The sequence below is a fragment of the Saccoglossus kowalevskii genome, chromosome 12, assembly GCF_978046115.1.
Source record: "Saccoglossus kowalevskii chromosome 12, keSacKowa6.1, whole genome shotgun sequence".
NCBI lineage: Eukaryota > Metazoa > Hemichordata > Enteropneusta > Harrimaniidae > Saccoglossus > Saccoglossus kowalevskii.
Genome location: NC_140652.1, coordinates 17,038 through 593,753, shown reverse-complemented (window position 1 = coordinate 593,753; position 576,716 = coordinate 17,038). Strand labels below are relative to the sequence as shown.

General features: G+C 37.1%; 7 protein-coding genes, 2 long non-coding RNA genes and 1 pseudogene across 12 annotated transcripts in view; 4 read left to right on the top strand and 6 right to left on the bottom strand.

The window, feature by feature from the left end:
• The window catches only part of LOC144358017 (EF-hand calcium-binding domain-containing protein 6-like), a 50,123-nt gene extending 38,545 nt beyond the window's left edge, over positions 1-11,578 (top strand). For both annotated transcript variants that reach the window (XM_085506323.1, XM_085506324.1), the window contains 5 exons: positions 6,565-6,651; positions 7,755-7,840; positions 7,994-8,069; positions 8,331-8,372; positions 8,670-11,578. In XM_085506323.1, the coding sequence (XP_085362449.1) occupies positions 6,565-6,651; positions 7,755-7,840; positions 7,994-8,069; positions 8,331-8,372; positions 8,670-8,882 (504 nt within the window). In that variant the 3' untranslated portion in view covers positions 8,883-11,578. The remainder of the gene's footprint in view (positions 1-6,564; positions 6,652-7,754; positions 7,841-7,993; positions 8,070-8,330; positions 8,373-8,669) is intronic.
• Positions 11,579-13,586: 2,008 nt separating this feature from the next.
• On the bottom strand, positions 13,587-82,858 carry LOC100329038 (kielin145). Its single transcript, XM_085506274.1, has 27 exons — positions 82,832-82,858; positions 78,746-78,839; positions 78,372-78,548; positions 77,949-78,031; positions 74,377-74,550; positions 70,869-70,959; positions 70,352-70,434; positions 69,444-69,534; positions 69,250-69,332; positions 66,137-66,230; positions 63,810-63,892; positions 58,243-58,339; positions 57,294-57,376; positions 56,960-57,062; positions 55,037-55,122; positions 54,731-54,833; positions 44,420-44,508; positions 44,032-44,134; positions 43,499-43,539; positions 40,075-40,176; positions 34,342-34,393; positions 21,061-21,181; positions 19,732-19,846; positions 19,397-19,501; positions 18,771-18,935; positions 14,220-14,511; positions 13,587-13,980 (listed from the first exon to the last, which is right to left on the bottom strand). Exons 1-27 carry the CDS (start codon positions 82,856-82,858, stop codon positions 13,727-13,729), a joined length of 2,991 nt encoding a protein of 996 aa, XP_085362400.1. The 3' UTR covers positions 13,587-13,726.
• LOC144358016 (uncharacterized) lies at positions 38,647-39,799 on the bottom strand (annotated as a pseudogene).
• Positions 82,859-86,008: 3,150 nt separating the features above from the next.
• Positions 86,009-95,970, bottom strand: LOC102805981 (kielin/chordin-like protein). Its single transcript, XM_085506273.1, has 11 exons — positions 95,763-95,970; positions 95,397-95,570; positions 94,737-94,819; positions 93,319-93,501; positions 92,864-93,040; positions 92,592-92,768; positions 91,566-91,659; positions 90,685-90,861; positions 90,258-90,340; positions 89,828-90,001; positions 86,009-86,044 (listed from the first exon to the last, which is right to left on the bottom strand). Exons 1-11 carry the CDS (start codon positions 95,968-95,970, stop codon positions 86,009-86,011), a joined length of 1,566 nt encoding a protein of 521 aa, XP_085362399.1.
• A 1,020-nt stretch (positions 95,971-96,990) lies between these two features.
• On the bottom strand, positions 96,991-99,270 carry LOC144358544 (uncharacterized). The gene is made up of 2 exons (XR_014931057.1): positions 99,167-99,270; positions 96,991-97,239 (listed from the first exon to the last, which is right to left on the bottom strand). It is a non-coding gene; the product is annotated as an uncharacterized LOC144358544 (long non-coding RNA).
• A 3,268-nt stretch (positions 99,271-102,538) lies between these two features.
• LOC146735406 (uncharacterized) lies at positions 102,539-178,680 on the bottom strand. Its single transcript, XM_085506272.1, has 23 exons — positions 178,644-178,680; positions 178,314-178,402; positions 176,318-176,458; positions 175,742-176,006; positions 175,504-175,655; positions 174,983-175,203; positions 173,393-174,148; positions 142,201-142,304; positions 139,980-140,648; positions 139,049-139,156; positions 136,229-136,490; positions 125,067-125,783; positions 123,078-124,289; positions 122,476-122,669; positions 110,055-110,134; positions 109,772-109,865; positions 109,349-109,431; positions 108,433-108,526; positions 107,962-108,138; positions 107,694-107,776; positions 104,879-104,975; positions 103,056-103,229; positions 102,539-102,756 (listed from the first exon to the last, which is right to left on the bottom strand). The coding sequence occupies exons 1-23, from the start codon at positions 178,678-178,680 to the stop codon at positions 102,539-102,541; spliced, it is 6,027 nt and encodes a 2,008-aa protein (XP_085362398.1).
• A 47,873-nt stretch (positions 178,681-226,553) lies between these two features.
• Positions 226,554-231,959, top strand: LOC102803144 (uncharacterized). Its single transcript, XM_085506271.1, has one exon. The coding sequence runs from the start codon at positions 226,554-226,556 to the stop codon at positions 231,957-231,959; it is 5,406 nt and encodes a 1,801-aa protein (XP_085362397.1).
• Positions 231,960-246,964: 15,005 nt separating this feature from the next.
• Positions 246,965-319,992, bottom strand: LOC102809162 (fumarylacetoacetase-like). 3 transcript variants are annotated; one of them, XM_085506320.1, is made up of 13 exons: positions 319,827-319,992; positions 300,759-300,869; positions 292,700-292,821; positions 287,833-287,973; positions 286,778-286,875; positions 286,563-286,615; positions 283,154-283,253; positions 282,008-282,138; positions 264,397-264,472; positions 264,216-264,262; positions 257,973-258,074; positions 249,087-249,204; positions 246,965-248,403 (listed from the first exon to the last, which is right to left on the bottom strand). In XM_085506320.1, the coding sequence occupies exons 1-13, from the start codon at positions 319,905-319,907 to the stop codon at positions 248,330-248,332; spliced, it is 1,254 nt and encodes a 417-aa protein (XP_085362446.1). In that variant the 5' UTR covers positions 319,908-319,992; the 3' UTR covers positions 246,965-248,329. The 3 variants fall into 3 exon arrangements, with proteins under 3 accessions (XP_085362446.1, XP_085362448.1, XP_085362447.1); XM_085506322.1 differs by lacking the exon at positions 319,827-319,992 and adding an exon at positions 301,104-301,245; XM_085506321.1 differs by lacking the exon at positions 319,827-319,992 and adding an exon at positions 301,113-301,237.
• Positions 319,993-320,195: 203 nt separating this feature from the next.
• Positions 320,196-538,156, top strand: LOC102803800 (methylcrotonoyl-CoA carboxylase beta chain, mitochondrial-like). Its single transcript, XM_085506319.1, has 15 exons — positions 320,196-320,431; positions 337,951-338,102; positions 341,542-341,643; positions 369,550-369,677; positions 369,908-370,020; positions 406,856-406,969; positions 410,153-410,217; positions 418,756-418,855; positions 420,262-420,430; positions 447,051-447,127; positions 454,816-454,882; positions 472,201-472,357; positions 480,688-480,802; positions 535,370-535,455; positions 537,989-538,156. Exons 1-15 carry the CDS (start codon positions 320,285-320,287, stop codon positions 538,104-538,106), a joined length of 1,710 nt encoding a protein of 569 aa, XP_085362445.1. The 5' UTR covers positions 320,196-320,284; the 3' UTR covers positions 538,107-538,156.
• LOC144349501 (uncharacterized) lies at positions 455,402-457,148 on the top strand. Its single transcript, XR_013419978.2, has 2 exons — positions 455,402-455,489; positions 456,917-457,148. It is a non-coding gene; the product is annotated as an uncharacterized LOC144349501 (long non-coding RNA).
• Positions 538,157-576,716: the final 38,560 nt, after the last annotated feature.

Below are 576,716 nucleotides of genomic sequence, written 5' to 3'. Positions count from 1 at the left end.
ATTAGTCCAACATTATTTAATATTTTCATTAATGATTTTAAAGACCGCCTTGAAAAAACAAACACAGAACCACCAAACATTGAATAATACACCAGTAAATTCATTAATATATGCAGATGACATGGACTTCAACAAGCTTTGAAAGAACTTGAACAATATTGCTCCAATTGGCAACTTAAAATAAACATATCTAAAACCGAAATTGTTATTTTCAATAAATCACCACTGCAAAAAAGATACTTTTTAACTATTGGCAACCATTGCATTAAATGTAATAAACAGTATATTTATTTAGGGATTATTTTCAGTTCAAATGGTAATTTCAATGAGGCAACAGCCAATATAGCAGAGAAAACTGGAAAAGCACTTTTTGCTATGAACAAAATACTATGGGATAATAAAAATATTAAACTTTCTTTACATTTATTTAACGTTTTTATAAAACCCATCCTTCTATATGGATCAGAGGTATGGGGACAAAGTTTCATCAACAACAACAAATGGGAAAAAAACACGATAGAAAAAATTCATTTGAAGTTTTGTAAACAAATCTTGCAGATTAACAGGACCTCATGTAATCTAGCAGCAAGAGCAGAATTGGGGCAATATCCTCTTTTACTTGACATCAAAAAACAAATAATAAAATATTGGCTGCATATCGTGGAATTACCAGATGATAATCTAACTAAACAAGCATTCTATGAACAGAAAAAGTCATCTATATCAAATAGTTGGTTCATTAATCTTAAAACCATATTACAGGAAGCATCATTAGATTTTCTTCTGAAAAGAAAAATCCTCAAAACACAAACAGCAACAATTTGTAAAATTTTACAATCAAATTTACAAAGCAGGTATGTGAACAAGTGGAGAACTGCTATATCAAATGAAAATTCTAAACTCAGAACATATTCAAAATTTAAAACAAAGTATAATTTGGAGCCTTATTTACTTAATTTGAATGGTGAAAATAGAAAAATGTTCACTAAATTCAGGGTTAGCGATCATAGTTTAGCTACTGAAAAAGGCAGACATTCTATCCCAAAAGTACCAATAAATAACAGACTTTGTCAATTTTTACCTTGCCCGTACCATCAAAGATGGAAGGGAAAGGTATATTAAGGGAAAAATTTTGTCCGGCGTTGTCGTCGTTGTCGTTAATAATTGTTATTGTGTGCATAATAACTTTACTAATTCTATTCCAAAGTTTATCAAACTTGGTCACCTTATTCATCAGTATAAAGTCTTCCCTGAGTTTGAACAACAGATGTCCCGTATGAAAATATCATGCAAAAATTAAGAAAATCTGATAAAATATTTTGACTGTTTCTACTTGACTGATCACTGGTGATACACATCAAAGGTCACTGATCTCAGTGGAAATATGCATTGTTGTATGTGTTCAATGAAGCAAATGATTTATCTTGTAATAATATCCTTGGTAATGTATCTCAGAATCCCATACTGGGTTTCAAAACCAACTCATGGAGAGATTGCACAGTCTGATACACATTTGCAAACCTACCAATAAAATCTTTACAGAAAACAAGATGTCAGAAAATCAATATAAGCACTCCTATGAACTGGGTGCCTAACTTTGATCAAGATCTGAAGCTAATAGAAAATCTGTTTAGTTCAAAGTTATCCAATCAAAAACAATACATAAAAAATACATTAAAAGCAAAACATTTCATCCACATTTTAAAAAGAAAATTATTCTAAAATATATGTATTCTGTATTTGACAAAAAGTTCATTCGACAAATGAAAACTCACAGGAATATGTTTCAGCTATTAGAACAGAATGATAGAGTTTTTATAATACTAGTTTGAAAACGCACTTCAAAGATTGCATAGTTTGAAGATGTAGATTCTCAGGAGGCAACAGTACTGTTGACTTCTCCCTCCACTGGACACCAACTAACTATTTAAGTTGATTTGCATACAAAGCAGAGCTTGCAACATGATAGCTATTCATAAAGGGTGTTTTTTTTTACTTTTCATATAATACAGTAGTCACACAATGAGGCAGTTCATATTTGTCTCAGTGAATCATTAATTTTTGACAGACACCTGTACAAAATACTTTTTTGTTATCTTGCATGTTTTATGAATCTATTCACATCTAAATGCAGCACTTTTTTTTGCAATGAGACATTTGTTTTTATACTAAAATATCTGATTTACTTGGAATATCTGATGTCCCTTAAAATAATTAAACAAATAAGGCACCAATGTTTTTGTAAGATATTTACATCTTTTAAGGACATTCGGTAGACTGATTCTCCACTGTTGGTTCAACCCCAAAACTTGTTTGTATTCAAAATTAATTATGACAATGCATATTTATATTGAAACAAACTATGATAAAGGGAATTATATTATATAACAAAGGGCAACGTCACCAGAGTTCAACTATGTTGTAATAACTGCATTGAAGGTGAGATCCATTTCCTTTTAGATTGTCAAAAATATGAACAGCAGAGATCTCAACTGTTACATAAAATTAAAGTCCCGGCTGACAATAACATTTCTTGTTTCACATATTTACTTTCACATCAAGATAAATTAGTTCAAGAGGTATCAAACTTTATTTTAGCTGCGACCAAAATTAGAGATTAGATTTCTTTAATAATTTATTTGTGCATTTATTTTTATACATATTTATTTATTTGTGAATTTTAAGTACATTCATTCATGACAAGTTATTTTCAAAATATTGTCTTGTTAAACAAAAACTCTTTATTGTTGCAAACACCCTATGTAACCTACTCTTTTTTTACACGGGAACAATAAAGTTCATTCATTCATTCTGATGGCTATCAAACTTTAATATATGGTTAATCTGTGGATAATTAGATTCTAATTAGATGATCACAGGTACTCTCCAACTTATAATTATGGTTAATCTATTTGATGACCTTCCCCTCCATATGCTATGATCTTCCCTATCCTTTGTAATCCATCTCTTCTTCTTATGCTGTGATCTGCCCCCATATGTAATGATATCCCACCCTATGCTGTGATCTGCCCCCATAAGTAATGATATCCCACCCTATGCTGTGATCTGCCCCCATAAGTAATGATATCCCACCCTATGCTGTGATCTGCCCCCATATGTAATGATATCCCACCCTATGCTGTGATCTGCCCCCATAAGTAATGATATCCCACCCTATGCTGTGATCTGCCCCCATATGTAATGATATCCCACCCTATGCTGTGATCTGCCCCCATATGTAATGATATCCCACCCTATGCTGTGATCTGCCCCACATATGTAATGATATCCCCACCCTATGCTGTGATCTGCCCCACATATGTAATGATATCCCAACCTGTGTTGTGATCTGCCCCCATATGTAATGATATCCCACCCTATGCTGTGATCTGCCCCCATAAGTAATGATATCCCACCCTATGCTGTGATCTGCCCCCATATGTAATGATATCCCACCCTATGCTGTGATCTGCCCCCATATGTAATGATATCCCACCCTATGCTGTGATCTGCCCCACATATGTAATGATATCCCCACCCTATGCTGTGATCTGCCCCACATATGTAATGATATCCCAACCTGTGTTGTGATCTGCCCCCATATGTAATGATATCCCACCCTATGCTGTGATCTGCCCCACATATGTAATGATATCCCCACCCTATGCTGTGATCTGCCCCCATATGTAATGATATCCCACCCTATGCTGTGATCTGCCCTACATATGTAATGATATCCCCACCATATGCTGTGATCTGCCCCCATATGTAATGATATCCCCACCCTATGCTGTGATCTGCCCCCATATGTAATGATATCCCCACCCTATGCTGTGATCTGCGCCACATATGTAATGATATCCCAACCTGTGTTGTGATCTGCCCCCATATGTAATGATATCCCACCCTATGCTGTGATCTGCCCCACATATGTAATGATATCCCCACCCTATGCTGTGATCTGCCCCCATATGTAATGATATCCCACCCTATGCTGTGATCTGCCCTACATATGTAATGATATCCCCACCATATGCTGTGATCTGCCCCCATATGTAATGATATCCCACCATATGCTGTGATCTGCCCCCATATGTAATGATATCCCACCCTATGCTGTGATCTGCCCTACATATGTAATGATATCCCACCATATGCTGTGATCTGCCCCCATATGTAATGATATCCCACCCTATGCTGTGATCTGCCCCCATATGTAATGATATCCCACCCTATGCTGTGATCTGCCCCACATATGTAATGATATCCCCACCCTATGCTGTGATCTGCCCCCATATGTAATGATATCCCACCCTATGCTGTGATCTGCCCCACATATGTAATGATATCCCCACCCTATGCTGTGATCTGCCCCACATATGTAATGAAATCCCACCCTATGCTGTGATCTGCCCCACATATGTAATGATATCCCACCATATGCTGCGATCTGCCCACATATGTAATATCTCCATCATATGATGTGACCTGCCTCACATATGTAATGATATCCCCACCATATGCTGTGATTTGCCCACATATGTAATATCCCCACCATATGCTGTGATCTGCCCACATATGTAATGATATCCCCACCATATGCTGTGATCTGCCCCACATATGTAATGATATCCCACCCTATGCTGTGATCTGCCCCCATATGTAATGATATCCCACCCTATGCTGTGATCTGCCCCCATATGTAATGATATCCCACCCTATGCTGTGATCTGCCCCCATATGTAATGATATCCCACCCTATGCTGTGATCTGCCCTACATATGTAATGATATCCCCACCCTATGCTGTGATCTGCCCCACATATGTAATGATATCCCAACCTGTGTTGTGATCTGCCCCCATATGTAATGATATCCCACCCTATGCTGTGATCTGCCCCACATATGTAATGATATCCCCACCCTATGCTGTGATCTGCCCCCATATGTAATGATATCCCACCCTATGCTGTGATCTGCCCTACATATGTAATGATATCCCCACCATATGCTGTGATCTGCCCCCATATGTAATGATATCCCCACCCTATGCTGTGATCTGCCCCCATATGTAATGATATCCCCACCCTATGCTGTGATCTGCCCCACATATGTAATGATATCCCAACCTGTGTTGTGATCTGCCCCCATATGTAATGATATCCCACCCTATGCTGTGATCTGCCCCACATATGTAATGATATCCCCACCCTATGCTGTGATCTGCCCCCATATGTAATGATATCCCACCCTATGCTGTGATCTGCCCTACATATGTAATGATATTCCCACCATATGCTGTGATCTGCCCCATATGTAATGATATCCCACCATATGCTGTGATCTGCCCCCATATGTAATGATATCCCACCCTATGCTGTGATCTGCCCTACATATGTAATGATATCCCACCATATGCTGTGATCTGCCCCCATATGTAATGATATCCCACCCTATGCTGTGATCTGCCCCCATATGTAATGATATCCCACCCTATGCTGTGATCTGCCCCACATATGTAATGATATCCCCACCCTATGCTGTGATCTGCCCCACATATGTAATGATATCCCCACCCTATGCTGTGATCTGCCCCCATATGTAATGATATCCCACCCTATGCTGTGATCTGCCCCACATATGTAATGATATCCCCACCCTATGCTGTGATCTGCCCCACATATGTAATGATATCCCACCCTATGCTGTGATCTGCCCCACATATGTAATGATATCCCACCATATGCTGCGATCTGCCCACATATGTAATATCTCCATCATATGATGTGACCTGCCTCACATATGTAATGATATTCCCACCATATGCTGTGATTTGCCCACATATGTAATGATATCCCCACCATATGCTGTGATCTGCCCACATATGTAATGATATCCCCACCATATGCTGTGATCTGCCCCACATATGTAATGATATCCCACCCTATGCTGTGATCTGCCCCACATATGTAATGATATCCCCACCCTATGCTGTGATCTGCCCCACATATGTAATGATATCCCCACATTATGCTGTGATCTGCCCCACATATGTAATGATATCCCACCATATGCTGCGATCTGCCCACAAATGTAATATCTCCATCATATGATGTGACCTGCCTCACATATGTAATGATATCCCCACCATATGCTGTGATTTGCCCACATATGTAATGATATCCCCACCATATGCTGTGATCTGCCCACATATGTAATGATATTCCCACCATATGCTGTGATCTGCCCTACATATGTAATGATATTCCCACCATATGCTGTGATCTGCCCACATATGTAATGATATCCCCACTATATGCTGTGATCTGCCCACATATGTAATGATCTGCCCACCATATGCTGTGATCTGCCCTACATATGTAATGATATCCCCACCATATGCCGTGATCTGCCCCACATATGTAATGATATCCCCACCATATGCCGTGATCTTCCCCACATATGTAATGATATCCCCACCATATGCTGTGATCTGCCCATGCACCCTCACATATACATATAAGTCATGTATAGTATAATTATGTTTTACATTTATTTTCATCAGGTTGTAATGAACTGGAGTGAACTTAAGAAATTATTCCGACAATTGGATCGCCATGGCATTGCCACAATCAAGCAGTCACAAATGAAGGTAGCATGAATGTAATCTATATATAACTACTTACCGGTAAAGTTTTTCTATTCCTTACTAGTTTGGGCTTCAATTGTTATTTATTATTTGCTAAGTCATTTGTGTGGTCACTATAGCAAATTGCTAATGATTGTTACTGTTGATAGAATGTACGAACAAAAACTCTCAGTTCACATGATGACCATAAACTTCAATAACTTTTTCTCCAATTCAATTGCCAACTATCTTGTATACTTTTTGCATCTTGGGATCATTTTCTGATTTGATGAAACCAACATCGAAAGAAAATTATAAATACTTACAAACATTTAGAATATTATTATTGCATTTAATATTTCATTCATTTGTGTGAATTACTGTAAGATAAAAAATACATGTTATTAACTATCAACTCTTGGCAAGATCTTGCAGTGAGTGTGCAGCTAGTGAGTGTGTTTTTTTCTTTTAGTATTTTGACATCCTGTTATAAGGCCATGTCATGTTTAGAGGCATGTTCAATTACTGACTCGGATATATTTTCAGACCACAGATATAGTCACTGGTCTGTAAACCTAATAGAATTATTGCTGTTGTTCCATTCTTCTTTATTTTGTGTTTACTCTATTCTAAAATAATTAAGTTATGGTCTCGCCCAGAGTCACACAATGAGGCAGTTCATATTTGTCTCAGTGAATCATTAATTTTTGACAGACACCTGTACAAAATACTTTTTTGTTATCTTGCATGTTTTATGAATCTATTCACATCTAAATGCAGCACTTTTTTTTGCTATGAGACATTTGTTTTTATACTAAAATATCTGATTTACTTGGAATATCTGATGTCCCTTAAAATAATTAAACAAATAAGGCACCAATGTTTTTGTAAGATATTTACATCTTTTAAGGACATTCGGTAGACTGATTCCCCACTGTTGGTTCAACCCCAAAACTTGTTTGTATTCAAAATTAATTATGACAATGCATATTTATATTGAAACAAACTATGATAAAGGGAATTATATTATATAACAAAGGGCAACGTAACTGTAATATATATCATTAAGTGCGAACTGCAGATATGAAACAGTAATGTATCTTATATGATACTATTATATTTTATAGAACATTTTACAGTCACTGAGATTTCCTCTGACATCTGAAGAAATGGAAAATTTATGTCAGAGATTTGATTTCACTAGCAGTGGATTGTAAGTTTCTAACACACTTCATTTCAATTTTTTTCAAATTAATCAAGTAGCATTGTGACAAGAATCACATGAATTCACAATTCAAAATAACACTCACATGAATCATGGTAACATATGCAATTTATAAAGCTTTCATATTTATATTTTTCAAAGATTTCATTATATGCAGTTTATGGAGCTTTATACAGTGAATGGTCAAATCTCACCATATGACAAACAAGCTGACAAGGTATTAGTCTTTTCTTTATGTGTTTACATATATGCTGTGTGTGAATGTTTATACAAATGATGTCCAGGAATTACCATTCATTTTGATATCAGTATTGAGAGTGCAGTCCAGAAGATGATTATCTCGGCATTTATAGGTTTACCTATCTCTTTTAATTGATATGGATTCCAGCTTATACACGAGCATATGCTGCTGGCTTTACACTTACATGTCAATAAATAATTCATTCAACCCACCTACTTCATTTGACTTTCATTGCAGATTCCAACTCCTGGTTTTGTTATGACAAAAATGAGAAAAAAGGTGAGTAACTGTTATAATTATAAGTTGAGTATATAGTTGTTGTTTTTCTCTGAAACTGGGATTTATTTTTTTGGTTCTTTCCATCCATCTGTGCATTCATTTTCCTTTCTTAGAAGCGGCTTGAATAATTTGTGTCCAATAATGTTCGAACGAAAAGGTCTCAGCCCTACAGAATCACCTTTCCCACCCTCATGGATCACCCTGCCAAGCATCACCTCTCCTCCACCCTCACAGATCACCTCTCCCCAGATTATGACAATCAAATTAATGTGTGTAACATAATTGCTGTTTTTGCAGGTAATACCAGAGTGGAAGTCACTGAGAAGAGCTTTCAAGAAAGTTGATAGAAAAAATGATGGTTTTGTCACCATCACTGAATTCAAACAAGTTCTGAAAGAAAATAAATGTGCTATCAGTGAAGAAGACTTGTATCATTTATCATCACAGTTAGATTCCAGTTTAGACGGAAACATTTCATATGATGAGTTTATAAATGCAATGTGTGATTAGCAACGTCTCTCTAGTCTAACTTCCCCGTTGTAAACTATCACGTGATTAGCAACGTCTTCTCTAGTCTTACTTCCCCGTTGTAAACTATCACGTGATTAGCAACGTCTCTCTAGTCTTACTTCCCCTGTGTAAACTATCACGTGATTAGCAACTTCTCTCTAGTCTTACTTCCCCGTTGTAAACTATCACGTGATTAGCAACGTCTCTCTAGTCTTACTTCCCCTGTGTAAACTATCACGTGATTAGCAATGTCTCTCTAGTCTTCCTCTGTGTAAACTATCACATGGTCATAATGGACTGCTGCAATGTGTGATTAACAACGTCTCTCTAGTCTTACTTCCCCTGTGTAAACTATCACGTGATTAGCAACGTCTCTCTAGTCTTACTTCCCCTGTGTAAACTATCACGTGATTAGCAACGTCTCTCTAGTCTTACTTCCCCTGTGTAAACTATCACGTGATTAGCAATGTCTCTCTAGTCTTACTTCCCCTGTGTAAACTATCACATGGTCATAATAGACTGCTGCAATGTGTGATTAATTAAACATCTCTCTAGTCTTACTTCCCCTGTGTAAACTATCACATGGTCATAATAGACTGCTGCAATGTGTGATTAACAACGTCTCTCTAGTCTTACTTCCCCTGTGCATGGAACTATAAACCCCAGGAAGAACAACGAAACTAAGAGGATTAAAAAAACCTTTGTCTTAGTTTATATTACAGTGCTTTCGCTTTTGTTTCCACAACATTAGTCATACTCCATGTTAGTTGCCGCCGATACGACCGTTTCAACCGCTTTGCTGGAAACGGAAAACTTGAAAAAAATATTTCATATCTGCGCAGTAAAATATTACGTTCACAACTCATGCACAAACAAGTCGGTCTGCAGGGTGACCTTCAGTGTACCGGAAATCATGCAACGGGTCGGAGTTTTAGCGAGTTTTCATAATTTTCAATGTTGTTTTTAGATTACTTCTTGTTTTTTTCAACCCTCGAAAAAATAAGGTTGCGAAAGTTTGCAAAACATGGGGTTTGGTATGCTGTTTGTTTTCGAGATATCCCGACTTATTCCGTGTTTCCCTTCGATCGCCAGAAGTGGCAATGTGTTTTTTTTCCCGTTGAATGTCGCTCATTTATCAGTGTTTTTGTCTTGGCGCCATTGTTTTTTTATGCTATAACCGAAACAACTCGATCACGTGATCTCCCGAAGTCGCCCGATTGACTTTGAAAATGACCGATAGTCGGAGATAAACGTTCATTTGCGTAAATCGGCTTATTTTTTAAAGCGACGAAATAAACAGTCAAAATAAACATTCGACATCGCGGCAACTATCATAGTTCAAAGGAAACGAAGTGGTTGTTCTTCCTGGGGTTTATAGTTCCATGCCCTGTGTAAACTATCACATGGTCATAATAGACTGCTGCAATGTGTGATTAACGTCTCTCTAGTCTTACTTTCCCTGTGTAAACTATCACGTGATTAGCAATGTCTCTCTAGTCTTACTTCCCCTGTGTAAACTATCACGTGATTAGCAATGTCTCTCTAGTCTTACTTCCCCTGTGTAAACTATCACATGGTCATAATAGACTGCTGCAATGTGTGATTAATTAAACGTCTCTCTAGTCTTACTTCCCCTGTGTAAACTATCACGTGATTAGCAATGTCTCTCTAGTCTTACTTCCCCTGTGTAAACTATCACGTGATTAGCAACGTCTCTCTAGTCTTACTTCCCCTGTGTAAACTATCACATGGTCATAATGGACTGCAGTCACAGACTTTCACCAGATCAATCTAACTGTTTGCATGAATTTTGTTTGATCAAATGCAATCTTTTGGTCATTTTTACTCAATTTATATGAACATTGAATTATCCCAATGATTTAATAATAATTACTTTCTGGCATTTTGTTTCATGTTAAATGAGATGACAACCATTTTTTTTCTCTGGTGACAATAATGTGAAATCATTTATTTTCACTATTTTGATGTTGCCATGGGAATATTGAGTTCCATTTGTGACTGTTATTTACATGTTTACATAATTTTGCAGTTTATGCATGAAAGTAGCAAAATTAAGTCTCAGTGAATAATTAATACATTTACAGTAGTTGACGAGATTTAGTCTGAAATGGGGACATACATATAATTTGACACCCCGGGAAAAGACGGTTAAATATAAATGTCTTTCATTTTGTACACAGATTTCTGCTAGATATTTCTGTAATTTACATACATGTACACCTGCACAGTACAGAATAGTTTTACCTCTAGGTGGCAGTATACTGTATGCATGTTATGTGACAAATAATAAAATATGACACTACATTGATGGGTCTGAATACTTGGTTTCTATGGCTACAAGTTACACAAATTGTCGTTTATAAAACTATCACAGTGCTGCATCTAAGTTTACTTAATATGCCAAAATAAAATATTTTAATAAGTTTTTGCTGTTAATGTAATAAATTTTAATTATGAAAGAGAAATGTAACTCAAAGATATAATGGATATGCATGCTTTCCATCTACAATCCATCCATATGTGCGTGTGTGTATTATTCATATTTACAAGATTTTATTTGTAATGTATTGTAAAATAGAGGATTAGTATATTTTCAATTATTATGTTTGTATATTTTTCAAAAACCTGACATGTACAGATTATGCAACAAAAGTAAATTAAAATTGTAAAAGTTATTGATATTTGATTATTTCACTTCCTTTGAAAAAGGTACTCGGAATAACTTAATTAACAGTCATCCTATTTTTGAAAAATTCATAACAATTAGAAGTACCCATTTTGTTTTGTCACTGCATTTAACCAACAAACTTTTGAAATTTCAACTTGTTTATGATAAACCAATGACATGAAATGACAAATATGCAAACTTGTAAATCAAGATAGTATGAACCTCAACGTGCAAATGTCATATTCGTACATCTTATGATACAGGTCAATTATGACCTACAACATGTCGATGTGATACCCAAGTAGGACTACGGAGGCACAGACAATGCATGTGATACATGTACTGAGCCTTTAATTTGATATTGTTTTATTAGTTAATTTGTAGAAAGATGAAGTCTAATAATAAAAGCCAAACATCTCATCTCCAGCAAGACACTGTCCCATAAACTAAGGAATGCCAATAACTCATTATCAGCAGTATAAATGTCTTCATTCTGTCCACTTCTACATCTAAATGCAAATAACTGGTAATTGTATACTGTATCTATGACATGATGTATAACGAATATATAAAATTTGAATATAATCAGTCAAAGCATGGCAGAGATATGGTACTAGAAGTGCATTCATTAAAACAAAATAGCTGCCAGTTAGCCATTTTGAATCTGATCTGAAAAACAAAATGACGTGCATCAAGGTCCCATGTCCAACGTATGTACCAAGTTTAAACAAAATCAATAATAATTTTTCAGCACAAAAATGGCCATCATTCAGCTATCGTGAATCAGATTGTGAAACAAATTGATCATCTGAATGTGACTAATAAATATTGTCTATGATTCATTAAGGGGGCTCCATGGATATTGTCTGCAAGGTACAAGTATACAATACAGGAAAGTACACTACTTGGTAAAACGTATTGGAGACAAACTAACCAGAGACTAAAAAGAATCATCAGGTCAGGTAGGCTCTCAGTAAAAGTTGTGATCCATCAGCTTGGTGCCTGAAATCTATTGAAATGTTATCATACTCAAATAACTGTTCTAATTACATATTTTTGTCAAAACGGTATTGAACATTGGTAAAAATAATTCAAATTTTAGTTTATTTTGTTATTGAGTAAATTTCATAGCATCCAGGAGTATCTGTTATTATCAAATTCACTTTTTTAGTCGTATCATCACTTTATAATGCCACCTTCTAACTGGACTTACTCTACTTGGAATGCAGTGTGTGACTAGAAATAGTGTTAGTTTCAGTGGCTGCCCAACTGATAATATTGATACAGTGAACTCAAGCATACGTTATCATAAATGTGTACAGCCTGTACATTCTCTCTAATCATTGTATACCCACCCATCATCACATCATCAACACTAGAGATACATCTACACTATTTACTTGTTGAGTTACGTATTCAGTCACTAAAGGGGCATGTGTGCAATGTATGTGGTCATAACTTATTACTTTATTTATTGCACGATTTGGAAATAAATATTATTTGTTCTTTTAAAGTATTAATATAATTTGATTTGTGATGACCACCACATGAGTGTATTTACAACACAGCCAATAGGTCACATGACAAACACATGTATTATTTTCATTTCGATCCATTTACTAGGAATACCTAGGAATTCCAAGGACAGATTTCTTTAACTAGTAAATAGAGTGTTTTTCAGAAGTTGAAGTGTAATTGCAATTTTCACGTCACAATGTTTAGCAGCAAACAGTCTGGATTCAAAGCATATATGATCATATGATGAATGTGTAGATTTATGATGACATGCAGACCAAAAGTTGCTGTTAAATCCTGTTATCTTATTTGTACAATAACTATGAGAAATAATCTCACAAATTGGATAATTAACAAAAACACATTTCAGCTGAAAATTTAGGTCAAGTCAGTCCTAACACATTTACATGCAAAAGTTTATAGAAATTCAACCAATGGGGATATCCTTGGTAGTTTCCATTGTGATCACACAAGAGACAAAATTCCAATCATACAGCATATTGAATAATACCAGTATATTTATTATTTGTTACTTAGATTACAATTTGACTAAAAAATAAGAACTTACATTACTTATTTATCAAAAGAAGTGAAACTTAATGTATATATGTTTGTTATTCCTGACATAAGTATAAGGCATTTAAACGCTGTTGTCTTCTGTTTTGTACGACGATAACGTTGTATTACCGTAAATAATTGGTGGACATTGTTCAGGATCAATACATCTTGCATCAAATAAGACTTTATCAGCTGGGCATTGACATCCAGGTATACAAGGTCTGAAACATTGGGCTTCTATCACTCCCAGAGGAACATCTTTGTTTTCACATGTACGTGAACAAGGTGGTCCACATTCATCAAACATAAGACCACGGTCTTCTGGACAGCGAATTGCTACAAATAAAAATAACATAAATTATTCAACAAACATCAGCGGATATATCTTCACTGTTTGAGAAGCAGACTGTGAGAGTAGTTCAACTATAATGAGCTTAACTGATGTTGTCATGGGTTTGGCTGCTATAAAATATGCATTATTATACATTTTGTATATTATTCAATTTGGCTTAAACCTATTTCTCAGTGTGAATGAAGCATGTTGGTTTTGAACACTAACGTAAGTATGTACTTACCACAGAGAGACGATGATCTCCATAGTAGAGAAACACCTGACTGTCTACATTCGGCAGCATAAGCTGATAAAATATCACATAAACAACTGTCATCAGAGCCGCATGCACACATATCATATACACATGAAGCATAGTAAGGCTCAGCAGGAACCACTGGATGGCATTTATCAAAGCGTGCTGACTTTAATACTGCACATTTAGCATTTGCAAGCTTTCTGGCACGATATCCTGCTTCCGTGCAAGGATCAATATCCATTGCGTCTTCACATTCAGCTCCTTCTGGATCAAACACCTTGAAACAAAATAAAACCTTATTCATTACCTGAACACAAGAAATAAATTATGGTGATTGGAAGCCATAACTGAACACATGACATGAATTATGGTGATTGGATGCCATAACTGAACACATGACATGAATTACAGTGATTGGATGCCATAACTAAACACATGACATGAATTATGGTGATTGGATGCCATAACTGAACACATGACATGAATTATGGTAATTGGATGCCATAACTGAACACATGACATGAATTATGGTGATTGGATGCCATAACTGAACACATGACATGAATTATGGTGATTGGATGCCATAACTGAACACATGACATGAATTATGGTGATTGGATGCCATAACTGAACACATGACATGAATTACAGTGATTGGATGCCATAACTAAACACATGACATGAATTATGGTGATTGGATACCATAACTGAACACATGACATGAATTATGGTAATTGGATGCCATAACTGAACACATGACATGAATTATGGTGATTGGATGCCATAACTGAACACATGACATGAATTACAGTGATTGGATGCCATAACTAAACACATGACATGAATTATGGTGATTGGATGCCATAACTGAACACATGACATGAATTATGGTAATTGGATGCCATAACTGAACACATGACATGAATTATGGTGATTGGATGCCATAACTGAACACATGACATGAATTACAGTGATTGGATGCCATAACTAAACACATGACATGAATTATGGTGATTGGATGCCATAACTGAACACATGACATGAATTATGGTAATTGGATGCCATAACTGAACACATGACATGAATTATGGTGATTGGATGCCATAACTGAACACATGACATGAATTACAGTGATTGGATGCCATAACTGAACACATGACATGAATTATGGTGATTGGATGCCATAACTGAACACATGACATGAATTACAGTGATTGGATGCCATAACTAAACACATGACATGAATTATGGTGATTGGATGCCATAACTGAACACATGACATGAATTACAGTGATTGGATGCCATAACTGAACACATGACATGAATTACAGTGATTGGATGCCATAACTAAACACATGACATGAATTATGGTGATTGGATGCCATAACTGAACACATGACATGAATTATGGTGATTGGATGCCATAACTGAACACATGACATGAATTACAGTGATTGGATGCCATAACTGAACACATGACATGAATTACAGTGATTGGATGCCATAACTGAACACATGACATGAATTATGGTGATTGGATGCCATAACTGAACACATGACATGAATTACAGTGATTGGATGCCATAACTAAACACATGACATGAATTATGGTGATTGGATGCCATAACTGAACACATGACATGAATTATGGTAATTGGATGCCATAACTGAACACATGACATGAATTATGGTGATTGGATGCCATAACTGAACACATGACATGAATTACAGTGATTGGATGCCATAACTGAACACATGACATGAATTATGGTGATAGGATGCCATAACTGAACACATGACATGAATTATGGTGATTGGATGCCATAACTGAACACATGACATGAATTACAGTGATTGGATGCCATAACTAAACACATGACATGAATAATGGTGATTGGATGCCGCAACTGAACATATGACATAAATTATGGTGATTGGATGCCATAACTGAACACATAACATGAATTATTGTGATTGGATGCCATAACTGAACACATGACATGAATTATGGTGATTGGATGCCATAACTAAACACATGACATGAATTATGGTTATTGGATGCCATAACTAAACACATGACATGAATTATGGTGATTGGATGCCATAACTGAACACATGACATGAATTATGGTGATTGGATGCCATAACTGAACACATGACATAAATTACAGTGATTGGATGCCATAACTGAACACATGACATGAATTATTGTGATTGGATGCCATAACTGAACACATGACATGAATTACAGTGATTGGATGCCATAACTAAACACATGACATGAATTATGGTTATTGGATGCCATAACTGAACACATGACATGAATTATGGTGATTGGATGCCATAACTGAACACATGACATGAATTACAGTGATTGGATGCTATAACTAAACACATGACATGAATTACAGTGATTGGATGCCATAACTAAACACATGACATGAATTACAGTGATTGGATGCCATAACTGAACACATGACATGAATTATGGTGATTGGATGCCATAACTGAACACATGACATGAATAATGGTGATTGGATGCCGCAACTGAACACATGACATAAATTACAGTGATTGGATGCCATAACTGAACACATGACATAAATTACAGTGATTGGATGCTATAACTAAACACATGACATGAATTATGGTGATTGGATGCCATAACTGAACACATGACATGAATTACAGTGATTGGATGCCATAACTAAACACATGACATGAATTATGGTGATTGGATGCCATAACTGAACACATGACATGAATTACAGTGATTGGATGCCATAACTGAACACATGACATGAATTATGGTGATTGGATGCCATAACTGAACACATGACATAAATTATGGTGATTGGATGCCATAACTGAACACATGACATGAATTACAGTGATTGGATGCCATAACTGAACACATAACATGAATTATGGTAATTGGATGCCATAACTGAACACATGACATGAATTACAGTGATTGGATGCCATAACTGAACACATGACATGAATTACAGTGATTGGATGCCATAACTGAACACATGACATGAATTATGGTGATTGGATGCCATAACTGAACACATGACATGAAATATGGTGATTGGATGCCATAACTGAACACATGACATGAATTATGGTGATTGGATGCCATAACTGAACACATAACATGAATTATTGTGATTGGATGCCATAACTAAACACATGACATAAATTATGGTGATTGGATGCCATAACTGAACACATAACATGAATTACAGTGATTGGATGCCATAACTAAACACATGACATGAATTATGGTAATTGGATGCCATAACTGAACACATGACATGAATTATGGTGATTGGATGCCATAACTGAACACATGACATGAATTACAGTGATTGGATGCTATAACTAAACACATGACATGAATTATGGTGATTGGATGCCATAACTGAACACATGACATAAATTATGGTGATTGGATGCCATAACTGAACACATGACATGAATTACAGTGATTGGATGCCATAACTGAACACATGACATGAATTACAGTGATTGGATGCCATAACTAAACACATGACATGAATTATGGTAATTGGATGCCTTAACTGAACACATAACATGAATTATGGTAATTGGATGCCATAACTGAACACATGACATGAATTACAGTGATTGGATGCCATAACTGAACACATGACATGAATTATGGTGATTGGATGCCATAACTGAACACATAACATGAATTATGGTAATTGGATGCCATAACTGAACACATGACATGAATTACAGTGATTGGATGCCATAACTGAACACATGACATGAATTATGGTGATTGGATGCCATAACTGAACACATGACATGAATTATGGTGATTGGATGCCATAACTGAACATATGACATGAATTATGGTGACTGGTTTTCATAAGTGAACTCATGCAGAAAATTCCTTAATATTAACGCAAGGTTATTATGAGGATGTACAGTACAGCGGTAGTATCGAGCAGCGCACAGTGGAGGTCGATGCGACCGCATACTGTCTGACCGTGTACATTCCCCCAGGGATACATCAAAACGTTTAGAATGTAAATCCAAAACGTTTATAACAGATTTAGCGAACTTCTTTGTGTGGGGTCCAGTCAAACCCTGGAGGAAGCTATGTTTGTTTTTATTATTAGAGGATGCTTATGCACGTAATTGCTCCATATTTCGAATTAGCGTTTCCTAATATGATAGGATGAAAATATCCCGTGCAATACCGCAAAATTACGGCATGCTGTAACTTATGGCGTTACGGTGACAGATGTATAATAATATTTGTTAATCAGCCACATTCAAACATGAGGAGACATTACATGCACAAAGTCCATGTAGGAAATAATAAACAGGATTATGTTGAAAAATGTAGTACATTGCAGTTAAAGATGAACCATGCCACTGTGCCACATTTCACTCAAGTCAGTTTTAGTCAAAATATTGGTGAAATTATATTCAACAAATGACCATACTGACATATATTACCCTGTTTTGTTTGTTTTCTTATTGATAATGTCATACCTTCCAACTGTTTCCAAACTTAGCAACATCAGTAACAATCTGCCCAGATCTCATTTTTAAGTCATCTTGTGGGTAACTATTAAAGTTACCACAAAGACCACATGTTTTACCACTATATATCCCAGGAAGACTCACTTCAAGGTAACTTTTTCCATCCCAATGAACCTATATAGAAAAAAACAATTATAGGTTATTTGTCACCAATAAGAGAATATTGCGATGTATCACAAGTTTTTATGTTTGATGTTTGAGATTATACTGGCATGCATTGCTGTATACTGAAATGGCGTGATCTGATTGGTCAAATGATACCATGTGAATGTGGTATATCACATGATACATGGCAGGGTTCATTTAACGTGTGTTATCAGCTACTCAGACCATAACAAACAGTGGACAACAGTAAACAGTCTAAACCTGTGTGACTTAGGAATATTATTCTGCTGAATATTATTGGAATTATCAGACCCACAATTAAAGTTTACAACGACAACGACGGCAAGGCAGCAGAATGACATTTTGCCACTACTATGACCTTATTACAGGCAAGTAAAACAAAATTAGGCTAAAGGTATTCAACTCTAGAGCCAAAAAGGTTTGTACATTGGAGGAAAATTAAATTGTACCTTTAATCCTATATTGGTGTTGATAAAGATATTATTACCAGCTCTCATCTCAATATACAGTGTAGGTTCACTAAGGTAAGGTAGGACAACAATCTGACCATTCACCTGATAACAATAATAAACAAGTCAATGACACAGTCCATTAGGTTAGTGACTGAGTTTATTATAAACAATAATTCAGCAAATATGGTGATATTTTGAACAAAATCTTAGCCAAGTTTTTTAAAACTGTAAATAAGATAACTGCCAGCCAGACATTTTGGATTTGATGGTGAAACAATACACATGCATTTGTCCAATATGGAGTTTGTAAGCTTGTATAATTAATGACATACCTGTACTAAGCCACTTTGACCAAGGTCTACTTGCATACCAGATACAGTCACTGTAACCTTTTGAGTCCATGACACAGCACCAAATGACCCTCTGTCATCATTCTCCACTTCAACACTGAAAACAACAAAATGAAGACAAACTGACAACCAATCTTATATCACACATATTAAACTAATTGCCAGGGTAACAAAGATGTTTTCAATAATTACATTTTTTTAATAAAAATAAAAAAAAATACTAAAGATTTGAAAAAGAAGTTAAAAATGTTAAAAATATAAACTTTGATCTATTTGCAAAGGCAAATGATGAACAAAAAACACAGATTTCAATTGAAAACAAGCAGCCTCTCGGCTGAGATAGCTCCGCTGCTAGCAATGCACATTTCAATTAAAGAACAGAAGATATCATTAGAAAATGAACAATATGCATAGTATCAATGCAATGGGACTTGCTGTTTTCAACAAGTTTTCAAAAATATCATTTTTCACCATAAATGATTGTGGTTTTTAACAAGAAGAAAATATCACTTTTTACCAAAAATGACAAAAATATTCACCAAAATTAGAGAATTGAAGATATCATCATGAAATGAACAAATTTGAGAGTGGTCCACATGTAGTACCTATATATGTAATATCAAAGCAATTGGACTTGCGGTTTTTAACAAGAAGTTGAAAATATCACTTTTTACCAAAAATGACAAAAATATTCACCAAAATTAGAAAATTGAAGATATCATCATGAAATGAACAAATTTGAGAGTGGTCCACATGTAGTACCTATATATGTAATATCAAAGCAATTGGATTTGTGGTTTTTAACAAGAAGTTGAAAATATCACTTTTTACCAAAAATGACAAAAATATTCACCAAAATTAGAGAATTGAAGATATCATTACAAAATGAACAAATCTGAGAGAGATCCACATGTAGTACCTATATATGTAATATCAAAGCAATTGGACTTGCGGTTTTTAACAAGAAGTCGAAAATTACCAAAAATGACAAAAATATTCACCAAAATTAGAGAATTAAAGATATGATCATGAAATGAACAAATCTGAGAGAGGTCTACCCAAGGTACATATACACCAAGTATCAAAGCATTCAGGCTTGTAGTTTTCAAGACGAAGTCGAAAAAGTAAAACATTGACACGGACAACGGACGCCGGACGACGAACAATCACTCATATGATAAGCTCCGCTCGACAAAGTCGACAGCGGAGCTAAAAAATTATACGAAATTAAAATAGATTTCCATGGCAACGCTATTGAAAGACAATACTGTGATAAATAATTAACATATTGACTTATTATGTAATACATACATGTAATCCTGATTCTCACAATCCATAGACATAATGTATTTACATGTACCCTGGAAATGAATCATCTTTCCATCAAATGTCCGGTAATGTGGATCTCCAAACGCTATGCATGTGGCTGGCTCTGTAACAACAATCATGTATGAATTCATCAAAGCTTTTTAGAATCTGATAATTTCAAATTATGTTTTTGGAATTTCATATGTTGTGAAAGATTTCTAAGGTGAGGTATACAAGTGATATACCATGTAGATCAGATGCAAATTGAAGAAGTCGAGTGAAATGCGATATGACCACAATATGAAAAAACAAACCTACAGTTTTAGAAATCATAATTAAAATTAGTGAATTTGTGAGAAAATGATTCGTGTACCATTTTTGGTAATGTCAGTGCTTAGCAGCAAAGCATATAATATGTGCATTTCATGGTCAGCATTGCTCTTACTGCCACATGATCTTTTGAAAAATGTGCAATACAAGTACTACAGGACACACACACCACTTACTAGACACACACACACCACTTACTAGACACACACACACCACTTACTAGACACACACACACCACTTACTAGACACACACACACCACTTACTAGACACACACACACCACTTACTAGACACACACACACCACTTACTAGACACACACACACCACTTACTAGACACACACACACCACTTACTAGACACACACACACCACTTACTAGACACACACACACCACTTACTAGACACACACACACCACTTACTAGACACACACACACCACTTACTAGACACACACACACCACTTACTAGACACACACACACCACTTACTAGACACACACACACCACTTACTAGACACACACACACCACTTACTAGACACACACACACCACTTACTAGACACACACACACCACTTACTAGACACACACACACCACTTACTAGACACACACACACCACTTACTAGACACACACACACCACTTACTAGACACACACACACCACTTACTAGACACACACACACCACTTACTAGACACACACACACCACTTACTAGACACACACACACCACTTACTAGACACACACACACCACTTACTAGACACACACACACCACTTACTAGACACACACACACCACTTACTAGACACACACACACCACTTACTAGACACACACACACCACTTACTAGACACACACACACCACTTACTAGACACACACACACCACTTACTAGACACACACACACCACTTACTAGACACACACACACCACTTACTAGACACACACACACCACTTACTAGACACACACACACCACTTACTAGACACACACACACCACTTACTAGACACACACACACCACTTACTAGACACACACACACCACTTACTAGACACACACACACCACTTACTAGACACACACACACCACTTACTAGACACACACACACCACTTACTAGACACACACACACCACTTACTAGACACACACACACCACTTACTAGACACACACACACCACTTACTAGACACACACACACCACTTACTAGACACACACACACCACTTACTAGACACACACACACCACTTACTAGACACACACACACCACTTACTAGACACACACACACCACTTACTAGACACACACACACCACTTACTAGACACACACACACCACTTACTAGACACACACACACCACTTACTAGACACACACACACCACTTACTAGACACACACACACCACTTACTAGACACACACACACCACTTACTAGACACACACACACCACTTACTAGACACACACACACCACTTACTAGACACACACACACCACTTACTAGACACACACACACCACTTACTAGACACACACACACCACTTACTAGACACACACACACCACTTACTAGACACACACACACCACTTACTAGACACACACACACCACTTACTAGACACACACACACCACTTACTAGACACACACACACCACTTACTAGACACACACACACCACTTACTAGACACACACACACCACTTACTAGACACACACACACCACTTACTAGACACACACACACCACTTACTAGACACACACACACCACTTACTAGACACACACACACCACTTACTAGACACACACACACCACTTACTAGACACACACACACCACTTACTAGACACACACACACCACTTACTAGACACACACACACCACTTACTAGACACACACACACCACTTACTAGACACACACACACCACTTACTAGACACACACACACCACTTACTAGACACACACACACCACTTACTAGACACACACACACCACTTACTAGACACACACACACCACTTACTAGACACACACACACCACTTACTAGACACACACACACCACTTACTAGACACACACACACCACTTACTAGACACACACACACCACTTACTAGACACACACACACCACTTACTAGACACACACACACCACTTACTAGACACACACACACCACTTACTAGACACACACACACCACTTACTAGACACACACACACCACTTACTAGACACACACACACCACTTACTAGACACACACACACCACTTACTAGACACACACACACCACTTACTAGACACACACACACCACTTACTAGACACACACACACCACTTACTAGACACACACACACCACTTACTAGACACACACACACCACTTACTAGACACACACACACCACTTACTAGACACACACACACCACTTACTAGACACACACACACCACTTACTAGACACACACACACCACTTACTAGACACACACACACCACTTACTAGACACACACACACCACTTACTAGACACACACACACCACTTACTAGACACACACACACCACTTACTAGACACACACACACCACTTACTAGACACACACACACCACTTACTAGACACACACACACCACTTACTAGACACACACACACCACTTACTAGACACACACACACCACTTACTAGACACACACACACCACTTACTAGACACACACACACCACTTACTAGACACACACACACCACTTACTAGACACACACACACCACTTACTAGACACACACACACCACTTACTAGACACACACACACCACTTACTAGACACACACACACCACTTACTAGACACACACACACCACTTACTAGACACACACACACCACTTACTAGACACACACACACCACTTACTAGACACACACACACCACTTACTAGACACACACACACCACTTACTAGACACACACACACCACTTACTAGACACACACACACCACTTACTAGACACACACACACCACTTACTAGACACACACACACCACTTACTAGACACACACACACCACTTACTAGACACACACACACCACTTACTAGACACACACACACCACTTACTAGACACACACACACCACTTACTAGACACACACACACCACTTACTAGACACACACACACCACTTACTAGACACACACACACCACTTACTAGACACACACACACCACTTACTAGACACACACACACCACTTACTAGACACACACACACCACTTACTAGACACACACACACCACTTACTAGACACACACACACCACTTACTAGACACACACACACCACTTACTAGACACACACACACCACTTACTAGACACACACACACCACTTACTAGACACACACACACCACTTACTAGACACACACACACCACTTACTAGACACACACACACCACTTACTAGACACACACACACCACTTACTAGACACACACACACCACTTACTAGACACACACACACCACTTACTAGACACACACACACCACTTACTAGACACACACACACCACTTACTAGACACACACACACCACTTACTAGACACACACACACCACTTACTAGACACACACACACCACTTACTAGACACACACACACCACTTACTAGACACACACACACCACTTACTAGACACACACACACCACTTACTAGACACACACACACCACTTACTAGACACACACACACCACTTACTAGACACACACACACCACTTACTAGACACACACACACCACTTACTAGACACACACACACCACTTACTAGACACACACACACCACTTACTAGACACACACACACCACTTACTAGACACACACACACCACTTACTAGACACACACACACCACTTACTAGACACACACACACCACTTACTAGACACACACACACCACTTACTAGACACACACACACCACTTACTAGACACACACACACCACTTACTAGACACACACACACCACTTACTAGACACACACACACCACTTACTAGACACACACACACCACTTACTAGACACACACACACCACTTACTAGACACACACACACCACTTACTAGACACACACACACCACTTACTAGACACACACACACCACTTACTAGACACACACACACCACTTACTAGACACACACACACCACTTACTAGACACACACACACCACTTACTAGACACACACACACCACTTACTAGACACACACACACCACTTACTAGACACACACACACCACTTACTAGACACACACACACCACTTACTAGACACACACACACCACTTACTAGACACACACACACCACTTACTAGACACACACACACCACTTACTAGACACACACACACCACTTACTAGACACACACACACCACTTACTAGACACACACACACCACTTACTAGACACACACACACCACTTACTAGACACACACACACCACTTACTAGACACACACACACCACTTACTAGACACACACACACCACTTACTAGACACACACACACCACTTACTAGACACACACACACCACTTACTAGACACACACACACCACTTACTAGACACACACACACCACTTACTAGACACACACACACCACTTACTAGACACACACACACCACTTACTAGACACACACACACCACTTACTAGACACACACACACCACTTACTAGACACACACACACCACTTACTAGACACACACACACCACTTACTAGACACACACACACCACTTACTAGACACACACACACCACTTACTAGACACACACACACCACTTACTAGACACACACACACCACTTACTAGACACACACACACCACTTACTAGACACACACACACCACTTACTAGACACACACACACCACTTACTAGACACACACACACCACTTACTAGACACACACACACCACTTACTAGACACACACACACCACTTACTAGACACACACACACCACTTACTAGACACACACACACCACTTACTAGACACACACACACCACTTACTAGACACACACACACCACTTACTAGACACACACACACCACTTACTAGACACACACACACCACTTACTAGACACACACACACCACTTACTAGACACACACACACCACTTACTAGACACACACACACCACTTACTAGACACACACACACCACTTACTAGACACACACACACCACTTACTAGACACACACACACCACTTACTAGACACACACACACCACTTACTAGACACACACACACCACTTACTAGACACACACACACCACTTACTAGACACACACACACCACTTACTAGACACACACACACCACTTACTAGACACACACACACCACTTACTAGACACACACACACCACTTACTAGACACACACACACCACTTACTAGACACACACACACCACTTACTAGACACACACACACCACTTACTAGACACACACACACCACTTACTAGACACACACACACCACTTACTAGACACACACACACCACTTACTAGACACACACACACCACTTACTAGACACACACACACCACTTACTAGACACACACACACCACTTACTAGACACACACACACCACTTACTAGACACACACACACCACTTACTAGACACACACACACCACTTACTAGACACACACACACCACTTACTAGACACACACACACCACTTACTAGACACACACACACCACTTACTAGACACACACACACCACTTACTAGACACACACACACCACTTACTAGACACACACACACCACTTACTAGACACACACACACCACTTACTAGACACACACACACCACTTACTAGACACACACACACCACTTACTAGACACACACACACCACTTACTAGACACACACACACCACTTACTAGACACACACACACCACTTACTAGACACACACACACCACTTACTAGACACACACACACCACTTACTAGACACACACACACCACTTACTAGACACACACACACCACTTACTAGACACACACACACCACTTACTAGACACACACACACCACTTACTAGACACACACACACCACTTACTAGACACACACACACCACTTACTAGACACACACACACCACTTACTAGACACACACACACCACTTACTAGACACACACACACCACTTACTAGACACACACACACCACTTACTAGACACACACACACCACTTACTAGACACACACACACCACTTACTAGACACACACACACCACTTACTAGACACACACACACCACTTACTAGACACACACACACCACTTACTAGACACACACACACCACTTACTAGACACACACACACCACTTACTAGACACACACACACCACTTACTAGACACACACACACCACTTACTAGACACACACACACCACTTACTAGACACACACACACCACTTACTAGACACACACACACCACTTACTAGACACACACACACCACTTACTAGACACACACACACCACTTACTAGACACACACACACCACTTACTAGACACACACACACCACTTACTAGACACACACACACCACTTACTAGACACACACACACCACTTACTAGACACACACACACCACTTACTAGACACACACACACCACTTACTAGACACACACACACCACTTACTAGACACACACACACCACTTACTAGACACACACACACCACTTACTAGACACACACACACCACTTACTAGACACACACACACCACTTACTAGACACACACACACCACTTACTAGACACACACACACCACTTACTAGACACACACACACCACTTACTAGACACACACACACCACTTACTAGACACACACACACCACTTACTAGACACACACACACCACTTACTAGACACACACACACCACTTACTAGACACACACACACCACTTACTAGACACACACACACCACTTACTAGACACACACACACCACTTACTAGACACACACACACCACTTACTAGACACACACACACCACTTACTAGACACACACACACCACTTACTAGACACACACACACCACTTACTAGACACACACACACCACTTACTAGACACACACACACCACTTACTAGACACACACACACCACTTACTAGACACACACACACCACTTACTAGACACACACACACCACTTACTAGACACACACACACCACTTACTAGACACACACACACCACTTACTAGACACACACACACCACTTACTAGACACACACACACCACTTACTAGACACACACACACCACTTACTAGACACACACACACCACTTACTAGACACACACACACCACTTACTAGACACACACACACCACTTACTAGACACACACACACCACTTACTAGACACACACACACCACTTACTAGACACACACACACCACTTACTAGACACACACACCACTTACTAGACACACACACCACTTACTAGACACACACACCACTTACTAGACACACACACCACTTACTAGACACACACACCACTTACTAGACACACACACCACTTACTAGACACACACACCACTTACTAGACACACACACCACTTACTAGACACACACACCACTTACTAGACACACACACCACTTACTAGACACACACACCACTTACTAGACACACACACCACTTACTAGACACACACACCACTTACTAGACACACACACCACTTACTAGACACACACACCACTTACTAGACACACACACCACTTACTAGACACACACACCACTTACTAGACACACACACCACTTACTAGACACACACACCACTTACTAGACACACACACCACTTACTAGACACACACACCACTTACTAGACACACACACCACTTACTAGACACACACACCACTTACTAGACACACACACCACTTACTAGACACACACACCACTTACTAGACACACACACCACTTACTAGACACACACACCACTTACTAGACACACACACCACTTACTAGACACACACACCACTTACTAGACACACACACCACTTACTAGACACACACACCACTTACTAGACACACACACCACTTACTAGACACACACACCACTTACTAGACACACACACCACTTACTAGACACACACACCACTTACTAGACACACACACCACTTACTAGACACACACACCACTTACTAGACACACACACCACTTACTAGACACACACACCACTTACTAGACACACACACCACTTACTAGACACACACACCACTTACTAGACACACACACCACTTACTAGACACACACACCACTTACTAGACACACACACCACTTACTAGACACACACACCACTTACTAGACACACACACCACTTACTAGACACACACACCACTTACTAGACACACACACCACTTACTAGACACACACACCACTTACTAGACACACACACCACTTACTAGACACACACACCACTTACTAGACACACACACCACTTACTAGACACACACACCACTTACTAGACACACACACCACTTACTAGACACACACACCACTTACTAGACACACACACCACTTACTAGACACACACACCACTTACTAGACACACACACCACTTACTAGACACACACACCACTTACTAGACACACACACCACTTACTAGACACACACACCACTTACTAGACACACACACCACTTACTAGACACACACACCACTTACTAGACACACACACCACTTACTAGACACACACACCACTTACTAGACACACACACCACTTACTAGACACACACACCACTTACTAGACACACACACCACTTACTAGACACACACACCACTTACTAGACACACACACCACTTACTAGACACACACACCACTTACTAGACACACACACCACTTACTAGACACACACACCACTTACTAGACACACACACCACTTACTAGACACACACACCACTTACTAGACACACACACCACTTACTAGACACACACACCACTTACTAGACACACACACCACTTACTAGACACACACACCACTTACTAGACACACACACCACTTACTAGACACACACACCACTTACTAGACACACACACCACTTACTAGACACACACACCACTTACTAGACACACACACCACTTACTAGACACACACACCACTTACTAGACACACACACCACTTACTAGACACACACACCACTTACTAGACACACACACCACTTACTAGACACACACACCACTTACTAGACACACACACCACTTACTAGACACACACACCACTTACTAGACACACACACCACTTACTAGACACACACACCACTTACTAGACACACACACCACTTACTAGACACACACACCACTTACTAGACACACACACCACTTACTAGACACACACACCACTTACTAGACACACACACCACTTACTAGACACACACACCACTTACTAGACACACACACCACTTACTAGACACACACACCACTTACTAGACACACACACCACTTACTAGACACACACACCACTTACTAGACACACACACCACTTACTAGACACACACACCACTTACTAGACACACACACCACTTACTAGACACACACACCACTTACTAGACACACACACCACTTACTAGACACACACACCACTTACTAGACACACACACCACTTACTAGACACACACACCACTTACTAGACACACACACCACTTACTAGACACACACACCACTTACTAGACACACACACCACTTACTAGACACACACACCACTTACTAGACACACACACCACTTACTAGACACACACACCACTTACTAGACACACACACCACTTACTAGACACACACACCACTTACTAGACACACACACCACTTACTAGACACACACACCACTTACTAGACACACACACCACTTACTAGACACACACACCACTTACTAGACACACACACCACTTACTAGACACACACACCACTTACTAGACACACACACCACTTACTAGACACACACACCACTTACTAGACACACACACCACTTACTAGACACACACACCACTTACTAGACACACACACCACTTACTAGACACACACACCACTTACTAGACACACACACCACTTACTAGACACACACACCACTTACTAGACACACACACCACTTACTAGACACACACACCACTTACTAGACACACACACCACTTACTAGACACACACACCACTTACTAGACACACACACCACTTACTAGACACACACACCACTTACTAGACACACACACCACTTACTAGACACACACACCACTTACTAGACACACACACCACTTACTAGACACACACACCACTTACTAGACACACACACCACTTACTAGACACACACACCACTTACTAGACACACACACCACTTACTAGACACACACACCACTTACTAGACACACACACCACTTACTAGACACACACACCACTTACTAGACACACACACCACTTACTAGACACACACACCACTTACTAGACACACACACCACTTACTAGACACACACACCACTTACTAGACACACACACCACTTACTAGACACACACACCACTTACTAGACACACACACCACTTACTAGACACACACACCACTTACTAGACACACACACCACTTACTAGACACACACACCACTTACTAGACACACACACCACTTACTAGACACACACACCACTTACTAGACACACACACCACTTACTAGACACACACACCACTTACTAGACACACACACCACTTACTAGACACACACACCACTTACTAGACACACACACCACTTACTAGACACACACACCACTTACTAGACACACACACCACTTACTAGACACACACACCACTTACTAGACACACACACCACTTACTAGACACACACACCACTTACTAGACACACACACCACTTACTAGACACACACACCACTTACTAGACACACACACCACTTACTAGACACACACACCACTTACTAGACACACACACCACTTACTAGACACACACACCACTTACTAGACACACACACCACTTACTAGACACACACACCACTTACTAGACACACACACCACTTACTAGACACACACACCACTTACTAGACACACACACCACTTACTAGACACACACACCACTTACTAGACACACACACCACTTACTAGACACACACACCACTTACTAGACACACACACCACTTACTAGACACACACACCACTTACTAGACACACACACCACTTACTAGACACACACACCACTTACTAGACACACACACCACTTACTAGACACACACACCACTTACTAGACACACACACCACTTACTAGACACACACACCACTTACTAGACACACACACCACTTACTAGACACACACACCACTTACTAGACACACACACCACTTACTAGACACACACACCACTTACTAGACACACACACCACTTACTAGACACACACACCACTTACTAGACACACACCACTTACTAGACACACACCACTTACTAGACACACACCACTTACTAGACACACACCACTTACTAGACACACACCACTTACTAGACACACACCACTTACTAGACACACACCACTTACTAGACACACACTACTTACTAGACACACACTACTTACTAGACACACACTACTTACTAGACACACACTACTTACTAGACACACACTACTTACTAGACACACACTACTTACTAGACACACACTACTTACTAGACACACACTACTTACTAGACACACACTACTTACTAGACACACACTACTTACTAGACACACACTACTTACTAGACACACACTACTTACTAGACACACACTACTTACTAGACACACACTACTTACTAGACACACACTACTTACTAGACACACACTACTTACTAGACACACACTACTTACTAGACACACACTACTTACTAGACACACACTACTTACTAGACACACACTACTTACTAGACACACACTACTTACTAGACACACACTACTTACTAGACACACACTACTTACTAGACACACACTACTTACTAGACACACACTACTTACTAGACACACATTACTTACTAGACACACATTACTTACTAGACACACATTACTTACTAGACACACATTACTTACTAGACACACATTACTTACTAGACACACATTACTTACTAGACACACATTACTTACTAGACACACATTACTTACTAGACACACATTACTTACTAGACACACATTACTTACTAGACACACATTACTTACTAGACACACATTACTTACTAGACACACATTACTTACTAGACACACATTACTTACTAGACACACAATACTTACTAGACACACAATACTTACTAGACACACAATACTTACTAGACACACAATACTTACTAGACACACAATACTTACTAGACACACAATACTTACTAGACACACAATACTTACTAGACACACAATACTTACTAGACACACAATACTTACTAGACACACAATACTTACTAGACACACAATACTTACTAGACACACAATACTTACTAGACACACAATACTTACTAGACACACAATACTTACTAGACACACAATACTTACTAGACACACACTACTTACTAGACACACACTACTTACTAGACACACAATACTTACTAGACACACACTACTTACTAGACACACACTACTTACTAGACACACACTACTTACTAGACACACACTACTTACTAGACACACACTACTTACTAGACACACACTACTTACTAGACACACACTACTTACTAGACACACACTACTTACTAGACACACACTACTTACTAGACACACACTACTTACTAGACACACACTACTTACTAGACACACACTACTTACTAGACACACACTACTTACTAGACACACACTACTTACTAGACACACACTACTTACTAGACACACACTACTTACTAGACACACACTACTTACTAGACACACACTACTTACTAGACACACACTACTTACTAGACACACACTACTTACTAGACACACAATACTTACTAGACACACAATACTTACTAGACACACAATACTTACTAGACACACATTACTTACTAGACACACAATACTTACTAGACACACAATACTTACTAGACACACAATACTTACTAGACACACAATACTTACTAGACACACAATACTTACTAGACACACAATACTTACTAGACACACAACTTGGACAACAAACACCAGGAGTAATGGCTGGAGTTTCATCCTACAATTAAACAAGAGTGACCACATCACATTTATTAGATTTAATTATATTTGAACTTTTTGTAATTTGTAATATTTTTTATTGTAATTTTTTAAAAACTAAAAAAAAAACAAGCAGCCTGTCGGCTGAGATAGCTCCGCTGTTAGCAATGCACATTTCAATTAAAGTACAGAAGATATCATTAGAAAATGAACAATATTTATAGTATCAAAGCAATTGGACTTGCTGTTTTCAACAAGAATTCAAAAATATCGCTTTTCACCAAAAATAATCATCAAAATTAAGTAATTGAAGATATCACCACGAAATGAACAAATCTGAAAGAGGTCCACATGTAGTACCTACATGTATATATGTAATATAAAAGCAATCAGACTTGCGGTTTTCAACAAGAAGTCCAAAATATCACTTTTTATCAAAAATTACTGACAAAAATATTCACCAAAATGAGAGAATTAAAGATATCATTACAAAATGAACAAATCTGAGACAGGTCCACTTGTAGTACCTATATATGTAATATCAAAGCAATTGGACTTGTGGTTTTCAACAAGAAGTTGAAAATATCACTTTTTAACAAAAATGACAAAAATATTCACCAAAATTAGAAAGTTAAAGATATCATTACAAAATGAACAAATCTGAGAGAGGTCCACATGTAGTACCTATGTATGTAATATCAAAGCAATTGGACTTGTGGTTTTCAACAAGAAGTTGAAAATATCACTTTTTAACAAAAATATTTACCAAAATTAGAGAATTAAAGATATCATTACAAAATGAACAAATCTGAGACAGGTCCACATGTAGTACCTATATATGTAATATCAAAGCAATTGGACTTGCGGTTTTCAACAAGAAGTCGTAAATATCACTTTTTACCAAAAATTACAAAAATATTCACCAAAATTAGAGAATTGAAGATATCATCATGAAATGAACAAGAGAGGTCTACCCAAGGTACATATACACCAAGTATCAAAGCATTCAGGCTTGTAGTTCTCAAGAAGAAGTCGAAAAAGTAAAACATTGACACGGACGACGGACAATCACTCATATGATAAGCTCCGCTCGACAATGTCAACAGCGGAGCTAAAAACAAGCCAAGCATTGCATAGTTCCTGATAGCTATCACATTTAAGATATATTGTTTTGTTTATCGAAATATAGTTTGAACATAAACATGTCAGAGATATGGATCCAGAAGCTGATGCTTGCTTTATGATGATTTTTTAACATTAAAATGACATTCAGTCATCTTTGTATCTGATCGTCAAAAGAGTACTTATTCATATTGAGAGATATTGCTCTGGAACAGCAAAATGCCCACCGCTTGGCCAATTTTAAATCAGATCCTCAAATCATTACATCTGTATATCTATGACATGATGTATAATAAATATATGAAATCCGAATATAATAAGTCAAAGCATGTAAGATATATGGCTCTAGAATTGCATTCATGAAAACAAAATGGTTCCAGTTAGCCATTTTGAATCCGATCTGCAAAACAAAGCGATGTGCATAGAAGTCCTAAAATGTTCAATGTGTGTACCAAGTTGAAATGAAAACCGTCAACAAATGACTAGAATCCAGTTGGGGAATGCCAGAAATGCTTGATTTTGCTAATTTTTACACTCAAAAATGGCTACCATTTGGCCACTTTAAATCAGATCATCAAACAAATTGATGTGCATATGTATAATATTATGTATGTGTGAAATTTGAATGTAATTGGTTCAGGCATGTCTAAGATAAAGGACTCACGCACGCACACACATACACAGAGGTACACACTTGACACACATTTCCATTATGATAAATGACAGCGCCTGATATCAAATGATCATTATGATACAAAGATTGCAACTAATATCAAATGATCATTATGGTACAATGATAGCACCTGACATCAAATGATCATTATAGTACAGTGACTGCACTGATATCAAATGATCATTAGGGTACAATGATTGCAACTGATATCAAATGATTATTGTGGTACAATGACAGCACCTGGTATCAAATGATCATTATGGTACAATGACTGCACTAATATCAAATGTTCATTAGGGTACAATGATTGCAACTAATATCAAATGATCATTGTGGTACAATGATAGCACCTGATATCAAATGTCCATTATGGTACCATGACGCACTGATATCAAATGATCATTATGACACCATGACTGCAATGATATCAAATGTCCATTATGGTACCATGACTGCACTGATATCAAATGATCATTATGACACCATGACTGTAATGATATCAAATGATCATTATGATACAATGACAGCAAATGATATCAAATGATCATTATGATACAATGACAGCAAATGATATCAAATGATCATTATGATACAATGACAGCAATGATATCAAATGTCTATTATGGTACCATGACTGCAATGATATCAAATGTCCATTATGGTACCATGACTGCAATGATATCAAATGTCCATTATGGTACCATGACTGCAATGATATCAAATGTCCATTATGGTACCATGACTGCAATGATATCAAATGATCATTATGATACAATGACAGCAATGATACCAAATGTAAATCATGGTACTATGACTGCAATGATATCAAATGTCCATTATGGTACCATGACTGCAATGACATCAAATGATCATTATGATACAATGACAGCAATTATACCAAATGATCAATATGATACAATGACAGCAAATGATATCAAATGATCATTACGATACAATGACAGCTATGATATCAAATGTCCATTATGGTACCATGACTGCAATGATATCAAATGATCATTATGATACAATGACAGCAATGATATCAAATGTCCATTATGGTACCATGACTGCAATGATATCAAATGATCATTATGATACAATGACAGCAATGATATCAAATGATCATTATGATACAATGACTGCAATGATATCAAATGTCAATTATGGTACCATGACTGCAATGATATCAAATGATCATTATGATACAATGACTGCAAGTGATATCAAAAGATCATTATGATACAATGACAGCAATGATATCAAATGTCCATTATGGTACCATGACTGTAATGATATAAAATGATCATTATGGTACCATGACATCAAATGCTCATTATGATACAATGATATCAAATGATCATTATGATACAATGACAGCAATGATATCAAATGTCCATTATGGTACCATGACTGCAATGATATCAAATGTCCATTATGGTACCATGACTGCAATGATATAAAATGATCATTATGACACAATGACAGCAATGATATCAAATGATCATTATGATACAATGACAGCAATGATATCAAATGTCCATTATGGTACCATGACTGCAATGATATCAAATGATCATTATGATACAATGACAGCAATGATATCAAATGATCATTATGATACAATGACAGCAATGATATCAAATGATCATTATGATACAATGACAGCAACGATATCAAATGTCCATTATGGTACCATGACTGCACTGATATCAAATGATCATTATGATACAATGACAGCAAATGATATCAAATGATCATTATGATACAATGACAGCAAATGATATCAAATGATCATTATGATACAATGACAGCAAATGATATCAAATGATCATTATGATACAATGACAGCAATGATATCAAATGACCATTATTGTACCATGACTGCAATGATATCAAATGTCCATCATGGTACCATGACTGCAATGATATAAAATGATCATTATGATACAATGACAGCTATGATATAAAATGATCATTATGACACAATGACAGCAATGATATCAAATGTCCATTATGGTACCATGACTGCAATGATATCAAATGTCCATTATGGTACCATGACTGCAATGATATCAAGTGTCCATTATGGTACCATGACTGTAATGATATCAAATGATCATTATGATACAATGACATCAATGATATCAAATGATCATTATGATACAATGACATCAATGATATCAAATGATCATTATGATACAATGACAGCAAATGATATCAAATGATCATTATGATACAATGACAGCAATGATATCAAATGATCATTATGATACAATGACATCAATGATATCAAATGATCATTATGATACAATGACAGCTACTGATATCACAATACAGAATATTATAATAACATTTATTTAAATCTACACTTTTTAAATCAAACTAAATATTGAACAATTTTTTTCTAAAATACAGCAACTAAAACTGTCTAGACTTTCGACACAACAAACACATTTCTTTCATTTTTATAAATATTTCTAAATTTTACTTTTCAAACTGGAACAAGAGTTTGCTAATAACATTTTATCATCACACACTGTATTCAATGTCATTAAAATATAATAATATGTTTTGTCACATTTTCGATTTTTGTGTTTACTGTTACTGGTATACTTGAATGACTTGCTGACCTGAATTTTCTTTTCTTGTTGGTTTGCTTTCTCTGCTCCTACTTTAGGATCGTTATATGGACATCTCAATCAGGGGTGGTCTTCTATCAACTTTCGCAACTTATAACATGCGCTGCATATATGTTTGTATTTGCACGAGTGTCCATCACCGCATTTCCCTTCCTGAAGTAGAGGTGCCTGACTTTAACTTATTCAATTTTGCTGACTTTGTCTCACTTGCACGTGGATATAAATAAAGTTCCTTCAAGTCATGACCATCACTTTCCCATGTACATCGTCCGTATTCAATGTCCTGCAGAAACGTGTCGTGGTATTTTATAACTGCGTCCCACGGGTAGACTGACGCAAATCTCATTAGCATATTGAGGTGCTGAAGATGTAAATTCTTCTCAGTTTCACTCAATGATTAAGACATCAGAATTGCCGTAAAACCCTCCACGAATTCGCTGATTGTCATAGAGTCAAAACTAATCTCTTTGCCAGCACCGAATGGGCAGGGTTGGGCTGTCATATGCGGCCATGATACGGTAAAAGTTGCATTGTCCTTTCTAGTCTGAAAGCGTTGTGACTTACCAAATTTTGCGTTAGTTCCGCCAGACAGATTCATGAAACTAGGGATGTACTGGTGTTGGGCTTCCTGCATATCGTGTTGTAGTTGGACATCAGCGGTAGCCATCTGTTGTAATTGAGGAATATTGTAACTTTGATTCGATGCCACCATTTTAGCGTGCGAATTTGTTTCAAATTCTCCAAGGATTTCACTCTGTTGTTGATTCCTGGGCTGATTCCCGTGCCCGTCACCATACATTTCGTTACGTAGTTGCTGGACTTCATGTTTTAGAGTCTTGAACTCGAACAGTATCTTGGATGTCAAATTTGCGCCCACGTCGGGGCTCACCCTACTTCTGGTAGCGCTTCCTTCATTGACGCTTACGGTGGGTTTTTTTCTGGGTCTTCCACGAGATTTTGCTCCGGTTTTCTTTGCTGCCACACTCAACATGACGGTTGTCAATGTTCTAGCGTAGAATAGGTTTTGCGAATAACTAACAAGACTGACTTTATCAGATTTTGGTAAAGTGTACAGTCCAATAAATTATATTGATGATGAATTTTAGTTCTGCTACGAATAGTATGACTGAACTGATTTGACAGATTTGCACCCGGGACCAATAAACAAAGTGACTGATAATTAGTCCATTTGAGGGCGCTATCACACTATCCTCAAATGTACACCATTAAAATTTAATAATATGTTGATAACATTAGAATACTCACAGCAAAGCATGAAATAGGAGGACATCTTGTCGTAACACATCTTACTTCACCAGCTTTACATTCACAGTTTGTACATTCATCTTTAATCCATCTTTCTTTTGGCTGAAGTATAAAGTCTATATTTGTATTTTGCTCAGTTAACATTTCAAGACACAAAAATACGTCTTGTATTTGTAACAACTTTGAACAAAATCAGTCAAGGCATGTCATAGTGTATAAATATCATAAAATAGTCAGATGGAAATCTGAGTATGATCTGAATGCTCTGTGAAATCACTTTGTTTTATATTGTATTTCCACTTAAAGTTCATCTCCAACAAAAGCACAATATAAACCCACCAGTGAATGAGGTATGTGCGAGGCTCAAAATCGGTACTATGCGCAACCGGAATGCGGCGGGGCATTTCCCAAAATAAGCATTGTGCGCCCAATAGTTGTGCCATCATTCTGCGTGCCTCATTTTGTGCCATCGAGAAAATTTCATACTGTGCCCCATTCTGGGTTAAAAAAGAAATTATGGCAATGACTTTCAAGTCTGTTTAGCAACACCATCGAAATATGTGAAATACTGTTATAACATTTGTAGGCGCATAGAAAAATACGAAAGTATTGGAAACAAGCCATGCATGGCACAGTCCCCGTTAGTTATTGAATTTAAGATATATAGTTTCGTTTATAGTAATAAGCTGGAACATAAACATGTCAGGAATATGATTATGATTATGAACATTTAAATGATTGACATTTGTATTTGATCGTCAAACGAGTATTGAGAGATATTGTTCTGGAACAGCATTAATTAAAACAAAATCAGCCATTTTGAATACATGTATAATGAATATATAAAATTTGAACATAATCAGTCACAGCAAGTCAGAGATATGGCACTAGAACCACATTCATTAAAACAAAATAGCCGTAGTCGGCCATTTTGAATCTTATCTGAAAAAACAAAATGATGTGCATCAAGGTCCTATAATGTCCAAAATATATACCAAGTTTGAACAAAATCCATCTGTAAACAGCCGAGAAATGCTTGATTTTGATGATTTTTTAGCACAAAAATGGCCACTATTCGGCCTTTTTTGATAAGATCGTCAAACCAATATATCTGTATATCTATGACATGATGTATAATGAATATTTAAAATTTGAACATAATCAGTCACAGCAAGTCAGAGATATGGCTCTAGAACCACATTTATTAAAACAAAATGGCCGCCAGTCGGCCATTTTGAATCTTATCTGAAAACAAAATAATGTGCATCAAGGTCTTATAATGTCCAACATATATACCAAGTTTGAACAAAATCCATCTGTAAACAGCTGAGAAATGCTTGATTTTGATGATTTTTAGAACAAAAATGGCCGCCATTCGGCCATCTTGAATCAGATCGTGAAACAAATTGACGTGCATATGTATATTATCATGTATGATGTATTTGTGAAGTTTGACTGTGATTGGTTCAGGCATTCCTAAGATACAGGTACAGATACGGACGCACAGACGCACAGAGTCAAAACATAAGTCCCCGTTTTCAGACTGTGTCCGAACGGGGACCAACAAACGAATCATTCTGCGCTCTTCATTCACATACAAACTATTTTTGTTTTCAAGGACGCAATATAGGTCAATTATTATGAAGTTTAAACATTGTTTAAATTTGTTATCTTTTATTTTTACAGTCCTTTTTATCAAAATTGCCCACTATTTGGGCTGTCAATCTGTGCCATTGAAAAGCAATGCAATGTTGTTTTATATGACGCTTGCGAGTATTTGCAATTTACTATTGTACAAAAACAGATGTGCTCATGGCTTCACACACACAATCTGTAATTAGCACGGCTTCATACCTCTTACTATTTTGATAATATTATCTCACAATATTTCTTGATTTATGAAATGTACTCTAAATTTTCAAATGTGGAAGTCAAAATAACATCGAATGTCATGTAAGTTGGTTAAAAATAAACAACTCAAGTTTAATTTGTGCGTAAAAGTTTCAAAGACAATGCTATGTTTATTCACCACCACTGGTAATGTTGATATTTGCATCTCTTTTGTTTGAATGATTGCAATTTGAATAATAAACAGGAAAGGTTAAGACAAAGTGTATATACATGTAGGACATTTTCCGTACTGGCTATTCGGAAAACGCCAACTTATTATTATTATTCTTTATGATGACTTTATGATGATTTTCAACATTAGCGTTTGTTAGTTGAGCAAATCAGTGTTCAAAAGTTATTGTTCCGAAATTTTCGAACAGTCTGAAAATCCACAGGACCGGAAATGACTTCGTCGACTTGCTTTGGGTCAGCATATTATGTTTTGCCCGTTTTCGAGAAAATAAAACATCTGTTGTTCAAATTGTCATAATTTTTACTTGTACCATACTATTTAAAAGAACATTGAAGTGTTTTAGTTTCACAAATATCTTAAAAAAAAAGACGTTTTTCCAAAAATTTCAAACTGTCTGGAAATGACGTGAGACCGCAAATGGTTGAATTCATGCTTACTGTGTGGTGCAATAATGGCCTTCGGCACCTTTTTTTCTCAAAATTATTGTCTTTCTCGTTTTTATGATTCAACCACTCAAATCATATACCAGAAATATAATTTCTGTTTTTGTTCTAATAATTCAGGCACTCTCAAAGAAAATGTTTGTTTTCATGGCTTTATGACCTTAGAATTTGCTGTTGATAGCCCGTAATTGGGTGTGTAAGCATGTATGATGTGTTATCGAGCGCTATTTCTCTCGCAATGAGTGTTTACAAACACTTAGTAGTTAGTCTTCACCCCTGTTTGTTTCTCAGATTATTCATTTGCATATCAATATGTCTAACTCAATGTCACGCTACCCCTTTGGAAACGAGAAATTTTGGCATTTTCATCTGCAGATTTTGTCTAATTATAGCTAGCCGATTACTTTAATTTATTTGTTTCCAATAGCTTTGTACATTTCGATATCCTTACAAATGTTATATAACTTTACAGTATTTCACACGAAAACCTCCCAATTGCGTTGATAGGCAGGCTTGAAAATCTAGGAGTCTAGGATTTTTCATTTTTAAAAAGCTTGAATACAGAATGGGGTACAGTATGAATTTTCTCGATGGCACAGAATGATGGGCGTAGAATACGAAGCAGAGTAACGGTGCACAATGCTTATTTTGGAAAATGCGCCAGCGCAGAGTACCTATTTTGATCTCCATACATACCTCAGTGAACCCCCGAAAATGTCCAGTTGTTAAATGGTCAGTAAAAGGAAGACAAATTCATAGATGTATGTATACAGTCATTACTGTGTCTTTTGTATAGCCCAGGCATGTCAGAGAAATGATGTTAGCCACATGGACAAACAACCAAAACATGTAAGTGTTCGTTTTGGAACTCCATCCAATATAGACAAGTCATACCTACCTGATATGTGATACCACCAAATTGACATGGAATATTTATGTCTGAAATAGAAATGACAGTGTTTGTTATTACCTTACATGGCTTTAAGGATAGAAGGAAGAAGGGATAGGTTAGTAAATGATTGAATGGGTGGGTTGGTTTATGAATGGTAAGATGGATGGGTTTGGGAAGGATTGTTTATCGGCTAAATATTATTGGAGTTATTACGCCCACAAGAAAAGTTTACAATGATAACAATTATGATGAAGATGATTGACGACAGACATTTCACCACTACTATGATATTTCTTTTCACTTCAGTACAGGCAAACCAACAATCAGAACGATAACAAAAAGGTCCTATACCCTGCTGGATTGTACCTGTGATGGTATATTCTTGGTAATTAAATAATGGGTGTCATTGTATACAGTAACTTAGCCACAAACCTAAGACAATTTTCTGGGAGAACACTGGTTATTGTATTGGATGTGCAGATGGCTTTGTGTAGTGGATGGATGGATGGATGGAGATATAGAAAAAAATTCTAACATACCTCTACAATATGGACAACACTTTCCCAGAGGAAGATACACTTCAAATCCTTGTTGACAATTGAGTCTATCACACACTTCAATTTTACACTCAATAACACCAGCCTGTAATGTAAAATGTACAATATAGCACAACTACTAAGATTTACACTTATAGTGTGAATCAAAATAACAAATATTGTCATGTTCTAGTCTAGGTTGCATGCATATTTATTTCTAAATAAATTTCCAGAAATAAAGTAATCCTCTCACCAGAATTTTTTTCTAATTCTGTCAGGAAGTTAATTAAAATTATTGAAAGAATCAGATAAGTGAACAAAATATAGAATATGAAAATCTACCCTGACCCCTGACCTATGACCTCATAATATATGCATATGATATACTCACAGAACATGTACATGTTATACATTCATTTGATGGATCTTTCCAGGATTCACCATCACTATAACTTCTATCTTCAGCATCAACATAACAACCTATCAAATATTAAATGCTGTATATTAGCGCCCCCCCCAAAAAAGAGTTTTGCTCATTTGGAAAATTATAACATAGCATAACTATTACAACTTTGCCTATTGAGAATCTAGATACAATCTTGGAATACATCTTGATAAACAAGTCATTGAAAATGACACAGTCCCCGTTAAGTTCTCTTTGTGCTCGTCATATTAAAGCGGAGGGGTTGTTGCGAGCGTGTCCTTGAAACTTGAGTTCCAAGTGGCGTATACAACAGATTGTTTATTTACATCAAAACACGTGTTTCGTGTCATAGTAATATGGCCAAAATAAAAACAGCCGTTATTCAGCCATCTTTGATCTGATTATGAAACACACTGATATGTATGATGTATGTGCCAAATACGAATGAAAATGGTACATAAATTGTGGAAATATAGTAGTAAGGCCAAAAAGTCAGATGGCTATCAATCGGCCATCCTTGACCAGATTTTGAAACAAAATGTCATGGATATGCATCCTAACATGTATAAAGTACATGTATGTGCCAAATTTGAATGAAAACTGACAGAGCACGTCCAAGATACCGCATAAAAAAACAAAAAAAAGATGCCTGCCAGTCGACCATCTTTGATCCATCATGGACATGTATCCTAACATGTATAATCTATGTACCAAGTTTGAATGACAACTGACAAAGCATGTCCAAAATACAACATTTTCAAAAAACAAGATGGCTGCCAGTCGGCCATTTTGAATCGAATCGCTAAACCACTGCATGTGCATATGTCCCACATAAGGTACTAGGCACATGCAAAGAATGAACGGAATCGGTCCACAGGATTCTGAAATATGACGTTGGATAGACTGACACAGGGACAGACGGACACACGGACGGACGGTCGGACGGACAGACTCAGGAACTCATGGACGGTCGGGGACATGTATCCTAACATGTATGATTTATGTAGTAAATTTGAATGAAAACTGACAAAGCATGTCCAAAATACGACATTTTCAAAAAACAAGATGGCTGCCAGTCAGCCATCTTTGATCCAATTGTGAAATAAATCATCACGGACATGTATCCTAACATGTATAATCTATGTACCAAGTTTGAATGAAAACTGACAAAGCATGTCCAAAATACAACATTTTCAAAAAATCAAAGAAAGCTTAGAAAGAACTCCCATGTGCTGAGAGTATTGGAGACACATTAAAAATAATTCAAAATTACTGAAAACTAATTATGCAAATCAGAAAATTTATATGAACAGATTTGTGTAAAACTAATGAGGTCTGCGCAATGTAACAGAAAATCAATGTTTCCAGGTTTAATTGAAATGTGATTAGAACCAAAAAATTATGAATTATTATGCTTATTTGGGAATTAATATGAACAGATTTTTACCCCAAACTAATTAGGTTTGTACATTGTCCTAGAGCATCTTTGTACTAAGTTTCATTGAAATGGAATAATTAGTACTTTAAATATCAGTGTGAAAGCTTAAAATTGGTTAATTATGCAAATTAGGTAATTAATATGTACAGATTTTAACCCACAATTATTCAGGTCTGTCTATTGTCCTACAGCATCCATGTACATTCATTGATATGTGATGTATAGTACCCGAGATATCAGTGTGAAAGTTGGTTAATTATGCAAATTAGGTGATTAATATGCACAAATATTTACTGGAAACTAATTGGGTCTGCATAATTCTAGATTCATTGAAATGTGATGATCAGTACTTTAGATATCAGTAGAAAAGCTGAAAATTAATTATGCAAATTAGGTAATTAATATGCACAATTATTTACCCTAAAACTAATCAGGTCTCTGCATAGTCCTAAAGGATCTATGTACCAAGTTTCATTGAAATGCGATGATTAGTACTTGAGATACCCGTGGAAAAGCTGAAAATTAACTAATTATGCAAATTAGGTGATTAATATGCACAAATATTTATCGAAAACAATCAATCTCTGCATAGTCCTTGAGTATGTAAGTACCAAGTTTCATTGAAATGTAATGCTAACTACTTATATCAAATGCTGAAAATTAATTAATTATGCAAATTAGGTAATTAATATGTACTGATATTACCATAAAAACTATCAGGTCTGTGCAGTGTCGTATGACATCTATGTACCAAGTTTCATTGAAATGTGATGATTAGTACTTGAGATATCAGTGGAAAAACCGAAAATTGACTAATCATTATGCAAATTAGGTAATTAGTATCCACGGATTATTACCAAAAACTAATCAAAACCTAGCATTAGTTCAGAGCATCTATGTACCAAGTTTCATCAAAATCCAATGAGTGGTTGTTTAGATATCAGTGGAACAGTTATGGAACCACTAAAAAATAGCTAATTATCATGCAAATTAGGTAATTAATATGCACGGATTTTTACCAAAAATTAATCAAATCTGCGCATATGTTCAGAGCATCTATGTACCAAGTTTCATCAAAATCCAATGAGTGGTTCTTTAGATATCAGTGGAACAGTCATAGAACAGCTAAAAATTAGCTAATTACCATGCAAATTAGGTAATTAACGAGCATGGATTTTTACCAAAACCTAATCAAATCTGCGCATTGGCCCAGAGCATCTATGCACCAAGTTTCATCAAAAACCGATGTATGGTTCTTGAGATAGCAGTGGAACAGTCGGACACACATACACACACACACACACACATACACACATACAGACACACTAACTGCAAAGACTCCCATTTTGTGCTTCGCACATGGGAGTCAAAAATAACAAAATCAAAGTAAAATAATAAAATAAAAAGGCATTAATAACAAAAGTTATAAAAAATTAAATTAAAATAAGTTTATAGCCAAAATAATTAAAGCCCGTACACTACATCAGATTTTAATCAGTCATCGATGACCATATATGACGAAAACCGTGTGAAATGGAAAAACTATGACACCTCGTGGCATCACGATAACTTATTCAAGATGGTGGCAAACACGGGGATTTCGCTGTAGTTTTCCGTGGTTTTCGTCTTGAAATCGACCAATTTCGGACCATCGCCCTTAAAATAATTGATGAAATAGTTTCGGGACCCATCGACAGTAGAAAGGTAGAAACTTAAAGTGCCTGTGCAATGCCCACCCACACGCTTCCCATTTTAGATCTGTGCCCCACTGAAATGAGCAATTATTGATTTTTTTGCTGAAAATGATTACTTGTATCCAAGTAAATTTGAGATATTTCCCGTGCTGTAGCCACGCCCACCTATCCTGAAACGGTCGACTGTTTCCGGATTTCCGACTCTCGCCGAAAGTGCACCACCAAATGCAATCAAAGAAAGCTTAGAAAGAACTCCCATGTGCTGAGAGTATGGAGACACATTAAATATAATTTGAAATTACTTAGCTGAAAACTAATTATGCAAATCAGAAAATTAACATGAACAGATTTGATTGTAATACTAATGAGGTCTGCGCAATGTAACAAAAACTATGTACCAAATTTAATTGTAATGTGATTAGAACCAAAAAATTATGAATTATTATGCTAATTAGGGAAATAATATGAACAGATTTTTACCCCAAACTAATTAGGTTTGTACATTGTCCTAGAGCATCTTTGTACTAAGTTTCATTAAAATGGAAATTAGTACTTTAGATATCAGTGTGAAAGCTTAAAAATTGGTTAATTTCGCAAATTGGGTAATTAATATGTACAGATTTTAACCCACAATTATCCAGGTCTGTCTATTGTCCTACAGCATCCATGTATAAACATTCATTGATATGTGATGATTAGTACCTGAGATATCAGTGTGAAAGTCGGAAATTGGTTAATTATGCAAATTAGGTAATTAATATGCACAAATATTCACCAAAAACTAATTGGGTCTCTGCATAATTCTAGATTCATTGAAATGTGATGATTAGTACTTTAGATATCAGTAGAAAAGCTGAAAATTAATTATGCAAATTAGGTAATTAATATGCACAATTATTTACCCTGAAACTAATCAGGTCTCTGCATAGTCCTAAAGGATCTATGTACCAAGTTTCATTGAAATGTAATGATTAGTACTTGAGATACCCGTGGAAAAGCTGAAAATTAACTAATTATGCAAATTAGGTGATTAATATGCACAAATATTTATCCGAAACAATCAATCTCTGCATAGTCCTTGAGTATGTAAGTACCAAGTTTCATTGAAATGTAATGCTCACTACTTATATCAAAAGCTGAAAATTAATTAAATATGCAAATTAGGTAATTATATGTACTGATATTACCATAAAAATTATCAGGTCTGTGCAGTGTCATATGACATCTATGTACCAAGTTTTATTGAAATGTGATGATTAGTACTTGAGATATCAGTGGAAAAACCGAAAATTGACTAATCATTATGCAAATTAGGTAATTAGTATCCACGGATTATTACCAAAAACTAATCAAAACCTAGCATTAGTTCAGAGCATCTATGTACCAAGTTTCATCAAAATCCAATGAGTGGTTGTTTAGATATCAGTGGAACAGTCATGGAACCACTAAAAAATAGCTAATTATCATGCAAATTAGTTAATTAATATGCACGGATTTTTACCAAAAACTAATCAAATCTGTGCATATGTTCAGAGCATCTATGTACCAAGTTTCATCAAAATCCAATAAGTGGTTCTTTAGATATCAGTGGAACAGTCATAGAACAGCTAAAAATTAGCTAATTATCATGCAAATTAGGTAATTAACGAGCATGGATTTTTACCAAAACCTAATCAAATCTGCGCATATGTTCAGAGCATCTATGTACCAAGTTTCATCAAAATCCAATGAGTGGTTCTTTAGATATCAGTGGAACAGTCATAGAGCAGCTAAAAATTAGCTAATTATCATGCAAATTAGGTAATTAACGAGCATGGATTTTTACCAAAACCAAATCAAAACCTAGCATTAGTTCAGAGCATCTATGTACCAAGTTTCATCAAAATCCAATGAGTGGTTGTTTAGATATCAGTGGAACAGTCATGGAACCACTAAAAAATAGATAATTATCATGCAAATTAGGTAATTAATATGCACGAATTTGTACCAAAACCTAATCAAATCTGCGCATTGGCCCAGAGCATCTATGCACCAAGTTTCATCAAAAACCGATGTATGGTTCTTGAGATAGCAGTGGAACAGTCGGACACACATACACACACATACACACACACACACATACAGACACACTAACTGCAAAGACTCCCATTTTGTGCTTTGCACATGGGAGTCAACAAGATGGCTGCCAGTCAGCCATTTTGAATCGAATCGCTAAACCACTGCATGTGCATATGTCCAACATAAGGTACTAGGCACATGCAAAGAATGAACGGAATCGGTCCACAGGATTCTGAAATATGACGTTGGATAGACTGACGCACAGACAGACGGACACACGGACGGTCGGACGGACAGACTCAGGAACTCACGGGCGGTCGGGGACATGTATCCTAACATGTATGATCTATGTACTAAATTTGAATGAAAACTGACAAAGCATGTCCAAAATACGTCATTTTCAAAAAACAAGATGGCTGCCAGTCGGCCATCTTTGATCCAATTGTGAAATAAATCATCATGGACATGTATCCTAACATGTATAATCTATGTACCAAGTTTGAATGAAAACTGACAAAGCATGTCCAAAATACAACATTTTCAAAAAACAAGATGGCTGCCAGTTGGCCATTTTGAATCGAATCGCTAAACCACTGCATGTGCATATGTCCCACATAAGGTACTAGGCACATGCAAAGAATGAACGGAATCGGTCCAAGGGACTCTGAGATATGACTCCGGACGGACGCACGGACACACGGACGGACAGAGACCAAATTATAAGTCCCCGTTTTCGGACTTCGTCCGAACGGGGACTAAAAAGGAAAAGACAACTGGGTAACAGACATAAAAAAAATTTTAGAAAATTTAAATATGGGAAATATTTGGGAAAACCATAAATCTCTTGATGACAAACAAATCACTGAAACAGTAACGCGCAAACTAGAACAATCCTTTAAAATCATAGCACAGAAACATTACACGATGACAATAAAGGTAAAAACCACAAAAACAAGTTACGAACCTATAGGAAAATTAAAACAGAATTTGCATATGAAAAATATCTCACCACAATCAAAAATCCAAATCATAGAGCTGCTATGACAAAACTCAGAATAAGTGCTCATACCCTTCAAATCGAAAGGGGCAGATATAATAACATTTTAGCGGAGGACCGAATTTGCCCAGTTTGTGACAAACAGGAAATTGAAAACGAAAAACATTTTCTTCTCAATTGTAATTTATACAAGAAGGAACGAGAAATCATGATCAACAATATTAAATACAATAAAAGCAACTTACAAATATACTAAAAAGTAAAAATGACAAAACAATCATTGAACTAGGAAAATTCATCCACACTTGTTTCAAATTACGACAAGAAAAAATCTTAAAATGCCAGATGCCTCAACCAACCACCAAATAATTTAATTTTATTTTTTTTACTTTCAATTGTCTATGAATGTCTTGTGTTTTTTTTGTTTGTTTGTTTGCTATCTTTTTGTATTACTTTATTGTATTTTCAACTAAGATCCCACTCCAGGATACGGTTTCAATAAAGATTATTATTATTACAGTGACCCCTCACTAAGCTGTGCCTCAGTAAGTTGCGATTTCAGCTAAGTCGCGGGTCGTTGGATGGCTCCAAAAAATTCTATTGTGTTTTGAAGTAAAATATGTTTCATTGTGTATTTAAGTCGTCTTTAAAGAGACAACTTAACACCTACTATCCATCAATTACTGAGATACAAAGAGTGCCAGTGGTCTGACTGAAGGTGTTGACAGAGGTGTCAAGTCGTGACTTTACTTTTTGAATTCTGCCTTTGATATAGCTATCTATAACTCGCTACAATGAGTTGGATTCATCATTCTGATCTCTAGTTCTCAACTGAGCTGCATGTCTGTGAAAGGGAAAGCTATCCAGTCTGTCTGTACCTGAAAAACTTGACATGATCTAGCAGTATTCCTATTTGTGGGTGGGTAAAAAATGTAGAAAAGCCGAGAATATTTGTTTTCAAAGCTGACCAAGAGGCAAACTAAACAGAAAATGTGCAAAATTTACATATGGTTTCTTCAAGAATGATCTGCCGGAACTCCACTCTCTGGTGCCATCTTCCAGGGCAAAACATGCATGCTTGCCAAGCAAAGCAGAGGTGAAATTAAATTTATCACAGAACTAGTCTCATGTATAGATTTATTATTAAAAAAACAAGTCATTGTTAATGACACAGTCCATGTCCAAAATTTTGTGATCTGACATATCAATTTGATGCTGATGAAGTCATTGAGATTAAATTGAAACCATTAATAGGAGATGGATTTGTAAACAAGCAGCCTGTCGGCTGAGATAACTCCGCTGTTAGCAATGCACATTTCAATTAAAGAACAGAAGATATCATCAGAAAATGAACAATATGTATAGTATCAATGCAATGGGACTGGCTGTTTTCAACAAGAATTCAAAAATATCACCTTTCACCATAAATGACAAAAATAATCATCAAAATTAGATAATTAAAGATATCATTACAAAATGAAAAAATCTGAGAGAGGTCCACATGTAGTACCTATATATGTAATATCAAAGCAATTACCAAAAATGACAAAAATATTCACCAAAATTAGAGAATTGAAGATATCATCATGAAATGAACAAACCTAAGAGAGGTCTACCCAAGGTACATATACACCAAGTATCAAAGCATTCAGGCTTGTAGTTTTCAAGAAGAAGTCGAAAAAGTAAAACATTGACACGGACGACAACGAACAATCACTCATAATAATTATATAACCAAAGAATTCACTATTAATAGAGGAGTAAAACAGGGATGTATAATTAGCCCAACTCTTTTCAACATTTTTATTAACGATTTAAAGGATAGTTTGGATAATGCTAATACTGAACCACCACTCCTGAATAATAACACTGTTAACTCTATTTTATATGCAGATGATTTAGCCCTCATTTCCACTACCCAGGCTGGTCTACAGACATCATTAAATACACTAAATGAGTATTGCAATAAGTGGAAATTGAGTGTGAACCTTTCAAAAACTCAAGTTGTTATCTTTGGTTCATCAACATTGAGAAAAAAATACCAATTCAATTTTGGAAATGATAACATTCAAATAACAAACAGTTATACATATCTAGGAATCACAATAAAACCAAATGGGAGTTTTGCTGATGCCATGTCAAATTTAGCAGGTAAAGCTGGAAAATCAATTTACATCATGAACAAAGTACTTTTAGGAAATCTAGACATAAAACTAAAAATGAAACTATTTAACATTTACATAAAACCAATTTTTCTTTATGGCTCAGAATTATGGGCCTAGACTTGCAGGACATTAAGGACAATGCTAAATGGGACAAAACATTAATTGAAAAAATCAATATTAAATTCTGCAAACAAATCTTACAAGTAAATAACAAATCCTGTAACTTAGCATCAAGAGCAGAGGTGGGTAATTATCCACTACTACTCAGTGCAAAAGTTCAAGCTATTAATTACTGGTTGCATATAAAGGAACTCCCAGATGATAATCTTACAAAACAGGCATACCTAGAACAAACACAACACAATACTATACAATACAAATGGCTAAATGCAATACATACAACATTGAAAGACAATTCACTAAACTTCATAAAAGAAAAAACATTCACTATCAAACAAAAAAAAAACAAATTAATCAAATTTTAAAAACTTCCCTTGAAAATAAATATACCAGTTTCTGGAAAGAAATGATTTCCAAAGAAAATAGCAAACTGAGAACATATGCTAAATTTAAAACAGAATACATCTTTGAGCCTTATTTGAATGAACTTGACACTCATAAAAGGAAAATGTTGACAAAATTTAGAATTAGTAACCATAACTTGGCAATAGAGGAAGGCAGATATTCATTTCCTAAGAAACCTATAAATAAAAGAATATGCAATAACGTGACACAAATTCAATTGAAGATGAAGAACATTTTCTATTGAATTGCCCAAAATTTAACACACACAGGGAAAATTTCATCCAAAAAATTATGACACTAATTTCATCAAACAATAAAAATATACAGTTCACATATATACTCTCAAGCAAAGCTCCTGACATAATTATAGAACTTGCCAATTATATTTACACAACAAAAAGATTTATTTAACATTTAAATACTAGTTAAGTCCTTTTGTATTGTTTTTTGTACAATTCTTACATATATCTTGTTATTATTTTAAAACTCTTTTTTGCTGTACTAATTATCCTATGTAAATCATTTTACATGGAGGCAATAAAGTTATTATTATTATTATTATGATAAGCTCCGCTTGACAAAGTCGACAGCGGAGCTAAAAATTATGATTTAGTGCTTTTACACGAGAATTGGACATTGGGCAGTCATATTGAATCAAATTACAAAAATAATGTTCATGTTGATGTATCTATTGGTATACTGTCTTTGTACAAAATTTAAACAGAAATTTTCATTGCATTCATGGGAAAGTAGGCATGGGTATCATGAAAAACAAAATGGCTACCAGTCAGCCATATTAGTTTGAATCACAGAAAAAATATGACATGCAACTATAACCCAATATGTATAATCATCATATCAACTGTGATCAAAATTGGCCTAGTCATCTCTGAGAAACAGCTCCGGACATGTAAAAAATGACTATTTAACGCTTTTACAGGAAATTTGGGCGTCGGCCAGCCATATTGAATCGAATCACAAAAATAATGTTGGTGCAGATGTATCTCTTGGTATACTATCTTTGTACAAAATTTAAACAGAAACGTTCATTGTATTCAAGATAAAGTAGCATGGGTACCATGAAAAACAAGATGGCCGCCAGTCGGCCATATTTGTTCGAATCACAAAAAAAAAAAATGACATGCATCTACAACCCAATATGTATGATCATCATACCAACTTTGATCCAAATCGGCCCAGTCATCTCTGAGAAACTGCTGCGGACACGTTTAGGTATCAGAAATAGCAAATTTTACATCCAAAATGGCCGCCAGTCCGAACGGGGACTAATTATAGCAACATGGTAATACACATACATTGATTGTAACCTGTAGGTAGAGCCAAGTGTACCACATATTAAACATAGCAATCTACAAACATAGACAACATCAAAAAACTTACGATCACATCTTGCACAACAATCATCTGGTCTTGTGAACTGTTCTTGTGGTGGACAATTCAATGTAGGACATGTCATTCTCAAACACTCCCAAGTTGAAGCATCCTTGAATAAGAAAGGTGAACACTATGTCAAACAAAGTGACTTAGTAGACATAGCTGGTGACTCAGTGGTGGTTTTATCTGATGGCTTACTGGTACTGTTATCTGGTAACTTAGTGATGGTGTTAACAGGTGATTTGTGGTTGTGTTATCTGGTGTTGAGTGTTGGTATTAGCAAGTGACAATAATTTTATTTTTTCTACTCACTTTGCATTCACAAACATAGCAGGGATCTTGGAAAGGTTTCATTTTTATCCCAATATTGTCTTCAGTACAGTTTGAACCAACAGGAACTGAAGTAAACATAAGTGTCAAACATTAAATAATTGTTACATAACCATCATGTCTATTACTTCAAATGAAAACTATGTAATATTCTTGTAGGGTTTTTCATGAGTGTTATGAGGTTCAGGATAATACAAGGCATTACTTTTTAGATTTTCTTTCTGTTGAACTGTAATTAAAACTTCATGTTAATAAGACAGTGCATATTTATTGTTTCTTCTTATAAGATCTTATAAAAGTTTTATAATATAGCAATTAACATTTATGGATGAGAAATTAAGAAAAAAATGGGAACTAAAACTTATAACAAATATAGAATATAAAGTTGGCAAATTTCTTATAAGTGATAGAACGAAGTACAACATTTGTAAGCTTGTCTGGATGTCTTTATTTGAAATATACTAATACTGAAAATAATTTTACATCTTTTCTTACAAGGATCAAACAAAAGAGAAATGAAAACTATGTTGAATAATTTGCTTAGAAATTACTAATTAAAAATGAAAAAGAGAATACAAAAAAGGTTGAAACAAATAATGAGGCATAACTCAAAGTACAATTACAGGCATAATAAGATAGTTACTCACAAAATGCAGCTAACTACTTTTGGCACTACTGAGATAAGACAATGATAAACTCATATCAATACAATATTAGACAAGCAGCCTGTCGGCTGAGATAGCTCCACTGTTAGCAATGCACATTTCAATTAAAGAACAGAAGATATCATTAGAAAATGAACAATATGTATAGTATCAAAGCAACAGGACTTGCTTTTTTCAACAAGAATTCAAAAATATCACTTTTCACCAAAAATGACAAAACTAATCACCAAAATTAAGTAATTGAAGATATCACCACAAAATTAACAAATCTGAAAGAGGTCCACATGTAGTACCTATATATGTAATATACAAGCAATCAGACTTGCGCTTTTCAACAAGATGTCGAAAATATCACTTTTTACCAAAAATTACAAAAATATTCACTAAAATTATAGGGAATTGAAGATATCAACACGAAATGAACAAATCTGAGAGAGGTCTACATGTAGTACCTATATATGTAATATCAAAGCAATTGGACTTGCTCTTTTTAACAAGAAGTCGAAAATATCACTTTTTACCAAAAATGACAAAAATATTCACCAAAATTAGAGAATTAAAGATATCATTACAAAATGAACAAATCTGAGAGAGGTCCACATGTAGTACCTATATATGTAATATCAAAGCAATTGAGACTTTGAAGTTGAAAATATCACTTTTTACCAAAAATGTCAAAAATATTCACGAAAATTAGGTACATACAATGTATACACCAAGTATCAAAGCATTCAGGCTTGTAGTTTTCAAGAAGAAGTCGAAAAAATAAAACATTGACACGGACGAGGGACGTCGACGGACAATCACTCATATGATAAGCTCCGCTCGACAAAGTCGACAGCGAAGCTAAAAAATCAGTTAAAGATATTTGGAGCTATATGAACATTGAGTTATGCCATATTTTTGAGATATAAAGCGATTTTTTTGCAATTTAAATTCAAAATAGCATATGATGTAATATTTCTCTTATAGGAACCAATGTCCTTTAAAATCACTACAAATTCTCACCCATGAAGATTAGTATTTGCCTTAAAATGATTATTTTAGGATCAATTTCAAATAAATTGTTCAAAAATAATTTGGAAATAGTCTTTAAAGTTACAGCCATTAATATTTATAAGAAACCAATTCGTGAAAGAAATTTTAATCATATATTGAGTCTGCAACTAATAACAACAATTTGAGTTTATTTCCAGTCCTGATTAATATTCACTTTTTATAGAATTGAAAAGTGACTTACTTAATTTACACTGAGCACAACATTCCCCATCAGCTGCAGGCTGCATCTCTGGACAGTTAGAGAAACTTGGACATGTTTGTCGAAAACATTTCAAATTACTATTCTGAAAGAGTTAAAAAAAAAACAAGTCTATGTCACTGAAATAGTTGAGGATACAAAATTTGTCTGTGTCAGTGAAAGTCAGTGAAATGATAAGATGCATAAAACTAACACCAAAATAATTATCAGCTGTTTTTTTGAATGGAATTACAAAACAAAATAGCATGTGCACTAGCTAGTCTATTCAGTAAGTTTAATTTTGTCAAAACCCCAAACAATAATGGCATAAACTTACCTCACAATTGCATGACTCACATGGATCACCGCTTGGTGAAAATGTTTCTCCATCACTATACACAATACCATTATGTATACATCCTAAATAGAAAATCATTGTCAAAGTAAATTAGACAGCTTCGATGAATGACATGACTCAAGATAATGGAGGTAAAATGATTCAATGAGATGGAAATAACATGACTCAAGATAATGGAGGTGAAATGATTCAATGAGATGGAAATGACATGACTCAAGATAATTGAGGTGAAATGATTCAATGAGATGGAAATGACATGACTCAAGATAATGGAGGTGAAATGATTCAATGAGATGGAAATGACAAGACTCAAGATAATGGAGGTGAAATGATTCAATGAGATGGAAATGACATGACTCAAGATAATGGAGGTGAAATGATTCAATGAGATGGAAATGACAAGACTCAAGATATTGGAGGTGAAATGATTCAATGAGATGGAAATGACAAGACTCAAGATAATGGAGGTGAAATGATTCAATGAGATGGAAATAACATGACTCAAGATAATGGAGGTGAAATGATTCAATGAGATGGAAATGGCATGACTCAAGATAATGGAGGTGAAATGATTCAATGAGATGGAAATGACAAGACTCAAGATAATGGAGGTGAAATGATTCAATGAGATGGAAATGACATGACTCAAGATAATGGAGGTGAAATGATTCAATGAGATGGAAATGATATGATTCAAGATAATTGAGGTGAAATGATTCAATGAGATGGAAATGATACGATTCAAGATAATTGAGGTGAAATGATTCAATGAGATGGAAATGATATGATTCAAGATAATGGAGGTGAAATGATTCAATGAGATATAGATGAACAAAATCATTTTGAAAGAAGGTTTGAAAGAAATAGCGAATAATTTTAGGTGCGGTAGGAGATGAAATGACTAGCTAATCATTAACATAGTACTTACCCTGGCATTGTGGACAACATTGACCAGGAATATTCATGATTTGTGCACAGCTATCTGGTACAACACACATAATCTCAACACACATTGTAATACCACCCTGACAATAAGAAATAATTGAAATGGGATTAAAACATTCCGTATGACAGTTTTAATCTTTATCCATAATATTGACATACCTTTATAACTATGGTATGAATATGGCTATGTGACATTGAATAATATTAAATGCTATGGTACAGTACGGTATGGTATGACACAGTATGGTACTGCATGGTGTGGTATAATGGAAAAGACAGTAAAATATCTCGGCAATAAGCACTCTATGTTCACACAGTTAAGTATAAGCATGTTATTACTAATAATTGTCATAATATTAGATTACAGCTTGTTACGGGATGTACGTATTTATTACATTCTCAAGATGGCTGACACAACATCCGGGTCACCGGGTTACTAAGAACTAGGGTCATAGGTCAAACGGACTATATAGCAATATAGTCAATATCGTAACATCTCTCTTCACATAGTTTTTTTGAACAATAAAACTAAACTCGATAAACTATTCAAAACGAGCATAAATCGATAGCACCATGACACTAGTGTAAATAATGTTCAACGATTCAACGGTTCATACTCAACTGTTCAACGTTCAATAAAATGTTCTTAACAGTCCATCCTCTCGACGGTTAGTTCAAGACAAAGTCTTAATAGCGTGATGGCATTCTAACAGCTCGCGTACTTGAGCGTATTGGTGATGTTCGTATCCGTAGATCTGTTGTCATCGGTAACTTCACTATTGGTGATGGTGTTTTGTTGGGTTGCGGTGTTAGGTTGCGATGCATTTAATCCAGTTGGAAATTCAAATGTTATTATGCCTGTATCTGTATTATGCTCTATTTCTCGTGATTTCACTTCCTTCGTTGGCCTTAGGAATTTTCTGTTTCTTCGATATGTGTTTCCATTGATGTCGACGTTGTAAGAGCGGAGAGCAACTTGTCGTGTAACAGTTCCGTGACGCCATTTTCTTTCTCTGTCAGTAGGTAGCGCTTTCATTCGAATTGGCTGACCTATTTGTAATTCGGGAAGTGTTTTTGGCATGTTGATCATAGTAGAATTTAGATTTACGACGACGCTGCTTGATGTCATCTGTAACTCCGTCAACTACTTTTGGATGTAGTAGTCTATTTGCAGTAGGTAGTAGCGTGCGAGTGCGACGTGACATGAGACGTTGTACCGGACTGCGGTGCGTTCCTTCAGTCGGCGTGTTTCTCCAATCAAGGATTGCTTTCCAGGGGTCTTCATTGTTTTTTTGTGATTTCTTTATGATTCTCTTTGCTATTTTAACTGCTGCTTCTATCTTACCATTAGATTGACTATGATATGGTGATGAGGTAATTACATTGAATTCTCAGTCATGTGCAAATCTCTTGAACTCAACACAATCAAATTGTGGACCGTTGTCTGACATAACAGAATCGGGAATCCCATGATGACTGAATTGTATTTTACAACAGTTTATGATCGTTGTTGCTGTTGTGTCAATTACCTGATCCACCTCCCAGTAGTCTGAGTAATAGTCTACCATTATCAGGTAATCTTTACCGCGGCACTTGCATAGATCTATGGCAATTTTGCTCCACGGTCTATCCGGAATTTCGTGGGTCATGAGTGGTTCTTTCTGCTGATTCTGTTGATATTCATTGCAAGTACTGCATTGATTTACAGTGTCCTATATTTCTTCACTCATGTGTGGCCAGAATAGAACGTCACGTGCTTTACGAAGACATGCTTCAGCTCCTAGGTGACTGGAATGTACGCGTGCTAGCATTTCAGGACGCATTACTTTGGGTATTATGACTCGTGGACCTTTGAATAAGACGCCATTTTGAACATTGAGTTCATCACGATATTTCCAGTATTCGCGAGTGATGATTGGTGTTTCTTCTTTGATATCTGGCCATCCTGCAAGTATTGTTGTCTTAAGTACTTGCAGGGCTTCATCTTGATGTGTATGTTGTTGTATCTGATGTAATCGTTGGTCAGATACATTGAGGTATTCTGCTGCGTTAATGTTCTCTATTTCTGTATTGAAGTTTGTTTCTCGTTTGATGTTGAACATTGCGTACTGCGGTGTATCGCATTCTACTTTTCTCTGTGGTAGAGAAGCTCGGGAGAGGAAATCAGCGATGTACATTTCTATGCTTTTCTTGTTACGTACATCCAGATTGTATTTCTGTAGACGGAGTAACATTCGTTGTAGTCGTTTTGGAGCGGAGAGAAGCGGTTTCTTGAATATGATTTCAAGTGGTTTACGATCAGAGTCGACGCTGGTGGTGTTACGAGTATATACTGATCGAATCTTTCACAGGCGAATACGATTGCGAGACACTCTCTCAATTTGAGCATATCGTTGCTCAGTTGGAGATAGCGATCGAGAGGCGAATGCGACTGGTTGTTCGTTCTGTAAGAGTACTGCACCCAGTCCGACTTCACTTGCGTCACATTGAATGGTTGCTTCTTCCTTCACATCATAATATCTCAGTACTGGATGGTTTGTTGCTAATTTCTGTACTTCTTCTATGGCTTTATCATGGTGGGGTTGCCATGCCCAAATAGCATCGGTATCTGTTAGTCACCGAAGGGGTTCACACGTGTCTGATAAGTGTGGCAAGAATTTCGCTAGGTAATTTACAAATCCAATAAATCGCTGTACACCTTGTACATCCTTGGGTTTGGGCATTTCTATGATTGCACGTATCTTTTCTGGATCAGGACGCAAACCCTCTGATGTCAGTAAATGGCCCATATATCGCACTGATTTGAGACGCAGCTTCAATTTGTTCTTATTGAGTTTGAGGTTTACATCTCTGGCACGGTTCAGCAACCCAATGAGATTTTGATCGTGATCAATGGCTGCTTCTTCTTCTGTGTCACCACAGCCGTATACCAGGATATCGTCTACGATTACCTCAACGCCGGGTAGTGATTCGAGAACTTCATGTTGTCTTCTCTGAAACTCTTCTGGAGCACTATTTATGCCGAATGGCATGAGGAGCCAGCGATATCGCCCGAAGGGAGTCCAGAATGTAGTCAGATAACTGCTTTCTTGGTCTAGCTTCACTTGCCAGAACCCATCTTTTGCATCTAAGACTGAAAATGTTCGGTCATTCGTTAGTCGTGGTAGAATCTCGTCGATAGTTGGCATTGGATAATGTGCACGTTTCAAGACTTTGTTTAGATCTTTGGGGTCTAGGCAGACGCGTAGTTTTCCTGGTTTCTTGACTGCGACGATGCTGCTGATCCAGTCAGTTGGTGTGGTAACTTTTGTAATTACCTGTTGTTTTTCTGATGATTCTAATTTAGTTTTCAGTTCTGCTCTCATATGAACTGGTACCTTTCTTAGCTGGTGTTGTACTAGTTTCACGGTTTTATCTATTTCCAGATGGTATAATCCAGGTAGACATCCAAGACCCTCAAAAAGAACACTGTATTGCATCAGTATTTGTTGTTGAGTGAGTGGAGCTTGCTGAATGTTGGATATGTAGTCCGACTTGTCACGTGTGGTGGTTGGCTGCTCTGGTTCTACAGTTACCATTTTGATGTGTTGATTCACGTTCACCGTTAGTAACTTCAGTAATTCACAGGTTTCAGACTACAGTAGTGGCTTCTGCATTGTATCAGTGACTTGGAATTTCAAATTGTATGTGTTACCTAAGTAATGGCATTTCAGGTTACACTGTCCAAGTAATGGCATTTCAGGTTACACTGTCCAAGTAATGGCATTTCAGGTTACACTGTCCAAGTAATGGCATTTCAGGTTACACTGTCCAAGTAATGGCATTTCAGGTTACACTGTCCAAGTAATGGCATTTCAGGTTACACTGTCCAAGTAATGGCATTTCAGGTTACACTGTCCAAGTAATGGCATTTCAGGTTACACTGTCCAAGTAATGGCATTTCAGGTTACACTGTCCAAGTAATGGCATTTCAGGTTACACTGTCCAAGTAATGGCATTTCAGGTTACACTGTCCAAGTAATGGCATTTCAGGTTACACTGTCCAAGTAGATATATCATTGGCCCACCATACAACTTCAATATGGCTTGTCTGTAATTTTGGATCTCCATCTTGTTTAATTTTACAGTAGTCACTGAAGCTTATCATGTTGCATCTGGCCCCACAATCAAGCTGACACTTCAGGGTGTAGTTGTCTTCATTATTGTCACTTAGATTGAGTGACACAAACCACTGCTTTCCTGTTGTTTTCACTGCTCCTATAAAATGCTCTATGTGTAGTATAGATTCATCAGATGTGTAGTCATCTTCTATCTCTTCATCTAATATGTGTATTCTACGCTGGTCATGTTGTCTTTGCTTGCAGACTTTTGCAAAATGGTTCTTCTTACTGCACAGTTTACATGTTTGGCCATATGCAGGGCATTTTTCTTTGTTGAATACGTGTTTGCCACCACAGTAACGACATCTTCTTGGTCCTTGTTGTTCAGACGGATATTTGTCACGCTTTTGTGTATCTTGTTTACCCTTATACTTCTGTTTCTGTGCATAATGAACAACTTGTTCTTCCGGGTTGGTGCCACTAATTTTCTTCAGCTGCATTTGTGTTATTTCACTGCTTCTACACATCTCTATGGCTCGATTTAGGTCTAGTTTTGGCTCTTAACATTCTGGCTCTTGCACTATTATCTTTGGTTCCCAACACTATTCTATCCCTGATCAGTTCATCCTTGATGGCATCAAATTTACATGTATTAGCTAGCTGGCGTAGCCTGGTTACATACTGATCTATGGCTTCACTGCCGTCTTGGTCACACGTGTTGAACACGTATCTCTCATAAATCACATTGCGAGTGGGTTCAAAGTGTTTTTCTAGTGCATCTAATATTTCTTTGACCTCTTTTCTCTGAGCATCTGTCATGTCGAGATGTTTATACACATGTAAACAATCCTTTCCTAACACGGAGCGTAGCGTGGCAACCCTAATGGGATCATCTTTCTTATTTAATTCTGTGGCTATTTCATAGTCTTCCCACTGTGAACGGAAGAATGACCAGTTTTGAACCAGATCGCCTTTCATTTCCATGACCGCTGGAACAGGAAAATTATTAGAAGCCATGTTTTCTCTAACTGAATGCACTTGTACATGGATTACGGCAGTGCCGGCAACGGCGGTATGCGGATATTTCGTCTGTGAATGATTGTTTTCTTTTCCCGTTAAGGCTCACTTTATCTTACTGAACGATCCTTGCATGTGAGGCACTTCAATACTCTCATCGAGTCTTCACGCTTCTAGTTCAGTCTCTTTTCTGTGAAATTTAGTGGCTTATCACACCAAATATCACCACTTCTGACACCATGTTACGGGATGTACGTATTTATTACATTCTCAAGATGGCTGACACAACATCCGGGTCACTAAGAACTAGGGTCATAGGTCAAACGGACTATATAGCAATATAGTCAATATTGTAACACAGCTCACATCAACTAAGCAATAGAACAAACTAACACAATGTATGAGAGACTATAAATCAAGAAGTAATCATTACCTGACATTCACATGACAAACATGGATTAGTCATTGACACCCATGTGTCGCCTTCTCTGTACTCTACTCCTTCTGCCAAACAATCTATGAGATAAATATTTACAGAAAATACATTGTAAATAATTTGCTGAACAGCAAAAAGGACCGACTCCTACCCTGGGTAAGTGTGCCACAGACTCAATGGGAAGGCTAATTCCACTGACTGAGATTCATTCACTAATAAAAGCAATTTTCAGGAAACCTCAGTTGAGGTGCTTGTGTGACGGAGCTTGGTTGATGCCAATTGTCATTTGATAGAGAGATGGTCGAACAGCCCTGTCATGTAGTCCCAAACATGCATATAACTTCTGTGGCAAATATGCACTATGTGTCAGCACTAGCACTTACAATTAGCACACACAAAAAAAAAGTCAGAAGAGACAACATCAGTGACAGTGGACCAGTTGCCAGGCATAAAAACATATAAACATAGTTGAACTCTGGTGACCTTGCCCCTTGTTATATAATATTATTCCTTTTATCATAGTTTGTTTCAATATGAATATGCATTGTCATAATTCATTTTGAAAACAAACAAGTTTTGGGCTTGAACCAACAGTGGAAAAGCAGTTTACCGAATGTCCTTGATAGATGTAAATATTTTACAAAAACATTGGTGCCTAATTTGTTTAATTATTTTAAGGGACATAATTTCCAGCTTTATTCAAAGTAATTCAGATTTTTTATTATAAAAACAAATGCCGCATCTCAGAAAAAAAGTGTTGCATTTAGACGTGAATAGATTCATAAAACATGCAAGATACCAGAAAATCTTAGCTGGCTTTTGCCCAAGTATTTTGTACAGGTGTCTGTCAAAAATTAATGATTCACTGAGACAAATATGAACTGCCTTATTATATTCATTGTGTGACTACTGTATTCTTTGAAAAGTAAAAAAATGCCCTCTATGAATAGCTATCATGTTGCAAGCTCTGCTTTGTAATGCAAATCAACTTAAATAGTTAGTTGGTGTCCAGTGGAGAGAGAAGTCAACATTACTTTTGCCTCCTGAGAATCTACATTTTCAAACACTGCAATCTCTGTTTTTAAAGTGCGTTTTTACATTATTATTATAAAAGCTCTATCATTCTGTTCTAATAGCTGAAACAAATTCCTGTGAATTTTCATTTGTCGAATGAACTGTTTGTCAAATACAGAATACCTATTTTTGAGTACAATTTTCTTTCAAAATGTGGATGCAACATTTTGCTTTTTATGTATTTTTTATGTTACAGTATTGTTTTTGATATGATAACTTTGAACTAAACAGATTTTCTATTAGCTTCAGATCTTGATCAAAGTTTGGCACCCAGTTCATAGGAGTGCTTATATTGATTTTCAGACATCTTGTTTTCTGTAAAGATTTTATTGGTAGGTTTGCAAATGTGTATCAGACTGTACAAAAACTCTCTCCATGAGTTGGTTTTGAAACCCAGTATAGTATTCCCATGGGATTTGGGAGATACATTACCAGCGATATTATTACAAGATAAATGATTTGCTTCATTGAACACAGACAACAGTGCATATTGAGATCAGTGACCTTTGAATGTGTATCACCAGTGATCAGTCAAGTAGAAGCAGTCAAAATATTTTATCAGATTTTCTCAATTTTTGCACGATATTTTCATACAGGACATCTGTTGTTCAAACTCATTGAAGACTTTATACTGATGAATAAGGTGGCCAAGTTTGATAAAGTTTGGAATAGAATTAGTAAAGTTATTGTGCACAAAATAACAATTATTAACAACAACGCCAGACAGAAATTTTTCCCTTAATATACCTTTCCCTTCCATCTTTGATGTTACGGGTAAGAATAATAATAATAATAATAATAGAGATGTTAGGAAGCACTCCTGTGTAAAGTGAATTTAATATTTTTGATGTTCACTGAACAACTGACAGACAGCCATTTCTGCCTGCAACAACATTGATTCAATATTTTAAATTAGCACTTTATACTTTATAAATTAGCTAATTAACACAATGTGATTTAATTGTGAAGCAGATATTTAACAGAATGCATTACAATTTTGAACTCATGTGAGCCAACTATTGTTAGAATATCAACAAAACATTTTGAAATAAGTAAATCAGTATGTAAATTAGATAATTAACACAGGTAGATTAATTATACATTCAACTACACAAAAAATTATTCAGTTTCAACTAAGTTTCAACTTATTTGAGAAATTGTTGTTAGGACAACATCAGATTTAAAACTTGATTTAACATGGATTATAAAGTGCCATATTGAATTGTGTTAAGTGGCAATGTGTGTCTTACCTTGACATGTTGGGCAGCATTCTCCCAGTACAGTAATTGGATTGTTGCAGAATAAAGGCGGGCATTCAACAGCACTGCACAAAATATTTCCATTCTGTAAAATAATATATAACACCATAGAAGAACAGACTGATATACTGACACAATGTGTGAGATATGAAAGAACAGACTGATATACTGACACAATGTGAAAGATATGAAAGAACAGACTGATATACTGACACAATGTGTGAGATATGAAAGAACAGACTGATATACTGACACAATGTGTGAGATATGTGAGATATAAAAGAACAGACTGATATACTGACACAATGTGTGAGATATGAAAGAACAGACTGATATACTGACACAATGTGTGAGATATGAATAAACAGACTGATATACTGACACAATGTGTGAGATATGAAAGAACATACTGATATACTGACACAATGTGTGAGATATGAAAGAACAGACTGATATACTGACACAATGTGAAAGATATGAAAGAACAGACATATATACTGACACAATGTGTGAGATATAAAAGAACAGACATATATACTGACACAATGTGTGAGATATAAAAGAACAGACTGATATACTGACACAATGTGTGAGATATAAAAGAACAGACTGATATACTGACACAATGTGTGAGATATGAAAGAACAGACTGATATACTGACACAATGTGTGAGATATAAAAGAACAGACTGATATACTGACACAATGTGTGAGATATGAAAGAACAGACTGATATACTGACACAATGTGTGAGATATGAATAAACAGACTGATATACTGACACAATGTGTGAGATATGAAAGAACAGACTGATATACTGACACAATGTGTGAGATATGAAAGAACAGACTGATATACTGACACAATGTGTGAGATATGAAAGAACAGACTGATATACCGACACAATGTGTGAGATATGAAAGAACAGACTGATATACTGACACAATGTGTGAGATATGAAAGAACAGACTGATATACTGACACAATGTGTGAGATATGAAAGAACAGACTGATATACTGACACAATGTGAGAGATATGAAAAAACAGACTGATATACTGACACAATGTGAGAGATATGAAAAAACAGACTGATATACTGACACAATGTGTGAGATGTGAAAGAACAGACTGATATACTGACACAATGTGTGAGATATGAAAGAACAGACTGATATACTGACACAATGTGAGAGATATGAAAGAACAGACTGATATACTGACACAATGTGAGAGATATGAAAAAACAGACTGATATACTGACACAATGTGTGAGATATGAAAGAACAGACTGATATACTGACACAATGTGAGAGATATGAAAGAACAGACTGATATACTGACACAATGTGAGAGATATGAAAAAACAGACTGATATACTGACACAATGTGGGAGATATGAAAGAACAGACTGATATACTGACACAATGTGAGATATGAAAGAACAGACTGATATACTGACACAATGTGTGAGATATGAAAGAACAGACTGATATACTGACACAATGTGAGAGATATGAAAGAACAGACTGATATACTGACACAATGTGTGAGATATGAAAGAACAGACTGATATACTGACACAATGTGTGAGATATGAAAGAACAGACATATATACTGACACAATGTGAGAGATATGAAAGAACAGACTGATATACTGACACAATGTGTGAGATATGAAAGAACAGACTGATATACTGACACAATGTGTGAGATATGAATAAACAGACTGATATACTGTCACAATGTGAGAGATATGAAAAAACAGACTGATATACTGACACAATGTGTGAGATATGAAAGAACAGACTGATATACTGACACAATGTGTGAGATATGAATAAACAGACTGATATACCGACACAATGTGTGAGATATGAAAGAACAGACTGATATACTGACACAATGTGTGAGATATGAAAGAACAGACTGATATACTGACACAATGTGTGAGATATGAATAAACAGACTGATATACTGACACAATGTGTGAGATATGAAAGAACAGACTGATATACTGACACAATGTGTGAGATATGAAAGAACAGACTGATATACTGACACAATGTGTGAGATATGAAAGAACAGACTGATATACTGACACAATGTGTGAGATATGAATAAACAGACTGATATACTGACACAATGTGTGAGATATGAAAGAACAGACTGATATACTGACACAATGTGTGAGATATGAATAAACAGACTGATATACTGACACAATGTGTGAGATATGAAAGAACAGACTGATATACTGACACAATGTGTGAGATATGAAAGAACAGACTGATATACTGACACAATGTGTGAGATATGAATAAACAGACTGATATACTGACACAATGTGTGAGATATGAAAGAACAGACTGATATACTGACACAATGTGTGAGATATGAATAAACAGACTGATATACTGACACAATGTGTGAGATATGAAAGAACAGACTGATATACTGACACAATGTGTGAGATATGAATAAACAGACTGATATACCGACACAATGTGTGAGATATGAAAGAACAGACTGATATACTGACACAATGTGTGAGATATGAAAGAACAGACTGATATACTGACACAATGTGTGAGATATGAAAGAACAGACATATATACTGACACAATGTGAGAGATATGAAAGAACAGACTGATATACTGACACAATGTGAGAGATATGAAAGAACAGACTGATATACTGACACAATGTGTGAGATATGAAAGAACAGACTGATATACTGACACAATGTACAGAAACAATGTCTATGCCATACAGTTTTGAAACAAAACTGCAACATTTGGAATAAGTTGCTGGTTGTCTGCAAAAGGAGATGTTGAATATTAAATCTCATTTGAAGTACACTTTGCTACATAGTGTTGTTGCTGTGAATAATTTATTGTGTTTGTTATATAATTCTAAACTAATAATGGAAGAGTTTTATATGAAATTAAACTATGGATGTCTGAAGACTAAAGAAACTCAAAATTAGATTTTATATATTCATTTGGCCAAGCAAGACAACAATGTAAAAATGTTTTTAGCAATGTTGCTGCACATCAAATGATATGATAGAGACATTAACAGTTTCTATAATTAAACTTCATACCTGACATACACATCTATCGCATAAGTTACTTGGAGGATAAAATATCATATTATTTTCATAATTAAACTGCTCATAGGTACAATCTGTAATAAAATGGAAATGTCACTACAAATACTACAAGAACAGAAGAGAAATGCCTTTAAACTCTTTGGAGATTTTGAAAATAATATGTAATTTGAGTTGATATGTCTTACCAGTACATATGGGACAACATTCTCCAAGAATCACAACAGGATGTGAACATTGTGTTGAGCAACTCACTGGATCACACAAAATATCACCATTCTGAAAAAAGATAAATCGAACAAATCCATAAAACAAAATGACCAACATGTCATACATCTATTATATTGAGTTGAGACTTACCAGACATCTACATGTCATACATCTATTATATTGAGTTGAGACTTACCAGACATCTACATGTCATACATCTATTATATTGAGTTGAGACTTACCAGACATCTACATGTCATACATCTATTATATTGAGTTGAGACTTACCAGACATCTACATGTCATACATCTATTATATTGAGTTAAGACTTACCAGACATCTACATGTCATACATCTATTATATTGAGTTAAGACTTACCAGACATCTACATGTCATACATCTATTATATTGAGTTGAGACTTACCAGACATCTACATGTCATACATCTATTATATTGAGTTGAGACTTACCAGACATCTACATGTCATACATCTATTATATTGAGTTGAGACTTACCAGACATGTACATGTCATACATCTATTATATTGAGTTGAGACTTACCAGACATCTACAAGTTATACATCTATTATATTGAGTTGAGACTTACCAGACATTTACACGTCATACATCTATTATATTGAGTTGAGACTTACCAGACATCTACATGTCATACATCTATTATATTGAGTTGAGACTTACCAGACATCTACATGTCATACATCTATTATATTGAGTTGAGACTTACCAGACATCTACATGTCATACATCTATTATATAGAGTTGAGACTTACCAGACATCTACATGTCATACATCTATTATATAGAGTTGAGACTTACCAGACATCTACACGTCATGTATCTATTATATAGAGTTGAGACTTACCAGACATCTACATGTCATACATCTATCATCAGGGTCTGTTAGTGTTTCACCATTGACATACTTAAGTCCTTTGTACAAACAATCTATTGAATTAATAAATAAAATGAACCATGAAAACATGAAAACCATGATTCATACAGATAAAACTGCATGTGGTTATTTTTACCCCTATATTTTTATTCATAAAAATGGGTCTTTTTTACCAAGTTTGAAAAAATAATATATTGGTCAGAGGAATGAATTATAGAAGTTATCATGATGGACATAAGTAATGTGCATATCTTTAGATATAGTTTTTTTTTGAACATCATTTGCAGTAAAATTAATAACATTATTTCTGATAAAAATAAAGTGAACATCACTAAAGAACATTCTTTCACATAGACACACTATTTAGGTCAAAATAAAGAAATATTTTTGGGGTTTCTGCTTTTCAGTGATGAATGATTTTTAAATTGTGGAACCAATAAATACAAGACAAGTTTGCTTTGATTTAAGGATATTTTTGTTCACTTACCATAACATATGGCACATCCACACTCATCTTGTACTGGATAAGAACAATCTACACGCTCACAGTCTTTTCTAGAACATTCAACATTTCCAGCCTTCAAAAAAAAAAATGCAAGAAATTCTAAATGATACAGACCCGATAAAACATAGATATCAGCCCTGGAAATACAAGGAAATCCACCAAGAGTGAAATCAGCTTAGAAAATTAGAACAGACTAGGAATATCAGAGAATAAAGTCAGCCTAGGCATGTTTGCAAATAAGATCAGTCTAGGCATGTCTTCTAAGAGTGAGATCAGCCTAGGCTTGTCTAAGAAGAGTGAGATCAGCCTAGGCATGTCTACTAAGAATGAGATCAGCCTAGGCATGTCTACTAAGAGCTCATGAGATCAGCCTAGGCATGTCTAAGAATGAGATCAGCCTAGGCATGTCTAAGAATGAGATCAGCCTAGGCATGTCTAAGAATGAGATCAGCATAGGCATGTCTAAGAATGAGATCAGCATAGGCATGTCTACTAAGAATGAGATCAGCATAGGCATGTCTACTAAGAATGAGATCAGCATAGGCATGTCTACTAAGAATGAGATCAGCCTAGGCATGTCTACTAAGAATGAGATCAGCATAGGCGTGTCTACTAAAAATGAGATCAGCCTAGGCATGTCTAAGAATGAGATCAGCATAGGCATATCTACTAAGAATGAGATCAGCATAGGCATGTCTACTAAGAATGAGATCAGCATAGGCATGTCTACTAAGAATGAGATCAGCATAGGCATGTCTACTAAGAATGAGATCAGCCTAGGCATGTCTACTAAGAATGAGATAAGCCTAGGCATGTCTACTAAAAATGAGATCAGCCTAGGCATGTCTATGAATGAGATCAGCCTAGGCATGTCTAAGAATGAGATCAGCATAGGCATATCTAAGAATGAGATCAGCATAGGCATGTCTACTAAGAATGAGATCAACCTAGGCATGTCTACTAAAAATGAGATCAGCCTAGGTATGTCTATGAATGAGATCAGCCTAGGCATGTCTACTAAGAATGAGATCAGCCTAGGCATGTCTACTAAAAATGAGATCAGCCTAGGCATGTCTATGAATGAGATCAGCCTAGGCATGTCTAAGAATGAGATCAGCATAGGCATATCTAAGAATGAGATCAGCATAGGCATGTCTACTAAGAATGAGATCAGCATAGGCATGTCTACTAAGAATGAGATCAGCCTAGGCATGTCTACTAAGAATGAGATCAGCCTAGGCATGTCTACTAAGAATGAGATCAACCTAAGCATGTTTAAGAATAAGATCAGCATAGGCATGTCTACTAAGAATGAGATCAGCATAGGCATGTCTAAGAATGAGATCAGCCTAGGCATGTCTACTAAGAATGAAATCAGCCTAGACATGTCTAATAAGAATGAAATCAGCCTAGACATGTCTACTAAGAATGAGATCAGCCTAGGCATGTCTAAGAATGAGATCAGCCTAGGCATGTGTACTCAGAATGAGATCAGCCTAGGCATGTCTACTCAGAATGAAATCAGCCTAGACATGTCTAATAAGAATGAAATCAGCCTAGACATGTCTACTAAGAATGAGATCAGCCTAGGCATGTCTACTATAAATGAGATCAGCCTAGGCATGTCTACTAAAAATGAGATCAGCCTAGGCATGTCTATGAATGAGATCAGCCTAGGCATGTCTAAGAATGAGATCAGCATAGGCATATCTAAGAATGAGATCAGCATAGGCATGTCTACTAAGAATGAGATCAGCCTAGGCATGTCTACTAAGAATGAGATCAGCCTAGGCATGTCTACTAAGAATGAGATCAATCTAAGCATGTTTAAGAATGAGATCAGCATAGGCATGTCTACTAAGAATGAGATCAGCATAGGCATGTCTACTAAGAATGAGATCAGCCTAGACATGTCTAATAAGAATGAAATCAGCCTAGACATGTCTACTAAGAATGAGATCAGCCTAGGCATGTCTAAGAATGAGATCAGCCTAGGCATGTGTACTCAGAATGAGATCAGCCTAGGCATGTCTACTCAGAATGAAATCAGCCTAGACATGTCTAATAAGAATGAAATCAGCCTAGACATGTCTACTAAGAATGAGATCAGCCTAGGTATGTCTAAGAATGAGATCAGCATAGGCATGTCTACTAAGAATGAGATCAGCATAGGCATGTCTACTAAGAATGAGATCAGCCTAGGCATGTCTACTAAGAATGAGATCAGCCTAGGCATGTCTAAGAATGAGATCAGCCTAGGCATGTCTACTAAGAATGAGATCAGCATAGGCATGTCTAAGAATGAGATCAGCATAGGCATATCTAAGAATGTGATCAGCATAGGCATGTCTACTAAGAGTGAGATCAGCATAGGCATGTCTACTAAAAGTGACCGTTAACATGGTTAATAGTCAATCATCTTCAATCAAATTTAAAAAAAAGAACACATCAATGACGTTCGTCATTCCATTATATACCAACTTTGAACAAAATCTGTCCATGCATGACTGAAATCTGGCACTGGAATGTTATGAAATGCTTGATGGCGATAAGTTATAAGTGCGTTTTTAAATTAGTATTATAAAAGCTCTATCATTCTGTTCTTATAGCTGAAACAAATTCCTGTAAATTTTCATTTGTCGAATGAACTGTTTGTCAAATACAGAATACATATTTTTTAGTACAATTTTCTTTTCAAAATGTGGATGCAATGTTTTGCTTTTCATGTATTTTTTATGTATTGTTTTTGATTTGATAACTTTGAACTAAACAGATTTTCTATTAGCTTCAGATCTTGATCAAAGTTTGGCACCAATTTCATAGGAGTGCTTATATTGATTTTCTGACATCTTGTTTTCTGTAAAGATTTTATTGGTAGATTTGCAAATGTGTATCAGACTGTGCAAAAACTCTCTCCATGAATTGGTTTTGAAATCAAGTCTAGTATTCCCATGGGATTTGGGAGATACATTACCAGCGATATTATTACAAGATAAATGATTTGCTTCATTGAACACATACAACAATGCATATTTCCACTGAGATCAGTGACCTTTCAATGTGTATCACCAGTGATCAGTAAGGTAGAAACAGTCAACATAGTTTATCAGATTTTCTCAATTTTTGCATGGTATTTTCATACAAGACATCTGTTGTTCATACTCAGGGAAGACTTTATATTGATGAATAAGGTGACCAAGTTTGATGAAGTTTGGAATAGAATTAGTAAAGTTATTGTGCATACAATAAAAATTACTAACAATGACGACAACGACGGCGACAATGCTGGACAGAAATTTTCCCCTCAATATACCTTTCCCTTCCATCTTTGATGGTACGGGCAAGGTAATAATAGGTGATATTGTCTGGTATATTGTCCCAAATTTTTGTCAGTATCCTGATGATATGAAATCATAATGATGAATAAAGCATGGCATTAATTACGTAAATTTGACTTAAAACTTCCTTAGTTTTAATTAAAAATACTTACATCACAAGAACATATGAGACATTGATCGTTAGGATCCGTGAATATTTGTCCAATAGCAAGACGTCTACCTTCATAAAAGCATGCATCACATCTAGGACAGCAGGCGTTGTCAATGGTAACAGGATGACTACATTGTACATCACACTCAGTCACTACACAATTGACATGACCATACTATCAATACAACAGAAAATAAAACATTAATTTTAATATCAAATATCACCATAGTTACATGTAATTAAACAGTTGAATCTTTTTTTATATTTCCAACTGAGTAAAAATGGTTTGGTTTATCCACTATCACTAAAACACACTAATAACTTTAATAACTTTATTACTCAACAATTACCATCTGTGGGTAATGTATGGTAAGAAAAATACAATAACAATACTATAAGAAAAATAAATTACCATAAAAAAAACACGTTATTTTTTGTATATTGTTTGTTTTAGGTATTTAACTAGTGGAAAACTGTTGTTGCATATGTTTATAAAATTGTTTATTCTATTCTGTTTATTTATTATGTTACATTCTATAAACAGCAATTTTCGTTCTTTCTTATAGCGCTCACAGTCTAAAACAAGCCATGCATGGCACAGTCCCCGTTAGTTATAAAATTTAAGATATATAGTTTTGTTTATAGTAATATAGCTGGAATATAACCATGTCAGGAATATGATTTTTTAACATTAAAATGATTGATATTTGTATCTGATCGTCAAACAAGTACTTGTCCATATTGAGAGATATTGCTCTGGAACAGCATTAAAAATCAGCCATTTTGATTACATGTATATATATAACATGATGTATAACGAATATATAAAATTTGAATATAATCAGTCAAAGCATTTAAGAGATATGGCTCTAAAAGCCCAATCATTAAAACAAAATGGCCGCCAGTCAGCCATTTTGAATCCAATCTGAAAAATAAAATGACGTGCATCAGGAACCCGTAATGTCTAATGTATGTACCAAGTTTGAACAAAATCCATCCATAAATGCTTGATATTTGATGATTTTTTAGCACAAAAATGACCACCATTCGGCCATTTTGAATAGGATCGTCAAACCAATATATCTGTTTATCTATGACATGATGTATAATGAATATTTAAAATTTGAATATAATCAGTCAAAACAAGTCGGAGATGTGGGTCTAGAAGCCCATTCATTAAAACAAAATGGCTGCCAGACAGCCATTTTGAATCCGATCTGAAAAATAAATGATGTGCATCAGGAACCTGTAATGTCTAATATATGTACCAAGTTTGAACGAAATCCATCCATAAATGCCAGAAATGCTTGATATTTGATGTTTTTTTAGCACAAAAATGGCCACCATTTGGCCATTTTGAATAGAATCGTCAAACCAATATATCTGTCTATCTATGAAATGATGTATAATGAATATTTAAAATTTGAACATAATCAGTCACAGCAAGTCAGAGATATTGCACGAGAACCACATTCATTAATACAAAATGGCCGCCAGTCGGCCATTTTGAATCTTATCTGAAAAACAAAATTATTTGCATCAAGGTCCCATAATGTCTAATGTATATACCAAGTTTGAACAAAATCCATCTGTAAACAGCCGAGAAATGCTTGATTTTTAGGATTTTTTAGCACAAAAATGGCCGCCATTCGGCCATCTTGATTCAGATCGTAAAACAAAATGATGTGCATCAAGGTCCTATAATGTCTAATGTATATACCAAGTTTGAACAAAATCCATCTGTAAACAGCCGAGAAATGCTTGATTTTTAGGATTTTTTAGCACAAAAATGGCCGCCAATCGACCATCTTGATTCAGATCGTAAAACAAAATGATGTGCATCAAGGTCCTATAATGTCTAATGTATATACCAAGTTTGAACAAAATCCATTTGTAAACAGCCGAGAAATGCTCGATTTTGATGATTTTTAGCACAAAAATGGCCGCCATTCGGCCATCTTGAATCAGATCGTAAAACAAAATGATGTGCATCAAGATCCTATAATGTCTAATGTATATACCAAGTTTGAACAAAATCCATTTGTAAACAGCCGAGAAATGCTTGATTTTGATGATTTTTAGCACAAAAATGGCCGCCATTCGGCCATCTTGAATCAGATCGTGAAACAAATTGACGTGCATATGTATAATATCATGTATGATGTATTTGTGAAGTTTGATTGTGATTGGTTCAGACATTTCTAAGATACAGGTCCGGACGCACGCACAGATGCACGCACACATGCACGCACACACGGAGGTCAAAACATAAGTCCCCGTTTTCGGACTGCGTCCGAACGGGGACTAATAACATGGATTTCATTTTCCACTTTTTTATTATTACATTTTGTACATATTCTATCTTTTTCTTCCACTTTTGGCTTCCTTCTTCGTCCTAATTCAATTTCTAGATTATGGTCACTTATTCTGAATTTTGTTAATATTCTTCTCATGCTGAAGTCCTTTATTTCCTCTAGGTATTTTTCAGTTTTAAATATTGTTTTAAATAAACTGTATGTTCGTAATTTATTTCCTCGTTTTGATTGTTACTACAACTAACTATTTGATCTTTCTAGGTCTGTTTATATTCATTTGATAGTTTACTTTCAATATTTTTTGAGAACTGATTGATGTTTTTTATCTCATATTCACCTTTAGTTTTATTAAATTGGTTCTCCCCCCAAGATATGTTCAATCTTCTTTTGCCAGTTTGTATTGTTTTTAATGTGTTTTTTTAATGCACTATGTAGTATATGATTCACTGGCAGTGTGTTTAGTCTATACCAGTATTTGATTTGAGCTTTTTTCTGCTTTGATCCTTATTGGGAGTCTATCAACCCTAAATACCCCTGATTGGGGCTACCTTACTTACACCTAATATAAAACGATAAAAGTAATGACAAATTTGTTCTAAGCTGTTATTGTCCTTTATTTCATGGGCCCAGATTTCTGATCCATACATTAAGATTGGAGATATTAACTGATCAAATATTTTTAGACTCAGTGATACTGAAATATTTTTCTGACTTAGGATTGTTTGTCGTATAGTGAATAATGCTTTCATTGCTTTGTTTTTGAGCATCACACAGTTTAGTTTAAATTTGCCATTTGGAGTAAATACTGTACCTAGGTATCAATATTCTCTAACTGCTGTAACTTCTTGATTGTTAAATTTTAGGTTTACATTTTTTATCAACCTGTTACTTGTGTTAAAAACCATTGCTTTTGTCTTTTTTATATTTACAGTCATGAACCATTATTCACAATATTGATTTAATTTATTCATGCAGTTTTGAAGACCTTCCATACTCTCCGATATAAGCACTAGGTCATCTGCATATTGAATACAGTTTATTTTATTATCACCAAGCATGACTGGTTTATCAATATCGGCACCAAAAATTTCTGGGAGATCATTTAAAAAAATATTAAATAAGGTTGGCGAAATATTACAACCTTGTTTCACTCCCCTTGTTGTATTGGATCCTTTTGTTAGGCCATTTTGCAATTTAACTTTGTAATTTTGATTTGTATTTGATCAAGTTATCAGATGTAACTATGGAAACTATTTACCTGACAAATACAGTCTTTACATCTGTCTGAAAAATCAGAAAATGTCTGACCATTTCTGTATGTGACTCCATTATAAGTACAACCTATGGAAAAAGAAACACAACAGACATGAGCCCAATATTGAAATTACTTGAATGTGTCATAATAATTTTTATGCAATTAGGCTTCGTTTCAATGACATCACCTAATTAAAATTGTCAAAAATCATACAGTTGGGGAGGTGGGAGCTATCTCAGTCACCTGTAACAGAAAATGACACTCAACTGGTCCTATTATCCTAACACTTGACGTGATATATCATATTTCTCAGTCTAATCATATTGTAAGACAACAATTTGCTTGTTATTTCACGACTATTTGACATCTTCATGAACACCATACTTATTTGTAGTCACATGATCTAGTCACATGACCTATCCTTACCATCACATAACTGGCAGCAATCTTCAATCACGGGGTAAGGACAGATAGCAGGTTGACATGATTTCCTGACACATGTCACTACACCAAGCATACATAAACAATCTTCACATGGATCCAAGGGATTTGAAAATGTTTCCTCATTGTAGTAACTATGACCATTGTATTCACAATCAGTACCTATTTAAAATGATACAAAACTTTATGAAATTGTACAAGACCTGAACACTTAAGACATACTATTAGAAATTGTACAATACCTGAACACTTAAGACATACTATTAGAAATTGTACAATACCTGAACACTTAAGATATACTATTAGAAATTGTACAATACCTGAACACTTAAGACATACTATTAGAAATTGTACAATACCTGAACACTTAGGACAGCATTCACCTTGATCTGTGACTTGATTTGGACAATTAAGTACAGGACACTCTATATGCATACATTCAACACTTCCATCCTGAAATACAGCAAATCATTATTACATAATATTAGAAATAGGAGAGGAATATTTAACAAGATTCTGACAAGAAATAGGAGAGAATCTACATGTCATACATCTATTATATTGAGTTGAGACTTACCAGACATCTACATGTCATACATCTATTATATTGAGTTAAGACTTACCAGACATCTACATGTCATACATCTATTATATTGAGTTAAGACTTACCAGACATCTACATGTCATACATCTATTATATTGAGTTAAGACTTACCAGACATCTACATGTCATACATCTATTATATTGAGTTAAGACTTACCAGACATCTACATGTCATACATCTATTATATTGAGTTAAGACTTACCAGACATCTACATGTCATACATCTATTATATTGAGTTAAGACTTACCAGACATCTACATGTCATACATCTATTATATTGAGTTAAGACTTACCAGACATCTACATGTCATACATCTATTATATTGAGTTAAGACTTACCAGACATCTACATGTCATACATCTATTATATTGAGTTGAGATTTACCAGACATCTACATGTCATACATCTATTATATTGAGTTGAGACTTACCAGACATCTACATGTCATACATCTATTATATTGAGTTAGGACTTACCAGACATCTACATGTCATACATCTATTATATTGAGTTAAGACTTACCAGACATCTACATGTCATACATCTATTATATTGAGTTAAGACTTACCAGACATCTACATGTCATACATCTATTATATTGAGTTAAGACTTACCAGACATCTACATGTCATACATCTATTATATTGAGTTAAGACTTACCAGACATCTACACGTCATACATCTATTATATTGAGTTGAGACTTACCAGACATCTACATGTCATACATCTATTATATTGAGTTGAGACTTACCAGACATCTACATGTCATACATCTATTATATTGAGTTGAGACTTACCAGACATCTACATGTCATACATCTATTATATTGAGTTGAGACTTACCAGACATGTACATGTCATACATCTATTATATTGAGTTAAGACTTACCAGACATCTACATGTCATACATCTATTATATTGAGTTAAGACTTACCAGACATCTACATGTCATACATCTATTATATTGAGTTGAGACTTACCAGACATCTACATGTCATACATCTATTATATTGAGTTGAGACTTACCAGACATCTACATGTCATACATCTATTATATTGAGTTGAGACTTACCAGACATCTACATGTCATACATCTATTATATTGAGTTGAGACTTACCAGACATGTACATGTCATACATCTATTATATTGAGTTAAGACTTACCAGACATCTACATGTCATACATCTATTATATTGAGTTAAGACTTACCAGACATCTACATGTCATACATCTATTATATTGAGTTGAGACTTACCAGACATCTACATGTCATACATCTATTATATTGAGTTAAGACTTACCAGACATCTACATGTCATACATCTATTATATTGAGTTGAGACTTACCAGACATCTACATGTCATACATCTATTATATTGAGTTGAGACTTACCAGACATCTACATGTCATACATCTATCATCAGGGTCTGTTTGTGTTGCACCATTGATATACTTAAGTCCTTTGTACAAACAATCTATTGAATTAAATAAACAAAATAAACAATGAAACCATGATTCATACAGATAAAACTGGGTATTCCTACCCCTATATTCATAATTGAATTTTTAAACAATTAAGCGACCTGATGGTAGGTATAACTTCACTGTTTCAGCAAATCACATTCTTGCAATAATAAGTGCATGCATAGTAGTTACAAAGACATCAAAGTGGAGAAATAAATAACCTTAGCTTTGTTTACATTCTATTTAAGTGTCCTGTCCTGTGTTAAGATCATAACTCTGATAAGGATAAGTTATTAGATATGTCTGTGAATTAGTAGAATGTTTTCCTTATGTCATGAAATGAACTAATCTAATAAAAGTCCACCTAATTTACAGGTACATACCAAGTATCATTCGCAGTTATCTATATGAAGTTGAGTAATATATTTCACCCAAAATAATGATTAACATATTTGCTTAAATTACAGATTTAAACATATCCTCATAAAATATTCAAATCTAATAGAAGTCTACCCAAGGTAGATATATATATATATATATATATATATATATATATATATATATATATATATCAAAGCAATTGGGGTAGTGGTTTCAAGAAGAACAATATTTTCTGAAATTTGAAAAATTCAAAATATCTTCACTGAATGTTCAAATCTGATACTAGAGGTCCACCCAAGAAACATATATACCAAGTACAATACTTAGAAGAAAAGGTCATGCAGGACAAATAATCAAAAGAAATAAATGGTAGGGTTGTACAAACCAGTTTGTTTACTTAATCATACCTACCAGTAAATCCGTGGAAATAATAAATTTCTTTTATTACTCGTTAGGCTTGATAAAGATTACAGCCCCTGACAGAAACTATATACTTGGGTCCAAAAGGAACACCCTAGGGTAACATTCTCTAAGAAAAAGACCTCGTCTAAGGGGTCACCTTAGGGGTTTCCATCGCTACCACAGGGATATTTTTACGTAACAAAAGAGGCAGATTACAGAATTTACTGAGCTTCTTAGAAATCTAGTGTGCTTTGACGATCAACATAAGCAGTTCCTACATCACAGTATTTAAGGGCTTTCCATTATATGGACCCCAGATCTCGCCTGTTTTTGTTGAATGGCACAGTCCCCATTAGTTATCAAATTTAAGATATATAGTTTTGTTTATAGTAATATAGTTGGAACATAAACATGTCATTAGTATGGATCCAGAAGATGATTCTTGATTATGATGATTTTTTAACATTAAAATGATTGACATTTGTATCTGATTGTCAAACGAGTACTTGTCCATATTGAGAAATATTGCTCTGGAACAGCCATTAATTAAAATAAAATGGCCACCAGCCAGCCATTTTAAATACATCTATATATCTATAACATGATGTAAACCGAATATATATAATTTGAACATAATCAGTCAAAGCATATCAGAGATATGGCTATAGAAGAGCATATGACGTGCAACAGAAACCAATAATCTCTAATGTATGTACCAAGTTTGAACAAAATCCATCAATAAACGCCAAGATCCAGTTCTGGAATGCCAGAAATACTTGTTTTTTGATGATTTGTGGCTGCCATTTGGACATTTTCAATCAGATACATCTATGTCATGATGTATAATGAATATATAAAATGGCAGAGATATGGCACTAGAACTGCATTCATTAAACAAAATAGTCGCCAGTCGGCCATTTTAAATGGGATCTGAAAAATAATATGATGTGCATCAAGATCCCATAATGTCCAACGTATGTACCAAGTTTGAACAAAATCCCTCCATAAATGCTTGATTTTGACGATTTTTTAGCACAAAAATTGCCACCTTTCAGCCATCTTGAATCAGATCGTGAAACAAATTGATGTGCATATGTATAATAATATGTATGATGTATGTGTGAAGTTTGATTGTGATTGGTCCAGGCATGTCTAAGATACAGGTCCGGATGCACGCACGAACACACAGAAGCACAGACGCCAAAAGATCAAAACATACATGCAAGTCCCCGTTTTCGGACTACGTCCGAGCCGGGACTAAAAAAAGAATTTTTGACTTGTGAATTGTTAATACCTTTGTCAGAGGAATGAATTATAGAGGTCATCATGATGGACATAAAGTAATGTGCATATCTTTAGATATAGTTTTTTTTGAACATCATTTGCAGTGAAATTAATAACACTATTTCTGATAAAAATGAAGTGAACATGACTAAAGAACATTCTTTCACATAGACACACTATTTAGGTCAAAATAAAGAAATATTTTTGGGGTTTCTGCTTTCAGTGATGAATGATTTTTAAATTGTGGAACCAATAAATACAAGACAAGTTTGCTTTGATTTAAGGATATTTTTGTTCACTTACCATAACATATGGCACATCCACACTCATCTTGTACTGGATAAGAACAATCTACACGCTCACAGTCTTTTCTAGAACATTCAACATTTCCAGCCTTCAAAAAAAAAAATGCAAGAAATTCTAAATGATACAGACCCGATAAAACATAGATATCAGCCCTGGAAATACAAGGAAATCCACCAAGAGTGAAATCAGCTTAGAAAATTAGAACAGACTAGGAATATCAGAGAATAAAGTCAGCCTAGGCATGTCTTCTAAGAGTGAGATCAGCCTAGGCATGTCTTCTAAGAGTGAGATCAGCCTAGGCATGTCAAAGAATGAGATCAGCCTAGGCATGTCAAAAAATGAGATCAGCCTAGGCATGTCTACTAAGAATGAGATCAGCCTAGGCATGTCTACTAAGAATGAGATCAGCATAGGCATGTCTACTAAGAATGAGATCAGCATAGGCATGTCTCAGAATGAGATCAGCATAGGCAAGTCTACTAAGAATGAGATCAGCATAGGCAAGTCTACTAAGAATGAGATCAGCCTAGGCATGTCTAAGAATGAGATCAGCATAGGTATGTCTACTAAGAATGAGATCAGCCTAGGCATGTCTACTAAGAATGAGATCAGCCTAGGCATGTCTACTAAAAATGAGATCAGCCTAGGCATGTCTACTAAAAATGAGATCAGCCTAGGCATGTCTAAGAATGAGATCAGCATAGGTATGTCTACTCAGATTAAAATCAGCCTAGGCATGTCTAAGAATGAGATCAGCATAGGTATGTCTACTAAGAATGAGATCAGCCTAGGCATGTCTACTAAGAATGAGATCAGCCTAGGCATGTCTACTAAAAATGAGATCAGCCTAGGCATGTCTTCTAAGAGTGAGATCAGCCTAGGCATGTCAAAAAATGAGATCAGCCTAGGCATGTCTACTAAGAATGAGATCAGCATAGGCATGTCTACTAAGAATGAGATCAGCATAGGCATGTCTACTAAGAATGAGATCAGCATAGGCATGTCTCAGAATGAGATCAGCATAGGCAAGTCTACTAAGAATGAGATCAGCCTAGGCATGTCTAAGAATGAGATCAGCATAGGTATGTCTACTAAGAATGAGATCAGCCTAGGCATGTCTACTAAGAATGAGATCAGCCTAGGCATATCTACTAAGAATGAGATCAGCCTAGGCATGTCTACTAAGAATGAGATCAGCCTAGGCATGTCTACTAAGAATGAAATCAGTCTAGGCATGTCTACTAAGAATGAAATCAGTCTAGGCATGTCTACTAAGAATGAGATCAGCCTAGGCACGTCTACTAAGAATGAAATCAGCCTAGGCATGTCTACTAAGAATGAGATCAGCATAGGCATGTCTCAGAATGAGATCAGCATAGGCAAGTCTACTAAGAATGAGATCAGCATAGGCAAGTCTACTAAGAATGAGATCAGCCTAGGCATGTCTAAGAATGAGATCAGCATAGGTATGTCTACTAAGAATGAGATCAGCCTAGGCATGTCTACTAAGAATGAGATCAGCCTAGGCATGTCTACTAAGAATGAGATCAGCCTAGGCATGTCTACTAAAAATGAGATCAGCCTAGGCATGTCTAAGAATGAGATCAGCATAGGTATGTCTACTCAGATTAAAATCAGCCTAGGCATGTCTAAGAATGAGATCAGCATAGGTATGTCTACTAAGAATGAGATCAGCCTAGGCATGTCTACTAAGAATGAGATCAGCCTAGGCATGTCTACTAAGAAAGAGATCAGCCTAGGCATGTCTACTAAGAATGAGATCAGCCTAGGCATGTCTACTAAGAATGAGATCAGACTAGGCATGTCTACTAAGAATGAAATCAGCCTAGGCATGTCTACTAAGAATAAGATCAGCCTAGGCATGTCTACTAAGAATGAGATCAGCATAGGCATGTCTAAGAATGAGATCAGCCTAGGCATGTCTACTAAGAATGAGATCAGCATAGGCATGTCTACTAAGAATGAGATCAGCATAGGCATGTCTACTAAGAATGAGATCAGCCTAGGCATGTCTACTAAGAATGAGATCAGCCTAGGCATGTCTAAGAATAAGATCAGCATAGGCATGTCTAAGAATGAGATCAGCCTAGGCATGTCTACTAAGAATGAGATCAGACTAGGCATGTCTACTAAGAATGAGATCAGACTAGGCATGTCTACTAAGAATGAAATCAGCCTAGGCATGTCTACTAAGAATGAGATCAGCCTAGGCATGTCTAAGAATGAGATCAGCATAGGCATGGCTACTAAGAATGAGATCAGCATAGGCATGGCTACTCAGAATGAGATCAGCCTAGGCATGTCTACTCAGAATGAAATCAGCCTAGGCATGTCTACTAAGAAAGAGATCAGCCTAGGCTTGTCTACTAAGAATAAGATCAGTTGTGAGCGTTGGTTGTTGGGTGATTGTCGTTCGCCACACAAACCTAAACCACCATCCTCAACACCGTGAGGTGCCTAGACAAACGCCAGAATGCTGTGTTCTCCGTGTTGTGACTTTGAAATGGATTGCGAACCTCCAACAAAGAAAATCATGATCTTTAAGTTTAACTGGTGACCAACTAGATGGGATTGAGGGATTGAAGGACTCAAAAAAATGCAAATCAAAGTTAAACTGTAAATAGCTCCCGTGTGATCAGAGCATGTATTATAAAGGTATAGGCTTTGCCTAATAAGTGAATGTATTTGCATGTAGGTCAATCCATCAATAAAATTGATCAAGATGTCTGAGAATCTATGGCATACTTTATATGGAAACACATGATTTTGATATGGGCATTTTGAAAAACATGCAAGGACACTATACTTGTAAACAAAGGGCACTAATGAGGCACTCTATGAATGAGGTATTTCTAGAGGTCGGGGTTTGTCTCGTCTGCAGTTGAATACTTTTTGCTTTGATTTTCTTATGGTTTTTTTTCCCATGCGACTTAATTTCACTTGTTTTTTTTAATTCTTGGTAATTAGTGTCATTAGCGATGGAGTAGTAAAAACCGCAATTAATCTCAGTGCAGCAAATCGGGATAGATCTTCCTGACGCAATGGGCAAATTTCGCTATTTTCGCAGACAAGTAAAATCTGCTAAATTAAACCTACGTGAACATGTAAAGTAACAACAGATTGTTTCCTTGACAGATTCTTGAAATTAAATCATCAAAATAGTACAACTAAAAAGTCTGTACAACATACCTAGAACAGATAAATAAAAACATCGTAGTTTAATGTTCGTCCGGACTTTGAGCCCTTGAAAGTAAGTGATCCAGCCCTTACATACGCCAACGATTGAAATTTGTTTAATTGCTATCAAATTATCGCTCGAAAAAAAAAAATTTCATTTGTGAGACGTGCTTTTGATACAAACCGAAGATCGCGATCGACCCGACACAAAACTACCGCCATTTTATCTTCCTTGTCCTCATTCGGCAAAAACAAAAAACTTGCATATTTACTATTTGTTTAATGAGTGCATTTTTGTTTAAAAATATCAAACAAGAATAAACACTAAGTAAAATAGGAATCAACTGCTTCATTTTATTTGAGATTTTGTCTATTGATGAATATGACGCGCACAAAGTGAAATTGAACTTGCATTCATGAAAATCGGAAAGGGTACTGCTTTTTCGTCAAACTGAAAAAATGGCCGCATCACTCTTGTAACTGCGCATGCGTACTCCCCATACTCACATACATTTGATGTTTTTAGTCGCTGTATCTGCTCAAATAACATCCATCATGATATAATAAATCATTATATACTAAAATTCGCAAATTTGCAGACCTTCCAATGAAATATTACCATTTTTTTTTTGCGACAGAATACGTTATTGCAATATGCAAATTAGGCTACTCACCCTAGTCAAATATTTGTTAAGAAACTTTAAAGACTCTAAGTTATAAATTAATTAATGCAATAATTGACTAATTAATATGCATGGAATTGCACCAAAATCTAATCAGTACATCTACTCATCATATATTACGGTAGCTGTGTGCTTGAGTTATCAGTGGAAAAAATTTTAGTCACAGAGTCACAGAGACCGGTACCACATAAGCCCCGTTTGACGGGAGCTAAAAACTACGAGTCACACGCAAAAATGTATGCCACCAATAACAACCGGTGTCCAGTAGCGGCGTTCGAATTCCAGCTGACAAAATTGCAGTGAAATTGCACCCAGGTTATTTCCATCTGTTGCAAAGAACATGGGACAACGCAGAATTCAACGACGATATATGGTATTGTAATTCTCCACTATGGGTAAATAAATTACAGGAGATGATGAAGGTAATTTCGAAAGATGCAGATTTGTGTCGAGTCTCCACAGTTACAAGTAGTATGATGAGTCACAAAACTGGTTTATTTCACTACTGTACTTTCAATGGGCAAATTACGGTCCAAATTGAACAAAAACCGGAATGAAAAGGAAAATCCGTTGTTTTAATGATCCAAACTGTACTCGACCATGTATTTCAAATGGCATTGACGCAGTCAGTAAAAGGTCAGGAAGGTCATCTTTTGTTATGCTAATTTTTGTGTTTACGCTGCTCTATTCACTGTGGATACGTTTCGGAATAAAAATTAGTTTGTATTCAATTTGAACTGTGTTGCATAAATAGTTTTTGTATGCATTCAGTGTACAACTACATACTATTCTTATAAATATTCATGTTCAAGGGCCATAATCATGATCTAATAGTAGATGCAAGTAAACTCTTTTTTTACTAGTTTTATCGAATTGTCAATATACTGGTATAATATAATAACCTCCCGCCGAAGTTGGGTATACCACTTGATATTGCACAATTCACTCCATATATGCACTCGTCTGTGGCTTGTGCATATATGTCGTGAATTGTGCAATATCTCGTGGTATACCCGCCTCCGACGGGGGGTTATTGCTTAAATACTTGTTGTATCCTCAAAATTTATTATTAAAACCACCATTTGGGTGAGAGGTCGGTGCTTTCAGTTAAGTGAGCGAGAAAAGAAATCAATAAAAATGTGGTCATTTTCCGATCGGAAATTAAGCATAAAGGAGTCAATTAAAAAGTGATAAAAGCAGGAGATTGGGCGAAATGAGTACTGTGACCCATTTATAGCTTGACAACTATCGTCAAGTGAAGACATGATAGAAAGAGTTGGTAGTACACATGGGGAGGGAGTCCAGAGAGGGAACAGTCAACACCCCTTTTTGACATGGATTAAAAATTAGCAGATAAATTCATATGGTTAATTTTTCTTTGTTTATGAGATGGCTGAAATTTTCTCTCCAAGCGTGAGACAGACCAGTGAAGTTCAACCAACTTTCTTTGAATAAAAATATTGATGAAATTTTTGCAGTCTCCAGATTGTTTCTTTCAGATCATATTTATCATGACTTTTTCGCAACTTCATAACACAAATTGTGAAGGACACCTTCCCCCAGATTAGACCAAAAGATTGCGCACTCTGTAACATGAACGTAACATGTGGCCACTTTCCTTTTAATGATTCGCAAGTAGCTATTGTCTTTTTGCTGTGACCGTCTAAAGGGAACTTTGGTTGGTCGTTTTACAAAGGTGATAATAAGTGATAGTCACACCAAGTATGAATTAAATCAGCCTATATTCTGAGAGAAAGGTGCCAAGCTGGATTTAGAATCTATACAAAATGTCTTGATGAACTTACATGATGCCAATTTTGTTAATTTTTATAAATCCAAAAATGTTACTGTAATACCATAAATGGCATATTAGTGATTTGAAAGCAACATACATGTATGAATGAATGGTACTGATGTGTCTCTTGAACTAATCATGTGATCAGTTTAACATTCTATATTTGCATATACATATAATTCCCATAAATTCAAGATGGCCACCATATTATTATATTCTTAAGATATTGGAATGCACTGTTACAGTTGTTATTTATAAGCTGAGTATGTTGGTATAAAATGGTGGTCATAAATACATAGTTGGAACATTACTTTGCTACATTAAGGGAATTAAACAAGCAGCCTGTCGGCTGAGATAGCTCCGCTGTTAGCAATGCACATTTCAATTAAAGAACAGAAGATATCATTAGAAAATGAACAATATGTATACACTGTAGTATCAAAGCAACAGTACTTGCTGTTTTCAACAAGAATTCAAAAATATCACTTTTCACCAAAAATGACAAAAATAATCATCAAAATTAGATAATTAAAGATATCACCATGAAATGAACAAATCTGAGAGGAGTCCACATATAGTACCTATAAATGTAATATCAAAGTGATCGAACTTGCAGTTTTTAACAAGAAGTCGAAAATATCACTTTTTACCAAAAATTACAAAAATATTCATCAAAATTAGAGAATTAAAGATATCATTACAAAATGAACAAATCTGAGAGAAGTCCACATGTAGTACCTATATATGTAGATTTTAGATATCTAACTTGTTATGTTTATTTTAACACCTTTATTGCATTTCATAAACCAAAATAGATATGTAATTCATTCTATAAGGTTGTAATAAAGAATTATCTTATCTTATCTTATATGTAATATCAAAGCAATCGGACTTGCGGTTTTTTACAAGAAGTCAAAAATATCACTTTTTACCAAAAATGACAAAAATATTCAACAAAAATAGAGAATTTGAGATTTTGACATGAAATGAACAAATCTGAGAAAGAACCATCCAAGGTACTAGCATATCAAATTTGAAAACATTCTGACTTGCGGTTTTGAAGAAGAAGTTGAAATTGTAAAGTTGACACCGACGATGACGACGACGGACAATCAGTAATATGAACAGCTCCGCTGTGTCGACTTTGTCGACAGCGGAGCTAAAAATAGTTGAGAACAATTATGACACTACAAAATATACTGGTTCTGATAAAGCAAAATATAGGTTATTGTATTGTGGAACATGAAATGTATGAAGGAAATTTTTAATATCTTGACAGCAAGAACCCATAATAATGACAAAAAGAAAAATACTTACATCACAAGAACATATGAGACATTGATCGTTAGGATCCGTGAATATTTGTCCAATAGCAAGACGTCTACCTTCATAAAAGCATGCATCACATCTAGGACAGCAGGCGTTGTCAATGGTAACAGGATGACTACATTGTACATCACACTCAGTCACTACACAATTGACATGACCATACTATCAATACAACAGAAAATAAAACATTAATTTTAATTTCAAATATCACCATAGTTACATGTAATTAAACAGTTGAATCTATTTTTATATTTCCAACTGAGTAAAAAGGATTTGGTTTATCCACTGTCACTAAAACACAATGTAATGATCAAATCAAATCTACAGAAAAAATGTTACGCTAAGGATGTTAATAATGCATAGTAAAACTAGATGGGTAAAAATCAAGTTATCAGATGTAACTATGGAAACTATTTACCTGACAAATACAGTCTTTACATCTGTCTGAAAAATCAGAAAATGTCTGACCATTTCTGTATGTGACTCCATTATAAGTACAACCTATGGAAAAAGAAACAACAGACATGAGCCCAATATTGAAATTACTTGAATGTGTCATAATAATTTTTATGCAATTAGGCTTCGTTTCAATGACATCACCTAATTAAAATTGTCAAAAATCATACAGTTGGGGAGGTGGGAGCTATCTCAGTCACCTGTAACAGAAAATGACACTCAACTGGTTCTGTATATATTATCCTAACCCTTGACTTGATATATCATATTTCTCAGTCTAATCATATTGTAAGACAACAATTTGCTTGTTATTTCACGACTATTTGACATCTTCATGAACACCATACTTATTTGTAGTCAAAAGATCTAGTCACATGACCTATCCTTACCATCACATAACTGGCAGCAATCTTCAATCACGGGGTAAGGACAGATAGCAGGTTGACATGATTTCCTGACACATGTCACTACACCAAGCATACATAAACAATCTTCACATGGATCCAAGGGATTTGAAAATGTTTCCTCATTGTAGTAACTATGACCATTGTATTCACAATCAGTACCTATTTAAAATGATACAAAACTTTATGAAATTGTACAAGACCTGAACACTTAAGACATACTATTAGAAATTATACAATACCTGAACACTTAAGACATACTATTAGAAATTGTACAAGACCTGAACACTTAAGACATACTATTAGAAATTGTACAATACCTGAACACTTAAGATATACTATTAGAAATTATACAATACCTGAACACTTAAGACATACTATTAGAAATTGTACAATACCTGAACACTTAAGACATACTATTAGAAATTGTACAATACCTGAACACTTAAGACATACTATTAGAAATTGTACAATACCTGAACACTTAAGATATACTATTAGAAATTATACAATACCTGAACACTTAAGACATACTATTAGAAATTGTACAATACCTGAACACTTAAGATATACTATTAGAAATTATACAATACCTGAACACTTAAGACATACTATTAGAAATTGTACAATACCTGAACACTTAAGATATACTATTAGAAATTATACAATACCTGAACACTTAAGACATACTATTAGAAATTGTACAATACCTGAACACTTAAGACATACTATTAGAAATTGTACAAGACCTGAACACTTAAGACATACTATTAGAAATTGTACAAGACCTGAACACTTAAGACATACTATTAGAAATTGTACAATACCTGAACACTTAAGACATACTATTAGAAATTGTACAATACCTGAACACTTAGGACAGCATTCACCTTGATCTGTGACTTGATTTGGACAATTAAGTACAGGACACTCTATATGCTTACATTCAACACTTCCATCCTGAAATACAGCAGTGGAAATCCCCCCCTATTAATTACTTTGTCACAAAATGATATTTCCCAAGTTGAGAATTACCTAATCACTGAATGGTACAGTATCTCCCATTTGAGGCACTTGGAATGAGGACATGTGAAACCCTAGGGTATAAAATGTCATTAACCTTGTTAAGAAGTTTAATGTTTTGCTGGTGTATGTTTGTATGTATGTCACTTTTCATTAGATGTTCCACAACCCAATAAACCTGATAAATTGATTCACATGAAATTGATAGAAGAGTTAGTCCTTGATATAGAAATCAATCCTTAAACTTTGGTAGAGATGCTGGTCTGATTTCCATGGAAACAACAATGATGTTTAACCCAAAATTTGATGGATGACTTCTCATGACATCTCCATGAAAACTAGTACAAATCATTTAGAGGTTGGTTGAGTTCTCTAGATCTCATTGCCATGGAAACATGAATGTTTTGCCAGAAAACTCAAAAAGTTTAATTTAAGATTGTTTAAGAAAGAGTTTTCCTTCAAACACAAACTAAGCAATGTACATTTTTGAACGAGTCTTCTTCATCATTACCAGATAGGGATATCTGATTGACTGAGTGAATTAATTATTCATAATTCAATTATTAAAAATCAGAAATAACAATAACGATAACTGACATTTTACTTTACTTGTATTGTACTTTATTACTAACATTTTATTGCTGTCAACCAATGGAAACTATTTCTAGAGATGCAATAAATTCTTTATTATATATTATAATTCAATTTGGTCTTCCGTTTAAAAAAAAAAATTGATATGATAATGGGTTTTGCCATAAGACATATTAAACCAATAAGGTAGAGGTATATTGTATTAAGGATTTGCATTTATGGCAGAGTTTTGCACTCTTTACATGCCTACTGATGGAGATATGATGAAATATACTTACCTGGCACAAACATTGTTGACACTGATTCAAAGGATCTAAGAATATTTGACCATTTCTGAATAACCTTCTATCATAATCACAATTATGACATGATGGACAACAATCTGAGTTCATTCTAGCTGCATGTTTACATGGCATGATTGGACACTCTTTGTGACGACAGTGAGTTCTGCTGTTCTGTGGACACATAAAGCAGTAATATGTAAGATAATGACAAGTAGAAGGTGGTGTAGTCTTACAGATGAAAACACTGTGAGATGATTTATACTCACAAGACAAGTACACACAGCACATGGATCTGCCAAGGACTCCCAAGATTCACCTTCTTCATGTTCAATGCCATCAGCGATACAGACTTCACAAACAGGACAGCATTCATCAGATTTTTGAACTGCATTCTTACATGTTAGTTGTTCACAAACTTGTGTCTGACAAGTTACACTGCCATCCTTCCAAACAGAAAATAATATTGAAATGTTGATTCTATTTAACACATAATAAACCACATACATATGCATATAATGAACAGACAATTGGTATGTACCGTATCATTCAAAAGTTATGTGACTGCTCCTAGAGTTGGACAGGTTTCTGGGGATGTTACCCCTTGTCTAAGTATGGTGATATCAATTTTAGTAAGCTTATAAAGTTACATCACTCACTAACTTGAAATTGATACCAATATGCATGCATTCAGGATGAAATATGTCTATGTAAGTGTACTTACTTTACAAAAACATATATCACACACATCACCACTATCAGGATTAAATGCAATTCCATTTGCATAGTTTCTTCTTTCATATTCACATGTGTCACAAACTGGACAACAAACATCAACCATACGACCAGGGTGACTACACTCAGGAATACAATCCAAATCAAGTCGATTACAGTCCACAACACCAGCCTAAAATAAATTACAACACAACTGGGCATTATATGAATGTGACAGGTCAAATGTATTCACATTCTAATTAGCCTTGTAATTTTCTTCGCGCATGCGCAGTGGTGTTTAACTTGACATTCAGTCAGTTGGTCACTGAGATTTGCGGCGTGAGCATCGCTTTGAAACCACCGAGGGATGACAACTCTTGCAGTATTTCCCATCTACTTTCCATGTTTAGGAATTCACATTCGGTAAGATGATAGCTAATATTTGAAACGTATTGTGTAGCAAATTTAGTGTAAACATTGTACATTTCGTTAACTTGTAAAACATGAGTAGGAGCGTGTACGCCATTGTTTGCACGGAACAATGTTGAAAGCCTATTTCACCTGTTCATCGTGGTAATTAGTGACTCGGGATACATAAACTTATGATGAATTGTTCATTTTTCTTATTGTATTTGCGTAATATTTATGTAATATTTGTGTATATATTTGTGGAATTGTAGTTGTTTTTCTAAATGAGAACGTAGAATTATTGTAGGTGTGTTTGCGTGCAAAAAGAAATTTTGTAATTATATAGGGCGTCACTGAATTGTACTGGTTGGGGCAAGTTTATATACGCTTTACTTTAGTGCAATATTATTTCCGTGACTCGCATTAGATGTTATTTATTTATATTTATGAGAAAAGGAAGTCTATGCGTCGACTTGAGTCTATTGAGAGGCATGATACAGTTTATTGTGTAGTTCGTACATTCAGTACTTGCATAGTAGCTAAACTATTGTATTTTGATATCATGGTTTCTACTTGGAATTATGATCTCCATACCTCCAATGACATTGTATTAATCTTGTCTATTTATTGTATTTATGTAGGTTTCAGTCGTGTTAACTTTAACAGTTGCTCATATTTGAAATTAAAAGAACGCATGGTGATTTCATATCTGCCTGGTGTCATATTTTCCTCGTTACATGAATATCAATGTACCCATGGTAACCACATTCATTAATGTACACACAACTGGGCATTATATGAACATCAATGTACCCATGGTAACCACATTCATAAATGTACACACAACTGGGCATTATATGAATATCAATGTACCCATGGTGACCACATTCATAAATGTACACACAACTGGGCATTATATGAATATCAATGTACCCATGGTAACCACATTCATAAATTTACACACAACTGGGCATTATATGAATATCAATGTACCCATGGTAACCAATGTATATTACTAACCTCACATGTGCATAACAGACAAGGATTTCTTGGGTCCACAAATGTTTCTCCATCTTGGAAAGTTGATTGGCTGTATGTACATTCTGTAAATAATTTTAAAAGATTTGAAGATAAAAAATGTTTATCAGTGATATTTATTTGTGGATTGTCTGGATACCTTGTTTTCCGCATCATGGACCAATCATTTAATGGGCATACCATATTTAAATAAAACATGTTTGCATGACTGAGTATCTATTTCAAAATGTCAGAAATGCTTGAGACTTTGATTACTTTTTAGCACTAAAATGGCTGCCATTTTGAAGTAGATGATGTAATAAATGCATGTGATACATTTATGTGTGTTATGTGTGAAGTTTGAATGTAATTGGCATAGGCATGTCTGAGATAGAGGTCTGGATAGATACAGACGCACACACAGACACACATACATGTACAGACACACACACACAGACACACACACACACACACACAGACACACACACACAGACGCACATTAACTTTATTGTATCACAAACAATATCTCAATTAAGGATACGTTTATAAATAAAGATTATTATTATTATACACATACAACCGATCAGAGTCGAATGAGAACTATGATAATCAGATTGATAAATAAATGTTATCAATTCAAGGCTTTAGCATACATATACATACCGTGACAGACTGGACAGCATTCATTTGGCAGTATAGTTGGATTATGACATCTAACTTGTGGGCAAATAATTGGGATACAATCAACTGTACCACTATTGCATGTACACTGGCTGCATGGATTGCCATTATTCACATCATCACCATCAAGGTACTCTACTCCTCGATATAAACAACCTGGCAATAAACAATATTTTACATTTCCTGTCAGAAAGTTTTAATATTTAACATATAATGATTGATTAATACAGTTTCACAAACACAGATAGGTTTGAAGTGAATGTGTTCTATTGGCCATACATAAGCATAGGGAAACTGCTATATCTAATTTTCTAATTGAACATGTCATGTTTTGTATTCAAAATTTACCTTGACAAACAGGACAGCACAATTCTGGTTTTTTAACTCCGTGTGAACATGTAGGTTGACATTGTTCAGTTTCACAATTTATAGTATCTCCTATACACCTACACAAAACACAATTATCAACAGGATGTCTCCATTCATCGTTATTTTCATGTCTTCTTCCATAGTTATCAACACATCCATCATCTTGAAAGAACAAACACAATCTCATCAGTAGTAAAAGTACATGTATATGGTGATAAGTCAATGACAAAATTCCTACAACAATCAGGGTATAGGCTGTATAAATTTGGTTTTATTGTGGAAACCTCCACTTAATATATTCAAGACATAATAAACAAGACATGACATGTCATGTCATAGCCCCCGCTCAGAAAAAAATTTAAAAACTTATATTGAACTTAGTTTGTGTCAGAGTGAATTAATTCATTATGAGCTGTATTAAATTTCTGTTATTAATTGTTCAGAATTGATGTGTTACAATTTTAGGGGTGGGGTAAACATTTATTCATTTGGCTTTTCTGACACAATTTATAACTTGTTAAACATATAATGCGATGTGCACTTGTAAACAATTATTACCTGTCCCTGTACCAACTTTGAACAAAACTGGATGACATATCTGAGAAAAAGCTGTTAACAGCTAGAAAAAGCTTGTTTTTTTTAGATTTTTGAGGGAAAAAATGGCCTCCAAGTCGTAAAACTTTATCCAATCAAACAGGTCATGAATGACACTGAAAGTTGCAACATATAATTTGTCCAGTTTTTGGTTTGGATGTAAATTGGCAAACATGATTTCTATGGCATTCTCAGCAAGAACACCAGAGAGCAACAAACAAGTACAACAGGTAAAATGACATGCAAGTATGCAAATCAGACCTGCAAATATGTTGAAGAATCAGTGTTGTGTCTGTTTGGATAAACTTCTTTGTACAACTGTATTCCTAATACAAGAACACCGTCAATCACAGAACTGTTCCAGCGAAAAACTTTTGATATTTCAAACAGTAACAGAGCAAAGATACCGTTTGTCATACAAGTACTAGCACCAGATGAAGAACTGAGAAACTGCAATGATCCTTGGTGTACATTACCTGTGTCAACAACTTTACTTCCCATGTACTTCATGTACAGATCTACATGTAGTTTATGGCCCTGAATTAGTTTCAATATCTCTAAATAAGGACAAGAGTACTTCTCATATGACAATGATACAAATAAAGTGCAAGAATCAAGAAAAAATATTATCAAGTTTTTATTATCATACATTAATATTAACAAATCATGTGAAATTGAACTTTTATGTACAGAGAAACACATATTTATGCTTTGGTTGACAGCACTTCTCAAAAAAAAAAAAAGACGACCTGCAAAACTTTATACAATTGTCAGACATGCAGCGAATAGTATGCTTTTGTAATACATTGTATATGCAGTTTCAGTGGCTTTGCTTTCCGAGAAAAAAATTCTGGCTCTGCACCTGAAAAAAACAAAAAAACATTTAGTCAAAAGTAAGCAGAGATTGTAGCATATATGCTCCCATTAGCTGTTAAATTTAATTAAAAAAGATATTTTTGTACTGTCTTTTCAGTACGAAAATATATTACTTAATATATTTATACCAGCCAGAAAGAAATTGCAAGTTTTCACTGAGCAATTAGGAATAAACATGGACAACAATTGATGCATTTCTAGCAATATACTGTTTGAAAGGCTGCAAGATGTAATGAAGTAGCGAAGTAGTCTGACTGGCTGGGAAACTGCACAGTACATACAAAAATGTATGCTCATGATATATGAGCAGCTCCACCAAATATAAAAATATTCTTTCTATAGTTATGACTCTAATGTGAATGTGATTTTCCACTCCTTAGCAATAGTAGTTAGAGTATTGTATTGTACTGTATCATACAAGTTTATTGTGATTCTATGTGTTTGTAATATTATTTAGCTTTATTTAGCATTCTGATTAGTTGGTTAACTTTACTGTATCTTAATGTAGTTCATTTTATTTTTATACGACCATAGAACAACTCACTGTAGTTTGTTTTAATGTTGAATAAAAATTAAAATCAGTCACTGTATAGTGGTGACGTATTGCGCAAAATTGTTGCAAGGACAATACTTTTCTCGATTTGCGTGTCGTCGTGCGTCGATAAAAATGCATGGAATAGTCGGCAGTATCGATCAAGTTCGTCTAGTGTGACATTCGTGGCTGGCGACAAGATGCCGTCTAATCGTTTAAATAGGCGTCAAGGAGGAGTGAAAAGCCCTAATTTGGTGCTACAATAGATGTCATGGAATGTTGGAAAATTACAGTCAATCAAAAAAACTGTTCACATGACAACAACAAATATTCACTATATTCATTATGCATTATTTTTTTGTTGGTAGCACGGTACGGTAGCTTACTTGTTTTCGAAGTGTTGTAATTGTTGATTAGTACTCAGTAGTGATTATATTAACGTACAAAAAATAAATTCGTTGAATTGTTATGAAATGCAAGTAAAATTCAACTTAGTTTTATCGTAAGCAAATGTTTTCGGTTACATGTTAATGCTCGATGAGACAATATCCGCCATGTTATCCATGCCCACGACGCGTGTTTATAATGACCAGATAGGTCAAGTCGCTAATCAACCAATCAAAATGCTGGATGGTGCCCATGTGCTCAAATTACCATAAAGCATTTAAATATGACAGTTCAGCGACCTCATGATGAAAGCAACACGAAAGACCAGATTTACCGATGTTTTAGTGTGATCTTTTGGCTTCGTTTCTCATGGGGAAAAAGGCAGGATTTTTTTAATCGGATTTAGAAAAATAAATAAACGTACCGTCCCAAATAAAAATGTGCCGGATGGAATTTTTCTGTGGAAAAAATAATACGTTTATATTGGGACATTTAGCGTTGTGGGCAAGCTCTCCTGAGTAGCGACATATTTTTAACTTCGCCTATTGCGTGATCAGTGGATTACGTAAATAAACCAACACTTTCAATGAGTACATGCCGACCCAACTAAACTTGTGTATGGCTGTTTATGAACAGCGAGGACGCATCTCATAGAACAATAGCTGTGAAAATCATAAACAAATGTAAATGTTGCGGAAATCAAGCATGGCGATAATGATTTTGAGCGAGGCAGAGTCTGGCAAGCGTCTCAGAGCAGCATTGCGCCGACACCACCACGACGTTTGAATCCCGGTGAGAGCACTGCAAACCTCTTAAATCACGAGGTAAACTTTCAATTTACACAATACATAATCAGTTCCTACAACCATAATAAAAAGGCAGTTTTTCTGGCGAAACTCTCGCCAGGTTAGCAATAGTTTCTCACGATCACCAAACCAGAGACACAAACGATAATACAAAGTGTATAAATACCATAACAAGCACAGTTTCTTACCTTTGAAATTGACGAGACACAATTTTGTCCATAGAAGCGTTGCGCAAATAAAGATTCCGGGATACAATATCCTCACAAAATTGACTGATTTCCACCGAGACGAGAACTGCGTAAGCGTCATCAAAACTCGGATTAAACTCGGATTTTGAAGGGAAAATGTTAAAAATCAAGGAAAAACACAGTGAAACTTTGAAGAATCGAAAAAATAACTTGATGTGCACCACAGCACCATCAATTTCTGTCTCTGTACCAACACTGAACTTAATTGGATCACACATGTGTGAGAAAAAGCTGGTAACATGAAAATGTGCACGCACATTGCACAGACACAACCCAAATTAATACCCCCCGCCCGGATCGCAGATCGGCGGGGGCTAAAAAATAAGCGTAAAATTCATAAAATGTTTCATGTGATGGTGCATGCATGTAAATTCATATGGGGAAAAACTAATCGATCTTTGTCTGTCAACAGACTTGAAAATTGTTAATGGGCGAAAAATAGGGGATTTATACGGCAATTTTACTTGCCATGCATATAATGGCTCCAGTTTGGTAGATTACATCATTGCTCAAACAAGCCTTTTTTCAAAAATTCAATTCATGAAAGTACACCCTGTATCACATTTATCTGATCACCGCCCATTGTCATTCACACTGAAAATACAAGATCAGTTGAGAAATGTCAATAACAACATGGGCTTAAAACCATTACCTATAAATTATATTTGGGAATCATCCTCAATTGATAATTACAAGACAGCAATGAATAATGCAGCAGTCAGATCCAAAATTACATCTTATTTACATATGGATTATACAAAAAGTAATATTAATGATGCTATCCAGGCATTAAATAATATTTTATATACTGCAGCAGACATGTCGCTTAAAACCCAGGCTCGTAAACCAAAAAATAAAAATAATAATAAAAAGAAACAAACAAATAAATGGTATGATAAGCCATGTTACATACTTAAACGAGAGTTAACTGGCATGGGTAAATTATTAGTAAAACATCCCAGAGAACCGTACATAAGGTTTAGATTTTTTCAACTGAAAAAGGGATACAAAAAACTAATTAGACTGAAAAAAACAGTGCATCAAGAGACACTCTATTAAATGATATAAATGGAAGTGAAAGAAATAATCCAACAAATTTTGGAACATTATTAAAGAATTAAAAAATACTAATTCATTACTATCTAACAATGATATTAGTGAAAGTATCAGTGAAGATGAATGGATTAAACATTTTTCAAATTTAAATATGGTGTGTAAGAATGATTCAATTTTAGATGAGGAAATTAAGGCATTAGAAAATAATGAAACAAATAAAGAATTAAATAGGGAAATTACTGTTGATGAGATAACTAAAGCAATTAAACAATTAAAAAAAAAGAATTCTCCCGGTGATGACAGAATCACCAATGAAATGATTATATATGGGCAATCTGCCCTAGTTAAACCAATTATGAAACTTTTTAATACCATTATAACACTTAAACAATTTCCAGATAGTTGGCGTACAAGTTACATTAAACCATTGCACAAATCGGGTGATAAAAATATTCCGAATAATTATAGAGGGATAGCCCTCTCAAGTTGTCTGGCTAAGCTGTTTACATCTGTACTCAATAATAGACTTCATAACTATGTTGAGTACAATAACATCTTAAACCCATGCCAGGATGGTTTCAGACAAGGTTGTAGAACAACAGATAACTTATTTATTCTAAAAACAATTATAGATAAATACATCAATAATAATGAAACACAAGAAAATTAAAAAGTTGATTTCAAAAAAGCATTTGACAGTGTCTGGTGTAAAGGGATGTATTATAAATTATTAAGAAACAATATCAATGGCAATTTCTATCATGTAATCAAAAGCATGTATGAAGATGTAAACTACAGTATAAAATTAAAAGGAGGATTAACTAGACCTTTTAAGTCACTCAGGGGTGTAAAACAAGGATGTAACATCAGTCCCACCCTATTTAATCTTTTTTTAAATGATTTACGCCATATGCTAGATAAATCATGCAATCCAGTAAAATTGGGGAAGAAAGAAATAAACTGTTTACTGTATGCAGATGATTTAGTGTTAGTATCAGAAACTGAGGAAGGATTACAACAATGTTTTAATAAATTAAATATATATTCCAATAAATGGAATCTAGACGTAAACACTGCCAAAACAAAAATAATGATATTTAATAAAAATGGCAGATTGTTAAATACTAAATACAATTTTTATTACAATAATGAAGAAATAGATATAGTTAGTAATTACAAATATCTAGGCCTGGAATTTAAACCAAGTGGGAAGTTTGATTTAGCAAAGGTAAATTTGTACAAAAAAGCTGTTAAAGCATTCTTCTATATTAGAAAAACTATTAACACATCTACTAACATTAATGTGAACACATGGATCAATATTTTTGACCATGTCATTATACCAATACTAACATATGGGTGTGAAATTTGGGGAATTGAAAAATATACTGACAAAACACCAGTAGAAAAATTAAATCTAAAATTATGCAAGTTATTATTACAGATAAATCAATCATCCTCCAATCTAGCAGTAAGAGGAGAATTAGGCAGATACCCACTGTCAATATTTATCAAGAAAATGTTATTGAAATTTTGGTTAAGAACAAGCACAAAGAAAACAAATACTTTAGTCCATGAGGCAATGATGAGTACGATGGAAAATCAATCCTCATAGGCTAAGTCAATGCAAGAAATTACTGGTGAAAAAGAAGTGGGTAACTTTTGGAGTGGGAATGAAAATAACATTCAAGAAATTTGTAAACGTTTAGAGACTGACTATGATTCAAATTGGAAAAAAATTATAAATACAGATGGGACAGGGGAACAGAATAAACTAAGAACGTATAAATTATTCAAAACAGAATTTAAAATGTTAAGGATGGTGGAATAAGAAAAAGAATATGCAAACTAAGAATAAGTGACCATCCCTTAATGATTGAGAAAGGCAGGCACTTAAGGCCAAAGGTTAAAGTTGAACACAGGATCTGTACAAGATGCAACACAAATTCAATTGAGGATGAATTCCATTATGTTATGAAATGCCCACAACATATTACAATTAGGAGCAAATTGTTTGACTCAATTAAAAATAAAACTGTTAATTTCCATTTGATGGATGAAGATTCAAAATTTAAATACGTTATGGGCAACACTTCCACATTAATACAGCTTCGCATTTTTATAAAAGAAAGTATGGTAATGTGATACAGTAATTATCAATTCCCTAATTTTTCCAAGCCCTTTTGTTAAACTGTTTTAGTATGTTTTTGTTTATGTATTTAGGAATTTTTATCTAGTTAAAGATTGGACTATGTTCTATTCAAAATGAATAATGTCAATAAAGTTATAAATTATACCTTTACACACAGGACAGCATGATCCCTCTGGAATATGTGTCTGCAGACAATTGATATGTGGACATGTTTGGGTTGTACACTGCACAGTACCACTTTGACAACTACACTGAGTACATGTCTCGCCATTAACAACAAATGTGGAACCATCAGAAAATGTCTTCCCATTATAGAGACAGTCTGAGAATAAAAATATATCAGTGGTGAGCATACCCAACATGACTGCCACTTACATATATATGGTATATTCTGAATGCTATTCGTCAGTACTCAAACCTTGCAACATTAACGCAATAGGCTTCAGATCTTGTTGATAGCAAAAGAGCCACAAAGAGTGGTCTCCGCCACTCAAATAGTATCCCATTACTTTGACAAAAACACAGGAGAGAATAGAACTCTATTTGACAGTCATAAAGTTTTGTTCTCTCATTTTCAAAAAGATCTCAGTGACTGTTTGCGCTTCATATCTATTCCCATACCTGTACATTGTGAACAACAATCTCCAGGAAGCAATACACCATGCTGACATTCTACTTGACAGATTTGCTGACTGACACAGTCAACATTACCATCTATACAAGTACACTGTTTACAGCCATCTAATGTTGTCCATGTCTCACCAATACCATAATCCATATTGTCATAAAAACAACCTGTAATAGCAAATGATTGCACACTCACTGTGGATAAATGGTGAAATCATACACAAACCCAGCAAATGCAGTAAAAGAAAGTAAATATGTTCTGAGAGGATGTACAGGTACATAAAAGTAAGGAAAAGTTGAAATTCTGCAGAAATGCTTTGTAGATAAAAAGGCATGGCAGAATGTTTAGCGAGGGCACAGCAGTGTTCAATAGAAGCACTGTAGAGTGTTCAGGGGGGCAGATCAGTGTTCAGGGGGGCAGATCAGTGTTCAGGGGGGCAGATCAGTGTTCAGGGGGGGTACGGCAGAGTGTTCAGGGGGGGTACGGCAGAGTGTTCAGGGGGGGTACGGCAGAGTGTTCAGGGGAGGTACGGCAGAGTGTTCAGGGGAGGCACGGCAGAGTGTTCAGGGGAGGCACGGCAGAGTGTTCAGGGGAGGCACGGCAGAGTGTTCAGGGGAGGCACGGCAGAGTGTTCAGGGGAGGCACGGCAGAGTGTTCAGGGGAGGCAGGGCAGAGTGTTCAGGGGAGGCAGGGCAGAGTGTTCAGGGGAGGCAGGGCAGAGTGTTCAGGGGAGGCAGGGCAGAGTGTTCAGGGGAGGCAGGGCAGAGTGTTCAGGGGAGGCAGGGCAGAGTGTTCAGGGGAGGCAGGGCAGAGTGTTCAGGGGAGGCAGGGCAGAGTGTTCAGGGGAGGCAGGGCAGAGTGTTCAGGGGAGGCAGGGCAGAGTGTTCAGGGGAGGCAGGGCAGAGTGTTCAGGGGAGGCAGGGCAGAGTGTTCAGGGGAGGCAGGGCAGAGTGTTCAGGGGAGGCAGGGCAGAGTGTTCAGGGGAGGCAGGGCAGAGTGTTCAGGGGAGGCAGGGCAGAGTGTTCAGGGGAGGCAGGGCAGAGTGTTCAGGGGAGGCAGGGCAGAGTGTTCAGGGGAGGCAGGGCAGAGTGTTCAGGGGAGGCAGGGCAGAATGTTCAGGGGAGGCAGGGCAGAATGTTCAGGGGAGGCAGGGCAGAATGTTCAGGGGAGGCAGGGCAGAATGTTCAGGGGAGGCAGGGCAGAATGTTCAGGGGAGGCAGGGCAGAATGTTCAGGGGAGGCAGGGCAGAATGTTCAGGGGAGGCAGGGCAGAATGTTCAGGGGAGGCAGGGCAGAATGTTCAGGGGAGGCAGGGCAGAGTGTTCAGGGGAGGTATGGCAGTGTTCAGGGGGGCATGATATATTCATTCCCATGCAAATCAGATATAATTTTATTGAGTTGTGAGTTGCATGTTTACTGACTGACAAACACAATATTTCACTGTCTGATGCATGGCAGTGTTCAGGGGAGGCAGGGCAGAATGTTCAGGGGAGGCAGGGCAGAATGTTCAGGGGAGGCAGGGCAGAATGTTCAGGGGAGGCAGGGCAGAATGTTCAGGGGAGGCAGGGCAGAATGTTCAGGGGAGGCAGGGCAGAGTGTTCAGGGGAGGTATGGCAGTGTTCAGGGGGGCATGATATATTCATTCCCATGCAAATCAGATATAATTTTATTGAGTTGTGATATTAGTTTTGAGTTGCATGTTTACTGACTGACAAACACAATATTTCACTGTCTGATTGTTGGTTCTGTAAAATGAATTTTAAAATGAATGACAATGAATTTTCAAAAAAAAACAATAAAAAAATCAGCTCACTCACCATCAGCACAATTTTCACAGCAGGCACCAAGTAGTTTTATTGGATGACTGCAAGTTATATCTGGACATCTCATTGGATTACAACGAACAATACTCATCTATAAAAAGAAAACAAGTCTACTGGTCTCTACTCTATCATGAATACAGTAATGGAACTGTTACAGTGTAAGGCCTGCTTATCGCTAATGCGAGGGCACCCAAAGAACACTGGACAAGGGGTTCTTTCACTGCTAGAATGGGGTAGACAAGACAATACTACTGGAAATGAAATACACATACACCAAAATATCAAGTTAAAGCTCCTGGCTTTAATACCTCTCAAAATAATTACAAGACATAAAGCACAGAAAAATACAATGGATAAAGTCACTAAAATAAGGGATTGATTAGGGAAGTGTGCATTGATGATAACTCACAGTTCCAGGATGTAATAATGGACGACAGTTCTGCAACACAACAACGAAAAAATACAGGAGTCTTGCTTGCAGAGGAACGCTGGTATTCTGGAGGGCACCGCTGAAAGCAGGAGATCGCAGAGCAGTTCATACAAGTCTCACAGAATGATGGTTGTAGCCTGTATCACTTGTCACACCATATCGTAGCAGAACACACAGGAAAGCAAGTTGAAATGACGGACACCAAGTTGAAATGATGGACCACAACTGTCCTGAGTCTGTCCAATTTATAGGCATGATTCAGTGTCACCACCTGGGTTTCCACATGAGCCAATCAGAATGTAATCTTGCTAGCAGCTGTGTCACATAGGCAACTCAGTAGATCATAAACATCCTTTGTTATTCAAATAACAGCACACCTGGTAGATTCCAATTCTCCTTCCAAAGATGTAAACACCTTTTGTTATGTAAATCACAAGCACACCTGGTAGATTCCACTGTCCTTCCAGAGTTGAAAACAAGTATGACCTGCCAATCACCTTTATGACAGTTATCACAATGCACATTTCTTCCCATGTTTCCATGCACACTTCCATTTGCAGGGTTTGAGGTATTATGACAAAAACATAAAATAAAGGATGCTGACAGGAACAATAACTTATAGTCCATGTGTTAGGTTATATTTACTTATTGTTCTATTATCATTACTCATAGTTTATTTAATGATTTTTTTCTGTTATACTTGAAACAAAACTTTAGTTCACCCCTATGAAACCTCCTTGCGGCACCACATACAAATGTAGGTGAGAGCTCCTGTGTGTGCCTAACTAACCTGTTCAACTTGTGGCATTGTGAAGTTCCCACACCAATCGGAATAGGCAGTTTAAATTTTGTTTTATTTAGAAACCTTCTCTTAAATATGTTTATGTCACAATACAGTGTGCAATTTAGAAGATGTGTCATGTAATGGTACATGCAAAGTGGATCTCTCTGGGATATGAGGAACAAGCCATGCATGGCACAGTTATCAAATTTAAGATATATAGTTTTGTTTATAGTAATATAGCTGGAATATAACCATGTCAGGAATATGATTTTTTAACATTAAAATGATTGACATTTGTATCTGATCGTCAAACAAGTACTTGTCCATATTAAGAGATATTGCTCTGGAACAGTATTAAAATTCAGCCATTTTGAATACATGTAAATATATAACATGATGTATAACGAATATATAAAATTTAAATATAATAAGTCAAAGCATTTAAGAGATATGGCTCTAGAAGCACAATCATTATAACAAAATGGCCGCCAGTCAGCCATTTTGAATCCAATCTGAAAAATAAAATGACGAGCATCAGGAACCCGTAATGTCTAATGTATGTACCAAGTTTGAACGAAATCTACCCATAAATGCTTGATATTTGATGATTTTTTAGCACAAAAATGACCACCATTCGGCCATTTTGAATAGGATCGTCAAACCAATATATCTGTTTATCTATTGCATGATGTATAATGAATATTTAAAATTTGAAAATATTATCAGTCAAAACAAGTCGGAGATATGGGTCTAGAAGCCCATTGATTAAAACAAAATGGACGCCAGTCAGCCATTTTGAATCCGATCTGAAAAATAAATGATGTGCATCAGGAACCGGTAATGTCTAATATATGTACCAAGTTTGAACGAAATCCATCCATAAATGCCAGAAATGCTTGATATTTGATGATTGTTTAGCACAAAAAAGGCCACCATTTGGCCATTTTGAATAGGATCGTCAAACCAATATATCTGTCTATCTATGACATGATGTATAATGAATATTTAAAATTTGAACATAATCAGTGAAAGCAAGTCAGAGATATGGCACGAGAACCACATTCATTAATACAAAATGGCCGCCAGTCGGCTATTTTGAATCTTATCTGAAAAACAAAATTATTTGCATCAAGGTCCCATAATGTCTAATGTATATACCAAGTTTGAACAAAATCCATCTGTAAACAGCCGAGAAATGGTTGATTTTTAGGATTTTTTAGCACAAAAATGGCCGCCATTCGGCCATCTTGAATCAGATCGTGAAACAAAATGATGTGCATCAAGGTCCTATAATGTCTAATGTATATACCAAGTATGAACAAAATCCATCTGTAAACAGCCAAGAAATGCTTGATTTTGATGATTTTTAGCACAAAAATGGCCGCCATTCGGCCATCTTGAATCAGATCGTGAAACAAATTGACGTGCATATGTATAATATCATGTATGATGTATTTGTGAAGTTTGATTGTGATTAGTCCAGGCATTTCTAAGATACATGTCCGGACGCACGGACACACAAAGGTCAAAACATAAGTCCCCGTTTTCGGACTGCGTCCGAACGGGGACTAATAAAGGCAACATGTAATACTTACTGTACAAGAACATGTCAAACAAGGATTGGACATTGGAGTAAAGAAATCGCCATTAGCAAACTCCACACCTTCATACTCACATCCTGTTGAATTATAATACAAACTTATGATTAGCAACTGAATGACAATCTGATTGTAGCCAAAGTAATAAACAACTCTATATACATAATAGGAATAAATCAGTAAGATAAAATTCAATCCTGAACTAACTAAACAAGCCTGTAGATGTTTTAATGAAATCTATCAAGAGATCCAGAAGAAAACTTACCATTTCTACAACGAGCACAACATTCCCCAGTTGGGAGATACTGATCAAAGCATTTCAAGACAGGACAGTCTTCTGGACCTTGACATGTAACAGTACCATGCACACATACACAGTTTATACATTGATCTTTGTGAAAGCTTTCACCATTGCTAAGTATACGCCCTTCATATTCACAACCTACAATACAACCATCCACTCAGATTAATGTGTACAACAAACATCAATTATTTCATACAAAAGTGTGTTTTACTATCTATAACAATCACATGTCCTGAATCAATGTAAGAATGATATTGATCTTAGAAGTGAGGTATCTAAACCAACAAGTGAATCTTTTAAGATGTTTCAATATGGAAATCATTCTGTATCCAGCAACATTTCAATATATTAACGTCATCAACTTTAACAACAGTTTTAAACAATTATAAAAGCAAACAATCAATTATTGAAATATAAAAGTCAATTTATTACCTGCACATGCAGGACAACATTTGCCATCAGAAACCACAGGGTGTTGACAATCAACTTGTGAACATTCAATAACTGAACAAAATACGGTACCACTCTGAAGAAAACAAGTCAGTTGAACTTCATCAAAACAAAAACAAATTGACATGTAATATTCGTTTTTGAATAAAACCATGTTATATTAGAAATATTTACAAAACCTTTATTTCCATTGGCAAAACAGGAACATTACTGTCTAATTGTTGACTCCAATTTAAAACACCATCTGAGAAATAGGCAAGGGCACTTAGCCATTTTGAATCAATATCAAATCAAGAAACAAGTCATTCTAATATAGCATGATTAGTGTTTGTTTAGGGATATGACTATTTTGTTTAGAAAGATGTATAATAATAAGGTTACTAAGAGAACACCCCAATGCATGCACTCAAGGAAGTCACATCCTATTCCTGCTATATTGTTATTGTGCATACATTACAGTATCCTCACAACCTCATAATATTTAATGAAATCATGACCATATATGATGACTTGATATTTCAGTCATATAACTTGTACTAGATAACTTGTTACGCTCATTGGCCCAGACCATCTATGTTTCAAGTTTCATTGAAATTAACTTTAGGACAAATTATTAAGTATTAATTTCCATAAGATATATCAGGTTTACCGGTTGATTTGCATATCAAATCTGAGTTATTTGGGAAGTGAGTATGCATAACAAGGATTACAACTGTGTTGTGAGTTGATAACTGTATTACACAACAATGCCACCAGAGAGAATAGAACTACAACATTCAAAATGCAACAATTGAAACAGAAAATCTCATTGGTCTCCCATCTGCTGTGGCTTCTTGGTAATTAGAAATTGACAAATGAGTTAGATGGTAAGTGAGTATAACTAGGATTAATAACTTACCTGACAGCTACAAGAAGAACATGGATCTCCATTTGGTGAGAATATTTCACCATTTTCAACTTCAATCCCAAGATACAAACAACCTGTAATTAATGACCATATTGGAAATCAAGTAATCATTAATTGGTTTAAGTTAAGTTGTCATTAAGTGAATTTGGGCCAAAACATAAGTCCACAAAATGACAAAAATATCGAAGCATTTTTCAAAAACACCATTTTTAAAAATAAAAGAAACATATTATTGTCACAAAATGAATAAATCTGAGAGAGAACCTCTCAAGGTACATTTGTAGTGAGTATGAAACACATACAGCTAATGGTTTCTGTGAAGAAGTCAAAAGTTGATGCCAACTGGTGACAACAATCAGTATTACGAATAGTTCAGTTGAACAACAGCAATAACGCTTTTTTGTGTTTATTTACCTTGACATAGAGGGCAGCAGTGACCATGTGGCGTGGACGGATGTGAACATGATGTATCAGGACATGGTAGTGGAATGCATGTAATAACACTATGCTAAAAGAGAACACCAGCATTAGAGATTTAATGTAACAATAACCAACATTTCTATATAAATGTCATTTAACTAAAAAGTTTATTGATGTTAATAATGTTTCCCAACCTTTACAAATTTTGTGTGCCATGGCTTTGATATATGACGGGAAAAGTGACGTAACACACATATCAGTTTATTCATACAATTACCTGACATGTACACGATGTGCAGCTATCCAGTTGCCATACGGAACTGTCATGGTAACTAATTCCATTTTCATCTGTGCAGTCTAATGGAAGTTGACAACATGAAAACATAGTCATTATGGGTATTGAATGGTGTACCAGTAGCCAGTCAGACTAGTCATGATTTATTACTGTCAGACTAGTCAGGATTTATTACCGTCAGACGAGTCAGGATTTATTACCGTCAGACGAGTCAGGATCCATTACTGTCAGACTAGTCAGGATTTATTACTGTCATATTAGTCAGGATTTATTAATGTCAGATTAGTCAGGATCCATTACCGTCAGACAAGTCAGGATTTATTACTGTCAGACAAGTCAGGATTTATTACTGTCAGACAAGTCAGGATTCATTACAGTCAGACATGTCAAGATTCATTACTGTCAGATTAGTCAGGATTTATTACTGTCAGATTAGTCAGGATCCATTACTGTCAGACAAGTCGGGATTTATTACTGTCAGACTAGTCAGGATTTATTACTGTCAGACTAGTCAGGATTTATTACTGTCAGACTAGTCAGGATTGATTACTGTCAGACTAGTCAGGATTTATTACTGTCAGATTAGTCAGGATTTATTACTGTCAGATTAGTCAGGATTTACTACTGTCAGACTAGTCAGAATTTATTACTGTCAGACTAGTCAGGATTTATTACTGTCAGACAAGTCAGGATTCATTACAGTCAGACATATCAAGATTCATTACTGTCAGATTAGTCAGGATTTATTACTGTCAGATTAGTCAGGATCCATTACTGTCAGATTAGTCAGGATCCATTACTGTCAGACAAGTCGGGATTTATTACTGTCAGACTAGTCAGGATTTATTACTGTCAGACTAGTCAGGATTTAGTACTGTCAGACTAGTCATGATTTATTACTGTCAGACTAGTCAGGATTTATTACTGTCAGACTAGTCAGGATTTATTACTGTCAGACTAGTCAGGATTTATTACTGTCAGATTAGTCAGGATTTATTACTGTCAGATTAGTCAGGATTTATTACTGTCAGACAAGTCAGGATGTATTACTGTCAGACTAGTCAGGATTTATTACTGTTAGATTAGTCAGGATTTATTACTGTCAGATGAGTCAGGATCCATTACTGTCAGACAAGTCAGGATTTATTACTGTCAGACAAGTCAGGATTTATTACTGACAGATTAGTCAGGATTTATTACTGTCAGACTAGTCAGGATTTATTACTGTCAGACAAGTCAGGATTCATTACAGTCAGACATGTCAAGATTCATTACTGTCAGATTAGTCAGGATTTATTACTGTCAGATTAGTCAGGATCCATTACTGTCAGACAAGTCAGGATTTATTACTGTCAGACTAGTCAGGATTTATTACTGTCAGACTAGTCAGGATTTATTACTGTCAGATGAGTCAGGATTTATTACTGTCAGACTAGTCAGGATTTATTACTGTCAGACTAGTCAGGATTTATTACTGTCAGACTAGTCAGGATTTATTACTGTCAGATTAGTCAGGATTTATTACTGTCAGATTAGTCAGGATTTATTTCTGTCAGATTAGTCAGGATTTATTACTGTCAGACTAGTCAGGATTTATTACGGTCAGACTAGTCAGAATTTATTACTGTCAGATTAGTCAGGATTTATTACTGTCAGATTAGTCAGGATTTATTACTGTCAGACAAGTCAGGATTTATTACTGTCAGACTAGTCAGGATTTATTACTGTCAGATTAGTCAGGATTTATTACTGTCAGATTAGTCAGGATTTATTACCATCAGATTAGTCAGGATTTATTACCGTCAGACTAGTCAGGATTTATTACTGTCAGATTAGTCAGGATTTATTACTGTCAGATGAGTCAGGATCCATTACTGTCAGACAAGTCAGGATTTATTACTGTCAAACAAGTCAGGATTTATTACTGTCAGACTAGTCAGGATTTATTACTGTCAGACTAGTCAGGATTTATTACTGTCAGATTAGTCAGGATTTATTACTGTCAGATTAGTCAGGATTTATTACCATCAGATTAGTCAGGATTTATTACCGTCAGACTAGTCAGGATTTATTACTGTCAGATTAGTCAGGATTTATTACTGTCAGATGAGTCAGGATCCATTACTGTCAGACAAGTCAGGATTTATTACTGTCATACAAGTCAGGATTTATTACTGTCAGACTAGTCAGGATTTATTACTGTCAGACTAGTCAGGATTTATTACTGTCAGACTAGTCAGGATTTATTACTGTCAGACTAGTCAGGATTCATTACTGTCATATTAGTCAGGATTTATTACTGTCAGATTAGCCAGGATTTATTACCATCAGATTAGCCAGGATTTATTACTGTCAGACTAGTCAGGATTTATTACTGTCAGATTAGTCAGGATTTATTACTGTCAGATGAGTCAGGATCCATTACTGTCAGACAAGTCAGGATTTATTACTGTCAGATGAGTCAGGATTTATTACTGTCAGACTAGTCAGGATTTATTACTGTCAGACTAGTCAGGATTTATTACTGTCAGACTAGTCAGGATTTATTACTGTCAGATTAGTCAGGATTTATTACTGTCAGATTAGTCAGGATTTATTTCTGTCAGATTAGTCAGGATTTATTTCTGTCAGATTAGTCAGGATTTATTACTGTCAGACTAGTCAGGATTTATTACGGTCAGACTAGTCAGAATTTATTACTGTCAGATTAGTCAGGATTTATTACTGTCAGACAAGTCAGGATTTATTACTGTCAGACTAGTCAGGATTTATTACTGTCAGATTAGTCAGGATTTATTACTGTCAGATTAGTCAGGATTTATTACCATCAGATTAGTCAGGATTTATTACTGTCACACTAGTCAGGATTTATTACTGTCAGATTAGTCAGGATTTATTACTGTCAGATTAGTCAGGATACATTACTGTCAGACAAGTCGGGATTTATTACTGTCAGACTAGTCAGGATTTATTACTGTCAGACAAGTCAGGATTTATTACTGTCAGACTAGTCAGGATTCATTACTGTCATATTAGTCAGGATTTATTACTGTCAGATTAGCCAGGATTTATTACCATCAGATTAGCCAGGATTTATTATTGTCAGACTAGTCAGGATTTATTACTGTCAGATTAGTCAGGATTTATTACTGTCAGATGAGTCAGGATCCATTACTGTCAGACAAGTCAGGATTTATTACTGTCAGATGAGTCAGGATTTATTACTGTCAGACTAGTCAGGATTTATTACTGTCAGACTAGTCAGGATTTATTACTGTCAGACTAGTCAGGATTTATTACTGTCAGATTAGTCAGGATTTATTACTGTCAGATTAGTCAGGATTTATTTCTGTCAGATTAGTCAGGATTTATTTCTGTCAGATTAGTCAGGATTTATTACTGTCAGACTAGTCAGGATTTATTACGGTCAGACTAGTCAGAATTTATTACTGTCAGATTAGTCAGGATTTATTACTGTCAGACAAGTCAGGATTTATTACTGTCAGACTAGTCAGGATTTATTACTGTCAGATTAGTCAGGATTTATTACTGTCAGATTAGTCAGGATTTATTACCATCAGATTAGTCAGGATTTATTACTGTCAGACTAGTCAGGATTTATTACTGTCAGATTAGTCAGGATTTATTACTGTCAGATGAGTCAGGATCCATTACTGTCAGACAAGTCAGGATTTATTACTGTCAAACAAGTCAGGATTTATTACTGTCAGACTAGTCAGGATTTATTACTGTCAGACTAGTCAGGATTTATTACTGTCAGATTAGTCAGGATTTATTACTGTCAGATTAGTCAGGATTTATTTCTGTCAGATTAGTCAGGATTTATTACTGTCAGACAAGTCAGGATTTATTACTGTCAGACTAGTCAGGATTCATTACTGTCATATTAGTCAGGATTTATTACTGTCAGATTAGCCAGGATTTATTACCATCAGATTAGTCAGGATTTATTACTGTCAGACTAGTCAGGATTTATTACTGTCAGATTAGTCAGGATTTATTACTGTCAGATGAGTCAGGATCCATTACTGTCAGACAAGTCAGGATTTATTACTGTCAGACTAGTCAGGATTTATTACTGTCAGACTAGTCAGGATTTATTACTGTCAGACTAGTCAGGATTTATTACTGTCAGATTAGTCAGGATTTATTACTGTCAGATAAGTCAGGATTTATTTCTGTCAGATTAATCAGGATTTATTACTGTCAGACTAGTCAGGATTTATTACGGTCAGACTAGTCAGAATTTATTACTGTCAGATTAGTCAGGATTTATTACTGTCAGATTAGTCAGGATTTATTACTGTCAGACAAGTCAGGATTTATTACTGTCAGACTAGTTAGGATTTATTACTGTCAGATTAGTCAGGATTTATTACTGTCAGATTAGTCAGGATTTATTACCATCAGATTAGTCAGGATTTATTACTGTCAGACTAGTCAGGATTTATTACTGTCAGATTAGTCAGGATTTATTACTGTCAGATGAGTCAGGATCCATTACTGTCAGACAAGTCAGGATTTATTACTGTCAGACTAGTCAGGATTTATTACTGTCAGACTAGTCAGAATTTATTACTGTCAGATTAGTCAGGATTTATTACTGTCAGATTAGTCAGGATTTATTACTGTCAGACAAGTCAGGATTTATTACTGTCAGACTAGTCAGGATTTATTACTGTCAGATTAGTCAGGATTTATTACTGTCAGATTAGTCAGGATTTATTACTGTCAGACAAGTCTGGATTTATTACTGTCAGATTAGTCGTCAGGATTTATTACTGTCAGACTAGTCAGGATTTATTACTGTCAGACAAGTCAGGATTCATTACAGTCAGACATGTCAAGATTCATTACTGTCAGATTAGTCAGGATCCATTACTGTCAGACAAGTCGGGATTTATTACTGTCAGACTAGTCAGGATTTATTACTGTCAGACTAGTCAGGATTTATTACTGTCAGACTAGTCAGGATTTATTACTGTCAGACTAGTCAGGATTTATTACTGTCAGATTAGTCAGGATTTATTACTGTCAGATTAGTCAGGATTTATTTCTGTCAGATTAGTCAGGATTTATTACTGTCAGACAAGTCAGGATTTATTACTGTCAGACAAGTCAGGATTTATTACTGTCAGACTAGTCAGGATTCAATACTGTCAGATTAGTCAGGATTTATTACTGTCAGATTAGTCAGGATTTATTACCATCAGATTAGTCAGGATTTATTACTGTCAGATTAGTCAGGATTTATTACTGTCAGACAAGTCAGGATTTATTACTGTCAGACTAGTCAGGATTTATTACTGTCAGATTAGTCAGGATTTATTACTGTCAGATTAGTCAGGATTTATTACCATCAGATTAGTCAGGATTTATTACTGTCAGACTAGTCAGGATTTATTACTGTCAGATTAGTCAGGATTTATTACTGTCAGATGAGTCAGCAGCCATTACTGTCAGACAAGTCAGGATTTATTACTGTCAGACTAGTCAGGATTTATTACTGTCAGACTAGTCAGGATTTATTACTGTCAGACTAGTCAGAATTTATTACTGTCAGATTAGTCAGGATTTATTACTGTCAGATGAGTCAGGATTTATTACTGTCAGACAAGTCAGGATTTATTACTGTCAGACTAGTCAGGATTTATTACTGTCAGATTAGTCAGGATTTATTACTGTCAGATTAGTCAGGATTTATTACCATCAGATTAGTCAGGATTTATTACTGTCAGACTAGTCAGGATTTATTACTGTCATATTAGTCAGGATTTATTACTGTCAGATGAGTCAGGATCCATTACTGTCAGACCAGACAAGTCAGGATTTAGTACTGTCAGACAAGTCAGGATTTATTACTGTCAGACAAGTCTGGATTTATTACTGTCAGATTAGTCGTCAGGATTTATTACTGTCAGACTAGTCAGGATTTATTACTGTCAGACAAGTCAGGATTCATTACAGTCAGACATGTCAAGATTCATTACTGTCAGATTAGTCAGGATACATTACTGTCAGACAAGTCGGGATTTATTACTGTCAGACTAGTCAGGATTTATTACTGTCAGACTAGTCAGGATTTATTACTGTCAGATTAGTCAGGATTTATTACTGTCAGATTAGTCAGGATTTATTACTGTCAGATTAGTCAGGATTTATTTCTGTCAGATTAGTCAGGATTTATTACTGTCAGACAAGTCAGGATGTATTACTGTCAGACAAGTCAGGATTTATTACTGTCAGACTAGTCAGGATTCATTACTGTCAGATTAGTCAGGATTTATTACTGTCAGATTAGTCAGGATTTATTACCATCAGATTAGTCAGGATTTATTACTGTCAGACTAGTCAGGATTTATTACTGTCAGACAAGTCTGGATTTATTACTGTCAGATGAGTCAGGATCCATTACTGTCAGACAAGTCAGGATTTATTACTGTCAGACTAGTCAGCATTTATTACTGTCAGATTAGTCAGGATTTATTACTGTCAGATTAGTCAGGATTTATTACCATCAGATTAGTCAGGATTTATTTCTGTCAGATTAGTCAGGATTTATTTCTGTCAGATTAGTCAGGATTTATTACTGTCAGACAAGTCAGGATTTATTACTGTCAGACTAGTCAGGATTTATTACTGTCAGATTAGTCAGGATTTATTACTGTCAGATTAGTCAGGATTTATTACCATCAGATTAGTCAGGATTTATTACTGTCAGACTAGTCAGGATTTATTACTGTCAGATTAGTCAGGATTTATTACTGTCAGATGAGTCAGGATCCATTACTGTCAGACCAGACAAGTCAGGATTTATTACTGTCAGACAAGTCAGGATTTATTACTGTCAGACAAGTCTGGATTTATTACTGTCAGATTAGTCGTCAGGATTTATTACTGTCAGACAAGTCAGGATTTATTACTGTCAGACTAGTCAGCATTTATTACTGTCAGATTAGTCAGGATTTATTACTGTCAGATTAGTCAGGATTTATTACCATCAGATTAGTCAGGATTTATTACTGTCAGACTAGTCAGGATTTATTACTGTCAGATTAGTCAGGATTTATTACTGTCAGATGAGTCAGGATCCATTACTGTCAGACCAGACAAGTCAGGATTTATTACTGTCAGACAAGTCAGGATTTATTACTGTCAGACAAGTCTGGATTTATTACTGTCAGATTAGTCGTCAGGATTTATTACTGTCAGACTAGTCAGGATTTATTACTGTCAGACAAGTCAGGATTCATTACAGTCAGACATGTCAAGATTCATTACTGTCAGATTAGTCAGGATCCATTACTGTCAGACAAGTCGGGATTTATTACTGTCAGACTAGTCAGGATTTATTACTGTCAGACTAGTCAGGATTTATTACTGTCAGACTAGTCAGGATTTATTACTGTCAGACTAGTCAGGATTTATTACTGTCAGACTAGTCAGGATTTATTACTGTCAGATTAGTCAGGATTTATTTCTGTCAGATTAGTCAGGATTTATTACTGTCAGACAAGTCAGGATTTATTACTGTCAGACAAGTCAGGATTTATTACTGTCAGACTAGTCAGGATTCAATACTGTCAGATTAGTCAGGATTTATTACTGTCAGATTAGTCAGGATTTATTACCATCAGATTAGTCAGGATTTATTACTGTCAGATTAGTCAGGATTTATTACTGTCAGACAAGTCAGGATTTATTACTGTCAGACTAGTCAGGATTTATTACTGTCAGATTAGTCAGGATTTATTACTGTCAGATTAGTCAGGATTTATTACTGTCAGATGAGTCAGGATCCATTACTGTCAGACAAGTCAGGATTTATTACTGTCAGACTAGTCAGGATTTATTACTGTCAGACTAGTCAGGATTTATTACTGTCAGACTAGTCAGAATTTATTACTGTCAGATTAGTCAGGATTTATTACTGTCAGATTAGTCAGGATTTATTACTGTCAGACAAGTCAGGATTTATTACTGTCAGACTAGTCAGGATTTATTACTGTCAGATTAGTCAGGATTTATTACTGTCAGATTAGTCAGGATTTATTACCATCAGATTAGTCAGGATTTATTACTGTCAGACTAGTCAGGATTTATTACTGTCAGATTAGTCAGGATTTATTACTGTCAGATGAGTCAGGATCCATTACTGTCAGACCAGACAAGTCAGGATTTATTACTGTCAGACAAGTCAGGATTTATTACTGTCAGACAAGTCTGGATTTATTACTGTCAGATTAGTCGTCAGGATTTATTACTGTCAGACTAGTCAGGATTTATTACTGTCAGACAAGTCGGGATTCATTACAGTCAGACATGTCAAGATTCATTACTGTCAGATTAGTCAGGATCCATTACTGTCAGACAAGTCGGGATTTATTACTGTCAGACTAGTCAGGATTTATTACTGTCAGACTAGTCAGGATTTATTACTGTCAGACTAGTCAGGATTTATTACTGTCAGATTAGTCAGGATTTATTACTGTCAGATTAGTCAGGATTTATTTCTGTCAGATTAGTCAGGATTTATTACTGTCAGACTAGTCAGAATTTATTACTGTCAGATTAGTCAGGATTTATTACTGTCAGATTAGTCAGGATTTATTACTGTCAGACAAGTCAGGATTTATTACTGTCAGACTAGTCAGGATTTATTACTGTCAGATTAGTCAGGATTTATTACTGTCAGATTAGTCAGGATTTATTACCATCAGATTAGTCAGGATTTATTACTGTCAGACTAGTCAGGATTTATTACTGTCAGATTAGTCAGGATTTATTACTGTCAGATGAGTCAGGATCCATTACTGTCAGACCAGACAAGTCAGGATTTATTACTGTCAGACAAGTCAGGATTTATTACTGTCAGACAAGTCTGGATTTATTACTGTCAGATTAGTCGTCAGGATTTATTACTGTCAGACTAGTCAGGATTTATTACTGTCAGACAAGTCGGGATTCATTACAGTCAGACATGTCAAGATTCATTACTGTCAGATTAGTCAGGATCCATTACTGTCAGACAAGTCGGGATTTATTACTGTCAGACTAGTCAGGATTTATTACTGTCAGACTAGTCAGGATTTATTACTGTCAGACTAGTCAGGATTTATTACTGTCAGATTAGTCAGGATTTATTACTGTCAGATTAGTCAGGATTTATTTCTGTCAGATTAGTCAGGATTTATTACTGTCAGACAAGTCAGGATTTATTACTCTCAGACAAGTCAGGATTTATTACTGTCAGACTAGTCAGGATTCATTACTGTCAGATTAGTCAGGATTTATTACTGTCAGATTAGTCAGGATTTATTACCATCAGATTAGTCAGGATTTATTACTGTCAGACTAGTCAGGATTTATTACTGTCAGATTAGTCAGGATTTATTACTGTCAGATGAGTCAGGATCCATTACTGTCAGACAAGTCAGGATTTATTACTGTCAGACTAGTCAGGATTTATTACTGTCAGACTAGTCAGGATTTATTACTGTCAGATTAGTCAGGATTTATTACTGTCAGATTAGTCAGGATTTATTACGGTCAGATTAGTCAGGATTTATTACTGTCAGACTAGTCAGGATTTATTACGGTCAGACTAGTCAGAATTTATTACTGTCAGATTAGTCAGGATTTATTACTGTCAGATTAGTCAGGATTTATTACTGTCAGATGAGTCAGGATCCATTACTGTCAGACAAGTCAGGATTTATTACTGTCAGACTAGTCAGGATTTATTACTGTCAGACTAGTCAGGATTTATTACTGTCAGATTAGTCAGGATTTATTACTGTCAGATTAGTCAGGATTTATTTCTGTCAGATTAGTCAGGATTTATTACTGTCAGACTAGTCAGGATTTATTACGGTCAGATGAGTCAGGATCCATTACTGTCAGACAAGTCAGGATTTATTACTGTCAGACTAGTCAGGATTTATTACTGTCAGACTAGTCAGGATTTATTACTGTCAGACTAGTCAGAATTTATTACTGTCAGATTAGTCAGGATTTATTACTGTCAGATTAGTCAGGATTTATTACTGTCAGACAAGTCAGGATTTATTACTGTCAGACTAGTCAGGATTTATTACTGTCAGATTAGTCAGGATTTATTACTGTCAGATTAGTCAGGATTTATTACCATCAGATTAGTCAGGATTTATTACTGTCAGACTAGTCAGGATTTATTACTGTCAGATTAGTCAGGATTTATTACTGTCAGATGAGTCAGGATCCATTACTGTCAGTCCAGACAAGTCAGGATTTATTACTGTCAGACAAGTCAGGATTTATTACTGTCAGACAAGTCTGGATTTATTACTGTCAGATTAGTCGTCAGGATTTATTACTGTCAGACTAGTCAGGATTTATTACTGTCAGACAAGTCGGGATTCATTACAGTCAGACATGTCAAGATTCATTACTGTCAGATTAGTCAGGATCCATTACTGTCAGACAAGTCGGGATTTATTACTGTCAGACTAGTCAGGATTTATTACTGTCAGACTAGTCAGGATTTATTACTGTCAGACTAGTCAGGATTTATTACTGTCAGATTAGTCAGGATTTATTACTGTCAGATTAGTCAGGATTTATTTCTGTCAGATTAGTCAGGATTTATTACTGTCAGACAAGTCTGGATTTATTACTGTCAGATTAGTCGTCAGGATTTATTACTGTCAGACTAGTCAGGATTTATTACTGTCAGACAAGTCGGGATTCATTACAGTCAGACATGTCAAGATTCATTACTGTCAGATTAGTCAGGATCCATTACTGTCAGACAAGTCGGGATTTATTACTGTCAGACTAGTCAGGATTTATTACTGTCAGACTAGTCAGGATTTATTACTGTCAGACTAGTCAGGATTTATTACTGTCAGACTAGTCAGAATTTATTACTGTCAGATTAGTCAGGATTTATTACTGTCAGATTAGTCAGGATTTATTACTGTCAGACAAGTCAGGATTTATTACTGTCAGACTAGTCAGGATTTATTACTGTCAGATTAGTCAGGATTTATTACTGTCAGATTAGTCAGGATTTATTACCATCAGATTAGTCAGGATTTATTACTGTCAGACTAGTCAGGATTTATTACTGTCAGATTAGTCAGGATTTATTACTGTCAGATGAGTCAGGATCCATTACTGTCAGACCAGACAAGTCAGGATTTATTACTGTCAGACAAGTCAGGATTTATTACTGTCAGACAAGTCTGGATTTATTACTGTCAGATTAGTCGTCAGGATTTATTACTGTCAGACTAGTCAGGATTTATTACTGTCAGACAAGTCGGGATTCATTACAGTCAGACATGTCAAGATTCATTACTGTCAGATTAGTCAGGATCCATTACTGTCAGACAAGTCGGGATTTATTACTGTCAGACTAGTCAGGATTTATTACTGTCAGACTAGTCAGGATTTATTACTGTCAGACTAGTCAGGATTTATTACTGTCAGATTAGTCAGGATTTATTACTGTCAGATTAGTCAGGATTTATTTCTGTCAGATTAGTCAGGATTTATTACTGTCAGACAAGTCAGGATTTATTACTCTCAGACAAGTCAGGATTTATTACTGTCAGACTAGTCAGGATTCATTACTGTCAGATTAGTCAGGATTTATTACTGTCAGATTAGTCAGGATTTATTACCATCAGATTAGTCAGGATTTATTACTGTCAGACTAGTCAGGATTTATTACTGTCAGATTAGTCAGGATTTATTACTGTCAGATGAGTCAGGATCCATTACTGTCAGACAAGTCAGGATTTATTACTGTCAGACTAGTCAGGATTTATTACTGTCAGACTAGTCAGGATTTATTACTGTCAGATTAGTCAGGATTTATTACTGTCAGATTAGTCAGGATTTATTTCTGTCAGATTAGTCAGGATTTATTACTGTCAGACTAGTCAGGATTTATTACGGTCAGACTAGTCAGAATTTATTACTGTCAGATTAGTCAGGATTTATTACTGTCAGATTAGTCAGGATTTATTACTGTCAGACAAGTCAGGATTTATTACTGTCAGACTAGTCAGGATTTATTACTGTCAGTTTAGTCAGGATTTATTACTGTCAGATTAGTCAGGATTCATTACTGTCAGATTAGTCAGGATTTATTACTGTCAGACTAGTCAGGATTCATTACTGTCAGATTAGTCAGGATTTATTACTGTCAGATTAGTCAGGATTTATTACCATCAGATTAGTCAGGATTTATTACTGTCAGATTAGTCAGGATTTATTACTGTCAGACAAGTCAGGATTCATTACTGTCAGATTAGTCAGGATTTATTACTGTCAGACTAGTCAGGATTTATTACTGTCAGACTAGTCAAGATTTATTACAAGTATAATATTGTACCTGTTGTTATACACTGTAATGGATCACCAGTTATTCCATCATACCATTGAACTTCACATTGACCACAATTTTTAATTTTACAAACAGCATATGGATAGTTTGGACATCGTTCTCCTGCACAGAGGTCATCTGAACATGTGATAGGAGGCTGCCATATTGGACATTCAGAATAGTAGTGAATTTCAAAACAAAACCTGAATTAAGATGGAAATATTATACTCAAAAGTCAAATAGGGAATGTCAAAACACAAAACTAATGACTGAAATTATCAAATCAGTAAGAGAAAGGTATATGGACGCCATAGTACTCATGAAGTGATATAATTCTGAATCATAATCAAATAATCAAATTCCGTACATAATCTGTACGGAACCTGATGTCATATCAGACAAGCAACATTCACCTCAGTTAGATCAGTTAGTTTGTAACAGTGTGATGGTATTTGACTCATTGTATCTACCTAGAAAAACAGTTAGTTTTAGTTTAACTAAGAACCTATTTTCATTGATTATTAAAGCGAGGGGAATCACCTGCACATGCCAAGACATTAACATTAAGTGTTTCTCTTGTCACTATACAAGATGTGAATAATCATACTGACCTTTCATCCGGCGAAATCGGTAACCAAAGATACTCATCTGTTACCGAGGTCAATCTGGAAACATATTTGTCATTTATATGATGTTCTTGATTCCTAATCTTTTCAACAAAACGAACACGCTCCACTTGATTATGACGAACCAACCAGTTTTTAGTCATCCACCAATCAGGAAGAGAGGAAACGTCTGGGCAAATACGTGTTATGTTAAACAGTTGTAGGTCAGTGAGTGGGAGAAGTTGTTGAAAAACAGAATGGTAGTAAAGCAGATAGAAAGGTCCATTGAAGAAATGGTTGCAGTAATATTGATCATATCCATCTCGTGTGAAACCAAAAGCATCCCGACCTACTCGATCAAATCCATATCGATCAAATCCATATTGGTTGTAGCCACCAATATCAAAAAGATCTCCTACGATAATGTTTGGTAGATCATAGGGAGTAGATCCATATCTATCAACACCATATCTATTATAACCAGTTACATCATATCCACTCCTATCAAACCCATCACGGTTGAAGTTAGCAGTGTTAAAACCATCCATATCATATCCAATGTCATCAAATCCATCTCTACTATAACCATCTTGATTATAACCATAAATATTAAACTGATCATCGAAAGGCTTGCTATAATGATTTGTGTTATTACAAAGAACACCTTGAGTAGGATAGATATATGCAACGCAAAACTGTTTCTCATTTGACATGACATCATCTGGAGTCAGTTTCCAAGGTGACATTGGTGAATAGCGTAATATAGGTGGAAATGTAATACTAGCTGACGTCCGTGATTGCCAAATATGCCAAATCATATCAATATATGCGAAATGGGAAAGAAACATTGGATCATATGGACTATATGGAGTGGCCATATGCCCTCCTACCCACAGCCGGAAGAGTCCAGATGCGGATTCCAGTTGCAGGCGGAAATTCTCATATGATGGCTCATTGAGAATCAATTGAATATTAACATTATCAGGAAGATAGACATCAGTATTGAATCTTCTTTGTAGACATGGCCCCCATGAATGATCTTTAAATGGATGACTCAAAACACATCCAGTTGCACTATCACCATTACCGCCAAAATTATTAGCCTGCCATGCTGCCGATGTTGACATTGAACCTGCATCTATAGTCCAGTCAAAATATGGTATAGTGATATCACAGTCTATCTTTTTAAGTTCCATTTCAACAGCTCGCAAAAAATATCTGTAAGCACAGAAAAAGTGATTAGTAGCAGTGGTGTATTTTCAATCACGTAAGGTTGATTATATTGGTGCAGATTTGTTGTTATAAATTCACCTTTAGATTTTCATGCAATTTGTGAACAATATGAAATAAGATGGCTTGTAGGGATAACTGTACAGCTGCAGCATCCATGTACAGACCCCAGGCAGCAGAGAATTATGGGAATCTTATTTTGTGCTATTTCCTATAAAATAGTCTTAAACAAAGGTCACAATAAATCACATATTGCATAGGTATGCATTCCATGATCACATTAAATATAGCTAAATTTTAACGCATCAAAATCAAGCATTGTTGACATTCCAGACCTTACATGGACCTCTATAATTGTTTTTACAGATCAGATTCAAAATGGCAAATAACAGAAATTTAAGAATGCTGTTTTATTATCTCTGACATGCCTTGATTGCAATCATACTGTACAAGTACACACATCTAGTATATCCAACTGTTTTATTATATTTATTTTCTTTTATCAAAATTAAATAAATCAATAATAATATCCATAATTTTGTTATAACATAAATATTGTATAAATATTGACCCACTGCTATGATATGTGTACTCACCCTGACACTCATTTTACACAGTTAGATAGAAAATACCAAAAGTGGTAAATCTGTTGTTATTGAATTTTAATCTTGTTACATGAACATATATATATAGACAATGATAAAATTTGAAGTTCCCAAGAATTTTCCCCTACCAAGAGGAAAGTTCTGTACCTACCACACTTACCTATGCCATGGCAGGAATACGTCTGAACCATATGCCTGGGGAAGACTGTCTGCATGCAGGTTCACAAAATATTGCCACTTAGAAGGATATAAAACTTTGATGGCATTCTGGTATCTCTTCATTTCATCTGGTGTTAAATCTCGAATCTCACGTCTTTGAGTTGTTCTATTACATGAACAGTGAACTGTCCCAGTCATGCTACATTTACATGTTTGACATCCGTACTCAAAAGATTCACCAATTCTGTATCTGTGACCATTTAAATTACATCCACAGCTATCCCCACAATTTGTGTCTTCACATCGTTTACCAAGTGTAAATGACACCACTTCACGATTTGGCTGTAATTCTACATCCTGACATTCCATCATTGTCATAGCAACACATTCATGAATATAACCAGCATTCACACCAAAATAGTTGTAGCCATCTTTATCAATACCATGGCAATTGAATCCAGCTCTGTTAAAACCTTCCTTATTATAACCTTCTGTATCATATATGGTTCTCCCATCAAATTCACCTATACGATTGTAACCAGTCAAATTGAATCCATTGTAGCAATTGTATCCAGACATATCATATCCATGGCGATCACAACCATTAACATCAAATCCATCAGTGTTATATCCACGGATATCATACTCTGAATCCAAGAACTGTACAGCTTCATGTCCCAGTCCAAGTCTGTTAACTCCATCAATGTTAAAACCATATCTATCAAATAACACAGGGCAATGATTACTACACAGGTACAGTATCAGACACCAGGAAAATTGGTGTGTTCTGGTAAACAACAGCACAATTCTAACCTGTCATATCAATCCATGTCAATACTAACCTGTCATATCAATTCATGTCAATACTAACCTGTCATATCAATTCATGTCAATACTAACCTGTCATATCCATCCATGTCAATACTAACCTGTCATATCCATTCATGCCAATACTAACCTGTCATATCCATTCATGCCAATACGAACCTGTCATTTTCATTCATGTCAATATTAACCTGTCATATCCATTCATGTCAATACTAACCTGTCATACCCATCCATGCCAATAATAACCTGTCATATCCATCCATTCATGTCAATACTAACCTGTCATATCCATTCATGTCAATACTAACCTGTCATATCCAATCATGTCAATACTAACCTGTCATATCAATCCATGTCAATACTAACCTGTCATATCAATCCATGTCAATATTAACCTGTCATATCCATTCATGTCAATACTAACCTGTCATTTTCATTCATGTCAATACTAACCTGTCATATCCATCCATGCCAATACTAACCTGTCATATCCATTCATGTCAATACTAACCTGTCATATCCATCCATGTCAATACTAACCTATCATATCCATTCATGTCAATACTAACCTGTCATATCCATTCATGTCAATACTAACCTGTCATATCCATCCATGCCAATACTAACCTGTCATATCCATTCATGTTAATACTAACCTGTCATATCCAATCATGTCAATACTAACCTGTCATATCAATCCATGTCAATACTAACCTATCATATCAATCCATGTCAATACTAACCTGTCATTTCCATTCATGTCAATACTAACCTGCCATACCCATTCATGGCAATACTAACCTGTCATATCCATTCATGTCAATACAAACCTGTCATATCCAATCATGTCAATACTAACATGTCATATCAATCCATGTCAATACTAACCTGTCATATCCATCTATGTCAATACTAACCTGTCATTTCCATTCATGTCAATACTAACCTGTCATTTCCATTCATGTCAATACTAACCTGTCATACCCATTCATGTCAATACTAACCTGACATATTCATTCATGTCAATACTAACCTGTCATATCCATCCATGTCAATACTAACCTGTCATTTTTCATTCATGTCAATACTAACCTGTCATTTCCATTCATGTCAATACTAACCTATCATGTCCATTCATGTCAATACTAACCTGTCATATCCATTTATGTCAATACTAACATGTTATATCCATCCATCCATGTCAATACTAATATGTCATATCCAATCATGTCAATAGTAACCTGTCATATCAATCCATGTCATTTTCATTCATGTAAATACTAACCTGTCATATCAATCCATGTCAATACTAACCTGTCATTTTCATTCATGTAAATACTAACCTATCATATCCATTCATGTCAATACTAACCTGTCATATCCATTCATGTCAATACTAACCAGTTATATCCATCCATCCATGTCAATACTAACATGTCATATCCAATCATGCCAATACTAACCTGTCATATCCATTCATGTCAATACTAACCTGTCATATCCATCCACGTCAATGCTAACCTGCCATATCCATTCATGTCAATACTAACCTGTCATATCCATCCATGTCAATACTAACCTGTCATATCAATCCATGTCAATACTAACCTGTCATATCAATCCATGTCAATACTAACCTGTCATATCAATCCATGTCAATACTAACCTGTCATATCCATCCATGTCAATACTAACCTGTCATTTCCATTCATGTGAATAGTAACCTGTCATTTCCATCCATGTCAATACTAACCTGTCATTTCCATCCATGTCAATACTAACCTGTCGTTTCCATTCATGTCAATACTAACCTGTCATATCAATCCATGTCAATACTAACCTGTCATATCAATCCATGTCAATACTAACCTGTCATATGCATCCATGTCAATACAACCTGACATATGCATCCATGTCAATACTAATCTGTCATATTAATCCATGTCAATACTAACCTGTCATTTCCATTCGTGTCAATACTAACCTGTCATTATCATTCATGTCAATACTAACCTGTCATATTAATCCATGTCAATACTAACCTGTCATTTCCATTCATGTCAATACTAACCTGTCATTTCCATTCATGTCAATACTAACCTGTCATATCAATCCATGTCAATACTAAAATGTCATTTCCATTTGTGTCAATACTAACCTGTCATATCCATTCATGTCAATGCTAACCTGTCATTTCCATTCATGTCAATACTAACCTGTCATATCAATCCATGTCAATACTAACCTGTCATTTCCATTCATGTCAATACTAACCTGTCATTTCCATTCATGTCAATACTAACCTGTCATATCCATTCATGTCAATACTAACCTGTCATTTCCATTCATGTCAATACTAACCTGTCATATCAATCCATGTCAATACTAACCTGTCATATGCATCCATGTCAATACTAACCTGACATATGCATCCATGTCAATACTAATCTGTCATATTAATCCATGTCAATACTAACCTGTCATTTCCATTCGTGTCAATACTAACCTGTCATTATCATTCATGTCAATACTAACCTGTCATATTAATCCATGTCAATACTAACCTGTCATTTCCATTCATGTCAATACTAACCTGTCATTTCCATTCATGTCAATACTAACCTGTCATATCAATCCATGTCAATACTAAAATGTCATTTCCATTTGTGTCAATACTAACCTGTCATATCCATTCATGTCAATACTAACCTGTCATTTCCATTCATGTCAATACTAACCTGTCATATCAATCCATGTCAATACTAACCTGTCATTTCCATTCATGTCAATACTAACCTGTCATTTCCATTCATGTCAATACTAACCTGTCATACCCATACATGTCAATACTAACCTGTCATATCCACTCATGTCAATACTAACCTGTCATATCCATTCATGTCAATACTAACCTGTCATTTCCATTCATGTCAATACTAACCTGTCATATCCATTCATGTCAATACTAACCTGTCATATCCATTCATGTCAATACTAACCTGTCATATCCAATCATGTCAATACTAACCTGTCATATCCATCCACGTCATTACTAACCTGTCATATCCATTCATGTCAATACTAACCTGTCATATCCATTCATGCCAATACTAACCTGTCATATTAATCCATGTCAATACTAACCTGTCATTTTCATTCGTGTCAATACTAACCTGTCATTATCATTCATGTCAATACTAACCTGTCATATTAATCCATGTCAATACTAACCTGTCATTTCCATTCATGTCAATACTAACCTGTCATTTCCATTCATGTCAATACTAACCTGTCATATCAATCCATGTCAATACTAAAATGTCATTTCCATTCGTGTCAATACTAACCTGTCATATCCATTCATGTCAATACTAACCTGTCATTTCCATTCATGTCAATACTAACCTGTCATGTCAATCCATGTCAATACTAACCTGTCATTTCCATTCATGTCAATACTAACCTGTCATTTCCATTCATGTCAATACTAACCTGTCATTTCCATTCATGTCAATACTAACCTGTCATATCAATCCATGTCAATACTAACCTGTCATTTCCATTCATGTCAATACTAACCTGTCATACCCATTCATGTCAATACTAACCTGTCATATCCATTCATGTCAATACTAACCTGTCATATCCATTCATGTCAATACTAACCTGTCATTTCCATTCATGTCAATACTAACCTGTCATATCCATTCATGTCAATACTAACCTGTCACATCCATCATGTCAATACTAACCTGTCATATCCATTCATGTCAATACTAACCTGTCATATCCAATCATGTCAATAGTAACCTGTCATATCCATTCATGCCAATACTAACCTGTCATATCCATTCATGCCAATACTAACCTGTCATTTTCATTCATGTCAATACTAACCTGTCATATTCATTCATGTCAATACTAACCTGTCATTTACATTCATGTCAATACTAACCTGTCATATCTATTCATGCCAATACTAACCTGTCACATCCATCCATGTCAATACTAACCTGTCATATCCATCCACATCAATACTAACCTGTCATTTCCATTCATGTCAATACTAACCTGTCATATCAATCCATGTCAATACTAACCTGTCATTTCTATTCATATCAATACTAACCTGTCATTTCCATTCATGTCAATACTAACCTGTCATACCCATTCATGTCAATACTAACCTGTCATGTCCATCTATGTCAATACTAACCTGTCATTTCCATTCATGTCAATACTAACCTGTCATTTCCATCCATGTCAATACTAACCTGTCATATCCATTCATGTCAATACTAACCTGTCATATCCATTCATGTCAATACTAACCTGTCATATCCATTCATGCCAATACTAACCTGTCATATCCATCCATGTCAATACTAACCTGTCATATCCATTCATGTCAATACTAACCTGTCATATCCATTCATATCAATACTAACCTGTCATATCCATCCATGTCAATACTAACCTGTCATATCCATTCATGTCAATACTAACCTGTCATATCCATTCATGTCAATACTAACCTGTCATTTCCATTCATGCCAATACTAACCTGTCATATCAATCCATGTCAATACTAACCTGTCATTTCCATTCATGTCAATACTAACCTGTCATATCCATTCATGTCAATACTAACCTGTCATATCCATTCATGCCAATACTAACCTGTCATATCAATCCATGTCAATACTAACCTGTCATATCCAATCATGTCAATACTAACCTGTCATATCCATTCATGTCAATACTAACCTGTCATATCCATTCATGTAAATACTAACCTGTCATATCCATTCATGTCAATACTAACCTGTCATATCCATTCATGTCAATACTAACCTGTCATATCAATCCATGTCAATACTAACCTGTCATATCCATTCATGTCAATACTAACCTGTCATATCCATTCATGTCAATACTAACCTGTCATTTCCATTCATGCCAATACTAACCTGTCATATCAATCCATGTCAATACTAACCTTTCATTTCCATTCATGTCAATACTAACCTGTCATATCCATTCATGTCAATACTAACCTGTCATATCCATTCATGCCAATACTAACCTGTCATTTCCATTCATGCCAATTCTAACCTGTCATATCAATCCATGTCAATACTAACCTGTCATATCCAATCATGTCAATACTAACCTATCATATCCATTCATGTCAATACTAACCTGTCATATCCATTCATGTAAATACTAACCTGTCATATCCATTCATGTCAATACTAACCTGTCATATCCATTCATGTCAATACTAACCTGTCATATCAATCCATGTCAATACTAACCTGCCATATCAATCCATGTCAATACTAACCTGCCATATCCATCCATGTCAATAGTAACCTGTCATATCCATTCATATCAATACTAACCTGTCATATCCATTCATGTCAATACTAACCTGCCATATCCATCCATGTCAATAGTAACCTGTCATATCCATTCATATCAATACTAACCTGTCATATCCATTCATGTCAATACTAACCTGCCATATCCATCCATGTCAATAGTAACCTGTCATATCCATTCATATCAATACTAACCTGTCATATCCATTCATGTCAATACTAACCTGCCATATCCATCCATGTCAATAGTAACCTGTCATATCCATTCATATCAATACTAACCTGTCATATCCATTCATGTCAATACTAACCTGTCATATCAATCCATGTCAATACTAACCTGCCATATCAATCCATGTCAATACTAACCTGCCATATCCATCCATGTCAATAGTAACCTGTCATATCCATTCATATCAATACTAACCTGTCATATCCATTCATGTCAATACTAACCTGCCATATCCATCCATGTCAATAGTAACCTGTCATATCCATTCATGTCAATAGTAACCTGTCATATCCATTCATGTCAATACTAACCTGTCATATCCATCCATGTCAATAGTAACCTGTCATATCCATTCATGTCATTACTAACCTGTCATATCCATTCATGTCAATACTAACCTGTCGTATCCATTCATGTCAATACTAACCTGTCATATCCATTCATGTCAATACTAACCTGTCATATCCATCCATGTCAATAGTAACCTGTCATATCCATTCATGTCATTACTAACCTGTCATATCCATTCATGTCAATACTAACCTGTCGTATCCATTCATGTCAATACTAACCTGTCATATCCATTCATGTCAATACTAACCTGTCATACCCATTCATGTCAATACTAACCTGTCATATCAATCCATGTCAATACTAACCTGCCATATCAATCCATGTCAATACTAACCTGCCATATCCATCCATGTCAATAGTAACCTGTCATATCCATTCATATCAATACTAACCTGTCATATCCATTCATGTCAATACTAACCTGCCATATCCATCCATGTCAATAGTAACCTGTCATATCCATTCATGTCAATAGTAACCTGTCATATCCATTCATGTCAATACTAACCTGTCATATCCATCCATGTCAATAGTAACCTGTCATATCCATTCATGTCAATACTAACCTGCCATATCCATCCATGTCAATACTAACCTGTCATATCCATTCATATCAATACTAACCTGTCATATCCATTCATGTCAATACTAACCTGTCATATCCATTCATGTCAATACTAACCTGCCATATCCATCCATGTCAATAGTAACCTGTCATATCCATTCATGTCAATACTAACCTGCCATATCCATCCATGTCAATACTAACCTGTCATATCCATTCATGTCAATACTAACCTGTCATATCAATCCATGTCAATACTAACCTGTCATATCCATTCATGTCAATACTAACCTGTCATATCCATTCATGTCAATACTAACCTGTCATTTCCATTCATGCCAATACTAACCTGTCATATCAATCCATGTCAATACTAACCTGTCATTTCCATTCATGTCAATACTAACCTGTCATATCCATTCATGTCAATACTAACCTGTCATATCCATTCATGCCAATACTAACCTGTCATTTCCATTCATGCCAATTCTAACCTGTCATATCAATCCATGTCAATACTAACCTGTCATATCCAATCATGTCAATACTAACCTATCATATCCATTCATGTCAATACTAACCTGTCATATCCATTCATGTAAATACTAACCTGTCATATCCATTCATGTCAATACTAACCTGTCATATCCATTCATGTCAATACTAACCTGTCATATCAATCCATGTCAATACTAACCTGCCATATCAATCCATGTCAATACTAACCTGCCATATCCATCCATGTCAATAGTAACCTGTCATATCCATTCATATCAATACTAACCTGTCATATCCATTCATGTCAATACTAACCTGCCATATCCATCCATGTCAATAGTAACCTGTCATATCCATTCATATCAATACTAACCTGTCATATCCATTCATGTCAATACTAACCTGCCATATCCATCCATGTCAATAGTAACCTGTCATATCCATTCATATCAATACTAACCTGTCATATCCATTCATGTCAATACTAACCTGCCATATCCATCCATGTCAATAGTAACCTGTCATATCCATTCATATCAATACTAACCTGTCATATCCATTCATGTCAATACTAACCTGTCATATCAATCCATGTCAATACTAACCTGCCATATCAATCCATGTCAATACTAACCTGCCATATCCATCCATGTCAATAGTAACCTGTCATATCCATTCATATCAATACTAACCTGTCATATCCATTCATGTCAATACTAACCTGCCATATCCATCCATGTCAATAGTAACCTGTCATATCCATTCATGTCAATAGTAACCTGTCATATCCATCCATGTCAATAGTAACCTGTCATATCCATTCATGTCATTACTAACCTGTCATATCCATCCATGTCAATAGTAACCTGTCATATCCATTCATGTCATTACTAACCTGTCATATCCAATCATGTCAATACTAACCTGTCATATCCATTCATGTCAATAGTAACCTGTCATATCCATTCATGTCATTACTAACCTGTCATATCCATCCATGTCAATAGTAACCTGTCATATCCATTCATATCAATACTAACCTGTCATATCCAATCATGTCAATACTAACCTGTCATATCCATTCATGTCAATAGTAACCTGTCATATCCATTCATGTCAATACTAACCTGTCATATCCATCCATGTCAATAGTAACCTGTCATATCCATTCATGTCATTACTAACCTGTCATATCCATCCATGTCAATAGTAACCTGTCATATCCATTCATATCAATACTAACCTGTCATATCCAATCATGTCAATACTAACCTGTCATATCCATTCATGTCAATAGTAACCTGTCATATCCATTCATGTCAATACTAACCTGTCATATCCATCCATGTCAATAGTAACCTGTCATATCCATTCATGTCATTACTAACCTGTCATATCCATTCATGTCAATACTAACCTGTCGTATCCATTCATGTCAATACTAACCTGTCATATCCATTCATGTCAATACTAACCTGTCATATCCATCCATGTCAATAGTAACCTGTCATATCCATTCATGTCATTACTAACCTGTCATATCCATTCATGTCAATACTAACCTGTCGTATCCATTCATGTCAATACTAACCTGTCATATCCATTCATGTCAATACTAACCTGTCATACCCATTCATGTCAATACTAACCTGTCATATCAATCCATGTCAATACTAACCTGCCATATCAATCCATGTCAATACTAACCTGCCATATCCATCCATGTCAATAGTAACCTGTCATATCCATTCATATCAATACTAACCTGTCATATCCATTCATGTCAATACTAACCTGCCATATCCATCCATGTCAATAGTAACCTGTCATATCCATTCATGTCAATAGTAACCTGTCATATCCATTCATGTCAATACTAACCTGTCATATCCATCCATGTCAATAGTAACCTGTCATATCCATTCATGTCATTACTAACCTGTCATATCCATTCATGTCAATACTAACCTGTCGTATCCATTCATGTCAATACTAACCTGTCATATCCATTCATGTCAATACTAACCTGTCATATCCATCCATGTCAATAGTAACCTGTCATATCCATTCATGTCATTACTAACCTGTCATATCCATTCATGTCAATACTAACCTGTCGTATCCATTCATGTCAATACTAACCTGTCATATCCATTCATGTCAATACTAACCTGTCATACCCATTCATGTCAATACTAACCTGTCATATCAATCCATGTCAATACTAACCTGCCATATCAATCCATGTCAATACTAACCTGCCATATCCATCCATGTCAATAGTAACCTGTCATATCCATTCATATCAATACTAACCTGTCATATCCATTCATGTCAATACTAACCTGCCATATCCATCCATGTCAATAGTAACCTGTCATATCCATTCATGTCAATAGTAACCTGTCATATCCATTCATGTCAATACTAACCTGTCATATCCATCCATGTCAATACTAACCTGTCATATCCATTCATGTCAATACTAACCTGCCATATCCATCCATGTCAATACTAACCTGTCATATTCATTCATATCAATACTAACCTGTCATATCCATTCATGTCAATACTAACCTGTCATATCCATTCATGTCAATACTAACCTGCCATATCCATCCATGTCAATAGTAACCTGTCATATCCATTCATGTCAATACTAACCTGCCATATCCATCCATGTCAATACTAACCTGTCATATCCATTCATATCAATAGTAACCTGTCATATCCATTCATATCAATACTAACCTGTCATATCCATTCATGTCAATACTAACCTGTCATATCCATTCATATCAATAGTAACCTGTCATATCCATTCATGTCAATACTAACCTGCCATATCAATCCATGTCAATACTAACCTGCCATATCCATCCATGTCAATAGTAACCTGTCATATCCATTCATATCAATAGTAACCTGTCATATCCATTCATGTCAATACTAACCTGCCATATCAATCCATGTCAATACTAACCTGCCATATCCATTCATGTCAATAGTAACCTGTCATATCCATTCATATCAATAGTAACCTGTCATATCCATTCATGTCAATACTAACCTGCCATATCAATCCATGTCAATACTAACCTGCCATATCCATTCATGTCAATACTAACCTGTCATATCCATTCATATCAATACTAACCTGTCATATCCATTCATGTCAATACTAACCTGTCATATCCATTCATATCAATACTAACCTGTCATATCCATTCATATCAATACTAACCTGTCATATCCATTCATATCAATACTAACCTGTCATATCCATTCATGTCAATACTAACCTGTCGTATCCATTCATGTCATACCCAACTGGTGACTGCACCAAGGTTCTCCAACAACATGCTCCATTAATACAGCTCTGTGTGCACTCACTGGTAGTTGCAAAATTGTTGCCATTACCATGACAACCTTTATACATAAATTGGTGACATGTCATGGTAATCATATCAAAGTACCATCTTGGTGACTGAACACCACATCCTGTGTCACCTTCATTTAATTGTAAAATACAGATATCAAACTCTTCTCTTTCACAATGCTCACCTGAAATTGAAATAAACTCAGCTCTGATATAAAACAAGTCATTGAGTTTGCTGTTGTGAAATAAGAAACAAAACAGACCATGTCAAAGAAAAGTAATAAAAACAAAAATAAAACACTATGTATGGAACATTACATGTGTAATATATACAGTTACAAAACTGTACAAAACACAGAGCAAATTTAATCATCCATATTTAAATTTTAATAAAAAAAATATTGTAAGTGTATTTTCATCTATGTGATCTGCTAATGAGGTCAAACAGAACTTTTGTAAATTTACATAGTTATTAGACTATGTGTTCTAATTTTCATAGTTATTGAACTCTGTGTTCTATTTTGTATAGTGTCCTAATTTGCATACCGGTATAGTTATTGGACTCTGTCCTATTTTGCATAATTATTGGACTATGTGTCCTATTTTGCATAATTAATTGAAGTTTGTATGCTAATTTGCATAGTTATTGAACTCTGTCCTATTTTGCATAAGCATTGGACTCTATGTCTTAATTTGCATAGTTATTGGACTATGTGTCCTATTTATTATTATTTCCTAATTATAATAATTATAATAATAATAATATTTCCTATTTCCTAATTTGTATAATTTTTGAACCTATGTCCTAATTTACATAATTATTGAACTCTTTGTCCTAATTTGCTTAATTATTTGTCTCTGTGTCCTACTTTGCATAATTATTTGACTGTGTCCCAATTTGCATAGTTAGTGGATGAAGACACCAATTACTGTATTCTCAAACTCCATAGGTTACATTAGTAGATGTAAAATAATGCATAGAATGTGACATATACATGTCTGTCAGTTTTACTACCTCATATAGTAATGTAGTCAGTTTGTTTAGACACTCACAATAGAGAAGACAAGTGCCATCAGTCAAACTCAGAGATGAGTATGACAAGATAAAATAAATGTATGGTTTAGTTAAATTATTCTGTTTCAAGTCACATATAAAATTAATCTACTAATCCTGTATTTTACAAAAATGATCAAATGAAAAAGACAAGCAGCCTATCGGCTGAGATAGCTCCGCTGTTAGCAATGCACATTTCAATTAAAGAACTGAAGACATTATTAGAAAATGAACAATATGAATAGTATCAAAGCAATCGGACTTACAGTTTTTAACAAGAAGTCGAAAATATCACTTTTTACCAAAAATTACAAAAATATTTACCAAAATAAATTAATTAGAGAATTGAAGACATCATCACAAAACGAACAAATCTGAGAGAGGTCCACATGTAGTACCTATATATGTAATATCAAAGCAATCGGACTTACAGTTTTCAACAAGAAGTCGAAAATATCACTTTTTACCAAAAATGACAAAAATATTCACCAAAATTAGAGAATTGAAGATATCATCACAAAATGAACAAATCTGAGAGAGGTCCACATGTAGTACCTATATATGTAATATCAAAGCAATCGGACTTGCGGTTTTTAACAAGAAGTCAAAAATATCACTTTTTACCAAAAATGACAAAAATATTCACCAAAATTAGAGAATTGAAGATATCATCACGAAATAAACAAATCTGAGAGAGGTCCACATGTAGTACCTATATATGTAATATCAAAGCATTTGCACTTGCGGTTTTTTACAAGAAGTCGAAAATATCAGTTTTTACCAAAAATGACAAAAATATTCACCAAAATTAGAGAATTAAAGATATCATTACAAAATGAACAAATCTGAGAGAGGTCCACATGTAGTACCTATATATGTAATATCAAAGCAATTGCACTTGTGGTTTTTAACAAGAAGTCGAAAATATCAGTTTTTACCAAAAATGACAAAAATATTCACCAAAATTAGAGAATTGAAGATATCATCACGAAATGAACAAATCTGAGAGAGGTCCACATGTAGTACCTATATATGTAATATGAAAGCAATTGCACTTGCGGTTTTTAACAAGAAGTCGAAAATATCAGTTTTTACCAAAAATGACAAAAATATTCACCAAAATTAGAGAATTAAAGATATCAACATGAAATGAACAAACCTAAGAGAGGTCTACCCAAGGTACATATACACCAAGTATCAAAGCATTTAGGCTTGTAGTTTTCAAGAAGAAGTCGAAAAAGTAAAACATTGACACGGACGACGGACGACGACGACGGACGACGACGACGGACGACGACGACGGACAATCACTCATATGATAAGCTCCGCTCGACAAAGTCGACAGTGGAGCTAAAAAAACTGCGTCCTTAACATCTTTTAATGAAAGTACAAGTATGCAAATTAGTATTGAACTCAGCAACATAGATACAACAACAAATCTAAGTGACAATGGGTTCATATGGCTTTAATGAAAATGGTTAAAAAGACCCACTTTGATTACTTAGATTTAGAAAAGAATTAAAGAGCTATTCATTATTTGCCAGCAACAAGTTTCATTGATATGTGGCTGTATGTGAATGGTATGGCATGGTATGATTGAATAAACTCAACATGTCAAGACTGAAAAAACTTGCCTGTTAAAACAAAACAAGAATGGAAGTTTGGCAATATGCAATATGGTATTAATACCTGTATATGGTAGAATACACTGACATACAAAAACTTCAGGTTGATTTGTCCATACAGTAACCACATTACATGTACCACCATTTATACAGGGATTAGGATTGCAAGGATCTGTGGAAAAATCATCATATTGGAATTATAATCACCTTTGACACAAAATATTGTGACTGATGACATGAACCAAATGTGACATAAAACAAGACACATGGCTGATGACATAAACCAAATGTGACATAAAACAAGACACATGGCTGATGACATTAACCAAATGTGACATAAAACAAGACACATGGCTGATGACATAAACCAAATGTGACACAAAACAAGACACATGGCTGATAACATAAGCCAAATGTGACATAAAACAAGACACATGGCTGATAACATAAGCCAAATGTGACATAAAACAAGACACATGGCTGATGACATAAACCAAATGTGACATAAAACAAGACACATGGCTGATGACATTAACCAAATGTGACATAAAACGACACATGGCTGATGACATAAACCAAATGTGACACAAAACAAGACACATGGGTGATGACATGAACCAAATGTAACATAAAACAAGACACATGGGTGATGACATAAACCAAATGTGACATAAAACAAGACACATGGCTGATGACATAACCCAAATGTGACACAAAACAAGACACATGGCTGATGACATGAACCAAATGTGACATAAAACAAGACACATGGCTGATGACATAAACCAAATGTGACATAAAACAAGACACATGGCTGATGACATGAACCAAATGTGACATAAAACAAGACACATGGCTGATGACATGAACTAAATGTGACATAAAACAAGACACATGGCTGATGACATAACCCAAATGTAACACAAATAACACATGCGATGACATGAACAGTGTGTGACACAATGCAAGATACCATAGGCAAGCAGCCAACCAACCTTGTTTGGTGTGATTACAATCCACGACTTGTCCATTGTTAATCCATATTGCATGACATTGCTGACAGAAACTAACATGGCATACTGCATGTGGATATGATGGGCATTCAGTATCACATGGATTATATAGACATTCTGCAAAATTCTTTTCACAAACACATTCAGATACAAGTGTTTCCACATCAAAGCAAAATAACTGTGATGTGACAGAGTCTGGATACCTTGTATGAGCTAGAGTGTGAATGTGATTCTGTGGTCGATTCAGGATCCATGTTTGATCATACCATGTGGAAGAGTGTGGCTCGAGTGCTTCACATGTTCTGCCAATGCTTTGTAGAAAATTCTTGTTGTGTTTATAAAGAAGTTGTTGTACTCGATATGATGTCTTGATTATATGAGGACCATGAAATGCATATGTACAATAGTCTTCATCATACATATGTATTGTGTATCCATGCTGGTCATAGCCATCAGGGTTGAATCCATGACGATCAAAACAGTATACGTTATAACCATTATCACTATAGTAGTCACTTGTATCTCTGTTTCCATTCCTATCATAACCATCTCTGTCATATCCCCTTTCATCAAAACCATCATGATCAAAACCATAACGATCATATCCACGTCTATTATAGCCAGAAACATCATAGCCATCTCTGGAGTAGCCTACAATTAAACACACACTGTATTCATTGCATTATAAAGGCAGAATATTGATACACTTAAGACTCTTAGTTTGTGTGTAACATTAAGCTGGCTTAAAGCTAGCTAAGCTTTCTTTTAAATCACCAAGATATCTAAACTGTTCATAGTAATCTGTCTTGAATATGTCAAAAACTAAATTCTTGATGGTCAACAAAGAAATGGACAATTAGCATGTGCAAGTAAACTAAAAATATAATGTGCACGCACACATTTTCTCATTATATTCACTAAGACTAAATTAAGTTCAACCAATATTGTAAGATAACTCAAAACAAGCAGCCTCTCAGCTGAGATAGCTCCGCTGTTAGCAATGTACATTACAATTAAAGAATAGAAGATATCATTAGAAAATGAACAATATGTATAGTATCAAAGCAATCAGACTTGCGGTTTTCAACAATATTGGAAAATATCACTTTTTACCAAAAATGACAAAAATATTCACCAAAATTAGAAAATTAAAGATATTATTACAAAATGAACAAATCTGAGGGAGGTCCACATGTAGTACCTATATATGTAATATCAAAGCAATTGGACTTGCGGTTTTTGACAAGAAGTTGAAAATATCACTTTTTACCAAAAATGACAAAAATATTCACCAAAATTAGAGATTTAAAGATATCATTACAAAATGAACAAATCTGAGAGAGGTCCACATGTAGTACCCATATATGTAATATCAAAGCAATTGGACTTGCGGTTTTCAACAAGAAGTCGTAAATATCACTTTTTACCAAAAATTACAAAAATATTCATCAAAATTAGAGAATTGAAGATATCATCATGAAATGAACAAATCTGAGTTAGAACCACATGTAGTACCTATATATGTAATATCAAAGCAATTGGACTTGAGGTTTTTAACAAGAAGTCGAAAATATCACTTTTTCCAAAAATATTCACCAAAATTAGAGAATTGAAGATATCATTACAAAATGAACAAATCTGAGAGAGGTCCACATGTAGTACCTATATAATTATGTAATATCAAAGCAATTGGACTTGCGGTTTTTAACAAGAAGTCGAAAATATCACTTTTTACCAAAAATTACAAAAATATTCATCAAAAATAGAGAATTTGAGATTTTGACATGAAATGAACAAATCTGAGAGAGGTCTACCCAAGGTACATATACACCAAGTATCAAAGCATTCAGGCTTGTAGTTTTCAAGAAGAAGTCGAAAAAGTAAAACATTGAAACGGGCGACGGACAATCACTCATATGATAAGCTCCGCTCGACAAAGTGGACAGCGGAGCTAAAAAGCAAATTCTTTCATGATCGCATAGATCGAGAACCTGTAAATTTTATTAAAACTTTAAAATTGGTGGCCGTGCACTTCACAACAAGTTAATGCAGGTAAATTTCAAATTCAACTTGCACACTGTGCATGCAGGGGAAAAATTCTATTTCAATCCCTGAGCACAGCAACTACACTGTATACACCAATCAATACAACATACTGCATTATTCATGTACCCTTCTTGAAATTATTGTTATTGGTTCATACCTTGTCTATTATATCCATATCTATTCCAACCTCTTCTGTCATAACCTTGTCTGTCATATCCCATGACACCAAACACATCATCTCCATTATTGACATATTCAAACCTACAGCATATGATCACATGATAACATTTATTTTGCCTGTTATATATATATATATATATTGGCAGTGTAATTGATTAACCCCTACCTGTCATCATCATATCTATTTGCAGTGTAATTGATTAACCCCTACCTGTCATCATCATATCTATTGGCAGTGTAATTGATTAACCCCTACCTGTCATCATCATATCTATTGGCAGTGTAATTGATTAACCCCTACCTGTCATCATCATATCTATTGGCAGTGTAATTGATTAACCCCTACCTGTCATCATCATATCTATTGGCAGTGTAATTGATTAACCCCTACCTGTCATCATCATATCTATTGGCAGTGTAATTGATTAACCCCTACCTGTCATCATCATATCTATTGGCAGTGTAATTGATTAACCCCTACCTGTCATCATCATATCTATTGGCAGTGTAATTGATTAACTCCTATCTGTCATCATCATATCTATTGGCAGTGTAATTAATTAACCCCTACCTGTCATCATCATATCTATTGGCAGTGTAATTGATTAACCCCTGCCTGTCATCATCATATCTATTGGCAGTGTAATTGATTAATCCCTACCTGTCATCATCATATCTATTGGCAGTGTAATTGATTAACACCTACCTGTCATCATCATATCTATTGGCAGTGTAATTGATTAACCCCTACCTGTCATCATCATATCTATTGGCAGTGTAATTGATTAACCCCTACCTGTCGTCATCATATCTATTGGCAGTGTAATTGATTAACCCCTACCTGTCATCATCATATCTATTGTCAGTGTAATTGATTAACCCCTATCTGTCATCATCATATCTATTGGCAGTGTAATTGATTAACCCCTACCTGTTATCATCATATCTATTGGCAGTGTAATTGATTAACCCCTACCTGTCATTATCATATCTATTGGCAGTGTAATTGATTAACCCCTACCTGTCATCATCATATCTATTGGCAGTGTAATTGATTAACCCCTACCTGTCATCATCATATCTATTGGCAGTGTAATTGATTAACCCCTACCTGTCATCATCATATCTATTTGCAGTGTAATTGATTAACCCCTGCCTGTCATCATCATATCTATTGGCAGTGTAATTGATTAACCCCTACCTGTCATCATCATATCTATTGGCAGTGTAATTGATTAACCCCTACCTGTCATCATCATATATATTTGCAGTGTAATTGATTAACCCCTACCTGTCATCATCATATCTATTGGCAGTGTAATTGATTAACCCCTACCTGTCATCATCATATCTATTGGCAGTGTAATTGATTAACCCCTACCTGTCATCATCATATCTATTGGCAGTGTAATTGATTAACCCCTACCTGTCATCATCATATCTATTGGCAGTGTAATTGATTAACCCCTACCTGTCATCATCATATCTATTAATTAACCCCTATCTGTCATCATCATATCTATTGGCAGTGTAATTGATTAACCCCTACCTGTCATCATCATATCTATTGGCAGTGTAATTGATTAACCCCTACCTGTCATCATCATATATATTTGCAGTGTAATTGATTAACCCCTACCTGTCATCATCATATCTATTGGCAGTGTAATTGATTAACCCCTACCTGTCATCATCATATCTATTGGCAGTGTAATTGATTAACCCCTACCTGTCATCATCATATCTATTTGCAGTGTAATTGATTAACCCCTGCCTGTCATCATCATATCTATTTGCAGTGTAATTGATTAACCCCTACCTGTCATCATCATATCTATTGGCAGTGTAATTGATTAACCCCTACCTGTCATCATCATATCTATTTGCAGTGTAATTGATTAACCACTACCTGTCATCATCATATCTATTTGCAGTGTAATTGATTAACCCCTGCCTGTCATCATCATATCTATTGGCAGTGTAATTGATTAACCCCTACCTGTCATCATCATATCTATTGGCAGTGTAATTGATTAACCCCTACCTGTCATCATCATATCTATTTGCAGTGTAATTGATTAACCCCTGCCTGTCATCATCATATCTATATGCAGTGTAATTGATTAACCCCTACCTGTCAACATCATATCTATTTGCAGTGTAATTGATTAACCCCTACCTGTCATCATCATATCTATTGGCAGTGTAATTGATTAACCCCTACCTGTCATCATCATATCTATTTGCAGTGTAATTGATTAACCCCTGCCTGTCATCATCATATCTATTGGCAGTGTAATTGATTAACCCCTACCTGTCATCATCATATCTATTGGCAGTGTAATTGATTAACCCCTACCTGTCATCATCATATCTATTGGCAGTGTAATTGACTAACCCCTATCTGTCATCATCATATCTATTGGCAGTGTAATTGATTAACCCCTACCTGTCATCATCATATCTATTGGCAGTGTAATTGATTAACCCCTACCTGTCATCATCATATCTATTTGCAGTGTAATTGATTAACCCCTGCCTGTCATCATCATATCTATTGGCAGTGTAATTGATTAACCCCAACCTGTCATCATCATATCTATTGGCAGTGTAATTGATTAACCCCTACCTGTCATCATCATATCTATTGGCAGTGTAATTGATTAACCCCTGCCTGTCATCATCATATCTATTGGCAGTGTAATTGATTAACCCCTACCTGTCGTCATCATCATATCTATTGGCAGTGTAATTGATTAACCCCTACCTGTCATCAACATATCTATTGGCAGTGTAATTGATTAACCCCTACCTGTCATCATCATATCTATTGGCAGTGTAATTGATTAACCCCTACCTGTCGTCATCATCATATCTATTGGCAGTGTAATTGATTAACCCCTACCTGTCATCCTCATATCTATATGCAGTGTAATTGATTAACCACTACCTGTCATCATCATATCTATTGGCAGTGTAATTGATTAACCCCTACCTGTCATCATCATATCTATTGGCAGTGTAATTGATTAACCCCTGCCTGTCATCATCATATCTATTGGCAGTGTAATTGATTAACCCCTACCTGTCATCATCATATCTATTGGCAGTGTAATTGATTAACCCCTACCTGTCATCATCATATCTATTGGCAGTGTAATTGATTAACCCCTACCTGTCATCATCATATCTATATGCAGTGTAATTGATTAACCACTACCTGTCATCATCATATCTATTGGCAGTGTAATTGATTAACCCCTACCTGTCATCCTCATATCTATATGCAGTGTAATTGATTAACCACTACCTGTCATCATCATATCTATATGCAGTGTAATTGATTAACCACTACCTGTCATCATCATATCTATTGGCAGTGTAATTGATTAACCCCTACCTGTCATCATCATATCTATTGGCAGTGTAATGGATTAACCCCTACCTGTCATCATCATATCTATTGGCAGTGTAATTGATTAACCCCTGCCTGTCATCATCATATCTAATTGCAGTGTAGTTGATTAACCCCTACCTGTCATCAACATATCTATATGCAGTGTAATTGATTAACCCTATCTGTCATCATCATATCTATTTGCAGTGTAATTGATTAACCCCTACCTGTCATCATCATATTTATTTGCAGTGTAATTGATTAACCCCTACCTGTCATCATCATATCTATTGGCAGTGTAATTGATTAACCCCTACCTGTCATCATCATATCTATTGGCAGTGTAATTGATTAAACCCCTACCTGTCATCATCATATCTAATTGCAGTGTAGTTGATTAACCCCTACCTGTCATCAACATATCTATATGCAGTGTAATTGATTAACCCTATCTGTCATCATCATATCTATTTGCAGTGTAATTGATTAACCCCTACCTGTCATCATCATATCTATTGGCAGTGTAATTGATTAAACCCCTACCTGTCATCATCATATCTAATTGCAGTGTAGTTGATTAACCCCTACCTGTCATCAACATATCTATATGCAGTGTAATTGATTAACCCTATCTGTCATCATCATATCTATTTGCAGTGTAATTGATTAACCCCTACCTGTCATCATCATATTTATTTGCAGTGTAATTGATTAACCCCTACCTGTCATCATCATATCTATTGGCAGTGTAATTGATTAACCCCTACCTGTCATCATCATATCTATTGGCAGTGTAATTGATTAACCCCTACCTGTCATCATCATATCTATTGGCAGTGTAATTGATTAACCCCTACCTGTCATCATCATATCTATTGGCAGTGTAATTGATTAACCCCTACCTGTCATCATCATATCTATTGGCAGTGTAATTGATTAACCCCTACCTGTCAACAACATATCTATTTCCAGTGTAATTGATTAACCCCTACCTGTCATCATCATATCTATTGGCAGTGTAATTGATTAACCCCTACCTGTCGTCATCATATCTATTGGCAGTGTAATTGATTAACCCCTACCTGTCATCATCATATCTATTGGCAGTGTAATTGATTAACCCCTACCTGTCAACAACATATCTATTTCCAGTGTAATTGATTAACCCCTACCTGTCATCATCATATCTATTGGCAGTGTAATTGATTAACCCCTACCTGTCATCATCATATCTATTGGCAGTGTAATTGATTAACCCCTACCTGTCGTCATCATCATATCTATTGGCAATGTAATTGATTAACCCCTACCTGTCATCATCATATCTATATGCAGTGTAATTGATTAACCCCTACCTGTCATCATCATATCTATTGGCAGTGTAATTGATTAACCCCTACCTGTCATCATCATATCTATTGGCAGTGTAATTGATTAACCCCTACCTGTCATCATCATATCTATATGCAGTGTAATTGATTAACCCCTACCTGTCATCATCATATCTATATGCAGTGTAATTGATTAACCCCTACCTGTCATCATCATATCTATTGGCAGTGTAATTGATTAACCCCTACCTGTCATCATCATATCTATTGGCAGTGTAATTGATTAACCCCTACCTGTCATCATCATATTTATTTGCAGTGTAATTGATTAACCCCTACCTGTCATCATCATATCTATTGGCAGTGTAATTGATTAACCCCTACCTGTCATCATCATATCTATTGGCAGTGTAATTGATTAACCCCTGCCTGTCATCATCATATCTATTGGCAGTGTAATTGATTAACCCCTACCTGTCATCATCATATCTATTGGCAGTGTAATTGATTAACCCCTACCTGTCATCATCATATCTATTGGCAGTGTAATTGATTAACCCCTACCTGTCATCATCATATCTATTGGCAGTGTAATTGATTAACCCCTACCTGTCATCATCATATCTATTGGCAGTGTAATTGATTAACCCCTACCTGTCATCATCATATCTATTTGCAGTGTAATTGATTAACCCCTGCCTGTCATCATCATATCTATTGGCAGTGTAATTGATTAACCCCTACCTGTCATCATCATATCTATTTGCAGTGTAATTGATTAACCCCTGCCTGTCATCATCATATCTATTGACAGTGTAATTGATTAACCCCTACCTGTCATCATCATATCTATTGGCAGTGTAATTGATTAACCCCTACCTGTCATCATCATATCTATTGGCAGTGTAATTGATTAACCCCTGCCTGTCATCATCATATCTATTGGCAGTGTAATTGATTAACCCCTACCTGTCATCATCATATCTATTTGCAGTGTAATTGATTAACCCCTACCTGTCATCATCATATCTATTTGCAGTGTAATTGATTAACGCCTACCTGTCATCATCATATCTATTGGCAGTGTAATTGATTAACCCCTACCTGTCATCATCATATCTATTGGCAGTGTAATTGATTAACCCCTACCTGTCATCATCATATCTATTGGCAGTGTAATTGATTAACCCCTACCTGTCATCATCATATCTATTGGCAGTGTAATTGATTAACCCCTACCTGTCATCATCATATCTATTGGCAGTGTAATTGATTAACCCCTGCCTGTCATCATCATATCTATTGGCAGTGTAATTGATTAACCCCTACCTGTCATCATCATATCTATTGGCAGTGTAATTGATTAACCCCTACCTGTCATCATCATATATATTTGCAGTGTAATTGATTAACCCCTACCTGTCATCATCATATCTATTGGCAGTGTAATTGATTAACCCCTACCTGTCATCATCATATATATTTGCAGTGTAATTGATTAACCCCTACCTGTCATCATCATATCTATTGGCAGTGTAATTGATTAACCCCTACCTGTCATCATCATATCTATTTGCAGTGTAATTGATTAACCCCTACCTGTCATCATCATATCTATTGGCAGTGTAATTGATTAACCCCTACCTGTCATCATCATATCTATTTGCAGTGTAATTGATTAACTCCTATCTGTCATCATCATATCTATTTGCAGTGTAATTGATTAACCCCTACCTGTCATCATCATATTTATTTGCAGTGTAATTGATTAACCCCTACCTGTCATCATCATATCTATTGGCAGTGTAATTGATTAACCCCTACCTGTCATCATCATATCTATTGGCAGTGTAATTGATTAACCCCTACCTGTCACCATCATATCTATTTCCAGTGTAATTGATTAACCCCTACCTGTCATCAACATATCTATTTCCAGTGTAATTGATTAACCCCTACCTGTCATCATCATATCTATTGGCAGTGTAATTGATTAACCCCTACCTGTCATCATCATATCTATTTGCAGTGTAATTGATTAACCCCTACCTGTCATCATCATCATATCTATTGGCAGTGTAATTGATTAACCCCTACCTGTCATCATCATCATATCTATTTGCAGTGTAATTGATTAACCCCTACCTGTCATCATCATATCTATTGGCAGTGTAATTGATTAACCCCTATCTGTCATCATCATATCTATTGGCAGTGTAATTGATTAACCCCTACCTGTCACCATCATATCTATTTCCAGTGTAATTGATTAACCCCTACCTGTCATCAACATATCTATTTCCAGTGTAATTGATTAACCCCTGCCTGTCATCATCATATCTATTGGCAGTGTAATTGATTAACCCCTACCTGTCATCATCATATCTATTGGCAGTGTAATTGATTAACCCCTGCCTGTCATCATCATATCTATTGGCAGTGTAATTGATTAACCCCTACCTGTCATCATCATATCTATTTGCAGTGTAATTGATTAACCCCTACCTGTCGTCATCATCATATCTATTGGCAGTGTAATTGATTAACCCCTACCTGTCATCATCATATCTATTGGCAGTGTAATTGATTAACCCCTATCTGTCATCATCATATCTATTTGCAGTGTAATTGATTAACCCCTACCTGTCATCATCATATCTATTTGCAGTGTAATTGATTAACCCCTACCTGTCGTCATCATCATATCTATTGGCAGTGTAATTGATTAACCCCTACCTGTCATCATCATATCTATTGGCAGTGTAATTGATTAACCCCTATCTGTCATCATCATATCTATTTGCAGTGTAATTGATTAACCCCTACCTGTCATCATCATATCTATTTGCAGTGTAATTGATTAACCCCTACCTGTCGTCATCATCATATCTATTGGCAGTGTAATTGATTAACCCCTACCTGTCATCATCATATCTATTGGCAGTGTAATTGATTAACCCCTATCTGTCATCATCATATCTATTTGCAGTGTAATTGATTAACCCCTACCTGTCATCATCATATCTATTGGCAGTGTAATTGATTAACCCCTACCTGTCATCATCATATCTATTGGCAGTGTAATTGATTAACCCCTATCTGTCATCATCATATCTATTTGCAGTGTAATTGATTAACCCCTACCTGTCATCATCATATCTATTTGCAGTGTAATTGATTAACCCCTACCTGTCATCATCATATCTATTGGCAGTGTAATTGATTAACCCCTACCTGTCATCATCATATCTATTGGCAGTGTAATTGATTAACCCCTGCCTGTCATCATCATATCTATTGGCAGTGTAATTGATTAACCCCTACCTGTCATCATCATATCTATTTGCAGTGTAATTGATTAACCCCTACCTGTCATCATCATATCTATTGGCAGTGTAATTGATTAACCCCTACCTGTCATCATCATATCTATTTGCAGTGTAATTGATTAACCCCTGCCTGTCATCATCATATCTATTGGCAGTGTAATTGATTAACCCCAACCTGTCATCATCATATCTATTGGCAGTGTAATTGATTAACCCCTACCTGTCATCAACATATCTATTGGCAGTGTAATTGATTAACCCCTACCTGTCATCATCATATCTATTGGCAGTGTAATTGATTAACCCCTACCTGTCGTCATCATCATATCTATTGGCAGTGTAATTGATTAACCCCTACCTGTCATCCTCATATCTATATGCAGTGTAATTGATTAACCACTACCTGTCATCATCATATCTATTGGCAGTGTAATTGATTAACCCCTACCTGTCATCATCATATCTATTGGCAGTGTAATTGATTAACCCCTGCCTGTCATCATCATATCTATTGGCAGTGTAATTGATTAACCCCTACCTGTCATCATCATATTTATTGGCAGTGTAATTGATTAACCCCTACCTCTCATCATCATCATATCTAATTGCAGTGTAGTTGATTAACCCCTACCTGTCATCATCATATCTATTGGCAGTGTAATTGATTAACCCCTACCTGTCATCATCATATCTATTGGCAGTGTAATTGATTAACCCCTACCTGTCATCATCATATCTATTGGCAGTGTAATTGATTAACCCCTACCTGTCATCATCATATCTATTGGCAGTGTAATTGATTAACCCCTACCTGTCAACAACATATCTATTTCCAGTGTAATTGATTAACCCCTACCTGTCATCATCATATCTATTGGCAGTGTAATTGATTAACCCCTACCTGTCATCATCATATCTATTGGCAGTGTAATTGATTAACCCCTATCTGTCGTCATCATCATATCTATTGGCAGTGTAATTGATTAACCCCTACCTGTCATCATCATATCTATTTGCAGTGTAATTGATTAACCCCTACCTGTCATCATCATATCTATTTGCAGTGTAATTGATTAACGCCTACCTGTCATCATCATATCTATTGGCAGTGTAATTGATTAACCCCTACCTGTCATCATCATATCTATTGGCAGTGTAATTGATTAACCCCTACCTGTCATCATCATATATATTTGCAGTGTAATTGATTAACCCCTACCTGTCATCATCATATCTATTGGCAGTGTAATTGATTAACCCCTACCTGTCATCATCATATATATTTGCAGTGTAATTGATTAAACCCTACCTGTCATCATCATATCTATTGGCAGTGTAATTTATTAACCCCTACCTGTCATCATCATATCTATTTGCAGTGTAATTGATTAACCCCTACCTGTCATCATCATATCTATTGGCAGTGTAATTGATTAACCCCTACCTGTCATCATCATATCTATTGGCAGTGTAATTGATTAACTCCTATCTGTCATCATCATATCTATTTGCAGTGTAATTGATTAACCCCTACCTGTCATCATCATATCTATTTGCAGTGTAATTGATTAACCCCTACCTGTCATCATCATATTTATTTGCAGTGTAATTGATTAACCCCTACCTGTCATCATCATATCTATTGGCAGTGTAATTGATTAACCCCTACCTGTCATCATCATATCTATTGGCAGTGTAATTGATTAACCCCTACCTGTCATCATCATATCTATTGGCAGTGTAATTGATTAACCCCTACCTGTCATCATCATATCTATTGGCAGTGTAATTGATTAACCCCTACCTGTCATCATCATATCTATTGGCAGTGTAATTGATTAACCCCTACCTGTCATCATCATATCTATTTGCAGTGTAATTGATTAACCCCTGCCTGTCATCATCATATCTATTGGCAGTGTAATTGATTAACCCCAACCTGTCATCATCATATCTATTGGCAGTGTAATTGATTAACCCCTACCTGTCATCAACATATCTATTGGCAGTGTAATTGATTAACCCCTACCTGTCATCATCATATCTATTGGCAGTGTAATTGATTAACCCCTACCTGTCGTCATCATCATATCTATTGGCAGTGTAATTGATTAACCCCTACCTGTCATCCTCATATCTATATGCAGTGTAATTGATTAACCACTACCTGTCATCATCATATCTATTGGCAGTGTAATTGATTAACCCCTACCTGTCATCATCATATCTATTGGCAGTGTAATTGATTAACCCCTGCCTGTCATCATCATATCTATTGGCAGTGTAATTGATTAACCCCTACCTGTCATCATCATATTTATTGGCAGTGTAATTGATTAACCCCTACCTCTCATCATCATCATATCTAATTGCAGTGTAGTTGATTAACCCCTACCTGTCATCATCATATCTATTGGCAGTGTAATTGATTAACCCCTACCTGTCATCATCATATCTATTGGCAGTGTAATTGATTAACCCCTACCTGTCATCATCATATCTATTGGCAGTGTAATTGATTAACCCCTACCTGTCATCATCATATCTATTGGCAGTGTAATTGATTAACCCCTACCTGTCAACAACATATCTATTTCCAGTGTAATTGATTAACCCCTACCTGTCATCATCATATCTATTGGCAGTGTAATTGATTAACCCCTACCTGTCATCATCATATCTATTGGCAGTGTAATTGATTAACCCCTATCTGTCGTCATCATCATATCTATTGGCAGTGTAATTGATTAACCCCTACCTGTCATCATCATATCTATTTGCAGTGTAATTGATTAACCCCTACCTGTCATCATCATATCTATTTGCAGTGTAATTGATTAACGCCTACCTGTCATCATCATATCTATTGGCAGTGTAATTGATTAACCCCTACCTGTCATCATCATATCTATTGGCAGTGTAATTGATTAACCCCTACCTGTCATCATCATATATATTTGCAGTGTAATTGATTAACCCCTACCTGTCATCATCATATCTATTGGCAGTGTAATTGATTAACCCCTACCTGTCATCATCATATATATTTGCAGTGTAATTGATTAAACCCTACCTGTCATCATCATATCTATTGGCAGTGTAATTTATTAACCCCTACCTGTCATCATCATATCTATTTGCAGTGTAATTGATTAACCCCTACCTGTCATCATCATATCTATTGGCAGTGTAATTGATTAACCCCTACCTGTCATCATCATATCTATTGGCAGTGTAATTGATTAACTCCTATCTGTCATCATCATATCTATTTGCAGTGTAATTGATTAACCCCTACCTGTCATCATCATATCTATTTGCAGTGTAATTGATTAACCCCTACCTGTCATCATCATATTTATTTGCAGTCTAATTGATTAACCCCTACCTGTCATCATCATATCTATTGGCAGTGTAATTGATTAACCCCTACCTGTCATCATCATATCTATTGGCAGTGTAATTGATTAACCCCTACCTGTCATCATCATATCTATTGGCAGTGTAATTGATTAACCCCTACCTGTCATCATCATATCTATTGGCAGTGTAATTGATTAACCCCTACCTGTCATCATCATATCTATTGGCAGTGTAATTGATTAACCCCTACCTGTCATCATCATATCTATTGGCAGTGTAATTGATTAACCCCTACCTGTCATCATCATATCTATTGGCAGTGTAATTGATTAACCCCTACCTGTCATCATCATATCTATTGGCAGTGTAATTGATTAACCCCTGCCTGTCATCATCATATCTATTGGCAGTGTAATTGATTAACCCCTACCTGTCATCATCATATCTATTGGCAGTGTAATTGATTAACCCCTACCTGTCATCATCATATCTATTGGCAGTGTAATTGATTAACCCCTACCTGTCATCATCATATCTATATGCAGTGTAATTGATTAACCCCTGCCTGTCATCATCATATCTATTGGCAGTGTAATTGATTAACCCCTACCTGTCATCATCATATCTATTGGCAGTGTAATTGATTAACCCCTACCTGTCATCATCATATCTATTGGCAGTGTAATTGATTAACCCCTACCTGTCATCATCATATCTATTGGCAGTGTAATTGATTAACCCCTACCTGTCATCATCATATCTATTGGCAGTGTAATTGATTAACCCCTACCTGTCATCATCATATCTATTGGCAGTGTAATTGATTAACCCCTACCTGTCATCATCATATCTATTGGCAGTGTAATTGATTAACCCCTACCTGTCATCATCATATCAATTGGCAGTGTAATTGATTAACCCCTGCCTGTCATCATCATATCTATTGGCAGTGTAATTGATTAACCCCTGCCTGTCATCATCATATCTATTGGCAGTGTAATTGATTAACCCCTGCCTGTCATCATCATATCTATTGGCAGTGTAATTGATCAACCCCTACCTGTCATCATCATATCTATTGGCAGTGTAATTGATTAACCCCTACCTGTCATCATCATATCTATTGGCAGTGTAATTGATTAACCCCTACCTGTCATCATCATATCTATTGGCAGTGTAATTGATTAACCCCTACCTGTCATCATCATATCTATTTGCAGTGTAATTGATTAACCCCTACCTGTCATCATCATATCTATTGGCAGTGTAATTGATTAACCCCTACCTGTCATCATCATATCTATTGGCAGTGTAATTGATTAACCCCTACCTGTCATCATCATATCTATTGGCAGTGTAATTGATTAACCCCTACCTGTCATCATCATATCTATTGGCAGTGTAATTGATTAACCCCTACCTGTCACCATCATATCTATTTCCAGTGTAATTGATTAACCCCTACCTGTCATCAACATATCTATTTCCAGTGTAATTGATTAACCCCTACCTGTCATCATCATATCTATTTCCAGTGTAATTGATTAACCCCTACCTGTCATCATCATATCTATTGGCAGTGTAATTGATTAACCCCTACCTGTCATCATCATATCTATTGGCAGTGTAATTGATTAACCCCTACCTGTCATCATCATATCTATTGGCAGTGTAATTGATTAACCCCTACCTGTCATCATCATATCTATTGGCAGTGTAATTGATTAACCCCTACCTGTCATCATCATATCTAATGGCAGTGTAATTGATTAACCCCTACCTGTCATCATCATCATATCTATTGGCAGTGTAATTGATTAACCCCTACCTGTCATCATCATCATATCTATTGGCAGTGTAATTGATTAACCCCTACCTGTCATTATCATATCTATTGGCAGTGTAATTGATTAACCCCTACCTGTCATCATCATATCTATTGGCAGTGTAATTGATTAACCCCTACCTGTCATCATCATATCTATTGTCAGTGTAATTGATTAACCCCTATCTGTCATCATCATATCTATTTGCAGTGTAATTGATTAACCCCTATCTGTCATCATCATATCTATTTGCAGTGTAATTGATTAACCCCTACCTGTCATCATCATATCTATTTGCAGTGTAATTGATTAACCCCTACCTGTCATCATCATATCTATTGGCAGTGTAATAAATTAACCCCTGCCTGTCATCATCATATCTATTGGCAGTGTAATTGATTAACCCCTACCTGTCATCATCATATCTATTTGCAGTGTAATTGATTAACCCCTACCTGTCATCATCATATCTATTTGCAGTGTAATTGATTAACCCCTACCTGTCATCATCATATCTATTTGCAGTGTAATTGATTAACGCCTACCTGTCATCATCATATCTATTGGCAGTGTAATTGATTAACCCCTACCTGTCATCATCATATCTATTGGCAGTGTAATTGATTAACCCCTACCTGTCATCATCATATATATTTGCAGTGTAATTGATTAACCATTACCTGTCATCATCATATCTATTGGCAGTGTAATTGATTAACCCCTACCTGTCATCATCATATCTATTTCCAGTGTAATTGATTAACCCCTACCTCTCATCATCATCATATCTAATTGCAGTGTAGTTGATTAACCCCTACCTGTCATCATCATATCTATTTGCAGTGTAATTGATTAACCCCTATCTGTCATCATCATATCTATTTGCAGTGTAATTGATTAACCCCTACCTGTCATCATCATATTTATTTGCAGTGTAATTGATTAACCCCTACCTGTCATCATCATATCTATTGGCAGTGTAATTGATTAACCCCTACCTGTCATCATCATATCTATTGGCAGTGTAATGGATTAACCCCTACCTGTCATCATCATATCTATTTGCAGTGTAATTGATTAACCCCTACCTGTCATCATCATATTTATTTGCAGTGTAATTGATTAACCCCTACCTGTCATCATCATATTTATTTGCAGTGTAATTGATTAACCCCTACCTGTCATCATCATATCTATTGGCAGTGTAATTGATTAACCCCTACCTGTCATCATCATATCTATTGGCAGTGTAATTGATTAACCCCTACCTGTCATCATCATATCTATTGGCAGTGTAATTGATTAACCCCTACCTGTCGTCATCATCATATCTATTGGCAGTGTAATTGATTAACCCCTACCTGTCATCATCATATCTATATGCAGTGTAATTGATTAACCCCTACCTGTCATCATCATATCTATTGGCAGTGTAATTGATTAACCCCTACCTGTCATCATCATATCTATTGGCAGTGTAATTGATTAACCCCTACCTGTCATCATCATATCTATTGGCAGTGTAATTGATTAACCCCTGCCTGTCATCATCATATCTATTGGCAGTGTAATTGATTAACCCCTACCTGTCATCATCATATCTATTTGCAGTGTAATTGATTAACCCCTGCCTGTCATCATCATATCTATTGGCAGTGTAATTGATTAACCCCAACCTGTCATCATCATATCTATTGGCAGTGTAATTGATTAACCCCTACCTGTCATCAACATATCTATTGGCAGTGTAATTGATTAACCCCTACCTGTCATCATCATATCTATTGGCAGTGTAATTGATTAACCCCTACCTGTCGTCATCATCATATCTATTGGCAGTGTAATTGATTAACCCCTACCTGTCATCCTCATATCTATATGCAGTGTAATTGATTAACCACTACCTGTCATCATCATATCTATTGGCAGTGTAATTGATTAACCCCTACCTGTCATCATCATATCTATTGGCAGTGTAATTGATTAACCCCTACCTGTCATCATCATATCTATTGGCAGTGTAATTGATTAACCCCTACCTGTCATCATCATATCTATTGGCAGTGTAATGGATTAACCCCTACCTGTCATCATCATATCTATTGGCAGTGTAATTGATTAACCCCTACCTGTCATCATCATATCTATTGGCAGTGTAATTGATTAACCCCTACCTGTCATCATCATATCTATTTCCAGTGTAATTGATTAACCCCTACCTCTCATCATCATATCTATTGGCAGTGTAATTGATTAACCCCTACCTGTCATCATCATATCTATTGGCAGCTAGTGTAATTGATTAACCCCTACCTGTCATCATCATATCTATTGGCAGTGTAATTGATTAACCCCTACCTGTCATCATCATATCTATTTGCAGCTAGTGTAATTGATTAACCCCTGCCTGTCATCATCATATCTATTGGCAGTGTAATTGATTAACCCCTACCTGTCATCATCATATCTATTGGCAGCTAGTGTAATTGATTAACCCCTGCCTGTCATCATCATATCTATTGGCAGTGTAATTGATTAACCCCTACCTGTCATCATCATATCTATTGGCAGTGTAATTGATTAACCCCTACCTGTCATCATCATATCTATTGGCAGTGTAATTGATTAACCCCTACCTGTCATCATCATATCTATTTGCAGTGTAATTGATTAACCCCTACCTGTCATCATCATATCTATTGGCAGTGTAATTGATTAACCCCTGCCTGTCATCATCATATCTATTTGCAGTGTAATTGATTAACCCCTACCTGTCATCATCATATCTATTGGCAGTGTAATTGATTAACCCCTGCCTGTCATCATCATATCTATTTGCAGTGTAATTGATTAACCCCTACCTGTCATCATCAAATATATTGGCAGTGTAATTGATTAACCCCTACCTGTCATCATCATATCTATTTGCAGTGTAATTGATTAACCCCTACCTGTCATCATCATATCTATTGGCAGTGTAATTGATTAACCCCTGCCTGTCATCATCATATTTATTTGCAGTGTAATTGATTAACCCCTGCCTGTCATCATCATATCTATTGGCAGTGTAATTGATTAACCCCTACCTGTCATCATCATATCTATTGGCAGTGTAATTGATTAACCCCTACCTCTCATCATCATCATATCTAATTGCAGTGTAGTTGATTAACCCCTACCTGTCATCATCATATCTATTTGCAGTGTAATTGATTAACCCTATCTGTCATCATCATATCTATTTGCAGTGTAATTGATTAACCCCTACCTGTCATCATCATATTTATTTGCAGTGTAATTGATTAACCCCTACCTGTCATCATCATATTTATTTGCAGTGTAATTGATTAACCCCTACCTGTCATCATCATATCTATTGGCAGTGTAATTGATTAACCCCTACCTGTCATCATCATATCTATTTGCAGTGTAATTGATTAACCCCTACCTGTCATCATCATATCTATTGGCAGTGTAATTGATTAACCCCTACCTGTCATCATCATATCTATTGGCAGTGTAATTGATTAACCCCTACCTGTCAACAACATATCTATTTCCAGTGTAATTGATTAACCCCTACCTGTCATCATCATATCTATTGGCAGTGTAATTGATTAACCCCTACCTGTCATCATCATATCTATTGGCAGTGTAATTGATTAACCCCTACCTGTCGTCATCATCATATCTATTGGCAGTGTAATTGATTAACCCCTACCTGTCATCATCATATCTATATGCAGTGTAATTGATTAACCCCTACCTGTCATCATCATATCTATTGGCAGTGTAATTGATTAACCCCTACCTGTCATCATCATATCTATTGGCAGTGTAATTGATTAACCCCTACCTGTCATCATCATATCTATTGGCAGTGTAATTGATTAACCCCTACCTGTCATCATCATATCTATTGGCAGTGTAATTGATTAACCCCTGCCTGTCATCATCATATCTATTGGCAGTGTAATTGATTAACCCCTACCTGTCATCATCATATCTATTTGCAGTGTAATTGATTAACCCCTACCTGTCATCATCATATCTATTTGCAGTGTAATTGATTAACGCCTACCTGTCATCATCATATCTATTGGCAGTGTAATTGATTAACCCCTACCTGTCATCATCATATCTATTGGCAGTGTAATTGATTAACCCCTACCTGTCATCATCATATATATTTGCAGTGTAATTGATTAACCCCTACCTGTCATCATCATATCTATTGGCAGTGTAATTGATTAACCCCTACCTGTCATCATCATATATATTTGCAGTGTAATTGATTAACCCCTACCTGTCATCATCATATCTATTGGCAGTGTAATTTATTAACCCCTACCTGTCATCATCATATCTATTGGCAGTGTAATTGATTAACCCCTACCTGTCATCATCATATCTATTGGCAGTGTAATTGATTAACCCCTACCTGTCATCATCATATCTATTTGCAGTGTAATTGATTAACCCCTACCTGTCATCATCATATCTATTGGCAGTGTAATTGATTAACCCCTACCTGTCATCATCATATCTATTGGCAGTGTAATTGATTAACTCCTATCTGTCATCATCATATCTATTTGCAGTGTAATTGATTAACCCCTACCTGTCATCATCATATCTATTGGCAGTGTAATTGATTAACCCCTACCTGTCATCATCATATCTATTTGCAGTGTAATTGATTAACCCCTACCTGTCATCATCATATTTATTTGCAGTGTAATTGATTAACCCCTACCTGTCATCATCATATCTATTGGCAGTGTAATTGATTAACCCCTACCTGTCATCATCATATCTATTGGCAGTGTAATTGATTAACCCCTACCTGTCACCATCATATCTATTTCCAGTGTAATTGATTAACCCCTACCTGTCATCAACATATCTATTTCCAGTGTAATTGATTAACCCCTACCTGTCATCATCATATCTATTGGCAGTGTAATTGATTAACCCCTACCTGTCATCATCATATCTATTGGCAGTGTAATTGATTAACCCCTACCTGTCATCATCATATCTATTTGCAGTGTAATTGATTAACCCCTACCTGTCATCATCATATCTATTGGCAGTGTAATTGATTAACCCCTACCTGTCATCATCATATCTATTGGCAGTGTAATTGATTAACCCCTACCTGTCATCATCATATCTATTTGCAGTGTAATTGATTAACTCCTACCTGTCATCATCATATCTATTGGCAGTGTAATTGATTAACCCCTGCCTGTCATCATCATATCTAATGGCAGTGTAATTGATTAACCCCTACCTGTCATCATCATATCTATTGGCAGTGTAATTGATTAACCCCTACCTGTCATCATCATATCTATTAATTAACCCCTACCTGTCATCATCATATCTATTGGCAGTGTAATTGATTAACCCCTACCTGTCATCATCATATCTATTTGCAGTGTAATTGATTAACCCCTACCTGTCATCATCATATCTATTTGCAGTGTAATTGATTAACCCCTACCTGTCATCATCATATCTATTTGCAGTGTAATTGATTAACCCCTACCTGTCATCATCATATCTATTTGCAGTGTAATTGATTAACCCCTACCTGTCATCATCATATCTATTTGCAGTGTAATTGATTAACCCCTACCTGTCATCATCATATCTATTGGCAGTGTAATTGATTAACCCCTACCTGTCATCATCATATCTATTTGCAGTGTAATTGATTAACCCCTACCTGTCATCATCATATCTATTGGCAGTGTAATTGATTAACCCCTGCCTGTCATCATCATATCTAATGGCAGTGTAATTGATTAACCCCTACCTGTCATCATCATATCTAATGGCAGTGTAATTGATTAACCCCTACCTGTCATCATCATATCTATTGGCAGTGTAATTGATTAACCCCTACCTGTCATCATCATATCTATTGGCAGTGTAATTGATTAACCCCTACCTGTCATCATCATATCTATTGGCAGTGTAATTGATTAACCCCTACCTGTCATCATCATATCTATTAATTAACCCCTACCTGTCATCATCATATCTATTGGCAGTGTAATTGATTAACCCCTGCCTGTCATCATCATATCTATTGGCAGTGTAATTGATTAACCCCTATCTGTCATCATCATATCTATTGGCAGTGTAATTGATTAACCCCTACCTGTCATCATCATATCTATATGCAGTGTAATTGATTAACCCCTACCTGTCATCATCATATCTATTGGCAGTGTAATTGATTAACCCCTACCTGTCATCATCATATCTATTGGCAGTGTAATTGATTAACCCCTGCCTGTCATCATCATATTTATTTGCAGTGTAATTGATTAACCCCTACCTGTCATCATCATATCTATTGGCAGTGTAATTGATTAACCCCTACCTGTCATCATCATATCTATTTGCAGTGTAATTGATTAACCCCTACCTGTCATCATCATATCTATTTCCAGTGTAATTGATTAACCCCTACCTGTCATCATCATATCTATTTCCAGTGTAATTGATTAACCCCTACCTGTTATCATCATATCTATTGGCAGTGTAATTGATTAACCCCTACCTGTCATCATCATATCTATTGGCAGTGTAATTGATTAACCCATACCTGTCATCATCATATCTATTGGCAGTGTAATTGATTAACCCCTACCTGTCATCATCATATCTATTGGCAGTGTAATTGATTAACCCCTATCTGTCATCATCATATCTATTGGCAGTGTAATTGATTAACCCCTACCTGTCATCATCATATCTATTGGCAGTGTAATTGATTAACCCCTACCTGTCATCATCATATCTATTGGCAGTGAAATTGATTAACCCCTACCTGTCATCATCATATCTATTGGCAGTGTAATTGATTAACCCCTACCTGTCATCATCATATCTATTGGCAGTGTAATTGATTAACCCCTACCTGTCATCATCATATCTATTTGCAGTGTAATTGATTAACCCCTACCTGTCATCATCATATCTATTGGCAGTGTAATTGATTAACCCCTGCCTGTCATCATCATATCTATTGGCAGTGTAATTGATTAACCCCTACCTGTCATCATCATATCTATTGGCAGTGTAATTGATTAACCCCTACCTGTCATCATCATATCTATTTGCAGTGTAATTGATTAACCCCTGCCTGTCATCATCATATCTATTGGCAGCGTAATTGATTAACCCCTACCTGTCATCATCATATCTATTGGCAGTGTAATTGATTAACCCCTACCTGTCATCATCATATCTATTGGCAGTGTAATTGATTAACCCCTACCTGTCATCATCATATCTATTGGCAGTGTAATTGATTAACCCCTACCTGTCATCATCATATCTATTGGCAGTGTAATTGATTAACCCCTACCTGTCATCATCATATCTATTGGCAGTGTAATTGATTAACCCCTACCTGTCATCATCATATCTATTGGCAGTGTAATTGATTAACCCCTACCTGTCATCATCATATCTATTGGCAGTGTAATTGATTAACCCCTGCCTGTCATCATCATATCTATTGGCAGTGTAATTGATTAACCCCTACCTGTCATCATCATATCTATATGCAGTGTAATTGATTAACCCCTACCTGTCATCATCATATCTATATGCAGTGTAATTGATTAACCCCTACCTGTCATCATCATATCTATTGGCAGTGTAATTGATTAACCCCTACCTGTCATCATCATATCTATTGGCAGTGTAATTGATTAACCCCTACCTGTCATCATCATATCTATTGGCAGTGTAATTGATTAACCCCTACCTGTCATCATCATATCTATTGGCAGTGTAAATGATTAACCCCTACCTGCCATCATCATATCTATTTGCAGTGTAATTGATTAACCCCTGCCTGTCATCATCATATCTATTGACAGTGTAATTGATTAACCCCTACCTGTCATCATCATATCTATTGACAGTGTAATTGATTAACCCCTACCTGTCATCATCATATCTATTGGCAGTGTAATTGATTAACCCCTACCTGTCATCATCATATCTATTTGCAGTGTAATTGATTAACCCCTACCTGTCATCATCATATCTATCGGCAGTGTAATTGATTGATTAACCCCTACCTGTCATCAACATATCTATTGGCAGTGTAATTGATTAACCCCTACCTGTCATCAACATATCTATTGGCAGTGTAATTGATTAACCCCTACCTGTCATCATCATATCTATTGGTAGTGTAATTGATTAACCCCTACCTGTCATCAACATATCTATTGGCAGTGTAATTGATTAACCCCTACCTGTCATCATCATATCTATTGGTAGTGTAATTGATTAACCCCTACCTGTCGTCATCATCATATCTATTGGCAGTGTAATTGATTAACCCCTACCTGTCATCATCATATCTATATGCAGTGTAATTGATTAACCCCTACCTGTTATCATCATATCTATTGGCAGTGTAATTGATTAACCCCTACCTGTCATCAACATATCTATTGGCAGTGTAATTGATTAACCCCTACCTGTCATCATCATATCTATTGGTAGTGTAATTGATTAACCCCTACCTGTCGTCATCATCATATCTATTGGCAGTGTAATTGATTAACCCCTACCTGTCATCATCATATCTATATGCAGTGTAATTGATTAACCCCTACCTGTCATCATCATATCTATTGGCAGTGTAATTGATTAACCCCTACCTGTCATCATCATATCTATTGGCAGTGTAATTGATTAACCCCTACCTGTCATCATCATATCTATTGGCAGTGTAATTGATTAACCCCTACCTGTCATCATCATATCTATTGGCAGTGTAATTGATTAACCCCTACCTGTCATCATCATATCTAATGGCAGTGTAATTGATTAACCCCTACCTGTCATCATCATATCTATTGGCAGTGTAATTGATTAACCCCTGCCTGTCATCATCATATCTATTGACAGTGTAATTGATTAACCCCTACCTGTCATCATCATATCTATTGGCAGTGTAATTGATTAACCCCTACCTGTTATCATCATATCTATTGGCAGTGTAATTGATTAACCCCTACCTGTCATCATCATATCTATTGGCAGTGTAATTGATTAACCCCTACCTGTCATCATCATATCTATTGGCAGTGTAATTGATTAACCCCTATCTGTCATCATCATATCTATTTGCAGTGTAATTGATTAACCCCTACCTGTCATCATCATATCTATTTGCAGTGTAATTGATTAACCCCTACCTGTCATCATCATATCTATTGGCAGTGTAATTGATTAACCCCTACCTGTGATCATCATATCTATTGGCAGTGTAATTGATTAACCCCTACCTGTCATCATCATATCTATTTGCAGTGTAATTGATTAACCCCTACCTGTGATCATCATATCTATTGGCAGTGTAATTGATTAACCCCTACCTGTCATCATCATATCTATTTGCAGTGTAATTGATTAACCCCTACCTGTCATCATCATATCTATTGGCAGTGTAATTGATTAACCCCTACCTGTCATCATCATATCTATTGGCAGTGTAATTGATTAACCCCTGCCTGTCATCATCATATCTATTGGCAGTGTAATTGATTAACCCCTACCTGTCATCATCATATCTATTGGCAGTGTAATTGATTAACCCCTACCTGTCATCATCATATCTATTGGCAGTGTAATTGATTAACCCCTACCTGTCATCATCATATCTATTAATTAACCCCTACCTGTCATCATCATATCTATTGGCAGTGTAATTGATTAACCCCTACCTGTCATCATCATATCTATTTGCAGTGTAATTGATTAACCCCTACCTGTCATCATCATATCTATTGGCAGTGTAATTGATTAACCCCTGCCTGTCATCATCATATCTATTGGCAGTGTAATTGATTAACCCCTACCTGTCATCATCATATCTATTGGCAGTGTAATTGATTAACCCCTACCTGTCATCATCATATCTATTTGCAGTGTAATTGATTAACCCCTACCTGTCAACATCATATCTATTTGCAGTGTGATTGATTAACCCCTACCTGTCATCATCATATCTATTGGCAGTGTAATTGATTAACCCCTACCTGCCATCATCATATCTATTGGCAGTGTAATTGATTAACCCCTGCCTGTCACCATCATATCTATTGGCAGTGTAATTGATTAACCCCTACCTGTCATCATCATATCTATTGGCAGTGTAATTGATTAACCCCTACCTGTCATCATCATATCTATTGGCAGTGTAATTGATTAACCCCTACCTGTCATCATCATATCTATTGGCAGTGTAATTGATTAACCCCTACCTGTCATCATCATATCTATTGGCAGTGTAATTGATTAACCCCTGCCTGTCATCATCATATCTATTGGCAGTGTAATTGATTAACCCCTGCCTGTCATCATCATATCTATTGGCAGTGTAATTGATTAACCCCTACCTGTCATCATCATATCTATTTCCAGTGTAATTGATTAACCCCTACCTGTCATCATCATATCTATTGACAGTGTAATTGATTAACCCCTACCTGTCATCATCATATCTATTGGCAGTGTAATTGATTAACCCCTACCTGTCATCATCATATCTATTGGCAGTGTAATTGATTAACCCCTACCTGTCATCATCATATCTATTTGCAGTGTAATTGATTAACCCCTACCTGTCATCATCATATCTATTGGCAGTGTAATTGATTAACCCCTACCTGTCATCATCATATCTATTTGCAGTGTAATTGATTAACCCCTGCCTGTCATCATCATATCTATTGGCAGTGTAATTGATTAACCCCTACCTGTCATCATCATATCTATTAATTAACCCCTACCTGTCATCATCATATCTATTGGCAGTGTAATTGATTAACCCCTACCTGTCATCATCATATCTATTTGCAGTGTAATTGATTAACCCCTACCTGTCATCATCATATCTATTGGCAGTGTAATTGATTAACCCCTACCTGTCATCATCATATCTATTGGCAGTGTAATTGATTAACCCCTATCTGTCATCATCATATCTATTGGCAGTGTAATTGATTAACCCCTGCCTGTCATCATCATATCTATTGGCAGTGTAATTGATTAACCCCTGCCTGTCATCATCATATCTATTGGCAGTGTAATTGATTAACCCCTACCTGTCATCATCATATCTATTGGCAGTGTAATTGATTAACCCCTGCCTGTCATCATCATATCTATTGGCAGTGTAATTGATTAACCCCTACCTGTCATCATCATATCTATTGGCAGTGTAATTGATTAACCCCTACCTGTCATCATCATATCTATTGGCAGTGTAATTGATTAACCCCTACCTGTCATCATCATATCTATTGGCAGTGTAATTGATTAACCCCTACCTGTCATCATCATATCTATTGGCAGTGTAATTGATTAACCCCTACCTGTCATCATCATATCTATTTGCAGTGTAATTGATTAACCCCTACCTGTCAACATCATATCTATTTGCAGTGTGATTAATTAACCCCTACCTGTCATCATCATATCTATTGGCAGTGTAATTGATTAACCCCTACCTGTCATCATCATATCTATTTGCAGTGTGATTAATTAACCCCTACCTGTCATCATCATATCTATTGGCAGTGTAATTGATTAACCCCTACCTGTCATCATCATATCTATTGGCAGTGTAATTGATTAACCCCTGCCTGTCATCATCATATCTATTGGCAGTGTAATTGATTAACCCCTACCTGTCATCATCATATCTATTGGCAGTGTAATTGATTAACCCCTGCCTGTCATCATCATATCTATTGGCAGTGTAATTGATTAACCCCTACCTGTCATCATCATATCTATTGGCAGTGTAATTGATTAACCCCTACCTCTCATCATCATATCTATTGGCAGTGTAATTGATTAACCCCTACCTGTCATCATCATATCTATTGGCAGTGTAATTGATTAACCCCTACCTGTCATCATCATATCTATTTGCAGTGTGATTAATTAACCCCTACCTGTCATCATCATATCTATTGGCAGTGTAATTGATTAACCCCTACCTGTCATCATCATATCTATTGGCAGTGTAATTGATTAACCCCTGCCTGTCATCATCATATCTATTGGCAGTGTAATTGATTAACCCCTACCTGTCATCATCATATCTATTGGCAGTGTAATTGATTAACCCCTGCCTGTCATCATATCTATTGGCAGTGTAATTGATTAACCCCTACCTGTCATCATCATATCTATTTGCAGTGTAATTGATTAACCCCTACCTGTCAACATCATATCTATTTGCAGTGTGATTAATTAACCCCTACCTGTCATCATCATATCTATTGGCAGTGTAATTGATTAACCCCTACCTGTCAACATCATATCTATTTGCAGTGTGATTAATTAACCCCTACCTGTCATCATCATATCTATTGGCAGTGTAATTGATTAACCCCTACCTGTCATCATCATATCTATTGGCAGTGTAATTGATTAACCCCTGCCTGTCATCATCATATCTATTGGCAGTGTAATTGATTAACCCCTACCTGTCATCATCATATCTATTGGCAGTGTAATTGATTAACCCCTACCTGTCATCATCATATTTATTGGCAGTGTAATTGATTAACCCCTGCCTGTCATCATCATATCTATTGGCAGTGTAATTGATTAACCCCTACCTGTCATCATCATATCTATTGGCAGTGTAATTGATTAACCCCTGCCTGTCATCATCATATCTATTGGCAGTGTAATTGATTAACCCCTGCCTGTCATCATCATATCTATTGGCAGTGTAATTGATTAACCCTTACCTGTCATCATCATATCTATTTGCAGTGTAATTGATTAACCCCTACCTGTCATCATCATATCTATTGGCAGTGTAATTGATTAACCCCTACCTGTCAACATCATATCTATTTGCAGTGTAATTGATTAACCCCTGCCTGTCATCATCATCATATCTATTGGCAGTGTAATTGATTAACCCCTGCCTGTCATCATCATATCTATTGGCAGTGTAATTGATTAACCCCTGCCTGTCATCATCATATCTATTGGCAGTGTAATTGATTAACCCTTACCTGTCATCATCATATCTATTTGCAGTGTAATTGATTAACCCCTACCTGTCATCATCATATCTATTGGCAGTGTAATTGATTAACCCCTACCTGTCAACATCATATCTATTTGCAGTGTAATTGATTAACCCCTGCCTGTCATCATCATCATATCTATTGGCAGTGTAATGGATTAACCCCTACCTGTCATCATCATATCTATTGGCAGTGTAATTGATTAACCCCTACCTGTCATCATCATATCTATTGGCAGTGTAATTGATTAACCCCTACCTGTCATCATCATATCTATTGGCAGTGTAATTGATTAACCCCTACCTGTCATCATCATATCTATTGACAGTGTAATTGATTAACCCCTACCTGTCATCATCATATCTATTGGCAGTGTAATTGATTAACCCCTACCTGTCATCATCATATCTATTGGCAGTGTAATTGATTAACCCCTACCTGTCATCATCATCATATCTATTGGCAGTGTAATTGATTAACCCCTACCTGTCATCATCATATCTATTGGCAGTGTAATTGATTAACCCCTACCTCTCATCATCATCATATCTATTGGCAGTGTAATTGATTAACCCCTACCTGTCATCATCATATCTATTGGCAGTGTAATTGATTAACCCCTACCTGTCATCATCATATCTATTGGCAGTGTAATTGATTAACCCCTACCTGTCATCATCATATCTATTGGCAGTGTAATTGATTAACCCCTGCCTGTCATCATCATATCTATTGGCAGTGTAATTGATTAACCCCTGCCTGTCATCATCATATCTATTGGCAGTGTAATTGATTAACCCTTACCTGTCATCATCATATCTATTTGCAGTGTAATTGATTAACCCCTACCTGTCATCATCATATCTATTGGCAGTGTAATTGATTAACCCCTACCTGTCAACATCATATCTATTTGCAGTGTAATTGATTAACCCCTACCTGTCATCATCATATCTATTGGCAGTGTAATTGATTAACCCCTGCCTGTCATCATCATCATATCTATTGGCAGTGTAATTGATTAACCCCTACCTGTCATCATCATATCTATTGGCAGTGTAATTGATTAACCCCTGCCTGTCATCATCATCATATCTATTGGCAGTGTAATTGATTAACCCCTACCTGTCATCATCATATCTATTGGCAGTGTAATTGATTAACCCCTACCTGTCATCATCATATCTATTGGCAGTGTAATTGATTAACCCCTGCCTGTCATCATCATCATATCTATTGGCAGTGTAATTGATTAACCCCTACCTGTCATCATCATATCTATTGGCAGTGTAATTGATTAACCCCTACCTCTCATCATCATCATATCTATTGGCAGTGTAATTGATTAACCCCTACCTGTCATCATCATATCTATTGGCAGTGTAATTGATTAACCCCTACCTGTCATCATCATATCTATTGGCAGTGTAATTGATTAACCCCTACCTGTCATCATCATATCTATTGGCAGTGTAATTGATTAACCCCTACCTGTCATCATCATATCTATTGTCAGTGTAATTGATTAACCCCTACCTGTCATCATCATATCTATTGGCAGTGTAATTGATTAACCCCTACCTGTCATCATCATATCTATTTGCAGTGTAATTGATTAACCCCTACCTGTCATCATCATATCTATTGGCAGTGTAATTGATTAACCCCTACCTGTCAACATCATATCTATTTGCAGTGTAATTGATTAACCCCTGCCTGTCATCATCATATCTATTGGCAGTGTAATTGATTAACCCCCTCCTGTCATCATCATATCTATTTGCAGTGTAATTGATTAACCCCTACCTGTCATCATCATATCTATTGGCAGTGTAATTGATTAACCCCTACCTGTCATCATCATATCTATTTGCAGTGTAATTGATTAACCCCTACCTGTCATCATCATATCTATTGGCAGTGTAATTGATTAACCCCTACCTGTCATCATCATATCTATTGGCAGTGTAATTGATTAACCCCTACCTGTCATCATCATATCTATTGGCAGCTAGTGTAATTGATTAACCCTACCTGTCATCATCATATCTATTGGCAGCTAGTGTAATTGATTAACCCCTACCTGTCATCATCATATCTATTTGCAGTGTAATTGATTAACCCCTACCTGTCATCATCATATCTATTGGCAGTGTAATTGATTAACCCCTACCTGTCATCATCATATCTATTGGCAGCTAGTGTAATTGATTAACCCCTGCCTGTCATCATCATATCTATTTGCAGTGTAATTGATTAACCCCTACCTGTCATCATCATATCTATTGGCAGTGTAATTGATTAACCCCTACCTGTCATCATCATATCTATTGGCAGCTAGTGTAATTGATTAACCCCTACCTGTCATCATCATATTTCTGACTGTGAAACTATTTCCACAGGGGTACCACAAAGGTCAATCGTAGGCCCTCTTCTTTTTTTAGTTTATATTAATCACATTTCTAGATCATCCCCCTTTTTTCATTCAGACTATTTGCTTATGACACCAGTCTATTTTATTCCGTAAAAGACCATTCTGTAAACCTTCACACACTCAATATTGAATTAAATAAAGTTGCTACCTGGTGTAAATCAAATAAATTAACTATAAATATTGACAAAACAAATTTCATGATTTTTCAGACAGCTCAAAGAAAAACAACTTTTGGGGGCGTATTATCAGCTGTATATTTAGGTGTCACACTTGACTCAACACTTTGTTGGAGACCCCATGTCGATAACATTGTTAAAACAATCAGTAAAACAATTGGCCGCCATGCATATTCTATTCTATTCTATTCTATTCTATTCTATTCTATTCTATTCTATTCTATTCTATTCTATTCTATTCTATTCTATTGGCAGTGTAATTGATTAACCCCTACCTGTCATCATCATATCTATTGGCAGTGTAATTGATTAACCCCTACCTGTCATCATCATATCTATTGGCAGTGTAATTGATTAACCCCTACCTGTCATCATCATATCTATTGGCAGTGTAATTGATTAACCCCTACCTGTCATCATCATATCTATTGGCAGTGTAATTGATTAACCCCTACCTGTCATCATCATATCTATTGGCAGTGTAATTGATTAACCCCTACCTGTCATCATCATATCTATTGGCAGTGTAATTGATTAACCCCTACCTGTCATCATCATATCTATTGGCAGTGTAATTGATTAACCCCTACCTGTCATCATCATATCTATTGGCAGTGTAATTGATTAACCCCTACCTGTCATCATCATATCTATTGGCAGTGTAATTGATTAACCCCTACCTGTCATCATCATATCTATTGGCAGTGTAATTGATTAACCCCTACCTGTCATCATCATATCTATTGGCAGTGTAATTGATTAACCCCTACCTGTCATCATCATATCTATTGGCAGTGTAATTGATTAACCCCTACCTGTCATCATCATATCTATTGGCAGTGTAATTGATTAACCCCTACCTGTCATCATCATATCTATTGGCAGTGTAATTGATTAACCCCTACCTGTCATCATCATATCTATTGGCAGTGTAATTGATTAACCCCTACCTGTCATCATCATATCTATTGGCAGTGTAATTGATTAACCCCTACCTGTCATCATCATATCTATTGGCAGTGTAATTGATTAACCCCTACCTGTCATCATCATATCTATTGGCAGTGTAATTGATTAACCCCTACCTGTCATCATCATATTTATTGGCAGTGTAATTGATTAACCCCTACCTGTCATCATCATATCTATTGGCAGTGTAATTGATTAACGCCTACCTGTCATCATCATATCTATTGGCAGTGTAATTGATTAACCCCTACCTGTCATCATCATATCTATTGGCAGTGTAATTGATTAACCCCTACCTGTCATCATCATATCTATTGGCAGTGTAATTGATTAACCCCTACCTGTCATCATCATATCTATTGGCAGTGTAATTGATTAACCCCTACCTGTCATCATCATATCTATTGGCAGTGTAATTGATTAACCCCTACCTGTCATCATCATATCTATTGGCAGTGTAATTGATTAACCCCTACCTGTCATCATCATATCTATTGGCAGTGTAATTGATTAACCCCTACCTGTCATCATCATATCTATTGGCAGTGTAATTGATTAACCCCTACCTGTCATCATCATATCTATTGGCAGTGTAATTGATTAACCCCTACCTGTCATCATCATATCTATTGGCAGTGTAATTGATTAACCCCTACCTGTCATCATCATATCTATTGGCAGTGTAATTGATTAACCCCTACCTGTCATCATCATATCTATTGGCAGTGTAATTGATTAACCCCTACCTGTCATCATCATATCTATTGGCAGTGTAATTGATTAACCCCTACCTGTCATCATCATATCTATTGGCAGTGTAATTGATTAACCCCTACCTGTCATCATCATATCTATTGGCAGTGTAATTGATTAACCCCTACCTGTCATCATCATATCTATTGGCAGTGTAATTGATTAACCCCTACCTGTCATCATCATATCTATTGGCAGTGTAATTGATTAACCCCTACCTGTCATCATCATATCTATTGGCAGTGTAATTGATTAACCCCTACCTGTCATCATCATATTTATTGGCAGTGTAATTGATTAACCCCTACCTGTCATCATCATATCTATTGGCAGTGTAATTGATTAACGCCTACCTGTCATCATCATATCTATTGGCAGTGTAATTGATTAACCCCTACCTGTCATCATCATATCTATTGGCAGTGTAATTGATTAACCCCTACCTGTCATCATCATATCTATTGGCAGTGTAATTGATTAACCCCTACCTGTCATCATCATATTCAGTTGTTCCATTACAAGGATCCCCATATGTTGGCAGTGAATAAGTAACACATAACTGCTTCTCATTATCAAGTGTATCTTGAGGTTGTATATTAAAAGGAACCATTGGTATAGTTTTCAGGAACTCTGGGAAATTATTCAAGTTGTTTGGTTTGTTTTGCCATCTCCAATAGAGCATATCAATATAGGAATGAATCACCAGGAAGATTGGGTCATATGGACTGTTTGCAGTAGCCATATCGCCACCAATGAACTCATGGATATACCCAGCATATGACTGTAGATGCTGACTTAGTTCTGTAAAATCATCACTTGCTAATGCTAAGTAAACGTCAATCATAGATGGTACTGGACGAGTAATGTTGAAATTACGCCTCATGCAATCTATAGCATTAAATGGCGAGTCAGGCACACAGTCACCATTACCATCACCACCAAAATAGTTTGGCTGCCAGATGACAGCATCAACAAAGTTTCCAGTATCAGTTGTAAAATCAAAATAAGGAAGAAAAATGTTACAATCAGTTTCTTGTAGTTGTTGCTCTACTCTTCTTAAAAAAATCCTGTGCCAAGTTAGGAACATTGGGCCATTAGCATGCATGACATGTGCTTTGTACAAGTCACTGAACTTCTTCCATATGTTAGTATTTGACGACAGCTTCTGGACTGCAGAATGAAATCTCTCTACTTCAAGGCGTGTCATATCCCGGATTTCTTTTCTCATTGTCAGTGCAGTACATCTATTAAGTACAATAAAATCACAATTTACAAAGTAAATCAGTGTGCTAAAGTTAGTATTCTAACATGTAATTTAGTAAATCAATGTGCTAAAGTTAGTATTGTAACATGTAATTAAGTAAATCAGTGTGTTAATTTAGTATTCTAACATGTAATTAAGTAAACCAGTGTGCTAAAGTTAGTATTCTAACATGTAATTAAGTAAATCAGTATGCTAAAGTTAGTATTGTAACATGTAATTAAGTAAATCAGTGTGATAAAATTAGTATTGTACCATGTAATTAAGTAAATAAGTGTGCTAAAGTTAGTATTATAACATGTAATTAAGTAATTCAGTGTGCTAAAGTTAGTATTGTAACATGTAATTAAGTAAATCAGTGTGCTAAAGTTAGTATTGTAACATGTAATTAAGTAAATCAGTGTGATAAAATTAGTATTGTAACATGTAATCAAGTAAATCAGTGTGCGAGAGTTAGTATTCTAACATGTAATCAAGTAAATAAGTGTGCTAAAGTTAGTATTATAACATGTAATTAAGTAATTCAGTGTGCTAAAGTTAGTATTGTAACATGTAATTAAGTAAATCAGTGTGCTAAAGTTAGTATTGTAACATGTAATCAAGTAAATCAGTGTGCGAGAGTTAGTATTCTAACATGTAATCAAGTAAATCAGTGTGCTAAAGTTAGTATTTTAACATGTAATTCAGTAAATCAGTGTGCGTGAGTTAGTATTCGAACATGTAATCAAGTAATTCAGTGTGCGAGAGTTAGTATTCTATGTGTAATTATGTTACAGCTGAAACGTTTGCACTGGATGACATTCACCAGTAAACCTACCTGCAATGAATGTTTCCAGATGCCTGACAAGAGCACTGCTGACATTTTAATTGGAAGCTATCTGTCGGTTGGTATAACTCACTGCCATATATGCAACCATCAGCAAGTCCACATTGCCCATCTAAACATCTTTGTCCAGGACGAAAAGAGACAACTTCACTTCTGTGGTTTATATCAACTGTGGTATATCCAAGTTTTCGGCATTCATTTAGACTTCTCACCTATGCATTACACTATGTATTATTGTCAGACTGTCATTGTTGGTTTTAGATAACTACATTTTGCAACACTCCATAATAGAACAAATGACGCTAGTTTTGTTGACATGTTGGATATCTTTGTGACCAAAATTTGATTTGAGGTGGACTTTGAGATTGTGATCCTAATATTTTTTATCAAAAATTACATTAGTATGTGATGAAGTCTTGCAAAAAAAATAAGCAGCCTGTTTACACAAGGCAGAAAAATATCAGACACAGACACATTAGTACACAAAGTATACATTGCATATATCTAAATACCTGACATGAGAATCCTGGCATAAGAATAGTAAAAGAAAGGAATGTGGAACCAGGCTCAGTTCGAGCATACTGACGATGACAGCAAGCTCCTACAACACACTCGTCTTCACATTCTTCAATTGAGTTAAATTTATTATCATAACCACCACAACCTACAAAAAGAAGATTTTATCGCACATCAGATGAGTTGTGAAGATAACTGTGGTTTACATGATGTCAAGTTAATTGAATCACTTACCTGAATAGATGAATGTCTCACATCTTTGATTTTGAACATTGTAATAATACATTGGTATTGAATGGTCACATGTGCCATACTCTGCTGGTTTGTGACACATATTGATATTAGAGTAACAATCTGGAGCTTGCTGACCATTAGGACATACACATGTATAACTTGTATATTCTTCAACACACTGTGTATTCAGTGGACATGGTGATGAACTGCATGGATGAATACACTCTGCTTTATCTACAGACAGATCACAACTCACTATACCATCCTGTAATACAATATCATTTATATTAAAGGGCAGCAATTGCAAGAATTGACCACTATACATCATTCATTCAGAATGACTCACTTGTATTGTATAAAAATGCTAGTGGTTGTGATATCCAATATTATAACATTTTACGTACACCATTGTTTGCAATGATTACTGACAGTACAGAATAACAGAATAATACCTTACACAGACATGTATGACATAGGTCAGTTAATTACCTTACACAGACATGTATGACATAAGTCAGTTAATTACAAATGTACCTCACACAGACATGTACTGTATGACATAAGTCAGTTAATTACCTTACACAGACATGTATGACATAGGTCAGTTTCCCATCTTTCTCCATCGTCATACAATTTTCCTTTGTATTCACATTGGTGTTGTTTGGGTAAACATTCACAACCTTCCAAATATTCAATTTTTGGTGTCATTTCTGCAATCTGAAATTATTGTGTAACATTACTTTATAGATCTTGTACTACAAGAACTGTTCAGACATAACAAGTAATTACATTTCGCAAGTGAGTTATTGAGTTAAAAAATACATAAAGTTTGAACATGAACAGATAGGGCATGCCAGAAATATGGCTCTTGAACAGCATTCATTAAAACAAAATGGTCGCCAGTAGAACATTTTTAAACATTTGAAAACCAAAATTATGAGCATCAATGTCAAATATACCCGGTAATCAATGTATGCACCAAGTTTGAACAAAATCTCTCAACATCAAGATCAGCTTCTGGAACTTTATTTATGAATTTTCAACATTAATAAGGCCACTATTCCGCCATTTTGAATCTGATTATCTCCATATGTGTGACATGATGTATGATGTGTATATACAGTTAGAACACAGTCAATAAAGGCATTAAAGCACTCTCTGCCCCATGCTAACAGGGTATGCACTCTCTGACCCCATGCTAACAGGGTATGCACTCTCTGCCCCATGCTAACAGGGTATGCACTCTCTGACCCCATGTTAAAAGGGTATGCACTCTCTGACCCCATGCTAACAGGGTATGCACTCTCTGACCCCATGCTAACAGGGTATGCACTCTCTGACCCCATGCTAACAGGGTATGCACTCTCTGACCCCATGCTAACAGGGTATGCACTCTCTGACCCCATGCTAACAGGGTATGCACTCTCTGACCCCATGCTAACAGGGTATGCACTCTCTGACCCCATGCTAACAGGGTATGCACTCTCTGACCCCATGCTAACAGGGTATGCACTCTCTGACCCCATGCTAACAGGGTATGCACTCTCTGCTCCCATGTTAACAGGGTATGCACTCTCTGCCCCCCCCCATGCTAACAGGTATGCACTTTCTGCCCTCCCCCATGTTAAAAGGGTATGCACTCTCTGCTCCCATGTTAACAGGGTATGCACTTTCTGACCCCATGCTAACAGGGTATGCACTCCCTGACCCCATGCTAACAGGGTATGCACTCTCTGCTCCCATGTTAACAGGGTATGCACTCTCCCCCCCCCCCCATGCTAACAGGTATGCACTTTCTGCCCTCCCCCATGTTAAAAGGGTATGCACTTTCTGCCCCCATGTTAACAGGGTATGCACTCTCTGCCCCTCATGGTAACAGGGTATGCACTCTCTGCCCCCATGCTAACAGGGTATGCACTCTCTGCCCCTCATGGTAACAGGGTATGCACTCTCTGCCCCCCATGCTAACAGGGTATGCACTCTCTGCCCCTCATGGTAACAGGATATGCACTCTCTGCCCCTCATGGTAACAGGGTATGCACTCTCTGCCCCCCATGCTAACAGGGTATGCACTCTCTGCCCCCCATGCTAACAGGGTATGCACTCTCTGCCCCCCATGCTAACAGGGTATGCACTCTCTGACCCCATGCTAACAGGGTATGCACTCTCTGCCCCCATGTTAACAGGGTATGCACTCTCTGCCCCCCCCCCCCTCATGCTAACAGGATATGCACTTTCTGCCCCTCATGGTAACAGGGTATGCACTCTCTGCCCCCCATGCTAACAGGGTATGTACTCTCTGCCCCCGTGACAACAGGCCTAGAATATGTAAATGGTAATATAGTTTGAATAATAATACTGTAACTATGAAAAAGATTGGTGATGAACTTGTTTTGTTTAACTTAAACAAGAAAGTAAATAATTATTATGGTAATTAATTTGAATACAGAGAAAACTACTGATTACTCTTGCACAAAACATCAGTTTACTGCATTTCTGAAAATGTTTTCACATTTCATTTCTAAAACACTTGAGGTATCATAGTAAAGAGGTAATTTAACTAATATCTTACTTGGACTTTCAACATTTCCATCATGGTTGACAATTGTTTAACAAACTCTTCAAGGTGTTCTATTCTCTCTGAATATTCTGATGGAATATCTGAAACAATCACAATTATAGTAATAATAAAAAAATCAGAATAACACTAACTTGATTCCATTGTTTGTAAAATATTATATATTCCCATTGGTGGATAAGCTAATTTAAAGTGTATTGTGTGCATTGTATTATATATAATGTAGTGTATAGAATATTGTGTAATACTGTGTACTTAGTAGTCTATGATACATCATGTGTGTGTATAAATGCACTGATGTTCATTAGTTTTGACATCACTTACCATTCATTGGAGGCTCATCATTTGTTGTTCCTCTCATTTTCTTAAATGATTTCTCTTCTTTCACATTAATATGTTTTGTCTCTGTGAGGTATAAAAAAATATATTCTACACTGCCATAGTTTTATTACAATGGGAAAAAAAATACTGACAACATGTGTTGGATCTCTATGTGATCACGTCAAGTGAGGTCATAGTGACAGCCTGTGTTGGATCTCTATGTGATCAGGTCAAGTGAGGTCATAGTGACAACATGGGTTGGATCTCTATGTGATCATGTCAAGTGAGGTCATAGTGACAGCCTGTATTGGATCTCTACGTGATCATGTCAAGTGAGGTCATAGTGACAGCCTGTGTTGGATCTCTTCGTGATCATGTCAAGTGAGGTCATAGTGACAGCCTGTATTGGATCTCTACGTGATCATGTCAAGTGAGGTCATAGTGACAGCCTGTGTTGGATCTCTTCGTGATCATGTCAAGTGAGGTCATAGTGACAGCCTGTGTTGGATCTCTTCGTGATCATGTCAAGTGAGGTCATAGTGACAGCCTGTGTTGGATCTCTTCGTGATCATGTCAAGTGAGGTCATAGTGACAGCCTGTGCTGGATCTCTTCATGATCATGTCAAGTGAGGTCATAGTGACAGCCTGTGTTGGATCTCTATTTAATCAGGTCAAGTGAGGTCATACTGACACTGCATGAAAATTCGAATTTCCGTCGTAACCGCTTGCCGGATTAGCAACGTGTTTTGCAGTAAACCCGTTGTTTACATTTGAGTGTGTAACGTTCGAATTTCCCTCGCATAACCAACGAAACTGAAACGACGTAAATTTAGAAGTTGCGCGTTTGATACGTCCAGTGTAAACAGCGGAAATTTCCAAATTTGCTGTCATTTTACGCTGAACTTAAAGAACTGATATACTACGTTGCCCATTGTATATTTTCAGCGTAAATTGACGGGCAACTCTGAGTTTGTCGTTGTTTTACGTTCAACTTATTAAGCGGAAATCACACACCTTGAACTGCTGCACTACTGGCTTGACATGGTAGAAATCATTCACTTTTCATATAAACCTGCTTAAGTGGCCAGGTCTAAAGACTATAGAAATATATTTCTAACTAATCAGTTTATAATTTACTAATTTATCGTCAACTATATATTTTTTGTTTTACAATGATATTGTTTGAACTAATACTCAATGATTCGATTGTGGTGAAGTGCTTATCTATCGACTGTAATTGTACATTACATAAATATGCTATTATAGCGACATATAATAATTTATTATATACGCATCCGTAGTGACTAATAATAATATTACTTCTGTTATTGCGCCCTCGCCGATCTCATATCCAGTTGAACTTTACAATTCATGCGAAGCAAAATAGCTCCTTATCATGGCTTACACGATGGTTGTGCGCCCTCTGTAAATTGTGTATGTTTGTCTATGGAATTAACACTTTAGCGACTATTGACATTTTGTGAAGTGGCCTTGGATAAGGTGTGGGTTTAACCCGCACCTTCGCTAATCCTACGAGCACGAAATATGTTTTGAGGTTAACCTGAATTGGAGATTTACTGGATCCCGGCAGAGCAAGATCCCGGCGGACATTATCTCAGAAAACGTGTGTTTAGATAATGTACTTTTTAAGTTACTGCCAACACATTACAATAGAACAGGATCGACAAGGAACGTTGATGTAGATCTAAAAAGTCACCAATTTCAATCTTTATTTTAAAATACAAATAGTCCTACTGGGGCTTTATAAATCATAAGAAATGATATATAGCTAAAAAAATAGGTGGTTTAACAATTAACGGATTATGGTACGCTCACATTAAATGGCATTGTCTCCATGCGATGTACTGTCTGGGAGTTTGTTCTACCCGGATTGTGTCTACCAGGAATGTTTTCTATATAATCACTTATATTACAACTTAAACAAAATGCTATTAATACCATGTAGTGTATTACAATACTTGATGACCATGTAATTTTCAGGAAGTGTTCAGGAGTGTTTTTGTGAATGGCAGGTCGGCCCTGGGATTCTGGATTTACGCGACTAATTGGCGCAATTTTAAAACATACAACAATTCGTTCCACGCAAACCACTCTATAAAATAGCGTTATTTCAAACAGCACCACTTAGCATTAAGTGATAATTATCCCTCGAGGCGTTATATTTGGACAACTTGAAGCGAGTGAGCCAAAAACCAACAGCCAACATAGCGACAGGCGTATTTATAACTGTTGTGACGTTGCTTCTCTTTCATGGGCTAAAAATCGTTCTACGATTACATCACTTCCGCTTTAAGATCTCGTAATCGTGACAAGCACTACGGTTGACGCTGTGACATCACGTCTATTCAGTCTTCCTACTTATAATTAGGGGCCCAAGCCTGAAGGGCGAGGCCCCTATTCTTATTGTCCGGTTTTTAGGGGCCCAAGCCCGAAGGGCGAGGCCCCTATTCTTATTGTCCGGTTTTTAGGGGCCCAAGCCCGAAGGGCGAGGCCCCTATTCTTATTGTCCGGTTTTTTCTTCTTCATCATCTTCTTCTTTCTTCCGTAACTTTTTTCGTCAAGCCGTTTGAGAAAACCGCTGAACAGAATGGTCTGATAATGCTCTATACTGATAGTCCATAATGTGAACTGGTGCAACATGCTTTCAGAATTTCGATTGGACAACTAGTTTGGCAGCCATATTGGATTGAAATAAAACCGGAAGTGGCTGTTTGACCACTTTCTGAGGGTCTAGGCGTCTAGATTTTTTTATGGTATATAGTACAACTCATGTGTAATAAATATCAGCAATAAAAACTTTAGCGGTCATGTGACTTTTCCCGCCATTTTGTTTTTCCTAAAAACGGCAAAAAACACTTGAAAATCTTCTTCTTCAGAACCACCAAGCAGAATGCTCTCATATGTAGTATTTAGCTTCTATATACGAATCCCATTTATGTTTGAAAAAATGTTTACGATTGGTCACGTGGTTTGGCCACCATTTTGGATTTCTTCTAAACAGGAAGTAGTTTTTTACTCTGGCAACACTTGAGGGAATATTTTCAATTTTGCTTTATGGCATCTGTGTATCAATCCCTTTCAGAAACCTAAAAAAAATTTCAGATCAGTCACATGGTTTGGCCGCCATTTTGGATTTTAAGCAAAATTGACCAAAAGTTTGGGTATTTGTTTCTCAGAGACGATTCAACCAATCTACTAGATGTTTTTATATTTACCATGCCTGGCCTTAGCTGCATACGAGAAAAATAATATTATTTTGATCAGTCACGTGGTTTGGCCGCCATCTTGGATTTTGTGAAAATAGAAATTATGCAACTACATGTTTTGTATTAGTCTGATTTCTTTCAAATTTTGTATGTGCATTTGTGTCATCAGATGCATCATTTTGCCCCAATAGCACACTGTTAGGCCACGTGGCTGGGCACCCATGGGGTGGGGGCTTCTAACCTCATTAATATGCATAACTGTTATAACTCAAGCACTGTTGTAGTTAGGATGATGAATCCTGTGTTATTATGACAACCTTGAACAAGAGATTCGATTAAAATAACAAATGACCATATATGGTCATGTGAGCTCATTAATATGCATAACTGTCATATCTCAAACACTGTTGCAGTTAGGAAGATGAATCCTGTGTCATTATGACAACAGTTAACAAGAGATTTGATTAAAATAACAGATAACCATATATGGTCATGTGAACTCATTAATATGCATAACCATTATATCTTAAACACTGTCGCAGTTAGGAAGATAAATCCTGTGTCATTATAACAACAGTGAACAAGAGATTTGATTAAAATAACAGATAACCATATATGGTCATGTGAACTCATTAATATGCATAGCAGTCATATCTAAAACACTGTCGCAGTTAGGAAGATGAATCCTGTGTTATGACAACAGTGAACAAGAGATTTGATTAAAATAACAGATAACCATATATGGTCATGTGAACTCATTAATATGCATAACCATTATATCTTAAACACTGTTGCAGTTAGGAAGATGAATCCTGTGTTATTATGACAACAGTGAACAAGAGATTTGATTAAAAATAACAGATGACCATATATGGTCATGTGAACTCATTAATATGCAAAGCAGTCATATCTAAAACACTGTCGCAGAGCAGGACGTGTAACAAGTGTCATTATGAAGACATTGAATGAAAGATGTAACTGACATTAGAAATGGCTATATATGATTATGTAATCTCATTATTAAGAACATGGCTCATTATATATCCTGAAAACCATATTTCGATAACCAAACCAGGTAAATACATGGTACCAACTTCATTTTGACCTCATGTTACTGATAATTCAAGCTACCTGATTGTCTAACATGTGACCACATTAATTATGAAACAGAATCTTGTCAGCTTGGGCCCCGGTGACGCCGCTTGCGGCTTTAATTTCTTCTTTCTTTCTTTCTTTCTTTCTTCCGTAACTTTTTTCGTCAAGCCGTTTGAGAAAACCGCTGAACGGAATGGTCTGATAATGCTCTATACTGATAGTCCCTAATGTGAACTGGTGCAACATGCTTTCAGAATTTCGATTGGTCAATTAGTTTGGCAGCCATATTGGATTGAAATAAAACCGGAAGTGGCTGTTTGACCACTTTCTGAGGGTCTAGGCGTCTAGATTTTTTTATGGTATATAGTACAACTCATGTGTAATAAATGTCAGCAATAAAAACTTTAGCGGTCATGTGACTTTTCCCGCCATTTTGTTTTTCCTAAAAACGGCAAAAAACACTAAAAAATCTTCTTCTTCAGAACCACCTAGCAGAATCCTCTCATGTGTTGTATTTAGCTTCTATATATGAATCCCATTTAGGTTTGATAAAATTATTACGATTGGTCACGTGGTTTGGCCACCATTTTGGATTTCTTCTAAACAGGAAGTAGTTTTTTACTATGGCAACACTTGAGGGATTATTTTCAATTTTGCTTCATGGCATCTGTATATCTATCTCTTTCAGAAACCTAAAAAAGATTTCAGATCAGTCACGTGGTTTGGCCGCCATCTTGGATTTTAAGCAAAATTGCCCAAAAGTTTGGACATTTGTTTCTCAGAGGTGATTCAACCAATCTACCAGATGTTTTTATATTTACCATGCCTGGCCTTAGCTCCATATGAGAAAAATAATATTATTTTGATCAGTCACATGGTTTGGCCGCCATCTTGGATTTTATGAAAACAGATCTTGTGCAATTACATGTGTTGTATTGGTCCGATTTGGCTAAAATTGTATATGTGCATTCTACTCTTGAGATGCATTTTTTCAACCGAATGGCACGTGGCTGGGTTTTGTCACTGGGCGCCTAAGGGGTGGGGGCTTCTAACCTCATTAATATGCATAACTGATATATCTCAAGCACTGTTGGAGTTAGGAAGATGAAACCTGTGTTATTATGACAACATTAAACAATTGATTTCATTAAAATAACAGATTACTATATATGGTCATGTGAACTCATTAATATGCATAACCATTATATCTCAAACACTGTTGTAGTTAGGAAGATGATTCCTGTGTTATCATGACAACAGTGAACAAGAGATTTGATTAAAATAACAGATGACCATATATGGTCATGTGAACTCATTAATATGCATAACCATTATATCTTAAGCACTGTTGCAGTTAGGAAGATGAATCCTGTGTTATTATGACAACAGTGAGCAAGAGATTTGATTAAAATAACAGATGACCATATATGGTCATGAGAACTCATTAATATGCATAGCAGTCATATCTGAAACACTGTCGTAGAGCAGGACATGTAACTAGTGTCATTATGAAGACATTGAATGAAAGATGTAACTGACATTAGAAATGGCTATATATGATTATGTAATCTCATTATTGTGCATAACAACATGGCTCATTATATATCCTGAAAACCATATTTCGATAACCAAACCAGGTAAATACATGGTACCAACTTCATTTCGACCTCATGTTACTGATAATACAAGCCACCTGATTGTCTAACATGTGACCTCATTTATTATGAAACAGAATCTTGTCATGATAGATCAGCTTGGGCCCCGGTGACGCCGCTTGCGGCTTTAATTAGGGGCCCAAGCCTGTAGGGCGTGGCCCCTATTCTTATTGTTCGGATTTTTCTTCTTCATCATCTTCTTCTTTCTTCCGTAACCTTTTTCGTCAAGCCGTTTGAGAAAACCGCTGAACAGAATGGTCTGATAATGCTCTATACTGATAGTCCCTAATGTGAACTAGTGCAACATGCTTTCAGAATTTTGATTGGTCAATTAGTTTGGCAGCCATATTGGATTGAAATAAAACCGGAAGTGGCTGTTTGACCACTTTCTGAGGGTCTAGGCGTCTAGATTTTTTTATGGTATATAGTACAACTCATGTGTAATAAATATCAGCAATAAAAACTTTAGCGGTCATGTGACTTTTCCCGCCATTTTGTTTTTCCTAAAAATGGCAAAAAACACTTAAAAATCTTCTTCTTCAGAACCACCAAGCAGAATGCTCTCATATGTAGTATTTAGCTTCTATATATGAATCCCATTTATGTTTGAAAAAATGTTTACGATTGGTCACGTGGTCTGGCCACCATTTTGGATTTCTTCTAAACAGGAAGTAGTTTTTTACTCTGGCAACACTTGAGGGAATATTTTCAATTTTGCTTCATGGCATCTGTGTATCAAGCCCTTTCAGAAACCTAAAAAAAATTTCAGATCAGTCACATGGTTTCGCCGCCATTTTGGATTTTAAGCAAGATTGACCAAAAGTTTGGGTATTTGTTTCTCAGAGACGATTCAACCAATCTACTAGATGTTTTTATATTTACCATGCCTGGCCTTAGCTGCATACGAGAAAAATAATATTATTTTGATCAGTCACGTGGTTTGGCCGCCATCTTGGATTTTGTGAAAATAGAAATTATGCAACTACATGTTTTGTATTAGTCTGATTTCTATCAAATTTTGTATGTGCATTTGTGTCATCAGATGCATCATTTTGCCCCAATAGCACACTGTTAGGCCACGTGGCTGGGCACCCATGGGGTGGGGGCTTCTAACCTCATTAATATGCATAACTGTTATAACTCAAGCACTGTTGTAGTTAGGATGATGAATCCTGTGTTATTATGACAACCTTGAACAAGAGATTCGATTAAAATAACAAATGACCATATATGGTCATGTGAGCTCATTAATATGCATAACTGTCATATCTCAAACACTGTTGCAGTTAAGAAGTGGAATCCTGTGTTATTATGACAACATTGAACAAAAGATTTGATTAAAATAACAGATGACCTTATATAGTCACGTGAGCTCATTAATATGCATAACCATTATATCTCAAACACTGTTGTAATTAGGAAGATGATTCATGTGTAATCATGACAGCAGTGAACCTGATATTTGATTAAAATAACAGATAACCATATATGGTCATGTGAACTCATTAATATGCATAACCATTATATCTTAAACACTGTTGCAGTTAGGAAGATGAATCCTGTGTTATTATGACAACAGTGAACAAGAGATTTGATTAAAAATAACAGATGACCATATATGGTCATGTGAACTCATTAATATGCAAAGCAGTCATATCTAAAACACTGTCGCAGAGCAGGACATGTAACAAGTGTCATTATGAAGACATTGAATGAAAGATGTAACTGACATTAGAAATGGCTATATATGATTATGTAATCTCATTATTAAGAACATGGCTCATATATCCTGAAAACCATATTTCGATAACCAAACCAGGTAAATACATGGTACCAACTTCATTTTGACCTCATGTTACTGATAATTCAAGCTACCTGATTGTCTAACATGTGACCACATTAATTATGAAACAGAATCTTGTCAGCTTGGGCCCCGGTGACGCCGCTTGCGGCTTTAATTTCTTCTTTCTTCTTTCTTTCTTTCTTCCGTAACTTTTTTCGTCAAGCCGTTTGAGAAAACCGCTGAACGGAATGGTCTGATAATGTTCTATACTGATAGTCCCTAATGTGAACTGGTGCAACATGCTTTCAGAATTTTGATTGGTCAATTAGTTTGGCAGCCATATTGGATTGAAATAAAACCGGAAGTGGCTGTTTGACCACTTTCTCAGGGTCTAGGCGTCTAGATTTTTTTATGGTATATAGTACAACTCATGTGTAATAAATATCAGCAATAAAAACTTTAGCGGTCATGTGACTTTTCCCGCCATTTTGTTTTTCCTAAAAACGGCAAAAAACACTTTAAAATCTTCTTCTTCAGAACCACCAAGTAGAATGCTCTCATATGTAGTATTTAGCTTCTATATATGAATCCCATTTATGTTTGAACATTTTTTTACGATTGGTCACGTGGTTTGGCCACCATTTTGGATTTCTTCTAAACAGGAAGTAGTTTTTTACTCTGGCAACACTTGAGGGATTATTTTCAATTTTGCTTCATGGCATCAGTGTATCAAACCCTTTCAAAAATCTAAAAAAAAATTCAGATCAGTCACATGGTTTGGCCGCCATCTTGGATTTTGAGGAAAATTGACCAAAAGTTTGGGTATTTGTTTCTCAGAGACGATTCAACCAATCTACTAGATGTTTTCATATATACCATACCTGCCCTTAGCTCCATATGAGAAAAATAATATTATTTTGATCAGTCACGTGGTTTGGCCGCCATCTTGGATTTTGTGAAAATAGACATTATGCAACTACATGTTTTGTATTAGTCTGATTTCTTTCAAATTTTGTATGTGCATTTGTGTCATCAGATGCATCATTTTGCCCCAATAGCACACTGCTAGGCCACGTGGCTGGGCACCCATGGGGTGGGGGCTTCTAACCTCATTAATATGCATAACTGTTATAACTCAAACACTGTCGCAGTTAGGGTGATGAATCCTGTGTTATTATGACAACGTTGAACAAGAGATTTGATTAAAATAACAGATGACCATATATGGTCATGTGAACTCATTAATATGCATAACCATTATATCTTAAACACTGTTGCAGTTAGGAAGATGAATCCTGTGTTATTATGACAACAGTGAACAAGAGATTTGATTAAAATAACAGATGACCATATATGGTCATGTGAACTCATTAATATGCATAACCATTATATCTTAAACACTGTTGCAGTTAGGAAGATGAATCCTGTGTTATTATGACAACAGTGAACAAGAGATTTGATTAAAATAACAGATGACCATATATGGTCATGTAAACTCATTAATAGGCATAGCAGTCATATCTGAAACACTGTCGCAGAGCAGGACATGTAACTAGTGTCATTATGAAGACATTGAATGAAAGATGTAACTGACATTAGAAATGGCTATATATGATTATGTAATCTCATTATTGTGCATAAGAACATGGCTCATTATATATCCTGAAAACCATATTACGATAACCAAACCAGGTAAATACATGGTACCAACTTCATTTCGACCTCATGTTACTGATAATTCAAGCTACCTGCCTATTCTTATTGTCCGGTTTTTTCTTCTTTCTTCTTTCTTTCTTTCTTCCGTAACTTTTTTCGTCAAGCCGTTTGAGAAAACCGCTGAACGGAATGGTCTGATAATGTTCTATACTGATAGTCCCTAATGTGAACTGGTGCAACATGCTTTCAGAATTTTGATTGGTCAATTAGTTTGGCAGCCATATTGGATTGAAATAAAACCGGAAGTGGCTGTTTGACCACTTTCTCAGGGTCTAGGCGTCTAGATTTTTTTATGGTATATAGTACAACTCATGTGTAATAAATATCAGCAATAAAAACTTTAGCGGTCATGTGACTTTTCCCGCCATTTTGTTTTTCCTAAAAACGGCAAAAAACACTTTAAAATCTTCTTCTTCAGAACCACCAAGTAGAATGCTCTCATATGTAGTATTTAGCTTCTATATATGAATCCCATTTATGTTTGAACATTTTTTTACGATTGGTCACGTGGTTTGGCCACCATTTTGGATTTCTTCTAAACAGGAAGTAGTTTTTTACTCTGGCAACACTTGAGGGATTATTTTCAATTTTGCTTCATGGCATCAGTGTATCAAACCCTTTCAAAAATCTAAAAAAAAATTCAGATCAGTCACATGGTTTGGCCGCCATCTTGGATTTTGAGGAAAATTGACCAAAAGTTTGGGTATTTGTTTCTCAGAGACGATTCAACCAATCTACTAGATGTTTTCATATATACCATACCTGCCCTTAGCTCCATATGAGAAAAATAATATTATTTTGATCAGTCACGTGGTTTGGCCGCCATCTTGGATTTTGTGAAAATAGACATTATGCAACTACATGTTTTGTATTAGTCTGATTTCTTTCAAATTTTGTATGTGCATTTGTGTCATCAGATGCATCATTTTGCCCCAATAGCACACTGCTAGGCCACGTGGCTGGGCACCCATGGGGTGGGGGCTTCTAACCTCATTAATATGCATAACTGTTATAACTCAAACACTGTCGCAGTTAGGGTGATGAATCCTGTGTTATTATGACAACGTTGAACAAGAGATTTGATTAAAATAACAGATGACCATATATGGTCATGTGAACTCATTAATATGCATAACCATTATATCTTAAACACTGTTGCAGTTAGGAAGATGAATCCTGTGTTATGACAACAGTGAACAAGAGATTTGATTAAAATAACAGATGACCATATATGGTCATGTGAACTCATTAATATGCATAACCATTATATCTTAAACACTGTTGCAGTTAGGAAGATGAATCCTGTGTTATTATGACAACAGTGAACAAGAGATTTGATTAAAATAACAGATGACCATATATGGTCATGTAAACTCATTAATATGCATAGCAGTCATATCTGAAACACTGTCGCAGAGCAGGACATGTAACTAGTGTCATTATGAAGACATTGAATGAAAGATGTAACTGACATTAGAAATGGCTATATATGATTATGTAATCTCATTATTGTGCATAAGAACATGGCTCATTATATATCCTGAAAACCATATTACGATAACCAAACCAGGTAAATACATGGTACCAACTTCATTTCGACCTCATGTTACTGATAATTCAAGCTACCTGATTGTCTAACATGTGACCTCATTAATTATGAAACAGAATCTTATCAGCTTGGGCCCCGGTGACGCCGCTTGCGGCTTTAATTCATAATTGAGATTGTTCTAGCATTTACTAATATTGTTGACGTTTATTATTTGGGCTTAAATGTAATATTCAAGATAATAAATGTTGTTGGATATCGATAATAAGGTGGTTTCACATTGTAAAATAATGGAGGCTTTTGAGGAGGGGCTGTGGCTGAACTCAATTTCGAATCAAAATATTCTGGCGGTATAAATAAATCATAGCTTTGAAGAGGCCATTGATGAAAGTGCGGTGATCTTCGCTCAGTGCGTGTTTGAATTTCATGTAAATAAACAACGTGTTGTATACGTCGCTATGAGTCCACGTCGAACACGACACGGCGCGACGACCATCGCATTTTAATCCCAAGGTTTGGTGGCCTAACTACAGCATGATCAAGCGCTAGATTGCGTAACCGCAACTATCATTGACCATGGAGATATAAACAGATACCTCCATGCATTGACTAAATTAGGTTCGTGACATTTGTTCTTACAATTGCAACAACGATGGCTGTGAGAGGTGTCAATTGCCCTGTCGAGGAAACAAAACCAAAACTAATTTCTCAATGGTTATTCCAAAGACAGCATTGTAGAAAAAAAAAGCAGAGACTTCTATTTAAGACACTATTCCGATGATGCAGACTACCTTTTCGTCGAAAGTTGCTACGTACATAAAGGAAAACACCGAGAAACAACACGCTTTGACACTTCTGATGTAACCAAACTGCTGATCTAAATAATAATGTGTGAAAGTAGCGAAAAAAATAACTGACGCCGAGACTCCGTGCCCACTTCCTGTTATACTGCAATCTGCATTTTCTGAATTTGCTTTGGTATAGTTTTATAATTATAAATTGAACATGTATACCTTCCTTGTTACTTTACTGAGTAATCATGTTTAAAATGACTGAAGATTGGGTTTGGGCGTTCCGGTGGACGGACGTTTCGGCCAAGGGTTTCGACCAGGACGGACGTTTCGGTCCTTGGTTCTCTTCTGTAAAATAAACGATCTTCAATATTTGAAATTTGCACCTATCGTTATATGTGTTGGTATCAGTTACTAGTATTTCATAACAATAAGTATGATTTTTTGGCCATTGAAAAAATGGTATATGCTTTTATTTTGTGCATGTATTTATAACCAATTTCAAAAGTAAGAGTCGTAACTTTCGAAGGTACAAGTATCGTGACTCGGCCATACATTTCACTTACATTCATTACACTTGAAATAAGTCGCCGCTTGGAAAGAATGCTATTTACAAAGTTTAAAATAGCCAAGCCTTCCGGATTCGAGCCTCTTGGTTGATTTGACAACGGTGGGTATCATTTATTCTAAAAAGTTAAAGATCGGTAAACATGAAACTAAACTAAAATGTCTCCTGCGTTTCACGTGCGACATGTTTATTAAAAAACTCTGAACTCTGAGGTCATTATTGCCCATTGCCGCACATAATTCAAACACGTTGTAATAGAGTTCATATTCATATTCACTCCATTTCAAATAAACTAATTCACCATTGGAACATCGCCCCAAAAAGATGTTGCTGATCACTCAGTTGTTGCAGCGTGTGTTGTACCTTAGTAATCCATGATACACCCAGTTTCGACTTTTGTAAAATGCGACAGTAAAAATATACGTTTCACTTGGTATCACCATGGAACTACATGTAGTTCCATGGTATCACTTTAGGGTAAAGCTGTGGGGTGGGGCGCTAAGCGGCAGAATATTAGATACCCTTAAACATGCAATTAAAATTACGTGTATACAGTGCATTCTAATTATTTGTCGCGAATAAAACAACAATACAAATAAGTACTTTTCATTATCTAATTTACATAATACTGTACATAATAATGACCGAGAAGACTGGTTGTTACAGTTGTTCACAGAAATATTGAATATGTAGTCTATTACGTAATGTCGGCATTCAGTTTTACAAAAATATTAAAACATACTAGTAGTCTATTTCATGATTTCGGCGTACAGTTTAGTTGTTTACATAATTATTTAGTGTATAATCACTTTTCGGAATAACGTTTTTTAAAAGGTTATTTTCCAAACTAAAAAACGCCAACGTCCTTGAAAATAGTATGATACAGGTAAAAATTTGAAGGGCGCTAGTCGTTGCGCAGCGCGTTTTCGTACTTCGTGTAATGAAGCAATGTTTATACGTGTTGTATACGTCGTTATGAGTCCCCTATCCAACACCGCCCTTTGAACAAAAGATTTTTGTATTTTATATGCTGACCAAACAATTTCAGAATAACAATGTTTTAAACGTTTGTAAAACTAACAACGCAAATCTTCCTGAAAATGGTGCGAATTGAAAAAAAAAACATATTTTGAGAAGGTGTTTAAGAAATGCCGCGGTGTAAATAAAGATTTCAAACAGGGTCTGTTTCGTTCGTAGAATGTTTGTTTTGTATATTTTGGCTCATTAAAAAAAAATACGTGCTGCATTTTTTTCTGTCTTTGGCATACTTCAGAATGATAGATATTGTCCGGTCGTATTTCTACGAAGGATTTGCTTATACCGACCGAGTGTACAGTATTAATTTCACCCAACCTGCCACTAATTTCCACTTTATTTTGAAAATATCACCCGCCTGGTCGCATTTTAATACGTGGTTTTGGCATTGTTATTTTTGGGAAAACACATCAATATTTTCTTCGTTTCTCTGCCCTAGGGAGTTAGCGTTGTCTTTATCAAGTAACTGTCTCAATAATCATTGATGAAAGGAGAGAGCGGTCCTGGATTCAAACGGAACACAGTTCCGCTCAGTGGCGGATCCATAGGGGGGGCAGGGGGCCAGGGGGTCATGCCCGCCCCCAAGGCATGAAAATGCATCTGGATTAAGCATACTGTAAAATGACTAATTTTCACTGGGTTTAAATTTCACTGATTTACCATTTCAGGCATATTCAGTGGGTTTTAAATTCACGGTTTCGTTATTTAGATAATGTGTTCTATGCTAAATTGTACCTATTCACTGGGTTTTAATTTAGCGCATTTTTCCAGTCAGCGAAATAAGCTAAATTAAAACACAGTGAATAATTACCCTTTTTACAGTAGCTTCTCTGCGATTTACGCTCCGTAAATTTTAAGCGAAGCTTGGACCCCCCCCCCCCAATACATTTTACTGGGTCCGCCCCTGGTTCCGCTCCTTCAGCATGTTAAATAAAAGGTTGTAGTTCAAGTTGCGTTCGCGAATGATACAAAGTATCATAGATTGTCGTTCGTCCGTGTCTGTCGTTCGGAATTTAATAGTAGTTAATACTCTATTACTCGTTGTATCCTTAAAGTTTACCATTGAAACAACAAATCAGTGATCAGTGTTTGGGCCAGCGATTGGTGTTTTAAATAAGCGAGCAGTTTTGGCCGGTAAACAGTGTCCACAACGTGCTGTGCACGTTTTCGACTAGACTGGCAGGGACTTCTTTTTTGTTTTGTTTTAATTAATTGTTTTTTAGTCCTTTTAGTATGATCCGGAAAATGAACCTGGCGCTAAAGAAATCCCGACTGGACGCATCTGCGGGTATTTGACTGATATTAATTATTCATGATGTCATTGATTATTCATGATTGTGTGTAATAACGTAACGTTGATTCGATTCGATCGCAGAGATGGATACTTTCATCCATGTTTACTGAAAACAAGTTGATTTAAATTTCCAATGTATATAAGTAGTCTTTCAAAATCGCCGGGACCTCAGATGTGAAAGGTCACGTACATTTCCACTCCAGTTTTCACTCCAACGCAGGGGGTTGCCTGCAGATGCTTCCAGTCGGGATTTCTTTCGCAGTCACGCTAGTTTTCGCGATCACGTTAAAAAGGCTAAATTGACAATCAATTATTTTTTTTTTGTAAAACAAAAAAGAAGTCCCGACTTTGCCAGTCTAGTTTTCGACACGAATTAAAAATTAGTTGTAAGCTGAAATTTTCATATGCGAGGAAATCCTAATTACCAGTATGTTCACGTGTTTGGTAATCGTAAGCTAAAGATTTTTGGTTTTCATTTGCTGAGTTACAGAGTTTTGCCTACCTCATTTTTAACAATTGTTTTTTCATGAAATACATTGTATACTGTATTATATTTTTGTCTTATTCTCTCAACTGTGATGTGGTATTTAATCTGATCGGACTACAGCTTATAATTTAGAAAATATTTGGAATGTTATTTTTATTGTGATAATCAAGAATAGAAATTTGTCCGAAGTCGTGAGTTGTGAACAAATAAACTGTTAATAAAGAGCTTTGGTTATGTAAGATCTCCGTGATAAGGGGTGGGTAGAAACACAGTCCCTCAACACCCGGTTTGGAAACGCTAATACTTCTTTTGTCTCAATGCGTGTTTCGCGTTCGTCAAAGTGTTTATTCGTTAACCCATGTGAACGCAAGCCTACTTTTCTATTAACATAAAATTAGCATATGGTATGACATAATTTTTAACAGAAGCCTTCTTGAATCACATCTACGCATGCGTATACACTTTGTTTCGATTTTTGGCACAACGCGAGAGACGGTACATTATTTACCGAAATGTGGGAAAACTACGAGGATTTTGTCGATTTTGATTGGAATGATATATTGCAAGAGGGACTAGAGAATGTTGCTGCTGAATGCATGATAGAAGGCTACGGAAACGGAGACATCGACGTATCGAACGTAGTTTATGTGTTAAAACACGATCTAAGTTTGATCGAAAAAAAAACAGCATTGGGAACTTTTTTGAACTTGGATATTAATAAAATAATAGTTCAAGTCGGAAAAGTGTGTTTGGGAGGTTTGTTAAGATCAGATACTCTCACTATAACATCGACTTTGGTCGTTCGAATCGCCATCTTGATATAACATGAACAAATTTTGTGCGCTCTAAATCAGGGAGCTGTTTAATTCAGGTGATTTTCTGAGAAGAATATTGGAATCCGACTACACCAAAATGATTTGGTTAATTCTAAGATATAAATCAATGGTTCTTCAAAATTTTAGGCATCAATATTAAAAAAAACTGTGAACAGTCGTTTTTTTCGAACGATACTCGACAACCATCTTGGTTCGTGGGCGGATACAAGTATCTACGCGTCACCATAACACGTCACCCTGCAATGAACAGTGCTGGCTGTAACGGTCTGAAATTGAAATCTTTATTTTTTTTATGTCAATTAAATGAATATGTCATTTAAATTACACGTGCCTTATCAGGAAGCTTTTACGAACACAAATTACACACGCAACTCGGAATAATTTCGAAATAAGCTGTATAAAATGACAAAGATTCACAGGCACAAAACGGAAAACAGTGTAAATCTAGGAAGATCCCAAGATGCTATGACGTCATCGGTTTCACTCCACAAGCATAGCGCACACTGTTACCAGCGATCGGGGGAACACATCTTAGAACACAGGCGTTTCACTACCGGGTGTTGAGGGGCTGTGGTAAAAATAAGTACAGTCTCCTTAGAGTGTGAGAAAAAGGAGTGTATTCTTTTAATAATTTCACTCGAGCGACGTCACAACTTTGGCGTCCCGGTCAGTTTTTATCGCCACTTGTCGCAGTGCCAGGCGTTGTTTTAGAGTTCCGGCCTGTTTATAAATATTCATGAAGCAATTACAGCCGTTCTGAGAATTATTCGGACAGTCAGTTAACAATATATCTTGGAACTTTGCAAAACACTTGAGTCTTTTCCAATCTGGTCTTGATGGCGCCGTTGTGTTGGCACGCCCACAATTAGGACCATTTCATAATCTTGCTAGATGCGGGTAAAACGCTGTTTTCAAAACTTCACGCTTTGGTTACAATAAAATAACAGATTATATGTTGCATATGCATTCAAAGTGTTATATTTTATAACCATCTAAGTCCACTTGACATAACGCAATTTACAAATCAACTTCCCAGTGTTGAGTAACCCCAGGTATTAAAGAACTCACTGGGACCGCCGTCAAATTAGGTGCGTTCGGACATTAAAACTCGCACATTCACAAGATATTAACGGTGAGAAATATGTCTGTTTTTTTTTTTAGAAAATGCTTTGTCACAGAATATCAGTCTGTTAAAGGGGCTAAGTATGAAATAGTTAGGGGACAAAAACAACAAAATTGCGTTGAAATGGAAAAAAATGGGTCTTTTGATTACCGGGAACACATTTCAATGGACTTGATTACAGGAAATGCATGGCGCAAATTTCAAGCGGAAATTCCGCAGCGTGCTCTCGAAATCGCGGATTTAGTCATTTTTACAAAGTTCGCCATTTTTGATGTCACGTGGTAATTGTGTAAACAATGACTGTTCGTTTAGGCTTTTGAATCATATACTCTAAATTATAGTTCTGAATGAAACAACAGGCAGAGAACACTTTCAAAAACGTCGTCAAACACTTCTCGCTACCTTAGCGTGACCATGGAAGGTACTCCTTCCATGTTTTGACAATAACATAACCCCAGACTAGTAATATTACGAGTCTGATGCATAACGGTCCAGTGGCCGACATCCTGTGTGTATTGCAAACAAATAGCATAGCGCCGGTCGGCATTTTTTTATTCTGGTCGTAAATTCTGAATGGCGGATTCTAGCAGCAAGCGTGGGCATATTTTTGGAAAAATAACGAACGAAGAAATCGATAGCTGAAAAGGTGTTTGAGTCATATTCTCAAACAATAAAACGCAACTGCATGTGTTTTACTAAAATAAATGAGTTTGCAATAGACCAATACACTCTTTCCCGAATTAGGTTCGTGCAGGGAGCTGGTTCGTGTAAACTACTTCCTTGGGGAAGCCCCTTTCGTTTTCGCACCCCAGGCCACGACACCAGATCTATTCACACTACCTGCCTAGACTTCGTACTTGATATGGTTGCACATTTGTCGTTATTTTGTGCAAAGTGATGACAAACGAAACAGCGTTAATTTTTGACATAGAACAAAGGGAGATAGAACAGTGGTGGACTAATCAGAATATCGGAACCAATCCTCGATACTGGCATTTTGTGGTTCTTTGCTAAGACCGATATAGAAAATAAAAGTAGTAGTACAGATAATCGTGGTGTCGTAATTATTCAATATATACGTTAAGACAAAACATCCTTTCTCATTTATACTTGATATATATATAATTAAAATATATAAAAATATTCTGGTTATTTGAGCTCCCCACTCCAATACTTGCTTTAATATTGGTCATGTGAGTGAGGTGATCATGTGACCGGGCACGTCATCCGACTTCATATTGGAGTGCACGCCCTGAGCTGCTTGTGCGTGGACGTTTTTGGACGAGGTGAAACTTTACATTTTCGAGATTGAATAGTGTAACGAAAAAGACGCTTGCAGCAATGTCAGAGTTGCTTCGTCGAAATGAGTTTGAGAACCTTCTAACCGTTTGGGTCCGCTTCTTGGCACATACCAATTTATGTCCGTCTAATCGTTTGACTCAGCTCGGTTAACAGGGGAAAGAATTTACAAATAAAGAATAGCAGACTGCATATAAACTTGAAAAAAATGAATTTTTCTCGATGTCAAACCGGTTGCCATGGTGTGTATGGAACAATGCATTCTGGTGGTCCAACTACGGAATGCGGTAAACTTAACGCTAGCTATTGTACACTATTGTCGGCGACTCATTCTCGCCGTCAGAGTTTATTTCCGCTTCGAGATTAACGAAATAAATCTATGTAGGCTTGGCGTAAAAGAGGCCAAGGCCGTGGCGTACGACGATGCGGCGACTTGGATTCGGTAATACTCCACTATTTGGCTCAAGCAAGCCTACATGTTAAACGTACAATATATAATAAGCCGTACTGGAGATGTTAATTTATAAGTCAAAATAAATATAACAGCGTCAGATAATCGTAACTATACCGTGATTGCTAAAAAGAAACCCAGTCATTGCTTTTATTTGTGATCTGATCACGTTTATTAAAAATGCCTTAAATGGCCGATCATGTCAAGAGAGTGTCCAATTATTACTCCGTTTCCGCTTTGCGTTACCCAAAGAAATGCTACCTTATGTTGTATAATGTTGAAAAATCCAATCTTAGATCCAGGTTAACCTGGATGTGTATATCATATATTATTAATGTGTAGATCCCCATCATATAATGGACCATTGTAGTTTTTATCAAGGTATCGGATGATCCTTGATTTTGAGCAGGCACATTACATTGACATTACAACAAATTCACATTTTTAATTTAAATATTTTATTATATTATTAACAGTTCCATAATGTCTCTCACACAGGCATAGCTGTGCCAAGGCGAGTATGTAAGCCAGTGCCGCTACACATTCATTGTGCATTTAATCAAAATCCCTCTTCACTAGAGCAGTGCACAGCCACTAGATATGAACTTCGAATATAATTTATTCCAGGGACGTAACGACCAACGTATTTTATTTACCAGGGCCGTAAGTAACCAGGACGAGTTGTACAGCTACCAGTCTACAGCTTTTTCAACATCAGCATCCGCAATTGTTACGTGCACATTACGGGATCTCGGCACGTGCCGACATTTTTAAGCCTTCATGTTTGTAGAGAATTACAGCACTGGGTTCATGTTCGTCCGGACCCACATCGGGACCCACTCGACTCGTGCAGAAATCACGCCATCATTCGTCAATCTGTTAGTTGACCCAAACATGGAAAACGATGCACTTGATAAAAACAATAATTGACATATTGGAATTAATTCCTTTTGTTATTATGGTATTTATTACAAGTCATCGTGCAATGAACGGCTCAAAAGATTCGATTTTTTGTTTGTTTACGTCAATGTAGCATTGCAAGAAAATACCGGTTGCAGCACATGAATATGCGTCGCCGACGACAGTTTGCTTTCAATTCATTCATTACTACTGTATCCGATCATATATATAGTTATGTGTTCTCTGAAAATTCACCGTGCCGAGCGTTCTAGTAGATCTCTAACGAGAACGCCACTAATGTGTACTCAAAAATGACTTGGCTGAGAAACGAATACGTACTACAATATACATGTACAAACACTGACACTCTTTTTTTAACTTTTGAAAGTAATGGTTTTTAGAAACATTCATTGTTAATCAACAGTATGTTTATAAGTTCCGTCACATCAGACAAAACAAATTTCACTTGGTGCCATAGTGGTAACACCTCTTTTGTTGTAGAAGTAACACACGTGATTATAAACAATGTATTAACAAACAAGTGTGAGCTGTCTTGGCTGAGTTCAAGTGCTGCCCCATACACGTTTTTTCCAAAACGTAAAATATGACGGAACTTCGTTCTGTCATAGCCCAACTAGACTTTTTTAGATTTTTGAAATGTCATAAAATTGATCTAATAAAGACGTACAGGAAGCGTGATGTATTGGAGCTAAGCACGTCTGGGGGTACATCAATCTTCAAGCCTCGTCTGTGTTTGTCGTTGATGGCGGGATCATGACGCGTGAGTAATTGTACTTAACGAGTAATTTAAAAACAAGCTGTACGAGGGCGCTATATACGAATCTGGACTAATTGTATATATGTCACCGCTTATAGTTGATACACGTTTTAAATTGTAAACAGTTATACACACCATGTACGGATAAATATTATAAGACAGTTCCCGGAAAACGTCAAAATAAATGTAATTTACAATGGGCGTACTCTGCGTACATGATGTGGAAGAACACAAGCATACGCCGGAAACCGTTAATGTAATGATCGGTTACCCAGCTGTATATGTCGTTTCAGTTTCAACGTAAATTGGCGTATATTTCTGCATTTACGTTTCTTCCGTCAAATTTAATCAGCGGTTATTTAGAAGTATACGCTATAAACGTTGAACGTAAATCAGCGGTTTTTCAGAAATAATCGTTGATTTACGTTGAACTGAATGGACGACAAACGTAGCATTTCCCGCTGACGGTTACGCGACGGATATGCCACCCCCATAGTCCGACGGTTACGCAACGGTTTTACTGCATAACAGTATGTTTATAAGTTCAGTCACATCAGACAAAACAAATTTCACTTGGTGCCATAGTGGTAACACCTCTTTTGTTGTAGAAGTAACACACGTGATTATAAACAATGTATTAACAAACAAGTGTGAGCTGTCTTGGCTGAGTTCAAGTGCTGCCCCATACACGTTTTTTCCAAAATGTAAAATATGACGGAACTTCGTTCTGTCATAGCCCAACTAGACTTTTTTAGATTTTTGAAATGTCATAAAATTGATCTAATAAAGACGTACAGGAAGCGTGATGTATTGGAGCTAAGCACGTCTGGGGGTACATCAATCTTCAAGCCTCGTCTGTGTTTGTCGTTGATGGCGGGATCATGACGCGTGAGTAATTGTACTTAACGAGTAATTTAAAAACAAGCTGTACGAGGGTGCTATATACGAATCTGGACTAATTGTATATATGTCACCGCTTATAGCTGATATACGTTTTAAATTGTAAACGGTTATACACACCATGTACGGATAAATATTATAAGACAGTTCCCGGAAAACGTCAAAATAAATGTAATTTACAATGGGCGTACTCTGCGTACATGACGTGGAAGAACACATGAATACGCCGGAAACCGTTAACGTAATGATCGGTTACCCAGCTGTATATGCCGTTTCAGTTTCAACGTAAATTGGCGTATATTTCTGCATTTACGTTTCTTCCGTCAAACTTAATCAGCGGTTATTTAGAAGTATATGTTATAAACGTTGAACGTAAATCAGCGGTTTTTCAGAAATAATCGTTGATTTACGTTGAACTGAATGGACGACAAACGTAGCATTTCCGGCTGACGGTTACGTGACGGATATGCCACCCCCATAGTCCGACGGTTACGTGACGGTTACGCAACGGTTTTACTGCATAACCGCCATGTAACCGTTGTGTAACCGTACCGGAAACACACGATTTCATGCCGTGTGACAGCATGTGTTGGATCTCTATGTGATCAGGTCAAGTGAGGTCATACTGACAGCATGTGTTGGATCTCTATGTGATCAGGTCAAGTGATGTCATACTGACAGCATGTGTTGGATCTCTATGTAATCAGGTCAAATGAGGTCATACTGACAGCATGTGTTGGATCTCTATGTGATCAGGTCAAGTGATGTCATACTGACAGCATGTGTTGGATCTCTATGTAATCAGGTCAAATGAGGTCATACTGACAGCATGTGTTGAATCTCTATGTGATCAGGTCAAGTGATGTCAGTATGACAGCATGTGTTGGATCTCTATGTGATCAGGTCAAGTGAGGTCATACTGACAGCATATGTTGGATCTCTATGTGATCAGGTCAAGTAAGGTCATTATGACAGCATGTGTTGGATCTCTATGTGATCAGGTAAAGTGAGGTCATAATGACAGCATGTGTTGGATCTCTATGTGATCAGGTCAAGTGATGTCATACTGACAGCATGTGTTGGATCTCTATGTGATCAGGTCAAGTGAGGTCATACTGACAGCATGTGTTGGATCTCTATGTGATCAGGTCAAGTGAGGTCATACTGACAGCATGTGTTGGATCTCTTTGTGATCAGGTCAAGTGATGTCATACTGACAGCATGTGTCAGGTATGTACGACCTAGAAAAAGTGCCATATGCGAGTACCAAGTTGCGAGTCGCAAGTAGCAAAATATGCCATATGCTAGTGGTAAAAACGACATATGCGAGTGGTAAAATGTATCATTTGCTAGTAGCAAAAAAACCCTATGCGAGGGGTAATACAAAGGCCAGGAAAACTGGTGTATGCGAGGGGTGGAGTCATTTGCCAGTTTGCTCAATGGCTGGATTCGTTTGCTTATAATATAATAATGTACGTTCAAATGTGTTTTATCACAGTAAAATCAAATATTTACCATGGTTATGAAATGATGTGTACATGGTTGGTTAAGATTGGCATGATGCTGTTGAGGCTTTTACTTTAGGGGTGATTCATATATAACAATAATGGTAGCAAATAGGTGTCAACGCGATCTAGCCTCGGTGTCAACCGGCGCACGCCACCCGGTACTCAACATTACAGTCGACCAGTGCACGCAGATTACATTGCGAAGGTCACAAATAAAAGCAGCTTTAACTACTATTTCCAGTGCTTTTTGTTTATTATTCATTTAAGTGTTTATATCATAAAGTTCGTTCAGTCGTTTGCATAGAATCGATGTTTGCTCTTCACACACTGCACAGTAAACGTGACAGTACAATAATTTAATAAACGGCCATGACCAGCCAGCACACTCCACATAACATGTGAAAATTGTTTTTTCTTTCGGTAAAATTAGTATGAACCCGTGGTCTGCGATTAAAGAATCATAGAATTATAATTGTAGTTAGTGAAAACGGGTGTTCACAGAATTCTTGTGTCACGCGCCGCCGGTTAAATGAAGACAATGGCAGGTTTCAAAAGTAGTCACACCTCGGAGAGGTGTTAAATTTGCGACAACCCAAGTGTTAACTAGCACACAATTCCATAATAATACATCGACACGAATTGATAGTATACATAAAGAAATAAAGTGCATGTTGAGTGATAAGTCCGCATGTTTACGAGACGTCCCTCACACATGGAAATTGAATTGAAACAAATTGAAACAAAGAAGCGTCTGCCGTTGATTGATCGGGATAGAGAGACAATTTTTACGGGTAAATGCTAGTAGAAGACTTAGCCTCAATGCTCTAAACACTTCGACCTAACCACTTTACTTGTACAAGTAGAAAAAGTTTTATGTTTCGTTAAAATAAGAATGGACATGTTAGCGTTGAAATAATCATAGAAGTACAGTTATCATCAGTACAAGTAGACTCGCTGAACAGGAACTCACACGCAAGCCAATGGAAACAATGGCTAGTTTCAAAGCAATTTTGTCCCAGACAAGACATGGACAACAAACTCGCTGTTTTGCTGATTAGGAATAACGTGATGTTAATTTCGTGGTATTTCAACACTTGGGTTGTGGCAAATTTAACACCTTTCCGAGGTGTGACTACTTTTGAAACCTGCCATTGTCTTCATTTAATCGGCGGCGCGTGACACAAGAATTCTGTGAACACCCGTTTTTACTAACTACAATTATAATTCTATGATTCTTTAATCGCAGACCACGGGTTCATACTAATTTTACCGAAAGAAAAAACAATTTTCACATGTTATGTGGCGTGTGCTGGCTGGTCATGGCCGTTTATTAAATTATTTTGCTGTCACGTTTCCTGTGCAGTGTGTGAAGAGCAAACATCGATTCTATACAAACGACTGACCGAACTTTTTGATATAAGCACTGAAATGAATAATAAACAAAAAGCACTGGAAATAGTAGTTAAAGCTGCTTTTATTTGTGACCTTCGCAATGTAATCCGCGTACACTGGTCGACTGTAATGTTGTGTACCGGGTGGCGTGCGCCGGTTGACACCTAGGCTAGATCGCGTTGACACCTATTTGCTACCATTATTGTTATATATGAATCACCCCTAAAGTAAAAGCCTCAACAGCATCATGCCAATCTTAACCAACCATGTACACATCATTTCATAACCATGGTAAATATTTGATTTTACTGTGATAAAACACATTTGAACGTACATTATTATATTATAAGCAAACGAATCCAGCCATTGAGCAAACTGGCAAATGACTCCACCCCTCGCATACACCAGTTTTCCTGGCCTTTGTATTACCCCTCGCATAGGGCTTTTTTGCTACTAGCAAATGATACATTTTACCACTCGCATATGCCGTTTTTACCACTAGCATATGGCATATTTTGCTACTTGCGACTCGCAACTTGGTACTCGCATATGGCACTTTTTCTAGGTCGTACATACCTCCATGTGTTGGATCTCTACATGATCAGGTCAAGTGAGGTAATACTGACAGCATGCTTGGATCTCTACATTATCAATATATAATATAAATATTAACACACATACCTTGTTGAAGTTGGCATTTCCATGGTCGATCAACTTTACTAGGATAAATCCAAAATTCTTGGAGAAAACCCTGTGTTCAAAACAAATATCAATATTATTATTGTTGGAATGCATGCAAGGAATTAAAGCTTAAAGAAACAAAGAAATAAATGCAATAAAAGTAGCAGTCGTGCACAGCTACTTAGCAAGGGCTAAGAAAATGGCTGAGAAATGGGCTAAGTACAGATTAAATCTGGCCTGTTTTTTAGTCCAGATCCTTAGCATGGGCTAACAAGTGTGCATGAACGCTTAGCTCAGGCTAAGTGCCAAAAATGTAATTTTATTCAATGTTCATTTTGAAGGTTTACTATTATATTCATAACTATTCATTTTGGTATGCCATTTCCGGCATGACAATCAACGCAAGCACATCAAGAGATATTGTTCGCAGGAAAAAATGAACTGACGATGAGACTCTGTGCTACTTCCTGTTATTCTGCAATCTGTACTTTCTGAATTTGCTTTGGTACATGTATTGTTTTATAACCGTAGAACTAACATGTATACCTTCCTAGTTACTGTACTGAGTAATCATAGTTGTAAAATGAATGAAGATTTTTGTGGATTCGCAACAAGATCGGGCTTTACTTAGCCCATTGCTATGTTCACACGGCAGCATTCTATCGGAGCCGAACTACTGCTCCTCCCACGGATTAACAGGAGATTATCTCCAATGCGTTCATACGGTCGGGAGCCGAACGAGAGCCACGATCTGCCAGAGTTCGATTCAGTTCGATCAGAGCTGAACAGAACAGTGCCCTCGAATAATTAGTGACTGAAAAGGATTTGAGTGTCGTGCTTGTGTTTTTTCTTTACATGGCACGATGCTGTTGAGCTAGGAGAAAAAAGAGCCTGAGCATGGAGGTAGAAAAAACAATGACTGGTATTATGATTTAGGTACTAGTATCTCGAATAAACAGGAAACACAGCAGCTAAAATGCGTTTAATACAGCCTATTCGCTCAAGTTATTGTCATACAAAATTACCATTTTGTAACTATTCAACTGTAGTGATATCTAAACTACTAGGAAGAATCACAGATTCTCTCTATCTATCATAGAGGGACTATGGAAGAATCTAAACCTACCAGGAACACGTCCGCGTACCGCGATCGCTTCTACGATTTTTATCTTTAGTGTCTTTAAAAAGTTTCCGTTCAGTCGTTCTTTCATGTTTTTGTCGCATAATTTCGTACGCCATTTTTTGTTTTCCGTTGAGCTATCAATCTATCGCAATAATTCGTTACTATATATTAGGTCGCGTACCTCTTCGTCAAGCCGGAAATTGCGTGAAATTACGAAAGATGTTGTCTCTGCCATAATTGAAATGAGAGGTTACTCGAAGAAGACGATTGAGGGCGTGATTTCGGCTCCGATAGTTGGGCCTGATGCGTTGTCGGGACTCAACCCTATCGGAGTTCAACCCCGAGGGTTTAGTGGAGCCGAACTTGGCTCGAGCCGAGTGCGTTTACACGGCCATATTTGCTGGCTCGAGCCGTTGGGCTCCGATAAAATGCTGTCGTGTGAACGTAGCACATGCTAACCACTGTTTGGGTCTATCTGATATGCAAACATACATGTATGAGATAAGATTAAATCTTTCCCCCTCCCCCGTACTTCACTACTTCATAGAACACTACTGATGACTGACATGTTTATATAGCATAGTACTTAAATTATTGCTGAATTATGATACATTTATCCTTACTTTTTATTTACTGGAGCAGTTTACGTTGATGTAACTTTTTCTAGTGATAACATGGTATATCAATGAAAATACATGTGGCAAACCATTGATAATATTGGTAAATACTGGTGCTTCTTGTAGGAATGAGCATTGAGGTAAATAATGGTACCCATCAGAGATTAAATATTTTGTTTTGATTATTTGAAGTCCTTGATTGTGGCCTGAAGTAAAAATTTCTTTTTGTGCAAAAATCTGAATTTCTTTAATCACAAACGTAGCAGTATGGGTGTGATTTACAAAGCATGGTACTGGTATATCAAAACATGTTTTTACCCTTTGTATTTTATGGTAATGAAATAAATCTCTATTTGGACATATTCTGGATTCAAATCAAATGAAATGACAAGAGATTTTTTTCCAGGTGTTTGCATGCAATATATCCGATTGTGTCTGGTAAATTTCAAAAACACTTCAGAAACTTCAGTTTGTTGAATAAAAAAACATCATTATTTAGGTCTTCTATTATTTAGAAGTGTCTAACATGGAAGTTTTTTCAATGCTGTTTCTCCAGAACATTTTACTGTATTTGCATAGCAAACTGAACCAATTAAGATGTAGTTTGCATCATCGGAATGATTTCTTAAATCGTCCTGAAGTTCTTCCAACTACTGGTAATTTGAATCATGGATGGCAGGAAGAGTGGGCACAAATGATCGGTTCAATTTGATTTGGGATATGGTTTTGAACTGTTGAACGGAAATTCTGTGACAGTGGCAAGACCTATCTGGACACTAGAACAAGACAAAAATTGGTTGACATAAATAATTTTGAGGACATGGGAAAGAAATCACATGACTTTTTCTTTCAGCCACTCTGATTGCTGTCAACTCTCATTTTAAAATCTGACCACAGACTCAAATTTCTTTTCCTTCATTTTCTTGTGCTGGCGATCTTTTAGTATATTATGCTGTCTTTGAATTTGAGTTTCCTTCTATATAATGATCGTCCTTACAATTGTGAAAAACTTTTGAAACTTTACAACAAAAATCACAAACCAAATATGAATATTTAGTCAAGGATAGTAAAGATTATGTTATCTGGCTCTGTAGTTAGGCTGGCCTACATGTAACTTGGGATTAAAATAAGGGTTAAACCTGGTATTCCTTCCCAGGTGTGACTTATTCAGGTTTGTGTTCACACGAGTAAGGCCTGCTTTATTTTCCAATCTGAATATCTGTATATAAAGTAGATATCATGAATGCTGATCTTTTAGACATTGTGAAACAGCTAGTTTATATTTCAAGATCATTATTCAATAATTGCTGTGAATTTCCAAAAACAAATCTTCTATGTTTGTATCACTGTTTTGCCGATTAAGGTAACAGTTTCCTACCAACATTCATAACATGTACAGGTAGCATACTGTATTGCTATATTTGTAAACGTGTATTGACCAACATTTTTGTTTAAGAAAAAGAGATTAAATTTTTTGCTTGATTCTAAAAATCCTGTAATTGGCAAGGTTCTAGTGTTTACCTCTACATTGTTAGTATCTCAGTTTACATACTTATTTATGTATGATATGTAAATTAATTGTATTATGGGATAGCAGAGCATAATGCTTATGTGTTCCAGCTCTCTCATGCTTGTAATAAAACTGTGAAGAGCATATTATTAGGGTTTCTCTTCATTTTTGTATATAACCATTAAATGCATTCAAAACTGGATAAGCTGATATGTAAATACATTAAATACTGACTCATAGACTCCCAACCATCTCAAGACTTTGGTGAAAAATAAATCCCACCCTGCATGAAGTTCTTCTTTCTGATAGAAGTTGTCTATGTAATACAATAAGTACAAAGTATTACCAATGCTGTGTTTGCAAATGTGTTTGGGTCATACTGTTCTTCGTAATTATGTCAATTTGATAACTTTTTGTGATTTTTTTGGAAATCTTCATTTGAAATTTAAGTATATTAAGTATTTTTGTCACCATTATAAATAACTACACTGCCATCAACATTGGTCATTGATGTTTGTTGCTATCACTAAGCCCATATATATGAGTGCCCTCTATTTTCAAAAAGTCTATCTATGCCCAAATTATCAGTGAACAGCATCTTCTATTGATGGGAAATGCATTAACGTCACTGTGTCTATTCATTATTCATTGTTGACTTCACAGACAACACCCCCCCTCCCCCCCTCCCATAGTAGTACACTTATCAGGAAAATTTTCCAGACGTGTTAGTATTATATATTTTGTAAAAACTGCATACTGGAAAAACACAATATACATGTATATATATATATACGATAAACATTAAATATTAGAAAAGTTATTTACTTACAATATATTTCATATTTCCATTTGAAGATTGTCCTATTTTAATATCAGCATCAGACGGTAAATGTAAATCTATAATCCCATCTAGTTGTCTTCTTATAAATATATCACAACCTGAATATACAGAGATGCTGTCTTGATGCAATACTAATAAGACATGGTGCCATTTATGTTTGTCTACAAATGGGTTATCCACAGACACTTCATGGATTCTTTGGGAATCAACAATACGATATGTAATTGTAAGTCTTTGATGTGATAAATCTGACACTACAGACAGCAATGATTGAGAACTTGAAACAATCTGCAACAATGTTCCAACTGTGTTCTTAATCTGTTTACCAACAATGAACATAGAGAGTGTTCCATTCATCTGATTTGTCATCTTTCTGAAATCTGAATGCTGAACATTGTAAGATTCAGAATACGGCCGAAATCTCCAAGCAGTATCTCCTTCAGAAGCTCCTGATGTTTGCGTAATTCCTTCATAATGTTCACCAGATTTCAATTTCTTTAAGATATCTAATTCTGTTGAATAATGAAAAATAGGTTAATATTTATAGCTGCTCATAATTGACATAGAACACACCAATTGTAAATGAGATTGACCCCCATCAGTAGTTTAAGTGCCTTGACTTTTCAAATCACATGAAGTCGCAGTTTTGAGACAGGGACATTGATCAGCAGAAATAGAAAGACATAATTTCCTATTTAATTGCTTTGTGAAAGGTGACAAAGAACTATCTTATACATAATTGGAGACGTAAATTATATAGTGCAATTATCATTTTGACTCTAATGCAGTGTATTCATGCTGTATTTTCATTCACTCAAATCGCTTAATACAGTAGCTGGATATATCACATCACAAGTGATAATAACACCTTCTATATTCCACAACTGTCAGGGCTAGGCCAGACTTTACAAAAATCATCAGGAATGTTGTAACCATAGCCACCAAACATCTGAGTGCGGCCATAATATAACAAATTAAAGACCACTGTGAAGACAGTGTATAGCTTACCTGTTCTGTCCCCATCCTCATATCCTATTTGGTGTTTCAATCAATGGGCAGTAGTGAATATTTTGAAAAAATGGCCAAATATTATGCAAAAAAGTAACTAAACAGGGGCAGATACTAAATATTCAATTCAGGGGGGTCGCTTTTACACTGATGAGACTGATGCATTGCATTGTGGGATATATGTGTATGAGTAGTGATGGATTTATGAGAGGGGCTGCTCCCTGCACCCCCTCTAAATCGGCCACTGTTAAAGACATTAAAAGTAACTGTCAGTTACAAGTTTTCATCCTAAAGGCACAAATTTGAGGTATAAATTATGAAGGAGGTTGTTACTATAGAAACCAATAAATGAATGAGATTCCAAAATGCTACATTAAATCTAATCAACATTCCTAGAAAATAATAGTGGCAGTCATGTTAGAGATCTCAGCACATGCCGAAACTTGTGTGTGAACGGTCGGGACCGAGTCAGCACGTGCCAAATAAAAATTAATCTCGGGCTTGGGATATTTGCTGCCTGAACTCTCAGCACAAGCTGAAATCACACCCTCTGTGGTAAATTTAAGAGAACTTATGCTGATTCATACTAGTATGAAATGACGATGACCGGAAATGCAAATATACTAGTATATGGTCTAATGCTGTAGTAATGAATGAAATGAATGCAAACCGTCGTCAGTGACGCATATTTATGTGCTGCTGCAACCGCTATTTTCTTGCAATGCTACATTGACGTGAAAAAATAATTTTTTTTTGAATCTTCTTTGCCGTTCATGTGCACGATGACTTGCAATAAATACCATAACAACAAATGGATATAATTTCAATATAGCAATTATTGAATGGTGTCCCCTTCACTGTGTTTAAAGTTATTTGACCAACTAATCTCACCAATTTTAATGTACGGGGCAGAAATCTGGGCATGTGATTTATTAAAAGATGACAATGATCTTGAACACACCTGTAATCAATTTTATCGTTTCATACTTGGTGTAAGTAAAACTACATCAGTAATCGGTATTAAAGGAGAACTTGGCAGAACGCCAATAAGAATTAAGGCGTCAACATTGGCAACTAAATATTGGTTCAGGCTAAATACCCTACCTGATAACCATATACTTAAATGTGCTCTCGATGAAGCAGTTAAGAATAATTCTAGTTGGATAAAACATATTGAAAATATAATGGGCCACAATGACTTTGAAACAATAAAATTAAACCATAAAGTAAATAACATTGATCAAATCTCAAATGTTGTTAAAATAAAACTCACAAAAGATTATGAAAAATTATGGAAAGAAAGCTTAAATTCTCCTCACAGCAAAAATGGTAAACATGGCAATAAAATGAGAACATATAAATTGTTTAAATCGTTTTTGAAAATAGAAACTTACCTGACCGAAATAACAAACTTCAGCCTTCGGAAATTGTGAGTAAATTTAGGCTTAGTGATCATAATTTAGAAATTGAAAGAGGCAGACAACAACGACCAAAAATTCCTGCGGATGAGCGATTTTGTAAAAAATTTAATACAAATTCAGTTGAGGACGAACAACATTTTATCCTAGATTGTAAATTTCTCAATAAAGAAAGAGGGGAGCTGTTTCAGGAAATAGGAATTAAAAATAAACTAAATAAAACAGATAATTTCATTAAAATAATGACGTGCTTCATACCCCTGGCAAAGTTTCTAAATAAGGCAAAACAGAAATCAGGTATATGATAGCTATCACCTCTACATTGGGAGAATCCTGTAACTATCCTTAATTTGTTTTTCCTATTAAGCTTTTAACATCTTTTATTTTAAATTTTATCTTATAGTCTAGCTACTGTATTTTTTCTTATGATTTGTATTTTATTTACCATACTGCGCCCTCTGATGGCATAGTAGTGTAATAAAGTTATTATTATTATTATTATTATTATCATCGTATGGAAATCGTTTTTAATGTTTGGGCCAAATAACAGATCAACGAATCAGGGTGTGATTTCGGCACAAGCTGAGTAGGTCCTAAGTGGGTCCCGAATAAAAAGAACGCAACTGCTGTAATCCCTCTGCAAACACAAAGGATTAAAAATTTCGGCACATCATGAGATCCTGTAACGTGAACGTAGTATAAATGAGTAGAGTTTACGCTAGCTATGTGAAGTATGGGCTAAGATTTAAGCTAATCTCATATGTTTGCATATCGGATAGTCCCAATTATGTTCATGCACAGAAGGAAACAGTGGTTAGCACAGGCTAATGAATGCCCAAACAATATTTTAGCTAGAATTAATTTTCGCTGCAAAGACATTTTGGGTGTTTTGTATGGAATTTATTTTCACTGATTTTTGATGAGTTGAATGTAAAATATTGGAAAAAAGGTATATTCACTGGATTTTATTTTCACTGAATCATTAGTGAATATTAATTCGAAGCGAAAATAAAGTATTTTACAGTATACAAAAATGTTCATTCTTTTTAACTATGATTACAAGTACAGTAACTACTAGAAAATATACATGTTAGTTCTAGTCTGTGCTAAGAGTCTGGATCGAGTCTTAAAAACAGGCCAGATTTAATTTGTACTTAGCATTTCTTAGCTAAGAGATTCACACATTTTCTTAGCATCTCTTATTTGACCTCTTAGCCCCGTGCTAAGGAGCTGTGCATGAACGCTACTCTGGTGACCCCATGCATCTTTGTTTACACCGGTATTTTTATATACCCATATACCCACCCACCCTGCTCTAAAAATCTATTGGTTCATTCCTTTGAAGAGTATAATGTTCTATTGACAGTGATCATTTAGTGACAATTTAATCACTTGTCGCATCAGTGAACTTTTGTAAACATGTGCATGATCTTGTCAACTATTTAAACTTTGATGCGACTCCATTGATTGATTGAATTGGAAAAATAACGCCACCCCTGCCCTGGCCACCCCCGCCCGCATTATACTAGAGGTACTTACTATTGGCAGTCCCTTGGCTGAAATCAGTGAAAAGCAGCAGTATTCCAAAGAAGTAAAGAGTTGTGGTAGGATTCATCGTGAAAACCGTTTCTGAGTCAAGGTTGTTCCCCAAACCAGAACAGCCTACAAGTGATTTCTACTATCGTCCATAAGTGACTGGAAGACTATCCAAGGCTGAGACTCCAATATATTTAGAGTGTCCGCACGGTGGTCCGCAAAGGTTGATTAACTCTAGATATTCACGTTGTATCCAAGTTGTAAACTAGCCGATTTACATCTACTTTGTAAGGTAGCCCATGGGTAGCCCGAGGAATAGTCCAGAGGCCACAAGTCTCATTTATATCCCTCAACCAGTCACGCATGAATTCCTTTGTACTTTTACTGCTTATCCTTGGTAATCCGGACTGTTCCATTATTGACATAGGTGAAATGAACTATCCAGTCAACGTAAAGAGGGATTCTAAAAGTTTTAAAATATTTTCCGAACAAAACTCAGAACATTTTATTTTCGTCTATTTTTACTTCTCTAGAGTTATAATACAGTAAGGGGCTTATATTAAACAACCGAGGAAGAAAAGTTAGACACGACCACTGCGTGAAATATTCCGTATCCATAGTAACAGAGCATAGAGTTGCCCAGTGGATTTAACACAGTAACCCAGAAAAAAGTAGTAATACATTTCCCTATAATGCATCCTAATTGACATGACAGTACCATCGGATAGAAACACATCTGTGAAACTGGCTGAAAAGTTGTACAAAGACCTTGAAATTGAAATCAACTAAATGTGGGTTTTGACAACTAGAACAGTGCCAGTAGTGATCGGGGCACTAGGGTACATAAAGAAGGGCCTGGAAATATACACCAGCAAAATTCTGGGAGATATTAACATCTTGGAACTCCAAAAGATCTGCATTCTTGGAACGGCCCACATACTAAGAAGAGTACTATCAACATAACGTTTTCCCTCTAGCGCCCAACAGGATGTTACACAAGCACTACAAAGGAAATATAATAATAATAATTTATAATAATAATAATAATAATAATATCATCTAGAGCTACAACAGAAAGCTACATGTAAACGGGGGTCTTGTTAAAAATATCTCGGGACGCTAATGCCGCAATATATCGCGATATTTAGACAATCTAAATATCATTTAGAGCTAGGACAGCAGATACATGTGGGTCTTGTTAAAAATATGCTTGATAGCAATCAGTAATGCATAGAGGGGATTATAACACCACAGATTAAATGCGCGCATTGTCTTGAACAGATTAATTTCCCCAACATAAACATCTAGTACTTTGGGAAAGTAAGCAAATGTTATATCTCATGTTCCTCTTATCTTCTAAATAGCGTCGTAGTTTATAATTTAGATCGGTTTCTAAATCGTAATCTAGATTTAGATAATTCTAAATTAGCTTTCTAGATTTGAATCTAAACTTTATAAATTGGCTATTACACAATCCTGCACCTTAATGCATATATATATATTATCTGCCTTTGTCACAACTGCTAGCAGAATCCCTCTGTTTTCGTCATAAATTTAATGAACTATATTTTTCATACGTTTGGCTATCGTGGTGACCCTCTAAGAACAAACTATAGAACCAATTATCAATCAATGTTCACGGGACAGGTAACATTAGATTATGTATGCTTGTTTTTTGATATTAGCTGGGTTAAAGCAAAGTAGATGTTTACCCTGAGGGGATAAGTTTTGTCTGGGGCTAATGGTGACATTGTTCTGTTTGGATAGCATTATATAATGTTTATGGGTTTGTTGGTTATGCCTCTGTGGGGTATTGCTAGTCCTTATTATGGTAAGGACTTGCCTATTGCGGGGGGTGTTTTTCCTTTGTCTTTTGGTTAGTTGTTTGGGTTCTTGTTAGCATGGAGGTTAAAGTCACCCCCATGTTGTGTTTTAAAAAAATACACATATTCTGGATCACAAAACCTTTTTAAAACCTGCTTATTCTTAATACAAAGAAATACAATCTATCAATGTCTAACTTGAAAATATTGTCACTAAATGTGAGGGGACTTAGTAACTACAAGAAAAGGAAGATGGTATTTAGATGGCTAGCTGATACTAAGGCAGATATTATAATGTTACAAGGGACACATAGTAGTAATAGATGTACAAAATATTGGGATAGACAAATAAATGGTAACATAGTGTTCTCGCATGGGACTAACAGCAGTAGAGGGGTTCTAACAATATTTAGAAATAGTGATTATGACATGCAGAGGGCAGATATTTGATTATTGATGCTCATGTAGCAGAGAAACATTCGTACGCACCCAATAACCAAACAAATCATGTGAACTTTCTTTAAAAAATAATTGAAAAGCTTCGGCCGTTTGCTTCTGATCAGGATGCACATATTGTATGGGGTGGTGACCACAAAGTTGCTCTGGACACTCAATTAGATAGAAGGGGTGGGAATCCTAAACCTTGGACTAAATCCATTGAACTCGTGTGAAACAATTGAGGCTTTCGATTTGATCGATGCATGGAGAGTAATGAACTTAAAAAAGCAAGAATATACATGGAAACATTTTCACCCAGAAACTATTCAAAGTAGGATATACTTTTTTTTAAATCAGTGACACATTACAAGCAGATACCCATAATACAGGTATTGAATCTTGTGCATTCTCAGATCATGCAGCAATAATTTTGGAATTATCTTGGGATGAAACTAAGAGGGGACCATCATATTGGAAAATAAATAAAAGTTCCTTACATGATACTAAATATGTTGAATTAATCAATGATAAATTTAATACTTGGGTAACTGAAGGTAGTGATCTGACAGACGATGGAGTGAAATGGGATTGGATCAAATACAAGATCAAACAAGCATCAATTGAGTTCAGTAAGAGAAAAGCAAAAGAACGCAAGTCCAAGGCAGCCCAACTAGAAAAAGAGCTAAGTGAATTGAATCTCATTGTTGATCCAACAACTGTAGATGCCCAAAAAATTGAGAGTGTCAGGGATGCATTGCAACACGAGCATAATTATGCTACAGAAGGATGTATTATTAGGTCACGTTCAAATTGGTACGAGTTGGGTGAGAAAAACAATAAATATTTTTTGCAGCTTGAAAAACGTAATCAAAAGAAATCGCAGATCAATAACATTATTGGAAGCAATAATAAATAAAGATTTTCTTAAGAATCCTAATATCCCCAAATTAACAACAGAGCAATCAGATATCTGTGAGGGTCTCATTACCCTGGATGAGGCATATGTAGCACTGAAGTCATTTGCATCAAATAAATGTCCTGGCAATGATGGTCTTTCTTCAGATTTTTATAAAGAATTTTGGCCATTGATTGGTACATATGTTATCAATTCCCTTAATTTTGCCTTAGAGAAGGGTGAATTTTCACCATCTCAGAGACAGGGCGTGATAACATTGCTAGAAAAAAAGGGTAAAGATAGATAGTTTATAAAAAATTGGAGACCAATATCATTGCTAAATGTTGATTATGAAATTGGCACCAAATGCTTTGCAAAACGCATGGAAAAAGTGTTACCATTTATAATTCATAAGACACAATCTGCATTTGTCAAAAATAGGAATATTGGGGACGTTGTGCGACTCATTGATGGTGTAATGGACTACACAGATGAATGTAATTTACTAGGAATTCTTTTAACTGTTGATTTTGAGAAGGCTTTTGATTCTCTGGAATGGGACTTCTTGTTTAGATCTTTGGAAGCTTTTAGCTTTGGTGAAAACTTTATTAAGTAGATAAAAACTCTGTATTCTAATATTATGAGTTATATTATGAACAAAAGTAGTAGCACAGGTTATTTTGATTTACACAGGGGAGTGAGACAGGGGGACTGTATTTCACCCATGCTTTTTATTGTAGCACTTAAAATACTGCAGAAACTGAAGTGAAATATGTGGCTTTTGTGGATGACTTAACATGTCTGGTTCAGGATGTTGAGTCAGCAAGAAAGTTACTAGATTTGATTGAAACATTTTCACTTTCATCAGGTCTAAAGATTAACATGGATAAAAGTGAAGCTTTGTGGTTAGGAAAATGTAAGAACAACATGTCAAAACCACTCCCTGTCAGATGGCCAACTCAGCTAATTAAGATTGTTGGTGTATATTTTTCACATGAAATGGATGCATCCTTGAAGCTCAATCTAGCCAATGTAATAGAAAATATGAAAAAGAGTCTCAACTTTTGGAAATCCATAGATCTGACCTTATTAGGGAAGATACTAATCATTAAAACTATGGTAATGTCCAGAATTCAATATATCATGAACCTTATTGATGTACCATCAAATAATCTCAAAGAGATAAATGCATTGTTATTTAAATTTCTGTGGAGGGGTCCGGACCGGATTGCCAGAAATACAATTATAGGTAGTTTTGAAAAGAGGGGGTGGGGGGCTTTCAATGCCTGATGTTCATGCTATTTATGCAGCTCAGAGAATAAATTGGCTGAGAAGGCTATGTGACGAAACAGTGATGCATCCATGGAAGGTGTTTCTTACAAGAAAACTTAAACATGTGGGTGGCATGACCTTTTTATTGAAATGTAACTTTGATTCCAAATATTTGCCAGTTAGACTCCCTGGGTATCTTAGGACCATGTTGAATATGTGGACAAAACTTGTTTCGGATATAGGTCCAGCAGAAATCACTGAAATTTGTGATCAACTTATATGGAATAACAAAAACATTCTGATGGGTGGAAAATCTGTTTTTATACAGGAATTTTGTAATACAGTACTTTTTTGCGTCAAACAAATGTACAGCGACACCGGTCTGCTATTGTCATGTCAGGATGTTTTGGAGAGAGGGGTTCCTAAATATTGTATATTGAAATGGTTTGGCTTGATTGGGTGTGCACAACTAGGAATGTTAGTCAAAGTATAGTGGACTATAAATTTATTTCCCCTCGTTCTGAGACATTCTTCACAGTGTTACTAAATATATCTAATTTACTAAGCTGGCAGTCTGTGTATCAACTACCTCTTCTGATAACTATAGACACGCGGCTTAAAGAATTTCAGTTCAAAATAATTTACAACATCCTTATCACAAATACTGTGTTACATAAGATAACACCACCCAGGGCTGATTCTGACCGATGTACCTTTTGTTCTTCCCATGGTGAGACACTGTTACACCTATTCTGCCAATGTGAAATTGTTTTAGACATTTGGGAAACTTTTTATATGCTTTGGGGTAGAAATCTAGGTCTTCATGCATCTCCGGATGCACAACAGATACTACTTGGGGATGAATCTTATACATGCTTAGCAAATTTCCTTATTTTGTTTGCAAAACGTTTCATATATTCGTGTAAGTATAATAATCAGAATCCAGATTTTATTGCTTACAACAAATATGTACAGTATTTCCAAGAAATTGAGTATAATGTACATGTAGCTGTTAGAAGAAATAAGCTAAATACTCATATTAAGAAATGGGGGAATTTTCTGAAAAAAAATGTCCAGGTCGCTTCATAATTTGTGGATTTTATTTTGCATAAATTTATTGTACAAAGCAGGAGCATGAGATGTGTATTTTTCTTTACGAAGATCCAAATAAAATGTTTGTTTTAAATACAAAAAAAAAAGAATGTTGTCAAGTTCGAGAGTGTGTTTTTTACGTACGGCGACGTCAACATTATCGATTATATCACAGTCCCTCAACACTGTGATTACATTAAAGACGTGTTGAACAAGTTCATTTTGAGACTAGAGGACTTTTTATACTGGAGACGTTCCAGTGCGCAGTTGTTCGATTGGCATATCAAAATCCTTTATTTGAATAGGACATGTTCTATATATTCACCAAAATAACAACGTTGCTATGTTTCTGGGCATACAACGAACTGCGTCCTTGGAAATCAAGTCTTATGGTCCATGTGTTTCTGAGCGAAAATACCAGCGAAGATACCCTGGAACAAATATTAATGCTATAATTCACTCTGATGTAGGAAAAGGTGACAAAGGTCAAAACACATTTGAGGGAATCCGAAAACGTAACTTATTGCACGTGAATTTCTCGACGAAGTTTTCAACGTTCTGGTTATCTCCGTGCGACTGCAGTCTTTGAAACAAAATCAAAATTTAGGGACTCTAAAAACGCTATAGCATGACAAAAACACAATGTAATGCAATATCACGACGAATTTTCATCCATTCTTTCATGTTTATTAAGGGATATGAATGATTCAGCCCAGCGCTTAGATAGGTTATTAGAGGCGCCCAGGGAATCACAATTTAGCGTGAATGGCTTTCCGAGTGAAAAATGTCGGGGTTAAAAAAACAAAAACAATTTTCGCCCAATCATTCTTTTTTGGGTGATATATCATTGATTTAGCCCAGAGGTAATATAGCTTATTTATTAGAGGCTTATTTATTTGGACGACAATTATAACCAAGAGGTGAGAGACTACTTACCGCGGTGATAGCTACGGTGACTGCGACCCAATCATATTTTACTTTTTTGGGAAGCGAGGTTACAACCCGTGTTTATGAAATCGCTAAATTCTACGTTTTTACGCAATCTGGGAAGTTTGAATTACTAAATGAAGTACAGGACGACGAAGTTTAAATATCCAAGAACCAACACATACCAAAAATTATATTACCAAAGTGAATATTCGTGTTGTATTTTAAGTCTAACCGGACCGGAAGTGGAATTGTTCATACGTCAATATACTCTGCATACAATCAGATTGAAACGTTGAAAATTAAAGTGCGTGTTGGAATTTCCTGTAAACAAACAATGTATTTCACACGTATTGTGTACGTCACTATGAATCCCATATTGAACAGAATACTCAATAATAGAACGACATTTGTGTAGCACGTATATATACAATTCAACACACCACACGCTTGTAAGATGAACAGTTTGCATTTAATACGAAACGACAATGGTAAAATACAAGGCTCCAAGCTCAGGGTGATTTACAAAATCGATTTTAGCAAGCCCAAATCACACTAAACTACAGAAGAGAAATATGAATTTACCACAATGCCAGAATGAAAATCAAACAGAAAAAAACAGAAAATTAAACTTCACGAAACAATTTGTCACAAACTTTAACTAATATGAACCCAACATACTACTAGTATGTTACTGATTTCAACAACTAAGGTCAAATACCATTAGTTGCGTTCACGTACAGCTCCTTAGCATGGGCTAAGAGGTCAAAGAAAACGTGCGTGAACGATTAGCACGGGCTAAGGAATGCTAGGTACTAGACTGTCGACAGTTCTCGGGCCTAATATAGAGTCACTTATTTTCAAACTCCGTAGGCCTTTTAACGAAATGCCGAAGGCTTTTTCAAATAAATAACCCAGTATTGACTTATGTAACAATTGTCACTCTCATGACTTTTATGACTTATTTTTGATCAGTTTTAAGTATTCTTATATACATTACATTTCAATATTGTAAGAATATTTCTGATAATTTGACTAGTTTATAATGATAAAGCATTATGTATTTAGCAAGTACCCTATTGTATTTACTTTATGGTAAAATAAAATATACAATACAATACAATAAAAGCGGCATTTCGTTAACACGCCTACGACGTTTGAAAATAAGTGACTCTTTATTAGGCCCGAGAACTGTCGACAGTCTAGCTAAGTACGGGTAAAATCTGATCCGATTTTAAGACGCGGTCCAGACCCTTAGCACGGACTATTGAAGTGTGCGAAAACGTTTAGCGCAGGGCTAAGTGTCGTTAATCTTGTGTGTCAGACCGTAGATTGACACCGTTTTCCCATACTTGATATCACTGTTGTCGCATCTTTGGGCGTCGGATTCAGTTTTTCTGGAAAGTTAGTTTTAAAAGTTAAAAACCTTAGTAAAACAAGTCATTGAAAATGACACAGTCCCCGTTAAATTTTTGAAAGTTCTCTTTGTGCTCGTCATATTAAAGCGGAGGGGTTGTCACGAGCGTGTCCTTGAAACTTGAGTCCCAAGTGGCGTATATAACAGATTGTTTATTTACATCAAAACATGTGTTCCGTGTAGTAGTAATATAGTCAAAAATAAAAACAGCCGTTATTCGGCCATCTTTGACCTGATTATGAAACAAACTGACATGTATGATGTATGTGCCAAATACGAATGAAAATGGTACATAAATTGTGGAAATATAGTAGTAAGGCCAAAAAGTCAGATGGCTGTCAATCGGCCATCCTTTTTGAAACAAATTGTCATGGACATGTATCCTAACATGTATAAAGTATGTGCCAAATTTGAATGAAAACTGACAAAGCACGTCCAAAATACGACATTTCCAAAAAACAAGATGGCTGCCAGTCGGCCATTTTGAATCGAATCGCTAAACCACTGCATGTGCATATGTCCCACATGAGGTACTAGGCACATGCAAAGAATGAACTGAATCGATCCAAGGGATTTTGAGATATGACTCCGGACGGACGCACGGACGGACGGACGGAGACCGAATTATAAGTCCCCGTTTTCGGACTTCGTCCGAATGGGGACTAAAAAGTACCTAAATTTGTTTGTGAAGTCGCAAATGTTGGTTGCGTGGAAAGACGAAACAGTGCAAAATCATTAAAGTTGGTTAGTAAGTTGCAAACTTGACTTGGAAAGGCACAAGCAAATGTTGGCAATCAAGAATGTTGGTTGAAAAGTCGTTCAAATTTACTGAGATTATGTTTAAGTTGGATGGGAAGTTGGACATGTTGGAAAGTTGACGAAGGTTGTTGAGATACGTTGGTTGGAAGGTAGTTACATTTTGCGAGGGAACAAAGAAGTTGGTTGGGAAATCAACAACGCCTGGTTGTAAAGGTTTAATTTATAACCAAAAAAATTTGTTCGAAACCCGTAAAAGTTGGGCGCGTTCATTGCAAAGTTGTAAAAGTGTGATGGGAAGTCGGAAAAAAAATTGATAAAATTGATTGGTAGAGGTAAAAATTGTAATTGGGAATTAGAAAACATGGAAAAGGTGAAATATGTATCGGCTGGTCGTAAGTCGGAAAAGTTGTTTGTTTGCCGGAAAAAATGTTTGGTGATAGTGATAGTGACAGTGACGGGATAGGTGTGCTGGGTCAAGAATGGTTGGTTGGAATGTCGGCAGAGTTGGTTGTAAACGTTAACGTTATCACGTTGATTTTACACAAGTAGTTGTTTCATCAACTCCGGTTGAAGGACATCTCTGTGATTTAGTAGAGTGTTGTCACGATATGACAAGGGAGCTAAAACGTCACTAATAAAGATACTGAGTGAAGGATATTGTATTGTAATAAAAACCGATAATGTAACAAATCGCAACCAATAATGTAACAAAAAAAGCAACCGATAATGTAACAACAATTAACTCATAATTTAATATATTTTTTTTCCAACTGATAACATAAGAATATGACTACCGATACCGCTGCAAACTTGAATTCATTGAAATGTTTCGCATCTTCCAGAACGATAAGCAATATACTGTATTTTATATCTTTCCATCAAAAAAATATTGCTTGCTAATATTGACTGCATATCCCTGTGTTCAAAAATTGCTTTCGGGGTTGCCATGAAATTGCGGCGAATCATGGGACCTTCCAAGAAAATACGTAGGACCATTTTGAGAGGATGTAAAAATGGTAAAATTTTGTAAAATGGCAAATTATTAAAAGCCCAATTTAGTCGCCTTGGGCGATTGTTTATTGGAGATGTGACCATGCTTGGCGTATGTTGGCGATCCGCTCCGCTAGGATTGCCCTTATAATCACTTTTGTCGTTTTGTGTGTGTGTGTGTGTGTGTACATTTCCAGTGTTCCAGTGTTCACGTATTATTTCTTCTGTGATTTTTTTGGCTTGGCCGATTTCGTTCAAACTTGGCAGGTAGGTCACACCTTAACCCTAGTTATAAGGAAAAATCTGGAAAATTTGTTTGGCCCACCGTTGCCATAGCAACAGCCAAAAAACTGATTTTTGGATAGCTTCGCGCCAAATGTATCTCCTCCTACAAATTTGGGATAAAATACTTCAAACATAGCTCATTCTACTCAGCTTGAGTGTGGGCACAAAGTTACCATTTGAATTTTTGATATCTGTTTTCATTACCGAGAAATTTGACCCCAAAGTTGGGGTAACTTTTCACCAGCAACGGCTCGGCTGGTTTTGTTCATACTTCACAGGTAGGTCGTGCCGCCACTAATTGGAAAAAAAATCCTGGCCCACCACTGCCATTGCAACATCCAAAAAATGATTTTTGAATACTTTCGCCCCAAATGTATTACCTCCTACCAGTTTTGTACACAGTCAGCTGGCATCGGTGTCGGTGTCGCTGGGTGTATATGATAAAGGGAAGTTGTGCAACCAAATTTGCCGAGTTCGAAGTTTTTCGCCAATAAAAAAATAACTAAGGCAACAACTCACGGTTTTTCAGCATTTTTGTAATAAAGACATTCTCTATCAATAATCCGCCCAAAACAGGAACATTTCTACTAATTCTTGTGTTTTTAGACGTTTTTCGAAAAACCTGCTATTAGGCTGCAAAAGTAGAACATTCCGGAGGGGGCGAAAGGGAAGAGCCAAATTTATCGCGTAAAAATAGAACGCGTATTTTGACCTCTATGCGGTGGTTGCCTAAGAGCCATGTGTCCATCGCCTGGCGATGCTCTTCCATTTCACCAGTTGCGTTTTTTGACTAAAATTTGGGCAGTACTGTCAGTCACGAAAATTGATGAATAAATTAATACACATAAAATATGAATCACGGGCTAATTCAATGGTCACCGAACACTCCACTACTAAACAATCTGTGGCAAGATAGTAGCGTACTGTATATTTGACCCAGATTTGACAAGCGTGGTACAGTTTTTTGCGCGTGTCCGTAATAACGCGCACAAAGGATTGTGGGACAGAGTCCTTTATTTGCTGGCATTCTTGACTTTTGACTGCAGTTCTTTTTTATATTTTAGAGTAAATGCTTTTGATATGCTCTCAGGTTTCTTAATATCCGTCTGAAATTCTGGACTGTGGTCATATTTTTCGATTAGGAGTCGTATATTTAAATTACTCACTGTGACTAGTGTTTTGCATTATGAAGTATATTGTTATGAAGGTCAACACACTGCAATTTAGGTAAATATTTACCATTTCGTTATTTCATTATTTCGCTTTCCAGCATTTCCGGGAAACGCTTCATTCTAAAAAATGCTATCGCAAAACGGTTGGAAATAATAAATGTAACAGCAGAATACGTCCTAGCACAGTCACTCTACTAGGAGAGAGTAACTGTGGTCCTAGTACTAAACTAAGTGACTTCTAAAGACTGAATGGTGTTTGCGAACTTCGTATTAGTTATAAACCGACGTCAGCTTCACGTTTATGTCACCATGGAAACAGCCAAAAAACATGTTGCTTGTTTTTGAGCGGAGCGGATCGCCAACCAGCCTACCGGCTTGTTATGCATACTAGTAGCTTCGCGGTAAGTGGCTTTCGCGGTAAGTGGGTTTCGTATTGGGCGGGTCTCGCGGGGAGTAGGGCTTTGTCACAGTAACTGGTCCTTTCATCGTTGTTGAGAATTAAAGTTTTATGTTTCTTTAACAACTTGCGCTATTGTGGGAATACCATCCTTAGAAGCTATTAATTTGCCCTTATGATTTGTGCAGTTGCTCTGACAGGAGTTCCAAAATAATGATAATGATAATAGTTTCAAAAACCAAGAAACATTATCATTATGATCTTATTGCAAAGGATAGTTGAATATTGTTTATGAAAATTAATAGTCCCCATAACCGTTTTCCAATATAGATAATCTAGTACGTAATACATATATAACTCAGTCTCAACAATGAAATAAAGAAATGTATATATATATATACATTATTACTAATGCATTGCAATACAACTAATTAAATTAAAAGAAATTGCAATATAAAATATTCGGTCAGTAACACTTCTCAAGGGCGTATTTCACAGTCAGTGTTATTTACGAAAATATTTGTTTATAATTTTATAAATTGGCTTGGCAATTCCCACCCCAATTACATATAATGTGTACATATTTTAATAAACAAAATTAAAGATACACTAACAAAAATTAAATATTAAATTATTTATTATTGGCGATCCGCTCCGCTAGGATTGCCCTAAACAGCGTCAGGATTACTTTCGGAAATTCCGTCGCGTTTCGGAAAGTTTTAATTTTCAAAACTTTTGAATATTTATTTGTGCTTTTAGGTTAGTGAGGAGGTTATAATAATTTTTCATTTCACTTTAACACTGTTTTTACACCCCTCAGACCCCTTTGAAAAGTCACTTCTGGCCATTATAATGGCCACTATTATCTTAATGGCCAGAATATTGACCAGATTTTTTTAAGTGGCCAAAATATTTACCAGTGTTTTTAAAATGGTGGTTTTAATGACCCATGTTTTTTATACTGGTCAGAATAATTACAATTGCTTTTTAAATGATGGAGTTGATGACATTTTTTTTTTGATGGGCAGTATAATGGTCATTTTATTTTTCATTACATACATAACATGACCAGTATTTTTGTTCATGTCACTAATATAATGGCCCAGAAAAAAACCTTCTACCTCGTGTGAGTCAATATACATGTGGGAATTTATTTTTCCAAGTTTTACTGGCGCTTGCAAGTACACTTAAATGAAATTTCGCGAATAATGCCTCGATCCCCAGTGAAATTTTATCGTAACGCTGATGCCAGTGACTGCTGGTGGACTACATAACCTGCAGAGTATTTAGATGGTGTTGAATCATAGGACGATTGCTGTACTGCAACTGGCACATCAAGGTATGAATTTGTAATTATTTTACAATGACTTCAATACAATATTAGATACTTTTGTTGCTGTTTATGTAGCAGGATAGTCTTTTGGGGCTTTAGTTTTTGTTTTTCAAAAATTATATAAATTAAAAAACACTGTGGCATTTGCTTTATGTACTATCATACCTATTTTTTGGAAAATAAATGTGCAATTTTTTGTTCAGTCATGGCTCACTGTGTAAGTACTGTTTCATTATCATTCATAATTGTCAAACAACAAGCTCAAGTAGGTGTTAATGAGGATTAGCTCCTATGTTTGTTAAAGAAAAGTATAAACAAAGGTTATTTCCAACTCCTGAAATCTGCAAAAAACATCAACGTAAATTTGTTTCCATTCATGGCAATGTTTTCAAATTATTAATATAATTTAACTGACTGCAAAATGTTTTTTTTTTTTTATTTTCAAAGATTATGTATATTGTTTTTTTTTTTCTCTTCAGACAATACCAACAATAGTGTACTGAACATTGAGAAATCTAATTTAGTAACCATGTATGAACTATATATATTATGCCCATAATGTCAAATACCATACAGAATCCCTTTTTCCTGTAAACTAGTATAAGATGATATATGCCCACAGTGTGCAACAGTTCATTTTCTTTGCGCACAAAAAAAACTCCCATACTCAAAAATAACTTTTAATTTAGCGTGGATTTAAACTAAATTTCAATTAAATCTAATATTTTTTGCCCATCTTTGAGCCTAATTTGATTTGAATGAGTTGTAGAGATCAATATAAAAGGGAAGTGAACCTAAATGTATGCGCCTAAGGAAGGAATAAACAGAAGACACTTATTAGTAGTATTCACGCAGAGCTCTTCAGCAAAGGCTAAGAGGTCCAATACCTTAGCCTGTGCTAGAAAAAAATTGCATGAACACAGGCTAAGAAATACTAAGTACAGAGTAAATCTGGTCAGTCCAGAGCCTTAGCACAGGCAAAACAAAACATGCATGAGCGCTTAGCTCGGCTAAAAAAACCATTGTATTCAATGTTCATTTAGGAGATTTACTACTATATTCATAACTTTTTATTTCGTTGTGCCATTTCCTGCATGACAATCAACGTTAACACTTATAGAGAAATTTACTCAAGAAAAAAATGAACTGATGATGAGACTCTGTGCTACTTCCTGTTATTCTGCAATTTGCACTTTCTGAATTTGCTTTGGTATTGTTTTATAGCTGTAGAACTAACCTTCCTAGTTACTCTAACTGAGCAATCATAATTAAAATTCCTGCAGCTTTTGCCTATTCTTAATAAGTTTGGGCGTTCCTTACCCAGTGCTAACCATCGTTTCCTTCTGTGCATGAACTCAAACATACGAGATTAGCTTAAATCTTAGCCCATACATTGTGTAGCATGAACACTACTATTGAAGATCCAGGGGGCAAATGGGTGAAAATTAAACAAATTATAATGAAGGTGTAATATGCAGTCAGTAAAAGTCCTGGGCGTTTCTGGGTCCATCAAATTGATCATGGGTACTCTGGCTCAACTTGGACAAAAAAATATTTAGTCTATATAACGGGAACAGGGGCATGCTACCATGGGTATCCCTTTCAAGTAAGCTTAGTTATAATCCTCTACCAAATTAACACCTTAGAGAAACTGATAATAAATCTATGTCAACACCACTGTTACATCCTCTCCTTGTGGAGACTGTTAGTCTGACCTAATTAGACACCCACTGCTGTTGCCACACCCACAGTTATTTCAACCAATCACATCCCGGTGTTATTATTAGTAGTTTGTTTGTTGTTTCATTGTAACTTACATGTAATCGAGTGAAGTGAATAAACAGTTGAGTTATTGTTACCGCACGGTGAACTTGTCTTCTCGATCTCTCTCCGGGTTTCTACCCACAACCGACTCAACTCACGTGCCCTTGCGCACATTTGGTGCCGAGACCAGGATCAACGTACTTTGGAGGAAATTCTACAACGCATAGAAACATGGCAGAACGAGTTAAACATTCTGCAAGTAGAAGAGGACACCGTGCTCAAATGACGAGACAGTTACAAAAAGCCACTGACATCATGTCCAAAGATGACCCATTGACGCAACATGAAAAAGACGTTCTCATCGCAACGCATGAAGATATTACATCAAGATTGGAGCAGATCAGAGCATTGGATGAAGAAATTCTCAAAAGAGCCGACGAAACAGAGTTCGACAATCTATTTCTTGATGCAGACAACTACGTCATTGATATCAAAGAAAGAATCGTGGAGATAAGGAACTTCATCCAACGCGCCGATACACCAACAACGCCAACAACACAGACATCATCTGAAATGTCAAGCACGTCGTTCACAAGTAACAACTCAGCGTCCAGAAGACGAACTGTAAATCTACCTAAACTAGATCTCGAAGAATTTTCAGGTGATATTCTTTCTTGGCAAAGTTTTATCGACACGTTTGAAGCAGCTATAGACAAGGACGACATGTTGGATGAGGTAAATAAATTTCAATACCTACGAGCACATGTAAAGGGAGAAGCGGCTAAAGTAATCGAGGGATTACAACTGACAAACGAGAACTACAAACACGCCTTAGAATTACTAAAACGACGTTACGGACTGAAACATAAAATACGAAATGCATATATGAAAGCACTTTGGGAATTGCCAAAACCGTCTAATGACTTATCCTCACTAAAGTTTTTCTACGACAACATGGAGAGTTACAGAAGAGGCTTAGAAGCACTTGGGAAGAGCGAAGACTCGTACGGAGATTTCCTCATACCTATCATCCTAGAAAAACTTCCAGGAAATTTCCGTCGAATCATCACTCGCGACCATGGAACCGACGATTGGTCATTTAAAAATCTACGTGAATCTGTGTGTAAGGAGATCGAAGCAATGGAGGCTGGCGAAATCTCTAACAATTCCGTATCGTCTTTCGCCTACAACGAATCGCCTATGCGTAATGTACAGTTCTCTGCTCAAGCACTTCACACCAACACAAAAACTCGCAAACCAGATTGTGTTTTCTGCAGTAATTCACATCGTCCCTTCGATTGCACGAACGTAACCGACCATATGCAACGCTTCGAGATCATCAAAACGAAAGGACTATGTTTTAATTGTTTAAGCAAAGGACACTCTTCGCGATCTTGTCAATCTGTCTTTAAATGTCGGAAATGCGACAGCAAACACCACACTACGATTCATCATGCGTTCAAACAATCGCCAAAACTATCGAAACCAGACACTTCAAGCAATACCAACAGCCAGAAAATCCACGCTAATTCTGTGTCAACCGACCTTCAATCAACTAGCGGCAACGTACTTCTCAAAACGGCGATTACTCAAGTCTACTCGGATAAAGCATCGGCCGACGCAACAATCCTATTTGACGAAGGAGCTACAAGATCGTTTATCTCTGAGAAATTAGCCGAACATTTACACCTGACGCCAGACGGACAAACATCGGTCCAAATCTCCACCTTTGGCAATAAGAAATCTGCGCCGAAAAGGCTCAATTACGTAACGTTGACGGTAAAAACAACATGGGGGCCCGATATATCAATATCTACGTTAATTGTTCCTGAAATCTGCAATCCAATTAACAATCATATTTGTCCAGCTGTACTGAATTTACCGCACATCAAAGGACTCCAGCTAGCGCATCCTGCTGTAAACCATAAATATTTGAACATATCTCTTTTGATTGGTGCCGATCATTATTGGTCATTCGTGGGCGACAAAACCATCAAAGGCAACGGGCCGACCGCTGTTTCATCTCGTTTGGGTTACCTACTCTCTGGACCAACGTCACGTGATGCGTCATTCCCAACTGACGTCACCAGCTTTCACGTGAACGCATATTCACCAACTGACGATCCCGTAACTAAACTCTGGGATTTTGACACCATTGGCATTCGTGAACCTGCCAACACGGACTCTACTGATGACAAGGCAGACGAATTCGAAACGTTTTGCGAACAGAATATCGAACAACGCGACAAACAATACTTTGCCCGACTTCCCTGGAAAGAAAATCACCCGGTATTACCAACAAATAGGCGGATCGTCGAAAAACGAACACGTCATATGGTACGTAAGCTTCCATCCGATTTACTTCCTGTTTACGACCGTATTATAAAGGAGCAAGAACACCGTGGGTTTATTGAACGACTGGACTCCGATAATCCGAATCAAGGGCACTACCTTCCTCACCATGCCGTCAAAAAGGACTCCCCCACTACACCAATTAGGATTGTCTATGATTGCAGCTGCAATACTTGTCAAACTCCGAGTCTTAACGACTGTCTCGATAAGGGTCCCATGTTACTTAATGATTTAGCAGGTATATTGCTAAGATTCCGTACGCATCCGATAGCCTTGGTCAGTGATTTGGAGAAAGCATTTTTACACGTGGCTCTTCATGAAGAGGACAGAGAATTTACAAAGTTTCTATGGCTTTCGGATCCGACCGACACAGAAAGTGACTTTATTGTCTTCCGTTTCTCATCTGTTCTTTTTGGATCAGTCGCCAGCCCCGCCATTTTAAATGCTGTTATTCGAAAACACCTACAAATGTTTGACACTAACACCGCCAGGGATCTACGCGAAAATATATATGTCGACAACGTTCTAAGTGGTGCAAAGAATGACGTCGATGCTATTTCGTACTACAACGACGCCAACGATTTGACTACTTCCGCTGGGTTCAATCTCCGTTCGTGGTCAACAAACAGTTCTCTATTGCAAGACATCGCTAGGAAGGACGGAGTTTTACTCGATGACAATAACCCATCATTACTTGGTATGAAGTGGAATACAAATACAGATACTATCGGCTACAAATCGTACGAACACCAACCTACCGAGAAGATAACTAAACGAGAAATTGTTAGACGTACGAATTGTTTGTTTGATCCACTCGGACTATTAAATCCGGTTCATGTAAAAGCCAAAATATTTATACAGGCATTATGGAAGGAGAATCTTGAATGGGATAAAGAACTGTCGACACATTTAACGAACACTTGGTCGAAAATTGAAACGGACTTACGAAATGCATCCAATATCACCGTTCCACGCCTGTACACTAACGCCGAGGAAACGAACTCTTATAAACTCGTATGCTTTGTGGACAGCAGCACTAAAGCGTATGGTGCATCTGTCTATCTTGTATCAAACACATCGGCAAATCTAGTCATGGCCAAATCCCGAGTTGCACCAGTGAAAGACATCACCCTACCACGACTGGAACTTATGGCAGCTGTGTTAGGAACAAGACTTACAAAATTCGTTGAAAACCAACTATCTGCACGCCTTCATATTGAGGAGAAAATTCTCTTCTCGGACAGTCAAATTGTATTAAGCTGGATTAACAGCAAAGCTAAATTACCGGCATTCGTCAGACATCGCATCGAGGAAATTAAATCGTTTTCATTCAGGGACTATCGATACATTCCAACAACTCAAAACCCCGCCGATCTTTTGACAAGAGGAATAACTACAGAGCAGCTCAACAATTCTAAACTTTGGTGGCATGGCCCGAAATGCGTACATAACAACGTTCTGAATAAGAAAACCCCAACATGTACAACTGATGAACAGATCGAGCTTCACGATTCTACTGAAAACGCTGACAAAGTCAACACTGACATCATCGGTCAAACCAATGCTGGTTTGGACACTGTCAGTACTACCGGCATTGGTCAAATTGTTGATATAAATCGATACAACTCTTTACAAAAGTTAAATCGTATTACCGCGCTTGTTTTAAGGTTCGTCGATAACATCAAAAAACCTGCACAATCTCGAAATCTGAATGAGTTAGCAGCGAACGAAATCACGCAGGCACAATCAAAATGGGTAGTATATGTACAGAAGACGCGTTATCAAAAAGAACGTGAATTCCTACAAGTTGAAAATAACAAAGCCTCGCCTTTAATTCGACAACTTCGTTTATTTATTGATAAACAACACGTCATCCGCTGTGGTGGTCGTCTACACAATGCGCCCATTGGAGACAATGCTAAGTTTCCAATTTTAATACCTCCTGATCACCAGTTTACGAATTTACTAGTTCGTGATGCCCATGAAAGATCACTACATTCCGGACTACAAAGTACTGTCACGTTATTACGTCAAACATACTGGATTACAAGGATTAGAGCTACCGTCAAGGCGTTACTACGGAAATGTGTAATATGCAAACGTGTTACCGGACGTTCTTACATGAAACCAATCACCGCCCCTCTGCCTAACTATCGCACCCAGAAATCTGAACCCTTTCAGGTTTGTGGCATTGATTTCACTGGTGAACTTTACGTTAAACGGGAAAATGGCGGCGAGAGAAAATGTTACATATGTCTCTTTACGTGTGCTAATACCAGAGCAATACACTTGGAATTGGTTCAAGATTTATCAACCGATAGTTTTCTCCGCGCTTTTCGACGTTTTGCGGCGCGCAGATCTCTGCCTACACGAATCGTTTCCGACAACGCCACGACCTACTTATCCGCCGCTAAGGAAATCAACGATCTGTTCAACGACCCGCAAGTAAAAGCCTTCCTTGCAAACCATCACATTCAGTGGACATTCATTCCAAAACGCGCTCCTTGGTGGGGAGGTTTCTATGAACGCATGATTGGTATGACAAAGAACACGTTAAAGAAAGTACTTCGTCGCGCATTCGTCACAATGGATGAAATGAATACTATATTGTGCGAAATAGAAACAACAATAAACAACCGTCCGATAACTTATGTTTATGGTGACGACGCAGAGGCGACTCCCCTCACCCCAGCTCACTTACTCCATGGCCGTACGTTGAACACATTGCCACATGTAACTATCGACATGGAGGAACTCATCGATCCGACGTACGAAACAAAGGAAACTCTCCATAAACGTGCCACGAAGCTCAGTGAAACTATGGATCGACTTTGGAAAAAATGGGAGTTAGAATATTTATCAGCACTCCGAGAACGACATGAACGACAAAAAACCGGGAAATTAACAAACGCGATCAAGTCTGGAGACGTTGTACTTGTACATTCAGACAAGAAACGTACGTTATGGGATTTAGCCGTGGTCGAGTCTCTTATAACAGGAAACGACGGTATAACTCGCGCTGCAAATATCAGAACGCGTAACGGTAAAACAAATCGTCCTATTGTGAAACTATATCCTATTGAAGTCTCTACGGATAATATGCAATGCTTGGACACTGATAATATACAAATCTTGGACACTGATAACAATAGACATATTAACGATTCTAATGACACACGTACTGCTAATGTTATTTCTAATCGGCCTCCACGGCGTGAGGCGAACATCAGAGCCCGACAAAGAATTAGGGATTGGATTAATGACTGGTCAGGTCCTACTTCTTAAATCGAACATTTTGATGACTTGATTTGTGCTAGTTACCGTTTAATTTTAAATTGTTTAGTTCGTATTCTTTTTGTGAACATCAACGTTGTTATTCTATTATTCGCTTATATTTTTTATGTTTTATTCGATTTTCTAGTGATTTGTTCGTTACTACAATGCATGTACATGTAGTATTTATTTCTGCCGCCGGGAGTAATGTGGAGACTGTTAGTCTGACCTAATTAGACACCCACTGCTGTTGCCACACCCACAGTTATTTCAACCAATCACATCCCGGTGTTATTATTAGTAGTTTGTTTGTTGTTTCATTGTAACTTACATGTAATCGAGTGAAGTGAATAAACAGTTGAGTTATTGTTACCGCACGGTGAACTTGTCTTCTCGATCTCTCTCCGGGTTTCTACCCACAACCGACTCAACTCACGTGCCCTTGCGCACACTCCTGTTTCATAAGCCAAATATGGCTGCCAGGGTGTAGCTACACAAAATGAGACAATTTTGTGGTTGGAATATAATCAGAAAAATTAAATTTGATCAAAATAGCCAAGTCCATTCTATTGATGCGAGTGAAATTAAAAATTAAGTTTTTATTCCACTATGAAATCAGGAAAGGGAAACAAAAATGGTAAGTTTTCTCTGCAAGGAAACAAAACTGGCTAAAAGTAAACAATGACCTGTGAAAATTTGTGTCATTATAACAAGTGGATTTTTCATCATATTTAGAACAGATATAGCATAGTGCACTCGTTATACACTGACCAATGGGAATACTAGTAAAAACTGTTTTAGATGTATAAATCTTCTAGGGAGGTTATAACCCACATTGCACATAGGATACTGGATTTTCTTTTGTCTCAGACAGAAGTTGCATGTCCCTGTTTTCTAAGGTCTATGCTTAAATCATAACCATCTGAATACCATTATATCATTTTTCAAATTAAACTGTTTTTATATTTTTAATATCATTTTCTTGATTTTGAAAAAAATATAGAAACAATATTACACTTACTATAATTACTCTATTAGCAGCACATGCGCTTAGGTAAATTACAGGGATCTTCAATGGTCGAAATAAGTAATATTTTCATGATTTAGTATCCACAAGTGTAATTTTAGAGCAAATATGGTATTGTATTGGATCATAATTATAATACAATTATTTATTTTGTGAAAGTACAGGGGATCGATGAAGTTGTACATTCATGGTGGCATTCCCATTGTGGAGGGACTCAATAATTTTGTATGTACACAGCTTCCTATTTTTGAGAGACAAAATCATGCAGCTGCATTGTTACATAACATTCTTTTGTCTCTTGTCTTGTAGGAAGTTAAATCCCCCTATTGTTCTCAGAAATTAGGTTCCCAAGTACAGCAATGTACTGTCCTCGTCTCTCAAAAGACAAACTGTGTGTATATATGGCACAACCCCTTAATATATTCGGTTAGGAAACAATTTGATTTTATATTATTCTGTTGTCTAGATGCATTTTTCGATATTTATATTTTTTCAATCAGAATGTACCGGGTATCATTTTTTGGAAGTATATCTGAGTTGCATAGGGGAGAAATTAACATATCACAAGATGTCATTTTATCGACATTGCTATTTGTGAGGACAGAAATATGCCAGCATACACAGACACCACAAACATTTGTTTCCAAAATTGGTTACAAAGTGTATTAATTAAAAACTGGTCATTGTAAGCTAATACAAACTGAATTATTTTTTGCAGATAATGACAATTTATAAAAAGGAAAAAACTATATATATGGGACATAAGAAGTTGAAGAACCAGGATTTATGGACGTTAAGGGAAGAAAAAAGTTTAACCAGTATTGATGGATGCAATGGTTTAGCATTTACATGTTTATCAGTTTTACGCTTGCACACAGATTTGAAAGTTCCAAGTGTGTAGAGTCACTGTACATTGCTTTCCATAATATTGAAAAAATCCTGCAGAGATCAATAATCAGAAAAAATTTGACATTCCTACATCTTGGAGAAAAAATATTTTACACTAGAAAAAGAATAGCACAAAAACAAAGAGGAGAAAAAACATTTTGCACAGCCCCCTCCTTAAGCTAATCGCCTCTCAATAAAATTTGATAAATATCTGGAGGAGTATGACATTGCAAACCTAAAATACTATTATCCACTAAATGAGTCTTTATGACTGTGCACTACATCAAAAACAAAACATGGCATACTTTAAGTATTGCTTACATATACTTGTTTTGTTTAATAATAACTTTATTACACTAATAAAAAACCTTCAGAGGGTTTTTGTATGGTAAGGAACATAAATACATACAATACATAAGAGATAAAAATAAAATGTTAGTAAAATAAAATATAAAAATAAATTAATTACTTTCTGTTGTTTTAAAAAATTGTGCTCTTTAAGTATTTTGCTAAAGCTATATTATTCTCCATAATCTTTTTAAATATGGAATTCACATCCATTGTGTAAATATTTATTGAACACTCATCAAACAGTTTTTTTCTTTGTTCTATATAGCCAGTACAAAATAGCAGGAAATGTTTTTCATCTCCTAATGCTTTAGTGTTACATTTATTACAGTGTCTATTTTCTAGTTCTATTTTGGGCTTTGTTCTTCTACCTAATTCTATTTCTAAGTTGTGGTCACTCAGACGGAATTTTGAAAGCATTTTCCTGAGGCTGAAATTTGAAATGTTTTGCAAATAATTTTCCATATTATAGCTTACTTTGAATAGTTTGTATGTTCTCAGTTTTGTTCCCCTATTTTCATTGGTTTCACTGAAATTTAGTTTTTCTCTCCATCTTTGAATATAAAACTCAGATAGTCTGAGTTTTACTTTTTTTAGTATTTGATTCCAATTTTCCATATTGTGATCATTTTTTATTTTAATTAGATCATGTCCCAGTGTAGCATTAATAGTCCTTACCCAGTTTGAATTAATTTTTATCATTTCATCCAGGGCTAATTTTAAAATGTGATTATCTGGCAGACTATATAGTCTATGGCAGTATTTAATTTGAGCCAATGTTTTCATTAATTATTCAATTTCTGTACTTCATGTGTTTGTACACTGAGCTGAATAATTAAGATGATGTTTTGAAGCAATGTTTTGCAAAGCTGTACATCCCAGATCTTTAGTTGTTTATGCATAGACGGTCTTTGGTTATAAATTATTTACTTTCCAGTCATTTTTTGAAGCGTAAGCCTTTGTCATACTTTCGGCTGTGGTGACTTCCTGTCATTATGCTTTTGTTTCCCTTTGGTTAGCTAAAAAAAATCACACTTGGAAGTAAGAGGTTCTAATGGAATAGCAAGCAATCTAATCTATTCCTGAAATTGTTAAATTATAGATAGTGTTATCTGGAAATGTAAAAATAAACTTCTAGAAATGTGTTATTCAGTTCAAAAATAAACTGGCTGCATGCAGAATCTCAGAGAAACAATTGCATGTACATGCAGGAATAGACGGATGTTGCAGCAGCAGAAGTTTGGGCCTAGACATTCCAGTCGCATTTTTAAAATGATTTTAAATAATGTACGTATTCTTAACAAACTGTTACATGAGAGGGGGCAGAGCATGAAATAATATTTTAGTTTTGGAAACTATACAAAGATGTGTGTTTCAGTTCAGTAATTCAATACCTTTGATGAGCCATTATTAATAGCACACTAAGGGTTAGATTTGAATAGATTCCTAGTGAGATTGGTGCATTCTTAATTAAAAAAAAACTTAAAAAGTTTTGCTGCTACTAAATTATACATATGTTTGGTATAATTTATTGTAAAACATTAATATTGTTGTGAAAATAGTTCTATACAAAACAGTGAAAATTTGCCAAAATCCTTGTATGTGTTGCCAGTGATATGCTAGTTTCCATTGTTATTTAAATGTACTCATCAGGGAGGTAATCCATTACAAAACATCGCTGATCCACAGTAGTCTGGTTTCAGGCTACACCAAGTCACAGTCCTTAGAGGGACTTTGACCAAGTGCAGGCTAAGATTTAAGCTAATCCCAAATGTTGCATATCAGCTATATGCAATTGTGTTCATTCACAGGAGGGCTCAACAGTTATAGCACAGGCCACAGTGTTGAGGGTCTGTGCACTGTAAGAACACCCAAACTTGTTTCCCAAGGGAGGCAGCAATTATGAACAAACAAATAAACAGCAATGGTACAGTGCCATAACTAGGCTGTTAACCAAAATAAACCAACCACCATATATTTTTCTCCATTAATATTTGTTTTTTCATTCCTTTTCCATGTTTTATTGATTTATAATGCTTATTTTTTTTTATTAATATCACCAGTTTTTTCAATTGTTTTTTTTTAAACCATTGTGGTGCGTCCGATACGAGTTTGCTGATAGTTGATAAAATGGAATTTTTGTGACGTTGATTGGTACACTCAGAAGCAAAACATCACATGTGCAAATTTACATTACACCCCAAAACGGCATGCGCACGCATGCGAAACACCATATCTTTGACTTCTGGAGAAGTCGTCTACTAGTATCCCACCAGTCATCACTCCGTACATGCTTCCACACTGATTGGGTCGCTGTAGTAGAGCATACAACAACTCCAATTTGGTTCGCTGTCTACGACATGCACTAATAATACTGTTTCTGTGCATCCAAATAAATCGGTCCGTCTTTGCTCGCTTTTTAGTGCACGTCGCTTCATAAATTTGAACGAAACATGTCAGCAGCAGAAATTTTGCGTTCGTAAACAGCTGCTTAACAAAATCACCGACTGATGGCACCCTTAGCCCGTGCTAAGGACTGGCCCTCCCAATGCATGGTCTAGTCAAAATGCAAATATCAGCTTAAATCTTAGCCAGTACTTCATGTAGCATGAACATTACTATTGTCCAGCATTATAATACCGTGAGCAAACAAACATGCCATTCACTGCTAAGTCAGCTAGCTACACACATGGAGCGCTATGCTAGACCCCCCCCCCCATATAACTTACTGAACCACCCAACACCGTTTTGTACACATGCAGTAGTCGTGGAATATTTTCACAGATATTTTTCATATTGCATTAAACCATTCATAATAGCAGACTATAAAAATGAAGCAGAGCATCATGGGTATTTTTTAGTTCCATCGACCCGGTCTTCCACATAAACTTCTACAGTTTATAACACACATTATGAAAAGTTACTGATTAAGTATTTCAATGTAAAATGTTGTAGTTTGGGTGTATTTGAAGACTGAACTTTAGTTTTTTATCATTATAAAAATGGGAATTTTGTTTATGTTTGAGCTTAACCCCACTCATAAAGACAGGCTCTTTTTTCGGATTAATAACTCGCTGTTTATGTGACTTTTTGGAGTAACCAGCTGTTTATGTGACTTTTTTGGGGGGAAAGTCAATCGCTGAGTATTTTGGGGGTTGCACACTGTTCGAAGGTTCAGTAGTGAATGTCTTGTTTGTTTGTTCGAGGCATTATAATGATAGACATTGCCTTTATAAGAACAGGATGTAGTACAGAGTCTCATTCAGTCAGTCCATTTTTATCTCAAGAATAATGTCACAGAATGTGCTTGTAATGATTGTCAAGTTTAGTATAGTTATGAATAAGAATAGTTATGAATATAATAGTCAAATTTTCGAATGGACATCAAGTACAATAATAATAACTTTATTACACTACTAAAAAACCTTCAGAGGGTTTTTGTATGGTAAGGAACATAAATACATACAATACATAAGAGATAAAAAATAAAATGTTAGTAAAATAAAATAAATTAATTACTTTCTGTGGTTTTAAAAATTGTGCTCTTTAAGTATTTTGCTAAAGCTATATTATTCTCCATAATATGGAAAATATATTAAATATGGAATTCACATCCATTGTGTAAATATTTATTGAACACTCATCAAACAGTTTTTTTCTTTGTTCTATATAGCCAGTACAAAATAGCAGGAAATGTTTTTCATCTCCTAATGCTTTAGTGTTACATTTATTACAGTGTCTATTTTCTAATTCTATTTTGGGCTTTGTTCTTCTACCTAATTCTATTTCTAAGTTGTGGTCACTCAGACGGAATTTTGAAAGCATTTTCCTGAGACTGAAATTTGAAATGTTTTGCAAATAATTTTCCATATTATAGCTTACTTTGAATAGTTTGTATGTTCTCAGTTTTGTTCCCCTATTTTCATTGGTTTCACTGAAATTTAGTTTTTCTCTCCATCTTTGAATATAAAACTCAGATAGTCTGAGTTTTACTTTTTTTAGTATTTGATTCCAATTTTCCATATTGTGATCATTTTTTATTTTAATTAGATCATGTCCCAGTGTAGCATTAATAGTCCTTACCCAGTTTGAATTAATTTTTATCATTTCATCCAGGGCTAATTTTAAAATGTGATTATCTGGCAGACTATATAGTCTATGGCAGTATTTTGGGTGATTAGCCTGGGCTCATGTTTGCACAAACTTTGTCAGCGCCCGTGATAAGGGTCTATACCGTATTTTGAAAACAGGTCATCTTATATGTTTAATAACCTATTGCATTACACTATACAATGTATATTATTAAGTCAACAGTATCAAGTGCATGATCTGTTGTGATTTCAAAAACAAATTAACCCAAAACTTCATATTATTTCAAGATATATAATTCCATATTTCAAATTTTTCAAAATCTTGTATTTTACGTTTACCTACAATTTTACTGGCTTAAAATTGAAGCAAACTGAAGCGAGGGAGGAAAAAGAGGAGAGCTGTCAATCCCAATGTGCCATTACTGGGTATATCTGTGACATGAAAAAAAAAATGACCATTTTATTCATGTAATGAAAAATAAAATGATCATTATAATACCCATTAAAAAAATAGATTGTCACCCACTCCATCATTAAATAAAAAAAAAATATTATTCTGACCAGTATAAAAATAGTGCTCATTATAACTACCAGTTGGAAATTACTGTTCAATATTTTGACCATTAAAAAAGTTCTGGTTGATATTCTGGCCATTAAAAAAATAGTGGCCATTACAATGGCCAGAAGTGACTTTTTAAAGGGGTCTGAGGGGTGAAAAAAACAGAGTTAAAGTGAAATGAAAAATTATTATAACCTCCTCACTAACCTAAAAGTATGAATTAATATTCAAAAGTTGTGAAAATTAAAACTTTCCGAAGAGCGACGGAATTTCCGAAAGTAATCCGGACGCTGTTCCTAATAATCACTTTTGTCGTTTTGTGTGTGATTTCCAGTGTTTTCACGTATTATTTCTTCTGTGATTTTTTTGGCTTGGCCGATTTCGCTCAAACTTGGCAGGTAGGTCACACCTTCACCCTAGTTATTAGGAAAAATCTGGAAAAAAAATTGGCCCACCGTTGCCATAGCAGCAGCCAAAAAACTGTTTTTTTTTGGATAGCTTCGCACCAAATGTATCTCCTCCTACAAATTTGGGATAAAACACCTCAGACATAGCTCATTCTACTCAGCTTGAGTGTGGACACAAAGTTACTATTTGAATTTTTGAAATTGTTTTCCATTACCGAGAAATGTGACCTCAAAGTTGGGGTAACTTTTCACCAGCAACTGCTTTTAACTCGTCTGTGATTTGTTTTTGGCTCGACTGATTTTGTTCATACTTCACAGGTAGGTCGTACCGTCACTAATTGGAAAAAAATCCTGGTCCACCACTGCCATTGCAACAGCCAAAAACTGATTTTTGAATACTTTTGCCCCAAATGTATTACCTCCTACCAGTGTTGTAATAGCAGTGTTCAGATGATCATGCTTTTTATTTTGGCTAGTTGCGCACTGGTAAGAGATCACTGACGCCGACGTTGTTACACTGTATCAACGTAATCCCAACGCAACTTTGAATGAACTGTAAATGCTGCCTTCATTCTGGAAAAAACTATCGCAAAACGGTTGGAAATAATAAATGTAACAGCGGAATACGTCCTAGTTATAAACTAAGTGACTTCTAAAGATTGAATGGTTTTTGCGAACTTGTATATAGGGCCCATTTAGTTATAAACCGAGGTAGCTTCACGTTTATGTCACACCATCAGACCATGGAAACAGCCAAAATCATGTTGCTTGTTTTTTAGCTGAGCGGATCGCCAACCAGCCTACCGGCTTGTTTTATTATATAACCTGCAGAAAAGTAATCAATATTTTTCCTTGCTAGAATGATGTGTAACTTCATATGGGAATCCTGATAAAGTTCACAGCTGGCGATTTAGCAATACCCGTATCAGGGATAGTCAACTTCTTGTGAATTTGATTACCTGACGTTTTTAGGTTCATTTGCTGCAAGTTACAGAGCACGTACCAAAGCGGCCGTCCCCCAGCAAATAATAAAGCAATGGCATTTTCGATGTCGAAATCACGAAACTCACCCTTTTTATGCAAACTGGGAAGTTCGAATTACTAAACGAAGTAGAGAACGACGAAGATAAAATATCCAACAATCAACACATACCAAAAATTATATCTAAAAAGTGAATATTCGTGGTGTATTTTAAGTCTAACCATAAGTGGAAATTTGTTAGTACTCTAATTATCCAAATATATTTTAGTATAAGGTAGTAACTAGTAGCTTCGCGATGAGTGGCTTAGGCGATGAGTGGCAGAAACTTGTCTTTTCATCAGAGTTGAGAATCTAATGTTGTATGTCATTAGCAATCGATGTTAATCTAAGAATACTATGTATAATTAAAATGATACAAAGTATATGAGATATGTAATGATATGCATAAATAATTACATTTTGCTTGAGAAATATAAAAGTCAGGTTTGAAGTAAATGTTTATTGGAAAGTTGAAAACAATTGATGCAAAATTGTAAAATTTGGGTGGGAAGTGGAAATCTTTTTGGAAAGTCATCAAAATGTGATGGAAAGACATAAAAATTGGGAGATCAAAATAGTTGGTTGGAAAGTCAACTATGTTTTGTAACAAAGTTGTAATAGTTGCGAAAAACAAACATTTTGATTGAAAACTTGTAAATATTGGGTGTCTTTAAAGTTGCCAGAAGAACGTAAAAAGTGAGTAAAAAGTTGGAAAAGATTGGAAAATTATAAATGTTGACTGGAAAGTCAAAAATATTGGTTGAAAAAGAGTTACAGTATGCCAGAAAAAAAAGAAAAGGGTGGGAACTAATAAATATTGGTTGGAGAGTCAAAAACTTTTGGCAAAAAGTTGTAAAAGCTAGATGGATAATAGCAATTCAAGTTGAAAGGATGTGTGGGAAGTCAACAAAGTTGGTTCAAAAGTAAAAAAAAAAATGGATGGAAATTAGTTCTCGTTTGTCATAAAGATGTAAAATGTAGGGGGGGGAATCATAATGTTGTACAAGTTGGTTGGAATGTCAAAAAAACGTTGCACGAATGTTTTGATAGTTGGTTGAAAATTTTACAGAACACATAAATTCGGAGATATCATGAACAACGCCATAAGGTTTCAAGTCTGAGATGGTACGAAGTATGCCATACTATTTTAACAATGTATTGTGCATACAAAAAGACATGGGCAGGCAAAGCTAATATCACATAAAATGCGATGTGAAAACTGAGGATCAAGAAGTCCACAATTTGTTGAAATCAGTCACGTCATGTGAAACTTGAAAAATTATGATACATGAGGCACACTATTATGGGGAAAATCATCAATGAGAGGTGTAGCCTCACATGATGGTATAGAGCGTTCGTTGCTTTCAGTGTCCACATTTTGGCAATACAAATTGACACTGGTAACAATGGAAAAGTTTATTGAAAATAACATTCAAAGAAATAGGATCATTATTTAATTTCTGCCCATGAATGAAGCGTCAAATTTTGATTAATAGTTTTAGACCTCCCTCAGTACAGATTATTCCATCTAACTTATTGTACAAAAATTAATTGCATGTGTGTGTGTGTTCGCGTTTGGCTTATCAACATTGTGATGACTTCAATTTAACTTTACAACTACCAAGTGACGACAAACCTACCAAGTGATGACCATCACTATTTTTCATAATTTAATCAAATTTGCGTAGCTTAGGGTTAGTAAGGTATGGTACACTTTATCACAACCCTATAACGCAACTTTATTAAAAGTTAATTCAATCAAGTCCTTGGAACATATAGCATTACAAGTATGTGTGTGTGTACTTGCATTATACAGATATATACAGACTTTCAAGCGTCCAAGGAAAACATAATAATTATTTTAATACTTATAGTTAATAAACTTATATAGTTTTGTAGCTTAGTGTTAGTAAAGAGTAAAGTATGGTACAGTTTATATAAAATTTATAGTAACTGTAACTTGTCTACCACCTTACTAACCCCAAGCTTCGCAAAAAATGTATGTTATTGAAATTGAAATTTGAATGTTGTTTCTACTTTTAACATTTGATTCAAACCACCCATTACACACACACGCAAATATTTTGTAAAAGCATATTCTTCACTCGGTTCAAAACTAATAGTTAATTCATGATGGAAATCAGAAATACAGACAGTGCAATGTCGATGTGTGTCACTCAGGAATTTCAGAGAAATAACGGAAGATATTTCTACTGAACTTGTGCATAAATTAATGGAATCCATTTTGTCCCAACTAGAGATGATATTACCACAAACGGCCCCTAAATTTAATGCTGTGCAATGCAACTTAAGGTAGCAGGATAGTTGTTTGGCATGAAAAATATAAACACCTATAATCGGAATAAATTTTAAAAGAAACCATACAATCTATATATGTTGGCTTGTACTTTTCTATTATTAATATTTGAATGAAATTTTAAATGTCATTTCTACATGAATTGAATTTAAATGTCATTCATGCAAAGGTCATGAATTTTCAATCCGTATTTCTATTTTTTACATTAAGTTTTTTTTTCCTTTCCGAAAATCACAAATTTCAAGCATGTTTTTTTGGTATTAAATTTAGTGTATATCGGTGGTTTGCGTGAGGTTTGTGAAAAAACGCAATAGTATTTCACAAAAATGTAAATACGGATATGAAGCCAATATATTCGAGAGTAAGAAAAGCTAAACGATGACATTTTAGGGCAACTCACTGAAACGCCATTTAAAATTGGGTAAATGGTAATTTCCAGAAACCGGACACCGAGAAATCAGCACTTTTATAATTTTAAACTTCAATCAACGTTAACTCCCGCTTTAGCAGCAAAATTTACATTGGTTAATTGTAAATTAACTTGAAATGTACCATATTCTGAAGTACCAGGTTATTATCTGGCTTCCTTGTATTGCAAAATTGCCATGGCAAGTCCATGCTCATAACAGCAGTACAAATACAGACATTTCAAAAGCACTGTTTTATTTATGAATGATCAATAGTGATCAAATGTATTTTGACCAACTAACCCTTCAATCTGTCTAGATGTCGTTAAGTCCCGGAAACATGTGTAAACAGTACAGGCCTGTTTGTATTATAGATACATTTAGATAATGAATGAATACAATATCAACCATTCTGACTTTCAGTCATTAATTTTAGATTGGATTGTGACAACAATGCACGTGTGTTTATTCGATATGATTCCTGATGTAAATATAAAATTTGAACTTGATTGGTCAAGGCATGTCAGAGATGTGAATCCAAAACTGCATTCTTCAAAACAAAATGGCTGCCAGTCAGCAATTTTTAATCTAATCTGAAAAATAAAGTGCATCAATGTCCCATTATGTTAAATGCATGTACCAAAATTGGTTCATGCAAAACTGAGATTTGGTTCAGGAATGGTGAACATGTTTGATTTTGATACATTTAATTAAAATGGCCTCTAGTCAGCCATCTTGAATTGAATCATGTGCATATGTACTATATGCATGTGCATATATTGTATGATGCATGTATGAATTCATCAGTCAATTCAGGCAAGTAAGATATATGGATCTGCATTCTTTCATCGAGGTACCACTGACTGAAATCCAGTACCAGAATGGTGAAAATATGTAATTTTGCATTTTGGCATTAAAATGGCTGCTATTCTGATTGGATATGAACGATTTTGCCCACAAAGGTCAATCGATAAGTTCCTGTTTTCAGATTATGACCAAACATAAGACAATTCAAAGGCACAATACATTGTTTGATGCGAGCGAGTTATATAAAACTTTTTGGCTCGAGGTGCTGAATTGTTCGAGTTACAAAAACATCAAGTTACAAAAATGACCATGCCCATAATTCAGAAACCACGCCCACTTTTGCGAACCACGCCCATATTGTAACTCAATGTCCAATTTACAGTTAACAATACTTCAAGTTACATAAATTTTAATTTTTGTTGAACGTCCGCATTTAGTAACTTGAACTTTAAATAACAGTTAACCAAACTTTGCTTTGTTTAACGTTCAAATTTACCAGTAGTAATTCGAGTTCAAGTTACTAAATGTGGATGTTCAACAAAAACAAAAATGTAGGTTGCCCATAACTTGAAGTTCTGTTAACTGTTATTTAAACATAGAGTTATATTTTGGGTGTGGTTTCACAGAAGTGGGCGTGGTTTCTGAAATATGAGCATTTTCGTAACTTGAACAGCATCTCTTTTGGGTTGTCGGTATCTTAGTTCCAAACAGTACCCATTTACTAGTTTCTTTGTTCACAACAATACCAATTCACTAGGAGAGGACTATTTTTCAGAACAAGGTCTTGCATGACTACATTAATATGTTCTCCTCACTATTTACTGTCATTGCATTGTTCTGAACACCAAAACAGTAAAATTGCCAGCAAAGTTGTTGACTGTTTATTTAGCAGTCTAAAGTGCGTGTCTCGAGATTAGTTAGAGACTTGTTATTTCAAACCATTCTCAAACAGTATTAACACGCACCAGAATATATGTCCTGACATTTTCAGACTGAAACTACTGTACTACGGTACTTGTAGCCACACGTTAACTATACAATACATACTTTCAGGAAGCCTTACTTTGAGGGCATTTAGTGTTCAGTACTGTCAACAATTTTTTAGTGTTATAAAACTCCTAGAGCATACTAATTTGAATTTTGTTATCAGAATTACGAAATGAGATCGTGAAAAAATGAGAAAATTCACCGCGCCAAAATTTGCTATCCGGGCGAATATAAACTGAGCCGGCGATTCAACTAAAACAGGTAATCAAAGAAAGCTTAGAAAGAACTCTCGTGTGCTGAGAGTATTGAAGACACATTCAAAATTAATTCAAAATTACTTGTATTTGAGATATTGATGGAAAAGCTGAAACCTAATTATGTAAATCAGGTAACTAATATGAACAGATTTGAGTGTAAAACTAATAAGGTCTGCATAATCTAATATCTATGTACCAAGTTTCATTGAAATGTGATTAGAACAAAAAAACTATGAATTATTATTAGAGAATTAATATGAACAAATTTCAACCCAAAATTAATCGGGCCTGTCTATTGTCCTAGAGCATTTATGTACCAAATTTTATTCAAATGTGATGATCAGTAATTGAGATATCAGTGTTAATTATGTTAATTAGGTGATTAATAAGCATAAGTATTTACCAAAAACTAATTAGGTCTCTGCATAGTCCTAGGTTCATTGAAATGTGATGAGTACTCTTTAAAAGTTTCATTAAAAATCTAATTGGTGGTTCTTTATATATCAGTGGAACATTCATGGACAAAATTAACTAATTTATTATGCAAATTAGGTAATTAATATGTACTGATATTATCCTAAAAACTATCAGGTCTGTGCAGTGTCCTATGTCATCTATGTACCAAGTTTTATTAAAATGTGATGATTACTACTTGAAATATCAAAAGCTGAAAATTAATTAATTATGCAAATTAGGTAATTAATATGTACTGATATTACCCTAAAAACTATCAGGTCTGTGCAGTGCCCTATGACATCTATGTACCAAGTTTCATTAAAATGTGATGATTACTACTTGAAATATCGAAAGCTGAAAATTAATTATGCAAGTTAGGTAATTAATATGTACTGATATTACCCTAAAAACTATCAGGTCTGTGCAGTGTCCTATGACATCTATGTACCAAGTTTTATTAAAATGTGATGATTACTACTTGAAATATCAAAAGCTGAAAATTAATTAATTATGCAAATTAGGTAATTAATATGTTCTGATATTACCCTAAAAACTATCAGGTCTGTGCAGTGTCCTATGACATCTCTGTACCAAGTTTTATTGAAATGTGATGATTAGTACTTGAGATATCAGTGGAAGCCAAAAATTGATTAATCATTATGCAAATTAGGTAATCAATATTGCAAATTTTTACCCAAAACTAATCAAATATGTGCATTAGATCAGAGCATCTATGTGTCAAGTTTTATCAAAATCCAATGAGTGGTTCTTTAGATATCAGTGGAACAGCTAATTATCATGCAAATTAGGTAATTAATATGCATGGATTTTTACCAAAACCTAATCAAATATGCGCATTGGCCCAGAGCATCTATGCACCAAGTTTCATAAAAAATCAATGTATGGTTCTTGAGATATCAGTGGAACAGACGGACAGACATACACACACACACACACATACAGACGAGACACACCAACTGCAAAGACTCCCATTGTGTGCTTCGCACACAGGAGTCAAAATTGGGGCCCCTAATAATGGAAAGCCTTTACCGTAATGTCGATCACCAACACTAGATTTCCTAGATAATCTCAGTCATAACAACTGCAATCTGTTTCTCTGTTGCACGTAGCTGAAAAATTTCTGCACCCATTGGTAGCGGAAACAAGAGAGAATGATCAGGCCTCAGTCGCATGAGCACCCTGAGGGTGACCCCTCAGGAGAGGCTTTTTTTCTATAGGGAATGCTACCCTAGGGTGTTTTTTGTGGACCCGAGTATATTCCCTAATAGTTCCTGTTCGGGGCTGGAATCTGTAATTAAGCCTAACGAGTAATAAATGAAATTTATCATTTCCAGGGACTTTCTGGTAGGTGATGTAGTAAACATTCCCAATCTAAGTTAGACAGATATATAACTGTATACAATAGTGGTAGTACAAACTGAATATATGCAGTATACAAATTTATTACTTAATGCATGAATACAGCTACAAGTGTGTGCACACATACAGAATTTGTAGTCATAGTACACATAACATTTGCATATTCAAATTGAGGCAGGGAGACCATTATAAACAATATCTGAATAATTTATGAAGTCATGATTTAACTCAATGGTCAGCAAGACTACTGTATCATCCGTTGTGTAAGCTCTGACTTTGAGACTTGGAAATATAACATTAACAGTATATAGAGCATTCTGATTAATTGAGAATCACTTAAAGTCCTGCAATGGAGCAATCTGATTGGTTGAGAATCACTTAAAGTCCTGCAATGGAGCAATCTGATTGGTTGAGAATCACTATACAGGTTTTGAGTATTAACATAAATGAACTAGATAGCATACTGCAGCTGTCATTTTATGGATAAATGTGTGATTGTTGTATACATTACAGAAATACAAAGAGAATAAATTTTAATTGAATATGTCTATCTCCCTTATATGACACACATATATTACAAGTCATCCAATCCACGATTGATAAACTTTGATAATAGAGATTAACACAACACCTGCTGAAAGCTTTCATGAACATATTAAAATTGATGGTGGAAAAAGGGCGTCGACTGGCAATGTTTTAAATGCTTCAGACACTAAGCTTATAAATTGCTTAATGTATTTTTAATGTTGTTGATAGTTGTATTTAGTAAGGGACGATGTCAAAAGATCGATGTCGGATAAAAAACTTAATTCCTTTAGTTTTTTTCAAACCCCCCCCCCACCGAAACTTAATTGATAAATATTGGTCATGGCGTCAGACTACGTTCACCATTAAATACAAATTGATAATCAGACAGAGGTATTGCATAGCAGTTAGCTGTCGGGTGGGTGTAAAAAGACTTTTACAAATGCACCTCATTTGACGCACATATTTACACTCGGACCAAACCATTTTCTCGTCTTGGATTTTTGTTTTTTTCATTTTCTGTTATTTCTGTCCATGATTGGATAGAAAAAAAACGAACTACAAATACTCCACGATTTTTTGACTTCATTAACAAATAAAATCGTTTTTGTAGGATGGAAACTTTTTGAGGTCAAAACCCCCCACCCCCAAACTAAAGCAAATAAGTTTTTTATCCGACATCGATCTTTTGACGTCGTTCCTAAGCATACTGCTGTATCACTTTGATATGGTGTTGTGTCAGTACTATAAATCATACATAATTCACTTGTGAACACATTAAATACAACTATGCAGTGTATCCATGTATACCACCACCTGTTAATATTCTGATCACCACCATTCTGATCACATGTAACATTACAGTGAAATAAGCAAAGATCGAAGCAAATGATATTATCTTTCTGTTACTGGTGTGCAGGAAGTACTTTGCCAGAACACTCTCCAAATCCAATACAGTAACCATCACCTTGACAGTGGCCTGAAACATAGAGTAAGAAGCATGTTAATATTAAAGGAACATATGCCAATGTTGGAACACATGCCAATGTCTAAACATATGCCAATGTTTGAACATATGCCAATGTTGAAACATATGCCAATGTTTGAACATATGCCAATGTTGAAACATATGCCAATGTTGGAACACATGCCAATGTTTGAACACATGCCAATAGTTGAACATATGCCAATGTCTAAAAATATGCCAATGTTTGAACATATGCCAATGTTTGAACATATGCCAATGTTTGAACATATGCCAATGTTTGAACATATGCCAATGTTTGAACATATGCCAATGTTTGAACATATGCCAATGTTGAACAGGTCAGTTCATTTTCTGCTATTGTTACATCAGATTAATTTCCAAATTTACACTTAACAAGAATGTCCAGAATTTAACAGAAGCCAGCCTTGAAAAGTATATATGTCATGCTCACATGAAACTAGTAAAAGAGTTTAGTTCCATATTAAATTCACTGGTGAAGAGGTTAACTGGGAATTGATACACAAACGTTTAAGATGGCAAATCAAGAACCATTCAATGACAAACATCTGCAAAAGCCCATTTGATGTATTTGTCAAAGGAGTCTGATTCCATACAGCCCTCTCAAAGTATCTTTTTTTCCACACCAGCCCAAAGCAAATTGTGGAGGAGCATACCTGATAAATAAAAGGTGTCACCATCTTGAAGAAATTTTCGTATTTGTCCATCACCAATATCTATTGGTTTAGTTCCCTTCCAACACAGTTCTAAGAGTGAGCCATAAGAATCTTCAGTCTAAAATACAAACACAGGGAATGATGAGATCCATTAAAAGACACTTAACCAGAATGAATCACTTCATAATCTACTATCTATGTAAACTACTCACCCCACCACTGGTGGTACCAGATCCCAGTAAAATGAATTACTTCATAATCAACTATCTATGTAAACTACTCACCCCACCACTGGTGGTACCAGATCCCAGTAAAATAAATTACTTCATAATCTACTATCTATGTAAACTACTCACCTCACCACTGGTGGTACCAGATCCTAGTAAAATGAATCACTTCATAATCTACTATCTATGTAAACTACTCACCCCACCACTGGTGGTACCAGATCCTAGTAAAATGAATTACTTCATAATCTACTATCTGTGTAAACTACTCGCCTCACCACTGGAGGTACCAGATCCTAGTAAAATGAATTACTTCATAATCAACTATCTATGTAAACTACTCACCTCACCACTGGTGGTACCAGATCCCAGTAAAATGAATTACTTCATAATCTACTATCTATGTAAACTACTCACCTCACCACTGGTGGTACCAGATCCTAGTAAAATGAATTACTTCATAATCAACTATCTATGTAAACTACTCACCTCACCACTGGTTGTACCAGATCCTAGTACAAACATGAAATGTCACAGTCCCCGTTATTTGATTATAAAATACAGGTAGTACAAGAAACATCTGCAAACAGGTGAATAAATATGTACTCTTTGTGGGTACAACTCATCATCAAGTGATTTCCCATAATCTAGTTTTGTACTGACAACTAAAAACTTCCACTGACCCATGTTCAGAATCTCAGAGTACACAAGTGCAACAAAACTATTTGTCATACATGTATACTTGCTCAAGAAACTGCATTCATAAATCTGAGTGAACCTTGATGTACATGACTTCTTTGTTAATCAGGTCTTAGTATATTACCAGGACCTGGGTTTGTTTCAACATCACCACTTGGCATCAGATTCATTCTCATGTTGTCAAATACAATTTGTTAACACAGTAAGGTTTATTATTTAAAATGTATTCATTGTACATAGAACAACATCTGTTAATTTAAACAATTGTAAAAGCTATGTTTTCAGAGCAAGTACATGTAATAATTAAGAAAACCAGTAGTGATAAAGGTTGGTCTGCTCATAACCTTCAATGGAGAAGTAACAGTCGAAGTCTTTTTAGTGCAGTGATATTATTGCATTACAATCATTATTAATGGGTATAAAATACTGTAAACCATTCAATTTTCACTTCTAGATATATTCAGGATTTTATGAAATTTGTGTACAACATTTCAATAAAGTCCCTGACACTCCATGTTGTAGGAACCCAGAAAAAATTGCCTTGCGAAATTGAAGCAGTTCACAGCACCACTGTCAGAAAAAAAAAAAAAAAAAAAGTTTAAAATGAGTATTGTCCAAGATATACACATGTGGGTTCATAAGACATATGAACCAATCTGAGTGGTTCTAGAGATTAGTATCACAAGATTTTACTCTCCGTGACTTAATATCAGCCCTATGTATAATGCTGTGTTGATCAGGCAAACTAATTGACAATGGCCCTACAGGTATCGCTATGCAATCACAGTAGTTTTGTATTCTTCTTGCATTTCGACCATGGAAAAATATTTGTTTTTGAGAGTGGCCGAGTTATTAGAAGAAAAACAGAAACTATTTTTTTTAGTATAAATTCTAGTAACTGAAATGCAGGATTGAAAAAGAACAAGACAATACGCAAGATTGATAAACCTTCAGCGAGCACTCCTGAAATTTCAGATCATTGGTACCATGTTTTTGGATACATTCAATAACCTGATACATAAAACCACATTTTTTATTGCTCAATCACTTGACCCTGTATGGCACAAGATCGCAAGCTTCTGTCATAAAATTGGGTTATTTATTTGATGCAACGAAACATGCATTCACAGCAGACGGAAATTCGTTTGACATGTTCCTGGATTTTTGTATTCAGTTTTCCATTTCAACCACCATCATCACTTAGTAAGCTGAGATCGCGCATTGGGATTCTGACTGTGCATAAATGCGCAGTGTAGTGCCACCAGAAGACCGATTGTTTGAGAATATTTTGATCCATTACGCGATTTCAAATATTATATTAATTCACAGACAACAAAATAAAGATTTTCAATAACACACAAGTTTTTCCACAAATGATGATTGTATGGCAATTACATGCCTTTGCCAGTTTTACTTTGGAAGAAGTTGGAAACAGATAACAGAAAGGGGCTACATGGCTACATCTTTTTTTTTTGAATTTTAATCAAGCATGATTTTTAATTTTTTTTTTACAAAAGTCTATTTCAGAAACAAAAAATATAAATGTGTACGTAGGCATTTTAACAATTGCACAATTAATATCGGATGAAAACGTCATTACCGATATAAATCATTCTGTTCAAACAATTTAAAATAAGATCACATTTAATTTAGTCAGTTTTCATAATGAAATACATAATAACATGTATTTATAAATTTGAATAAGGTTCAATGGCCTTTTCATTTAGTGCCAGTTTATAAACCATAAAACCTCTGGTTTAGGTGTCACACTCAGAGAAGAGTGAAAGGCCTTTGGTTTATAGGCACCGCGAAATGTTGGAATTGAATCCCCCCCCCCCCTCAAAAAAATCACATAATGTAATATGCATTATTTTTTTTATAATTTTGTTGATAACGAAAAGTAAAGTATGTTCTAAAAGAAGTTTCGAATAAATACAAACACGAATACATTGCTTAGTGTTTAGTACCGGTAGCAAATGATCACGGTAGCACAATCTGGTCATTCTGTGTTTCGCAAGTGAATAACTTACTTGTTTTCGAAGTATTGCAATTGTTGATTATTATTCAGTAATGATTATAATAACGCACAAAAAATTAATTCGTTGAATTTTTATGAATTTGAAGTAATATTCAACTTAGTTTCATCGTAAACGAATGATTTCGGTCGAATGTAAATGCTCCATACGATTCAATATCCGCCATGTTTCCATTTACACGTGGCTCATTTAAATATGTTAATGACGGTTCAGTGACCTCGTGGTGAACGCAACGCGGTACTGTAGAGATTCACCGATGTTGTAGCAAGATCTTTATGCTATTTTGACAGGGAAAACGTCATGATTTTTTTTTTAATCCAAAAATTAGTTGTTTAAAATACTCATTCAGGCTATTCACAATAAACATCATACTCTTGAATAGGTGTCGATGACTACGGTACAATATAAATTAGACTCTTTTAGGCGTCAGGAGTGAATGAAATATCCAAAATATTAAAAAGAAAACTGCCGAAAAAACGCCGGGCAATTTCATGGTCCGTTGCAGACTACTCGACCGACCGTCCATACACGTGTTGTCACTGTACATCCGCCATGTTGAATCGCAGGAGATCGGCAAAATCTTCATTTCAACTAACAGTTTAATGCTCACAACATAAAAAATACGAATATAATCATAGGCAACCTACTATTATATAATGAATAAATTGATCGATACAGGGACACCCCCCCCCCCCCAGTTGTGGATATTTCGGATATCGCAACACAAGCAAAAGACCGGATATCGATTTAGTTGAAAGCTATGTCCCCATGTACAATAATTTGACAGTTTACGAACTAGTTTTGTAGATTGGAGACAATTGTTTGCTTTTTTGGCTTTTCACAAGAATATAAAGCTGGCAATCATCATAATATTCACGTCCGTACGTCACGGAATGTACACCAATCGTACCCCAATATACATTCAATTTTGCTGAAACTGGAGAACTTACCTTTGCAAACACGTTTCTTATGCTGCCTTCTTGAAGTTCTTGAAATCAAATGAAGTTACTAGTTCTTCTAGTAACTAGTGAATGAGACCACTGAGCCGAACAGAATACATGTATAAACAGTACTATAATAAATTGCACGCAATGGAGAAATCACGTGCCGTAATAACAGCAGCGTTACTCACAGATCTAATCTACTGTAAAATGTTTTATTTCAGCTGGAATTATCATTCGCTGAAAAGACTTTTTCTGGGTGTTTTGTATTGAATTTACTTTCATTGATTTTTGACAAGTTGACTGTAAAATATAAGAAAAGGGTATATTCGCTGGATTTTATTTTAACTGAAACATTCCTTCAGCGAAAATAGCAAAAAAATGTTGCAAGCAAAAATAAAGTATTTTACAGTAATTAATTTATTCTGAGCATGCGCAGACGTTCTGTCAATGTTGCCGGGAGAGGTAATTTTTGATGAAAATCGTGAAAAAGACCCACTTGGGATTTTCAGATCTGGAAAAAACAATTACGTGCATACTCGGAAGACACTTATTCATCAACCTGCCAAGTTTCACTGATACCTGCTGTAGAATTTCTGAGAAAATGTTGGAGACGGAAAAAGGACAAAACCTGAATTATAAAGTCCCCTTTTCAGGCTGCGTCTGAACGGGGACTAATAAATTACTTCATAATCAACTATCTATGTAAACTACTCACCTCACCACTGGTGGTACCAGATCCTAGTAAAATAAATCACTTCATAATCTACTATCTATGTAAACTACTCACCCCACCACTGGTGGTACCAGATCCCAGTAAAATGAATTACTTCATAATCTACTATCTATGTAAACTACTCACCTCACCACTGGTTGTACCAGATCCTAGTACAATAAATTACTTCATAATCAACTATCTATGTAAACTACTCACCTCACCACTGGTGGTACCAGATCCCAGTAAAATGAATCATTTCATAATCTACTATCTATGTAAACTACTCACCCCACCACTGGTGGTACCAGATCGCAGTAAAATAAATTACTTCATAATCAACTATCTATGTAAACTACTCACCTCACCACTGGTGGTACCAGATCCTAGTAAAATGAATCACTTCATAATCTACTATCTATGTAAACTACTCACCCCACCACTGGTGATACCAGATCCTAGTAAAATGAATTACTTCATAATCAACTATCTATGTAAACTACTCACCTCACCACTGGTGGTACCAGATCCTAGTAAAATGAATCACTTCATAATCTACTATCTATGTAAATTACTCACTTCACCACTGGTGGTACCAGATCCCAGTAAAATGAATCACTTCATAATCAACTATCTATGTAAACTACTCACCTCACCACTGATGGTACCAGATCCCAGTAAAATGAATTACTTTATAATCTACTATCTGTAAACTACTCACCTCACCACTGGTGGTACCTGATCCTAGTAAAATGAATCACTTCATAATCAACTAATTTTCAGATCTGGAAAAAAGAATTACGTGCATACTCGGAAGACACTTATTCATCAACCTGCCAAGTTTCACTGATACCTGCTGTAGAATTTCTGAGAAAATGTTGGAGACGGAAAAAGGACAAAACCTGAATTATAAAGTCCCCTTTTCAGGCTGCGTCTGAACGGGGACTAATAAATTACTTCATAATCAACTATCTATGTAAACTACTCACCTCACCACTGGTGGTACCAGATCCTAGTAAAATAAATCACTTCATAATCTACTATCTATGTAAACTACTCACCCCACCACTGGTGGTACCAGATCCCAGTAAAATGAATTACTTCATAATCTACTATCTATGTAAACTACTCACCTCACCACTGGTTGTACCAGATCCTAGTACAATAAATTACTTCATAATCAACTATCTATGTAAACTACTCACCTCACCACTGGTGGTACCAGATCCCAGTAAAATGAATCATTTCATAATCTACTATCTATGTAAACTACTCACCTCACCACTGGTTGTACCAGATCCTAGTACAATAAATTACTTCATAATCAACTATCTATGTAAACTACTCACCCCACAACTGGTGGTACCAGATCGCAGTAAAATAAATTACTTCATAATCAACTATCTATGTAAACTACTCACCTCACCACTGGTGGTACCAGATCCTAGTAAAATGAATCACTTCATAATCTACTATCTATGTAAACTACTCACCCCACCACTGGTGATACCAGATCCTAGTAAAATGAATTACTTCATAATCAACTATCTATGTAAACTACTCACCTCACCACTGGTGGTACCAGATCCTAGTAAAATGAATCACTTCATAATCTACTATCTATGTAAATTACTCACTTCACCACTGGTGGTACCAGATCCCAGTAAAATGAATCACTTCATAATCAACTATCTATGTAAACTACTCACCTCACCACTGATGGTACCAGATCCTAGTAAAATGAATTACTTCATAATCTACTATCTATGTAAATTACTCACCCCACCACTGGTGGTACCAGATCCTAGTAAAATGAATCACTTCATAATCTACTATCTATGTAAACTACTCACCTCACCACTGGTTGTACCAGATCCCAGTAAAATGAATCACTTCATAATCAACTATCTATGTAAACTACTCACCCCACCACTGGTGGTACCAGATCCTAGTAAAATAAATTACTTCATAATCTACTATCTATGTAAACTACTCACCTCACCACTGATGGTACCAGATCCCAGTAAAACAAGTCATTGTCAATGACACGTCCCCGTTCCGTTCATATTTGAGTGACATATACATTCAAAGCAGATCATGACCGAAATGCACCTGCATATGTACAACACATTGTACTAAATCTGAACAAAATCCATGCATGCATGACTGAGATCCGGTTCTGGAATTGTGAAAATACGTGATTTTAATGCATTTTCGGCCTTAAAATGGCCATCATTCAGCTATTGCTAAGCGGATCATGAAACAAATGCACATATCTATTTGTGACATGATGCACCATGTGTGTGTGAAGTTTGAACTTGATCAATCCAGACATGTCTTGGATACGGATCCAGAACTGAATTCTTTAAGAAAATGGCCGCCAGTCGGCCATTTCGAACTTGATCCGAAAAAAAAAATGACGTGCATCAAGGTCCTATTATGTTTAATGTAAGTACCGAATTTGAACAAAATCCGTCCATGCATAACTGAGATCCGGGTTCGGAATGGTGAAAATGTGCGATTTCAATGCATTTTCGGCCTTAAAGTGGCCGCCATTTGGCTATCGTTAATGGGATCATGAAACAAATGCACATACATATTTGTGACATGATGTACCTTGTGTGTGTGAAGTTTGAACTTGATCAATCCAGACATGTCTCGGATACGGATCCAGAACTGAATTCTTTAAAACAAAATGGCCGCCAGTCGGCCATTTCGAACTTGATCTGAAAAAAAAAATGACGTGCATCAAGGTCCTATTATGTTTAATGTATGTACCAAATTTGAATGAAATCCGTCCATGCATAACTGAGATCTGGGTCCGGAATGGTGAAAATGTGCGATTTCAATGCATTTTCGGCCTTAAAGCGGCCGCCATTTGGCTATCGTTAATGGGATCATGAAACAAATGCACATACATATTTGTGACATGATGTACCTTGTGTGTGTGAAGTTTGAACTTGATCAATCCAGACATGTCTCGGATACGGATCCAGAACTGAATTCTTTAAAACAAAATGGCCGCCAGTCGGCCATTTCGAACTTGATCTGAAAAAAAAAATGACGTGCATCAAGGTCCTATTATGTTTAATGTATGTACCAAATTTGAATGAAATCCGTCCATGCATAACTGAGATCTGGGTCCGGAATGGTGAAAATGCGCGATTTCAATGCATTTTCGGCCTTAAAACGGCCGCCATTTGGCTATCGTTAATGGGATCATGAAACAAATGCACATACATATTTGTGACATGATGTACCTTGTGTGTGTGAAGTTTGAACTTGATCAATCCAGACATGTCTCGGATACGGATCCAGAACTGAATTCTTTAAAACAAAATGGCCGCCAGTCGGCCATTTCGAACTTGATCTGAAAAAAAAAATGACGTGCATCAAGGTCCTATTATGTTTAATGTATGTACCAAATTTGAATGAAATCCGTCCATGCATAACTGAGATCTGGGTCCGGAATGGTGAAAATGTGCGATTTCAATGCATTTTCGGCCTTAAAGCGGCCGCCATTTGGCTATCGTTAATGGGATCATGAAACAAATGCACATACATATTAGGGACATGATGTACCTTGTGTGTGTGAAGTTTGAACTTGATCAATCCAGACATGTCTCTGATACGGATCCAGAACTGAATTCTTTAAAACAAAATGGCCGCCAGTCGGCCATTTCGAACTTGATCCGAAAAAAAAAATGACGTGCATCAAGGTCCTATTATGTTTAATGTATGTACCAAATCTATGTAAATTACTCACCCCACCACTGGTGGTACCAGATCCTAGTAAAATGAATTACTTCATAATCTACTATCTATGTAAACTACTCACCTCACCACTGGTGGTACCAGATTCTAGTAAAATGAATCACTTCATAATCTACTATCTGTAAACTACTAATCTCACCACTGGTGGTACCAGATCCTAGTAAAATGAATTACTTCATAATCTACTATCTATGTAAATTACTCACCTCACCACTGATGGTACCAGATCCCAGTAAAATGAATTACTTCATAATCAACTATCTATGTAAACTACTCACCTCACCACTGATGGTACCAGATCCTAGTAAAATGAATTACTTCATAATCTACTATCTATGTAAATTACTCACCCCACCACTGGTGGTACCAGATCCTAGTAAAATGAATCACTTCATAATCTACTATCTATGTAAACTACTCACCCCACCACTGGTGGTACCAGATCCCAGTAAAATGAATCACTTCAGAATCTACTATCTATGTAAACTACTCACCTCACCACTGATGGTACCAGATCCCAGTAAGTCACCAGGATTTACATTACAACCATTAACAGTGTGATGTGCCAATTGCTGTTTCATTGTCCAATACATGTACTGTAAATAAATATACATCATATATAGGATTTAACATATGTATGTATCTCATGTGATAAAGTAAAAGATGTGTAAAACAAACACATGAATGTCTTAGTCTACATGTTGAAAAAGTATTTAAACAAGTCAGTGAAAATCACACAGTCCCTTTTGATATTTTTGAAAGTGATCTCTTATTAGCTAAACACCAGACGTTCAAAAAGAAAAAGGTGGATTATGTAAGTGCAGATAGTATGATAGTAGAAATATTCAGTTTTTGCAGGTGTCATGATGGCTGATACACCATGTACAAGTGATTAATGTCTTTATCTACCTATTATGATTGACAGACATGATACAAACTGGAGCTAGCTAGGAAGAGCATTCATTAGAATAAAATGGCTGCCAGTCAGTCATTTTTGAAGACCCATTTATATTAAATAGACGTACCCAGATAGAAAGAAATATGTCCATGCATGACAGAGATTCCATTCCAGCATGGTAGAAATAATTGACTTTGATGATTTAATAGAGCTAACTAAACAGTTTTTTTGGTAACCATAGTTGTCAAATATTGTATCATTCGATCATGAATTGATGGTAGACAAGTTGCAATGGTACCTGTAACTTCTATTATAAATACTGCCTTCTATTTCTGTATTTGTATTGTTTTAAAAAGTTAAAAAAAAAAAAAATGATTTTTTTTTTTATTTATTTATTTATTTATTTTTTAGTGAACGAAGAACACAAACTGAATGAAACTTTTGATGGCTTAAAATGGTGACTGACTCGGGTGACTGACCCTGACCCTGACTCAGTACAGTGCTTTGAAGTTATGTTGACAATTTCACAAACACAATATGATGCATATTCAGTCAAATGGCACTTTAAGTATATAGACTATGCATGGCAACAAGGATTAATACAAATACACAAAAGTAACAAAAATAATCAAAGAAAGCTTAGAAAGAACTCCCATGTGCTGAGAGTATTGGAGACACATTAAATATAATTCGAAATTACTTAGCTGAAAACTAATTATGCAAATCAGAAAATTAATATGACCAGATTTGAGTGTAAAACTAATGAGGTCTGCGCAATGTAACAGAAAATCTATGTCTCCAAGTTTAATTGAAATGTGATTAGAACCAACAAATTATGAATTATTATGCTTATTAGGGAATTAATATGAACAGATTTTTACCCCAAACTAATTAGGTTTGTACATTGTCCTAGAGCATCTTTGTACTAAGTTTCATTGAAATGGAATAATTAGCACCGTGAAAACTCCAAAATTTCGACCCCTCTAAAAATTTGACCGCCTATTTATTTGCCTGGTTTCGGTGTTTTATTTACCTCCAAATTTTCGACTCCACTAAAAATTGCCGACTCATTCTTATTCGAAAATTGCGACCAGTTTTAGTTTTCCCCCAAACGAAAAAAAAAAACGATGTGAGCGTTCAAACGGGACCTTCCTCAAAGGCATGAATCCGGGTTTCTGATTGACTGAGAGATTTTTATTTTATTGGTTATGAAAATATATTCTAAATAAACGAAGTTTCAAATAAAAACGAACACAAAAATCTCGGCATGCTGCGTTTCTGAATTGTTGATTATTACTGTACTCAGTAGTGATTATAATAATGTACACAAAATAAATTTGTTGAATGGTTATGAAATACAAATAAAAGTCAACTTAGTTTCATCGTAAGCGAATGATTCCGGTCTCGTATAAACGTTTGATGCTGTAGGATATCCGCCATGTTCTCTTAGGTCAAATCGCTAATTAACCAATCAAAAAGCTGGATGATGCGAAAACGGCATGATTTTTTTTAAATAAAAAAATTAGTTGTTTTTAAAAAATAAACTGGTCATCTGAAGAATAATTTAACATTGTTCACAGTGATAACAGCTCATTCTCGAAAGGAAGCTTACCCGCTCACGCTAGTCACGATAAAAATCATACACGTGTACTCTTGAATAGACAGACGTCAATGACTACGGTAAAACTTAGACTCTATTTTAGCCGGCAGGATTGATTGAAATGTCCGAAAAATGACGCCAAAATACACCTTAAAAGTCCCATTTTATTTTCTTAAATCCCATTATATTTTTTAATCCAAGGGCGAATTTACGGCAGAATTTGGTCCCTCAAATCACCGGTACGGTGCTCAAATAAGGGACACGTGAGCTTTGATTCTAACCGGATACATTGCACTGGGTCGGGGAGATCGTTTGCTAAACTTCCATGTATCTTTTGTCCAATGGGTACCTGTACTTCGAACATTCGCAAGTTTTCCTAGGTAGTGCGAGACAGCTTTGTCTTTTGACCTATTAGTTTTGTGCTGACCTCTTCTCCGCGTCTTGATGTTTTGTTTTGCTTGTCATAATACTCACTGATTGATGACTTTGTTTAGATTTTGAGTTACAACTCGGCCACGACCTTTGCTTTTACCGTGAAACATGAGGAAGTTTACGTCAATTGACGGACATTGCATTTTTTAAAAACTAAGGGAAGAGTAGGAAATCAAACTAGCGGTTTACCGCGGTCATTACCGCGGTGGTGGTGGGTGCTCGCCGGTCGACCGCATTTTATGCAAATTTATGCATAGATTCCATGACCCCGGTTTACCGCGGTCGTGTGTGGTAGGCTCGCATGGCAATTTACACCCTATTGTTAAGACTATGAATGGACACAATAGACTGGGAAACTAAAGGTTACTTGCCGCCAAGTTCAAATAATAAAATCGAGTGGTACCAGAAGATTGGAAAAATCGTCTATATTAGTTCGCAGAAGAACACTATTTTATTTTCACGAGTCTTGGTATAACATCGCAAAGCAACCCAGAATAATGTAGACCCCACATAATGTAAAATATTATCACATTATTTTGAATTTACATCATGTATAGTCTCAGGATTTATTTTAAAAGATTAATGTTTCGCGTATACCAATATAATCGGGCGAAGTATAAATTCCGAGTGTAAAACACTCGATGAGAGGCCACAGTTCACGTTACCTCGAGACCATGCACTAAGTAGGAAAAGCAAGCCGAAGTCGAAGAGGGAGTGTCACACACTTGGTGCTACAATATATACTACAACAACTGGGTGATCAGCGAAAAAAATAGCGCACTTCTTGGCGAAACTGACTATAAATCTAATAAACCTTGGCCCAAGTTTAACCCCAAGTCACGCGCTGAACAAGTGGGTTGTTACCTTGGTGACCATTCGCGCTCCGCGCGTTGACCTTTTTATTATACACATCCCATTACGCAAATTTTTACTGGCTCTGCATTGCCTACGTAAAAATTGTTACCGTTCTGGTTGTGAATATTTCACCATTGCCGACGTGATAATGCGTTGCCTTCGTAATAATTACGCAAACTTATTTTCCATTGCTTACGTACTGGCTGTGAATATTTCAACTTTGCCGACTTGATAATGCGTTGCCTTTGCAATAATTACGCAAACTTATTTTTTATACCCCTGTCGACCCCTCGAGTCAGGCTGCTATCACCCTTTCTATTTCAGTAATTGACGGTCTGTCACCTCCAACTGATTGAGCGGGCAAATAAATACGCGATAATACCAGACTTAGTTTTTCTACTTTAAAACTGACGGCAAAACACAATACAATCGTCCGGAGCCATCGAACTACGCGACTTAGTCGAAATCACTACTTACTGCCTCAGAGACGGGGCCACTGAATAACTGTTGTTGATAATGATATTGTAAACAAACACGCACACACAAAACATTAAAGCCAGAAAAGTCAAGTCAAGAAACAACATTTCAAATAATAATTATGGTTTGACATCTATATCATTTTGAAATAAACTAAATTTCATGTAAATAAAATCCACGCGTTACAATTTACTGTAATTTCAAACTCGGGGCAGCGTACTTGGAACGCAGAGTATTCGATCGCTTACATTTCCAGTGAAAAAAACCAAAACAACGTCCGGTGCTTTTGAACTACGTGCGGTTGGCACAGCAACGGGCAATGACCTCAGCGATTCACACGCAATGAAATTCTAATCAAGCCAGCTAGCGTTATCGTACGGTATCATAAACTCAATAATTATTCATTCAAAATGCCTTTCACACTCACGAGTACCATGGAACACGAACATGTAACAGAAAAATAACGTCTTTTGTTTAAAAAAGATTCTGTCAACCAAGAATACATGCGCAAGGCAAGATTTGTGAAACGAAACAGAAAATAAATAATCATGTCATTGTCAGTGCAATGCAGACAGCCTGACCTGTTTTGATTAGTTTGCCCGTTTCTCGTTTGCTAGCCATTTTTTCTGGAGTGTGACACAAATGGTGAACATGATACTGCCAACTCAATCAAGAACCAGGATACGGCTTGGATACGCTGAAACTTTGTAAATCGTCCTCTTTTCAATTGTAAACTTTATTCCAGTGTTACGCTAAATACATGTACTAAATACTAAACAAGCGCACATATCGTATTCATTTACAGCATCGGATTTTAAAACAATGACTCGTGGAATCACAAAGAAACTGTTAAGTACGTATTTCACACATTACCGAGGACCGCGGTAGAGACCGGTACAGCGGTAGAGACCCCTAATTATAAGCAGTCCGCGGCTCTCCCCGGCGTTCTGCGGTACACCGCGGTAATGACCGCGGTGCACCGCCCGTTTGATTTCCTACTCTTCCCTAATGAAGCACACTGTCTATCATTCCCATTTTTTTTTGCTGATTTCTATTCTGAAAAATTCGACCGTCCGAAAATGCACCTTAATTTTGACTCTAAAAACACGTCACATTTCTAACACAAATTATTTAAAACCAGTCGAAATTTTGGAGTTTTTACGGTACTTTAGATATCAGTGTGAAAGATTAAAATTGGTTAATTATTCAAATTAGGTAATTAATATGTACAGATTTTAACCCACAATTATTCAGGTCTGTCTATTGTCCTACAGCATCCATGTACATTCATTGATATGTGATGTATAGTACCTGAGATATCAGTGTGAAAGTTGGTTAATTATGCAAATTAGGTGATTAATATGCACAAATATTTACCGGAAACTAATTGGGTCTGCATAATTCTAGATTCATTGAAATATGATGATTAGTACTTTAGATATCAGTAGAAAAGCTGAAAATTAATTATGCAAATTAGGTAATTAATATGCACAATTATTTACCCTAAAACTAATCAGGTCTCTGCATAGTCCTAAAGGATCTATGTACCAAGTTTCATTGAAATGCGATGATTAGTACTTGAGATACCCGTGGAAAAGCTGAAAATTAACTAATTATGCAAATTAGGTGATTAATATGCACAAATATTTATCGAAAACAATCAATCTCTGCATAGTCCTTGAGTATGTAAGTACCAAGTTTCATTGAAATGTAATGCTAACTACTTATATCAAATGCTGAAAATTAATTAATTATGCAAATTAGGTAATTAATATGTACTGATATTACCATAAAAACTATCAGGTCTGTGCAGTGTCGTATGACATCTATGTACCAAGTTTCATTGAAATGTGATGATTAGTACTTGAGATATCAGTGGAAAAACCGAAAATTGACTAATCATTATGCAAATTAGGTAATTAGTATCCACGGATTATTACCAAAAACTAATCAAAACCTAGCATTAGTTCAGAGCATCTATGTACCAAGTTTCATCAAAATCCAATGAGTGGTTGTTTAGATATCAGTGGAACAGTCATGGAACCACTAAAAAATAGCTAATTATCATGCAAATTAGGTAATTAATATGCACGGATTTTTACCAAAAATTAATCAAATCTGCGCATATGTTCAGAGCATCTATGTACCAAGTTTCATCAAAATCCAATGAGTGGTTCTTTAGATATCAGTGGAACAGTCATAGAACAGCTAAAAATTAGCTAATTATCATGCAAATTAGGTAATTAACGAGCATGGATTTTTACCAAAACCTAATCAAATCTGCGCATTGGCCCAGAGCATATATGCACCAAGTTTCATCAAAAACCGATGTATGGTTCTTGAGATAGCAGTGGAACAGTCGGACACACATACACACACACATACACACATACACATACACACATACAGACACACTAACTGCAAAGACTCCCATTTTGTGCTTCGCACATGGGAGTCAAAAACATTTAAACCTACTTTAAAATTTGAGTTTGAGATGACTTTGGGTTTGACCATTCCTTCAGCTGTAATACAACAAAATAAGTGTTTGTATTTAGATGAATTAACATTGATGTCATGTGTTTGGAACAACTAAGAACAAAATCTGTCAAGGCAGGTCTGAGAAATGGTTACATGAATATTCTTTTTTTTTACTAACCTTGTATAGCCATTGTTAGTTTGATATCAAAGTTATATGCATCATCATGTTTCAAATACGACAGTGGATCAGGATTCTACAATAGATATTGAACAGATTACATGTACAGTTATCCATGTGGATTGAAGACTTTATGTCTTTTGTTCTAGATCCAAACACATGCAATAACGAGTCCTGTATACCATTGTACTGATCAGTTTTAGTGACTGTGTATGATATGAAAATTATGGAATATATTAAATGAACAAAATCAGTCAAAGCATGTCCAATAAATGGTTAAGGACACTTGAAAATAGAACAAAAATAGTCGGCCATTTTGACTCAAAACAAACATGTTTTTGACTGTTGCCATGGTAGGACATCAACATGTAGCTAACGTTGGTTTATAACTAAAACCAGGCCCAAGTATACAAAGTTCGCAAAAAAGCATTAAGAATTCACTTCACTTAATTAATAGCATGTATTGTGCTGTTTTAATTATTATTTCTGATCGTTTTGTGGTTGTATTTTCTAGATTTTTAGATCGAATGTAGCATTAACAGTTCATTTAAAGTTCAAAATTGCATTGGGATTACATTGATACAGTGTAACAATGTCGGCGCCGATGATCTCTTGTCTTTGCGCAACTTAGCCAAAATAAAAAGCATGATCATTGGATTGAATATTTTATTTTAAACAATATTCTGACGTGATGCACTGCTACAAAATTTTCAACACTAGTACAGCATGGTTGTCTGAGTTTCCTTTCCTGATTGTTGAGTCTTCGCAATGTGTTTACGATTTGTATAATTATTGTTTTCCCTCAAAGCGAAGACAAGCTGAGGGACCATGAAGCTAAATAGCAGTTCTATGCATATACTGAGTGAAAGAAAATATTTCTAAGCCTAAAATAAAACCTAATATTACACCTTTTTGCATATGTTTGGTATGACAGTATGTTTGTAAATATCTAGAAAAATCTTGTCTTTGTTTGAAATATCAATCCCTGCTGGTTCCTCCAAACTGAGTTTAGGACGGGCGTCGGTCCCGAGATCCGGCGTTCAGCACAATCAGCCGAGACAGGACAAACATTGACCGTAATTCCTGGGGATCATGTCCTGTAATTTGTGGGCTGAAAACCCAAATAATTAAACAAGTATTATTATTATATATTTTTTATTTTACATCGCGAAACTACAACAGAGCTAGAGTTGTTCCGGTGAAACAGCTGCTTTGAGGCCGATGCAACTTGAACTATCCATTTCTTACCATGAAATCAAAAAAAAAAAATTTAAGAGCATCGCTGGTCTTATTTAATTCAAATTCATAAAGTTTTTCGACATTTGTTGGCAACTCCTGCGTTAAAAATGGTTGAAAATGTTGGTGTGGTTCTCTTGCAAAGTCCTATTGATAATACGGACAAATATGGTTCTGTGACACAGGTCGTACTCAGATCAGGTGACTTTCAACCAATCAATGATGTTGTAACAAAGCATATTTGATGCTAATTAAAGACCTTCCAATCTCCAGCTTCGATTCACATAGTTTTTGTGCTATGACAGGCTTCATTCAAAATTATTCACCGAAAAACATCAATTTATTTTGACAAAAGGGATGGGATTTTACCTCAGTTCAAAAACAAAAACCAAGCTGAGATGCATTAGCTTTGCAAGTTGTGAAATAAGGTAAACCAGAGTAGCATCGATAATTTTCAGTATCAAAGGACTTCCGTGTGAATCATGATTTTCAAATTGTTCTGAGTGAGCGGAAAAAAGGTGATCAAAATGCGGTCAGTTTCTGGTCACACAAGACCGCACATTCGGAAATTAGGCGATAAGCGGTCGATTAAAAAGCGGTAAAACGAAAGGTTGGGCGAAATGAGTACTGTATGGCAATGGTGGGCCAGAATATTTTCCACATTTTACCTACTAGCTATAGTGAAGGTGTGACCTGTCTGCCAAGTTTGAACAAAATCGGCCAAGCACAGACAGACACACACACAGACACACACAAGTGATTTTAAAGGCGACCCTTGACTACTTTACAAAATGAAATAATTATTTGTTTTAACTCCTTTTAACATGATCGGGAAAACTAATGTGTAGGGCAATCCTAGCGGAGCGGATCACCAATACATCATTGCAATGGTTCTTGCAGACAAAAATGTCATCAAAACAAAAAAACAAATCAATATGCATATGCCAATTGATGACATGTCAAAATATTTTTTTTTTGAGGACAAAATGGATGGTCAATCAGCAAGATGAAAAACAAATGAACGTGCATATGTAGAAAATGATGACTGTATCAATTTTGAAAAAAGAACAAAAGTTAAAGTAAGTTCACTCAAGGGTGTAGTAGACTTTCGTTGGGCAAAACAGAAAAAGCTTGATAAAAATAATAATAATGATTAATGACTAACAATTTTTACATGTTATTGTAGCCCTTGCAACACTCTATCCCAAAATTATGATAACACTAATGTCAACGTTAATTACGTCATGTGACTGTTAAATAAACAAAATTCATTGTTCTGCTATTTTTACTGTTACTAGAAAACGAAAACAAGTTTTTACGAGAAAAGGAAAACTACAATGTTCTCAAAAATAATGTTACATAGATAATTCCTGATTTGTTTAGTTCTTTTACAAGGTGGTGGAGAAGATTTCTGTAATAAATTAGAGTTTTCACAGGTCAATTAGTCTTGAAATATTAATGATAATTGAAAACGATTTTACTTTTTGTTTTTAATTGATCTTGAGTCCAATCTCTGAAACCAGAACGTCAATGACGTAGATGCTCATCCGGAATTTGGATATGAGAGTAGAAAATTTTAGCTGTTTTTGTTTTTTTATTTTCCTGTTAGTCTTGAATTGACATATTGTCATAGGAAAAACCAATGGTGCTGCGTAGATGGAGTCATCATTATGTGTAGTTAGCATCTGTACGAGTTAAAGTGTAGTAAGAAGACCTTTTAAGGTAAAGTGTGAATATAGGTTGTGCCCAGAAACTTTGACCATTTAGGGGGAAAGTACGTGAAATAAAATCAAATGAACCCTTATTAAAACAAGCGACCTGACGGTCACAATAGCTTCACTGTCTCCATAGAGCTTGGTGATGTCATCATGATTATTGAAAAGGTTATTGAATGACTCTTACAGTGGATAAATGTAAATAGAACTAAATGAACAAATCTAACAAAATCTATGCAAGGTATACAAACAAAGTGATTGTGTTACAAGAAAAAGTCGAAAATAACATAAAATGAACAAATCAGACAAAAATCGTAAACGCTGAATTTAAAATCGCTCCGTATCACTCATCATTAACAATGCTTAGACAAAAAAAAATCTTGTGTTTTCAGTAACGGGCCCCCAAAAGATAGGGCAAGGTTGTTTTTTTAATGGATCTCCGCAAGTCTGTGCATAGTTTATTCACTATGTTATTGTAACATTGCATAATAATAGTCTGATTAACAAGCATAGCACTACTTAGAAAAACAAAAAAAAACTTTTATTTTTGTAACGTCATACAATAGGATATTATCTTTAAACAAGCAGCCTGTCGGCTGAGATAGTTCCGCTGTTAGCAATGCACATTTCAATTAAAGAACTGAAGATATCATTAGAAAATGAACAATATGTATAGTATCAAAGCAAAGGACCTTGCTGTTTTCAACAAGAATTCAAAAATATCACTTTTCACCAAAAATGACAAAAATAATCATCAAAATTAAGTAAATGAAGATATCACCACGAAATTAACAAGGTCCACATGTAATACCTATATATGTAATATAAAAGCAATCAGACTTGCGGTTTTTAACAAGAAGTCGAAAAATCTCACTTTTTACCAAAAATATTCACCAAAATTAAAGATATCATTACAAAATGAACAAATCTGAGAGAGGTCCACATGTAGTACCTATGTATGTAATATCAAAGCAATTGGACTTGCGGTTTTTAACAAGAAGTTGAAAATATCACTTTTTACCAAAAATATTCACCAAAATTAGAGAATTAAAGATATCATTACAAAATGAACAAATCTGAGAGAGGTACACATGTAGTACCTATATATGTAATATCAAAGTAATTGCACTTGCGTTTTTTAACAAGAAGTCGAAAATATCACTTTTTACCAAAAATGACAAAAATATTCACCAAAATTAGAGAATTGAAGATATGATCATGAAATGAATAAACCTAAGAGAGGTCTACCCAAGGTACATATACACCAAGTATCAAAGCATTCAGGCTTGTAGTTTTCAAGAAGAAGTCGAAAAAGTAAAACATTGACACAGACGACGACGACGGAGACGGACAATCACTCATATGATAAGCTTCGCTCGACAAAGTCGACAGCGGAGCTAAAAAAATTAAACCAAAAACATTTTGGTGTAAAAACAAACTTTCAATCTAATGTTTTTGTTTTAATCAACTAAAATTGCATTTCATATAACCGACAATAATATCGATGGATAACAACAACAACACCTTTTAATGAGAGAATCAGTTAGTCATTTGATAGATTTATTTCGGACACCAAGAGACAACAAGATGGTGGAGCAACAGCAAAGGTGACAGATTGAATTGAATCGACAGTGTCCGGATGTATGGACGTATGATGATCACCTTTACATTTTCTACAGGTGAAGCGTGAACGGCACTGTTTTACACCGTGTTTGCCTAAACAATTAAAACAGTTTATTACGTCTGACAATGTCTAAGCGGGATTCACGTGTACTTAAGGTTTGGCAATCGTTCGACGAATGCCGGCTTTTACAGTAGCTGCAGGGTTGCGGAATAAATCGTGATTTCGCTGATCGAGTTGCAGATTTACTGTAGTGCTGAGTTGTGGGAGGCGGTGAAATTGATCCATGGTTGGCGGTCGTCGCTGGTGGGTTTGAAGGGCTGTGTTGAGTTGAACCGTGAAACGCGGATATTTCATGGCGGTTGTTTTGAATGGCTTGCGCCACCATGTTGAACGCGGCGACTGATGATGGGTACGTGTCCGGGTTAAGAATATTGTTTTCATGTCCGACGTTGAGAACACGTATTTCTTGAAGCATGCATTTACTTAGCGTGGCTAATGTCCAGTCCTTGTTACCGTTCGAACGTATCAGTTGTTGAAAATTAAGCGGTAGTTTTGACAACATCGGGATTTCAAAGCTCGTACTGTTGTTTCTAATGCGTCATGAAATTCTCGTAAACTTGTTGCATTGTAATCCGGTGGTGGTTGGGACCATAGAGATTTCATATGTGCATTGATGATTCCTCGAGGTTGACCATATCTATCGTGTAACAGGTCGAATGCGAGTTTGTAGTTCTCGGCGGTGGTTGGAAATCCGTTGATCAATCGTTTGGCTTCACCATCTACGTAGTTTCTGAGGTACGTGAATTTTTGGATATCGGATATACGAGGGTCGTTGTGGACAGCGGCTTTGAAATTGTCAATGAATTCGGCCCAAGAGAGTAAATCGCCGTGAAAAGTGGGTATTTCTAAATGCGGAAGACGAACCGACTTGTAGTGGGTTTGTTGATCGGTGGTCAGTCAGTTCGCCCCAATGCACATTCGCCCCAGACCAGTTCGCCCCAAGTTTACTGGTGTTCGTTTTCGCGGTTATGCGTGCAAGGAAATGTGGTTTTGAAATATTTTAAAAATTATACTTAAGTAAAAACCACATCGAAGGAGGCTGATCGCCGCGATTGTAGCATATCGCCCGAAGAGTCGAACCGGTGTCGTGCCATATGCGTCGTGATAGCGATACTTTGCCTTTTTTTGCCATGCGCTGTGATAGCGATTTTTTGCCCCTTTTTCGATTGACTTATCTCCCCTGGCTTGCCTTACAAACATGAATGAACCAATGTTATGTATTTTATAATCGTTACATTATCGTACACTTAAGAACTTTGATGTTATGTATTCTCGTACTTTCGAACAACCAATAAAGTTAGCAATCCGGTTGTTGCCCCCCCTCCCCACACACCCAAAAAACAAAACAAAAAAACACCCCACCACACACACAAAACCAAGACACGCAACAACTCAATGATTGATTCTGGTTTACGTGTTACGATATTATTGTACATACACGTCACCTGCAAGAAAGAAAACATAATAAATGAACGTAAAAGCACTGTTTGATAGGAACATCATGAAGCTCACTGGTTTCAGATATAATATACTAGCCAAGCCGACACAACCCCTATTGCTCAATAGAATAATCCAAGATGGCGATGTTTGAGAAACGGTTCGTTGAAGATCGATTCGACCTTTCGATAAACTATTCAAAGCTCGTCCAGTTTACGGATCTCATCGAAGCCTGAACGGACAGATTGCTGGCTGCTTTGACCTGTGAACGCCAATTATAAAATCTATCGGGTCGGAGAGTGTCATACGGACTAATAGGTCAAACGAGTCTGCGATCATAGCACACGGCACAGCACGGGTTCGGGCGATATGCTACAATCATGAATCGCGGCGATCAGCGTCCTTCGATGTGGCTTTACTTTAGTATAATTTTTAAAATATTTCAAAACCACATTTCCTTGCACGCATAACCGCGAAAACGAACACCAGTAAACTTGGGGCGAACCGACTTTGGGGCGAACTGACTGTGGGGCGAACTGGTCTGGGGCGAATGTGCATTGGGGCGAACTGACTGTGAATCTGTTGATCCGGTTGTAGGGCGGCCATGTTGTGATCGAGGGGTGCTTGTTGGATGACTGGTTGTTGAAATCGAATAGTCTGGAATTCTTCGACAAACATCGAAAGTCGAGCGAAGCGGGCGAGTATTTCGACTTCATATGACTCAGTCTCGGTACATTCGGCGTGGTCTTCATCGTAATGATCGATGACTTGTTGGTCCGCGTTGACTAGCGCTGATAGCCGGTTGTCGACAGCTAATTTCCGTGCGAGTATTTCCCGGTACGCGGCGTTTTTGTCATTGGCATCGGGGTACTGCGTGATTAGCTCTTCTATCGGTGTGAGGACGGCTTGTAGTTGTGCCCTTGCTTTGTTCCTCCGTTGAATTAGTTGCGTTGCTCTTGGGATAGCAAGAAGATCCACATGTGCGACCGCAACGATCCACCATTTTAAATTTCGTGATAACGAATGCATTGTGGAAGAAATATTAACTGCGCATGTGCACAAGTAGAGCGCTGCTGATTGCGCTAAGCATTCTGGGTAATCCATTAGAAAACGTGTGGGGGAGGTTTTAAATCAATGTATCAAGAAAGAAAGAATGCACCCATTGACTGCCTAAATGAACTTTATTCTCTTAAAAACATACAGATATATCACAAATAGCTAACCTATAATCAGTCAATGGCATCCTTATTCATGGATTTTGTAATTTCTGGACGACAGACGCCTCGCCATGGCATAGGCCGGATGAGCCAAAAATCAATGAAATCAGACAAGAACTGTTCGCGTAATCGTGATTTTTGTGGTTTTAGACACATTACTTTTCAAATGGCTGAAAGTAGCACAGTCGAGAGGATATTTCGGTAAACGCATCGTATTCAGTGATTTTTTGATGTTTAAGATAGCTATTGTGTTGGTTTTATAAAATTCAAAACAACCCGTCTGGTACATGGTCGATGAAGTTATGAAAAAATCGATAATTTGAAAAAAAGCAACGTGAAAACGAAGTATGGCCACCATTGAATAAACAGTGTAATCACGTTATCATTTTAAGCTTATTTACTTGACAAGCTTATTAAACTATTTTGAGTGTCATACCATATCACAACAAACAAGTGTTTATGTACAAAACATGCTATGTGACCATTAAACTTGGCAGAGTGAACGCTGTCTTGTCTGCACTCCCATGTTAATGTACCAGCAACTTGCTCGTAAGCCACGGCACCTGAACCAAGCGAAAATTTCATCAAAGCAGAACTACATAATTAAATGCGAGTACTCGGTTAAGCTATCCTTTTTTTATTTTTACTGAATACCGGCGATGAAACTTTTGTTGTTGAATATTAATTGAAAATTGTAATTGAAGTAAAACAAGTCATTGAAAATGACACAGTCCCCGTTAAGTTCTCTTTGTGCTCGTCATATTAAAGCGGAGGGGTTGTCGCGAGCGTGTCCTTGAAACTTGAGTTCCAAGTGGCGTATACAACAGATTGTTTATTTACATCAAAACACGTGTTCCGTGTAGTAGTAAAATAGTCAAAAATAAAAACAGCCGTTATTCGGCCATCTTTGACCTGATTATGAAACAAACTGACATGTATGATGTATGTGCCAAATACGAATGAAAATGGTACATAAATTGTGGAAATATAGTAGTAAGGCCAAAAAGTCAGATGGCTGTCAATCGGCCATCCTTTTTGAAACAAATTGTCATGGACATGTATCCTAACATGTATGATGTATGTGCCAAATACGAATGAAAATGGTACATAAATTGTGGAAATATAGTAGTAAGGCCAAAAAGTCAGATGGCTGTCAATCGGCCATCCTTGACCAGATTTTGAAACAAATTGTCATGGACATGCATCCTAACATGTATAAAGTACATGTATGTGCCAAATTTGAATGAAAACTGACAGAGCACGTCCAAGATACCGCATAAAAAAACAAAAACAAGATGCCTGCCAGTCGACCATCTTTGATCCAATTGCGAAATAAATCGTCATGAACATGTAACCTAACATGTAAAATCTATGTACCAAGTTTGAATGAAAACTGACAAAGCATGTCCAAAATACAACATTTTCAAAAAACAAGATGGCTGCCAGTCGGCCATTTTGAATCGAATCGCTAAACCACTGTATGTGCATATGTCCCACATAAAGTACTAGGCACATGCAAAGAATAAACAGAATCGGTCCAAGGGATTCTGAGATATGACTCCGGACGAACGCATGGACGGACGGAGACCGAATTATAAGTCCCCGTTTTCGGACTTCGTCCTGCTATTTGCTGACTGAATCCACTTGGGAGCAAGTCAGTCAAGCTTGCCGACAGTACTGTCGTGAATTACAGGTCGTCGTTTTTGCTCTATATAACTTGTTACAATCAGAGTATTGTTTAGTTTATTTTTGTCGACTTGCAGTACGATTGTCATACAATTATTACCAGCACAAAACAGTTTTCATTCCCAAGAGCAATGAATGTACTGGTAACTGTTTTGTCTACGAACCGCTGATGCGTCACTCAAAAAAATTCATTTGAAAGTCAGTCTGCCGTCCCACATGACACAATGGATCTGATTTGTCTATTGTCGTATTCTTAGCCAATTCGCGTGCATGTGTTATGTTCGGAAGACCGCATATGCACTGGAGACTAAAGTGAGATCCTCAGCCATAATGAGATTCTTCATGGATATATATTTTTCCCTTTTTACACCGAGAACATTTACAGTGGTCAGCCAGATTTGCATTCAATATATCCAGGTTGACAAGCCTTGTGTTATTCGCTTCACCACAAGCGTTGCCAGATACTGTAGACTTCGCTGGCGTTATTTTTCGTTTCGACATGCTAATTCTGTGTGTTGATGTCGTGTCGTCAGCCTCCAGTGACAGTGTAGTGGTGTCATCATCGTCATCATTCAGGGTGGTTACGGTGGTGTCATCATCGTCATCATTCAGGGTGGTTACGGTGGTGTCATTAGTCTCTGGTGTGGTGGAGCAAATGTCACTTGGGTTTTCATTTGACTTGTCTGTTGTTGACTCGTCCAACTTTGTTTTGCAGAGGGACTGTGTTTCGTAGTAAAAAATATGCTTTCTGCTATTCAGAAACTTGTAGGTTTCGCTTGTCATTGGAACGCCTTTTTTCCAATTTTTTTTCATGCCATTTTTCAAAATAAACTTGGTAAATACAAAATAAATGAGCAGTAATATCACAGTTCCTCTATATGGAGGGGCTGTGGTAATATATAGTAGAGAAAAGCGATGCGATGAACTATCAGCAAAGAGTGAGTATATTTGACCGGACACGTACACAGGATGTTTATTTGCGGGATTGTGCTAATTACAAATGTTATTGTTTCGACTCAGAAGGGGCTTAGCATAAGTGCACACTCCAGAGATTTCCGTTACTTGTAAATTATTTTTAATTTTTAAAAAAGCCGTTTTTTCTTGAAATCAAAACAGGATTTAATAAAAAAACAAGGTCATATGGCTGCCTATAGGTATAAGTCACCGTTTAATAAAAGAAAAAAAAAATGAAAAAAAATCACCACGAAAATATGAAATCAGTCAAGGATGCATGAAATCAGCCAAGGCTCATATGAGAAACCAGCATGCATGAAATCAGCCATGGCTCACCTGAGAAACCAGTATGCATGAAATCAGCCAAGGCTCTCCTGAGAAACCAGTATGCATGAAATCAGCCAAGGCTCACCTGAGAAACCAGTATGCATGAAATCAGCCGAGGCTCACCTGAGAAACCAGTATGCATGAAATCAGCCATGGCTCACCTGAGAAACCAGTATGCATGGAATCAGCCAAGGCTCACATGGGAAACCAGTATGCATGATATCAGCCAAGGCTCACCTGGGAAACAAGTATGCATGAAATCAGCCAAGGGACACCTGAGAAACCAGTAAGCATGAAATCAGCCAAGGCTCTCCTGGGAAACCAGTAAGCATGAAATCAGCCAAGGCTCACCTGGGAAACCAGTATGCATGGAATCAGCCACGGCACACATGAGTCACCGGTATGCGTGAAATCAGCCATGGCTCACATGAGAAACCAGTATGCATGAAATCAGCCAAGGCTCTCCTGAGAAACCAGTATGCATGAAATCAGCCAAGGCTCACCTGAGAAACCAGTATGCATGAAATCAGCCATGGCTCACCTGAGAAACCAGTATGCATGGAATCAGCCTGGCTCACCTGAGAAACCAGTATGCATGAAATCAGCCAAGGCTCTCCTGGGAAACCAGTATGCATGAAATCAGCCAAGGCACACCTGAGAAACCAGTATGCATGAAATCAGCCAAGGCTCACCTGAGAAACCAGTATGCATGAAAGCAGCCATGGCTCACCTGAGAAACCAGTATGCATTAAATCAGCCAAGGCTCACCTGGGAAACCAGTATCCATGAAATCAGCCAAGGCACACCTGAGAAACCAGTATGCATGAAATCAGCCAAGGCACACCTGAGAAACCAGTATGCATGAAATCAGCCAAGGCTCACCTGGGAAACCAGTACGCATTAAATCAACCAAGGCTCACATGGGAAACCAGTATCCATGAAATCAGCCAAGGCACACCTGAGAAACCAGTATGCATGAAATCAGTCAAGGCACATCTGAGAAACCAGTATGCATGAAATTAGCCAAGGCACATCTGAGAAACCAGTATGCATGAAATTAGCCAAGGCACACCTGAGAAACCAGTATGCATGAAATTAGCCAAGGCACACCTGAGAAACAAGTATCCATGGAATCAGCCAAGGCTCACCTGAGAAACCAGTACGCATGAAATCAGCCATAGCTCATATGAGAAACCAGTATGCATACAGTCAGCAAAGGTTCATATGAGAAACCAGTATGCATGAAATCAGCCAAGGCTCACTTGAGAAACCAGTATGCATGAAATCAGCCAAGGCTCAACTGAGAAACCAATATGCATGAAATCAGCCATGGCTCATATGAGAAACCAGTATGCATACAGTCAGCCAAGGTTCATATGAGAAACCAGTACGCATGAAATCAGCCAAGGCTCACCTGGAAAACCAGTATGCATGAAATTAGCCAAGGCACACCTGAGAAACCAGTATTCATGGAATCAGCCAAGGCATACCTGTGAAACCAGTACGCATGAAATCAGCCAAGGCACACATGAGAAACCAGTATGCATGAAATTAGCCAAGGCTCACCTGAGAAACCAGTATGCATGGAATCAGCCAAGGCTCACATGGGAAACCAGTATGCATGAAATCAGCCAAGGCTCACCTGGGAAACAAGTATGCATGAAATCAGCCAAGGGACACCTGAGAAAACAGTATGCATGAAATTAGCCAAGGCACACCTGAGAAACCAGTACGCATGAAATCAGCCAAGGCACACCCGAGAAACCAGTATGCATGAAATCAGCCAAGGCTCACCTGAGAAACCAGTATGCATGAAATCAGCCAAGGCATACCTGAGAAACCAGTCACCATGAAATCAACCAAGGCACACCTGAGAAACCAGTATCCATGAAATCAACCAAGGCAACCTGAGAAACCAGTATGCATGAAATCAGCCAAGGCTCACTCGAGAAACCAGTATGCATGAAATCAGCCAAGGCTCACCTGAGAAACCAGTATGCATGAAATCAGCCAAGGCACACCTGAGAAACCAGTATCCATGAAATCAACCAAGGCACACCTGAGAAACCAGTATGCATGAAATCAGCCAAGGCTCACCTGGGAAACAAGTATGCATGAAATCAGCCAAGGCACACCTGAGAAACCAGTAAGCATGAAATCAGCCAAGGCTCTCCTGGGAAACCAGTAAGCATGAAATCAGCCATGGCTCACCTGGGAAACCAGTATGCATGGAATCAGCCACGGCTCACATGAGTCACCGGTATGCGTGAAATCAGCCATGGCTCACCTGAGAAACCAGTATGCATGAAATCAGCCAAGGCTCTCCTGAGAAAACAGTATGCATGAAATCAGCCAAGGCTCACCTGAGAAACCAGAATGCATGAAATCAGCCATGGCTAACCTGAGAAACCAGTATGCATGGAATCAGCCTGGCTCACCTGAGAAACCAGTATGCATGGAATCAGCCTGGCTCACCTGAGAAACCAGTATGCATGAAATCAGCCAAGGCTCTCCTGGAAAACCAGTATGCATGAAATCAGCCAAGGCACACCTGAGAAACCAGTATGCATGAAATCAGCCAAGGCACACCTGAGAAACCAGTATGCATGAAATCAGCCAAGGCTCACCTGAGAAACCAGTATGCATGAAATCAGCCATGGCTCACCTGAGAAACAAGTATGCATTAAATCAGACAAGGCTAACCTGGGAAACCAGTATCCATGAAATCAGCCAAGGCACACCTGAGAAACCAGTATGCATGAAATCAGCTAAGGCACACCTGAGAAACCAGTATGCATGAAATTAGCCAAGGCACACCTGAGAAACAAGTATCCATGGAATCAGCCAAGGCATACCTGAGAAACCAGTACGCATGAAATCAGCCAAGGCTCACCTGGAAAACCAGTATGCATGAAATTAGCCAAGGCACACCTGAGAAACCAGTATTCATGGAATCAGCCAAGGCATACCTGAGAAACCAGTACGCATGAAATCAGCCAAGGCACACCCGAGAAACCTGTATGCATGAAATCAGCCAAGGCTCACCCGAGAAACCAATATGCATGGAATCAGCCAAGGCACACACGAGAAACCAGTATGCATGAAATTAGCCAAGGCACACCTGAGAAACCAGTACGCATGAAATCAGCCAAGGCACACCCGAGAAACCAGTATGCATAAAATCAGCCAAGGCACACCTGAGAAACCAGTATCCATAAAATCAGCCAAGGCACACCTGAGAAACCAGTATCCATGAAATCAACCAAGGCACACCTGAGAAACCAGTATGCATGAAATCAGCCAAGGCTCACTCGAGAAACCAGTATGCATGAAATCAGCCAAGGCTCACCTGAGAAACCAGTATGCATGAAATCAGCCAAGGCACACCTGAGAAACCAGTATCCATGAAATCAGCCAAGGCACACCTGAGAAACCAGTATCCATGAAATCAACCAAGGCACACCTGAGAAACCAGTATGCATGAAATCAGTCAAGGCACACTCAAGAAACCAGTATGCATACAAATCAGCCAAGGCTCATCTGAGAAACCAGTATGCATGAAATCAGCCATGGCACACCTGAGAAACCAGTATCCATGAAATCAGCCAAGGCACACCTGAGAAACCAGTATCCATGAAATCAGCCAAGGCACACCTGAGAAACCAGTATCCATGAAATCAACCAAGGCACACCTGAGAAACCAGTATGCATGAAATCAGCCAAGGCTCACTCGAGAAACCAGTATGCATGAAATCAGCCAAGGCACACCTGAGAAACCAGTATCCATGAAATCAGCCAAGGCACACCTGAGAAACCAGTATCCATGAAATCAGCCAAGGCACACCTGAGAAACCAGTATGCATGAAATCAGCCAAGGCACACCCGAGAAACCAGTATGCATACAAATCAGCCAAGGCTCACCTGAGAAACCAGTATGCATGAAATCAGCCATGGCTCATATGAGAAACCAGTATGCATGAAATCAGCCAAGGCTCACCTGAGAAACCAGTATGCATGAAATCAGCCATGGCTCAACTGAGAAACCAATATGCATGAAATCAGCCATGGCTCATATGAGAAACCAGTATGCATACAGTCAGCCAAGGTTCATATGAGAAACCAGTATGCATGAAATCAGCCAAGGCTCACCTGAGAAAGCAGTATGCATGGAATCAGCCAAGGCTCACCTGAGAAACCAGTATGCATGAAATCAGCCAAGGCTCACCTGAGAAACCAGTATGCATGAAATCAGCCAAGGCTCACCTGAGAAACCAGTATGCATGAAATCAGCCAAGGCTCACCTGAGAAACCAGTATGCATGAAATCAGCCAAGGCTCACCTGAGAAACCAGTATGCATGAAATCAGCCAAGGCACATCTGAGAAACCAGTATGCATGAAATTAGCCAAGGCACACCTGAAAAACCAGTATGCATGAAATTAGCCAAGGCACACCTGAGAAACCAGTATGCATGAAATCAGCCAAGGCTCACCTGAGAAACCAGTATGCATGAAATCAGCCAAGGCTCACCTGAGAAACCAGTATGCATGAAATCAGCCAAGGCTCACCTGAGAAACCAGAATGCATGAAATCAGCCATGGCTAACCTGAGAAACCAGTATGCATGGAATCAGCCAAGGCACACCTGGGAAACCAGTATGCATGAAATCAGCCAAGGTTCACCTGGGAAACAAGTATGCATGAAATCAGCCATGGTTCATATGAGAAACCAGTATGCATGAAATCAGCCAAGGCTCAACTGAGAAACCAATATGCATGAAATCAGCCATGGCTCATATGAGAAACCAGTATGCATACAGTCAGCAAAGGTTCATATGAGAAACCAGTATGCATGAAATCAGCCAAGGCACACCTGAGAAAGCAGTATGCATGGAATCAGCCAAGGCTCAATTGAGAAACCAATATGCATGAAATCAGCCAAGGCTCACCTGAGAAACCAGTATGCATGAAATCAGCCAAGGCTCACCTGAGAAACCAGTATGCATGAAATCAGCCAAGGCTCAACTGAGAAACCAGTATGCATGAAATCAGCCAAGAATCTCTTGGGAAACCAGTATGCATGAAATCAGCCAAGGCACACCTGGGAAACCAGTATGCATGAAATCAGCCAAGGTTCACCTGGGAAACAAGTATGCATGAAATCAGCCAAGGCACACCTGAGAAACCAGTAAGCATGAAATCAGCCAAGGCTCTCCCGGGAAACCAGTAAGCATGAAATCAGCCAAGGCTCACCTGGGAAACCAGTATGCATGGAATCAGCCACGGCTCACATGAGTCACTGATATGCGTGAAATCAGCCATGGCTCACCTGAGAAACCAGTATGCATGAAATCAGCCAAGGCTCTCCTGAGAAACCAGTATGCATGAAATCAGCCAAGGCTCACCTGAGAAACCAGTATGCATGAAATCAGCCATGGCTCACCTGAGAAACCAGTATGCATGGAATCAGCCATGGCTCACCTGAGAAACCAGTATGCATGAAATCAGCCAAGGCTCTCCTGGGAAACCAGTATGCATGAAATCAGCCAAGGCTCACCTGAGAAACCAGTATGCATGAAATCAGCCAAGGCTCACCTGAGAAACCAGTATGCATGAAATCAGCCATGGCTCACCTGAGAAACCAGTATGCATGAAATCAGCCAAGGCACACCTGAGAAACCAGTATGCATGAAATCAGCCAAGGCTCACCTGAGAAACCAGTATGCATGAAATCAGCCAAGGCACACCTGAGAAACCAGTATGCATGAAATCAGCCAAGGCACACCTGAGAAACCAGTATCCATGAAATCAACCAAGGCACACCTGAGAAACCAGTATGCATGAAATCAGTCAAGGCACACCCAAGAAACCAGTATGCATACAAATCAGCGAAGGCTCACCAGAGAAACAAGTATGCATGAAATCAGCCATGGCACACCTGAGAAACCAGTATCCATGAAATCAGCCAAAGGCACACCTGAGAAACCAGTATCCATGAAATCAACCAAGGCACACCTGAGAAACCAGTATGCATGAAATCAGCCAAGGCTCACTCGAGAAACCAGTATGCATGAAATCAGCCAAGGCTCACCTGAGAATCCAGTATGCATGAAATCAGCCAAGGCACACCTGAGAAACCAGTATCCATGAAATCAGCCAAGGCACACCTGAGAAACCAGTATCCATGAAATCAGCCAAGGCACACCTGAGAAACCAGTATGCATACAAATCAGCCAAGGCACACCCGAGAAACCAGTATGCATACAAATCAGCCATGGCTCATATGAGAAACCAGTATGCATGAAATCAGCCAAGGCTCACCTGAGAAACCAGTATGCATGAAATCAGCCATGGCTCATATGAGAAACCAGTATGCATACAGTCAGCCAAGGTTCATATGAGAAACCAGTATGCATGAAATCAGCCAAGGCTCACCTGAGAAACCAGTATGCATGAAATCAGCCAAGGCTCAGCTGAGAAACCAGTATGCATGAAATCAGCCAAGGCTCACCTGGGAAACCAATATGCATGAAGTCAGCAAAGGCTCACCTGAGAAACCAGTATGCATGAAATCAGCCAAGGCTCAACTGAGAAACCAATATGCATGAAATCAGCCATGGCTCATATGAGAAGCCAGTATGCATGAAATCAGCCAAGGCTCAACTGAGAAACCAATATGCATGAAATCAGCCATGGCTCATATGAGAAACCAGTATGCATACAGTCAGCGAAGGTTCATATGAGAAACCAGTATGCATGAAATCAGCCAAGGCTCACCTGAGAAAGCAGTATGCATGGAATCAGCCAAGGCTCAACTGAGAAACCAATATGCATGAAATCAGCCAAGGCTCACCTGAGAAACCAGTATGCATGAAATCAGCCAAGGCTCACCTGAGAAACCAGTATGCATGAAATCAGCCAAGGCTCACCTGAGAAACCAGTATGCATGAAATCAGCCAAGGCTCACCTGAGAAACCAGTATGCATGAAATCAGCCATGGCTCACCTGAGAAACCAGTATGCATGAAATCAGCCAAGGCTCACCTGAGAAACCAGTATGCATGAAATCAGCCAAGGCTCACCTGAGAAACCAGTATGCATGAAATCAGCCAAGGCTCACCTGAGAAAACCAGTATGCATGAAACCAGCCAAGGCTCACCTGGGAAACCAGTATGCATGAAATCAGCCAAGGCTCACCTGAGAAACCAGTATGCATGAAATCAGCCAAGGCTCAACTGAGAAACCAATATGCATGAAATCAGCCATGGCTCATATGAGAAACCAGTATGCATACAGTCAGCCAAGGCTCACCTGGGAAACACATTTGAGAACACATTGAATATTTTGCGAGCACTTACCTGTACAATGTTGGGTACAATAAAAGGAGTCAATGCATCCATAGTAACAACCCACTGTGACACTGTAGTACCAAAACTTTTACCCAAAAAAGGACCTAGCGGAACGTATTCCCACTTTTGTATATCACGAGCTACAATAGAATTCAAAGAAAGCTTAGGAAGAACTTCTGTGTGGTGAGAGTAGAGGAGGCATATTAAAAATTAATTCAAAATTTAAGATTAGCCTTTCAAACAATCTTTCAATCTAAAACTAATCAGGTTTTTAGCATTGTTCCCAGGCACTTAACGTATACAGTAAGTCTTATTGAAAAGCAATAATTGTTTTTTGAGATAGACATAGAAAATTGGCTAATTATTATGCATAGACTACAATTACAATCCCAAATGAATTAGGTCTTTGTATTGTTCCGGGGCACATATGTAACAAGTTTCATTATGCAATTTAGGTAAATATTATGGATGTATATAAAACCAAATGACTCTACACACTACTGGTGATGTCCAAATCCTACATTATAGCGTACATTCCCAGCATACAAGTATGAGATAACACATGGTTTGAGATTAGCAGTGTAAAAACTAGTTCTTTGTGCATATTTGATTGTGCAATGTTCATTCCCTAAAGGCAGCCATAGTGGCAATACGGATTTCCTTAAGAATGTCCAGCAACAATATGGATTTCCCACAGGCTGCGATAGCAACAATATGGATTTCCTACAGACTGCCATAGCAACAATACGGATTTCCTACAGGCTGCCATAGCAACAATATGGATTTCCTACAGGTTGCCATAGCAACAATATGGATTTCCTACAGGCTGCCATAGCAACAATATGGATTTCCTACAGGATGTCATAGCAACAATATGGATTTTCTACAGGATGTCATAGCAACAATATGAATTTCCTACAGGCTGCCATAGCAACAATATGGATTTCCTACAGGCTGCCATAGCAACAATATGGATTTCCTACAGGCTGCCATAGCAGCAATATGGATTTCCTATAGGCTGCCATAACAACAATATGGATTTCCTACAGGCTGCCATAGCAACAATACAGATTTTCTACATGCTGCCATAGCAACAATACAGATTTCCTACAGGCTGCCATGGCGCAAGTGTTTTTTGTAAATGTGACAACTTACCACTCCAATCATTCATGATGACCATACCAAAGATGTGTTCATGTGCTTTAGATATTGGTATTGGCTCCCCTAGCTTGTTGCCAGGGCCGACAAAAAATGCCTACAAGTAGAAATATACAACACAAATAGAAATGTTACCAAAATAAAAGAATCTCAAGACAGTGGGAATTATATCATCAACTTTTCATGAAGGAAATTGACCCAGGCATGCAAGAAACATGATTTATATTTCCTTTTACTATTTTTAATAAAACAAGCAGCCTCTCTGCTGAGATAGCTCCGCTGTTAGCAATGCACGTTTTAATTAAAAACTGAAGATATCATCACGAAATGAACAAATCAGAGAGGTCCACATGTGGCAGTTTGATTTATTCCTGTATGTATGAAATAGTAAAATGCCCCTAGAAAAAAACATTGTCTGGATTACTGGCTGTGAATGGGCTGGCAATATGTATTTTACCACACTAAATACTAGACTTTGCTGTTGCTACATTATTGTGACTCTGCCTCTTTGCAATTATCTTTGTTTACAAGTCCCTGAATACATGATAGTAGCATCTTAGATTTTAGACATACAGCTAGAAGCCCCTAGCAAGACAATAGTGACCCATGACACCGATGTTCAGTGCACAACAAATGTACACACAAATTACAACCAAGACTGGAGGATGGACACATGTCTGGATGAATGCCATAGCAATTTGAAATGCTACACAATGTGGCAAGTGGTCGTAAATAATTTATGTTAATGATAGATACCCATGTGTATACCACCAGTTTGGTATTCTCTTCTCCCCTAAATGTGGTAATAATACATACCATGTGAACTACAACCAGTTTGGTATTCTATTCTCCCCTAAATATGTTAATGATAGATACCATGTGTATACCACAAGTTTGGTATTCTATTCTCCCCTAAATGTGGTAATAATATATACCATGTGAACTACCACCAGTTTGGTATTCTATTCTCCCCTAAATGTGGTAATGATAGATACCATGTGTATACCACCAGTTTGGTATTCTATTCTCCCCTAAATATTGTATTGATAGATACCATGAGTACTACAACCAGTTTGGTATTCTATTCTCCCCTAAATGTGGTAATGATAGATACCATGTGAACTACCACCAGTTTGGTATTCTATTCTCCCCTAAATATGGTAATGATAGATACCATGTGAACTACAACCAGTTTGGTATTCTATTCTCCCCTAAATATGGTAATGATAGATACCATGTGAACTACCACCAGTTTGGTATTCTATTCTCCCCTAAATGTGGTAATGATAGATACCATGTGTATACCACCAGTTTGGTATTCTATTCTCCCCTAAATGTGGTAATGGTAGATACCATGTGTATACCACCAGTTTGGTATTCTATTCTCCCCTAAATATGTTAATGATAGATACCATGTGAACTACCACATGTTTGGTATTCTATTCTCCCCTAAATATGGTATTGATAGATACCATGTGTATACCACCAGTTTGGTATTCTATTCTCCCCTAAATGTGGTAATGATAGATACCATGTGTATACCACCAGTTTGGTATTCTATTCTCCCCTAAATATGGTAATGATAGATACCATGTGAACTACCACCAGTTTGGTATTCTATTCTCCCCTAAATGTGGTAATGATAGATACCATGTGAACTACCACCAGTTTGGTATTCTATTCTCCGCTAAATATGTTAATGATAGATACCATGTGAACTACCACATGTTTGGTATTCTATTCTCCGCTAAGTGTGGTAATGATAGATACCATGTGTATACCACCAGTTTGGTATTCTATTCTCCCCTAAATGTGGTAATGATAGATACCATGTGAACTACAACCAGTTTGGTATTCTATTCTCCCCTAAATATGGTAATGATAGATACCATGTGAACTACCACCAGTTTGGTATTCTATTCTCCCCTAAATGTGGTAATGATAGATACCATGTGTATACCACCAGTTTGGTATTCTATTCTCCCCTAAATGTGGTAATGATAGATACCATGTGAACTACCACCAGTTTGGTATTCTATTCTCCCCTAAATATGTTAATGATAGATACCATGTGAACTACCACATGTTTGGTATTCTATTCTCCCCTAAATATGGTAATGATAGATACCATGTGAACTACCACCAGTTTGGTATTCTATTCTCCCCTAAATGTGGTAATGATAGATACCATGTGAACTACAACCAGTTTGGTATTCTATTCTCCCCTAAATGTGGTAATGATAGATACCATGTGTATACCACCAGTTTGGTATTCTATTCTCCCCTAAATATGTTAATGATAGATACCATGTGAACTACCACATGTTTGGTATTCTATTCTCCCCTAAATATGGTATTGATAGATACCATGTGTATACCACCAGTTTGGTATTCTATTCTCCCCTAAGTGTGGTAATGATAGATACCATGTGTATACCACCAGTTTGGTATTCTATTCTCCCCTAAATATGGTAATGATAGATACCATGTGAACTACCACCAGTTTGGTATTCTATTCTCCCCTAAATATGGTAATGATAGATACCATGTGTATACCACCAGTTTGGTATTCTATTCTCCCCTAAATGTGGTAATAATATATACCATGTGAACTATAACCAGTTTGGTATTCTATTCTCCCCTAAATATGTTAATGATAGATACCATGTGAACTACCACCAGTTTGGTATTCTATTCTCCCCTAAATATGTTAATGATAGATACCATGTGAACTACCACATGTTTGGTATACTATTCTCACCTAAATATGGTATTGATAGATACCATGTGTATACAACCAGTTTGGTATTCTATTCTCCCCTAAATGTGGTAATGATAGATACCATGTGAACTACAACCAGTTTGGTATTCTATTCTCCCCTAAATGTGGTAATGAAAGATACCATGTGAACTACCACCAGTTTGGTATTCTATTCTCCCCTAAATGTGGTAATGATAGATACCATGTGTATACCACCAGTTTGGTATTCTATTCTCCCCTAAATGTGGTAATGATAGATACCATGTGAACTACCACCAGTTTGGTATTCTATTCTCCCCTAAATACGTTAATGATAGATACCATGTGAACTACCACCAGTTTGGTATTCTATTCTCCCCTAAATACGTTAATGATAGATACCATGTGAACTACCACATGTTTGGTATTCTATTCTCCCCTAAATATGGTAATGATAGATACCATGTGAACTACCACCAGTTTGGTATTCTATTCTCCCCTAAATGTGGTAATGATAGATACCATGTGAACTACAACCAGTTTGGTATTCTATTCTCCCCTAAATATGGTAATGATAGATACCATGTGAACTACAACCAGTTTGGTATTCTATTCTCCCCTAAATGTGGTAATGATAGATACATATAGATAGAGCATTTGACATACCATTTCCAATTCAACATCCAGCAGTTTACAAGAACCAAATATTGGTGGTTTGTCTGTAAAACAAGTTATATTTTTACATTAGGATAATTACAAGGCAAGTAATAATTAACTATAAAAATAATGAACAGGACATTTTCAAAAGGAAGGCTTGAGCCACTAAGACACACTGGTTTGCCTAATGTACCCTTCCTATAAAAAACAAAATTATCACTTACTATCATCTGGCTTCAACTGTCCCTTTGGCCTTCGGATTGGTGTACCAGAGACTATGACAGACGAAGCACGACCGTGGTAACCAACAGGAAGATGTTTCCTAATGGACACAGTAAGACACTAATTATTATTGTCAGACAAGGTTTGGATGAATGCATCACATTATTTGCAACAAAATTGAGGGACAGTTGCAGTCAAGCTTACATAGAGTAATTGTGGAAGAAAGACAGTTGCAGTCAAGCTTACATAGAGTAATTATGGAAGGGAGACAGTTGCAGTCAAGCTTACATAGAGTAATTGTGGAAGGGAGACAGTTGCAGTCAAGCTTACATAGAGTAATTGTGGGAGGGAGACAGTTGCAGTCAAGCATACAACGAGTAATTTTGGAAGAGAGACAGTTGCAGTCAAGCTTACATAGAGTAATTGTGGAAGGGAGACAGTTGCAGTCAAGCTTACATAGAGTAATTGTGGAAGAAAGACAGTTGCAGTCAAGCTTACATAGAGTAATTGTGGGAGGGAGACAGTTGCAGTCAAGCTTACAACGAGTAATTTTGGAAGAGAGACAGTTGCAGTCAAGCTTACATAGAGTAATTGTGGAAGGGAGACAGTTGCAGTCAAGCTTACATGGAGTAATTGTGGAAGGGAGACAGTTGCAGTCAAGCTTACATAGAGTAATTTTGGAAGAGAGACAGTTGCAGTCAAGCTTACATAGAGTAATTGTGGAAGAAAGACAGTTGCAGTCAAGCTTACATAGAGTAATTGTGGGAGGGAGACAGTTGCAGTCAAGCTTACATAGAGTAATTGTGGAAGGGAGACAGTTGCAGTCAAGCTTACATAGAGTAATTGTGGAAGGGAGACAGTTGCAGTCAAGCTTACATAGAGTACTTCTTGAAGAGGAACATTTGCAATCAGGCTTACACAGGACAACTCTGTACATTTACATTTATGGTGCAATCAATTTGAGTTGTGGAAATGAACAGAATGGTAGTGAGCTTATCTTTTAATACATAATTTACAGATTTCTACAGTGCAAAGTTGTAATTTAAGAGATACCTACCAGTTTGGCATTAATGCATTATCCTTTCCACGAAACATAATTCCTACATTTGTAGCATGGTATTCAGATGAATAGAAGTCAGTATAATCCCCTATTTTAGCTGCTAAATGCATTGTGGCATCACTCTGACATACAAATGCCCTATTAGAAAAAAAAAACATGAAAAAAGTTTATTTAACATGTAGTCATTGTAAATTAATGGAATTCAACAGTTAATAAAAGAAAACAAATGAACCCCTCCCTCATACACACACTAACAACAACAGCCCCTCCCCCAACCATTTTTTTTCCCCACTTTTCCCCCTTCTCTTTTTCTTTTTCTAATATTGCTTCATTTTATGTGTTAATTACCTTTATGTATATCTTTTTGACATGTAGGATTATTTTGAAGTAATGTACTTTTTTGGGAAAATATGTGAATAAAAAAAAATTTAAAAGAAAAAAAAAAAAAAAAAAAAAAAAAAAAACATGAAAAAAGTTCCTGTCAATCCTGGACACTTTGAAATCAATGAACTTTTAACCCTCATCTGGACAAGTCAATGTAAAATTGTATTGGGTTTGAAGAATAAGGGTTAATGTAAAGCTATCACACATTAATATGACAGGCATATTCAGATGAAGATAGAGTATCTTGAAATGAAAAAGTTTATTGAGGTTGACTCTTTAAGAAATCAGGCTACTCATTTATTATGATGCCATATATGAACTAAATAAAATAAAATTTTGTATACTCTCAGTCTAAGCCCCAGGTCCCTGTAAAGCTTGGTGGATTTTGTGTGTACGGCGACCTGTGAATGGGCATGTTGCTCACTACCGCTGGGAACTAGACAGAAAATAAATCGTTGTCTGGTTGTCATGACATTGACCTTTGCGGACATAATCAACAAATGGTAAAAGTGGATTCACGCAAACCTGTTGTTACATTGTACCATGGAGGTACTAACGGAAAAAGCCACGACGCTATTGTTTTAGCTTTACCCTATGATCGTTTGTCAATGTTTGTTCACAAACATTGTTCTTGTTAGCTTTTAGCACCTTCGTACAATGGGTTATGCTAATCTCGAGCATTCGGTAATATTCGGAGCATGGAGGTACTAACGGAAGGAGCCACAACGCATCGCAAGTGGCCATTCAAGCCTCTTAAGTGGCTTATTTCCTTTTGTTTCAACCCAAGTTAATCCTGATAAGGACATTGTCTAGATCATCTTTGATGTCGATGATAGTTTGTGATTGCTTACACAAGTAACCAGTTAGCGGATATGATATAACCTCGCCGATTTTTTAACGTGACCATAAAATACATGTCTAGACACTTTCTTTGCAATGATATTTTTTAGGAGTCCTTAGGATTTTTTGTTGTAGACTCTCACAATCTTGTTCTTGTTACAGTTGCTAATAATTAAAACATGTGAAATCTGTGAAGTAACAAGTTCGTCTGTTGAATTTCCGGTTGTGAAATGCATATTTTAACCCTTCACAGCTAAAAAAACCAAGTGTGCATGTGTGTTGACCGTAGCATCATAATGTGCACATATTTTATGGTCACGTTAAAAAAAATGGGACCAAGAAATCGCGAAAGGCGATTTTTCGGCAGTTTTTAAAGTTTTTTTTATTAATATTTTGGCGTAACATTTCAATCTTTCCTGATGCCTAAAATAGTCTATTTAAGTTTTTATTCAAGAGCGTGTTTATTGTGACTAGCGTGAATGGGTAAGCTTCGTTTGGACAAAGAGCTGTTATAACTGTAAACAATGTTAAATTATTCTTCTAATGCTCAGTTCATCTATTTTTAGATTTGAAAAAAAAAATCATGCCATTTTCCCATCAAAATCCAAGCCAAAAGATCATACTACAACATCGGTAAATCTTTTCCACGTTGCGTTCAATAACATTAACATATTTGAATGAGCTATGCATTTTGATTGGTTAATTAGCGATTTGACCTATTAGCTCAACTCATGCAAGAGAAACATGGCGGATACCACACAGCATCAAGCGTTTATATGCGAGCGGAATCATTTTTTTACGATGAAACTAAGTTGAATTTTATTTGAATTTCATAACAATTCAACGAATTTATTTTTTGTGCGTTATTATAATCACTACTGAGTAATATTCAACAATTGTGAAACACAGCATGACCGGATTGCACAACTGTGATCGTTTGCTACTAAGCAATGCAGTTGTGTTAGTTTTTATATGAAACTTCGTTTAAAATATACCTTCGTTACCAATAAAAAACAAACAGATGTTTTTGAAAAATGACACTGGGCGACATTGTAATGAAATTTCAGGCGGTCTACTTTTTAATTCAGCAAGAATTATTAATTATTGTTAATTCTGCAATAGTTTCTTTCGTCTTGGGTGGCCCAACTGACGGCATTGAAAGTCTGCGTAGTTGGATACTTCAATGAAAATGGAAGTCCCCCAAAAATATTTGATGACTATTTCTTGAAATTTTGCACCCCAAATAAGCACCCACTAGCCGTGAAATCCCCAGGGTGATTTTTCGGATGGGCGAATTTACGGCAGAATCCGGTATTATATAAAGAAAGTATTATACATTTTTTTTGTGTATTATGGATATTTCGCGCATATTGCCGATGTTTTATACTGTTTGTAGTTTGCATATGAAAGTGGTTGGTGATGCCCCTCCTATTATTCGACGTCGTTGACAATGCGATAAAAATGCCACTCGCACTGTGCACATTTTAGCACTATATCTAGTGCCATTTTAGCGCTAGATCTAGTACTTTTTCGGATTAGTGCTACTAACTACTCGCACTACGCCCATTTCGACACATTTACATACATGAATTATTGCATGCATGCCATGATACACTATTCAGGTTAAAATTTTGAAGTGAATTGCTCAAAGTATGCACAAGATGTTGGATATGAAATGTTGCTGGTAGGATTTGGAAAGTAGTCTTTGGTAGGATGTGGTAAGTGATCTGGCAGGATGTGAAAGTAGTCTGGTAGGATGTGGAAAGTGGCGTGGTAGGATTTGGTAAATGATCTGGTAGGATGTGGAAAGTAGTCTGGTAGGATGTAGTAAGTGATCTGGTAGGATGTGAAAAGTAGTCTGGTAGGATGTGGAAAGTAGTCTGGTAGAATGTGAAAAGAAGTCTGGTAGAATGTGAAAAGTAGTCTGGTAGGATGTGGAAAGTAGTCTGGTGAGATGTGAAAAGTAGTCTGGTAGGATGTGGAAAATGGTCTGGTAGGATGTGAAAAGTAGTCTGGTAGGATGTGAAAAGTAGTCTGGTAGGATGTGAAAAGTAGTCTGGTAGGATGTGGAAAGTAGTCTGGTAAGATGTGAAAAGTAGTCTGGTAGGATGTGGAAAATGGTCTGGTAGGATGTGGAAAGTAGTCTGGTAGGATGTGGAAAGTGGTGTGGTAGGATTTGGTAAGTGATCTGGTAGGATGTGGAAAGTAGTCTGGTAGGATGTGGAAAGTAGTCTGGTAGGATGTGGAAAGTAGTCGGGTAGGATGTAGTAAGTGATCTGGTAGGATGTGAAAAGTAGTCTGGTAGGATGTGGAAGTGATCTGGTAGGATGTGGAAAGTAGTCTGGTAGGATGTGAAAAGTAGTCTGGTAGGATGTGAAAAGTAGTCTGGTAGGATGTGAAAAGTAGTCTGGTAGGATGTGGAAAGTAGTCTGGTAAGATGTGAAAAGTAGTCTGGTAAGATGTGGAAGTAGTCTGGTAGGATGTGAAAAGTAGTCTGGTAGGATGTGAAAAGTAGTCTGGTAGGATGTGAAAAGTAGTCTGGTAGGATGTGAAAAGTAGTCTAGTAGGATGTGAAAAGTAGTCTGACAGGATGTGAAAAGTAGTCTGGTAAGATGTGAAAAGTAGTCTAGTAGGATGTGAAAAGTAGTCTGACAGGATGTGAAAAGTAGTCTAGTAGGATGTGAAAAGTAGTCTAGTAGGATGGGAAAAGTAGTCTAGTAGGATGTGGAAAGTAGTCTGGTAGGATGTGGTAAGTGATCTGGTAGGAGGCACTTTCTCAGGACTATCGATGTAGACCTGATCATTTTGACTGTTGGGCGTTGGAAACAAATATAAGGGCACCCGTTGGAGAAAATCCAGTTCTCCGAGTCCTATGTGGTCTAGCTGGCATACATCCTGGCGAAAGACAGCCTCTTCCCTTTCTGAATCTCTGTCAGTCAAGGTATTTTGGGCTTCTTGTATGCCCTCAAACTAATTTTCTGGGTCAAATAGTGATGAACAGTGCTCTTAGACTCAACCGCCTGCATGACTATCGTCTTCTGCCTTTGGCCTTCCTGATGATGTCTCTAGCTCTGGCAGTGAGCACACGAGGACGACCAGATCGGGGCTTATCTTCAAGGCCTGCACCGTGCATGTGACGCTTGGTCCACTTCAAAATCCAATGTACTGTCCTCCCCAAGGATGTGGCAACCTGCTCACAAGTTTTACCCACACTATGAAGGGCTTAGGTACAGAGCTGGGACTCAGAAAGTCTGTGATGTCCAGATTTGACTTTGCCCCATGGTGTGGTCATGTGGGTATCACTCAAGCCAGTGAGACATACTGATATATTCTGAACATTTTATGCGATCAGCCCACACATATGACCCAGATAGAAAACCAGACGCCAGCTGGCTGACCTGGTGGTGTCGAATGTGAGGGGGGTAAATGCCTGAACAATAAGGTGAACGATCTTTTGGGAAACTGTGTAGAAAGTAGTCTGGTAGGATGTGGTAAGTGGTCTGATAGGATGTGGTAAGTGGTGCGGTAGGATGTGGTAAGTTGTCCTACATAATCTACATATCTATGTTAATTTGCCAACCTACATGTGGGGTTAAAACTTCTGAATATTTTAAATAAAACCAATATGAAAATCACTTACTTATCTCTCAACTGTGAATTATCTCTCAATTTTGGCTCATCAGTGGACAATAATTGTTGTAGTGTAGACCTTGCCTCCTTCCAAGCTGCTGGTCCAAGTGACATAAATCCATTTAATACTGGCTGACAACGATCAAAATCAAAGAGTTAATCAAATTATATATGTAATTATAAAGATATTCAAATATATCCAGTAAAATCGGAGAATTCAAGTTATCATTAAAATTATGAAGGATACCTACAAATGTATACTGCAAGTATCAAATGAACAGTATATTTTTTTTTACACAATTTGACTAAAATATTTATCAACAAGCTATGCATGGCACAGTCCCCGTTTGTTGTGAAATTTAAGAAATTAAGTTTTGCCTATAGTTATACAGTTTGAACATAAACATGCCAGAGATATGGATCCAGAAGCTGATGTTTGATTATGATTGAAATGATTGATCAGTCATCTTGTATCTGATCGTCAAGCGAATACTTGTCCATATTGAGAGATATTGCTCTGGAACAACATTAACTAAAACAAAATGGCGAATTCGTACAACGCGATTTGCAATGGAAAATTTTCAGATGATAAGGCAAGCGCAGAATCGAAGTTACTGCCCTCTATGATAGTATCGACAATTTCCTTTGTCTTTATTCTGACCAACTGTATGAAGTACATGGATTTTAGTGTATTGGTTTTAATTCATCTATTGCATGAGAACCAGGTCGAAGAATAAAAACACAATTAATTTAACTTAATTGGTCAAATTATAGACACATCAAACAAAAACTACAGTTGGCAGAAGTCATTCATTTCAACTGTAAAAACTTTCAATCTTCATGCACAATATAAATTACATTGCAATATTTATTTTGACACTTATGATGTAATATTCATGATAAAACTGGAGTCAGTTTATTTGCGTGATTCATATCACTCTGTTTGTAGCACATTGTATATTCCATTAACAGAAATGATAATTTATGGCAAATAGAATGGCTAATAAAAACAGAAAGAAAACAATAGACGTGAACAGTAAAAGCAAAGTCAGAAAACTGAGGATGGAACAACATTGACCACTGAACCATTTTGAGTGCATTCAGTAAAATAAAATAAATACATACACCAAGTTTTAAAAAGTTTAAAAGTGTCACATGAAGTGCAATGTTGTTGTAAAATGTGATTGTAATCAGCCAAAAAATGTCAGAGACATGGCGAAAGAACAGTTTTCATTGTGAAATGGAATAGAAGAAATTTGGCAATTTGGCCATCTTGAATCTGATTGTCAAACTAATACCTGTGCATATGTGCGACATGATCAGTCAAAGCATGTCAGATATTGGTCTGCATTCAAAAAACAAAATGACCGCAAGTTGCCCATTTCCGATCTGATCTGAAAAACAAATTGGTCCAGGCATGTCTAAGATACAAGTCTGAATGCATGCACGCACGAACACAGGGATGCATGGACACACGGAGGACAATCCATAAGTCCCTGTTTTCGGACCACCAGTCGGCCATTTTGAATACATCTATATATGTATCACATGATGTAAAACGAATACATAAAATTTGAACATAATCAGTCAAAGCATATCAGAGATATGGCTCTAGAAGCGCATTCATTTAAACAAAATAGCCGTCAGTCAGCCATTTTTAATCAGATCTGAAAAATAAAATGATGTGCATCAGAAACCCCAAATCTCTAATGTATGTAAAAAGTTTGAACAAAATCCATCCATTAATGCCAAGATCCAGTTCTGTAATGCCAGAAATGCTTAATTTTTTTTTAGCACAAAAATGGCTGCCATTTGGCCATTTTGAATCAGATAGTCAACCCAATATATTTATTTCATGATGTATAATCAATATATAAAATTTGAACATGATCAGTCAAAGCATGGCAGAGATATGGCACTAGAACAGCATTCATTAAAACAAAATGGCCGCCATTCGGCCATCTTGAATCAGATCGTGAAACAAATTGACGTGCATATGTATAATATCATGTATGATGTACGTGTGAAGTTTGATTGTGATTGGTCCAGGCATTTCTAAGACACAGGTCTGGACGCACGCACATCAAAACATAAGTCCCTGTTTTCGGACTGCGTCCGAACAGGGACTTAAAAGTAAAATTAACTGCCTGTCAATTGATACCCCTGGTGTTTGAAATGCATGAGAATGTCAAATCAACCAGCATTTTGAAGATAAGAATATTCAATAAAATTAGACTTATCAACAGAAAATGAACAAATCTGATTGAAGAATGAATCAAATCATACCTACATATGAAACATCTAAACAATCTGGCTGGTTATTTTGAAACGTCAAAAATAGATTTTGTTACCAAAAATGATCAACAAATTTACTAAAATTAGAAAAGTTATCATCACTAATTTAACAAATCTGCCAGCCAAGGTAAGTGTTTTCAAAAAGGAGTAGCAATCTACTATGTAGACAATCTAGTACTGAATACAAGGTAGTGAATACATACCTCATCAAATACATGATTACATTCAGATAGTCTAGTACTGGCAGTGAATACATACCTCATCAAATACATGATTACATTCAGATAGTCTAGTACTGATAGTGAATACATACCTCATCAAATACATGATTACATTCAGATAGTCTAGTACTGGTAGTGAATACATACCTCATCAAATACATGATTACATTCAGATAGTCTAGTACTGGCAGTGAATACATACCTCATCAAATACATGATTACATTCAGATAGTCTAGTACTGATAGTGAATACATACCTCATCAAATACATGATTACATTCAGATAGTCTAGTACTGGCAGTGAATACATACCTCATCAAATACATGATTACATTCAGATAGTTTAGTACTGGCAGTGAATACATACCTCATCAAATACATGATTACATTCAGATAGTCTAGTACTGATAGTGAATACATACCTCATCAAATACATGATTACATTCAGATAGTTTAGTACTGGCAGTGAATACATACCTCATCAAATACATGATTACATTCAGATAGTCTAGTACTGGCAGTGAATACATACCTCATCAAATACATGATTACATTCAGATAGTCTAGTACTGATAGTGAATACATACCTCATCAAATACATGATTACATTCAGATAGTCTAGTACTGATAGTGAATACATACCTCATCAAATACATGATTACATTCAGATAGTTTAGTACTGGCAGTGAATACATACCTCATCAAATACATGATTACATTCAGATAGTCTAGTACTGGCAGTGAATACATACCTCATCAAATACATGATTACATTCAGATAGTCTAGTACTGGTAGTGAATACATACCTCATCAAATACATGATTACATTCAGATAGTCTAGTACTGATAGTGAATACATACCTCATCAAATACATGATTACATTCAGATAGTCTAGTACTGGTAGTGAATACATACCTCATCAAATACATGATTACATTCAGATAGTCTAGTACTGATAGTGAATACATACCTCATCAAATACATGATTACATTCAGATAGTCTAGTACTGGCAGTGAATACATACCTCATCAAATACATGATTACATTCAGATAGTCTAGTACTGGTAGTGAATACATACCTCATCAAATACATGATTACATTCAGATAGTCTAGTACTGATAGTGAATACATACCTCATCAAATACATGATTACATTCAGATAGTCTAGTACTGGTAGTGAATACATATCTCATCAAATACATGATTACATTCAGATAGTCTAGTACTGATAGTGAATACATACCTCATCAAATACATGATTACATTCAGATAGTCTAGTACTGGCAGTGAATACATACCTCATCAAATACATGATTACATTCAGATAGTCTAGTACTGATAGTGAATACATACCTCATCAAATACATGATTACATTCAGATAGTCTAGTACTGATAGTGAATACATACCTCATCAAATACATGATTACATTTAGATAGTCTAGTACTGATAGTGAATACATACCTCATCAAATACATGATTACATTCAGATAGTCTAGTACTGGCAGTGAATACATACCTCATCAAATACATGATTACATTCAGATAGTCTAGTACTGATAGTGAATACATACCTCATCAAATACATGATTACATTCAGATAGTCTAGTACTGGCAGTGAATACATACCTCATCAAATACATGATTACATTCAGATAGTCTAGTACTGGCAGTGAATACATACCTCATCAAATACATGATTACATTCAGATAGTCTAGTACTGGTAGTGAATACCTCATCAAATACATGATTACATTCAGATAGTCTAGTACTGGTAGTGAATACATACCTCATCAAATACATGATTACATTCAGATAGTCTAGTACTGGTAGTGAATACATACCTCATCAAATACATGATTACATTCAGATAGTCTAGTACTGGTAGTGAATACATACCTCATCAAATACATGATTACATTCAGATAGTCTAGTACTGGTAGTGAATACATACCTCATCAAATACATGATTACATTCAGATAGTCTAGTACTGGCAGTGAATACATACTACATCAAATACATGATTACATTTAGATAGTCTAATACTGATAGTGAATACATACCTCATCAAATACATGATTACATTCAGATAGTCTAGTACTGGCAGTGAATACATACCTCATTAAATACATGATTACATTCAGATAGTCTAGTACTGATAGTGAATACATACCTCATCAAATACATGATTACATTCAGATAGTTTAGTACTGGCAGTGAATACATACCTCATCAAATACATGATTACATTCAGATAGTCTAGTACTGATAGTGAATACATACCTCATCAAATACATGATTACATTCAGATAGTCTAGTACTGATAGTGAATACATACCTCATCAAATACATGATTACATTCAGATAGTCTAGTACTGATAGTGAATACATACCTCATCAAATACATGATTACATTCAGATAGTCTAGTACTGATAGTGAATACATACCTCATCAAATACATGATTACATTCAGATAGTCTAGTACTGATAGTGAATACATACCTCATCAAATACATGATTACATTCAGATAGTCTAATACTGATAGTGAATACATACCTCATCAAATACATGATTACATTTAGATAGTCTAGTACTGATAGTGAATACATACATGTACCTCATCAAATACATGATTACATTCAGATAGTCTAGTACTTATAGTGAATACATACCTCATCAAATACATGATTACATTCAGATAGTCTAGTACTGGTAGTGAATACATACCTCATCAAATACATGATTACATTCAGATAGTCTAGTACTGGTAGTGAATACATACCTCATCAAATACATGATTACATTCAGCTAGTCTAGTACTGGCAGTGAATACATACCTCATCAAATACATGATTACATTCAGATAGTCTAGTACTGGTAGTGAATACATACCTCATCAAATACATGATTACATTTAGATAGTCTAGTACTGGCAGTGAATACATACCTCATCAAATACATGATTACATTCAGATAGTCTCGTACTGGTAGTGAATACATACCTCATCAAATACATGATTACATTCAGATAGTCTAGTACTGATAGTGAATACATACCTCATCAAATACATGATTACATTCAGATAGTCTAGTACTAGTGAATACATACCTCATCAAATACATGATTACGTTCAGATAGTCTAGTACTGGCAGCGAATACATACCTCATCAAATACTGAAATACATGATTACATTCAGATAGTCTAGTACTGGTAGTGAATACATACCTCATCAAATACATGATTACATTCAGATAGTCTAGTACTGGTAGTGAATACATACCTCATCAAATACATGATTACATTCAGATAGTCTAGTACTGGCAGTGAATACATACCTCATCAAATACATGATTACATTCAGATAGTCTAGTACTGGCAGTGAATACATACCTCATCAAATACATGATTACATTCAGATAGTCTAGTACTGGTAGTGAATACATACCTCATCAAATACATGATTACATTCAGATAGTCTAGTACTGGTAGTGAATACATACCTCATCAAATACATGATTACATTTAGATAGTCTAGTACTGGCAGTGAATATATACCTCATCAAATACATGATTACATTCAGATAGTCTAGTACTGGTAGTGAATACATACCTCATCAAATACATGATTACATTTAGATAGTCTAGTACTGGTAGTGAATACATACCTCATCAAATACATGATTACATTCAGATAGTCTAGTACTGGCAGTGAATACATACCTCATCAAATACATGATTACATTCAGATTGTCTAGTACTGGCAGTGAATACATACCTCATCAAATACATGATTACATTCAGATAGTCTAGTACTGGCAGTGAATACATACCTCATCAAATACATGATTACATTCAGATAGTCTAGTACTGGCAGTGAATACATACCTCATCAAATACATGATTACATTCAGATTGTCTAGTACTGATAGTGAATACATACCTCATCAAATACATGATTACATTTAGATAGTCTAGTACTGGTAGTGAATACATACCTCATCAAACACATGATTACATTTAGATAGTCTAGTACTAGTAGTGAATACATACCTCATCAAATACATGATTACATTCAGATTGTCTAGTACTGGCAGTGAATACATACCTCATCAAATACATGATTACATTCAGATAGTCTAGTACTGGTAGTGAATACATACCTCATCAAATACATGATTACATTCAGATAGTCTAGTACTGGTAGTGAATACATACCTCATCAAATACATGATTACATACAGATAGTCTAGTACTGATAGTGAATACATACCTCATCAAATACATGATTACATTCAGATAGTCTAGTACTGGTAGTGAATACATACCTCATCAAATACATGATTACATTCAGATAGTCTAGTACTGATAGTGAATACATACCTCATCAAATACATGATTACATTTAGATTGTCTAGTACTGGCAGTGAATACATATCTCATCAAATACATGATTACATTTAGATAGTCTAGTACTGGTAGTGAATACATACCTCATCAAATACATGATTACATTCAGATAGTTTAGTACTGGTAGTGAATACATACCTCATCAAATACATGATTACATTTAGATAGTCTAGTACTGGTAGTGAATACATACCTCATCAAATACATGATTACATTTAGATAGTCTAGTACTGATAGTGAATACATACCTCATCAAATACATGATTACATTCAGATAGTCTAGTACTGGTAGAGAATACATACCTCATCAAATACATGATTACATTCAGATAGTCTAGTACTGGTAGTGAATACATACCTCATCAAATACATGATTACATTCAGATAGTCTAGTACTGGCAGTGAATACATACCTCATCAAATACATTTTGTATATGATTACATTCAGATAGTCTAGTACTGATAGTGAATACATACCTCATCAAATACATGATTACATTCAGATAGTCTAGTACTGGTAGAGAATACATACCTCATCAAATACATGATTACATTCAGATAGTCTAGTACTGGTAGTGAATACATACCTCATCAAATACATGATTACATTTAGATAGTCTAGTACTGATAGTGAATACATACCTCATCAAATACATGATTACATTCAGATAGTCTAGTACTGATAGTGAATACATACCTCATCAAATACATGATTACATTCAGATAGTCTAGTACTGGCAGTGAATACATACCTCATCAAATACATGATTACATTCAGATAGTCCAGTACTGGTAGTGAATACATACCTCATCAAATACATGATTACATTTAGATAGTCTAGTACTGGTAGTGAATACATACCTCATCAAATACATGATTACATTCAGATAGTCTAGTACTGGCAGTGAATACATACCTCATCAAATACATGATTACATTCAGATAGTCTAGTACTGGTAGTGAATACATACCTCATCAAATACATGATTACATTCAGATAGTCTAGTACTGATAGTGAATACATACCTCATCAAATACATGATTACATTCAGATAGTCTAGTACTGATAGTGAATACATACCTCATCAAATACATGATTACATTCAGATAGTCTAGTACTGGTAGTGAATACATACCTCATCAAATACATGATTACATTCAGATAATACAGGTCCTGTGAACAAATCCTTAATACAGCTTAAATCAAGTATTTGGTCTCCAATAGCAACACCAATGCGATGACGAGGCTAAATGATAAAGAAATGTAATTACTGACACATTGATATTCAAGTACGGATATATTAACACATACATGTACATGTACCTATTGACAAACTGTAGTAAGAGCCTGGTTTGAGTGTACATGTATCACTAATGTCTTTAATATGCATACACATGTAAGGGGTCCTACACTGTACTACTAGACGCACGGACATGCATGGGACTGTCCGGGCACGTGCGGGGGTGAACGGGGGAAATACCTAACGCACGGGGCAGCGGTAGCAATCCTTGTACTGTATAATATTCATTGATGCTCAAAATTTGAAACAGAGTGGCGAATTCAAGCAGCTATCCACACTTTTTATGATCGACGCCCGGGCATTCCGGCGAGTCAAGTCTGCCATGTTGTTTACTAATGTTGGTTAGAGTTTAACAATAGGACAATACCATTCGATCCATGGGGGTGACAATGCTACGTACACGTGCAATGAAATTGGTATCCTAAGAATATCGTAACGTCTTTGTGTTTTCTGTTGCAGTGCAAGTTTGTATACGATAAATCTCATGAACGGTACAGAGTACGAAATCTTGTGTCCGGACAGTCCCACGCATGTCCGCGCGTCTAGTAGTAGGACCACATGTAAGTAATTAATATTTATGAATTGCAATCTCAGTCAGTTTGACTTAACTACTTTAATTAATTTAACTTTTAGTTTGATGAAAAATTCATTTGATTTGAAGTAAATAAAAAGCACTTTTTTTGGAATTTCCTTTTAAGACACGTCTCTTGAAAATTTGATCTCTGACAAGAGCAATCATTTATTATTATGGTCAAAGTGAAAACAAGAATTCTATTTTTTGACTCCCATGTGCGAAGCACAAAATGGGAGTCTTGCAGTTAGTGTGTCTGTGTGTGTGTGTGTGTGTGTGTGTATGTGTGTGTGTGTGTGTGTGTGTGTATGTGTGTATGTGTGTCCGACTGTTCCACTGCTATCTCAAGAACCATACATCGGTTTTTGATGGAACTTGGTGCATAGATGCTCTGGGCCAATGCGCAGATTTGATTAGGTTTTGGTAAAAATCCATGCTCGTTAATTACCTAATTTGCATGATAATTAGCTAATTTTTAGCTGTTCTATGACTGTTCCACTGATATCTAAAGAACCACTCATTGGATTTTGATGAAACTTGGTACATAGATGCTCTGAACTAATGCTAGGTTTTGATTAGGTTTTGGTTAAAATCCATGCTCGTTAATTACCTAATTTGCATGATAATTAGCTAATTTTTAGCTGTTCTATGACTGTTCCACTGATATCTAAAGAACCACTCATTGGATTTTGATGAAACTTGGTACATAGATGCTCTGAACATATGCACAGATTTGATTTGTTTTTGGTAAAAATTCGTGCATATTAATTACCTAATTTGCATGATAATTAGCTATTTTTTAGTGGTTCCATGACTGTTCCACTGATATCTAAACAACCACTCATTGGATTTTGATGAAACTTGGTACATAGATTTTCTTAACTAATGCTAGGTTTTGATTATTTTTTGGTAATAATCCGTGGATACTAATTACCTAATTTGCATAATGATTAGTCAATTTTCGGTTTTTCCACTGATATCTCAAGTACTAATCATCACATTTCAATGAAACTTGGTACATAGATGTCATGACACTGCACAGACCTGATAGTTTTTATGGTAATATCAGTACATGTAATTACCTAATTTGCATAATTAATTAATTTTCAGCTTTTGATACAAGTAGTGAGCATTACATTTCAATGAAACTTGGTACTTACATACTCAAGGACTATGCAGAGATTGATTGTTTCGGATAAATATTTGTGCATATTAATCACCTAATTTGCATAATTAGTTAATTTTCAGCTTTTCCACGGGTATCTCAAGCACTAATCATCGCATTTCAATGAAACTTGGTACATAGATCTTTTAGGACTATGCAGAGACCTGATTAGTTTCAGGGTAAATAATTGTGCATATTAATTACCTAATTTGCATAATTAATTTTCAGCTTTTCTACTGATATCTAAAGTACTAATCATCACATTTCAATGAATCTAAAATTATGCAGAGACCCAATTAGTTTTTGGTAAATATTTGTGCATATTAATTACCTAATTTGCATAATTAACCAATTTCCAAGTTTCACACTGATATCTCAGGTACTACCGGTAATCATCACATATCAATGAATGTTTATACATGGATGCTGTAGGACAATAGACAGACCTGGATAATTGTGGGTTAAAATCTGTACATATTAATTACCCAATTTGCATAACTAACCAATTTTAAGCTTTCACACTGATATCTAAAGTACTAATTTCCATTTTAATGAAACTTAGTACAAAGATGCTCTAGGACAATGTACAAACCTAATTAGTTTGGGGTAAAACTCTGTTCATATTATTTCCCCAATTAGCATAATAATTCATAATTTTTTGGTTCTAATCACATTTCAATTAAACTTGGTACATAGAGTTTTTGTTACATTGTGCAGACCTCATTAGTTTTACAATCAAATCTGTTCATGTTAATTTTCTGATTTGCATAATTAGTTTTCAGCTAAGTAATTTCAAATTATATTTAATGCGTCTCCAATACTCTCAGCACATGGGAGTTCTTTCTAAGCTTTCTTTGATTCTCCTTTGCATTGGATTTAAGTTTATGAACATGAAGCCCCAAACCAAACCAAAACAAACCTAACACTACACTTGAGTGTGGATTGAATGAATTATTATTATCATCATATGTGTATCGTTTGCAATAATTGGGTTAAATAATAGATCGAAGAATGAGGGCGTGAACATGAACGCAACTGCCTTAATCCCTCTGCAAACACAAACAATTTTGGCATGTGCTGAGAACCCTTAACGTGAACGTAGCAATAGTTATTTCTGCTCAATTTCTGTTCAGTTAAAGTTCTCAAATAGACAGTGTTAAATTTTGTGTTAAAACAGATGAGGACAATAGAATGATATGGTTCAGTGGCTGACATACTGCCAATAGTGCATATCTACAATGTACACACCATAAACAATCGTGCCTGTCAGCAACTTTATATTCTGAGGTGCAGATTCTCAGTGTGGGATGCTAGTGACCAGTCATGCAAGAACTAACTCTATAATCATGAAAAAGTGTGCAACAAAGTGAGGTCAGCTGATGTTATTACCACCTCTTTGCTCTGTGTTCCAGAGTCGCAGTAACTGTGTATTTGCTCTATTCAAAAAATTCACAACATATACATGTACATACATGCAACTACAGGGATATGGCAAGAAAAAAGTACTTAAGGATGCTGTACACGTTTTTATGCTTTGAAACCCAAAATTCTACTTTTTTGTATTTTTCAATGCTGGACTACATGGAGCAAACACTCAGTAGGAAAAAAAGTGAATTGGATGTTTTTATAGGGTGTAAAATCAATTTTTGTTAATTAAAAACAAAAGCACATGTCATTGTTTTGAAAGCTATGTTTTAATTAATTAGCCAAAGACATAATAGACAGATAATTTGCATAATAGTCACCACCCATAGCAAATATAAACAGTCTCTTGCATTCAGTACAAGCTCAGACTAGTAATACAAGTATTAGTAGTCCGAGGTACAAGTTACACGCATTCCATTTACGATTGTCCACAAATTTAATTTCGTTGAATTTCTCGCCCTTCTTGGGGTCGACTATGACAGTGACAAGAAGAACGTTGACAGTATGTAAAGCGATTATTATGAAAATTTAATCATGGAAGGTACTAACGTTAGTACCTTCCACGATTTAATCGATCAGACCATGGAGGTATAAACAGAAGGTAGAAAATTTGAGCACATGGCAGACTTAGTTTTCGTGACCAAATTACGTGTCATGGACTCCAACCACAATGAGTCGGAAGTGAAACACTTGGCCCCGGACTTGGCCACACGTAAAGCCTGAGACAGGCAGCTGTAAAAGAAAACGTACGCGTCTGTGTGTGTGAGAATCCTTGTTTTACCTGTTTTATTTTTCTTAATCTTCACATTTTCAATAAATAACTTGACGGATTCAATGAAGATTTTTTATACACGATATAGAAAGTGAACTGAATGTAAGATACCGGCAGTAGTCCCCGCCAGCGGTTGTTCCAGTACTATGTATTACGCGTTGAAGATGGAAAAAGAATCATCACACTAATTTTGTCACAACAGTTTTGGGAACTAAAAAACGGAAAACACAATTTATGGCGAACAGGTTATTTTACAAATCTACAAAATAATAACGGAACAAACAAACTGAAAATTCACCGCCCGATCGACAACTTTAAACCCAAGCGATCGCATCTCCCGATTCAGTTCAGCACTCGCTGTGACTTCTCTCCCCTTCATTGCCATTCAAATCAGATAATACAGATCTTGGTCAAGACATCTCGCGTAGTAAAAAAAAATCTTGGAAAGAAAACTACATGTAGTTGACTCTGGTGGTGCGTTCAGCCTTCAGCAGCGGAGCAAGAGGGCAATGGAGGGCAATGTATGGTAATGAGTCTTCCAGAAAAGGAGTGTCTCCTCCCACAACTTAATAATGAATATGTAAACCATGACGTCATTTTGGTGCGGCTTTGTCACGCCGTGAAACAGTATTTCCTATTGGATTCGGGAGCATAATTTTGTACTTTATAACCAATTGTGACCACGTATATTCACACATCTGCGTGATTATGACAAACAGATACCATGACTAGTCGTTACGAGTTTGTTTTGATCCAAGGGACACATGGATTTTGAGTTAGCCGACGATACGTTACTGCTAAGTTGTTTTTGACGTTTTCTTGGTTAAACAAAACAGCGATTCACGGCAACTGCAGGCCTTTGATCTCGAGTTCCAGTGGACGCATTATACCAATTTTTCGCACAGACACTCTTCGATGTGTTCCCTCTCAAGCGGCGCTGGAATTTTTCTATTTTCCTATTTGTTTCGAAATTACGTTCTAATTTTTGAATATCGGAAAGAACCAGATCGCATTGTTTTTTCAAGATAGCTAAATTATTATTTCTTCTCCAACTATCATGTGGATATATATCTAAATCAATGCGGAATGGTGGTGAGCGTCGTCTGAAAAACTGTTTTGTTGCCAATGTTCCACTAAATTCGTTTATTCATTGGTTCAATTATTTTTTTACCGAAAATGGCTTTCTGTGTTTACACAGAGATCACGTGACTATGCACGTCCATACACATATCACTATTTCATATCCATCAATATATAGCTTTGTGTGGTTCAGTAAATATTTTATACGAAAATATCAGTTTAGAAAATCAATACCAAAAACGTGTACAGCATCCTTAAAAACAATTTAAATAGAGCATAACATTTTCTCAGTCAATGCAGACTGAAGCATTGGTCAGCATGATTGTCTTTGGTGCCAGGCTGCAAGGTTACAATTTCATTGCTACCATATATACATGTATATATAAATGACATATACAGTATTCTGATGGCTGAATTCAAATCTTTATTTGGATCATTGCTTGACCCGTCAGTACAAACCTGACAGACAGATCAACAAAGTTGCATATTTTTTAATTTCTAAATTGACTCAAAAATGAAACTGCATTGTATTTTTTTGAGTGTTCATCTTGGGTATAAGTGTAAATGAATGTAATAGTGTTAGTTTTTTTGGCAGATACGCATACTTTCTAAAAAGCCCCATTAGACAAAACTGTTGTGAGCATAGAATATTTGCCAAATCTGTCAGTACTATATCATAATATGTCTGCCTCTGTATTTAAAAAAAAAAAAAAAATGAATCGTTATTTATTGAATCAAACAAACATGTTTCTATTAATTCGCACACATCGCTTATTACATCACTTTAAACAAGTCATTGAAAATGACACAGTCCCTGTTAAATTTTTGAAAGTTCTCTTTGTGCTCGTCATATTAAAGTGGAGGGGTTGTCAGGAGCGTGTCCTTGAAACTTCCAAGTGGCGTATATACAACAGATTGTTTATTTACATCAAATTCGAACACGTTTTGCATGACGACCCCTCCGACATAGCAAAGAAAAACATAGATCACAAGTGAAAGCATGTCCAAGTTATCACATTTTAAACAAACAAGATGGCTGCCAGTCGGCCATATTTGATCAAATTGCAAATTAAATTGACATGTACTTGTATCCATTTATGACATGCTAAATATCAATGAAAATGATACATGAGTGACAGAGATATAGTAATATGACCAAAAATAAAATCAGTCGTTATTCGGCCATCTTTGATCTGATTATGAAACAAAGTGACATGCATGATGTATGTGCCAAATACGAATGAAAATGGTACATAAATCTTGGAAATATAGTAGTAAGGCTAAAAAGTCAGATGGCTGTCAATCGGCCATCCTTGATCCGATTTTGAAACAAATTGTCATAGAGATGTATCCTAACATGTATAAAGTATGTGCCAAATTTGAATGGAAACTGACAAAGCATGTCCAAGATACCACACTTAAAAAAACAAACAAGATGCCTGCCAGTCGGCCATCTTTGATCTAATTGCGAAAGAAATTGTCATGGACATGTATCCTAACATGTATAATCTATGTACCATGTTTGAATGAGAACTGACAAAGCATGTCCAAAATACATTTTCAAAAAACAAGATGGCTGCCGGTCGGCCATTTTGAATCGAATCGCTAAACCACTGCATGTGCATATTTCCAACATAAAGGTACTAGGCACATGCAAAGAATGAACAGAATCGGCCCAAAGGATTCTGAAATACGACTCCGGACGGACAGACGGACGTACAGATGTACAGACGGATACACGGACGGTCGGAGGACATGTATCCTAAAATGAATAATCTATGTATCAAATTTGAATGAAAACTGACAAAGCATGTCCAAAATACGACATTTTCGAAAAACAAGATGGCTGCAAGTCTGCAATTTTGAATGGAATCGCTAAACCACTGCATGTGCATATGTCCCACATAAAGTACTAGGCACATGCAACGAATGAACAGAATCGGTCCAAAGGATTCTGAAATATGACTCCGGACTGACGCACGGACAGACCGAATTATAAGTCCTCGTTTTTGGACTTCGTGTTGCTTTATACCAGAATAAGAAATGCCTTTACTAAATATAATGCTATATATAATATAATAATACTGATATCAGCTTACCATTACAAACTGTTGTATTTTAAATATCAGTATAGATTTTTGTTTGCAGGTTACTACATGTATTTTGTTCATAGTATCTAGAGCGTTAATTGTGTATGTGCCAACTAAAAGATTCCATTGTAATATAATATAACTTAGGTAGGGTGATCATGTTTTAAACAACAAACAAAATAAAACTGATTGAAATATTATTTTTTGTGATATTTTATAAGCTAAATACCAGACATCCCAAGGAACAAGTTACCCAACATTCAAAAAAACATGTAGCTCCGCTGTTACAGCAGAGCCTTGAGTGCTCCCCTAATGCACCAATTGGAGTTACTGTAGAAGTTTTCAAGAAAAAGTGGAAAAACAATTTTTTTCACCAAAAATTATAAAAAAAAGCAAGGCATGGTAGCGATACATGTAGTTTGAAGTGATTGGTCAAGGCATGTTAGCGATACATGTAGTTTGAAGTGATTGGTCAAGGCATGTTAGCGATACATGTAGTTTGAAGTGATTGGTCAAGGCATGTTAGCGATACATGTAGTTTGAAGTGATTGGTCAAGGCATGTTAGCGATACATGTAGTTTGAAGTGATTGGTCAAGGCATGTTAGCGATACATGTAGTTTGAAGTGATTGGTCAAGGCATGTTAGCGATACATGTAGTTTGAAGTGATTGGTCAAGGCATCTTAGGGATACATGTAGTTTGAAGTGATTGGTCAAGGCATGTTAGCGATACATGTAGTTTGAAGTGATTGGTCAAAGCATGTTAGTGATACATGTAGTTTGAAGTGATTGGTCAAGGCATGTTAGCGATACATGTAGTTTGAAGTGATTGGTCAAGGCATGTTAGCGATACATGTAGTTAGAAGTGATTGGTCAAGGCATGTTAGCGATACATGTAGTTTGAAGTGATTGGTCAAGGCATGTTAGCGATACATGTAGTTTGAAGTGATTGGTCAAGGCATGTTAGCGATACATGTAGTTAGAAGTGATTGGTCAAGGCATGTTAGCGATACATGTAGTTTGAAGTGTTTGGTCAAGGCATGTTAGCAATACATGTAGTTTGAAGTGTTTGGTCAAGGCATGTTAGCGATACATGTAGTTTGAAGTGATTGGTCAAGGAATGTTAGCGATACATGTAGTTTGAAGTGATTGGTCAAGGCATGTTAGCGATACATGCAGTGTAGGAAATGCCTGCCCGTTCGCACGCCCGAGACGGGTAACTTTCGTATCGGACTGGTTGAATTTCAAACTTCCCTGTCCGGTGGTCAGGTAACATGTTACCACATTTTTCCGCCGAAATTAAAATAAAAACAAGCTACCATTCTTTATATGTGCTCTAAACATTTTAAACAGAAACGTGATCAGACATAACTATGAAAATATTGCATTGCCGTCTCACATCGCGACTTGCCGACATGCATTCTCAACCCACAACACGGAATCCATTGACTTATTAACATAATAATAGGTACGTGACCTCAGGTCAGGTCCTATCTCCCATGGTGCAGTGAGACTTGCGGTGACCCCTGACCAGTTCTATCGTTGCGTAGTTTGTTTACAAAGTTTTCATTTCGCGTACTACATGTATCGTTTTTTGGGGATTGACCCTCCAACAAAGAAACAGAAGTCGAGCATCGATAGAATTGCGGCAAATAAGGAGTATGACCAGTCAAAACGTACTCGCAAAATAGTTCCAAGCTGGAAGACGGTGTTCAAGGAATGGCTGGTCACCGATGACACCGGTAATCATACGGTGTATTGCCGTATCTGCCGGGCTATTTACGGGCCGTTATCAAACCGCAAAATACCAGACAAACTCCGTAAATACGGAAAGGGATGTACCAACTTAAAACATGATGCCCTTACATGCCATGAAATGTCAATTGGTCATAAACGAGCCAAATCGATATTCGAAGCAAAGAATGCTCCACCACCAAAGCAACTTCCTGCTGATAAAATCATCGAAATGTTGAATGGTAAAAGTGTTGACATGTTAGACAAGCTATTCCGAGGCTGTAACAGATGGTAATGCTCATTTGGTAGCTGGATTAAATTCTGACTATGGTTCAGATTTTTCTGATCTAGCCGAGAGCAACAGTGACACAAACATCTGATATATCATGTTCTGAATATGCATGTTCTCTACAGCTACTTTGTTGTTAAAATAAACCGTGCATAGTATATTGTATACAACTTGTGTTTATTTGTGTGTGTGTGTGCGAAAATAATTGAAAAAAATGTGCGGGACTGGTAACATTTTAGCAGGGCTTGTAACTTTTGAAAGTTACCAGCCCTGATGTCTGGTATGTAATCTGGACAAATTTCCTACACTGATACATGTAGTTTGAAGTGATTGGTCAAGGCATGTTAGCGATACATGTAGTTTGAAGTGATTGGTCAAGGCATGTTAGCGATACATGTAGTTTGAAGTGATTGGTCAAGGCATGTTAGCGATACATGTAGTTTGAAAGTGATTGGTCAAGGCATGTTAGCGGTACATGTAGTTTGAAGTGATTGGTCAAGGCATCTTAGCGATACATGTAGTTTGAAGTGATTGGTCAAGGCATGTTAGCGATACATGTAGTTTGAAGTGATTGGTCAAGGCATCTTAGCGATACATGTAGTTTGAAGTGATTGGTCAAGGCATCTTAGCGATACATGTAGTTTGAAGTGATTGGTCAAGGCATCTTAGCGATACATGTAGTTTGAAGTGATTGGTCAAGGCATCTTAGCGATACATGTACATGTAGTTTGAAGTGATTGGTCAAGGCATCTTAGCGATACATGTAGTTTGAAGTGATTGGTCAAGGCATCTTAGCGATACAAGTCACGATGTGAAATTTGGACCAAATATATCACTTGACAGGGAACGCATGCGCAGATGAGATGTCTCGGCCATGTTTACTGTTCGCAATTTGGATGAAAAAAGTTTCGAACATAAATTACAATTTGATTACGACTAATAAAGTTACATGTTATTCATCAAAAAACATTCACGGTGAAAGGGGGAACATTAACGTTTTTCAAGTCAGCCTTTCGATGGTGTGTCACTGCATTCAAACATTGGTAGCAATTGGGGTCAATGTACACATGACACAGTCTAGGCTATAAGTACGCATGTGCTGGCTGTGCTAATTTTACGTGTTGATATCAGGCTAGCTGACCCTGTCAACAGAAATCAAACAGAAAAAATGTCCAAATAAACTTTGAAAAGTAGTAATCAATTGGCAGTCGCAAGAGAGGGCTGCGAAACCTCAGCTAAGCCCAGCAGTCACGGGATGGGGGATTGCGACGTCTACTTCAGCCCACTGTATACATGAACTACACGATACGAATCCTCCGGTCCAGACTTGGAGCCAATGATAGTAAGTGGTCCAGCCCTTACACACGCCAACGATTGAAATTTGTTTAGTTCCTATCAAATTATCGTTCGAAAAATACCTCATTTGTGAGTCGTGCTTTTGATACAAACTGAAGATCACGATCGACTCGTCGTGAGACTATCGCTATTTTGCCTTCCTTGTCCTCGTTCGGAAAAATAAAAAAGCTCGCATATTTACTAATTATTTAACTGATATTTTGTTTAAAAATATCAAACGAAGATAAATATTCAATAAAATAGAAATCAACTGCTTCTTTTCATTTGAGAAAGATTAAAACCGTGCAAAAACGAATGTGAAACATTACTGTCTGCTCGAGGACACTGGAAGTCGTGTGCAAATGCATGTAGATTGTTTACAAATATTAGATCACATGGAAGGACTTTCTGTCACGTTGTGTAGCTATAATGCGTAAAATAGAACATTTATATCTTGAATAAAACTGACAAACTTCCTTGCCGTTGCTGTCGAGTGTATGCCTAATCAATTGATTAAGTGTAGCTACTTTGAATTGAAACCGCTAAACGCTGGGAATTCAGCCTTCCATTTCTCTGCTCGTGGCGTCGCAACAGCGGTGAAGGTCAGTACTGGGTCGAAGGGATAGCGATGACCACTATATTAATTTTGAATGATCGTAAATAATTTTTTAACCCAATAGTAGTAAATCACTGATTATATATATATATATATATATATATATCTTGCAATGTCTGGAACGCTACTGAAAAAAGTCATCGGTACTCTTAAAAGGCCTGGGGAGAACACTGCAATGTAGTTCGCGTTCAATACGTACTTTTCTTGCCCCTTTCCCATAATCTTTTATTTCCATGTTCTCTACACTTCCCAGGAAATTTCCAAAAGCTGTCTCGGTAACAAAAAATCGGTCATTTTCTCAATGACAGACCTCGCCAAATGATTGTGCAGTCTTGTCTTGAGCGTTACATTTAATAACTTAGCCTTGAGAATATTGGCTATTACACATAACAAGCACACACCCTGTGTACGCGCACGTTTCTCTCGGCGTTTGATCCATCATGAGTGGGTATAATGTTAAACGATAGAAGAGCCTGTTCTAAATCTGTATATGGTTATGTACATATATGGATAGTGAGTTATTAGGTCGTTATTAGCATAACAATAGTCAAAAAAGTAATCCCCTCTTGAATACCTCACTAGCGTATCCCCCATTGTTTTACTTGCTTTATTTTAGCGACAATTTTTTTACAAAAATCACCATATGTTTCCTGAAAATTTATAAATAACACAAAGTACAATTAAGTCTCAAAACAGGGTGAAACTACCATGACCCTAACATAACCTTCAGATCCACGCCACAACTGACGATCATTGTGACATAAGCTGGGATTTTATATCCCAGCTAATAAAATTTGTCAATAAGTAACACTGGCCTACGATACCTGTCAGAGCTTCTACATAATTACCATCCCGCTAGACAATTGCGTTCATCATCACACGATCGTATATTAACAAAACCATGCACCAAGACTAAATCATACAGTGAACATGCATTCCAATATTCAGGTCCAAACATTTGGAATTGCATACCCTTCACAATCCGCCATTCAGTCTCCCATTCATCATTTAAGAGGACAGTAAAAACATATCACTGTAGTCAATTTTACTAGTTTTAATTTGTTTTTCTTTTCAATAGTACTTGTGATTTTTATTGATAGACTTTTACTTTACTGTAATGCACATAGAGCTCATTTTAGGAGAATATGTGCATGATAAGTAATCTAAATAAAATAAAAATAAATAAATGAAAAATAAATAAAATTTCAGAGGTTAAAATTAGAGAGAATGATGATAATGAGATAATAGTCTTGCCAAATTATTGGATATGTTCGATTTTCACAATTTGAGGTGTGAGTGAAGTATACTGCATACTGCAAATCAATTACAGAGTAACAGCATTAAAATCCTGATATGCATCTTTATACCAACAATTTGTTAATTTGCAGTAATGCTATTATTTTTTTTCTATTGACACTGCATGAATCGGAGAATTGCCAATTTTCGTTTTTGAATAATCTTTCTAGATATTTTCTATCATGTCGATCTAGATGGTTCATGTTCATGTCAAGAACACGTCAGATAAATTACAAATAAATCGTCCATCGCTATAGTGAGTAACAGAACAGCCCATATAGAACTTTCCGAGCTTGTCTTGAGCACATATGCAAATTGCGAAAGAACAGAAATTTTATCCTTCAAAATCTAACCACTTCTTTCTGGTATTTCTGCTTGCCAACTTTTCTTTTGATTGAGAAAATTGTTTTCAAAATGTAACCTATGGCCATGCAACATGATCTTTTTTCATGTACACAGTAATTGTTTGTTAATTTTTTCCTTTCCTGAGCATGCTTGCTTTAACCCTTTTCCGGTCAAGTCGGTGAAAAACCGCCGTCAATATGGGTATGCTAGAATTTACCACTCCAGCTAGCTAACTGGTTAAGTCGTTGAAAAACGGCCTACTATTTAGGTTGCTCAGACGGTCAAGCGTTTATAATACGTTGTACGGAACCTGATATTTTACACTTGCGAAATTGGAGGGAGAGAATTTGTTTTCGATTCCGCCAAGTGAAATAAATTAACCAAGTAATAAAGAATGTAATTCTATACACTTGTCTGCTCATTTCACTATTTTACCGTCACAACGCGACAGTTGCGACGACGTAAAAAAAACGCCTTGACCACATTGCAAACTGCAGCATTACAACCGTATTTGAATGACACGATTCACGATTATAACGGTAGTAACGTATTTTGACCAGCTTGGCAAATAGTCCCGGCACTTAGAATGAATAGCATGACGGATTCCAATGGCTGAGCTTGGAATGTCGGCAATCACCAACGTAAAATGACCGGGACAGCTGGTGGGAAATATTCAAGTCCACGTGATTTCACCGTCTGAGCCAGCATATGCAATTCTATGTGTATGCAAATTGTAACCAATCCGTGTTCGAAAAAATAACATATTTATTTACATAACAATTAATATTCATATTGTGGGGAGATGCAATCTTGTGGACATCTGGTCGTTCAGTATAAATATGGCCGAAGAAAGTGAGATAAAGCCCAGACTTGCAGTGTGCCTCCTTTCCGACACGTACGTTAATATGCCGTCCTATACAGATAGAAAGTGTTTTATGAAGGCAAGAAGGAAACTGAAGAAAACGCGTCAATCGTGCAGTGGCACGGTGAGTGATAAGTTTGACATTGACACGACAGATTTTTCACCAGCAATGCGTGGGAAAAGAAAGAAATTCAAAGCAAAGGAAACATTTGACGTTGGTGAGTTACCAGCCGAACGTACTACGTACACCAGTGATAATAGTCCACTCAAGAAAAGGCGTAAAAAGAAAAAGAACAAACGCAAGTCGGAGACTGTCTCCTCTGTCAATGAACATGCGATTACAGAAGAAAGCCGTTCAAAGGACTGCGGGGACAAACTAGGGGGCAAACGAGGAGGCAAACGTAAATTGAAGACGAACCGTAAAGTGGTTGAATCGCCAGTTGCAGACGAAGCAAATGCCGAAGAAACGGGAGTTGGTCACGCTGAAATACAACGTGCCGTCGAAGATTTTTGCAAGACAATGTTTGCGATTCGGAACCGTCGACATCCGCCACAACTGCCAACGCAGAAAAGCAGGGGCCTGAACATATCGACCCAGCGAGTACGCAACAAAACGTCGATGTCACCAAAGAAATGGTACAAGAAAATGTATGCGATACAGAACAATCAACACTTGCGAGTTTCCCCAAAAAACAAACTATTAAAAAACGTGTTGTGTATGCACACGCATCGCCAAAGGACACGTGTGATGATGAACTTGTATTGGACGAAAAAACTGGCGAACTACGACACAAAATACCAGATGACTTCATAGTTGCAAATGACGATGATACAGATTCAGAAATCGATGAAGATCGTGCTGAGAATGACGATTTTTTAGAGCAACGTTACCCACCTGTACTCGATAGCGACATTGAAATTGAATCCGACACAGAAATTGGTGCTACATTCGATTATGTTGCCATGTGAATGGAGAATGGCCACGGAGGAAGACAGCGATATATTTACTATTCCAGTTTTTGAACACGAACCTGGACCAACTCTCGAACTGCCTTCATATGCTCGTGAGGTGGAATATTTCTACAAATTTATCCCACCAGAACTGATAGAACTGGCTTCAATCGAGACTAATAAATACGCCAAATATCATCAAAAATACATTGCAAAAAAATTAAATGCCCACTGGCGTAATACAAATTTCAGTGAAATGCAAGCATTCCTTGGTGTGATGATATGAATGGGTGTTGATCACAAATCAGCAATCGACGATTATTGGTAGAGGGACCCCTTTCTGCAGAATATGGGAATTGCATCAGTAATGACTCAGGCCAGATTTCAAATGCTAATGCAATATTTTCATTTAGCTGATCCAGTAAATGACCCACGGCGGGATCCTGACATTGAACGTCGTCGTCAACGATCAGAGGCCGACCCGTTGTATAAAATCAACCCGTGGCTGAAACCCGTACTCGAAAATAGTCGGCGATACTATCAGATGGGACAGGAAATTTTGATTGATGAGGGTATGGTTAGATTCAAAGGACGGTCCAAGTTTAAGCAGAGATTGCCCCACAAACCCGACCGTGATGGCTTCAAAATATGGCAGGTGTGCGACTCAACAACGTCTTACATTGCAAACTTTGAACCGTATTTGGGGGTGAAATATAAAACTACAAATGAGGGAAGAAGGAAAGAAACTGGGACAATCAAGAAGACAACACACCGGTTGCTACAGCCCTTCACAGAAAAAAACCATAATCTTTTCTGTGATTCGCTTTTTACGTCGGTTAACACAGCCCTTGAATTACAAGACAAGAAAGTGTACATGGTCGGTAGTTTTAGCAGACGAAATCGGAAAACCATGCCACAGCAATTAATTCCTGAGGGGAAAAGCAAGAAGCTGAAATTGAAAATTGGTGAAATGAAAGCAGCAACTAGACCGGACAACACTATCAATATTACTGCATACCAGGATGACAGCGCACAAATATTGATTTTAAATACGGTCTATCCCCCCACTGGCTACGTCGGCAGAAGCAGTAGATGACGAGAGACACGTGCCTGTATCGTTACAATGTTACAGACAACACATGGGTGGCGTGGATCTTTCTAACGAAAGGCGAAAATACTATCACATGGGCAGAAAAAACAATCGTTGGTGGATCTACATGGCCTATTACCTCATAGATGTTGCGTTGGTCAATGCTTATGAATGTTTCAAGGCATTGAATCGCACGACTAAAGTAACGCACAAATTCTTCAATATCCGCACAGGAAAACAACTGATTGGTTTACACTCTAGTAGAATTCAAAAATCCATAAGAGAAGTTGGCTCCCTTCCAAGTAACACGTCATTTATTCGCAGTGAAAACATGGATTCGCACGAAATATGCAGACTACCCGGGAGTCAAAAATCGTGTAAGCAGTGCAGCAAGGACGGGAGAAAAACGACGAGTGGCTGATTATCAGAAACATCGAAAGGATGCCCAATTTGTAAAGTTCACCTTCATGCGGGCGAATGTTTCGCTGCTTTTCATCACAACATGGCACTGAGGGGAAAACGCACCGTGGGAACACAAACACGAAGTACGGAAGAGCAGCCCTCGACATCAGGCAGACGCATGGGAGCAGTCCGCCGGGGTGGACGATTAAGAAAAGCGCACAACAAATAAATTTGGAACTTGGTGAAAATACGTTATCGTTGATTTAGTTTCATGCTCACTCGGTATTTATACGTTTTAATGTCAGGATAGTTCATCGGGTCTAGTCAGTGGAAATACGTTTCTGCATGAGTATATATACACGCCAAGTCCCTGCAGTTACGTTCTCGCTAGTTCGTTTTATTTCCAAGTCGTTAAATATACGTTGAAATATTTAGTTAGTTAATCGGGTCATGTCGGTAAATATATGTTGCCGTGTGAAGGTAACCCCGATCAAGTCGCTGCAGTTACGTTCTCGTTCATTTTAGTTTCAGTTTGAGTCGTTAAATATACGTTGTAAGTGTGGGCTCACTCGTACGATCAAGTCGGTTAATATACGTTAGAGCTTGAATATAACATCAGTTAAGTCACGGAAAGTACGTTGTAATATGTTACACATGTAGTTCAAGTCGTTGAATATACGTTGCAATTTGAAATGTACGCTGTCAGGTCGAGTACGTCAAACACGTTTTCCCCCGTACATGTCCCAAATATCCCCATACTCACACGTTTTTTTTCTTCTTACTTCGAACTTGCATTCATGTAGTGACCTTGTACTTGCTTGTAATGTGTTTTCAATTAAGCATTATATATTTCAATGTTTAACACGTGTTTATTGAGACTGCACAAAGGGCAAAACATCGTTACTTAACGACAGTAAAAAATGTGTATTGAAATAAAACGGTGATTTTTTTTATACAAGAAATTGTTGTCCATGGTGGTAATGAAGTGTGTATGCGAACAGATTGCAAAAAATGTGAAAACAGAGGTTGATACAGTCTGTTAACTATGGCCTATTTTTGCAAAAATGTCTGGCAGGATAGCATGCACAGATGCTGGCTACTGGAGTGCATGGAATCATGGCCGTTTTTCACTGACTCAACCTGATAGCCTGAAACTCCCCTGACCGGAAAAGGGTTAAACCTTTAGGCTAGTTGTGATTGGCTGTAGTTAACATTTGGTCAGATCTTTGTGAACTTTTGTGATTACCAAATATTTTAAAACTAGCAGCCTGTCGACTGAGATAGCTCCGCTGTTATCAATGCACATTTCATTTAAAGAACTGAAGATATCATCAGAAAATGAACAATATGTATAGTATTAAACTTGCTGTTTTCAACAAAAATTTGAAAATATAACTTTTTATCAAAAATATTCATTAAAATTAGATAATTGAAGAACAAAATCATCACGAGATGAACAAATCTGAGAGAGGTCTACCTGTAGTACCTATGTAGTACATGTATATATAATATCAAAGCAATTAGACTTGCGTTTTTTAACAAGAAGTCGAAAATATCACTTTTTACCAAAAATGACAACAATATTCATGAAAATTAGAGAATTAAAGATATCACCACGAAATGAACAAATCTGAGAGAGGTTCACATGTAGTACCTAGATATGTAATATCAAAGCAATTGAACGTGCGGTTTTTAACAAGAAGTCGAAAATATCACTTTTTACCCAAAATGACAAAAATATTCATCAAAATTAGAGAATTAAAGATATCATCACGAAATGAACAAATCTGAGAGAGGTCACATATAGTACTTACATATGTTATATCTAAGCAATCGGACTTGCAGTTTTTAACAAGAAGTCGAAAATATCACTTTTTACCAAAAATTACAAATATATTCACCAAAAATTAGAGAATTAAAGATATCATCACAAAATGAACAAATCTGAGAGAGGTCCACCCAAGGTACCTACATACCAAGTATCAAAGCATTTGGGCTAGCGGTTTTCAAGAAGAAGTCGAAAATAGCATTTTTGACCAAAAATGACAAAAATAATCGCTATAAATAAGACAATTTAACATATCCACACGAAATGAACAAATCTGAGAGAGAATCACCCAAGGTACCTTCCTAGAAAGTTTCACAGCTATACAGTTTGTGGTTTTTAATAAGAAGTCGAAAATGTAAAGTTGACGACGGCGACAACGACGGATAATCAGTAATACTATAAGCTCCGCTCTACTTCGCCGACAGCGGAGATAAAAAAATGCCAGCAAATAAATAATAAAATAAGACCAAGTGTGAAAAATAAATAATTAAATAGATATTTTGAAAAAAAAGACAAAAAAGCGTGACTTGAATCTTATTTTAATCAGATTGGTAAAAATGTGAATTGTGATTTGTGTGTGAAGTTTGAATGTAATCAGCCATACATGTCAGATTTACAGATCTGACAAACGAAAACACAGAGGTGAAATTATAAGTGAATGGGAACTCCAGGGGATTCCACTGGATCACAACTTACAAGGGTAGAGACCATTTGTACTGTATGGGGTAAATGTTATGTCCTGTAGTACTGGTAGAACAAAACTACCCCCGATTTGATCTCCCTATTTTTAGTGGTGTTTGATGGACTATATTTTTTAAGTTTGACATGTGTATGTACTATAGTTTGACAGTTCATGGTCAAGAGGTTCATGCTGCACTTCCCTGTTGGTTAGCTTAAAAGTACCCCCGGAACGGTGCTAACTACATGCAGAATTGAGCTGCAGAACTGACCCAAATTCGTCTGCTAATCTAAAATGGCCATCATCAATGCACGATGACCTGACACACTGCCTAACATGCACATGCTTCATCGCGTAAAACACGGAATACTTACATTATCTGCGGTTGAAAATACTCCATATGGCAAGTTTTGAATCGGGAATGGACACTCAGAACTGTAACTGATGAAAGACATTATGACAGAACGTTAAACTTTCAAAACTTCGCCTTTTCGCAGATGAAGAAAACGTGTGATTCTCGAGTGACCTTTCCAAATCTCGCAAAATCTCGAACCAAATTTCATTACCAGTGAAATTCTCTCTGCGCCAAAAAATACAATGCCAAAATAAATATAAACTATGCAAGCCCCTTATATTTCTTATGAACAGTTCATCTCAAATTCCTGAAACTGGAAATGCAAATACAATAGTGATGTATGTTATAAGTATTTTATGTGATTGGACTATTTTAAAATGCGTAATGATGCAACTCTGTGACTTGACTGCTGGTTTAGCAATGGCGGATGTTGTTAACCTTTGGCACTGATTCTGTGTGTGTTTTGAAAATCGGAATATGGTATTTGCCAGTATGATACAAGGATGCTGTCGTGCCCGTTTGTTACTCCCAAGGCCGTTATACATGTTACAGTCGAGACTGTTTTACATGGATGATGTAGCCCCGATTGGTAGCAAACCTGATTTTCATTCCGATAAGTATAAGGTAAGCTTGGACAGGGATGTTACTCAATATAGGTCACCGTTCATGACCGGCCGTATTTTCTTAAGTTATAACAAAATACGACAAAGAACAAGTAAAAGCAAAGAACAAGTAAAAACATGGTGAAAGGAATTAAAAATCGGTTAACTGTCTTAATAGTGAGCAACGGAGTAGCAGCTGCGTGAGTGGGTGATTGACAAGTGATTTGACCACATGCGCACCCCAGGCTGTACTCAAGAATGGCCAACCGTGACTAGTTTTGCATGATAGCCAATACAGTCATTATTGCATTCAAACCTATGTAAAATTACTTGCACAATTTTTTCTTTTAGTAGCACTCTGTGTTTAGTTACACCATGGAGCTAGAAAGGGAAGGAGAGAGGACACTATTGTTTCTGCCTGTTCTATGATAGTTATAGTTTATTTGCTCATTAGATATTGACCACTTCATTATAACAAGATTAACAAGGTTTAATGAATATCCGTATACTGTAAAATGGGTTTAAATTTCACTGATTTACCATTTCAGACATATATTCACGGGGCGTTAATTTAGCGCGAAATAGGCAAAATTAAGACCCAGTGAATAATTAGCTCTTTACAGTAAGTTCGGAGACTATATCAACATAGGAATTTTTATCTTATGTTATACTTTAAAAACAAAGTAAAGTAGCTATCATAAAATATATAATTACTGCGAAATGAAATATTCAATTGTGAAGTACACTACATGGTGTTTTGCCTTTAAGCTCACAAAAGTAACTGTTGTATATCTGATAAATTTCCTGTAAGACTACAATAAAAATAGCAATCCACGTTGAACCATAACGTCACTAACATGTGAAAACTTGGTTGCCAAGAGGTTTATTTATATAGAATGATGTCAACAAAAAATACCATGTTTTCAGGGATTTCAGGACTTTGTTCAGGGCATTCAGAATACTGAATTTTATATTGCGAATAAAACCGGGAAGCTTCGGAAACACACTGCACTGACCTGACTACTTCAAAGTTTTTAAAATTTCTATGTAAATGTATAGTTTTGATGAATGTCGATTATGTATTTTGAGCAGTACTGAGATACTAAGGGTTTGCGTCCTGATCCAGAAAAGATACGTGCAATCATAGAAATGCCCAAACCCAAGGATGTACATGTACAAGGTGTACAGCGATTTATTGGATTTGTAAATTACCTAGCGAAATTCTTGCCACACTTATCAGACACGTGTGAACCCCTTCGGTGACTAACAGATACCGATGCTATTTGGGCATGGCAACCCCACCATGATAAAGCCATAGAAGAAGTACAGAAATTAGCAACAAACCATCCAGTACTGAGATATTATGATGTGAAGGAAGAAGCAACCATTCAATGTGACGCAAGTGAAGTCGGACTGGGTGCAGATCTAGAAGCAGTACCTACACACGAATTGGTGACGTCATAAAATACATGACCTTCAATCGGGGTCGTTTCCTCGGTATATACGAATTGGTATATACAAATTACAATAAAGATACTTAAGACATTACACATAAGGTAAAACAAATCACGTGACAATATAATGATAATAACGGTAATAAATCCTAGCTTAACAGTTGAACAGAACGCTCATATAGTCAGTCGGGTGACGCCGAGGGTCACGAACTGCGTTGCAAAATGGCCGTGTGGTTGAAACTGGGTCATGGCGTGACGGGTGAGGAAGACATCATTAAACACTCAAAATCACAATAAAACGGGGAAGTGGTTGCATATTACGGCGTAGCCAACATGGGAAATAAAAAAACGCCCAATACAAACGACATGGGTTCGAATCACACTAGATACACACTCACCAGAACCGAAGCAATCATAAACCAGCAATCGTTTTGGTTTTTCCGTTCAACTCATTGAAACACTGTAGTAGTTAGAAAAATGAACACCACTTAATGACCAACGTCGTGGCGTGGTACTCAAGCGTACCATCAAAATAAAACAAAATTAGCTTGAAAAGACAGTGGGTTCGAGTCCCGCTCAGAGCTACCGTAAAAACGTAAATCAAATAAACTGAAATCTCTCAAACCGTAAACTAGTAAACAAAGAACGTCGCAAAAAAAAGAATAAACCTCACAAAACTCCACCATACAAAACTGAATAAATAATAAAATAACTTACGTCTTAAACTGGACGACACGCAATTTGTTCAACAGTTTCCAGATTGTGACAAGAGATAAACAAGACCCAAGTCAAGGTAAGTTTTGTTAAAGTGTGGGAATTAATCAAATGTGAGTTGTTTACATCAAACTAAGTATTAAATATTTGTTGATACATTTATTCTCTCAATTTAACAACTTGTAATGGTGTAAAATAATTAAACGAGAGTTGTCTACACCAAAATTAATCTCAAATATTTGTCCACACATTTATTGTCACAATTTAACCACTTGTTAATAGTGGAAATTACTTAAACGCGACTTGTTTAATCAGTTGACATCAATGCAACTTACCCGCAGACAGTGCACAACAGAGTATCATTATTGAGCAATTATAAACAGGAACGTGTCTTGGCATTAGGGTAAGGGTCGGGTCAGGTATGGGCAACGGAATTATTAACAGGAACGTGTCTTGGCATTAGGGTTAGGGTCGGGTCAGGTATGGGCAACGCAAATGGCAAACACCCAATTGGCAAAATGTACACTAACGGGTTATGCCATGCATATAGTTTACACAAGTAAAAACACAAAATTGGCAATTTTTTGGACAATTGTAACTCAATAATAGAAATATGTTGTATTTCTATACATATACACACTATATAGTCTTATCAAATGCAAACACATCCAGTCAATCCATTGTGGTCTTGTGGGTCAGTTCTCTACATAGTGATCAGGAGGACCTGGGTTCAATTCCCTTGCCTGCCCATCTTTTTTTCGCAAACACCATTTGGCAATAAAGCTAAATATGACAACAAATTATTTAATTTGCATGACTACCCACATAGCTCAGTTGATTTGTACTATGTCAGCAATGTGAGCGATCGCTGGTTCGAATCCAGTATGTTTAGTTAGATTTTTGAATGCTAGTGAAGACAGTGTTCCTATGAATAGGACTTAAATCCTAACTCCTGTGTGAAGACACTCGTGGTACAGTGGACAAGACAGTGCGCAGGGAACTCAAAGATCGCAAGTTCGAATCACGGATTGGACACTCCTACAAAAGACATGAAAGACGTTAAAATCATAAACAGCGGATTCAAAAACTCAAGTCAGGAAAACAGAACACAAGAATACTACTCCACATGGAAGCCAGTCGAAGTCGTCCAAGAACGAACACAGTTGACAGCTGTAGGTCACGTGCAACAACAGACACGAGGAGCATGGCTGCTCTGCAAATGGGTCCCTTCTTTCGTATTGACCCCCTAAGGATTGCTAATCCCCCTTTCTAACTCTTCCCCCAAAAATAATATATCGCCCCTTTTAAAATGTATTGACCCACAAATTAATGAATATTCATGAGCACAGAAACTGCTACGTCATGAATAAATTAGCATAATTTTAAAAAATTTGCATAAAGTGTAGGTACTCCTTCTGGAGCTCTGCCGTCGGATTGGGTGCAGTACTCTTACAGAACGGACAACCAGTTGCATTCGCCTCTCGATCGCTATCTCCAACTGAGCAACTGTTCAAATTGAGAAAGAGTGTCTCGCAATCGTATTCGCCTGCGAAAGATTCGATCAGTATATACTCGGACGTAACACCACCAGCGTCGACTCTGATCATAAACCACTTGAAATCATATTCAAGAAACCGCTTCTCTCCGCTCCAAAACGACTACAACGAATGTTACTCCGTCTACAGAAATACAATCTGGATGTATGCTACAAGAAAGGCATAGAAATGTACATCGCTGATTTTCTCTCCCGAGCTTCTCTACCACAGAGAAAAGTAGAACGCTATACACCGCAGTACGCAATCTTCAACATCAAACGAAAAACAAACTTCAATACAGAAATAGAGAACATTAACGCAGCAGAATACCTCAATGTATCTGACCAACGATTACATCAGATACAACAACATACACATCAAGATGAAGCCCTGCAAGTACTTAAGACAACAATACTTGCAGGATGGCCAGATATCAAAGAAGAAACACCAATCATCACTCGCGAATACTGGAAATATCGTGATGAACTCAGTGTTCAAAATGGCGTCTTATTCAAAGGTCCCCGAGTCATAATACCCAAAGTAATGCGTCCTGAAATGCTAGCACGCGTACATTCCAGTCACCTAGGAGCTGAAGCATGTATTCGTAAAGCATGTGACGTTCTATTCTGGCCACACATGAGTGAAGAAATATAGGACACTGTAAATCAATGCAGTACCTGCAACGAATATCAACAGAATCAGCAGAAAGAACCACTCATGACCCACGAAATTCCGGATAGACCGTGGAGCAAAATTGCCATGGATCTATGCAAGTGCCGCGGTAAAGATTACCTGATAATGGTAGACTATTACTCAGACTACTGGGAGGTGGATCAGGTAATTGACACAACAGCAACAACGATCATAAACTGTTGTAAAATACAATTCAGTCATCATGGGATTCCCGATACTGTTATGTCAGACAACGGTCCACAATTTGATTGTGTCGAGTTCAAGAGATTTGCACATGACTGAGAATTCAATGTAATTACCTCATCACCATATCATAGTCAATCTAATGGTAAGATAGAAGCAGCAGTTAAAATAGCAAAGCGACTCATAAAGAAATCACAAAAAAACAATGAAGACCCCTGGAAAGCAATCCTTGATTGGAGAAACACGCCGACTGAAGGAACGCACCGCAGTCCGGTACAACGTCTCATGTCACGTCGCACTCGCACGCTACTACCTACTGCAAATAGACTACTACATCCAAAAGTAGTTGACGGAGTTACAGATGACATCAAGCAGCGTCGTCGTAAATCTAAATTCTACTATGATCAACATGCCAAAAACACTTCCCGAATTACAAATAGGTCAGCCAATTCGAATGAAAGCGCTACCTACTGACAGAGAAAGAAAATGGCGTCACAGAACTGTTACACGACAAGTTGCACCCCGCTCTTACAACATCGACATCAATGGAAACACATATCGAAGAAACAGAAAATTCCTAAGGCCAACGAAGGAAGTGAAATCACGAGAAATAGAGCATAATACAGATACAGGCATAATAACATTTGAATCTCCAACTGGATTAAATGCATCGCAACCTAACACCGCAACCCAACAAAACACCATCACCAATAGTGAAGTTACCGATGACAACAGATCTACGGATACGAACATCACCAATACCCTCAAGTACGCGAGCTGTTAGAATGCCATCACGCTATAAAGACTTTGTCTTGAACTAACCGTCGAGAGGATGGACTGATGAACATTGTTAGTGAACATTGAACTGTTGAGTTAAGTATGAACTATTGTTGAACATTATTTTGAATTTCATGAACTGTTGATGATAACATTGTTAGTGAACATTGAACAATTGAGTTAAGTATGAACTATTGTTGAACATTATTTCGAATTTCATGGACTGTTGATGATAACATTGTTAGTGAACATTGAACTGTTGAGTTAAGTATGAACTATTGTTGAACATTATTTCGAATTTCATGGACTGTTGATGATAACATTGTTAGTGAACGTTGAACAGTTGAGTTAAGTATGAACTATTGTTGAACATTATTTCGAATTTCATGGACTGTTGATGATAACATTGTTAGTGAACGTTGAACAGTTGAGTTGAGTATGAACTATTGTTGAACATTATTTCGAATTTCATGGACTGTTGATGAGAACATTGTTAGTGAACGTTGAACAGTTGAGTTGAGTATGAACTATTGTTGAACATTATTTCGAATTTCATGGACTGTTGATGATAACATTGTTAGTGAACGTTGAACAGTTGAGTTGAGTATGAACTATTGTTGAACATTATTTCGAATTTCATGGACTGTTGATGATAACATTGTTAGTGAACGTTGAACAGTTGAGTTGAGTATGAACTATTGTTGAACATTATTTCGAATTTCATGGACTGTTGATGAGAACATTGTTAGTGAACGTTGAACAGTTGAGTTGAGTATGAACTATTGTTGAACATTATTTCAAATTTCATGGACTGTTGATGAGAACATTGTTAGTGAACGTTGAACAGTTGAGTTGAGTATGAACTATTGTTGAACATTATTTCGAATTTCATGGACTGTTGATGATAACATTGTTAGTGAACGTTGAACAGTTGAGTTGAGTATGAACTATTGTTGAACATTATTTCGAATTTCATGGACTGTTGATGAGAACATTGTTAGTGAACGTTGAACAGTTGAGTTGAGTATGAACTATTGTTGAACATTATTTCAAATTTCATGGACTGTTGATGAGAACATTGTTAGTGAACGTTGAACAGTTGAGTTAAGTATGAACTATTGTTGAACATTATTTCGAATTTCATGGACTGTTGATGATAACATTGTTAGTGAACGTTGAACTGTTGAGTTGAACCGCTGAATCGTTGAACATTATTTACACTAGTGTTATGGTGCTATCGATTTATGCTCGTTTTGAATAGTTTATCGAGTTTAGTTTTATTGTTCAAAAAAACTATGTAAAGAGAGATGTTACGATATTGACTATATTGCTATATAGTCCGTTTGAATTATGACCCTAGTTCTTAGTAACCCGGTGACCCGGATGTTATGTCAGCCATCTTGAGAATGTAATAAATACGTACATCACATAACAAGTACCAGAGTTGTATTAATAAATAATACAAAAAAAAAACATGTGAAAACTTCTCATCACATAAATGTTATAATTAATAAAATCGATCACGGATAGGCAACAACTTGTGTTTAAAAATTAAACGATTTACAGTGAAAAAACGAATAGAGAATATTGTCATGAATTGTATATTTCCTCGCTCTACACTCAATGACCTGAAAAATAATCCATCTACACCCACCAATCATAATTAAAAACCATATATTTTACCATATATTTATTTTAAAAGCGAAATCTTTTAGCCAAGTTTGACACCGTCTAGACAAACAATGGTAACGCTATCGTGATTTCAAACATGATTTTCACGAACGCACATCGGAGCACAATAAAAAGAAATATCTCTCTATAACTGCCTGTTTTCAAGCATCCCATACAAACTTTAAAATCTTTCAGAGGAATCGTCGGGAGAAAAATATTTAGCTTTGAGTATTGAGTTCTTTTCCGCATAGACAAGTACACGGGCATGACTTCGCTGAGAATGTACCCGGGACTGTGTTCTTTCCGGTGCCAAAGGTCACTGAATGACCTCTGACGTCACTTGGAAAAAAACACTTACATGTATTGTTTGTTATTTATTCTGCATATTCGTTTTTATGGACAAAAAATATTTTCCCGTTCAGCAATATCTTGAAACGCAGCAATTAGCATAAGTAAATATGCGGTCTCAATCATGTTGTAAAAGGCTTATTTTAATAGGATTAATTCTGCCTAAAACAAAGCTATGTAAACAGCTTAAAACAGGCTTAAACAGTGTTAAACAGTGGTTACACCTACTCTGCTCCAACGTACCATAAGGCAATCCTGCAATATCTTGCCAAAGTCCCTATCTTAGTTGTTGCATAATATTCTATAATAAAGCACCATTGTGAACATCAGTTTATCTTGCAATTCTCAGAGACCAAAGACTATATCATGTTGCACATATAGAAAATGTAATATTACATGTATGTATGGACATTGGGATCCATGGAAGGATAGAAATGATATAATTTGCCAAGTTCACATGACAGCATTTTATTGGAGACCTACGGCTCGAGCCAGCAAAAATGGCTGTGCGTATGCATTCTGCTCGGGTCTAGTTTGGCTCCAATAAACCCTCAGGGTTGAAGTCTAATAGGATCAGGCTGAAATCACACCTTTAATTGTTTTCTTCAAGTAAGCTATCATTTCATTTATAGTGGAGACAATATCGTTTGTAATTATAGTGCAATTTTTTGCTTGACAAAGAAGTACACACTCTAATATCTATTTGGCAGAGTAAAGAAATATTGCCATAGATTGATAGAAATATTGCCATAGATTGATAGCTCAACAGGAAACAGAAAAATGGTATACGAAATTATGCGACAAAAACAATTATATCAGTATCTGCATTTCATTATTTCTTCCTGATAGCACAACAAGGACTTGGGACCATGCATAAAATCTGCCTAAAATTAGAGCTAAATAAAACACAGAGGCAAAAGTGTTTCAGCTGAAGAGTTGTTAACACTTTATTTAAAGAGGATAAAAACATGTTAAGCCTTAAGCTATGTTCACACGGCAGCATTCTACCGGAGCCGAACTACTGCTCCTCCCACAGATTAACAAGAGATTATCTCTAATGTGTTCATATGGTCGGGAGCCGAACAAGAGATTATCTCTAATGCGTTCATACGGTCGGGAGCCGAACGAGAGCCGAGATCTGCCATAGTTCGATTCAGTTCGGTCAGAAGTGGAACAGTGTCCTCAAATAAGTAGTATGAAAAAAACATGGATGAAAACTATGTTGGTGTCGTGCTTGTGTTCCTTCTTTACATGGCACAATGCTTTTCAGCTGGGAAAAAAAAAAAGAAAGAGTCACGATCGAGTTTGAGCATGGAGGTAGAAAAGACAATGAACTGGTGTTATGATTTAGGTAATAGTATCTCGAATAAACAGGAAACACGGCAGCTAAAATGTGTTACGGCCTATTTGCTCAAGTTATTGTTATTGTTCAACTGTTGTGATATGTGTGACAGTTGTCAATCTAAACCTACTAGGAACATGCCGTGACCACTTCTATGATTTTTATCTGGTGTCTTTAAAAAGTTTCTTCAATTTTCATTGGATCTGTTCATTCCTTCTTTCAAGTTTTTGTCGCATAATTTTGTACGCCATTTTTCTGTTTCCTGTTGACCTGTCAATCTATCGCGGTATTTCTTTACTCTGCCAAAATAAATATTAGGGCGTGTACCTCTTCGTCAAATCGGAAATTGCGTGAAGTTACGAATGATGTTGTCTCTACCATAATTGAAATGAGAGGTTACTTGAAGAAGACGATTGATTTCGGCTCCGATAGTTGGGCCCTGCGTATACACAGTCGGGGCCATGTTGGGGCTCAACCCTATCGGAGTTCAACCCCAAGGGTTTATTGGAGCTGAACTTGGCTCGAGCCGAACGCGTATACACTGCCATTTTTGCTGGATCGAGCCGGCTCGAGCCGTAGGGCTCTAATAAAATGTTGTCGTGTGAACATAGCAATTTTCCTAAAAAATTAGTACTATATATACAGAAATTAGTAATACATTTTTAAATAAAGAAGTACAGAAATATTACATAACAACTAAATTTTTGACATGAACCATTTAAAATAGGTACTTTTAAAAGCTCAAATTGACTCACTATCACGAATTGGTAGAGGTATTTTATTCCAAAATTCAGCAGCCGGGAATTGGAAGCTATCTGAATATACTTTAAGAATTTTACCAGGAGCCAAGTATAACTTGGAACTGTCTGAATTTCTGGTAGTCCTAGTGCTGACTTTAAACATTTGTCTCATATAAGTTGGAGCAAGATTATTTAATGGTTTATAGACCATATAACACAGCGCCAGTAATCAACCCTATCCATTTACTACGTTCAATTACCCACCATAGACTCCGGTCAGTCAAAATGACTATTTTGAACTGTAGGCATTAATCAGCGATTCTGCCGGTGACGGAGAGATAGAATCTAGCTTGGGTTGTTGCCGCTGCCCGGCATCCGACATTGTAGCTGGTAGGATAAGTTTTCCTTGTCTTTTTTACCCTCGTGTCATTTTCCCCTTTGTTGTGTAGTATTTTTTCACAACAAAGAAATAAAACCCGGGCGACGTAGCTTAAGCTTGGTTTCGTTACGTCTCCTTTCCTACTGTAATTCGCTTCCCTCATGCATGTTTTCTTCATTTTATGCTTGATCTAGGTATTTAGAAATGAATAGTTGTAATGACAGCACCAGGGCTCGCTGCCGTTTTTTTTTTATCTCCTCGTGTTTCGAGTCGACTGTGCAGTGGTTATTCAGAATTTACCAGCGTAGAACCCGCATCCGAAATACTTTTGTCATAGCTGCGTGCGGGGTTCAGGGTTTTTTGCCGTGAAGGCGTGTGTTTTTCACTGGAGTTTCTTTCAGAGCCATCAAAATCGCTGAGACTGACCGTGTCGCTCGTTTCTTCACAGCAAGGTCGCGCGTCCAGTAAACAAATCGGTTAAAGTGAGTTGCGTGTTTTGCATGAGTGGAAAGTCCTCACACTCGGCTACCGGTGCTTCGTGTACCGAGACGTCGAGCAGGAGGCCCAATGGTGGAGGTACCGATATTTTTTCTCGGTCTCCCCCCGCTGATCGGAGGGCATCCTCACAGTCTGTTTTTGCAGGCAGTGGTTTACCCGATTTTACCGGCTGCAGCGAGGCTGTGCCCGGGAGGCTTTCCTCCTATGGGGCCTGTTGCGGGTCCCTTTGAGGGCTTTGGTCGAAGGACTGTCAGGGCAATTGCGTCCCTGGCAGGCCGGGTAGATCAGACGCAGTCGGAGCGAGCTGTCTCCACTGCGGCCTCTCGGTGGGCAAGCAGGAAGAAACATGAAAGCATGTTTGCATTCAAACACATCTCTTCCGGGGAACTCCCCGTTCCCAGCCGTGACACCCCCGCTGACTTGGGGGAGATCGAGGCTCAGGCTAGTGGCACCGGGTCTCCTCTGGGACCTCGGGCACGGAATTCCAACGGGGATGCTGGTAGCCAAGGCTCCGTTCTCGGGGCAGGGCTTTTGGGTCAGGACATGCGCTGTACCTCCCCCCGCCAACCAGCCAAGGTTCGCCGCGCGGTACCGGACTTAACAATTTACCTTCAAGTCCGAGCTCCGCTGTGGGTTTCGACTCCCTTCTTTCCGACCCACAGGCGTTCCCAGAGGGAACCGACCCTGTCATGAGACGCACTCTCGAACACGCTCTCGCCCACATATTTAAGCAGTTCATTCGCGTCGGATACAGTGGGTAACTCAGGCGGTCCCTCAGAGTCCGCAATGCGTAATGACTCAGTGAGCCACGCCGTGGGGGTGATGCGGAATATTATTAGTCCAGGTGACTTGATGTATATTCCCCCCCTCGATCCTAAAGAAACCACTCACGGTCGCTTCTACGCTGATGGGATCGCAGGCGTCGGGATCCAGATCAACCCCACCTGCACGTCTCCCATGGTCCAGCCGAGTGCTGAGCGTGGTGGACGGCGCGCAGACGGTGTTGAGGGGCGGTCATTGGTCAGCCGCAGAGGAGGTAACGCCAAAAGCCCCGGGCTGGGGTAATCTTTTGCATAACCCCTTTCGCTGGACCAAACGCTACCCTATCGGGGCACTTTCAGATTCGGACCCCAATTTGTGGGACGAAACCAAGAGCCCCCGACCGAACCCGAAGGCTCCTTCCCCAGACCCCGGTACCACAAATTTCTGTTTTGCTAACCGGGTAAAGGGGGGCGGCCGCCTTCCATGGTCATTCTCATCGACCCAGTCTGAGTCTATCCACGCCCTGAGAGCAGAGTTGCGACCCATCAATTTCCTAGAATTCGTGGGCGCCACGCTGGAGCGCATTCTTGTGCGCGCCCAGGACCCTGAGACCTCAGAGGCGGGACGCACTCGCCTCCTAGACCAGGCGACGCAGTTAATGGTAGGCCACCGCACGGCTACATATGTATGTGCGATATCCTCCAGTGTCATATGGCTCTTTTGGCCGGGGCTACTTCTGTGCAGCGGGAAGCAGTTCTAGACGCGTGTGTTTTCGGCGGCCAACTGAGTCAGGGCGTTTGCCACCGCCTCAGTTACGCAGACTGGATATCGCCCACCCTCTTTGACGGGGAGATAGCGAGTGCAGTCGCCGAGCTTCGGGGTGTAACAAACCAAATGGTTCAAGTCGAATCCGCTAGCCAGTTGGCCGTTGCCAAGGGTAAACTGAGGGCGCCCCAAGCACAGAAAACGCAACGCCCTAGGTCTAGCTTCGCTAACCAGAGTCAGCCAGGAGGCAAGCGCTCATACCCTTCCGCGGGAGGGAAGAGTAGCGGCGCTCCCCCGGGAAAGAAAGGACCAGGTGGTGGTTCCTCCTCCTCCTCGGGTGGTCGTCAACCCCGACAGTGGGGGATGGGCTTATGTTCGGCAAGGGATCAGGCTACGACTTAGTAACCCCAGTGATCCCCGGGGAAGCTCACCTCATGGGAGAAGAGAAGCCCCCCCTCTTGCAACCGCCGAACCCATGGCCACAGATCCCTGTCGCACACAGATTGCGCCAGTGCATTCCGGCTTGGAGACAGCGGGTAACCGATCCCTGGACGCGCCAGGTGGTGACACTCGGTTACAGAATACCACTGACATCTCTACCGCCCCTGTAAGTGTCCCCCCGTTGGGACCACTGCCAGGGGATCCCCGCAAGGCGGAAGCAATCAGACAGGAAGTAGACAGTTTGCTGAGAAAGGGCGCCATACACAGAATAGTTCAGCCGGCGCCAAGTCCGGGCTTCTCCTCAAATGTATTCGTAGTACCAAAAGCTACAGGCGGCTGGCGTCCGGTTCTGGACCTAAGCAGACTAAATCAGTATGTGCTTCTCAATCGGTTCCGCATGCAGACACCGTCCAGCGCGCTGCTCTCCATCCACCGGTTCGACTGGCTAGCCTCTTTAGACTTAAGCGATGCATACCTGCATATACCAATGCACCCAGCGAGTTGCCACCTCCTTCGATTCGCCCACCTGGGCCAAGTATTCGAATTTCGGGTGCTCCCCTTCGGGTTATGCACAGCGCCCTACGTGTTCACCAGAGTGATGAAACAGGTAGTGCTGCTGCTCCACCAAATGTTGGTACACATCAATCCGTACCTAGACGACTGGTTGTTACACAACCCAGACAAGGGGTTATTAGCCAGACAAGTAAGGCTAACACAGGATTTATTTCACCAGTTGGGTTTTCTAGTAAATCAGAAAAAGTCCCATCCCGACCCGACTCAACTCAACAGTTGGTGTTCCTGGGCATGGAGTTTGACACCGAGGTAGGCCTGGTTCGCCCATCTCAAGCGCGTTGTCTAGCGCTAAGCAACCTAGCAGAACGCCTAGTCAGCGTTCCTTCAGTGTCCCTCCGAGAACTAATGCGGTTTATCGGAATTATGACCTCCGTTCGAAGGGTAATTGAACGTAGTGAATTTAGGCAGAGGGTTCTCCGAACCCGCCTATTCACATAGTTCATACCCACCATAGACTCTGGGTCCCCCCCCCCAACCACCCCACTCTTTCCGTAGCGTTGGTCTAAGTCCTCGATGCGGAGAGAAAGGAACCAGAGTGATTGTACAGCCGTTAATGGTGCTGCCATATAGGCTCGGTCACGTGGTTAGTGACGTAAGGGAAAGAGAATGTTGGGGTCATGGGGCTTCCCCTGACCTAGATTCTATCTCTCCGTCACCGGCAGAATCGCTGATTAATGCCTACAGTTCAAAATAGTCATTTTGACTGACCGGAGTCTATGGTGGGTATGAACTATGTGAATAGGCGGGTTCGGAGAACCCTCTGCCTAAATCTCAGTCATCCATCTCAATTTTTGAAATAGAGGTTTAGTAGGAGTTCAAGAAGGAAGATCAAAAATCATCCTAGCTGATATTTTCTGTAGTTTATATAGTCTGTTTAACTGGGCTGATATCCAGACTGTGCTACAGTAGTCCAAATGGGGAAAGATAAAAGCATGACAAAATTTGATACGATTTTATACCCCTGAATCGGGCTAGAAGCATACTCACTACTCTACCCTACCCTACTTTATTAATATGATCTTTTCTATGTTAGATTTTGATCTACCATGACACCGAGTAGTTTTTTTGACTTTACATGCTCTAATTTTGAATCATTTACTGACATTAGCCATGTCCAAGCCCAGTTTCTGCTGCACAAGTAGTGAAAGTACTATCATCGGCATACATGTCGAGTACTGACTGTTCCGTTTCCAGGGCAAGACCATTCATGTATATTATAAACAGCAGTGGGCCTAGTATTGAGCCTTGTGGCACACCCGTGGTGATTGGAAGAGACTCGGATGTAGCTCTCTTAAATTTAATAGATTGTGACCTGTCCGTTAAATAGTGATTGGTCACTTACTCTATACAACCAAACTTACCCCAAGTTGTTGTGAAAGCTGTCAATTTGATTAGTAGTAGTGTTCTGGTTTATTTGACTATAAATTAGAACAATACTTAGTTTGAATTTACCATTTGACTTTTGTATACTAATTTGTGAACTGTATTTTTTCATACAACGATTTGCTGTGTATAATTCAGAGCAGTGAAATTAGGCCGAAAACACCTATATTGATGTGATATTGTGTAGGTAGATAGCAGGGTAGGGTGTTTTACTGTTACGTTATGACCATGCAAACTAAACAAGAGGAATGAACTGATTTTAATAATTTTTGAGTCTTTTGTTTTTAGCTAATTCTTCTTTTGTATACACTTTAATTTGATTCTGCAGACATAAAGCGTGTACATGTATATGTGTTTTGCGATTTTTTTTGGAAATTGTGAAATGTTTATCTCTTACAGTACATGGTTATGAAAGTTGCATAATCTTATTTAATAAATTCTTGATATTATACAATTGACGAATCTAGAAATAAATATTACTTAAAAATAAATATATTTTTGTGACAGATAAATAAACCATTTAACATACTAATATAACACAGTATGTGATGATTAGTTTACTGCAATTATTATCAGCTGTTTTAACAATATTATTTTTTATGTATATCTACTAAGCATTTTTGACTCCCGTGTGCGAAGCACAAAAAGGGAGTCTTTGCAGTTAGTGTGTCTGTCTGTGTGTGTGTCTGTGTGTGTGTCTGTTCTACTGATATCTCAAGAACCATACATTGATTTTTGATTTTTGATGAAACTTGGTGCATAGATGCTCTGGGCCAATGCGCATATTTGATTAGGGTTTGGTAAAAATCCCTGCATATTAATTACCTAATTTGCATGATAATTAGCTGATTTTTAGCTGTTTCATGACTGTTCCACTGATATCTAAAGAACCACTCATTGGATTTTGATGAAACTTGGCACATAGATGCTCTAAACTAATGCACAGATTTGATTAGTTTTAGGTAAAAATCTGTGCAATATTAATTACCTGATTTGCATAATGATTAATCAATTTTCGGCTTTTCCACTGATATCTCAAGTACTAATCATCACATTTCAATAAAACTTGGTACATAGATGTCATAGGACACTGCACAGACCTGACAGTTTTTAGGGTAATATCAGTAGATATTAATTACCTAATTTGCATAATTAATTAAACTTCAGCTTTTGATATTTCAAGTAGTAATCATCACATTTCAATGAAACTTGGTACATAGATGTCATACATTGTAGGACACTGCACAGACCTGATAGTTTTTAGGGTAATATGAGTACATATTAATTACCTAATTTGCATAATTAATTAATTTTCAGCTTTTGATATTTCAAGTAGTAATCATCACATTTCAAAGAAATTTGATACATAAATGTCATAGGACACTGCACAGACCTGATAGTTTTTAGGGTAATATCAGTACATATTAATTACCTAATATGCATAATTAATTAATTTTCAGCTTTTGATATTTCAAGTAGTCACATTTCAATGACACTTGGTACATAGATGTCATAGGACACTGCACAGACCTGGTAGTGTTTAGGGTAATATCAGTACATATTAATTACCTAATTTGCATAATTAATTAATTTTCCGCTTTTGATATTTCAAGTAGTAATCATCACATTTTAATGACACTTGGTACATAGTTACTTAAGGACTGTGCAGACCCCTGATTAGTTTTTTGGTAAATATTTGTGCATATTAATTACCTTATTAGCATAATTAGTTAATTTTCAGCTTTTTGCCTGATATCTCGAGTACTAATCATCATATTTCAATGAGACTTGCTACATAGATCTTCTAGGACTATGCAGAGACCTGATTAGTTTTAATTGGATATTAATTACCTAATTTGCATAATGTTCCACTGATATATAAAGAACCACGAATTGGATTTCAATGAAACTTTTAAAGAGAACTATGCAGAGACCTAATTAGTTTTTGATAAATATTTATGCTTATTAATCACCTAATTAACATAATTAATTAACACTGATATCTCAATTACTGATCATCACATTTGAATAAAATTTGGTACATAAATGCTCTAGTACAATAGACAGGCCTGATTAATTTTGGTTTAAAATTTGTTCATATTAATTCTCTAATCAGCATAATAATTATTAATTTTTTTGTTCTGTTCATATTAGTTACCTGATTTACATAATTAGTTTTCAGCTTTTCCATCAATATCTCGTGTACAAGTAATTTTGAATTAATTTTGAATGTGTCTTCAATACTCTCAGCACACGGGAGTTCTTTCTAAGCTTTCTTTGATTATAGATTAAAGTTATGCTTAGTCAAAAAATGTGGCAAATAGATTGTAATTCATTTGTAAAAATAGTCCAAATATCATAAATTAAATTGTTGTTTGCATTTGTCACTTTAAATTTGGGGAACTATCAATGACAGGATGATTTAATCTATTTTCATGTAAAGTAAATCATGCCAGGTACATGTATGTCTGTATTTAAAAAAACAAAAAACAATGTACAGCAAGTCTCAAAAGTATTTGCGCAGTCAATTTACAAATTCGCTAGCGAACTGTCTAACTGATTGGCTTCTGACTAAACAGTTGGCTTTCAAATCTTGCTGGCACTGACTTGTGGCTGGCACCATCCGGGCAAGTCTATGTTGCTGTGGGGGAATGCAATCTATGAATGCTTTTACATAGCCAGGTACATGTCTTGGATATGCTGTATTACGGCGAGATGTGATAATGTAAAAGTTGTTTACCAAATTGGTAGCCATGTAAGAGTACCAGTAATTTACAAAAAAAATGTGATCCTATCAAATAATAGGTTGTTCTGTCTTAATTGTGCCTTTCCCTGGTCAGAAGCACTTCTAATAGAATTTGACGTTTTTGCGTAGATAATCCCTTGCATATGAACGCCACATTACCTGAAGATCAGTCGTTGTAGATCTCTTTACGAGATCTGAATTTGGTACTTTACGATTCACCTGTTAGTTAATAATCTACTGAATTGCAGTACACTTGTGGTGGACAATATATCGCATTAAAATACAGTCGAGTGAACACACTTACTTTCAATCTTAGTTCATTCTAATAATTTTAAAAAAAACATAGATGAGGTAGTACAAATGGTTTACATGTTATATTCCCCTACATAAAATCATACTACTCATTTAGAGTGGGCATGGCCAGTGAGATTCAAAGGCCAATTCACGAGTGAGATTGCAAATTGGTTGCCAAAATAATATAGTTTACTAATTTGCAGGCTTTTGGTGGTAAAATTGATGTTTTGTTTAATTACTCAGAGTAACTATGTTAACATGAAAAAAGCTGTGGAAGACTTGCAATCTAAAATCAAGACAATAACTAAAGGTGGTGGTGAACTTGCCATAGAAAGACATAAGTCAAGGGGAAAACTCTTACCAAGAGATAGAATATCAACATTATTAGATCCAGGGTGAGTCTGTCTAGGTTATCATACTGTACATGTTTTACCAACACTCTGACACTGACTGACATGTGTTATACACTGTCCTACTCTGACTGACATGTGTTATACACTGTCCTACTCTGACTGACACATGTTATACACTGTCCTACTCTTACTGACTTGTGTTATACACTGTCCTACTCTGACTGACATGTGTTATACACTGTCCTACTCTGACTGACATGTGTTGTACACTGTCCTACTCTGACTGACATGTGTTATACACTGTTCTACTCTGACTGACATGTGTTATACACTGTTCTACTCTGACTGACTTGTGTTATACACTGTTCTACTCTGACTGACATGTGTTATACACTGTTCTACTCTGACTGACATGTGTTATACACTGTTCTACTCTGACTGACTTGTGTTATACACTGTTCTACTCTGACTGACATGTGTTATACACTGTTCTACTCTGACTGACATGTGTTATACACTGTTCTACTCTGACTGACATGTGTTATACACTGTACTACTCTGACTGACATGTGTTATACACTGCCCTACTCTGACTGACATGTGTTATACACTGTCCTACTCTGACTGACTTGTGTTATACACTGTCCTACTCTGACTGACTTGTGTTATACACTGTCCTACTCTGACTGACATGTGTTATACACTCCTATTCTGACTGACTTATGTTATACACTGTCCTACTCTGACTGACGTGTTATACACTGTCCTACTCTGACTGACATGTGTTATACACTGTCCTACTCTGACTGACATGTGTTATACACTGTCCTACTCTGACTGACATGTGTTATACACTGTCCTACTCTGACTGACATGTGTTATACACTGTCCTACTCTGACTGACATGTGTTATACACTCCTACTCTGACTGACTTATGTTATACACTGTCCTACTCTGACTGACATGTGTTATACACTGTCCTACTCTGACTGACATGTGTTATACACTGTCCTAATCTGACTGACATGTGTTATACACTGTCCTACTCTGACTGACATGTGTTATACACTGTCCTACTCTGACTGACATGTGTTATACACTGTCCTACTCTGACTGACATGTGTTATACACTGTCCTAATCTGACTGACATGTGTTATACACTGTCCTACTCTGACTGACATGTGTTATACACTGTCCTACTCTGACTGACATGTGTTATACACTGTCCTACTCTGACTGACATGTGTTATACACTGTCCTACTCTGACTGACATGTGTTATACACTGCCCTACTCTGACTGACATGTGTTATACACTGTCCTACTCTGACTGACTTGTGTTATACACTGTCCTACTCTGACTGACTTGTGTTATACACTGTCCTACTCTGACTGACTTGTGTTATACACTGTCCTACTCTGACTGACACATGTTATACACTGTCCTACTCTGACTGACACGTGTTATACACTGTCCTGCTCTGACTGACATGTGTTATACACTGTCCTACTCTGACTGACATGTGTTATACACTGTCCTACTCTGACTGACACATGTTATACACTGTCCTACTCTTACTGACTTGTGTTATACACTGTCCTACTCTGACTGACATGTGTTATACACTGTCCTACTCTGACTGACATGTGTTGTACACTGTCCTACTCTGACTGACATGTGTTATACACTGTCCTACTCTGACTGACATGTGTTATACACTGTCCTAATCTGACTGACATGTGTTATACACTGTCCTACTCTGACTGACATGTGTTATACACTGTCCTACTCTGACTGACATGTGTTATACACTGTCCTACTCTGACTGACATGTGTTATACACTGTCCTACTCTGACTGACATGTGTTATACACTGTCCTACTCTGACTGACACATGTTATACACTGTCCTACTCTGACTGACATGTGTTATACACTGTCCTACTCTGACTGACATGTGTTATACACTGTCCTACTCTGACTAACTTGTGTTATACACTGTCCTACTCTGACTGACATGTGTTATACACTGTCCTACTCTGACTGACTTGTGTTATACACTGTCCTACTCTGACTGACTTGTGTTATACACTCCTACTCTGACTGACATGTGTTATACACTGTCCTACTCTGACTGACATGTGTTATACACTGTCCTGCTCTGACTGACTTGTGTTATACACTGTCCTACTCTGACTGACTTGTGTTATACACTGTCCTACTCTGACTGACACATGTTATACACTGTCCTACTCTGACTGACACATGTTATACACTGTCCTACTCTGACTGACATGTGTTATACACTGTCCTGCTCTGACTGACATGTGTTATACACTGTCCTACTCTGACTGACATGTGTTATACACTGTCCTACTCTGACTGACACATGTTATACACTGTCCTACTCTTACTGACTTGTGTTATACACTGTCCTACTCTGACTGACATGTGTTATACACTGTCCTACTCTGACTGACATGTGTTGTACACTGTCCTACTCTGACTGACATGTGTTATACACTGTCCTACTCTGACTGACATGTGTTATACACTGTCCTAATCTGACTGACATGTGTTATACACTGTCCTACTCTGACTGACATGTGTTATACACTGTCCTACTCTGACTGACATGTGTTATACACTGTCCTACTCTGACTGACATGTGTTATACACTGTCCTACTCTGACTGACACATGTTATACACTGTCCTACTCTGACTGACATGTGTTATACACTGTCCTACTCTGACTGACATGTGTTATACACTGTCCTACTCTGACTAACTTGTGTTATACACTGTCCTACTCTGACTGACATGTGTTATACACTGTCCTACTCTGACTGACTTGTGTTATACACTGTCCTACTCTGACTGACTTGTGTTATACACTCCTACTCTGACTGACATGTGTTATACACTGTCCTACTCTGACTGACATGTGTTATACACTGTCCTGCTCTGACTGACTTGTGTTATACACTGTCCTACTCTGACTGACACATGTTATACACTGTCCTACTCTGACTGACTTGTGTTATGCACTGTCCTACTCTGACTGACATGTGTTATACACTGTCCTACTCTGACTGACACATGTTATACACTGTCCTACTCTGACTGACTTGTGTTATACACTGTCCTACTCTGACTGACATGTGTTATACACTCCTACTCTGACTGACATGTGTTATACACTCCTACTCTGACTGACTTGTGTTATACACTGTCCTACTCTGACTGACATGTGTTATACACTGTCCTACTCTGACTGACTTGTGTTATATACTACAACTGTGGTTGACATGTGTTGAGCAGTTCTTTGACTAAGCATCTTTGTCCCACACTGTTTGAGAAAACTTTAATAACACAATGTGTGACCATCATTCTTCTGAAGTGGATCTCATGATACTTTTACTTTTATTTGCCTATCTTAACTATGCATCTGACATGTATTGTTATTTCGTTTTTGTCAGGTCGTCTTTTTTAGAATTCTCTCAGCTAGCTGGATATCAGTTGTATGGAGAAGAAGAAGTCCCAGCTGGTGGTATTATCACAGGTATAGGAAGAGTGTCTGGGTAAGTATTCAAATATGCTAATAATGCTGAACCAAATATGCTAATAACTCTGAACCAAATATGCTAAAAACCATGAACCAAATATGCTAATAACCCTGAATCAAATATCATCTCACATGGCTTGAAATTAATGTCAGTAAAAACAATTTCAGTGTTTTCAGGATTAAAATGTTAGGTTGCTATTTGCCATATCATCAGAAATGTTAGGGTGGTATTTGCCAAATCATCAGAAATGTTAGGGTGCTATTTGCCATATCATCAGAAATGTTAGGGTGGTATTTGCCAAATCATCAGAAATGTTAGGGTGCTATTTGCCATATCATCAGAAATGTTAGGGTGGTATTTGCCATATCATCAGAAATGTTAGGGTGGTATTTGTCATATCATAAGAAATGTTAGGGTGCTAATTGCCATATCATCAGAAATGTTAGGGTGCTATTTGCCATATCATCAGAAATGTTGGGTGGTATTTGCCATATCATCAGAAATGTTAGGGTGGTATTTGCCATATCATCAGAAATGTTAGGGTGGTATTTGCCATATCATCAGAAATGTTAGGGTGGTATTTGCCATATCATCAGAAATGTTAGGGTGGTATTTGCCATATCATCAGAAATGTTAGGGTGGTATTTGCCATATCATCAGAAATGTTAGGGTGGTATTTGCCATACCATCAGAAATGTTAGGGTGGTATTTGTCATATCATCAGAAATGTTAGGGTGCTAATTGCCATATCATCAGAAATGTTAGGGTGGTATTTGCCATATCATCAGAAATGTTAGGGTGGTATTTGTCATATCATCAGAAATGTTAGGGTGGTATTTGTCATATCATCAGAAATGTTAGGGTGGTATTTGCCATACCATCAGAAATGTTAGGGTGCTAATTGCCATATCATCAGAAATGTTAGGGTGGTATTTGCCATATCATCAGAAATGTTAGGTTAGTATTTGCCATATCATCAGAAATGTTAGGGTGCTATTTGCCATATCATCAGAAATGTTAGGGTGGTATTTGCCATACCATCAGAAATGTTAGGGTGGTATTTGCCATACCATCAGAAATGTTAGGGTGCTAATTGCCATATCATCAGAAATGTTAGGGTGCTATTTGCCATATCATCAGAAATGTTAGGTTGGTATTTGCCATATCATCAGAAATGTTAGGTTAGTATTTGCCATATCATCAGAAATGTTAGGGTGCTATTTGCCATATCATCAGAAATGTTAGGGTGGTATTTGCCATACCATCAGAAATGTTAGGGTGCTAATTGTCATATCATCAGAAATGTTAGGTTGGTATTTGCCATACCATCAGTAATGTTAGGGTGGTATTTGCCATATCATCAGAAATGTTAGGGTGGTATTTGCCATACCATCAGAAATGTTAGTGTGCTAATTGCCATATCATCAGAAATGTTAGGGTGCTATTTGCCATACCATCAGAAATGTTAGGGTGGTATTTGCCATACCATCAGAAATGTTAGGGTGCTATTTGCCATATCATCAGAAATGTTAGGTTAGTATTTGCCATATCATCAGAAATGTTAGGGTGGTATTTGCCATACCATCAGAAATGTTAGGGTGCTATTTGCCAAATCATCAGAAATGTTAGGGTGGTATTTGCCATATCATCAGAAATGTTAGGTTAGTATTTGCCATATCATCAGAAATGTTAGGGTGCTATTTGCCATACCATCTGCATCAGAAATGTTAGGGTGCTATTTGCCATATCATCAGAAATGTTAGGTTAGTATTTGCCATATCATCAGAAATGTTAGGGTGGTATTTGCCATACCATCAGAAATGTTAGGGTGGTATTTGCCATATCATCAGAAATGTTAGGGCGCTATTTGCCAAATCATCAGAAATGTTAGGGTGGTATTTGCCATACCATCAGAAATGTTAGGGTGGTATTTGCCATATCATCAGAAATGTTAGGGTGCTATTTGCCAAATCATCAGAAATGTTAGGGTGGTATTTGCCATATCATCAGAAATGTTAGGTTAGTATTTGCCATATCATCAGAAATGTTAGGGTGCTATTTGCCATATCATCAGAAATGTTAGGGTGGTATTTGCCATACCATCAGAAATGTTAGGGTGCTATTTGTCATATCATCAAAAATGTTAGGGTGGTATTTGCCATACCATCAGAAATGTTAGGGTGGTATTTGCCATATCATCAGAAATGTTAGGATGCTATTTGCCATATCATCAGAAATGTTAGGGTGCTAATTGCCATATCATCAGAAATGTTAGGGTGCTATTTGTCATATCATCAGAAATGTTAGGGTGCTATTTGCCATATCATCAGAAATGTTAGGGTGGTATTTGTCATATCATAAGAAATGTTAGGTTGGTATTTGCCATATCATCAGAAATGTTAGCGTGGTATTTGCCATATCATAAGAAATGTTAGCGTGGTATTTGCCATATCATAAGAAATGTTAGGTTGGTATTTGCCATATCATCAGAAATGTTAGGGTGGTATTTGCCATATCATCAGAAATGTTAGGGTGGTGTTTGCCATATCATCAGAAATGTTAGGGTGGTATTTGCCATACCATCAGAAATGTTAGGGTGGTATTTGCCATATCATCAGAAATGTTAGGGTGGTATTTGTCATATCATAAGAAATGTTAGGTTGGTATTTGCCATATCATCAGAAATGTTAGGGTGCTACATGTATTTGCCATATCATCAGAAATGTTAGGGTGGTATTTGCCATACCATCAGAAATGTTAGGGTGCTATTTGCCATATCATCAGAAATGTTAGGGTGGTATTTGCCATACCATCAGAAATGTTAGGGTGGTATTTGTCATATCATCAGAAATGTTAGGGTGGTACTTGTCATATCATCAGATATGTTAGGTTGGTATTTGCCATATCATCCGAAATGTTAGGGTGGTATTTGCCATACCATCAGAAATGTTAGGGTGGTATTTGTCATATCATCAGAAATGTTAGGTTGGTATTTGCCATGTCATCGGAAATGTTAGGGTGCTATTTGCCATATCATCAGAAATGTTAGGGTGGTATTTGCCATACCATCAGAAATGTTAGGTTGATATTTGCCATATCATCAGAAATGTTAGGGTGGTATTTGTCATATCATCAGAAATGTTAGGGTGGTATTTGCCATACCATCAGAAATGTTAGGGTGGTACTTGTCATATCATCAGATATGTTATGGTGCTAATTGCCATATCATCAGAAATGTTAGGGTGCTAATTGCCATATCATCAGAAATGTTAGGGTGGTTTTTGCCATATCATCACAAATGTTAGGGTGCTAATTGCCATATCATCAGAAATGTTAGGGTGGTATTTGCCATACCATCAGAAATGTTAGGGTGCTATTTGCCATATCATCAGAAATGTTAGGGTGGTATTTGCCATACCATCAGAAAAGTTAGGGTGGTATTTGTCTTATCATCAGAAATGTTAGGTTGGTATTTGCCATAACATCAGAAATGTTAGGGTGCTATTTGCCATATCATCAGAAATGTTAGGGTGGTATTTGCCATATCATCAGAAATGTTAGGGTATTATTTGTCATATCATCAGAAATGTTAGGGTGGTATTTGCCATACCATCAGAAATGTTATGGTGGTATTTGCCATATCATCAGAAATGTTAGGGTGCTATTTGCCATATCATCAGAAATGTTAGGGTGGTATTTGCCATATCATCAGAAATGTTAGGGTGGTATTTGCCATACCATCAGAAATGTTAGGGTGCTAATTGCCATATCATCAGAAATGTTAGGATAGTATTTGCCATATCATCAGAAATGTTAGGGTGTTATTTGCCATATCATCAGAAATGTTAGGGTGGTATTTGCCATATCATCAGAAATGTTAGTGTGCTAATTGCGATATCATCAGAAATGTTAGGGTGCTATTTGCCATATCATCAGAAATGTTAGGGTGGTATTTGCCATACCATCAGAAATGTTAGTGTGCTAATTGCCATATCATCAGAAATGTTAGGGTGCTATTTGCCATACCATCAGAAATGTTAGGGTGGTATTTGCCATACCATCAGAAATGTTAGGGTGCTGATTGCCATATCATCAGAAATGTTAGGTTAGTATTTGCCATATCATCAGAAATGTTAGGGTGGTATTTGCCATACCATCAGAAATGTTAGGGTGGTATTTGTCATATCATCAGAAATGTTAGGGTGCTAATTGCCATATCATCAGAAATGTTAGCGTGGTATTTGCCATATCATAAGAAATGTTAGGTTGGTATTTGCCATATCATCAGAAATGTTAGGGTGGTATTTGCCATATCATCAGAAATGTTAGGGTGGTATTTGCCATATCATCAGAAATGTTAGGGTGGTATTTGTCATATCATAAGAAATGTTAGGTTGGTATTTGCCATATCATCAGAAATGTTAGGGTGCTACATGTATTTGCCATATCATCAGAAATGTTAGGGTGGTATTTGCCATACCATCAGAAATGTTAGGGTGCTATTTGCCATATCATCAGAAATGTTAGGGTGGTATTTGCCATACCATCAGAAATGTTAGGGTGGTATTTGTCATATCATCAGAAATGTTAGGTTGGTATTTGCCATGTCATCGGAAATGTTAGGGTGCTATTTGCCATATCATCAGAAATGTTAGGGTGGTATTTGCCATACCATCAGAAATGTTAGGTTGATATTTGCCATATCATCAGAAATGTTAGGGTGGTACTTGTCATATCATCAGATATGTTAGGTTGGTATTTGCCATATCATCCGAAATGTTAGGGTGGTATTTGCCATACCATCAGAAATGTTAGGGTGCTATTTGCCATATCATCAGAAATGTTAGGGTGGTATTTGCCATATCATCAGAAATGTTAGGGTATTATTTGTCATATCATCAGAAATGTTAGGGTGGTATTTGCCATACCATCAGAAATGTTATGGTGGTATTTGCCATATCATCAGAAATGTTAGGGTGCTATTTGCCATATCATCAGAAATGTTAGGGTGGTATTTGCCATATCATCAGAAATGTTAGGGTGGTATTTGCCATACCATCAGAAATGTTAGGGTGCTAATTGCCATATCATCAGAAATGTTAGGATAGTATTTGCCATATCATCAGAAATGTTAGGGTGTTATTTGCCATATCATCAGAAATGTTAGGGTGGTATTTGCCATATCATCAGAAATGTTAGTGTGCTAATTGCCATATCATCAGAAATGTTAGGGTGCTATTTGCCATATCATCAGAAATGTTAGGGTGGTATTTGCCATACCATCAGAAATGTTAGTGTGCTAATTGCCATATCATCAGAAATGTTAGGGTGCTATTTGCCATACCATCAGAAATGTTAGGGTGGTATTTGCCATACCATCAGAAATGTTAGGGTGCTATTTGCCATATCATCAGAAATGTTAGGTTAGTATTTGCCATATCATCAGAAATGTTAGGGTGGTATTTGCCATACCATCAGAAATGTTAGGGTGCTATTTGCCAAATCATCAGAAATGTTAGGGTGCTATTTGCCATATCATCAGAAATGTTAGGGTGGTATTTGCCATACCATCAGAAATGTTAGGGTGCTATTTGCCATATCATCAGAAATGTTAGGTTAGTATTTGCCATATCATCAGAAATGTTAGGGTGGTATTTGCCATACCATCAGAAATGTTAGGTTAGTATTTGCCATATCATCAGAAATGTTAGGGTGCTATTTGCCATATCATCAGAAATGTTAGGGTGCTATTTGCCATATCATCAGAAATGTTAGCATGCTAATTGCCATATCATCAGAAATGTTAGCGTGGTATTTGCCATATCATCAGAAATGTTAGGGTGGTATTTGCCATATCATCAGAAATGTTAGGGTGCTATTTGCCATATCATCAGAAATGTTAGGGTGCTATTTGCCATATCATCAGAAATGTTAGGGTGGTATTTGTCATATCATAAGAAATGTTAGGTTGGTATTTGCCATATCATCAGAAATGTTAGCGTGGTATTTGCCATATCATAAGAAATGTTAGGTTGGTATTTGCCATATCATCAGAAATGTTAGGGTGGTATTTGCCATATCATCAGAAATGTTAGGGTGGTATTTGTCATATCATAAGAAATGTTAGGTTGGTATTTGCCATATCATCAGAAATGTTAGGGTGCTACATGTATTTGCCATATCATCAGAAATGTTAGGGTGGTATTTGCCATACCATCAGAAATGTTAGGGTGCTATTTGCCATATCATCAGAAATGTTAGGGTGGTATTTGCCATACCATCAGAAATGTTAGGGTGGTATTTGTCATATCATCAGAAATGTTAGGTTGGTATTTGCCATGTCATCGGAAATGTTAGGGTGCTATTTGCCATATCATCAGAAATGTTAGGGTGGTATTTGCCATACCATCAGAAATGTTAGGTTGATATTTGCCATATCATCAGAAATGTTAGGGTGGTACTTGTCATATCATCAGATATGTTAGGTTGGTATTTGCCATATCATCCGAAATGTTAGGGTGGTATTTGCCATACCATCAGAAATGTTAGGGTGCTATTTGCCATATCATCAGAAATGTTAGGGTGGTATTTGCCATATCATCAGAAATGTTAGGGTATTATTTGTCATATCATCAGAAATGTTAGGGTGGTATTTGCCATACCATCAGAAATGTTATGGTGGTATTTGCCATATCATCAGAAATGTTAGGGTGCTATTTGCCATATCATCAGAAATGTTAGGGTGGTATTTGCCATATCATCAGAAATGTTAGGGTGGTATTTGCCATACCATCAGAAATGTTAGGGTGCTAATTGCCATATCATCAGAAATGTTAGGATAGTATTTGCCATATCATCAGAAATGTTAGGGTGTTATTTGCCATATCATCAGAAATGTTAGGGTGGTATTTGCCATATCATCAGAAATGTTAGTGTGCTAATTGCCATATCATCAGAAATGTTAGGGTGCTATTTGCCATATCATCAGAAATGTTAGGGTGGTATTTGCCATACCATCAGAAATGTTAGTGTGCTAATTGCCATATCATCAGAAATGTTAGGGTGCTATTTGCCATACCATCAGAAATGTTAGGGTGGTATTTGCCATACCATCAGAAATGTTAGGGTGCTATTTGCCATATCATCAGAAATGTTAGGTTAGTATTTGCCATATCATCAGAAATGTTAGGGTGGTATTTGCCATACCATCAGAAATGTTAGGGTGCTATTTGCCAAATCATCAGAAATGTTAGGGTGCTATTTGCCATATCATCAGAAATGTTAGGGTGGTATTTGCCATACCATCAGAAATGTTAGGGTGCTATTTGCCATATCATCAGAAATGTTAGGTTAGTATTTGCCATATCATCAGAAATGTTAGGGTGGTATTTGCCATACCATCAGAAATGTTAGGTTAGTATTTGCCATATCATCAGAAATGTTAGGGTGCTATTTGCCATATCATCAGAAATGTTAGGGTGCTATTTGCCATATCATCAGAAATGTTAGCATGCTAATTGCCATATCATCAGAAATGTTAGCGTGGTATTTGCCATATCATCAGAAATGTTAGGGTGGTATTTGCCATATCATCAGAAATGTTAGGGTGCTATTTGCCATATCATCAGAAATGTTAGGGTGCTATTTGCCATATCATCAGAAATGTTAGGGTGGTATTTGTCATATCATAAGAAATGTTAGGTTGGTATTTGCCATATCATCAGAAATGTTAGCGTGGTATTTGCCATATCATAAGAAATGTTAGGTTGGTATTTGCCATATCATCAGAAATGTTAGGGTGGTATTTGCCATATCATCAGAAATGTTAGGGTGGTATTTGCCATATCATCAGAAATGTTAGGGTGGTATTTGCCATATCATCAGAAATGTTAGGGTGGTATTTGCCATACCATCAGAAATGTTAGGGTGGTATTTGCCATACCATCAGAAATGTTAGGGTGGTACTTGTCATATCATCAGATATGTTAGGTTGGTATTTGCCATATCATCCGAAATGTTAGGGTGGTATTTGCCATACCATCAGAAATGTTAGGGTGGTATTTGTCATATCATCAGAAATGTTAGGTTGTTATTTGCCATATCATCAGATATGTTAGGGTGCTAATTGCCATATCATCCGAAATGTTAGGGTGGTATTTGCCATACCATCAGAAATGTTAGGGTGGTATTTGTCATATCATCAGAAATGTTAGGTTGGTATTTGCCATATCATCGGAAATGTTAGGGTGCTATTTGCCATATCATCAGAAATGTTAGGGTGGTATTTGCCATACCATCAGAAATGTTAGGTTGATATTTGCCATATCATCAGAAATGTTAGGGTGGTATTTGTCATATCATCAAAAATGTTAGGGTGGTATTTGCCATACCATCAGAAATGTTAGGGTGGTACTTGTCATATCATCAGATATGTTATGGTGCTAATTGCCATATCATCAGAAATGTTAGGGTGCTAATTGCCATATCATCAGAAATGTTAGGGTGGTATTTGCCATATCATCACAAATGTTAGGGTGCTAATTGCCATATCATCAGAAATGTTAGGGTGGTATTTGCCATACCATCAGAAATGTTAGGGTGCTATTTGCCATATCATCAGAAATGTTAGGGTGGTATTTGCCATACCATCAGAAATGTTAGGGTGGTATTTGTCTTATCATCAGAAATGTTAGGTTGGTATTTGCCATAACATCAGAAATGTTAGGGTGCTATTTGCCATATCATCAGAAATGTTAGTGTGCTAATTGCCATATCATCAGAAATGTTAGGGTGCTATTTGCCATATCATCAGAAATGTTAGGGTGGTATTTGCCATACCATCAGAAATGTTAGTGTGCTAATTGCCATATCATCAGAAATGTTAGGGTGCTATTTGCCATACCATCAGAAATGTTAGGGTGGTATTTGCCATACCATCAGAAATGTTAGGGTGCTATTTGCCATATCATCAGAAATGTTAGGTTAGTATTTGCCATATCATCAGAAATGTTAGGGTGGTATTTGCCATACCATCAGAAATGTTAGGGTGCTATTTGCCAAATCATCAGAAATGTTAGGGTGGTATTTGCCATATCATCAGAAATGTTTGGTTAGTATTTGCCATATCATCAGAAATGTTAGGGTGCTATTTGCCATACCATCAGAAATGTTAGGGTGCTATTTGCCATATCATCAGAAATGTTAGGGTGCTATTTGCCATATCATCAGAAATGTTAGCGTGCTAATTGCCATATCATCAGAAATGTTAGCGTGGTATTTACCATATCATCAGAAATGTTAGGGTGGTATTTGCCATATCATCAGAAATGTTTGGTTAGTATTTGCCATATCATCAGAAATGTTAGGGTGCTAATTGCTATATTATCAGAAATGTTAAGGTGGTATTTGCCATACCATCAGAAATGTTAGGGTGCTATTTGCCATATCATCAAAAATGTTAGGGTGGTATTTGCCATACCATCAGAAATGTTAGGGTGCTATTTCCCATATCATCAGAAATGTTAGGATGCTATTTGCCATATCATCAGAAATGTTAGGGTGCTAATTGCCATATCATCAGAAATGTTAGGGTGCTATTTGCCATATCATCAGAAATGTTAGCGTGCTAATTGCCATATCATCAGAAATGTTAGCGTGGTATTTACCATATCATCAGAAATGTTAGGGTGGTATTTGCCATATCATCAGAAATGTTAGGGTGCTATTTGCCATATCATCAGAAATGTTAGGGTGGTATTTGCCATATCATCAGAAATGTTAGGGTGGTATTTGCCATATCATCAGAAATGTTAGGGTGGTATTTGCCATACCATCAGAAATGTTAGGGTGGTATTTGTCATATCATCAGAAATGTTAGGGTGGTATTTGCCATACCATCAGAAATGTTAGGGTGGTACTTGTCATATCATCAGATATGTTAGGTTGGTATTTGCCATATCATCCGAAATGTTAGGGTGGTATTTGCCATACCATCAGAAATGTTAGGGTGGTATTTGTCATATCATCAGAAATGTTAGGTTGTTATTTGCCATATCATCAGAAATGTTAGGGTGGTATTTGCCATACCATCAGAAATGTTAGTGTGCTAATTGCCATATCATCAGAAATGTTAGGGTGCTATTTGCCATATCATCAGAAATGTTAGGGTGGTATTTGCCATACCATCAGAAATGTTAGGGTGGTATTTGTCTTATCATCAGAAATGTTAGGTTAGTATTTGCCATAACATCAGAAATGTTAGGGTGCTATTTGCCATATCATCAGAAATGTTAGGGTGGTATTTGCCATATCATCAGAAATGTTAGGGTATTATTTGCCATATCATCAGAAATGTTAGGGTGGTATTTGCCATACCATCAGAAATGTTAGGGTGGTATTTGCCATATCATCAGAAATGTTAGGGTGCTATTTGCCATATCATCAGAAATGTTAGGGTGGTATTTGCCATACCATCAGAAATGTTAGGGTGCTAATTGCCATATCATCAGAAATGTTAGGGTGCTATTTGCCATACCATCAGAAATGTTAGGGTGGTATTTGCCATATCATCAGAAATGTTAGGGTGTTATTTGCCATATCATCAGAAATGTTAGGGTGGTATTTGCCATATCATCAGAAATGTTAGGGTGGTATTTGCCATACCATCAGAAATGTTAGGGTGCTATTTGCCATATCATCAGAAATGTTAGGGTGGTATTTGCCATACCATCAGAAATGTTAGGTTGGTATTTGTCATATCATCAGAAATGTTAGGGTGGTATTTGTCATATCATCAGAAATGTTAGGGTGGTATTTGCCTTATCATCAGTAATGTTAGGGTGGTATTTGCCATATCATCAGAAATGTTAGGGTGGTATTTGCCATATCATCAGAAAGGTTAGGGTGGTATTTGCCATATCATCAGAAATGTTAGGGTGGTATTTGCCATATCATCAGATATGTTAGGGTGGTATTTGCCATATCATCAGATATGTTAGGGTGCTATTTGCCATATCATCAGAAATGTTAGGGTGGTATTTGCCATACCATCAGAAATGTTAGGGTGGTATTTGTCTTATCATCAGAAATGTTAGGGTGCTATTTGCCATATCATCAGAGATGTTAGGGTGGTATTTGCCGTACCATCGGAAATGTTAGGGTGCTAATTGTCATATCATCAAAAATGTTAGGTTGGTATTTGCCATACCATCAGAAATGTTAGGGTGCTAATTGTCATATCATCAGAAATGTTAGGGTGGTATTTGCCATATCATCAGAAATGTTAGGATAGTATTTGCCATATCATCAGAAATGTTAGGGTGTTATTTGCCATACCAGCAGATATGTTAGGGTGGTATTTGTCATATCATAAGAAATGTTAGGTTGGTATTTGCCATATCATCAGAAATGTTAGCGTGGTATTTGCCATATCATAAGAAATGTTAGGGTGCTATTTGCCATACCATCAGAAATGTTAGGGTGCTAATTGCCATTTCATCAGAAATGTTAGGGTGCTATTTGCCATACCATCAGAAATATTAGGGTTGTATTTGTCATATCATCAGAAATGTTAGGGTGCTAATTGCCATATCATCAGAAATGTTAGGGTGGTATTTGCCATATCATCACAAATGTTAGGGTGCTAATTGCCATATCATCAGAAATGTTAGGGTGGTATTTGCCATATCATCACAAATGTTAGGGTGCTAATTGCCATATCATCAGAAATGTTAGGTTGGTATTTGCCATATCATCAGAAATGTTAGGGTGGTATTTGCCATACCATCAGAAATGTTAGGGTGCTAATTGCCATATCATCAGAATGTTAGGTTGGTATTTGCCATATCATCAGAAATGTTAGGGTGCTATTTGCCATACCATCAGAAATGCTAGGGTGCTAATTGCCATATCATCAGAAATGTTAGGGTGGTATCTGCCATACATCAGAAATGTTAGGGTGCTAATTGCCATATCATCAGAAATGTTAGGGTGCTATTTGCCATACCATCAGAAATGTTAGGGTGGTATTTGTCATATCATCAGAAATGTTAGGGTGGTATTTGCCATACCATCAGAAATGTTAGAGTGCTATTTGCCATATCATCAGAAATGTTAGGGTGGTATTTGCCATACCATCAGAAATGTTAGGGTGGTATTTGTCATATCATCAGAAATGTTAGGTTGGTATTTGCCATATCATCAGAAATGTTAGGGTGCTATTTGCCATATCATCAGAAATGTTAGGGTGGTATTTGCCATATCATCAGAAATGTTAGGATGCTATTTGCCATATCATCAGAAATGTTAGGGTGGTATTTGTCATATCATAAGAAATGTTAGGTTGGTATTTGCCATATCATCAGAAATGTTAGGGTGCTACATGTATTTGCCATATCATCAGAAATGTTAGGGTGCTATTTGCCATACCATCAGAAATGTTAGGGTGCTATTTGCCATATCATCAGAAATGTTAGGGTGGTATTTGCCATACCATCAGAAATGTTAGGGTGCTATTTGCCATATCATCAGAAATGTTAGGGTGGTATTTGCCATACCATCAGAAATGTTAGGGTGCTATTTGCCATACCATCAGAAATGTTAGGGTGGTATTTGTCTTATCATCAGAAATGTTAGGGTGCTATTTGCCATATCATCAGAAATGTTAGGGTGGTATTTGCCGTACCATCGGAAATGTTAGGGTGCTAATTGTCATATCATCAGAAATGTTAGGTTGGTATTTGCCATACCATCAGAAATGTTAGGGTGCTAATTGTCATATCATCAGAAATGTTAGGGTGGTATTTGCCATATCATCAGAAATGTTAGGATAGTATTTGCCATATCATCAGAAATGTTAGGGTGTTATTTGCCATATCATCAGAAATGTTAGCGTGGTATTTGCCATATCATAAGAAATGTTAGGTTGGTATTTGCCATATCATCAGAAATGTTAGGGTGGTATTTGCCATATCATCAGAAATGTTAGGGTGCTATTTGCCATATCATCAGAAATGTTAGCGTGGTATTTGCCATATCATCAGAAATGTTAGGGTGCTATTTGCCATACCATCAGAAATGTTAGGGTGCTAATTGCCATTTCATCAGAAATGTTAGGGTGCTATTTGCCATACCATCAGAAATGTTAGGGTGGTATTTGTCATATCATCAGAAATGTTAGGGTGCTAATTGCCATATCATCAGAAATGTTAGGGTGGTATTTGCCATATCATCAGAAATGTTAGGATGCTATTTGCCATATCATCAGAAATGTTAGGGTGGTATTTGTCATATCATAAGAAATGTTAGGTTGGTATTTGCCATATCATCAGAAATGTTAGGGTGCTACATGTATTTGCCATATCATCAGAAATGTTAGAGTGCTATTTGCCATACCATCAGAAATGTTAGGGTGCTATTTGCCATATCATCAGAAATGTTAGGGTGGTATTTGCCATACCATCAGAAATGTTAGGGTGCTATTTGCCATATCATCAGAAATGTTAGGGTGGTATTTGCCATACCATCAGAAATGTTAGGGTGCTATTTGCCATACCATCAGAAATGTTAGGGTGGTATTTGTCTTATCATCAGAAATGTTAGGGTGCTATTTGCCATATCATCAGAAATGTTAGGGTGGTATTTGCCGTACCATCGGAAATGTTAGGGTGCTAATTGTCATATCATCAGAAATGTTAGGTTGGTATTTGCCATACCATCAGAAATATTAGGGTGCTAATTGTCATATCATCAGAAATGTTAGGGTGGTATTTGCCATATCATCAGAAATGTTAGGATAGTATTTGCCATATCATCAGAAATGTTAGGGTGTTATTTGCCATACCATCAGAAATGTTAGGGTGATATTTGTCATATCATCAGAAATGTTAGGGTGCTAATTGCCATATCATCAGAAATGTTATGGTGGTATTTGCCATACCATCACAAATGTTAGGGTGCTAATTGCCATATCATCGGAAATGTTAGGGTGGTATTTGCCATACCATCAGAAATGTTAGGGTGCCAATTGCCATGTCATCAGAAATGTTAGGTTGGTATTTGCCATATCATCAGAAATGTTAGGGTGGTATTTGCCATACCATCAAAAATGTTAGGGTGGTATTTGCCATACCATCAGAAATGTTAGGTTGATATTTGCCATATCATCAGAAATGTTAGGGTGGTATTTGTCCTATCATCAGAAATGTTAGGGTGGTATTTGCCTTACCATCAGAAATGTTAGGGTGGTACTTGTCATATCATCAGATATGTTAGGGTGGTATTTGGGTGGTATTTGCCATATCATCAGATATGTTAGGGTGCTATTTGCCATACCATCAGAAATGTTAGGGTGGTATTTGCCATACCATCAGAAATGTTAGGGTGGTATTTGTCTTATCATCAGAAATGTTAGGGTGGTATTTGCCATATCATCAGAAATGTTAGGGTGGTATTTGCCGTACCATCAGAAATGTTAGGGTGCTAATTGTCATACCATCAGAAATGTTAGGGTGGTATTTGCCATATCATCAGAAATGTTAGGATAGTATTTGCCATATCATCAGAAATGTTAGGGTGTTATTTGCCATACCAGCAGAAATGTTAGGGTGGTATTTGTCATATCATCAGAAATGTTAGGGTGCTAATTGCCATATCATCAGAAATGTTATGGTGGTATTTGCCATACCATCACAAATGTTAGGGTTCTAATTGCCATATCATCAGAAATGTTAGGGTGGTATTTGCCATATCATCAGAAATGTTAGGGTGGTATTTGTCATATAAGAAATGTTAGGTTGGTATTTGCCATATCATCAGAAATGTTAGCGTGGTATTTGCCATATCATAAGAAATGTTAGGTTTGTATTTGCCATATCATCAGAAATGTTAGGGTGGTATTTGCCATATCATCAGAAATGTTAGGGTGCTATTTGCCATATCATCAGAAATGTTAGCGTGGTATTTGCCATATCATCAGAAATGTTAGGGTGCTATTTGCCATACCATCAGAAATGTTAGGGTGCTAATTGCCATTTCATCAGAAATGTTAGGGTGCTATTTGCCATACCATCAGAAATGTTAGGGTGGTATTTGTCATATCATCAGAAATGTTAGGGTGCTAATTGCCATATCATCAGAAATGTTAGGGTGGTATTTGCCATATCACAAATGTTAGGGTGCTAATTGCTATATTATCAGAAATGTTAAGGTGGTATTTGCCATACCATCAGAAATGTTAGGGTGCTAATTGCCATATCATCAGAAATGTTAGGTTGGTATTTGCCATATCATCAGAAATGTTAGGGTGGTATTTGCCATATCATCACAAATGTTAGGGTGCTAATTGCCATATCATCAGAAATGTTAGGGTGGTATTTGCCATACCATCAGAAATGTTAGGGTGCTAATTGCCATATCATCAGAAATGTTAGGTTGGTATTTGCCATATCATCAGAAATGTTAGGGTGCTATTTGCCATACCATCAGAAATGTTAGGGTGGTATCTGCCATACATCAGAAATGTTAGGGTGGTATTTGCCATATCATCAGAAATGTTAGGATGCTATTTGCCATATCATCAGAAATGTTAGGGTGGTATTTGTCATATCATAAGAAATGTTAGGTTGGTATTTGCCATATCATCAGAAATGTTAGGGTGCTACATGTATTTGCCATATCATCAGAAATGTTAGAGTGCTATTTGCCATACCATCAGAAATGTTAGGGTGCTATTTGCCATATCATCAGAAATGTTAGGGTGGTATTTGCCATACCATCAGAAATGTTAGGGTGCTATTTGCCATATCATCAGAAATGTTAGGGTGGTATTTGCCATACCATCAGAAATGTTAGGGTGCTATTTGCCATACCATCAGAAATGTTAGGGTGGTATTTGTCTTATCATCAGAAATGTTAGGGTGCTATTTGCCATATCATCAGAAATGTTAGGGTGGTATTTGCCGTACCATCGGAAATGTTAGGGTGCTAATTGTCATATCATCAGAAATGTTAGGTTGGTATTTGCCATACCATCAGAAATATTAGGGTGCTAATTGTCATATCATCAGAAATGTTAGGGTGGTATTTGCCATATCATCAGAAATGTTAGGATAGTATTTGCCATATCATCAGAAATGTTAGGGTGTTATTTGCCATACCATCAGAAATGTTAGGGTGATATTTGTCATATCATCAGAAATGTTAGGGTGCTAATTGCCATATCATCAGAAATGTTATGGTGGTATTTGCCATACCATCACAAATGTTAGGGTGCTAATTGCCATATCATCGGAAATGTTAGGGTGGTATTTGCCATACCATCAGAAATGTTAGGGTGCCAATTGCCATGTCATCAGAAATGTTAGGTTGGTATTTGCCATATCATCAGAAATGTTAGGGTGGTATTTGCCATACCATCAAAAATGTTAGGGTGGTATTTGCCATACCATCAGAAATGTTAGGTTGATATTTGCCATATCATCAGAAATGTTAGGGTGGTATTTGTCCTATCATCAGAAATGTTAGGGTGGTATTTGCCTTACCATCAGAAATGTTAGGGTGGTACTTGTCATATCATCAGATATGTTAGGGTGGTATTTGGGTGGTATTTGCCATATCATCAGATATGTTAGGGTGCTATTTGCCATACCATCAGAAATGTTAGGGTGGTATTTGCCATACCATCAGAAATGTTAGGGTGGTATTTGTCTTATCATCAGAAATGTTAGGGTGGTATTTGCCATATCATCAGAAATGTTAGGGTGGTATTTGCCGTACCATCAGAAATGTTAGGGTGCTAATTGTCATACCATCAGAAATGTTAGGGTGGTATTTGCCATATCATCAGAAATGTTAGGATAGTATTTGCCATATCATCAGAAATGTTAGGGTGTTATTTGCCATACCAGCAGAAATGTTAGGGTGGTATTTGTCATATCATCAGAAATGTTAGGGTGCTAATTGCCATATCATCAGAAATGTTATGGTGGTATTTGCCATACCATCACAAATGTTAGGGTGCTAATTGCCATATCATCAGAAATGTTAGGGTGGTATTTGCCATATCATCAGAAATGTTAGGGTGGTATTTGTCATATAAGAAATGTTAGGTTGGTATTTGCCATATCATCAGAAATGTTAGCGTGGTATTTGCCATATCATAAGAAATGTTAGGTTTGTATTTGCCATATCATCAGAAATGTTAGGGTGGTATTTGCCATATCATCAGAAATGTTAGGGTGCTATTTGCCATATCATCAGAAATGTTAGCGTGGTATTTGCCATATCATCAGAAATGTTAGGGTGCTATTTGCCATACCATCAGAAATGTTAGGGTGCTAATTGCCATTTCATCAGAAATGTTAGGGTGCTATTTGCCATACCATCAGAAATGTTAGGGTGGTATTTGTCATATCATCAGAAATGTTAGGGTGCTAATTGCCATATCATCAGAAATGTTAGGGTGGTATTTGCCATATCACAAATGTTAGGGTGCTAATTGCTATATTATCAGAAATGTTAAGGTGGTATTTGCCATACCATCAGAAATGTTAGGGTGCTAATTGCCATATCATCAGAAATGTTAGGTTGGTATTTGCCATATCATCAGAAATGTTAGGGTGGTATTTGCCATATCATCACAAATGTTAGGGTGCTAATTGCCATATCATCAGAAATGTTAGGGTGGTATTTGCCATACCATCAGAAATGTTAGGGTGCTAATTGCCATATCATCAGAAATGTTAGGTTGGTATTTGCCATATCATCAGAAATGTTAGGGTGCTATTTGCCATACCATCAGAAATGTTAGGGTGGTATCTGCCATACATCAGAAATGTTAGGGTGCTAATTGCCATATCATCAGAAATGTTAGGGTGCTATTTGCCATACCATCAGAAATGTTAGGGTGGTATTTGTCATATCATCAGAAATGTTAGGGTGCTAATTGCCATACCATCAGAAATGTTAGGGTGCTATTTGCCAAATCATCAGAAATGTTAGGGTGGTATTTGCCATACCATCAGAAATGTTAGGGTGCTAATTGCCATATCATCAGAAATGTTAGGGTGCTAATTGCCATACCATCAGAAATGTTAGGGTGCTAATTGCCATACCATCAGAAATGTTAGGGTGCTAATTGCCATACCATCAGAAATGTTAGGGTGGTATTTGCCATATCATCAGAAATGTTAGGGTGCTAATTGCCATACCATCAGAAATGTTAGGGTGCTATTTGCCATATCATCAGAAATGTTAGGGTGCTATTTGCTATATCATCAGAAATGTTAGGGTGGTGTTTTACTGTGTTATGTTAATTTTTCAACCATTTGTTATACTTTGTTGGTCATTGCTGTTAGATTTATTGGTATATACAGTACCTGAACATTGGGGATCCAGCCCAACGTGAGTGCCCGTCTGTCATGAATATTAATGAGCTATATGAATATTAATTAGCAATGAACAATATTAATGAGTTCGCAGTGCAAATATTTTTGGAATTAAGACATCAGGTTTCACAATTCAGAGTTTGAATTTAAAAATGAAATATATTCGAAATGCGAATGCTGCAGACTAAAAACAGAAACAAATAAATTATTGTTGCAATATTAATGTCTATTGTAAAAAGTTAAATAAAACGTATTTTAAACGTTTCAGCCAGGAATATGTTCACAATCTTATTTACTCCAAAAACATTCTCCTTCAAAAAATCGACCACGTAATTATTTGGCATATTGTTGTAATTTATTATTCGTACCATCAACTTCTAAAACGTTTACATTCACAGTAATGAACGAACAAATAAAACTTTCAAAGTTACGACGTGACACAACTTACTTCGCGATGTTATACAAAGATTATATCAATAATTCCTCTTACTCAGTCATGATGCCATGCAAAAAATGTTACTTCTTTTTTTTTGATATGAAATAAAAGTAAAATTTGACTTAGTTTTATCGGGAGTGGTTATTTTTGATCACTCGATCGCTTCGGTAAAAAACACAGACCCGTCATGATGTATTAGTTGACCGGCATGTGTCCTTTGACCCAATGGGTCAAGAATGCCATTAACCAATCAGAATGCCGCGTGGTAATGCCGGTAGAATCCAAAGTTTTCCAAATGGTTGTGATCATAAAAATTACATTGCGGAAGTACAGTACTCATTTCGCCCAACCTACCGCCCGCTTCCGGATTTCGATCGCTTTTTTGTCGCTCGCTTTGTTCAATTCGACCGCGCAATTTCCGCTTTTTTTTTCGACCGCGCAGATCCGGAAGTATCCGCTCGCTCAATCGCTCGCTCGCTCGCTCGCCTGACAGCGCAACCGCCCGCATTTACAGTTCATTATCTGTTTCATGTACAAGTGTATCATTTTTGTTTTTATGATGTTAAAATAAGAATAAATACAATCAGAAATGTATAGAACGACTGTTGAAAAAATACGGTGGATCACACGGCCATATAAAATTGGTAATAATATATACGCGTAGTAATAATGTCCACCACAAACAAGATCGAACCAAACATGTGAAATCAAATACGACACTGACACAGACACAACTAATATGAAATAAAACCATTCTATTTTTGGCGGAGAACGAAAAATGTCTACTGTAGAGTACGGTATTCGTTGAGTAACCGTGTGTAGGGTGACGGTTGTCATGCACGCATTGTTTGGGTTTAACACGGGTCAAGTTGTAGTTATGTTAAAATCCGTGGCACCTATAACAATTGAAGAAGAATGCAGGAATAGTAAGACTGTGTAAAAACGACTGATCGATTGTTAAATAATGACCGTAGTGTACAATTTGTCAAACAAATACAATACTTGCAAATGTAATGTAGGCCAGCGCCCATCTTACTTGTCCGAAGTTGTCCAAGCCGACATCAATGGAGATCGCGTTTTTTAACTAGGCGGCTGGCAAGCGGACTAACACGTTACATAAACTTGTTGAATTACAATTATGGTTTTTATTTTTGCGCCCAATGTATCGTTATAAAATAAAGGATTCAAATTTTGCAGGGTATTCCGTTTTTTGCGAACTCTGGGCGAAATACTTTCATGAGCTGTACGTAGTTCACTTACAGCCAAAACAAAGTCAGCTTGGACATTAAGTTGTGAGACGCGACAAAACAAACGCTGCCAGTGATAGATTACGTGAATAAAAGAACAAAATAAACGCAATCAAAGGCGCCGACCACACGCTTTGGAAATAAATAGAACGCGTTGCTAAGAGGAATCGCACCTGCATCTCGACGACGTCTCCGGTCATGAGCAGGGTTTGCCGCGTCTTAGAAAAATTGAAAGTTAAAAAGGAATCAGTGTCGGGGAACCATTCACAATGTTTGCATGAAAAATCCCACGCGAAAGCGTTTTTTTTTTTCCTGTTACAAACACTATGGTACCTGAATCCCGATTAATTCATAAATATGAATCGGTAAGGGTCAATTTCCTGCAATCCTGCAATCCTTCAAGATTAAATTTGCCTCCGAAAATCTTTCTAACGATGACCTGGAAGATTGCCATGATTGATCGAGTGCCACCATTTCTGTTCTAAGATTTATTCAGTATAATATTACAAATGTTCACCCCCAACAGAGGTGAACATACAGTTTTAGCGACCCGAAGAGCTCATTGTCAACCGAGGCGAAGCACTACGATAAAGACTTTCCGTTCCCAATAAATAATAATAAAAAAAAAACTTCTCGTTCCCGACATTATGAATTTCTTTCGTTTTGGGGGAAAAAACCTGGAAAAAAAACTGATTTTGACAAAATAATTTAGAAATTGATATTAAGAATAATTCATAACGAAATCTATTCCATATGTACCCATATTTTTTTTTCATAATTACTGATTACACACGAATATTACAGAAAAAAATAATTTGCTATATTATCTATATTTGTGCCTTTTATTTGTCTTGAATCGTGACTGAAAGGAGCTGGATGAAATTACAAACTATGTACATAGTGTGTTCGACAACTCATGTATGAACAACAATTTTAATAAATATGATTTTACTTGGTAAAATTACTGTATTTTTCTACATAAAAACAAAAGAATTTCATAATGTCTTTGTTATCATAGCGTTGTTGGTAATAGTTGAAAATGATACATCCACGTGAACCTGCTTATATGAGATCGAAGGAGTCTCTGTTTTCAACAGCCGTATACATCTAACTGCGTCATCGCTAAGTTTCCTTGTGGACCACGAGCTCTGTTCCTTGTTTGCACGTTATCATGTTCACACAATCGCAGACATTATTTGTAAGGGTGCCCTTTGAAATGGCACATTTTCTCGATGTTTTAGCGAGTACTCCACAGGTATATGGCTTGTTCTCACATCAGCACAATTTTCCTCGAGTTCACTCATCGCTTTCCCATATGCACTTCTCGTTCTTTGCTGCTAACTTTTTGCACTCTAATATGGTGTTGTTTTTGTCTTTCTAAACATCGAGTTTATTTTTGACATTCAACGAGATCGCTTGAATTTTGAATTTGATGACGGTTCGAATTTATCCACTTTTACAGTGATCAACATTGCGTTCGAGTAGAGTTACTAGTAATTACAAGCCTGATTTACATTTTTCGGCAATGTATTAAATATAAGTGCTTTGGGAAATAACATAATTATATTGCGCGAGTGAAAGAGTTTGGGAGACTGTCACAACACGTTTTATTTATTTCCAACGCGCGTTTATTTTGCATTTTTATTTTCAAAATGTATAACTGACTGCGTTTGTTTTGTTTTCCTCAACAAATTAACTGTTCCGAGATCTCTTTCATTTTTCGTCCGGCTGCTGCCAATCCAATAATTCGTCGCCGCATGTACCCATGTACTGGACAAGCGATTAATCGTCACAGTCATTATACTAGTAGTTTAAGTCCAATTGATTTGTAGAAATTCAGCTATGCGATAATTATATGTGCAGTTTTGTTTTGTGCACCCAGACACGAGCAAAAGTTAGCCAATAGATTTTCTGAACTACAGCATTCGTATTACTTATGCAAATTCAGTAAGGGTCATAGTGTGAGTTGCGTTCGCAAATAACAAAGTGTCAAAATTATTTTGAGCGCCGTTCGGAATAAATTTAGTCAAAATCACACACAGAAACACACACACAACACACAAATACTAGTACTGAATACATATCGCGATTGACCAGTTATATAGCTGCTTGAACTACACACACAAGGACGTAAATATGTAAATACAAGTCACATTTCGACTTGCGTAGCAAACGTTACAATGTGTCAAGTGATTATAATAATAATAATAATAATATAATAATGAATTTATTGCATCCTTAGAAATAATTTCCATTGGTTGAACAGCAATAAAATGTTAGTAATAAAGTACAATACATATAAAATTAAAGTAAAAGTAAAATGTCAGTTATTGATATTTCTGATTTCAAATATTTTATATAAGTATTCACCAACTTGTCTTATTAGTACGTCTTCTCTTGAACTCATAATATATTTAAATATCTGGTTATCACTTTTCAATTCTTCTGGAATACTGATATTATTAAATAGCTTTTGTCTTTCCGTTTGGTACCTAAGACATTCCATGAAGAAATGTTCTTCATTTTCAATTTTGATCTGGGAACATTGCTTACAGATTCTGTCTTCTAAAGGTATTTTGGGTTGGGTATGTCTACCCTTCTCAATTTCTAATACATGACTGCTTATTCTGAAACGAGTCAATAAGATTTTATGTTTCAGATTACATAAAAGCAAATATGGTTCAAAAGTGTATGAGTCTTTAAACTTTATATACGTTCTCAGTTTTCTATTATCATTTGTTACACTCAACTTCCAGAACTCTACATACCTTTGTTGGATGTTGTTTCGTATGTTTTTTATTTTACTGTGTGGTAATTTTTGAGGTATGACAGACGAGGACAAGTTTGTAATATTTTCGGAGACCATGTTTTTTACTGATGTAAACCAATTTAAATTTTGTTGTTTTTGTTCTTCAAAGGCTTGTTTTGTAATATTACTGTCTGGTAAGGCACTAATACGATACCAGTATTTAATAAGATTTTCCTGAATATCTATAAGTAATGGGAATTTACCAAGTTCAGCTCTGCATGCTGCATTTGAGGAGAATTTACTCACACCTAGTATTTGTTTGCAGAATTTCAAATGTAACTGTTCAATTGGTGTTTTGTCCCATCTATTATTGTCTAGTATGTCATGTCCCCAAGTTGTTGATCCATATAACAAAATTGGTTTAATACATATCTGAAAAAGGTGCATAAATGTTCTACAGTCAGTCTCTCTTTCAACAGTGCATACATTGCTCTAGTAGCTTTGTTTGTTAAACATTGTCTTGTTTCTTGGAACTTTCCATTTGATTGTAAAGTTATACCTAAATAAATATAAGAATTGACACAACTTATATTTTGTTCTTGGAATTGAAATAACTCTCTCTTTCTCATTGTTCCCTTTTTGAAAATCATAACTTTGGTTTTATTAAGATTTACCTGGAGTTTCCATTTGTGGCAGTATTCAGATAGTTTATTTAATGCATTTTGCAAACCTAATTGTGTTGTTGAAATCAATACTAGGTCATCTGCATAAAATAGAGAGTTAATTTTATAATTATTTAATGTTACCTGGTTTACTGAATCTTTTAATGTGTCATTCAAGTCATTAACATAAAGATTAAAAAGCATTGGACTTATAGTACATCCCTGTCTCACACCCTTATTTGTATTAAATATTGGAGATATTTTTTTGCCAAAGCGAATACATGTTTTAGTATTGTTATACATGTTTTTAATCAAATGATAAAGTTTACATGTTTTAGTATTGTTATACATGTTTTTAATCAAATGATAAAGTTTCCCATCAATTCCGTTCTTTAATAATTTATAAAATAAACCATCCCTCCAAACCGTATCGAAAGCCTTGCGGAAATCTACAAAGCATGTATATAGTTTAACATTTTGGTTCAGGTATTTATTAACTATTGTTTTTAGAGTAAAAATGTGATCAGTGGTCTGATAACCTTTTCTAAACCCAGCCTGATTGTTATTTATAATATTATGCTTCTCTGAAAAATCACATAACCTATTATTGACTAAATTACAGAACACTTTGCCTATACAACTGGAAACTGCTACCCCCCTATAATTTCCTGGTTCATCCTTATCCCCTTTTTTAAAAATATGAGTAATTATACTTGTATTCCAGATGTTAGGATAAATGCCTGTATTGAATATTAAATTATACAATTTATGGAGTGGTTTAATTAGATGGTTTTTACTGTTTTTTATAAGTTCTGCACAGAACCCATCATATCCAGCTGATTTTTTTGATTTAAGTTTGTTAATTGCTATTTTAATTTCTTTTTCAGTTATTTCAGCATTCAAGCAATTATTTGATTGTTGCATATTTTCAACTATTCCTGTTTTAGTCATAATGTTTTTCTGAAAGTCTGTTAAATCATCTTTAGTATTCAATTGTTTATAGTATTCAATCCATTTATCAGGTGAAATTGGGTTTTCTTGATTTCTGTCTGAATTCTTTAACTTGCTTATAATTTGCCAAAATTGTTTAGGGTTAGTTTTGTTTAACTGTGTTAGCTTATTTACAATAAGGTTTTGTTCTTGTTTTCTTTTTGTTTTTACTATATTTTTATATTTTTTCTTTTTAGCGTAAAATAGTTCTCTAAGTTTAATGTCAAATGGGTATTTGTTAATCATTCTTGATGTAATACAAAGATCTTTTTTCAATAACTTACATTCTTTGTCAAACCATCTCTTATTATGTTTATGTTTAATTTTTGCACACTTATTAGTTTTCCTGTTAAAAATATTGCCTGCCGCATTATCTATCATAGTATTAAAATCCTTAACTGCATTATTAATTCCTGTACTGTCATTAGAATAGTTATTGTTTTGAAATTCATTAATATTATTTTGAATTTCTTTAGATGCTAATTTGTCTTGGTAATTGAATACAGATAAACTGTCCCAGACCCAACCCGTGGGGAGATTATTTAGGTGTTTTATATTATTGATATTATTATAGTCTAACCTGATGTTTTTGTTCAGTTTAATTAAGAATGAGATTTGACAGTGATCTGAGTTGCATGTGAAGTCATGCACTCTGAAATATTTTATATTTTCTATTAATTCAGTTGATGCAATAGCATAGTCAACTGTACTGACACCATTGTAATGGTAACAAGTTAGTTTTCCACTTGTATCTCCAGGTAATCTACCATTAAGTAAATGTATATCATTATTTTTACACAATTCTATAAGAGTTCTACCCTGTGTATTGACAGTTTCATCTTTACTATTACGGGGATTGATGTCTTCTTTACATGTATATAAATTTGACCCTGGAATGAAATTATCCATGTCATCATTGTCCTCATAGTCAGCTAAAGAACCTACTCTGCTATTAAAGTCCCCAAGAATGGCAATAGTACCATTGGACGAAAAGTTTGTAATGTGGTTGTCTAACCGTTCAAAAAAGTCTGGTTTACAATGTTTAGAGTTGAATGGTGGGTGGTATACAAAACAGAAATACATGTCTTTTTCTAATTGAAAAAAGTTTTTTTCCAGTTTGCACCATATCATATCTTCTGATTCCGTCTGCTCAATTCTGATGCCTTTTCTCAATTGTTGTTTTATTAATAGAGAGATACCTCCTCTAGATTTGTTTTTTCTTAATACTGAATAAGTATAATATTCTGGAATGTTAAGCAAGTGTTGTGAATCTGTGGTTAACCATGTTTCACCCAGTCCAATAATGTCATGATTTGTAATTTTCTTTATAAAGTCATTGTCTTCTAGCTTGTTACTAACTCCTTGTATGTTCCAATATGATATAGATAATGCTCTCTTTTGAGCACTGTTTATATTCCTGTATTTTTGTTGATCCATTAGTAAGTTGTTTGTGGTCTGTGACCATCCGTCTCATAACAAGGAGTATACCTTCTGTTATTCTTCTTTTCTTTCCATTGGCTACTGTATCCTGGCTTGTTTATTTGTCTTGTGACACCGATTAGTGGTCCAATCACATCTTTCATATTTTTCACAAAGACAGCTGTCCCACGTTTATTCAGGTGCACAGTATCATATAGGTGGGTTATGTAACTGATGTTATCATTGTCTATGTAGATATAGTTATCACCATTGTTACTCATTACTTTTAACTTCTTATTAAGAACATCTATATTCTCATTTATGTTAACATCATATCTTCTGTGTACTATTGATGATTTGAAGGCGTCTTTGTTCCAAAACAGAGAAGCAATAGGCGTTGTGTTTTGAATCGTCATTAAAACCTAAATTTATTACGAATAAAAACTTAAGTTTATACATACAATGTACGATCATTGTTACTCCAGCGGTCGGTTGGCAAGCGGACGATGTTTCTGAAGCCAGCCATAGCAGGAGCGAGCGAGCGAGCGAGCGAACAAAAGCGAGCGAGCGAGCGAGCGAGCGAACAAAAGCGAGCGAGCGAGCGAGCGAACAAAAGCGAGCGAGCGAGCGAGCGAACAAAAGCGAGCGAGCGAGCGAGCGAACAAAAGCGAGCGAGCGAGCGAGCGAACAAAAGCGAGCGAGCGGAAAAAAAGTGATAAGAGCGGGAGGTTGGGCGGAATGAGTACTGTAAAGCAATGACGTAGCACGATTTGTTGGCATCGATTTCAGTTGAAAACTGCATGATGGTTTTCGAAAGAGGTGATTAGCAATTTTTAAAAGGTAAAATAGGTCTTGAAAGAAGAGTTTTTACATGATTCGCGATGATAACAGTTCAAATGTATTTTACCAAATCACGCAATGAACACATTGTTTTTTGTTCTTGAGTAGCGTAAACAGATCGTGAACTCCGAATTGACTATGTTATATCGAGGTGGAATTGATTTTGAAAGAATTTTAGCTTTCAATCTAAAGACTGTGTCTATTGCAAAAAGTATTTACTTGCTAATTTCACAAAATTGACACTACGTATCGTGCGACTAGGTCTATTGTTTACAAATTATAATCCCTGACTGGCAGGATGCGTGTCGGTCGGTACATAATTATAATAACAATCGGACAATAGTCCTGGTCGGAAGCATTCCCGTGGTGGTCGCTAATTTTGAGTGCCAGTCGGGGCCGACCACCGCCGACCAGCGTGGCGAGATCCCTGAACATGTACATGTACTAGAAGCACATCTCCAGTAGGACACATCTATAAAAAATCTCTTGCTAAGAATTTTCCTCTGACATGTGTTTTTCTATGCCCGGTTCACCACCTCCTTTAGTTATTGTCTTGATTTTAGATATACATGTATGTCCTCTCCAGCTTTTTAGCTCTTCTGTCATATGAGTGATTGTTCGTCATTCTCCGCGTCAACTTCTTCTTGACAATTACAAGCCTAAGTGCTGATTGATACTTGACGTACATGTATATGTTCCTTGGGTGGGCCTCACTTTAGATTGGTTCAATTCTCTATAATTTTGATCAATATTTTTGTCATTTTTTGGTAAAAAGTGACATTTTGACTTCTTGTTAAACTTCGCAAGTCTGGTTGATTTGATATAATACATAAAGGTACAACAGGTCGACCTCTAGCATTGCTAACAGTGGAGCTGCCTTAGCAAAGAGGCAGCTTGTTTCATGTTAACAGAGTTATTTCAAGTAATTAAACAGAGCATCAATTTTACTACCAAAAGCCTGCAAACTAGTTAACATAACAGCTATGCCAATTTGATCCACAGTATAAGAATATGAATTGAAAATATTATCCAACGACAACAGATTTTTATGGTGGAATTGAGAATGTATAGTTGACCATTGCCAATGAAAAAGTACTTGTGACTAGGTCACTAGAGGGCATTTATTATATGCAAACACTTACAATAGAGCAAATAATTTACATTTTGATCTCATCATTACCTGCTTTTCTCTCAGTGTGGAATGTTTGATCATTGCAAATGATGCCACTGTGAAGGCTGGTACTTACTATCCCATCACAGTGAAGAAACATCTAAGAGCACAAGAAATAGCTCAAGAGAACAAGCTGCCTTGTATATATTTAGGTGAGCACTATGACTAACTAGACTCTGTTTTTACTGTTCATAAAACAATCTTGTTATTTTTATTTTTATTTTAGTATACTTAACCCCGATTTTGTTTCAATTAGGACATAGTGAGACAATTTTTTTCATTTCAGTAAAATTTGTATATAATTCCTTTCTTTATTGTGTCCTTAATGTAAATACAGATAAGAACTTCGTCATTGTCAATGTCTTGTTTATTCTGTTTCTAGTTGATTCTGGTGGTGCTAATTTACCTCGTCAAGATAACGTTTTTCCGGATAGAGAACATTTTGGACGGATATTTTATAACCAAGCAGTTATGTCATCTCAGGGAATTCCTCAAGTATGTTATCACACATTATATTATATCATTATCAATTCCAGATTTTATGACGTCATTGCAGCAGATTATTCGCGATAATGTATCGCATTGTTGAGCATCAAGGCCCCATGCCGTGGATATGAATATAATGTAGTTTTCGAAAATGAATAAAAAAGAAACTATTTAAAAAGAAGAGAAATTGCTAGAGAACAAGTATTTAATACGAAAATCGGATCAAATAAAATGGTTCAATGCCAATAACAGCGGATTTCAATATCAAAATCAGACAATTTTGTGAGGGCATAGTCGTCTGCTCTGTACGCTAAATCACGCTCGTTCCTTCTACCACACGTGCTTCTAGACGGGACATGTATTTTCTCAACGTCGCCTTCCTGGTAAATGTCACAGTCTGGAGCACAGTTTGTATAAACAAATGAAAGTATTCCTGTTCTCAGGTGTGTTTTTTATTTATACAATCACATTAAAATCACTTTTGTTACTTATTCTAGAATGGCTAACACTCTCTAGCTTTCCAGCCATGTTCATTTGCTCGTTATGGCTCTAAGGTTAATTTGGCTTCAAAGTATTTGTCAAATCACTGGCCGGCCTCCCCACAGAATTTGTAAATAACTATTACACAGTCAGGACAGTTGCCAATAACTTCTACCTTGATGGTTTGAAAACACTTGTGGGATGGGGTAACGATACAAGTACCTACATGAATCCTGGGAACGCACAGTCGATCCTGACGGTTGACAGCGGTGATCTAGCGTAGTGTAGTGCAAAGCCATGGCAGACAATGAAACAATATATCAGTCACGATGTGCTGTTCGATCGGGTAATTACTACAATGCTACTCCACACACCAGTTACTAGCCATGTAAATGATTTGTTGGATTAAAACTAGTTTCTTAGCTTGCCATATGAGATTGTGGAAACATTTTCTAGAAGGACACTTTAAATTATTCAGATTCACAGGCCAGTGACAGTGAAACTGTTCCATTCACTGGTATTGACAACACATAAAATATGGCAATAATGAACTCCCTGCCACCCCATAATGGACTTGAGCACAATTTGTTTAAATACAATATTACATATCGCAATATTGAATACAGATATTGATGGTATGAGGTAGATGTACTGCAGGTGATGTCTGTATCAGTAATGTCTAATATATTGTAATGAATACAGATATTGATGGTATAAGGTAGATGTACTACAGGTGATGTCTGTATCAGTAGAGTCTAATATGTATATTGTATTGAATACAGATATTGATGGTATAAGGTAGATGTACTACAGGTGGTGTCTGTATCAGTAGAGTCTAATATATTGTATTGAATACAGATATTGATGGTATGAGGTAGATGTACTGCAGGTGATGTCTGTATCAGTAGAGTCTAATATATTGTATTGAATACAGATATTGATGGTATGAGGTAGATGTACTGCAGGTGATGTCTGTATCATTAGAGTCTAATATATTGTATTGAATACAGATATTGATGGTATGAGGCAGATGTACTACAGGTGATGTCTGTATCAGTAGAGTCTAATATATTGTACTGAATACAGATATTGATGGTATGAGGTGGATGTACTGCAGGTGATGTCTGTATTAGTAGAGTCCAATTGATTGTATTGAATACAGATAATGATGGTATAAGGTAGATGTACTACAGGTGGTGTCTGTATCAGTAGAGTCTAATATATTGTATTGAATACAGATATTGATGGTATAAGGTAGATGTACTACAGGTGATGTCTGTATCAGTAGAGTCTAATATATTGTATTGAATACAGATATTGATGGTATAAGGTAGATGTACTACAGGTGGTGTCTGTATCAGTAGAGTCTAATATATTGTATTGAATACAGATATTGATGGTATGAGGCATATGTACTACAGGTGATGTCTGTATCAGTAGAGTCTAATATATTGTATTGAATACAGATATTGATGGTATGAGGTAGATGTACTGCAGGTGATGTCTGTATTAGTAGAGTCCAATTGATTGTATTTAATACAGATAATGATGGTATAAGGTAGATGTACTACAGGTGGTGTCTGTATCAGTAGAGTCTAATATATTGTATTGAATACAGATATTGATGGTATGAGGTACAAAATGTAGATGTACTGCAGATGATGTCTGTATCAGTAGAGTCTAATATATTGTAATGAATACAGATATTGATGGTGTGAGGTAGATGTACTACCGGTACAGGTGATGTCTGTATCAGTGATGTCTAATATATTGTATTGAATACAGATATTGATGGTATGAGGTAGATGTACTACAGGTGGTGTCTGTATCAGTAGAGTCTAATATATTGTATTGAATACAGATATTGATGGTATGAGGTACATGTAGATGTACTGCAGGTGGTGTCTGTATCAGTAGAGTCTAATATATTGTATTGAATACAGATATTGATGGTATGAGGTAGATGTACTGCAGGTGATGTCTGTATCAGTAGAGTCTAATATATTGTATTGAATACAGATATTGATGGTATGAGGTAGATGTACTACAGGTGATGTCTGTATCAGTAGAGTCTAATATATTGTATTGAATACAGATATTGATGGTATAAGGTAGATGTACTGCAGGTGATGTCTGTATCAGTAATGTCTAATATATTGTAATGAATACAGATATTGATGGTATGAGGTAGATGGTACTGCAGGTGATGTCTGTATCAGTAGAGTCTAATATATTGTATTGAATACAGATATTGATGGTATGATGTAGATGTACTACAGGTGGTGTCTGTATCAGTAGAGTCTAATATATTGTATTGAATACAGATATTGATGGTATGAGGTAGATGTACTACAGGTGATGTCTGTATCAGTAGAGTCTAATATATTGTATTGAATACAGATATTGATGGTATGAGGTAGATGTACCACAGGTGATGTCTGTATCAGTAGAGTCTAACATATTGTATTGAATACAGATATTGATGGTATGAGGTAGATGTACTGCAGGTGATGTCTGTATCAGTAGAGTCTAATATATTGTATTGAATACAGATATTGATGGTATGAGGTAGATGTACTACAGGTGATGTCTGTATCAGTGATGTCTAATATATTGTATTGAATACAGATATTGACTATTGTATTGAATACAGATATTGATGGTATGAGGTAGATGTACTACAGGTGATGTCTGTATCAGTGATGTCTAATATATTGTATTGAATACAGATATTGATGGTATGAGATAGATGTACTGCAGGTGATGTCTGTATCAGTGATGTCTAATATATTGTATTGAATACATATATTGATTGTATGAGGCAGATGTACTGCAGGTGGTGTCTGTATCAGTAGAGTCTAATATATTGTATTGAATACAGATATTGATGGTATGAGGTAGATGTACTACAGGTGGTGTCTGTATCAGTGATGTCTAATATATTGTATTGAATACAGATATTGATGGTATGAGGTGGATGTACTGCAGGTGATGTCTGTATCAGTAGAGTCTAATATATTGTAATGAATACAGATATTGATGGTATGATGTAGATGTACTACAGGTGGTGTCTGTATCAGTAGAGTCTAATATATTGTATTGAATACAGATATTGATGGTATGAGGCAGATGTACTGCAGGTGGTGTCTGTATCAGTAGAGTCTAATATATTGTATTGAATACAGATATTGATGGTATAAGGTAGTTGTACTACAGGTGGTGTCTGTATCAGTGATGTCTAATATATTGTATTGAATACAGATATTGATGGTATGAGGTAGATGTCCTGCAGGTGATGTCTGTATCAGTGATGTCTAATATATTGTATTGAATACAGATATTGATGGTATGAGGTAGATGTACTGCAGGTGATGTGTGTATCAGTAGAGTCTAATATATTGTATTGAATATAGATATTGATGGTACAAGGTAGATGTACTACAGGTGGTGTCTGTATCAGTAGAGTCTAATATATTGTATTGAATATAGATATTGATGGTACAAGGTAGATGTACTGCAGGTGATGTCTGTATCAGTAATGTCTAATATATTGTAATGAATACAGATATTGATGGTATGAGGTAGATGTACTGCAGGTGATGTCTGTATCAGTAGAGTCTAATATATTGTATTGAATACAGATATTGATGGTATAAGGTAGATGTACTGCAGGTGATGTCTGTATCAGTAATGTCTAATATATTGTAATGAATACAGATATTGATGGTATGAGGTAGATGTACTGCAGGTGATGTCTGTATCAGTAGAGTCTAATATATTGTATTGAATACAGATATTGATGGTATGAGGTAGATGTACTACAGGTGATGTCTGTATCAGTAGAGTCTAATATATTGTATTGAATACAGATATTGATGGTATAAGGTAGATGTGTTACAGGTGATGTGTCTAATATATTATATTGAATGCAGATATTGATGGTATAAGGTAGATGTACTGCAGGTGATGTCTGTATCAGTGATGTCTAATATATTGTATTGAATACAGATATTGATTGCATGAGCTGGATGTACTGCAGGTGGTGTCTGTATCAGTAGAGTCTAATATATTGTATTGAATACAGATATTGATGGTATGAGGTAGATGTACTACAGGTGGTGTCTGTATCAGTAGAGTCTAATATTTTGTATTGAATACAGATATTGATGGTATAAGGTAGATGTGTTACAGGTGATGTCTCTATCAGTAGAGTCTAATATATTGTATTGAATACAGATATTGATGGTATGAGGTAGATGTACTACAGGTGATATCTGTATCAGTGATGTCTAATATATTGTATTGAATACAGATATTGATGGTATGAGGTAGATGTACTACAGGTGATGTCTGTATCAGTAGAGTATAATATATTGTATTGAATACAGTTATTGATGGTATAAGGTAGATGTACTGCAGGTGATGTCTATATCAGTGATGTCTAATATATTGTATTGAATACAGATATTGATGGTATAAGGTAGATGTACTACAGGTGATGTCTGTATCAGTGATGTCTAATATATTGTATTGAATACAGATATTGATGGTATGAGGTAGATGTACTGCAGGTGATGTCTGTATCAGTGATGTCTAATATATTATATTGAATGCAGATATTGATGGTATAAGGTAGATGTACTGCAGGTGGTGTCTGTATCAGTAGAGTCTAATATATTGTATTGAATACAGATATTGATGGTATGAGGTAGATGTACTGCAGGTGATGTCTGTATTAGTAGAGTCCAATTGATTGTATTGAATACAGATAATGATGGTATAAGGTAGATGTACTACAGGTGGTGTCTGTATCAGTAGAGTCTAATATATTGTATTGAATACAGATATTGATGGTATAAGGTAGATGTACTACAGGTGATGTCTGTATCAGTAGAGTCTAATATATTGTATTGAATACAGATATTGATGGTATGAGGCAGATGTACTACAGGTGATGTCTGTATCAGTAGAGTCTAATATATTGTATTGAATACAGATATTGATGGTATGAGGTAGATGTACTGCAGGTGATGTCTGTATTAGTAGAGTCCAATTGATTGTATTGAATACAGATAATGATGGTATAAGGTAGATGTACTACAGGTGGTGTCTGTATCAGTAGAGTCTAATATATTGTATTGAATACAGATATTGATGGTATGAGGTACAAAATGTAGATGTACTGCAGATGATGTCTGTATCAGTAGAGTCTAATATATTGTAATGAATACAGATATTGATGGTATGAGGTAGATGTACTACCGGTACAGGTGATGTCTGTATCAGTGATGTCTAATATATTGTATTGAATACAGATATTGATGGTATGAGATAGATGTACTGCAGGTGGTGTCTGTATCAGTAGAGTCTAATATATTGTATTGAATACAGATATTGATGGTATGAGGTATATGTACTGCAGGTGATGTCTGTATCAGTAGAGTCTAATATATTGTATTGAATACAGATATTGATGGTATGAGGTAGATGTACTGCAGATGATGTCTGTATCAGTAGAGTCTAATATATTGTAATGAATACAGATATTGATGGTATGAGGTAGATGTACTACAGGTGATGTCTGTATCAGTAGAGTCTAATATATTGTATTGAATACAGATATTGATGGTATAAGGTAGATGTACTGCAGGTGATGTCTGTATCAGTGATGTCTAATATATTGTATTGAATACAGATATTGATGGTATGAGGTAGATGGTACTGCAGGTGATGTCTGTATCAGTAGAGTCTAATATATTGTATTGAATACAGATATTGATGGTATGATGTAGATGTACTACAGGTGGTGTCTGTATCAGTAGAGTCTAATATATTGTATTGAATACAGATATTGATGGTATGAGGTACAAAATGTAGATGTACTGCAGATGATGTCTGTATCAGTAGAGTCTAATATATTGTAATGAATACAGATATTGATGGTATGAGGTAGATGTACTACCGGTACAGGTGATGTCTGTATCAGTGATGTCTAATATATTGTATTGAATACAGATATTGATGGTATGAGGTAGATGTACTACAGGTGGTGTCTGTATCAGTAGAGTCTAATATATTGTATTGAATACAGATATTGATGGTATGAGGTACATGTAGATGTACTGCAGGTGATGTCTGTATCAGTGATGTCTAATATATTGTATTGAATGCAGATATTGATGGTATGAGGCAGATGTACTGCAGGTGGTGTCTGTATCAGTAGAGTCTAATATATTGTATTGAATACAGATATTGATGGTATGAGGTAGATGTACTGCAGGTGATGTCTGTATCAGTAGAGTCTAATATATTGTATTGAATACAGATATTGATGGTATGAGGTAGATGTACTACAGGTGATGTCTGTATCAGTAGAGTCTAATATATTGTATTGAATACAGATATTGATGGTATAAGGTAGATGTACTGCAGGTGATGTTTGTATCAGTGATGTCTAATATATTGTATTGAATACAGATATTGATGGTATGAGGTAGATGGTACTGCAGGTGATGTCTGTATCAGTAGAGTCTAATATATTGTATTGAATACAGATATTGATGGTATGATGTAGATGTACTACAGGTGGTGTCTGTATCAGTAGAGTCTAATATATTGTATTGAATACAGATATTGATGGTATGAGGTAGATGTACTACAGGTGATGTCTGTATCAGTAGAGTCTAATATATTGTATTGAATACAGATATTGATGGTATGAGGTAGATGTACCACAGGTGATGTCTGTATCAGTAGAGTCTAATATATTGTATTGAATACAGATATTGATGGTATGAGGTAGATGTACTACAGGTGATGTCTGTATCAGTAGAGTCTAATATATTGTATTGAATACAGATATTGATGGTATGAGGTAGATGTACTACAGGTGATGTCTGTATCAGTGATGTCTAATATATTGTATTGAATACAGATATTGACTATTGTATTGAATACAGATATTGATGGTATGAGGTAGATGTACTACAGGTGATGTCTGTATCAGTGATGTCTAATATATTGTATTGAATACAGATATTGATGGTATGAGATAGATGTACTGCAGGTGATGTCTGTATCAGTGATGTCTAATATATTGTATTGAATACAGATATTGATGGTATGAGGCAGATGTACTGCAGGTGATGTCTGTATTAGTAGAGTCCAATTGATTGTATTGAATACAGATAATGATGGTATAAGGTAGATGTACTACAGGTGGTGTCTGTATCAGTAGAGTCTAATATATTGTATTGAATACAGATATTGATGGTATGAGGTACAAAATGTAGATGTACTGCAGATGATGTCTGTATCAGTAGAGTCTAATATATTGTAATGAATACAGATATTGATGGTATGAGGTAGATGTACTACCGGTACAGGTGATGTCTGTATCAGTGATGTCTAATATATTGTATTGAATACAGATATTGATGGTATGAGATAGATGTACTGCAGGTGGTGTCTGTATCAGTAGAGTCTAATATATTGTATTGAATACAGATATTGATGGTATGAGGTAGATGGTACTGCAGGTGATGTCTGTATCAGTAGAGTCTAATATATTGTATTGAATACAGATATTGATGGTATGAGGTAGATGTACCACAGGTGATGTCTGTATCAGTAGAGTCTAATATATTGTATTGAATACAGATATTGATGGTATGAGGTAGATGTACTACAGGTGATGTCTGTATCAGTAGAGTCTAATATATTGTATTGAATACAGATATTGATGGTATAAGCTAGATGTACTGCAGGTGGTGTCTGTATCAGTAGAGTCTAATATATTGTATTGAATACAGATATTGATGGTATAAGGTAGATGTACTACAGGTGATGTCGTTATCAGTAGAGTCTAATATATTGTATTGAATACAGATATTGATGGTATAAGGTAGATGTACTACAGGTGATGTCTGTATCAGTGATGTCTAATATATTGTATTGAATACAGATATTGATGGTATGAGGTAGATGTACTGCAGGTGATGTCTGTATCAGTGATGTCTAATATATTATATTGAATGCAGATATTGATGGTGTAAGGTAGATGTACTGCAGGTGGTGTCTGTATCAGTAGAGTCCAATTGATTGTATTGAATACAGATAATGATGGTATAAGGTAGATGTACTACAGGTGGTGTCTGTATCAGTAGAGTCTAATATATTGTATTGAATACAGATATTGATGGTATAAGGTAGATGTACTACAGGTGATGTCTGTATCAGTAGAGTCTAATATATTGTATTGAATAAGATATTGATGGTATGAGGCAGATGTACTACAGGTGATGTCTGTATCAGTAGACTCTAATATATTGTATTGAATACAGATATTGATGGTATGAGGTAGATGTACTGCAGGTGATGTCTGTATTAGTAGAGTCCAATTGATTGTATTGAATACAGATAATGATGGTATAAGGTAGATGTACTACAGGTGGTGTCTGTATCAGTAGAGTCTAATATATTGTATTGAATACAGATATTGATGGTATGAGGTACAAAATGTAGATGTACTGCAGATGATGTCTGTATCAGTAGAGTCTAATATATTGTAATGAATACAGATATTGATGGTATGAAGTAGATGTACTACCGGTACAGGTGATGTCTGTATCAGTGATGTCTAATATATTGTATTGAATACAGATATTGATGGTATGAGGTAGATGTACTACAGGTGGTGTCTGTATCAGTAGAGTCTAATATATTGTATTGAATACAGATATTGATGGTATAAGGTAGATGTACTACAGGTGATGTCTGTATCAGTAGAGTCTAATATATTGTATTGAATAAGATATTGATGGTATGAGGCAGATGTACTACAGGTGATGTCTGTATCAGTAGACTCTAATATATTGTATTGAATACAGATATTGATGGTATGAGGTAGATGTACTGCAGGTGATGTCTGTATCAGTGATGTCTAATATATTGTATTGAATACAGATATTGATGGTATGAGGTAGATGTACTGCAGGTGATGTCTGTATCAGTAGAGTCTAATATATTGTATTGAATACAGATATTGATGGTATGAGGTAGATGTACTACAGGTGATGTCTGTATCAGTAGAGTCTAATATATTGTATTGAATACAGATATTGATGGTATAAGGTAGATGTACTGCAGGTGATGTTTGTATCAGTGATGTCTAATATATTGTATTGAATACAGATATTGATGGTATGAGGTAGATGGTACTGCAGGTGATGTCTGTATCAGTAGAGTCTAATATATTGTATTGAATACAGATATTGATGGTATGATGTAGATGTACTACAGGTGGTGTCTGTATCAGTAGAGTCTAATATATTGTATTGAATACAGATATTGATGGTATGAGGTAGATGTACTACAGGTGATGTCTGTATCAGTAGAGTCTAATATATTGTATTGAATACAGATATTGATGGTATGAGGTAGATGTACCACAGGTGATGTCTGTATCAGTAGAGTCTAATATATTGTATTGAATACAGATATTGATGGTATGAGGTAGATGTACTACAGGTGATGTCTGTATCAGTAGAGTCTAATATATTGTATTGAATACAGATATTGATGGTATGAGGTAGATGTACTACAGGTGATGTCTGTATCAGTGATGTCTAATATATTGTATTGAATACAGATATTGACTATTGTATTGAATACAGATATTGATGGTATGAGGTAGATGTACTACAGGTGATGTCTGTATCAGTGATGTCTAATATATTGTATTGAATACAGATATTGATGGTATGAGATAGATGTACTGCAGGTGATGTCTGTATCAGTGATGTCTAATATATTGTATTGAATACAGATATTGATGGTATGAGGCAGATGTACTGCAGGTGATGTCTGTATTAGTAGAGTCCAATTGATTGTATTGAATACAGATAATGATGGTATAAGGTAGATGTACTACAGGTGGTGTCTGTATCAGTAGAGTCTAATATATTGTATTGAATACAGATATTGATGGTATGAGGTACAAAATGTAGATGTACTGCAGATGATGTCTGTATCAGTAGAGTCTAATATATTGTAATGAATACAGATATTGATGGTATGAGGTAGATGTACTACCGGTACAGGTGATGTCTGTATCAGTGATGTCTAATATATTGTATTGAATACAGATATTGATGGTATGAGATAGATGTACTGCAGGTGGTGTCTGTATCAGTAGAGTCTAATATATTGTATTGAATACAGATATTGATGGTATGAGGTAGATGGTACTGCAGGTGATGTCTGTATCAGTAGAGTCTAATATATTGTATTGAATACAGATATTGATGGTATGAGGTAGATGTACCACAGGTGATGTCTGTATCAGTAGAGTCTAATATATTGTATTGAATACAGATATTGATGGTATGAGGTAGATGTACTACAGGTGATGTCTGTATCAGTAGAGTCTAATATATTGTATTGAATACAGATATTGATGGTATAAGCTAGATGTACTGCAGGTGGTGTCTGTATCAGTAGAGTCTAATATATTGTATTGAATACAGATATTGATGGTATAAGGTAGATGTACTACAGGTGATGTCGTTATCAGTAGAGTCTAATATATTGTATTGAATACAGATATTGATGGTATAAGGTAGATGTACTACAGGTGATGTCTGTATCAGTGATGTCTAATATATTGTATTGAATACAGATATTGATGGTATGAGGTAGATGTACTGCAGGTGATGTCTGTATCAGTGATGTCTAATATATTATATTGAATGCAGATATTGATGGTGTAAGGTAGATGTACTGCAGGTGGTGTCTGTATCAGTAGAGTCCAATTGATTGTATTGAATACAGATAATGATGGTATAAGGTAGATGTACTACAGGTGGTGTCTGTATCAGTAGAGTCTAATATATTGTATTGAATACAGATATTGATGGTATAAGGTAGATGTACTACAGGTGATGTCTGTATCAGTAGAGTCTAATATATTGTATTGAATAAGATATTGATGGTATGAGGCAGATGTACTACAGGTGATGTCTGTATCAGTAGACTCTAATATATTGTATTGAATACAGATATTGATGGTATGAGGTAGATGTACTGCAGGTGATGTCTGTATTAGTAGAGTCCAATTGATTGTATTGAATACAGATAATGATGGTATAAGGTAGATGTACTACAGGTGGTGTCTGTATCAGTAGAGTCTAATATATTGTATTGAATACAGATATTGATGGTATGAGGTACAAAATGTAGATGTACTGCAGATGATGTCTGTATCAGTAGAGTCTAATATATTGTAATGAATACAGATATTGATGGTATGAAGTAGATGTACTACCGGTACAGGTGGTGTCTGTATCAGTAGAGTCTAATATATTGTATTGAATACAGATATTGATGGTATGAGGTAGATGTACTACAGGTGGTGTCTGTATCAGTAGAGTCTAATATATTGTATTGAATACAGATATTGATGGTATAAGGTAGATGTACTACAGGTGATGTCTGTATCAGTAGAGTCTAATATATTGTATTGAATAAGATATTGATGGTATGAGGCAGATGTACTACAGGTGATGTCTGTATCAGTAGACTCTAATATATTGTATTGAATACAGATATTGATGGTATGAGGTAGATGTACTGCAGGTGATGTCTGTATCAGTGATGTCTAATATATTGTATTGAATACAGATATTGATGGTATGAGGTAGATGTACTGCAGGTGATGTCTGTATTAGTAGAGTCCAATTGATTGTATTGAATACAGATAATGATGGTATAAGGTAGATGTACTACAGGTGGTGTCTGTATCAGTAGAGTCTAATATATTGTATTGAATACAGATATTGATGGTATGAGGTACAAAATGTAGATGTACTGCAGATGATGTCTGTATCAGTAGAGTCTAATATATTGTAATGAATACAGATATTGATGGTATGAGGTAGATGTACTACCGGTACAGGTGATGTCTGTATCAGTGATGTCTAATATATTGTATTGAATACAGATATTGATGGTATGAGGTAGATGTACTACAGGTGGTGTCTGTATCAGTAGAGTCTAATATATTGTATTGAATACAGATATTGATGGTATGAGATAGATGTACTGCAGGTGATGTCTATATCAGTGATGTCTAATATATTGTATTGAATACAGATATTGATGGTATGAGGTACATGTAGATGTACTGCAGGTGATGTCTGTATCAGTGATGTCTAATATATTGTATTGAATGCAGATATTGATGGTATGAGGCAGATGTACTGCAGGTGGTGTCTGTATCAGTAGAGTCTAATATATTGTATTGAATACAGATATTGATGGTATGAGGTAGATGTACTGCAGGTGATGTCTATATCAGTGATGTCTAATATATTGTATTGAATACAGATATTGATGGTGTAAGGTAGATGTACTACAGGTGATGTCTGTATCAGTGATGTCTAATATATTGTATTGAATACAGATATTGATGGTATGAGGTAGATGTACTGCAGGTGATGTCTGTATCAGTGATGTCTAATATATTATATTGAATGCAGATATTGATGGTATAAGGTAGATGTACTGCAGGTGATGTCTGTATCAGTGATGTCTAATATATTGTATTGAATACAGATATTGATGGTATGATGTAGATGTACTACAGGTGGTGTCTGTATCAGTAGAGTCTAATATATTGTATTGAATACAGATATTGATGGTATGAGGTAGATGTACTACAGGTGGTGTCTGTATCAGTAGAGTCTAATATATTGTATTGAATACAGATATTGATGGTATAAGGTAGATGTGTTACAGGTGATGTCTCTATCAGTAGAGTCTAATATATTGTATTGAATACAGATATTGATGGTATGAGGTAGATGTACTACAGGTGATATCTGTATCAGTGATGTCTAATATATTGTATTGAATACAGATATTGATGGTATGAGGTAGATGTACTACAGGTGATGTCTGTATCAGTAGAGTATAATATATTGTATTGAATACAGTTATTGATGGTATAAGGTAGATGTACTGCAGGTGATGTCTATATCAGTGATGTCTAATATATTGTATTGAATACAGATATTGATGGTATAAGGTAGATGTACTACAGGTGATGTCTGTATCAGTGATGTCTAATATATTGTATTGAATACAGATATTGATGGTATGAGGTACATGTACTGCAGGTGATGTCTGTATCAGTGATGTCTAATATATTATATTGAATGCAGATATTGATGGTATAAGGTAGATGTACTGCAGGTGGTGTCTGTATCAGTAGAGTCTAATATATTGTATTGAATACAGATATTGATGGTATGAGGTAGATGTACTGCAGGTGATGTCTGTATTAGTAGAGTCCAATTGATTGTATTGAATACAGATAATGATGGTATAAGGTAGATGTACTACAGGTGGTGTCTGTATCAGTAGAGTCTAATATATTGTATTGAATACAGATATTGATGGTATAAGGTAGATGTACTACAGGTGATGTCTGTATCAGTAGAGTCTAATATATTGTATTGAATACAGATATTGATGGTATGAGGCAGATGTACTACAGGTGATGTCTGTATCAGTAGACTCTAATATATTGTATTGAATACAGATATTGATGGTATGAGGTAGATGTACTGCAGGTGATGTCTGTATCAGTGATGTCTAATATATTGTATTGAATACAGATATTGATGGTATGAGGTAGATGTACTGCAGGTGATGTCTGTATCAGTAGAGTCTAATATATTGTATTGAATACAGATATTGATGGTATGAGGTAGATGTACTACAGGTGATGTCTGTATCAGTAGAGTCTAATATATTGTATTGAATACAGATATTGATGGTATAAGGTAGATGTACTGCAGGTGATGTTTGTATCAGTGATGTCTAATATATTGTATTGAATACAGATATTGATGGTATGAGGTAGATGGTACTGCAGGTGATGTCTGTATCAGTAGAGTCTAATATATTGTATTGAATACAGATATTGATGGTATGATGTAGATGTACTACAGGTGGTGTCTGTATCAGTAGAGTCTAATATATTGTATTGAATACAGATATTGATGGTATGAGGTAGATGTACTACAGGTGATGTCTGTATCAGTAGAGTCTAATATATTGTATTGAATACAGATATTGATGGTATGAGGTAGATGTACCACAGGTGATGTCTGTATCAGTAGAGTCTAATATATTGTATTGAATACAGATATTGATGGTATGAGGTAGATGTACTACAGGTGATGTCTGTATCAGTAGAGTCTAATATATTGTATTGAATACAGATATTGATGGTATGAGGTAGATGTACTACAGGTGATGTCTGTATCAGTGATGTCTAATATATTGTATTGAATACAGATATTGACTATTGTATTGAATACAGATATTGATGGTATGAGGTAGATGTACTACAGGTGATGTCTGTATCAGTGATGTCTAATATATTGTATTGAATACAGATATTGATGGTATGAGATAGATGTACTGCAGGTGATGTCTGTATCAGTGATGTCTAATATATTGTATTGAATACAGATATTGATGGTATGAGGCAGATGTACTGCAGGTGATGTCTGTATTAGTAGAGTCCAATTGATTGTATTGAATACAGATAATGATGGTATAAGGTAGATGTACTACAGGTGGTGTCTGTATCAGTAGAGTCTAATATATTGTATTGAATACAGATATTGATGGTATAAGGTAGATGTACTACAGGTGATGTCGTTATCAGTAGAGTCTAATATATTGTATTGAATACAGATATTGATGGTATAAGGTAGATGTACTACAGGTGATGTCTGTATCAGTGATGTCTAATATATTGTATTGAATACAGATATTGATGGTATGAGGTAGATGTACTGCAGGTGATGTCTGTATCAGTGATGTCTAATATATTATATTGAATGCAGATATTGATGGTGTAAGGTAGATGTACTGCAGGTGGTGTCTGTATCAGTAGAGTCCAATTGATTGTATTGAATACAGATAATGATGGTATAAGGTAGATGTACTACAGGTGGTGTCTGTATCAGTAGAGTCTAATATATTGTATTGAATACAGATATTGATGGTATAAGGTAGATGTACTACAGGTGATGTCTGTATCAGTAGAGTCTAATATATTGTATTGAATAAGATATTGATGGTATGAGGCAGATGTACTACAGGTGATGTCTGTATCAGTAGACTCTAATATATTGTATTGAATACAGATATTGATGGTATGAGGTAGATGTACTGCAGGTGATGTCTGTATTAGTAGAGTCCAATTGATTGTATTGAATACAGATAATGATGGTATAAGGTAGATGTACTACAGGTGGTGTCTGTATCAGTAGAGTCTAATATATTGTATTGAATACAGATATTGATGGTATGAGGTACAAAATGTAGATGTACTGCAGATGATGTCTGTATCAGTAGAGTCTAATATATTGTAATGAATACAGATATTGATGGTATGAAGTAGATGTACTACCGGTACAGGTGGTGTCTGTATCAGTAGAGTCTAATATATTGTATTGAATACAGATATTGATGGTATGAGGTAGATGTACTACAGGTGGTGTCTGTATCAGTAGAGTCTAATATATTGTATTGAATACAGATATTGATGGTATAAGGTAGATGTACTACAGGTGATGTCTGTATCAGTAGAGTCTAATATATTGTATTGAATAAGATATTGATGGTATGAGGCAGATGTACTACAGGTGATGTCTGTATCAGTAGACTCTAATATATTGTATTGAATACAGATATTGATGGTATGAGGTAGATGTACTGCAGGTGATGTCTGTATCAGTGATGTCTAATATATTGTATTGAATACAGATATTGATGGTATGAGGTAGATGTACTGCAGGTGATGTCTGTATTAGTAGAGTCCAATTGATTGTATTGAATACAGATAATGATGGTATAAGGTAGATGTACTACAGGTGGTGTCTGTATCAGTAGAGTCTAATATATTGTATTGAATACAGATATTGATGGTATGAGGTACAAAATGTAGATGTACTGCAGATGATGTCTGTATCAGTAGAGTCTAATATATTGTAATGAATACAGATATTGATGGTATGAGGTAGATGTACTACCGGTACAGGTGATGTCTGTATCAGTGATGTCTAATATATTGTATTGAATACAGATATTGATGGTATGAGGTAGATGTACTACAGGTGGTGTCTGTATCAGTAGAGTCTAATATATTGTATTGAATACAGATATTGATGGTATGAGATAGATGTACTGCAGGTGATGTCTATATCAGTGATGTCTAATATATTGTATTGAATACAGATATTGATGGTATGAGGTACATGTAGATGTACTGCAGGTGATGTCTGTATCAGTGATGTCTAATATATTGTATTGAATGCAGATATTGATGGTATGAGGCAGATGTACTGCAGGTGGTGTCTGTATCAGTAGAGTCTAATATATTGTATTGAATACAGATATTGATGGTATGAGGTAGATGTACTGCAGGTGATGTCTATATCAGTGATGTCTAATATATTGTATTGAATACAGATATTGATGGTGTAAGGTAGATGTACTACAGGTGATGTCTGTATCAGTGATGTCTAATATATTGTATTGAATACAGATATTGATGGTATGAGGTAGATGTACTGCAGGTGATGTCTGTATCAGTGATGTCTAATATATTATATTGAATGCAGATATTGATGGTATAAGGTAGATGTACTGCAGGTGATGTCTGTATCAGTGATGTCTAATATATTGTATTGAATACAGATATTGATGGTATGATGTAGATGTACTACAGGTGGTGTCTGTATCAGTAGAGTCTAATATATTGTATTGAATACAGATATTGATGGTATGAGGTAGATGTACTACAGGTGGTGTCTGTATCAGTAGAGTCTAATATATTGTATTGAATACAGATATTGATGGTATAAGGTAGATGTGTTACAGGTGATGTCTCTATCAGTAGAGTCTAATATATTGTATTGAATACAGATATTGATGGTATGAGGTAGATGTACTACAGGTGATATCTGTATCAGTGATGTCTAATATATTGTATTGAATACAGATATTGATGGTATGAGGTAGATGTACTACAGGTGATGTCTGTATCAGTAGAGTATAATATATTGTATTGAATACAGTTATTGATGGTATAAGGTAGATGTACTGCAGGTGATGTCTATATCAGTGATGTCTAATATATTGTATTGAATACAGATATTGATGGTATAAGGTAGATGTACTACAGGTGATGTCTGTATCAGTGATGTCTAATATATTGTATTGAATACAGATATTGATGGTATGAGGTACATGTACTGCAGGTGATGTCTGTATCAGTGATGTCTAATATATTATATTGAATGCAGATATTGATGGTATAAGGTAGATGTACTGCAGGTGGTGTCTGTATCAGTAGAGTCTAATATATTGTATTGAATACAGATATTGATGGTATGAGGTAGATGTACTGCAGGTGATGTCTGTATTAGTAGAGTCCAATTGATTGTATTGAATACAGATAATGATGGTATAAGGTAGATGTACTACAGGTGGTGTCTGTATCAGTAGAGTCTAATATATTGTATTGAATACAGATATTGATGGTATAAGGTAGATGTACTACAGGTGATGTCTGTATCAGTAGAGTCTAATATATTGTATTGAATACAGATATTGATGGTATGAGGCAGATGTACTACAGGTGATGTCTGTATCAGTAGAGTCTAATATATTGTATTGAATACAGATATTGATGGTATGAGGTAGATGTACTGCAGGTGATGTCTGTATTAGTAGAGTCCAATTGATTGTATTGAATACAGATAATGATGGTATAAGGTAGATGTACTACAGGTGGTGTCTGTATCAGTAGAGTCTAATATATTGTATTGAATACAGATATTGATGGTATGAGGTACAAAATGTAGATGTACTGCAGATGATGTCTGTATCAGTAGAGTCTAATATATTGTAATGAATACAGATATTGATGGTATGAGGTAGATGTACTACCGGTACAGGTGATGTCTGTATCAGTGATGTCTAATATATTGTATTGAATGCAGATATTGATGGTATGAGGCAGATGTACTGCAGGTGGTGTCTGTATCAGTAGAGTCTAATATATTGTATTGAATACAGATATTGATGGTATGAGGTAGATGTACTGCAGGTGATGTCTGTATCAGTAGAGTCTAATATATTGTATTGAATACAGATATTGATGGTATGAGGTAGATGTACTACAGGTGATGTCTGTATCAGTAGAGTCTAATATATTGTATTGAATACAGATATTGATGGTATAAGGTAGATGTACTGCAGGTGATGTCTGTATCAGTAATGTCTAATATATTGTAATGAATACAGATATTGATGGTATGAGGTAGATGGTACTGCAGGTGATGTCTGTATCAGTAGAGTCTAATATATTGTATTGAATACAGATATTGATGGTATGATGTAGATGTACTACAGGTGGTGTCTGTATCAGTAGAGTCTAATATATTGTATTGAATACAGATATTGATGGTATGAGGTAGATGTACTACAGGTGATGTCTGTATCAGTAGAGTCTAATATATTGTATTGAATACAGATATTGATGGTATGAGGTAGATGTACCACAGGTGATGTCTGTATCAGTAGAGTCTAATATATTGTATTGAATACAGATATTGATGGTATGAGGTAGATGTACTGCAGGTGATGTCTGTATCAGTAGAGTCAATATATTGTATTGAATACAGATATTGATGGTATGAGGTAGATGTACTACAGGTGATGTCTGTATCAGTGATGTCTAATATATTGTATTGAATACAGATATTGACTATTGTATTGAATATAGATATTGATGGTATGAGGTAGATGTACTACAGGTGATGTCTGTATCAGTGATGTCTAATATATTGTATTGAATACAGATATTGATTGTATGAGGCAGATGTACTGCAGGTGGTGTCTGTATCAGTAGAGTCTAATATATTGTATTGAATACAGATATTGATGGTATGAGGTAGATGTACTACAGGTGGTGTCTGTATCAGTAGAGTCTAATATATTGTATTGAATACAGATATTGATGGTATGAGGCAGATGTACTGCAGGTGGTGTCTGTATCAGTAGAGTCTAATATATTGTATTGAATACAGATATTGATGGTATGAGGCAGATGTACTGCAGGTGGTGTCTGTATCAGTAGAGTCTAATATATTGTATTGAATACAGATATTGATGGTATAAGGTAGTTGTACTACAGGTGGTGTCTGTATCAGTGATGTCTAATATATTGTATTGAATACAGATATTGATGGTATGAGGTAGATGTCCTGCAGGTGATGTCTGTATCAGTGATGTCTAATATATTGTATTGAATACAGATATTGATGGTATGAGGTAGATGTACTGCAGGTGATGTGTGTATCAGTAGAGTCTAATATATTGTATTGAATATAGATATTGATGGTACAAGGTAGATGTACTACAGGTGGTGTCTGTATCAGTAGAGTCTAATATATTGTATTGAATATAGATATTGATGGTACAAGGTAGATGTACTGCAGGTGATGTCTGTATCAGTAATGTCTAATATATTGTAATGAATACAGATATTGATGGTATGAGGTAGATGTACTGCAGGTGATGTCTGTATCAGTAGAGTCTAATATATTGTAATGAATACAGATATTGATGGTATAAGGTAGATGTACTGCAGGTGATGTCTGTATCAGTAATGTCTAATATATTGTAATGAATACAGATATTGATGGTATGAGGTAGATGTACTGCAGGTGATGTCTGTATCAGTAGAGTCTAATATATTGTATTGAATACAGATATTGATGGTATGAGGTAGATGTACTACAGGTGGTGTCTGTATCAGTAGAGTCTAATATATTGTATTGAATACAGATATTGATGGTATGAGGTAGATGTACTGCAGGTGATGTCTGTATCAATAGAGTCTAATATATTGTATTGAATACAGATATTGATGGTATGAGGTAGATGTACTACAGGTGATGTCTGTATCAGTAGAGTCTAATATATTGTATTGAATACAGATATTGATGGTATAAGGTAGATGTACTGCAGGTGATGTCTGTATCAGTAATGTCTAATATATTGTAATGAATACAGATATTGATGGTATGAGGTAGATGTACTGCAGGTGATGTCTGTATCAGTAGAGTCTAATATATTGTATTGAATACAGATATTGATGGTATAAGGTAGATGTACTGCAGGTGATGTCTGTATCAGTAATGTCTAATATATTGTAATGAATACAGATATTGATGGTATGAGGTAGATGTACTGCAGGTGATGTCTGTATCAGTAGAGTCTAATATATTGTATTGAATACAGATATTGATGGTATGATGTAGATGTACTGCAGGTGATGTCTGTATCAGTGATGTCTAATATATTGTATTGAATACAGATATTGATTGTATGAGATAGATGTACTGCAGGTGGTGTCTGTATCAGTAGAGTCTAATATATTGTATTGAATACAGATATTGATGGTATGAGGTAGATGTACTACAGGTGGTGTCTGTATCAGTAGAGTCTAATATATTGTATTGAATACAGATATTGATGGTATAAGGTAGATGTGTTACAGGTGATGTCTCTATCAGTAGAGTCTAATATATTGTATTGAATACAGATATTGATGGTATGAGGTAGATGTACTACAGGTGATATCTGTATCAGTGATGTCTAATATATTGTATTGAATACAGATATTGATGGTATGAGGTAGATGTACTACAGGTGATGTCTGTATCAGTAGAGTATAATATATTGTATTGAATACAGTTATTGATGGTATAAGGTAGATGTACTGCAGGTGATGTCTATATCAGTGATGTCTAATATATTGTATTGAATACAGATATTGATGGTATAAGGTAGATGTACTACAGGTGATGTCTGTATCAGTGATGTCTAATATATTGTATTGAATACAGATATTGATGGTATGAGGTACATGTACTGCAGGTGATGTCTGTATCAGTGATGTCTAATATATTATATTGAATGCAGATATTGATGGTATAAGGTAGATGTACTGCAGGTGGTGTCTGTATCAGTAGAGTCTAATATATTGTATTGAATACAGATATTGATGGTATGAGGTAGATGTACTGCAGGTGATGTCTGTATTAGTAGAGTCCAATTGATTGTATTGAATACAGATAATGATGGTATAAGGTAGATGTACTACAGGTGGTGTCTGTATCAGTAGAGTCTAATATATTGTATTGAATACAGATATTGATGGTATAAGGTAGATGTACTACAGGTGATGTCTGTATCAGTAGAGTCTAATATATTGTATTGAATACAGATATTGATGGTATGAGGCAGATGTACTACAGGTGATGTCTGTATCAGTAGAGTCTAATATATTGTATTGAATACAGATATTGATGGTATGAGGTAGATGTACTGCAGGTGATGTCTGTATTAGTAGAGTCCAATTGATTGTATTGAATACAGATAATGATGGTATAAGGTAGATGTACTACAGGTGGTGTCTGTATCAGTAGAGTCTAATATATTGTATTGAATACAGATATTGATGGTATGAGGTACAAAATGTAGATGTACTGCAGATGATGTCTGTATCAGTAGAGTCTAATATATTGTAATGAATACAGATATTGATGGTATGAGGTAGATGTACTACCGGTACAGGTGATGTCTGTATCAGTGATGTCTAATATATTGTATTGAATGCAGATATTGATGGTATGAGGCAGATGTACTGCAGGTGGTGTCTGTATCAGTAGAGTCTAATATATTGTATTGAATACAGATATTGATGGTATGAGGTAGATGTACTGCAGGTGATGTCTGTATCAGTAGAGTCTAATATATTGTATTGAATACAGATATTGATGGTATGAGGTAGATGTACTACAGGTGATGTCTGTATCAGTAGAGTCTAATATATTGTATTGAATACAGATATTGATGGTATAAGGTAGATGTACTGCAGGTGATGTCTGTATCAGTAATGTCTAATATATTGTAATGAATACAGATATTGATGGTATGAGGTAGATGGTACTGCAGGTGATGTCTGTATCAGTAGAGTCTAATATATTGTATTGAATACAGATATTGATGGTATGATGTAGATGTACTACAGGTGGTGTCTGTATCAGTAGAGTCTAATATATTGTATTGAATACAGATATTGATGGTATGAGGTAGATGTACTACAGGTGATGTCTGTATCAGTAGAGTCTAATATATTGTATTGAATACAGATATTGATGGTATGAGGTAGATGTACCACAGGTGATGTCTGTATCAGTAGAGTCTAATATATTGTATTGAATACAGATATTGATGGTATGAGGTAGATGTACTGCAGGTGATGTCTGTATCAGTAGAGTCAATATATTGTATTGAATACAGATATTGATGGTATGAGGTAGATGTACTACAGGTGATGTCTGTATCAGTGATGTCTAATATATTGTATTGAATACAGATATTGACTATTGTATTGAATATAGATATTGATGGTATGAGGTAGATGTACTACAGGTGATGTCTGTATCAGTGATGTCTAATATATTGTATTGAATACAGATATTGATGGTATGAGATAGATGTACTGCAGGTGATGTCTGTATCAGTGATGTCTAATATATTGTATTGAATACAGATATTGATTGTATGAGGCAGATGTACTGCAGGTGGTGTCTGTATCAGTAGAGTCTAATATATTGTATTGAATACAGATATTGATGGTATGAGGTAGATGTACTACAGGTGGTGTCTGTATCAGTAGAGTCTAATATATTGTATTGAATACAGATATTGATGGTATGAGGCAGATGTACTGCAGGTGGTGTCTGTATCAGTAGAGTCTAATATATTGTATTGAATACAGATATTGATGGTATAAGGTAGTTGTACTACAGGTGGTGTCTGTATCAGTGATGTCTAATATATTGTATTGAATACAGATATTGATGGTATGAGGTAGATGTCCTGCAGGTGATGTCTGTATCAGTGATGTCTAATATATTGTATTGAATACAGATATTGATGGTATGAGGTAGATGTACTGCAGGTGATGTGTGTATCAGTAGAGTCTAATATATTGTATTGAATATAGATATTGATGGTACAAGGTAGATGTACTACAGGTGGTGTCTGTATCAGTAGAGTCTAATATATTGTATTGAATATAGATATTGATGGTACAAGGTAGATGTACTGCAGGTGATGTCTGTATCAGTAATGTCTAATATATTGTAATGAATACAGATATTGATGGTATGAGGTAGATGTACTGCAGGTGATGTCTGTATCAGTAGAGTCTAATATATTGTAATGAATACAGATATTGATGGTATAAGGTAGATGTACTGCAGGTGATGTCTGTATCAGTAATGTCTAATATATTGTAATGAATACAGATATTGATGGTATGAGGTAGATGTACTGCAGGTGATGTCTGTATCAGTAGAGTCTAATATATTGTATTGAATACAGATATTGATGGTATGAGGTAGATGTACTACAGGTGGTGTCTGTATCAGTAGAGTCTAATATATTGTATTGAATACAGATATTGATGGTATGAGGTAGATGTACTGCAGGTGATGTCTGTATCAATAGAGTCTAATATATTGTATTGAATACAGATATTGATGGTATGAGGTAGATGTACTACAGGTGATGTCTGTATCAGTAGAGTCTAATATATTGTATTGAATACAGATATTGATGGTATAAGGTAGATGTACTGCAGGTGATGTCTGTATCAGTAATGTCTAATATATTGTAATGAATACAGATATTGATGGTATGAGGTAGATGTACTGCAGGTGATGTCTGTATCAGTAGAGTCTAATATATTGTATTGAATACAGATATTGATGGTATAAGGTAGATGTACTGCAGGTGATGTCTGTATCAGTAATGTCTAATATATTGTAATGAATACAGATATTGATGGTATGAGGTAGATGTACTGCAGGTGATGTCTGTATCAGTAGAGTCTAATATATTGTATTGAATACAGATATTGATGGTATGATGTAGATGTACTGCAGGTGATGTCTGTATCAGTGATGTCTAATATATTGTATTGAATACAGATATTGATTGTATGAGATAGATGTACTGCAGGTGGTGTCTGTATCAGTAGAGTCTAATATATTGTATTGAATACAGATATTGATGGTATGAGGTAGATGTACTACAGGTGGTGTCTGTATCAGTAGAGTCTAATATATTGTATTGAATACAGATATTGATGGTATGAGGTAGATGTACTGCAGGTGATGTCTGTATCAGTAGAGTCTAATATATTGTATTGAATACAGATATTGATGGTATGAGGTAGATGTACTACAGGTGATGTCTGTATCAGTAGAGTCTAATATATTGTATTGAATACAGATATTGATGGTATAAGGTAGATGTACTGCAGGTGATGTCTATATCAGTGATGTCTAATATATTGTATTGAATATAGATATTGATGGTACAAGGTAGATGTACTACAGGTGGTGTCTGTATCAGTAGAGTCTAATATATTGTATTGAATACAGATATTGATGGTATAAGGTAGATGTACTGCAGGTGATGTGTGTATCAGTAGAGTCTAATATATTGTATTGAATATAGATATTGATGGTATAAGGTAGATGTACTACAGGTGGTGTCTGTATCAGTAGAGTCTAATATATTGTATTGAATACAGATATTGATGGTATGAGGTAGATGTACTACAGGTGATGTCTGTATCAGTAGAGTCTAATATATTGTATTGAATACAGATATTGATGGTATGAGGTAGATGTACCACAGGTGATGTCTGTATCAGTGATGTCTAATATATTGTATTGAATACAGATATTGATGGTATAATGTAGATGTACTGCAGATGATGTCTGTACCAGTAGAGTCTAATATATTGTATTGAATACAGATATTGATGGTATAAGGTAGATATACTGCAGGTGATGTCTGTGTCAGTAGAGTCTAATATATTGTATTGAATACAGATATTGATGGTATGAGGTAGATGTACTGCAGGTGGTGTCTGTATCAGTGATGTCTAATATATTGTACTGTATACAGATATTGATGGTATGAGGTAGATGTACTGTGTGTCTGTATCAGTAGAGTCTAATATATTGTATTGAATACAGATATTGATGGTATGAGGTAGATGTACTACAGGTGATGTCTGTATCAGTAGAGTCTAATATATTGTATTGAATACAGATATTGATGGTATAAGGTAGATGTGTTACAGGTGATGTCTGTATCAGTAAAGTCTAATATATTGTATTGAATACAGATATTGATGGTATAAGGTAGATGTACTACAGGTGATGTCTGTATCAGTAGAGTCTAATATATTGTATTGAATACAGATATTGATGGTATGAGGTAGATGTACTACAGGTGATATCTGTATCAGTGATGTATAATATATTGTATTGAATACAGATATTGATGGTATGAGGTAGATGTACTACAGGTGATGTCTGTATCAGTAGAGTATAATATATTGTATTGAATACAGATATTGATGGTATAAGGTAGATGTACTGCAGGTGATGTCTGTATCAGTGATGTCTAATATATTGTATTGAATACAGATATTGATGGTATAAGGTAGATGTACTACAGGTGATGTCTGTATCAGTGATGTCTAATATATTGTCTTGAATACAGATATTGATGGTATGAGGTAGATGTACTGCAGGTGATGTCTGTATCAGTGATGTCTAATATGTTATATTGAATACAGATATTGATGGTATAAGGTAGATGTACTGCAGGTGGTGTCTGTATCAGTAGAGTCTAATATATTGTATTGAATACAGATATTGATGGTATGAGGTAGATGTACTGCAGGTGATGTCTATATCAGTGATGTCTAATATATTGTATTGAATACAGATATTGATGGTATGAGGTAGATGTACTACAGGTGATGTCTGTATCAGTGATGTCTAATATATTGTATTGAATACAGATATTGATGGTATGAGGTAGATGTACTGCAGGTGATGTCTGTATCAGTGATGTCTAATATATTATATTGAATACAGATATTGATGGTATAAGGTAGATGTACTGCAGGTGATGTCTGTATCAGTAGAGTCTAATATATTGTATTGAATACAGATATTGATGGTATGAGGTAGATGTACTGCAGGTGATGTCTGTATCAGTAGAGTCTAATATATTGTATTGAATACAGATATTGATGGTATAAGGTAGATGTACTACAGGTGATGTCTGTATCAGTGATGTCTAATATATTGTATTGAATACAGATATTGATGGTATAAGGTAGATGTACTACAGGTGATGTCTGTATCAGTAGAGTCTAATATATTGTATTGAATACAGATATTGATGGTATGAGATAGATGTACTGCAGGTGATGTCTGTATCAGTGATGTCTAATATATTGTATTGAATACAGATATTGATGGTATGAGGCAGATGTACTGCAGGTGGTGTCTGTATCAGTAGAGTCTAATATATTGTATTGAATACAGATATTGATGGTATGAGATAGATGTACTGCAGGTGATGTCTGTATCAGTGATGTCTAATATATTGTATTGAATACAGATATTGATGGTATGAGGCAGATGTACTGCAGGTGGTGTCTGTATCAGTAGAGTCTAATATATTGTATTGAATGCAGATATTGATGGTATGAGGCAGATGTACTGCAGGTGGTGTCTGTATCAGTAGAGTCTAATATATTGTATTGAATACAGATATTGATGGTATGAGGTAGATGTACTGCAGTTGGTGTCTGTATCAGTAGAGTCTAATATATTGTATTGAATACAGATATTGATGGTATGAGGTAGATGTACTACAGGTGATGTCTGTATCAGTGATGTCTAATATATTGTATTGAATACAGATATTGATGGTATGAGATAGATGTACTGCAGGTGATGTCTGTATCAGTGATGTCTAATATATTGTATTGAATACAGATATTGATGGTATGAGGCAGATGTACTGCAGGTGGTGTCTGTATCAGTAGAGTCTAATATATTGTATTGAATGCAGATATTGATGGTATGAGGCAGATGTACTGCAGGTGGTGTCTGTATCAGTAGAGTCTAATATATTGTATTGAATACAGATATTGATGGTATGAGGTAGATGTACTGCAGTTGGTGTCTGTATCAGTAGAGTCTTATATATTGTATTGAATACAGATATTGATGGTATAAGGTAGACGTACTGCAGGTGATGTCTGTATCACTGATGTCTAATATATTGTATTGAATACAGATATTGATGGTATGAGGTAGATGTACTGCAGGTGATGTCTGTATCAGTGATGTCTAATATATTGTATTGAATACAGATATTGATGGTATGAGGTAGATGTACTGCAGGTGATGTGTGTATCAGTAGAGTCTAATATATTATATTGAATACAGATATTGATGGTATAAGGTAGATGTACTGCAGGTGATGTCTGTATCAGTAGAGTCTTACATATTGTATTGAATATAGATATTGATGGTACAAGGTAGATGTACTACAGGTGGTGTCTGTATCAGTAGAGTCTAATATATTGTATTGAATACAGATATTGATGGTATAAGGTAGATGTACTGCAGGTGATGTGTGTATCAGTAGAGTCTAATATATTGTATTGAATATAGATATTGATGGTATAAGGTAGATGTACTACAGGTTGTGTCTGTATCAGTAGAGTCTAATATATTGTATTGAATACAGATATTGAAGGTATGAGGTAGATGTACTACAGGTGATGTCTGTATCAGTAGAGTCTAATATATTGTATTGAATACAGATATTGATGGTATGAGGTAGATGTACCACAGGTGATGTCTGTATCAGTGATGTCTAATATATTGTATTGAATACAGATATTGATGGTATAAGGTAGATGTACTGCAGGTGATGTCTGTATCAGTAATGTCTAATATATTGTAATGAATACAGATATTGATGGTATGAGGTAGATGTACTGCAGGTGATGTCTGTATCAGTAGAGTCTAATATATTGTATTGAATACAGATATTGATGGTATAAGGTAGACATGCTGCAGGTGATGTCTGTATCACTGATGTCTAATATATTGTATTGAATACAGATATTGATGGTATGAGGTAGATGTACTGCAGGTGATGTCTGTATCAGTGATGTCTAATATATTGTATTGAATACAGATATTGATGGTATGAGGTAGATGTCCTGCAGGTGATGTCTGTATCAGTGATGTCTAATATATTGTATTGAATACAGATATTGATGGTATGATGTAGATGTACTGCAGGTGATGTGTGTATCAGTAGAGTCTAATATATTGTATTGAATACAGATATTGATGGTATAAGGTAGATGTACTGCAGGTGATGTGTGTATCAGTAGAGTCTAATATATTGTATTGAATATAGATATTGATGGTATAAGGTAGATGTACTACAGGTTGTGTCTGTATCAGTAGAGTCTAATATATTGTATTGAATACAGATATTGATGGTATGAGGTAGATGTACTACAGGTGATGTCTGTATCAGTAGAGTCTAATATATTGTATTGAATACAGATATTGATGGTATGAGGTAGATGTACCACAGGTGATGTCTGTATCAGTGATGTCTAATATATTGTATTGAATACAGATATTGATGGTATAAGGTAGATGTACTGCAGGTGATGTCTGTATCAGTAATGTCTAATATATTGTAATGAATACAGATATTGATGGTATGAGGTAGATGTACTGCAGGTGATGTCTGTATCAGTAGAGTCTAATATATTGTATTGAATACAGATATTGATGGTATAAGGTAGACGTGCTGCAGGTGATGTCTGTATCACTGATGTCTAATATATTGTATTGAATACAGATATTGATGGTATGAGGTAGATGTACTGCAGGTGATGTCTGTATCAGTGATGTCTAATATATTGTATTGAATACAGATATTGATGGTATGAGGTAGATGTCCTGCAGGTGATGTCTGCATCAGTGATGTCTAATATATTGTATTGAATACAGATATTGATGGTATGATGTAGATGTACTGCAGGTGATGTGTGTATCAGTAGAGTCTAATATATTGTATTGAATATAGATATTGATGGTACAAGGTAGATGTACTACAGGTGGTGTCTGTATCAGTAGAGTCTAATATATTGTATTTGAATAATAATAATAATAATAATAATAATCTTTATTGAAACCGTATCCCGGAGTGGGATCTTAGTTGAAATTACAATAAAGTAATACAAAAAAGATAGCAAACAAAAAAAAAAAAAAAAAAAAAAAAAAAAAAATAACACAAGACATTCAAAGACAATAGAAAATAAAAAATAAAATTAAATTAAATTATTTGGCGGTTGGTTGAGGCAACTGGCATTTTAAGATTTTTTCTTGTCGTAATTTGAAACAAGTGTGGATGAATTTTCCTAGTTCAATGATTGTTTTGTCATTTTTAATTTTTAGTATATTTGTAAGTTTTTCGTCATCCGTCCCCAAGTTGCTTATATTGTATTTAATATTCTTGATCATGATTTCTCGTTCCTTCTTGTATAAATCACAATTGAGAAGAAAATGTTTTTCGTTTTCAATTTCCTGTTTGTCACAAACTGGGCAAATTCGGTCCTCCGCTAAAATGTTATTATATCTGCCCCTTTCGATTTGAAGGGTATGAGCACTTATTCTGAGTTTTGTCATAGCTGCTCTATGATTTGGATTTTTGATTGTGGTGAGATATTTTTCATATGCAAATTCTGTTTTAATTTTCCTATAGGTTCGTAACTTGTTTTTATGGTTTTTACCTTTATTGTCATCGTGTAATGTTTCTGTACTATGTATTTCAAAGGATTGTTCTAGTTTGCGCGTTACTGTTTCAGTGATTTGTTTTTCATCAAGAGATTTATGGTTTTCCCAAATATTTCCCATATTTAAATTTTCTAAAATTTGTTTTATGTCTGTTACCCAGTTGTCTTTTCCTTTTTTATCAAGATGTATCCCAAGATTGTAAGCTTCATGTACTAGCGAATTTGGGTTAGAATTATTAATTTTGATCCAATATTTGATCATATATTTTAAGCTTGATGCTAGGAGAGGATATCTTCCCAACTCTAGTAGGCTTGCCAAATTACTTGCTTTGCTATTTACTTTTAGAAGGTATTTGCAGAAATGTATTTGTACTTTTTCCATTGGTGTTGACAGATTTGCCATTAGATGCGATTTATTGATGTTCTCGCTCGTCCAAATTTCACTGCAGTAAAGCATAATTGGTTTTACAATTGCATCGAACATTTTTAAGTATGTTTTGATTGGAGTTAGTTTTTCTGAGAATAGCATTTGTTTCATTTTGAAACATGCCTTCATTGCTCTAGCTCTGAGGTCTTCTTGTGCTCCGATGAATTTACCTGATTTGTGTAGTTTAATGCCAAGGTATGTGTAGGTTTTTGTATTTTCAAGTTCCTTTCCATCAACATAGAATTTTAGTTTGTCCTGTGATTTTTTTGACCTACTAAACATGATGATTTTTGACTTAGAGATATTAATATTGAGTTTCCATTTCTGACAGTAAGTTTCAAGAGAATTTATGGCATTTTGTAAGCCAGTATGTGATTGGGATAATACTACAAGGTCGTCTGCATATAGCAGACATGGGAGACTTGTGTTTAGGAGACTTGGTGGGTCATTATGAGCCAAGTCTAATGATGTTTTAATGTCATTTACATAGATATTGAAAAGGAGTGGGCTGAGTCCATCCCCTTGTCTAATTCCTCTATTAATTGTGAAGCTGTCTGTTACACACTGTTTTAAAGTTTAACACATCCTGTTGAGTTCAGATAAATGGATTTTATGATGTTGTAGAATTTACCTGTAATACCACTTTGGATAAGTTTCCAGAAGAGACCTAGATGCCAGATGGAATCAAAGGCTTTCTGGAAGTCAATGAAACAAGCAAACAAAGTCTTTTTGTTGCTCAGGTATTTTGTGGTTAGTTGTTTGAGGACAAATAAATGGTCTTTGGTGCTACAGTTTGGCATGAATCCTATTTGTTCTCTGATAATTGTGTTGTTTTCCTTTAGATGTTTCAAAAGCCGTTGCTTAAGAATGGAGGTGAAAAGTTTACTGACACTATTAAGAAGTGTGATGCCTCTGTAATTGTTTGGATTTGTTTTGTCTCCTTTTTTGAAAATAGGAGTGTATTGAATACAGATATTGATGGTATAAGGTAGATGTACTGCAGGTGATGTCTGTATCAGTAGAGTCTAATATATTGTATTGAATATAGATATTGATGGTATAAGGTAGATGTACTACAGGTGGTGTCTGTATCAGTAGAGTCTAATATATTGTATTGAATACAGATATTGATTGTATGAGGTAGATGTACTACAGGTGATGTCTGTATCAGTAGAGTCTAATATATTGTATTGAATACAGATATTGATGGTATGAGGTAGATGTACCACAGGTGATGTCTGTATCAGTGATGTCTAATATATTGTATTGAATACAGATATTGATGGTATAAGGTAGATGTACTGCAGGTGATGTCTGTATCAGTAATGTCTAATATATTGTAATGAATACAGATATTGATGGTATGAGGTAGATGTACTGCAGGTGATGTCTGTATCAGTAGAGTCTAATATATTGTATTGAATACAGATATTGATGGTATGAGGTAGATGTACTACAGGTGGTGTCTGTATCAGTAGAGTCTAATATATTGTATTGAATACAGATATTGATGGTATGAGGTAGATGTACTGCAGGTGATGTCTGTATCAGTAGAGTCTAATATATTGTATTGAATACAGATATTGATGGTATGAGGTAGATGTACTACAGGTGATGTCTGTATCAGTAGAGTCTAATATATTGTATTGAATACAGATATTGATGGTATAAGGTAGATGTACTGCAGGTGATGTCTGTATCAGTAATGTCTAATATATTGTAATGAATACAGATATTGATGGTATGAGGTAGATGGTACTGCAGGTGATGTCTGTATCAGTAGAGTCTAATATATTGTATTGAATACAGATATTGATGGTATGATGTAGATGTACTACAGGTGGTGTCTGTATCAGTAGAGTCTAATATATTGTATTGAATACAGATATTGATGGTATGAGGTAGATGTACTACAGGTGATGTCTGTATCAGTAGAGTCTAATATATTGTATTGAATACAGATATTGATGGTATGAGGTAGATGTACCACAGGTGATGTCTGTATCAGTAGAGTCTAATATATTGTATTGAATACAGATATTGATTGTATAAGGTAGATGTACTGCAGGTGATGTCTGTATCAGTAATGTCTAATATATTGTAATGAATACAGATATTGATGGTATGAGGTAGATGTACTGCAGGTGATGTCTGTATCAGTAGAGTCTAATATATTGTATTGAATACAGATATTGATGGTATAAGGTAGACGTACTGCAGGTGATGTCTGTATCAGTAATGTCTAATATATTGTAATGAATACAGATATTGATGGTATGAGGTAGATGTACTGCAGGTGATGTCTGTATCAGTAGAGTCTAATATATTGTATTGAATACAGATATTGATGGTATGAGGTAGATGTACCACAGGTGATGTCTGTATCAGTGATGTCTAATATATTGTATTGAATACAGATATTGATGGTATAAGGTAGATGTACTGCAGGTGATGTCTGTATCAGTGATGTCTAATATATTGTATTGAATACAGATATTGATGGTATAAGGTAGATGTACTGCAGGTGATGTCTGTATCAGTAATGTCTAATATATTGTAATGAATACAGATATTGATGATATGAGGTAGATGTACTGCAGGTGATGTCTGTATCAGTAGAGTCTAATATATTGTATTGAATACAGATATTGATGGTATGAGGTAGATGTACTACAGGTGGTGTCTGTATCAGTAGAGTCTAATATATTGTATTGAATACAGATATTGATGGTATGAGGTAGATGTACTGCAGGTGATGTCTGTATCAGTAGAGTCTAATATATTGTATTGAATACAGATATTGATGGTATGAGGTAGATGTACTACAGGTGATGTCTGTATCAGTGATGTCTAATATATTGTATTGAATACAGATATTGATGGTATAAGGTAGATGTACTGCAGGTGATGTCTGTATCAGTGATGTCTAATATATTGTATTGAATACAGATATTGATGGTATAAGGTAGATGTACTGCAGGTGATGTCTGTATCAGTAATGTCTAATATATTGTAATGAATACAGATATTGATGATATGAGGTAGATGTACTGCAGGTGATGTCTGTATCAGTAGAGTCTAATATATTGTATTGAATACAGATATTGATGGTATGAGGTAGATGTACTACAGGTGGTGTCTGTATCAGTAGAGTCTAATATATTGTATTGAATACAGATATTGATGGTATGAGGTAGATGTACTGCAGGTGATGTCTGTATCAGTAGAGTCTAATATATTGTATTGAATACAGATATTGATGGTATGAGGTAGATGTACTACAGGTGATGTCTGTATCAGTAATGTCTAATATATTGTATTGAATATAGATATTGATGGTATAAGGTAGATGTACTGCAGGTGATGTCTATATCAGTGATGTCTAATATATTGTATTGAATATAGATATTGATGGTACAAGGTAGATGTACTACAGGTGGTGTCTGTATCAGTAGAGTCTAATATATTGTATTGAATACAGATATTGATGGTATAAGGTAGATGTACTGCAGGTGATGTGTGTATCAGTAGAGTCTAATATATTGTATTGAATATAGATATTGATGGTATAAGGTAGATGTACTACAGGTGGTGTCTGTATCAGTAGAGTCTAATATATTGTATTGAATACAGATATTGATGGTATGAGGTAGATGTACTACAGGTGATGTCTGTATCAGTAGAGTCTAATATATTGTATTGAATACAGATATTGATGGTATGAGGTAGATGTACCACAGGTGATGTCTGTATCAGTGATGTCTAATATATTGTATTGAATACAGATATTGATGGTATAAGGTAGATGTACTGCAGGTGATGTCTGTATCAGTGATGTCTAATATATTGTATTGAATACAGATATTGATGGTATAAGGTAGATGTACTGCAGGTGATGTCTGTATCAGTAATGTCTAATATATTGTAATGAATACAGATATTGATGATATGAGGTAGATGTACTGCAGGTGATGTCTGTATCAGTAGAGTCTAATATATTGTATTGAATACAGATATTGATGGTATGAGGTAGATGTACTACAGGTGGTGTCTGTATCAGTAGAGTCTAATATATTGTATTGAATACAGATATTGATGGTATGAGGTAGATGTACTGCAGGTGATGTCTGTATCAGTAGAGTCTAATATATTGTATTGAATACAGATATTGATGGTATGAGGTAGATGTACTACAGGTGATGTCTGTATCAGTAATGTCTAATATATTGTATTGAATATAGATATTGATGGTATAAGGTAGATGTACTGCAGGTGATGTCTATATCAGTGATGTCTAATATATTGTATTGAATATAGATATTGATGATATGAGGTAGATGTACTACAGGTGGTGTCTGTATCAGTAGAGTCTAATATATTGTATTGAATACAGATATTGATGGTATAAGGTAGATGTACTGCAGGTGATGTGTGTATCAGTAGAGTCTAATATATTGTATTGAATATAGATATTGATGGTATAAGGTAGATGTACTACAGGTGGTGTCTGTATCAGTAGAGTCTAATATATTGTATTGAATACAGATATTGATGGTATGAGGTAGATGTACTACAGGTGATGTCTGTATCAGTAGAGTCTAATATATTGTATTGAATACAGATATTGATGGTATGAGGTAGATGTACCACAGGTGATGTCTGTATCAGTGATGTCTAATATATTGTATTGAATACAGATATTGATGGTATAAGGTAGATGTACTGCAGGTGATGTCTGTACCAGTAGAGTCTAATATATTGTATTGAATACAGATATTGATGGTATAAGGTAGATATACTGCAGGTGATGTCTGTGTCAGTAGAGTCTAATATATTGTATTGAATACAGATATTGATGGTATGAGGTAGATGTACTGCAGGTGGTGTCTGTATCAGTAGAGTCTAATATATTGTATTGAATGCAGATATTGATGGTATAAGGTAGATGTACTGCAGGTGATGTCTGTATCAGTAGAGTCTAATATATTGTATTGAATACAGATATTGATGGTATAAGCTAGATGTACTGCAGGTGGTGTCTGTATCAGTAGAGTCTAATATATTGTATTGAATACAGATATTGATGGTATAAGGTAGATGTACTACAGGTGATGTCTGTATCAGTAGAGTCTAATATATTGTATTGAATACAGATATTGATGGTATGAGGTAGATGTACTACAGGTGATGTCTGTATCAGTGATGTCTAATATATTGTATTGAATACAGATATTGATGGTATAAGGTAGATGTACTACAGGTGATATCTGTATCAGTAGAGTCTAATATATTGTATTGAATACAGATATTGATGGTATAAGGTAGATGTACTGCAGGTGGTGTCTGTATCAATAGAGTCTAATATATTGTATTGAATACAGATATTGATGGTATGAGGTAGATGTACTGCAGGTGATGTCTGTATCAGTAGAGTCTAATATATTGTATTGAATACAGATATTGATGGTATGAGGTAGATGTACTACAGGTGATGTCTGTATCAGTGATGTCTAATATATTGTATTGAATACAGATATTGATGGTATAAGGTAGATGTACTACAGGTGATATCTGTATCAGTAGAGTCTAATATATTGTATTGAATACAGATATTGATGGTATAAGGTAGATGTACTGCAGGTGGTGTCTGTATCAATAGAGTCTAATATATTGTATTGAATACAGATATTGATGGTATGAGGTAGATGTACTGCAGGTGATGTCTGTATCAGTAGAGTCTAATATATTGTATTGAATACAGATATTGATGGTATGAGGTAGATGTACTGCAGGTGATGTCTGTATCAATAGAGTCTAATATATTGTATTGAATACAGATATTGATGGTATGAGGTAGATGTACTACAGGTGATGTCTGTATCAGTAGAGTCTAATATATTGTATTGAATACAGATATTGATGGTATGAGGTAGATGTCCTGCAGGTGATGTCTGTATCAGTGATGTCTAATATATTGTATTGAATACAGATATTGATGGTATGAGGTAGATGTACTGCAGGTGGTGTCTGTATTAGTAGAGTCTAATATATTGTATTTAATACAGATTGCCATTGTATTAGGAAGTTGTACTGCCGGTGGTGCCTATGTACCTGCAATGTCTGATGAAAGTGTTATAGTAAGAAAGCATGGAACCATTTTTTTAGGTGGCCCGCCATTGGTGAGTATGCAAGTATTATACATTTTTTAAAAGTTTTGTTTTTGAGCAGTTTACTCAGCAGAACACAGTCGCATGGTATCTCTTGTAGGATTTATTTGTTCATAGAGATAACTACTACACAGAGACACTATAGTATATGTCTACAGTGAAAGATAACTGTCTACTACACAGAGACACTATAGTACAGTACAGTTCTCGCGAAAGCTTTGACTTCACTTCAGCATCAGCTTTGCTTCAGCATCGCATCGTTATGGCATTGTTATGGCTTCATCGTCGCATCAATGTCGCGACATTAAAAAGTTAGGCGGTTATCACTTCGCTTCATTGTGGCCTCATTATGCATCGCTTCAACAAACAAAGAAGTACATTACTCATTTCGCCCAACCTCTCACCCGCTTCCGCTTTTCAAATGAATCGCTCACTTTTGCGACCGCTTGTTGAATTTGACCGGACAATTTCTGTTTCATTTTCGACCGTGCACAAATTTGGACTACTAACAATTTTCTGTTTTTTATAGATCACGGTTACTAGTTTAGTAACCGTGCATAGATGTTGAACAACCGTCAAAAGTTCAAATACTTTTTGTTTCAACTATCTATAATTATATGCACGCAATCTGACCCTTTGATCTAGATTTGGATGGGATTGAATATTTTATTTTAGACAATATTCTGGCGTGACGAACTGCTACAAAATGTATTTCAACAGAAGTACGACATGGTTGTCTGGGTTTCCTTTCCTGATTGTGTTGAGTTACGATTTGTATAATTATTGTTGTTTTCCCCCAAGGAGAAGACAAGCCGAAGAACCATGAAGCTAAATAGAAGTCCCAGCATAGACTGAGTGAAAGAAAATATTTCTAAGGCTAAAATAAAACCTAATATTACACCTCTTTGTGTATTTGTCAATTTTGCATATATTTGGTATGACAGTATGTTCATAAAAATCTAGAAAAATCTTGTCTTTCGTTAATAATTTCATTTGTTTGAAATGTCTACCGACTGTGTCCCAATAATTTGTTTGGAATATCGATCCCCGTTGGTTTCTCCAAACGATCCCGACGTCCGTCATTCAACACAATCAGCATTTATTTATCGTAATTCATGGGGATCTTGTCCCGTAATTTGCGGGCTGTAAAACCAAATAATGAAACAAGTACTATTTATTATATATTTTTTTTACCTCGCGAAATTACAACAGTGCAAAGAGTTATCGCGGTGGAACAGTCGCGTTGAAATCGATGGAACTTCAACTATCCATTTCTCACCTTGAAATAAAAAAAATTCGAAGAGCATCGGGGGATATATTATTAACCAATCTTACCAATCGCTAGTTTTATTTTATTCGAATCCATAAAATTCACAAGTTTTTCGACATTTGTTGGCAACTTCCGCACTAAAAATGGATGAAAATGTGGGTGTGGTTCTCTCGCAAAGTCCTGTTGATAATACGGACAAATATGGTTCTGTGACCCAGGTCGTGCCCCGATCAGGTGACTCTCAGCCAATCAATGATGTTGTAACAAAGCATATTTGATGCAAATTGAAGGGTCCTCGTACCATCCAATCTCCGGCGTCGATTCACTTAGTTTTTTGTGCTGTGACAGGCTTCACAATTATTCACTGAAAAACATCGGTATATTTTGACAAACAGATGGGATTTGACCTCAGTTCAAGAAAAACAAAACAGAACACAGGGCTGAAATACAAATCAGTTTTGCAAGTTGGGAAATATGGTAAACCAGACTGAGGTCGACGATTTTTAGTATCGAAGGACTTCCGTGTGAATCATGATTTTCAAATTGTTCATCGGCTGGTCACCAAATATTTATGATGCCATGCTGAGGCGACAATGAAGCCATGCGTAGGTGACAATGATACCACAAAAGCCAAAGCTTTTGCGAGAACTGTAATGTATATATCTACAGTGAGAGATAACTGTCTACTACACAGAGACACAATAGTATATATCTACAGTGAGAGATAACTGTCTACAACACAGAGACACAATAGTATATATCTACAGTGAGAGATGTCTGTCTACTACACAGAGACACTATAGTATATATCTACAGTGAGAGATGACTGTCTACTACACAGAGACACTATAGTATACATCTACAGTGAGAGATGACTGTCTACTACACAGAGACACTATAGTATATGTCTACTACACAGAGACACTTTTGTATATATCTACAGTGAGAGATAACTGTACTACACATAGACACTATAGTATTTATCTACAGTGAGAAATAACTGTCTACTACATAGAGACACTATAGTATATATCTACAGTGAGAGATAACTGTCTACTACATAGAGACACTATAGTATATATCTACAGTGAGAGATGACTGTCTACTACATAGAGACACTATAGTATATATCTACAGTGAGAGATAACTGTCTACTACATAGAGACACTATAGTATATATCTACAGTGAGAGATGACTGTCTACTACATAGAGACACTATAGTATATATCTACAGTGAGAGATAACTGTCTACTACATAGAGACACTATAGTATATATCTACAGTGAGAGATAACTGTCTACTACACAGAGACACTATAGTATATATCTACAGTGAGAGATGACTGTCTACTACACAGAGACACTATAGTATATATCTACAGTGAGAGATAACTGTCTACTACATAGAGACACTATAGTATATGTCTACAGTGAGAGATGACTGTCTACTACACAGAGACACTATAGTATATATCTACAGTGAGAGATAACTGTCTACTACATAGAGACACTATAGTATATGTCTACAGTGAGAGATGACTGTCTACTACACAGAGACACTATAGTATATATCTACAGTGAGAGATGACTGTCTACTACACAGACACTATAGTATATATCTACAGTGAGAGATAACTGTCTACTACACAGAGACACTATAGTATATGTCTACAGTGAGAGATGACTGTCTACTACACAGAGACACTATAGTATATGTCTACTACACAGAGACACTTTTGTATATATCTACAGTGAGAGATAACTGTACTACACAGAGACACTATAGTATATATCTACAGTGAGAGATGACTGTCTACTACACAGAGACACTATAGTATATATCTACAGTGAGAGATAACTGTCTACTACTCAGAGACTATGTTTACTTGTATCAGCATCTACTATTGTTCTCACAATTCTTTTAGGTGAAGGCTGCTACAAAAGAAATTATTTCAGCAGAAGAGTTAGGTGGTGCAGACTTACATTGTAAGTAAGTAAACACATGTAATCTTCACTTGTCTATGAATGTTGTCATTCTTGTGGTGAGTCGAAATTAATTTAATTTTCATTTTCTATAGAATTTTTTAGAATTGTTAAGTTTATGAGAACATCAAAGCTGGCAACACCATTCTTTTGTTCATTCTATATTCATAAATTGTTACTTGTGTTTCTTTACATTTTTAGCTTAGCTCATCAGGCTACCATGAAACTTTGTATATACCGGTATATTATGTACAAATAATATTTGTACGTGACATACAGGTTTTTACTCAGTCATTATATTATTTGTACATGGCATACAGGTTTTCACTCGGTCATTATATTATTTGTACATGACATGTTTTCACTCAGTCATTATATTATTTGTACATAGCATACAGGTTTTCACTCAGTCATTATATTATTTGTACATGACAGGTTTTCACTCAGTCATTATATTATTTGTACATGACAGGTTTTCACTCAGTCATTATATTATTTGTACATGACAGGTTTTCACTCAGTCATTATATTATTTGTACATGACAGATTTACAGATGTACATTGAAGTTTATGGACCTTAATACATGACACTATGTTTATCAGATCAGACTCAAAATGGCCATCTGGTGGCTACTACTTGTATTTCATGTGTTTCTCTGCAACACTTTTACTGATTAAATTCCATACATATGCACGACATAGTGCTTTGCATATTCTCATCCGTTGTTTTAGAGTGTTGATGACTCAATGTCAAGTGAAAACATAAATTTTAATGTCATCGTATGTATTTCCTGATTGTATTCAAACTTGGTGTTGACATCGCACATAATTGTTAGTCCCCGTTTGGACGTAGTCCGAAAACGGGGACTTATGTTTTCCCCTGTGTGCGTGCGTGCGTGCGTGCGTGCGTGCGTGATCACCTGTATCTCGAACATGCATGGACCGATTAAGTTCAAACTTCACTCATTCATCACACATTATATGGGACATATGCACATGCATTTTTTTCATGATCCGATTAACGATAGCCGAATAGCGGCCATTTTAAGGCCGAAAAAGCATCAAAATCGCACATTTTCACCATTCCGGACCCGGATCTCAGTTGTGCATGGACGGATTTTGTTCAAATTTGGTACATACATTATTAAACATAATAGGACCTTGATGCACGTCATTTTTTTTTTCAAATCGGATTCAGAATGGCTGACTGGTGGCAATTTTATTTTAATGAATGCGTTTCTCAAGCTGTTCTTTTGACATGACTTGACCGATTATGTTCAAATTTATATATTCACTATACAGATGTATTCAAAATGCCTGACAAGTGGCCATTTTGTTTTAATTAATGCTGTTCCAGAGCAATATCTCCCAATATGGACAAGTTCTTGTTTGACGATCAAAAACAAGATGACTGAATATCAATCATTTCAATGTTTAAAAATTATCATAACAAAGCATCAGCTTCTGGATCCATATCTCTGACATGTTTATGTTCCAACTATATTACTATAAACAAAACTATATATCTTAAGTTGGATAACTAACAGGGTCTGTGCCATGCATGGCTTGTTCTAACATGCCTTGACCATTCTCATTCAAACTTCATAGATACATCATGTCACACATATGCATATATATTTGTTAGTTGATCAGACTCAAGATGGTCATATGGCAGCCATTTTAATGTTAAAAATTCTTCAGAATCAATCGTGTAATTCAGATCACGCTTATACATGGCAGCTACTGTCGTTCTTGGAACATACAATGAACATATACATGTACATGTATATAATGGCACCATTCAAAATGGCTGAATGCAAATGCTACTTTTGAGGAATGTCTCTGACATACATTTATTTACGCAATCAAACTTTGTTCCATGTTCTGATTCTTAATGTCTGATTCAGTTTTGTTTACTATTTAACTAACAGGGAGTCTGTCATGTCATGACCTGACTTGTGTTTCCTAATTTGTTAAAAAATGAAGTGTGTGCGCGCGTGTGTGTGTGGTTTGAAATGGCCGACTGGCGGCCATTTTGTTTTAAAGAATTCAGTTCTGGATCCGTATCTGAGACATGCTTGGATTGATTGAGTTCAAACTTCACACACACAAGGTACATCATGTCACAAATATGTATGTGCATTTGTTTCATGATCTCATTAACGATAGCCAAATGGCGGCCGCTTTAAGGCCGAAAATGCATTGAAATCGCACATTTTCACCATTCCGGACCCGGATCTCAGTTATGCATGGACATATTTCGTTCAAATTTGTTACATACATTAAACATAATAGGACCTTGATGCACGTCATTTTTTTTTTGGATCAAGTTCGAAATGGCCGACTGGCGGCCATTTTATTTTAAAGAATTCAGTTCTGGATCCGTATCCGAGACATGTCTGGATTGATCAAGTTCAAACTTCACACACACAAGGTACATCATGTCACAAATAGATATGTGCATTTGTTTCATGATCCGCTTAACAATAGCTGAATGATGGCCATTTTTTTAAGGCCGAAAAAGCATCAAAATCACGTATTTTCACAATTCCGGAACCAGATCTCAGTCATGCATGGATGGATTTTGTTCAGATTTAGTACAATGTGTTGTACATATGCAGGTGCATTTCGGTCATGATCTGCTTTGAATGTATATGTCACTCAAATATGAACGGAACGGGGACGTGTCATTGACAATGACTTGTTTTTTATTGGTTTGTTCTATGATTTTGATTCAACCAGCCAGCTGACAACCATTCCAATTTTCACCCATTTCTCTGACAAATTTTTTCAATTTTTTTTTCAATAATTATATGAAGGCTAGACAAAATGTGTTTTTGTATATGTAGAAATTCACTACGTTCAATTACCCACCATAGACTCCGGTCAGTCAAAATGACTATTTTGAACTGTAGGCATTAATCAGCGATTCTGCCAATGACAGAGAGATAAAATCTAGGTCAGGGGACGCCCCATGACCCCAAGATTTTTTTCCCTTACATCACGAACCACGTGACCGAGGTAATGTGGCGACGCCACTTCACCTTGACCTTTACTCTTTCTTTATCTCTGCATCAACGGGGATGAAGTCTAGCGGCTCTGCCTGGATAGCCTGCTTTTTCCTGTCCAGGTTTCTGGCTTAGGTTGCTACGGCGGCCAGCGGTAGCTGACACTGTGGCTGGTAGGATATGTTTTTCTTATTTGTTACCCCCGTGTCGATTTCCCCTTTTGTGTGTATAATTTTTCACAACAAAGAAAATAAAACCCGACGACACAATTTAAACACATCATTGTTTTTTGTTGCGTCACCTTTTTCAACTGTATTTCGCTTCCCTCATGCATGTTGTGTTCATTTTATGCTTTACCAATGTATTTAGAAATGGATAGATGTAATGACAGCACCAGAGGCTCGCCGCCGGTTTTTGTCTCCTTGTTTTTCGAGGCGACTGGTTATAATCAGAATTTACCAGCATGGAACCCGCATCCGGGATGCTTTTTGCCGTGGCTGAATGCCGAATTCAGGGTTTTTGCCTTGAAGGCGTGTGTTTTTCAATGGAGTTCTGAGGCCTGGGATGTTTTCCAGAGCCAGGCAAAATCGCTGAGACTGACCACGTCGCTCGTATTTTCACAGCATGGTCAAAGTGAGTTGCGTGTTGGCATGAGTGGAAAGTCCTCACGCTCGGCTACCGGTGCTTCGTGAACTGAGACGTCGAGTAGGAGGCCAGATGGTGGAGGTACCGATATTTTTCGGTCTCCCCCCGCTGATCGGTAGGCATCCACACAGTCTGGTTTCAGGTGGTGGTTTACCCGATTTTACCGGCTACAGCGAGGCTGTGCCCCTGGAGGTCTTTCCTCCTATGGGGCCCGTTGCGGGTCCCTTTGTGGATCCGTCCTCACACGGCGCCGGGTTTGCCTCCGAGATGAGGGCTTTGGTTGAATGACAGTCGGGGCAAATTGCGTCACTGGCAGACCGGGTAGATCAGATGCAGTCAGAGCGAGCTGTCTCCACTGCGGCCCCTCGGTCGGCAAGCAGGAAGAAACACAAAGCATCGCTCGCATTCCCAGCCGCGACTCTCCCGCTAATTTGGGTGAGGCCCAGGCTCAGGCTAGTCGCATCGGGTCCCCTCATCAGGTCGTCGCTCGATACCTGACTTAGGAATTTACCCTTGAGTCCGGGCTCCGCTGTGGATCCCGCAGAGTTGCTGGAGCGTATTATTGTGCGCACCCATGGCTCTAAGACCTCAGAGGCAGAACTCACCATCCACCTAGACCAGGCGACACATTTACGGGTGGGCCACCGCACAGCTACGTGCGACATCCCCCAGTGTCAGCTGGCTCTCCTGGCTGGGGCTACTACTGTGCAACGAGACGCGGTCTTAGACGCGTGTGTTTTCGTCGGCGAACTGAGTCAGGGAGTACGTCACCCCCTCAGTTACGCAGACTGGACATCTTCCACCCTCTTTGATGGGGGGTGCAGTCTCAGAGATTTGGAGTCAACGAACCAAATGGTTCAGGTCGAATTCGCTAGCCAGTTGGCCACTGCCAAGGATAAACGGAGTCGCCCCAAGCACAGAAAACACAACGCCCTAAGGTGACGTTCGCTAGCCAGAGTCAGCCAGGAGGCAAGCACTCATACCCTTCCGCGGAAGGGAAGAGTAGTGGCGCGCCCCCAGGGAAGAAGGGACCAGGTGGTGGCACCTAATGCTCCTCGGGCGGTCGTCCAGGTGGTGACATACAGTTACAGGATACCCCTGAAATCTCCATCTCCCCCGTCAGTGTCTCTCCCATTGGGGTCACTGCCAGGGGGCTCCCGCAAGGCGGAAGCAATCAGACAGACAGGAAGTAGACAGTTTGCTGGAAAAGGTAGATCAGCCGGCATTAAGTCCAGGCTTCTACTCAAATGTGTTTGTAGTACCAAATCTACAGGTGGCGGCATCCAGTTCTGGACCTAGGCAGACTGAATCAGTACGTGCTCCTCGATCGGTTCTGCATGAGACACCATTCAGCGTTCTTCTCTCCATCCACCGTTTCGACTGGCTAGCCTCACTAGACTTAAGTGGGGCATACCTGCACATACTGATGCACCCAGTGAGTTGCCAACTCCCTCGAATCGCCCAGCTGGGCCAAGTATTCGAATCTCGGGTGCCCCCCTTGGGGTTATGCACAGCCCCCTACGTTCCACCAGAATGGATGGAACAGTTGGTGCTGCTGCTTCACCAAATGTCGGTACACATTAATCCGTACCTAGACGACTAGTTATTACGTAACTCAAACAAGGGGTTATTAGCCGAGCAAGTAAGGCTAACACAGGATTTACTTCACCAGTTGGGCTCTTTAGTAAATCAGACAAGTCCCATCCCTACCCAACGCAACAGTTGGTGTTCCTGGGCATGGAGTTTGACACAGAGGTAGGCTTGGTATATCTATTTCAAGCGTGTTGCTTGGTGCTAAGCAGCCTAGCTGAACACTTAGTCAGCGTTTCCGCAGTGTCCCTCCGAGAACTAATCCGGATCATCAGAATGATGACCTTGATTCGAAGGGTAGTTCCCCAGGCCGCATTACGCAGCCGCCCGGTACAATGCTTGATGCTACAACACCGAGCTCTCCTACGGGAACTAGACAGGCGGGTATTGATCTCGGACCAAGCGAAGGAAGCCCTGCCCTGGTGGTCATCACTGGCCAACCTCAGACAGGGGGTCCCCTTGGACCCACTCGCCACAGCTACAAATCTGGTAACGGATGCCTCCCTCCAAGGTAGGGGAGCGCATCTATTGGACAAACAAGACAAGATATATGGCCCGCATTAGTTTTGGGGCCACCATATCAACCGGCTCGAACTGAAAGCAGTGCATTTAGCACTACCACACGTTCTACCCGTAGTTTGAGGCCACAGAGTCCTGCTCCGCACAGACAACACAGCGGTGGTCTCCTTCTACAAGGAGGGGGGATGGGTGTTTTCCATCGTTGTCAGTCCTAGCAGAGCAAATTCTTCTTTGGTGCCTGGAATACAATGTGGAGCTAACCGCACACCGCCTTCCAGGGGTGTGGAACAGTCTGGCAGACGCCCTTTCGAGGCGGCTCCGTTCCAGAACACGGAGTGGCAGATACCCCAGTGGGTAGCCTCCAGACTGTTTCGGCTGTGGGACGGTCCAAAGATAGACCTGTTTGCCGCACCCCGAAACGCCAAGCTCCCGACATACATAACACTCCTGCCAACTCCAGGAGCCTTGGCCAGGGATGCCTTATCAATCCCGTGCGCCCACATAGATGTGTACGCCTTTCCCCCCTTTCCGCTATTTCACCGGGCATCAGAAAAAACTTTGACAGGTGCACACCTGCGTATTGTCATAATTGTCATAATTGGCCAACCAAGGCCTAGTTTCCACTTCTGTTGAAAATGCTAGTCGAAACTACAGTTATTGTAGTGCTTCTGGACCACCGGACCTGCTGTCCCAACCGGACGGCGCACTACCAACGAGCCCAGCGGTGTAGCACTTACACGCATAGAGGCTATCAGTAGACTCACACAGACGAATTGTTTATCTGAGCGGGCTGCCAACGTCCTGGTCAGGGCGAACAGGGATTCCACCAATGTTGCCTACAATGCTAGGTGGCAAGTATACACAAATGTACACTGATTGGTGTAGCAGAAGGGAGATTTGATCCATACCATCCCTCTATTGGCCAGGTAGCAGACTCCTTCGTCCACCTGTTTGACGAAGTAAGTTTGTCCTACGCAGCAATCGTTGGCTACAGGTCGGCCTTGTCCCCCACCATTGAGAATGCTTTGGGAACAAGACTAGCCGATTTTCCTATTATTAGGAGACTATTTACTGCCTTCCATAATCAGAGGCCGAGACCCTGTACAAGGGAACTGCCCAACTGGGATGTTTAGGTTGTGTTGTCTGCTCTAAGCAGACCACCCTTTGAGCCTCTCCGATCAGCACCACTCAAATTTGTGTGTCTTCCTACTGGCCCTCGCCTCAGGTAGACATCAGTCAGAACTGGGGGCATTGTCCTCTCGGACAAGTGTACCGCCCTTATGGACAATCAAGTTGTGCTGAAGACACGAATCGGGTTTCTCGCCTAGAACCAAATCCGAGGACACAATCCTCAGCCGATCGTCATCCCCTGGCTGTCAAATATTGTCGGCCCGGAGGATCAGGAGGAATTGCTTCTCTGCCCGGTTCGAGCACTGAGTTGCTACGAGAACCGTACTAGGGTTTCGAGACGGGGTGCCAAGCACATGTTTTTGTGTTACGGCCCAGGCAGGCATGATAGGCCAGCCTCCCCGACTTCCATCGCCAGGTGGATTTCTGCTACTGTATTAGAGGTCTATAATACTTTAACTTCTTCGACACAAAGCTTGCAGAGACACCAAGCTCACTAGTGCTAGCGTCAGGCGCCCCCCTCAAGCATACATGTATACTGAGGGCTGGCTTCTGGGGAACGCAGAACATCTTTATCAACTACTACCTAAGAGACACTCAATCTATTGAAGAGGGCCTCTTTAGGTTGGGTCCCGTCGTAGCGGGTCAGACTCTGGTTGCTGCCCCAGCCTGAACGACCACAAGGGTCTCTGCGCATAGGCGATAAGTCGGTCTCAGCATTTTTGCGGACAGATTTCTCTACCGTCAGCGCTCCTTGAAAGTTTCCAGATCTTGCTTTTCGACCTATGCCCTCATGCAGAACTGTTTCGGTCTTTACTTCGAAAGCATACTACCCCCCAGTATTGGATTTGGGCCTAGCTTTCTCGGGCACACCGAAACCTGTCACCGTAGCAGCATTTTTGGCTTCTTGCTCTGGGGACAGCACAGGCAAGGTAAGACACCACCCTCTTTTGGGTCTTAACTAGGTGATGAGTGATGGTTGTAGACTGTATCATCCCTGACTGGGAAAAAGGACTTTCATCATTTTCTGTTCACTCGGAAAACCTGCCACCTATTGGCGTCTGACTCTGTCTACAGTTCAAAATAGTCATTTTGACTGACCGGAGTCTATGGTGGGTAATTGAACGTAGTGAATTTAGGCAGAGGGTTCTCCGAACTTGCCTATTCACATAGTTCATACCCACCATAGACCCCCCCCCCCCAACCACCCCTCTGATGCATGATTATTAATTTAAATTTTCTATGTTTTTGTTGTGATCTTTGCTCACTGAAGTGAGTTCAACATTTTGGACATAGTTTTATAAAATTATTTGACTATTGTATTCACTTTAGTGAGGGCATGCATTCACATGAAAATATTTTGCAATCAATTGACTTTATTGTATATTATATAAACTTGTGTTTATTGATATAGAAATGAAATGGTTTATGGTACCTATAAACAGACTGTGCTTATTTATTCATACTTTTCATTCAGAGTGCATATGCACTCTCAACATATTAACTGAACCATGCCTTATTGAAGCCTTTCATTACAACAGTGAAGGAAAAATTGTTTATGCAGCTAATTTTTAAAATTTGTAATATTTCTATGGCATCTTTGACCTTCAAATGTCAGGATATGTTAATTGTGTTTCATATTTGACAACATTCAGAACATCTGGAGTGACAGATTATTATGCCATGAATGACGAACATGCACTTTACCAAGCCAGAAGAATTATCAAGAATCTAAATTACAAAAAAGTGATTGATGTAAGTATTTTGTGATAACTCAATTGAGTAATTCACATATGCATGCATAAAATGACTTAGTTTTTCAAATAAAATTACAATATTATTATTACATGTATTCACTATGATTATAGATTAAGGAAAAAGATATATTAGGGTAAAATGTCTGTTGTCATTGTTGTTCTAGTTGTTGACTCTGGCATGGATACTGATTCAAAATGGCGGCCATTTTTATTCTAGAAAATCATCAAATATCAAGCATTTCTGGCATTTATGGATGGATTTTGTTCAAACTTGGTACAATATTAGACATAATGGATTCCTGATGCACGTCATCTTATTTTTCAGATCAGATTTATAATGGCCGACTGGTGGTTATTTTGTTTCAATGAATGCAATTCTAGTGCCATATCTCTGCCATGCTTTGACTGATTATGTTCAATTTTTATATATTCATTATACAGGTATATTAGTTCGACTATCTGATTCAAAATGTCCAAATGTCAATCATTTTTGTGCTAAAAATCATCAAAAATCAAGTATTTGTGGCATTTATGGATTGATTTTGTTCAAACTTGTACATACATTAGACATCAGTTCCTGATTTACGTAATTTTATTTTTCAGATCAGATTCAAAATGGCTGACTGGCGGCTATTTTGTTTTTATCAATGCACTTCAGAGCCATATCTCTGACATGCTTTGCTGATTATGTTCAAATTATGAATTATATATTCATTATGTCATAGATATATAGATGTATTCAAAATGACCGACTGGTAGCAATATCTCTCAATATGGACAACTACTCATTTGACAATCAGATGCAAGATGTCAATCATTTTAATGTTAAAAAAATCATAATCATATTGCTGACATGTTTATATTCCAACTATATTACTATAAACAAAACTATATATCTTAAATTTGATAACTAGGACTGTGCCATGCATGTTCTCACTTTATTTGTGCATGGTATCAATGATGTATTGGGGTGATTATTATCCATATTTTTCTTGATTAACTCTGCCTGTGAAATGCTTGCTACCCCATTGTCTAAAATCACCTATTGCTATGTGAATATTATCGTTGTTTATATATCTGTGCACAAAATGAATATTTTAATTCCTAAAAAATGATTGAAGTTGCTGTCTACTATCAGTCAGTTATTGCATTTCACAATGAGGCTCTTTATTAGTCCTCTGGTGACATCACTATGGGACATTGCTGCACAATGTCAGGGTTCTGGATAATGCTAATCTAAAATGAAATTTTTCTGTTTTTACGATATTTTATTTTAATTTAAAACTTATTATTTCTGTTTATATCAGTTACCCAGTAGTCAATTTGCATAATTTCTACATTCATTGATTTCGTCTACATCTTTTAACCACATCTATCAATGATTTGTTACTGTTATTATGACAGGTGAGTGTAGTGCCACCAGAAGAGCCTATTTACCCTGCTGATGAGATGTATGGTATTGTAGGAACTGACTTAATGAAGCAATATGATGTCAGACAAGTTATAGCAAGGATAGTTGATGGCAGTATGTTTGATGAATTCAAATCACTCTATGGAGATACACTAGTTACAGGTGAATGCAATTTTTTCTCATTTTTTGTTATAGGGGAGCCACTCAATCCCAGGGTCAGGGAGGAGCCACTCGGGGTCATGGAGGAGCCACTCAATATCAGGGTCATGGAGGAGCCACTCAATATCAGGGTCATGGAGGAGCCACTCAATCTCAGGGTCAGGGAGGAGCCACTCAATCTCGGGGTCAGGGAGGAGCCACTCAATCTCAGGGTCAAGGAGGAGCCACCCAATCTCAGGGTCAGGGAGGAGCCACTCAATCTCAGGGTCAGGGAGGAGCCACCCAATCTCAGGGTCATGGAGTAGCCACCCAATCTCAGGGTCAGGGAGGAGCCACTCAATCTCAGGGTCAGGGAGGAGCCACTCAATCTCAGGGTCATGGAGGAGCCACTCAATCTCAGGGTCAGGGAGGAGCCACTCAATCTCAGGGTCATGGAGTAGCCACTCAATCTCAGGGTCAGGGAGGAGCCACTCAATCTCAGGGTCAGGGAGGAGCCACCCAATCTCAGGGTCATGGAGTAGCCACCCAATCTCAGGGTCAGGGAGGAGCCACCCAATATCAGGGTGAGGGAGGAGTCACTCAATCTCAAGGTCATGGAGTAGCCACTCAATCTCAGGGTCATGGAGTAGCCACTCAATCTCAGGGTCAGGGAGGAGCCACTCAATCTCAGGGTCATGGAGAAGCCACCCAATCTCAGGGTCATGGAGTAGCCACCCAATCTCAGGGTCAGGGAGGAGCCACTCAATCGCAGGGTCAGGGAGGAGCCACTCAATCTCAAGGTCATGGAGGAGCCACTCAATCTCAAGGTCAGGGAGGAGCCACCCAATCTCAGGTCAAGGGAGGAGCCACCCAATCTCAGATTCAGGGAGGAGCCACTCACTCTCAGGGTCATGGAGGAGCCACTCAATCTCAGGGTCATTGTGAAGTCACCCAATCTCAAGGTCAGGGAGGAACCACTCAATCTCAGGGTCATGGAGGAGCCACCCAATCTCAGGGTCATGGAGGAGCCACCCAATCTCAGGCTAAGGGAGAAGCCACCCAATGTCAAGGTCAGGGAGGACCCACTCAATCTCAGGGTCATGGAGGAGCCATCCAATCTCAAGTTAAGGGAGAAGCCAAGGAATGACATTGATATGTTCCCAGTGATGACATTGAGATGTTTACCAGGGATGACATTGAGTTGTTTCCCATTTATGGCATTGAGATGTTTCCCAGTGTTGACATTGAGATGTTTCCCAGGGATGACATTTAGATGTTTCCCAGTGATGACATTGAGATGTTCCCCAGGGATGACATTGAGATGTTTCCCTTTGATGACATTGAGATGTTTCCCAGTGATGACATTGAGATGTTTCCCAGTGATGACATTGATATGTTTCCCAGTGATGACATTGATATGTTTCCCAGTGATGACATTGATATGTTTCCCAGTGATGACATTGATATGTTTCCCAGGGATGACATTGAGATGTTTCCTAGTGATGACATTGAGATGTTTCCCAGGGATGACATTGAGATGTTTCCCAGGGATGACATTGAGATGTTCCCCAGGGATGACATTGAGTTGTTTCCAATTGATGACATTGAGATGTTTCCCAGTGATGACATTTAGATGTTTCCCAGTGATGACATTGAGATGTTCCCCAGGGATGACATTGAGATGTTTCCCAGGGATGACATTGAGATGTTTCCCAGTGATGACATTGAGATGTTTCCCAGTGATGACATTGAGATGTTTCCCAGTGATGACATTGATATGTTTCCCAGTGATGACATTGAGTTGTTTCCAATTGATGACATTGAGATGTTTCCCAGTGATGACATTTAGATGTTTCCCAGTGATGACATTGAGATGTTCCCCAGGGATGACATTGAGATGTTTCCCAGGGATGACATTGAGATGTTTCTCAGGAATGACATTGAGATGTTTCCCAGTGATGACATTGAGATGTTTCCCAGTGATGACATTGAGATGTTTCCCAGTGATGACATTGATATGTTTCCCAGTGATGACATTGATATGTTTCCCAGGGATGACATTGAGATGTTTCCTAGTGATGACATTGACATGTTCCCCAGGGATGACATTGAGATGTTCCCCAGGGATGACATTGAGTTGTTTCCAATTGATGACATTGAGATGTTTCCCAGTGATGACATTGATATGTTTCCCAGTGATGACATTGAGACGTTTCCCAGTGATGACATTGAGTTGTTTCCAATTGATGACATTGATATGTTTCCCAGTGATGACATTGATATGTTTCCCAGTGATGACATTGAGACGTTTCCCAGGGATGACATTGAGATGTTTCCCAGTGATGAAAATGAGATGTTTCCCAGTGATGACATTGAGATGCTCCCGAGGGATGACATTGAGATGTTTCCCAGGGATGACATTGAGATGCTCCCGAGGGATAACATTGAGATGCTCCCCAGTGTTGACATTGAGATGTTCCCCAGTGATGACATTGAGATGTTTCCCAGGGATGACATTGAGATGTTTCCCAGGGATGACATTGAGTTGTTTCCCAGTGATGACATTGAGATATTTCCCAGTGATGACATTGAGATGTTTCCCATTTATGGCATTGAGATGTTTCCCGTGGATGGCATTGAGATGGTACCCAGGGATGACATTGAGATGTTTCCCAGGGATGACATTGAGATGTTTCCCAGGAATGACATTGAGATGTTCCCCAGTGATGACATTGAGATGTTTCCCAGTGATGACATTGAGATGTTTCCCAGTGATGACATTGAGATGTTCTCAGGGATGACATTGAGATGTTTCCCAGTGATGACATTGAGATGTTCTCAGGGATGACATTGAGATGTTTCCCAGTGATGACATTGAGATGTTTCCTAGTGATGACATTGAGATGTTTCCCAGGGATGACATTGAGATGTTTCCCAGTGATGACACTCAGATGTTTCCCAGTGATGACATTGAGATGTTTCTCAGGGATGACATTGAGATGTTCCCCAGTGATGATATTGAGATGTTTCCCAGTGATGACATTGAGATGCTCCCGAGGGATGACATTGAGATGTTTCCCAGGGATGACATTGAGATGCTCCCGAAGGATAATATTGAGATGCTCCCCAGTGTTGACATTGAGATGTTCCCCAGTGATGACATTGAGATGTTTACCAGGGATGACATTGGGATGCTTCCCAGGGATGACATTGAGATGTTTCCCAGTGCTGACATTGAGATGCTCCCGAGGGATGACATTGAAATATTTCCCAGGGATGACATTGAGATGCTCCCGAGGGATAACATTGAGATGCTCCCCAGTGTTGACATTGAGATGTTCCCCAGTGATGACATTGAGATGTTTCTCAGGGATGACATTGAGATGTTTCCCAGTGATGACTTTGAGCTGTTCCCCAGTGATGACATTGAGATGTTTCCCAGTGATGACTTTGAGCTGTTCCCCAGTGATGACATTGAGATGTTTCCCAGTGATGACTTTGAGATGTTTCCCAGTGATGACATTGAGATGTTTCTCAGGGATGACATTGAGATGTTTCCCAGTGATGACATTGAGCTGTTCCCCAGTGATGACATTGAGATGTTTCCCAGTGATGACTTTGAGATGTTCTCAGGGATGACATTGAGATGTTTCCTAGTGATGACATTGATATGTTTCCCAGGGATGACATTGATACGTTTCCCTGTGATGACATTGATATGTTTTCCAGTGATGACATTGAGATGTTTCCCAGGGATGACATTGAGATGTTTCCCAGTGATGACATTGAGATGTTTCCCAGTGATGACATTGAGATGTTCCCCAGTGATGACATTGAGATGTTTCTCAGTGATGACATTGAGATGTTTCTCAGTGATGACATTGATATGTTTCCCAGTGATGACATTGAGATGTTTCCCATTTATGGCATTGAGATGTTTCCCAGGGATGACATTGAGATGTTTCCCAGTGATGACATTGAGATGTTTCCCAGTGATGACATTGAGTTGTATCCCAGGGATGACATTGAGTTGTATCCCAGTGATGACATTGAGATGTTTCCCATTTATGGCATTGAGATGTTTCCCAGGGATGACATTGAGATGTTTCCCAGGGATGACATTGAGATGTTTCCCAGTGATGACATTGAGATGTTTCCCATTTATGGCATTGAGATGTTTCCCAGGGATGACATTGAGATGTTTCCCAGGGATGACATTGAGTTGTATCCCAGGGATGACATTGAGTTGTATCCCAGGGATGACATTGAGTTGTATCCCATTTATGGCATTGAGATGTTTCCCATTTATGGCATTGAGATGTTCCCCATGGATGACATTGAGATGTTTCCCAGTGGTGACATTGAGATGTTCCCCAGGGATGACATGGAGATGTTCCCCAGTGATGACATTGAGATGTTTCCCATTTATGGCATTGAGATGTTTCCCATTTATGGCATTGAGATGTTCCCCATGGATGACATTGAGATGTTTCCCAGTGGTGACATTGAGATGTTCCCCAGGGATGACATGGAGATGTTCCCCAGGGATGACATTGAGATGTTTCCCAGGGATGACATTGAGATGCTCCCCAGTGATGACGTTGAGATGTTCCCCAGTGATGACATTGAGATGTTCCTCAGTGATGACATTAAGATGTTTCCCAGGGATGACATTGAGATGTTTCCCAGGGATGACATTGAGATGTTTCCCAGGGATGACATTGAGTTGTTCCCCAGGGATGATATTGAGATGTTTCCCGGTATTGACATTGAGATGTTTACCAGTGATGACGTTGAGATGTTCCCCAGTGATGACATTGAGATGTTCCTCAGTGATGACATTAAGATGTTTCCCAGGGATGACATTGAGATGTTTCCCAGGGATGACATTGAGTTGTTCCCCAGGGATGATATTGAGATGTTTCCCGGTATTGACATTGAGATGTTTACCAGTGATGACATTGAGATGTTTCCCAGGGATGACATTGAGATGTTCCGCAGGGATGACATTGAGATGTTTCCCTAGGGATGACATTGAGATGTTTCCCTAGGGATGACATTGAGATGTTCCCTAGGGATCACATTGAGATGTTCCCTAGGGATGACATTGAGATGTTCCCCAGTGATGACATGGAGATGTTTACCAGGGATGACATTGAGATGCTCCCGAGGGATGACATTGAGATGCATCCAGTGATGACATTGAGATGTTCTCAGGGATGACATTGAGATGCTCTCCAGTGATGACATTGAGATGTTTCCCGGTGATGACATTGAGATGTTTCCCAGGGTTGACATTGAGATGTTTCCCAGTGATGACATTGATATGTTCCCCAGGGATGACATGGAGATGTTTACCAGGGATGACATTGAGATGCTCCCGAGGGATGACATTGAGATGCTCCCCAGTGATGACATTGAGATGTTCCCCAGTGATGACATTAAGATGTTTCGCAGGGATGACATTGATATGTTTTCCAGGGATGACATTGAGATGTTTCCCAGGGATGACATTGAGATGTTTCCCAGGGATGACATTGAGATGTTTCCCAGGAATGACATTGAGATGTTTCCCTGGGATGATATTGAGATGTTTCCCAGGGATGACATTGAGATGTTTCCCAGTGATGACATTGAGATGGTACCCATGGATGACATGGAGATGCTCCCTAGGGATGACATTGAGATGTTCCTCAGTGATGACATTGATATGTTCCCCAGGGATGACATGGAGATGTTTACCAGGGATGACATTGAGATGCTCCCGAGGGATGACATTGAGATGCTCCCCAGTGATGACATTGCGATGTTCCCCAGTGATGACATTAAGATGTTTCGCAGGGATGACATTGATATGTTTTCCAGGGATGACATTGAGATGTTCCCTAGGGATGACATTGAGATGTTCCCTAGGGATGACATTGATATGCTCCCCAGTGATGACATTGAGATGTTCCCCAGTGATGACATTGATATGTTCCCCAGTGATGACATTGATATGTTCCCCAGTGATGACATTGAGATGTTTCCCAGTGGTGACATTGAGATGTTTCCCTGGGAAGACATTGAGATGTTTCCCAGGGATGACATTGATATGTTCCCCAGTGATGACATTGAGATGTTTCCCAGTGGTGACATTGAGATGTTTCCCTGGGAAGACATTGAGATGTTTCCCAGGGATGACATTGATATGTTTCCCAGTGATGACATTGATATGTTCCCCAGTGATGACATTGATATGTTCCCCAGTGATGACATTGAGATGTTCCTCAGTGATGACATTAAGATGTTTCCCAGGGATGACATTGAGATGTTTCCCAGTGATGACATTGAGATGCACCCCAGTGATGACATTGAGATGCACCCCAGTGATGACATTGAGCTGTTCCCCAGTGATGACATCGAGACGTTTCCCAGTGATGACATCGAGACGTTTCCCAGGGATGACATTGATATGTTTCCCAGTGATGACATTGATATGTTCCCCAGTGATGACATTGATATGTTCCCCAGTGATGACATCGAGATGTTTCCCAGGGATGACATTGATATGTTCCCCAGTGATGACATTGAGATGTTCCTCAGTGATGACATTAAGATGTTTCCCAGGGATGACATTGAGATGTTTCCCAGTGATGACATTGAGATGTTCCCCAGGGATGACATTGAGATGTTTCCCAGTGATGACATTGAGCTGTTCCCCAGTGATGACATCGAGACGTTTCCCAGTGATGACATCGAGACGTTTCCCAGGGATGACATTGATATGTTTCCCAGTGATGACATTGATATGTTCCCCAGTGATGACATTGATATGTTCCCCAGTGATGACATCGAGATGTTTCCCAGGGATGACATTGATATGTTTCCCAGTGATGACATTGATATGTTCCCCAGTGATGACATTGATATGTTCCCCAGTGATGACATTGAGATGTTCCTCAGTGATGACATTAAGATGTTTCCCAGTGATGACATTGAGATGTTTCCCAGTGATGACATTGAGATGTTCCCCAGTGATGACATCGAGACGTTTCCCAGGGATGACATTGAGATGTTTCCCAGTGATGACATTGAGATGTTTCTCAGGGATGACATTGAGATGTATCCCAGTGATGACATTGAGATGTTCCCCAGGGATGACATTGAGTTGTTTCCCATTGATGACATTAAGATGTTCCCCAGTGATGACATTGAGATGTTCCTCAGTGATGACATTAAGATGTTTCCCAGTGATGACATTGAGATGTTTCCTAGTGATGACATTGAGATGTATCCCAGGGATGACATTGAGATGTTCCCCAGTGATGACATTGAGCTGTTCCCCAGTGATGACATCGAGACGTTTCCCAGGGATGACATTGAGATGTTTCCCAGTGATGACATTGAGATGTTTCTCAGGGATGACATTGAGATGTATCCCAGTGATGACATTGAGATGTTTCTCAGGGATGACATTGAGATGTATCCCAGTGATGACATTGAGATGTTCCCCAGGGATGACATTGAGTTGTTTCCCATTGATGACATTAAGATGTTTCCCGGTGATGACATTGAGATGCTTCCCGGTGATGACATTGAGATGTTTCCCAGGGATGACATTGAGATGTTCCCCAGTGATGACATTGAGATGTTTCCCAGTGATGACATTGAGATGTTCTCAGGGATGACATTGAGATGTTTCCTAGTGATGACATTGAGATGTTTACCAGGGATGACATTGAGATGTTCCCCAGGGATGACATTGAGTTGTTTCCTAGTGATGACATTGAGATGTTTACCAGGGATGACATTGAGATGTTCTCAGGGATGACATTGAGATGCTTCCCAGTGATGACATTGAGATGTTCTCAGGGATGACATTGAGATGTTTCCTATTGATGACATTGAGATGTTTACCAGGGATGACTTTGAGATGTTTCCCAGTGATGACATTGAGATGTTTCCCAGGGATGACATTGAGATGTTTCCCAGGGATGACATTGAGATGTTCTCAGGGATGACATTGAGATGTTCTCAGGGATGACATTGAGATGTTTCCAAGTGATGACATTGAGATGTTTCCCATTTATGGCATTGAGATGTTTCCCAGGGATGACATTGAGATGTTCTCAGGGATGACATTGAGATGCTTCCCAGTGATGACATTGAGATGTTCTCAGGGATGACATTGAGATGTTTCCTAGTGATGACATTGAGATGTTTCCCATTTATGGCATTGAGATGTTTCCCAGGGATGACATTGAGATGTTTCCCAGGGATGACATTGAGATGTTCTCAGGGATGACATTGAGATGTTTCCTAGTGATGACATTGAGATGTTTCCCAGTGATGACATTGATACGTTTCCCTGTGATGACATTGATATGTTTCCCAGTGATGACATTGAGATCTTTCCCAGGGATGACATTGAGATGTTTCCCAGTGATGACATTGAGATGTTCCCCAGTGATGACATTGAGATGTTCCCCAGTGATGACATTGAGATGTTCCCCAGGGATGACATTGGGATGCTTCCCAGTGATGACATTGAGATGTTCCCCAGTGATGACATTGAGATGTTTCCCAGGGATGACATTGGGATGCTTCCCAGTGATGACATTGAGATGTTTCCCATTTATGGCATTGAGATGTTTCCCAGGGATGACATTGAGATGTTTCCCATTTATGGCATTGAGATGTTTCCCAGGGATGACATTGAGATGTTTCCCAGGGATGACATTGAGATGTTTCCAAGTGATGACATTGAGATGTTTCCCAGGGATGACATTGAGATGTTTCCCAGTGATGACATTGAGATGTTTCCCAGTGATGACATTGAGATGTTTCCCAGTGATGACATTGAGATGTTTCCCATTTATGGCATTGAGATGTTTCCCAGGGATGACATTGAGATGTTTCCCAGTGATGACATTGAGATGTTTCCCAGTGATGACATTGAGTTGTATCCCAGTGATGACATTGAGATGTTTCCCATTTATGGCATTGAGATGTTTCCCAGGGATGACATTGAGATGTTTCCCATTTATGGCATTGAGATGTTTCCCAGGGATGACATTGAGATGTTTCCCAGGGATGACATTGAGATGTTTCCCAGTGATGACATTGAGATGTTTCCCAGGGATGACATTGAGATGTTTCCCAGTGATGACATTGAGATGTTTCCCAGTGATGACATTGAGATGTTTCCCAGTGATGACATTGAGATGTTTCCCAGTGATGACATTGAGATGTTTCTCAGGGATGACATTGAGATGTTTACCAGTGATGACATTGAGATGTTTCTCAGGGATGACATTGAGATGTTTACCAGTGATGACATTGAGATGTTTCTCAGGGATGACATTGAGATGTTTCCCAGGGATGACATTGAGATGTTTCCCAGGGATGACATTGAGATGTTTCCCAGTGATGACATTGAGATGTTTTCCAGTGATGACATTGAGATGTTTCCCAGTGATGACATTGAGATGTTTCTCAGGGATGACATTGAGATGTTTCCCAGGGATGACATGGAGATGTTTCTCAGGGATGACATTGAGATGTTTCCCAGTGATGACATTGAGATGTTTCCCAGTGATGACATTGAGATGTTTCTCAGGGATGACATTGAGATGTTTCCCAGGGATGACATGGAGATGTTTCTCAGGGATGACATTGAGATGTTTCTCAGGGATGACATTGAGATGTTTCCCAGGGATGACATTGAGATGTTTCCCAGTGATGACATTGAGATGTTTTCCAGTGATGACATTGAGATGTTTCCCAGTGATGACATTGAGATGTTTCCCAGGGATGACATTGAGATGTTTCCCGTGGATGACATTGAGATGTTTCCCAGTGATGACATTGAGATGTTTCTCAGGGATGACATTGAGATGTTTCTCAGGGATGACATTGAGATGTTTCCCAGGGATGACATTGAGATGTTTCCCAGGGATGACATTGAGATGTTTCCCAGTGATGACATTGAGATGTTTCCCAGTGATGACATTGAGATGTTTCTCAGGGATGACATTGAGATGTTTCTCAGGGATGACATTGAGATGTTTCCCAGTGATGACATTGAGATGTTTCTCAGGGATGACATTGAGATGTTTCCCAGTGATGACATTGAGATGTTTCTCAGGGATGACATTGAGATGTTTCCCAGTGATGACATTGAGATGTTTCCCAGTGATGACATTGAGATGTTTCTCAGGGATGACATTGAGATGTTTCCCAGGGATGACATGGAGATGTTTCTCAGGGATGACATTGAGATGTTTCCCAGGGATGACATTGAGATGTTTCTCAGGGATGACATTGAGATGTTTCCCAGGGATGACATTGAGATGTTTCCCAGGGATGACATTGAGATGTTTCCCAGTGATGACATTGAGATGTTTCTCAGGGATGACATTGAGATGTTTCCCAGTGATGACATTGAGATGTTTCTCAGGGATGACATTGAGATGTTTCCCAGGGATGACATTGAGATGTTTCCCAGTGATGACATTGAGATGTTTTCCAGTGATGACATTGAGATGTTTCCCAGTGATGACATTGAGATGTTTCTCAGGGATGACATTGAGATGTTTCCCAGGGATGACATTGAGATGTTTCTCAGGGATGACATTGAGATGTTTCCCAGGGATGACATTGAGATGTTTCCCAGGGATGACATTGAGATGTTTCCCAGTGATGACATTGAGATGTTTCCCAGTGATGACATTGAGATGTTTCTCAGGGATGACATTGAGATGTTTCCCAGGGATGACATTGAGATGTTTCCCAGGGATGACATTGAGATGTTTCCCAGTGATGACATTGAGATGTTTCCCAGTGATGACATTGAGATGTTTCTCAGGGATGACATTGAGATGTTTCTCAGTGATGACATTGAGATGTTTCCCAGGGATGACATTGAGATGTTTCCCAGTGATGACATTGAGATGTTTCCCAGGGATGACATTGAGATGTTTCCCAGGGATGACATTGAGATGTTTCTCAGGGATGACATTGAGATGTTTCCCAGGGATGACATTGAGATGTTTCCCAGTGATGACATTGAGATGTTTTCCAGTGATGACATTGAGATGTTTCCCAGTGATGACATTGAGATGTTTCTCAGGGATGACATTGAGATGTTTCTCAGGGATGACATTGAGATGTTTCCCAGGGATGACATTGAGATGTTTCCCAGTGATGACATTGAGATGTTTCCCAGGGATGACATTGAGATGTTTCCCAGGGATGACATTGAGATGTTTCCCAGTGATGACATTGAGATGTTTCTCAGTGATGACATTGAGATGTTTCCCAGGGATGACATTGAGATGTTTCCCAGTGATGACATTGAGATGTTTCCCAGGGATGACATTGAGATGTTTCCCAGGGATGACATTGAGATGTTTCTCAGGGATGACATTGAGATGTTTCCCAGTGATGACATTGAGATGTTTCCCAGGGATGACATTGAGATGTTTCCCAGGGATGACATTGAGATGTTTCCCTGTGATGACATTGAGATGTTTCTCAGTGATGACATTGAGATGTTTCCCAGGGATGACATTGAGATGTTTCCCAGTGATGACATTGAGATGTTTCCCAGGGATGACATTGAGATGTTTCCCAGGGATGACATTGAGATGTTTCTCAGGGATGACATTGAGATGTTTCCCAGGGATGACATTGAGATGTTTCCCAGGGATGACATTGAGATGTTTCCTAGTGATGACATTGAGATGTTTCCCAGGGATGACATTGAGATGTTTCCCAGTGATGACATTGAGATGTTTTCCAGTGATGACATTGAGATGTTTCCCAGTGATGACATTGAGATGTTTCTCAGGGATGACATTGAGATGTTTCTCAGGGATGACATTGAGATGTTTCCCAGGGATGACATTGAGATGTTTCCCAGGGATGACATTGAGATGTTTCCCAGTGATGACATTGAGATGTTTCCCAGTGATGACATTGAGATGTTTCCCAGGGATGACATGGAGATGTTTCTCAGGGATGACATTGAGATGTTTCCCAGTGATGACATTGAGATGTTTCCCAGTGATGACATTGAGATGTTTCCCAGTGATGACATTGAGATGTTTCCCAGGGATGACATTGAGATGTTTCCCAGTGATGACATTGAGATGTTTCCCAGTGATGACATTGAGATGTTTCCCAGTGATGACATTGAGATGTTTCCCAGTGATGACATTGAGATGTTTCCCAGTGATGACATTGAGATGTTTCCCAGGGATGACATTGAGATGTTTCCCAGGGATGACATTGAGATGTTTCCCAGTGATGACATTGAGATGTTTCCCAGTGATGACATTGAGATGTTTCCCAGTGATGACATTGAGATGTTTCTCAGGGATGACATTGAGCTTTTCCCCAGTGATGACATTGAGCTTTTCCCCAGTGATGACATGGAGATGTTCCCCTGGAATGACATTCATTCATTCATTCATTCATTCATTCATTCATTCATTCATTCATTCATTCATTCATTCATTCATTTCTGTTTTTTATTCCTTGAGTATAAAAATAAATCAATTAACAATAACTTATATAAGTTATGATACGATAACAGAATATGATACAAACTGATATATGTAATCTTAATTATCAGTTCAATGAACTTCATTATCGTATCAAATACATTCTTAAGTTAGGTGGTCCCAGACTTGCTTGATTGTTGAATCATGTAGTATCTTAATTTCTGGCTAATTCCTTCCATGCGTGTCCTTTCTTTTTTGGCAAGACTAGAGTGCGCTATCACATGATTGATTGACCGAACCAGTAAAATCAAATTAGGACAATATTGGGTAGCAAGTTCGCCTACTTTCCTGGAGTCGAAAGAGTAGTTCACAAAGGTCCGCACTGCATCTTCTGATAGCAGTGATACATCCTTTTGTTGTTCGTATTCAGTGCATCGTGGAATTTTAAAGTTACTAGTAAAACTGAATGTTTTCGTTGGTATACCAGGTACTGAAAATTGAAATGTTTCTTCATATAGAGATTTGACGGACGTGGAGGTGTCGTTTGAGTTAATCAAGTCATCAGTTGTATTACTTTCATTGTTCTCAGCAGCCGTGGTATGTTCGACAGATTCTTTGTCATTTAAATTACGCGTGGTAGCAAAGTCACCAAGTTCCACAGTTTTATTTTCAGGACCGTACCGAATATCGTTTTTTGCTACAGCAGTAGTAGTATCTATACAATCACTTTCATCATGTTGAAATGCAGAAGTAGTAATAGTAATAGGTTCAGACACAAAGATTGCACATTTTTCCTCATCGGGATAATCAGTACAAGTGACTTTGATTTGATCACCGGTATGATCAGGCACATCATTTTTGTCATTATCATGTTGGTCGGTTTGCTCAAGCTGTGTTGAAACAACTTTATCTCGTGGTTTATCGTTAGATACAGTGGAGATATTTTCAAAACAGTTTCTTTGTATATGGCCTTTTTTGTTGCATCTTTGACATGTAATTTCATCCGTAGAGAGATAAATGCGATACAATCGATCTTCATAGCTAACATTGACAGCCCCATCAAGTTTTTCATCAGTATGCATGTAAACTTGCCTCCGAAACGATTTAATGTGTTTAAGCATGGGGTTTTTACATCCCAGTGGTATTAAACGTATTGTACTGACAATACGTCCATATCTCAATAGTTCTGTATGCAACACGTTGTTTGAAACAAAAAGCGGAACCCCTGATATTATAAATTTAGTAGCAGGTTTGACCAACGGCTGCACGGAAATATTTGACTCGCCAATGGCGATGTGTCCAACAGCACAAATCCTTTCAACATCAGTTACATTTTTCAGAAAAACAAGAACAGTTCCATTAGCGCGGGATTCATTCATTCATCCATTCATTCATTCATTTTACTGTTTGGTGTCTATAGTTAGGTAGCTTTGAAACCACGAAAGCGGGAGACCCCTTATCCCATAATAAGCCAGTTTTTCAAGGAGAATATTGTGGTCAATAGTATCCAATGCCTTTTTTAAGTCAATGAATACCCCAAATGTAACAAAACCGTTGTCCATGTTGGCAGTGATATCAGAAACAAGGTCAACTAGGGCGAGGGCGGTTCTAGATTTTTTCCGAAAACCATATTGTGAGGGCAAGAGGATGTTGAACTTTTTAGGATCATTTACAGCTGATTCAAATATTAGAAAGTCAGAAAAAATACCTTGAGCTATTGAACAGTTATGAATGTGCACTAGAGGTCTAGAAATATACTTTGCAGCATCAATTTAGGGTGCATGTGATCATATCCCATTGCCTTGTTGGGGTCTAATCGGTAAATAAATTTCACAATATCCGATTCTGTAACTGCTTGGAAGAAAAAGGACAATGGGAAATTTCCTGTGAGATAGTGATTAAAATTTATTTAAAATACTGTTAATTGTTATCCAAATCTTACTCGTAGTCTCATTTGCAGAAATATATTTATATTTAAAATAACGTTTTTTATCCAATTTTAACAGTTTTGTCAGAATGTTTCGAAATTGCTTGTATTTAGCTTTGATATCAGCATTTGTGGGGTTGTTTTTCATACTAGAAAATAATTTGTTTTTAATTAGTCCCCGTTCGGACGCAGTCCGAAAACGGGGACTTATGTTTTGCCCTGTGTGCGTCCGTGCGTCCGTGATCACCTGTATCTCGAACATGCATGGACCGATTGAGTTCAAACTTCACTCATACATCACACATTATATGGGACATATGCACATGCATTTTTTTCATGATCCGATTAACGATAGCCGAATAGCGGCCATTTTAAGGCCGAAAATGCATCAAAATCGCACATTTTCACCATTCCGGACCGGGATCTCAGTTATGCATGGACGGATATTGTTCAAATTTGGTACATACATTAAACATAATAGGACCTTGATGCACGTCATTTTTTTTTTTGGATCGGGTTCGAAATGGCCGACTGGCGGCCATTTTGTTTTAAAGAATTCAGTTCTGGATCCGTATCTGAGACATGCTTGGATTGATCGAGTTCAAACTTCACACACACAAGGTACATCATGTCACAAATATGTATGTGCATTTGTTTCATGATCTCATTAATGATAGCCAAATGGCGGCCGCTTTAAGGCCGAAAATGCATTGAAATCGCACATTTTCACCATTCCGGACCCGGATCTCAGTTATGCATGGACGGATTTCATTCAAATTTGGTACATACATTAAACATAATAGGACCTTGATGCACGTCATTTTTTTTTCGGATCAAGTTCGAAATAGCCGACTGGCGGCCATTTTGTTTTAAAGAATTCAGTTCTGGATCCGTATCCGAGACATGTCTGGATTGATCGAGTTCAAACTTCACACACACAAGGTACATCATGTCACAAATATGTATGTGTATTTGTTTCATGATCTCATTAACGATAGCCAAATGGTGGCCGCTTTAAGGCCGAAAATGCATTGAAATTGCACATTTTCACCATTCCGGACCCGGATCTCAGTTATGCATGGACGGATTTCATTCAAATTTGGTACATACATTAAACATAATAGGACCTTGATGCACGTCATTTTTTTTTTTCGGATCAAGTTCGAAATGGCCGACTGGCGGCCATTTTGTTTTAAAGAATTCAGTTCTGGATCCGTATCCGAGACATGCTTGGATTGATCGAGTTCAAACTTCACACACACAAGGTACATCATGTCACAAATATGTATGTGCATTTGTTTCATGATCTCATTAACGATAGCCAAATGGCGGCCGCTTTAAGGCCGAAAATGCATTGAAATCGCACATTTTCACCATTCCGGACCCGTATCTCAGTTATGCATGGATGGATTTTGTTCAAATTTGGTACATACATTAAACATAATAGGACCTTGATGCACGTCTTTTTTTTTTTCGGATCAAGTTTGAAATGGCCGACTGGCGGCCATTTTGTTAAAGAATTCACTTCTGGATCCGTATCCAAGACATGTCTGGATTGATCAAGTTCAAACTTCACACACACATGGTACATCATGTCACAAATAGATATGTGCCTTTGTTTCATGATCTGCTTAACAATAGCGAAATGATGGCCATTTTAAGGCCGAAAATGCATCAAAATCACGTATTTTCACAATTCCAGAACCGGATCTCAGTCATGCATGGATGGATTTTGTTCAGATTTAGCACAATGTGTTGTACATATGCAGGTGCATTTCGGTCATGATCTGCTTTGAATGTATATGTCACTCAAATATGAACGGAACGGGGACGTGTCATTGACAATGACTTGTCCTACCTGAAATAACGAGACCCCTGAATACCCAGGGTTTACGTATTGGGGCGTCCCTTGCATTGCATTCAGTAATAAGAGCGCGAGTAGAACAAACCCCATAAAAATATCATATAAAGTATTGAAAGCGACATTGGTGTCTTGATTTATTATATAAATATTACTCAGGTCAGAAAGAAAGTTTGTAGAATTATAATGGGAGAAATTGCATTTACATATTTTTTATTATTTTTAAGAACATAGTCACGATTTTTTGCAATAGAAAAAATTGGCAACTGGCCACTAATGTCGGTTTCTAAGGTACCAGAATCCAAGAAATAACTGGAGATATTAGTGAGAATATGGTCTATAACTGTTTGGGAATCTGGGGTGGCTCGAGTTGGAGTATTAATTATTTGTGCATAATTATAACTGTTCAAAAGTTCAATATATCTGCCACTTGTTGAACTGTTCACGCTGGTATCAATATTCATGTCCCCTAATATGATACAGTCTCTATTTTTTGAGGAAATGTAGTCAAGACATAGTTCTAGGCTATCAAGAAATTCGGTAATTGGGGTATTTGGTTTCCTATAAACTACGCCGACGACGACTTTCTTATTTTGAATGAGGGTGTCAACAAATATTGATTCAGAGTGAACTAGTTAAATTGTATTTAGGTGTGAAAATGGTAATGATTGCCTTGCCCATAGTGTAGTGTAAATGAAGGGGAAGGTATATTAATGGAAAGATTTTGGCATTGTTGTTGTTGTGGGTGTGATAACTCAAGTAATTTTTAAACGATCGGTTACAAATTTATATATGGTACAAACAAACATGCAATGATGGCCAAGTTCGATGTTGGTACTTTTTGCTTGCATAATTAATTAGAGATGGCTACTGATTGGTTATCTCTTGTGGGCAAGATCTAGTGGTAATTTTTACTCAATCGGTTTCAAATTTATATATGTTATAAACAAAGGTGTAAGGATAACCAATGTCAATATTGGTGCCCTTTACATGCATAATTCATAATAATAATTCATAATTTTTTCAGGTAAAACGTAATTGTTGTGAAAGCTTTTTTTAGTTGAAGAAAAGTAATTTTAATGTTTTGAAATTCAATCCTCCTAATCAGGATTTAACGAGGAAATCCATGGTGTAATAGTTTGAAATCCATGGTGTAATAGTTTGAAATCCATGGTGTAATAGTTTGAAATCCATGGTGTAATAGTTTGAAATCCATGGTGTAATAGTTTGAAATCCATGGTGTAATAGTTTGAAATCCATGGTGTAATAGTTTGAAATCCATGGTGTAATAGTTTGAAATCCATGGTGTAATAGTTTGAAATCCATGGTGTAATAGTTTGAAATCCATGGTGTAATAGTTTGAAATCCATGGTGTAATAGTTTGAAATCCATGGTGTAATAGTTTGAAATCCATGGTGTAATAGTTTGAAATCCATGGTGTAATAGTTTGAAATCCATGGTGTAATAGTTTGAAATCCATTGGAATTCTCCATTGTTGTGTGATTATGTATACATTTTCATCTTATTGGAACCAGTGCCATCTTAAGTTCATTATAGAAAAATGCCTTTGTTTTTACTCTAGTTAATATTTGACCTTTGTGTGAAGTCACTGTATGGTAATTAGATCTGTTCAAAGTTTATTTTCAAACACATTTGTGAGTTTATACTGTGAGCAATAATCTTCTCAAATAGCTGCATTGGGTTAGTTTTGTACAACTATGTGTGTAATTTCATTTCCATTGTGTGACTTGAGTATGTTTTTCCATCTTATTATAATCAGGGCCATCTGGAGTTCATTATAAGAAAATGCCTTCTATTTATACTTTAGTTAACATTTGATCTTTGTGAGAAGTCATTGTATGTTAATTAAATCTGGTCAAGGTTTATAATCAAGCTCAGTTGTCAACAATTGCTTGAGCTTGGTACTGTCATCAGTACAAACGCATTCTTTTAGTTTACTTACTATGTTAAACCACAGTCGTGAGGGACTGTGGTTAAACATTATAAGATAGTATTCTACTGTATGCAGTTGTACTCGGTACTAGTCTTCATTGTTCAGTGAGTTACGAACTAAGTGCAATATGTTTTGTAAAGTTGCCACTGTACATGTACAATAAGTTATATCCTAGAGTTCACATAAGATAATTATACTATAAGTTGCTATAAAGCATATTCAGTATTCTTCAGTGCAATAAGTTTTCTAAAGTTATTACTGTACAATCAGTTATATCCTATTAAGTCACATAAGATAATTATACTATAAGTTGGCATATATAGTAGTTGTTAACTGAGCAGCATTTGCGAATATCCAGACTATTAAGTTAACTTTGCACAATTATATAAGTGTCATTCCAATATTACCGGGGGTATCATTATTTAGAGATGCAGTTTACCTGACAGGTATTTTAATTAGTTAATTAGGAAACCAAGATGACCTCCCTTGTCCACAAAACTGTATATTTTCGGAAAGCTTATTGTATGAATTTTAAAATTTTGTTAGTATATTTTTTTCATGGACACTGTAGTTTGAAAATATGCACAAAAATGTGCTTTTTTGGTCAAAAGTGATTTAAAAAAAATTAGCTTCTAAACCATGCTTCTGTTTTCTGTCAAAATTGGTTTATGGGTACATCTGTTTACTATGAAGAAAGTGCTGTCTTGAAAACTGTCTACCAGTTGTCAATTTTGCAGGGCAGCAGCTCAAATTTTACTACTTCAAGTTTATGCATAAATTAACACCCAGGCTAGTTGTCTGTACGATTGTTGTAACACTGTTCAACCAAAAACAATGCCCCGACGGCGTTTTGAAGATAAACACATTGTCAGTCATTTGTGAAAATTTCAAAACAAAAGGTCAAAGCGTCTAGGAGCTATTTTTTTTTTAAAGTTCTGGGATGTGCACTAAAAAGAAGCTGAGATAATTGCTAATTTGCATAACAATTCACTCAGTAAGAAGTTTGCTAATGCTCATAATTAAAATGGCTGTAACAGTTCCAAATTTAAATGTATTATCGTTTTGTTAAAAGTTAAATATAGTGCATAATATGGAAATCCCGTTATTTCTTTTTTTCACCATGTTTCTTTTTTTATTATTTATGTACAGCCTTGCTAAATCTTGCTAAGCATTCAAAAGAGAGAATGTTTGCACCTGTTATCTATATTTTAAAATCGTTTTTTGAGTATGTTCCACTATTCACAATTCTACAAAATTTTAACAGTCTATAGCCAAGACTGTTTGGATAATAAAAAGCAAAAAAAAAAAAAAATTCACTCCCATGTGCCCACGAACCTGCATCTCTACCTTAAGAAAAAGAGTTTTAGACTAAAACGCAAACAAAATCGTAAATGCATGCTGGAAATAAGAGCATGCGAGTCACAGCCTCAACAGTACAGTAAACAACAAAACCTTGAAGTAAATAGTAAGATCTTGGTGGTAGTCGCAAGGAATATGTTTTTCTTCGCCAAAATATTTTGCAAGTACAATAAACTATTTTAACCTTGGTGAATAATAATTCTAAAAATATCATAATTCTGGAACTTTGATCTGCACTAGATATTTTCTGGGACAATATATTTGTCTGAGAATTTAATTATGTTCTTCCATACTGTAAATTGATGACCTCAATGCATAGGATAGTATATTGAAAAATACAACATTTGAAATTATTCAGACTAGAATAGTAATCATGTAGAATTAGATGTTGCTACCCATGAAGTTGATAATTTTATGGGCCAATTAATGAACAAATTGGACAGACTAACAAATCAAAGTGAAATATCTTCAAATGTAATGCAATTACTAAATCAGTTTCACCTGTATCAAAAGAATATTGTGAGTACTGATTGGATAGATGTTATAAATGAACTTCCTGGTGCTGGGTTACAAAACCTTGGACTTGCATGTTATCAAAATGTTATTATACAAGTATTAATACATACTTCAGCATTTGCAAGCTACATTCTTACCAAATCAAAAACCCATCAATGCAGAAAAAATAAAACACCATCTTGTTTTTTATGTGAATGGAAATCATTTATAATCCAGATGTATTTGGGTAACAACAGTTTTAATAGTGCAGTATGGTTACAGAAATGGATTAAAAGTACAGAATTGTTTAATCCTCTTGTGGAAAATGATGCCCATGAGTTTATTGTGATTATATTTGATATATTAGAACAATATGAGGTAAACAGTAATAATATGCCAGTACATTACTTTACAAAATATATTTATGGGTATCTATAATATAAATCAAAACACTGTGCATATCAGAATGTTAGACTTGAAGCATTTACTGTTTTACAACTTCCTATCACATATTCTAGTAATAATGAACCACTTTCTAATCAAAATTGCCTCAATGATTATTTTAGTGAAGAAACAATATATGAATATTCGTGTAGTCATTGCAACGAAGTTCATGACATTGTAAAAAATGTGACCAATCAAGTATTACCACCATACCTTGTTATACAGTTGAAACGTTTTTGGGGGAAAAAATAGAGACACAGAGAAAATTAAACAAAATCAATGGAAGCAGAACATCACAAAATCAACACCCCTTTCCCAAATGTATAGCTTAGAGTGGTATTTGGTAGTAAGGAATGAAAATTATGTTATAAAATTTCACTATTTCAAGAATTTAGCCAATTCTTGATCTCAACTTAACCCTTTTCCGGTCAAGTCGGTGAAAAACCGCCGTCAATATGGGTATGCTAGAATTTCCCACTCCAGCTAGCTAACTGGTTAAGTCGTTGAAAAACGGCCTGCTATTTAGGTTGCTCAGACGGTCAAGCGTTTATAATACGTTGTACGGAACCTGATATTTTACACTTGCGAAATTATGGAGGGAGAGAATTTGTTTTCGATTACGCCAAGTCAAATAAATTAACCAAGTAATAAAGAATGTAATTCTATACTCTTGTCTGCTCATTTCACTATTTTACCGTCGCAACGCGACGTTTGCGACGACGTAAAAAAACCGCCTTGACCACATTGCAAACTGCAGCATTACAACCGTATTTGAACGACACGATTCACGGTTATAACGGTAGTAACGTATTTTGACCAGCTTGGCAAATAGTCCCGGCACTTAGAATGAATAGCAAAACGGATTCCAACGGCTGAGCTTGGAATGTCGACAATCACCAACGTAAAATGACCGGGACAGCTGGTGGGAAATATTAAAGTCCACGTGATTTCACCGTCTGAGCTAGCATATGCAATTTTATGTGTATGCAAATTGTAACCAATCCGTGTTCAAAAAAATAACATATTTATTTCCAGAACAATAAATATTCAAATTGTGGGGAGATGCAGTCTTGTGGACATCTGGTCGTTCAGTATAAGTATGGCCGAAGAAAGTGAGATAAAGCCCAGACTTGCAGTGTGCCTCCTTTCTGACACTTACGTTAATATGCCGTCCTATACAAATAGAAAGTGTTTTATGAAGGCAAGAAGGAAACTGAAGAAAACGCGTCAATCGTGCAGTGGCATGGGGAGTGATAAGTTTGACATTGACACGACAGATTTTTCACCAGCAAAGCGTGGAAAAAGAAAGAAATCCAAAGCAAAGGAAACATTTGATGTCGGTGAGTTACCAGCCGAGCGTACCACGGACATCAGTGATAATAGTCCACTCAAGAAAAGGCGTAAAAAGAATAAGAACAAACGCAAGTCGGAGACTGTCTCCTCTGTCAATGAACATGCGATTACAGAAGAAAACCGTTTGAAGGACTGCAGGGGCAAACCAGGAGGCAAATGTAAATCGAAGACGAACCGTAAAGTGGTTGAATCGCCAGCTGCCGACAAAGCAGATGCCGAAGAAACGGAAGTTGGTCACGCTGAAATACAACGTGCCGTCGAAGATGTGATACAATTTTTGCAAGACAATGTTTGCGATTCGGAACCGTCGACATCCGCCACAACTGCCAACGCAGAAAAGCAGGGGCCTGAACATATCGACCCAGCGAGTACGCAACAAAACGTAGATGTCACCAAAGAAATGGTACAAGAAAATGTATGCGATACAGAACAATCAACACTTGCGAGTTTCCCCGAAAAACAAACTATTAAAAAACGTGTTGTGTATGCACACGCATCGCCAATGGACACGCGTGATGATGAACTTGTATTGGACGAAAAAACGGGTGAGCTACGACACAAAATACCAGATGACTTCATAGTTGCAACTGACGACGATACAGATTCAGAAATCGATGAAGATCGTGCTGAGAATGACGATTTTTTAGAGCAACGTTACCCACCTGTACTCGATAGCGACATTGAAATTGAATCCGACACAGAAATTGGTGCTACATTCGATTATGTTGCCTCCGGCACTGGTTAATGGAGAATGGCCACGGAGGAAGACAGCGATATATTTACTATTCCAGTTTTTGAGCCCGAACCTGGACCAACTTTCGAACTGCCTTCATATGCTCGTGAGGTGGAATATTTCTACAAATTTATCCCACCAGAACTGATAGAACTGGCTTCTACCGAGACTAATAAATACGCCAAATATCATCAAAAATGCATTGCAAAAAAATTAAATGCCCGATGGCGTAATACAAATTTCAGTGAAATGCAAGCATTCTTTGGTGTGATGATATGTATGGGTGTTGATCACAAATCAGCAATCGACGATTATTGGTCGAGTGACCCCTTTCTGCAGAACATGGGAATTGCATCAGTAATGACTCAGGCCAGATTTCAAATGCTAATGCGTCATTTCCATTTAGCTGATCCAGTAAATGACCCACGGCGGGATCCTGACATTGAACGTCGCCGTCAACGATCAGAGGCCGACCCGTTGTATAAAATCAACCCGTGGCTGAAACCCGTACTCGAAAATTTTCTGCGATACTACCAGATGGGACAGGAAATTTCGATTGATGAGGGTATGATTAGATTCAAAGGACAGTCCAAGTTTAAGCAGAGATTGCCCCACAAACCCGACCGTGATGGCTTCAAAATATGGCAGGTGTGCGACTCGACAACGTCTGACATTGCAAACTTTGAACCATATTTGGGGGTGAAATATAAAACTACAATTGAGGGGAGAAAGAAAGAAACTGGGACAATCAAGAAGACAACACACCGGTTGCTACAGCCCTTCACAGAAAAAAACCATATTCTTTTCTGTGATTCGCTTTTTACGTCAGTTAACACAGCCCTTGAATTACAAGACAAGAAAGTGTACATGGTCAGTAGTTTTAGCAGACGAAATCGAAAAACCATGCCGCCGCAATTAATTCCTGAAGGGAAAAGCAAGAAGCTGAAATTGAAAATTGGTGAAATGAAAGCAGCAACTAGACCGGACGACACTATCAATATTACTGCATACCAGGATGACAGCGCACAAATATTGATTTTAAATACAGTCTATCCCCCACTGGCTACGTCTGCAGAAGCAGTAGATGACGAGAGACACGTGCCTGTATCGTTACAATGTTACAGACATCACATGGGTGGCGTGGATCGTTCTAACCAAAGGCGAAAATACTATCACACGGGCAGAAAAAACAATCGTTGGTGGATCTACATGGCCTGTTACCTCATAGATGTTGCATTGGTCAATGCTTATGAATGTTTCAAGGCATTGAATCGCACGACTAAAGTAACGCACAAATTCTTCAATATCCGCACAGGTAAACAACTGATTGGTCGACACTCGAGTAGAATTCAAAAATCCAGAAGAGAAGTTTAGTCATTTATTCGTAGTGAAAACATGGATTCGCACGAAATATGCAGACTATCCGGGCGTCAAAAATCGTGTAAGCAGTGCAGCAAGGACGGGAGAAAAACTGCGAGTTGCCGATTATCAGAAACATCAAAAGGATGCCCAATTTGTAAAGTTCACCTTCATGCGGGCGAATGTTTCGCTGCTTTTCATCACAACATGGCACTGAGGGGAAAACGCACCGTGGGAACACAAACACGAAGTACGGAAGAGCAGCCCTCAACATCAGGCAGACGCATGGGAGCAGCCCGCCGGGGTGGACGACTAAGAAAGGCGTACAACAAATAAATTTGGAACTTATTACAGCGTCACGAACTGTACAATAGTTTGAGTTGGTGAAAATACGTTATCGTTAATTTAGTTTCATGCTCAGTCGGTGTTTATACGTTTTAATGTCGGGATAGTTCATCGGGTCTAGTCGGTGGAAATACGTTTCTGCGTGAGTGTATATATACACGCCAAGTCCCTGCAGTTACGTTCTCGCTAGTTCGTTTTATTTCAAGTCGTTAAATATACGTTGAAATATTTAGTTGGTTAATGTGGTCATGTCGGTGAATATACGTTGCCGTGTGAAGGTAACCCCGATCAAGTCGTTGCAGTTACGTTCTCGTTCGTTTCAGTCTCAGTTTGAGTCGTTAAATATACGTTGTAAGTGTGGACTTAGTCATACGGTCAAGTCGGTTAATATACGTTAGAGCTTGAATATAACATCAGTTAAGTCATGGAAAGTACGTTGTAATATGTTACACATGTAGTTCAAGTCGTTGAATATACGTTGCAATTTGAAATGTACGCTAACGGGTCGAGTACGTCAAACACGTTTTCCCCCGTACATGTCCCAAATATCCCCATACTCACGCGTTTTTTTTCTTCTTACTTCGAACTTGCATTCATGTAGTGACCTTGTACTTGCTTGTAATGTGTTTTCAATTAAGCAATATTTATTTCAATGTTTAACACGTGTTTATTGAGACTGTACAAAGGGCAAAACATCGTTACTTAACGACAGTAAAAAATGTGTATTGAAATAAAACGGTGATTTTTTTTATACGAGAAATTGTTGTCCATGGTGGTAATGAAGTGTGTATGCAAACAGATTGCAAAAAATGTGAAAACTGTGGTCGATACAGTCTGTTAACTATGGCCTATTTTTGCAAAAATGTCTGGCAGGATAGCATGCACAGATGCTGGCTACTGGAGTGCATTGAATCATGACCGTTTTTCAACGACTTAACCTGATAGCGTGAAACTCCCCTGACCGGAAAAAGGGTTAACCAGTTGTATCAACTATTCCCTTGCGGGCAAGGTTTCAATAGTTTTGCTATGTTTTATGTAAATAAAGCACGCCCCCTCCACCTTGAGAATGTGAGCGGTTTGAGGTGATAAAATTATGGCAAGGCAAATTGAAAAGTGAGCAATCAGAGTCATTATGTAACCATGTTTCAGTCAAAGCGATAATGGAAAAGTGATGTGGTATAATATTTAACAGTGAAACAAGATCATCAAAATTCTTACCGATGGATCTGATATTTGCATGAAAAGTGGAGAAGTATTTCTTCAGATCAGTGTTATAATTGGAGGTAAATTGTTCCACAGAATATGATTTACAATATTATTGAATTTTATTGGCGATGTAGTGTTATTGATGGAATTCATGAGATTGTTGTAATATTAGCCATTGATGTCATTGACTGAAATTATTCGGATGGGTCGCTCTCCATCTGACTTCCGGACAAGGATTGTCCTGTTAACTGTCCAAATAAATTTCCATTTGCATAACCTTCTCTTTTCATTCACCTTATGGAATAACTGCTTATTTTCGGGAGTCAGGTTTTCATTTATAAAGATTCCGGTGTTCGTCTTATTGTCAATTTTCAGGTCTTTGGTAGATTTATTTTGTATGTGTTTCTTTGCATTGTATATCTTGTTTCTGACAGTTCTACGTAAAAACTTGACGATTATAGGAGGAGGGTTGTGATGATTTTCCTGTTGACGTCTTGATGGCAAGCGGTGACTACCGGTAATATCTATGTAGTGCTTGGATATAACAACTCCAGTTAACTTTAGCAACTGACGCAACAATGACATCAGTATTTTCTTGTTGCTGTTCAGGAATTCCATGAATCTCAAGATTGTTACGTCTGGAATATTGTTGTAGGTCGTGGAGCTCTTTTCCGTCGCCGCCATCTTGGCTATGTCTTTGGTTGTAGTATCACTTTTATGCCATCAATTTGATTCACATACTCAGCACAGGTAGGAATCCTGGCTCAATCGAACATTCCTATTACTGTAACAACAGTCCGAGCACTTCATTTGCAACTAGATAAATAAGAGGAATATGTTATAACACAGCAGATTTCATTGTTTTACTTGGAGTAATGTACCGACACGTCCGCCATTCACCTCATGATCGCAGGATTTTTGTAATCCAGATGTCGTTTCTTTCTTTTTGCAATGAAAACCCTCTGAGTTTTTTTTCCACATTTTTTGAAAATTGGCTATTCTCAAAAAAATTAATCAACAATCCCTGACTGCCTTTGATTATATGACGTCTATTAACACATATTTTTGTTACAATGTAACATACTTCTAGGGATTAACAGATCTATTCTCTTGTTTATAGGATTTGCTCGTATCCATGGTTATCCTGTTGGTATTCTTGGAAACAATGGTGTATTATTTTCAGACTCTGCTTTGAAGGTGCTGTCTTTCATTTTGATTTTTGTAAACTTGGAAGAAACACAATGCATGTCATAAGTACAATGTATGATGTCATACATAAAAACACAATGCATATCACAGTTACAATGTGTGATGTCATACATTAAAACACAATGCATATCATAAGTACAATGTATGATGTCATACATTAAAACACAATGCATATCATAAGTACTATGTGTGATGTCATACATAAAAACACAATGCATATCATAAGTACAATGTATGATGTCATACATAAAAACACAATGCATATCATAAGTACAATGTGTGATGTCATACATAAAAACACAATGCATATCATAAGTACAATGTATGATGTCATACATAAAAACACAATGCATATAAGTACAAGGTGTGATGTCATACATAAAAACACAATGTATATCATAAGTACAATGTGATGTCATACATAAAAACAATGCATATCATAAGTACAATGTGTGATGTCATACATAAAAACACAATGCATATCATAAGTACAATGTATGATGTCATACATAAAAACACAATGCATATCACAGGTACAATGTGTGATGTCATACATAAAAACACAATGCATATCATAAGTACAATGTGTGATGTCATACATAAAAACACAATGCATATCATAAGTACAATGTATGATGTCATACATAAAAACACAATGCATATCATAAGTACAAGGTATGATGTCGTACATAAAAACACAATGCATATCATAAGTACAATGTATGATGTCATACATAAAAACAATGCATATTATAAGTACAATGTATGATGTCATACATAAAAACAATGCATATCATAAGTACAATGTGTGATGTCATACATAAAAACACAATGCATATAAGTACAAGGTATGATGTCATACATAAAAACACAATGCATATCATAAGTCCAATGTGTGATGTCATACATAAAAACACAATGCATATCATAAGTACAATGTATGATGTCATACATAAAAACACAATGCATATAAGTACAAGGTATGATGTCATACATAAAAACACAATGCATATCATAAGTCCAATGTGTGATGTCATACATAAAACCACAATGCATATCATAAGTACAATGTATGATGTCATACATAAAAACACAATGCATATAAGTACAAGGTATGATGTCATACATAAAAACACAATGCATATCATAAGTCCAATGTGTGATGTCATACATAAAAACACAATGCATATCATAAGTACAATGTATGATGTCATACATAAAAACACAATGCATATCATAAGTACAATGTATGATGTCATACATTAAAACACAATGCATATCATAAGTACTATGTGTGATGTCATACATTAAAACACAATGCATATCATAAGTACAATGTATGATGTCATACATAAAACAATGCATATTATAAGTACAATGTATGATGTCATACATAAAAACAATGCATATCATAAGTACAATGTGTGATGTCATACATAAAAACAATGCATATAAGTACAAGGTATGATGTCATACATAAAAACACAATGCATATCATAAGTCCAATGTGTGATGTCATACATAAAAACACAATGCATATCATAAGTACAATGTATGATGTCATACATAAAAACACAATGCATATAAGTACAAGGTATGATGTCATACATAAAAACACAATGCATATCATAAGTCCAATGTGTGATGTCATACATAAAAACACAATGCATATAAGTACAAGGTATGATGTCATACATAAAAACACAATGCATATCATAAGTCCAATGTGTGATGTCATACATAAAAACACAATGCATATCATAAGTACAATGTATGATGTCATACATAAAAACACAATGCATATCATAAGTACAATGTATGATGTCATACATTAAAACACAATGCATATCATAAGTACTATGTGTGATGTCATACATTAAAACACAATGCATATCATAAGTACAATGTATGATGTCATACATAAAAACAATGCATATTATAAGTACAATGTATGATGTCATACATAAAAACAATGCATATCATAAGTACAATGTGTGATGTCATACATAAAAACACAATGCATATAAGTACAAGGTATGATGTCATACATAAAAACACAATGCATATCATAAGTCCAATGTGTGATGTCATACATAAAAACACAATGCATATCATAAGTACAATGTATGATGTCATACATAAAAACATAATGCATATAAGTACAAGGTATGATGTCATACATAAAAACACAATGCATATCATAAGTCCAATGTGTGATGTCATACATAAAAACACAATGCATATCATAAGTACAATGTATGATGTCATACATAAAAACAATGCATATAAGTACAAGGTATGATGTCATACATAAAAACACAATGCATATCATAAGTACAATGTATGATGTCATACATAAAAACACAATGCATATAAGTACAAGGTATGATGTCATACATAAAAACACAATGCATATCATAAGTACAATGTATGATGTCGTACATAAAAACACAATGCATATAAGTACAAGGTATGATGTCATACATAAAAACACAATGCATATCACAGGTACAATGTGTGATGTCATACATTAAAACTGCCTATCATAAGTACAATGTATGATGTCATACATTAAAACACAATGCATATAAGTACAATGTATGATGTCATACATAAAAACACAATGCATATCATAAGTACAATGTATTATGTCATACATAAAAACACAATGCATATCATAAGTACAATGTATGATGTCATACATTAAAACACAATGCATATCATAAGTACTATGTGTGATGTCATACATTAAAACACAATGCATATCATAAGTACAATGTATGATGTCATACATAAAAACACAATGCATATAAGTACAAGGTATGATGTCATACATAAAAACACAATGTATATCATAAGTACAATGTGATGTCATACATAAAAACACAATGCATATCATAAGTACAATGTATGATATCATACATAAAAACACAATGCATATCATGAGTACAATGTATGATGTCATACATAAAAACACAATGCATATCACAGGTACAATGTGTGATGTCATACATAAAAACACAATGCATATTATAAGTACAATGTGTGATGTCATACATAAAAACACAATGCATATCATAAGTACAATGTATGATGTCATACATAAAAACACAATGCATATCATAAGTACAATGTATGATGTCATACATAAAAACACAATGCATATCATAAGTACAATGTGTGATGTCATACATAAAAACACAATGCATATCATAAGTACAATGTATGATGTCATACATAAAAACACAATGCATATAAGTACAAGGTATGATGTCATACATAAAAACACAATGCATATCATAAGTCCAATGTGTGATGTCATACATAAAAACACAATGCATATCATAAGTACAATGTATGATGTCATACATAAAAACACAATGCATATCATAAGTACAATGTATGATGTCATACATAAAAACACAATGCATATCATAAGTACAATGTGTGATGTCATACATAAAAACACAATGCATATCATAAGTACAATGTATGATGTCATACATAAAAACACAATGCATATCATAAGTACAATGTATGATGTCATACATAAAAACACAATGCATATCATAAGTACTATGTGTGATGTCATACATAAAAACACAATGTTTATCATAAGTACAATGTATGATGTCATACATAAAAACACAATGCATATCATAAGTACAATGTATGATGTCATACATAAAAACACACTGCATATAAGTACAAGGTATGATGTCATACATAAAAACACAATGCATATCATAAGTACAATGTGATGTCATACATAAAAACACAATGCATATCATAAGTACAATGTATGATGTCATACATAAAAACACAATGCATATCATAAGTACAATGTATGATGTCATACATAAAAACACAATGCATATCATAAGTACAAGGTATGATGTCATACATAAAAACACAATGCATATCATAAGTACAATGTATGATGTCATACATAAAAACACAATGCATATCATAAGTACAATGTATGATGTCATACATAAAAACACAATGCATATCATAAGTACAATGTGATGTCATACATAAAAACACAATGCATATCATAAGTACAATGTATGATGTCATACATAAAAACACAATGCATATCATAAGTACAATGTATGATGTCATACATAAAAACACAATGCATATCATAAGTACAATGTATGATGTCATACATAAAAACACAATGCATATCATAAGTACAATGTGATGTCATACATAAAAACACAATGCATATAAGTACAATGTATGATGTCATACATAAAAACACAATGCATATAAGTACAATGTGTGATGTCATACATAAAAACACATTGCATATCATAAGTACAATGTATGATGTCATACATAAAAACACAATGCATATCATAAGTACAATGTGATGTCATACATAAAAACACAATGCATATAAGTACAATGTATGATGTCATACATAAAAACACAATGCATATCATAAGTACAATGTGTGATGTCATACATAAAAACACAATGCATATAAGTACAATGTATGATGTCATACATAAAAACACATTGCATATCATAAGTACAATGTATGATGTCATACATAAAAACACAATGCATATAAGTACAATGTGTGATGTCATACATAAAAACACATTGCATATCATAAGTACAATGTATGATGTCATACATAATAACCATCATTGGCAGGATGAATTTTTCATTTTCATTTTGAATGGTTGTTTCAAGAAGTCAGTGCTTCGCTGTTTAGTGGAATTTTTTGGCTGAGGCAGTGACTTCAGTACACCTCATTTGACTTATTTTGGAATACCTACATCGGTTGACGAATGTGTTAAGACATGCCATTTTATTCCTCATTTTCCCAAAACTTTAAAAATGTCTCTTGCAATCTCAGCAAAGGTGTGACAAGTTCACGTTTCTGTGCACAGTAACTCCTGCCAAAGCAGAAAGTCATTCAACATAATTATGTGTTTTGATGGTTCAGTATCGTGGTCATTTTGCTTCAATTTGAATACTTTTATGCAGGATTTAAGGGGGTTGTCATACATAAACACAATGCATTATTTCATGTATAGATGGATTTCATTTAAACTTGATACCTTCATTGGACACAATTGAAACTTGATTTACATCATTTTGTTTTTCGGATTGAGTCCAAAATGGCTGACTGGCAGCCAAATGAATGCAATTCCACAGAGCCGTATCTCATACACATCAGTCGACATTATGAATTCCATCATACATTATGGGGACTACATGTATATCATTGACAATGACATGTTAATGAATATATTGAATCAAGCATTTCTGCCATTTCATTCATGTATGGATGAATTTTGCTTAATACATACATTGAAAATTGAGACCCACTGGCACTCTTTTTTTTTTAACAAACGCTGTTCCAGAGCCATATTTAGTCCCTGTTCTGACACAGTCTGAAAACGGGGACTTATGGTTGATCTCTGCATCCATGTGTTCATGCATGCATCGATATCTTAGACCTGTCTGGACTGATTACATTCAAACTTCACACATACATCATACATTATATTACCCCCGGTATACATATGCACATCAATTTGTTTCACCATCTGATTCAAGATGGCCGTAGACCGCTATTTTTGTGCTGAAAAATCATCTAAATCAAGAATTTATAGATGAATATTCTTCAAACTTGGTACATACGTTGGACATTATGGGACCTTGATGCTTGCCATTCTTTTTTTCAGATCGAATTGAAAATGACTGACTGGTGGCCATTTTGTTTTAATGAATGCAGTTCTAGTGCCATATCTCTGCCATGCTTTGACTGATTATATTCATTATAGATCATGTCATAGATATACAGATCTTTGGTTTGACTGAATGGCAACCTTTCTTGTGCTGAAAAATCATAAAAATAAAAATTTAGGGAAGGATTTTGTTCAAACTTGGTACATACGTTGGACATTATGGGACCTTGATGCATGTCATTTTATTTTTCAAATCGGATTCAGAATGGCTGACTGGTGGCAATTTAATTTTAACGAATGCGGTTCTAGAGCTGTATTTCTGACATGACTTGACCGATTATGTTCAAATTTATATATTCACTGTACAGATGTATTCAAAATGCCTGACAAGTGGCCATTTTGTTTTAATTAATGCTGTTCCAGAGCAATATCTCCCAATATAGACAAGTTCTTGTTTGACAATCAGATACAAGATGACTGAATATCAATCATTTCAATGTTTAAAAATTATCATAACAAAGCATCAGCTTCTGGATCCATATCTCTGACATGTTTATGTTCCAACTATATTACTATAAACAAAACTATATATCTTAAGTTGGATAACTAACAGGGTCTGTGCCATGCATGGCTTGTTCTAACATGCCTTGACCATTCTCATTCAAACTTCATAGATACATCATGTCACACATATGCATATATATTTGTTAGTTGATCAGACTCAAGATGGTCATATGGCAGCCATTTTAATGTTAAAAATTCTTCAGAATCAATCGTGTAATTCAGATCACGCTTATACATGGCAGCTACTGTCGTTCTTGGAACATACAATGAACATATACATATACATGTATATAATGGCACCATTCAAAATGGCTGAATGCAAATGCTACTTTTGAGGAATGTCTCTGACATACATTTATTTACGCAATCAAACTTTGTTCCATGTTCTGATTCTTAATGTCTGATTCAGTTTTGTTTACTATTTAACTAACAGGGAGTCTGTCATGTCATGACCTGACTTGTGTTTCCTAATTTGTTAAAAAATGAAGTGTGTGTGTGTGTGTGTGTGTGTGTGTGTGTGTGTGTGTGTGTGTGTGTGTGTGTGTGTGTGTGTGTGTGTGTGTGTGTGTGTGTGTGTGTGTGTGTGTGTGTGTGTGTGTGTGTGTGTGTGTGTGTGTGTGTGTGTGTGTGTGTGTGTGTGTGTGTGTGTTTGGATTGCTATATGTTGCGAGGACAAAAATACAGATATATACCTACTTCCGAGGACATACACACCTTCCGAGGACCTTTTTCATAGTCCTCGGAAAACATAATTTATATTAATAGTTAATTCGATTATTAATACGTTTTGCGTAGCTTAGGTTTAGTATCGGGGGAAGGTATGGTTCACGTTATATTAATATTTAATATAATTGTACCATACCTTACCCCGATACTAAACCTAAGCTTCGCAAACATTTCTATGTTCAGTCACCGGATATTCAACTCTTGTTTAATTAAACTTAATTAAAATGCAATTCTCCATTGTATTGCATTGTAATTGAGTTTAATTAAACTCCAATTAAAACGCAACCCTATATAGGAACGCGTTTTAATCGAGTTCATATCGCAACTATATTAAAAGTTAATTCAACTATATTAAAAGTTAATCCAATGAAGTCCTCGGAACATATTGCAATACAAGTATGTGTGTGTGTGTGTGTGTGTGTGTGTGTGTGTGTGTGTGTGCGCGTGCGTGCATGCGTGTGTATGTGTGTGTGTGTGTGTGTGTGTGCGTGCGTGTGTAATATGATAATGCTTTGAATTCAATATGATTATGATTTCTTTGTATTATCATCAAGTTGTTTAAAAAAAATGTTTATCCGTGCTGAATATAATCTGGTAGGGTTTCTGCAACAACAACCTTGGCAAGATATATGAGGATGTCAGCTTTTCAACCTTGACCCGTTTGTGTATTTTCAGGGCACGCATTTTATTGAACTATGTTGTCAACGAGGAATTCCACTTATATTTTTACAAAACATCACAGGTAATATATATTTATACATGAATGGTGATAATTTAAAAATTATTTGCGAGTAAATCATAGATAATGTGTTGTATTGTGAGAACAAATATGTATATTTTTTTTAGCATGTGGCATAAGTAAAAATATCAATGTTGCTTCATTGCCACATATTATTTTCCCTATCACCTGCAAATGACTTGTTTCCCTCTGTGTGCAGTTTTTTTTTTTTTTTGCCTTCGCAGACGAAGTCTGCCGAAGGCTTATAGATTGGGGTCCATTCATCTGTCTTTTACCTCTTATAACTTTGATATGCTCTGTCCAATGTTTTTCCAAGTTGGTGCATATGTAATTCTCAATGCCATACATATGCACGCCAAGTATTTTTTTGATTCGCCAAAGTTTCATTGTGTTTTTCTGTGATTTTCAACATTCTACTAGTAAAAATGCCAAAATTTGCCGGAAAAATCCGAGTTTTAACGATATCTCGCAAGAGAACTGGCATACCGTATTGCGCATGCGCCAGTCTAACCGCTAAGGAAATCGGCGTCGTTTTCGTCTGAGGATATTGTATTCCGGGACTGTATCTTTCTTTGCACAAGGCTTATATAGATTAAATTCTATCTCAAAGGTAAGAAACTGTGCTTATGGTATTTATTATGAACTTTGATTTATCCTTTTGTGTCCTGACTTTGGTGAGAAACTAGCGATCGCACCAGAAAAACAGTCCTGCTATTAGTTTAAGAACTGGTTATGAAACGTGTAAATCGAAAGTTTATCTCTTCATTTAGGAGGCTTGGGAATAACGTTTGGCATATAAAATACTGGAATAATAAAAACGTAAAAGTTTAGAACACGCTGATCGTGATTCTGTTATGCACGATTGCTATTTCCGGTGTTCATTGGCAACTGCTAGCAGATTGAAACTTGGTTTCGTGACGCCATATTAGACTAGAATTATCGAGAAAACACAAGTCAAGTTCGGCCAACCGTGACTGCTTGAAAGCAATGATGAAATTGAAAAGTACTGTAATTCAATATCAGTGAATCTATCATCACTTTAAAATTACCTTTGAAGTAAATATGATACCCGAGTGCGTTACTACACTCGTGACCGGGACCTCCATGCTCCATGCGGTGTTGAAGTTTATCGGTCAATCGAACCTCACATTTTCCCAATCAGCTATTTATTTCAGTACTGAAGTCAGGGTGGCAATTTCAATGTTTAGCTACCATAATTTATCTCCATTATGAGCAGGAAAATAAATTACGGACCTCGATTGAGATGGATTTAACGGTGACCATGTTTTTTATTGTTGACATTGTGCATTAAGGGATATGTGAAACAATATTAGGGAGGGGGTCAAATTCACGTAATCCTCAATTTTAATAGTCATAATTTTTTTTTTAAAAACTCCGGATATTATTTTATATATTATTTTAATACAACTACAATATGTTAATTAGTATGCAAATTAATATGCAAATTAGCAGCCAATCTGAGACAATTTTCTAGAATGAACACTGCAATCCAGTTCAAAGGAAATTTGACATACACTTAGGTTACTACCTCTGCTGATTAGTTTTTTATGCACTTCTATCTGCTTTTATATTAAATGTATTATTTTTTTGTATTTTTCTCAATAGTATTTTTTTATTTCTTTTGATAGCTTGGCATTCATTTGGTTCAGCTCAAGTGAAATTTTCTGCATATTCCTGGTCAGATTTTAATGACATTGAAAACACAAGTACTCTGGCTTTTTGCACATTCTTAATATTTTATTTTTGCAGAATCCCGTGAATATTAATTTGACAACTTTGTAGAGTGGAAACAGACTGGTGAATTAGTTCATCCTAGACTTTGGTAGAACATGTTTAAAATAGTACAGTGTGAACTGCAATTTCTTTCTGGCTGGTATAAATTTATTAAGTAATATTTTTTCGTACTAAAAAGACTCAAATATCTTTTTTAATTAAATCTAACAGCCAATGGGAGCACATATGCTACAACCTCTGCTTACTTTGGACTATTAAAATGTTTTTTTGTTTTTTTTTCAGGTGCAGAGCCAGATTTTTTTCTCAGAAAGCAAAGGCACTGGAACTACATGTATTACAAAAACATACCGGTACTATTCACTGCGTGTCTGACAATTGTATAAAGTTTCGCAGGTCCTCTTTTTTTTACTTTGAGAAGTTCTGTCAACCAAAGCATAAATATGTGTTTCTCTGTACATAAAATTTCACACGATTTGTTAATATTAATGTATGATAATAAAAACTTGATAATATTTTTCTGGATTTTTGCACTTTATTGGTATCATTATCGTATGAGAAGTAATCTTGTCCTTATTAGAGATATTGAAACTAATCCAGGGCCACAAACTAGTTCATCCAAACAGACACAACACTGACTCTACATATTTGTATACTTCCTTGTTATTTTACCTGTTGTACTGGTTTGGTGCTATCTGGTTTCCTTGTTGAGAATAATGCTGATCTGGATGGAGAGTGCTATAAACTTGAAAATGCCATAGAAATCACGTTTGCCAATTTATGTCCATGCAACTTTAGAATGACAACTAGCGAAGGCTATGTCATTCATGACTTGTGTTATGTAAAAAAATAACATAGGGTTTAAAGGTTTAATTGTTTGGTGGAGATTGATTAATGCAATATTAGAATTTACTATATTAGAATTTACTGTTCTGTGATTCATTCCAAAATGTATCCTTGATTTTTTTTTAGCTCCGCTGTCGACTTTGTCAAGCGGAGCCTATCATATGAGTGATTGTCCGTGTCAATGTTTTATTTTTCCGACTTCTTCTTGAAAACTACAAGCCTGAATGCTTTGATACTTAGTGTATATGTACCTTGGGTAGACCTCTATAGATATCTTCAATTCTCTAATTTTAGTGAATTTTTTTGTAATTTTTGGTAAAAAGTAATATTTTTGACTTCTTGTTAAAAACCGCAAGTCCAATTCCTTTGATATTACATATATAGGTACTACCTGTGGACCTCTCTCAGATTTGTTCATTTTGGAATGATATCTTTAATTCCCTAATTGACTCCCGTGTGCGAAGCACAAAAGGGAGTCTTTGCAGCTACCCTGTCTGTATGTACATGTATGTATGTATGTATGTCACTTTTTTTGTTCCACCGTTATCTCAAGAACCACTAATCAAATTTCGATGAAACTTGGTACACAGATGCTCTGGCATAATGCGCAGAGTTGATCAGGTTTTGGTAAAAAGCCATGAATATTAATTACCTAATTTGCATAATAATTAGCTGATTTTTAGAAGTTCCATGACTGTTCCACTGATATCTAAAAAAACACTTATTGGATTTTGATGAAACTTGGCACATGGATACTCTGAACTAATGCGCAGATTTGATTAGTTTTAGGTAAAAACCATGAATATTAATTACCTAATTTGCATGATAATTAACTGATTTTAAGCTGTTCCATGACTGTTCCACTGATATTTGAAGAACCACTCATTGGATTTTAATGAAACTTGGCAAATGGATGCTCTGAACTAATGCACAGATTTGATTAGTTTTGGGTAAAAATTTGTTTATATTAATTACCTATTTTGCATAATGATTAATCAATTTTCGGCTTTTCCACTGATATCTCAAGTACTAATCATAACATTTCAATAAAACTTGGTACATAGATGTCATATGACACTTCACATACCTGATAGTTTTTAGGGTAATATCAGTACATATTAATTACCTAATTTGCATAATTAATTAATTTTCAGCTTTTGATATTTCAAGTAGTAATGATCACATTTTAATGAAACCTGGTACATAGTTACTTTAGGACTGTGTAGAGACCCAATTAGTTTTTGGGTAAATATTTGTGCATATTAATCACCTTATTAGCATAATTAGTTAATTTTCATCTGATATCTCAAGTACATCACATTTCAATGAGACTTGCAACATAGATCTTGTAGGACTATTCAGAGACCTGATTAATTAATTATCTAATTTGCATAATTAGTTTTTTTTTTTGCTGTTCCATGGCTGCTGCACTGATGTCTAAAGAACCACTAATTGGATTTTAATGACACTTTTAAAGAGTACTCATCATCACATTTCAATGTATCTAGGACTATACACCATATTAGTTTTTGGTAAATATTTATGCTTCTTAATCACCTAATTAACATAAATAATTAATAATGGTATCTCAAGTACTGATCATCACATTTGAATAAAATTTGGTATATAAATGCTCTAGGACAATAGACAGCCTGATTAATTTTGGGTTAAAATCTGTTCATATTAATTCTTTAATTAGCATAATAATTTTTAGGTTCTAATCACATTTCAATCAAACTTGGTACATAGATATTACATTACGCAGAACTTATTACTTTTACATTGTGCAGACCTTATTAGTCCCCGTTCGGACGTAGTCCGAAAACGGGGACTTATGTTTTGCCCTGTGTGCGTCCGTGCGTCCGTCCGTGATCACCTGTATCTCGAACATGCATGGACCAATTAAGTTCAAACTTCACTCATACATCACACATTATATGGGACATATGCACATGCTTTTTTTTCATAATCCGATTAACGAAAGCCGAATAGCGGCCATTTTAAGGCCGAAAATGCATCAAAATCGCACATTTTCACCATTCCGGACCCGGATCTCAGTTATGCATGGACGGATTTTGTTCAAATTTGGTACATACATTAAACATAATAGGACCTTGATGCACGTCATTTTTTTTTTTGGATCGGGTTTGAAATGGCCGACTGGCGGCCATTTTGTTTCAAAGAATTCAGTTCTGGATCCATATCCGAGACATGTCTGGATTGATCAAGTTCAAACTTCACACACACAAGGTACATCATGTCATAAATATGTATGTGCATTTGTTTCATGATCTCATTAACGATAGCCAAATGGCGGCCGCTTTAAGGCCGAAAATGCATTGAAATCACACATTTTCACCATTCCGGACCCGGATCTCAGTTATGCATGGACGGATTTTGTTCAAATTTGGTACATACATTAAACATAATAGGACCTTGATGCACGTCATTTTATTTTGGATCGGGTTTGAAATGGCCGACTGGCGGCCATTTTGTTTCAAAGAATTCAGTTCTGGATCCATATCCGAGACATGTCTGGATTGATCAAGTTCAAACTTCACACACACAAGGTACATCATGTCATAAATATGTATGTGCATTTGTTTCATGATCTCATTAACGATAGCCAAATGGCGGCCGCTTTAAGGCCGAAAATGCATTGAAATCACACATTTTCACCATTCCGGACCCGGATCTCAGTTATGCATGGACGGATTTTGTTCAAATTTGGTACATACATTAAACATAATAGGACCTTGATGCACGTCATTTTTTTCCGGATCTAGTTCGAAATGGCTACCTGGCGGCCATTTTGTTTTAAAGAATTCAGTTCTGGATCCGTATCCGAGACATGTCTGGATTGATAAAGTTCAAACTTCACACACACATGGTACATTGTACATCATGTCACAAATAGATATGTGCATTTGTTTCATGATCCGCTTAACAATAGCTGAATGATGGCCATTTTAAGGCCGAAAATGCATCAAAATCACGTATTTTCACAATTCCGGAACCGGATCTCAGTCATGCATGGATGGATTTTGTTCAGATTTAGTACAATGTGTTGTACATATACAGGTGCATTTCAGTCATGATCTGCTTTGAATGTATATGTCACTCAAATATGAATGGAGCGGGGACGTGTCGTTGACAATGACTTGTTAGTTTTACACTTAAATCTGTTCATATTAGTTACCTTATTTGTATAAGCTTTTCCATCAATATCTCAAGTTAAAGTAATTATGAATTAATTTTGAATGTGTCTCCAATACTCTCAGCACACGGGAGTTCTTGCTAAGTTTTCTTTGATTTTGGTGAATATTTTTGTCATTTTTGGTAAAAAGTGATGTTTTCGACTTCTTGTTGAAAACTGCAAGTCCAATTGCCTTGATATTACATATATAGGTACTACATGAGGACCTCTCTCAGATTTGTTCAATTCACTACACTCAATTACCCACCATAAACTCCGGTCAGTCAAAATGACTATTTTGAACTGTAGGCATTAATCAGCGGTTCTGCCAATGACGGAGAAGTAGAATCTAGGTCAGGGGAAGCCCCATGACCCCAAGATTCTTTCCCTTACGTCACAAACCACGTGACCGAGCCCATATGGCGGCGCCATTACGGCTGGATATCCACTTTTCTTTTTCTCCGCATCGAGTGGAGATAAAGTCTAGCGAGCTCTGCCTGGATCGCTTGCTTTTTCCTGTCCAGTTTCTAGCTTGGGTTGTTGCCGCTGGTGTGGCATCTGACATTGTAGCTTGTAGGATAAGTTTTTCTTGTCATTTTTACCCTCGTGTCGTTTTCCCCTTTGTGTGTAGCATTTTTCACAACAAAGAAATAAAACCCGGGCGTCGTAGCTTAATCACTTGTTGATTTCATTACGTCACCTTTTCCTACTGTAATTCGCTTCCCTGATGCATGTCGTCTTCATTTTATGCTTGATCTACGTATTTAGAAATGAATAGCACCAGGGCTCGCTGCTGTTTTTTGGTCTCCTCGTTTTCGAGTCGACTGTGCAGTGGTTGTATTCAGAATTTACCAGCATAGAACCCGCATCCGAAATACTTTTTGCGTAGCTGCATGCGGGTTTGGGGGTTTTGCCTTGAAGGCATGTGTTTTTTCACTGGAGTTCTGAGGCCTGAGATATTTTTTCAGAGCCATCAAATCGCTGAGACTGACCGCGTCGCTTGTATTTTCACAGCAAGGTCGTGCGTCCAGTAAGAAAATCGGTTAAAGTGAGTTGCGTGATTGGCATGAGTGGAAAGTCCTCACGCTCGGCTACCGGTACTTTGTGTACCGAGACGTCGAGTAGGAGGTACTTGGCGGTGGAAGTGGTGGAGTAGATGGTGGAGGTACCGATATTTTTTCCCGATCTCCCCCGCTGATCTGAGGGCATCCTCACAGTCTGTGTTTTCAGGTGGTGGTTTACCCGATTTTACCGGCTACAGCGAGGCTGTGCCCCTGGAGGTCTTTCCCCCTGTTGCGGGTCCCTTTGTGGATCCTTCCTCGCATGGTGCCAGGTTTGCCTCCGAGATGAGGGCTTTGGTCGAAGGACTGTCGGGGCTAGTTGCGTTCCTGGCAGGCTGGGTAGATCAGACGCAGTCGGAGCGAGCTGTCTCAACTGCGGCCCCCCTGTGGGCAAGCAGGAAGAAACACGAAAGCATCGTTTGCATTCAAACACGACTCTTCCGGGAAACCCTCCGTTCCCAGCTGTGGCTCTCCCACTGATTTGGGGGAGGCCGAGGCTCAGGCTAGTTGCACCGGGTCTCCCCTGGGGCCTCGGGCACTGAATGCCAACAGGAATGCTGGCAGCCAAGCCTCCGATCTTTGGGCAGGGCTTTTGGGGCAGGGCACACGTTGCACCCCCTCCACTTTCAGTCAGCCAGGGTTCGTCGCGCGGTAATGGTACAACGGTAACGAATTTACCCTTGTGTCCGGTCTCCGCTGTGGGTTTTGACTCCCTTCTTACCGACCCACGGGCGTCCCCAGAGGGAACCGACCCTGTCATGAGACGCACAGTCGAACACGCTCTCTCTCACATATTTGAAGTGGAAAGGAGACAGTTCGCTCGCGTCGGATACAGCCGGTACCTCGAGCGGCCCCTCAGAGTCTTCCATTCGTAAAGACTCGGTGAGCCACTTCTTTGGGGAACTGAATGGTCCCTGAGGGAAGTGCTCAATACCTTAGATAAGTTCTCTATTTGTTCAGGACTTCGCCCTAATTATGAAAAAACTAGTGTTATTTGGATAGGGAGTAAACGACATTGCCTCGATAAGTTTTTATCAGACAGAGGTTTAAATTGGACAGACAATCCTTTTCAAGTACTGGGGGTCACATTTGATGTGAATTTAAATCTACTATGTGACCTTAATTATATTCCTGTTATCAACGATATTAAAAAGTTGTTTAAGTCATGGGAAAAGAGGCACTTGACACAAAAAAAGTTACAGTGGTAAAAACATTAGCAATTTCAAAACTGGTTCATTTGTTGACAGTTCTTCCAAACATGCCGGCTAATATCATCAAAGACCTGGAACAAATAATTTACAATTTTATTTGGAACTCTAATTATGATAAAATTAATAGAAATAGAATGTGCCTAGAATACAACGATGGTGGCTTGAAATTGACCCATTTATTATCATTTATGAAATCTATTAAATCATCCTGGATTTATAAATTACTCAGTGATGACTTTTATACATGGAAACAACTTTTTAATAGTCAACTAAAATTTAAACATCACTTGCTCAAGTGTATGGGGGAAGAACAAATAAGTTATATTAGACATACAGTATTGAGTGATAATCCATTTTGGAAAGATGTATTTACTGTATGGGAAGAAATTTGTATTACCATAACAGATTATATTGTAAATCAACCACTTTGGTATAACCCAGCAATATTGGTAGGAAATAACACTGTAATGTATAAGAAATGGCATCACAAAGGAATTGATGTAATTGGGGATTTATTGGTCAGGATGAAAGTAAAAATATTATGTCATTGAATGTATTTGGCCAAAAATGGAATATTACTCCAAAGTTTCTTCAATATCAATCTTTAATTACTGCAATCCCCAAAATTGGAAAACAAAACTGAAAAAAAATAAACAGACAACATGCAAGACGGATGTCTGTTATATTCCCAGTGGCAATAAGAAAATATCTAAAACTATTTATAGTTACTACATTCATCAATTAAGTCTAAAACAAAACCACTTACTGCTGTAAAAAAGTGGAGCGAGTTCTTTTCTTTGCAAACTGAAGAATTTCAGGATATTTTCATTCTGCCATATAAAACTACGGACGATGTATCATTGAGAAATGTTCAATTTCGATTATTACATAGAATTACACCAACTAACAGATACTTGCATTTAAGAAATTTGGTAGAGGATGAAAGATGTTCTTTTTGTGGTTTGTTTGTAGAAAGATGCCATCATTTGTTTTTTGAATGCCCCCATGTGCTTGAGCTTTGGACACAGGAAGAAAATTATTTAGAGGTTAACGGCAATATTTACATACAATTTTTTCAGAAAGATATAATATTGGGCATACCTTTAAATTCAAACAAAAATCACCTCTCCCTTTTAAATATTCTGGTACTTTTTACGAAATTGTATAATATGCGGTGTAAATGGAAACAGGTGCAGCCAAGTATACAGGCATGGAAAAAAAATTTGATTTAAACTTTAATACTGAGTATTCCAAGGCCATACAGAAAGATGGATTCAAAAGTATATGGGACCCCCTGTTTGATTCAATGGAGTTACTCTAAATGATTGTTTTGCTTTGTTTTTTCATCTTAATTTTTACGGTGTTATGTTAATTTGTATTTGTACTGTTTTAATATTATATAAAAATAATAATAATATAAAAAAAAAAAAAAAAGTATTCGAATGTTGGGTGCCCCCCGTTCGGGTTATGCACAGCGCCCTATGTGTTCACCAGAGTGATGAAACAGGTACTGCTGCTGCTTCACCAAATGCCGGTACACCTCAATCCGTACCTAGACGACTGGTTACTACACAACACGGACAAGGGGTTATTAGCCAAACACGTCAGGCTAACACAGGATTTACTTCACCAGTTGGGCTCTTTAGTAAATCGACAAGTCCCATCTCGACGCAACGCACTGTTGGTGTTCCTGGGCATAGAGTTTGACACAGAGGTAGGCTTGGTATACACCATGTAGCTATTTCAAGCAAGTTGCTTAGCGCTAAGCAGCCTAGCCGAATGCCTAGTCGGCGTTCCCTCAGTGTCCCTCTGAGAACTAATGCGGATCATTGGAATGGTGACCTCGGTTCGAAGGATGGTTCCTCAAGCCGCACTATGCAGCGGCCCGGTACAACGCTTGTTGTTACAACGCCGAGCTCTCCTATGGGAACTAGATAGGCAGGTTTTGATCTTGGACCAAGTGAAGGAAGCCCTGCCCTGGTGGTCGTCACTGGCCAACCTTGGACAGGTGGCCCCTTTGGACCCACTCACCGCAGGTATGACTCTGGTAACAGATGTCTCCCTCCAAGGTTGGGGAGCGCACTGCATTAGTTTCGGAACCACCATTTCAACCGTCTCGAACTGAAAGCAGTGCACTTAGCACTATCTCACTTTCTACCCGTAGTTCAAGACCACAGAGTCCTGCTCCGCACAGGCAACGCAGTGGTGGTCTCTTTCAAGAAGAAGGGGGACGCGTTCCCCATTGTCGTCAGTCTTAGCGGAGCAAATTCTCCTTTGGTGCCTGGAATACAATGTGGAGCTAACCGCACACCACCTTCCAGGGGTGAGGAACAGTCTTGCAGATGCCCTTTCGTGGCGGCTCCGTCTCCAGAACACGAAGTGGCTGATACCCTAGTGGGTAGCCTCCATGCTGTTTCGGCTGTGGGATGGTCCAAAGATAGACCGGTTTGCCGCACCCCGGAATGCCAAGCTCCTGATGTACATAACACTCCTGCTGACTCCAGGAGCCTAGGCCAGGGTCGATTTGCTAACCCTGTGGACCCACTTAGTTGTGTATGCCTTTCCTCCCTTCCCGCTAGTTCACCGGGCACCGGAGAAAACTTCGACAGGTGCACACCTGCATATTGTCATTGGTCGCACCCAACTGGCCAATCAGGGCCTAGTTTCCACTTCTGCTGGAAATGCTAGTCGAAACACCAGTAGTGCTTCCGGACTTACCGGACCTGCTGTCCCAACCGGACGGCGCACTACCAACGAGCCCAGCGGGTATTGCGCATAGAGGCTCTCAGTAGACCCGCACATATGAAAGCTTTATCTGCGGGGGCTGCCAACGTCCTGGCCAGGGCGAACAGGGATTCCACCAACGCGGCCTACATTTCTAGGTTGCGAGCATACACTGATTGGTGTAGCGGAAGGGAGATTGTTCCATACTATCCCTCTATTGGCCAGGTAGCAGACTCCTTCGTCCACCTGTTTGACGAAGTGGGTTTGTCCTACACAGCGATCATTGGCTACAGGTCGGCCTTGTCTCCCACCATTGAGAATGTTTCGGGAACAAGACTAGCCGATTGTCCTATTATTAGGAGACTATTTACTGCTTTCCAGACGCCGAGACCCCGTAGAAGGGAACCACCCAACTGGGATTTTTCGGTTGTTGTCCGTTCTAAGCAGACTGCTCTTTGAGCCTCTCTGTTCAGCACCACTCAAATTTTTGGCGTGGAAAATAGTCTTTCTACTGGCCCTCGCCTCAGGTAGGCGTCGATCAGAACTAGGCGCACTTTCTTTCTCGGACGGGTGCGCTGTAGAGTATGCACTATGCAAATGAGTTCACATCTCATTGACCTCTGTATTTGACCTTTATGTTGTATTGTATTCACTACCTGAGCCATGGTGTGATGGCTGCACTTATAGTTGTGTGTAATAAACCAATCCTGTGTAATCCTCTACCTGGTCTAACCATCCTTGATTCTACATGGTGTCAGAAGTAGGATTCTGCTATCCACAACATAACTACATGTATATTTATTATGTATGGTGTAAAGAAAATCTGTTTTGACTGACAGGTAACAAACAAAGACATTCTGGTAAGACACTGCTAAATTTCTTTGTATAATTTCAAGACGAAGTCTTCCAGTGAGTATAATGGCTGATTCATTTCAAAAACCAAACATCTTAACATTTGAAGGGGATGTAGCTGAAAATTGGAGGATTTTTGAACAGTAATATGACATTTTCATAAGTGCAGCTCATGGTGATAAAACTCCCAAGACAAAAGCATTCATCTTGTTGAATCTTGCGGGTAGTGAAGCTGCTATACGTGCAGATGATGGTTCTGTCATAACTGCTTCAGAAACCAGGGAGGACCCAGAGTGTCTGAAACGCAAGTTTAGGGAAGTATGCAACCCTCAGTCTAATGTCACTATGGAAAGGCATAAATTCAATACTCGTAATCAGAAACAGGGTGAAACTGTCCAGGCATATGTTAGTGATCTTCGAAATAAAGTGAAAAGCTGCAAGTTTGATGCATTACAAGACGAGCTAATTCGTGATAGACTAGTTTGTGGTATTGCCAATGAGAGTGTTAGACGACTCCTTCTTCGAGAATGTGATTTAACATTAATTAAAGCCATCAGCATCTGTCAAATACATGAAATAAGTGAACAGCATTCAAAAACATTGCAGTGCAGATCAAACATAGATGCAGTACAAAGGGGTACACGTCCTAAGCAGCGACCAATTCCAAATTACAAGGCTAACTCTTCATCAGATCAAAACCAGAAATATACTAGCAAACAAATTAAGAATTGTCGAAACTGTGGAAACGCTCATCCTGTTAGGAAATGTCCAGCATTTGGTAAATCATGTCATAGTTGCCATAAAATGAATCGTTTTCAGAAATGCTGTCGATCTAGTGGAAACAATCGTGGGTTCAACAGAGCAATTCATGAAGTTGAAGAATATGATGATGACATGTATCAGTTTGTGATTGAAGATTTTGACATAGAAACTATTGGTATGAATTCTGCTGCAAACAAAGATGAAATCCATAGTTGTGTATATATTAATGACAGACGTGTTGACTTTAAAGTTGACACAGGTGCTAAATGTAATGTCTTGCCCATGGGAGTATATCAGCATGTGTGTGCAGGACATAAAGAACAAATTGATACACGTAAAAGAGTACAATTAATTGCATATGGAGGTGATAGTATGAACACTGTAGGAACCACAAATTTGACATGTTGCAGTGGTAACCATACTTACAATTTGAAATTCCACATTGTTGACAAGAATATCAAACCACTACTTGGCTCACAAGATTGCCTACGAATGCATTTATTCTCACTTGGCCAAGAAGTTCATCAAATAGAAACTGTACAATCATTCTCCGAATCTATTCTCAAAGATTACTCAGACCTTTTCAATGATGATCTTGGTAAATTGTCTTGTTTTTACAAAATGAAAGTCGACCCGAGTGTACCTCCAGCAATTCAGCGTCCACACTATCCTATGCGCACTGTGGAAGAGGTAGCAGCAAATATGGCAAATGCTACCGTGTTTTCGAAACTGGATGCAAAATGTCCATTTTGGCAAATACCACTAGATACAGAATCCTCATTGCTTACTACTTTTAGTACACCATATGGAAGGTACAGATTTCTTCGAATGCTGTATGGTATAAATTCAGCATCTGAGGTCTATCAGTGTGCAATGGAACAGATATTTGCTGGATATCCATGCGAAATAATTGTAGAGGATATATTTGTAGCAGGCAATGGTAATGATGAGCATGATGATAACTTAAAGCAAGTATTGGATCGGGCTAGACAAGTCTCCTTAAAGCTGAATCCTGATAAATGCAAGTTCTGTTTGAAACAAGTCAGCTATGTAGGAGAAGGTAAGGGCGATCAACGATATGCCTGTTCCAGATGGTCCAGCTGCCCTGCATCGTTTCTTGGGTATGATCAATTATCTATCAAGGTTCATCAATAACCTTAGTGAAATTGCAGCACCATTGTACGAGTTGATACACAATGATGTAACATGATATTGGCTTGATCAGCATCAGAAAGCATATGAACAACTGAAACAATTTATAACTAGCCCAGCAACTCTTAAGTACTATGATGTTTGTAAGCCAGTCACGTTAACATGTGACGCTTCACAATTTGGATTGGGAGCAGCATGCTTACAAAATGGAGAGCCAATAGCTTTTGCCTCTCGAATGATGACTCCAACGAAACGAAACTATGCTCAAATTGAAAAAGAATTGTTGACTGTTGTATTTTCATGTTGCAAGTTCTATGATTATGTCTACGGGGAAAAAGATAACAGTTGAGACTGATCATAAGCCACTAATTTCCATAATGAGCAAACCACTTCATTCAGCACCAGCTCGCCTACAGCGAATGACGTTACTGCTACAAAAGTTTAACATAACACTGGTGTATAAACAAGGTAAAGAATTATACTTAGCTGATACATTGTCCAGAGCTCCATGCAGTAACACTGTGCAATGTGATTCAGAAGACATGAAATTTGATGTAATGACCATCATGCCAATATCAGATGAAAGATTAGCTGAATTAAAGATTGAGACAAGTACTGATAGCACTCTAAGAAAGCTAACTAATGTAATTCAACACGGATGGCCAATGTACAAGAAGCTTTTGCCTGAAATTCGATCTTACCATGCGTTCCGTGATGAACTCACAATTGATGATGGTCTTGTAATGAAAGGACCTAGATTAGTTATACCGACATCATTACGAGCCAAATACATAGCTCTACTACATGGAGGACATCCGGGAGTTGAAGCAACTAAGTGCAGAGTCAGAGATATTGTATTTTGGCCATGCATGTCTGACGACATTGATAAGGCATTGTCTTCCTGTGCTGTGTGTAATAGCTTGAGAGCACACCAACAGAAAGAGCCACTAAAATCTTATCCTGTACCAGATCTACCATGGTCAACAGTAGCAACAGATATATTTCAATGGAATGGTCTACATTATCTTGTGCTTGTGGACTCGTACTCGAGATGGTTTGAAATGGACACGCTGCGTAATATGACATCCAGGACTGTGATAAGTAAAATCAAGAGACATTTCACAGTACATGGTATCCCTCACACTATTATTTCAGATAACGCAGGACAATTTGCAAGTATAGAGTTTAAACAGTTTTCAAAGGAATAGAATTTTAACCATATAACAAGTAGCCCTGAATATCCGCAGTCAAATGGTCTTGAGGAAAGAGCAGTACAGAGCGCTAAAAAACTTCTAGAGAAAACAGAGCGAGAAGGATCCGATTTGTATCTCAATTTATTAAATCTTCGCAATGTGTCTAGTGATAATACATTAGGATCTCCAGCTCAACGATTAATGTCAAGAAGAACGCGCACTTCAGTACCGATCAGCAAACCACTACTAAATACACACATTAAGAATTCAAGAAAGATTTCATCACAACTGAGCAGGAAGCATGGACAAAAGAAGAAGCATTTTGACAAATCAGCTAAAGCACTAACACCACTTATTAAAGCCAAACCAAACAGTACGGTTACAAACCCCAAATGGCTATAATCGCTTAGGATTAGTCAAACATATTTCCAACAATCCGGATCCTACATTGTTGAAGTAGGAAACAAAGAACTGAGAAGAAATCGTCGTCACATTCTACCAGTCACTGAACCTTCACCTAAACAAGAATTTCATGAGAGTGAATTACCTGATGAAATCCGCATACCAAATAAAAAACCCATTACTACATCAACTGAGAACACAATCCATACAGATAACAATGAACATGTTCAAAATGATATATCTACATCACCTGTAAGACACATTACGGTCGTACTGTCAGACCAAATCCCAAGTACAGAGATTATGTTGTATAGGATATTACAATTTTTAACTAGTTTAGATCAAGCTTAAAAAGCTTAGGAGGCAGAATAAACCTCAGCTTTTTGGCTTGGAGGAAGAGTAGTCCACCTCTACTCCATAAAAAATAAATAAAATAGAATAAAAAAAAAATGTGTATATGTATGATAATCTATTCGTTAAATAAAAAACAAGCAAAACAATATATAAATAACAAAATCGATTCTCATATTTATATGTGCTTATTATTATCATGAAGTCAATGAACTTGAGCAATGAACTCTTTAACAAATATGGACTGAACCTTGAAAAGATTTTGAATTCACAATTGTATGAATTTCGACATATCTTGAAAGGGAGGGTGTAGAGTATGCATTATGCAAATGAGTTCACATCTCATTGACCTCTGTATTTGACCTTTATGTTGTATTGTATTCACTACCTGAGCCATGGTGTGATGGCTGCACCTATAGTTGTGTGTAATAAACCAATCCTGTGTAATCCTCTGCCTGGTCTAACCATCCTTGATTCTACACCTTTATGGACGATCAAGATGTGCTAAAGACACGAATCTGGTTTCTCACCAAGAACCAAATCCCAGGACACGATCCTCAACCGATCGTCATCCCCCAGCTGTCAAATATTGTCGGCCCGGTGGATCAGGTGGAATTGCTTCTCTGTCCGGTTCGAGCATGGGGTTGCTTCCAAAACCGTACTAAGGATTCAGGACGGCGTGCCAGGCACATGTTTTTGTGTTACGGCCCAGGCAGGCAGGATAGGCCGGCCTCCCGAACTTCCATCACCAGGTGGATTACTGTGACTGTATTAGAGGTCTATAATACTTTAACTTCCTCAACACAGAGCTTGCAGAGACACCAAGTACGAGCGCATGAGGTCTGTGCGATTGCCAACTCGCTAGTGCTAGCGTCAGGCGCCCCCCTCGAGTACACACTGAGGGCAGGCTTCTGGAGAACGCAAAACGTCTTTATCAACTACTACCTAAGAGACACCCAATCCATTGAGGAGGGTCTCTTCAGGTTGGGTCCCGTCGTAGCGGGTCGGACATGGTTTGCTGACCCAGCCCGAACGACCACAAGGGTCCCTGCACATAGGAGATAAGTCAGTCTCAGCATTTTTGCAGTCAGATTTCTATATCATCAGCACTCCCTGGAAGCTCCCAAGTTTCGCTTTCGACCTATGCCCTCATGCAGAACTGTTTCGGCCTTCACCTCGAAAGCATACTACCCCCGGAATTGGGTTTGGGGCTAGCTTTCTTGGGCACACCGAACCCTGTCACCGCAGCAGCCATTTATTTGGCTTCTTGCTCCGGGGACAGCACAGGCAAGGTAAGACACCACCCTTTTTGGGTCTTAACTAAGGTGTTGAGTGATTGTTATAGAGTGTTTCATCCCGGACTGGGAAGAGACTTTCATCATTTTTCTGTTTGCTCGGAAAACCTGCCACCTATCGGCGTCTGACTCTGCCTACAGTTCATAATAGTCATTTTGACTGACCAGAGTCCAATTGCTTTTATATTACATATATAGGTTCTACATGTGGACCTCTTTCAGATTTGTTAATTTCATGGTGATATCTTCAATTATCTAATGTTGATGATTATTTTTGTCATTTTTGGTGAAAAGTGATATTTTTGAATTCTTGATGAAAAGTCCCCTTGCTTTGATACTGTACATATTGTTCATTTTCCAATGATATCTTCTGTTTTTTAATTGAAATGTGCATTGCTAACAGCGAAGCTATCTCAGCCGACAGGCTGCTTGTCTTGTCTTGTTTTGTTGTGTTTAAGATGTAACATTCAGACACTTTCTACATGACATATGCTTTGTTGTATGTTACCTTTGTTGTTTTTCAGGTTTTATGGTTGGTAAAGATGCTGAGGCTGGAGGTATTGCCAAAAATGGAGCTAAATTAGTGACAGCTGTCTCATGTGCCAGAGTTCCGAAAATCACTGTAATTATTGGTGGATCATATGGAGCTGGGAATTATGGAATGTGTGGAAGAGCATATAGGTTTGTAGATTGCTTTGACACTTGATGTACTTGATGTTATTGACAGAAGTTCTTTATTTTCACTGAAGGGATGATTCTGTGAAAATAAAATAGATAGACCCCTATCAGTTTTGTTTATTTCATGATAATATCTTTAATTCTCTAATTTTGATGAATATTTTTGTTGTATATGGACTACTTGTTGAAAACCGCATTTCTGATTGCTTTGGAACATATGAAATGTGCATTGAAATGTGCTTTGATATCTTTGGTAAAAAAGGATACATAGCAAATGTAAACTTGTGGCATATTTGACTTCATGGCTATGTTAAAAATTATATATGAACAATTTTGGTGGTAAAGTTTGGTGCGCATGCTCGCAACAGGTGTGCCACGTTAGCTCGTCGCTGCGAACTCTCTGTTCTACAATATTTTCAAAGAACTAACTTTATAGCTTGTTACCATGCTTAGTGCTTTACCTAACAGTACGCAGAAATGGGGGATCGTCCGCGTCTTGATAAAAAGAAGGGCAAATCTGCTACAAACAACGAAACAACGTCATGCTATTTTCAAGATGTTCATAGTGACAATGACATTCTGCCTGATACACCTGTAACAGGGGATGAACATCAAACTATGAGTAATCTTTCTCTTGCCAATATGAAGTCCCTAATGAAGTCATGTCTATGTGAATTGGAGAAAGAAGTTTCTGGTATTACTGCCACCACGTCGTCCATTTTAAAGGAACAAAAGAAAATTTCAGAACGAGTGGCCGTTGTTGAAAACAGGTGTACAGATTTTGAGAATTCATTACAGTTCATATGCCAGGACGTAGACAACGTAAAAAGTGCTGTCCAAAGTCTTCAGTCACAGGTATCTAGTTTACAGTCAGCTTTGGCGTCAACCACTGAGAGATTAGTAATTACGGAGACGGCATCTATCAATTTGGAGCGGTATACACGGGGATATAATCTTAGATTTGGTGGAATCGCAGAAAACAAAAAAGAAGACTGTGCAACTATTATGACTAACATTTTAACAGAGAAATTTGAAATGTCTAATGTATTAATTGACAACGCCCATCGCGTTCCAATACGTGACAATAGGAAGGAAAAAAGTGTACCACGACATATATTGGTTAAATTTCCCGTACGGCTTCAGCGTAGCGATATCCTTGCTAAGAAACGTTCCTGCTTAGGTGATACGGGAATATTTGTAACTGTAGATCTCTGTAAATCAGACTTGGATGCCAATCGTGCTCTGAAGGATGTTATGAACTCTGCTTATAAGAATGGTAAAAAAGTATGTTTCACAAATGGTAAACTATTTATCGATGGTCAGTTACATAATAGTCTTAGTAATATATAGTAATGTAGACTATTGTGTAATGTAACAATATAACATTTATCAGACCCATTACTGCATTTTATGTCGTCGTGCTACAAGGGAGTCCTTATGTAGCCAAACTTATTTGTTTTGGTATTTAAAGTGAATATACTATACTGCCAAAAGTTTCAACTTCCATTTTAAGTGGAAATAATTAAAATAACCAAAATGAGTCAATTGTATATGTTTGACCTCCTGTACTGTTTTCAAATAATGTGATACATGTCTACCAAGCTCTGTCTTTATGGTCATCTACATGTGGCTCAAATTATATAAAATAGTTGTTATCACTTTTGCTTTTTTTTCTTGAGTCGGTGGATGGTAACGCTAGTCGAATTCAAGTTTTTTTTTATTGTTAATACTAGTATAATGCATTTAAAAAATACACATTCTAGAAATCAAATTTGGTCAACAGTATATCAAAGCGTATAATTCCAAAATTGATTGTATCTATCGTGATTAGATTTGTCACTTTTATTCTCTTGAATACCAAACTATTTTTTTCTACTAAAAGGCCTATACCTACCTCTTAATAGCTATACATAACAATCAACTTAGAACAGAGAACTTGCCATGCCGAGCATCTCTCGAGCTTTTTATTTTCTCCTGGCATTTTGCCCTTTTTTGGTATACAATGTCATGGCTTATTGCCTCTTTGTTTTTTTGCCCTTTTGTGTTTTTGGGCACTTGTGTGTTTTTTGTGGACATCGTTGTAGATGGCTGCTGTTTTTTTGTCGTTGTTTTTCTTGTTATTTGGAGACTAAAACCATTACCTGTAATTCACCCTATTGATACTAGATGCATTTTTGTAGACACAAATAACTATAATTCCTGTAATGTTGAGTCAATTTAATATAATTTCCTTAAATGTAAGGGGTTTAGGAAACCAAAAGAAAAGAAAGTCTGTTTTTGACTGGCTAAAAAATAACAAATCTCAGATCATTTTTCTTCAGAAAACGCACACAGTCGAGAAAGGTGAGCAGGTTTTGACAGATCAATTGTCTGGTCATTGCATATTTTCTCATGGAAATTCATTGAGTTGAGGTACGGCCATCATCTTTCGTAATCTACAGGATTATACAATACATTCAGTCACAAAAGATTCCATGGGAAAAGTCATTATTATCACAGTGGATATTATGGGTAAGCCCTACACTCTTATTAATTCATATGCACCTAACAATGAAACCGATCATGTTCTCTTTTTTGAATCTGTTACTTAATTCTATTACTATTCAACCAGACAGTGAATTTGTTTGGGGAGGGGACCATAATTTTACACCAGATATTCTTCAAGATAGAATGAGAGGTAACCCGACACTTTGGCGTAACTCACTTTCAAAATTTGACGATATATGCTCCGAACTTGATTTGATCGACATCTGGCGGCTGCGTAATCCCGGTACTAAGCGTTTTACTTGGCGGCGCCTAAGACCTAGGCTTATACAGAGCCGTTTAGATTATTTTTTAGTTAGTAGCTCGATTCAATTAGCAGTGAGTGCCGCAGACATTGTCCCCTGTGTGCTTTCGGACCATTCTGCTATAACTTTAACCATTGGTGATGACCGATGTAGACTTGGAACATCATATTTGAAATTCAATAATAGCTTTTTAGAAGATACAAGTTTTATTAATCTAATTCAGGATAATTTTTTAACGTGGGTTGACGCGTTTGGACAAAATAACAGTATACTCTTGTGGGAATTTCTTAAATACAAAATCAAAAACTGTACAATGAAGTATAGCAAGTCAAAAGCGGTTGCCAGGAAAGATAAAATACGTGATTTGGAAAATAAACTATCGGAATTAGATAAATTGATGTCAACCCGTCCAACTATTAATATTCAAAATGAGCTCGAAAACGCACAAAAACAATTACAGGGGAATATGCGTACATTACAAACAGAGCAATAATCCGTTCCCGTACAAGCTGGTACGAACAGGGTGAATAAAATACTGATTGACAGCAACAACAGATCTCTACATAATGCAAATGATGTTCAAGCAGAAATTAAACATTTTTATGTTAATTTATACCGCAGTAGGTGGATAAATCAATTAAATATGGACAATTTATTTACAACCCACTCCAAATTAAATTCCATGGAAAGAGATTCGTGTGAAGGCCCCATCACAATGAACGAGGCGTTTGAAGCGCTAAAGTGTTTACCAAGCAATAAAGCCCCAGGTAATGATGGATTAAGTCCAGAATTTTACCGCACATTTTGGCCTCTAATTGGAGAAATTGTCGTAAATTCCCTAAATACTGCATATATGCACGGTAAACTTAGCAACAGTCAACAACATGGGGTTATCACACTCATTGAAAAAAAGGGGAAAGATAAAAGATTTATCAAAAACTGGAGACCAATAACCTTACTTAATACTGATTACAAAATTGCATCAAAATGCATTGCACGAAGACTTGATAAAATTCTTCCAAAAATTGTTAATGAAACGCAGTCAGCCTTTATTAAGAGTAGATCAATTGGGGACTGTGTACGCCTTATTGAATCAATTATGCATTACACCAAAGATACTAATCAGCCAGGAATACTTATAGCCATTGATTTTCAAAAGGCTTTTGATAGCTTGGAATGGGATTTTATTTTCCACTCCCTTAACAGTTTTAATTTTGGCCCTTCCCTTATTAACTGGATCAAATTATTTTACAATAACCCCTCCAGCTGTGTGATGAACCGAGGTCTAAGCACTGGCTATTTTGATATAAGAAGGGGAGTTAGACAGGGTGACCCCGTTTCGCCCGCCCTCTTTATTAGCTCCGCTGTCGACTTTGTCGAGCGGAGCTCATCATATGAGTGATTGTCCGTCGTCCGTGTCAATGTTTTACTTTTTCGACTTCTTCTTGAAAACTACAAGCGTGAATGCTTTGATACTTGGTGTATATGTACCTTGGGTAGACCTCTCTTAGGTTTGTTCATTTCATGTTGATATCTTCAATTCCCTAATTTTGGTGAATATTTTTGTCATTTTTGGTAAAAAGTGATATTTTCGACTTCTTGTTAAAAACCGCAAGTGCAATTGCTTTGATATTACATATATAGGTACTACATGTGGACCTCTCTCAGAATTGTTCATTTTGTAATGATATCTTTAATTCTCTAATTTTGGTGAATATTTTTATCATTTTTGGTAAAAAGTGATATTTTCGACTTCTTGTTAAAAACCGCAAGTCCAATTGCTTTGATACTACATATATAGGTACTACATGTGGACCTCTCTCAGATTTGTTCATTTTGTGATGATATCTTCAATTCTCTAATTTTGGTGAATATTTTTGTAATTTTTGGTAAAAAATGACATTTTCGACTTCTTGTTAAAAACCACAAGTCCGATTGCTTTGATATTACATATATAGGTACTACATGTGGACCTCTCTCAGATTTGTTCATTTTGTGATGATGTCTTCAATTCTCTAATTTTCGTGAATATTTTTGTAATTTTTGGTAAAAAGTGATATTTTCGACTTCTTGTTAAAAACCAATAGTTCAATTGCTTTGATATTACATATTTAGATACTACATGTAGACCTTTCTCAGATTTGTTCATTTCGTGATGATATCTTGGATTCTATAATTTTGGTGAATATTTTTGTCATATTTGGTAAAAAGTGATATTTTCGACTTCTTGTTAAAAACCAAAAGTTCAATTGCTTTGATATTACATATATAGATACTACATGTAGACCTTTCTCAGATTTGTTCATTTCGTGATGATATCTTCAATTCTCTAATTTTGGTGAATATTTTGGTCATTTTTGGTAGAAAGTGATATTTTCGACTTCTTGTTAAAAACTGTAAGTCCGATTGCTTTGATACTATACATATTGTTCATTTTCTGATGTCTTCAGTTCTTTAATTGAAATGTGCATTTCTAACAGCGGAGCTATCTCAGCCGATAGGCTGCTTGTTTTGTCACTTGAATTAGTTTTGAATTCACTGTGATGTGATGACTCTATTCATGGAATTCATATCCAGGGCAAGGGGGTTAAGTATTCTGCATTTGCTGACGATCTAACCTGCTTTCTCTCGGACAAACTTGCCTGCATTAATTTGTTCTCCCTCCTTAACAAGTTTCAGACATATTCAGGGTTACACGTAAATTATGACAAACAGAGGCAATGTGGCTTGGGTGCTGGAGGTCTTGTACGGATAAACCATTTGGGGTTCTCTGGCCATCAACTCCAATCAAAATTGTTGGTATATATTTTTCTTACAGGTACGAGAGTGCCTATCTACTAAATATGGAAGCTCCTATTGACTCTCTTAATAAATGTTTGTATCTTTGGTCCTCACGTAGTCTGAGTCTAATTGGCAAAATTCAAATTATTAAATCACTGGTTATTCCAAAATTTCTCTATATATTCAATCTCATAAATGTCAAAATGGCGGATATTAAAAAAATAAATAATAAACTTCATAAATTTAGTTGGAAAGGCCCAGACAGAATTGCACGTAACACTTTGATTGGGGATGTTGGCCAGGGAGGTCTAAATATGCTGGACATTTTTGCTCTTTATCACGCTTTCAGAGTTAAATGGGTCCAGCGCTTTCTTAATCCAAAAATTAATCTACCCTGGAAACTTTTTTTATCCCACTATCTGCTTCCCCTTGGTGGTTCCTTAATTTTTAGATGTAATTATAAAATTGAGCTATTACCTGTTACTCTACCCCCTTTCTATCACAGTCTATTGTGCAGTTGGTGGAAATTACAATCCCAGCAACCAGTTCAAACAGTTGCTAACAATATAATTTGGAATAACGCCAACATTCTCATTGATAACAAGAGTGTGTGTTATCTAGATTTCATTTTAAGGGGCATTGTCTATATCTCGGACCTTTATATTTCAAATGGGAAAATAAAAAATTGGGCACAACTACAAGAAATTGGGTTTACTCCTAGACAATATCTCCTTTGGCACGGCATAAATTCCGCTATACCACTAGAATGGAGAGGCTGTACTCCCTTTTTTGTTAGACCAGAATTGTCTATTGGTTTGCACATTAACAACATATTTTGTCCATTGAATATGGTAACACGTAAAGTAATACGGAATGCTCTTTCATCTCTTTATTTTATTCCACCAAAATGTAAAACTTATTTTCAGCAGTTGTTTCAATTAAATAAAATTAAGTGGGAAATTATTTTCAAGTTACCATTTAGAGTTACCATTGAAACAAAACTCCAAGAATTCCAGTGGAAACTACATCATAATGTTTTATTTACGAATACTATGCTTCACCGTATGAGACCTCCTCTCGTGACCTCTGGTCTTTGTTCTTTTTGTCATAATAGCGATGAAACTCTAACACATTTATTCGTTACATGCAACTATCCTTTGGACATCAATATGTAATAGATGGGGTGAATTTATAAATACCCCAGACACTTTCACAGATATTCAAATTTTGATGGGCGATGATCAGTTCTCAAGTTTATTGAACCATATCATTATTATAACTAAACAAATGATTTATTCCTGTAAATTAAATGGCACTCCACCTTCATTTCGTCTGGTGGAAAAAAAAGTTATGGAAACAAAAGAAATGGAATATTGTATATGTAGTAAAAATAGCACTATCGAATTGTTTCAAGTGAAGTGGGGAAACTTTACCTAATGTTGGTTTGTGCATCTTACAATTTACAATTTGTTAATACAATTGGAGTTACTTGGTAATCTGTCTTCATTATTTGTTGTTTTTGTTTTGTTTTCTTTTTTTACTTTTTTTTTTTTGTAAATTACTGTTTATTTTTGTATTTATTAAAGTCCTGTAATTTTTTGTTTATGAGTAATAAAAAATATTTATCAAAAAAAAAAAAAAAAAAAAAAGTTAGGTGAGCATTGTTTTTAATTTCCTGTGTGTGAGTTGTATTGTTTGGTGTGTATTATTTGACCTGACTACTGTACTACAATGTTTTTTATTAGACTGATGTTTTTTGAATGTCCACTGGCTTGTTAGAGAATATTTTGTCTTATTTTAATAAAATAGATATATTATTGAGTTTATTTTGAAAACTACAGTCCAATTACCTGATATCTAATTGAAATCTTTAAATCATTAATGATATTGTTCTTGTTATTTAAATTTAGTTTGCAATTTATTTTACTGTTATATTACCAGCATATTTAATTCATAAAAATTATAATAAATAATTATAAAAACAATATCTGACACATTTGACAACACAATAAATGGATTTGTTGACACTTAAAACCATGAGTTTAGGGACGACGTCAAAAGATCGATGTCGGATAAAAAACTTAATTCCTTTAGTTTTTTCCCAAACGCCCCTACCCCGACTGAAACTTAATTTATAAATGTCAGACTACATTCACCATTAAATACAAATTGATAATCGGACAGTAGTATGGCATAGGACTTGGTTGTAATAATGAAGGGGAATATACTCATGCGCAAACTACTTTTCTGGGTTCTGCACATGCTCTAGGTCCATGCCCTGAAATTGACCTCATTTGACGCACATATTTACACTTGGACCAAGCCATTTTCTCGTCTTGGATGTGTGTTTTTTCATTTTCTGTTATTTTTGTCTATGATTGGATAGAAAAAAAAAACGAACTACAATGTACAAATATTTTTGACTTCATTAAAAAATAAAATCGTTTTTGTAGGATGGAAACTTTTTGAGGTCAAAACCCCCTCAGCCCCAAACTAAAGCAAATAAGTTTTTTATCCGACATCGATCTTTTGACGTCGTCCCTTAATGTCTTATGATATCTGCAAGCCCAGGATATGACCCTCATATAGATTATGACAGTCATCTTTGCTGTTATCTTGAATATTTAAATTTCCCTAAGTATGCCAAGGTAGAATAATGCAGATTTTCAATCAGTATGTATGTGAGATACAAAATTCATCAAAAAGCAAGGTAGACCCATAGATATTCTTTGACAATGACATTGATGACTTGTTGTGTTTCAGTCCCAGATTTCTGTACATGTGGCCTAATGCCAGGATATCAGTAATGGGAGGTGAGCAAGCAGCTGTTGTATTAACAACTGTCAAACAGATTGCCGTTATGAAACAAGGCAAAAAGGTAATCTTGTCTTTTTTTCCAATTGATGATTTCTGTGTTTCTTTTTGTTTATTCTCAGACCTCTAATAAACAGACTGGTAACATGGATATTTATTTTTACCTTGCCCGTTCCATCAAAGATGGAAGGGAAAGGTATATTAAGGGAAAAATTTTTGTTTGGCGTTGTCGTTGTCGTTGTCGGCGGCGTCATCGTTAATAATTGTTATTGTGTGCACAATAACTTTACTAATTCTATTCCAAACTTCATCAAACTTAGTCACCTTATTCATCAGTATAAAGTGTTCCCTTAGTTTGAACAACACATGTCCTGTAAGAAAATATCATGCAAAAATCGAGAAAATCTGATAAAATATTTTGACTGTTTCTGCTTGACTGATCACTGATGATACACATCAAAGGTCACTGATCTCAGTGGAAATATGCATTGTTGTATGTGTTCAATGAAGCAAATCTTGTAATAATATCCTTGGTAATGTATCTCCTAAATCCCATGGGAATACTAGACTGGGTTTCAAAACCAACTCACGGAGAGAGTTTTTACACAGTCTGATACACATTTGCAAAACCTACCAATAAAATCTTTACAGAAAATATGTATATCTGTATTTGACAAACAGTTCATTCAACAAATAAAAATTCACAAGAATTTGTTTCAGCTATTAGAACAGAATGATAGAGCTTTTATAATACTAATTTAAAAACGCACTTAAAAAACAAAGATTGCAGTGTTTGAAGATGTAGATTCTCAGGAGGCAACAGTATATACTGTTGACTTCTCTCTCCACTGGACACTAACTAACTATTTAAGTTGATTTGCATACAAAGCAGAGCTTGCAACATGATAGCTATTCATAGAGGATGTTTTTTTTCTTACTTTTCATATAATACAGTAGTCACACAATGAATATAATAAAGCAGTTCATATTTGTCACAGTGAATCATTAATTTTTGACAGACACCTGTACAAAATACTTGGACAAAAGCCAGCTAAGATTTTCTGTTATCTTGCATGTTTTATGAATCTATTCACGTCTAAATGCAGCACTTTTTTCTGAGATGAGGCATTTGTTTCTATACTAAAATATCTCAATGTCCCTTAAAATAATTAGTCACCAATGTTTTTGTAAGATATTTACATCTATCAAGGACATTCGGCAGACTGATTCCCCACTGTTGTTTCAACCCCAAAACTTGTTTGTATTCAAAATTAATTATGACAATGCATATTTATATAACAAAGGGCAAGGTCACCAGAGTTCAGCTATGTTTATTTTTATGTGTCTCAAGTTTACTTTTGCGATAACATTTTAATCTTATAAACAAGATATAAGAAAATAAGAGATAAGAAAATGTCCACGAAGTCACTTGATAACGCACAACTTCATGAGAAACTGTGGTGTTTCAACAGGAAGTGACGCGAAAGGTCAGACCGAAGTTTCATATTTTCCTTACGTTAGTGATTCTCGCGGGTCCACAGACATTCATAAAACAGGTGAGGGTAAAAATAAAACAGGTCAAACTAAATAGCAGTGGAAATAAATCAGGCGGGAGTATGTACAAAATCAAAACATCGAGTCAGTACTATTTCATGGCCATTATATTAATTGTGCCTCAATTTAGTTGATCTGCCCCACATATGTAATGATATCCCACCCTATTCTGTGATATGCCCTACATATGTAATGATATCCCACCCTATGCTGTGATCTGCTCCACATATGTAATGATATCCCACCCTATGCTGTGATATGCCCTACATATGTAATGATATGCACCCTATGCTGTGATCTGCCCCACATATGTAATGATATCCCAACCTATGCTTTGATATGCCCTACATATGTAATGATGCCCCACATATGTAATGATATCCCAACCTATGCTTTGATCTGCCCCACATATGTAATGATATCCCACCATATGCTGTGATATGCCCTACATATGTAATGATATCCCACCCTATGCTGTGATCTGCCCCACATATGTAATGATATCCCATCCTATGTTGTGATCTGCCCCACATATGTAATGATATCCCAACCTATGCTGTGATCTGCCCAACATATATAATGATATCCCAACCTATGCTGTGATCTGCCCCACATAAGTAATGATATACCACCCTATGCTGTGATTTGCCCCACATATGTAATGATATCCCACCCTATGCTGTGATCTGCCCCACATATGTAATGATATCCCAACCTATGTTGTGATCTGCCCCACGTATGTAATGATATCCCACCCTATGCTGTGATCTGCCGTACATATGTCATGATATTCCAACCTATGCTGTGATCTGCCCTACATATGTAATGATATCCCACCCTCTGCTGTTATATGCCCTACATATGTAATGATATGCCCTACATATGTAATGATATGCACCCTATGCTGTGATCCGCCGCACATATGTAATGATATCCCAACCTATGCTGTGATATGCCGCACATATGTAATGATATCCCACCCTATGCTGTGATCTGCCCCACATATGTAATGATATCCCAACCTATGTTGTGATCTGCCCCACATATGTAATGATATCCTCACCATATGCTGTGATATGCCTACAAATGTAATGACATCCTAACCTATGCTGTGATATGCCCCACATATGTAATGATATCCCAACCTATGCTGTGATCTGCCCCACATATGTAATGATATCCCAACCTATGCTTTGATATACCCTACATATGTAATGATGCCCCACATACAGTACAGTTCTCGCGGAAGCTTTGGCTTCACTTCAGCTTCACCTTCGCTTCAGCATCGCATCATTATGGCATTGTTATGGCTTCAGCATCGCTTCAATGTCGCGACATTAAAAAGTTAGGCGGTTATCGCTTCGCTTCATTGTGGCCTCATTATGGCGACAATGTGGCATCAGCATCGCTTCATCAAACAAAGAAGTACAGAACTCATTTCGCCCAACCTCTCGCCCGCTTCCGCTTTTCAATCGTTCTTTTGCGACCGCTTGTTGAATTTCCGCTTTATTTTTGACTGTGCAAAAATTCGGACTACTAACAATTTTCTGGTTTTCATAGATCACGGTTACTAAACTGTGCATAGATGTTGAACAACTGTCAAAAGTTCATTTTTGCAGTGACGTCACAAAAATCACTAGGCCGCCATGTTGGATTACAAACAAACCATACGCAACGAAAGCCACGGGGAGGGTGTGGGGTTCTGTTATTATTACATATGTTCCATAGGAAACTTTTGTAAGAGATAATCATGATAATATGCTTAAAATGAAATCAAATTACTATCCGTATATGTAGTAAGTAGATTTAACCTACCACTGACGAAATGATCAGAGCAGACACGAATGTATGGAAGATTTGACTATTATGTACTGCAGTTTGTTTTGATTCGTCCCTGAAATCAAAATCGGTATTTCCACAACCCATATGCAAATGAGGTCCGAGAGCAAACAAAGTAGTCTCTTCAGGAGTACAGTTTTTCGGAATAAACAATATTTAGAAGTACGATATTTTCCCCTTGGGGTGACATGAAATTTGAACAACAGTAATGGTACTTTTAGGCAGTCACTTATTTTGGCCCAAACTAATTTGCATATTACCCATGCAATAATGTTTTCGGTATTTTCACGGTCGATATGCAAATGAACATGGTATTTTCATTGGATACCGAACTATTTTTATTTTGTAAACACATTTTCGTTTGCTATTTTTATCCAGTTCAAATCGTTCAACAACATTTTTGGCATGTCAGGTGTACATCATATGGAATACTACGATTGGGAGAACTTAATGTGTGTTGACCACCTGGAAACTGAGTTTTATAAACCTTGAAGGGCTCTCGGAAGATCCACCAGCAGTAAAATCAGCGCTTACTATGGAGCCGCAACCATTCACATCGAGATACCAGGTTTCTGCTGGCGACGTTGCGGCGTTACTCAGTTCCAAATAAAAATTACCAACGCCAAAAGAGCAACATTTTAACCGGTAATCAAGACTCAATCCACGACCAGCAAGCAACATCACACACGAAGGTGTAGCGTGCAGCCACAGTCCCTCAACGAAGGACTGTGGTGCAGCTAAGCGACAACCGCTGTCGACGAAAGTCATCCCGTCTGTAGAGTACCGCAGTTGCACGGCATGTTTGCCAATGCACAATTCTGTGGCGGAACTTTTAACTTCAACATAAACTGTGTATCATAGTCGTCCAGTTCAAGTTCTGGTTCTGCCGTGGTCCCAACTAAACATCAACATGTTATTTATTCGGACAGTGACTCAGATTAGACGTCTGATTATTTTAATTTCAAACAAACAGTGACACTGTTTATTTTTGTATTTATTAAAGTCCTGTAATTTTTTGTTTATGAGTAATAACAAATATTTATCAAAAAAAAAAAAAAAAAAAAAAAGTTAGGTGAGCATTGTTTTTAATTTCCTGTGTGTGAGTTGTATTGTTTGGTGTGTATTATTTGACCTGACTACTGTACTACAATGTTTTTTATTAGACTGATGTTTTTTGAATGTCCACTGGCTTGTTAGAGAATATTTTGTCTTATTTTAATAAAATAGATATATTATTGAGTTTATTTTGAAAACTACAGTCCAATTACCTGATATCTAATTGAAATCTTTAAATCATTAATGATATTGTTCTTGTTATTTAAATTTAGTTTGCAATTTATTTTACTGTTATATTACCAGCATATTTAATTCATAAAAATTATAATAAATAATTATAAAAACAATATCTGACACATTTGACAACACAATAAATGGATTTGTTGACACTTAAAACCATGAGTTTAGGGACGACGTCAAAAGATCGATGTCATCAGTATAAAGTGTTCCCTTAGTTTGAACAACACATGTCCTGTAAGAAAATATCATGCAAAAATCGAGAAAATCTGATAAAATATTTTGACTGTTTCTGCTTGACTGATCACTGATGATACACATCAAAGGTCACTGATCTCAGTGGAAATATGCATTGTTGTATGTGTTCAATGAAGCAAATCTTGTAATAATATCCTTGGTAATGTATCTCCCAAATCCCATGGGAATACTAGACTGGGTTTCAAAACCAACTCACGGAGAGAGTTTTTACACAGTCTGATACACATTTGCAAAACCTACCAATAAAATCTTTACAGAAAATATGTATATCTGTATTTGACAAACAGTTCATTCAACAAATAAAAATTCACAAGAATTTGTTTCAGCTATTAGAACAGAATGATAAAGCTTTTATAATACTAATTTAAAAACGCACTTAAAAAACAAAGATTGCAGTGTTTGAAGATGTAGATTCTCAGGAGGCAACAGTATATACTGTTGACTTCTCTCTCCACTGGACACTAACTAACTATTTAAGTTGATTTGCATACAAAGCAGAGCTTGCAACATGATAGCTATTCATAGAGGATGTTTTTTTTCTTACTTTTCATATAATACAGTAGTCACACAATGAATATAATAAAGCAGTTCATATTTGTCACAGTGAATCATTAATTTTTGACAGACACCTGTACAAAATACTTGGACAAAAGCCAGCTAAGATTTTCTGTTATCTTGCATGTTTTATGAATCTATTCACGTCTAAATGCAGCACTTTTTTCTGAGATGAGGCATTTGTTTCTATACTAAAATATCTCAATGTCCCTTAAAATAATTAGTCACCAATGTTTTTGTAAGATATTTACATCTATCAAGGACATTCGGCAGACTGATTCCCCACTGTTGTTTCAACCCCAAAACTTGTTTGTATTCAAAATTAATTATGACAATGCATATTTATATAACAAAGGGCAAGGTCACCAGAGTTCAGCTATGTTTATTTTTATGTGTCTCAAGTTTACTTTTGCGATAACATTTTAATCTTATAAACAAGATATAAGAAAATAAGAGATAAGAAAATGTCCACGAAGTCACTTGATAACGCACAACTTCATGAGAAACTGTGGTGTTTCAACAGGAAGTGACGCGAAAGGTCAGACCGAAGTTTCATATTTTCCTTACGTTAGTGATTCTCGCGGGTCCACAGACATTCATAAAACAGGTGAGGGTAAAAATAAAACAGGTCAAACTAAATAGCAGTGGAAATAAATCAGGCGGGAGTATGTACAAAATCAAAACATCGAGTCAGTACTATTTCATGGCCATTATATTAATTGTGCCTCAATTTAGTTGATCTGCCCCACATATGTAATGATATCCCACCCTATTCTGTGATATGCCCTACATATGTAATGATATCCCACCCTATGCTGTGATCTGCTCCACATATGTAATGATATCCCACCCTATGCTGTGATATGCCCTACATATGTAATGATATGCACCCTATGCTGTGATCTGCCCCACATATGTAATGATATCCCAACCTATGCTTTGATATGCCCTACATATGTAATGATGCCCCACATATGTAATGATATCCCAACCTATGCTTTGATCTGCCCCACATATGTAATGATATCCCACCATATGCTGTGATATGCCCTACATATGTAATGATATCCCACCCTATGCTGTGATCTGCCCCACATATGTAATGATATCCCAACCTATGTTGTGATCTGCCCCACATATGTAATGACATCCTCACCATATGCTGTGATATGCCTATATATGTAATGATTTCCCACCCTATGCTGTGATCTGTCCCACATATGTAATGATATCCCAACCTATGCTGTGATCTGCCCCACATATGTAATGATATCCCACCCTATTCTGTGATATGCCCTACATATGTAATTAATATGCACCCTATGTTGTGATCTGCCCCACATATGTAATGATTTCCCACCCTATGCTGTGATCTGCCCCACATATGTAATGATATCCCAACCTATGCTGTGATCTGCCCCACATATGTAATGATATCCCAACCTATGCTGTGATCTGCCCCACATATGTAATGATATCCCACCCTATGCTGTGATCTGCCCTACATATGTAATGATATGCACCCTATGATGTGATATGCCCTATATATGTAATGATATCTCCACCCTATGCTATGATCTGCCCCACATATGTAATGATATCCCAACCTATGCTGTGATCTGCCCCACATATGTAATGATATCCCAACCTATGCTGTGATCTGCCCCACATATGTAATGATATCTCACCCTATTCTGTGATATGCCCTACATATGTAATGATATCCCACCCTATGCTGTGATCTGCCCCACATATGTAATGATATCCCACCATATGCTGTGATATGCCCTACATATGTAATGATATCTCCACCCTATGCTGTGATATGCCCGACATATGTAATGATATCCCACCCTATGCTGTGATCTGCCCCACATATGTAATGATATCCCATCCTATGCTATGATATGCCCTACATATGTAATGATATCCCACCCTATGCTGTGATATGCCCTACATATGTAATGATATCCCACCCTATGCTGTGATATGCCCTACATATGTAATGATATGCACCCTATGCTGTGATCTGCCCCACATATGTAATGATATCCCACCCTATGCTGTGATCTGCTCCACATATGTAATGATATCCCACCCTATGCTGTGATATGCCCTACATATGTAATGATATGCACCCTATGCTGTGATCTGCCCCACATATGTAATGATATCCCAACCTATGCTTTGATACGCCCTACATATGTAATGATGCCCCACATATGTAATGATATCCCAACCTATGTTGTGATCTGCCCCACATATGTAATGATATCCCAACCTATGCTGTGATATGCCCTACATAAGTAATGATATCCCACCCTATGCTGTGATCTGCCCCACATACAATGTATATAATGATATCCCAACCTATGCTGTGATATGCCCCACATATGTAATGATGTCCCACCCTATGCTGTGATCTGCCCTACATATGTAATGATATGCACCCTATGATGTGATCCGCTGCACATATGTAATGATATCCCAACCTATGCTGTGATATGCCGACCTTGTAGTATTATCCCAATCACATACTGGCTTACAAAATGCCATAAATTCTCTTGAAACTTACTGTCAGAAATGGAAACTCAATATTAATATCTCTAAGTCAAAAATCATCATGTTTAGTAGGTCAAAAAAATCACAGGACAAACTAAAATTCTATGTTGATGGAAAGGAACTTGAAAATACAAAAACCTACACATACCTTGGCATTAAACTACACAAATCAGGTAAATTCATCGGAGCACAAGAAGACCTCAGAGCTAGAGCAATGAAGGCATGTTTCAAAATGAAACAAATGCTATTCTCAGAAAAACTAACTCCAATCAAAACATACTTAAAAATGTTCGATGCAATTGTAAAACCAATTATGCTTTACTGCAGTGAAATTTGGACGAGCGAGAACATCAATAAATCGCATCTAATGGCAAATCTGTCAACACCAATGGAAAAAGTACAAATACATTTCTGCAAATACCTTCTAAAAGTAAATAGCAAAGCAAGTAATTTGGCAAGCCTACTAGAGTTGGGAAGATATCCTCTCCTAGCATCAAGCTTAAAATATATGATCAAATATTGGATCAAAATTAATAATTCTAACCCAAATTCGCTAGTACATGAAGCTTACAATCTTGGGATACATCTTGATAAAAAAGGAAAAGACAACTGGGTAACAGACATAAAACAAATTTTAGAAAATTTAAATATGGGAAATATTTGGGAAAACCATAAATCTCTTGATGAAAAACAAATCACTGAAACAGTAACGCGCAAACTAGAACAATCCTTTGAAATACATAGTACAGAAACATTACACGATGACAATAAAGGTAAAAACCATAAAAACAAGTTACGAACCTATAGGAAAATTAAAACAGAATTTGCATATGAAAAATATCTCACCACAATCAAAAATCCAAATCATAGAGCAGCTATGACAAAACTCAGAATAAGTGCTCATACCCTTCAAATCGAAAGGGGCAGATATAATAACATTTTAGCGGAGGACCGAATTTGCCCAGTTTGTGACAAACAGGTAATTGAAAACGAAAAACATTTTCTTCTCAATTGTGATTTATACAAGAAGGAACGAGAAATCATGATCAAGAATATTAAATACAATATAAGCAACTTGGGGACGGATGACGAAAAACTTACAAATATACTAAAATTAAAAATGACAAAACAATCATTGAACTAGGAAAATTCATCCACACTTGTTTCAAATTACGACAAGAAAAAATCTTAAAATGCCAGTTGCCTCAACCAACCGCCAAATAATTTAATTTTATTTTTTATTTTCTATTGTCTTTGAATGTCTTGTGTTATTTTTTTTTTTTTTTTTTTGTTTTTTGTTTTTGTTTGCTATCTTTTTTGTATTACTTTATTGTATTTTCAACTAAGATCCCACTCCGGGATACGGTTTCAATAAAGATTATTATTATTATTATTATGTAATGATATCCCACCCTATGCTGTGATCTGCCCCACATATGTAATGATATCCCACCATATGCTGTGATATGCCCTACATATGTAATGATATCTCCACCCTATGCTGTGATATGCCCGACATATGTAATGATATCCCACCCCATGCTGTGATCTGCCCCACATATGTAATGATATCCCATCCTATGCTATGATATGCCCTACATATGTAATGATATCCCACCCTATGCTGTGATCTGCCCCACATATGTAATGATATCCCACCATATGCTGTGATATGCCCTACATATGTAATGATATCTCCACCCTATGCTGTGATATGCCCGACATATGTAATGATATCCCACCCCATGCTGTGATCTGCCCCACATATGTAATGATATCCCATCCTATGCTATGATATGCCCTACATATGTAATGATATCCCACCCTATGCTGTGATATGCCCTACATATGTAATGATATCCCATCCTATGCTGTGATCTGCCCCACATATGTAATGATATCCCACCATATGCTGTGATATGCCCTACATATGTAATGATATCTCCACCCTATGCTGTGATATGCCCGACATATGTAATGATATCCCACCCTATGCTGTGATCTGCCCCACATATGTAATGATATCCCATCCTATGCTATGATATGCCCTACATATGTAATGATATCCCACCCTATGCTGTGATATGCCCTACATATGTAATGATATCCCATCCTATGCTGTGATATGCCCTACATATGTAATGATATGCACCCTATGCTGTGATCTGCCCCACATATGTAATGATATCCCACCCTATGCTGTGATCTGCTCCACATATGTAATGATATCCCACCCTATGCTGTGATATGCCCTACATATGTAATGATATGCACCCTATGCTGTGATCTGCCCCACATATGTAATGATATCCCAACCTATGCTTTGATACGCCCTACATATGTAATGATGCCCCACATATGTAATGATATCCCAACCTATGTTGTGATCTGCCCCATATATGTAATGATATCCCAACCTATGCTGTGATCTGCCCAACATATATGATATCCCAACCTATGCTGTGATCTGCCCAACATATATCCCAACCTATGCTGTGATCTGCCCCACATATGTAATGATATCCCACCCTATGCTGTGATCTGCCCCACATATGTAATGATATCCCAACCTATGTTGTGATCTGCCCCACATATGTAATGACATCCTCACCATATGCTGTGATATGCCTACAAATGTAATGACATCCTAGATATGCTGTGATATGCCCCACATATGTAATGATATCCCAACCTATGCTGTGATCTGCCCCACATATGTAATGATATCCCATCCTATGCTATGATATGCCCTACATATGTAATGATATCCCACCCTATGCTGTGATATGCCCTACATATGTAATGATATCCCGCCCTATGCTGTGATCTGCTCCACATATGTAATGATATCCCACCCTATGCTGTGATATGCCCTACATATGTAATGATATGCACCCTATGCTGTGATCTGCCCCACATATGTAATGATATCCCAACCTATGCTTTGATACGCCCTACATATGTAATGATGCCCCACATATGTAATGATATCCCAACCTATGTTGTGATCTGCCCCACATATGTAATGATATCCCAACCTATGCTGTGATCTGCCCAACATATATGATATCCCAACCTATGCTGTGATCTGCCCAACATATATGATATCCCAACCTATGCTGTGATCTGCCCCACATATGTAATGATATGCACCCTATGATGTGATCTGTCCCACATATGTAATGATATCCCCACCCTATGCTGTGATCTGCCCAACATATGTAATGATATGCACCCTATGTTGTGATCTGCCCCACATATGTAATAATATCTCAATCTATGTTGTGATCTGCCCACATATATAATGATATCCCACCCTATGCTGTGATCTGCCCCACATACAATGTATATAATGATATCCCAACCTATGCTGTGATATGCCCCACATAAGTAATGATATCCCAACCTATGTTGTGATCTGCCCACGTATGTAATGATATCCCACCCTATGCTGTGATCTGCCCTACATATGTAATGATATCCCACCCTATGCTGTGATCTGCCCTACATATGTAATGATATTCCCAACCTATGCTGTGATCTGCCCTCACATATGTAATATCCCACCCTATGCTGTGATATTCCCTACATATGTAATTATATCCCGCCCTTTGCAGTGATATGCCCTACATATGTAATGATATGCACCCTATGCTGTGATCTGCCCCACATATGTAATGATATCCCAACCTATGCTTTGATATGCCCTACATATGTAATGATATCCCACCCTATGCTGTGATCTGCCCCACATATGTAATGATATCCCAACCTATGCTTTGATCTGCCCCACATATGTAATGATATCCCAATATATGCTGTGATCTACCCCACATACAATGTATATAATGATATCCCACCCTATGCTGTGATATGCCCTACATATTTAATGATATCTCCACCTATGCTGTGATATGCCCTACATATGTAATGATATCCCACCCTATGCTGTGATCTGCCCCACATATTTAATGATATCCCAACCTATGCTGTGATCTGCCCCACATATGTAATGATATACTACCCAATGCTGTGATCTGCCACACATACAATGTATATAATGATATCCCAACCTATGCTGTGATATGCCCTACACATATAATGATATCCCACCCTATGCTGCGATATGCCCTACATATGTAATGATATCCCATCCTATGCTGTGATATGCCCTACATATGTAATGATATCCCACCCTATGCTGTGATATGCCCTATATATGTAATGATATCCCGCCCTATGCTGTGATCTGCTCCACATATGTAATGATATCCCACACTATGCTGTGATCTGCCCCACATATGTAATGATATCCCAGCCTATGCTGTGATCTGCCCCACATATGTAATGATATCCCACCCTATGCTGTGATATGCCCTACATATGTAATGATATCCCACCCTATGCTGTGATATGCCCTACATATGTAATGATATGCACCCTATGCTGTGATCTGCCCCACATATGTAATGATATCCCAACCTATGCTTTGATCTGCCCCACATATGTAATTAGTCGAGGAGCTGACACCAGCTCAAAATGACTTCGTTGCACCCCCAGTACTTAAAAGGTTTGACACTTATTTTGAATAGAGGAGTACCTAAGGAACATTTTAAGCCCTGTTGTACTTCAAAAAGCTGGTAGCAAAGTCTTGTAATGAGCCTTTGAAGTTGGCATGGTAACAGCGCCCCAAACCACTAATTATTGTATAGTATAGTAACATCGGCAAACGATATTTGGGATTGTTCATCTGAAAACTCTGTAGTGAACTGTTATGGGATGACCACATCAGGTACATATATTTGTTATCCTATAATTAGTCAGAATATTTAGTCAAAGGTCAAGGTCAATGTCAATGTCATGAACTGGCATTGTAAAACGACAAATTGCTCTGTTCAAACTGGTAATTTTAAATTAATGAGCCATTTAAATAAATAGTAAAGATGTATATTTGTTTCTATACATGTTGTACTATTTATAAATCATTACATTCCTTAAAACTAAATCAGTTAAAGCTATGTAAAACCACAAAACGTTGATTTGTTGTGTCTCTCTAATGAGTAAAGTTATATATATGTATAAGCAAAAGAAGCGCATGTACGTTTTGTATCTTCTATTACGAAACTCTCCATTCTGTTATCTACTATTACATGAAACTTATGAAATGCATGAAACATTTTCTTTTGTACACGCGTTTACTAATTTATCAGTGACTGATGGTTTAATTTTAATTCACTTAAACGGTAGTGATTGGTTCGACGTAAGTGGCAAAGGCAAAGAATATAATGTAGCCAAATATCATAAATTTTGATACTAGGGCTATCCACTTATGCACAATTGGGCAGTATCAAATAATTGGATGTCCCTGAAAAAAATTCATGAACATTAACGTTACGTAGCTATCACAATACTCAAGACATTCTATTGGCTATTTTAAAGTCATAAAAGCTTACATTCAGGACGTTCATACAGTTGTAGCTTAAAAAGTTATATTATAACATGAAAACAGTAACAATTATGGAAATAATTGAAGTACATTTTGTTTTGTAAACTTGTATAACGCTAAATATAATACAGAATACAAAGAAGGATAACGCATTTGTCTTCTTTGTGAGTTGTACACTATACAGATATGATGAATGTAAATATTATGGCTATAATAATATAAAAGTCGAATTACATGCGAAATAATAAAGAATTTCAGTGAACGAATCTAATTATTGTAGCAGCATAGAATGAAGTTAACCATAATTGATAGTTGAATAACATCTGGTGGTAATATGTATTAACCACATCAAACCCCAAAATAGACATTAACATATGGGATTTACTGTATTGCATTAGCATCAGTTATCTTCATCAGAATCATCCTCATACACAGTTGTTTTGATATTTTGACACAATTCTCCTGCCATACAGAAACAAGCCTCAGTACAAAGTAGATTATTTGCTCTGCATTGACAGAGGTCGATCCTTCTGCAGGCTGACTTTTTGCATTTGCATGACGTGAGTTCAAGTAATCCACTTGGAGCTGGTTCTTTTGACATGAGCATTGGGTTGATATTTCCACCAACTGAGCACCAACCATGCCCATCTGGAGATGGAAGGTTCTGAACTGCTTTCAATGACTGTTTCCACACCAACGCCTGGTAGTTTGCCCTTTGAATGTGGTGCTTAAGGCTATTTGATGTAGGCGGCAAGTTTTCATTTCTTTGTCGCTTTTGACAAAATAACCAGTAACGAGTTTCATCAGCAGTATTACCAACATTCTGTGTAGAATACATTGCACACACGACTTTTTCAATCGCCGAAATATGATCCAAACATATTTCTGTGTTTTCGCCCAGTTGAGCAATACTCTCTTGGTATATCACTGACTTCTTAACAACTTGCAGAGCCTTCTTTTTGCCTATACCCAATAGTGCACTAGTGCTATCACACCCTGTAAGGGAATGGAATCCTGGGAGAGAAGAGCACAGTTTTGGACCAAATCTTTCTGTGACTGAATGTATTGGTATGAATCTCTTTTTATCTTTCACACCTGTGGAAAACCATAACTCTGGACAACTAAGTGACCTCTTTGCGTATACACTCGGCACAGCAACATCTGTATCAGGTGATTGTATGACAACTCTTGAGTATGTGTTGGAAGCATGTGCTGCATGAAGGACAAGGCGTGTGTCAGCCTCCTCATGGTCAGATCTTAGAACATCAATGGGCTGTACTAGATTAGATGATATGGCCACAGCATCCATTCCATTCTTAAATCCACCAGCGAGAATGACAGTTTTACCTGCAGTCAACATTTCTGGACCAATATGACACCATGTTTCACATAAATATGCAGTTAGGTTAGTTTTGTTGACAGGATTGCTGATATACTTGCTCCATTGTCTAGGTATAGGTGTGTTAGGACCAGAAATATTGACTTCCAGAGCAGTTGATGACCCTCTCTTAACACGTTCTGCTGCTTTTATAGAATCTTTTCTGTCATATCGGTCAAAAACCACATCTACTCTGGTGCAGAGATCTTTAGACAGTGGTGCTGTGAATATATCCCAGTACTTTTTGGCCAAGTTTCCAAATGTAGTTGTACCTCCTGATTTGGTCATTTGCACTGTAGCCATCCCATCGATTATATATGCTGTCAATATTGATCTGTCTGAACTAGGCAGTTTTGGTTTAACTTCAACTTCCTTCTCAAGTTCAGCCAACAAAGTGCTCTTATTATTTTTTCTTAGAGTTCCATCCGAATGTGCCAGTGCAAAAGGAACTGCAGATAGTTCATATGACAGTACCTCTTTCAGATCAACATCCCGGGTTGTTGCTGCAATTATCAGTCTTCCAAACAATTCTCTATCAGCAATCACATTCTTAACTTTCTCATCTTTTGTATTCACTGCTTTCTTTTGTACTAGATTTGCAAATGTTCTTAATTTCAAATGTGGTAATGAATCCCAGAAGCTTTTCACCTGTGAATTGAGCCGTTCTTGAATGAACTTATTCATATGCTCTTTACCAATTTCCTCAGCATACAGCATATTTGGTCTCATTTCTGGTGGTACCACAACTCCTGTGGCAATGTTAACAAGTGGTAAGCACTCGCTATCTCCCACAAGTGTGAATGGATTTATCATCATCTCTGATGCGAATACTGTCAGAAGCTTCTGCACATCACTTTCATCTCTCGTCAAACGCTGTCTTCCTAATTCCTTGTGCACATCAATAGATTCATTCATCTGCAGACCACACATGTCTTTTGTTGCAGTTGTTATGGCTGCCCTCTCGTGACTGGTGAGAAACCATCTTTCTAAGGCCCCTGGCTTTTGAGTAATCCCGATTATCCCACCACGTTTCTTGGAATCCAGGTTGACAGACTGTTCCAGGGCCATATCTGTCCAAACCTGACTGAAAGGTGTATTCGAGCGACTAACAGGGTGATTTCCCTTCATGAACTCTTGATATACCTGGGGGTGAGTGTCTGGGTGTTGATTCATGTCAGCAAGATATATGGGCAACCATCTTGAATAATTGGTTCTATCCATGCAGTAGAAAAAAGGCACCATTCCAGCAGTAGCAGACAAGTGTAGCTTCCAGTCTCCAGTTCTCTCAGCACGAATAAACAAAAGCAATAGTTGAACCATGTCAATATAAGAGTTCCAGAAAGCAAAGAGATTTGACTTTGACACTGCTTCTGATTTGAAAGACGTGAAATTGTGTTGAATGTCACGTAGATCTCTGCACAACTCTTCAAATTCCTCAACTATTTCACCTTTCTTTACAGCTTGATCTCTGAATATTTCAATCTTTCTGTCTAAACTTCCCACTCTTGTCATATCTATCTGGTGTTCAGGTGCCATGTTCAGCTGCCATTGGGAAAATGACTTCCACTGTAAACGCAGCATGGTTTCCATCACTAGTTTATGAGCTCTAACACCACGATTGTAGGATTTACCATTTAGTAGAGAAGATGCTGTGTTAGCGCCATATGTGTTAGATTCTATGAGAAGATCTTCTAGGCCTGAGTCTGCAAAGCGTTTCCCTATAACAGCCAAGTAGTTGAGAGCTATATGGAAACCACCCATTCTGATCACAGTATCATTAAACTCTTCTCCATGTCTCCACTGCAGTTCCTTTGCTTTTACATAAATTGCCAAGTCGAATGTGATTACTGAATCTGCCTGTCCCAGCACCTTCATCATTTTCTGAACTTGCTTCATGACTGTATACACAACACTAAATTCAGTTGGAGAACCTGCAATCATAGGGCAGTAACCAATCTCTGTGGTTGGTGGTTTATTACATTGAAGTACTTGTGCATTAAAGGAACTCCAGCTAGATACTACTTGTCTCTCTGGATTAGACATAGGGTTGATATCCACTTCAAACAACTTAGTAGGACACATGCGGAGAATTGCCCATGTCAGATCCATGGATGATGGACTTTCTTCCAGGTCTTTGTTACGTTGGTACCATTTAACATTGATGGTGTTGAAGAGGTCTGTGACAGTTGGTCTCTTACCAAATACTCCACACTCCAGAATATTATTTAATTAAGGCTTTTCTTCTGACAGTATGATCTGCATGTACAACTCTGAATGGCTTTGGACCAAACTGCCCCCTTTGGTACACAACCATTGTAGTAGAGTGGGTGGTTTGCTTGCCATCTAAAGTTTCTTCAATGATATCGTTGTTATCTGCGGCCATTTGGACAAATGCATTAGGAACAATATTGGTAGGAATAACAACACCAGTATTCTCTGCCTGGGCTAAAACTTCAAGTGCCAAGCTTGTGTCAACCACCTCAATATCATCATAAGACACACAATGTCCCATGCGGTTCAAGATGATAACAGCTTGTTTTGACCCAGTCAGGTGCCTCACAGTCATGGCTAAACTGATATGTTTAGGCATTTTCTTCCTTCCATGCGTTGCACAGTGTACAATATCTTGGCTAATCATGATATGTCGCTCGTCTACTTCATTTTGACAACATGAACTACGATTACCAAACCCATCAGTCTCTACATCTTTCTTTGTAATCAGCCATCTCAAAAACCAGTAAAGGCTTTGCGGAATTATTTCTTTAGCTCTTCTATTCGAGAGGTCCTCAATGTCGACTGGATTGGTATTAATTCCATTGCAATCTGTCAAATCACCCTTGATAATTTGTGCAGCATGATAAAGCAACTGTATTGGGCTTTCTGCATTCCTAGGTGTGGTTCTTTCACAGTTGGACATATCCATGGACTTACTTGAGCAAGTAGTAGCTGCGGCATTAATTACATCCTGCAGTGATATATCACTGGAGTAAACTAGTTGTGGCTTGTTTGGGTTTGCTTGCTGATGAAAAACTACTGAATTCTGAAAATGGTTCTGTAGTCTTTTCTTCAATCGACTAGAGCGATAATCTGATTCAATTCCATTCTTTTCTAGATAGGATTTAAAGCGAGTTAACAAATAAGTCATGGTATAAGCCCTCCCACTAATAATACCTGGTTGTATCTCTGATACGAATTCATGGAAAGCCTGTGAATATAAATCTTCATCTACTGGTTCTTTGTATGACTTACAACTCACATTACGTTTTGCTACATACTGGGCCCTGCATAAATGGTGGTATTTAGCCTCAGCAGCTATCAGATCAACATCACGAATTTTAGTAAGCATATCTGCATCACCAGATTCTTTAGCAGCTTGTTTTATAGCATCACATGCAGAAAATGTGGTTATAGATATTAATTTTTTTACTTTTCTGTTGTATCTCTTTTGGCAGAACATGCACATTGACCAATCCATTGCACACGATTGAGACCGCACTGACCTAGAACTAGTACTTGAAAGTAAATCTCCCTGTTCTGGATTGTGACCCTCAATAACATTAGGAGCCAGGCTTAATTGCCTTGTTTTTGAATGTTTAATATTATGTGCACTTGTGTATTTAGCATAACAGTTTCTGTGCCACACAATGTTTTGTTCAGCAAGTCTATCAAAATCCGGATCCAATCTTTCATGAACTTCATCTCTTCTTTGTTGGACAGCCTCTTTAAACTTTGCAACACCATTCTCTGTAGCCTTGCTTACAGTTTCTCTGCTATCTTCCTGACATATGACACATTTGCTGTAGTCAGTGGTCTTGATTCGTTTTGAAGGAAGAAGAGCAAGAAAGCTGTCATCATCACTGCTGTCAACATCCATTGTACCTAAAAATACTACCTTGGGTTGATATTCATATATACTTTTTATAAATATATGTAACAATTTCCTTTAAGAACATGACAATACTTCAAATAAATAAATAAATAAATAAATAAATAAATAAATAAGTAAATAAGTAAAGAAATAAGTAAAGAAATTAAGAAATTAAGAAAGAAATAAAGAAATAAATATTTATTTATGTATTGAATATTCAAATAAATATTTAAAAAATGTTGATTATTTAAAAAATATCACATAACGGCTACAATAACAATCATAAATTCATTGCTTATAAAATACACATACTGTTGATTAATATTTATGTTACTATACATAATAATTCTTTTAATATACCTGTACTCGTTAATTTATCTTATATCTCCCACTACAAGTGTTTGTGTTTGAAGGTGACAATTATTTAATCAACCTGAAATAACAAAACATGGTATATTCTGATATGATTCCAAATACATGCAGCATTTTTAAACACCATGTATATTACTTGCGTTTATCTAATCCTAATAATTGTAATACCTAAGACAGCACATTATTGGTAGTTATATACTATAAAATAACACGATGAAAACACTGGCTGCACATATTACAGCATGCAATCCCTTGTACACACACAGTATGCCAACTACCATAGCTTGGTAGCCTATTATGAAAAGAATCTTATTATTAATTATGTAACCTAATAATCAAAATCGAGGCATGTAATCTCATTATTGACCTTGACATAATCTTGATCTATTGACCTGTTTGTGGCGGAGTTATGATGTACGATGGCATTAAACATGCAGGGTCTCACAGTCTGTAGAGTAAAGCAGACAACAATTTAATGTATTGCCATCCATTAGCTGACCTATGACCTGACCTGACCTGACCTTTGACCTATATTTTAGGCCAGATGCATTGTAGGCCTAAGACATGACCTAATAAACACACACATCAATGTTTAGTGATCATATCTTAATTATTTGTGAAGTTATACTATATATAATAAATAAGTAAGTAAATAAATAAGTAAAGAAATTAAGAAATTAAGAAAGAAATAAAGAAATAAATATTTATTTATGTATTGAATATTCAAATAAATATTTAAAAAATGTTGATTATTTAAAAAATATCACATAACGGCTACAATAACAATCATAAATTCATTGCTTATAAAATACACATACTGTTGATTAATATTTATGTTACTATACATAATAATTCTTTTAATATACCTGTACTCGTTAATTTATCTTATATCTCCCACTACAAGTGTTTGTGTTTGAAGGTGACAATTATTTAATCAACCTGAAATAACAAAACATGGTATATTCTGATATGATTCCAAATACATGCAGCATTTTTAAACACCATGTATATTACTTGCGTTTATCTAATCCTAATAATTGTAATACCTAAGACAGCACATTATTGGTAGTTATATACTATAAAATAACACGATGAAAACACTGGCTGCACATATTACAGCATGCAATCCCTTGTACACACACAGTATGCCAACTACCATAGCTTGGTAGCCTATTATGAAAAGAATCTTATTATTAATTATGTAACCTAATAATCAAAATCGAGGCATGTAATCTCATTATTGACCTTGACATAATCTTGATCAATTGACCTGTTTGTGGCGGAGTTATGATGTACGATGGCATTAAACATGCAGGGTCTCACAGTCTGTAGAGTAAAGCAGACAACAATTTAATGTATTGCCATCCATTAGCTGACCTATGACCTGACCTGACCTGACCTTTGACCTATATTTTAGGCCAGATGCATTGTAGGCCTAAGACATGACCTAATAAACACACACATCAATGTTTAGTGATCATATCTTAATTATTTGTGAAGTTATACTGTAAGTAGTGCAGTGTCTCTTTTAACTCATCTGCATAAATACCAATCAAAAACGACCTGGAGCCCCGTGAACATACCCACTTTCAACACCCATAACATAACTTTGCTGCCAGCTTTTTACATTACAACAGGGCTTAAAATTTTCCCAAGATGACCCTCTAGGTGAAAATATTTTCAAACCTTTTAAGTACTGGGGGTGCAACGAAATCATATTTCTAGGCCACTTGTGGAAATTGGCTCCTTGACTAAATGATATCCCACCCTATGCTGTGATCTGCCCCACATATGTAATGATATCCCAACCTATGCTGTGATCTGCCCCACATACAATGTATATAATCATATCCCACCCTATGCTGTGATATGCCCTACATATGTAATGATATCTCCACCCTATGCTGTGATATGCCCTACATATGTAATGATATCCCACCCTATGCTGTGATCTGCCCCACATATGTAATGATATGCCAACCTATGCTGTGATCTGCCCCACATATGTAATGATATCTCAACCTATGCTGTGATCTGCCCAACATATAATGATATCCCAACCTATGCTGTGATCTGGCCCACATATGTACTGATATACCACCCTATGCTGTGATTTGCCCCACATATGTAATGATATCCTACCCTATGCTGTGATCTGCCCCACATACAATGTATATAATGATATCCCAACCTATGCTGTGATATGCCCCACATATGTAATGATATCCCAACCTGTGTTTTGATCTGCCCCACGTATGTAATGATGTCCCCGCTTTCGACTCAAACTTTTTTAATTTCGAATCCAAACTACAACCAAAATCAGCTCTCCCCGCGCTAATAAACTCCCTGTTTAAATCACCTCCCGCCCTCTACAAAACTCCCACCCTATGCTGTGATCTGCCCTACATATGTAATGATATTTCCAACCTATGCTGTGATCTGCCCTACATATGTAATGATATCCCACCCTCTGCTGTTATATGCCCTACATATGTAATGATATCCCATCCTATGCTGTGATATGCCCTACATATGTAATGATATGCACCCTATGCTGTGATCTGCCCCACATATGTAATGATATCCCAACCTATGCTTTGATATGCCCTACATATGTAATGATGCCCCACATATGTAATGATATCCCAACCTATGCTTTGATCTGCCCCACATATGTAATGATATCCCACCATATGCTGTGATATGCCCTACATATGTAATGATATCCCACCCTATGCTGTGATCTGCCCCACATATGTAATGATATCCCAACCTATGTTGTGATCTGCCCCACATATGTAATGACATCCTCACCATATGCTGTGATATGCCTATATATGTAATGATTTCCCACCCTATGCTGTGATCTGTCCCACATATGTAATGATATCCCAACCTATGCTGTGATCTGCCCCACATATGTAATGATATCCCACCCTATTCTGTGATATGCCCTACATATGTAATTAATATGCACCCTATGTTGTGATCTGCCCCACATATGTAATGATTTCCCACCCTATGCTGTGATCTGCCCCACATATGTAATGATATCCCAACCTATGCTGTGATCTGCCCCACATATGTAATGATATCCCAACCTATGCTGTGATCTGCCCCACATATGTAATGATATCCCACCCTATGCTGTGATCTGCCCCACATATGTAATGATATCTCACCCTATTCTGTGATATGCCCTACATATGTAATGATATCCCACCCTATGCTGTGATCTGCCCCACATATGTAATGATATCCCACCATATGCTGTGATATGCCCTACATATGTAATGATATCTCCACCCTATGCTGTGATATGCCCGACATATGTAATGATATCCCACCCTATGCTGTGATCTGCCCCACATATGTAATGATATCCCATCCTATGCTATGATATGCCCTACATATGTAATGATATCCCACCCTATGCTGTGATATGCCCTACATATGTAATGATATCCCACCCTATGCTGTGATATGCCCTACATATGTAATGATATGCACCCTATGCTGTGATCTGCCCCACATATGTAATGATATCCCACCCTATGCTGTGATCTGCTCCACATATGTAATGATATCCCACCCTATGCTGTGATATGCCCTACATATGTAATGATATGCACCCTATGCTGTGATCTGCCCCACATATGTAATGATATCCCAACCTATGCTTTGATACGCCCTACATATGTAATGATGCCCCACATATGTAATGATATCCCAACCTATGTTGTGATCTGCCCCACATATGTAATGATATCCCAACCTATGCTGTGATATGCCCTACATAAGTAATGATATCCCACCCTATGCTGTGATCTGCCCCACATACAATGTATATAATGATATCCCAACCTATGCTGTGATATGCCCCACATATGTAATGATGTCCCACCCTATGCTGTGATCTGCCCTACATATGTAATGATATGCACCCTATGATGTGATCCGCTGCACATATGTAATGATATCCCAACCTATGCTGTGATATGCCGACCTTGTAGTATTATCCCAATCACATACTGGCTTACAAAATGCCATAAATTCTCTTGAAACTTACTGTCAGAAATGGAAACTCAATATTAATATCTCTAAGTCAAAAATCATCATGTTTAGTAGGTCAAAAAAATCACAGGACAAACTAAAATTCTATGTTGATGGAAAGGAACTTGAAAATACAAAAACCTACACATACCTTGGCATTAAACTACACAAATCAGGTAAATTCATCGGAGCACAAGAAGACCTCAGAGCTAGAGCAATGAAGGCATGTTTCAAAATGAAACAAATGCTATTCTCAGAAAAACTAACTCCAATCAAAACATACTTAAAAATGTTCGATGCAATTGTAAAACCAATTATGCTTTACTGCAGTGAAATTTGGACGAGCGAGAACATCAATAAATCGCATCTAATGGCAAATCTGTCAACACCAATGGAAAAAGTACAAATACATTTCTGCAAATACCTTCTAAAAGTAAATAGCAAAGCAAGTAATTTGGCAAGCCTACTAGAGTTGGGAAGATATCCTCTCCTAGCATCAAGCTTAAAATATATGATCAAATATTGGATCAAAATTAATAATTCTAACCCAAATTCGCTAGTACATGAAGCTTACAATCTTGGGATACATCTTGATAAAAAAGGAAAAGACAACTGGGTAACAGACATAAAACAAATTTTAGAAAATTTAAATATGGGAAATATTTGGGAAAACCATAAATCTCTTGATGAAAAACAAATCACTGAAACAGTAACGCGCAAACTAGAACAATCCTTTGAAATACATAGTACAGAAACATTACACGATGACAATAAAGGTAAAAACCATAAAAACAAGTTACGAACCTATAGGAAAATTAAAACAGAATTTGCATATGAAAAATATCTCACCACAATCAAAAATCCAAATCATAGAGCAGCTATGACAAAACTCAGAATAAGTGCTCATACCCTTCAAATCGAAAGGGGCAGATATAATAACATTTTAGCGGAGGACCGAATTTGCCCAGTTTGTGACAAACAGGTAATTGAAAACGAAAAACATTTTCTTCTCAATTGTGATTTATACAAGAAGGAACGAGAAATCATGATCAAGAATATTAAATACAATATAAGCAACTTGGGGACGGATGACGAAAAACTTACAAATATACTAAAATTAAAAATGACAAAACAATCATTGAACTAGGAAAATTCATCCACACTTGTTTCAAATTACGACAAGAAAAAATCTTAAAATGCCAGTTGCCTCAACCAACCGCCAAATAATTTAATTTTATTTTTTATTTTCTATTGTCTTTGAATGTCTTGTGTTATTTTTTTTTTTTTTTTTTTGTTTTTTGTTTTTGTTTGCTATCTTTTTTGTATTACTTTATTGTATTTTCAACTAAGATCCCACTCCGGGATACGGTTTCAATAAAGATTATTATTATTATTATTATGTAATGATATCCCACCCTATGCTGTGATCTGCCCCACATATGTAATGATATCCCACCATATGCTGTGATATGCCCTACATATGTAATGATATCTCCACCCTATGCTGTGATATGCCCGACATATGTAATGATATCCCACCCCATGCTGTGATCTGCCCCACATATGTAATGATATCCCATCCTATGCTATGATATGCCCTACATATGTAATGATATCCCACCCTATGCTGTGATATGCCCTACATATGTAATGATATCCCATCCTATGCTGTGATCTGCCCCACATATGTAATGATATCCCACCATATGCTGTGATATGCCCTACATATGTAATGATATCTCCACCCTATGCTGTGATATGCCCGACATATGTAATGATATCCCACCCTATGCTGTGATCTGCCCCACATATGTAATGATATCCCATCCTATGCTATGATATGCCCTACATATGTAATGATATCCCACCCTATGCTGTGATATGCCCTACATATGTAATGATATCCCATCCTATGCTGTGATATGCCCTACATATGTAATGATATGCACCCTATGCTGTGATCTGCCCCACATATGTAATGATATCCCACCCTATGCTGTGATCTGCTCCACATATGTAATGATATCCCACCCTATGCTGTGATATGCCCTACATATGTAATGATATGCACCCTATGCTGTGATCTGCCCCACATATGTAATGATATCCCAACCTATGCTTTGATACGCCCTACATATGTAATGATGCCCCACATATGTAATGATATCCCAACCTATGTTGTGATCTGCCCCATATATGTAATGATATCCCAACCTATGCTGTGATCTGCCCAACATATATGATATCCCAACCTATGCTGTGATCTGCCCAACATATATCCCAACCTATGCTGTGATCTGCCCCACATATGTAATGATATCCCACCCTATGCTGTGATCTGCCCCACATATGTAATGATATCCCAACCTATGTTGTGATCTGCCCCACATATGTAATGACATCCTCACCATATGCTGTGATATGCCTACAAATGTAATGACATCCTAGATATGCTGTGATATGCCCCACATATGTAATGATATCCCAACCTATGCTGTGATCTGCCCCACATATGTAATGATATCCCATCCTATGCTATGATATGCCCTACATATGTAATGATATCCCACCCTATGCTGTGATATGCCCTACATATGTAATGATATCCCGCCCTATGCTGTGATCTGCTCCACATATGTAATGATATCCCACCCTATGCTGTGATATGCCCTACATATGTAATGATATGCACCCTATGCTGTGATCTGCCCCACATATGTAATGATATCCCAACCTATGCTTTGATACGCCCTACATATGTAATGATGCCCCACATATGTAATGATATCCCAACCTATGTTGTGATCTGCCCCACATATGTAATGATATCCCAACCTATGCTGTGATCTGCCCAACATATATGATATCCCAACCTATGCTGTGATCTGCCCAACATATATGATATCCCAACCTATGCTGTGATCTGCCCCACATATGTAATGATATGCACCCTATGATGTGATCTGTCCCACATATGTAATGATATCCCCACCCTATGCTGTGATCTGCCCAACATATGTAATGATATGCACCCTATGTTGTGATCTGCCCCACATATGTAATAATATCTCAATCTATGTTGTGATCTGCCCACATATATAATGATATCCCACCCTATGCTGTGATCTGCCCCACATACAATGTATATAATGATATCCCAACCTATGCTGTGATATGCCCCACATAAGTAATGATATCCCAACCTATGTTGTGATCTGCCCACGTATGTAATGATATCCCACCCTATGCTGTGATCTGCCCTACATATGTAATGATATCCCACCCTATGCTGTGATCTGCCCTACATATGTAATGATATTCCCAACCTATGCTGTGATCTGCCCTCACATATGTAATATCCCACCCTATGCTGTGATATTCCCTACATATGTAATTATATCCCGCCCTTTGCAGTGATATGCCCTACATATGTAATGATATGCACCCTATGCTGTGATCTGCCCCACATATGTAATGATATCCCAACCTATGCTTTGATATGCCCTACATATGTAATGATATCCCACCCTATGCTGTGATCTGCCCCACATATGTAATGATATCCCAACCTATGCTTTGATCTGCCCCACATATGTAATGATATCCCAATATATGCTGTGATCTACCCCACATACAATGTATATAATGATATCCCACCCTATGCTGTGATATGCCCTACATATTTAATGATATCTCCACCTATGCTGTGATATGCCCTACATATGTAATGATATCCCACCCTATGCTGTGATCTGCCCCACATATTTAATGATATCCCAACCTATGCTGTGATCTGCCCCACATATGTAATGATATACTACCCAATGCTGTGATCTGCCACACATACAATGTATATAATGATATCCCAACCTATGCTGTGATATGCCCTACACATATAATGATATCCCACCCTATGCTGCGATATGCCCTACATATGTAATGATATCCCATCCTATGCTGTGATATGCCCTACATATGTAATGATATCCCACCCTATGCTGTGATATGCCCTATATATGTAATGATATCCCGCCCTATGCTGTGATCTGCTCCACATATGTAATGATATCCCACACTATGCTGTGATCTGCCCCACATATGTAATGATATCCCAGCCTATGCTGTGATCTGCCCCACATATGTAATGATATCCCACCCTATGCTGTGATATGCCCTACATATGTAATGATATCCCACCCTATGCTGTGATATGCCCTACATATGTAATGATATGCACCCTATGCTGTGATCTGCCCCACATATGTAATGATATCCCAACCTATGCTTTGATCTGCCCCACATATGTAATTAGTCGAGGAGCTGACACCAGCTCAAAATGACTTCGTTGCACCCCCAGTACTTAAAAGGTTTGACACTTATTTTGAATAGAGGAGTACCTAAGGAACATTTTAAGCCCTGTTGTACTTCAAAAAGCTGGTAGCAAAGTCTTGTAATGAGCCTTTGAAGTTGGCATGGTAACAGCGCCCCAAACCACTAATTATTGTATAGTATAGTAACATCGGCAAACGATATTTGGGATTGTTCATCTGAAAACTCTGTAGTGAACTGTTATGGGATGACCACATCAGGTACATATATTTGTTATCCTATAATTAGTCAGAATATTTAGTCAAAGGTCAAGGTCAATGTCAATGTCATGAACTGGCATTGTAAAACGACAAATTGCTCTGTTCAAACTGGTAATTTTAAATTAATGAGCCATTTAAATAAATAGTAAAGATGTATATTTGCTTCTATACATGTTGTACTATTTATAAATCATTACATTCCTTAAAACTAAATCAGTTAAAGCTATGTAAAACCACAAAACGTTGATTTGTTGTGTCTCTCTAATGAGTAAAGTTATATATATGTATAAGCAAAAGAAGCGCATGTACGTTTTGTATCTTCTATTACGAAACTCTCCATTCTGTTATCTACTATTACATGAAACTTATGAAATGCATGAAACATTTTCTTTTGTACACGCGTTTACTAATTTATCAGTGACTGATGGTTTAATTTTAATTCACTTAAACGGTAGTGATTGGTTCGACGTAAGTGGCAAAGGCAAAGAATATAATGTAGCCAAATATCATAAATTTTGATACTAGGGCTATCCACTTATGCACAATTGGGCAGTATCAAATAATTGGATGTCCCTGAAAAAAATTCATGAACATTAACGTTACGTAGCTATCACAATACTCAAGACATTCTATTGGCTATTTTAAAGTCATAAAAGCTTACATTCAGGACGTTCATACAGTTGTAGCTTAAAAAGTTATATTATAACATGAAAACAGTAACAATTATGGAAATAATTGAAGTACATTTTGTTTTGTAAACTTGTATAACGCTAAATATAATACAGAATACAAAGAAGGATAACGCATTTGTCTTCTTTGTGAGTTGTACACTATACAGATATGATGAATGTAAATATTATGGCTATAATAATATAAAAGTCGAATTACATGCGAAATAATAAAGAATTTCAGTGAACGAATCTAATTATTGTAGCAGCATAGAATGAAGTTAACCATAATTGATAGTTGAATAACATCTGGTGGTAATATGTATTAACCACATCAAACCCCAAAATAGACATTAACATATGGGATTTACTGTATTGCATTAGCATCAGTTATCTTCATCAGAATCATCCTCATACACAGTTGTTTTGATATTTTGACACAATTCTCCTGCCATACAGAAACAAGCCTCAGTACAAAGTAGATTATTTGCTCTGCATTGACAGAGGTCGATCCTTCTGCAGGCTGACTTTTTGCATTTGCATGACGTGAGTTCAAGTAATCCACTTGGAGCTGGTTCTTTTGACATGAGCATTGGGTTGATATTTCCACCAACTGAGCACCAACCATGCCCATCTGGAGATGGAAGGTTCTGAACTGCTTTCAATGACTGTTTCCACACCAACGCCTGGTAGTTTGCCCTTTGAATGTGGTGCTTAAGGCTATTTGATGTAGGCGGCAAGTTTTCATTTCTTTGTCGCTTTTGACAAAATAACCAGTAACGAGTTTCATCAGCAGTATTACCAACATTCTGTGTAGAATACATTGCACACACGACTTTTTCAATCGCCGAAATATGATCCAAACATATTTCTGTGTTTTCGCCCAGTTGAGCAATACTCTCTTGGTATATCACTGACTTCTTAACAACTTGCAGAGCCTTCTTTTTGCCTATACCCAATAGTGCACTAGTGCTATCACACCCTGTAAGGGAATGGAATCCTGGGAGAGAAGAGCACAGTTTTGGACCAAATCTTTCTGTGACTGAATGTATTGGTATGAATCTCTTTTTATCTTTCACACCTGTGGAAAACCATAACTCTGGACAACTAAGTGACCTCTTTGCGTATACACTCGGCACAGCAACATCTGTATCAGGTGATTGTATGACAACTCTTGAGTATGTGTTGGAAGCATGTGCTGCATGAAGGACAAGGCGTGTGTCAGCCTCCTCATGGTCAGATCTTAGAACATCAATGGGCTGTACTAGATTAGATGATATGGCCACAGCATCCATTCCATTCTTAAATCCACCAGCGAGAATGACAGTTTTACCTGCAGTCAACATTTCTGGACCAATATGACACCATGTTTCACATAAATATGCAGTTAGGTTAGTTTTGTTGACAGGATTGCTGATATACTTGCTCCATTGTCTAGGTATAGGTGTGTTAGGACCAGAAATATTGACTTCCAGAGCAGTTGATGACCCTCTCTTAACACGTTCTGCTGCTTTTATAGAATCTTTTCTGTCATATCGGTCAAAAACCACATCTACTCTGGTGCAGAGATCTTTAGACAGTGGTGCTGTGAATATATCCCAGTACTTTTTGGCCAAGTTTCCAAATGTAGTTGTACCTCCTGATTTGGTCATTTGCACTGTAGCCATCCCATCGATTATATATGCTGTCAATATTGATCTGTCTGAACTAGGCAGTTTTGGTTTAACTTCAACTTCCTTCTCAAGTTCAGCCAACAAAGTGCTCTTATTATTTTTTCTTAGAGTTCCATCCGAATGTGCCAGTGCAAAAGGAACTGCAGATAGTTCATATGACAGTACCTCTTTCAGATCAACATCCCGGGTTGTTGCTGCAATTATCAGTCTTCCAAACAATTCTCTATCAGCAATCACATTCTTAACTTTCTCATCTTTTGTATTCACTGCTTTCTTTTGTACTAGATTTGCAAATGTTCTTAATTTCAAATGTGGTAATGAATCCCAGAAGCTTTTCACCTGTGAATTGAGCCGTTCTTGAATGAACTTATTCATATGCTCTTTACCAATTTCCTCAGCATACAGCATATTTGGTCTCATTTCTGGTGGTACCACAACTCCTGTGGCAATGTTAACAAGTGGTAAGCACTCGCTATCTCCCACAAGTGTGAATGGATTTATCATCATCTCTGATGCGAATACTGTCAGAAGCTTCTGCACATCACTTTCATCTCTCGTCAAACGCTGTCTTCCTAATTCCTTGTGCACATCAATAGATTCATTCATCTGCAGACCACACATGTCTTTTGTTGCAGTTGTTATGGCTGCCCTCTCGTGACTGGTGAGAAACCATCTTTCTAAGGCCCCTGGCTTTTGAGTAATCCCGATTATCCCACCACGTTTCTTGGAATCCAGGTTGACAGACTGTTCCAGGGCCATATCTGTCCAAACCTGACTGAAAGGTGTATTCGAGCGACTAACAGGGTGATTTCCCTTCATGAACTCTTGATATACCTGGGGGTGAGTGTCTGGGTGTTGATTCATGTCAGCAAGATATATGGGCAACCATCTTGAATAATTGGTTCTATCCATGCAGTAGAAAAAAGGCACCATTCCAGCAGTAGCAGACAAGTGTAGCTTCCAGTCTCCAGTTCTCTCAGCACGAATAAACAAAAGCAATAGTTGAACCATGTCAATATAAGAGTTCCAGAAAGCAAAGAGATTTGACTTTGACACTGCTTCTGATTTGAAAGACGTGAAATTGTGTTGAATGTCACGTAGATCTCTGCACAACTCTTCAAATTCCTCAACTATTTCACCTTTCTTTACAGCTTGATCTCTGAATATTTCAATCTTTCTGTCTAAACTTCCCACTCTTGTCATATCTATCTGGTGTTCAGGTGCCATGTTCAGCTGCCATTGGGAAAATGACTTCCACTGTAAACGCAGCATGGTTTCCATCACTAGTTTATGAGCTCTAACACCACGATTGTAGGATTTACCATTTAGTAGAGAAGATGCTGTGTTAGCGCCATATGTGTTAGATTCTATGAGAAGATCTTCTAGGCCTGAGTCTGCAAAGCGTTTCCCTATAACAGCCAAGTAGTTGAGAGCTATATGGAAACCACCCATTCTGATCACAGTATCATTAAACTCTTCTCCATGTCTCCACTGCAGTTCCTTTGCTTTTACATAAATTGCCAAGTCGAATGTGATTACTGAATCTGCCTGTCCCAGCACCTTCATCATTTTCTGAACTTGCTTCATGACTGTATACACAACACTAAATTCAGTTGGAGAACCTGCAATCATAGGGCAGTAACCAATCTCTGTGGTTGGTGGTTTATTACATTGAAGTACTTGTGCATTAAAGGAACTCCAGCTAGATACTACTTGTCTCTCTGGATTAGACATAGGGTTGATATCCACTTCAAACAACTTAGTAGGACACATGCGGAGAATTGCCCATGTCAGATCCATGGATGATGGACTTTCTTCCAGGTCTTTGTTACGTTGGTACCATTTAACATTGATGGTGTTGAAGAGGTCTGTGACAGTTGGTCTCTTACCAAATACTCCACACTCCAGAATATTATTTAATTAAGGCTTTTCTTCTGACAGTATGATCTGCATGTACAACTCTGAATGGCTTTGGACCAAACTGCCCCCTTTGGTACACAACCATTGTAGTAGAGTGGGTGGTTTGCTTGCCATCTAAAGTTTCTTCAATGATATCGTTGTTATCTGCGGCCATTTGGACAAATGCATTAGGAACAATATTGGTAGGAATAACAACACCAGTATTCTCTGCCTGGGCTAAAACTTCAAGTGCCAAGCTTGTGTCAACCACCTCAATATCATCATAAGACACACAATGTCCCATGCGGTTCAAGATGATAACAGCTTGTTTTGACCCAGTCAGGTGCCTCACAGTCATGGCTAAACTGATATGTTTAGGCATTTTCTTCCTTCCATGCGTTGCACAGTGTACAATATCTTGGCTAATCATGATATGTCGCTCGTCTACTTCATTTTGACAACATGAACTACGATTACCAAACCCATCAGTCTCTACATCTTTCTTTGTAATCAGCCATCTCAAAAACCAGTAAAGGCTTTGCGGAATTATTTCTTTAGCTCTTCTATTCGAGAGGTCCTCAATGTCGACTGGATTGGTATTAATTCCATTGCAATCTGTCAAATCACCCTTGATAATTTGTGCAGCATGATAAAGCAACTGTATTGGGCTTTCTGCATTCCTAGGTGTGGTTCTTTCACAGTTGGACATATCCATGGACTTACTTGAGCAAGTAGTAGCTGCGGCATTAATTACATCCTGCAGTGATATATCACTGGAGTAAACTAGTTGTGGCTTGTTTGGGTTTGCTTGCTGATGAAAAACTACTGAATTCTGAAAATGGTTCTGTAGTCTTTTCTTCAATCGACTAGAGCGATAATCTGATTCAATTCCATTCTTTTCTAGATAGGATTTAAAGCGAGTTAACAAATAAGTCATGGTATAAGCCCTCCCACTAATAATACCTGGTTGTATCTCTGATACGAATTCATGGAAAGCCTGTGAATATAAATCTTCATCTACTGGTTCTTTGTATGACTTACAACTCACATTACGTTTTGCTACATACTGGGCCCTGCATAAATGGTGGTATTTAGCCTCAGCAGCTATCAGATCAACATCACGAATTTTAGTAAGCATATCTGCATCACCAGATTCTTTAGCAGCTTGTTTTATAGCATCACATGCAGAAAATGTGGTTATAGATATTAATTTTTTTACTTTTCTGTTGTATCTCTTTTGGCAGAACATGCACATTGACCAATCCATTGCACACGATTGAGACCGCACTGACCTAGAACTAGTACTTGAAAGTAAATCTCCCTGTTCTGGATTGTGACCCTCAATAACATTAGGAGCCAGGCTTAATTGCCTTGTTTTTGAATGTTTAATATTATGTGCACTTGTGTATTTAGCATAACAGTTTCTGTGCCACACAATGTTTTGTTCAGCAAGTCTATCAAAATCCGGATCCAATCTTTCATGAACTTCATCTCTTCTTTGTTGGACAGCCTCTTTAAACTTTGCAACACCATTCTCTGTAGCCTTGCTTACAGTTTCTCTGCTATCTTCCTGACATATGACACATTTGCTGTAGTCAGTGGTCTTGATTCGTTTTGAAGGAAGAAGAGCAAGAAAGCTGTCATCATCACTGCTGTCAACATCCATTGTACCTAAAAATACTACCTTGGGTTGATATTCATATATACTTTTTATAAATATATGTAACAATTTCCTTTAAGAACATGACAATACTTCAAATAAATAAATAAATAAATAAATAAATAAATAAATAAGTAAATAAGTAAAGAAATAAGTAAAGAAATTAAGAAATTAAGAAAGAAATAAAGAAATAAATATTTATTTATGTATTGAATATTCAAATAAATATTTAAAAAATGTTGATTATTTAAAAAATATCACATAACGGCTACAATAACAATCATAAATTCATTGCTTATAAAATACACATACTGTTGATTAATATTTATGTTACTATACATAATAATTCTTTTAATATACCTGTACTCGTTAATTTATCTTATATCTCCCACTACAAGTGTTTGTGTTTGAAGGTGACAATTATTTAATCAACCTGAAATAACAAAACATGGTATATTCTGATATGATTCCAAATACATGCAGCATTTTTAAACACCATGTATATTACTTGCGTTTATCTAATCCTAATAATTGTAATACCTAAGACAGCACATTATTGGTAGTTATATACTATAAAATAACACGATGAAAACACTGGCTGCACATATTACAGCATGCAATCCCTTGTACACACACAGTATGCCAACTACCATAGCTTGGTAGCCTATTATGAAAAGAATCTTATTATTAATTATGTAACCTAATAATCAAAATCGAGGCATGTAATCTCATTATTGACCTTGACATAATCTTGATCTATTGACCTGTTTGTGGCGGAGTTATGATGTACGATGGCATTAAACATGCAGGGTCTCACAGTCTGTAGAGTAAAGCAGACAACAATTTAATGTATTGCCATCCATTAGCTGACCTATGACCTGACCTGACCTGACCTTTGACCTATATTTTAGGCCAGATGCATTGTAGGCCTAAGACATGACCTAATAAACACACACATCAATGTTTAGTGATCATATCTTAATTATTTGTGAAGTTATACTATATATAATAAATAAGTAAGTAAATAAATAAGTAAAGAAATTAAGAAATTAAGAAAGAAATAAAGAAATAAATATTTATTTATGTATTGAATATTCAAATAAATATTTAAAAAATGTTGATTATTTAAAAAATATCACATAACGGCTACAATAACAATCATAAATTCATTGCTTATAAAATACACATACTGTTGATTAATATTTATGTTACTATACATAATAATTCTTTTAATATACCTGTACTCGTTAATTTATCTTATATCTCCCACTACAAGTGTTTGTGTTTGAAGGTGACAATTATTTAATCAACCTGAAATAACAAAACATGGTATATTCTGATATGATTCCAAATACATGCAGCATTTTTAAACACCATGTATATTACTTGCGTTTATCTAATCCTAATAATTGTAATACCTAAGACAGCACATTATTGGTAGTTATATACTATAAAATAACACGATGAAAACACTGGCTGCACATATTACAGCATGCAATCCCTTGTACACACACAGTATGCCAACTACCATAGCTTGGTAGCCTATTATGAAAAGAATCTTATTATTAATTATGTAACCTAATAATCAAAATCGAGGCATGTAATCTCATTATTGACCTTGACATAATCTTGATCAATTGACCTGTTTGTGGCGGAGTTATGATGTACGATGGCATTAAACATGCAGGGTCTCACAGTCTGTAGAGTAAAGCAGACAACAATTTAATGTATTGCCATCCATTAGCTGACCTATGACCTGACCTGACCTGACCTTTGACCTATATTTTAGGCCAGATGCATTGTAGGCCTAAGACATGACCTAATAAACACACACATCAATGTTTAGTGATCATATCTTAATTATTTGTGAAGTTATACTGTAAGTAGTGCAGTGTCTCTTTTAACTCATCTGCATAAATACCAATCAAAAACGACCTGGAGCCCCGTGAACATACCCACTTTCAACACCCATAACATAACTTTGCTGCCAGCTTTTTACATTACAACAGGGCTTAAAATTTTCCCAAGATGACCCTCTAGGTGAAAATATTTTCAAACCTTTTAAGTACTGGGGGTGCAACGAAATCATATTTCTAGGCCACTTGTGGAAATTGGCTCCTTGACTAAATGATATCCCACCCTATGCTGTGATCTGCCCCACATATGTAATGATATCCCAACCTATGCTGTGATCTGCCCCACATACAATGTATATAATCATATCCCACCCTATGCTGTGATATGCCCTACATATGTAATGATATCTCCACCCTATGCTGTGATATGCCCTACATATGTAATGATATCCCACCCTATGCTGTGATCTGCCCCACATATGTAATGATATGCCAACCTATGCTGTGATCTGCCCCACATATGTAATGATATCTCAACCTATGCTGTGATCTGCCCAACATATAATGATATCCCAACCTATGCTGTGATCTGGCCCACATATGTACTGATATACCACCCTATGCTGTGATTTGCCCCACATATGTAATGATATCCTACCCTATGCTGTGATCTGCCCCACATACAATGTATATAATGATATCCCAACCTATGCTGTGATATGCCCCACATATGTAATGATATCCCAACCTGTGTTTTGATCTGCCCCACGTATGTAATGATGTCCCCGCTTTCGACTCAAACTTTTTTAATTTCGAATCCAAACTACAACCAAAATCAGCTCTCCCCGCGCTAATAAACTCCCTGTTTAAATCACCTCCCGCCCTCTACAAAACTCCCACCCTATGCTGTGATCTGCCCTACATATGTAATGATATTTCCAACCTATGCTGTGATCTGCCCTACATATGTAATGATATCCCACCCTCTGCTGTTATATGCCCTACATATGTAATGATATCCCATCCTATGCTGTGATATGCCCTACATATGTAATGATATGCACCCTATGCTGTGATCTGCCCCACATATGTAATGATATCCCAACCTATGCTTTGATATGCCCTACATATGTAATGATGCCCCACATATGTAATGATATCCCAACCTATGCTTTGATCTGCCCCACATATGTAATGATATCCCACCATATGCTGTGATATGCCCTACATATGTAATGATATCCCACCCTATGCTGTGATCTGCCCCACATATGTAATGATATCCCAACCTATGTTGTGATCTGCCCCACATATGTAATGACATCCTCACCATATGCTGTGATATGCCTATATATGTAATGATTTCCCACCCTATGCTGTGATCTGTCCCACATATGTAATGATATCCCAACCTATGCTGTGATCTGCCCCACATATGTAATGATATCCCACCCTATTCTGTGATATGCCCTACATATGTAATTAATATGCACCCTATGTTGTGATCTGCCCCACATATGTAATGATTTCCCACCCTATGCTGTGATCTGCCCCACATATGTAATGATATCCCAACCTATGCTGTGATCTGCCCCACATATGTAATGATATCCCAACCTATGCTGTGATCTGCCCCACATATGTAATGATATCCCACCCTATGCTGTGATCTGCCCCACATATGTAATGATATCTCACCCTATTCTGTGATATGCCCTACATATGTAATGATATCCCACCCTATGCTGTGATCTGCCCCACATATGTAATGATATCCCACCATATGCTGTGATATGCCCTACATATGTAATGATATCTCCACCCTATGCTGTGATATGCCCGACATATGTAATGATATCCCACCCTATGCTGTGATCTGCCCCACATATGTAATGATATCCCATCCTATGCTATGATATGCCCTACATATGTAATGATATCCCACCCTATGCTGTGATATGCCCTACATATGTAATGATATCCCACCCTATGCTGTGATATGCCCTACATATGTAATGATATGCACCCTATGCTGTGATCTGCCCCACATATGTAATGATATCCCACCCTATGCTGTGATCTGCTCCACATATGTAATGATATCCCACCCTATGCTGTGATATGCCCTACATATGTAATGATATGCACCCTATGCTGTGATCTGCCCCACATATGTAATGATATCCCAACCTATGCTTTGATACGCCCTACATATGTAATGATGCCCCACATATGTAATGATATCCCAACCTATGTTGTGATCTGCCCCACATATGTAATGATATCCCAACCTATGCTGTGATATGCCCTACATAAGTAATGATATCCCACCCTATGCTGTGATCTGCCCCACATACAATGTATATAATGATATCCCAACCTATGCTGTGATATGCCCCACATATGTAATGATGTCCCACCCTATGCTGTGATCTGCCCTACATATGTAATGATATGCACCCTATGATGTGATCCGCTGCACATATGTAATGATATCCCAACCTATGCTGTGATATGCCGACCTTGTAGTATTATCCCAATCACATACTGGCTTACAAAATGCCATAAATTCTCTTGAAACTTACTGTCAGAAATGGAAACTCAATATTAATATCTCTAAGTCAAAAATCATCATGTTTAGTAGGTCAAAAAAATCACAGGACAAACTAAAATTCTATGTTGATGGAAAGGAACTTGAAAATACAAAAACCTACACATACCTTGGCATTAAACTACACAAATCAGGTAAATTCATCGGAGCACAAGAAGACCTCAGAGCTAGAGCAATGAAGGCATGTTTCAAAATGAAACAAATGCTATTCTCAGAAAAACTAACTCCAATCAAAACATACTTAAAAATGTTCGATGCAATTGTAAAACCAATTATGCTTTACTGCAGTGAAATTTGGACGAGCGAGAACATCAATAAATCGCATCTAATGGCAAATCTGTCAACACCAATGGAAAAAGTACAAATACATTTCTGCAAATACCTTCTAAAAGTAAATAGCAAAGCAAGTAATTTGGCAAGCCTACTAGAGTTGGGAAGATATCCTCTCCTAGCATCAAGCTTAAAATATATGATCAAATATTGGATCAAAATTAATAATTCTAACCCAAATTCGCTAGTACATGAAGCTTACAATCTTGGGATACATCTTGATAAAAAAGGAAAAGACAACTGGGTAACAGACATAAAACAAATTTTAGAAAATTTAAATATGGGAAATATTTGGGAAAACCATAAATCTCTTGATGAAAAACAAATCACTGAAACAGTAACGCGCAAACTAGAACAATCCTTTGAAATACATAGTACAGAAACATTACACGATGACAATAAAGGTAAAAACCATAAAAACAAGTTACGAACCTATAGGAAAATTAAAACAGAATTTGCATATGAAAAATATCTCACCACAATCAAAAATCCAAATCATAGAGCAGCTATGACAAAACTCAGAATAAGTGCTCATACCCTTCAAATCGAAAGGGGCAGATATAATAACATTTTAGCGGAGGACCGAATTTGCCCAGTTTGTGACAAACAGGTAATTGAAAACGAAAAACATTTTCTTCTCAATTGTGATTTATACAAGAAGGAACGAGAAATCATGATCAAGAATATTAAATACAATATAAGCAACTTGGGGACGGATGACGAAAAACTTACAAATATACTAAAATTAAAAATGACAAAACAATCATTGAACTAGGAAAATTCATCCACACTTGTTTCAAATTACGACAAGAAAAAATCTTAAAATGCCAGTTGCCTCAACCAACCGCCAAATAATTTAATTTTATTTTTTATTTTCTATTGTCTTTGAATGTCTTGTGTTATTTTTTTTTTTTTTTTTTTGTTTTTTGTTTTTGTTTGCTATCTTTTTTGTATTACTTTATTGTATTTTCAACTAAGATCCCACTCCGGGATACGGTTTCAATAAAGATTATTATTATTATTATTATGTAATGATATCCCACCCTATGCTGTGATCTGCCCCACATATGTAATGATATCCCACCATATGCTGTGATATGCCCTACATATGTAATGATATCTCCACCCTATGCTGTGATATGCCCGACATATGTAATGATATCCCACCCCATGCTGTGATCTGCCCCACATATGTAATGATATCCCATCCTATGCTATGATATGCCCTACATATGTAATGATATCCCACCCTATGCTGTGATATGCCCTACATATGTAATGATATCCCATCCTATGCTGTGATCTGCCCCACATATGTAATGATATCCCACCATATGCTGTGATATGCCCTACATATGTAATGATATCTCCACCCTATGCTGTGATATGCCCGACATATGTAATGATATCCCACCCTATGCTGTGATCTGCCCCACATATGTAATGATATCCCATCCTATGCTATGATATGCCCTACATATGTAATGATATCCCACCCTATGCTGTGATATGCCCTACATATGTAATGATATCCCATCCTATGCTGTGATATGCCCTACATATGTAATGATATGCACCCTATGCTGTGATCTGCCCCACATATGTAATGATATCCCACCCTATGCTGTGATCTGCTCCACATATGTAATGATATCCCACCCTATGCTGTGATATGCCCTACATATGTAATGATATGCACCCTATGCTGTGATCTGCCCCACATATGTAATGATATCCCAACCTATGCTTTGATACGCCCTACATATGTAATGATGCCCCACATATGTAATGATATCCCAACCTATGTTGTGATCTGCCCCATATATGTAATGATATCCCAACCTATGCTGTGATCTGCCCAACATATATGATATCCCAACCTATGCTGTGATCTGCCCAACATATATCCCAACCTATGTTGTGATCTGCCCCACATATGTAATGACATCCTCACCATATGCTGTGATATGCCTACAAATGTAATGACATCCTAGATATGCTGTGATATGCCCCACATATGTAATGATATCCCAACCTATGCTGTGATCTGCCCCACATATGTAATGATATCCCATCCTATGCTATGATATGCCCTACATATGTAATGATATCCCACCCTATGCTGTGATATGCCCTACATATGTAATGATATCCCGCCCTATGCTGTGATCTGCTCCACATATGTAATGATATCCCACCCTATGCTGTGATATGCCCTACATATGTAATGATATGCACCCTATGCTGTGATCTGCCCCACATATGTAATGATATCCCAACCTATGCTTTGATACGCCCTACATATGTAATGATGCCCCACATATGTAATGATATCCCAACCTATGTTGTGATCTGCCCCACATATGTAATGATATCCCAACCTATGCTGTGATCTGCCCAACATATATGATATCCCAACCTATGCTGTGATCTGCCCAACATATATGATATCCCAACCTATGCTGTGATCTGCCCCACATATGTAATGATATGCACCCTATGATGTGATCTGTCCCACATATGTAATGATATCCCCACCCTATGCTGTGATCTGCCCAACATATGTAATGATATGCACCCTATGTTGTGATCTGCCCCACATATGTAATAATATCTCAATCTATGTTGTGATCTGCCCACATATATAATGATATCCCACCCTATGCTGTGATCTGCCCCACATACAATGTATATAATGATATCCCAACCTATGCTGTGATATGCCCCACATAAGTAATGATATCCCAACCTATGTTGTGATCTGCCCACGTATGTAATGATATCCCACCCTATGCTGTGATCTGCCCTACATATGTAATGATATCCCACCCTATGCTGTGATCTGCCCTACATATGTAATGATATTCCCAACCTATGCTGTGATCTGCCCTCACATATGTAATATCCCACCCTATGCTGTGATATTCCCTACATATGTAATTATATCCCGCCCTTTGCAGTGATATGCCCTACATATGTAATGATATGCACCCTATGCTGTGATCTGCCCCACATATGTAATGATATCCCAACCTATGCTTTGATATGCCCTACATATGTAATGATATCCCACCCTATGCTGTGATCTGCCCCACATATGTAATGATATCCCAACCTATGCTTTGATCTGCCCCACATATGTAATGATATCCCAATATATGCTGTGATCTACCCCACATACAATGTATATAATGATATCCCACCCTATGCTGTGATATGCCCTACATATTTAATGATATCTCCACCTATGCTGTGATATGCCCTACATATGTAATGATATCCCACCCTATGCTGTGATCTGCCCCACATATTTAATGATATCCCAACCTATGCTGTGATCTGCCCCACATATGTAATGATATACTACCCAATGCTGTGATCTGCCACACATACAATGTATATAATGATATCCCAACCTATGCTGTGATATGCCCTACACATATAATGATATCCCACCCTATGCTGCGATATGCCCTACATATGTAATGATATCCCATCCTATGCTGTGATATGCCCTACATATGTAATGATATCCCACCCTATGCTGTGATATGCCCTATATATGTAATGATATCCCGCCCTATGCTGTGATCTGCTCCACATATGTAATGATATCCCACACTATGCTGTGATCTGCCCCACATATGTAATGATATCCCAGCCTATGCTGTGATCTGCCCCACATATGTAATGATATCCCACCCTATGCTGTGATATGCCCTACATATGTAATGATATCCCACCCTATGCTGTGATATGCCCTACATATGTAATGATATGCACCCTATGCTGTGATCTGCCCCACATATGTAATGATATCCCAACCTATGCTTTGATCTGCCCCACATATGTAATTAGTCGAGGAGCTGACACCAGCTCAAAATGACTTCGTTGCACCCCCAGTACTTAAAAGGTTTGACACTTATTTTGAATAGAGGAGTACCTAAGGAACATTTTAAGCCCTGTTGTACTTCAAAAAGCTGGTAGCAAAGTCTTGTAATGAGCCTTTGAAGTTGGCATGGTAACAGCGCCCCAAACCACTAATTATTGTATAGTATAGTAACATCGGCAAACGATATTTGGGATTGTTCATCTGAAAACTCTGTAGTGAACTGTTATGGGATGACCACATCAGGTACATATATTTGTTATCCTATAATTAGTCAGAATATTTAGTCAAAGGTCAAGGTCAATGTCAATGTCATGAACTGGCATTGTAAAACGACAAATTGCTCTGTTCAAACTGGTAATTTTAAATTAATGAGCCATTTAAATAAATAGTAAAGATGTATATTTGCTTCTATACATGTTGTACTATTTATAAATCATTACATTCCTTAAAACTAAATCAGTTAAAGCTATGTAAAACCACAAAACGTTGATTTGTTGTGTCTCTCTAATGAGTAAAGTTATATATATGTATAAGCAAAAGAAGCGCATGTACGTTTTGTATCTTCTATTACGAAACTCTCCATTCTGTTATCTACTATTACATGAAACTTATGAAATGCATGAAACATTTTCTTTTGTACACGCGTTTACTAATTTATCAGTGACTGATGGTTTAATTTTAATTCACTTAAACGGTAGTGATTGGTTCGACGTAAGTGGCAAAGGCAAAGAATATAATGTAGCCAAATATCATAAATTTTGATACTAGGGCTATCCACTTATGCACAATTGGGCAGTATCAAATAATTGGATGTCCCTGAAAAAAATTCATGAACATTAACGTTACGTAGCTATCACAATACTCAAGACATTCTATTGGCTATTTTAAAGTCATAAAAGCTTACATTCAGGACGTTCATACAGTTGTAGCTTAAAAAGTTATATTATAACATGAAAACAGTAACAATTATGGAAATAATTGAAGTACATTTTGTTTTGTAAACTTGTATAACGCTAAATATAATACAGAATACAAAGAAGGATAACGCATTTGTCTTCTTTGTGAGTTGTACACTATACAGATATGATGAATGTAAATATTATGGCTATAATAATATAAAAGTCGAATTACATGCGAAATAATAAAGAATTTCAGTGAACGAATCTAATTATTGTAGCAGCATAGAATGAAGTTAACCATAATTGATAGTTGAATAACATCTGGTGGTAATATGTATTAACCACATCAAACCCCAAAATAGACATTAACATATGGGATTTACTGTATTGCATTAGCATCAGTTATCTTCATCAGAATCATCCTCATACACAGTTGTTTTGATATTTTGACACAATTCTCCTGCCATACAGAAACAAGCCTCAGTACAAAGTAGATTATTTGCTCTGCATTGACAGAGGTCGATCCTTCTGCAGGCTGACTTTTTGCATTTGCATGACGTGAGTTCAAGTAATCCACTTGGAGCTGGTTCTTTTGACATGAGCATTGGGTTGATATTTCCACCAACTGAGCACCAACCATGCCCATCTGGAGATGGAAGGTTCTGAACTGCTTTCAATGACTGTTTCCACACCAACGCCTGGTAGTTTGCCCTTTGAATGTGGTGCTTAAGGCTATTTGATGTAGGCGGCAAGTTTTCATTTCTTTGTCGCTTTTGACAAAATAACCAGTAACGAGTTTCATCAGCAGTATTACCAACATTCTGTGTAGAATACATTGCACACACGACTTTTTCAATCGCCGAAATATGATCCAAACATATTTCTGTGTTTTCGCCCAGTTGAGCAATACTCTCTTGGTATATCACTGACTTCTTAACAACTTGCAGAGCCTTCTTTTTGCCTATACCCAATAGTGCACTAGTGCTATCACACCCTGTAAGGGAATGGAATCCTGGGAGAGAAGAGCACAGTTTTGGACCAAATCTTTCTGTGACTGAATGTATTGGTATGAATCTCTTTTTATCTTTCACACCTGTGGAAAACCATAACTCTGGACAACTAAGTGACCTCTTTGCGTATACACTCGGCACAGCAACATCTGTATCAGGTGATTGTATGACAACTCTTGAGTATGTGTTGGAAGCATGTGCTGCATGAAGGACAAGGCGTGTGTCAGCCTCCTCATGGTCAGATCTTAGAACATCAATGGGCTGTACTAGATTAGATGATATGGCCACAGCATCCATTCCATTCTTAAATCCACCAGCGAGAATGACAGTTTTACCTGCAGTCAACATTTCTGGACCAATATGACACCATGTTTCACATAAATATGCAGTTAGGTTAGTTTTGTTGACAGGATTGCTGATATACTTGCTCCATTGTCTAGGTATAGGTGTGTTAGGACCAGAAATATTGACTTCCAGAGCAGTTGATGACCCTCTCTTAACACGTTCTGCTGCTTTTATAGAATCTTTTCTGTCATATCGGTCAAAAACCACATCTACTCTGGTGCAGAGATCTTTAGACAGTGGTGCTGTGAATATATCCCAGTACTTTTTGGCCAAGTTTCCAAATGTAGTTGTACCTCCTGATTTGGTCATTTGCACTGTAGCCATCCCATCGATTATATATGCTGTCAATATTGATCTGTCTGAACTAGGCAGTTTTGGTTTAACTTCAACTTCCTTCTCAAGTTCAGCCAACAAAGTGCTCTTATTATTTTTTCTTAGAGTTCCATCCGAATGTGCCAGTGCAAAAGGAACTGCAGATAGTTCATATGACAGTACCTCTTTCAGATCAACATCCCGGGTTGTTGCTGCAATTATCAGTCTTCCAAACAATTCTCTATCAGCAATCACATTCTTAACTTTCTCATCTTTTGTATTCACTGCTTTCTTTTGTACTAGATTTGCAAATGTTCTTAATTTCAAATGTGGTAATGAATCCCAGAAGCTTTTCACCTGTGAATTGAGCCGTTCTTGAATGAACTTATTCATATGCTCTTTACCAATTTCCTCAGCATACAGCATATTTGGTCTCATTTCTGGTGGTACCACAACTCCTGTGGCAATGTTAACAAGTGGTAAGCACTCGCTATCTCCCACAAGTGTGAATGGATTTATCATCATCTCTGATGCGAATACTGTCAGAAGCTTCTGCACATCACTTTCATCTCTCGTCAAACGCTGTCTTCCTAATTCCTTGTGCACATCAATAGATTCATTCATCTGCAGACCACACATGTCTTTTGTTGCAGTTGTTATGGCTGCCCTCTCGTGACTGGTGAGAAACCATCTTTCTAAGGCCCCTGGCTTTTGAGTAATCCCGATTATCCCACCACGTTTCTTGGAATCCAGGTTGACAGACTGTTCCAGGGCCATATCTGTCCAAACCTGACTGAAAGGTGTATTCGAGCGACTAACAGGGTGATTTCCCTTCATGAACTCTTGATATACCTGGGGGTGAGTGTCTGGGTGTTGATTCATGTCAGCAAGATATATGGGCAACCATCTTGAATAATTGGTTCTATCCATGCAGTAGAAAAAAGGCACCATTCCAGCAGTAGCAGACAAGTGTAGCTTCCAGTCTCCAGTTCTCTCAGCACGAATAAACAAAAGCAATAGTTGAACCATGTCAATATAAGAGTTCCAGAAAGCAAAGAGATTTGACTTTGACACTGCTTCTGATTTGAAAGACGTGAAATTGTGTTGAATGTCACGTAGATCTCTGCACAACTCTTCAAATTCCTCAACTATTTCACCTTTCTTTACAGCTTGATCTCTGAATATTTCAATCTTTCTGTCTAAACTTCCCACTCTTGTCATATCTATCTGGTGTTCAGGTGCCATGTTCAGCTGCCATTGGGAAAATGACTTCCACTGTAAACGCAGCATGGTTTCCATCACTAGTTTATGAGCTCTAACACCACGATTGTAGGATTTACCATTTAGTAGAGAAGATGCTGTGTTAGCGCCATATGTGTTAGATTCTATGAGAAGATCTTCTAGGCCTGAGTCTGCAAAGCGTTTCCCTATAACAGCCAAGTAGTTGAGAGCTATATGGAAACCACCCATTCTGATCACAGTATCATTAAACTCTTCTCCATGTCTCCACTGCAGTTCCTTTGCTTTTACATAAATTGCCAAGTCGAATGTGATTACTGAATCTGCCTGTCCCAGCACCTTCATCATTTTCTGAACTTGCTTCATGACTGTATACACAACACTAAATTCAGTTGGAGAACCTGCAATCATAGGGCAGTAACCAATCTCTGTGGTTGGTGGTTTATTACATTGAAGTACTTGTGCATTAAAGGAACTCCAGCTAGATACTACTTGTCTCTCTGGATTAGACATAGGGTTGATATCCACTTCAAACAACTTAGTAGGACACATGCGGAGAATTGCCCATGTCAGATCCATGGATGATGGACTTTCTTCCAGGTCTTTGTTACGTTGGTACCATTTAACATTGATGGTGTTGAAGAGGTCTGTGACAGTTGGTCTCTTACCAAATACTCCACACTCCAGAATATTATTTAATTAAGGCTTTTCTTCTGACAGTATGATCTGCATGTACAACTCTGAATGGCTTTGGACCAAACTGCCCCCTTTGGTACACAACCATTGTAGTAGAGTGGGTGGTTTGCTTGCCATCTAAAGTTTCTTCAATGATATCGTTGTTATCTGCGGCCATTTGGACAAATGCATTAGGAACAATATTGGTAGGAATAACAACACCAGTATTCTCTGCCTGGGCTAAAACTTCAAGTGCCAAGCTTGTGTCAACCACCTCAATATCATCATAAGACACACAATGTCCCATGCGGTTCAAGATGATAACAGCTTGTTTTGACCCAGTCAGGTGCCTCACAGTCATGGCTAAACTGATATGTTTAGGCATTTTCTTCCTTCCATGCGTTGCACAGTGTACAATATCTTGGCTAATCATGATATGTCGCTCGTCTACTTCATTTTGACAACATGAACTACGATTACCAAACCCATCAGTCTCTACATCTTTCTTTGTAATCAGCCATCTCAAAAACCAGTAAAGGCTTTGCGGAATTATTTCTTTAGCTCTTCTATTCGAGAGGTCCTCAATGTCGACTGGATTGGTATTAATTCCATTGCAATCTGTCAAATCACCCTTGATAATTTGTGCAGCATGATAAAGCAACTGTATTGGGCTTTCTGCATTCCTAGGTGTGGTTCTTTCACAGTTGGACATATCCATGGACTTACTTGAGCAAGTAGTAGCTGCGGCATTAATTACATCCTGCAGTGATATATCACTGGAGTAAACTAGTTGTGGCTTGTTTGGGTTTGCTTGCTGATGAAAAACTACTGAATTCTGAAAATGGTTCTGTAGTCTTTTCTTCAATCGACTAGAGCGATAATCTGATTCAATTCCATTCTTTTCTAGATAGGATTTAAAGCGAGTTAACAAATAAGTCATGGTATAAGCCCTCCCACTAATAATACCTGGTTGTATCTCTGATACGAATTCATGGAAAGCCTGTGAATATAAATCTTCATCTACTGGTTCTTTGTATGACTTACAACTCACATTACGTTTTGCTACATACTGGGCCCTGCATAAATGGTGGTATTTAGCCTCAGCAGCTATCAGATCAACATCACGAATTTTAGTAAGCATATCTGCATCACCAGATTCTTTAGCAGCTTGTTTTATAGCATCACATGCAGAAAATGTGGTTATAGATATTAATTTTTTTACTTTTCTGTTGTATCTCTTTTGGCAGAACATGCACATTGACCAATCCATTGCACACGATTGAGACCGCACTGACCTAGAACTAGTACTTGAAAGTAAATCTCCCTGTTCTGGATTGTGACCCTCAATAACATTAGGAGCCAGGCTTAATTGCCTTGTTTTTGAATGTTTAATATTATGTGCACTTGTGTATTTAGCATAACAGTTTCTGTGCCACACAATGTTTTGTTCAGCAAGTCTATCAAAATCCGGATCCAATCTTTCATGAACTTCATCTCTTCTTTGTTGGACAGCCTCTTTAAACTTTGCAACACCATTCTCTGTAGCCTTGCTTACAGTTTCTCTGCTATCTTCCTGACATATGACACATTTGCTGTAGTCAGTGGTCTTGATTCGTTTTGAAGGAAGAAGAGCAAGAAAGCTGTCATCATCACTGCTGTCAACATCCATTGTACCTAAAAATACTACCTTGGGTTGATATTCATATATACTTTTTATAAATATATGTAACAATTTCCTTTAAGAACATGACAATACTTCAAATAAATAAATAAATAAATAAATAAATAAATAAATAAGTAAATAAGTAAAGAAATAAGTAAAGAAATTAAGAAATTAAGAAAGAAATAAAGAAATAAATATTTATTTATGTATTGAATATTCAAATAAATATTTAAAAAATGTTGATTATTTAAAAAATATCACATAACGGCTACAATAACAATCATAAATTCATTGCTTATAAAATACACATACTGTTGATTAATATTTATGTTACTATACATAATAATTCTTTTAATATACCTGTACTCGTTAATTTATCTTATATCTCCCACTACAAGTGTTTGTGTTTGAAGGTGACAATTATTTAATCAACCTGAAATAACAAAACATGGTATATTCTGATATGATTCCAAATACATGCAGCATTTTTAAACACCATGTATATTACTTGCGTTTATCTAATCCTAATAATTGTAATACCTAAGACAGCACATTATTGGTAGTTATATACTATAAAATAACACGATGAAAACACTGGCTGCACATATTACAGCATGCAATCCCTTGTACACACACAGTATGCCAACTACCATAGCTTGGTAGCCTATTATGAAAAGAATCTTATTATTAATTATGTAACCTAATAATCAAAATCGAGGCATGTAATCTCATTATTGACCTTGACATAATCTTGATCTATTGACCTGTTTGTGGCGGAGTTATGATGTACGATGGCATTAAACATGCAGGGTCTCACAGTCTGTAGAGTAAAGCAGACAACAATTTAATGTATTGCCATCCATTAGCTGACCTATGACCTGACCTGACCTGACCTTTGACCTATATTTTAGGCCAGATGCATTGTAGGCCTAAGACATGACCTAATAAACACACACATCAATGTTTAGTGATCATATCTTAATTATTTGTGAAGTTATACTATATATAATAAATAAGTAAGTAAATAAATAAGTAAAGAAATTAAGAAATTAAGAAAGAAATAAAGAAATAAATATTTATTTATGTATTGAATATTCAAATAAATATTTAAAAAATGTTGATTATTTAAAAAATATCACATAACGGCTACAATAACAATCATAAATTCATTGCTTATAAAATACACATACTGTTGATTAATATTTATGTTACTATACATAATAATTCTTTTAATATACCTGTACTCGTTAATTTATCTTATATCTCCCACTACAAGTGTTTGTGTTTGAAGGTGACAATTATTTAATCAACCTGAAATAACAAAACATGGTATATTCTGATATGATTCCAAATACATGCAGCATTTTTAAACACCATGTATATTACTTGCGTTTATCTAATCCTAATAATTGTAATACCTAAGACAGCACATTATTGGTAGTTATATACTATAAAATAACACGATGAAAACACTGGCTGCACATATTACAGCATGCAATCCCTTGTACACACACAGTATGCCAACTACCATAGCTTGGTAGCCTATTATGAAAAGAATCTTATTATTAATTATGTAACCTAATAATCAAAATCGAGGCATGTAATCTCATTATTGACCTTGACATAATCTTGATCAATTGACCTGTTTGTGGCGGAGTTATGATGTACGATGGCATTAAACATGCAGGGTCTCACAGTCTGTAGAGTAAAGCAGACAACAATTTAATGTATTGCCATCCATTAGCTGACCTATGACCTGACCTGACCTGACCTTTGACCTATATTTTAGGCCAGATGCATTGTAGGCCTAAGACATGACCTAATAAACACACACATCAATGTTTAGTGATCATATCTTAATTATTTGTGAAGTTATACTGTAAGTAGTGCAGTGTCTCTTTTAACTCATCTGCATAAATACCAATCAAAAACGACCTGGAGCCCCGTGAACATACCCACTTTCAACACCCATAACATAACTTTGCTGCCAGCTTTTTACATTACAACAGGGCTTAAAATTTTCCCAAGATGACCCTCTAGGTGAAAATATTTTCAAACCTTTTAAGTACTGGGGGTGCAACGAAATCATATTTCTAGGCCACTTGTGGAAATTGGCTCCTTGACTAAATGATATCCCACCCTATGCTGTGATCTGCCCCACATATGTAATGATATCCCAACCTATGCTGTGATCTGCCCCACATACAATGTATATAATCATATCCCACCCTATGCTGTGATATGCCCTACATATGTAATGATATCTCCACCCTATGCTGTGATATGCCCTACATATGTAATGATATCCCACCCTATGCTGTGATCTGCCCCACATATGTAATGATATGCCAACCTATGCTGTGATCTGCCCCACATATGTAATGATATCTCAACCTATGCTGTGATCTGCCCAACATATAATGATATCCCAACCTATGCTGTGATCTGGCCCACATATGTACTGATATACCACCCTATGCTGTGATTTGCCCCACATATGTAATGATATCCTACCCTATGCTGTGATCTGCCCCACATACAATGTATATAATGATATCCCAACCTATGCTGTGATATGCCCCACATATGTAATGATATCCCAACCTGTGTTTTGATCTGCCCCACGTATGTAATGATGTCCCCGCTTTCGACTCAAACTTTTTTAATTTCGAATCCAAACTACAACCAAAATCAGCTCTCCCCGCGCTAATAAACTCCCTGTTTAAATCACCTCCCGCCCTCTACAAAACTCCCACCCTATGCTGTGATCTGCCCTACATATGTAATGATATTTCCAACCTATGCTGTGATCTGCCCTACATATGTAATGATATCCCACCCTCTGCTGTTATATGCCCTACATATGTAATGATATCCCATCCTATGCTGTGATATGCCCTACATATGTAATGATATGCACCCTATGCTGTGATCCGCCGCACATATGTAATGATATCCCAACCTATGCTGTGATATGCCCTCCATATGTAATGATATCCCACCCAATGCTGTGATCTGCCCCCATATGTAATGATATCCCAACCTATGTTGTGATCTGCCCCACATATGTAATGATATCCTCACCATATGCTGTGATATGCCTACATTTGTAATGACATCCTAACCTATGCTGTGATATGCCCCACATATATAATGATATCCTAACCTATGCTGTGACTTGCCCCACATATGTAATGATATGCACCCTATGATGTGATCTGCCCAACATATGTAATGATATGCACCCTATGATGTGATATGCCCTATATATGTAATGATATCTCCACCATATGCTGTGATATGCCCTACATATGTAATGATATGCACCCTATGCTGTGATATGCCCTACATATGTAATGATATCCCTCCCTATGCTGTGATATGCCCTACATATGTAATGATATCCCTCCCTATGCTTTGATCTGCCCCACATATGTAATGATATCCCAACCTATGTTGTGATCTGCCCCACATATGTAATGATATCCCAACCTATGCTGTGATCTGCCCAACATATATAATGATATCCCAACCTATGCTGTGATCTGCCCCACATAAGTAATGATATACCACCCTATGCTGTGATTTGCCCCACATATGTAATGATATCCCACCCTATGCTGTGATCTGCCCCACATACAATGTATATAATGATATCCCACCCTATGGCTGCTGTGATCTGCCCCACATATGTAATGATATCCCAACCTATACTGTGATCTGCCCCACGTATGTAATGATATCCCACCCTATGCTGTGATATGCCCTACATATATTATGATATCCCACCCTATGCTGTGATCTGCCTCACATATGTAATGATATCCCAACCTATGCTGTGATATGCCCTACATATGTAATGATGCCCCACATATGTAATGATATCCCCACCCTATGCTGTTATATGCCCTACATGTGTAATGATATCCCAACCTTATGCTGTGATCTGCCCTACATATGTAATGATATCCCACCCTATGCTGTGATATGCCCTACATATGTAATATCCCACCCTATGCTGTGATCTGCCCCACATATGTAATGATATGCACCCTATGATGTGATCTGCCCCACATATGTAATGATATCCCACCCTATGCTGTGATCTGCCCTACTTATGTAATGATATCCCACCCTATGCTGTGATTTGCCCTACATATGTAATGATATTCCACCCTATGCTGTGATCTGCCCCACATATGTAATGATATGCACCCTGTGATGTGATCTGCCCTACATATGTAATGATATCCCCACCCTATGCTGTGATCTGCCCAACATATGTAATGATATCCCAACCTATGATGTGATCTGCCCCACATATGTAATGATATCCGAACCTATGCTGTGATCTGCCCCACATATGTAATGATATCCCAACCTACATTTTGTATGTTGTGATCTGCCCCACATATGTAATGATATCTCAACCTATGTTGTGATCTGCCCACATATATAATGATATCCCACCCTATCCTGTGATCTGCCCCACATACAATGTATATAATGATATCCCAACCTATGCTGTGATATGCCCCACATAAGTAATGATATCCCAACCTATGTTGTGATCTGCCCCACGTATGTAATGATATCCCACCCTATGCTGTGATCTGCCCTACATATGTAATGATATTCCCAACCTATGCTGTGATCTGCCCTCACATATGTAATGATATCCCACCCTATGCTGTGATATTCCCTACATATGTAATGATATCCCACTCTATGCTGTGATCTGCCCACATATGCAATGATATCCCAACCTATCCTGTGATCTGCCCTACATATGTAATGATATCCCACCCTATGCTGTGATCTGCCCTACATATGTAATGATATCCCACCCTATGCTGTGATCTGCCCCACATATGTAATGATATCCCACCCTATGCTGTGATCTGCCCCACATATGTAATGATATCCCACCCTATGCTGTGATCTGCCCCACATATGTACTGATCACAAACATTTTTTGGGGACTTTTAGCGACTATTTTCATTGAAAAATCCAACTCACAGACTTTCAACGCCATCAGTAGGGCCACCCAAGACGAAAGAAAGTACTGCAAAAACTAATCTAAAATTTGATACACCTGAAATTTCATTACAATATCACCCAGTGTCAGGCTATTAACCAGGAATTTGCAACTGCCAGTTCAAAACCATTCAACTTCATGAAAATGTAGATGGTTTTGGATATATTTTGGTAAAATTATCAAAGAACAATAGGAAAAAACAGAAAAATGGAAGAAAGTTGCCAGTCCAAAATCAAAGTAATGGTGGCTGGCTAACACCCTGCCCAGTGTCAATTTTCAAATACATTTTTATTGGTAACGAAAGTATATTCTTAACAAAGTTTCAAATAAAAATGAACACAACTGCATTGCGTAGTAAAATATGATCACAGTTGCATAATCCGGTCATGCTGCGTTTCACAATTGTTGATTTTTACTCAGTAGTGATTATAATAACGTACAAAAAATAAATTTGTTGAATTGTTATGAAATGCAAATAAAATGCAACTTAGTTTCATCGTAAGCAAATTATTCCGGTCGCATATAAACGCTCAATGCTGTAGGGTATCCGCCATGTTTCTTTTGCATGAATTGACCCAATAGGTCAAATCGCTAATTAAACTATCAAAATGCTGGATGATGCCAATGTGTTCAAATTACCATAGCTGAAGAGATTTGTCGTTGCTGTAGTTCGATCTTTTATGCAAAATCATACAATTTTTTGTTAACAGCATGTAATATCAGATTGTTTAATTTTAAATAAAAAATGGCATTTTAAGGGTATTCATTTTTACTCTGTAACCATATATTTAAAAATAAGCTATTAAGGACATTAAACAATACAAAATTCATAATATTTGATTATGATGTATATTGACTGGCCTATGAGTGGAGAACTTGATAACATTTGCTCACTTCTTATATAAGAATTAATGGAGGAGCAAGAAATATACTTATAATCACAAATGTAGTTAATGTCTAATCTTATATTTTAGATTAAACACATATTGTGTGATGTTATTTAAATTAAAATTAATTTTCCTCTCATTCAATCACAATCATGTATCACACAGTGATACACTCGTATAATATTTACTTTCTATACTGTTTCACAGTGGACTGCAAAAGATGCTGAAGCCATCCAGCAACCAATATTAGAAAAATATGAGCGTGAAGGTCATCCATATTATTCCAGTGCAAGGTAATAACTTACAGTTGATATGTGGTTTTAGCGAACTGTAGATATATGGTGTTAGTCCCTATTTAAGCGAAGATCTGATCCCACATACTAGGCACTCCCATTGTACCCGGCCTACAAACTAAGTTCACTGTGTTTATTTGCACCTCTATGGTATGACATACAATAATTTGTTGGTGTGCTCGAAAACATTTATTGCGGTGACCTTCAAATCCAAGATGGCGTCCAAGATGGCGACCAAGCCTGTACAACCTAATATAGCTGATTCCATTTGTGAAAGTGGTTAAATATATGTTTTTGTGAACGAAATAGTTCAAGAACTAACATTCTATGATGATAAAAGTATTGTTTCTTATCAAACTGTAAGATATTCACCCACATTTGATGCAAACCACGTTTTATGTATATAACTGATGATCCATTTGCTTGTACCATGGCACTTATTCAGCAGCTGAAAGTGAATCGCAATTCCACATTTGGTGACTCGGCAGGAACTGTGCTAAGGTTGATAATGAGACAGGTTCCCACGAGATGTACAGCATATGTACATTGGGTGACTGACACATATCCAGAAATATCAATAAAAAATCCTGAACGAGAAAATCGAACTCAATCAGCACACAGTCCCTCAAAGGACTGTGATCAGCAGAAGGCGTTGTCACCGTAATTGCAATGCACACCAACAAGTGGACAAACAGTTTAAAAAGGCCCTTCGAGATTTTTAAAGAGTCATTGGCACATTTTGGCTTATTGTAATCGAAAAAACAAAACAAAACGGGGATAACATATAATGAAAATTAAACTGTAATCAGTGGAAATGGGTTTTATACGTACAATATTTACAAAATATTTGCCAAAAATAACAATATTTAATACATAAATGGTTCGTTTCGCTGATTACAGGTAATTAAAAATACGTAATCAGCGAAACAAATGTTTTACAAGTACAATATTTACAACTATCGGTCGAAACCTGACCTGTATATTCACTTTTCAGTAGTGTATACTAGTATAACGACATAAAACATTTGCCGAAAATAACAATATTTATCAGTAAATGGTTCATTTCGCTGATTACAGATAATCAAAAAATAAGGGTCTTACACATACAATATTTACAACTGTCGGTCGAAACTTGACCAGTACATTCACCTTTCAGTAGTGTAAACAAAAAATAAAGGAGAATGAGATGATTTTTAAATTAACAGTAATAGTACCAAAAGTCGTATTAATTTGCATATACTATAGTTACTATTCAGATCGTGTGTGTTACTTTGATATGTTAGTGTATGTGTGTCACACACAATTATTATAAATATTCGTAACCAGTAATGATAGCTTTAATTTCCCATTGTATACTTTATATTGGACATTTCAAAATAAAAGTCACTCAAACTTTCAATTGCAAATTGTTATTTTCTATCTGTACAACTGTTTGTCCTCATGGTTTGGTGTGGTTCTTTGTCTAGTAAACTTGTTTTGACATTTTTCGTCGACATGACTGGAACATCAGGGCGGGTTTGACATGCCCGCAGCAGATGCCTACCCTTCACGTGCACCTGGCCTGACTCCCTTATGGGGGTTTATGATGTTCCGATTCCATCGATTTTGTCAGTATATTTTTCTTGACTACTGATTGTTTAAGAAAGACTCATTGGTACTTCTATAATTACTAAAGTCGTCAGGTCCACGAGACGAACAATTCACTAAAATGCGAGTGTGGACTTGGTTAGCATGGATATATTGCTATCAACTATTGATATCAACTTGGAATGCAAATATGTGGATTATTTAGTCAATAAAACATCTGTATAGCCATCTTAACTAACATTCTAGCATAAGTATTTAACCAGATATGTGTACATTTACCATTCAGTAACCATATTGGACGCCATCTTGAATTTGAAGGTGACTGCAATGATTTTTTTTCAGCACACCAAAAAAATATTGTTTCTCATAAGACATAAAAGCAAAATAATATAATGAACATAGTTTGTAGGGTGGGTACAATGTGACCTGAGATCCAGGCAAGCTATGGGAATCAGACCTTCGCTTAATTTCAAGGACTACCGTAAAATCTGTATTAGAAGCCGCATCCCTAATAGAAGTCGCACCCATACTTTTTGAACAATTGAGAACCAAAAATTCATCATTTCTCATATGTGTAGATGCTCTAATAGAAGCCGCATCCTCTCTGTTGCATTGTAACATTTTAATAGAAGCCGCGGCTTTTAATACAGATTTTACAGTATTAATTTGGGATCTGTCAGCCTGTTAGGTCCAGGGCCATTTCTCAGACATGCTTTGACAGATCACATTCACATTCAAAATTAACACACACGCACACTGTGTATGAGGACTTGCATATGCACATCTGTTTTAATTCTTTTTTTGGCAAAAACCATTGAGTGACAGGCCTATTTTTAGGGTTAGATTCAAAATCAAGCATTTCTGATCAGAGCAACCTATTCACTTAAGATAAGCATTAGTAAAGTTCAAAACTACTATTACTCTATTGAATTTGTTTTTCTTCTAGGTTATGGGATGATGGTGTAATAGATCCACTTGATACTAGACTTGTGCTTGGTTTAAGTCTCAGTGCTGCCTTGAATGCTCCTGTAGAAAAAACTAAATTTGGTGTTTTCAGAATGTAAAAACTATAATGCTTGTATCAATCTATTAAAGTGACTATCTATTTAATAAAGTTATATTGTTGGCATGATTTTGTTTGAATCTGTTTAAGTTAAGGTTGTATTATATAAATATCTTATTCAAAACCTTATTACTATATACCGGTATATATTGTTTAGAAGCTTTGTCAAAATAGTTAAGCCTATGTTTTCCAGTTAGAATTTCTGGCTGAAATTTACGGTCCATGTAAATATGCCCTAATTAATTTAAGAACCTGGCTTTTAAATGGTTACATTTTGTACATATCTAAATTATTCCAGCCCAGTAATTCACAACTATTTAACACCTTTGACGGGGCCATTATTTTTGTGACAAAACAGTTTCAAACTGAAATGTGTATACTGAGGTTGTAGGTTTGACAGGCTAACTATTAAACATAAAGGATTTGTTCTAATATTACAACAAAAGTCTTGCTACTACAGAACTTAATCATGTTGCTAAGAAAATAATTCCCTACCAATAGGTGCAAATTAGTGAAAAAACCTTGTGCCAATGTTAGATAAATTAACCAATCAAGAGATAATACATTGTTGAACATTACTCTTCAGAAGAATTCACTGGCTGTTTACAAATAAGCATTCACTGGCTGTTTACAAATAACCATTCATTGGCTGTTTACAAATAAGCATTCACTGGCTGTTTACAAATAAACATTCACTGGCTGTTTACAAATAAGCATCATCTGATTAGTCACATTGAAGTCTCTAAAGGCAAACATTATGCATACTTCGTAGATTAGTTGTGTTCACATGACAGCATTTATTGTAGTGATGACCCTGAACTGTTGATAAATGACAGTGTATCTGTTTTTTATTCGTATATTTGTGAACACTAAGTCTTGGAATTGATTTTTGACTAAAAGACTAGAATTTAAAATATTGATTATGTCAATTACTGTAAAAGGGTTAATTATTCACTGGGTTTTAATTTTGCTTATTTCGCTGACTGGAAAATGCACTAAATTAAAACCCAGTGAATATGTAAAATTTATCATAGAGCACATTATCTAAATGATAAAACCGTGAATTTAAAACCCACTGAATATGCCTGAAATGGTAAATCAGTGAAATTTAAACCCAGTGAAAATTAGTCATTTTACAGTACTTGTATGATATTTTTATTAACAATAAAATCTTCTGAAAGCTTGGCCAATACTTGTATCAGTAATCATATATTGTTTTATGATATAAACATTGATCAAGACATTTAAGGAAATTTGCACCTTGGAGTCACTCGTAACTTGTATTGGCCAACAATAATTTTACTCTAAGGTGCTTTTAAAAGAAACCACTAGTGCTACTAAAGTGTATTGTTGATACAACTTTTTTAGTCCCCATTCGGACGCAGTCCGAAAATGGGGACTTATATTTTGACCTCTGTGTGTCTGTGCGTCCGGACCTGTATCTTAGAAATGCCTGGACCAATCACAATACATGGCACATGCATCATACATGACATTATACATACAGTTGTATGCCCATCAATTTGTTTCACGATCTGATTTAAGATGGCCGAATGGCAGCCATTTTCGTACTGAAAAATCATCAAAATTTAGCATTTCTCAGCTGCTTACCAATGGATTTTTTTCACACTTGGTATATACATTGGACACTATAGGAACTTGATGCACATCATTTTGATTCAAAATGGCCGACTGGCCGCCACTTTGTTTTAATGAATGTGGTTCTAGTGTCATATCTCTGACTTGCTTTGACTGATTATGTTCAAATTTTAAATATTCATTATTATACATCATGTATATATATATATATGTATATATATGTATATATATATATATATATATATATATATATATATATATATATATATATATTCAAAATGGCTGATTTTGTTTTAATTAATGCTGTTCCAGAGCAATATCTCTCAATGTGGTACTTGTTTGACTATCAGATACAAATGTCAATCATTTTAATGTTAAACAATCATCATAATCATATTCCTGACATGGTTATATTCCAGCTATATCACTAGAAACAAAACTATATATCTTAAATTTGATAACTAACGGGAACTGTGAAGATCAATAATGTATATGTGTTTGTGTGCTATTAGCTTGGTAACATGCAAAAGTTCAGGTACAATGTGTAAAGTTAGAACATCGATCAAGGTGTGAAGTGTACAACAGGAGTGCAAAGTAGTGGAATAGTGGTGCAAAGGACAAAACTAGACTGCAAAGTACTGGAATATTGGGGCAAAGTGTGCAACTAGTATGTAAATTAGTGAAATTGTGGTGCAAAGTGTGAAACTGGTATACAAAGGAGTTGAAATGTGTGCAACAGGAGTGCAAAGTGTTGAACAAGTATGCAAAATAGTGGTGCAAAATATGAAAATAAAATGCAAAGTAGTGGAAAAGTGGTGCGAAACTGAAGTGCAAAGTAGTGGAATAGTGGTGCAAAGAGCGTAACTGGATTGCAAAGTACTAGAATATTGGTGAAAAGTGTGAAAGTTGACTGCAAAGTAGTGGAATAGTGGTAAAAAGTGTAAAAATAGAGTGCAAAGTAGTGGTGCAAAGTGTGAAACCAGACTGCAAAATAGTGGAATAGTGAAAAGCGATACAAAGTGGTGACAAACACGAAAATAGGTGCAAAGTGGTGCAAAACGCGAAACTAGGTGCAAAGTGGTGCAAAACGTGAAACTAGGTGAATAGCGGTTCAAAGTGGTGCAAAACAGGAAACTAGGTGCAAAATAGTGAGAAAGTGGTGCAAAATGCGAAACTAGGTGCAAAGTGGCGCAAAACGTGGAACTAGGTGCAAAATAGTGAAAAAGTGGTGAAAGTTGTGCAAAACGCGAAACTAGGTGCAAAGTGGTGCAAAACGCGAAAGTAGGTGCAAAATAGTAAAAAAGAGGTGCAAAGTGGTGCTAAACACGAAACTAGGTGCAAAATAGTGAAAAAGTGGTGCAAAACGCGAAACTAGGTGCAACATGATGCAAAAGTGGTGTAAAACGCAAAACTAGGTGCAAAATAGTGTAAAGTGGTGCAAAATGCGAAACAAGGTGCAAAATAGTCAAAAAGAGGTGCATAGTGGTGCAAAACGGGGAAACTAGTTGCAAAGTGGTGCAAGAGTGGCGCAAAACGTGAAACAAGGTGCAAAATAGTGAAAAAGTGGTGCAAAACGCGAAACTAGGTTTAAAATAGAAAGTGGTGCAAAACGCGAAACTAGGTGCAAAATAGTGGAAAAGTTGTGTAAAATGGTGCAAAACGCGAAATTAGGTGCAAAGTGGTGCAAAAGTGGTACAAAACGCGAAACTAGTTGCAAAGTGGTGCAAGAGTGGCGCAAAACGTGAAACAAGGTGCAAAATAGTGAAAAAGTGGTGCAAAACGCGAAACTAGGTTTAAAATAGTGAGAAAGTGGTGCAAAACGCGAAACTAGGTGCAAAATAGTGGAAAAGTTGTGTAAAATGGTGCAAAACGCGAAATTAGGTGCAAAGCGGTGCAAAAGCGGTGCAAAACGCAAAACTTGGTGCAAAGTGGTGCAAAAGTGGTGCAAAACACGGAACTAGGTGCAAATTAATGAAAAAGTGGTGCAAAACGCGAAACTAGGTGCAACATGATGCAAAAGTGGTGTAAAACGCAAAACTAGGTGCAAAATAGTGAAAAGTGGTGAAAAACGCGAAACTAGGTGCAAAGTGGTGCAAAAGTGGCGCAAAACGTGACACTAGGTGCAAAGTGGTGCAAAACGCGAAACTAGTTGCAAAGTGGTGCAAGAGTGGCGCAAAACGTGAAACAAGGTGCAAAATAGTGAAAAGGTGGTGCAAAACGCGAAACTAGGTTTAAAATAGTGAGAAAGTGGTGCAAAACGCGAAACTAGGTGCAAAATAGTGGAACAGTTGTGTAAAATGGTGCAAAACGCGAAATTAGGTGCAAAGTGGTGCAAAAGCGGTGCAAAACGCGAAACTAGTGCAAAGTGGTGCAAAACGCGACACTAGGTGCAAATTAATGAAAAAGTGGTGCAAAACGCGAAACTAGGTGCAAAGTGGTGCAAAGCGCGAAACTAGGTGCAAAATAGTAAAAAAGAGGTGCAAAGTGGTGCAAAACGCGAAACTAGGTGCAAAGTGGTGCAAAAGTGGCGCAAAACGTGACACTAAGTGCAAAGTGGTGAAAAAGTGCAAAATGGTGAAACTAGGTGCAAAGTGGTACAAAAGTGGTGCAAAACGCGAAACTAAGTGCAAAGTGGTGCAAAACGCGAAACTAGGTGCAAAATAGAGAAACTAGGTGCAAAGTGGTGCAAAACGTGAAACTAGGTGCAAAATGGTGAAAAAGTGGTGCAAAACGCGAAACTAAGTGCAAAGTGGTGCAAAACGCGAAACTAGGTGCAAAACGTGACACTAGGTGCAAAATGGTGAAAAGGTGCAAAAGTGGTGCAAAACGCGAAACTAAGTGTAAAGTGGTGCAAAACGCGAAACTGGGTGCAAAATAGTGAAACTAGGTGCAAAGTGGTGCAAAAGTGGTACAAAACATGAAACTAGGTGCAAAATGGTGAAAAAGTGGTGCAAAACGCGAAACTAAGTACAAAGTGGTGCAAAACGCGAAACTAGGTGCAAAATAGTGGAAAAGTGGTGCAAAACGCGAAACTAGGTGCAAAGTGGTGTAAAAGAGGTGCAAAACGCGGAACTAGGTGCAAAATAGTGATAAAGTTGTGCAAAAACGCGAAACTAGGTGCAAAGTGGTGCAAAACGCGAAAATAGGTGCAAAATAGTAAAAAAAGAGGGGCAAATTGGTGCTAAACACGAAACTAAGTGCAAAATGGTGCAAAACGCGAAACTAGGTGCAAAATAGTGAAAAAGTGGTGCAAAAGTGGTGAAAAACGCGAAACTAGGTGCAAAGTGGTGCAAAAGTGGTGCAAAACGCGAAACTAGGCGCAAAATAGTGAAAAAGTGATGCAATGTGGTGCAAAACGCGAAACTAGATGCAAAGTGGTGCAAAACACGGAACTAGGTGCAAATTAGTGAAAAAGTGGTGCAAAACGCGAAACTAGGTGCAAAATAGTAAAAAGGAGGTGCAAAGTGGTGCAAAACGCGAAACTAAGTGCAAAGTGGTCCAAAAGTTGTGAAAACCGGGAAAGTAGGTGCAAAATAGTGAAAAAGTGGTGCAAAAAACGAAACTAGTTGCAAAATAGTAAAAAAGAGGTGCAAAGTGGTGCAAAACGCGAAACTAGGTGCAAAGTGGCGCAAAACGTGACACTAGGTGCAAAATAGTGAAACTAGGTGCAAAGTGGTGAAAAAGTGCAAAATGGTGAAAAGTGGTGCAAAACGCGAAACTAGGTGCAAAATAGTGGAAAAGTGGTGCAAAACGCGAAACTAGGTGCAAAATGATGCAAAAGTGGTGTAAAACGCAAAACTAGGTGCAAAATAGTGAAAAGTGGTGAAAAACGCGAAACTAGGTGCAATGTGGTGCAAAACGCGAAACAAGGTGCAAAATAGTCAAAAAGAGGTGCAAAGTGGTGCAAAACGGGGAAGCTAGTTGCAAAGTGGTGCAAGAGTGGCGCAAAACGTGAAACAAGGTGCAAAATAGTGAAAAAGTGGTGCAAACCGCGAAACTAGGTGAAAAGTGGTGCAAAAACGGTGCAATACGTGAAACTAGGTTTAAAATAGTGAGAAAGTGGTGCAAAACGCGAAACTAGGTGCAAAATAGTGAAAAAGTTGTGCAAAACGCGAAATTAGGTACAAGTGGTGCAAAAGCGGTGCAAAACGCGAAACTAGGTGCAAAATAGGTGCATAGTGGTGCAAAGTGGTGCAAAACGCGAAACTAGGTGCAAAATAGTGAAAGAGTGATGCAATGTGGTGCAAAACGCGAAACTTTGTGCAAAGTGGTGCAAAACGCGGAACTAGGTGCAAATTAATGAAAAAGTGGTGCAAAACGCGAAACTAGGTGAAAAGTGGTTCAAAGTGGTGCAAAACAGGAAACTAGGTGCAAAATAGTGAGAAAGTGGTGCAAAGTGGTGCAAAACGCGAAACTAGGTGCAAAGTGGCGCAAAAGTAGCGCAAAACGTGGAACTAGGTGCAAAATAGTGAAAAAGTGGTGCAAAACGCGAAACTAGGTGCAAAGTGATGCAAAAGTGGTGCAAAACGCAAAAGTAGGTGCAAAATAGTAAAAAAAAGTGGTGCTAAACACGAAACTAGGTGCAAAGTGGAACAAAAGTGGTTCAAAACGCGAAACTAGGTGCAAAATAGTGTGAAAGTGGTGCAAAGTGGTGCAAAACGCGAAACTAGGTGCAAAGTGGTGCAAAAGTGGCGCAAAACGTGAAACAAGGTGCAAAATAGTGAAAAAGTGGTGCAAAGTGGTTCAAAACGCGAAACTAGGTGCAAAGTGGTGCAAAAGTGGTACAAAACGTGAAACTAGGTGCAAAATGGTGAAAAAGTGGTGCAAAACGCGAAACTAGGTGCAAAGTGGTCCAAAATTTGTGCAAAACGCGAAACTAGGTGCAAAGTGGTGCAAAACGCGAAACTAGGTGCAAAGTGGTGCTAAAGTGGTGCAAAACGTGAAACTAGGTGAAAAGCCGTTCAAAGTGGTGCAAAAAAAGGAAACTAGGTGCAAAATAGTGAGAAAGTGGTTCAAAGTGGTGCGAAACTAGGTGCAAAGTGGCGCAAAACGTGGAACTAGGTGCAAAATGGTGAAAAAGTGGTGCAAAACGCGAAACTAGGTGCAAAGTGGTGCATAAGTGGTGCAAAACGCGAAAGTAGGTGCAAAATAGTAAAAAAGTAGTGCAAAGTGGTGCTAAACACGAAACTAGGTGCAAAGTGGTGCAAAACGCAAAACTAGGTGCAAAATAGTGAAAAAGTGGTGCAAAACGCGAAACTAGGTGAAAAGTGGTGCAAAAGTAGTGGCAAAGTATTTCAAAGTAGTGGCAAAGCACGGTAAAGTGGTGGCAAAGTACGGCAAAGTAGTGGCAAAATACTGCAAAGTAGTGGCAAAGTACGGTAAAGTAGTGGCAAAGTATTTCAAAGTAGTGGCAAAGCATGACAAAGTAGTGGCAAAGCACGGCAAAGTAGTGGCAAAGTACGGCAAAGTAGAAGCAAAGTATGGCAAAGTAGTGGCAAAGTACAGCAAGGTAGTGGCAAAGTACGTCAACGTAGTGGCAAAGCACGGTAGTGGCAATGTACTTCAAAGTAATGGCAAAATACTGCAAAGTAGTGGCAAAGTACGGTAAAGTAGTGGCAAAGTATTTCAAAGTAGTGGCAAAGCATGACAAAGTAGTGGCAAAGTACGGCAAAGTAGTGGCAAAGTAGTGCAAAATAATGGCAAAGCAGAAGCAAAGTACGGAAAAGTAGAGGCAAAGTACAGCAAAGTAGTGGCAAAGTACGTCAAAGTAGTGGCAAAGCACGGCAAAGTAATGGCAATGTACTTCAAAGTAGTGGCAAAGCACGGCAAAGTAATGGCAAAGTACGGCAAAGTAGTGGCAAAGTACGGCAAAGTAGTGGCAAGGTACGGCAAAGTAGTGGCAAAATACTACAAAGTAGTGATAAAGTATGGTAAGGTAGTGGCAAAGTACTTCAAAGTAGTGGCAAAGCACGGCAAACTATTGGCAAAGTAGTGGAAAAGTACGGCAAAGTGGTGGCAAAATACTACAAAGTAGTGACAAAGTATGGTAAGGTAGTGCAAAGTAGTGGCAAAGAACGGCAAAGTAGTGGCAAAGTACGGCAAAGTACTGCAAAGTAGTGGCAAAGTACGGCAAAGTAGTGGCAAAGTATTTCAAAGTAGTGGCAAAGCATGACAAAGTAGTGGCAAAGCACGGCAAAGTGGTGGCAAAGTATGTCAAAGTAGTGGCAAAGCATGACAAAGTAGTGGCAAAGCATGACAAAGTATTGGCAAAGAACGGAAAAATAGAGGCAAAGTACTGCAAAGTAGTGGCAAAGTAGTGCAAAATAGTGGCAAAGTACGGCAAAGTAGAAGCAAAGTAGTGGCAAAGTACGTCAAAGCAGTGGCAAAGCACGGTAAAGTAGTGGCAATGTACTTCAAAGTAGTGGCAAAATACTGCAAAGTAGTGGCAAAGTACGGTAAAGTAGGGGCAAAGTATTTCAAAGTAGTGGCAAAGCATGACAATGTAGTGGCAAAGCACGGCAAAGCAGTGGCAAAGCACGGCAAAGTATTGGCAAAGAACGGAAAAATAGAGGCAAAGTACTGCAAAGTAGTGGCAAAGTACGGCAAAGTAGTGCAAAATACTGGCAAAGTAGTGGCAAAGTAGTGGCAAAGTACGGCAAAGTAGTGGCAAAGTACGTCAAAGTAGTGGCAAAGCACGGCAAAGTAGTGGCAATGTACTTCAAAGTAGTGGCAAAGCACGGCAAAGTAGTGGAAAAGTACGGCAAAGTAGTGGCAAAGTACGGCAAAGTAGTGGCAAAGTACGGCAAAGTAGTGGCAAAGTACGGCAAAGTAGTGGAAAAGTACGGCAAAGTAGTGGCAAAGTACGACAAAGTAGTGGCAAAGTACGGCAAAGTAGTGGCAAAGTATTTCAAAGTACGGCAAAGTAGTGGCAAAGTAGTGGCAAAGCACGGCAAAGTAGTGGCAAAGCATGACAAAGTAGTGGCAAAGTACGGCAAAGTAGTGGCAAAGTACTGCAAAGTAGTGGCAAAGTACAGCAAAGTAGTGGCAAAGTAGTGCAAAGCAGTGGCAAAGTACTGCAAAATAGAGGCAAAGTACTGCTAAGTAGTGGAAGTAGTGGCAGAGTACGGCAAAGTAGTGGCAAAGTACGGCAAAGTAGTGGCAAAGTACGGCAAAGTACTGCAAAGTAGTGGCAAAGTACTGCAAAGTAGTGGCAAAGTACAGCAAAGTAGTGGCAAAGTAGTGGCAAAGTACGTCAAAGTCGTGGCAAAGCACGGCAAAGTAGTGGCAAAGTACTTCAAAGTAGTGGCAAAGCATGACAAAGTAGTGGCAAAGCACGGCAAAGTAGTGGCAAAGCACGGCAAAGTAGTGGCAAAGAAAGGAAAAATAGAGGCAAAGTACTGCAAAGTACGGCAAAGTAGTGGCAAAGTAGAAACAAAGTACGGCAAAGTAGTGGCAAAGTACAGCAACGTAGTGGCAAATTAGTGGCAAAGTGCGTCAAAGTAGTGGCAAAGTATTGGCAAAGTACTTCAAAGTAGTGGCAAAGCACGGCAAAGTAGTGGCAAAGTGGTGGCAAAATAATACAAGGTAGTGATAAAGTATGGTAAGGTAGTGGCAAAGTACTTCAAAGTAGTGGCAAAGCACGGCAAAGTAGTGGCAATGTACGGCAAAATAGTGGCAAAGTACGGCAAAGTAGTGGCAAAGTGGTGGCAAAATACTACAAAGTAGTGGCAAAGTACTACAAAGTAGTGGCAAAGCACGGCAAAGTGGTGGCAAAGTACGGCAAAGTAGTGGCAAAATACTGCAAAGTAGTGGCAAAGTACGGTAAAGTAGTGGCAAAGTATTTCAAAGTAGTGGCAAAGCATGACAAAGTAGTGGCAAAGCACGGCAAAGTAGTGGCAAAAGCACGGCAAAGTATTGGCAAAGAACGTAAAAATAGAGGCAAAGTACTGCAAAGTAGTGGCAAAGTACGGCAAAGTAGTGCCAAAGTAGAAGCAAAGTACAGCAAAGTAGTGGCAAAATAGTGGCAAAGTATGGCAAGGTAGTGGCAAAGTACTTCAAAGTAGTGGCAAAGCACGGCAAAGTAGTGGCAAAGTATGGCAAATTAGTGGCAAAGTGGTGGCAAAATACTACAAAGTAATGCCAAAGTATGGTAAGGTAGTGGCAAAGTAGTGGCAAAGTACGGCAAAGTAGTGCAAAGCAGTGGCAAAGTACTGCAAAATAGTGGCAAAGTACTGCAAAATAGTGGCAAAGTACGGCAAAGTAGTGGCAAAGTACGGCAAAGTAGTGGCAAAGTACTTCAAAGTAGTGGCAAAGCATGACAAAGTAGTGGCAAAGCACGGCAAAGTAGTAGCAAAGCACGACAAAGTATTGGCAAAGAAAGGAAAAATAGAGGCAAAGTACTGCAAAGTAGTGGCAAAGTACGGCAATGTAGTGGCAAAGTAGTGGCAAGGTAGTGGCAAAGTGGTGGCAAAATATTACAAGGTAGTGATAAAGTATGGTAAGGTAGTGGCAAAGTACTTCAAAGTAGTGGCAAAGCACGGCAAAGTAGCGGCAAAGTACGGCAAAGTAGTGGCAAAGTACGACAAAGTATGGCAAAGTAGTGGCAAAGTACGGCAAAGTAGTGGCAAAGTACGGCAAAGTAGTGGCAAAGTATGGTAAGGTAGTAACAAAGTATGGCAAAGTAGTGGCAAAGTACGGCAAAGTAGTGGCAAAATACTACAAAGTAGTGACAAAGTATGGTAAGGTAGTAACAAAGTATGGCAAAGTAGTGGCAAAGTACGGTAAAGTAGTGGCAAAGTACTTCAAAGTAGTGGCAAAGTACTGCAAAGTAGTGGCAAAGTACTGCAAAGTACAGCAAAGTAGTGGCAAAGTACGTCAAAGTAGTGGCAAAGCACGGCAAAGTAGTGGCAAAGTAGTTGCACAGCACGGCAAAGTAGTGGCAAATTACGGCAAGGTAGTGGCAAAGTACGGCAAAATACGGCAAAGTAGTGGCAAGTGGTGGCAAAATACTACAAAGTAGTGCCAAAGTATGGTAAGGTAGTGGCAAAGTTCGGCAAAGTAGTGCAAAGCAGTGGCAAAGTACTGCAAAAATAGTGGCAAAGTACTGCAAAGTCGTGGCAAAGTAGGGCAAAGTAGTGGCAAAGTACTTCAAAGTAGTGGCAAAGCATGACAAAGTAGTGGCAAAGCACGGCAAAGTAGTGGCAAAGCACGGCAAAGTAGTGGCAAAGAAAGGAAAAATAGAGGCAAAGTAGTGGCAAAGTACGGCAAAGTAGTGGCAAAGTAGAAACAAAGTACGGCAAAGTAGTGGCAAAGTACAGCAACGTAGTGGCAAATTAGTGGCAAAGTACGTCAAAGTAGTGGCAAAGTATTGGCAAAGTACTTCAAAGTAGTGGCAAAGCACGGCAAAGTAGTGGCAAAGTGGTGGCAAAATAATACAAGGTAGTGATAAAGTATGGTAAGGTAGTGGCAAAGTACTTCAAAGTAGTGGCAAAGCACGGCAAAGTAGTGGCAATGTACGGCAAAATAGTGGCAAAGTACGGCAAAGTAGTGGCAAAGTGGTGGCAAAATACTACAAAGTAGTGGCAAAGTACTACAAAGTAGTGGCAAAGCACGGCAAAGTGGTGGCAAAGTACGGCAAAGTAGTGGCAAAATACTGCAAAGTAGTGGCAAAGTACGGTAAAGTAGTGGCAAAGTATTTCAAAGTAGTGGCAAAGCATGACAAAGTAGTGGCAAAGCACGGCAAAGTAGTGGCAAAAGCACGGCAAAGTATTGGCAAAGAACGTAAAAATAGAGGCAAAGTACTGCAAAGTAGTGGCAAAGTAGTGCCAAAGTAGAAGCAAAGTACAGCAAAGTAGTGGCAAAATAGTGGCAAAGTACGGCAAGGTAGTGGCAAAGTACTTCAAAGTAGTGGCAAAGCACGGCAAAGTAGTGGCAAAGTATGGCAAATTAGTGGCAAAGTGGTGGCAAAATACTACAAAGTAATGCCAAAGTATGGTAAGGTAGTGGCAAAGTAGTGGCAAAGTACGGCAAAGTAGTGCAAAGCAGTGGCAAAGTACTGCAAAATAGTGGCAAAGTACTGCAAAATAGTGGCAAAGTACGGCAAAGTAGTGGCAAAGTACGGCAAAGTAGTGGCAAAGTACTTCAAAGTAGTGGCAAAGCATGACAAAGTAGTGGCAAAGTACGGCAAAGTAGTGGCAAAGTACGGCAAAGTAGTGGCAAGGTACGGCAAAGTAGTGGCAAAATACTACAAAGTAGTGATAAAGTATGGTAAGGTAGTGGCAAAGTACTTCAAAGTAGTGGCAAAGCACGGCAAACTATTGGCAAAGTAGTGGAAAAGTACGGCAAAGTGGTGGCAAAATACTACAAAGTAGTGACAAAGTATGGTAAGGTAGTGCAAAGTAGTGGCAAAGAACGGCAAAGTAGTGGGAAAGTACGGCAAAGTAGTGGCAAAATAGTGGCAAAGTACGTCAAAGTAGTGGCAAAGCACGGCAAGGTAGTGGCAAAGTACTTCAAAGTAGTGGCAAAGCACGGCAAAGTAGTGGCAAAGTAGTGGCAAAGTACGGCAAAGTAGTGGCAAAGCACGGCAAATTAGTGGCAAAGTGGTGGCAAAATACTACAAAGTACTGCAAAGTATTGGCAAAGTACGGCAAAGTAGAAACAAAGTACGGCAAAGTAGGGGCAAAGTAGTGGCAAAGTACAGCAACGTAGTGGCAAAATAGTGGCAAAGTACGTCAAAGTAGGGGCAAAGCACGGCAAGGTAGTGGCAAAGTACTTCAAAGTAGTGGCAAAGCACGGCAAAGTAGTGGCAAAGTACGGCAAAGTAGTGGCAAAGCACGGCAAATTAGTGGCAAAGTGGTGGCAAATAACTACAAAGTACTGCAAAGTATTGGCAAAGTACGGCAAAGTAGAAACAAAGTACGGCAAAGTAGGGGCAAAGTAGTGGCAAAGTACAGCAACGTAGTGGCAAAGTAGTGGCAAAGTACATCAAAGTAGTGGCAAAGTATTGGCAAAGTACTTCAAAGTAGTGGCAAAGCACGGCAAAGTAGTGGCAAAGTACGGCAAAGTAGTGGCAAAGTGGTGGCAAAATAATAGAAGGTAGTGATAAAGTATGGTAAGGTAGTGGCAAAGTACTTCAAAGTAGTGGCAAAGCACGGCAAAGTAGTGGCAATGTACGGCAAAATAGTGGCAAAGTACGGCAAAGTAGTGGCAAAGTGGTGGCAAAATACTACAAAGTAGTGGCAAAGTACTACAAAGTAGTGGCAAAGCACGGCAAAGTGGTGGCAAAGTACGGCAAAGTAGTGGCAAAATACTGCAAAGTAGTGGCAAAGTACGGTAAAGTAGTGGCAAAGTATTTCAAAGTAGTGGCAAAGCATGACAAAGTAGTGGCAAAGCACGGCAAAGTAGTGGCAAAAGCACGGCAAAGTATTGGCAAAGAACGTAAAAATAGAGGCAAAGTACTGCAAAGTAGTGGCAAAGTAGTGCCAAAGTAGAAGCAAAGTACAGCAAAGTAGTGGCAAAATAGTGGCAAAGTACGGCAAGGTAGTGGCAAAGTACTTCAAAGTAGTGGCAAAGCACGGCAAAGTAGTGGCAAAGTATGGCAAATTAGTGGCAAAGTGGTGGCAAAATACTACAAAGTAATGCCAAAGTATGGTAAGGTAGTGGCAAAGTAGTGGCAAAGTACGGCAAAGTAGTGCAAAGCAGTGGCAAAGTACTGCAAAATAGTGGCAAAGTACTGCAAAATAGTGGCAAAGTACGGCAAAGTAGTGGCAAAGTACGGCAAAGTAGTGGCAAAGTACTTCAAAGTAGTGGCAAAGCATGACAAAGTAGTGGCAAAGTACGGCAAAGTAGTGGCAAAGTACGGCAAAGTAGTGGCAAGGTACGGCAAAGTAGTGGCAAAATACTACAAAGTAGTGATAAAGTATGGTAAGGTAGTGGCAAAGTACTTCAAAGTAGTGGCAAAGCACGGCAAACTATTGGCAAAGTAGTGGAAAAGTACGGCAAAGTGGTGGCAAAATACTACAAAGTAGTGACAAAGTATGGTAAGGTAGTGCAAAGTAGTGGCAAAGAACGGCAAAGTAGTGGGAAAGTACGGCAAAGTAGTGGCAAAATAGTGGCAAAGTACGTCAAAGTAGTGGCAAAGCACGGCAAGGTAGTGGCAAAGTACTTCAAAGTAGTGGCAAAGCACGGCAAAGTAGTGGCAAAGTAGTGGCAAAGTACGGCAAAGTAGTGGCAAAGCACGGCAAATTAGTGGCAAAGTGGTGGCAAAATACTACAAAGTACTGCAAAGTATTGGCAAAGTACGGCAAAGTAGAAACAAAGTACGGCAAAGTAGGGGCAAAGTAGTGGCAAAGTACAGCAACGTAGTGGCAAAATAGTGGCAAAGTACGTCAAAGTAGGGGCAAAGCACGGCAAGGTAGTGGCAAAGTACTTCAAAGTAGTGGCAAAGCACGGCAAAGTAGTGGCAAAGTACGGCAAAGTAGTGGCAAAGCACGGCAAATTAGTGGCAAAGTGGTGGCAAATAACTACAAAGTACTGCAAAGTATTGGCAAAGTACGGCAAAGTAGAAACAAAGTACGGCAAAGTAGGGGCAAAGTAGTGGCAAAGTACAGCAACGTAGTGGCAAAGTAGTGGCAAAGTACATCAAAGTAGTGGCAAAGTATTGGCAAAGTACTTCAAAGTAGTGGCAAAGCACGGCAAAGTAGTGGCAAAGTACGGCAAAGTAGTGGCAAAGTGGTGGCAAAATAATAGAAGGTAGTGATAAAGTATGGTAAGGTAGTGGCAAAGTACTTCAAAGTAGTGGCAAAGCACGGCAAAGTAGTGGCAATGTACGGCAAAATAGAGGCAAAGTACGGCAAAGTAGTGGCAAAGTGGTGGCAAAATACTACAAAGTAGTGGCAAAGTACTGCAAAGTAGTGACAAAGTACGGCAAAGTAGTGGCAAAGTATTTCAAAGTAGTGGCAAAGCATGACAAAGTAGTGGCAAAGCACGGCAAAGTGGTGGGAAAGTACGGCAAAGTAGTGGCAAAATACTGCAAAGTAGTGGCAAAGTACGGTAAAGTAGTGGCAAAGTATTTCAAAGTAGTTTCAAAGCATGACAAAGTAGTGGCAAAGCACGGCAAAGTAGTGGCAAAAGCACGGCAAAGTATTGGCAAAGAACGTAAAAATAGAGGCAAAGTACTGCAAAGTAGTGGCAAAGTACGGCAAAGTAGTGCCAAAGTAGAAGCAAAGTATTGCAAAGTAGTGGCAAAGTAGTGGCAAAGTACAGCAAAGTAGTGGCAAAATAGTGGCAAAGTACGTCAAAGTAGTGGCAAAGCACGGCAAGGTAGTGGCAAAGTACTTCAAAGTAGTGGCAAAGCACAGCAAAGTAGTGGCAAAGTAGTGGCAAAGTACGGCAAAGTAGTGGCAAAGCACGGCAAATTAGTGGCTAAGTGGTGGCAAAATACTACAAAGTAATGCCAAAGTATGGTAAGGTAGTGGCAAAGTAGTGGCAAAGTACGGCAAAGTAGTGGCAAAGTAGTGCAAAGCAGTGGCAAAGTACTGCAAAATAGTGGCAAAGTACTGCAAAGTAGTGGCAAAGTACGGCAAAGTAGTGGCAAATTACGGCAAAGTAGTGGCAAAGTACTTCAAAGTAGTGGCAAAGCATGACAAAGTAGTGGCAAAGCACGGCAAAGTAGTAGCAATGCACGGCAAAGTAGTGGCAAAGTACGGCAAAGTAGTGGCAAAGTGGTGGCAAAATAATACAAGGTAGTGATAAAGTATGGTAAGGTAGTGGCAAAGTACTTCAAAGTAGTGGCAAAGCACGGCAAAGTACTGCAAAGTAGTGGCAAAGTACAGCAAAGTAGTGGCAAAGTAGTGCTAAGCAGTGGCAAAGTACTGCAAAATAGAGGCAAAGTACTGCTAAGTAGTGGCAAAGAACTGCAAAGTAGTGGCAGAGTACGGCAAAGTTGTGGCAAAGTACGGCAAAGTAGTGGCAAAGTACTTCAAAGTAGTTGCACAGCACGGCAAAGTAGTGGCAAATTACGGCAAGGTAGTGGCAAAGTACGGCAAAGTACGGCAAAGTAGTGGCAAGTGGTGGCAAAATACTACAAAGTAGTGCCAAAGTATGGTAAGGTAGTGGCAAAGTAGTGGCAAAGTTCGGCAAAGTAGTGGCAAAGTAGTGCAAAGCAGTGGCAAAGTACTGCAAAAATAGTGGCAAAGTACTGCAAAGTAGTGGCAAAGTACGGCAAAGTAGTGGCAAAGTACGGCAAAGTAGTGGCAAAGTACTTCAAAGTAGTGGCAAAGCATGACAAAGTAGTGGCAAAGCACGGCAAAGTAGTGGCAAAGCACGGCAAAGTAGTGGCAAAAAAGGAAAAATAGAGGCAAAGTACTGCAAAGTAGTGGCAAAGTACAGCAAAGTAGTGGCAAAGTAGAAACAAAGTACGGCAAAGTAGTGGCGAAGTACAGCAACGTAGTGGCAAAGTAGTGGCAAAGTACGTCAAAGTAGTGGCAAAGTATTGGCAAAGTACTTCAAAGTAGTGGCAAAGCACGGCAAAGTAGTGGCAAAGTACGGCAAAGTAGTGGCAAAGTGGTGGCAAAATAATACAAGGTAGTGATAAAGTATGGTAAGGTAGTGGCAAAGTACTTCAAAGTAGTGGCAAAGCACGGCAAAGTAGTGTCAATGTACGGCAAAATAGTGGCAAAGTACGGAAAGTAGTGGCAAAGTGGTGGCAAAATACTACAAAGTAGTGGCAAAGTACTGCAAAGTAGTGGCAAAGTATGGCAAAGTAGTGGCAAAGTATTTCAAAGTAGTGGCAAAGCATGACAAAGTAGTGGCAAAGCACGGCAAAGTGGTGGCAAAGTACGGCAAAGTAGTGGCAAAATACTGCAAAGTAGTGGCAAAGTATGGTAAAGTAGTGGCAAAGTATTTCAAAGTAGTGGCAAAGCATGACAAAGTAGTGGCAAAGCACGGCAAAGTAGTGGCAAAAGCACGGCAAAGTATTGGCAAAGAACGTAAAATTAGAGGCAAAGTACTGCAAAGTAGTGGCAAAGTACGGCAAAGTAGTGCCAAAGTAGAAGCAAAGTATGGCAAAGTAGTGGCAAAGTAGTGGCAAAGTACAGCAAAGTAGTGGCAAAATAGTGGCAAAGTACGTCAAAGTAGTGGCAAAGCACGGCAAGGTAGTGGCAAAGCACTTCAAAGTAGTGGCAAAGCACGGCAAAGTAGTGGCAAAGTAGTGGAAAAGTACGGCAAAGTAGTGGCAAATTTGTGGCAAAGTGGTGGCAAAATACTACAAAGTAATGCCAAAGTATGGTAAGGTAGTGGCAAAGTAGAGGCAAAGTACGGCAAAGTAGTGGCAAAGTAGTGCAAAGCAGTGGCAAAGTACTGCAAAATAGTGGCAAAGTACTGCAAAGTAGTGGCAAAGTAGTGGCAAAGTACGGCAAAGTAGTGGCAAAGAACTTCAAAGTAGTGGCAAAGCATGACAAAGTAGTGGCAAAGCACGGCAAAGTAGTAGCAAAGCACGACAAAGTATTGGCAAAGAAAGGAAAAATAGAGGCAAAGTACTGCAAAGTAGTGGCAAAGTACGACAATGTAGTGGCAAAGTACGGTAAGGTAGTGGCAAAGTGGTGGCAAAATATTACAAGGTAGTGATAAAGTATGGTAAGGTAGTGGCAAAGTACTTCAAAGTAGTGGCAAAGCACGGCAAAGTAGCGGCAAAGTACTTCAAAGTAGTGGGAAAGCACGGCAAAGTAGTGGCAAAGTACAGCAAAGTAGTGGCAAAGTACGGCAAAGTAGTGGCAAAGTGGTGGCAAATTACTACAAAGTAGTGACAAAGTATGGTAATGTAGTGGCAAAGTATGGCAAAGTAGTGGCAAAGTACTGCAAAGTAGTCGGAAAGTATGGCAAAGTAGTGGCAAAGTACGGCAAAGTAGTGGCAAAGTACTTCAAAGTAGTGGCAAAGCATGACAAAGTAGTGGCAAAGCACGGCAAAGTAGTGGCAAAGCACGGCAAAGTAGTGGCAAAGAAAGGAAAAATAGAGGCAAAGTACTGCAAAGTAGTGGCAAAGTACGGCAAAGTAGTGGCAAAGTAGAAACAAAGTACGGCAAAGTAGGCGCAAAGTAGTGGCAAAGTACAGCAACGTAGTGGCAAAGTAGTGGCAAAGTACGTCAAAGTAGTGGCAAAGTATTGGCAAAGTAATTCAAAGTAGTGGCAAAGCACGGCAAAGTAGTGGCAAAGTACGGCAAAGTAGTGGCAAAGTGGTGGCAAAATAATAGAAGGTAGTGATAATGTATGGTAAGGTAGTGGCAAAGTACTTCAAAGTAGTGGCAAAGCACGGCAAAGTAGTGGCAATGTACGGCAAAATAGTGGCAAAGTACGGCAAAGTAGTGGCAAAGTGGTGGCAAAATACTACAAAGTAGTGGCAAAGTACTGCAAAGTAGTGGCAAAGTACGGCAAAGTAGTGGCAAAGTATTTCAAAGTAGTGGCAAAGCATGACAAAGTAGTGGCAAAGCACGGCAAAGTGGTGGGAAAGTACGGCAAAGTAGTGGCAAAATACTGCAAAGTAGTGGCAAAGTACGGTAAAGTAGTGGCAAAGTATTTCAAAGTAGTTTCAAAGCATGACAAAGTAGTGGCAAAGCACGGCAAAGTAGTGGCAAAAGCACGGCAAAGTATTGGCAAAGAACGTAAAAATAGAGGCAAAGTACTGCAAAGTAGTGGCAAAGTACGGCAAAGTAGTGGCAAAGTACTTCAAAGTAGTGCCAAAGCATGAGAAAGTAGTGGCAAGGCACGGCAAAGTAGTAGCAAAGTAGTGGCAAAGTACGGCAAAGTAGTGGCAAAGTACTTCAAAGTAGTGGCAAAGCACGACAAAGTAGTGGCAATGTACGGCAAAATAGTGGCAAAGTACGGCAAAGTAGTGGCAAAGTGGTGGCAAAATACTACAAAGTAGTGGCAAAGTACTGCAAAGTAGTGGCAAAGTACGGCAAAGTAGTGGCAAAGTATTTCAAAGTAGTGGCAAAGCATGACAAAGTAGTGGCAAAGCACGGCAAAGTGGTGGCAAAGTACGGCAAAGTTGTGGCAAAATACTGCAAAGTAGTGGCAAAGTACGGTAAAGTAATGGCAAAGTATTTCAAAGTAGTGGCAAAGCATGACAAAGTAGTGGCAAAGCACGGCAAAGTAGTGGCAAAAGCACGGCAAAGTAGTGGCAAAGTAGAAGCAAAGTATGGCAAAGTAGTGGCAAAGTAGTGGAAAAGTACAGCAAAGTAGTGGCAAAGCACGGCAAAGTAGTGGCAAAGTAGAAGCAAAGTATGGCAAAGTAGTGGCAAAGTAGTGGAAAAGTACAGCAAAGTAGTGGCAAAGCACGGCAAAGTAGTGGCAAAGTACTTCAAAGTAGTGGCAAAGCACGGCAAAGTAGTGGCAAAGTACGGCAAAGTAGTGGCAAAGTACGGCAAAGTACGGCAAATTAGTGGCAAAGTGGTGGCAAAATACTACAAAGTAATGCCAAAGTATGGTAAGGTAGTGGCAAAGTAGTGGCAAAGTACGGCAAAGTAGTGGCAAAGTACTTCAAAGTAGTGGCAAAGCACGACAAAGTAGTGGCAATGTACGGCAAAATAGTGGCAAAGTACGGCAAAGTAGTGGCAAAGTGGTGGCAAAATACTACAAAGTAGTGGCAAAGTACTGCAAAGTAGTGGCAAAGTACGGCAAAGTAGTGGCAAAGTATTTCAAAGTAGTGGCAAAGCATGACAAAGTAGTGGCAAAGCACGGCAAAGTGGTGGCAAAGTACGGCAAAGTTGTGGCAAAATACTGCAAAGTAGTGGCAAAGTACGGTAAAGTAATGGCAAAGTATTTCAAAGTAGTGGCAAAGCATGACAAAGTAGTGGCAAAGCACGGCAAAGTAGTGGCAAAAGCACGGCAAAGTAGTGGCAAAGTAGAAGCAAAGTATGGCAAAGTAGTGGCAAAGTAGTGGAAAAGTACAGCAAAGTAGTGGCAAAGCACGGCAAAGTAGTGGCAAAGTAGAAGCAAAGTATGGCAAAGTAGTGGCAAAGTAGTGGAAAAGTACAGCAAAGTAGTGGCAAAGCACGGCAAAGTAGTGGCAAAGTACTTCAAAGTAGTGGCAAAGCACGGCAAAGTAGTGGCAAAGTACGGCAAAGTAGTGGCAAAGTACGGCAAAGTACGGCAAATTAGTGGCAAAGTGGTGGCAAAATACTACAAAGTAATGCCAAAGTATGGTAAGGTAGTGGCAAAGTAGTGGCAAAGTACGGAAAAGTAGTGGCAAAGTAGTGCAAAGCAGTGGCAAAGTACTGCAAAATAGTGACAAAGTACTGCAAAGTAGTGGCAAAGTAGTGGCAAAGTACGGCAAAGTAGTGGCAAAGTACTTCAAAATAGTGGCAAAGCATGACAAAGTAGTGGCAAAGTAGTGGCAAAGCACGACAAAGTATTGGCAAAGAAAGGAAAAATAGAGGCAAAGTACTGCAAAGTACGGCAATGTAGTAGCAAAGTGGTGGCAAAATACAACAAGGTAGTGATAAAGTATGGTAACGTAGTGGCAAAGTACTTCAAAGTAGTGGCAAAGCACGGCAAAGTAGTGGCAAAGCAGAAGCAAAGTATGGCAAAGTAGTGGCAAAGTACAGCAAAGTAAAGGCAAAGTAGTGGCAAAGTACGTCAAAGTAGTGGCAAAGCACGGCAAAGTAGTGGCAAAGTACTTCAAAGTAGTGGCAAAGCACAGCAAAGTAGTGGAAAGTACGGCAAAGTAGTGGAAAAGTACGGCAAAGTAGTGGCAAAGTACGGCAAAGTTGTGGCAAAGTGGTGGCAAAATTCTACAAAGTAGTGACAAAGTATGGTAAGGTAGTGGCAAAGTACGGCAAAGTATTGGCAAAGTACGGCAAAGTAGTGGCAAAGTACGGCAAAGTAGTGGCAAAATACTGCAAAGTAGTGGCAAAGTACGGTAAAGTAGTGGCAAAGTATTTCAAAGTAGTGGCAAAGCATGACAAAGTAGTGGCAAAGCACGGCAAAGTAGTGGCAAAGCACGGCAAAGTATTGGCAAAGAACGGAAAAATAGAGGCAAAGTACTGCAAAGTAGTGGCAAAGTACGGCAAAGTAGTGGCAAAGTAGTGCAAAATAGTGGCAAAGTACGGCAAAGTAGAAGCAACGTAGTGGCAAAGTAGTGGCAAAGTACATCAAAGTAGGGGCAAAGTAGTGGCAAAGTACGTCAAAGTAGTGGCAAAGTAGTGCAAAGTACTTCAAAGTAGTTGCACAGCACGGCAAAGCAGTGGCAAATTACGGCAAGGTAGTGGCAAAGTACGGCAAAGTACGGCAAAGTAGTGGCAAGTGGTGGCAAAATACTACAAAGTAGTGCGAAAGTATGGTAAGGTAGTGGCAAAGTAGTGGCAAAGTACGGCAAAGTAGTGGCAAAGTAGTGCAAAGCAGTGGCAAAGTACTGCAAAATAGTGGCAAAGTACTGCAAAGTAGTGGCAAAGTACGGCAAAGTTTGGCAAAGTACTTCAAAGTAGTGGCAAAGCATGACAAAGCAGTGGCAAAGTACTGCAAAATAGTGACAAAGTACTGCAAAGTAGTGGCAAAGTAGTGGCAAAGTACGGCAAAGTAGTGGCAAAGTACTTCAAAATAGTGGCAAAGCATGACAAAGTAGTGGCAAAGTAGTGGCAAAGCACGACAAAGTATTGGCAAAGAAAGGAAAAATAGAGGCAAAGTACTGCAAAGTACGGCAATGTAGTAGGAAAGTGGTGGCAAAATACAACAAGGTAGTGATAAAGTATGGTAACGTAGTGGCAAAGTACTTCAAAGTAGTGGCAAAGCACGGCAAAGTAGTGGCAAAGCAGAAGCAAAGTACGGCAAAGTAGTGGCAAAGTACAGCAAAGTAGAGGCAAAGTAGTGGCAAAGTACGTCAAAGTAGTGGCAAAGCACGGCAAAGTAGTGGCAAAGTACTTCAAAGTAGTGGCAAAGCACAGCAAAGTAGTGGCAAAGTACGGCAAAGTAGTGGAAAAGTACGGCAAAGTAGTGGCAAAGTACGGCAAAGTTGTGGCAAAGTGGTGGCAAAATACTACAAAGTAGTGACAAAGTATGGTAAGGTAGTGGCAAAGTACGGCAAAGTAGTGGCAAAGTACTGCAAAGTAGTCGGAAAGTATGGCAAAGTAGTGTCAAAGTATTGGCAAAGCACTTCAAAGTAGTGGCAAAGCATGACAAAGTAGTGGCAAAGCACGGCAAAGTGGCAGCAAAGCACGGCAAAGTATTGGCAAAGTACGGCAAAGTAGTGGCAAAGTACGGCAAAGTAGTGGCAAAATACTGCAAAGTAGTGGCAAATAACGGTAAAGTAGTGGCAAAGTATTTCAAAGTAGTGGCAAAGCATGACAAAGTAGTGGCAAAGCACGGCAAAGTAGTGGCAAAGCACGGCAAAGTATTGGCAAAGAAAGGAAAAATAGAGGCAAAGTACTGCAAAGTAGTGGCAAAGTACGGCAAATTAGTGGCAAAGTAGTGCAAAATAGTGGCAAAGTACGGCAAAGTAGAAGCAAAGTAGTGGCAAAGTAGTGGCAAAGTACAGCAAAGTAGGGGCAAAGTAGTGGCAAAGTACGTCAAAGTAGTGGCAAAGTAGTGGCAAAGTACTTCAAAGTAGTTGCACAGCACGGCAAAGTAGTGGCAAATTACGGCAAAGTAATGGCAAAGTACGGCAAAGTACGGCAAAGTAATGGCAAGTGGTGGCAAAATACTACAAAGTAGTGCCAAAGTATGGTAAGGTAGTGGCAAAGTAGTGGCAAAGTACGGCAAAGTAGTGGCAAAGTACTGCAAAGTAGTGGCAAAGTATGGCAAAGTACGGCAAAGTAGTTTCAAAGTACTTCAAAGTAGTGGCAAAGCATGACAAAGTAGTGGCAAAGGACGGCAAAGTAGTGGCAAAGCACGGCAAAGTAGTGGCAAAGAAAGAAAAAATAGAGGCAAAGTACTGCAAAGTAGTGGCAAAGTACGGCAAAGTAGTGGCAAAGTAGAAACAAAGTACGGCAAAATAGTGGCAAAGTAGTGGCAAAGTATAGCAACGTAGTGGCAAAGCACGTCAAAGTAGTGACAAAGCACGGCAAAGTATTGGCAAAGTACTTCAAAGTAGTGGCAAAGCACGGCAAAGTAGTGGCAAAGTACGGCAAAGTAGTGGCAAAGTGGTGGCAAAATAATACAAGGTAGTGATAAAGTATGGTAAGGTAGTGGCAAAGTACTTCAAAGTAGTGGCAAAACACGGCAAAGTAGTGGCAATGTACGGCAAAATAGTGGCAAAGTACGGCAAAGTAGTGTCAAAGTGGTGGCGAAATACTACAAAGTAGTGGCAAAGTAGTGGCAAAGTACGGCAAAGTAGTGGCAAAGTACGGCAAAGTAGTGGCAAAATACTACAAAGTAGTGGCAAAGTACTGCAAAGTAGTGGCAAAGTACTGCAAAGTAGTGGCAAAGTACGGCAAAGTAGTGGCAAAGTAGTGCAAAGCAGTGGCAAAGTACTGCAAAATAGTGGCAAAGTACTGCAAAGTAGTGGCAAAGTATTGCATAGTAGTGGCAAAGTACGGCAAAGTAGTGGCAAAGTACTTCAAAGTAGTGGCAAAGCATGACAAAGTATTGGCAAAGTACAGCAAAGTAGTGGCAAAGTATGGCAAAGTAGTGGCAAAATACTGCAAAGTAGTGGCAAAGTACGGTAAAGTAGTGGCAAAGTATTTCAAAGTAGCGGCAAAGCATGACAAAATAGTGGCAAAGCAAGGCAAAGTATTGGCAAAGAACGGAAAAATAGAGGCAAAATACTGCAAAGTAGTGGCAAAGTACGGCAAAGTAGTGGCAAAGTAGTGCAAAATAGTGCCAAAGTACGGCAAAGTAGTGGCAAAGTAGTGGCAAAGTAGTGGCAAAGAACGTCAAAGTAGTGGCAAAGCACGGCAAAGTAGTGGCAAAGTACTTCAAAGTAGTGGCACAGCAATGCAAAGTAGTGGCAAAGTACGGTAAAGTAGTGGCAACGTACGGCAAAGTAGTGGCAAAGTGGTGGCAAAATACTACAAAGTAGTGATAAAGTATGGTAAGGTAGTGGCAAAGTACTTCAAAGTAGTGGCAAAGTACGGCAAAGTAGTGGCATAGTACCGCAATGTAGTGGCAAAGAACGGCAAAGTAGTGACAAAGTACTGCAAAGTAGTGGCAAAGTACGGCAAAGTAGTGGCAAAGTACGGCAAAGTAGTGGCAAAGTACTTCAAAGTAGTGGCAAAGCATGACAAAGTAGAAACAAAGTAGGGCAACGTAGTGGCAAAGTAGTGGCAAAGTATAGCAATGTAGTGGCAAAGTAGTGGCAAAGTACGTCAAAGTAGTGGCAAAGCACGGCAAAATATTGGCAAAGTACTTCAAAGTAGTGGCAAAGCACAGCAAAGTAGTGGCAAAGTAGTGCAAAGCAGTGGCAAAATACTGCAAAATAGTGGCAAAGTACTGCAAAGTAGTGGGAAAGTACTGCAATGTAGTGGCAAAGTACGGAAAAGTAGAGGCAAAGTACTTCAAAGTAGTGGCAAAGCATGACAAAGTATTGGCAAAGTAGTGGCAAAGTACGGCAAAGTAGTGGCAAAATACTGCAAAGTAGTGGCAAAGTACGGTAAAGTAGTGGCAAAGTATTTCAAAATAGCGGCAAAGCACGGCAAAGTAGTGGCAAAGCACGGCAAAGTATTGGCAAAGAACGGAAAAAAAGAGGCAAAATACTGCAAAGTAGTGGCAAAGTACGGAAAAGTAGTGGCAAAGTAGAAACAAAGTACGGCAAAATAGTGGCAAAGTAGTGGCAAAGTATAGCAACGTAGTGGCAAAGCACGTCAAAGTAGTGACAAAGCACGGCAAAGTATTGGCAAAGTACTTCAAAGTAGTGGCAAAGCACGGCAAAGTAGTGGCAAAGTACGGCAAAGTAGTGGCAAAGTGGTGGCAAAATAATACAAGGTAGTGATAAAGTATGGTAAGGTAGTGGCAAAGTACTTCAAAGTAGTGGCAAAACACGGCAAAGTAGTGGCAATGTACGGCAAAATAGTGGCAAAGTACGGCAAAGTAGTGTCAAAGTGGTGGCGAAATACTACAAAGTAGTGGCAAAGTAGTGGCAAAGTACGGCAAAGTAGTGGCAAAGTACGGCAAAGTAGTGGCAAAATACTACAAAGTAGTGGCAAAGTACTGCAAAGTAGTGGCAAAGTACTGCAAAGTAGTGGCAAAGTACGGCAAAGTAGTGGCAAAGTAGTGCAAAGCAGTGGCAAAGTACTGCAAAATAGTGGCAAAGTACTGCAAAGTAGTGGCAAAGTATTGCATAGTAGTGGCAAAGTACGGCAAAGTAGTGGCAAAGTACTTCAAAGTAGTGGCAAAGCATGACAAAGTATTGGCAAAGTACAGCAAAGTAGTGGCAAAGTATGGCAAAGTAGTGGCAAAATACTGCAAAGTAGTGGCAAAGTACGGTAAAGTAGTGGCAAAGTATTTCAAAGTAGCGGCAAAGCATGACAAAATAGTGGCAAAGCAAGGCAAAGTATTTGCAAAGAACGGAAAAATAGAGGCAAAATACTGCAAAGTAGTGGCAAAGTACGGCAAAGTAGTGGCAAAGTAGTGCAAAATAGTGCCAAAGTACGGCAAAGTAGTGGCAAAGTAGTGGCAAAGTAGTGGCAAAGTACGTCAAAGTAGTGGCAAAGCACGGCAAAGTAGTGGCAAAGTACTTCAAAGTAGTGGCACAGCAATGCAAAGTAGTGGCAAAGTACGGTAAAGTAGTGGCAACGTACGGCAAAGTAGTGGCAAAGTGGTGGCAAAATACTACAAAGTAGTGATAAAGTATGGTAAGGTAGTGGCAAAGTACTTCAAAGTAGTGGCAAAGCACGGCAAAGTAGTGGCATAGTACCGCAATGTAGTGGCAAAGAACGGCAAAGTAGTGACAAAGTATGGTAAGGTAGTGGCAAAGTAGTGGCAAAGTACGTCAAAGTAGTGGCAAAGCACGGCGAAGTAGTGGCAAAGTGGTGGCAAAATACTACAAAGTAGTGATAAAGTATGGTAAGGTAGTGGCAAAGTACTTCAAAGTAGTGGCAAAGCACGGCAAAGTAGTGGCATAGTACCGCAATGTAGTGGCAAAGAACGGCAAAGTAGTGACAAAGTACTGCAAAGTAGTGGCAAAGTACGGCAAAGTAGTGGCAAAGTACGGCAAAGTAGTGGCAAAGTACTTCAAAGTAGTGGCAAAGCATGACAAAGTAGAAACAAAGTAGGGCAACGTAGTGGCAAAGTAGTGGCAAAGTATAGCAATGTAGTGGCAAAGTAGTGGCAAAGTACGGCAAAGTAGTGGCAAAGTACGGCAAAGTAGTGGCAAAATACTACAAAGTAGTGGCAAAGTACTGCAAAGTAGTGGCAAAGTACTGCAAAGTAGTGGCAAAGTACGGCAAAGTAGTGGCAAAGTAGTGCAAAGCAGTGGCAAAGTACTGCAAAATAGTGGCAAAGTACTGCAAAGTAGTGGCAAAGTATTGCATAGTAGTGGCAAAGTACGGCAAAGTAGTGGCAAAGTACTTCAAAGTAGTGGCAAAGCATGACAAAGTATTGGCAAAGTACAGCAAAGTAGTGGCAAAGTATGGCAAAGTAGTGGCAAAATACTGCAAAGTAGTGGCAAAGTACGGTAAAGTAGTGGCAAAGTATTTCAAAGTAGCGGCAAAGCATGACAAAATAGTGGCAAAGCAAGGCAAAGTATTTGCAAAGAACGGAAAAATAGAGGCAAAATACTGCAAAGTAGTGGCAAAGTACGGCAAAGTAGTGGCAAAGTAGTGCAAAATAGTGCCAAAGTACGGCAAAGTAGTGGCAAAGTAGTGGCAAAGTAGTGGCAAAGTACGTCAAAGTAGTGGCAAAGCACGGCAAAGTAGTGGCAAAGTACTTCAAAGTAGTGGCACAGCAATGCAAAGTAGTGGCAAAGTACGGTAAAGTAGTGGCAACGTACGGCAAAGTAGTGGCAAAGTGGTGGCAAAATACTACAAAGTAGTGATAAAGTATGGTAAGGTAGTGGCAAAGTACTTCAAAGTAGTGGCAAAGCACGGCAAAGTAGTGGCATAGTACCGCAATGTAGTGGCAAAGAACGGCAAAGTAGTGACAAAGTATGGTAAGGTAGTGGCAAAGTAGTGGCAAAGTACGTCAAAGTAGTGGCAAAGCACGGCGAAGTAGTGGCAAAGTGGTGGCAAAATACTACAAAGTAGTGATAAAGTATGGTAAGGTAGTGGCAAAGTACTTCAAAGTAGTGGCAAAGCACGGCAAAGTAGTGGCATAGTACCGCAATGTAGTGGCAAAGAACGGCAAAGTAGTGACAAAGTACTGCAAAGTAGTGGCAAAGTACGGCAAAGTAGTGGCAAAGTACGGCAAAGTAGTGGCAAAGTACTTCAAAGTAGTGGCAAAGCATGACAAAGTAGAAACAAAGTAGGGCAACGTAGTGGCAAAGTAGTGGCAAAGTATAGCAATGTAGTGGCAAAGTAGTGGCAAAGTACGGCAAAGTAGTGGCAAAGTACGGCAAAGTAGTGGCAAAATACTACAAAGTAGTGGCAAAGTACTGCAAAGTAGTGGCAAAGTACTGCAAAGTAGTGGCAAAGTACGGCAAAGTAGTGGCAAAGTAGTGCAAAGCAGTGGCAAAGTACTGCAAAATAGTGGCAAAGTACTGCAAAGTAGTGGCAAAGTATTGCATAGTAGTGGCAAAGTACGGCAAAGTAGTGGCAAAGTACTTCAAAGTAGTGGCAAAGCATGACAAAGTATTGGCAAAGTACAGCAAAGTAGTGGCAAAGTATGGCAAAGTAGTGGCAAAATACTGCAAAGTAGTGGCAAAGTACGGTAAAGTAGTGGCAAAGTATTTCAAAGTAGCGGCAAAGCATGACAAAATAGTGGCAAAGCAAGGCAAAGTATTGGCAAAGAACGGAAAAATAGAGGCAAAATACTGCAAAGTAGTGGCAAAGTACGGCAAAGTAGTGGCAAAGTAGTGCAAAATAGTGCCAAAGTACGGCAAAGTAGTGGCAAAGTAGTGGCAAAGTAGTGGCAAAGTACGTCAAAGTAGTGGCAAAGCACGGCAAAGTAGTGGCAAAGTACTTCAAAGTAGTGGCACAGCAATGCAAAGTAGTGGCAAAGTACGGTAAAGTAGTGGCAACGTACGGCAAAGTAGTGGCAAAGTGGTGGCAAAATACTACAAAGTAGTGATAAAGTATGGTAAGGTAGTGGCAAAGTACTTCAAAGTAGTGGCAAAGCACGGCAAAGTAGTGGCATAGTACCGCAATGTAGTGGCAAAGAACGGCAAAGTAGTGACAAAGTATGGTAAGGTAGTGGCAAAGTAGTGGCAAAGTACGTCAAAGTAGTGGCAAAGCACGGCGAAGTAGTGGCAAAGTGGTGGCAAAATACTACAAAGTAGTGATAAAGTATGGTAAGGTAGTGGCAAAGTACTTCAAAGTAGTGGCAAAGCACGGCAAAGTAGTGGCATAGTACCGCAATGTAGTGGCAAAGAACGGCAAAGTAGTGACAAAGTACTGCAAAGTAGTGGCAAAGTACGGCAAAGTAGTGGCAAAGTACGGCAAAGTAGTGGCAAAGTACTTCAAAGTAGTGGCAAAGCATGACAAAGTAGAAACAAAGTAGGGCAACGTAGTGGCAAAGTAGTGGCAAAGTATAGCAATGTAGTGGCAAAGTAGTGGCAAAGTACGTCAAAGTAGTGGCAAAGCACGGCAAAATATTGGCAAAGTACTTCAAAGTAGTGGCAAAGCACGGCAAAGTAGTGGGAAAGTACTGCAATGTAGTGGCAAAGTACGGAAAAGTAGAGGCAAAGTACTTCAAAGTAGTGGCAAAGCATGACAAAGTATTGGCAAAGTAGTGGCAAAGTACGGCAAAGTAGTGGCAAAATACTGCAAAGTAGTGGCAAAGTATGGTAAAGTAGTGGCAAAGTATTTCAAAATAGCGGCAAAGCACGGCAAAGTAGTGGCAAAGCACGGCAAAGTATTGGCAAAGAACGGAAAAAAAGAGGCAAAATACTGCAAAGTAGTGGCAAAGTACGGAAAAGTAGTGGCAAAGTAGAAACAAAGTACGGCAAAATAGTGGCAAAGTAGTGGCAAAGTATAGCAACGTAGTGGCAAAGCACGTCAAAGTAGTGACAAAGCACGGCAAAGTATTGGCAAAGTACTTCAAAGTAGTGGCAAAGCACGGCAAAGTAGTGGCAAAGTACGGCAAAGTAGTGGCAAAGTGGTGGCAAAATAATACAAGGTAGTGATAAAGTATGGTAAGGTAGTGGCAAAGTACTTCAAAGTAGTGGCAAAACACGGCAAAGTAGTGGCAATGTACGGCAAAATAGTGGCAAAGTACGGCAAAGTAGTGTCAAAGTGGTGGCGAAATACTACAAAGTAGTGGCAAAGTAGTGGCAAAGTACGGCAAAGTAGTGGCAAAGTACGGCAAAGTAGTGGCAAAATACTACAAAGTAGTGGCAAAGTACTGCAAAGTAGTGGAAAAGTACTGCAAAGTAGTGGCAAAGTACGGCAAAGTAGTGGCAAAGTAGTGCAAAGCAGTGGCAAAGTACTGCAAAATAGTGGCAAAGTACTGCAAAGTAGTGGCAAAGTATTGCATAGTAGTGGCAAAGTACGGCAAAGTAGTGGCAAAGTACTTCAAAGTAGTGGCAAAGCATGACAAAGTATTGGCAAAGTACAGCAAAGTAGTGGCAAAGTATGGCAAAGTAGTGGCAAAATACTGCAAAGTAGTGGCAAAGTACGGTAAAGTAGTGGCAAAGTATTTCAAAGTAGCGGCAAAGCATGACAAAATAGTGGCAAAGCAAGGCAAAGTATTGGCAAAGAACGGAAAAATAGAGGCAAAATACTGCAAAGTAGTGGCAAAGTACGGCAAAGTAGTGGCAAAGTAGTGCAAAATAGTGCCAAAGTACGGCAAAGTAGTGGCAAAGTAGTGGCAAAGTAGTGGCAAAGTACGTCAAAGTAGTGGCAAAGCACGGCAAAGTAGTGGCAAAGTACTTCAAAGTAGTGGCACAGCAATGCAAAGTAGTGGCAAAGTACGGTAAAGTAGTGGCAACGTACGGCAAAGTAGTGGCAAAGTGGTGGCAAAATACTACAAAGTAGTGATAAAGTATGGTAAGGTAGTGGCAAAGTACTTCAAAGTAGTGGCAAAGCACGGCAAAGTAGTGGCATAGTACCGCAATGTAGTGGCAAAGAACGGCAAAGTAGTGACAAAGTATGGTAAGGTAGTGGCAAAGTAGTGGCAAAGTACGTCAAAGTAGTGGCAAAGCACGGCGAAGTAGTGGCAAAGTACTTCAAAGTAGTTGCACAGCACGGCAAAGTAGTGGCAAATTACAGCAAGGTAGTGGCAAAGTACGGCAAAGTACGGCAAAGTAATGGCAAGTGGTGGCAAAATACTACAAAGTAGTGCCAAAGTTTGGTAAGGTAGTGGCAAAGTAGTGGCAAAGTACGGCAAAGTAGTGGCAAAATAGTGCAAAGCAGTGGCAAAGTTCTGCAAAATAGTGGCAAAGTACTGCAAAGTAGTGGCAAAGTACGGCAAAGTAGTGGCAAAGTACGGCAAAGTAGTGGCAAAGTACTTCAAAGTAGTGGCAAAGCATGACAAAGTAGAAACAAAGTAGGGCAACGTAGTGGCAAAGTAGTGGCAAAGTATAGCAATGTAGTGGCAAAGTAGTGGCAAAGTACGTCAAAGTAGTGGCAAAGCACGGCAAAATATTGGCAAAGTACTTCAAAGTAGTGGCAAAGCACGGCAAAGTAGTGGCAAAGTAGTGCAAAGCAGTGGCAAAATACTGCAAAATAGTGGCAAAGTACTGCAAAGTAGTGGGAAAGTACTGCAATGTAGTGGCAAAGTACGGAAAAGTAGAGGCAAAGTACTTCAAAGTAGTGGCAAAGCATGACAAAGTATTGGCAAAGTACGGCAAAGTAGTGGCAAAGTACGGCAAAGTAGTGGCAAAATACTGCAAAGTAGTGGCAAAGTACGGTAAAGTAGTGGCAAAGTATTTCAAAATAGCGGCAAAGCACGGCAAAGTAGTGGCAAAGCACGGCAAAGTATTGGCAAAGAACGGAAAAAAAGAGGCAAAATACTGCAAAGTAGTGGCAAAGTACGGAAAAGTAGTGGCAAAGTAGTGCAAAATAGTGGCAAAGTACGGCAAAGTAGTGGCAAAGTAGTGGCAAAGTAGTGGCAAAGTAGTGGCAAAGTACGTCAAAGTAGTGGCAAAGCACGGCAAAGTAGTGGCAAAGTATTTCAAAGTAGTGGCACAGCACGGCAAAGTAGTGGCAAAGTACGGCAAAGTAGTGGCAACGTACGTCAAAGTAGTGGCAAAGTACGGCAAAGTAGTGGCAAAGTGGTGGCAAAATACTACAAAGTAGTGATAAAGTATGGTAAGGTAGTGGCAAAGTACTTCAAAGTAGTGGCAATGCACGGCAAAGTATTGGGAAAGTACCGCAAAGTAGTAGCAAAGTACAGCAAAGTAGTGACAAAGTATGGTAAGGTAGTGGCAAAGTAGTGGCAAAGTATGGCAAAGTAGTGGCAAAGTACTTCAAAGTAGTGGCAAAGTACGGTAAAGTAGTGGCAAAGTATTTCAAAGTAGTGGCAAAGCATGACAAAATAGTGGCAAAGCACGGCAAAGTAGTGGCAAAAGCACGGCAAAGTATTGGCAAAGAACGGAAAAATAGAGGCAAAGTACTGCAAAGTAGTGGCAAAGTACGGCAAAGTAGTGGCAAAGTAGAAGCAAAGTATTTCAAAGTAGTGGCAAAGTAGTGGCAAAGTACAGCAAAGTAGTGGCAAAATAGTGGCAAAGTACGTCAAAGTAGTGGCAAAGCACGGCAAAGTAGTGGCAATGTACTTCAAAGTAGTGGCAAAGCACGGCAAAGTAGTGGCAAAGTACGGCAAAGTAGTGGCAAAGTACGGCAAAGTAAGGCAAATTAGTGGCAAGGTGGTGGCAAAATACTACAAAGTAATGCCAAAGTATGGTAAGGTAGTGGCAAAGTAGTGGCAAAGTACGACAAAGCAGTGGCAAAGTTGTGCAAAGCAGTGGCAAAGTACTTCAAAGAAGTGGCAAAGCACGGCAAAGTAGTGGCTTAGTACCGCAATGTAGTGGCAAAGAACGGCAAAGTAGTGACAAAGTATGGTAAGGTAGTGGCAAAGTAGTGGCAAAATATGGCAAAGTAGTGGCAAAGTACGTCAAAGTAGTGGCAAAGCACGGCAAAGTAGTGGCAAAGTACTTCAAAGTAGTTGCACAGCACGGCAAAGTAGTGGCAAATTACGGCAAGGTAGTGGCAAAGTACGGCAAAGTACGGCAAAGTAATGGCAAGTGGTGGCAAAATACTACAAAGTAGTGCCAAAGTTTGGTAAGGTAGTGGCAAAGTAGTGGCAAAGTACGGCAAAGTAGTGGCAAAATAGTGCAAAGCAGTGGCAAAGTTCTGCAAAATAGTGGCAAAGTACTGCAAAGTAGTGGCAAAGTACGGCAAAGTAGTGGCAAAGTACGGCAAAGTAGTGGCAAAGTACTTCAAAGTAGTGGCAAAGCATGACAAAGTAGAAACAAAGTAGGGCAACGTAGTGGCAAAGTAGTGGCAAAGTATAGCAATGTAGTGGCAAAGTAGTGGCAAAGTACGTAAAAGTAGTGGCAAAGCACGGCAAAATATTGGCAAAGTACTTCAAAGTAGTGGCAAAGCACGGCAAAGTAGTGGCAAAGTAGTGCAAAGCAGTGGCAAAATACTGCAAAATAGTGGCAAAGTACTGCAAAGTAGTGGGAAAGTACTGCAATGTAGTGGCAAAGTACGGAAAAGTAGAGGCAAAGTACTTCAAAGTAGTGGCAAAGCATGACAAAGTATTGGCAAAGTACGGCAAAGTAGTGGCAAAGTACGGCAAAGTAGTGGCAAAATACTGCAAAGTAGTGGCAAAGTACGGTAAAGTAGTGGCAAAGTATTTCAAAATAGCGGCAAAGCACGGCAAAGTAGTGGCAAAGCACGGCAAAGTATTGGCAAAGAACGGAAAAAAAGAGGCAAAATACTGCAAAGTAGTGGCAAAGTACGGAAAAGTAGTGGCAAAGTAGTGCAAAATAGTGGCAAAGTACGGCAAAGTAGTGGCAAAGTAGTGGCAAAGTAGTGGCAAAGTAGTGGCAAAGTACGTCAAAGTAGTGGCAAAGCACGGCAAAGTAGTGGCAAAGTATTTCAAAGTAGTGGCACAGCACGGCAAAGTAGTGGCAAAGTACGGCAAAGTAGTGGCAACGTACGTCAAAGTAGTGGCAAAGTACGGCAAAGTAGTGGCAAAGTGGTGGCAAAATACTACAAAGTAGTGATAAAGTATGGTAAGGTAGTGGCAAAGTACTTCAAAGTAGTGGCAATGCACGGCAAAGTATTGGGAAAGTACCGCAAAGTAGTAGCAAAGTACAGCAAAGTAGTGACAAAGTATGGTAAGGTAGTGGCAAAGTAGTGGCAAAGTATGGCAAAGTAGTGGCAAAGTACTTCAAAGTAGTGGCAAAGTACGGTAAAGTAGTGGCAAAGTATTTCAAAGTAGTGGCAAAGCATGACAAAATAGTGGCAAAGCACGGCAAAGTAGTGGCAAAAGCACGGCAAAGTATTGGCAAAGAACGGAAAAATAGAGGCAAAGTACTGCAAAGTAGTGGCAAAGTACGGCAAAGTAGTGGCAAAGTAGAAGCAAAGTATTTCAAAGTAGTGGCAAAGTAGTGGCAAAGTACAGCAAAGTAGTGGCAAAATAGTGGCAAAGTACGTCAAAGTAGTGGCAAAGCACGGCAAAGTAGTGGCAATGTACTTCAAAGTAGTGGCAAAGCACGGCAAAGTAGTGGCAAAGTACGGCAAAGTAGTGGCAAAGTACGGCAAAGTAAGGCAAATTAGTGGCAAGGTGGTGGCAAAATACTACAAAGTAATGCCAAAGTATGGTAAGGTAGTGGCAAAGTAGTGGCAAAGTACGGCAAAGCAGTGGCAAAGTTGTGCAAAGCAGTGGCAAAGTACTTCAAAGAAGTGGCAAAGCACGGCAAAGTAGTGGCTTAGTACCGCAATGTAGTGGCAAAGAACGGCAAAGTAGTGACAAAGTATGGTAAGGTAGTGGCAAAGTAGTGGCAAAATATGGCAAAGTAGTGGCAAAGTACGTCAAAGTAGTGGCAAAGCACGGCAAAGTAGTGGCAAAGTACTTCAAAGTAGTTGCACAGCACGGCAAAGTAGTGGCAAATTACGGCAAGGTAGTGGCAAAGTACGGCAAAGTAATGGCAAGTGGTGGCAAAATACTACAAAGTAGTGCCAAAGTTTGGTAAGGTAGTGGCAAAGTAGTGGCAAAGTACGGCAAAGTAGTGGCAAAATAGTGCAAAGCAGTGGCAAAGTACTGCAAAATAGTGGCAAAGTACTGCAAAGTAGTGGCAAAGTACGGCAAAGTAGTGGCAAAGTACTTCAAAGTAGTGGCAAAGCATGACAAAGTAGAAACAAAGTACGGCAAAGTAGTGGCAAAGTATAGCAACGTAGTGGCAAAGTAGTGGCAAAGTACGTCAAAGTAGTGGCAAAGCACGGCAAAATATTGGCAAAGTACTTCAAAGTAGTGGCAAAGTACTTCAAAGTAGTGGCAAAGCACGGCAAAGTAGTGGCAATGTACGGCAAAATAGTGGCAAAGTACGGCAAAGTAGTGGCAAAGTGGTGGCAAAATACTACAAAGTAGTAGCAAAGTACGGCAAAATAGTGGCAAAGTACTGCAAAGTAGTGGCAAAGTACGGCAAAGTAGTGGCAAAGTACGGCAAAGTAGTGGCAAAGTACTTCAAAGTAGTGGCAAAGCATGACAAAGTATTGGCAAAGTACGGCAAAGTACGGCAAAGTAGTGGCAAAGTACGGCAAAGTAGTGGCAAAATACTGCAAAGTAGTGGCAAAGTACGGTAAAGTAGTGGCAAAGTACTTCAAAGTAGTGGCACAGAACGGCAAAGTAGTGGCAAAGTAGTGGCAAAGTACGGCAAAGTAGTGGCAAAGTGGTGGCAAAATACTACAAAGTAGTGATAAAGTATGGTAAGGTAGTGGCAAAGTACTTCAAAGTAGTGGCAAAGCACGGCAAAGTAGTGGGAAAGTACCGCAAAGTAGTGGCAAAGTACAGCAAATTAGTGACAAAGTATGGTAAGGTAGTGGCAAAGTAGTGGCAAAGTATGGCAAAGTAGTGGCAAAGTACTTCAAAGTATTGGCAAAGTACGGTAAAGTAGTGGCAAAGTATTTCAAAGTAGTGGCAAAGCATGACAAAATAGTGGCAAAGCATGGCAAAGTAGTGGCAAAAGCACGGCAAAGTATTGGCAAAGAACGGAAAAATAGAGGCAAAGTACTGCAAAGTAGTGGCAAAGTACGGCAAAGTAGTGGCAAAGTAGAAGCAAAGTATGGCAAAGTTGTGGCAAAGTACAGCAAAGTAGTGGCAAAATAGTGGCAAAGTACGTCAAAGTAGTGGCAAAGCACAGCAAAGTAGTGGCAATGTACTTCAAAGTAGTGGCAAAGCACGGCAAAGTAGTGGCAAAGTACGGCAAAGTAGTGGCAAAGTACGGCAAAGTAAGGCAAATTAGTGGCAAGGTGGTGGCAAAATACTACAAAGTAATGCCAAAGTATGGTAAGGTAGTGGCAAAGTAGAGGCAAAGTACGGCAAAGTAGTGGCAAAGTTGTGCAAAGCAGTGGCAAAGTACTGCAAAATAGTGGCAAAGTACTGCAAAGTAGTGGCAAAGTACGTCAAAGTAGTGGCAAAGCACGGCAAAGTAGTGGCAAAGTACTTCAAAGTAGTGGCAAAGCACGGCAAAGTAGTGGCAAAGTACGGCAAAGTAGTGGCAAAGTGCGGCAAAGTAAGGCAAATAAGTGGCAAAGTGGTGGCAAAATACTACAAAGTAATGCCAAAGTATGGTAAGGTAGTGGCAAAGTAGTGGCAAAGTACGGCAAAGTAGTGGCAAAGTAGTGCAAAGCAGTGGCAAAGTACTGCAAAATAGTGGCAAAGTACTGCAAAGTTGTGGGAAAGTACGGCAAAGTAGTGGCAAAGTACGGCAAAGTAGTGGCAAAGTACTTCAAAGTAGTGGCAAAGCATGACAAAGTAGTGGCAAAGCACGGCAAAGTAGTGGCAAAGCACGGCAAAGTATTGGCAAAGAAAGGAAAAATAGAGGCAAAGTACTGCAAAGTAGTGGGAAAAAACGGCAAAGTAGTGGCAAAGTACGGCAAAGTAGTGGCAAAGTACTTCAAAGTAGTGGCAAAGCATGACAAAGTAGTGACAAAGCACGGCAAAGTAGTGGCAAAGCACGGCAAAGTATTTTCAAAGAAAGGAAAAATAGAGGCAAAGTACTGCAAAGTAGTAGCAAAGTACGGCAATGTAGTGGCAAAGTACGGTAAGGTAGTGGCAAAGTGGTGGCAAAATACTACAAGGTAGTGATAAAGAATGGTAAGTTAGTGGCAAAGTACTTCAAAGTAGTGGCAAAGCACGGCAAAGTAGTGGCAAAGTAGAAGCAAAGTACGGTAAGGTAGTGGCAAAGTACGTCAAAGTAGTGGCAAAGCACGGCAAAGTAGTGGCAAAGTACTTCAAAGTAGTGGTAAAGCACGGCAAAGTAGTGGCAAAGTATGGCAAAGTAGTGGCAAAGTACGGCAAAGTAGTGGCAAAGTGGTGGCAAAATACTACAAAGTAGAGACAAAGTATGGTAAAGTAGTGGCAAAGTAGTGACAAAGTACGGCAAAGTAGTAGCAAAGTACTGCAAAGTAGTCAGAAAGTATGGCAAAGTAGTGGCAAAGTATGGCAAAGTAGTGGCAAAGTACTTCAAAGTAGTGGCAAGCATGACAAAGTAGTGGCAAAGCACGGCAAAGTGGTGGCAAAGCACGGCAAAGTATTGGCAAAGTACTGCAAAATACGGCAAAGTAGTGGCAAAGTACGGCAAAGTAGTGGCAAAATACTGCAAAGTAGTGGCAAAGTATGGCAAAGTAGTGGCAAAGTACTTCAAAGTAGTGGCAAGCATGACAAAGTAGTGGCAAAGCACGGCAAAGTGGTGGCAAAGCACGGCAAAGTATTGGCAAAGTACTGCAAAATACGGCAAAATAGTGGCAAAGCACGGCAAAGTAGTGGCAAAGCTCGACAAAGTATTGGCAAAGAACAAAAAAATAGAGGCAAAGTACTGCAAAGTAGAGGCAAAGTAGTGGCAAAGTACGTCAAAGTAGTGGCAAAGCACGGTAAAGTAGTGGCAAAGTAAGGCAAAGCAGTGGCAAAGTACGTCAAAGTAGTGGCAAAGCACGGCAAAGTAGTGGCAAAGTATTTCAAAGTAGTGGCACAGCACGGCAAAGTAGTGGCAAAGTACGGCAAAGTAGTGGCAACGTACGTCAAAGTAGTGGCAAAGTACGGCAAAGTAGTGGCAAAGTGGTGGCAAAATACTACAAAGTAGTGATAAAGTATGGTAAGGTAGTGGCAAAGTACTTCAAAGTAGTGGCAATGCACGGCAAAGTATTGGGAAAGTACCGCAAAGTAGTGGCAAAGTACAGCAAAGTAGTGACAAAGTATGGTAAGGTAGTGGCAAAGTAGTGGCAAAGTATGGCAAAGTAGTGGCAAAGTACTTCAAAGTAGTGGCAAAGTACGGTAAAGTAGTGGCAAAGTATTTCAAAGTAGTGGCAAAGCATGACAAAATAGTGGCAAAGCACGGCAAAGTAGTGGCAAAAGCACGGCAAAGTATTGGCAAAGAACGGAAAAATAGAGGCAAAGTACTGCAAAGTAGTGGCAAAGTACGGCAAAGTAGTGGCAAAGTAGAAGCAAAGTATTTCAAAGTAGTGGCAAAGTAGTGGCAAAGTACAGCAAAGTAGTGGCAAAATAGTGGCAAAGTACGTCAAAGTAGTGGCAAAGCACGGCAAAGTAGTGGCAATGTACTTCAAAGTAGTGGCAAAGCACGGCAAAGTAGTGGCAAAGTACGGCAAAGTAGTGGCAAAGTACGGCAAAGTAAGGCAAATTAGTGGCAAGGTGGTGGCAAAATACTACAAAGTAATGCCAAAGTATGGTAAGGTAGTGGCAAAGTAGTGGCAAAGTACGGCAAAGCAGTGGCAAAGTTGTGCAAAGCAGTGGCAAAGTACTTCAAAGAAGTGGCAAAGCACGGCAAAGTAGTGGCTTAGTACCGCAATGTAGTGGCAAAGAACGGCAAAGTAGTGACAAAGTATGGTAAGGTAGTGGCAAAGTAGTGGCAAAGTATGGCAAAGTAGTGGCAAAGTACGTCAAAGTAGTGGCAAAGCACGGCAAAGTAGTGGCAAAGTACTTCAAAGTAGTTGCACAGCACGGCAAAGTAGTGGCAAATTACGGCAAGGTAGTGGCAAAGTACGGCAAAGTACGGCAAAGTAATGGCAAGTGGTGGCAAAATACTACAAAGTAGTGCCAAAGTTTGGTAAGGTAGTGGCAAAGTAGTGGCAAAGTACGGCAAAGTAGTGGCAAAATAGTGCAAAGCAGTGGCAAAGTACTGCAAAATAGTGGCAAAGTACTGCAAAGTAGTGGCAAAGTACGGCAAAGTAGTGGCAAAGTACGGCAAAGTAGTGGCAAAGTACTTCAAAGTAGTGGCAAAGCATGACAAAGTAGAAACAAAGTACGGCAAAGTAGTGGCAAAGTATAGCAACGTAGTGGCAAAGTAGTGGCAAAGTACGTCAAAGTAGTGGCAAAGCACGGCAAAATATTGGAAAAGTACTTCAAAGTAGTGGCAAAGTACTTCAAAGTAGTGGCAAAGCACGGCAAAGTAGTGGCAATGTACGGCAAAATAGTGGCAAAGTACGGCAAAGTAGTGGCAAAGTGGTGGCAAAATACTACAAAGTAGTAGCAAAGTACGGCAAAATAGTGGCAAAGTACTGCAAAGTAGTGGCAAAGTACGGCAAAGTAGTGGCAAAGTACGGCAAAGTAGTGGCAAAGTACTTCAAAGTAGTGGCAAAGCATGACAAAGTATTGGCAAAGTACGGCAAAGTACGGCAAAGTAGTGGCAAAGTACGGCAAAGTAGTGGCAAAATACTGCAAAGTAGTGGCTAAGTACGGTAAAGTAGTGGCAAAGTATTTCAAAATAGCGGCAAAGCACGGCAAAGTAGTGGCAAAGCACGGCAAAGTATTG

Bases quoted from the DNA above. Each gene is read 5' to 3' on its own strand.
- LOC100329038 (XM_085506274.1), bottom strand. From the start codon at position 82,858: ATGAGTGTGGATGTGCCATATGTTATG. The intron at 70,435-70,868 runs GTAAGTGAACAA...TTAATTCAATAG, and splicing joins TGGATGTGCCATATGTTATG to ATTGTTTGTACAAAGGACTT. The intron at 14,512-18,770 runs GTATGACATTAT...TTTTGTTTCAAG, and splicing joins AGTTTGGAAACAGTTGGAAG to GTGTTTGATCCAGAAGGAGC.
- LOC102805981 (XM_085506273.1), bottom strand. From the start codon at position 95,970: ATGAGATTGTGTTTGTTCTTTCAAGATGATGGATGTGTTGATAACTAT. The intron at 92,769-92,863 runs GTGAGTATAAAT...ATGTGTCCACAG, and splicing joins GTGCTGTGTGTACTTGTCTT to AACAGCAGAACTCACTGTCG. The intron at 90,862-91,565 runs GTATTGTACAAT...CATTTTAAATAG, and splicing joins ATGCTGTCCTAAGTGTTCAG to GTACTGATTGTGAATACAAT.
- LOC146735406 (XM_085506272.1), bottom strand. From the start codon at position 178,680: ATGAGAGGAACAACAAATGATGAGCCTCCAATGAATG. The intron at 176,007-176,317 runs GTAATTAACTGA...ATTGTATTACAG, and splicing joins GTCATACATGTCTGTGTAAG to GATGGTATAGTGAGTTGTGA. The intron at 109,432-109,771 runs GTAAATAAACAC...CATTAATTACAG, and splicing joins CTGCTGCCCTCTATGTCAAG to GTTGTTTGTATCTTGGGATT.
- LOC102809162 (XM_085506320.1), bottom strand. From the start codon at position 319,907: ATGTCTTTCATCAGTTACAGTTCTGAGTGTCCATTCCCGATTCAAAAC. The intron at 287,974-292,699 runs GTAAGTGATTTT...TTTTTCTAATAG, and splicing joins AATTCACAGTTGAGAGATAA to GGCATTTGTATGTCAGAGTG. The intron at 249,205-257,972 runs GTGAGTAGTTTA...TTTGTATTTTAG, and splicing joins CTGGTACCATCAGTGGTGAG to ACTGAAGATTCTTATGGCTC.
- LOC102803800 (XM_085506319.1), top strand. From the start codon at position 320,285: ATGGTATTTGCCAGTATGATACAAGGATGCTGTCGTGCCCGTTTGTTA. The intron at 341,644-369,549 runs GTAAGTATTCAA...CTTTTCTCTCAG, and splicing joins GGTATAGGAAGAGTGTCTGG to TGTGGAATGTTTGATCATTG. The intron at 410,218-418,755 runs GTAAGTAAACAC...GACAACATTCAG, and splicing joins GGTGCAGACTTACATTGTAA to AACATCTGGAGTGACAGATT.
- LOC102803144 (XM_085506271.1), top strand. From the start codon at position 226,554: ATGGCAGAACGAGTTAAACATTCTGCAAGTAGAAGAGGACACCGTGCT.